This window comes from Microcaecilia unicolor, chromosome 10 (genome assembly GCF_901765095.1).
Source record: "Microcaecilia unicolor chromosome 10, aMicUni1.1, whole genome shotgun sequence".
In the NCBI taxonomy this organism is placed as follows: Eukaryota; Metazoa; Chordata; class Amphibia; order Gymnophiona; family Siphonopidae; genus Microcaecilia; species Microcaecilia unicolor.
Genome location: NC_044040.1, coordinates 207,670,896 through 208,247,611, shown reverse-complemented (window position 1 = coordinate 208,247,611; position 576,716 = coordinate 207,670,896). Strand labels below are relative to the sequence as shown.

The following is a 576,716-nucleotide window of genomic DNA, read 5'->3' as shown; positions in this document are numbered from 1 at the left end:
TTAATTCACAGAGAATGGATACGCAGTCATTAAAACATTTTAACGCATGTTCAGACTTGTTTTTTTTAACTATAACAAATGCCTGAAATGAACTGAAAACAACATTAAAAAAAATTAAGTTGGTCTGAGAGAAGCTAACAAACTTTGAGGCGCTTGTACTTAGCTGCCGTGGCGTGGCCGTAAAAAAAAAAAAACAGCACCAGGACTTATGGAGGAATGAAAGCTATCAGCTCAAACACATGTATTATCCCAGGGACTAGCCAGACTTTAGTGGGGGGGGGCCAGAGCCCCCCCCTGCTGCCGCCTCTCCACCCTGCCTCTCCTTGCCATCTCGCCGCTGCAAATACCTTGGCTGGCAAGGGTCCCCATCCCCCGCCAGCTGAAGCCTTTATCCAGCGCCAGTCTCCGGCGCCGCCGCTTTGCCTGCCCTGCCTTTCCTCCCCTCACGTCCTGCACGCTCCTTTTAGTGAAATTGGGTGCTGGATTTGAGGGGAAGCTAGAGCAGGGAAGGCAACGCGGCGGCGCAGGAGACCGCCACTGGATGAAGGCCTCAGCTGGTGGGGTTTGGGACCCCGCCAGCAAAACCAAGGGCCCAGTAGAAATTGGGGGGGGGCCCAGGCCCCCATGGCCCCACCTAGCAATACCACTGTTATCAGCCAAGTCATAGTCGGCAGAATAGAGTTGCTATCCACACAAAAAATATATATTTAAAAATGATGCAAGATGGTTTGAGAAGTGGTGACAAGTTAAAGTAATTGAGGTGGCTGGGATTTGTTTGTGTTAGCACATAAGCACCGCCATACTGGGAAAAGACCAAGGGTCCATCAAGCCCAGCACTCCGACAGCGGCCAATCCAGGCTTCAAGAACCTGGCAACCCCCCTCTCCCCGCAAAAAAATAATTTTTAATAATGTTCAATGGATTTTTCCTTCAGGAATCTGTCCAAACCCCCTTTAAACTCCAGAAGGCCAGCCGCTGCCACCACATTCTCTGGCAATGAGTTCCAGAGTCTAACTACACGCTGAGTAAAGAAAAACTTTCTCCTATCATATTCTAGCTTCATCTTGTGTCCCTGGTTGTTGTTGTTTGAAAGTGTAAGCAGACACTTCACATCTGTCCGCTCTATTCTCATTATCTTGTATCACCCCTCAGCTGCCTTTTCTCCAAGCTGAGTTTTATCCTAATTATATTGGATTCATACTTACATTTAGGCATGCTAATTTGGGTTCACGCTAGTATTCTACAATGATATGCTGGTGCACAGATGCCGTTACTGAATTGACGCTCAGTATGTGGCATTGGCTGGCAAACTGAAGGTACCAAGTTGCAGAATTGCTCCCATAATGCCAGGTTTACGTTGAAAGTGACGTTAGAGTAATGAAAATTGTCAAAAGCCTGTTGGTCAGTCTTGTGTCCACAGTTTTGGAGTTGGTGCATCTTATGCCTAAGGATTTAATTCACTGTGACTTCTTGAAAGGGTGGGGGGGGGGGAAGCTATAGAGGGGCCTTTTTTCTGATCTTAAGTTTAAGATGATAAGGGCAGCTGAGAAGGGCAGTTAGGGACAGAGTTTTAATGGCAGGGGCTGTGGCCATAATATATGTACATAATAATAGTACAATACAGATAAATAAAGATCATATTAAAGATTAAATTATTATAACCCAAAAGTAATATCGAGGTGTAAAAACAAAGTAATAGATGCAACCAAGTCAGGAAAGAGGCAGGTTATTATGTTGAGCAATTAAAGATTACCAGTACTGTAAATATGGTGAAAGAGTCATGAAATGAAGAAATGCTGCCCGGATTTAAAAAAAAACACACACACACAACAACAACTGCTGGTAAATGGGCCAGAAGACCACAGAGCACAGAAGGGGTTTTGTATACTTATTTGCTTGATTAACTGTTTTTGATTTGGAATTTCAAAGCAGCTTACAAATATAACAGATAGTCACACACACAGTTCCATAAATATACATATAAATTTAAAATACACACACATACAATAAGTAAAACTAAACAGTATTCTAAATAGAGAGCCAGGCTGAACCTCCTTTTGTAACTATGAGATAATTATTTACAACTGAGATCTAATGGAATTGTAATCCAAAAAAGTTATCAATAGAAATCAAACAAAATAAAACATGGAAAAGAAAATAAGATGATACCTTTTTATTGGACATAATAATACATTTCTTGATTAGCTTTGAAGGTTGCCTTCTTCGTCAGATCGGAAATAAGCAAATGTGGTAGCAGATAGTATATATGAGAGAACATTCAAGCACTTGACAGTCTGACAGGTGGGAGGGTGGGGGTAGCATGGGGACATCAAAGCATTTCATTGATATTCTAACAGGATGGGTGTTGGTAGGTGAGAGGAGGGTAATAAACAGAGAAATAAACAGAGAAATACAGCTTTATGGTTTATAATGGTTAGAAAACCCAGATCCTTGTTAAGTCCTGTTGTTGGGTGTTGAAATATTCAATCATTCTTATTTCAAAGGTCTTACGTTCCTGTACTTCATCCAAAAAAAAGAGTAAAGCAGAAAAATGAGGGATGAGTGCTTTCAAGTCTGATAACAGAAGAAGGGGTTACTAGTAAATCTAACAGATAGGGCTGAAGCATCCTTGTGAGTTTATTGGAAGCCATAGATCTTGCAGTGATTTTAGACAACCTCCGGAAAGACACCTAAACACAGAGGTCAAGATCTTGAGTTCAGTCCGAAGCCAGTGAATTCTGGCCAATAGGAAGTCACGTGGTCTGTTTCCTTGCCCAATCGGTATTTTAGCTGCAGTATTTTGTGGTAATAGGATACATTTTAAGGACACCACAGTAATGCCTTGATGAGGGGCCTTATAATAATCCAAGTGATGGTCATTTTTCTCTCTAAAAAGGGCCACCACTGATGTATATGGCCAAGATAGTCAAACATAGTATGGCCTATTGAGGAAATCTGGTTATGTATGGTGACCGGAATGGTTTAGTTTAATCCCTACACTAGAGTTTAGGAGAAATATTCGTCCTTGAAGTAGATGGAAGAATTGTGAGAGAATGATTTCCGCTTCTAATCCATATAACTTCTGACTTTTGAGGAAAAAGCTTAAACCAGGAGGACGCAGCATCCAAGCAGGAATTAAGACTGTTCAAATCATTAATTTGGGTATGTTGCTAGTTAAACATCATCCTCAAAGACCTTGGATTAATGTTGCCAGGGGTGCTAGGTACAGATTGAACAGCTCTGGAGCTAAAGCTGATCCTTGACGGACTCGATATAACAAATTTTAATCAAGAAAGTGGAGTCCCAAGCAACTTGATATTATTATTATTATTATTTATTGCATTTGTATCCCACATTTTCCCACCTATTTGCGGGCTCAGTGTGGCTTACAATACATTGTGAATGATGGAATTACAATTTGTTACAATTCGATTATGGGTTACATTGTGAAGGGTTATGGGAAGACAAAGTCAAAATATCATTGGGGGAATAGAGCAGTGAATTAACAATGGGAAATGATAGGGCGGTAGGACAATAGTAAGAACATTCGGGTATAACAATTTTATCTGTGGGTAGAGTTTTAAGTGTGGTGAAAATATGGGGGAAGAGAATTCAGAAGAGAGTGTATTGATGCATTTCTATTGGTGTGTATGGACTTCATGTGTTTTGATCCTTGCGATAAGTTTTATCAAAGAGATGAGTCTTCAATAGTTTGCGGAAGTCGGTTAATTCGTAGATCGTTTTCAGGTTGCGTGGTAGTGTATTCCAGAATTGCGTGCTCGTATAAGAGAAGGTTGATGCATGCAGTACTTTGTATTTTATGCCTTTGCACTTAGGGAAGTGGAGATTGAGGAGAGTTCGGGATGATCTTTTAGCGTTTCTGGGTGGCAGGTCTATTAAATCAGACAAGTCCATAAACCGCTACTAAATGGACTTGGAAAAATCCACAATTCCAGGAATAACATGTATAGAATGTTGTACGTTTGGGAAGCTCACCAGGTGCCCTTGGCCTGGATTGGCCGCTGTCGTGGACAGGATGCTGGGCTCGATGACCCTTGATCTTTTCCCAGTGTGGCATTACTTATGTACTTATGTCCTCTACATAGCTCACTTTTATTACATAGAGCAGTGATTTAACCTATTGTGATGTCATAGTGGCTCATTCCACCAATAAGAGCCAACCTCATTAGTGATGTCACAATGGCTTGATTGTATAATGTTTGTACGTTTGGGAAGCTTGCCAGGTGCCCTTGGCCTGGATTGGCCGCTGTCGTGGACAGGATGCTGGGCTCGATGGACCCTTGATCTTTTCCCAGTATGGCATTACTTATGTACTTATGACATGTATGCAGGGGCTTCACCGTGAATGATTTTTGACTAAGGTGCAATAGGTAGAGTCTCTTACCCTTCCATTCCTTTTTTGTCTCCCTGATCTGCCATCTCTTCCTGCCTCGCTATACCATCCTTAGAATACTGATTTCCCATTTCTCCTTATTTGTTACCCCCTGGTCTCCACTAAGTTTCCGTTTATTTATTTACTTCAACTTACAAAAATGGTGTGGTTTTTTTTCTAATAATACACAAGGCAATAAATAATTAAATAGCATAACTTCTTCCTTCCCCCACATTTGGTCTCTGCTTCTTTGCTTCCTGAGCACACTCTTTGCCTTTCTCCCTTCTCCCCAGCATTTGCCTGTCTTAATTAAAGTAAACAGCACAAGCCTTCCTAAAGCTACCAACTGTTCCACGGAGTCTGTGCCAGCATCGTGAACTAGTTCAAAGCTCAGGGGGGCAGGCACATCCTCTTTGCTGACCTCATGCACAATGAGATCAGCAGACAGGCAGTGTTGGCTCATGAACATTGAACCTGGTGCCAGCATAGACCGTGCTTGGCAGCTGTAGGATCAGGATGGCTTTCTGAAACTTTTCTTCTGAGTCCTTCATGGTCCGATATGTGGCCTGCACAGCTTTAGGGGAAGTACTGGTGGACGAACCCAGCTACCACCACCCTGCTAATGAGACTGTACCCTTTGTTTTTGTTTTTTTTAATCTTATTCTTTCCTCCTTGCTTTGGATATTGAGGGAGTGAGATTTGGGTTTTTTTAACCCTGCAACCTCTGAACCCTGTTCCTATCAATACCGTGGAATATAAGGACCATTTAGATCTATATAGACTGCCAATATCACCCCGGCACAATGCTGTAGACCCCCACCTGACTCTGCCTCTCTCCTCCCCTCTTAACCATTAAAGGTCCTCTGTGCTTATTCTTGTGTGTTGTTGTTGTTGTTGTTTTGTTTTTATTCATTTACCATTTTGTCTTTACCATCTCCACCAGAACCCATTCCATGTATCTACCAGCCTTTCCTTAAAGAGAGCTTCATACTATCACCTCTTGTTCTAGTGTAGTCTTTCCTCTGATAAAAGTTTGTTTCTTGTGTCTCATTCATACCTTTTGGCTATCTGAAAGTCTCGATCATATCCCTCATCTTTCCTCTAGGATATACATGCATAGGGGTCCTTAGGCCTCATCGCATGTCATTTGGTTCACAGCACCCTATTCTATAATGGGACGTACAACTGAGTGCCTAACTTGTGTCATTTATAAAATCTGGGAAGTATTCTAGAAAATGTCTCACTAATGACGTAAACAGAGACCTTATCACTTCTTTTCTGCAGTTGTACCTGTCCAAAGCACCCTAACACCCTCTGGCTCTGGCCAACACCTTCCTGCACCCACTGTTTCACTGCCTTGATATCCTCGAGCGTGATCACCCTGAAGCCTCCCATCTGATCAACGCATATGAACATCTCGACCCCCATCTCTAGTTCCCATTCTGTAGTAAAACATTGTATTCCAGTGCAGAGTCTGCTCCAGACATACTCTGAAGATATTCCATGATTTTCAAGGGAGCAATTGCTGATTCAGAAGCAGAACAATTTTTTTTTTTTTAAATGCTGGGACAAAACACTCTCCTAAAAAGATTCTCCCTATGGCCTCGTCCAAATGGTCTTGGCAGTGCAGGAAATAACTAGTCATCTTGCAATAGATACGAGTCATGTCTTGCTTCATTCAGACAGATTTTATTTAAAAAGCTGTAGGGTGTCATGAAATGCCTAGCACCTGCCTGGGGTTACCTTGCGGCCCCCTGAAGGGTCTGCCCAGCACTGCCCAGCCTCACCTGCACTTGGGCTTGTGCTCTATACTAGCATCCTCCACCCACCGACTGGGTCCCACTTGCCTCTGGGCTAGTCTCCCACTCTCAGGTTATTCTCCAGTGATTTCTAAGACACTGGGGCCACACGCAGGAGTCCCACAGCTATCAGAAAGCACCCACAGACCCCCAAACACAAACTACTATCTTAGTCCTTATATTTTGTATGTGAATTGTTCCCCGCTTAGACTTTTAAAGATATAGTGGGTTAAAAATAAGTTTATTATTATTATTATTATTTTTTAGTCAGTCCAGGAGAGCAGAGTCAATAAACCTAAAAAAGAGTTTATTGTCACAGAACTTGAACAGTGAACAGAAAAAGTGAAATCAGCAGGCAATAACAGGTAACTGAATATGGATCAACTATCTAAACATTGTTTACTACCTGGGTAGTACCTGGGGAGTTCAGGAATGTAGCTGAATGTGAGCAGAGAAGGAGAGAGAGGAGTCGAAGATGACCCCAAGGTTACGAGCTGATGAGACAGGGAGAATGAGAGTGCTATCCACAGAAATAGAGAAAGGGGGGGAGAGGAGAGGTGGGTTTAGGGGGAAAGATGAGAAGCTCGGTTTTGGCCATGTTAAGTTTCAGATGATGTTGAGACATCAGGCAACGATATCAGATAGGCAGGCTGATATATTGGTCTGGATGCTGGTTGAGATTTTGGGGGTAGAGATGGTATTGAAAGCCATGGGATGATATCAGAGAGCCAAGGGAAGAAGTGTAGATGGAGAACAGGAGAGGAGCACAGGTACAAATCAAAGTAGGGTATACACAAAAAGTAGCAACATATGAGTGTCTTGTTGGGCAGACTGGAGGACCGTGCAGGTCTTTTTCTGCCGTCATCTACTATGTTACAGCCACCTTATAATTGAAAGAGAAAAACGCCTAGATTCGACCAAATCGGGAGAGATAGACGTTTATCTCACAAAAACGAATAAATCGGTATAAAGGAAAGCCGATTTTGGACGTTTTCAACTGCACTCCATCGCGGAAGTGTACAAGTTGACGGGGTGTGTCGGAGGCGTGGCGAAGGTGGAACTGGGGCGTGGTTATCGGCCAAGGAGAGATGGGCGCCTTTCGCCGATAATGGAAAAAAAGTATGCGTTTGTAGCTAGAATTTAGGGCACTTTTCCTGGACCCTGTTTTTTCACGAATAAGGCCCCAAAAAGTGCCCTAATGACCAGATTATCCCCAGAGGGAATCGGGGATGACCTCCCCTGACTCCCCCCAGTGGTCACTAACCCCCTCCCACCACAAAAAATGATGTTTCACAACTTTTTATTTCATTCTCAAATGTCATACTCACCTCCCTAGCAGCAGTATACAGGTCCCTGGAGCAGTTGTAGGGGGTGCAGTGGACTTCAGGCAGGTGGACCCAGGCCCATCCCCCCCTACCTGTTACAATTGTGCTGCTTAATGCTTAGTCGTCCCACCCCCCCCCCAAACCCACTGTACCCACATGTAGGTGTCCCCCTTCACCCCTTAGGGCTATAGTAATGGTGTAGGACTTGTGGGCAGTGGTTTTGAGGGGATTTTGGGGACTCCAACACACAAGGGAAGGGTGCTATGCACCTGGGAGCTCTTTTACCTTTTTTTTTTGTTTTTGTAAAAGTGCCCCCTAGGGTGCCCGGTTGGTGTCCTGGCATGTGAGGGGGACCAGTGCACTACGAATCCTGGCCCCTCCCACGAACAAATGCCTTGGATTTATTCGTTTTTTGAGCTGGGCGTTTTTGTTTTTCTATTATCACTGAAAAACAAAAATGCCCAGCTCACAAATTGTCGAATAAAACATGGACGTTTATTTTTTTCAAAATACGGTTCGGTCCGCCCCTTCCGGACCCGTTCTCGGAGATAACCGCCCATGGAGATAGACGTTTTAGTTCAATTATGCCCCTCCTCGACTCTTCAAAATACTGTGGCTAGACTTTTGTGCCATCTGAGTCAATCTGACAGGATTAACTCCATTTTCTCCAACAGTTACATGATTAATTTTAAAATAAGTTGTTCCGTATTCAAGATTTTACAGGGCCAAGTTCCTCTGTTTTGAAAAAAGATGTTTAAAATCTAGAAGTTAATTGATGTTGAATTTTCCTGATGCCGGGGGAATATGATCAAATAAATGTTTTCTCCCAATTGTTCTGTCAACCTGCGTTGTTTGGGATGAGCTAAAGTTCGTTCACAATATACTTATAGTTCTTGTAGAAAACATTTGAAAACTTACCTTTTTTTGGAAATTTTCTTAATATTTGAACTGTCATGATAATTTGGTTTTATTTTATGTTACTTTTAATTTGGATAATATTGGGTATTTCTTAAGGCCCAGTTATGGCTAGTTAATCTTTTGTAATCTGCTTTAAACTGAAGAGGTCTTAGTGGAATGTAAATTCTGCATCATTATTATAAGAGCTTGGTAACAATATTTTGCAATAGTAAATCTTCAGATTTAGTCCCAGGGCTTGGCCAGATTAGCATGGTTTGACCTTCACCTTGTTTCGTTATTAATGTAGACGTGGCCAGCCCACAGTGTTCCAGGGCAGCAGAAGCACTGATTCACCGCTCCCCAGCACTTCACTAGCCGGGCTATTTGCCAAGAATAATAGGATAAGGTTTGCCATATAACAGCATCAGCCCTAAACAATCACATATTTCACGGTTGCTGTTATGTGTCTCATTATTTTTTTTGGACTGTATGGTTACCTTCATCTCGTTTTGTTGAAATTTATAAGTGTACTCACCAGGTACTTAAATCACTATATTATTCTGATTTCATCATTTTAGGTGCAAGAAAGATATCCTAGTTACTACTACTACTATTTAACATTTCTAAAGCGCTGCTAGGGTTACGCAGCGCTGTACAATTTACAAAGAAGGACAGTCCCTGCTCAAAGGAGCTTACAATCTAAAGGACAAAAAATGCAGTCAATCAAATTTGGGCAATCTGGATTTCCTGGATAGAGGTCCGATGGTTAGGTGCCGAAAGCGACATTGAAGAGGCGGGCTTTGAGCAAGGATTTGAAGATGGGCAGGGAGGGGGCTTGGCGTATGGGCTCAGGGAGTTTATTCCAAGCACTTCAACCTTCTGACTGCCCTGTCAAACCGGTGTCAAGTTTGATTGTAGAGTTTTCAGCGTTATTCATGGTATTAATCTTTTACATCCTCATCTCTTTGTAAATGCTTGTAAATGTATTCAAGGATAGTCCTGTGATTGTGGAACGTGTGTGAGAGATGGAAAAAAAAAAAGGTTTATTCATATCCCATTGATTAGCATATGGCTTTGGATTGCCAAGGAGTTAAGCAGGGGTGATTTTTCCAAAATAAAAGATACCACTTGGACCAGCGCAGTGGAGAAAAGGAAGCCATTCACCACAATTCAAAAAAGGTTCCAGGTCCCTGGCCTGGCAGAAAACCAGCACTGGGTTCAAGCGTCATTCAGATCATTTCCCAGCAAAATACCAGAAACGTTTTTCTTGGTTGCCCTGACTTTGAACTGACTGTACAGGCAGGCGTTTGGTCTTGCAACATCAGTTCTGAATCCGACGCGAGTTCTAATGCTGTAGCCAGGGCAGGATTAACCCTCAGTAAGCACTGGGCACCCTCTGTAATTATAAATATATTTTGAGACCTTCATCCTATAAACTTCATAGCATAATCACATCACCCCCACCATCCTCCCATCCCTCCCCCCATGGCATGATCCTCTCCAGAAGGCTGAAAGTAGCACATTTTATTGTGCAGTTGGAAGGGTGCAGAGGTGGGGGTCTTGTAGACCATGAGCCTCTGTGCAGTCTGGTCTGCACAGGGAGCCAGCAAAGTGCTGCTCACTGGTTCCTCCTGCCAGCTGGAAGACAGTGTGCAGAGCGCAGGGAGGGTTGACAGATTTCTGTGGGCTGCAGTGGCTCTGACCCACCAATACTCTTCTCTTTTTGTTGGGGGGGGGGGGTAACAGTTCATTTTTTTTTGTTTATTCATAAGGATTTAGTTACTGCCTTGTTACGAAATTCATCCAAAGCGGTTGTACAGCAAGACTAAGCCAAATAGACAATTACAACAATAAAATATTCAAATAGCATAGCAGTGGCGTAGCCAGACCTGACATTTTGGGTGGGCCCAGAGCTACTATGGGTGGGCACTATGTATATATAGGTGTGAGTAGTGTTTTTGGGGATCCCAAATAATTTTTAATAAACAGTCTGCCCAACATCTGTCCTACAGCAACATAAACCACATACGTATTCAGAACCTATGTTGCAAACCTTAAACACCACAAGTTCTGAACAGTCAAATACCAATAACAGCACATTTAAAAAGGCAATAGCAATACGTGTCCCATTGGAAAAGCCAGATCGATATAGATCCCCACAAACACCACATGCCAGCAGAATCTCATACCTTGGTCACATACAGAACACAGATCAACCATCATTAATTGCAGAATAAAGGACCAAAATTTGAATTTCTCCTGTAGCTCGGCATCAGCCTTATCCTTCCCTTCCCCATCATCCATCCTTGTAGCCCACCATTGGCCCTACCCCCCATCCATCCTTATAGCCCAGTATCGGTCATACCCCTTCCCTTCCTATCCTCTCGTCTCTCCCTGTAGCCCAGCATCAACCCTACCCTTCCCTTTATATCCCCACCATCTCTCCCTGTAACATAGTAACATAGTAGATGACGGCAGAAAAAGACCTGCATGGTCCATCCAGTCTGCCCAACAAGATAACTCATATTTGCTGCGCTGCTTTTTGTGTATACCTTACTTTGATTTGTACCTATGCTCTTCAGGGCACAGACCGTATAAGTCTGCCCCGCACTATCCCCGCCTCCCAACCACCAGCCCCGCCTCCCGATCTTGACTAAGCTCCTGAGGATCCATTCCTTCGGCACAGGATTCCTTTATGGAATGGATCCTCAGGAGCTTAGTCAAGATTGGGAGGCGGGGCTGGTGGTTGGGAGGTGTGGATAGTGCTGGGCAGACTTGTACGGTCTGTGCCAGAGCCGGTGGTGGGAAGCGGGACTGGTGGTTGGGAGGCGGGGATAGTGCTGGACAGACTGTACAGTCTGTGCCAGAGCCGGGGTTGGGAGGCAGGGCTGGGGAGGTGAGGATAGTGCTGTAGCCCAGCATCAGCCGTACCTTCCTTTTATGCCCCCCCCAATCATGAAATCTGCCCTACCCTTCCCTACCCCCCCAACTCCTCCCAGTAGCCTAGCATCAGCCAAGCCCTGCCCCCTACCCATCCCCCATAGTCTGGCATTTCTCCTACCCCTCCCCATCCTGATGCGCACATCCTTGGTACTACAGAATCCACCCGCATCATCCAGAAAAAAAACCCACCAACATTTTTTATATTTAATGTTGGTAAATTTCTGGGTGGGAGTGAGCTCTACAATGCCCAGGTTTTAAAAAAAAGTTTTATATTTAAACCTGGGTAGTGCAGAGCCGACCCCCACCCAGTAGCCCACCAGCAAAACACATATTAAAACTCTTTTTTTTTGTTGTTACCTGGCCTTGAGCTTCAGCAAGAATCTCAAATACCACCCACGTGCTGCTGCCCTTAAACCCTTCGTACAGGTTGTTGGCTAGGGAGAGAGTGACCCAGGTTGGGCAGCCCTCGCAAAGCGCCGGTAGCGATCCGGCTGATCCTGTTGCCGGTGATGAAAGGTTTGCGGGTGTAGCCGGGGATGTCAGTCAGGACTCGCTGAAGATCCTGCTGGACGCACTTCACGGTTCGGGCCGCTTCCGAGCACTTGCAAGAGACCGCGCAGAGCTGGCAGGAAGTCGGAGAGAAGGAGGAGCAGCAGCAGCCTGGGCACCTTGCAGGAGACTCCTGGAGCCCACGAGTAGGGCTGCCCTAGGAACAGGAAATCCGGCATCATGTCCGATTCAAAATGGAGGTCAAGCAAGAAAAAAAAAATCGAAGACAGATCGTAGGACCGGCTGTAGAAGGAGTCAGAGCGCCCCGGCTTTCCTGCTCCCTGTTCCTTCCGTGCAGACCTGCCGGGTCTCAGGGTCCCTTCCTCACAAAGGCAGGCAGGAGAGCTCTTTGCTTGCTGCCACTGTAATGGAGGCTTAAACATGGCTGCATGCTGTGTGCAGTCTAACCGGCACCTAAAAGACAGGCAGCGATTGGTGGGTCAGAGAGAGACTGGATGGGACTATGTTGTGATTGGGTGGGCCTGGGCCCACCCAGGCCCACCCGTAGCTACGCCCCTGTGGCATAGTATACTTCTTATAATGTCATTACAACACACAACAAAACATCTTAACAGCACAGGGGGTAAATGGAGGTGGAAATTTAGGTAGACCTTAGAGATGGTTGTCCTTAGACTTGGTCGTTTCTGATTTTCAGTGATAATGGAAACTGAGGACGTCTCAGAAACGACCAAATCCAAGCCCTTTGGTCGTGGGAGGAGCCAGCATTCGTAGTGCACTGGTCCCCCTCACATGCCAGGACACCAACCGGGCACCCTAGGGGACTTCAGAAATTGCTCCCAGGTGCATAGCTCCCTTACCGTGTGTGCTGAGTTCCCCAAAACCCACTACCCACAACTGTACATCACTACTATAGCCCTTATGGGTGAAGGGGGGCACCTAGATGTGGGTACAGTGGGTTTTGGAGGGCTCACATTTACCACCACAAGTGTAACAAGTAGGGGGGATGGGCCTGAGTCTTTCCTGTCTGAAGTGCACTGCACCCACTAAAACTGCTCCAGGGACCTGCATACTGCTGCGATGGACCTGAGTATGACATTTGAGACTGGCATAGAGGCTGGCAAAAAATATTTTTAAAGAATTGTTTTGAGGGTGGAAGGGGGTTAGTGACCACTGGAGGAGTAAGGGGAGGTCGTCCCTGATTCCCTCCGATGGTCATCTGGTCAGTTCGGGTACCTTTTCATGGCTTGGTCGTAACAAAAAAAGGGCCAGGTAAAGTTGTCCAAGTGCTCGTCAGGGACGCCCTACTTTTTTCGATTATGGGTCGAGGATGCCTACAAAAGTACATAAGTATTGCCATACTGGAAAAGACCAAAGGTCCATCGAGCCCAGCATCCTGTTTCAAACAGTGGCCAATCCAGGTCACAAATACCTGGCAAGATCCCAAAAAAGTACAAAACATTTTATACTGCTTACCCCAGAAATAGTGGATTTTTCCCCATTTAATAATGGTCTATGGACTTTTCCTTTAGGAAGCCGTCCAAACCTTTTTTAAACTCGGCTAAGCTAACCGCCTTTACCACATTCTCTGACACACGAATTCCAGAGTTTAATTACATGTTGAGTGAAGAAAAATTTTCTCCGATTCGTTTTAAATTTACTATGTGTTAGGCACGCCCAAGTCCCGCCTTCGCTACTCCTCTGACACACCCCCGTGAACTTTGGTCATCCCCGCAACAGAAAGCAGTTGGGGACGCCCAAATCGGCTTTTGTTTATGCCGATTTGGGCGACCCTGGGAGAAGGAAGCCCATCTTCCGATTTGTGTCGAAAGATGGGCGTCCTTCTCTCTCGAAAATAAGCCTGATAGATAGATAAGCTAGAGTAAGAGAAGTTAGACAGAAATAAGGATGCCTAACCTAAGGAAACTATTGCACATGGAGTCAGAAGAGGTGCAGGAAAGACTTTCAGCTAGGGTAGGAGTGGATAAACAAGTCCTGCTACAATATGTGTTGCCGGTGTTAGTCCTTGTGAGTGTGTGACTAGCTCGTTAATTGATTCTTCCATTAAAGGCCTGGGAAAAGAGCCAAGTTTCACCTGCTTCCTGAAGTAGAGATAGTCGTGGGTTGAGTGAAGCCTTTCAAGGAGTGCATTCCAGAATGGGGGGGGGGGGGAGCTACTCTGGAGAAGGCTCGCTAGCGGGTGTCGCATCGTATGATGTCCTATGGAGAGTTTGTGGTTAGGAAACTTCTTGGAAGGACCTTAGCAGCCTTGGAGAGCCTGTTCTTCAAATACTCTGACCCACTTCCTTTATGGGCCTTCAATGGAGAACTTGATGCATAGGTGGTAATTTTATAAAGCCTTATGAAATTGTGCGGCCAAATATGTGCATTTAAATATGCTCGTTGACAAGATAGTGCATGCCTGAATATAAGAAACATGTTGGCATTCCCAGAAGCGTAATTTGGGCAAAGCTAGGGCGGAATTGTGATGCACTCGTGTATTTTATAAAATACAGTGTACAGGCACACATGTAAACAGGTATGAATTTGTGCATCATTGGGAGTAGTTCTAACGGGGTAATGTCACAACAGGTGCCTATGCAGTTCCAAAAATGCACCTATTTTATAAAGGCATCACAAGGAGCTATGTGTCTTCTTAATACAAGGGACATTCTAGTTCCCTGGGAGGAATGTGGCCGTCTCTGTACAGAATTAGTCCTTCTTGTATATTGTGAGGCCTGAATAGCAGCCTGTCGTGATCTACAACACCTAGTAGATTCTTGCTGAAGTCGTTGAACATCTTCTGCAGGACTGACTTATCTGGGCCCAAATCTGCCATCATGCTTGAGTATTCCAGCTGGAAACTACTGAATTAGCACATCTGTTAGGAATCATCTATGGGGCTCATAGTGGAGGAGTGGCCTAGTGGTTAGGGTGGTGGACTTTGGAACTGAGGAACTGAGTTTGATTCCCACTTCAGGCACAGGCAGCTCCTTGTGACTCTGAGCAAGTCACTTAACCCTCCATTGCCCCATGTAAGCCGCATTGAGCCTGCCATGAGTGGGAAAGCGCGGGGTACAAATGTAACAAAAATAAAATAGATACTATTGGAGATTCTACATGGAATTTTGCTACTATTGGAGATTCTATATGGAATGTTGCTATTGCACTAGCAACATTCCATGTAGAAGGCTGCACAGGCTTCTGTTTCTGTGAGTCTGACGTCCTGCACGTACGGGCAGGACGTCAGACTCACAGAAGCAGAAGCTTGTGCGTAGAATCTCAATAGTAGCAACAGTGGAGGAGTGACCTAGTGGTTAGGGTGGTGGACTTTGGAACTGAGGAACTGAGTTTGATTCCCACTTCAGGCACAGGCAGCTCCTTGTGACTCTGAGCAAGTCACTTAACCCTCCATTGCCCCATGTAAGCCGCATTGAGCCTGCCGAGAGTGGGAAGCGCGGGGTACAAATGTAACAAAAATAAAATAGATACTATTGGAGATTCTACATGGAATGTTGCTACTATTGGAGATTCTACATGGAAGGTTGCTATTCCACTAGCAACATTCCATGTAGAAGGCTGCGCAGGCTTCTGTTTCTGTGAGTCTGACGTCCTGCACGTACGTGCAGGATGTCAGACTCACAGAAGCAGAAGCCCTGCGCGGCCACACTTGGTGATCTGCAAGGGCCGACTTCTACATGGAATGTTGCTAGTGGAATAGCAACAGTCCATGTAGAATCTCAAATAGTAGCAACAGTGGAGGAGTGGCCTAGTGGTTAGGGTGGTGGACTTTGGTCCTGAGGAACTGAGTTCGATTCCCACATTCAGGCACAGGCAGCTCCTTGTGACTCTGGGCAAGTCACTTAACCCTCCATTGCCCCATGTAAGCCGCATTGAGCCTGCCATGAGTGGAAAGCGCGGGGTACAAAGGTAACAAAATAAAAATAGATACTATTGGAGATTCTACATGGAATGTTGCTATTCCACTAGCAACATTCCATGTAGAAGCCTGCGCGGCCACATTGCTGATCTGCAAGGGTCGACTTCTACTATTGGGCACAGGCAGCTCCTTGTGACTCTGGGCAAGTCACTTAACCCTCCATTGCCCATGTACAGCCGCATTGAGCCTGCCATGAGTGGGAAAGCACAGAGTACAAATGTAAAAAAAAAAAAAAAAAACCCAAGAAAAATGTCCAAAAAACATCATAAGGAGCGAAAGTATGTTTTTTCTCTCAAAAAAAGTCCAAGTTGCAATTTTCAACACCCTGATTTTAGTCGTTTTGCTCCACCGTCGTCCAAATTTCAAGGGGCCATGCTTGAGGCATGTTTTGGGTAGGACATTGGTGGCACCAAAAGGGATTTTTCTAGAACAAAATGAAAATGTCTAGGTCCAAAATTAAGATTTTTGGCTAGACTTGTTTCAATCACGACTAAGTGACCAAAAGGTGCCCTAAATGACCACTGGAGGGATTAAGGCATACCCTCCTTACTCCACCAGTGGTCAATGACCCCCCTCCCAGCCCCCTAAGATGTGACAGTAGTCCATGCATAAGTTTCAGATATGATGGACTTGGTTGCCATCTTCCCTGCTCAGAGAACTCATCTGTACCAGAAAATAAGTGGAAAATCCATATTAGTACAGCCAGTGGCGTAGCTACAGGTGGGCTTGGGTGGGCCACAGCCCACCCAAAATTGTGGTACTCTTGCTGTGGCTGGTGGTAATCCCCAAAGCCTAAAGATTTCCTCCTCCTCAGGCAGCCAATGCTCTTCCAAACGGCAGCTGGCACCGCACACCGGCCCCTCTGCACATGCTCAATTTTCACCCATGCAGAAGCACTGAGCATGTATGGACTGTTGGCAGTGGTGTCAGCTCAAGTCGAGTGCTGCCAGCTGCCGTTTGGAAGAGCACTGGCTGCCCGAGGAGGAAATCTTCAGTTGGTGCAGTTTGGGGATCCCCACCATATCCGGTATTTAATATTTTGTGTTTGATGGTAGGGGAGAGGCAGAGAGCGGAGGGGGGGGGGGCAGGAGGGGACTGAATTCTATGCCCATCCATTTTGGGCTCAGACCCACCCAAAATTGGCTGTCTGGCTACGCCCCTGAGTACAGTACTTCCCACTCCCAAAGTTTTGAATATTTCTAACAGTAAGGGAGCTTCCACCAAATCAAATGGCATGAATGATCTAAACACCAATAGCACCGGAACCACTGGCCGGACAAAAGACCACTTTGGCAGGTTCCAGTAACCTATTGTGCTTCTAGGTAGCTTCCCAACTGGAACACTGCTTCCTTCTGAAATAGTTTAGTAAAAATATAAATTCAAAATATGTCTAAGATTAACATAATTGCCACCAAAACGTGCGGAAATCACTAAAAAACCAACCTATTAAAAAAGGCATACTCTGCGCAGTAGCGTAGCACGGGGGGGGGGGGGGGGGGGCCGGGGAGGGGCAGTCCGCCCCGGGTGTCAGCTCAGGGAGGGGCTCCCTGCAGCTCCCCCCCTCGGCGCATCGACACCCCCCCCCCCCCACGACCAGCTTCCTGCACCCTACCTTAAAAAGAAATCGGAATCCGAGGCGCCAGCGCCTCGCGCCTGCCCTGCACGTAAAGAAATGTGGACCGTCGGCCTTCCCTCGCTCTATCCTGTCCTGGCCTCGCTGAGCAACTTCCTATTTCCGCAAGGGCGGGACAGATAGAGCGAGGGAAGCCCGACAGTCCACATTTCTTTACGTGCAGGGCAGGCGCGAGGCGCTGACCTTGCCTCGGATTCCGTATATCTTTTAAAGGTAGGGTGCGGGAGCTGGTAGGGGAGGGTGTCGATACGCCGAGGGGGGGGATGTCATCGTGCTGCACCCGGGGGGGTGCAACGGCGAACCGCCCCACCCGGGTGGCAGCCCCCCCCCCCCCCCCCGCTACGCCACTGCCCCTGCCGATCCAACCTAAATGCCTGATCTCTGCAACACAACAAAATTAAAGTACGTAATGGACATAACTCAACTTCTCTGCTACATGAACTTTATCCTACCACAATATCACTCTGTATTTGTTCTCACCAGAGCTGGCGACCGCCTTCCGGTACTATGTAAGCCACATTGAGCCTACAAATATGCGGGGAAAATGTGGGATACAAATGCAACAAATAAAATAAATAAATTCCTATTAGAATACCAAGCAGATCCCAGGAGTAGCCTAGTGCAGTGGACTGTAGAGAAGCGGACCCAGGCCCATAACCCAGTCTAACTGATACACTTGTGGAATGTGTGAGTTCTCCAAAAAAAAAAAAAAAAACCACGAAATATCTACTGTACCTACATATAAGTGACACCTGCAGGCATAAGGGCTATTGTAGTGATGTACAGTTGGGTACAGTAGGTTTTTGGTGGGTTTTGAAGAGCTCACCATCAAACATATAAATGGCGAGTGACCGACTCACTCGCAAATGCGCAGTAGAGACTTCCCTCTCTGTCCCGCCCCCGCGTCAATACGTGATGACGGGGGGGGGGGCGGGACAGAGAGGGAAACTGCGCCGCCGAGGTTGCTGCCGCCACCCCTCCACCCGGCCCGGGCCCTCTCTTCCCTTCTGAACTTACACATCCATTTGCCGAACGCAGCAACGCACATCAGCTGAGCTGCACTGAGCCCTTCCTTCTTTGCCTGTGGCCCCGCCCTCCTGTGACGTAACGTCAGCGAGGGCGGGACACACACAGGCAGAGAAGGAAGGGGCAGCTCAGCTGATGTGCGTTGCTGCGTTCGGCGAATGGATGTGTAAGTTCAAAAGTAAAGAGAGGGCCCGGGCCAGGTGGAGGGGTGGCGGCGGCGACTTCGAGGGGGGGTGGTGGTGGCGACTTCGCGGGGGGGAGGAGAGCGGTGGTGACCGCGGGGGTAGGAAAACCTCAATACCAGCCCGTTTTTACGGGCTCAACGGCTAGTACAATATAAGGGGGTAACGGCGAGATGTATACCTTGGACCTTTTATATGAAGTCCACTGCAGCACCCCAAGGGTGCTCCACTGCTCACTGGGATGTCTGTGTGGAGAGTCTACTAAGAATGCTGGGACCCCCCCCCCCCCCCCCCCCCATACATCCCAATGGCTTTTTTTTTGGATGCGTTCTTCGCTTGGACTTTTTTTTTTTTTTAATGGTCCTAAGACACACTGAACACAAAACCATCTGGCAAATGGCCATTTTCCTAACAAAAAAGTTTATTTTTCTGGTTTGAAAAATTGCCATGTTCGGAACTGGATTTTGGACATTTTTTTTTTTTCAAAAGTTCCAAAATTGGATTTAAACGTCATATTGAAAATGCCTCTCCACAGGTGTAGGCCAGGGGTTCTCAACCCAGCCCTTGTAGATGCATCTAGCCCGTCTGGATCTCCCCGATAAATATGCATGAGCTTGATTTGCATGCACTGCCTTCGTTGTATACAAATCCATCTCATGCATATTCGTTGTGGGGAATGCCGAAAACTTGACTGCGTGTGTCTTTTAGAACTTGGTTGAGAACCCCTGGTTTAAGCCTTAGATACATGTCTGGTTTGCCTACGCCTAGGGTTACCATATGGCTCCAGAAAAAGGAGGCCAGATTGAGCTTGCCTGCATCTTACTTCCATTGAAAGCAAAGGAAGTGAATCCCAGACTGGTTCAATCTGTCTTCCCTTTTCCTGGAGCCATACGGTAACCCTACCTACGCCTTAATCAATCAGTGTAAAGAGAGTCACTTCCTCCTCCAAACAGCTGTTAACCCTCATGGCCGGTGCCGTTCCAGATATTCATGGTAACATATTTCTAAATCTGCCCTTCAGTCTTGCTGCTAAGGGGTCTTTCCATGAGTTGGGCTTCAGACTTTACAGCAAGCTAGTATACAGGTGAAAAAGTGTATTGAGAAGATAACTCAGTAAGGACCTGCCACATTCTGATGAACTGAAGCAGAATATAGGACAGGCAAGAAAAAGTCAGTTTCTGGAAAACATTTCACTAGATTCAGGACAGCTTTGATCAAGCAATAAATTCATTTATGCTGTAGTCCACATTCAGCTTTAATCAAACGCCAAGCAGAATGAAGTGCTATAAATCTTATTTTGCTGAAATCGGATCATTAGTGAGCGTGGGCTTTTAAAGTGAAATAAGCTGCTCTCTCCCTTTTTTTTTCTTCTTCCCTTTCTCTCGTTTTCACTTATTTTCTCCCCTCCCTACTTCCTCCCCCTTCTACAGCTCTCACAGGTAACACCCATGAAGCTGGTTCATATTTAGCTGACTGTTAATGAAAAACAGTCAAGGCAAGTTCATTGATACATACTTTTTGACTTATAGGGCCAAATCTATGGGGGCCCAGGCCCCCACATAGCTACGCCACTGATATAGGGCTGGAGTCAGTAAACAGCATTCAAAACTCGGCACTGAAAAAAATCATCGTTAAATGGTGTTCTCTAACAGACACTCTAGGATTGGCAGCCTTCATGGAGCAGTGCGTAGTGCCTAGATCCGCGCCTAAATCTGAGGGTGAGGATTTACACCAACTGAAACCCGATGTTAGGCCTGGATGCGTGCATCTTTAATGAATGCCCAACCTGGCCGTGGCCCTCCCATGGCCACACCCCCTTTTGAGTTACACACTTTAAGATTTGTGCATGGATCTTGATAGATTAGTGCTTAGCAAGATGCCCATGCAAATCAAAAATGTTGCAATTAACACCAGTAAGTGATTGTTAGCACTCAATTATTAGCGCTAATTAGCTCATTAGACTATTTAATTGCGCACGTATCTCGGGATAGCGCACAATTTTGCGTGTATTTGCACATCATTTATAGAATCCAGTCTATAATGCAGATGATAAAACCCCAAGAAGCTTCCAGAAATGGAATTAAAATACTACATACAATGAGGTTGTTGTCCATGTGGTATCATTTTATAGCACAGAAAGATACTGTTAAAACCATCTGTAGGGAATATTTATTTGGATTTAGACTAGGAACACTGGTTTAGAAAGACAAAGTTAAACATGAATCTGAGACAGGTTTAAATTTTTTTTTTTTGTTACATTTGTACCCCGCGCTTTCCCACTCATGGCAGGCTCAATGCGGCTTACATGGGGCAATGGAGGGTTAAGTGACTTGCCCAGAGTCACAAGGAGCTGCCTGTGCCTGAAGTGGGAATCAAACTCAGTTCCTCAGGACCAAAGTCCACCACCCTAACCACTAGGCCACTCCTCCACTGTTGCTACTATTTGAGATTCTACATGGAATGTTGCTATTCCACCAGCAACATTCCATGTAGAAGTCAGCCCTTGCAGATCACCAATGTGGCCGCGCAGGCTTCTGCTTCTGTGAGTCTGACGTCCTGCACATACGTCCTGCAACATTCCATGTAGAATCTCCAATAGTAGCAACATTCCATGTAGAATCTCCAATAGTATCTATTTTATTTTTGTTACATTTGTACCCTGCGCTTTCCCACTCATGGCAGGCTCAATGCGGCTTACATGGGGCAATGGAGGGTTAAGTGACTTGCCCAGAGTCACAAGGAGCTGCCTGTGCCTGAAGTGGGAATTGAACTCAGTTCCCCAGGACCAAATCCCACTACCACTCCTTGTGACCTTGGCCAAGTCACTTCAACCTCCATTACCCCAGGTACAAGTGTAGATTGTAAGCCCTCAAGGGACAAGGATATATCTATCTTCTGACCTGAATACAACTAGCCTTGTGCTTGGCAAGTAATTTATTCCCAATAAGGATGAGGGCAAGATGGTGTATTAGTAGGAAGCATGGTTGAGTGCTCCAGTTTACTTAGCGAATTTCCTACCTCTACCTGCAGTAAAAATATTTTGCCTCATGCCGAACAGGAAGGGAAAGATCTCGGCATCTGATGGCCACAACTGATTTCCCAACCGAGATCGCCGGCTTCATGCAGGCAGCCTCACAGGGCATCCCGGCTGACTTGGTTGTGAGGGAAGGCCCAAGTCTTGGGAGTGATGTTTCACTTAGAACCTTGGGTCCAAGAGATCCTCCAAGTCAGTGAGATGTGACACGGAGCACACATGTGGCGGTGGAGAGCGTGACTGTTGATGGACTTCTGTTGTTGAGTGCTTCTGCTGTGGAGGAGACAACTTTGGTGCAAGCTGAAACGACACTAGTTTCTGAGGCTCAGAACTTTTTTCAAGGCGGGGTGGCGGAGGAGTGGCCTAGTGGTTAGAGCACCAGTCTTGCAATCCAGAGGTGGCCAGTTCAAATCCCACTGCTGCTCCTTGTGATCTTGGGCAAGTCACTTAACCTTCCATTGCCTCAGGTACAAACTTAGATTGTGAGCCCTCCTGGGACAGAGAAATATCCAGAGTACCTGAATGTAACTCACCTTGAGCTACTACTGAAAAAGGTGTGAGCAAAATCTAAATATTTAAAAAATAAATAATACTGTCACTTCCTTGGTTCAACCTGCACAAGTGACACTTGACTCGACTCTATTTGGCAATCTTTGGAGTTCTCTTTACAAAGTTTGTTCTGGAATTGTTCCTGCTATTCAGATGACTTCTACAAAACTGCAGAGTTTGGAAGACCGCGTTTAAGGTGAAAACTAAGGATTTGAGTCTTCAAGTTCAACAGGTGAAGCAAATCTGTTCTTCTCTCACCCAGGAAAAGATGATTCATCACCAAGATAGAACATTTTGATAACTTCACCAGACAATGGATTGGCCGCTGTTGTGGACAGGATGCTGGGCTCGATGGACCCTTGGCCTTTTCCCAGTGTGGCATTACTTATGTACTTATGTAGTTGAAAGTTCAGTAGCTGAAATAATTTCCAGTACTATGTTCTTAGGGGCCCTTTTACTAAGCTTTGGTAAAAAGTGGCCCGCGCTAAGTTTGTACGCATGAAATTAGCGCGCGCTGAGCCATTTTTTTACCACGGCGGATAAAAAGGCCTTTTTTTAAAATGGGGCGGTAAATGGCCGTGCACTAATATTAAAAGTAGCATGTGGCTATTTACTGCCTGAGTCCTTAACGCCACTTATTTTGTTGGTTGTAAGGGCTCTCACGCTACCCCTGCGGTAATCAGACAGCGTGCGTTAATGTGGCCGTGCTGCCGATTACTGCCCCCCCCCCCCCCCGCAGTAGAAAATAGAAAATTATTTTCTAGCACAGAAAACAGCGCGCACTAACTTCAAAACTACTCCAGGGCAACCGCGTTACCCCGGCGGAAGTGTCGAATTAGCACGTGCTACCCCCACGTTAGCCCTACCGCAGCTTAGTAAAATGGGCCCTAAGAGCCCGAGGGCCCTGTTTACTAAGGTGCGCTAGTGTTTTATCGTGTGCTAAAAAATTAGCATGTGTTAACCATGTAGACACCCATAGGAATATTATGGGCATGTCCAGGTTTAGTGCATGTTAAAAATGCTAACACGCCTTTACAGTGGTGTACCGAGGTGGGGGCGGTCCGCACCGGGTGCACGCCGCTGGAGGGGTGCAGAAAACAGCCACGCGGCTATCGGCTCCGCTGGTTCCCTGCTTCCACTGCCCCGGAACAGGTTACTTCCTGTTCTGGGGCAGAGGGAGCAGGGAACCAGCGCAACCGACAGCTGCGCGGCTGCTCCCAGCAGGTAAGAATGCACCCGGGGGGAGGGGCTTGGGTGATGCGCTGGGTGGGGGGTGTCAGGCTGCACCTGGGGAGACGAATGCCGCTGCACCCGATGGGTGGGGTGCGCAGCGGCGATCTGCCCTGGGTGGCAGCCGACCAAGGATCGCCACTGCGCCTTTAGCATGGCTTAGTACACAGGGCCCTAAGTATCTTTTGTCTTTTTCCAAGGAAAAGATTCTTTGCGTCGTTTGTTTTTCCACCTGAAGGACTGTAACTTTCTTGGAGGGAAGATAGTCTATCCTGATGTTTCAAGATGGACACAAACTAGATGGAAGAAATGTCTTTCCTTACAATAGCAGGTCTTTGCTCTTGGAGCCAAGTTTCAGCTTCATTATCCTTGTAAATGTATAGTTTTCCTTGAGGAATTCCTATATATTTTACGATCCACCCCAACGGCAGCATTTTATTCAGGGTAAGAGGCCTCCAATATTGCCACCTGAGTCGTGACTTTCTTATCCTGCCACTGCTCAAGCCTTTTGATAAGTAAGAAGCCTGTAAACCACTATTTATTTCCTTTTTCATAAGTACATAAGCACCGCCATACCGGGAAAAGACCAAGGGTCCATCAAGCCCAGCATCCTGTCTCCGACAGCGGCCAATCCAGGCTTCAAGAACCCGGCAAAACCCCCTTTAAATTCTGTAAGGCCAGCTGCTGTCACTACATTCTCCGGCAACGAGTTCCAGAGTCTAACTACACGCTGAGTAAAGAAAACCTTTCTCCTATTTGTCTTAAATCTACCATATTCTAGCTTCATCTTGTGTCCCCTGGTTTTGTTGTTGTTCGAAAGTGTAAACAAACGCTTCACATCTGTCCGCTCTACTCCGCTCATTATCTTGTAGACTTCTATCATATCACCCCTCAGCCACCTTTTCTCCAAGCTGAAGAGCCCTAACCTTCTCAGCCTTTCCTCATAGGGAAGTCGTTCCATTCCCTTTAGCATTTTCGTCGCCCTTCTCTGCACCTTCATCTTTCTTTAATTTATTCCATCTTCCCCTAGAATTTTGCCTTGCCCTCATCTCTAATGTGGACTTTATAAGTGGAATTCTAATTTTGTTTTTCCTTTTTAATTATTGTTCAATTCAATGTGTTAATTTCCATTTCATTCCTATTCAAAGTATGTTATTTGATTGTAAACTTGAAATTTGCATAATTAATTTTTTTTAAAAACCTTAAATACGGATGATATTATCAAAAGCCAGAAGGACTAATGATTCTGGTTTCCTGTTGGTTAAATGCCTTCGCTAGTCATAACTTTCTGTCAGTACTGCTGAGTCATAAATATTACAGTAAGAACATAACTTCCGCAGTGATTGCAGACACTTTGAAAATGCAATATTCTGATGTACAGCAAAAGAACCCAACTCTTAATATAAATATTAAGGCAAGAAGAACAGGATTAGGGAAATGGGCTCCGTGGTGACTCATTTCACACGACCAGCTCAGGTCATGACTCTCTTGCCTCTTCACTGACCATGTAACCCCTTCATTCATACAAACTCTTTTAGCTTTTTTTGCAAGTTTTATATAAAACTAGTAAAAAAAGGCCCGTTTCTGTTTGAAAGGAAACTGGCGCTAGCAAGGTTTTCTTCTGAGTGTGTACGTTTGAGAGAGTGTATGTGAGAGTGACTGTGTGAGAGAGGCTTCTGTTCCTGCTGCTGTGCATTCCCCGTGTTGTGCTGATTCGCTGCTCCCTGTATTGTGGCTCCGCCCCCTCCCTTCTACTGGCCAATCTGGTGTGGGTTGTGTGACATCACTATTATCTACTCCAACATGATCCAGACCACCTCCAAGGGATCCATGGTTCCAGGCAGCCTCAGAATGTTAGAGGTGAGAATTATTATATAGGAAGTGTGAAAATACTTTAAATTTCAAATCTCATGTAAAGGAATGAATATTGTTGAGCTCAGACCGGACCGTTCCCTGAGGCAGTTACCAGCGAAACATGGCGCATGTTGGCGCCTGGCCCTTCACATTCAGATAAGTTTGTTGTTGGAGTTACAAACCCTATATTTAATAAAAGTGCTTAAGATATGAGATTTCAAATTTAAAGTATTTTCATACTTTTTTTTTATAAAACTTGCAAAAAAAAAGCAAAAAGAGTTTGTGTGTTGTGTGAATAAGCATTTCTTTGGCTTTGCTTTGGACCAACAACACTCTTAAGGTCTTAGGAACATTCAAAAGTACTTAAGTGTCGCCATACTGGGACAGACCGAAGGTCCATCAAGCCCAGTATCCTGTTTCCAACAGTGGCCAATCCAGGTCACAAGTACCTGGCAAGATCCCAAAACAGTACAATACATTGTATGCTGCTTATCCTAGAAATAAGCAGTGGATTTTCCCAAGTCCATTTTAATAATGGCTTATGGACTTTTCTTTTAGGAAGTCATCCAAACCTTTTTCAAACCCTGCTGAGCTAACTGCTTTTACCACATTCTCTGACAATGATGTTCCAGAGTTTAATTACACATTGAGTGAAGAAATATTGTCTCCAATTCATTTTAAATTTACTACTTTGTAGCTTCATTGTGTACCCCTTAGTCCTAGTATTTTTGGAAAGAGTAAACAAGCGATTCACATCTACCCGTTCCACTCCACTCAGTATTTTATATACTTCTATCATATCTCCACCCTGCCGTCTTTTCTCCCAGCTGAAGAGCCCAAGCCATCTCAGCCTTTCCTCATAGGGAAGTCATCCCATTTTGTTTATAATTTTTGTCGCCCTTCTCTGTACCCTTTCTAACTCCACTATATCTTTTTTGAGATGCAATGACCAGAATTGCACACAGTATTCAAGGTGCACTCGCACCATGGAGCGATACAAAGGCATTAAAACATCCTCGTTTTTATTTTACATTATTTTCCTAATAATATCTAACATTCTATTTGCTTTCTTAGCCACCGCAGCACACTGATCAGAGGGTTTCATAGTATCATGTCCAAAATAAGTGTCCACATAATGCCCCAAATGGTTGCTGGTCTTCCCTGGGCCCCCATCATTTGTAAAATGGAGCACATATGGGCCGAAGCTGAGACTTGCATTGCCAGAGCTTTGTTTGAGCTGAGGCTGGACATAGGCCTGCCGTCTCATGTTGCTCTGTCTCCTCACTAAAAGGGTGGGCGCAGTGTGCACGTGCTGTGTGGGTCTCTCTCCCCTGGTCTAGAGGCATGCTCTTTCTCTCACTGTCTGCCGAGCACAACAGAAAAAAAAAAGCCGACTTTCATACATGCAGCTTCTTTGCATGTATGAAAGCCGTATACAAGCGTCGCTTTGAGCACGCTCAGAGCAGCCACACTTAGCAATTGGCTGTTCTGAGCTTGCTCAGCTGACCGACTGGCTTCCCCCTCTATCGCAAGCAAATGAGCTGATTGCAAAAGCAGCGACCAGCTCATTTGCTTGCGATTCGCTTTGGGAATCCCTCTGTACTGTGTGTCCAAATAGGTAATTTTTACAGACGTGGAGCTACAGATTGATTCTTTTGGGACCTTTGTGCATCTGGCAGCTCATCTTGTTTTATGGTGAGTGAGAATGTCACCGCTATCTAGCACATTCGCCAGGAATGGATTTCCATGCGACCCCCGTATGGGCAGGTAAACCTGCTCAGGAAATGTCTGTAAAAATAATCTTTTTGGGATTCAGTGCAGCACCAGTTTGGGCAAGAAGAGCACATCTTTTCACAGGAGTCTCCCTACTTCTTTGAAAGGAGATTAAAGGCCCCGGCATGTGAAGTTGATGTTTGCTATATACATTACTCTGCTAGAACCAGGATTTCCAATACCTAATAAACGCACATGCTAATTTATTTTTCAAAGTATTGCCAAAATGTTGATGTACAGATTTTTATATATTTTTTAGAGTACCCAGCCCATGGAAGCGGAGGAGTTCCCTGTGACAGAGGAGGAAGCAAGTGAAGACTTCATGTAATATGGTTCAGAGGTTCGCCTTAACCCTAGTCCCTGATGAAAGAACTTTCTGAAACCCGCGGAGTCGGGCGTGTTCAGGGGAAGGCTATCATTTGCATATTTAGCCTTTGAATATGGCGAGGCATTGAAGAGACAGCACAAAAGAAAAAAGAAAAAAAAAACAAGGTAAGTGCCAATTGATTTCTTTGGGTTTTGACAGTATTGCCATGTATGAATGTTGATGCTGGCTTACACAATTTTATAAACCAACAAAAAGTTAGTTTTTTTTACACAGGAATTGGTTTAGAAGCCACATTATTTAAAGAGTTGGGTGAGGATACCAGCTCGTAAGCACGTACTTGGTGTTTTAATTACACAAAATATGAGTAACCCGATAAAAGAAGTGCTACACCACTAGGCGACAGTGTTTCTGTGTGCCCGAAATAGTGGGATTATCTGAGGGTACTCTAAAAAATATATAAAAACTAGTAAAAAAGTCCCGTTTCTGATGCAAATGAAACGGGGGCTAGCAAGGTTTTCTTCAGAGTGTGCATGTGGGAGTGTGTGTGTACCTGCCCTCTGCCCTCTCTCCCTTCCCCTGTGCTGTCTGTCCCCTCCCCCCCTCTGAGTGGAGTCCTTCAGTGTTAGGTTTCCTGCTGTCCTGTGTTTGTGTTACAGAGAGAACGAGGGCGGGGCAGACACTCATGGGGAAACCGGATATCTCTCCCCTTCACACTTCCGGCTGGAGGCTTCATTTAGAACGTTGGTGGTGCCTTTTATATATAGAGATATGTATATCAACATTTTGGCACTACTTCGAAAAATAAATTAGCGTGTGCATTTATTAGGTATTGGAAATCCTGGTTCTAGCAGAGTGATATTTCTATTATTTACCAGAGATTTAGGATAGTCTTTATTACGTTCTGCTATATACATTAGGCAACTGTAGACTTCAGGACTATGAGAAATGAGAAAATGCTGATACAGGGTTGGATGTGAGAGAACCCTGAACAAATGTTGACGGCACTTTTTTGTTTTTTTTTCTATTTTGTAACTCCAAAAGTACAGGAGTTACTGGAAAGTAAACCTTAAAAAGGAGAAACTATTTTCCAAGGAGCGCCAAAACCACATCAACAGAAAACAACCAAAAAGAAGAATGAGCACTTAAGGTTCTTAGCGGGGTTACACACGTTTAACCCCTTTTGCCTCCTGCACATTCTGACTTTTTTTTTGTTACATTTGTACCCTGTGCTTTCCCTCTCATGGCAGGCTCAATGCGGCTTACATGGGGCAATGGAGGGTTACGTGACTTGCCCAGAGTCACAAGGAGCTGCCTGTGCCTGAAGTGGGAATCAAACTCAGTTCCCCAGGACCAAAGTTCACCACCCTAACCACTAGGCCACTCCTCCACTGTTGCTACTATTTGAGATTCTACATGGAATGTTGCTATTCCACTAGCAATTCTACATGGAATGTTGCTATTCCACTAGCAACATTCCATGTAGAAGTCGGCCCTTGCAGATTACCAATGTGGCCACGCAGGCTTCTGCTTCTGTGAGTCTGACGTCCTGCACGTACACAGACGTCCTGCACAGAAACAGAAGCCTGCGCAGCCTTCTACATGGAATGTTGCTAGTGGAATAGCAACATTCCATGTAGAATCTCCAATAGTATCTATTTTATTTTTGTTACATTTGTACCCTGTGCTTTCCCACTCATGGCAGGCTCAATGCAGCTTACATGGGGCAATGGAGGGTTAAGTGACTTGCCCAGAGTCACAAGGAGCTGCAGTGGGAATTGAACCCAGTTCCCCAGGACCAAAGTCCACCACCCTAACCACTAGGCCACTCCTTCACTGTTGCTACTATTTGAGATTCTACATGGAATGTTGCTTGTGGAATAGCAACATTCCATGTAGAAGTCGGCCCTTGCAGATCACCAATGTGGCCGCGCAGGCTTCTGCTTCTGTGAGTCTGACGTCCTGCAGAATGTAGAATCTCCAATAGTAGCAACATTCCATGTAGAATCTCCAATAGTATCTATTTTATTTTTGTTACATTTGTACCCTGTGCTTTCCCACTCATGGCAGGCTCAATGTGGCTTACATGGGGCAATGGAGGGTTAAGTGACTTGCCCAGAGTCACAAGGAGCTGCCTGTGCCTGAAGTGGGAATCGAACTCAGTTCCCCAGGACCAAAGTCCACCACCCTAACCACCATTCTTAGCGGGTTACCCACGTTTAACCCTTTGCCTCCTGCACATTCTGGCTTTTCCTCTTTCCTGTTTGTAAAGATTGACCCTAGGCATCACATGGTTAAAGGGGAAAGGCATAAAGAGCTACCCATTTTACCAAGCTCCCTTTCTGACTCAGAAAAGTAAAGACCTATGTTGATTTTGCTTACAATAACCCTCTTGACAGACTGTAACTTTTGAACACAATACCTTCTCCACTTTAAGTTGTTAAAGTAATTCCTGTTTCTGCTTGAGCTCTGGCCAGCTTCCAGAACCCATCTTTAATAATGTACCCTGAGCACCGTCAAGTTACACCGAGCACAACACTGCCTTCAAAGTACATGAATCTATGTGGATGCAGTGACACATTCAAGTTAGATGTACCAAGAGATTTCAAAGATCTAAATGTTCAGATATGAAAGGAGCTCCTTGCTCTTGATGTACATATTCATAACTGCTTGCGACTTCTAAGTTTCCTTTCAGATTAAAGTTTCATTTGTTCTCATGAGTCTGTGTGCCTTCATGTGCCAATTCTGGTCAATGAAACACTCAAATTAGTCTCAAGTGGAGGGTGGAAGAGGCGGGAGAGGTTGGTGTGAGTGGATGCAAAGTAAGTTCACAAATGGTGACTTTAAAAAAGGGTTTTATTTTCATCCTTTTCACTTGCTGTGGGGTCTGTGCAGCAAAACCTGTGCAAATTTAAGTTGCATGCTAAAAATGTTGTTTACGGGTCCTTTTGTTAAAGCTTAGCGCATGATAAATGTAAAGAAACCCATAGGTATAAAATGGGCTTCTTTGCATTCAGTGCACGCTAATTCTGTTAGCGCACTCTAAGCTTTAGTAAAAGGGCCCCTTAATTTGCTATGTATAAAGAGGGCAGTAATAAAACCACATGGGCAGTTTACACATCTGGGAAAGGAGAAGTAGGATTGTTGAGGGTCTTCCAAAAGAAGAGACTGATGCAGTCCAAAAGTTTATTAGCAATAGCTAGGCATAAACAGCTAGGACCCGACATGGGACTGTGTTTCGGCGTAGTCGCCTGCCTCAGGGGTCTGCTGATATGTCACACATAGGCTGGTGCATAGGCACCCGGTATAAGAGGCTTGGACAGGCTAAGCCTCCCCTGCTGTGCTCTGAGAGGTTTAAATTGTTGATTTACCTCCATCCTCACAGCAGGAGCTGCAGTGAAAGCCCTCTAGCCTTGTGTAGCCAATTGTAGAAATTGGTTTATGGTTTGTTTACCTTACTGCTGGGAGAGCAGGGGGAGGGGGGGTTGGCTGGGTTGTCAGGGAGATATTTAACGAGGATGACTTCCTGACCTGCACTGAGAACAGATAGCAGCAGAATCGGACAACCAGACAACAAAGGTAGAAAAGATCATTTTATTTTCATTATAGTGTTTGGAATATGTCCACTTTGAGAATCAGGTGCTCAACATTAAAAGATTATATTTATTTATTTACTTATTTATGGCATTTTATCCCACATTAAACATGAATTAGGGTGTTTTGTGGCTCTACATGAGAATTGTGATGATATGATCCCTTGTTTCATATTGTTGACGGTCTGCATTTTCCGTATGGGTGGTATATTTGGTTCTGCCCAGTGTAATATTTATGGTACAATAAGGTTCTGAGTGTGTTTTTGCACAAAGTTGTGCATAGTGTTTTGCAGTTGAGCGATTGTGCTTAGAATATGCTTTGAGCAACCACTTTATTCTTTGACATATGATACATATCTAATATCTAAATTTAATAAAAGGTATTAATTGTGACTTTTATTTTTATTTATTTATTTTTTTTCTGTGTGTTATCAGACAATTATGGATTTAAGCTCCACCCCTAACCCCGCCCCCTTTAGCCTCCCCAAACCGACCGCCTATGGGCTGGTGTGATTGAGGTCAAGAATCGGCAATGGTAGCTTCATCAAGGACTCATTGTGAGGTGTTTGATGGTGAGGTATAGTGCCAAAACGTAGTGTTTTGCCACCAAAGCAAAGCACAGCTGCCTATAAAACGTGCATATCCACCAGCTGTCACAGTTGGGCCCACGTCCTGTGGAACACATGGTGTCAGTGGGGTGCACATTCACCTATAATAACCTCCTTTTCCCTTTGGGTTCAGGCCTCCGATATTCAGAAACTGCCAGGCTATACACTACAGATGTTCTAGCAGAGTGGACACCAGGTATCAAACAGGGTAGGGAGCAGTAGAAGAACCAGAAAAATGCAAAATCCATATGGGAGGCAGAGGCAGAGTCCAGGAACAGGCAGAACAGGCTCATAGCCAATAAATATGCAAACTTCCAATTCCAAAAGGTCAGCAGATGACATGGCACTCAGAGTTCTGACACGAAACCTATCTGAAGAGTAAGTGTACTAGAAGTTGTAGGATATATATAGATGTACTACTACTACTACTACTACTTAACATTTCTAAAGCGTTACTAGGGTTACGCAGCACTGTACAATTTAACATAGAGGGACGGTCCCTGCTCAAGGAGCTTACAATCTAAGAGACAAGTGAACGGACAGTCCGATAGGGGCGGTCAAATTGGGGCAGTCTAGATTTAGTGAACGGTAAGAGTTAGGTGCCGAATGTAGCATTGAAGAGGTGGGTTTTAAGCAAAGACTTGAAGATGGGCAGGGCTGGGGCTTGGCGTAAGGGCTCAGGAAGGTTGTTCCAAGCATAGGGTGAGGCGAGGCAGAATGAGCGGAGCCTGGAGTTGGCGGTGTTTGAGAAGAGTACAGAGAGGAGGGATTTGTCCTGTGAACGGAGGTTACGAGCGGGAACATAGGGGGAGATGAGGGAGGAGAGGTAGTGAGGGGCAGCAGACTGAATGCATTTGTAGGTAAGAAGGAGAAGCTTGAATTGAATGCGGTATCTGATTGGAAGCCAGTGAAGTGACCTGAGGAGAGGGGTGATATGAGTAAATCGGTTTTGGCGGAATATGAGACGTGCCGCAGAGTTCTGAACAGATTGAAGGGGGGATAGATGGCTAAGTGGGAGGCCAGTGAGGAGTAAGTTGCAGTAGTCAAGGCGAGTGGTGATGAGAGCATGGACGAGAGTTCGGGTGGTGTGTTCAGAGAGGAAAGGGCGAATTTTGCTGATGTTAAAGAGGAAGAAGCGGCAGGTCTTGGCAATCTGCTGGATATGCGCAGAGAAGGAGAGGGAGGAGTCAAAGATGACTCCGAGGTTGCGGGCAGATGAGACGGAGAGGATGAGGGTGTTATCAACTGAGATGGAGACGTGGGTTTTGGTGGAAAGACGATGAGCTCGGTCTTGGACATGTTCAGTTTCAGGTGGCGGTTGGACATCCAGGCAGCAATGTCAGATAGGCAGGCTGATACCTTTGCCTGAGTCTCTGCGGTGATGTCTGGTGTGGACAGATATAGCGGGGTATCATCAGCATAGAGATGATACTGGAAACCATGAGATGAGATCAGGGCGCCCAGGGAAGAGGTGTAGAATGAGAAGAGAAGGGGTCCAAGGACCGATCCCTGGGGAACACCAACAGATAGGGGGATAGGGGTGGAGGAAGATCCATGAGAGTGAACTCTGAAGGTGCGGTGGGAGAGATAGATGTAGAGCCCAATCAGTCCAGGGGATCTTACATGGGACCAATCAGGTGTTGCCATCTGGTGCGGTGGAGTCAGTCAGTAGGATGAAAGCAGGAAAGAAGCCAGGCTCACTTCTTATTTGAAGCCTGGGTCCTGTGAGGTGAAAGAGAAAAACGTCCAAAAAGTGTCATAAAGCACCATTTGGAAGGATTTCTTCTCAAAACACCCAAATCAGTATTTTCAAAAACTGTTTTGCAGATGTCTATCAATGCTTTTCTTCTGCAGTGCATCCAGATCATAAGGGGGCATGTTGGAGGCGTTTTGAAGGTGAGATTTTGGGGGTGCCTAACACTTGGACATTTTACAGCCATAATGGAACAAAGCCAAAACGTCTAAGGCAAAAACTTCGTTTTGGTCTAGACCTGTTTGTCTAACTAATAAGATACAAAAAGGTACCCTAAATGATCAGACCACTGGAGGGATTCAGGGATGACTCCCCTTCCACCCCCCCAAAATGTGAATAAAAATAGTACTGATCAGCCTCTATGACAGCCTCAGATGTTATAGTCAGGTCCATTAGAACAGAAAGCAGGTTCCTGGAGTAGTCTAGTAGTGGGTGCAGTGCACTGTAGACAGGTAGAACCAGGCCCATACCTCCCCCTACCTGTTACACGTGGTGGAAACTGTGAGCCCTCCAAAACTCACCAGAAACCCACTGTACCCACCAGGGGCATAGCTACGTGGGGCCAGGGTCCCCACAGATTTGGCCCTAGACCCCCTGCCAATGACCCTCTCGACCCCCCCCCCCCTCTCGCTGCCAAGCTGCTGTACAACATGCAGGACGCTAGATTCAGAGAACGAAGGAAGAAGAGGACCTCAGCTGGCAGGGGTTGGAGTCCCCCACCAGCAAAGGTAGGTGACGGCGGGGGAGGGTTGGCGGCGGGAGGGGGGTCGAGAGGGTCGTCAGCGGGGGGGGGGGGGGGGGGGGTCAAAGTTGGTGGTGGCAGGGGGAGGGGCTAAAATGGGCCCCCTCACCTCGGGCTCTGGACTCCCCTCCCGCCGAAGTCTGGCTAGGTCCCTGGTACTCACATATAGGTGCCCCTTTCACCCATAAGGGCTATTGTAGTGGTGTACAGTTGGGGATAGTGGATTTTGGGTGGGTTTTGGAGGGCTCAGCAGACAAGATAAGGGAACAACGGTAAGATGTGTACATGAGAGCATTTATATGAAGTCCACAGCAGTGCCCCCTAGGGTGCCCCATTGCTCTCCTTGGATGTCTGAGGGACCAGTATGCTAAAAATGCTGGCCCCTTCCTACATCCCAATGGTTTGATTTTGTGCGTTTTTAACTTCTGTGGGGGTTTTTTTTTCCAAAAATGGCCTAAAAAGATAAACGCACAAAACCTTGTTCAAAATGGTATTTCTGAAAAAAAAAATATAGACGTTTTTCTTTTTTTCAAAAATGGATCTATTTCCTATTTGGATTTGGTACATTTACCACAATACATCCAAAGTCTGACTCTCATGGCTCCCACCGTGACCCATGTCCCCACTTACTCTTGTGACCTCATGGGGTCGTCAGGCTGGGTTCTGCGCTGTTCCTTGGTGCTTCAGCCTGGTCCCATGGTGGTCTCTCTGGTGTGTTGTCATCAAGGAGGTTCCCAAGGTGTGCACGTGGGCTGAAGATTTACCCTTAAAGGGGCAGTGTGCTGCAGTTCCAGACGCCTGACGTGTTCAGCCTCTGGTCTGGCAGGTGTTTAGGGAAGGCCCCTACATTTCCTTGGGACTATTGCAATGGGGCCTTCCTGCTGTGTGTCTTCGTGTTCCTGCCTGGTCCTGCCATGGTCTTGTTCCTGCTCTGATCCTGCTTCAATCTTGTTCCTGGTCCTGATCCAGGTCAAGTTCTAGCCCTGCCTGGTCTCTGAATTCCTGCCAAGCTTGAGCCCTGCCTTGTCTCTGAGTTCCTGCCATGCCCTGCCTTGGTTCTGAGTTCTTGCCAGTCTACAAGCCCTGCCTTGTTTCTGACTTCCTGCCTAGCGCCATGCCCTGCTTTGTCTCCGAGTTCCTGCCTAGCTCCAAGCCCTGCCTTGTCTCTGAGTTCCTGCCTAGCTCCAAGCTCTGCCTGCCTTGCCTCTGAGTTCCTGCCTAGCTCCAAGCTCTGCCTGCCTTGCCTCTGAGTTCCTGCCAAGCTCCTTGCCCTGCCCTGCTTTGTCTTTAGTCCCTGCCTTGTCTGTCTTGTTTGTTGCCTTGTGGGATCCAGTTCATGCCTTGCCCTTGTACTGCCTGTCTGGACCCAGTTTTAGCCTAGTTCATTGTCTTGCCTTGTCCTGTCTGGGTGCCAGTTCTAGTCCCACTGTCTTACTTTAATTGTCCTGTCTGGATCCAGTCCTTGTCCTGTTTAGCCTTGCCCAGTCTTTTCTTGACCTTGTTGTGTCTAGATCCAGTTCTTGCCCTGCTTCACTCTGCCTTGTCTGAACCCAGTTCTAGCCTTGTTTCCTTGTCTTGCCTTGTTTCTGTCTGGATTCAGTTCTAGCCCTGTTGCCTTGCTTACCTTGCCTCATCTGGATCCGGTTCCTGCCTTGTCTTGTCTAGATGTGCTTAGCCTAGCCTAGCCTTGTCTTGTCCTGCCTTGTTTAGTCTAGTCCTTGTCTTGTCCTGCTTTATCTTGTCTGCCCTTGTTCCAGCCTTGCCTCAGTTCCTGCCTTAGTTCTCCTTGCCTAGTCTCCTGCTTTGTGCGAGCCCAGGGGACTTGTCTGCTGCAGCTCCAGCTGCGGTCCATGTGCTCACTGGTCTGCATCCATAATACCGATTTAGATGCACTATCGAAAATGCCCCTTCATGTGACACAAGTACAAAGTATTCCAATTTTCAAACAAAACTTCCCATGGTGTTTTCCTTTGAAAATTTAGGCGGTCTTCCCTGACCTAATCCTACCCCTTTCATCCCACAGGCAAATGTATTTACTGGTGTAAAATCGTTTATTGCCCCTCCTCCAAATATTTTCATGTGTGTGTTGTATATTAGCCTCAATAACTCACGTCTGACCATCTATCTTCCAGGACACTTCTAGTTCATCTATAGTACATCTCGTGTTTTATTTTCTTCTGTGGTGTTACTGGATTCATTTAGTGTATTTTTAGAAAATGCATTTGGTAAACCCAACACAGATGTTTCCAATTTAACCAATCTAGTGCCATGCTTTGAGTTCAAGCCTTTGAAATGCAATGTCCTGTTTCCCAATCAAGCTGTAAACCAGAAACCCATCTGAGCTGAACAGTACACTTCAGAACAAATACTGGCATTTTATTTCACAAACTATGGAAGACAATTATCCCAGTACTGGGCTGGTTGAAGAATAATAGTGATTGCACATTAGCTTTGAATTCTCTTGCCTGATTAATTTTTCCATTTGTTTCCGGATCTGTCCTATTTTGTTGAACAGATGTTAATACATTTCATTGGCAGCTGTTTCCCCCGTAAGCGCCACATAGTATCAAATTCTGGAGGCGCACACACAGGGGACAAATGTCTGTGGCATCATTCACTAAACACATTCAAAACTTGAGAAATATTACTTCAACAGTTCAAGCTGGATTTCATGAAAAAGCAAAGGGCTCCTTTTACTAAGATGTGTGCAGGGCTGTATGAGCGATGTGGCTGTGCAGGAGATGGGGTGTAATATTGGTCCACATCCATTGTCTCCCCTGCAGTGGCTGTGGCTTAATAGGTAGGGTAAGGATGCTTGGGGACGTGTCACAACGGGGTGTGATTCTGGCTTGGGTTGTTCTTGAATGTGCACATATCTGAACTTGTATGTGGATCCAACAAAAGGATTTTATTTATTTATTTTATTTATTTTGTGGAGGAGTGGCCTAGTGGTTAGGGTGGTGGACTTTGGTCCTGGGGAACTGAGGAACTGAGTTCGATTCCCACTTCAGGCACAGGCAGCTCCTTGTGACTCTGGGCAAGTCACTTAACCCTCCATTGCCCCATGTAAGCCGCATTGAGCCTGCCATGAGTGGGAAAGCGCAGGGTACAAATGTAACAAAAATAAAATAGATACTATTGGAGATTCTACATGGAATGTTGCTACTATTGGAGATTCTACATGGAATGTTGCTATTATTGGAGATCCTACATGGAATGTTGCTATTCCACTAGCAACATTCCATGTAGAAGGCTGCGCAGGCTTCTGTTTCTGTGAGTCAGGACGTCAGACTCACAGAAGCAGAAGCCTGCGCGGCCACATTGGTGATCTGCAAGGGCCGACTTCTAGTGGAATAGCAACATTCCATGTAGAATCTCTAATAGTAGCAACAGTGGAGGAGGAGTGGCCTAGTGGTTAAGGTGGTGAACTTTGGTCCTGAGGAACTGAGTTCAATTCCCACTTCAGGCACAGGCAGCTCCTTGTGACTCTGGGCAAGTCACTTAACCCTCCATTGCCCCATATAAGCCGCATTGAGCCTGCCATGAGTGGGAAAGCGCAGGGTACAAATGTAACAAAAATAAATAAAATTTATACCCCACATTTTCCCACATGTTTGCAGGCTCTTTGTGACTTACATTAAACCAAAAAGGCAATCGCCAACCCGGTTATTAATCAATTACAATATATTGTGGTAAACAGAGAGTTTAGAAGGACAAGTTGAAAGGAGGGAAAAGGGAAAGAAAGAAAGAGTCTAAAATAGTCTATTTGGAGGACTTTAGGATTTATGTTGGATCCTGGGAGTAGGCTTTCTTGAATAAGCTGGTCTTGAGTCATTTCCTGAAGTTAAGGTGATCTTTTGACAGCTTCTGGTAGACCATTCCATAATCTGGTGCTGATAAAGGAAAAGGAGGTAGCGTAAGTAGGTTTATACTTGAGGCTATTGCTGCTACTACTACTACTAACCTACAAATGCACCTCTCTATCCTCATCTCCCCCTACGTTCCTACCCGTAACCTCCGCTCTCAAGACAAATCCCTCCTTTCAGTACCCTTCTCTACCACCGCCAACTCCAGGCTCCGCCCTTTCTGCCTCACCTCACCTCATGCTTGGAATAAACTCCCTGAGCCCATTCGCCAGGCCCCCTCCCTGCCCATCCTTCAAATCCTTGCTTAAAGAGGCTGTTGCAGGTAGGATAATGGAGGTTTAGGAATGAACGGGAAGTTCCTTGCAGGAAGGTTGATTAGGTTATTCATGTATTCTGGGACCTCTCCATAAAGAATTTTGTGGACTAGGGTACAAATTTTGAAGTTAATTCTTTCCTTTACTGGAAGCCAGTGCAATTTTTCTCGTAGGGGTCTTGAACTATCAAATTTTGGATTTACCAAAAATTAATGTGGCTGCTGTGTTTTGGGCAGTCTGAAGTCTCTTAAGGATCTCCTTGGAACCCTTGACTTGTACTGAAAACTTGGTATTGGTCAGACACTAAGAGCTGGATTACTACTACTACTACTACTACTATTTAGCATTTCTATAGTGCTACAAGGCGTACGCAGCGCTGCACAAACATAGAAGAAAGACGGTCCCTGCTCAAAGAGCTTACAATCTAATAGACAAAAAATAAATAAAGTAAGCAAATCAAATCAAATCAATTAATGTGAACGGGAAGGAAGAGAGGAGGGTAGGTGGAGGCGAGTGGTTACAAGTGGTTACGAGTCAAAAGCAATGTTAAAGAGGTGGGCTTTCAGTCTAGATTTAAAGGTGGCCAAGGATGGGGCAAGACGTAGGGGCTCAGGACGTTTATTCCAGGCATAGGGTGCAGCGAGACAGAAGGCACAAAGTCTGGAATTGGCAGTAGTGGAGAAGGGCACAGATAAGAAGGATTTATCCATGGAGCGGAGTGCACGGGAAGGGGTGTAGCAATGGACCAGTGTGGAGAGATATTGGGGAGCAGCAGAGTGAGTACATTTATAGGTTAGTAGAAGAAGTTTGAACAGGATGTGAAAACGAATAGGGAGCCAGTGAAGGGTCTTGAGGAGAGGGGTAGTATGAGTAAAGCGACCCTGGCGGAAGATGAGACGGGCAGCAGAGTTTTGAACCGACTGGAGAGGAGAGAGATGACTAAGTGGGAGGCCAGCAAGAAGCAGATTGCAGTAGTCTAAACGAGAGGTGACAAGGGTGTGGATGAGGGTTTTGGTAGAGTGCTCGGAAAGAAAGGGGCGGATTTTACGGATGTTGTAAAGAAAGAAACGACAGGTCTTGGCGATCTGCTGGATATGAGCAGAGAAGTGGTGGTAATCCCACCGCAGGTTTATCACACGCCAATCCGGAGCTAACGCCAGCCCAATGTGGGCACCGATGATAGTTCCACCCCCAGCGCACGGCATTTCCAGTGCTAGCGGAAATATTCAAAAAATATTTTGACAGGGGGGTTACCCGGTGGTGATCGGGACGTGACCATTAATTTTTGGTAAATCCAAAATTTGATAGTTCAAGACCCCTACGAGAAACATTGCACTGGCTTCCAGTAAAGGAAAGAATTAACTTCAAAATGTGTACCCTAGTCCACAAAATTCTTTATGGAGAGGTCCCAGAATACATGAATAACCTAATCAACCTTCCTGCAAGGAATACATCAAGAAGATCCCATTCACTCTTTTTTTTTCAGCCGTCTTACCCACTCTAGTAAAATGGGCCTCAGTACACAGCAAAAACAGCGCCTGGCACCAGCACAGGGCCCTCTTGACTACAGCTTAGTGAAGTGACCCCAATTATGCTAAAAAAAAATGGGCACTTGGAAAAAACAGCATGCACGGCATGACTGAAAACGGGACAGGCAATGCGAGACCAGCGTGGGACAAACACTTCAGCTGGCAGAGGTTGGGGACCCCTGCCAGCCAAACCAGGGGCCCCAGAGCTAATTTGGGGAGGCCCAGGCCTCCGTGGCCCCTCGTAGCTATGCCACTGAGGCAGACAACATCAATAAATTCAGTATAAATAACCTGAATAAAATTACAGACAGATACATCTACTCCACCCTCCTAATACAAATATTTTTGAAGCACCCAAGTTTTCAAATGATGCTGAAAAGTCCCATATTTTTATTTGTTATTTATTTGTTACATTTGTATCCCACATTTCCCCACCTATTTGCAGGCTCAATGTGGCTTACGTAGTACCGTAAAGGCGTTCGCCAAGTCCGGTATGAACAAATACAGTAATGTTGTGGTAGAATAAGGTTCGTATGTACAGACACATTAGGGAATCGTAGAGAGGAAGAGTTATTATATGTCCATTACGAGCTTTGGTTACGTTGTGTTGCAATGTACAGGCGTTTAAGCTGGGTTGGTAGGGTATGCCTTCTTGAACAGGTTAGTTTTTATTGATTTCCGGAAGTTTTGGTGATCATAAGTTGTTTTCACAGCTTTTGGTAGTGCGTTCCATAGTTGTGTGCTTATGTAGGAAAAGCTGGATGCATAGGTTGATTTGTATTTGAGTCCTTTGCAGCTTGAGTAGTGGAGATTTAGGTATGTTCATGTTGATCCTGTTGTGTTTCTGGTTGGTAGGTCTATGAGGTCTGCAATGTATCCTGAGGGTTTGCCATAGATAATTTTATGAACCAGGGTGCAGATTTTGAAAGCAATACGTTCTTTGATTGGGAGCCAGTGCAGTTTTTCTCGGAGTGGTTTGGCGCTTTCTAATCACGTTTTTCCAAATATAAGCCTGGCTGCAGTGTTTTGAGCAGTCTGAAGTTTCTTTATAATTTGTTCTTTGCATCCCGCATAAATTCCGTTGCAGTAGTCTACATGGCTTAGTACCATTGATTGTATCAAGTTTTGAAATGTTTCCCTCGGGAAGAATGGTTTCACGCATTTGAGTTTCCACATTGAGTGGAGCATTTTCTTTGTTGTGGATTACAGTTGGTTCTCAAGTGTGAAGAAACAGAGCACAGCAACTGCGGTAAAGCATAACAAGCTTTAGGGCTTCTGCACGTGATGATTCCATTCTGTATTGCTATTAGGGCTTCATGAAAGTTTAAACCAAAACTCCTGGGTTGAGTCCAGTTGTCTTGATGAAGTATACAAAGAAACGAAATTGCGTAAGGTACAGAATTTTAGGTACAAAACCAAGGGGCTGTTTTGCTAAGGCATGGTAAGCCTAACGTGGGCCTACCTCGCACTGTGTGGCGGCAGTGGCATAGCGAGGGTGGCTGCCACCCAGGACGGTTCGCTGCTGCGCACCCCCCCAGGTGCAGCATGACACCTCTCCTCGGCGCATCACAAAGCCCCCCCCCCTCGAGTGCATTCTTGCATGCCGTGTGCACGCCAACCCGCCATCGCCTACCTTTGCTGGCGGGGGACCCCAACCCCTGCCAGCCGAGGTCCTCTTCTTCCTTCGTTCTGTTTCTGGATGTCAGACTCAGAAACAGAACTAAGGAAGAAGAGGACCTCGGCTGGCGGGGGTTGGGGTCCCCCGCCAGCAAAGGTAGGCGACGGCGGGTTGGCGGTGGGAGGGAGGGGTCAAGAGGGTCATCGGTAGGGGGGACCAGGGCCAAATCTATGGGGGCCCAGGCCCTGCTTGATAGGTGGGAGGGCTCCCACGGTAATGGCCACATGCTAATTGGGAAATGAGTACATGGCCATTACAAACAAATATGGAAAGGCAGACATTTTACCTCCATGCCAAAAGTGGCCGCAGAATGAAGAAAACCCACACGCTGATAACAGCATTGGCCACTTTTTAGCATGGCTTGGTCAAAGGACCCCCCAGGTGATTAACCCGAGATCCCACCGGGGAGCCAGTGAAGCTGAATGAAATGCAGAGTTGTGTGGTCTATGGGTCTCCCTCCTAAGATCAATTTTTCAGCTGCATTTTGTAAAACTCAGAGCCTATGTATTGGTCTTTCTGGGAGTCCCAATAGTACAATGTTGCACCAATCCCAACGTGACAGTACTGTAGCTTGAAAAAAACTACTGTAAAGGAAAGGTTTAATTCTGTGGATCATCTTTAAAGAGAACTTTCCTAACCAGCCAGTTCACACACGGCTCCGCGTTTAACTTTGAGCTCAGTCACCCCCTAAAATCTTTATCTCAGCTTGCAAGGAGACATCGGTATCGGCCAATATTGGAGAAATTTGAGGGATCTCACTAACCCTACCATCAACCCGTAAAATATTTGTCCTAGCAGGGTTTACGTTCAGCCCATTGTGTTGCATTCACACACACTATCTCTGTAAAAACTACATTCAGGAAATCATACGTTTCCTGAAGAGAACTATGCATGAGGAAAAGCAGCAAGATGTCATTGTGTATGAATAGTATAAATCCTTAAACGGTTTTAAGATGTGGCCCAAATTGCTTAAGTAAAGATGAAATAAAATCAAGGAAATAAGTGATCCCCGACCCATTGAGCATTCCACTCGAGGGAGAGGCAAAGGATAGATGAGGTATTAAATTATCATTAAAAAAAATAATAATTACTGTACAAAAAAGTCCTCAATTGGGAATCAAGCCTGAATTTTCTAATTCAAAGAACTGCGTTGAAGGGGGGGAGGGGGGTTGCCATAATTTTACAGAACAAATGATGACTGTTACAATGATTGTTGGCCTGTTTGGACTGTCCTTTAACTTCAAACCAAAAACAATACCCCGAGCTATTTTTCTGTTACATAAGTACATAAGTATTGCCATACTGGGACAGACCGAAGGTCCATCAAGCCCATCATCCCGTTTCCAACAGTGGCCAAACCAGGTTACAAGTACCTGGCAAGATCCAAAAACAGTACAATACATTTTATGCTGCTTATTCTAGAAATAAGCAGTGGATTTTCCCCAAGTCCATTTTAAAAAATTACAAAAAATATATCATTTGGAAAAAAAATAGCACAATTTAGAAAACTGAAATCATTTACTGCACCAAACAGGAAATAAACAGCGCTACATAGACTCCCAACATTAGGGATGATCAAGAAAAGGAAAAACCCTTGAAGCTATAGGATAAATATAAGAAGAAAGAAAAACAGCAATTAAAGGGTGTTTCTGCCAGGTACGTCAATAGAAATCAAACAAAACATGGAAAAGAAAATAAGATGATACCTTTTTTATTGGACATAACAATACATTTCTTGATTAGCTTTCGAAGGTTGCCCTTCTTCCTCAGATCGGAAATAAGCAAATGTGGTAGCTGACAGTGTATATAAGTGAAAACATTCAAGCATTACTATGACAGTAAAATAGATACCATTGGAGATTCTACATGGAATGTTGCTACTATTGAGATTCTGTTGCTACTATTGGAGATTCTACATGGAATGTTGCTACTATTGGACATTCTACATGGAATGTTGCTATTCCACTAGCAACATTCCTGCGCAGGCTTCTGTTTCTGTGAGTCTGACGTCTTGCACGTCAGACTCACAGAAGCAGAAGCCTGCGCAGCCACATTGGTGATCTACAAGGGCCGACTTCTACATGGAATGTTGCTAGTGGAATAGCAACATTCCATGTAGAATCTATAGAAATCAAACAAAATAAAACATGGAAAAGAAAATAAGATGATACCTTTTTTATTGGACATAACTTAATACATTTCTTGATTAGCTTTCAAAGGTTGCCCTTCTTCCTCAGATCGGAAATAAGGAAATGTGTTAGCAGATAGTATATATAAGAGAAACATCAAAGCATTACTTTGACAGTCTGACAGAGTGGGAGGGTGGGGTATGCATGGGGACATCAAAGCATTTCATTGATATTCTAACAGAATGGGTGTTGGGAGGTGAGAGGAGGGTAATAAACAGAGAAATAAACAGAGAAATACAGCTTTATGGTTTATAATGGGTTAGAAAACCCAGATCCTTATTAAGTCCTGTCTTAATTCTGATCTGAGGAAGAAGGGCAACCTTCGAAAGCTAATCAAGAAATGTATTAAGTTATGTCCAATAAAAAAGGTATCATCTTATTTTCTTTTCCATGTTTTATTTTGTTTGATTTCTATTGATAACTGTTAAGGGGGAAATTAATCTAAAAATTGAGATTACTGCTATATGTAATAAAAGTGAGGTAAGTAAGCCATTGTGACATCACTGATGAGGTTGGCTCTTAGGCATTGGTGGAATGAGCCATTATGACATCACAATATCAGCTCTGGTTACCTGAGACTGCAACTCTTTACAGTAAGGGGGTCGTTATCAACATGGACTACCATTAAGAGATGTGTTATTTTACTGTTAAGGGGAGAGGTGTGGTAGCCGTGTTAGTCCACTCTTAAAGGTTATCAATAGATAATTGATATCCTCATGCATACCCCCATCCTCCCACCCTGTCAGACTGTCAAAGTAATGCTTTGATGTTTCTCTCATATATACTATCTGCTACCACATTTGCTTATTTCCGATCTGAGGAAGAAGGGCAACCTTCGAAAGCTAATCAAGAAATGTATTAAGTTATGTCCAATAAAAAAAGGTATCATCTTATTTTCTTTTCCATGTTTTATTTTGTTTGATTTCTATTGATAACCTTAAGAGTGGACTAACACGGCTAACACACTTCTCTACTGCCAGGTACTTGTGACCTGGATTGGCCACTGCTGGAAGCAGGATACTGGGCTAGATGGCCCATTGGTCTGACCCAGTATGGCTGTTCTTATGTTCACTATAAACAACAAGGAAGAATCTTCTACGGAAACAGTGTACATGCCAAAAAAGTAGGGAAGGGATATAGGTCAACCAATAATAAGTAGGACTCCAGAAGTAGGTAAACAAAACAAAAGTCTTTATTGCCTCCCAGCAATAAAGACTTTTGCTTACCTACGTCAGGAATTCTACTTATTATTGGTTGACCTCCTTATGTACACTATTACATTTACGTAAACACTGGAGGGAAAAAAAACCCTCCTGTACCCCAACCTGAGACAAAATGGGAAATTCCAGCCTTTTAGTCTCTATTAGAATTTTAAGTTGTTCTGAGTCAAAAATAAAACAAAGAGCAAAAAACATATGTAACACATTTGTAAGAGAAATGTGAATAAAAAATATAACTCAAGGAAATGCCTTCCTGGCCTCTGACCATATGCATTACGGATGAGTTCCTTCCAGCCTTAGCCTTATAAAGCAGAAGTTCTACAGACTTTATACTGTGCTACCCCAAAGTCAAGCATCTGCCCTGTTGGTTGTTTGTAGCTGGTATAATAAACTCTTTATAATTTTCTCGCTCTGCTTGGACAATTGATCTGCCATGTTGTTCTGAGCTTTGGCCTCTCTCATTGTGGATTTCATAAGTCCGCGTGTGCAAGGGTTGCTAATTAGGAGTAGGGTCCATCCTCTGAAACGCTTAACTTTCTCTTCTGGGAGCTGGTTATGAGTATTGGAGGTAAACACTCTTTCCCCCTCAAGGACTCCTCCAAACTCTAGATCCATATGAGAACGTAGCAGTGGCTTATGTGTGACTCAAAGCGCTATATCTTTTTTGAGGTGCGGCGACCAGAATTGAACACAATACTCGAGGTGCGGTCGCACCATGGAGCGATACAACGGCATAATAATATCATCATAATAATATCCTCGTATCAAGAGGATCAGTAATGGCTGAGGCTTTACACATAAATAGTTAGCATTAGAGCATGCGTCAGGTTTCCCAGAGCAGGGAGGAGCTTGATACGGTTTCACTCCCGGTAAGACCGTAAAAGATTTAATCAATCATTTATGTAGAAAAAGTGTTAAGGTACATAGTAACTTTTATGGTACTTTGTATTATAAGCAGCGTTAAGAATGCATACCTCCTACCCACCCCCACCCTGTCAGACTGTCATAGTAATGCTTGAATGTTTTCACTTATATACACTGTCAGCTAGCACATTTGCTTATTTCCGATCTGAGGAAGAAGGGCGACCTTTGAAAGCTGGGGCCCCCGCAGATTTTGCCCTGGACCCCCCTACCGCCATCAACCCTCTCCCGCTGCCGTTGCTTACTTTTGCTGGCGGGGGACCCCAACCCCCGCCAGCCGAGGTCCGCTTCCACCTGCAGCTGCCTTCAAAACTACTTCTTCAGCCGGCGGGGGACCCCAAACCCCCGCCAGCCGCCCCGAGGTGTTTAAAGTTCATCTTCGGCCTCCTTGGCCGTGCTGCTGTTGATAGAAGCTGTTGAATCCACTTCGGAGAGAGTCATTGGTGGCGGTGGGGGCTCTGACAATGGTGGGGGGGGGCTAAAATGTGCCCCCTCCCTCTGGCTCTGGCCCCCCCCCCCTACCGCCGGAGTCCAGATACGCCCCTGGTCGGGAATAACAATGGAACATCAATCTTAAGCACTTTTGAGCACTTTCACAAGGGTGCAATCAGCAACAGCAGGACAAGACCCTGCGCTGGATAGAACACGCCTAACAGATAAGTGTTATACTTATTTGTAAGATTTAAAAGCATAGAGATGGTGATTTTCACCCTCTAAGAGCTAGGAAGAAAGGCAGGAACAGTGCTATGACGGTTGAGGGTTGTTGTGCTGCATGCTGTTACCGCACATTGTGGTAATTAGGCACAATAGCAAACGCTGAGCACTGCATATTAAAAATTAAAAAAAAATATCAATAAATGATAACAGCGAGTAATTGAAGAGTGGAAGGAGAATCATACACTGGTGTGAAGAGTATATCTATATTACAACATCCAAGACCAGTTTTCATGTAATAGAACCCTAAGAGGAGTTGTGATTAAATTTTAACTGCCAGACCCTCGACCATTCTTCTAACGTTCGGAGATGCCTTCTCATCGTTTCTGCTCCCTCCAGGGTATCCACTCTATTGTCTATTTTCGTCTCATCCGCAAAAAGGTAGGGGGGGGGGCAGCAGTGCGGTGGTAGGGGTTGTGTTGGGAACAGGCCAGGCGGGGAGCCCAGACCACCCTCAGTGCCCGGTGGATCAGAGCACTCTGTCCGTCCCTGACTTAGTCTGTGAGCCCACTACTGCAGAGAAAGTAACCGTATGTAATAAATGTAAACCAATAGAAAGGCAATATACCAAATCCGTGTCCCTTTACTCTTTCAGGCACATGAGGCCTGTTCTGAGATGATCCTTCAAAGAATATGTGCATTTTGCCTTTTCAAATGGTCAATACACAGTTGTTCACCTGACATCAAGGAAAGAAATGCGTGATTTGAGAACACCTCGGAGCTCTGACACAACCAGGGGCGTAGCCAGACAACAAATTTTGGGTGGGCCTAGGCAAGATGGGTGGGCACCAAGTGTTCTCCCCCCTCCCAACCACCACCAAAAAAAATATTTCAGCTGGCGGGAAAGTGCTTCTTTCCACCTTGGCAGTATGCAGTAGGCATGCGCTGAAAACTGAGCATGTGCAGGTGCCAGTATCGTGGAGAGTAGCGTTTTTGTTACCATCAGGGGGAAGTCTTCAGCTGGCCGAGCTTGAGATCCCCATCAGCTACTGCTAAATGTGTGCTACTGTTGGGTGGGCCTGAGCACTAAATGGGTGGGCCCTGGCCCACCCAGGCCCACCTGTGGCTACGCCACTGGACACAACCCCTATTTCTTGCCATCACTGAAGCTACGCTTAATACTTCTTTAGGGCAACTGTAAACTAAGGACTGAAAAGGCACAAGGATTGTTTATCAGTGACCTCGAAGCATTTTTAGACTGTATTCCTGTTTGAATGGCCTGTTGCTTTTTGTTGAAAGTACAGTGCAACGGGTTGTCAATCGGAGAACTGAATAGAGAGAAGCGTTTCGCTTACGGGACACCCTTTTCCTTTGCATTTCATCACAGTAATTGACAGAAGATTATTACTACTACTACTACTACTACTACTTATCATTTCTTTAGCTCTTCTAAACGTTTGCAGCGCTGTACACTTGAACATGAAGAGACAGTCCCTGCTCGACAGAGCTTACAATCTACTTAGGACAGACAACCAGGACAAATAAGAGATAAGGACAAAGAGTAGCAAGATTCTAGAATCCCAAAGAGTAGCAAAGATTCCGGAATCCCAAAGACTACTACTACTACTTATCATTTCTATAGCGCTACTAGACGTACGCAGCGCTGTACACTTGAACATGAAGAGACAGTCCCTGCTCGACAGAGCTTACAATCTAATCAGGACAGACAAACAGGACAAATAAGGGATGAGGACAAAGAGTAGCAAGATTCCAGAATCCCAAAGAGTAACAAAATTCTATACAGAATTCCAAAGACTACTACTACTAATTATCATTTCTATAGCACTACTAGACGTACGCAGCACTGTACACTTGAAAATGAAGAGACAGTCCCTGCTCGACAGAGCTTACAATCTACTTAGGACAGACAACCAGGACAAATAAGAGATAAGGACAAAGAGGAGCAAGATTCCGGATTCCCAAAGAGTAACAAAATTCTATACAGAATCCCAAAGACTACTACTACTACTACTACTACTACTTAACATTTCTAGAGCGCTACTAGGGTTACGCAGCGCTGTACAAAATAAACAAAGAAGGACGGTCCCTGCTCAAAGGAGCTACTACTAATTATCATTTCTATAGCACTACTAGACGTACGCAGAACTGTACACTTGAAAATGAAGAGACAGTCCCTGCTCGACAGAGCTTACAATCTACTTAGGACAGACAAACAGGACAAATAAGAGTTAAGAGAATTACTAAAATGGGGATGATAAAATACAGGTACTGAACAAGTGAGTAAGGGTTAGCATCAAAAAGGTGGGCTTTTAGCCTAGATTTGAAGACGGCCAGAGATGGAGCTTGACGTACCGGCTCAGGAAGTCTATTCAAGGCAGTTAAAGCAGTTTTGTTCCATTTCTACACCATCTTAACATGTGCTTTCTATCTGTATGCTCTAGAAGTTAGGCATTTATCATTGTATCTTATCCTGACCTGCTGTGAACAATGAGGTTCAATGTAAATTACAATGAAAGCATTGGATTGATTTTAAAAGCTGAAGTATGCAAACCGTACCAAACTCACACCAAGAGGAGGTGGATAATGAAGTTCAGCAAGGCTTTCAGGAACGCAAAATTCCCACGGGAGCTGCTTGAATGTGCTGCTTCCAAGGTGAGCTAATTTCAGCTTGGAAACGGATTGTACTTTACAGCTGTGCGTGGTTTTGTCACGGTTACATATTAATACGATCCATATTTATAATTACCAGTTAGGTTTTGGATCAATTTGTTCTTACAATATAAATCACACTACTCCAGAGAATTGACACTTTGAGGTTTTAGAGATAAAATTGGGATTGCACAAATGCCATCCCTCTATTTAGAGCTTTTAAAGAAAAGTTGTGACATTTTGTTTGATGTGTATCCCGTTCTGATGTTGTCATAATAAAGTTGTGGTCTTAGACAACTCAAAAATAATCTGACCCAGCAGGTTTCTCCTGTTCCTTTTCAGGAGTTAGTGCCATAAGACTTCATTTACACTACTGAGGGGGATTCTCCCTCCTTCCCTCCCCCCCCCCCCGCCCCTTCAGTTGGGCCGTTGCAATAACTCTCTTGGCCTGGGAGCAGTGGTGTGCTGGAGCGAGCTCTCACGGGCTCACGAGAGCCGTTTGTTAAGTTTTGCCTTGCCTCACCCCATGCTTGGAACAAACTCCCTGAGCCTATACGCCAGGCCCCCTCCCTACCCATCTTCAAATCATTGCTCAAAGCCCACCTCTTCAATGTCGCTTTCGGCACCTAATCACAACACCTCTACTCAGGAAATCTAGACTACCCCACCATGACATTTCGTCCTTTAGATTGTAAGCTCTTCTGAGCAGGGACCGTCCTTAGTGTTAATTTGTACAGCGCTGCGTAACCCTAGTAGCGCTCTAGAAATGTTAAGTAGTAGTAGTTTTTAAGAATTTTGGGAGCCGGAAGTTAAAGTAGGCCTCCCCATGGCTACTTTAACAACTGACTCCCAAAATGTGGGCTTGGGCCCCCTCCTGAATTCTCTTTTACTTCGCTGGCAGTGATGCTGGCCCCACCAGCCAAGTGAATAGACTGCTGCTGCTCCCTGCTCCTTGTTTCTGACTCTGAGCATCAGGCTGGGGCTTTTCATGCAAGCACAAGAAGGTTCCATCATGCTGCTCAGAGCCAGAAACAAGCAGCAGAGAATGGTGGCAGTCCATTTATTGGCTGGTGGGGCTCGGCAAAGGTATGCCTAGCGTGCCCGCACAAGGGAGGGGAGAGAGAGTCATGTATTCCCCCCCCCCCCCCCAATTTCAGGGCCGGTTATGCCCGGAGAGAGAGCCCGTTGTTAAAATTTTAACAGCACACCCCTGCCTGGGAGCCATATTGCCTGGTTTCTTTCCGGACCTTGAGTAAAATGGTGTGGTAGCCATGTTAGTCCACTTTTAAAGGTAATAAACAGAAATAAATCAAAGCATAGGCATAGGGTTGACGGCAGAAAGAGAACCCTTGTTTGGTATGCTGTCTGCTGAGCATCGGGGAAGAATAGGGAATCGGCCCATCTGCGTGCATTTTCACGCTCATTGCGCTGGGAGCCAGCGAGCTCATTGGTTCACGCGCTCGCCGGCTTTCAGCATTCGGTGCTGGCAAATGTGGCCACTAGTCTGGCGCTAATGCCCTCCTAGCGCCCACATTTGCTTCTGAGCATTGGGGCCTGACAGATCTGTTTTTGACCCCTGCCACCTTCAGTGATAGGAGATAAGAGTTAAAGATGGGCAGCGTTGCTGGGAAACAGGAGCGAATTGTTGGAGAGATTCCTGTATGTATTTTACTACAGTTACTGCTCTAATTGTTACACATTGATGCCTTGCTAATGATAATTGATAATGGACATATCCTAACTCTTCCACTTCCTCTCTAAGGTCCCCCAATGTATTTACCATACATGAACCTTATTCCACCCAGTGGCGTCGCGAGGGCAGCTGACACCCGGGGCGGGTCGCCGCTGCGCAACCCCCCCCCCCCCCGAGAACATACCTGGAAGGCGGTGAGGGACGGGCGGGAAAGCCAATCCGCCGAGTGCACGCTGCTGGGGGGTGTCGGCGCCTCGCTGATTCCATGCTCTCTCTCTGCCCCGGGGCAGAGAGAGCAGGGAACCAGCGAGGCGCCGACACCCCCCAGCAGCGTGCACCCGGGGCGGACCGCCCCCCCCTTCCTACGCCACTGATTCTACCACAATATCACCTTGTATTTGTTCATACTGGAATTGGCATGAAAGCATAAGGAGAAAACGTTTGGATATCAAGTGAGGTGTTGTGTTCTATTGCAGTTCTTAATATGGGTCATTGCAGTATGCCTTGTTGAACAAATAGGTCTTCAGTGATTTGCGAAAGTCAGTTAGATTGTGAATTATTTTCCGATCCATTGGCAATGTGTTCCATCGATTTGTGCTTATAAGCAGTGGCGTAGGAAGGGGGGGGGCGGGAGGGGCGGTCCGCCCCGGGTGCATGCGCTCGGGGGGGGGGTGCCGGCCCCGCTGGTTCCCTGCTCCCTCTACCCCGGAACAGGTTACTTCCGTTCCGGGGCAGAGAGAGCAGGGAACCAGCGGGGCCGACGCAGCTCCGAGTGACGTGCACTTGGGGCGGATCGGCCCTCCCGCAGGTAAGAATGCGGTCCGGGGGGGGTGCGCCGCAGATGGGGGGGGGGGTTGCGCTGTGCTGCACCCGGGGGTGGTGCGCAGCGGCGACCCACCCCGGGTGCCAATAGCCCTCGCTATGGCACTGCTTATAAGCCTCGTCCGTGTTTCTGACTCTGGAACACACTGCACCCCTCATTTAACCTACGTATTCCTCTTTGGTGGAGGCATTATGTACATCAGAAATATGGGTAGGGGTAGCACAGACCCCTGGGGAACCCCACTAACTTCCGTAAACTACTAAAGACCCATCAATTTGACAAGATATACCACAAAGATCTAAACATGTGAATATCCCACATATATCCAGAAACGTTTAATAATGCCTCTGTTATATTACTATCATGTATTCCATTACCATGCAATCCAACATCCTTCTGTAACACCAATTGTCTATTCTGTTCTCTTTTCCATTATCCATGATGTATTGTAAGCCACATTGAGCCTGCAAAGAGGTGGGGAAATGTGGGATGCAAATGCAATTAATAATAATAATAATAACTACCCTTCTCCATTGAGAATGCTGACCATTTAACCCTACTCTCTGTTTTCTATCTTTTAACCAGTTTTTAATCCACAATAGAACACTACCTCCTATCCCATGACTCTCCAATTTCCTCTGGAGTCTTTCATGAGGTACTTTGTCAAACGCCTTCTGAAAATCCAGATACACAATATCAACCGGCTCACCTTTATCCACATATTCGTTCACCCCTTCAAAGAAATGTAATAGATTGGTGAGGCAAGATTTCCCTTCACTAAATCCATGTTGGCTTTGTCTCATTAATCCATGCTTTTGAATATGCTCTGTAATTTTGTTCTTTATAAAAGTCTCTACCATTTTGCCCGGCACCGACGTCAGGCTTTTACCGGTCTATAATTTCCTGGAATCTCCTCCTCTGGAACCTTTTAAAAAAAATCGGCGTTACATTGGCCACCCTCCAATCTTCCGGTACCACGCTCGATTTTAAGGATAAATTGCATACTACTAACACCTTTGACCTTAGGACTGGGCAAGTTGCAAACATACCCTAGGAACCTCCAGTAAAAGGCATGGTTAATGACGGGAGACAGCTTTTTGCAAATCTTTTCCATGGAAGGATGGGATAGAATGAGAAAACTGATTTCATTGCAGAAGAGCCTTTAATGATGTTACTGGCCAGACACACTTTGGTGTGAAAGCTGAAGAAGACTTCTGATGTCTTGACAAAACCTTGCTCGGACTCTTTTATTCATGGCCATTGCATAGTAAACAGACCTGGCAAGCAAGGAACAGCATTATCTATGTGCTCAAGCATACTAAATGCTCTTTCCAACTTTCCCAGCCAAATTGGCCTCAGTTCCTCGTAAACACAGAAGCCTGTTTGGGTTTATTTCTCTTCTGGGGCTCTGATGCGTGTTATTCAGACATCATTGACAGTAGACAGTGTTATGTGGTTTACTGACTCATCACTCTATTTATTTACTTTAAACATTTGTAACGTGGTCTCAAAATTTCACAGCGGCTTACAAATAAACATACATAATTTATAAAATATTCATAATGAACACTTTACAAACAATACACAACAAAAACTGCCAACCATCCCGACGCCTCAAAGCAAATAGCTTCACAGAAGTCTGCAGAATAGAAATGTCACCCACTAGTCTATCCCCCCCACACTAATAATACCGCTCAGATATAAAGAGGAAAAGGAAGGCCAGTGCCTTAGCAGTTAGGAGGAGTGGCCTAGTGGTTAAGGTGGTGGACTTTGGTCCTGAGGAACTGAGTTCGATTCCCACTTCAGGCACAGGCAGCTCCTTGTGACTCTGGGCAAGTCACTTAACCCTCCATTGCCCCATGTAAGCCGCATTGAGCCTGCCATGAGTGGGAAAGCGCAGGGTACAAATGTAACAAAAATAAAATAGATACTATTGGAGATTCTACATGGAATGTTGCTACTATTGGAGATTCTACGTGGAGATTCTACATGGAATGTTGCTATTCCACTAGCAACATTCCATGTAGAAGGCTGCACAGGCTTCTGTTTCTGTGAGTCTGACGTCCTGCACGTACGTGCAGGACGTCAGACTCACAGAAGCAGAAGCCTGCGCGGCCACATTGGTGATCTGCAAGGGCCGACTTCTACATGGAATGTTGCTAGTGGAATAGCAACATTCCATGTAGAATCTCAAATAGTAGCAACAGTGGAGGAGTGGTTAGGGTGGTGGACTTTGGTCCTGGGGAATTGAGGAGCTGAGTTCGAGTCCCACTTCAGGCACAGGCAACTCCTTGTGACTCTGGGCAAGTCACTTAACCCTCCATTGCCCCATGTAAGCTGCATTGAGCCTACCTTGAGTGGGAAAGCGTGGGGTACAAATGTAACAAAAATAAAATAGATACTATTGGAGATTCTACATGGAATGTTGCTGCTATTGGAGATTCTACATGGAATGTTGCTACTATTGAAGGTTCTACATGGAATGTTGCTACTATTGGAGATTCTACATGGAATGTTGCTATTCCACTAGCAACATTCCATGTAGAAGGCTGCGCAGGCTTCTGTTTCTGTGAGTCTGACATCCTGCACGTACGTGCAGGACGTCAGACTCAGAGAAGCAGAAGCCTGCGCGGCCACATTGGTGATCTGCAAGGGCCGACTTCTACATGGAATGTTGCTAGTGGAATAGCAACATTCCATGTAGAATCTCAAATAGTAGCAACAGTGGAGGAGTGGTTAGGGTGGTGGACTTTGGTCCTGAGGAACTGAGTTCGATTCCCGGCACAGGCAGCTCCTTGTGACTCTGGGCACGTCACTTAACCCTCCATTGCCCCATGTAAGCTGCATTGAGCCTACCATGAGTGGGAAAGCGCGGGGTACAAATGTAACAAAAATAAAAAATGCTCCCCATAGGCTGTTTTTCTATTTTTAGGAATCTTAAATTTGTTGTTCGTGGTATTCATGGAGTTGAATTATTTCCTATACTGAAGTCTGCTATTTGTGTGAATTATGGATTGAAATTGATATTTTTATCGTACATTGCTCCTGTGCAAAATCATTTTATGAATTTTGGAATCTGCCTGGATCCCTATTGGGTGAAGTGGAATACAAATGCCATTTTAAATCAAGTTGACAGTTTTATACTAACTTGGGGGTGGAGCTGAGTAACAGGAATAGTTTATTAGCCTTTTAACCTTTAAAGCACTCCAGTGAAAGCTCCGGTCAAAGTTTGCTTAGGTTATAAGACTACGGTACCTGTTTATACAGCCAACACTTGTAGCTCATGGGAGCCCCAAGACTTGAATAGCAGGGACACTTTACCAGGAAACAGAAGTGAATTAGCAGAACTTTGTGAGGTAAGTTTGCTGAGTGCCTGCTTGTGCTCTATCTGACTTTAGTTGGTACCACGATCTTTGTTTTGATTTTTTATTATTTGTCGCCTTTTCTACCTGTTTGGCCACCTTAAGATCATCACCTTTTCAAATTTTGCTACATCTTTTTTTGAAATGACCAGGATTGAACGCAATACTTAAGGTGAGGTCACACCACAGAGCGATACAGAGGCATTATAGTATTCTTGGTCTTATTTTGCATCCCTTTCCTAATAATTCCTAGCATCCTGTTTGCTCTTTTGGCTTCTGGAAAAAGGAATGGGACTTGATATACTGCCTTTCTGGGGGTTTTGCAAGTACATTCAAAGCAGTTGACATATTGTTTACAAGTACTTATTTTGTATCTGGGGTAATGGAGGGTTAAGTGACTTGCCCAGGGTCACAAGAAGCTGAAGTTGGAATCAAACCCAGTTCCCCAGGATCAACATCCACTAGGCTACTCCTCCACTTGGAAGATTTGGGTACAATGACACCTAGATCTTTTTCTTGAGTGCTGACTCTTAAGGTGGACCCTAGCTTCAAGTAACTATGATTCAGATTATTCTTCCCAATGTGCATCACTTTACATTTGTCCACATTACATTTCGGCTGCCATTTGGATGCCCAGCCTTTCAGTTTCCTAAGGTCTCTCTGCAATTTTTCCACAGTCTGCATGCATTTTAACACCTTTGAATAGTTTTCTGTCATCTGCAAATTGAATTACCTCACTTGCTATCTGATTTCTAGATCATTTATATATTTGCTAAATAGCACCACCCCCAGAAGAAATCCCTGTGGCGCTCCACTATACACCCTCCTCCATTGAGAAACATGGCCATTTAATCCTACCCTCTGTTTTCTGTCCAGTAACCAATTCCTAATCCTCAGAAGGACATTGCCTCCTTTCCCATGACTTTTTAATTTTCTCAGGAGTCTCTCATGAAGAACTTTGTTAAGCTTTTCCTGAAACTCTAGATACACTACATCAACAGGCTCGCCTTTATCCACATGTTTATTCACACCTTCAAAGAAATGAGGTAAGACTTCCCTTGGCTGAATCCATTCTGACTCCGTCCCATTAAAACATGTTTGTTTATGTGTTCCGTAATTGTATTCTTTATAATAGTTTCCACTATTTTGCTCGGCACTGAAGTCAGGCTTAGCGGTCTGTAATTTCCAGGATCAGCCCTGGAACCCTTTCTAAAAATTGGTGTTACATTGTCTACCCTCCAATCTTCAGGTACTATGGACGATTTTAACGACAGGTTATAAATCACTAACAGCAGATCAGCAATCTCATGCTTATCTTTCAGTACCCTAGTGTACATATCATCCAGTCTAGATGATTTACTACTCTTTAATTTGTCAGTTTGGCTCAGTACATCTTCCAGGTTCACTGAGATTTCTCTCAGTTCCTCGGCATCATCACCCTTGAAACTATTTCTGGTACAGGTAGGTCTCTTACATCTTGTTCCGTAAAGACCAAAGTCAAGAATTCATTCAGTTTCTCCGCTATGGCCTTGTCATCCCTGAATGTCCCTTTTGCTTCTTGGTGATCTAACAGTTCCATGGATTCCTTCACGTGCTTTCTGCTTCTGTTGTACTTGAAAAAAGTTGATACTATGAGTTTTTGCCTCTGTGGCAAGTTTCTCTTCATATTCTCCTTTAAGCTTCTCTATCGATGCTTTAAATCTAATTTGCCAGTGCTTATGTTCCTTCTTATTTTTTGTTTTCTCTTCATTCAGATCCTTTTTTCCATTCTTTAAAGGATGTTCTTTTGGCTCTAATGGCCTCTTTCACGTCACCCTTTAACCACGCTGGCTATGGTTTGCTCCTCTTTCCACCTTTGTCAATATGTATTAAAAAGCTTAGTGTGCAGACTAGAGTGAGCGCCATCGTGGAGAAAGGAGAATCCAAGGTCTACTTTAATTCAACTTTTGTCGAGCTCATTGCTATTTTGCACTAACACGGTTCTATGCGTTGACATTGTGAGCCTGGTCCATAGTTATTTGCACATTTAAACTATCTTTTTTAGCTTAATATTACTTTAGGTTTCACAGTGTGATGTGATCATTTATTTATTTATTTTATTTATTGCATTTGTATCCTACATTATCCCACCTCTTTGCAGGCTCAATGTGGCTTACAACTCATCATGGATACTGGAAGTAGAAGAGAATATACATTTGGTTTTCCAGAGGGTTTTGGGTTACATGATAGTGTTAGAGCAAAAGATAGTATAGAACATTTCTGGATAAATTATTGATTGTACAGTTACATTTGTTGATCTTTGTGATATATCTTGTCGAAGAGAGAGGTTTTCAATAGTTTGCGGAAATTGATCAATTCATAGACAGTTTTCAAGTTGTGTGGTAACGCGTTCCAGAGCTGCGTGCTCATATAGGAAAAGGTAGATGCGGGCATTGATTTGTATTTCAGGCCTTTACACTTGGGAGGATGAAGATTGAGGATAGTGCGAGAAGATTTTTTTTTTTGCGTTTCTGGGTGGAAGTTCTATGAAGTCTGACATGTAAGTCTATTAAGACTGATCATAGAAGAATCAGTGAGTTTAAAGAGAGCAGGTGCCGAACCAGTCTGCCATTAACACTTTATGGAAGGGCTGCACATTTCATTAAAGGGATCGTGAATGCAGTGAGTAGCACTAATGTACTGGGCACTCGGTCTCGCTATTACACCACATAACTCACTTATTTTCAGTCTCGACCATTTTGTAGGCAAAGCGGCAGTAAACTCTGATATTGGCAGAAATCTTTGGTAAGTGTATATAAAAAAAATGTAGTGAATTAAGCTGTTAAACTTGCTAGACTATATCTTTTCTCCACATTTTGGTTCCACTCCTTTCACAAAGGGCTTTTCTTTCTCTCTCTTTCTCAAAGCCAAGTAGATACTTTTTCCCGGTGGCTGTAACCAAGGCTTTATTTCAGTGTCTTGAATGTTCAAGATGGAAGATAGCGCATGGCACCAGCAACATACAAAAAGCTAAATGAAAAGCCATAGTCTGCTTTCAGAGAACTGGAAGGTTAAATGGTCCCTGCAACAGTTCCAAAATTAGGAGAGTAATGGATATATGAAGTCAGAAATTTTCATTTGTACAAATGTCAGAAATTTTGATGCGTCGTGCCATTACTCCGTAAATACTGTTACTTTCAGTGTCAGCTTGTACTCTATATTCTTTCTTTGGGAGAACAATCTTCCTTCTATATATAAAAAAGTAAGAGATGTATCCTGACTGTCCTGGTTTGGCCCCTGCCGTGAAGTTAAAAGGTCTGTGCAATCAGTCATCATTTGAACCAGTTGCTACTCAGACGTTCGCAATCCCAATTGTATTTGTTCTTTGAGTTGGGGAAAGGAGCTTGTAACATTTTATTTTAATGCACAAACATACACCTGTTAACAACACACACAAAATATACACACACACGCAAAGCAAAACACATTAGGGCCAATTCTATAAATTGGTGCCTAGGAGCAGGGCCGCCGAGAGACTGGGCCAGACCCGGGACAAGGCCGCCTCCCGGGGCCCCCCCCCCCACCCAAGGTCACCGGGCCCCCTCCACCCGCCACCAGGCCCTCTGCACAGACCTTAAGCGCCTCACCTTCAAAAACGCAGCAAGCAGCGGCAGATCAGTCGTTCCTTCCGTGTCCCGCCCTCGCGGGTTACGTGAGGCGAGGGCGGGACACGGAAGGAAGAAGTGGTCTGCCGCTGCTTGCTGCACTTTCGATGGTGACTTGAGGCGCTTAAGTTCAATGCTAGGGAGCGACGGAGGGCGGGCGGGCCGGACTGCGGTGGCAGCGCCGCCCCCCCCTCTCGGCGGCCCTGCCTAGGAGTACACACAATAAAGGCAGAATTAATATATTTATTTATGTATTTATTAGGATTTGTTTACCGCCTTTTTGAAGGAACTCACTCAAGGCGATGCACACAGCAAGAATAAGTCAAGCATATGCAATAGACAATTACGGCAGTAAAACTATTCCAATAACAATACAAAGTATGACACAGTAAACTACTTACAGTACAATGTCAACACGATATGTAATAAAACATTTTAATAGACAGCAGAGGGTGTAAACAAAGATGGAACATAGAGATAGATAAGAGAGTAACAAATTGACAGGCACCTATATACACTAGACACTATTCTATAAGGTTGAGCCTGAGTGCTATAGCACCTAACTGCAAGGGTAAACAAGTAGATGAAGCATAGGTGAGTCATAAGAACATGAGCATTGCCATACTGGGACAGACCAAAGGTTCATCAAGCCCAGTATCTTGTTTCCAACAGTGCCCAATCCAGGTCACAACGACCAGGCAAGATCCCAGGACAGTAAAACAGATTTTATGCTGCTTGTCCTAGAAGCATAAGTACATAAGTACATAAGCATCCTGTCCCCGACAGTAGCCAATCCAGGTCAAGGGCACCTGGCAAGCTACTCAAATGTACAAACATTTTATACATGTTATTCCCGAAATTGTGGATTTTTCCCAAGTCCATTTAGTAGCGGTCTATGGACTTGTCCTTTAGGAAACCGTCCAACCCCTTTTTAAACTCTGCCAAGCTAACCGCCTTCACTACGTTCTCCGGCAATGAATTCCAGACTTTAATTATGCGTTGGGTGAAGAAAAATTTTCCCAAGTGCATCTTAATCATGGCTTATGGACTTTTAGGAAATGATCCAAACCCTTTTTAAACCCTGCTAAGCTAACTGCTTTTACCACATTCTCTGGCAATGAATTCCAGATTTTAATTACATAGGCATGTCTCCCAGTTACATGCATAGTTTATAGAATGCTATAAATTGTGTGCATCACTTGGTCCAGCTAGGTGTGCCAACGTTGGTTACTTACGTCAGAAGGAGGCGGGCCTAGGCCAGGGAAGAAGAGACGTCATGAAGACTCTGCGACCAACAACAGATCTTCTTCCTGCCCGTGCAGTGCCTTCAGAAAGAGGTGAGAGGCGCTTCTCGGGCCGATAATAGGGAGGGGGGTCTCGGTGGAAGGGGGAGTGGCGTAGTCTACCTCAGGGGGGGCAGCGGGGGCGGGGCATGGGGCAGAGGAATGACGGTAGGCGGAGCTAACTTTTGCAAAAAAGAAGAACAGGAAGGGAGGGGGACCAGGGCTGCTAGAATTTCACTTTTTCGTGGGGAGGGGGAAGCGGCAGAAAGCGGGGAGCAGGCGGGGGGGGGGACACGGGGCGGAGGAATGACGGGAGGCGGAGCTAGCTTTTGCAAAAAAGAAGAACAGGAAGGGAGGGGGACCGGGGCTGCTAGAATTTCACTTTTTCGTGGGGGGGGGGGGAAGCGGCAGAAAGTGGGGAGCAGCGGGGGGGGCAAGGCCGTCCATACAGGACGCTCCTGAAGAGTGCCCTTGCCCCCCTCCCGATCCTTTTTTTATTTTTTTTATTTGATGTGGTTTATGAAACGTTTTCTTTAAGCTTAAACACAGCTCTTTTGGACATATGTAATGCTACGTCCTTTTGACCAATCACAGCGCTTTTAGCTCTGCTAATGCGCTGGGATTGGCTCACAGTTTGTTTGTTTTTTCACTTTACGATTTTTCCTGGTACAGAGCTGTCCTAACGAGAGGTACAGACCTCTCGTTAGATTTCCTGCCTTTTTCCTGCGTAAAGGCAATCGGAAAAGGTTAGTGCATCTCATTTCAATGGGGTTTGTACACAAATTGCTCATCTGCATTCCGTTTTCATTAGCTGCTAGCTTCCTCGGTAAAAGCCCTTTGATGCATGCAACGGATCAACATTTCCTTGTTGGAGGATCATTAAAGGCTCATTAAGGTTTAGTGCATCTGCCTCTCAGTGTATTATCCCAACAGCACCCACTGGTGGGTCCTCTTAATGTGCTCCTTCAAAGGATTGTTCTCCTATCTAATAATACACATGTCCCTCTATTATGCATTGAACATTACCCTTCCCACTCCTATACCTCCCTCCCCCTCTACTCGCATTTTACAAAGTCATCTAAAGCAACTTTTTCTAACACAAGCATACGATACCCTACAGTGTTCCTGGTCTGTTCCTGGTGGGGGCGGGGCAGAGACAGGGACAAGAGATGAATCATGCTATTCTGTATTAATTTGTTAGTTTATTCAATACTGCATTTGCTTCCAAAAGTATCTCTTTATTTGTAATGTCATTTTATCTTGTGTCCCTATGGTGGATCAAGGCACCTTTTGTTTTCAGCTCCTTGATGTTCTGCACGTTTACCTTTCCTTGTTAAAGTCCACAACTTGATCTTATTTCCAGCATACCCCAAGAAACATTTGTGAACTGCATTTAAGGGAGAAGATATCGATGTAGGCTACCATTAAGACATATTATTTGACCATTAACACCAGTAACTAGGTCTCATTGCATAAAATGGGATCTGGGCTAAAACAGCACAAGTTAGTGGTAGAATAACATGTCTTAATCTGTAGCCCATATTGATAACCTCTCCCTTATTGTGAAGAGTTTCAGTCTCAGCTAACTAGAACTGATATTGTGATGTCATAACGCCTCATTCCACCAATAAGAGCCAACCTCATCAGTGATGTCACAATGGCTTCATTGTCCTATGTTTGGCTCACTTTTATTACATATAGCAGATATAACCAGAGCTGATATTGTGATGTCATAACGCCTCATTCCACCAGTAAGAGCCAACCTCATCAGTGATGTCACAATGGCTTCATTGTTCTATGTTTGGCTCACTTTTATTACCTATAGCAGTGATATAACCAGAGCTGATATTGTGATGTCATAAAGCCTAAAAGGAACCTCATCAGAGATGTCACAATGGCTTGACTGTCTTAAACTTGGCTCACTTTTGTTACCTATAGCAGAGATTTTGATTTCTAGAGATAACTCTTTTTTTTTTTAATTATTAACATGGGCTACCATTAAGAAGTGTTATTTTACTGTTAACCCCAGTTATTAGTAACTAGGTCTCATTGCATAAAATAGGACCTCTGCTACCATAGCATGAGTTAGAGGTAAAATAACACGTCCTAGCAGTAGTACATTTTAATAACTTATAGCCAGTGGAGCATATTTGAATAGGAATCAGGTTCATTTCTATAGTTTGGTAAGCCAGAAAAGCAGCCCTTAAAGACTGGAGCAGGTTTCTCCCCCACCCCCACCCCTTTATATCTGATGGAGCAGATGAGCCATTCCTGTATCACAGGTCCAAACCCCCTTCATTCAGGCCCTTGTGACTTTTGTAAATCGAGAAATACAGAGCTTCTTCCTTTTTTAAGGTGAGTAAAAGAAAATGGAACTGAGATGCTTTACTAAATCTGATTACATTGGTCAGTCTTGCTTTCAGGATGTCCCCGCCGTTCCTGTACAATAACCAGCCCAGCATGGTAAGCTGCCAGGTCCAGAATTGTTATGGAAGCAGCGAGTATTCATATGCAAACAATGATGGCAGACAAAGGGTGCATTGATTATTTTCTGGCAGTGAATCCATAGTCTAAAGGAGATTCTCATCAGGTCTTCAACTCAGCACAGGCATTAGTGCAGGAAGTGTTCAGCCCATGATTTCTCTCCTAATGCAAACAGATTTCCTGCCAAAACCAAAGCCTGAAGTCTGTTTCCAGTATTCTATTAAGTTTCATGTTATCCAACTAGATCAATGCACAGAGTAACATTTTTCTGTGTATATGCACTAGAGATGTTCAGCCAATCAAATTCATGCTATAGAGGGCATTGGGGGGGGGGGGGGGGTTGGGTTTTGTGGGAGCCAAATTGATGCAGCTGCAATGTCCTGCATTTTCATGCAGAACAGCCTACTGCCTTTGGCTCCCAAGCTGGAAATCTGCTTTCCAGAGGCCCTGTTCACAGTCCTGGGAGGGCCAGGGAGTCCCAGCCATGGCACTGGTTCCTAGCGGCCAGACTTTGGGTGCAGACACATTAGGTTGTGGTGTAAGCTGAATTCTCTGGGCCCCAGCTGTGATGGGAGAGAGTTAAAAATGGAGGTATTTGCAGATGAAAGATCATGGTGCCACAGTTCTCTCTTAGGAAATCTAGTCTGCCCCAATTGGATTGTCTGTACATTTTGTCCATTAGATTGTAAGCTCCTTTGAGCAGGGACTGTCCTTCTTTGTTAAACTGTACAGCGCTGCGTAACCCTAGTAGCGCTTTAGAAATGTTTAGTAGTAGTTAGCTGGAACATGAGTGGCTGGATAAAAGCAAAATTCTATTTGGCTCATTTCACCAGGCTTAGCAACAAAGAGTGTTCAGTAAAAAAAACAAAAAAAAACCTTAATTATGTTCTTACTTCTTTCCTCATCTAGGACTCCTGTTTACTGCCTCATGTTCCAACATTCCTTTTTACTCCCTGCTCACAGTCGGGGACTCACTCCCGTGACCTGTAAGACACTCCAGAATCACCATCTCTCTCATCTCAAATCCAAGAAATTTCTCCTCAGACCTGTAAGACACTTGAGTCGTCTTCACTCCCATCTCACACCCAGAAATTCTCTCCTCTGACATGTAAAACACTCCAGAATCATCATTCCCATTGCACACCAAGGAATACTCTCCTCTGACCTATAAGACACTCCAAAGTCATCTTGACTCCCATCTCACATAGAAACATGAGGGCAGATAAAAGCCAAATGGCCCATCCAGTCGGCCCATCCTCTATAACCCCTAACTCTTCCTTCTCCTAAGTGATCCCACATGCTTATCCCAGGCCTTTTTTAATTCTGACACAGTCCTCGACTCCACAACCTCCACCAGGAGGCCATTCCACGCCTCCACGACCCTTTCCATGAAATAATACTTTCTTAGATTACTCCTAAGCCTATTCCCTCTTAATTTCATCGTATTCCCCCTCGTTCCAGAGCTCCCCTTTAGTTGAAAAAGGCTCACATCCTGTACATAAGTGCTCTTGACATATTTAAACGTCTCTACCATATCTCCTCTCTCCCTCCTGTCTTCCAGCGTATACATGTTGAGGTTCATAAGCCTGTCCCTATATTTTTTGTGTTCAAGACCGCTTACTAATTTTGTAGCCACCCTCTGGACCAACTCTATCCTGTTTATAACTTTCTGTAGGTGCGGTCTCCAGAACTGCACACAGTACCCTAAATGGGGCCTCACTTCACATCCAGGAATTCTCTCCTTTGACCTTTCCAAACACTTCCTAGGCTCTGCAACTCCAAAATATTTCACAGGATTCTTTGAACCCAAGGGGGCCTATGAACAGATACTCTGCCCGAGATGCCAAGTTACCTAGCTCTTGGCTGGAGATTTAGAGCCGGCCCTGGTTTTGAACTTACATCCCAAAGCAATGTGGGATTTGTAGTGCCTGATTCTGCCTATTGAAATCAGTGCTGCATGTCCCATAATGCATCAGGAAGGGGTGCTTAGAAAGCCAGGACTACAATCTCCAGCCTGGAAATGGGTAACTTGGCATCTCTGCTCTCCCAAATATCACTTCTCTCACGGTTGTGGCTTTCTGGGCCTCTGGAAGTAATAAGATTAACTCTGCAAGAATCTGAATCATCTAACTCCCTCAATTGTACAAGACACCTGACTGCCAGGACCATGTACTGGATAGTTCACTGAGTGTTGAACCTACTCATGTAGGTTTTCAGATCTAGCAATCTCCCCCTGCAATCCTGGGGCTTCTTCCCTCCAAACTCGCTTGCTCTGAATGAAGAGATTACTTTCTCCTCCAAAATCCTGGGATGCCTTCCCTCTGGTCTTCTCTGCCTCAGATGAAGGAAGGATTCTCCATTTTCCTTAATCCCTTAAAATGATAAACTCCTCTCATATGAGGAAAGACTAAAGAGGTTAGGGCTCTTCAGGTTGGAAAAGAAATGGATGAGGGGAGATATGATTGAGGTTTACAAAATCCTGAGTGGTGTAGAACGAGTAGAAGTAAATCGATTTTTTACCTGTTCCAAAAGTACAAAGACTAGGGGACACTCGAGGAAGTTACATGGAAATACTTTTAAAGCAAATAGAAGGAAATATTTTTTCATTCAACGAATAGTTAAGCTTTGGAACTCTTTGCCAGAGGAGGTGGTAACAACAATTAGTGTATCTGGGTTTAAAAAAGGTTTGGACAAATTCCTGGAGGAAAAGTCCATAGTCTGCTATTGAGACAGACATGGGAAGCAACTGCTTGCCCTGGGATTTGTAGTATAGAATGTTGCTACTCTGAGATTCTGAATGGAATCTTGATATTCTTTGGGGTTCTACATGGAATGTTGCTACTTTATGAGATTCTGCATGGAATCTTGTCACTCTTTAAGATTCCAGAATCTTGCTATTCTTTGGGGTTCTAAATGGAATGTTGCCATGATTTGGGTTTCTGCCAGGTACTTGTGACCTGGCTTGGCCACTGTTTGGAAAACAGGATACTGGGCTGGATAGACCATTGGTCTGACCCAGTATGGCTACTCTTATGTTTTTATGTCCTAGACCAATGTGGTACTTCAGGGACCAATGTACACAAGGCCAGAGACTTCACATTGCGCAGTTCTCAGACTGCTTCTGGGTAGCAGAAAATAGGCAAAAGACAAATTTCCTTCCCAAACCAGGGCTCTTATCTTCTTCCCTGATACCATCATATTTCTTTATCACCTCTGGTGGACATTCCCAATAGGAATACTTCTAGCTATACACTCCCACATTATAGAGTACACAATTACCAGGGCTAGTGGTGACCTTGTAGCAATAAGTATTCTTTGCCATCAGACTTTGAGTGCTGACTAAGATACGTAACAGCAAATTGCTAGGACATTTTAGTGACTCTATTACAGTTAAACAGCATTTTTATTATTTGAGAAACCAAGGTGGCAGTACGCAGCCCTCTGTAAGTCCAGATAGGGACTGGTAAAGTAGGAATTTGTATGAATGAGCAGGAAGACCATAGAAGCTTCTGAACTTTCTTCTGAGCCTCTAATACAGTAATGACATCACATTACATATCAACAGGTTATCCTGCTTCTGTGACTAAAGATTAATCTTATTGGCAAGACAGTGACACATAATCCCATGAAACATCTACACCACAAAAGAGAAACAGAACATGATAGCAGATAAAGACCACATGGCCTATCAAGACTGCCCATCCATGCCATCTACTATCCCTTCCTCTCCCTTAGAGATCCTATGTACTTCTCCCAAGCTTTCTTGAATTCAAATACAGTCTTCATCTCTACCACCTCCATCAGACGGTAGAGATGAAGACTGTACCTGAAAGCAAAAATACAGCCAGATTTAAATTTGGAAAAATGCGGCTTGAAAGCGCAAAACCCCTCCGTGAAAAACTACATTGGCTCCAATCAAAGAACGTATTGGCTTCAAAATCTGCACCCTGGTTCATAAAATTATCTTCGGCAAAGCCCCGGGTTACATGACAGACCTCATTGACCTACCTACCAGAAACACAACTGCATCATCACGGACATATCTAAATCTCCATTACCCAAGCTGCAAAGGACTTAAATACAAATCAACCTACGCATCCAGTTTCTCCTACATTTGCACACAACTGTGGAACGCCTTACCAAGAGCCTTGAAAACAACATATGACCACCTAAACTTTCGGAAATCACTAAAAACTAACCTGTTCCAAAAGGCATATCTTACCAACCCAACTTAAATGCCTGAACTCTACAACAAAGCACAACAAAAGTAATGACCATAACGCAACTCTTCCGCTTTACGATCCCCTAATGTGACCGTTCCAAAAGTCCATAGACCATTATTAAATTGACTTGGGAAAATCCACTGCTTATTTCTGAGATAAGGATCATAAAATGTATTGAGCTTTTCCGGGATCTTGCCAGGTATTTGTGACCTGGATTTGCCACTGTTGGAAACAGGATGCTGAGCTTGATGGACCTTTTGGTCTGTCCCAGTGTGGCAATACTTATGTACTTATGAAGATGATTCTGTGTGCTAGTGTACAGCAGGGACGTAGCCAGACCTCGGCGGGAGGGGTTCCAGAGCCCAAGGTGGGGGGCACTGTTTAGCCCGCCTCCCCCAGCCGCCGACCCCCCTGCCGCCGACACCCCCCCCCCCACCGCCGCTGCCACTGGCCCTCCCCCTTTGCCGCTGCCACCACCAAGTACCTTAGCTGGTGGGGGTCCCCAACCCCTGACAGCCGAAGAGTCTTCTTCAGTGCCGGTCGACTCCAGCTCCTTCGCTGATGATCTCTTTCTGACTCCTTATTTCCTGCATGCACATCCTGTATGTAGCCCCATGCAGGACGTGCATGCAGGACGTATGGAGTCAGAAAGAGATCATCAGCGAAGTCGCCTTAGTCGACCGGCGCTGAAGAAGACTCTTCGGCTGGCAGTGGGAGGGGGGTCAAATGTAGAGGGGGCCAGGGCTTAATCTGTGGGGGCCCATGCCCCCATGGACCCACCTAGCTACGCCCCTGGTGTACAGAGCTTGAAAGTTATCCTTGCCTGAACAGGGGGCCAGTGCAAGGCTTGCAGCAGTAGGTTGGCTCTTTCAAAGCGTGATTTTCCGAAGATCAGTTGGCAGTGGTGTTTTGCGCCATTTCAAGTTTTTTTTATAATTGAATCTTTGCAACCAGCATAGATGCCGTTACAGTAGTCAATGTGTACAAGGGTTAGGGTTTGTACAAGCACTTCTCTTGGAAAGTAGCTTCTGATGCATCTAATCGCAATTATTCAGGGGGAGATTACCTGTTATCTCCTGCTGAATATCCACAGTTAGTGGCTAGCAGCTAACTGGCTATATTGCATGGTATAGCCGGTTAGGCATGGATATTCAGTGCTAAATCGGCTATGTTTAGTGCTTAAAATAGGCCATATAAATAGCAGGCCTATCTTTAACCGCCAACCACTTAACTGGTTAGCGCTGAATATCGGCTTAACTGGTTAAATTGCCACAGTGAAAAATGAAACCAGATATTCAATTCCAGTCGCCAGAAACAGCCAGCATTGAATATTCGAGTTTAACGCCGGCGGTGAACAGCAAAAGCACTGCTCACCATCGGCTGAATATCGGGGGCTATGGGTCTGGTCTCTTTGAAACATACTGTTCAAGGCTTTGGCACATTGGCATTGTACATGGCACGTTCACAAACCGGGGCCTGTTCCATTATTCAGCCTCTAACGAAGGAAATTTCTCTGTAGCCCCTTGTGTGCAGGTTATCAGCTCTGCCAAAATGACTTGTGGAGACCATATCTGGCATTTAAATGCATTTACTGCTTTAGGAGGTTTAGAAAATTATCTCCTTAGAAGAAAACTCAAGCCACTGTGTACTGAGTGCTATTTTTCAAGAGTGTATCTGTAATAACATGATGCTGTCAGTGTCCTTCACTGAATATCGCTCTCAGTTTATTAGTTTTCAAATTCTTTGCACAGACGCCTTTCTCGGTGATTTCCTGGCTGCTGTGGGAACAATCATGTCATGTTGGTTAGAAAACATAACAGATTATAATGCCGATAGTCACGTATCAGGAGTCATATTAAAATTCAGATGTTAGATGAAGCCAGTCAAACGGAGAGACACTGATTAAAGAGCTGTGCTTCCATCTATCAAGTCATTACACATGTAGAAAGAACCAATCCTGTATGTGTTGAACTGTGTTTATTGCTTATGAAGCTGCTACAAAATGCAGGATTTGTCTCTTCCAAGGATGGAGACATTAATATATGTGGCTCTTTTTCTAAGGCGTGTGTCCAGTGGTAATTCTGAGTTTGGCACATGCTGAATCCTACGGTAGAAAATCATTTTCTATTTTTTACCACGGGGAACATTCCCAGCGGTAATCAGCAATTGGTGTGTGCTGCTTGGTTACCATGCTGGTAACTCGTGAGCCCTTACCACTAAGTCAATGGGTGGTGGTAAGGATTCAGGCCATAAATAGGCACGTACTAGATTTAATTTCAGCACATGCCCATTTCCTAGCTCACTAAAAATAAAGCCCTTTTTCCCAGCCGCAGTAAAAAATGGTCCAGCACGTGCTCATGCCCACAGAACTGAAGGCCACTATTTAAAGCAGCATAGTAAAAGGACCCCATAAAGCTTAATGTGCAATAAGATCATCGAAAGTATAAACCATGCACTAGTTCAGTCTCTCGGTCCAGGGGCGTAGCCAGACAACAGATTTTGGGTGGGCCTAGGGAAGAGGTGGGTGGGCACGAAGTGTTCTTCCTCCCCCCCATCAAAAAAATATCTCAGCTGGCAGAAAAATGCTTCTTTCCAACTTGACAGTCTGTAGCATGCATGCGCTGAAAACTGAGCATGCGCAGATGCCGGTATCAGGGAGAGTAGTGTTTTCATTAGTATCAGGGGGATGTCTTCAGCTGGTGGAACTTAGGATCCCCACCAGCTACCAATAAACATGTGCTACTGTTGGGTGGGCCTGTGCCCTAAGTGGGTGGGCCCTGGCCCACCCAGGCCCACCGGTGGCTATGCCACTGTCTTGGTCCATGGACTGATTTTTGCACACATCAAAATGTGTAGCACAATTAAAAACGTGTCAGTGCATGCTGTTGCAACCGGAATGCCCAAACAATAAAACTCCACCCAACAGAAGTCAATAACATTTCCAGCAAACTTTTCATTCTTACTATTGAAGTCTTCCAAGTAACCCCATGTAAATTCTGAATTATCAGCTCGTTTTGTTTAGAGGTGTTGTCTCCTAGTACTAGGTCACAGATAGACAAATGGATGCAAGTTCTACATCTTTATTTTGGACAAAAAAAGCCTAAACATGACAATTTGTCTCCAATTAAAAATAACCGGAGCCATGCCCGAAAAAGTGACATGCAAAAGTCACACCTGCCTTTAACATAAATGGGCAAAATAGGAAACACAGAGTGTTAAAGGAATGATTAAATGTTGTAGAGAGATGGGTCAGCTTTCTGCATGAGGATAATTCGCCCTTATTGCGTTGAGATTCACCCTAATGGAGTTTGTTTTCGAACTTGACTCTCAGACATAGAAAATATCCAAGCAGGAAGGACCCTCAAGGGCCTTTTCATCACACGAGACGAAACCTCTTTCACTTCAAACTATAAGACCTTGGCGGCAGAATGGGGTTGGTCTCTGCAGCTTGGCTTGACCAACTTGTTACCCTACACAGTATCAGAAACTAGTGAGATTGGCAGGCTGGAGGACCTCAGCCGGCCCTGTTTTCTGGATATCCACAATGAAGATGCCAGATAGAGATTTGCATGTGAGGGGACAGTGTATGCAAATCTATCTCAGATATCATGAAAACCTGGCTGGCTGGGGTCCCTCTGGATAGGTTTGGGAACTGTACTATAAAACCTGGCATCCTGTCTGGTGATCTTCCAGTGCCACGCTTGCAGCTGACCCTGCCTCTCTTAAACTGTAACCTCTTGGCATTGTAATAGTTTGTGTGTATAAGGTATGTTAATCGTTCTTTTTACCCTTTACCAGCATGTCTGTAATTATCTTGTGCATTGGTGAGCTACGTTACTAATATTATTATTATCTCTCTGCTGTTGGGTCACTGAATGCACTTTTACCCTATCAGCAGAGCCGTTTGACTAGTACAATGTGGCATGCAATGCAAAATTGCTTGAGTCCACTTGCCGTTTGTAAAGTTAAACACATTTAAAACTAATTAAAATCCAGGAGAAACCCTTAACGTAATTACAGCAACACAAGGATGTTATTTTTCTTCATACAACTGAGTCACAACTTATCTATGGGCTGTGCAATCCTCAGGCAGTGGCAACTTGATTGTAAATTTAATTTCTCAAGGCTGGCAAGCAGCCTGCCTGCTGTTATGTGCTTCAGATGATGGGTGTTAGCCAAGAAGGCTATTAAAGTGATCATCCTTGCAGCAGGCCTGCTTCCCCTTCTAGCAAGGATTTTGACTGACCTCAATAGAAGAGTGTTTTATTAACTTTCCAACACCTCTAAAAAAGCACAACAGTCATTTCCCAAAATTGTTTTCCTTTTATTACTCGATGGGAAAACTTATCACCGGTAGGCAAAGTCCCAGGGCAAAGGTCGCAAGTAACAGTCAAATGAAAACAAGAGAAGGCCGGGAAGCAAAGTAGGCCACAGAAATCAGTGACGTGACAGTAGATTGGCTTAAGCCATTGTTAAATAAATAGTGTGTGAACCCAAAGTGGAGAAGACTGTATAGCTGCAAACCAGAAAAAGGTTTTTTTGGTTTTTTTTTGACCTAGGAGTTTTCTTTCACTCTTTTGTGCCTTGCAGCTTGATAGGAACCAGGATTAGGATTCTGGTACTATGAGCTTTTTTTCACAACTACTGGAGATTTCCCCCTATTTCATATTTCCTTTCCCTACACTCCTCCCCCCCCCCCCCCCCCCCAGCTTGGTCATTAGAACAGCAGTCCTAGGTGGGGCTTCTTCCAAATAGGGTTACCATGAGGGGCATAATCGAGCGAGAACGCCCATCTCCATGGGTGACTATCTCCGAGAATGGGTACGCGAAGGGGTGGGACAGACCGTATTTTCGAAAAAGATGGGCGTCCATCTTTTGTTTCGATAATACGGTTGGTGCCAGGCAAATGCATCGGATTTGGGTGGATTTGAGCTGGGCGGTTTCGGTTTTCAGTGATAATGGAAACTGAAGGCGCCCAGCTCAAAAATGAACACATCCAAGGCATTTTGTCGTGGGAGGGGCCAGGATTCATAGTGCACTAGTCCCCCTCACATGCCAGGACACCAACCGGGCACCCTAGGGGGCACTTGTAAAAAGTAAAATTAAAAATTAAAATACCTCCCAAGTCCATAGCTCCCTTACCTTGGGTGCTGAGCCCCCCAAAACCCACTGCCCACAACTCTACACCATTACCATAGCACTTATGGGTGAAGCGGGGCACCTAGATGTGGGTACAGTGGGTTTTGGGGGCAGTTTGGAGGGCTCCCATTTACCAGCAGAAGTGTAACAGGTAGGTGGGGGATGAGCCTGGGTCCATCTGCCTGAAGTCCACTGCACCCACTAACAACTGCTGTGATGGAGCTGGGTATGACATTTGAGGCTGGCATACAGGCTGGGAAAAAAAAGTTTTTAAAGTTCTTGTTTTTTTGGTGGGAGGGGGTTAGTGACCACTGGGGAAGTCAGGGGAGGTCATCCTTGATTCCCTCCAGTGGTCATCTGGGCAGTTGGGGCACTTTTTGGGGACGTTCGTGAAAAAAAGGGGTCCAAAAAAAGCGGCCCAAATTCTTGCTTCTGCCACCCTTCTTTTTTCCATTATTGGCCAAGAGCACCCATCTCTCCTTGGCCGACAAAAACGCCCCAGTCCCACCTTCACCATGCCTCCGACATGCCCCCGTCAACTTTGTTCGTTCCCGCGACAGACTGCAGTTGGAGGTGCCCAAAATCGGCTTTCGATTATACCGATTTGGGCGCCCACGGGAGAAAGGCGCCCATCTCCCGATTTGGGTCGAAATATGGGCGTCTTTCTCTTTCGAAAATAAGCCTGCATATGTCCTCTTTTTGGACTTCTTCAGATACGTCCTCCAGGATTTTTTATTTTTAGGGAAATGTCCTCTTTTTTCTTTTATGTGCCTATGACCAACACACCTACCCACATAATGAGAGAAACCATCTCTGGCTTATTAGTCAGTCTGGACACATGGGCAGTGGCGTACCAAGGGCAGGGTGGTGGGGGCGGTCCGCCCCGGGTGCACGCTGCTGGAGGGTGCAGAGAGCAGCCGTGTGCCTGTCGGCTCCGCTGGTTCCCTGCTCCCTCTGCCCCGGAACAGGTCCTGCATTGATCTGAGACATCTCATAGATATGTAGAGAGTGGTCCATCTAGTCAAATATAGTGGCTCTTGTTCCCTTACAGCATTATGATCCAAACAAGGTGCTTTCAATTTGCTTCTGAAAGAAATACGTAGCCAGTGATATTTAACGAAGAAAGGGGTGACACGCTCAAATATTTGAGAATTTCCGAGTAGTCTGTGATGGTTTGCATTAGCTACACTTGAATACTGGGTAGACCTTGGTATTACCATATTCCAATCTAGTAGTGACTAAGGCATGAATCAATGTGCCTTTTCATCAAAATATCTCTTGACTGAGAGTAACTGCCATAAAAGATAAAAAAAAGTCTTTGCAATAGAAGAGGTTTGATCACCAAAAGACAAAGCATCGAAGGAGTCCCATTAAAATGAAATTGCATTCTTGCACGCCTAAGCATTTCTAGAATGGACCAAAAATATGAATTCAGGGGTAAATATTCAGCCGCTGGTGGCTTTTACACACCTATATTCAATGCTGGACCATATCTGGGTATGTGCTGACAGACAGCACTTTTCTGGTTAAGGGTCAATATTCAGCCTGGGTTAATAGGGTGGGAAGGTGCCTAGTTTAAGCCTGTTTTATAAAGACATATAGGTGCATTATAAGTCCTTATAAAATGCTAGAATAAACCCTCCCTGGATTGTGGATGCTGATATCTATGTCTGCTGAAGACCAGACCTAATGTGAGCGTGTAAAATTTGCTCATATGTGTGTATTTTATATATAAAAGGAAACCCACAGGACACACTTGGGATATAGGTCAGCTTTATTGACGTCACCAATTGTAACAGGATTCTACATGCAAACAGGACTTTTTGGGAGGGTTACTAGTCTATCCCTACTCTTCTGTGCTGCATGTTTACCTGTAGGGCTGTTTTGCCTTTTTCTTCTGTGGTGTATTTTATCAAATACATGCGAAAATTGCAACGCGGCCGGTAGTATCTGTGAAAAGTGGCAAGTTGAGTAAAGTGGGGCTCTAACGCAGCAGTCATGGCCGTAGTGAGCTCTACCAATGCTGAAGTTGTAAATTGACTTACTGCTGCGCCAGGGATCTCCGCCATCTTGCCCTCCAGAACCCGCAGATGCTCTTTCGCCAATCTGCAATTTTTACTCGGCATTGCAGTCCCAGATCGCCGCAAGTATTTGCCCACAAATTCTAGGAATCTCGACGTTTGTGCAGCGCCCAGAAAGCTCCCTGTGTTCGGAGTTCAGGGAAGTCCGGGGCCTATGGAGAGAGCAGAAAGCACATCTCTTCTCGCTCACTGCATCACATGATCTCCGTTTTCCAGTTTATAAGTACATAAGTACATAAGTAGTGCCATACTGGGAAAGACCAAAGGTCCATCTAGCCCAGCATCCTGTCACCGACAGTGGCCAATCCAGGTCAAGGGCACCTGGCACGCTCCCCAAACGTAAAAACATTCCAGACAAGTTATACCTAAAAATGCGGAATTTTTCCAAGTCCATTTAATAGCGGTCTATGGACTTGTCCTTTAGGAATCTATCTAACCCCTTTTTAAACTCCGTCAAGCTAACCGCCCGTACCACGTTCTCCGGCAACGAATTCCAGAGTCTAATTACACGTTGGGTGAAGAAAATTTTTCTCCGATTCGTTTTAAATTTACCACACTGTAGCTTCAACTCATGCCCTCTAGTCCTAGTATTTTTGGATAGCGTGAACAGTCGCTTCACATCCACCCGATCCATTCCACTCATTATTTTATACACTTCTATCATATCTCCCCTCAGCCGTCTCTTCTCCAAGCTGAAAAGCCCTAGCCTTCTCAGCCTCTCTTCATAGGAAAGTCGTCCCATCCCCACTATCATTTTCGTCGCCCTTCGCTGTACCTTTTCCAATTCTACTATATCTTTTTTGAGATACGGAGACCAGTACTGAACACAATACTCCAGGTGCGGTCGCACCATGGAGCGATACAACGGCATTATAACATCCAGACGATGGCATTGATTGTCAGCACTAACGAAAAGTGCAGAATGTATCAAAAGAACTCAAAACTTCTTAGCCACCTGTGAGGAGAAAGAGAAGGCCCTTTCGAGTACCTCAAGATTAGATCCTTCTTGCTTTAAGGAGGTCAGGCCTCATTTGCTTTGCGAAGGAGTCACTGAGAAGTTGCGTTAATAGTTGTGTGAGAAGATCCATTAGAGCATTTTTGGAAGTACAGAGAAGGGAAAGTAGCACTTAAATAGCATTAGAACTAAAACCCCATAGAATTCATAGTCAGAACTTTCACAGGCAGAGAAAATAATTGCCCAAAAGGAACATCCAAGTCTTCTTCCTGCCTGTCTGGGCTTGATGCTTTTTTTTAATTTTTGTTACATTTGTACCCTTCGCTTTCCCACTCATGGCAGGCTCAATGCAGCAGGCAATGGAGGGTTAAGTGACTTGCCCAGAGTCACAAGGAGCTGCCTGTGCCTGAAGTGGGAATCAAACGCAGTTCCCCAGGACCAAAGTCCACCACCCTAACCACTAGGCCACTCCTCCACTGTTGCTACTATTTGAGATTCTACATGGAATGTTGCTATTCCACTAGCAACATTCCATGTAGAAGTCAGCCCTTACAGATCATCAATGTGGACGCGCAGGCTTCTGCTTCTGTGAGTCTGACGTCCTGCGCAGCCTTCTACATGGAATGTTGATAGTGGAATAGCAACATTCCATGTAGAATCTCCAATAGTAGCAACATTCCATGTAGAATCTCCAATAGTAGCTATTTTATTTTTGTTACATTTGTACCCTGCGCTTTCCCACTCATGGCAGGCTCAATGCGGCTTACATGGGGCAATGGAGGGTTAAGTGACTTGCCCAGAGTCACAAGGAGCTGCCTGTGCCTGAAGTGGGAATTGAACTCAGTTCCTCAGGACCAAAGTCCACCACCCTAACCACTAGGCCACTCCTCCACTGTTGCTACTATTTGAGATTCTACATGGAATGTTGCTATTCCACTAGCAACATTCCATGTAGAAGTCAGCCCTTACAGATCATCAATGTGGACGCGCAGGCTTCTGCTTCTGTGAGTCTGACGTCCTGCACGTACGGACATCAGACTCACAGAAACAGGAGCCTGCGCAGCCTTCTACATGGAATGTTGCTAGTGGAATAGCAATGTAGAATCTCCAATAGTAGCAACATTCCATGTAGAATCTCCAATAGTATCTATTTTATTTTTGTTACATTTGTACCCTGCGCTTTCCCACTCATGGCAGGCTCAATGCGGCTTACATGGGGCAATGGAGGGTTAAGTGACTTGCCCAGAGTCACAAGGAGCTGCCTGTGCCTGAAGTGGGACTCAAACTCAGTTCCCCAGGACCAAAGTCCACCACCTTAACCACTAGGCCACTCCTCTTCTAGGAGATGTCCACTGTCTTGAAGACTGCTTTTTTTTTAAGGAAGACAATATTATCGAAACATTCTGCCTTTTTAAAAGTAGTTCCACTGTATGTTTAACAACCTTTAAAATGTTTGATCAATTCCTCTGTTATCTGTGACCTTCTCTAATACAAAAGAGCAAGTGCTCATTGCTATTCCATGGAACTCTCTGATCTGATTTGTCTATGTACCGAATAAAAGTCTTTTAAGGTTGTTGTAAGATGCGCGGTAGTAACGACGGGTGGGGAGATGGGGGCAGGGAGGGGAGAGGAGAGGAGGGGGATCTGTGGTGCCCTCTCCTTAGATGTTGCCCTGGACTCCAGCATGTCTAACACTAACCAAGCTGTCTTGGCCAGTATTTCACTTGACGGTTACATGGACTGTCCGAGAATAAAATACAGGCAATACATAATATAACATAGTAGATGACTGCAGAAAAAGACCTGCACGGTCCATCCAGTCTGCCCAACAAGATAACTCATATGTGCTACTTTTTGTGTATACCTTACCTTGATTTGTACCTGTCCTTTTCAGGGCACAGACCGTGTAAGTCTGCCCAGCACTATCCCCGCCTCCCAACCACCAGCCCCGCCTCCCACCAGCGGCTCTGGCATAGACCGTATAAGTCTGCTCAGCACTATCCCCGCCTCCCAACCACCAGCCCCGCCTCCCACCAACGGCTCTGGCACAGACCGTATAAGTCTGCCCAGCACTATCCCTGCCTCCCATTACCGGCTCTGCCACCCAATCTCGGCTAAGCTCCTGAGGATCCATTCCTTCGGCACAGGATTCCTTTATGCTTATCCCACGCATGTTTGAATTCCGTTACCGTTTTCATTTCCACCACCTCCCGCGGGAGGGCATTCCAAGCATCCACTACTTTCTCCGTGAAAAAATATTTCCTGACATTTTTCTTGAGTCTGCCCCCCTTCAATCTCATTTCATGTCCTCTCGTTCTACCACCTTCCCATCTCCGGAAAAGGTTCGTTTGCGGATTAATACCTTTCAAATATTTGAACGTCTGTATCATATCACCCCTGTTTCTCCTTTCCTCCAGAGTATACATGTTCAGGTCCGCAAGTCTCTCCTCATACGTCTTGTAACGCAATTCCCTTACCATTCTCGTAGCTTTTCTTTGCACCGCTTCAATTCTTTTTACATCCTTTTCAAGATGCGGCCTCCAAAACTGAACACAATACTCCAGGTGGGGCCTCACCAACGACTTATATAAATGAATTAAGCTGGCTGCCAACGACAGTTCATCCATTTTCCCTGTCAATAACTGCGCTTCCTTATTTTTGGAGATAGCAGGACATTGTCCAGCACTCTACAATATTAAAACTCCAGCCACCATTATGTCAATGGGTTTCTCTCTTTCTTTCCAGCAGCCCTGTGGATTATTCTGTTTGTTATAAGATTCTTTGTTTCTGGAAAACCTCAGGGTGATTCTGTCCGCTAAGAGCTATTACTCTCTGCAGATGCGTAATAAAATAAACATTTTGCACTCTTGAATGAGTTCCAAAACACTTCTTTATTCAGGCATCAACAATCAATTAAATAGGCAACAGCAATCAAGGCAGTAAAATGGATCAATCTCTTTACAATTAATTGCTTTTGAACAGTCCACAAGTTTTATATGTGTGTCACTTAACCTTCTCAAAGTAACTCTAATTATTACCATGCCAGAGCTAAGCAGGATAAAGACCACAGTACTCAATCCTCTCTTGGTCCACCAGAAGGATGTAATTAGTCAAATCTTGAGTGTGAGAATGCTCTATGGAGGAGCTTGGCAGTTTCATAAATTAGCAGCATTATAATCATCGCAAAAGGAAAATTTCTTCAAAAGGCTTCAAAGACCTTTGAAATACTACCACTCAGGTCTCTATTCCTCCCTGACAACTTGACACCTTCCCGAGACCTCCAAAATGTGAGATGTTTAGATCTCACAGGTCATATCAAACTAAAGTGTGGTGAAATCTAGGTTTAATGCATTTTAACATAGGTCTTGCCCATATAATAAGCCCAGATTTAATGTGGCATATTTTTAGGGCTTTTTTTTTCAAACATATTTGCAGGTACCTGCAAAAATTAATGCTGGAGCGCTTACTGCCTCTGTTCCTCTCCACACCACATACTTTCCCAGAGCCCTCCAAACTGTGAACATGCTCAGATCCCCCAGGCCATACCAAACAAAAGACCAGGTTGACTGGAGCATATCCCATGACACTAACTCTCTCCTTCTCTGCTCATATCCAGCAGACCGCCAAGACCTGTCGTTTCTTTCTTTACAACATCCGTAAAATCCGCCCCTTTCTTTCCGAGCACTCTACCAAAACCCTCATCCACACCCTTGTCACCTCTCGTTTAGACTACTGCAATCTGCTTCTTGCTGGCCTCCCACTTAGTCACCTCTCCCCTCTCCAGTCGGTTCAAAACTCTGCTGCCCGTCTCGTCTTCCGCCAGGGTCGCTTTACCCATACTACCCCTCTCCTCAAGACCCTTCACTGGCTCCCTATCCGTTTTCGCATCCTGTTCAAACTTCTTCTACTAACCTATAAATGTACTCACTCTGCTGCTCCCCAGTATCTCTCCACACTCGTCCTTCCCTACACCCCTTTCCGTGCACTCCGCTCCATGGATAAATCCTTCTTATCTGTTCCCTTCTCCACTACTGCCAACTCCAGACTTCGCGCCTTCTGTCTCGCTGCACCCTACGCCTGGAATAAACTTCCTGAGCCCCTACGTCTTGCCCCATCCTTGGCCACCTTTAAATCTAGACTGAAAGCCCACCTCTTTAACATTGCTTTTGACTCGTAACCACTCGCCTCCACTTACCCTCCTCTCCTCCTTCCTGTACACATTAATTGATTTGATTTGCTTACTTTATTTATTTTTTTGTCTATTAGATTGTAAGCTCTTTGAGCAGAGACTGTCTTTCTTCTATGTTTGTGCAGCGCTGCGTATGCCTTGTAGCGCTATAGAAATGCTAAATAGTAGTAGTAGTAGTAGTAACCAGGGTTACATTCCCTCCTAATAAACTGTGGTGTGGAGGAGTGGCCTAATGGTTAGTGTAGCAGGTTGCAGACCTAGGGAACTGGGTTCAATTCCTGCTGCTGCCTATCAGTCAGCAGTGGGTTGAGATCCTGGCAGAACTGGGTTCAATTCCCTCTGCAGCTCCTCCATGTGACCCTGGGCAAGTCACCTAACCCCTCCATTGACCCAGGTACAATATACCACTTAGATTATGAGCCTATTAGGGACAGTGCTAGTGCCTCTAAGAAACTGTAAATCACTTAGGAGCTCTTTTAATAAGGCGCACCAAAAAATGGGCTGCGCTGGTATAGACGCATATATTGGATGCGCGCAGGTTCATTTTTTAGCGCATCTGCAAAAAAGGCCTTTTTCTTTTGTGGCCGAAAATGGACATGAGGCAAAATTAAAAATGAATACGCATCTATTTTGGGCCTGAGGGGGATGGGGGGAGGGGAAGGGGGGATGAGGGGGGGAGGGGGAATGCACCACCTGTAAAAAAAAAAAAAAAATTCAGCACCCCCAATCATTTTGAAAAGTTGGCTCCTATGGCACTATACAATGGTCTGATTACAAAGGATCTGCACCAGCTCCAGTTGATTCAGAATGCAGCCGCAAGACTCATAGAAGGTTGCAAGCGACGTGACCATATCACACCATTTTTGCAAAATCTTCATTGGCTACCAGTCATTACAGGGCTAAATTTAAAACTCTATGTCTGATCTTCAAGGCCCTGAAAGGAAATGGCCCCGAATAAGATGACCTTCCACACACCGCCAAGGACACTAAGGTCCTCTCAAGGACTTTCACTAACTACACCCTCTCCAAAAGACATTACACGATGTGATACCCACAAGCAAACTTTCTCCGGAGTAGCCCCCACACTCTGGAATGCATTGCCTGAAAGGCTCCGCTTAACACAAGACTACCTTTGCTTCAGGAAGCAGGTGAAAGCTTGGCTCTTCAACCAGGCCTTTAATGGAAGAAGTAACTAACTTGTTAGTCTTACTCACACACACACAAGCCGTGACTCGGGCTGCACATACTGCATTGGGACATGTTTATCCACTCCTTCCCTAGCTGAGATAATATTTAACCATCTCTCTGACCTCACGTGCAACTTTCTTCAAATCAATCACCTTACTTTCTAATTCTTCCTACTTTCTTACCCATCTATATGTTACAACTTTGCCTTACCCTTCACTACCAATTAAAATGTTCTATTATGCATTGTGTTGACATTGTAAGTAGTATACTATGCCATACTTTGTATTGTTTTTGAATATTTTTACTGCTGTAATTGTCTACTGCTCATGTTTGATCTATTCTTACTGTACACCGCCTTGAGTGAATTCCTTCAAATGGTGGTAAATAAATCCTAATAATAAATAAATAAATAAATCTTGGTATGCTGGGGACCACCCACTGTAACATTTTGATACACTGGAAGCTGTGTTGGTTTGATCAGTTATTATTATTATTTATTGCATTTGTATCCCACATTTTCCCACCTCTTTGCAGGCTCAAGTTACCACTTAGTCTATTTTTCTATTTGGATAAACTTGAGCAACATTTCTACACGAACATATCTGAATGGCAGACACTGGATTTCTCCTCTGGAGTCTTTATACCTTTGTAACTGATACAGTCAAGTATTTTGATGCTTTGAGATTTACAATGTACTTTGAAATCTGTAAGTTCTGGATATAAGAAAATGTGAGGCAGAACAGTGTGACCTGAAGACTGGGTATAATCTAGATATTTGGATCATTATGTCCTTGGATCTGTGCACATTAAAGTGCCCTTTTACTAAAGAGTGCCTGAAAGTGGCCTGAGCTGGCGTAGGCACGTGTTTCAGAGGCGCGCAGGTCCATTTTTCAGAGCACCTGGAAAAAAGACATTTTTTTTTTAGTGCCTGAAAATGAACATACGGCAAAATTAAAACCAGCGCATGTCCATTTTCAGCCTGAGACCTTACCGCCATCCATTGACTTAGCGGTAAGGTCTCACACGCTAACCAGGTGGTAAGCGTCAGCATGCGTAAACTGCCAATTACCGCCGGGTAAGCACCACGTGGTAGAAAATAGAAAATATTTTCTACCGCGTGTTTTGGACGCGCGTCAAAAATGGAATTACCGGATAATAGACCAGAAATTTTGAATAATAAAATGAACATTATTATAGATCATTAATATCGAGATTATTGTTTTTCCCAGAGTTCTGGGTATGACTCCTAAAGTTTTCCTCAGAAATATTTCCTCAATTATTACTTTAAAAGGAGTGAAGCCTGTGAAAACTGGGATTACTTAAATCAGTGGGATCTGAATTAGAGACTTAAGTATATGTATTGTTAAATAACTTCTGGTTTTTAAAAGAGAAAGAATGTAATCAGATGGATTATTTGTAACTAATATTGGACAATAAGTATGTTTTTCAATGAAATGATTTGACTATACACCATATTGGCCTTGAAGAAGCCAACCAGATGATCAATGTGGAATAATGAATTAGACGAGTACTACTACTACTAATATTTAACATTTCTAAAGCGCTACCAGGGTTACGCAGCGCTGTACAATCTAACAAAGAAGGACAGTCCCTGCTCAAAGGAGCTTACAATCTAAAGGACAAAAAGTGCAGTCAATCAAGATTGAGGCAGTCTAGATTTCCTGGATAGAGGTACAATGGTTAGGTGCCGAAAGCGACATTGAAGAGGTGGGCTTTGAGCAAAGATTTGAAGATGGGTAGGGAGGGGGCTTGGTGTATGGGCTCAGGGAGTTTATTCCAAGCACAGGGTGAGGCAAGGCAGAAAGGGCAGAGCCTGGAATTGTCGGTGGTGGAGAAGGGTACTGAGAGGAGGGAATTAGATGAGTAATATCTGGGGATAATCAGGTTAATACCACGGGGTTTTTTTTTCTGTTTACTGTTTAATTGATCTACTTGTCTTGTTTCACTCTCCCTATTTAGTGGTCTAAGGAAGAGAATAAAATTACCTAACTGAAATAATTCCTATATATTACTTTCTCTGTATTTCCAGCAAGTTGTTTTATCGCTTGTAAAAATTTAAATGGTTATAAATAAAAAATTTATTTTAAAAAAAATGGAATTACCGCCCGGGGCATGTGGTGGCTGGGCGGTAGCGCCAATTTGATGCACATTGGACACGCATAGGTGCCTATATATGCCTTTGTAAAAGGGCCCCCGAATAACTATCACAGTTGTTTGTAGGTTTAAGAAATGTAGATATTTGTAAATATTTTTGGGGGTAACAGGTTTGTTATTAATTTAGGCATGATTGATGTGCCCAATGTTCGAACTATTGACCGGTGGCAAATATTCCATTTATTTCTAAAATGTTTAAAAGACAGTTGCAGAAATTCAATTACAGAATTGTCTTCATCGGTTCCAGATATTGGATAGTGGCCAGTCAGGTTTTCAACCCGGTTTTAGTACTGAGACTGGGCTTCCGGCTATAGTGACTGAGTTGAGATAGAGTCTGGATACTGGTACACCGAGAGTGATTATGCAGCTCATTCTGTCTGTGGCATTTGATTTGGTTAACCATGATATTCTGTGAAGGAAACTGTCCGATATGGGAATAGCAGGTATGGTTTATAGATGGTTTGCAGGAGTCCTGCAACACCATAATTTCAAGTGGTCTGAAATGGTTCTCTTTCTAAGTCATGGAATATGGACCGGGGAATCCCTCGAGGCTCTCCATTGTCTCCCATTTTATTTAATGTTTTTCTGAGTGAATTTCATCAGCTATTGAGATCATTTAAGATCACTTATTTTTCTTATGCCGACGATATCACATTGTTATTCCCAGTTTCACAGGATTTTCAAAGTGCTAGATAAATGTCTTTTTTTTGTTTGATAAGATCTCACTGTGGATGTTAATACATTACCTGAAGACTAATCCAAGTAAGAAAAATCTCCTGCGGGTGGGAGAAGGATGAGGTATTTCCTCGTACAATTGTTAAGCTGTCAGGTATATAAGTACATAAGTATTGCCTTACTGGGAAAGACCAAAGGTCCATCGAGCCCAGCATCCTGTTTCCAACAGTGGCCAATCCAGGTCACAAATACCGGGCAGAAACCTAAACAATAGCAACATTCTATGTAGAACCCCAAAGAGTAGCAACATTCCATTCAGATTCTCAAATAGTAGCAACATTCCATGCAGAACCCCAAAGATTAGCAAGATTCCATTCAGAATCTCAAATAGTAGCATAAGTACATAAGTATTGCCACACTGGGACAGACCAAAGGTCCATCAAACCCAGCATCCTGTTTCCAACAGTGGCCAATCCAGGTCACAAATACCTGGCAAGATCCCAAAAATGTACAAAACATTGTCTCTCTTATCTCTCTTCAGTCCAATATTAAAATTCTCAGGGTCACCATCAATTCTAACTTGAGTATTGAGCTGCGTATTAACAAAGTGGTTCAGAAAGCTTTCTTTAAAGCTCCTTCACAGAATAAAATCTTTTCTGGAACTAGCTCATTTGAGAACAGTCTTACAGGCCATTTTTACTAATCAGTTAGACTATTGTAATATGGTCCTGTGGGCCTACCCAGTTCTCAAATTTGCTGCCTGCAGCATGTTCAAAATGCTGCCGCTATGCTCATTATAGGTGGTAGATCTATTGACCTTGCAACACCATACCTAATTAAATTTCATTTGCTGCCTTTACTAGCCAGAATCCATTTTAAATGACTTCTATTTGCGTTCAAAATCTTACATGGTTTGCCACCAGATTACCTTTCTAGTTAGAGACCTGCACGGCAACAGGGTTCACGGGAATCTTGCAGAATCCGTTGGAATCCCACAGGAATCCCCTCCAGGGCTGCAAGATTCCCGTGGGAATGGAACCAGTTCTGCAGGGTTCCTGTGGGAACGGAAGAAGTTCCTGTGGGGATGGAAGCAGTTCCTGCAGGGTTCCTGTGGGGACGGAAGCAGTTCCAGCAGGGTTCCTGTGGGGACGGAAGCAGTTCCAGCAGGGTTCCTGTGGGGACGGAAGAAGTTCCTGTAGGGTTCCTGTGGGGATGGAAGAAGTTCCTGTGGGGATGGAAGCAGTTCCTGCAGGGTTCCTGTGGGGACGGAAGAAGTTCTTGTAGGGTTCCTGTGGGGATGGAAGCAGTTCCTGCAGGGTTCCTGTGGGGACGGAAGCAGTTCCAGCAGGGTTCCTGTGGGGACGGAAGAAGTTCCTGTAGGGTTCCTGTGAGGACGGAAGAATTTCCTGTGGGGATGGAAGCAGTTCCTGCAGGGTTCCTGTGGGGACGGAAGAAGTTCCTGTAGGGTTCCTGTGGGGATGGAAGCAGTTCCTGCAGGGTTCCTGTGGGAACGGAAGCAGTTCCAGCAGGGTTCCTGTGGGGACGGAAGAAGTTCCTGTAGGGTTCCTGTGGGGACAGAAGAAGTTTTTGTGGGGATGGAAGCAGTTCCTGCAGGGTTCCTGTGCGGATGGAAGCAGTTCCTTTGGGGATGGAAGCAGTTCCTGCAGGGTTCCCGTGGAAGCATAAGCTGCAACTGCACCAGCCTCTCACCTACCAAGTAGCAGGTTGTTTGAGTGCCACCTCCAACCCCTCCTCCTCCTCCTTCTTGCTTTAACAGCAAAGATGTGGAAAGTCTTCCATTAATCCTCTCTGCTCCCCGGCTGATGCGCAGACCTCAGCTCTGACACAAGCATGAGCATCAGAGGTCACCTGACCTACTGGCACATGCACGTGGTGACTTCTCAGCACACAGTACCAGCGAATCAGAGATGAGTCTTACACGTGCACACGATTACTATTTTGTAATTGAAAATAAAATCATCATATACGTGGAGAGAAATATGTATTTTCACCACTGTTTTGTGTGCAAAACTTACCATTAAGAAATTTTAACTGGATGGCACACACTACAACATAACTATTTGGCACATACCCCAAACCTAGAGGATAATAAAAATACAAGCATATACGTTATTATCATTCAGATCTCACTGCTGCAAGAGTGATAATTCTTCATTGGATATAATGTATTCTAAACTGGAAGAAAACAAAGTTAATAGCATTTAATCACAACGCCAGGAATCCTGGGACTGGGATTCTGATAACACGTCCTGTATTCATTTTATAGGTTGCTTTGGAATAACCTTGGAAACGGCAAGACAAGTTCATAAGAAAATGAATGATAGTCACTTGAAACTTTGAACACAGTCTCTTTCTTTAAAGATGGCTCTTTCAGAACAGGTTAACCTAGGTTGAGAGGACAGGAAGGCACTTCTTTTTAGCTTCTTTTACCAAAACACATAGGCATCTTTGGGGCCCGATTACTAAAGCTGCATCAATCAGCTGGCACCGGCTTTACTGCACATTAACCCCCGAATTCTACAGAAGTCACTAAAACTTGCGTGTGGAAATTTGGGCATGTGCTCAATTTGTACACGTAATTTAATTGAATAATGAGCTAATTAGCACCGATAATTGGCTTGTTAAAAATTCTTGGCACTAATTAGATTTAAGTGGAATATACGCACATAAATTTAGATACGGGATTTGCGCCTAAATTGTACGCATGAGTTCCAAAAGGGGCACGGAAAAGGGGAGGGTCAAGGGTGAAACGGGGACATTCATAACATTTACGTACGTTGTTATAGAATCAAGAAGGACGTTAATCTAATTTAGACATGTATATTGCAACCACATTTCCACTGCATGCAAATCTCTCTCATGAATATTCATTGTGGATATCCCTAAAACCTGACTGGCTGGGGTGCCTCCAGGACCAGATTTGGGAGCCACTGGCTTGGGGTCATTGGCACCATTTTGGATGATGACTCCGACCTGAGCAGCAGCAAAGGCATATCACGTCTGCCAAGGACCCACTGGAACACTGGGTAGGTCCTAGTGGAGTTGGGGGTGAGGGGAGGGGAGGGAGGGTCTGGGGAAGGTGAGGTTTTTCTGTCAAGGGATAAGTTGTGTCAGGTGGTGTTGGAGTCTGATCGGGGGGTTAAGAGAAAGTGACTGGCTTATTCAAGGGGTTCAGAGGAAGTGGGTGGGTGTATTAGGGGTTGAGAAAGAGATCAGTGGTGTTCGGGAGGGATAATACTATTAATAATAAACAGCGTATTTAAATTTCATATTATTTAAACTAATATTATTTCCCTTCAATTGAAATAGAATATTAATCATAAGTAGTTCATTTTACATCTGAAAGACAAAGGTAAGGAATTCCACTTTGAAAGGGTAACAACATAAGAATAGCCGTACTGGGTCAGAATAATGGTCCATCTAGCCCAGTATCCTGCTTCCAACAGCGGCAAATCTAGATCACAAGTACCTGGCAGAAACCCAATTAGTACCAATATTCCATGCTACCAATCCCAGGGCAAGCAGTGGCTTTCCTATATCCTTCTCGATAACAGACTATGGACTTTTCCTCCAGGAACTTGTCCAGCTAGTCTTTAGTAATGAGACACCAAAGAGGAATGTATCTCCAGGGCATAGTTTTGTCACTGCGCAAAATGACTGACTTGTTACTGTAAACCCGTTTTTGTACTTGGAACACAAGGGATAGCCCTTAGAATTTGTATGTATGATGATTCTTAAGCAACAATATCCCTTGTGGAGTTTTGTTTTGTTTTGTTGTTGTTGTTTTGTTTTTGTTTTTTTAACTTTTCTCTTTTCATTCTCCCCTTCTGGGGCTCATCACATTGTATGATTTTCTCGCTTACAACAATTCTCTAAGAGGTTAGGCTGATAGAAATGAGAACCTCCATATATATTTCACTGTCATCTCGTTCCTTTCATGGTCCAGAACAAACCATTTTCAGTAATGCTACTGTACGCTTTCAGCTTACTGGTTTAGATAGGGGAGGAGGGGTAATTGTATATTGCTTCAATATGTGGTTTTATCAAAGCAATTCACGGTCATTTTCTGGCTATATTCTTGCAATGTTCCACAATAGTCATCTTCCTTTTTCCCAAGATCATGTCACTTTTTTTTAGTTATGGGCTGTTTAGTTTTGACTTTTCCCTTTGCAATGGATTCAAAGTCTGGTTAGCTTTAATTTAGTGTGATTTTCAACACCAGTATCACTGTTTAACACAGAAACCACTCTTAATTGACTATTTTTTCTTCTTCTTCTTCTTCTTCTTCTTCTTCTCTCTCTCTCTCTCTCCCTCCCTATCTCTCTCTCTCTTGCTCTCCCTCCCTCCCTATCTCTCTCTCTCCCCCTATATATATATATATATATATATATATATATATATATATATATACACACTCCACAGGACCAGGCTGACAGCAAACAAGGAATGGACCAGGTCAATCCGAGGGTCTGGGCAGGCAGCAAACAGAATTGTCAGGGTCAAACCGAGGGTCTTGGCAGGCAGCAAACAGAGAATAGTCAGGGTCAAACCGAGGGTCTTGGCAGGCAGCAAACAGAGAATAGTCAGGGTCAATCCGAGGTTCTTGGCAGGCAGCAAACAGAGACCAGTCAGGGTCAATCCAAGGTTCTTGGCGAGTAGAAAAGTCAGTCACTGGAACGCACGCATGAGAGCACCAACCTCTACCAAGATAGAAGCTGAAGCAAAGATGGTGGCACCAGCCAGCTCTTAAATAGGCCTCCGATCAGAGGATCCCGGTTTCAGCTGAGAGGCAAGAGATCTCATAGGGCAGGCCCTAAAGATGCTCAAGATGGCTGCCCTATGAGCTACCTAAGATGGCTGCTCTCAGATGATCCTGCCAAGATGGCCACCTCTCAGATGATCTTCCAAAGATGGTTGCTGCCCAGATGATCCTTCCAATATGGCCGCCGTCAGAAGAACAAGGTAGGGTTGCAACACATGGCATGCAAATTTATGCAGGCAAAATTACGTGCCATTTTGAAATGCATACACAAATAATTTGGCAAATGAGCTAATTAGTGCCAATAATTGGGTGCTAACAATCAATTATTGGTGTTAATTGGCAACAATTTGGATTTGCGCATCTTGCTAAGCGCTATTCTATAAAGATCTCCGTGCAAATCTTTAAGCGTGCAACTCAAAAGGAGGCGTGGCCATGGGAATGGCATGGGCAGGTCAGGGGCATTCACTAACTTATGCACCAGGATTTACACCAGGTTTCAGTTAGTGTAAACCCTCAAACCCAAAGTTTGGCATGGAAATCAGCTCTAAGTGCTATTCTAAAAACAGTGTGCAACTCGGACTGCTGTTTCTAGAATAGCACTCTTCGCAGATTTTGGGGGGGAGAGGGTGCCCAAAAGTGGGCACCATTTACTGAATGTGGCCTATATGCTTGAGCTAACAATATTGCTATCAACATTTGACTTGCTAATTTCAACCTTAAGAAGTCTCCCCCTCCTCCAATAAGATTCACAGCACTGGCACTCATAGCAGGTTCAGACTGTAGAAATCTGGCCAGCATTGGCCTTCCCTGCCAACTATTGCAGTTGTCATCAAAGCCCTCTGCAGCCCATCCTGATCTATCATTTTCCATTTTCAGGACACGGAGAATAGAAGTCTGTCCAGCAGATGTTCTGGGGAGAATCTGTTGATTTTATTTCTGCTTTGAAGTTCATGAGAAAGTGGCAATGTGCTGCCATATAAAATGAGAAATGAATGTCTGTATGACAGGAATCGAGAAACCTTTATAGTTACATATTTAGGTTTCTCTTTGTTCATAGTAACACACAGGGGCATAGCCATGGGTGGGCCTGGGCTAGTCTCCCCTTTGCATCAGGCCCCTCCAGAAGACAAGCATACCAATGATGTAACGGGCAAGGATCCCCATGACTTAACAGCTGAAGATATCCAAGGGTCGATATTCAAAGCATTTTAAGTGGCCAAAGATGGCTCCTGGCCGGTTAAATCGCCTGTCAGTTTCAGCAGCACTTAACTGGTTAGTCCACTGAAAAAGACTGGCTTGTGCTTAAAGCAAAACTGGATATTTTAAGGGCATTCCAGGGGCAAGGTTGGCATTTGGCCGGTTCAGTTCTCGTGGCAGCACTTTGTGATGTTAATCTCGAGAGATCCGCACACACAGGCCCGTGCCAAGGGTCTATGCCGCCCCCCCCCCCCCCGCAGAAGAACTGTTGGCGCCCCCCCCCCCCAGAAGAACAGTTGGCGCGCGCCCCTCTCCCCCCCGAAGATGATCGCTGCACGCCCTGGAGGCCTTTAAATCTTTTACTTGCAGTCGCAGCAGCGTCTGTGAAAGCGGAGCGCTGCCGACGTCTCCCTTCCTTTCGCGCTCTTGGTTCCCTCAGTGTCCGCCTTCTTCTGACGTCAGAAGAAGGTGGGACACTGAGGGAACCAACGAGTGCAAGGGAAGGGAGACGTCGGCAGCGCTCCGTTTTCACAGACGCTGCTGCGACTGCAAGTAAAAGATTTAAAGGCCTCGGCGGGGCGAGGGTAAGCACTGCGGCGGCGCCCTCCAGAGGTGGGCGCCCTCCTGCGGTGCTTACTTCGCTTACCGCATCTGCACGGCCCTGCGCACACAGACAAAAGAAAATCGAGATTTATTACACAAAACCAGATTATATAGAACTCTCTTGTATGCAAAAAAACAAGGATGTGTAACAGTGCATAAATATTAAACGTGAGAATGGAGACCTCAGACATGTAAACAGGTTTTATATGTGCTGAACATGAGCATAAATATCAAAAATCTCAAAGCGCAATTTTGGCCATCATTAGTTGTCATCAATTGTTCACTCACACCAGCATTGGTCTCCTAAATAAATAAATTGGCTAGTGAATTAATGAAAATAACACACTGAAAAGACTTTTTAAATGAAATAATCCCGAGAGCAACTGATCCAAGATGGCGCCTGAAGCGGTAACGCGTTTAGAGGATCTTGAATTTTCATCCGGAGGAGTGTGTCGCTAAGAGTTTTTCCCCTGTCTGAGGATGGGGAAAGCTAAGACACTTACCTCCTTGAGTCTGGCTGGGGTCCCCCCTTCGCACCAAACAACAATGGCGAATTTCATGCTGAAAACGCTGGGAGAGCAGACGCTTGGCTCGATGGGCTCCGCGTCTTTTGATGTGAGCCCTCCCTTAATCACAGCTCCTCCGCGAGCTGGAAGCAGTACTGGGGCGGCTGGCTCACAACAAACGGGGACGCCCGGAATGGGTCAGCTCTCGCTTGTAGAGAGAGGAGGTCCCGCTTGCCCTTTATTCCCGGGGAGAATATCAGCAGAGGAAATGCAGAAGGTTCAGCTTTCTTTCTACTCCCGTTCAGGGCTCTGCAACCACGACCGAAGGTTTGATGAGACCAGCTGTGTTAACGATGCAATCGATCTGGGATGCAATCCAAGGTTTGAACTGAACTCTTTCTGCATTATCTTGCTCCCTTATGGGAGAGATTACAGAACTTAAGCAATTGAATCAGAATGTGTCTGATAATGCTCATGATCAAAGAAAAAAAATTAGGAATTAGAAAGAGAAGTGGTACAATTGAAAAGTGTTACCTCTACGCTTATAAAAGAGAGAGATAGTCAGACTCGTAAGATGGAATATCTGGTTCGAAAGGAGTGAAGCCTGTGAAAGCTGGGATTGCTTTAATCAGTGGGGTTTGAATTAGAGACTTCAGTATATGTATCTCTATATATAAAAGGCACCACCAACGTTCTATGAAGCCTCCAGCCGGAAGTGTGAAGGGGGAGAGATATCCGGTTTCCCCATGAGTGTCTGCCCCGCCCTCGCTCTCTCTGTAACACAAACAGTGAAGGAAAACACAGCAAAGCACGAAATCAAATCGCTCTCTCTGTAACAGTGAAGGACTCAGAGGGGGGAGGGGAGAGAGGGCAGAAGCCCTCACTATCTCTGTAGCACAAACGCAGCACAGCAAGAAACTTAACACTGAAGGACTCGACTCCAAGGGGGGAGGGGACAGACAGCACAGGGGAAGGGAGAGAGGGCAGAGGGCAGGGACACACACACTCCCACATGCACACAGAAGAAAACCTTGCTAGCCCCCGTTTCATTTGCATCAGAAACGGGGCTTTTTTACTAGTTGTTAAATAATTTCTGATTTTTAAAAGAGAGAGAATGTAATCAGATGTATTATTTCTAACTAAAACCTGGACAATAAGTATGTTCTCAATGAAATGAATTAACTATACGCCGTATTTGGTCTTGAGGAAGCCAACCAGATGATCAATGTGGAATAATGTATTAGATGAGTAATATCTGGGGATAATCAGGTTAATACCATGTTTTCTTTTTTCTGTTTACTGTTTAATTGATCTCCTTGTCTTATTTCAACTCTCCCTATTTTTCTTCACTTTGTGGTCTAAGAAAGAGAAAGATAGTATATAATCCATATATCTAGTTGGGATTGTTTTCTTCTTGTATTGTATTAATGTGCAGTCATCTCTGTATTACTGTTTGCAAGTGATCCTTGTAAAATGAAAAAATTATAAATAAATGATTTAAAAAAAAAAAAGATGGAATATCTGGAAAATCAAGGACGGAGAAATAATTTGAGATTTTTGAATTTTCCAAAATCACCTTTAACTCCTGCATTAGATATGCTTAAGAAGTACTTTGGGGAAATATTGCGGATTCCAGCTGAGGGCTATCCGCCCATAGTTAGGACCCAATATTTAGCAGTGATTTCAAGACTCTCAAATGAACAACCACAGGGGGATATGAACTTAACTGACTTTCTGAAAAGTTCCTTAGATGTTGTAACGGAAAGAACTATTCTCTTAGTGACTTTTGCTTTAGAGCCGGACAGAAATAGCCTTTTGCGTTCTTATTTTCGTCATATCAATGAGCTATTTTTGGGGGCTAAAATTTGAATTTTTCCTGATTTTAGCAAGGGATACACAAAAAAGAAGGAGAGAATTCTTGGAATATAAACCAAGAGTCCTCAACTTGGGAGGATTGTTTGAGTTAAAATTTCCTTGCAGGTGTCTTGTGTCTCTTGAAATGATTAATTATGTTTTCTTTAGTCCCCCCAAATTGCTAGAATTTATTACCTCTAATGAAAGGGGCAAAGGTTTCCTTGGAAGCATCAACTGGATAATTACGCTGTATTCCGTTGCGAGTTTTAGTCAGCTCCCTACCGCTTCAATGATAATGTATTGTAAGATTTTTTCTTCTTTTTTTTCCTAGTACTTGGATCGATATATTGTGGACTAAATTAAGGGGAATTTCCTAGAATAATTTTGAATTATTTTCCTGTAAGTGTTTTCATATATTTCTAACATTTATATTATGATATAAATGTAAAAATCAATAAAAGAGATTAAACATAAATTAAATAATCCCACAGACAGGTCCTCGATAATTATTCTAATGACAGTTCGTCTAATGACAATTGGTCTAAAATGCACAACGGCTAATGGGTCAGTTGGTCTAAAAGACAATTGGTCTAAACCAGTGTTTCCCAAGTCCGGTCCTGGAGTACCCCTTGCCAGTCAGGTTTTCAGGATATCCACAATGAATATTGTGAGCACTCTGGAGGGCTGGTGCGAGGGAAAGGGGATAGTGGGTCTTTCAGCCGACATCATCCCCGTTCATTCAGCCCAGCTAGGAGAACAAGGCGCCCTCTAGGGATCAAACTGCCAGGGAAAGCTGTAATACAGGAGAAAAACTACACTTCCCAGAAGCCAGTGCAGGGTCAGCTGAACTCCCAGGAGGGGGAGGGTGGAGTGACTGATTGGGAGATGAGGTCTGATCCTGGAGATAGGGAACAGCTGGTGGAGCTTGGGGAGGAGGAGATGGAGTGGAATAAAGAGGAGGTAGAAGGAGAAGGTAAGGAGGAGTGCATGGAGGTTGGAGGGTTTGCTCAAACTTCCTCAGGAAAGGTAAAGGCTTTGGTGGCGGGAGTGTGGCCCAAGCTGTGCATACTGGGAGAGGATAAAATAATCCAGTGGGGAAGCCACTGGTGGAAGAAGCTAACCCATAAACTATCTAAGGGTAGAAGATAGTGCTGATGAGGGGAGGCTACAATTGGGAGCAAGACAAAGGTTTGCTGGGTGTGATATTCTGAGTTAAGATTGGACTGTGTTAATAAGCTGAATGTGAAAAACTGAACTGACTCTTGCATTCTTGATGAAGACTGCTTGAAGATTAAAGCTGTATTAAAAGATGCTGAGAGAATGAAGACCTGTGGTTTTCAAGAACTATAAGACTGCTGGAGTTTGTGTGTCCCAGTCGTGAGCTGATCCTGGGCGCAGGTCGGCTGGGCAGCAGTTAAACTAGGCCAAGCAGTGCAGCAAGGTGGTGGTTGCAGCTCGTACCGGGGAAAAGCTAGCCAAGCTAAGCAGGGTCGACCCCGGCTCTCACCTGGAAGGGTGACCTGGTTACAATATGCATGAACCTGATTTGCATACACTGCCTCCATCATACACAAATCTCTTTCATGCATAATCATTGTGGATATCCTGAAAACCTGACTGGCAAGGGGTACTCCAGGACTGGACTTGGGGGGAGATAAGATACTAATGCAAAAATCAGTGTAAAACACAATATTAGGGAAAATAGCAAACATCAGACCTATATCCCACACTGCACTTAACCCAAACAGCAAATGGACTTTCATCTCCTCAACCAACAAATGAACACCAGAGACCTCCCCCCTCCAAGCTGAGCCACAGAGGATGTCATGCCAATGCAAAAGGAGTGAATGCCATATGATAGAAACATAGAAACATGACGGCAGATAAAGGCCATATGACCCATCCAGTCTGCCCATCCTCTGTAACCCCTAATTCTTCCCGTTCCTAAGCGATCCCACATGCTTATCCCATGCCTTTTTAAATTCTGGAACAGTCCTCGACTCCACCACCTCCACCGGGAGGCCATACCACGCCTCCAGCACCCTTTCTGTGAAATAATACTTCCTTAGGTTATTCCTAAGCCTATTCCCATTATGACATCACAATATGAGCTCTGGTTACCAGAGACTGAAACTCTTCACACTAAGGGGGGAAAGTAAGCCAAGAATAGGACAATTGAGCCATTGTGACATCACTGATGAGGTTGGCTCTTGGGCATTGGTGGAATGAGGCATTATGACATCACAATATCAGCTCTGGTTACCAGAGACTGAAACACACTAAGGGGGGAAAGTAAGCCAAGAATAGGACAATTGAGCCATTGTGACATCACTGATGAGGTTGGCTCTTAGGCATTGGTGGAATAGAAACATAGAAACAATACGGCAGATAAAGGCAATATGACCCATCCAGTCTGCCCATCCTCTGTAACCCCTAATTCTTCCTGTTCCTAAGCAATCCCACATGCTTATCCCATGCCTTTTTAAATTCTGGAACAGTCCTCGATTCCACAACCTCCACCGGGAGGCCATTCCACGCCTCCACCACCCTTTCTGTGAAATAATACTTCCCTAGGTTACTCCTAAGCCTGTTCCTTCCTTCTTAACTTTGTCATATGCCCCCTCATCCCAGAGCTCTCCTTCATTTGAAAAAGGTTCTCTTCCTGTACGTAAATGGCCTTGAGATATTTAAACGTTTCTATCATGTCTCCTCTCTCCCTCCTCTTGCATTTTGAACTGCTATTGCCCGCATCGTTGCTTGGCAATGCTGGCAGTAGAGGTTCAAAATGCTGCCGCTGTCTACCGGCTACTGTCTACTGGGTGGGCTCCAGGTTTCTTCAACTGGTGGAGCCTGGGGATCCCCATCAGCTGTGGTATGGCCCAATCCAATGGCATTACAAGACTCCATTTTTGACAAGGGGGACCATATCACCTCATGGCCACTTTTACTTATGAACCCTGTGTTATGAAAGGCCCAGGGTAGATGCCCCTTTTGCCTGTAGATTTTTATTTTATTTATTTATTTATTTATTGCATTTGTATCCCACATTTTCCCACCTATTTGCGGTTTCAGTGTGGCTTACAATACATTGTAAATGATGGAAATACAATTTGTTACAACTCGGTTATGGATTACATTGTGAGGAGTTATGCGAAGACAAAGTCAGATAAAAACAGCCCTGTTCTGGCTTCCTATTTTCTATACAGTCAATTTTAAAGTATTCTTGTTGAGTTTTAAGGTTTTTTCTAAAATTAATAGTCCAAAGTATTTGAAGAAAGCACATTAGTAGACACTGTAAATTCAAGGTAGGTAGAATTAAATTGCTAGTGCAATCCTTCTGCTGTAGCATTAAAGGAGCATTTACACCCTTTCCTTACATATAGTTCTAATGTTTACCACTGTCATTTTATTAGTAGTACATAAGTACATAAGTGTTGCCATACTGGGACAGACCAAAGGTCCATCAAGCCCAGCATCCTGTTTCCAACAGTGGCCAATCCAGGTCACAAATACCTGGCAAGATCCCCAAAAAGTACAAAACATTTTATGCTGCTTATCCCAGAAATAAGCAGTGGAGTTTCCCGAAGTCCAATTTAATAATGGTCTATGGACTTTTGCTTTAGGAAGCCGTTCAAACCATTTTAAAACCCCGTTAAGCTAACCGTCTTTACCACATTCTCTGGCAATGAATTCCAGAGTTTAATTACACGTTGAGTGAAGAAAATGTTTTCCTGATTCGTTTTAAATTTACTACTTTGTAGCTTCATTGCATGCCCCCTAGTCCTAGTATTTTTGGAAAGAGTAAACAAGTGATTCTCATCTACCCATTCCGCTCCACTCATTATTTTATAGACCTCTATCATATCTCCCTTCAGCCGTCTTTTCTCCAAGCTGAAGAGCCCTGGACGCTTCAGTCTTTCCTCATAGGGAAGTCATTCCATCCCTTTTATCATTTTCGTCGCTCTTCTCTGCACGTTTTCTAATTCCACTATATCTTTTTTGAGATGCGGCGACCAGAATTGAACATAATATTTGAGGTGCGGTCGCACCATGGAGTGATACAAAGGCATTATAACATCCTCCCTTTTGTTTTCCATTCCTTTCCTAATAATACCTAACATTCTATTTGCTTTCTTAGTAAATTCATAGTTTGTGATTTAAAATAATAAAATGGCTAAACTACAGAATATGCGTGCACCCCTTATTTGACTGATAGATCTCCTGTGGTAATATTGTTTGTGGTAGGATCACAAGACTACCACTAGGGGTCAGAGGAGCAATTTTGAACCCAGGTACCAACAGAGGAAGAGCGATGAGGGGTCACTCCTGCTCTTCACCAGGCTTAAGGAAAACCATTGATAAGAGCTGGAAGGGGTGGGGAGTTCAAGTGAAGGTGTTGAGGGAGTATATTGGGAGGGGGATTCTATTAAAGGCGTGAGGTTGCGTTATCAGCAATGCACTTACCATGCAAATGCTGGTCATGCCCTCGACAGCTACCACATAGGCTTTGCAGTTACTGTGAATCAATTTTTGTATCTAATTCACGGTAAGAGCAAAACTATACTACAAGTTAGTAAGCATGCCCCCAAAGTTTTTTTTTTTTTTAGGATTTCCCCTCCTGTTCCATTTCTCTACCTTTCTGATTTTGTGTTGTTTATTCCTCATTTTCCATCCTCTGTTCGGTTCTTCTCACTTAACTTTTCTAATACCTTCATTTCAAAAATAGCTTATTTGTGGGACTCTGAATGGATTTTTGAAAGCATGACTCTGGCAAGGTGCACACAGAATATCCAAGGCTGTTACATCATGTGATGTTGCAGTTTCATAAAATCTTATAAAATCTAAACAGTGTCAGTGGAGGAGTGGCCTAGTGGTTAGGGTGGTGGACTTTGGTCCTGGGGAACTGAGTTTGATTCCCACTTCAGGCACAGGCAGCTCCTTGTGACTCTGGGCAAGTCACTTAACCCTCCATTGCCCCATATAAGCTGCATTGAGCCTGCCATGAATGGGAAAGTGCAGGGTACAAATGTAACAAAAATAAAATAGCTACTATTGGAGATTCTACATGGAATGTTGCTACTATTGGAGATTCTGCATGGAATGTTGCTACTACTATTGGAGATTCTACATGGAATGTTGCTATTCCACTAGCAACATTCCATGTAGAAGGCTGCGCAGGCTTCTGTTTCTGTGAGTCTGACGTCCTGCACGTACGTGCAAGGCGTCAGACTCACAGAAGCAGAAGCCTGCGCAGCCACATTGGTGATCTGCAAGGGCCGACTTCTACATGGAATGTTGCTAGTGGAATCTCAAATAGTAGCAACAGTGGAGGAGTGGCCTAGTGGTTAGGGTGGTGGACTTTGGTCCTGAGGAACTGAGTTTGATTCCCACTTCAGGCACAGGCAGCTCTTTGTGACTCTGGGCAAGTCACTTAACCCTCCATTGCCCCATGTAAGCCGCATTGAGCCTGCCATGAGTGGGAAAGCGCAGGGTACAAATGTAACAAAAATAAAATAGATACTATTGGAGATTCTACATGGAATGTTGCTACTATTGGAGATTCTGCATGGAATGTTGCTACTACTATTGGAGATTCTACATGGAATGTTGCTATTCCACTAGCAACATTCCATATAGAAGGCTGCGCAGGCTTCTGTTTCTGTGAGTCTGACGTCCTGCACGTACGTGCAAGGCGTCAGACTCACAGAAGCAGAAGCCTGCGCGGCCACATTGGTGATCTGCAAGGGCCGACTTCTACATGGAATGTTGCTAGTGGAATCTCAAATAGTAGCAACAGTGGAGGAGTGGCCTAGTGGTTAGGGTGGTGGACTTTGGTCCTGAGGAACTGAGTTCGATTCCCACTTCAGGCACAGGCAGCTCCTTGTGACTCTGGGCAAGTCACTTAACCCTCCATTGCCCCATGTAAGCCACATTGAGCCTGCCATGAGTGGGAAAGCGCAGGGTACAAATGTAACAAAAAAATGCCTTGATAGTCTGGTGATCCTCTTCCAGTTGCACGTAGTTTGCAGACACTTTGCAGTTTCATGTGGCTGACGTTGAGAAGTTGTATCATATAGTACAAAATAATTTATATACTGCAGATCATTAGTCAACTCTGTGCAAACATATGCAAATATGAACAAAGAGCAGTACAGCACCTTCTGAAGCAATAGAAAAAAAATTAAATGTGTATCATTTTATGCCTTTAAACAACATACCCTGACTCCCCCCCCCCCCCCCCCCCCCCCCCCGGTACCTTCTCTGTGATGGCTGACCCCCTCCTTTTATGGATTTTAATAATATTTATCTTAATCTCAGCACAAATTTCCAACAGTGATTAATAAAAACTCTGGTAACAGAAAAGGCAGCCAACACACAGTCCTTCTGCCTCCTCTCTGGAAATAATTAGCAGGAAGCTAAATCCGGCTCTTCCTCAACATCCCAACGCTCAAAAAAAAAAAAATATCTTAACCTTGCCAAAATAAACCCTGGGCAATCTGGTGACACAGAGTTGATGGAAATTTCCATTGCAAGGATACAGAACTATACCTCTGAGTGAATTAAAATGCCACATATACATGAGCAGCGCTGGCGTTTTGCAGTGTCCGGTGGTGGTGTTGCCGTTGAGCTCAGTAGAACAGATCGCAGATAGCTGCAGAAATCCCTCGTACAGTTGCGACATGGAGCGTCATCATTTGAAAAAAAACTGAACTAGTCGAATGTTCGTCATCTTCCAATTTGTTACACAATCTGCTCTACCCGTTGTATAAATCAACGAGCGGCCCGTTTACTAAGGTGCGTAAGCGTCTACGCATGCTCAACATACAGCAAAATGGAGTTACCACCAGGCTACTACTACTACTACAAATCATTTCTATAGCGCTACCAGTCGTACGCAGCGCTTCACAATTGAACATGAAGAAAAGACAGTCCCTGCTCAAAAGAGCTTACAATCTAAATCAGGACAGACAGACAGACAGGACAAATAAGGGATAAGGGAAGGACAGACAGAAGGACACATAGGGAAAAGGGACTATTGAAGAGAGGAAGACAAGATAAAGGTTACGAGCAGGTGACAGGTTAGGAATTGAAAGCAGCATCAAATAGGTAGGCGTTAAGCCCAGATTTGAAGGCGGCCAGGGATAGAGCTTGACATAATGGCTTAGGAAGTCTATTCCAGGCATAGGGTGCGGCGAGATAAAAGGTAGTGAGGGGCAGCAGAGTGAATGCACTTATAGGTCAATAAGAGGAGCTCGAACTGTATACGGAAACGGATGGGGAGCCAGTGAAGTGACTTCAGAAGAGGGCTGATATGGGCATAGCGACTTTGGCGAAATATTAATCGTGCAGCAGAATTTTCAACAGATTGAAGAGGACAGAGATGGCTAAGTGGAAGACCTGTGAGAAGCAAGTTGCAGTAGTCCAAGCGAGAGGTGATGAGAGTGTGGATGAGGGTTCTGGTAGCGTGCTCAGAAAGGAGAGGGCGAATTTTGGCGATATTATAGAGGAAGAAACGACAGGTTTTAGCAATCTGTTGAATATGTGCAGAGAAGGAGAGGAAGGTGTCAAAGATGACCCCAAGGTTACGAGCAGATGAGACAGGAAGGATGACCGTGTTGTCGACAGAAATAGAGAGTGGGGGAAGGGGAGAGGTTGGTTTAGGTGGGAAGATAAGGAGCTCAGTTTTGGCTCTTGCAGTAATTTCATTTTTGGCGCGTGCCCAATACGCACGTCCGAAAAATAATTTTTATTTTTGGATGCGCATATAAGGTGCGCGCCAAGTGGCATTTGAAGTGCGTAGGTCATTACCACCTGGTTACTGTGCGAGACTTTACCACTAGTTCAATGACTGGCGGTAGGGTCTCAGACCCAAAATGGACGTGCGGCAGTCGCATGCCCATTTTCAGCAAAAATAAAAAAAAGGCATTTTTTTGCAGGTGAGCTGAAAAATGATTCTGCAAGCACCCAAAACATGCACCTACACTACTGCAGGCCATTTTTCAGCGCACCTTAGTAAAAGGACCCCTAAGTATCTGTTATTATCACTTTTGTCCAAGAATAGAAATAGTTAATAAATAAAAATAAAACAAAACAGGAAACTAAGGGGTTCTTTTACCAAGCGGTGGTAAAAGAGGCCCTGCAGTGACGTTGGCGCATGGATTTGCGGTGCATCAAGACCCTCTTACTGCAGCAACTACAAAGCTTTAAAAAAAAAAAAGGAAATGGCCATGCAGTAGTTTAACATAGTAACGTGAGTAACATAGTCAATGACGGCAGATAAAGACCTGTACGGTCCATCCAGTCTGCCCAACAAGATACTTTATATGTATACCCAAATTTGATTTGTCCCTGCCGTTCTCAGGGCACAGACCGTAGAAGTCTGCCCAGCACTCTTCTTGTTCGTAAAGTTCTGAAGATTCTGGAATCCTAAAGAGTTACAACATTCCGGAATCCCAGTTAGTAGCAACATTCCATGTAGAACCCCAAAGAAGAGCAAGATTCTGGAACCCTAAAGAGTTACAAGATGCCGGAATCCCAGTTAGTAGCAACATTCCATGTAGAACCCCAAAGAATAGCAAGATTCTGGAACCCTAAAGAGTTACAACATTCCAGAATCCCAGTTAGTAGCAACATTCCATGTAGAACCCCAAAGAAGAGCAAGATTCTGGAACCCTAAAGAGTTACAAGATTCCAGAATCCCAGTTAGTATTTATTTATTTTTATTTATTGCATTTGTATCCCACACTTTCCCACCTCTTTGCAGGCTCAATGTGGCTTACAATACATCATGGATAGTGGAAGTAAGAAGAGAATAGATATTTGGTTTTACAGAAGGATTTTGGGTTGCATGGTAATAGAATACATGATAGTAATATAGCAGAAGCCATTATTAAACATTTCTGGATATATATGGGGAGTTTCACATGTGTTGATCTCTGTGGTATATCTTGTCAAAGAGATGGGTCTTCAGTTGTTTTCGGAAGTTGGTCAGTTCACAGATCGCTTTTAGGTTACATGGCAACGCATTCCAGAACTGCGTGCTCATATAGGAAAAGGTTGATGCGTTCATTAATTTGTATTTTAGACCTTTACAGTTGGGGAAGTGGAGATTAAGGAATGCGAGATGATTTTTTAGCATTCCTGGGTGGTAGGTCTATCAGGTCTGACATGTAGGCTGGGGCATCACCATGGATGATTTTGTGAACTAGGGTACATACTTTAATCGTGATGCGTTCTTTGAGTGGGAGCCAGTGTAGCTTCTCTCGTAGGGGTTTTGCACTTTCGTATTTTGGTTTTCCGAATATGAGTCTGGCTGCCGTGTTCTGGGCTGTTTGGAGTTTTTTGAGTATTTGCTCTTTGCAACCTGCGTAGAGTGAGTTGCAGTAATTTAGAAGACTGAGTACTAATGATTGTACCAGATTGCGGAAGACGATCCTTGGGAAGAATGGTATCAACATTCCATGTAGAACCCCAAAGAGTAACATATAGTAACATAGTAAATGACATCAGATAAAGACCTGTAAGGTCCATCCATTCAGTCCAACAAGAGAAACTCAATTTACATGGTATGTGATATTTTATACGTATACCCGAGTTTGATTTGTCCTTGCCTTTCTCAGGGCACAGACCATAGAAGTCTGCCCAGTACTGTTCTTGTACTAAGTTCTGGAGCTAACGTCGAAGTCCCTTAAAATTTACACTCCAGCCCATCCCTATCTATTCAGTCACGATCAGGGCATAGACCGTAGAAGTCTGCCCAGCTCCCGTTTTGCTGCACAGCCATTTCCTGGGGGAGCCCTTACCACCTCCTATTTGCTGCGTGGCGCAGCCCGATTACCGGCAGATTATTTTCTGAACACCAGAAATAGCACACGACACACACCAGAACTATTCCTGGACTCCTGTAATAGCCCGGTGGTAGGGCCAATTTGCCACACGCCATTGTCGCGGTAGCCCTACAGTGGTTTTGTAAAAGAGGCCCTATGAGCCCAATAATCTGCAGCACTTAACTAGGTAGGACTATCTCCAACCCAAATAAACGCTGCTCATCAGGGTCAGGCCCAGGTTTTCAGCAGCTAAAAATCTTCTCTAACCATTTCAATACTATCTGAGTTGTTCCAGGTGGTCCGGTTGGGGAGGGGCGGGGCAGAGCCAAGGCAGATGGAAAATATCTTCTTATCGCCGCTCTGTCTTCATTAATTTTATGTTATTCATCCATAACAATAAATATCAGTAATATCAGTAAAATATTTTTTTTAAAAAGGAAATAAACAACTATCTCAATAAACAAACACAAAATTATTCAGAGCCAAGAATCAGAAAATAAAATCTTATTAAATAGAACACAAAAGAAAAAGACCTGAATATGTATAGCCTAGAGGAGAGAAGGGACAGGGGAGATATGATACAGACGTTTAAATACTTGAAAGGTTAATTAATATAGAAACAAATATTTTTCCAGAGAAGGGAAAATGATAAAACTAGAGGACATGAATTGAGATTGCGGGGTGGTAGACTTAGGAGTAATGTCAGGAAATTGTTTTTCACGGAGAGGGTGGTTAATGCCTGGAATGCCCTCTTGAGGGAGGGGGGGGGGGAAACTGTGGCACGGAATTCAAAAAGGCATGGGATGAACACAGAAGATCTCTAATGAGAAAAGTATTTAAAATGTATGTTCCTTTTTCTGATATTAGTATTTGGTTTAATTCATCTATTAAATTAAGTAATTCTACTTTAAACTGGCCACTGAGGCAGGAAAAGGGTATATGGTTTAAATTTTCTTGAAAACTCAATAAAAATGATTAAAAAAAGAAAATGAATGCTATAAAAAACAAAACTTAAAGGGTTGCGTATGTTTTTGCATGTCAAGTGGTGCTCAGATGGCAACTCTGGCTGTATCAACTAAGGCCGGTGCTGAGCTGGCTTGTACAGTCTTAGTCCCGCATGTAGTAATCCGGTTTAGGATGGGCTGGAGAGAGCTTCGATGGACACTCCAGCAATTTGGAACGTGAGTACAGTGCTGGGCAAACTTTTATGGTCTGTGTCCCGCAAATGACAAGACAGATTCGGATAGGCTGGAGTGGACTTTGACGGCAACAGAGCAGAGTGGACTTCTATTGTCTATGTCCCAGAAACACCAAAAGACCACGATCAAGTATATAATATCACGTTCATTGTTGATTTAATCTTGCATTGATAATGAATGTGACTGTTGGGCAGACTGGATGGACCGTTCAGGTCTTTATTTGCCATCACTTGCTATGTTACCATGTTAAAAAAGGAAAACCATAAAGCAGGAAAGAGAAGCTAACATCGCAAGCTGAGATTAAGTGGATTCAGTAGGATTGGCAGACAACAGCACGTTGGATTCTTCCCTAGCAGACAAGAAATGCAACAGCTGCTTGGGATCAAAAGCAGAAATTGCTCCCCCCCCCCCCCCCTCCAAAAATAACAAGGCATTGACAAGGAAATTTTAAAATAAAAGTTGCACCCAAGGGCAGGGCCCTAGGTTTTAACTCCAAGAAGACCCTCTGCCTTTTCTGTGTTCCACAAGGAAAATCAGGAAAAATATGAATCTTTCATCTCGGAAACTGTTTGTTCATCTTTTTGAAGTAAAGTAGAAGAACCGTGTTCCAATCGGGCTCTAGGACAACACAGACTGTTCTTAGCACATACTTGCACAGATTTTTCTAAGGCCAATTGTTTTAGGTGTCTGCCTGTATATACATACACATAGTTTTACTGGAAAGCAGGAGCTGGTAGGACTTCAGGAGCTAGAGTTGCTAGAAGCAGCATGGTGGTGGGGAAACCAGAGCCTGCCACCCAAAGAGTACAGTCAGGGTGCCAGCCCCACTAGCAGAAGATGGTAAAAGGAACCTTGGCAGGTAATGGCAGCATAATCACTACAGCTGGTACGATACCCATCCTTGGCTGAAGATAAGGGCGTACCATGCTCAAGCACTACCCAAGGAAATAGACTCAAGGAGTAGCAGAAGGAAATATTTATTTTATTTTTGTTACATTTGTACCCCGCGCTTTCCCACTCATGGCAGGCTCAATGTGGTGGGCAATGGAGGGTTAAGTGACTTGCCCAGAGTCACAAGGAGCTGCCTGTGCCGGGAATTGAACTCAGTTCCTCAAGACCAAAGTCCACCACTCTAACCACTAGGCCACTCCTCAGAAAAGGGTGGATGATACATGGAACAATCTGTGAAGTGGTGGAGACCAAAAAACGGTAACATAATTCAAGAAATCACTAGAATTTTAATCACATTTATAAAGATACTTGTCCAACCAAGAGCTCCAGGGATAAGTACAGAGAACCTCCAGAAGCAAGGATAAAGCTTTAGATTGGGTCTACTCTGCAACCATCCCCTATGTTTCTAAGACATCACATGGTTTGAATTTTTTTATGAAACTAGCATGAAGAAATCAGCATTTAGTGACAGAGAAGGGCAAACAAGTTGGCTTTCAAAATGAAAAACACAAATAATGTTGTTATAGTCTCCATATATATTTGCAGGCCAAAAACAAAAGTGTATTTCATAACTTGAATGACGCTGAGCCTTGTTTGTTCAGTTAGTCACGAGCGTTTGCTTACTGAAGTCTCTTCCAATATTTTTTTCTTTGCATTTAATTAATTTTTTTCAACTTCAAGCAACTTACGTCTGTAGGGCATTCATATGAATTTCTTCCATTCACTACTATGGAAAAAACGTTTATGAACTGACTGAATCTGCCCCAAATTCCAGCTCAGAATTGCAAACCCCTCTTTTCAGCAGTTCATTCTTCCGTGAAAACTGAGATACTGTCTACTGACACCTGCCAAACTGATGTCTGACTGCACATTCCTCCTGTGTTCTGTGTAAAAAGGGGAGACAGAACAAAAACACAATTTAGGCACGGTGAATCCTGAACCGTGGGTGGGGTTGATATTCAAAGTGATTTAACCAGGCAGGAGAAGCTCCTGCCACGTTAAATCACCTCTGTGAGGCTCTCTGGGGACTCGGGGGATATCCAGCGGCAGTTAACTGAACAGCGCTGCTTAATGTCCCCAATAACTGCCTAAGGGGGTCTTTTACTAAGCCAAGGTAGCATTTGTAGCTTGTGGTAGAAATCAGCTGGTGGTAAATGCCGAGATGCCCATTATATTCCTATTTCTACCATAAGCACATAAGCACTGCCACGCTGGGAAAAGACCAGAGGTCCATCAAGCCCAGCACTCTGTCTCTGACAGCGGCCAATCCAGGCCCCAAGAACCTGGCAAAAACCCCAAATTTAATAGTGATCAATGGGCTTTTCCTTCAGGAATCTGTCCAGACCCCCTTTAAACTCAGCAAGGCCAGCTGCCGTCACTACCTTCTCCGGCAATGAGTTCCAGAGTCTAACCACACGCTGAGTAAAGAAAAACTTTCTCCAATTTGTTTTAAACCTACCACATTCTAATTTCATCTTGTGTCCCCTGGTTCTATTATTGTTAGAAAGCGTAAACAAACGCTTCACATCTGTCCGCTCTACCCCACTCATTATTTTGTAGACCTCTATCATATCACCCCTCAGCCACCTTTTCTCCAGGCTAAAGTGTCCTAGCCGTCTTAACCTCTCCTCATAAGGTAGTCGTCCTATCCCTTTTATCATTTTCGTCGCCCTTCTCTGCACCTTCTCCAATTCCTTTATATCTTTTTTGAGATGAGGCGACCAGAACTGAACACAATACTCCAGGTGCGGTCGCACCATGGAGCGATATAACAGCATTATAACATCCTCATGCTTGTCTTCCATCCCTTCCTATATAATAATTCTCACCTCCAACGTTCCATGCTTGGGACCGTGGGTCCCTGGCTGCAAGTGGTCTGCGAGGCAGACACGCAGGACGTCACTGACGTCAACACAGCTGATTGCAAGGCAAGGGGAGGAGTAGGGAAACACGCGCAGCGTGTTTCCCTACTCCTCCTACTGCCTCGGAATCAGCTGTCACCCCCCCCCCCGCGCTATGGCCCCCTCAAAACCCACCCCCTCCCATGAACCTGTCGATCCCCCCCCAGCTGGAATGCCGAAAACTGCCGCCGCCGTTGTTGTGCTACCTTCCCTTCCCTTCCCGTAGGTTGTTCAATCATCTTCTTAGAAAGTTTGACGCACGTGCGTTTGACGTCAGACGCACGGAGTTAAACTTTCTAAGAAGATGATTGAACAACCTACGGGAAGGGAAGGGAAGGTAGCACAACAACGGCGGTGACGGTGGCGGCAGTTTTCGGCGTTCCGGGGTGGGGGGGATCGACAGGTTCGCGGGAGGGGGTGGGTTCGAGGGGGCCGTAGCACGGGGGGGGGGATTGCCTGCCTAAGGCCTGTTTCCTTGCCTACAGAAACGGGCCTTTTTTACTAGTTTCTAATAATACTCAACATTCTGTTCGCCTTCTTAGCTGCCGCAGCACATTGAGCTAAGAACGCTACCGCGGCTAGTAAAATACCCCATAAGCCAAAACCAGCTCTGTTGTGGGTGGTCCAGGAGCAGAGTCAGCACTTAACTGCATAAGGAAACCAGACAAACTAGACTGCACGAAACATAGTCCTATCTTTATCTGGTTCAGCTTATCCAGTATCACACATAGTAACATAGTAACACAGCAAGTGACGGCAGATAAAGACCTGTACAGTCCATCCAGTCTGCCCAACAAGATAAACTCATTTTACACGGTATGTGATACTTTATATACCCGAGTTTGATTTGTCCTTGTCATTCTCAGGGCACAGACCGTAGAAGTCTGCCCAGCACTGTTCTTGTACTAAACGTTCTGAAGCTAATGTCGAAACCCCTTAAAATTTACACTCAGGGCCATCCCTATCTATTCAGTCACGATCAGGGCATAAACCGTAGAAATCTGCTTCCCAATTATCAGCGTCGCCACCGAATCTCCGCTAAGATTCCGTGGATCCATATTGGCACGAAACAAAATATGCCTAGGCCAGCACTTCCCGAACTGTGCGCCACAGCAAACTCTCGGGGGTGCTGCAGAACATCTTGACCTCCTTCCTGCCACCCACAATCCAGCATCGCTCCCTAATTTCCCCTCCCGCAGGTCCGGAATCTGCCGCTTCCGGCTTCTTCCCTGCCGCCGCTGCATTTTCGGGCCGTCTGTGATTCTGTGTTGCTGTGGACTTCAGCCTTGCTGGCTGCTGTGTCTTTTCACGAGAAGTCATTAAAATAAAAAAAAATGAGGGTACAAACACCGCAACCCAGGAAACTTATACTGACATAAGACAAAATGGGAAATGGTACACTGCCCAATCCTCTAAAGCAATCACAATAGTAACAAACACAAAGGATTATCAGAATATTGTCAAGGTACAAGTAACCACAGCTAGGTTATGGAGCCTCTTATGGGACATCCCATTCCAAGCCCTCTAACCTTAAGGTCACTGTCACACGCAATCATTTACTCCCTGCAGCTTGCCAAGATAAAGTTTCACACTTTTATTATAATCAAAGAATCTTGCAAAAATCTTATAAAAAGGGTACAAAACCTCACTCCTCAAAATTTCATCATAAAAGCAATCCAAAATCAAAAAAAGGCAGCTCAAAATATTCATTTGCTGCCACTGTCACTCAGACAATCCCGTATACCCACCAACACAGACACCAAGGCTAATGTTTCGGCACTGCAACCGACCCTGCTTCCGGAGATTTCCAAAACCAGTTGATCAGATTGCTCTACTCTATTACCGCTCCACATAATGACTCATCAAAACCCCTTATGGGATGTCCCACAAGAGGCTCCATAACCTCACTGTGGTCCATTTGTAATTTGATAATGTTCTGATACTCCCTTGCGCCTGCTAATGTTGTGATTCCTTTAGAGGATTGGGCAGTGTACCATTTCCTCTAAAGGATGTTAAAAAAATGGAAGCGGTGCAAAGAAAAGCTACGAGAATGGTACGGGATTTGCGTTCCAAGACGTATGAAGAGAGACTTGCTGACCTGAACATGTATACCCTGGAGGAAAGGAGGAACAGGGGTGATATGATACAGACGTTCAAATATTTGAAAGGTATTAATCCGCAAACAAATCTTTTCCAGAGATGGGAAGGCGGTAGAACGCGAGGACATGAAATGAGGTTGAAGGGGGGCAGCCTCAGGAAAGATGTCAGGAAGTATTTTTTCACAGAGAGGGTGATGGACGCTTGGAATGCCCTCCCGCGGGAGGTGGTGGAGATGAAAACGGTAACGGAATTCAAACATGCGTGGGATATGCATAAAGGAATCCTGTGCAGAAGGAATGGATCCTCAGAAGCTTAGCCGAAATTGGGTGGCGGAGCAGGTGGGGGGAAGAGGGGTTGGTGGTTGGGAGGCGAGGATAGTGGAGGGCAGACTTCTACGGTCTGTGCCTGAGCCGGTGATGGGAGGCGGGACTGGTGGTTGGGAGGCTGGAAGTACTGCTGGGCAGACTTGTACGGTCTGTGCCCTGAGGGGGACAGGTACAAATCAAGGTAAGGTATACACATAAGTTTGTCTTGTTGGGCAGACTGGATGGACTGTGCAGGTCTTTTTCTGCCATCATCTACTATGTTACTATGTTACTATGTATTTCCCATTTTGTCTTACGTTAGCAGAAGTGGCAGAGGCAGCTTGAGCCTGGACACTTGCAAGACTCTGGCTTTCCTTTACCGCTTGGCTGTAAAATCGCATAGGATGTGAAAAAAAAGATATTTTGTTTCTGATTTATCACATTTGTCTCTTGGCTGACCGCTTCCAGTTTGTTTTCAGACCAATCTGATTGCCAGAGAGTCTGAAAATGAGAAAAACACAGCAAACCTGGAAGCGTTCTGTCATATTTTCTCAAGGGTTTATCCTGACATCTAGGCACTTAAAATTCGAGGAGAGAGACAATTTCAAAATAATTTATCCTGTTCAAAATTGGATATGACACTGTAAAATTACATAGAAAACACAGGGACTGATTTAGAGGTGCAAGAAAGGAAAGGCATGGGAGAGGATTTGTACTTCGGTCCATCTGTGTAAACTAACTGTACAGCCCCCACACACACACACAAACATGAATCCCTAGGGATTCACGATATCCTTAATGAATAGTAAGGAAACCTGTTACCTATATTTTCACATATATTCATTAAGATGGGGAAAATCCACTGTTTATTTCTAGGATAAACAGCATAAAATGTATTTTACTGTTTTGGGATCTTGCCAGGTACTTGTAACCTGGATTGGCCACTGTTGGAAACAGGATGCTGGGCTCGATGGACCTTTGGTCTTTCCCGGTATGGCAATACTTATGTACTTATGCTACTATTTGAGATTCTGAATGGAATCTTGCTAATCTTTGGGGTTCTACATGGAATGTTGCTACTATTCGAGAATCTGAATGGAATGTTGCTACTCTTTGGGGTTCTACATGGAATGTTGCTATTGTTTAGGTTTCTGCCAGGTATTTGTGACCTGGATTGGCCACTGTTGGAAACAGGATGCTGGGCTTGAAGGACCTTCGGTCTGTCTCAGTATGGCAACGCTTATGTTCTTATGTTCTGATCCTGAAAACCGAGTGCACTAGTGTCCACAGGGAATGGATTTGCCCATCCCAGATAATCTGTACAAATATGCAGGCACTGATGTGATCCATTCTTTGGTTGTCTGCCTTTTAGCATTTTGATATTATTCATTCCCATAGGCTCTTACACAGTTTGATATGTAGCCTGACATGTTGAAGAGAGGGTAACGCAAAGGCTTATCACATATATAAGCCTCGCATACCCCTAGCCAATCTGGTTTTCAAGATATGTATAATAAATATGCATGAGATGGATTTGCATGTAATGGGAGTTACAGCACATTAGGTACCGATGTGAATTTTACAAATTATTTCTTGCACATAATTAAGGGGGGGGCATGGATTGCAGAAAAGAGTTGAAAGAGAGAGAGAGAAAGAAGAGCAGATTTATTCTTATTCATTGAAATAATTTTAAAAAGAACAATTTTCAAACGCATATCGTCAGCATAGCAGTACACATTAAGACCTGAAGCTTGAATCAGGCGAGAATGCGAAGCCTTGAGGTACACCACACTCAGTATGAACAACTGAGGAGACAGTAGTGCCAGCAATCACCAGAAATGTCCTTTCACTTAGAAAAGACCGAAACCACATCAAGGCAACATCCTTAACTCCAATAGAAACTAACCGACATATCAACAAATCATGATCGACCAAGTCAAAAGCTGAAGCCAGCTCTAACAGAATTGCTGATACAACACTCCCATAATCATGAGTCTTACTAAGAAAACAAGTGAAGAGCATTTCTGTACTATGACTGGCCCTAAACCCAGCCTGATTCGGGTGTAGGGCACGTTAGCCACCTCTATAAAATCAACCAGTTGCTGAAGAATGGCCTACTCTACTATCTTAGCAGGCAAAGATAAGTTGGAAATGAGCCTGTAATTCTTCTCAACCGCAGGATCACCCTGCAATGATTTCAAAATTGGGCATGGAATTGCATGTTTCCAAACCCCTGGTAATGCCCCAGAAGATCAACTGTCATTAATCATAAGATCAAGAAGTGGAATCAATCCATGTGTAGTTGTTTGCACCCATGCAAATGGAACTGGATCTAAAAAAGTATTCATTTTTTTAACCCTTGATAGAACTACTACTATTACTACTATTTAGTATTTCTATAGCGCTACAAGGCGTTCGCAGCGCTGCACAAACATAGAAGAAAGACAGTCCCTGCTCAAAGAGCTTACAATCTAATAGACAAAAAATAAAGTAATCAAATCAATTAATGTGTACAGGAAGGAGGAGAGGAGGGTAGGTGGAGTTGGGTGCACTGTTCCCTCTAAGCTGAGTGGGAGTCCTCCACCCACAGACCTGCGAGTGGGTGGTGCTGTTTCACTATCACATTTTCAATAGTGAGGGACAGGCAAACTCTACATGACTCCAGGGAACCTGCCTGTACCTAGTGATAGAAAACATAATATTGAAACACCGCCCCCCCCTCCCCCACAATGGCAGTAGTGCAGTTGGAGGACTCCCACTCAGAGGGAACCATTGGTATAGCTAGGTGGGGCCACAGGGGCCTGGGCCCCCTTAAGTTTCTTCTGGGCCCCAACCCCCTCCAGCTGAAGCCTTCATCCAGCACTGGTGTCCAGCAGTGGCATTCCTAGGGCGGCTGACACTCGGGGCGGATCGCCGATGCTCCCTCCCCGGGTGCAGCGCCCCCCCCCTGGCAAAACGACACCTCCCCGGGTGCAATTTTACCTGCTGGGGGGGGGTGCTGCGCGCCTGTCGGCTTCGCTCGTTCCATGCTCCCTCTGTTCCGGGCCAGAGGGAGCACGGAATGAGCGGAGCCGACAGGCGCGTGGCACCCCCCCCCCCCAGCAGCGTGCACCCGGGGCAGACCGCACCCACTGCCCCCCACTAGGAATGCCACTGGTGTCCAGCACCGCTGCGTTGCCTGCCCTGCTCTCTCTTCCCGTAATGTCTGGAACGTTCCTTTTAGTGAAACTGAGCATGCTCAATTTCACTAAAAGGAACGTGCCGTACATGAGAGGAAGAGCAAGCAGGGCAGGCAACGCGGTGGTGCTGGAGACCGGCGCTTGGTGAGGGCTTCAGCTAGCGGGGGTTGGAGACCTCCGCCAACCAAGGTGTTTGCAGCGGTCAGGCAGCAGGGGGGTGGTGAGGTGTCGGGGCGGCGGCAGAAGGGCGACACACCAAAATGTGCTCCTCACCTCGGGATCTAGTCCCCTCCCACCGTGAGGTCTGGCTACGCCCCTGGAGGGAACAGTGGGCGGGCGGGTGGGTGGGTGGGTGACTGTAGTGACTTCTTTAAAACAAAAGAACATGGTAATGCTAAAATATTCATGAATGTCTTTTAACATGACACCTTTTAATATTCCATTTGAAAAATATTTCACCTTCACTGAACCATGAGACTGCAGTCATATTGTGTTCATTAACTGCATTCTATAATTCTGTTTTTCCCCCATAGGAATGTTGTTGAAACATAATGTTTAATTTTTTTAAAAAGTGATCAAACAAAATAAAACATGGAAAAGAAAATAAGATGATACCTTTTTTATTGGACATAACTTAATACATTTCTTGATTAGCTTTCGAAGGTTGCCCTTCTTCGTCAGATCGGAAATAAGCAAATGTGCTAGCTGACAGTGTATATAAGTGAAAACATTCAAGCATTACTATGACAGTCTGACAGGGTGGGAGGATGGGGGTGGGTAGGAGGTATGCATGGGGACATCAAAGCATATCATTGATATTCTAACAGGATGGGTGTGGATAGTTGAGGGGTGGGGTGATCAACAGAGACATACAGCTTTATGGTTTATAATGGGTTAGGAACCCCAGATTCTTGTTAGCACAATTGCTTATTTCCGATCTGACGAAGAAGGGCAACCTTCGAAAGCTAATCAAGAAATGTATTAAGTTATGTCCAATAAAAAAGGTATCATCTTATTTTCTTTTCCATGTTTTATTTTGTTTGATTTCTATTGATAACCTTAAGAGTGGACTAACACGGCTACCACACTCCTCTACTTAAAAAAGTGATAAACTAAACTAGCATGGGTAGACAAATTAGTAGGGTACCCCATCAGGGATTCTTGCATTCACAGTTAAGAGTAGCTAAATAGCATGATCTGTAACAAAGAACTGTTTTAATAAAACTTTCTAAGTGCAGCACAGAAGCTGGAGATTATATCTGCATCAAATTAAGGGATACAGTGGTGGAAATAAGTATTTGATCCCTTGCTGAATTTGTAAGTTTGCCCACTGACAAAGACATGAGCAGCCCATAATTGAAGGGTAGGTTATTGGTAACAGTGAGAGATAGCACATCACAAATTAAATCCGGAAAATCACATTGTGGAAAGTATATGAATTTATTTGCATTCTGCAGAGGGAAATAAGTATTTGATCCCCCACCAACCAGTAAGAGATCTGGCCCCTACAGACCAGGTAGATGCTCCAAATCAACTCGTTACCTGCATGACAGACAGCTGTCGGCAATGGTCACCTGTATGAAAGACACCTGTCCACAGACTCAGTGAATCAGTCAGACTCTAACCTCTACAAAATGGCCAAGAGCAAGGAGCTGTCTAAGGATGTCAGGGACAAGATCATACACCTGCACAAGGCTGGAATGGGCTACAAAACCATCAGTAAGACGCTGGGCGAGAAGGAGACAACTGTTGGTGCCATAGTAAGAAAATGGAAGAAGTACAAAATGACTGTCAATCGACAAAGATCTGGGGCTCCACGCAAAATCTCACCTCGTGGGGTATCCTTGATCATGAGGAAGGTTAGAAATCAGCCTACAACTACAAGGGGGGAACTTGTCAATGATCTCAAGGCAGCTGGGACCACTGTCACCACGAAAACCATTGGTAACACATTACGACATAACGGATTGCAATCCTGCAGTGCCCGCAAGGTCCCCCTGCTCCGGAAGGCACATGTGACGGCCCGTCTGAAGTTTGCCAGTGAACACCTGGATGATGCCGAGAGTGATTGGGAGAAGGTGCTGTGGTCAGATGAGACAAAAATTGAGCTCTTTGGCATGAACTCAACTCGCCGTGTTTGGAGGAAGAGAAATGCTGCCTATGACCCAAAGAACACCGTCCCCACTGTCAAGCATGGAGGTGGAAATGTTATGTTTTGGGGGTGTTTCTCTGCTAAGGGCACAGGACTACTTCACCGCATCAATGGGAGAATGGATGGGGCCATGTACCGTACAATTCTGAGTGACAACCTCCTTCCCTCCGCCAGGGCCTTAAAAATGGGTCATGGCTGGGTCTTCCAGCACGACAATGACCCAAAACATACAGCCAAGGCAACAAAGGAGTGGCTCAGGAAGAAGCACATTAGGGTCATGGAGTGGCCTAGCCAGTCACCAGACCTTAATCCCATTGAAAACTTATGGAGGGAGCTGAAGCTGCGAGTTGCCAAGCGACAGCCCAGAACTCTTAATGATTTAGAGATGATCTGCAAAGAGGAGTGGACCAAAATTCCTCCTGACATGTGTGCAAACCTCATCATCAACTACAGAAGACGTCTGACCGCTGTGCTTGCCAACAAGGGTTTTGCCACCAAGTATTAGGTCTTGTTTGCCAGAGGGATTAAATACTTATTTCCCTCTGCAGAATGCAAATAAATTCATATACTTTCCACAATGTGATTTTCCGGATTTAATTTGTGATGTGCTATCTCTCACTGTTACCAATAACCTACCCTTCAATTATGGGCTGCTCATGTCTTTGTCAGTGGGCAAACTTACAAAATCAGCAAGGGATCAAATACTTATTTCCACCACTGTATACAGAGTGTTCAAGTTATGCTGCGAAAAATGTGCGTGGAATTTAGCAGAACTAGGAAGAATCTCTGCAATATTCAGGCCGTCTCTGTGTTTCCTCAATTTTCCTTAGGAATTTGGATTGGCATGCTGTGATCCTACTTACTAAGACTGCTCTCTGTTCCCTCATTAGTAGCCGAGGCAGGTGATAATATGTATCTGGAAATGTGCAGCACATCCAGAATCTAGTACTAGTACATGTGCTTCGTATCGCAAGAATTGGGTTCAGCTGACTGCAGTAAAAAGTGACTTTTTAGCATGTTTTTACATGGGTTTTCCCCACACTCTACAGCCATTTTTACCGCAGTATGTTAATCAGGGGTGTAGCCAGACTTAGACAGGGGGTCCAGAGCCCAAGGTGAGGGGGCACATTTTAGCACTCACTGGTGCCACCGACCCTCCTCCCCCCCCCCATTTTTGACCTCCCCGCCACCACCACCACCTTTGACCCCCCCCCAGCGCCAACCCTTTCGACCCCCTCTTCCCGCCGCTGTCAACCCTCCCCCGCCACCAGGTACCTTTGCTGGCGGGGGTCCCCAACCCCAGCCAGCTGAGTCCTCTTCTCCAGCCCGGCCATGTGCTGATCTGCAAGGGCACGCTTCTGTGTCTGTGAGTCTTTTGGACCCCCAGTGGCAGCCAGCCTGGGCATATATTATATGTAGGTAAGTAGAAACTTAGATCAGCACTTCTTAGATAGTGCTGTTGAACATTTATTTATCTGGATTTTGCTCACACCTTTTTTTACTAGTAGCTCAAGGTGAGTTGCTTCAGGCACACTGGGTATTTCTCTGTTCTTGGAGGGCTCACAATCTAATTTTACCCTCGAGGCAATGGAGGGTTAAGTGACTTGCCCAAGATCACAATGAGCAATGTGGGTTTTGAACTGGGCACCTCTGGATATCAAGACCAGCACTCTAACCTCTAGGTCACTCCTCCACTCCCCTCTAGCTGCTAAAACCAGAACTGGTATTCTGTAGGCAGTCGGGGGTGGAGTCAGGGTAGAGTCGGCACTTAACCAGATAAGTGCTGATATCCAGCCCTTAATTAACCAGGCAAATATGTATGACCACAGAAATAGTAGTCCTATCTTTGTCCGGTTTAACGTATCAAGTTACTCGGTTAAGTGCCACCAGCCACACCTAGATATGACCCAGCATTGAATATCCGGGCAGAAGGGGACAGTATTTTGAAAAATGCCAACTGCCTGTGGCTGAATATTACAAACCCTCTGAAGACAGGGAACTACCTACCATGCCTGAATGTAAACTGTTCTAAAAGCTTTCAGGCTTGCAAGTAGTATATAAGAAATAATATGCATGAGTAACATAGTAGACGGCAGCATGGTCCGTCCAGTCTGCCCAACATATGCATCCTTAGTCTTGAGCAGTTCTTGTCAATTTCAGGGCACAGACCACGGATGTCTGCCCGGCACTGGCTTAGCTTTCAACTACTGGAGTTGCTGTTGAAGCCAGCTCTAGTCCAACTACATCTATCTAGCCATCATCGGGGACACAGACCATAGAACTCTGCCCTTCACTAGCCTTACTTCCCAACTGCTGAATTTTCCGCTTAAGCACAGCTCACGTTGTTTTGATTTCATTCTCTTTCCATTTAGGAATCCTTTGTGATTATTGCATGCGTTCTTGAATTCCATTTTACCATTTTCATCTCCACCACCTCTCACGGGAGGGCGTTCCAGGCATCCACCACCCTCCCCATGAAAAAGTACTTCTTAACATTACTTCTAAGTCAATCCCCCTGGAACCTCAATACATGTCTTCTTGTTCTTACCCTTCTCTGAAACAGGTTTGTTTGATATGTTTCAGATATTTAAACATCTCTCTCATATCACCCGTATCCCTCCTTTCCTCTAGGGTATACATATTCAGGTCCTCAAGTCTCTTCTGGTACATCTTTTGGCGCAAACCCCTTTTCATTTTTGTCACTTTTCTCTGAACCAATTCAAGTCTTTTCATGTCATTAGCTAGATATTTATTTATTTTGTTACATTTGTACCCCGCGCTTTCCCACTCATGGCAGGCTCAATGCGGTAGGCAATGGAGGGTTAAGTGACTTGCCCAGAGTCACAAGGAGCTGCCTGTGCCGGGAATCGAACTCAGTTCCTCAGTTCCCCAGGACCAAAGTCCACCACCCTAACCACTAGGCCACTCCTCCAAATATGGCCTCCAAAATGGAAAACAAATGGGGCCTCATCAATGACTTATACAGGGTCATCAACACTTCGTTTCTTCTGCCCATTATCATAGCATTTTGGAAGGAGCAATGTCTTTTGCTGCAATAATGGGAGTTAAGAAAATTGTGATGGAATATCTAATTGGGGAAAACACTGCTACTTGCTATTACTGTATTAGTAGTCAAGGACATACTAGAAAGCATTTCTTCCTGAAGCAGCGAGCTCCAGCCAAACAAGGTACTCTTGTAGAAGATATTGTTGTTGTTTTGCTTATGGTTTTTTTTTATTCAGCAGCAGCGAGTGGATGGTGACGCCGTGGAAAGTCATTGGAAGACAGTAGGGGATTTTGATCTATATATCCCCTTCTCGGATAAGTACTGACTGGTGTACCACTCGGGGGGGGGGGTGGTTCTTGAAACATAAGTCTGCTGATTATTTCAGACATTTAGGTGGCTTGTTTTAGAGTAACTGAGCACTTTCTCTCATAGTTCCATTTTGTTAATTAAGAATTGCTACTACTTACTACTACTTATCTATAGCGCTACTAGACTTACGCAGCGCTGTACACTTGAACATGAAGAGACAGTCCCTGCTCGACAGAGCTTACAATCTAATTAGGACAAACAGGACAAATAAGGGATAAGGACAAAGAGTAGCAAAGATTCCAGAATCCCAATGTAGCAAGATTCTGTGCAGAATCCCAAAGAGTAGAAAGATTCCGGAATCCCAAAGACTACTGCTACTACCTACTACTTATCATTTCTATAGCACTACTAGACGTACGCAGCGCTGTACACTTGAACATGAAGAGACAGTCCCTGCTCAACAGAGCTTACAATCTAATTAGGACAGACAAACAGGACAAACAAGAGATAAGGGAATATTAAAGTGAGGATGATAAAATAAGGGTTCTGAACAAGTGAGAAACAAGGGGGGGATTTTGGGGGAACCAATGGTTTTTCTCTGTATAAAGAGTTTTTTGTGTTGGTTCGATTTTTTCCCTATGATCCAAATATAATTGAGACACACCCATTGAGGGTGCAGATATTCATTGTTGAATTATCTCACTAGGAAGCTTTGAGGTCTCCTTTATTTAATACATTGATTAGTTTATGGAAACTGTGACATAAATTACTTAGGCCCCCTTTTACCAATCTGCGGAAAAAGGGGGCCTGCGTTGGAATCGGCGTGTGTTTTACACGCGCGCCAAGGCCCCCTTTTACCGCAGCTGGTAAAAGGGCCAGTCTCACTTTCCTTCTGGAAATGGCCAGGTGGCAAGTAAAGCACTTGCTGTGCGGCCATTTCGGGGGGGGGGAGCCCTTACTGCCACCCATTGAGGTGGCGGTAAGGGCTCCCGCGTTAACTTGGCGGTAACTGGGCAGTACACGGCATTGCACGATTAGTGCTGGGTAGTATCCGGTGCTACAAATTTGCGTAGCGCCAGAAATGATGGCACAGTAGGGGTGGGAAGTACCGCTGGGCTGCTGCAGTAGCCTGGCGGTACTTCCTATATAGCGAGCGGTAAGTCCTTAGTAAAAGGAGCCCTTAGTATTCAAGTTGGTATTGGATTTTAAGCATTGTATTAGTAAATTGCCATGAGGCTATGCTATCAAAAACAATCAATCCCAGAAAAACTCATTCAGTCCCTCAGGCATTACTGAATCCAATTCAAAAAATCCAATACTGTTCATGCAAAGCTAAGAAGGCATCTTGATCCCCTTGATGAGCACTGGACAGAGATACACAGTCTGTGCTGTACACACTTGAATTCACATTAAGAATCTCTTGTTTGGCTTGTATATTTATCTTGAGTAGATTTTAAAGCTGCGGTGTCAGAAGAACCCAGCCGTGGTTCCGAACGAGTTGGAAGCCCAAAGAAAAAGGGAAAAACTGATGAGTTTAATAAAACATAAAAGGATCCACTGGAGAGATTTCCTCTTAGAGCAACTGCAATAAATGTAGCCCTTTATGAGATAAATGTAACAAGTTGTCGAAATGTGACTTACTATAACATTACTATTGTGTCTGGCTCTTAGAAGGTCACTTATTTGTAGGTAAGAGCTGAGCGCGATCCAGAAATATTTCAGCAGTAATAAAAATCAACCTGCATCCAATTTGGAGATCATTGCATAGGGCTGCAATTCGCTTTTTCCCTCTGTGCAGCCCGCTCTTCATAATCTGATACACAGACTTCCTCCTGTTACTGTATCACAAAAGCATATGTTAAAGCAACCAGATATTCTAGGGAACGCAGGCAGATCCAAAGATGTCAAAGTCATCCCTTGAATAGTTACAGGGCAACATAATTCTCTGTATTACTGGAGTGTTGAAAAATAGATTGTCCTGTGTCTACTGGTATTCAAACAACCGCTATAAATCCCTTGTTGACTGAAGAAACTCAAAATGATTTTCTTCACCGGCTCCCTGTAACGGGCAGGTCTTTATCGTTTGACTTTGGAAATGAACCATTTAACCTTCACGTCTACCCCCGCACAGAGAAGCAGTTACAACCTTAAACAGAACAGCGGAGGGCAGGGAGGGGTTCACCTGCAAGGAGCAGCAATGAGAATGGAAGGCATGGAGTAACCAGCAGAATGTGATCACAGACTCATACACTTTTGGGCAGACTGGATAGGTAATTTTAGTTTTTATTTCACATCCTTAACTACTTTAGGTGCCTTTTTTACTAAATCGTATCAGGAAATTGGCTTAGCGTGTTTTAACATGGGACTTTCCCCACGCACTAAGCCCATTACTAATGTAGCCTAAATTAAGGCTTTTTTTTCAATCATTTTCTTTTCAGTCATGAGTTAATATTCGCATTAGTGTACATTTTCTGAAAAATGTTAACGCGGAAGCGAATTACGCTTCCTAAATAGAAGACGTTAAGGGGGAAATTCTATATACAGCGCCTTAAAAATTGTCACTGTAAAACCATGTGGTTAATGTGATTCTTTAAACCATGCCCCCTTTTTAACTGTGTGCATTAGAATTTACGTGTACCACGCTGTAGAATACTCCTAGAAAGTTGTGCGTGTAAATACTAATTAAAGCCAATTAGTGCAGCTAATTGGTTGTTAAGTACCCATTATTGGCACTGATTGTGCATGCAATTTGGCTGAAATAACTATGGGGTCCTGTGAAAAGGCAAGCTAGCATTTTTAGTGCCTGCTACTGGCATTCAAACATGGCACGAAAGCCTTTATAAAATCACCCCTTTTATTAGCAGTAGACGTCAGAGGTAATATTGATCCCAAAGTGCACAACTCAAAAGGGGTGTGGGCATGTCTGGGAACTCTGAAAAGTTGTGCGCATTGTAACTGAATAACGGCTCGGTGTAGCCAATTTGGGTGCCAACATTTATACCAGGTTTCAGCAGGCATAAGTCTGACACCCAAAGATAGGGTACTGGATTTGGCGCTAGGCGTGATTCTACCACCCTTATAGAAGAGCACTTAGCGCCGATCTTTTCCAGCACCTATTTTTGAGAGAGCAATTATTGGATTAGATTGGATTTATTACTTATAACCCGCCCTTATCCAGGGCAGCGAACAAAAATACACACATAAAATCACATTAAAACAATCTCAATAAATTGTTCATAAAATCACATAAAAACAATCACAATAAATTCTTCATAATACACAGCCGAAATTAAAAAATTAAAAAGAAACAATGTCCAGGTCCTCTACATCGGCAAAGAATCAAGATCAGTGGGCGCATAGTGTGCTAAGTATAACAGATGTGCTTTCAATTGTCGCTTAAATATTTGCACCCAACACTCATTTTTAAGTCCACTTGGCAGCTTATTTCATTCTGATGGTCCAGTTACTGAAAAAGTCCCTCTTCTAGTTATATCCAAGCGTATTCAGTTCAAAGCAGGCGGTACAAGGTCACAGGATATCAATGATCATAATTGGCGGGATGGAACAATACTTCTGCGCTGCTTGTTTCGAATAGCAAGAAGACTCCTGATACAAAACATTACTCAATAACAAAAGCAATTTAAATTTCACACGATAAACAACTGGTAACCACCTCAATCTTTTCAGGTATACAGTAATATGTTCAAACCTTCGCAAAATCATTTATAAAATCTGGCCCTTACCTCTCAATTGATGATCAATTCCCCACACTGTTCTGAAACAGCACCCTAAAAACAGCAGCAGAACAGCACAGGGAATTAACTCCCCAATGATCAATGCTAGTAACATGCTAATTTAGGCACGTTATTAGCATTGATCATTGGGTGAAAAGTGCAGGAAGATTGTGCCTGGGCGTGCGATCAGGCGCAATCCTCCCGTACTTGTTTGACAGGTCCGGGCTGTCAAAAACCCAGACTTGTCAAACACAGGAGATAAAGGTCCGTGGGACCTCCCAACCCCCCCCCCCCCCCCTCCAAAAGCAAGGCTTTGATGGCCTAGTGCCCACCAAGCCCCCACCCCCACAGACAGCAACATGTGGGGGCTGGAGGTCCAGAGGACCTCCAGCTTCCCCGTCCCCCTAACATAAGGGCACAGTGGGGCTGGAGAGTGCAGTACTCCCTCTTCTTCCAGAACTGCCTCCAAAATGGTGGTGCTCTGCCCTAGTGCATCCTGGGATGTGCTGGACAGGGCTTCCCTACCATATAGGGAGTTTTGGTGTTGGGAGGGTCAGGGAGGCTGGAGGTCCACCAGACTTCCAGCCCCCTGTGTCGCTGTCCAGGGGGCATGGGGGCTTGGAGGGGCACTAGGCCACCAGGGTCTCAGCCATTTGGGGGGGTACAGGGGTCCACTGGACCCCCAGGGCTGCCTAGCGTAGATGGGGTGGAGAAAGAGCTTTAACCCTAATGCCAGCTCTGAGTCTGGCCTGTATGATCAGAGTGAAGTGCTCTGATCATATGGGCGGAATACATGAGAGCTCATTCAAATAATTTAAATGACCTCTGTGGTATTCTACTACTACTACTACTACTACTACTACTACTATTATTTAACATTTCTAAAGCGCTACTAGGGTTACGCAGCGCTGTACAATTAACATAGAAGGACAGTCCCTGCTCTGAGAGCTTACAATCTAATGGACAAATGGACAGTCAGTCAGTAGGGGCAGTCTAGATTTCCTGAAAGGTATAAAGGTTAGGTGCCGAAAGCAACATTGAAGAGGTGGGCTTTGAGCAGGGATTTAAAGATGGGTAGGGAGGGGGCTTGGCGTACAGGCTCAGGAAGTTTGTTCCAAGCATAGGGTGAGGCGAGGCAGAATGGGCGGAGCCTGGAGTTGGCAGTGGTGGAGAAGGGTACTGAGAGGAGGGATTTGTCCTGTGAGCGGAGGTTTCGGGTGGGAACATACGGGGAGATGAGGGTAGAGAGGTAGTGGGGGGCTGCAGACTGAGTGCATTTGTGCACTTGCACCAGACCCCCTCTGATCATCTGTGCTGGGTAAACGCATCCTAGGGTCATTGGGTCCTTAGATCGTAAGCCCTTTGGTGACAGGGAAATCTCTACTGTACCTGAATGTAACACTACTACTACTACTATTTGACATTTCTAAAGCGCCACTAGGGTTACGCAGCGCTGTACAATTTAACATAGAAGGACAGTCCCTGCTCAAAGAGCTTACAATCTAATGGACAAATGTACAAACAGTCAAGTAGGGGTCATCACCTTGATCTATTACTGAAAAAGTGTGAGCTAAATGCCAAAAAACAAAACAATGCAAGCATGTGCCAAAAGAACAGGTTTCTTAACACATGATTAAGATGAAAGATATAGTGGCTTGGTAGCTGAAGAGAGATAAACACTTCCGGACACAAGGAATGATGAAGTTTCCACAGCGTGTTGCACTAGATTAACGATGACGGTAATGGGTTTGTACACACTAGCACATCGTATAGTGTAAACATCCCAAATGTTTGCATTACAATTTGACACTGATAAATTAATGAACGGATGTGTAAACTGCGGAGAACAGCAAGGACATTTTCCAACGAGTGAAGGAAAATCAGTGGGAAGCTAAAGAAGTTGAGTCATTTGAGATGGGGAAACCAAAAAGGGCAAGGTGCAGATAAAACAAAATACATGAACTTTTCTAGTCAGAAATTAATTGGTAAGTGTCATTTCTTGTACAATATAAAAGGTTTCAGTGGGTTAACTGGGCTTCCAGTGTTATTGAGATTATAATAACTTCTTGCAATATTTAAAATTTTGTTACATTTGTACCCCGCGCTTTCCCACTCATGGCAGGCTCAATGCGGCTTACATGGGGCAACGGAGGGTTAAGTGACTTGCCCAGAGTCACAAGGAGCTGCCTGTGCCTGAAGTGGGAATGGAACTCACTTCCTCAGTTCCCCAGGACCAAAGTCCACCACCCTAACCACTAGGCCACTCCTCCACTGTTGCTACTATTTGAAATTCTACGTGGAATGTTGCTATTCCACTAGCAACATTCCATGTAGAAGTTGGCCCTTGCAGATCACCAATGTGGCCACGCAGGCTTCTGCTTCTGTGAGTCTGACGTCCTGCAAGTACGTCCAGGACGTCAGACTCACAGAAACAGAAGCCTGCGCAGCCTTCTACATGGAATGTTGCTAGTGGAATAGCAACATTCCATGTAGAATCTCCAATAGTAGCAACATTCCATGTAGAATCTCCAATAGTATCTATTTTATTTTTGTTACATTTGTACCCTGCGCTTTCCCACTCATGGCAGGCTCAATGCGGCTTACATGGGGCAATGGAGGGTTAAGTGACTTGCCCAGAGTCACAAGGAGCTGCCTGTGCCTGAAGTGGGAATCGAACTCAGGTCCTCAGTTCCCCAGGACCAAAGTCCACCACCCTAACCACTAGGCGGGAGATCACTAAGGGGTCCTTTGACTAAGCTGCAGGAAAAAGGGCCCTGCGGTAGCAGCGGGGGCTGTTTCTCCCGTGCACCAGGGCCCTTTTTACCGTAGCAGGTAAAACGCTCTCCCCCCACACAAAAAAAATGGCCATGCAGTAAGATAACTCTTGCCACATAGCCTTGCAGTGGGTAGCCCTTACTGCCACCCATTGGTGGGAGGAAAGATGCCAGATCACACCAAGGATAGGGGTCAGCAGTGGAAGAGAGCAGAAGAGATGTTTGGAGGAGACAGGAGATGCAACAACACGATTCATTTTTTAAATTTCAATTATTAATTAATGCATTGACCACATAGTTATAGCCCTAAGGTATCCTCCTCACTAGGGTTACTATATGGCTCCAGAAAAAGGAGGGCGGATTGAGCCAGCCGGGTTTTACTTCCATCGCTTTCAATGGAAGTAATTGAGCCAGCCGGGTTTTACTTCCATTGCTTTCAATGGAAAGCAATGGAAGTAAAACCCGGCTCGCTCAATCCGTCCTCCTTTTTCTGGAGCCATATGGTAACCTTACTCCTCACTATTGTTGATGTGGTAATTCAGGCCTTGTTTCTCTTCCTCTACTGTTTATAGTACCTTCAGCTACCTATGCTGTGGGGAACATACATGTACAGCCGGTCAACATCACCGTGGGGGTGCAGAGCATGGTTGATGGTCATGATTTTTCACCCTTTTCGATCCAAAATGTCTGACTCTACCTGAGTCCAATTCACAATTCCTGCACTGTATCTAATGACAGCTATGGCCCAGATGTTATTTCCACCATTAAGATGAGGCCTTCAGGATTTTCCTAACCCTTCCGATATGTTCTTTGGTGGTTTTGTTCTTTACCATGGTATATCTGAAGTTATCTAGCTATAGGTCTTTGGGACATACACATACCTAATCCCAGAGGGTTTTCATGATATCCAGAATGAATATTCATGAGTTAGATTTGCATGCAATTGAGGCAGTGCATGCAGATCTCTCTCATGCATATTCATTGTGGATATCCCGAAAACCCAATGGAACTAGGTGTACCCCGAGGACTGAGTTGGGAATGGCTGGTTTATGGGATGCCCAGATATTTGTAGGCTCCTTCACTGTCCACTCCCTTGATGGGCATCAAGGTCAAGGTAGAGGACAATCACACATTATAAGTAGGTACTTTCTTTACCCCTAGAGGGCTTCACTATCTCAGTTTTTGTACCCGAGAAACTGGAGGGTTGGGTGACTTGCAGAGGGTCACAAGGAGCTGCAGTGGAACACAGGATGCCAGGATCAAAGTCCACTACACTAACCATGAGGCCACTCCCGTATTTGTGGGGCATTTCTATGCCTCTGATGTCAACTATTTTCCCTTTTTCAAAGCTAGGGTGTCATCTTTGTCTAATCTAAATTCCGTCTCATCTGCCCGCAACGTCGGAGTCATCTTCGACTCCTCCCTCTCCTTCTCCGCGCATATCCAGCAGATAGCCAAGACCTGTCGCTTCTTCCTCTATAACATTAGCATAATTCGCTCTTTCCTCTCTGAGCACACCACCCGAACTCTCATCCACTCTCTCATTACTTCTCACCTTGACTACTGCAACCTACTCCTCACTGGCCTCCCACTTAGCCATCTATCCCCCTTCAGTCCATTCAGAACTCTGCTGCACTTCTTATCTTCCGCCTGGACCGATATACTCATATCACCCCTCTCCTCAAGTCACTTCACTGGCTTCCGATCAGGTACCGCATACAGTTCAAGCTTCTCCTACTAACCTACAAATGCACTCAATCTGCAGCCCCTCCTTACCTCTCTACCCTCATCTCCCCTTACGTTCCTACCCACAACCTCCGCTCTCAAGACAAATCCCTCCTTTCTGTACCCTTCTCCCCCACCGCCAATTCCAGGCTCCGCCCTTTCTGCCTCGCCTCACCCCATGCTTGGAATAAACTCCCTGAGCCTATACGCCAGGCCCCCTCCCTGCCCATCTTCAAATCCTTGCTCAAAGCCCACCTCTTCAATGTCGCCTTCGGCACCTAACCACTATACCTCTATTCAGGAAATCTAGGCTACCCCAACTTGACATTTCATCCTTTAGATTTTAAGCTCCTTTGAGCAGGGACTGTCCTTCTTTGTTAAACTGTACAGCACTGCGTAACCCGAGTAGCGCTCTAGAAATGTTAAGTAGTAGTAGTAGTAATCCAAATTCCATGGCCAAATACCATCACTAAATATTTGGATGATATTTAGCAGTAATTTGGTTTCGAGTTGTGATTTTCCACAGAGCTTCAAATCATCCATGTACAGTAGATGTGAAAGTTTTAGAGATATCTTTCCAGTCTGGTGGTCTAAGGCTGTGTTTCTCAGTAGAACTGACTGTGGAATCATGCCAACCACAAACCACACAGGTGAGAGTAAGTCTTCCTAAAATATCCCTTCTCTGATGTTCATCTGACCCACTTCTTCACTGACATCTGTCAGTTCTGTTTTCCACTGTTCATTGCTTTCTGCACAAATTTTCTGATATTTTCACTCACTCCAGTTATTTCAAATTCCAACTGTGTGGCAATGAGTTGAAGGCCTTAGTAATTCCCTTATCCCTTATTTGTCCTGTTTGTCTGTCCTAATTAGATCGTAAGCTCTGTCAAGCAGGGACTGTCTCTTTATGTCCAGTGTACCGCGCTGTGTACTTCTAGTAGCGCTATAGAAATGATAAGTAGTAGTAGCAGTCTTTGGGATTCCGGAATCTTTGCTATTCTGGGATTCTGCACGGAATCTTGCTACTCTTTGGGATTCCGGAATCTTGCTACTCTTTGTCCTTATCCCTTATTTGTCCTGTTTGTCTGTCCTAATTAGATTGTAAGCTCTGTCAAGCAGGGACTGTCTCTTTATGTCCAGTGTACCGCGCTGTGTACTTCTAGTAGCGCTATAGAAATGATAAGTAGTAATAGCAGTCTTTGGGATTCCGGAATCTTTGCTACTTTTGAGATTCTGCATGGAATCTTGCTATTCTTTGGGATTCTAGAATCTTGCTACTCTTTGTCCTTATCTCTTATTTGTCCTGTTTGTCTGTCCTAATTAGATTGTAAGCTCTGTCGAGCAGGGACTGTCTCTTCATGTTCAAGTGTACAGCGCTGTGTACGTCCAGTAGCACTATAGAAATGATAAGTAGTAGTAGTAAAGTCTTATTGTAATCAATCCAAGATACGTTCAAGTTTGTTTTTCAGAATTTGCAGTTTTCCAGGATCATTTTATCAATCAAAAGCTGGTCTTTTGTACCTCTGGCATTTTGACAGTTTCCATTTTGTTCCACTGAAAGGAAATTGTCTCTTTCCCAGTGGTCCTGGATTGTGTCTGCTATTATTCCTGTTAGCATTCTGAACACTGTTAGAAGGACAGATTATTGGCCTGTAGTAATCTGGGATGATCTCCTTTGCTGGGCAGTGTTAAAAGTTTAAAAATAAAATGCTTGTTTCAACACTTAAGTAAAAGTACACTGAAGTTTGGCGGTTTCTCAGCTAATCCTACTCCAGCAGATTGCCAAGACCTCTCGTTTCTTTCTTTACAACATCTGTAAAATCCGCCCCTTTCTTTCCGAGCACTCTACCAAAACCCTCATCCACACCCTTGTCACCTCTCATTTAGACTACTGCAATCTGCTTCTTGCTGGCCTCCCACTTAGTCACCTCTCCCCTCTCCAGTCGGTTCAAAACTCTGCTGCCTGTCTCGTCTTCCGCCAGGGTCGCTTTACTCATACTACCCCTCTCCTCAAGACCCTTCACTGGCTCCCTATCCGTTTTCGCATCCTGTTCAAACTTCTTCTACTAACCTATAAATGTATTCACTCTGCTGCTCCCCAGTATCTCTCCACACTCGTCCTTCCCTACACCCCTTCCCGTGCACTCCGCTCCATGGATAAATCCTTCTTATCTGTTCCCTTCTCCACTACTGCCAACTCCAGACTTCGCGCCTTTTGTCTCGCTGCACCCTACGCCTGGAATAAACTTCCTGAGCCCCTACGTCTTGCCCCATCCTTGGCCACCTTTAAATCTAGACTGAAAGCCCACCTCTTTAACATTGCTTTTGACTCGTAACCACTTGTAACCACTCGCCTCCACCTACCCTCCTCTCTTCCTTCCCGTTCACATTAATTGATTTGATTTGCTTACTTTATTTATTTTTTGTCTATTAGATTGTAAGCTCTTTGAGCAGGGACTGTCTTTCTTCTTCTATGTTTCTGCAGCACTGCGTACGCCTTGTAGCACTATAGAAATGCTAAATAGTAGTAGTAGTAGTAGTAATCCTAATCTCGGCTATTTTGAGGATTTCGCTAGATTTTAAATGCTCAGAGGAGCATCTGGGATTAAAACTGAAGTGGCAACAGAGGTGTTGCTGCATTATTACCATCATAGGATCTTTTCTCGACCCCTGACGCAGGCGCTTGAACGCTGAAACAGGGTCTTTTTAATAAAGTCTACCTTTGTCCTGTTCCTGGAGGCCTGTTTGTGCTTTTTTCTTGGTTTTGTGCTGTAATTGCAACCAGTGGCTTAGCCACAGGTGGGGCTGGGTGGGCTGGGGCCCACCCAATTAGGGATCGGGCCCACCCAACAGTAGCACACGTATTAGTGGTAGCAGGTGGGGATCCCAAGCTCCACCAGCTGAAGACTTCCCCCTGATGGTAATGAAAACGCTATTCTCCACGATACCAGCACCTGTGCATGCTCAGTTTTCAGCGCATGCCTGCTGCAGACTGCTAAGGTGGAAAGAAGCATTTTCCCGCCAGCTGAGATTTTTTTTTTTTGGTGGTGGGTGAAGGGGAGAACATTTCCCGAGAACACTTGGTGCCCACCCACTACTTGTCTAGGCCCACCCAAAATCTGTTGTCTGGCTACGCCCCTGATTGGAACTCTCTCTTTTTTTTACTCCTAAAGCCTGGGTGACAGCAATGTGATGGGGAGCAGGTAGGAGTAGAAGAATAGCTTAGTGGTTACAGCACTGGACTTGACATCCAGGGGTGCCCAGCCCCTCTAAGCTAAGCAGGAGTCCTCCACCTTCAGTCCTGCCAGTGGGTGGTGCTGTTTCACTAACACATTATCAATAGTGAGGGACAGCAAGCTCTGCAGGACTCCAGGGAACCTGCCTGTCTCTAGTGATTGAAAACATGATATTGAAACACTGCCCCCGCCCCCTACTGGCAGCAATGCAGTGGCAGCACTCCCGCTCAGCTTAGAAGGAACAGTGGTGCCCAGTTCAAATCCCACTTCAGCTCCTTATGATCTTGGGCGAGTCACTTAACCCTGCCTTGCCTTAGGTACAAAATTAGATTGTGAGCCCTCCAGGGATAAGACTCAGATACAAACATGGGTGCTAGAAGTCATTAACACCAGACTACTGCCCGCATTTGCTAATGTAGAATGCTGATAGCCAGCAAGCGCGTGAACCAACGAGCTCGCCAGCTCACTGTGCAATGAGCATGCAAATGCAAGCAGATGAGGACATTCACTATTCCACTAGCAACATTCCTTGTACAAGTCGGCCCTTGCAGATCACCAATGTGGCCGCGCAGGCTTCTACATGGAATGTTGCTAGTGGAATAGCAACATTCCATGTAGAATCTCCAATAGTAGCAACATTCCACGTAGAATCTCCAATAGTATCTATTTTATTTTTGTTACATTTGTACCCCGCGCTTTCCCACTCATGGCAGGCTCAATGCGGCTTACATGGGGCAATGGAGGATTAAGTGACTTGCCCAGAGTCACAAGGAGCTGCCTGTGCCTGAAGTGGGAATTGAACTCAGTTCCTCAGTTCCCCAGGACCAAAGTCCACCACCCTATCAATCTGCACTTCCCCAGCTGTAAAGGACTAAAATACAAGCTGATACACCATCTTCTCTTACATGAGCACGCAGTTGTGGAATGCATTACCTACAACCCTGAGAACCACTGATGAAATAACTAACTTTCGCAAATCTTTGAAGACACATCTCTTCAATAAGGCCTGCAAAGAGAACCCCTAGCCTTACAAAACTACCTCACCAACCCACCCAGTTATTAAAATCCACCATCTATACTATCCTGCCCAACACCTTCCTTCTCTCTTCCCTTTCTTAATCTCTGTATATTACTAATTGTATCTGATATCCTGGAATGACTATGTCAAAACAAAACTCTGTAAGCCACATTGAGCCTGCAAAAAGGCGGGAAAATGTGGGATACAAATGCAATAAATAAATAAATAACCACCCTAACCACTAGGCCACTCCTCCACAAGACCCATTATTCTCCATAAAGCCTATTTACCAAGTGTAGGCCCAATGTTCAGTGGGATGTAAATTTAGCTGTACCGCGTGGCTTTTTGCATCAATCTCTGAGTTTTTAAAAAAGAAACTCTAAAAGGAAAAATCTCTGCTTCACTGAAATTACAGCTGGTAGCTTTCACTGCCAGATCTTGGGGAAAAGGATGTGTTTAGCATGCCATGAAATATTCATATGCTGTCATTTCAGAAAAGGCAATTATTAAATTCCAGTTGTGATGCTTAAACATTTTTTAGGAGTAGCCTACATTATTTGCTTTATGCCTTGTTCAATTTTGAATGACATGTTATTAATTAATCAGCTCCTTAATCGGAGCTCAAAGGAAAATTCCAAAACCCGAGTCTTTCTAGAGAGCGGGAGGAGGGATGTAAAGATCAGACCTAGGATGCCGGCAACAATACTCTTTTTTAGGGCCCCTTTTACAAAGTGGCGGTACACGAACCGCCACTTTGCCACACGCCAATCCGGCACTAACCCTGGGCTACCGCAGGAGTCTGGCAGTTGTTCCCTGCCTCCAACACGCGCCATTTTCAGCACTGAAAAAAATATTTTTAGTATTTTAGCACCGGGGGCTTACCCGGCAGTAATTGGGCAGCCCTGCGTGTCTTATAGGTCAGAAGAGTGAGTACTTGGGCACAGCAGTGGAGGAAAGAAGAGGAGGAATCCTGGCAGCAGAAGCAGGAAGAGTCCTGATTGGAGGCTGTGAGAAGGGTTTCCAGGTGAGGAAGGGGCAGCAGAATGCCATTTTGCCCCAAGCTCTGCCCCCAAATCCAGCATCTTTATTTCCCTTACCTATCCCATGGACCCCTCCCCTCATGGCATCCAGCATATCTTTTCTTCCCTACCTTGACACATTTGCTTATTTCCGATCTGACGAAGAAGGGCAACCTTCGAAAGCTAATCAAGAAATGTATTAAGTTATGTCCAATAAAAAAGGTATCATCTTATTTTCTTTCCCATGTTTTATTTTGTTTGGTTTCTATTGATTACCTTTAAAAGTGGAGTAACTCGGCTACCACACCTCTCTTCCCTACCTCTGAAACCCTCTCTCCCCCCCCCCCCCCCCATGGTATCCAGCATTTCATTCCCTTCCCTCACTTCCCCTGTGATGTCCAGCATATCTCTCCTCTCCTCAACTCCCCTTCTCATGGTGTCCAACATTTCATTGCTTTCCTTCCCTCCCTTCTCCTGTGGTGTTCAGCATTTCTCTCCTTCCTTCTTCCTTCCCTCCACTCCCCTTCCCTCCCTTGGTGTCCAACATTTCTTTTCTACCTCAATTCCCCCCCTCCCATCCCATTGTCTCCAGCATCTTTCTCCATCCTTCTACCCAGTGGCGTAGCCACAGGTGGGCCTGGGTGGGCCAAGGCCCACCCAGTTAGGGCTCAGGCCCACCCAACAGTAGCACACGTTTAGCGGTAGCTGTTGGGGATCCCAAGCTCTGCCAGCTGAAGACTTCCCCCTGAGGGGAACAAAAACGCTGCTGTCCATGATACTGGCACCTGCCCATGTTCTGTTTTCAGCGCAAGCCTGCCGCAGACTGCCAAGGTGGAGAGAAGCATTTTCCCGCCAGCTTAGATATTTTTTTTGGTGGTGGGGGAGAACACTTGGCGCCCACCCACTTCTTGCCTAGGCCCACCCAAAATCTGCTATCTGGCTACGCCCCTGCTTCTACCTCTGCCATGATGGAGGCAGAAGCTGGCAGCCCTGATGCTTTTGGTGTTTTGCCAGTTGGATTGTTTGCCACCCTGGGGGAGGGAGGTAAAGAAGGAAACACACCATGGAGGGGGACAGGGAGGAAAGAAAATGTGGAAGGGGGAGGTGAGAAATCATTTCTTCTGATGCAAGAAAGAGCATTGCCAAGTTTTTCTAAATATTTTTGCCTTCTCATTTTTTTTTTGTTTTTACTCTGCACTTCGTAGTTATGTGATTTTTTTTTAATCACACAGTAAAGATTCTATTTTGTATATTCAACTGATCTCTTGACTGGGTCTGAGTTCATTTGGGTAAATAAAGAGAGAGAAGCAGCTTCCATGTTAAGAATCCACTGAACTTAAGACCTTGACATTAAGCAATTCCCTTTCCCCATCCCACATGTGCTTGAAATAAGGGAATGTCTTCTCCTTTGCCCCTAGAATCTCCCTGAAAAGAAGGTACCAGAGGGTTCCTTGCACATGTTTAAGTCCACAGTCTGAACTTAAATACCTCTTCCCAAAATAAATAAATAATATGTCAGAGTTTAAAAGGTTTTTAATTCACCAGTAAGACAAAGTGGCTCACTGCCCACACAGATTGAAGATAACGCTGGAAAATCACCTTGTAAAGCGGCATTCTGAATTATGAAATGGATTAAAACGAATCAGAGAAAATATTTCTTTACTGAATGTGTAATTAAACTCTGGAATTCATTGCCAGAGAATGTGGTAAAAGCAGTTAGCTTAGCGGGGTTTAAAAAAAGGCGTGGATAGCTTCCTAAAAGAAAAGTCCATAAGCCATTATTAAAATGGGCTTAGGGAAAATCCACTGCTTATTTCTAGGATAAGCAGCATAAAATATATTGTACTATTTTGGGATCTTGTCAGGTACTTGTGACCTGGATTGGCCACTGTTGGAAACAGGATATACTGGGCTTGATGGACCTTCGTTCTATCCCAGTATTGCAACACTTATATACTTATATCCTTCTGTCCGCAAAATCCCAGTAAGTAATCAAGCCTATTTCATGCTCTTCCTGCATAGAATGGGCACACGAACATTTTGGGCTTTGTCACAAGCATGATTACAATGTAACTGTAATAATACACCAGCAAATTAGAGCATATACCGTGTGTTCCCGTCTCTGCTACTTTGGGTTTGGCTGTCAAGACATCCAATTATTTTGAGCTCATTTTTCCAGCATGAGCTGTTCAAAGTAGCAGCGCCTGCTGCAAAATCTGAAATTTGCACAGAGAGAGAAGGCATTCTGTAACTCCATATATATATATATATATTTTTTTTTTTTTTTGTTACATTTGTACCCTGTGCTTTCCCACTCATGGCAGGCTCAATGCGGCTTACATGGGGCAATGGAGGGTTAAGTGACTTGCCCAGAGTCACAAGGAGCTGCCTGTGCCTGAAGTTGGAATCGAACTCAGTTCCTCAGGACCAAAGTCCACCACCCTAACCACTAGGCCACTCCTCCTTTCAAAAACTGTGCTCAGGCCAGTGTTGTGGGATGACTTTTCCCTGGCATATGCTACAGCTGCAGAAGAATGCAGGGAAAATCAGGAGGCAGCAAGACTTTTTGGTATGGAATCCCTGGACCTACCCAGGTCCCTCCCCTAAGGACCATCCATTTTCTCCACAGGAAAGAGAATCTTTAAAGAAGAGTTTTCAGGGGTAATCTTCTGCTTGCCTGGGAAAATCTCTTTGAAATTTCCCTCTAAATAGACTTTGAAAGAAGAGTGAGGAGAAGGATATATTTGCAATATATTACACTCCCAAATGTGATTAATTTTCTTCTTCACTGTTGGCACTGAGTGTCCAGCATTATTTTTATGCCGTATGATACAATATGATGATATGTTTTACAGTTCTTTATCCTTTTGGATGCGTTCCTCCCAAACACGCAAACCAGAAAGTAGACTAAGCCTGTAATTAGTAGCAATGTGCTTAATTCCGAGCACTGCACAATTTCTATCACAAAATGCAAATATTTCATAGCATTTCCCTGTGCTCTTTTCCATCACATCCAACGTCCCTGCACAGGGTAAGGCTGCTTACTCCCATCCTCTCATCTCAGCCTTTTTGGAACTGACACAATTTAAATATGTATCTTTATATCCCCCTCCCCCCCCCTTTTCCTGATAAACCAGGCTGTAGAAACTTGGTTTAAGTAAAAAAAAACCTCTTGGGTTTCTTCACTACTACTACTACTACTACTACTATTTAACATTTCTAAAGCGCTACTAGGGTTACGCAGCGCTGTACAATTTAACATAGAAGGACAATCCCTGCTCAAAGAGCTTACAATCTAATGGACAAATGTACAGTCAGTCAAGTAGGGGCAGTCTAGATTTCCTGAAAGGTATAAAGGTTAGGTGCCGAAAGCAACATTGAAGAGGTGGGCTTTGAGCAAAGATTTGAAGATGGGTAGGGAGGGGGCTTGGCGTAAGGGCTCAGGAAGTTTATTCCAAGCATAGGGTGAGGCAAGGCAGAATGGGCGGAGCCTGGAGCTGACGGTGGTGGAGAAGGGTACTGAGAGGAGGGATTTGTCCTGTGAGCGGAGGTTTCGGGCGGGAACGTAAGGGGAGATGAGGGTAGACAGGTAATGCGGGGCTGCAGACTGAGTGCATTGGTAGGTAAGAAGGAGAAGCTTGAACTGTATGTGGCATCTGATCGGAAGCCAGTGAAGTGACCTGAGGAGAGGGGTGATATGAGTATATCGGTTCAGGCGGAATATAAGACGTGCAGCAGAGTTCTGAATGGATTGAAGGGAGGGACAGATGGTTAAGTGGGAGGCCAGCGAGGAGTAGGTTGCAGTAGTCAAGGCGAGAGGTAATGAGAGCGTGGACGAGAGTACGGGTGGTGTGCTCAGAGAGGAAAGGGCGAATTTTGCTGATGTTAAAGAGGAAGAAGCGACAAGTCTTAGCTGTCTGCTGGATATGCGCAGAGAAGGAGAGGGAGGAGTCGAAGATGACTCCGAGGTTGCGGACGGATGAGACGGGGAGACCTTTCCACCACTGTAGCTCTAGGCCTACAGGACCTGTGGAAGGTAATTGTATAACAATTGTATAACTCCACAGGAGTGGGGGAGTGGCCTAGTGGCCACTGCACCAGTCTTGATATCCAGAGGTGCCCAATTCAAATCCCACTACTGCTCTTTGTGATCTCAGGCACATCATTTAACCCTCCATTGCCTCAGGTACAAAATTAGGGGCCCTTCCACAAAGGCACATGCCTAGACAAGACTACTGCCAGGTTACTGTGCCCCCCTGGCAGTAATTTTAGATATGGCATGTGCCCATAACACCCAGATGATTTTATTATTTATTTCCTCCCATGCACGTCATTTCTGATGATAATTGGCAGTTGGCGCACGCTGGGCGGTCACCGTGTGTGTAGCGTGTGAGCCCTTACCACTAGATCAATGGGTGGCATTAAGGGCTCATGCCGGTTATAGATGCACGCCAGTTTCAGTTTTATCGCATGCCCTTTCCCCCTCCCGTTAAAAAAAGCCCTTTTTTGCAGACGCGGTAAAAAGTGGCCTGGCTCGCGCCCAATACACGAGCCTACGCTACCACAGGACACTTTTTACTGTGGCTTAGTAAAAGGACCTCTTAGATTGTGAGCCCTCCATGGACAAGGAAATACCCAGTATACCTGAATGTAACTTATCTTGAGCTACTACTGAAAAATGTGTGAGCAACTCTAAATTAATTAATTTATTTATGCATTCTTGTATCCCACTATTATCCAAAAACAAGTCTCAGTTCAAAGTGGCTTACAATTTACATTTTGGTAAATTGAGTGGGGTGGGGTGATCACTGAGGGACCCACCCCACAATAGCCAAGCCCCCTGCAACCAGTCACAGAATCTATGACAAGGCAGAATTGGTGTGTAGAGCCTGAGCTCTTTCATTTAAAACTTGGGGACCATGGGTCGGTTTTAGCAGACAATGGAAAAGGTGCCGGTACTCAGTACCCCCAAATACCCCCTCAAAAAAGCCCTGAGAGAGCATCTATAGTTTGTGTGGTTATTCATAGAGTTTTCGAAGAGATAGATTTGAAGTGGAAAAGGTAGTGGTAGGTTTTGTGTTCAATTGTAGAGTTTTGGTGATATTTATTCATATAGTTTTTGAAGTAGGTTTGAAAGGAAGGCGATGATATCTTTGTGATTAGCTGTAGAATTTTTTGAAGAGGTAGGTTTTCATTTCATTTCTGAACTGAAGGAGATTTGTGATGCTTCTTATGGTTTTTGGTATCGAGTTCCACCATTTGGAACCCTAGTAGCTAAATCATGCTATGTATAGTTTTGTAGATGGCGGTTTTGCAGTTGGGTAGATGTAGGAGTAGGTAGTTTCTGTTTACTGGCCTGGCATTTCTTGAGGATAGTTCAATCATGTTAAGCATATATTCCAAAAAGTATCTTGAAACTTAGGGTGCTCATTTTGAAAAATATTCTTGCCTTAACTGGTAGCCAATGTAGTGTTTCAAGCAGTGGGATTGCTCTTTCATATTTCTATTTCTTGAAAATCAGTCTTGCTGCCATGTTTTTGACTGTTTGCTGCGATTTTAGTGTGTTTTCCTTACATCCTACATATGCTGCATTGCAGTAGTCTAGTTGCGATAGTATCATTGATTTAACTGGTATTCAGAAAGATTGTCTAGGGAAATAGTCTCTTATTCTTCTCAGTTTCCATAGTGTTCTGAAGCATTTTGATGTTACTGCTGATATTTGACTGTCCAGTGTTAGGTGTTTGTCAAGAATGATTCCTAATATCTTAAGTTGTGTTTCGATGTGGTATGTTTGTTGGTTGATTGTGAATTTTTATTAGAATGTGGGGTTGTGTGAGCTGGATAGTACCAGCTATTTGGTTTTGTCTCTCTTCAGTTTGAGTGAAAGTTGTTGCCCATTCTTCCATGAGGTCCAATCCTTTTTTTTAAATTTTGTCCTGTATGTTTGTGATATTGTTTTGGAAAGGTATGAAGATAGTGACGTCATCTGCATGTATAAATAATATACTAGTGCTTATGTTCCTTTATACAAGAATGACAGGTGAAATACATACCTATAAGTTAGGAGTAAGCACTTGTGTCAGCCACAGAGCTGGTGTAAATGTTCCTGCCTAAATACTAGAGGTATGTGTACAATTGATAGGACTTCAATAAATTACATGCGTTTGAGTCCTGAACATGCTCAACCCAGACTCTGCCTATGTGTCTGCGCATCCGTCAAATATGCACTATATAAGATATGCACATATTGACCAAATAACTATAAATACAGTACTTTCAAAAGGCAAGAAAAAATTATTATTGTCTCTATAGTGGGAAGGAAAAAGCCTCAGAAATGTGCAGGTATATGTTTTTTCTGAACCCTGCTTTCATCAATCACTGGCTTTAAAACCTTCCTTTCTTTATATAAACGTATCCACATATCTTCAAAAACTTATTATCACATCCAGCTCCTTAGCTTAAACAAATGCAGAGGTTCTCCCCAACAATGGCCACCGTTTTGCAGTGCCAAACTTGCTACTCTTTGGGATTCTGGAATCTTGCTGCTCTTTGGGATTCTGCATGCAATACTAACTAGAGAATAGCAATATCCTGAAACATTATATTACTGAAAAAATATGCTTTTTGAAGGAGAAAAGCCCTCAGAAACTAAAGGACAAGGCCTTCAGTATGGTCTGGTTTAATATTTCAAACCAATGCATTGTTTCTATCATCGGGCAAAAAAACTCCTTATTGTGAAGACTTTTTACTCTTTTCAATATATGTGTGATTACATGAAATCTTCCAAAATGTGCAAAAACTCAGCACTTACCTTTCACAGAGTCCTACGGGGCCACCGTTTCACTCCTATTGAGGCTTCATCAGGAACAGGTGCTTACAGTTTAAAAACACCTCAAACCATCTGGGAAGAAAAAAGATTTCTATAACATCAAAGTGCAAACATAATACAAAAATCACTTAACTTTTCAGCTCAAACATTCTTTGGGATTCCAGAATCTTGCTAGTCTTTGGGATTCTGCACAGAATCTTCCTACTCTTTGGGATTCTGCATGGAATCTTGCTACTCTTTGGGATTCTGCACAGAATCTTCCTACTCTTTGGGATTGTGCACAGAATCTTGCTACTCTTTGGGATTCCGGATTCTTGCTACTCTTTGTCCTTATCCCTTATCCCTGTTTGTCTGTCTTGATTAGATTGTAAGCTCTGTCGAGCAGGGACTGTCTTTTACATGTTCAGTGTACAGCGCTGCATACGTCTAGTAGCGCTATAGAAATTATAATTAGTAGTAGTCGTCTTTGGGATTCTGTATAGAATTTTGTTACTCTTTGGGATTCCGGAATCTTGCTACTCTTTGGGATTCTAGAATCTTGCTACTCTTTGGGATTCCGGAATCTTGCTACTCTTTGTCCTTATCCCTTATTCATCCTGTTTGTCTGTCTTGATTAGATTGTAAGCTGTGTCGAGCAGGGACTGTCTTTTACATGTTTAGTGTACAGCGCTGCGTACGTCTAGTAGCGCTATAGAAATTATAATTAGTAGTAGTAGTCTTTGGGATTCTGTATAGAATTTTGTTACTCTTTGGGATTCCGGAATCTTGCTACTCTTTGGGATTCTAGAATCTTGCTACTCTTTGGGATTCCGGAATCTTGCTACTCTTTGGGATTCTAGAATCTTGCTACTCTTTGGGATTCCGGATTCTTGCTACTCTTTGTCCTTATCCCTTATCCCTGTTTGTCTGTCTTGATTAGATTGTAAGCTCTGTCGAGCAGGGACTGTCTTTTACATGTTCAGTGTACAGCGCTGCATACGTCTAGTAGCGCTATAGAAATTATAATTAGTAGTAGTAGTCTTTGGGATTCTGTATAGAATTTTGTTACTCTTTGGGATTCCGGAATCTTGCTACTCCTTGGGATTCTAGAATCTTGCTACTCTTTGGGATTCCGGAATCTTGCTACTCTTTGGGATTCTAGAATCTTGCTACTCTTTGGGATTCCGGATTCTTGCTACTCTTTGTCCTTATCCCTTATCCCTGTTTGTCTGTCTTGATTAGATTGTAAGCTCTGTCGAGCAGGGACTGTCTTTTACATGTTCAGTGTACAGCGCTGCATACGTCTAGTAGCGCTATAGAAATTATAATTAGTAGTAGTAGTCTTTGGGATTCTGTATAGAATTTTGTTACTCTTTGGGATTCCGGAATCTTGCTACTCTTTGGGATTCTAGAATCTTGCTACTCTTTGGGATTCCGGAATCTTGCTACTCTTTGTCCTTATCCCTTATTCGTCCTATTTGTCTGTCTTGATTAGATTGTAAGCTCTGTCGAGCAGGGACTGTCTTTTACATGTTCAGTGTACAGCGCTGCGTACGTCTAGTAGCGCTATAGAAATTATAATTAGTAGTAGTAGTCTTTGGGATTCTGTGTAGAATTTTGTTACTCTTTGGGATTCCGGAATCTTGCTACTCTTTGGGATCTAGAATCTTGCTACTCTTTGGGATTCCGGAATCTTGCTACTCTTTGTCCTTATCCCTTATTCATCCTGTTTGTCTGTCTTGATTAGATTGTAAGCTCTGTCGAGCAGGGACTGTCTTTTACATGTTCAGTTTACAGCGCTGCGTATGGCTAGTAGCGCTATAGAAATAAGTAGTAGTAGTAGTCGTGTTAATGTATGCACATGACTGATAGCAGACCCACATAAATAATATGCTGTGATAGTGACTGAACTGAATTTGTTGTCAGGACAGTGATACAGAAACTCAGCAGTAGAGCTCTCAGAAGCAACTGAAACTGCGAATTAGATTTTGCCGCAGTGCAATGCAAGAGTCTGAAAAGAATCTTTCTCTCACAACCCATTTCCTCTGGTTTTTTTTCACAGATGGTCTATTAGCTAAAAATACGTGCTATAAAAGTCAATTTTCTCTGAACATCTCAAAAGTGCGAAAAACCACTGAAGGTGTTAGACTGAGATTCAGATAAAGCACACGGCAGATTCCGAGCTTCATATTCCATTCAACACAGCACTTTTCTATCTCACTGAGAGGAGAGCATGAGGGGAATTCAAGGTCATTCTTGTCTCCCACCTTGTGGAGAACTCATCGAAAAGATCAAGGACTTGCAGGAGAACAAAGAGTGACTTCACCATGTCATCAGTGGACCCATCTCCTACATCGGTTCTCATCACTGTGGTCCAATTAGTACATTTCTTCATTGTATTCCTTAATTTTTCACCTGACTTTTCTAAGCTGATGTATTATCTTTTTCTCTTAAAAGTGCAATCAAGTGCAGGATTTGCAATCAACGGGAAAGCAACTACATTTAATAGTTTCCATTACATTCAATTGAACAATAATTCTTTATTAGCTTCAACTTTCTGCTTCTCAATTTATATTATCATAAATAATTCGGTCTTTCTTCTCTGCAGTCCACACACTGCTCTGAAAGCTTTAAATCTTCTGCTGTGGAAACGAATTCCAGCATCTGTTGACCATTAGTCCATTATTACTGCAATTATCCTCTTCACATCTTCTCAAGCCGAGGAAGTTATTATGATTTCAGGTTATTTTATCAAATGTCTTTCACACACTACTACACAGCCATTAGAAACAAGTTCTACACTTTACCATGTTGAGAGATAGACCTAGATTCAATTTCCAGCTCTACTTTCTCCCCAGTGGGCTGGAGAGGGCTAAAACGCAGGTAAAGTTTTTAAAAAATGTGAATACAATGGACCATAATCTTGTAATTCTCTAAGAGGGGCATAATCGAACGGGGACGACCATCTCTAAGGGCGTCCATCTCTAAGGACGTCCCGGCAAAGGGGCGGGGAAACCCGTATTATCGAAACAAGATGGACGTCCATCTTTTGTTTTGATAATACGGTCGGGGACGCCCAAATCTCAACATTTAGGTCGACATTTAGGTGATAGTATCTGAGGACCTAAAGGCTATGAAACAGTGCGACAAGGCGGTGGCCGTAGCGAGAAGGTTGCTAGGCTGTATAGAGAGAGGTGTGACCAGCAGAAAAAAGGAGGTTTTAATGCCCCTGTATAAGACGTTGGTGAGGCCTCACCTGGAGTATTGTGTTCAGTTTTGGAGGCCGTACCTTGCGAAGGATGTTAAAAAAATGGAAGCGGTACAAAGAAAAGCTACGAGGATGGTATGGGAGTTGCGTTCCAAGACGTATGAAGAGAGACTTGCTGACCTGAACATGTATACTCTGGAGGAAAGGAGGAACAGGGGTGATATGATACAGACGTTCAAATATTTGAAAGGTATTAATCCGCAAACGAATCTTTTCCGGAGAGGGGAAGGCGGTAGAACGAGAGGACATGAAATGAGATTGAAGGGGGGCAGACTCAGGAAAGATGTCAGGAAGTATTTCTTCACGGAGAGGGTGGTGAACGCTTGGAATGCCCTCCCGCGGGAGGTGGTGAAGATGAAAACGGTAATGGAATTCAAGCATGCGTGGGACAGGCATAAAGGAATCCTGTGCAGAAGGAATGGATCCACAGAAGCTTAGCTGAAATTGGGTGGCGGGGGGAAGAGGGGTTGGTGGTTGAGAGGCTAGGATGGGGGAGGGCAGACTTATACGGGGTCTGTGCCGGAGCCGGTGATGGGAGGCGGGACTGGTGGTTGGGAGGCGGGAAATACTGCTGCACAGACTTATATGGTCTGTGCCCTGAAAAAGACAGGTACAAATCAAGGTAAGGTATACACATGAGTTTATCGTGGGCAGACTAGATGGACCGTGCAGGTCTTTTTCTGCCGTCATCTACTATGTTACTATGTTACTATGACTTTAGAGATGGTCAACCTCGGTTTTTTGCCGATAATGGAAACCGAGGACGCCCATCTCAAAAACAACCAAATCCAAGGCATTTGGTCATGGGAGGAGCCAGCATTCGTAGTGCACTGGTCCCCCTCACATGCCAGGACACCAACTGGGCACCCTAGGGGGCACTGCAGTGGACTTCACAAATTGCTCCCAGCTGCAAAGTTCCCTTACCTTGGGTGCTGAGCCCCCCCAAACCCCCAAAAATCCACTCCCCACAACTGTATACCACTACCATAGCCCTAAGGGGTGAAGGGGGCCACCTACATGTGGGTACAGTGGGTTTTGGGTGGGTTTTGGAGGGCTCACATTTACCACCACAAGTGTAACAGGTGGGGGGGGATGGGCCTGGGTCCGCCTGCCTGAAGTGCACTGCACCTACTAAAAACTGCTCCAGGGACCTGCATACTGCTGTGATGGAGCTGGGTATGACATTTGAGGCTGGTATAGAGGCTGGAAAAAATGTTTTTTAATTTTTTTTTTGGGGGGTGGGAAGGGGTTGGTGACCACTGGGGGAATAAGGGGAGGTCATCCCCAATTCCCTCTGGTGGTCATCTGGTCAGTTTGGGCACCTTTTCCAGGTTTGGTCGTGAAAAAAAAGGGACCAAGTAAAGTACATAAGTACATAAGTAATGCCATACTGGGAAAAGACCAAGGGTCCATCGAGCCCAGTATCCTGTCCACGACAGCGGCCAATCCAGGCCAAGGGCACGCCCTTCTTTTTTCCATTATTGTCCGAGGACGCCCATCTCTTAACCACGCCCCCGTCCCACCCCATTTGTTTCTTATCCATAAGTAATGCCACACTGGGAAAAGACCAAGGGTCCATTGAGCCCAGCATCCTGTCCACAACAGCGGCCAATCCAGGCCAAGGGCACCTAGCGAGCTTCCCAAACGTACAAACATTTTCCCAAGTTCACTTAGTAGCGGTTTATGGACTTGTCCTTTAGGAAACCGTCTAACCCCTTTTTAAACTCTGCTAAGCTAACCGCCTTCACCACGTTCTCCGGCAACAAATTCCAATTGAGCTTTTGTCCTCTGCCTCCACTGTACTCTCCTCGTGCACTGTTCGGCTCTCCTGCCTAACTACAAAGTTTGATAGAAATAAAACACGAGTGTGGCTCTCACCTGAACATCTGGCTTCCTATGACCTTTCTGAAGAATACCACCAGTGCCAACCCATTGCGCCAGCCCAAATGGTTTTCTGGGGATTTGTAACTTTGTGTACATAAGTGCGTATTTAGGACTTGTCAATAGTAATATTGCATGTCAGATTACGTTTGTAGAAATTGCAGTGAGACCTCCACTGTTATGGCTCATAATAACAGCCCATACCGAGGGCTTTGTTCTCTCCTAAGAGAAAGAACAGACTGTAGAAGGGTTCCAGGCTTCCTTCATATTCATCTAGTGTCACTGAGATATAATTTCGGAGAAATGAGCTAAACGTTTCCATTGTATAAAGCTGAACAAAAACCTCTAATTTTCAGATCCCTGGAAATAATGGTGCTGTGTGTTTTTTTTTCTCCCATAGATGATATGGCACAATGCATTGAAAACCACTTCTATGCACATACATAAATCAATAAGAAAGTAAGAAACAGAACATCAAGAACATAAATTTAAAAAAAAATCTCTGCGTCTAAAAACTGCAGTAGGGATCTTAACAGGATGGATCACTGTAATTAGGATTAATTTGTTCATCTCGTAACTGCTTGATGGAAAATTGTGAAACTGTTTTCCTTCTCAGTTTTACTGTGTTATATATAGCTAACATTTTAGAGAAAACATTAACATCTCAGCACAGATGTTAACACCAATGGCTTTCTGTGCCCTTCAGTCCAGAGTATAAACTGGGGTTTGCTACTTTGTTCAGGGGCATAGCCAGAATTCGGCGGGAGAGGGGTCCAGAGCCTGAGGTGAGGGGGCACATTTTAGCCCCCCCCCCCCCCCGGTGCCATTTTTAACCCCCCTGCCATTTTTGACCTCCCCGCCACCACCCCCACCTTTGACCCCCCCCCAGCACCCACCCCTTCAACCCCCTCTTCCCACCGCCACCAACCCTCCCCTGCCGTCGGGTACCTTTGCTGGCGGGGGTTCCCAACCCCCGCCAGCCGAAGTCCTCTTGTCTTGTCTTGCAGATCAGCAGCGCGGCCGCGCCGGAGAAGAGAACTTCGGCTGGTGGGGGTTGGGAACCCCTGCCAGCAAAGGTACCCAACGGTAGCGGGGGAGGGTTGGCGGCGGGAGGAGGAGTTGAAGGGGTTGGCGTTGGGGGGGGCCAGGGCCAAATCTACAGGGGCCCATGCCCCCGTGGCCCCACGTAGAGAAAGATATGTCTACTAGTAGAAGTACTTCTTGTTTATAGTACCTGGATATTTATGAATTCCACATAGCAAGAACCGTATCATCCACAGTCTGCAAGTGAGCTAAGCCTACAGGTTAGCTAGACGTCAGGTTTTCCTTTGAAAGATACAGCAATCAGGGGCCTATTAATTAATGCATGCAAAGGTTTGGCCACTAATGTGGGTTGAAGACAAATTTAACATACAATGGTGCAAAACCTCTATGGTGTTTTTAGGAAAAAGGGTCTGTGTCCAGCACATGGGATAAACAGCCGCCCTATCAGTGTACAATTGCAAGAACTATGGCAATGGAAGCAGTTAATTACGCCATGAGAGGTTCCTCAAAGTCGCGTGGTGACCATCTGCCCCCTTCCTTCCTGTATCGAAATAAAATTCCCCGATAGGTATTTATGGCAGGATATAATGTGCAGTAGAGATTTTTAGTATACATTAAGGATTTTGTTTTAATGCTCGTTAACTATTTCACATGCATTAAAGCCCATATTAAACATTTAACACCGTTTAGTAAATAGATGTCTCAGGAGGAGAAGCTCAGAGCAAACCGAGCTTGCAATATTTCATTTAGACTGGTTTTAGCATAGCGCTGATTGTTTTGTTAATTATCATTATCAGCGCTAATTGGCTCATTCATTATTATCGGCGCTAATTGACTCGTTAATTTAATTGTCCATGCAAATTGAGCGCAGGCCCAGATTTGCACACGCAATTTTAAGCACCAGTTATAGAATTTCAGGGAACGTGCTCTCTTTACCATTACTTTGAAATTTATCTTCCCGTTTAGTAACTCACCCCTAAGCCACAAGTTTTCTACTTCCACAAGGTTTACACCTACAGTGCTGCATGTTTCTTACATCTTGGAAATGTATGTATTTATGTATTTATTATCACATTTATACCCCACATTTTCCCAACTGCGTCAGGCTCAATGTGGCTTACATCACACCGCAAAGGCAAACGCCAATCCAGTAACTTAAGCTAAATTTGCAAATTAGACTTATAAACACTCTCTTTTGTTTTCAGGTTCTAAGAGTAACACCACATGGAATTCAAATCCGGCAGCAAGGCTAAAATTCAGTTTCAGGCTTCTGCTACCGTTCACGAATTTCAGGCACGCCAAGGGCTGCGAATTATAAGGTAGCAAGGCTAAACCAGATTACTTTCAGCAGTTCAGTTAAGGTCCAAGAAAATTTGCAAATGATAAAGATATTCTCCCACTGTGCAGAGGACTGGATTTCCCCGGAAGAGACAAAGAGCTACTGAAGAAGACTGTTAATAGCAAATTAATTCTACTGCCTTGTTAGAGTGAGCGTTAACAGATGGCAAGTGTTGGCTTTGCTTTTCCTTCAGTATGATTTTTGCATTTAAGTTCATGTCCCCTGTTGCAGATCACATCTGCAGTCATTAATCTCTTAATGCTCAAAATCTTCAGCATTTAATAAAGCATTACGGAGCCAGGTACATTCTGTTCCATGGAGCTGGGCTTTGTATCGTGCATCATGATTACTGCATTGTTACATAATTAGCATCTTATGTATAATATGAAGGTCATTTTAAAAAGCATCTAGACAGGTAAATGGCAACATTTATACATCAGGACTGCATATACAGGCAAATAATGATTTTAGAAAATCACTATTTGCAAGTACAGAAACAATCCCTCCGCTCCCCTCCTCCCCAAATGCAGAGAGTTAAAGGGGCATGGTGTGAGTGGCGGGGCATGGTTTGGGCATGCTTAAAAAATAGACATGGATATGGGCGTGGGTCCCCTTCTCTACAGTCAAGGTTACATAAGTGCATAAGTACATAAGTATTGCCATACTGGGAAAGACCAAAGGTCCATCAAGCCCAGCATCCTGTTTCCAACAGTGGCCAATCCAGGTCGCAAATACCTGGCAAGATCCCAAAAAAGTACAAAACGTTTTATACTGCTTATCCCAGAAATAGTGGATTTTCCCCAAGTCCATTTAATAATGGTCTATGGACTTTTCCTTTAGGAGAGGAGAGAAAGGAGAAATCGCTGGACATGGAGGGGAGGGCAGGGGAGAGAGGAGAATTGCTGGATATGAATGGAGGAGGGCAGGGGAGACAGGAGAATTTGCTGGATATGAATGGAGGAGGGCAGGGGAGAGAGGAGACTTGCTGGACATGGATGCATGGAGGGGAGGGCAGGGGAGACAGGAGAATTTGCTGGACATGAATGAGAGGGGATGGCAGTGGAGAGAGGAGAATTGCTGGATATGAATGGAAGAGAGGGCAGGGGAGAGAGGAGAATTGCTGGATATGAATGGAGGAGGGCAGGGGAGAGAGGAGACTTGCTGGACATGGATGCATGGAGGGGAGGGCAGGGGAGACAGGAGAATTTGCTGGACATGAATGAGAGGGGATGGCAGTGGAGAGAGGAGAATTGCTGGATATGAATGGAGGAGAGGCAAGGGAGGGAGGAGAATTGCTGGATATGAATGGAGGAGAGGGCAAGGGAGAGAGGAGACGTGGTGGACATGGATCGATGGAGGGGAGGGCAGGGGAGAGAGAAGAAATCGCTGGACATGCATGGGAGGGGAGAGAGAAGAAATCACTGGACATGGAGGGGAGGGCAGGGGAGAGAGGAGAATTGCTGGATATGGATGGAGAGGGCAGGGAGAGAGGAGAGTTGATTGACATGGATGGATAGAGGGGAAGGCAGGGGAAAGAGGAGAGTTGCTGTACATAGATGGAGGGGAGGGCAGGAGAAATGCTGGACATGTATGGAGGAGAGGGAAGACAGGAAGGAGATGCACATGGATGGAGGGCAGGGGAGAAAGGAGAAATGCTGGACTGGATGTGGAGTGGAGGAAAGACAGCGGAAGTAGATGCACATGGAGGGGAGAGGAGAAATGCTGGACATGGATGGAGGGGAGGGAAGACAGAGGAGGAGATGCACATGGATGGAGGAGAGAGAGGAGAAATGCTGGACATGGATAGAGGGGATAGAGGAAAAATGCTGGACATGGAAGAGAGAGGAAGGCGATGCATACTGACTGAGATGAGGGGAAGGGAAAAGAGGAGAAAAACTACACATGGATGGAGAAAATAGACGCTGGATGGAAAGGGAGAAGAGAGGGGGCAGACTCTGGATGGAAAGGGGAGAGAGAGGGGGTAGATGCTGGATGGAAAGGGGGGAGAGTTAAGATTGAGGAAAGAAGAAACAAGAGACTGAGTCCAACACAATTAGAAACAGTAAATGGCCAGACAACAAAGGTAGGAAAAAATGAATTTAATTTTAGTTTAGGATAAGGTGGTGTGGTAGCTGTGTTAATAAATACAGAAAATGGAAATAAGGTAATATCTTTATTGGACTAATTTAATACATTTTTGACCCAACCCTCCTTTCTCAAGTCAGAACAGAATACCATAACAGCAGTATACTGTCCTGACCTGAGAAAGGAGGTTTTGGCCTCTGAAAGCTAATTGAAAAATGTATTTAGTCCAATAAAATGGTATCATCATCTTTTCCATTTTTTTTGTTTTATTTGTATTTGTTAACCTGTAGTATTGAAATATGTCAGTTTTTGAAATTTGCATCTCCTTATATCTGCACAGTGCAGGGGGGACTGAGGGGCGGGACTGTTCAGGGAAGACATCCTGGTGAAGGTTGCAGGCAGCCTTTGAGTGGCGCTGCCACTGCCCAGGTGAAGACTGCAGCAGACAGGATGTTAAGGTACCGGGGGCGGGAGGGGAAATGCACCACCTTTAAAAAAAAAAAAAAATTTTCAGCACCCCCCAATCATTTTCAAAAGTTGGCTCCTATGTTCTCAGGTATGTCTGATCTTAATGTCCTTATGTAGACCTCGTAGAACTTATTTTGTCACTGCAGTACAGAAGTAAAATATAATAATAGTAATATTCATTTTCTAACCAAGGACAGCAACATTTTTAAAAAGGATCTCAAAATAGATTATTTGTTACTATGTACCATTTCTTGAGGGCAAACAATGCTTCAGACCTTCATTTGCAAAGAGGTGCAAATGGATCTCCTATGAATAGAATATTATTGGGCTTTGTAGTATGGGCAACAGCTGTGAAATTACTTCTCTGCCAAGTGGTACTGAAAGAAATGACTGTCAGATCTGATTATTGTATCTTGCTCACCAACTTGCCCTGGCTGTAGAAAATTAAAGTTTTCTCTTCATAGCCAGTGGTACAATGAGGTGAACTCAGATCCTATATTGTGCTTCCCTAGTCCTACATGGTCATTTCCCTTTTTTTTTTTTTTTTTACTTTTGCCGGTAGTGGCAAAAGGGGGTCTCGGCGTGTGCCAAACTCGCACAGCGATGAGACTGCAGGCCCGCTTTACCACCGCTTGGTAAAAGGATCCCTCTGTGATGTGTTTATAACTTATGGAAGTTTCAGGATATTAGGATTATTGATGCTGTGTTGACTTTTTTTTATTTATAATCATTTGTTTTATTTATTGAATGATGTTGCACGAGATATAAACTGCCTTGTACCCCATAAGCAGAAAAGTGATACATAAGTGACATTATTTGAATGTTCTAATGTGTGCTTATTAGGTGTTTCATTAGCATTATGCTGACTTTATCTTACTCTAGTATCTCCTTGCTAGGAAAATCTTTCCCCACTCTTTCCACTGTACTTATGTTGGATTGTAGTTCCTTTCTGTTCTCCCCGAAGTTTGTTCACTGCTCTGATTCCAGTACTGAAGGGCAGTTATATTAAGAGCCGTAATAAACAGAAACGTATCTCTGGTATTTGAATTTCGGTGCTGTTAAATGTGTATATATTTGATCCTGTTTCATGGTCGTCCCAGTTTCAAGTTTACCTCATTTGGGGTAAAAGGACCCCTGTGGTTTGCCTTGTGCTGATGAGGCCCCTTTTTACCACAACGGGTGAAAAGATTTTTTTTTAATGGAAATGGCCATGCGGTAAGTTAAGCACTCGCCATACAGCCATTTCCTGGGGGCGCCCTTACCTCCTCCTGTTTAAGAGGCAGTAAGGACTCTCACGCTAACCCGGCAGTAACCTGGCAGCGCCGCTGCCAGTCAAGCCTCCGGCGCTAAAAAAATAAAATAATTTTTGAGCGCCGGAGATGGCGTGCGGTACACACTGACACTACCGCTGGGCTCCTGCAGTAGCCCGCTGGTAGGGCCGATTTGCCGCGTGACATTACTACGATAAAAGGCCCCTTTTGTACATATATTTTTATTTATTTGGTCATTTCACTATTGATATGCTGTTATCAAAGTTCTTAGTTTAATGTTAAACTGTACCCAGTGCCGTAGCGAGGGTGCCTGACACCTGGGGCGGGTCGCCGCTGCGCGCCCCCCCTCCAGAGCGCACCCCCCCAAAACGCACCCTACCTTTCAGCGGGCTGCAGGCGGGAAGGCCGATCCACCCCCAGTGCACGTCACTGGGAGCTGCGTCGGCTCTGCTGCTTCCCTGCTTTCTTTGCTCTGGAACAGGAAGTAACCTGTTCCGGGGCAGAAAGAGCAGGGAACCAGCGAGCCGACACCCCCCCCCCCCCCCAGCGCGTGCACCCGGGGCGGACCGCCCCACCGCCCCCCCCCCCTTCCTATGCCACTGACTGTACCTGCTGTACACAGCCTTGAGTGAATCTCTTCAGAAGGGTGGTTAAGAAATCCCCAAAAACAAATGAATAATAATTGTTATTATTCTTATTTATTAGCCTTTGTTTCAACGAATCTATCTAAAAGAAACGCTGTTCTTCAGAGGAAAATGAGTGTCTGGGATTCTGAACAGAAATCTAAGCTGCTCTATGAAATATTACTAATGAAACAGCATCAGAAAAAGATCCAGCGAGGTCCGCCACACTTGTTCACACACACTAAGTTACACGCATTGTTACAGAATACGCTTGGATTTCAGAGTGGAAAGCTAGGCGCATTATGAAGAATCCGGGGGGAGGGGGACTATGACACACATTAAAAGTTAGGCGCAGTGTGTTACAGAATACACTGAGGGCCCCTTTTACTAAGCCATGTAGGTGCCTATGCGCGCCCAACGTGCGCTAAAATGGATTTGCCTCCCGACTACCGCACGGCTCTTGTGGTAATTTTATTTTTGGCACTCGTCCGCTACACGCATTTGAAAACTAATTTTTATTTCTGGACGCGCGTAGGTCCTTACTGCCCAAATTCTATAGGTTTATGGCTGGCGGTAATGTCAGAGACCCAAAATCGACGTGTGGCAATTTTGATTTTGCCGCACGTCCATTTTCGGGGGGGGGGGGGGGGAAAGAGGCCTTTTTTTACAGGCACGCTGAAAAATAATTCTGTGAGCGCCCAAAACCGCCTACACTACCGCAGGCTTTGTAAAAGGACCCCTTAGGGAATTGCGTGCAAAAATGCTAATTATTGCCAATTAGTGCTCATTATTGCTTGTTAAGTGCTGTTAATGCTGATTGGCTTGCTAAGCCAATTAACTTACGTGCGTTGTTACAGAATACGCTTGGATTTCGGCACAGAACAATAGGTGTGCTACATAGGAACTGGGGGTATGCGTATTCTATAAACCACGCCTAACAAGGCGAGGTTTATAGAATAGCGCTAAGCATGTTTTTTTTCAGTGCCAATTTTTTAGACGCCTTATATAGAATCTGGTCCTAAAGGACTTATGCGCTCAATTATAAAATAGACGCCCCTGTTTGGGTGCCTAACTTCCATCTGAGTGTCTAAACTTGGACAACTAAGTAGCCCCTCACTTGTGACGCAGTATAAATATATGAGTCTGTGCACTGCTACGAACATATTAACACTGTTCCAATTAGTAGTAGTAGACAAATTATTTTGGAACAGGTTAGAAGATGACAGCCACAGCACTGATAAAAAGCAGTGAAAGATTGCAGCTGACTGTGCCAAGCACTTTCAGACCACAGCCCAGAACATCAATCAACACTAAGAAACATTTTCATATATCAAAGCAGAAAGTGCTTACAAGACCAAAGCTCTGAATTATTTTATAGGACAGAAAAAAAATATGCAAAAGCAAAACCCCTCATAATTAATTTCCCAATTACTTTCTAAAAAATGATCCACTAAATATGGAAGGACAGGAGATTGCCTTCCCTCCAAACCGACTGCCTCGGCTAGCTTCAGGCTAGCAAAGCAATTATATTTTGAGTTTCATTGTAATTAAGTGTAATTGCTAAACCTCACTATGTATATTTAATATGTCAGGAACAGAAGTGTATTGACATATTCTGTTCCACCGCGAATACGTTATCTTAATTACATTGCATCTAGTTTTAGGACTGCTATTTAGAAACAATAACCCATCATAGTCCCTTCCGTTTATGGAAGGCATCGTTAGTGCAGTGGATCCGGAACCCTTTAAGGAGCCATATGATCAATAGGGGGGTCCCAGTACCAGGGCTGCTGCTCCTCCCTCTGGACCTCTACTGGGACCAATGCCCAGCAATGGCTGTCGGAATGAGGACTGTGAGTCAGTGATGTTCATAGTTTTAATTCAAGTGCTCTCAGATATGGATCCTTCAGAATATAAGACAAGTCTGATTTGAATTGATTTATTAAATTTGACGTATCGCTTAATACATCAATTTTTAAAGTGGTTTACACTTTTAAAAATTAACCAATCATTCAATATACAAGTGTAATAAAAAAAATGACAGATTTGAGCCTGGAATGTAGTGGTCCACATTCTGGTTCTGAAGGATCCCCTAACCACTCTGGTTTTCAGGATAGTCCCATGAAAAGGATTTGAGGTTCTTTCTTTTAGGTGTGCTTGTAATGGACATTAAAGCACCAGTGTGTTTGCAGCCAGTAAGGATACATCACACTGCATCAGTCATGTCAAGATTGATCATGGAATGCAGCTGTAATGAGTCAGAAGTATGAAGTATTGGCTAAGGGGCTCGTTCTCAAAATAGAAAAACATCCAAAAAGTGGCACAATGTGGGACCAAGGCCCATATCCCACTCTAACTGTTACACTTGTGGTGGAAAGTGTGAGCCCTCCAACACCCACTCTACCCACATATAGGTGACACCTGCAGGCATAAGAGCTATTATAGTGAGGTACAATTGGGTACTGTAGGTGTTTGGAGGGTTTTGGTGGGCTCCCCATACAATATAAGGGGGTAATGGTAAGATGTGGAAACTCAAAAGAATAAAACCTTTCTTCCCCAGGGAAATATTCCGCAGCCTGGTACAATCAATGGTGCTAAGCCACCTAGATTACTGCAATGCCATCTATGCCGGATGTAAAGAACAGATCATTAAGAAACTCCAAACTGCCCAAAACACAGCAGCCAGACTCATATTTGGAAAAACAAAACGTGAAAGCGCCAAACCCCTAAGAGAAAAACTACACTGGCTCCCACTAAAAGAACGAATTACGTTCAAAGTTTGCACCCTGGTCCACAAAATCGTTCATGGTGAAGCCCCAATCTATATGTCAGACCAACTAGGAACACAAAAAGATCAGCACGCACATTCTTAAACCTACACTACCCCAGCTGCAAAGGACTTAAATATAAATCCACATATGCATCCAGCTTCTCCTACATAAGCGCGCAACTATGGAATGCGCTACCAAAGGCCATAAAAACAAAGCACGACCTAACAATCTTCCGAAAACTACTGAAAACCAACCTATTCAAGAAGGCATACCATAATGATCCATCCTAAATACTAGACAACTAGACTCTACATGAACTAGACAAAACCGAACTCTTTACACTAGACTGATAACCTTCATTGCTACTAATGAAAGTTACGCAATACGCACTACCACTTTATTTCTCATGCCGGAAATGAACTTTCTATAGTTGATTATCTAACTTATTTTATAATTACCTCTATCATTCAGGAACTTCAATGCAATACCACTTTGTATTCTACTTTACCATTTATGTGCCTTAATGCAATACCACTTGTAACTCTCTATCCGGAAATGGCGATCGCCATTACAGCATAATATAAGCCACATTGAGCCTGCAAATTGGTGGGAAAATGTGGGATACAAATGCAACCAATAAATAAATGTGTGCCTGGGACATTTTATGTGGCATCCACTGCAGCGCCCCCTAGGATGCCCCACTGCTCTGCTGGGATGTCTGTGTGGCCAGTCTACTAAGAATGCTGGCTCTTTCTACACCCTAATGGCTTGATTTTGTGTGTTTTTCACTTGGGCTTCTTTTTCTTTTTTTTTTTCGAAAATGGTCTAAAAGGATTGATGCACTGAGTGCAATAGATCGCAATTAGCAAATGGCAATTTTCGAAAGAAAGAAAGGAATAGCCATTTTTCTGTTTTGAAAATGGCCATGTTCACTACTGGATTTTTGGATGTTTTCCACAAAACATCCAAAGTCAGATTTAGGTATCATATCGAAAATGCCCCTCCCTTGCAGTTTGGGTTTCTGCCAGGTACTTGTGACCTGGATTGGCCGCTGTTGGAAACAGGAGTCTGGGCTAGATGGACCATTGATCTGATCCAGTATGGCTGTTCTTATGTCCCACATGTTAAATATTTTTTTTTGTTACATTTGTACCCCACGCTTTCCCACTCATGGCAGGCTCAATGTGGCTTACATGTTGTATACAGGTACTTATTTGTACCTGGGGCAATGGAGGGTTAAGTGTCTTGCCCAGAGCATATACCATCTCCTTGACTTTTTTGTGTAAATGGTTTACAGGATCTACCCCACCCATTTTTTTTAATTAGTATATTTATATTATTTAAACCTGTGAAGGGCAATTCTATAGTTGCATGGGTAAATGTATAGAACACTAGAATTTATGCGCTTAACCCCTATTCTGTTACAGGGCAGAGAACGAGCAGGGCTTCCCCTTACGAAGTAACTTACAGAATACTCTAAGTCAGTGTTTCTCAAGTCCAGTACTGGAGTACTCCTTGCAGTCAGGTTTTCAGGATATCCACAATGAATATGCATAAACTTGATTTGCATGCACTGCTTCCAATATATGCAAATCTCTTTAATGCATATTCATTGTGGATATCCTGAAAACCTGACTGGCAAGGGGTACTCCAGGACCGACTCGGAGTGGAGGAGTTTTCTAGTGGTTAGAGTGGTGGACTTTGGTCCTGGGGAACTGGGTTTGATTCCCACTGCAGGCACAGGAAGCTCCTTGTGAATCTGGGCAAGTCACTTAACCCTCCATTGCCCCAGGTACAAATAAGCACCTAAGCCGCATTGAGCCTGCCATGAGTGGGAAAGCGCGGGGTACAAATTAAAAAAAAAACCACAGCTGAAAGTTATGTGTGTCCCTGCCTCATTGACACACCCTCAGTTATGCCAGGTCTATGGCTGTCGTAACTGTGGTTGTGTAAATGTAAATCATGCCAATACTGGGTTACGCTAGGATTCTATAATGGACTCTGTGTACCCAGATGCCACATGGTAAAAGCCGATTCTACAACAGCATCAAGTCATGCCCACTTATAGAAAGTTCTTTTATTCTTTTACTTCTACTCAGTCTATACCAGGACTGGGGTCAGGTACTGTGAGCCTTGATTTGCAGCTATCTGGAGCTTTTGATAAGATGTCTTCTCTTCCCATTCCTAGTTTAGTCCTGCTGAGGAAGGAAGTTATGCACAGAATTGTTGTCCTTAATGACCATGAATCTATTGCCCCTGAGACTGCAAACGCTGCCTCTGCAGCATCCCTAGCCTCTGCCAGATTGAGATACAGAGGGACCAGGAACCCTCTTCATGGAATGCACAGCTGCAACACATCCACTGAGCCACTGGTCCACTGTGTTTTAGATAAAGATGCTGTCATGCTGCCTAACCATTAGAGCTACTACTACTAATAGCATTTATATAGCGCTACCAGACGCACGCAGCGCTGAACATTTGACATAGAGAGACAGTCCCTGCTCAAAGAGCTTACAATCTAGTAAAACAGACAGACAAGACATTACAGGCAAGGGAGTGGCCTAGTGGTTAGGGTGGTGGACTTTGGTCCTGAGGAAGTGAGTTCAATTCCCACTTCAGGCACAGGCAGCTCCTTGTGACTCTGGGCAAGTCACTTAACCCTCCATTGCCCCATGTAAGCCGCATTGAGCCTGCCATGAGTGGGAAAGCACAGGGTACAAATGTAAGAAAAATTAAATTACAGGGTAAAGAGGAATAGGGGAGAAGGAGGGCAAATGAGTAGCAGCTAGGAGCCAAAGACAACAGTGAAAAGGTGAGCCACACACTCTTTATAAGGTTATCAGGTCAAGTTCTGATTGCACCTCCACTGAATCTATGGATGTGTGATCCAGCTTTTCTTATAAGAAGATAAACCACAATGAGATAAATCCAGGCTGGTTTGGTCTTTTGCTGAAGACCTGGAGTCATCTGATAACTATGTGCAGCAGAACTGCCAAGGAATCTTCTTCTGAGGGCTACATTACTATACACCTGGCAACATGCCTTTCCCTTTTACAGGATGTAATAAAGCCATGGCTGCTAATCTATGAAACTGCAAAAATTTATGGCACGGAGGACGTCTTCACGGGACAAAGCTCAGTACATTCCTCTGAGTCAGCCCAGGTATCTTTTTTATACCACGAGAAGAAAACAGCAGAGGTCAAATAAATTCAGCTACTGGTCAATAAGTATAATTTATGTATGTGTGAAAAAGAAAAGTTACATGGACGGCTCAGCTGTCAGATCCATTTTATTTTAGTTCCAGGTCAGGAACTGCTGGAATCCTGGGAGGCAGATGTTTTATTTTACAGAAAATGTCTATGCTGGCAAAGGACACTGCAGAGTCAATCTTTAGTGAGTTCACGTGAGTGGCCAAGTATGTGCAAGGAGTGCTTTTACTGATTGTACTTGGAAGGTAAAATATCTGCAAGAAAGGCGTTGAGAGGCTAAATAGCATATTGATTTAATTATTAATATTATTATTATTTGTGTATTTCATTATCCTGTAAGCTGCCTTAGGTTGAACTTTGGTTTAAGGAAGGCTGTATAAAAGCATAACATAACATATTTGTTTTATTGTACACTTTCAGCAGCATGAACTGAACGCTTTTTTTTTTTTTTTTGGTTTAAAGTAATTTTATTGATAACTCAAAGTTAAGCAACACAACACACAACATACACAATATTGCCAGCTCACAAACAATAAGATACTATGCATGAACCATACAGCTTGTAAACTGCCCATACCCCCCCCCCACCCCACCCCTCCCCTTCCCATCCCCTCCATCCCACCCCTGTACCACTCAATTTCCCAAAACTCAGGAACCTTCCTGTTGCTATCCATATGAATTCAAGGAAGCACAACAGTACCAATAATCCAGAACTGTTTGGCAGTCTGCAGATTATACGGTTACCTCTGTACTCTAGGGAAAGCAGCTTACTACGATGAACTGAACGCTTTAAGCTGTTCCCATCCCTCGCCAATTGATCCCACAACTTAAAGTTGTGTAAAAGCCCCCCTCTCCTGGGCTTCTCCTCAGCTTCCTCCCAAGGTACCCTTCCAAGTTACCTCGGTCCTCCCTCCCCCCACTGCTTGCTCCCTTCTTCTTACAAGACTTAGGGGACTAGTTATCAAACATGATTGTTATTTTCATGAATGTACTCCCCTGTTATTCCTTTAACATACTCCTTTTTTACCCACCTCCACACAATCTATTATACCCTTCTTCTTACCCCTCTCCTACATTTTTCCTATAATAAACTACATGTCAATTTGTTATCCTGTTTTAAGCCATATTGAACCTTTCTATATCGTTTTGTTAACCCGTTTTACTACGTAAGCCGCATTGAGCCTGCTAATGAGTGGGATAGTGCGAAGTACAAATGTTACAAATAAATCATAAATAAATATTTTAGCACAGGTCCCATTTTATGCAATGAGACCAAGTTACTAATAACTAGGGTTAACAGTAAAACAGTGGTGTTCCGACCGTAGGTGACACCCGGGGCGGATCGCTGATGCGCCCACCCCCCGGGTGCAGCGCGCCCCCTCCCCGGCGAAATGACACCTCTTCCCCCCCCCCCCCCCCCCGGCGAAATGACACCCCCCCGGGTGCACGCCGCTGGGAGAGGGTGCCGCAGCGCGCGCCTGTTGCCCTGTTTCAGTCCAATTTCACAATTCGCATGTGTTCACTGCTCCCTCTGAGTCTGCCCCGGAACAGTAACCTGTTCCAGGGCAGACTCAGACGGAGCAGTGAACACATGCGAATTGCAAAATCGGACTGAAACAGGGCAACAGGCGCACGCCGCGGCACCCCCCCCCCCCAGCGACGTGCACCCGGGGCGGACCGCCCCCACCGCCCCCCCCCTTGGTACACCACTGCAGTAAAATAACACATCTTAACAATAGCTCATGTTGTTAATTTTCCCTCTTAACCAAAGAAAAAAGAAGTGTCTCTAGAAATCAAAATCACTGCTATATATCATAAAAGTGAGCCAAGTCTAGGACAATCAAGCCATTGTGACATCACTGATGGGGATGACTCTTAGACATTGGTGGAATGAGGTATTATGACATCACAATATCATCTCTGGTCACCTGAAACTCTTCACACTAAGGGGGAAAGTGAGCCAAGTGTAGGACAATCAAGCCATTGTGACATCACTGATGAGGCTGGCTCTTAGACATTGGTGGAATGAGGTATTATGACATCACAATATTATCTCTGGTCACCTGAGACTGAAACTCTTCACACTAAGGGGGAAAGTGAGCCAAGTGTAGGACAATCAAGCCATTGTGACATCACTGATGAGGCTGGCTCTTAGACATTGGTGGAATGAGGTATTATGACATCACAATATTATCTCTGGTCACCTGAGACTGAAACTCTTCACACTAAGGGGGAAAGTGAGCCAAGTGTAGGACAATCAAGCCATTGTGACATCACTGATGAGGCTGGCTCTTAGACATTGGTGGAATGAGGTATTATGACATCACAATATTATCTCTGGTCACCTGAGACTGAAACTCTTCACACTAAGGGGGAAAGTGAGCCAAGTGTAGGACAATCAAGCCATTGTGACATCACTGATGAGGCTGGCTCTTAGACATTGGTGGAATGAGGTATTATGACATCACAATATTATCTCTGGTCACCTGAGTGCAACTCTTCACACTAAGGGGGAAAGTGAGCCAAGTGTAGGACAATCAAGCCATTGTGACATCACTGATGAGGCTGGCTCTTAGACATTGGTGGAATGAGGTATTATGACATCACAATATTATCTCTGGTCACCTGAGACTGAAACTCTTCACACTAAGGGGGGAAGTTATCAATGTGGGCTACCATTAAAATACGTTATCTTACCACTAACTCTTGCTATCTTAACAAATCTTAATGGTAGCCACTGTTGATAACTTCCCCCCTTACTTTCATTTTCATGTAACACTCACCAATTCATCAAAATTCACGTGTTGAAGTACAAACTACAATGATGTTACAAATAAATTGTAAAAAGCATACAATGTAGGAATAAAAATAAAGAAAAAGACACCAGACAGTTCCCCCAAAACCATGAGATTCAAGTTAAGAGCCTTTTGAAGTGGGTTTGTTTTCATCATTTTTGAAAAAAAAAAATCATATAACCAAACACAAGCTGCCAATGGCAGTCAATTTCACAAATGAGGCGCAATATAGATAAAAGTACACCTACCAGTACAAGTTAGGTGAGCTTCTTTCAAATTGGGTTTATTTGAGACAGGGGCATAGCCAGACACCCAATTTTGGGTGTGCCCAGGCCCAAGATGGTCTCACCTGCATGCCATATGGTCTCTCAAACATCCCCCCCCCCCCCCCCCCCCGTCCCATGCATGCCTTTTAAATAGCAGATTTTCACAGGCAGCAACAGCAACTAATACACACTGCTTATGTTGACCCCACAGCCTTCCCTCTGATGCAACTTCCTGTTTCCGCATAAGTGGGAATACATCAGAGGGAAGGCTGTGGGGCCGGTGTGAGAAGTATGTATCAGCACCGCTCACTACAGGCAAAGATCTGCTATTTACAAGGTATGCAGGAGGGAGAGCTGTTGGGAGTTTTCGGCTGGTGGGGCTTGGGGATCCCTGCCAGCCACATCATAGGTGTGCTGCTACTGGGTGGGCCTGGGCCCACCCTTGGCTACACCACTGATTTGAGAGAGCGCCTTATGAGAATCTCAATGCCCTGTATTCTAATACCTTCCTTAAATATACCACATTACCTTCCCAAAGAGAGCTACAGTCTATGATCTTGCCTACTAAAGAGGTTGGAGTAGGTACAGCTGGGGGGGGGGGGGGGGGACCGCGGGCAACAGCATATGAAGGTACACAGTGCCTCAGGGCTCAGAATCTCTTCCTTTCATCAGCAGTGGCAGTGAACCCCTGAACCGACTACTCAAATGTAGAGGAATGTAAGTCAGTACAAAAGAAAGCAAACAAAAAACTATGTTTCTCAAAGATAATCTGCAGAACCAAATCCCCAGAGCAAACTATTATGTCGTTCCTTTAATGTTACTTCTAACACTGTAAGCGGCATGGGGCAGTATGATGTAGACTTTTTTTTCAAGCTTCTTAGCTGATTATACGCATCTCGTAGTTACATCTGAGTAGGTGCTTATCAGCCAGACTAAAGCTGGTTTTGCAGTACATCACTGCATGTTTTTACAGGCGTTGTAAAATAGGCTGCTGCCCACAGAAACATTTTAACAATAATTGTTAGACTGCACAGTTCCCCAGCCGTACATGTTCCTGTCTGATTGGTGTTAATAGTTTTGTCGCATTGTTAGTTCTGAGCTACTGTGAAGTGTTCAAAAGTTATACAGGATTTCAGCTTAGTAAAATTGAGCTTTGCAGGTCACTAGATGATTTGCACATTACTATTATTATTATTATTATTATTTAATGCATTTGTACCCCACATTTTCCCACCTTTTTGCAGGCTCAATGTGGCTTACAGAGTATTGTTATGATAAAGTCATTAAGTGATTTAAATACAGTCAATCATAAGCTGAGATATAAGAGGATATACTAGATTACAAGGGTGGACTTATGTACTCTTAAAAGCTCATGCAGAAACCCCTCTTTGGATAATTCTTCTGGATAATTAGATTTCTCAACCAATAGAGATTCTGGCTTTCTCCAGGTTGGACCAGACTAACAGAAGCTCACCATAGTGGCAATATCTTTGGCTGATGGAAGTTGGTGATGTCACAGTGATGTAGCTGCTGCCTTATAAGGAAAAGGGTGTGACAGCCGAAGCATTTAAAATCAAAATAAAATCCATAATTTTTTCTTTTTCTTTTCACCGCACGGGTAGCGCGTGAGCCCTTACCACTAAGTCAATGGCTGATGGTAAGGGCTCAGGCCGTAAACAGGTGCGAGCTAGTTTTAGCTTTTATGCACGCCCATTTCCTCATCCATTAAAAAATGGCCTTTTCCCCAGCCACAGTAAAAAGTGGCCCACTGCGTACCCGGAAGACACGTCCAGACTACCGCAGGCCACTTTTTACAGCGGTTTTGTAAAAGGATCCCCAAAACCCTGTTCTGGAATTTTCTGGCCTTTTCTTTTGGGTCTGCTTATTTCTGTTTGTGTTTCTGTGAGTTTCCACTGATAGTGGCGACAGGAATTTCTGGCTGACCACAAACTGACAAAGACCATTGCCATGACATCCCAACCAACTGTCTTGTTACAAACAAACTGACAAGATCCCCCCCCCCCCCCTGTTGTCATGACATCCCAACTGTTTGTTACTGAGCAGAGGTGTGGCAAGGACACTAAGGCCCTATCACAGGACTCCTATGTACTTGCAGGATTGCTGATTGGCTGATACATGAGGTGGTGCTTTCTGTGATGGGAAGGGTATATAAGTAACTGCTCACCTAAACAGCACGGTTGCCAGGTGGGCGGTTTTCCCGCCCAATTGGGCGGATTTCCGTGACCCGCTGTGGGAAATTTTTGTCCGCTGCGGGTCGCGTTTTTTTGGGCTATTTTGGGGGGGTTTTGTGCGGCTTTTCGGGCCATGGGGGGGGAGCTAATGGCATTTTGGGCGGGGTTTGATGACATTTTGGGCGGCGTTGATGACGGAGGAGGTGGGGTTGATGACAGAGGAGGCGGGGTTGATGACGGTGGGGGTGGAGCTGATGACGGCGGGGTGGAGCTGATGACGGTGGGGGTGGGGGTGGTGACGGCGGAGCTGATGACGGCGGAGGTGGGGTTGATGATGGTGGGGGCGGGGTGTGAACTTTTTGGGCGGGTTTTGGGAACGGGTAATTGGCAACACTGCTAAAGAGACTCTGAAATAGTCCGGATGGCAGGAGAGTTTCATATCCTTGCCACAGCCTATTTCCAGGGGGGAGGTACTCTTCCCCCCCCCCCCCCATATAAACTAATTCTCTATAGCTAAGATTCTTTCCTTCCTGCTTTCTTTCTCTTCATTCTCTCTGTTCTATGACCTTTGTACGTTTGTATGACAGTGAGGAATAAAACTTTCCTCCGGAATTTTGCTCATCAGGCAAGTCACTCTTATCTGTGCCCTTCTCCTCCACCACCAACTCCTGACTGTGTGCTTCTCGCCTTGCCGAGCCCTACATTTGGAAAAGACTTCCTGAGTTCACGCACTGTGTTTCCTCTCCGGCGTAATCCAATTCCAGTCTAAAAACTTATTTTTTTTGAGACTGCTTTGAAATCTTAACTCCTGGTTCTTCTGATTACAGCCTTAGTTTAACCATTTTTGTAATAAATGAATGCCAAAAGTCTCTTTTCTGTCCTGTATGTTTGTCTAAGCTTCATGGATCAGGGACTGCGTCTCATGTGTATAATTACAGCAGTACTACTACTACTACTACTTATCACTTCTATAGCGCTACAAGGCATACGTAGCGCTGTACACCATACATGAAAAGACAGTCCCTGCTCAAAGAGCTCACAATCTAAAAATAGAATGTTGCTAGTGGAATAGTAACATTAACATTCCATGTAGAATCTCAAATAGTAGTAACAGAATCTCCAATAGTAGCAACATTCCATCTAGAATCTCAAGTAATAGCAACAATCCAGAATCTCAAATAGTAACAATATCCCATGTTCCACTGCACTAACCACTAGGCTACTCCTTCACTAGCAACATTCCATGTAGAAGCCTGCCCTTGCAGATCAGCAACGCGGCCGCGCAGGCTTCTGTTTCTGTGAGTCTGACGTCCTGCACGTACGTGCAGGACGTCAGACTCACAGAAACAGAAGCCTGCGCGGCCGCGTTGCTGATCTGCAAGGGCAGGCTTCTACATTACTACTGCTACTACTACTTATCACTTCTATAGAGCTACAAGGCATACGCAGCACTGTACATCATACATGAAAAGACAGTCCCTGCTCAAAGAGCTCACAATCTAAATAAGACAGACAGAACAACTATGAGGTAAGGGAATTAAAGAGGTGGGGATAAAAGGGTACAGGACAAGTGAGTAGTGGTTAGAAGTCAAAAGCAGCGTTAAAGAGATGGGCTATTAGCCTGGATTTGAAAACGGCCAAAGACGGGGCTAGACATACAAGCTCGGGAAGTCTATTCCAGGCGTGAGGTGCAGCGAGATAAAAGGAACGGAGTACATTCATTTAGAACAGGGGTGGGCAACCTGCAGCCTGCCACTGAGACCACAGGAAGTATACCCAGAAAACGACCTACATGAACATCATTAACCAGTGTTTTAGAAATTTTAAATACTGTATTTCACAAATAATTTCAGAATAGAGACAGAGATCTCATGAAAACTTGTTTAATGTAATGACAGAAGAATACAGTGACAAACCATTCTGGTCATTTATGTTCATTCAGGGCCCCTTTTACTAAGCGGCGGTAAGCCCAACGTGGGCAGTACGTCCCACCCCTAGTGCACCATTATTTCCAGCCCTTGGAGGCCGGGCCTGGGGAATTTTGCCCCACCCCCCTCTTAGCAGCCCTGAAACTGTGCATGCGCTGAGCAAAGAGGAGAGAGGGCTGTGAACTAAATATCTTCTGTGGGGGTCTGGGATATGAATCTATTGATCACCCTGCAACTGGGATAATCCCTCCTCCCCCCCCCCCCCCCCCACATTCAGAAATGAATCGTGTTTCATCTTTAAGGAATTTTCAAGAATTAAAATGTTACTGAACAGAAAAAGAGTTGGCAGCACGAATACTGTATGACTCACGTTCAACAGTAAGGACTCGTCAATCAAATCCCGAAGAGTCACATTCTAACAATCCCTTCATTTAAATTCTTTTTCTTCTGAAACTTCAGTAAAATTAGGGCATATGAAAAATGGTGGAGTCATACTGAAGCCTGAGGAATGATCTAGAATTTGGTAATTGAGATTTAAAACTAAAACGTAGGGTCTTGTATTGGGGGCAAAATCTGAACAGAGCAATAGGTGTGAAGTTCTGTGTACAAAATGGGAGATGAGGCGATCAGATCTGATGATCTCAAGGTGGCCAAACAGGGAGATGAGGCAATGGGAAAAGGTGCTTGGATTTATAGGGAAAGGAATAACTAACATGAACTAGGCACCTTTTCAATAAATTAGCCTCTACAGATTGTATTCCAGGCCTGGTATCTGCTTCCTGGGAAGAGAGGTGGGAAATTCAAGTTATGACACAACACTGACACCTTTTGGTGGGGATCCAAGCTGCACATGTACAGGACCCAAGGACTAAGAACTGAGGGGTCCTTTTACTAAAGTGCGCTGAAAAATGGCTTGTGGTAGCGTAGGCGTGGGTTTTGGGCGCGCGCTGATCCATTTTTTAGCATGCCTGTAAAAAAAAAAGGCCTTTTTATTTTTTTTACCAAAAATGGACGTGCAACAAAATTCAAAATTGCCGTGCGTCCATTTTGGGTCTGAGACCTTACCGCCAGCCATTGACCTAGCGGTATATAATCCAGGTAGTAATGGACCTATGCGCATCAAATGCCACCTGGCACGCGTCCATTATGCGTGCCCAAAAATAAAAAATAGTTTTCAGACACACGTATCAGACACGCACCAAAAATGAAATTGCCGCAAGAGCCACACGGTAGTCGGGCGGTAACTCCATTTTGGCCTGCATTGGGCGCGTGTAGACGCTTACGCGGCTTAGTAAAAGGGCCCCTGAGGTTGAATTGGTTGAGTTATTGAGGAAGGGAAGCAGGGCTTAATTTGGCCATAAAACCCCTGAGGGCATCCTCAGCACCTCATCTTCAGATCTTCCCACTATAGATTATATTCTAGGTTAATTCCCTTTTGTTAAAAATTCTTTACAATAATTATTGTCCGTTAGAATTGTCCTGTATTAATCTCGGAGGTGAAAAGGACTGAGTTAATGCTAACCAGAAACCCCCAAGATCCTTACAATTCACGACCTACAGGGTAACATGAACGGGGAAGGGACCGTGCTGTTTTAAACTTTGAACATACTCTAACACAACTGAACCATAAATGAGGTTCTTTCGAGAAAAGATGATACAAATCAAAATGTAAACATTAGATGAAGTTCCACAGGAAACCTTACTCTGAACCCAGAAACGATCCATCTGAGATTATTGTTATTGTGGAACTGACCCAACAGCAGCAACTACTGACCTGAAAGATAAGGGCAAAGTAATTTCATCTTTTATCTTCTATCAAATAATCTAAGACAAGGCTGAGGCTGATAGCAACTAGAGATGAGATAAGACTGGGGAGTTGTATTAACACAATATATCATGCCACAGACTTTTTCCCATGGTACAGCAAAACTTTGTGAGAGCTTAGACAGATGAAAGCATAACTCCTCCTGTGTAAAGGCTATTTGGGTTGAATCCAATGGAGAAATAGATAAATAGCAGTCTTTTATTCAAGTGAATTGATAATTTTTCTGGGTTGTTTTTTTTTTAATTTTAGCAGCCACATCTCTGTGATGTTTCTTCAGGAGTCTTGCCAAAGACCCGACATGAAGCAAATTGTTTTGAAAATAGAAACCAGATCTGAGATGCGTTCGTTTCTGTTTGGAAAATTCCAGTCAAGCGAGGTTGGTGTTAGACATGCTGAGGCCCAGGGTAGAAATTTGGGAGAGGACCCCAAGGCCTGTCAATCTGCTGTATCTCCTTTAGCTTCCTATGGAATGGAAGCCCAGGGCCGTTGCCTTGCTTCCACCCCTATAACACCACTCCCGCAGCAAAAAGATAGTGGACCCAATATTCAGACTGATTTGACTGAGTAAAACAGACTCCTGCCTGGTTCAATTAAGCTGAGAGGGTCAAGAGGGGATATTTGGTGGCATTTAACCAGACAGTGCCACTGAATATTCTTTTTTGACTGCCATGGCATTTATGCCAGGCGGTCCAGGGGCAGATTCTGACTGAGCGGAGCTGAGAGTTATGTAGGCATCAATGTTTTTTTAGTGCTGATGCTTATATAGATAGCCAAGCAAGTGTGACTATGTGGGTACAGCGCTGGATATCAGCCAGACCTGCATAATTTCTGAGCACCGCCAATGACCCGGATACTGCTGGGAAAAATAGCACCGGCATGCATAAGTGGGCTAAGCGCTATTCTATAAGGCCAGGCCAAAATGCAAGGGGGTGTAAAAGTGGAAGGTGCCTGGGTGGGACATGGGTGTGTCTTCTACTCATGCACATAGTTTACAGTACTGTAAGTCAGACATGCATTTTCAGCATTTACATGCCTACAGATACACCAGGTCTATGGGTGGTGCAACTATGGCTGCATAAATTTTAGGCGTATTGATACCAATTTACATTAGAATTGCCAGAGAATGTGGTAAAAGCAGTTAGCTTAGCAGGGTTTAAAAAAAGGTTTGGCTAATTTCCTAAAAGAAAAGCCCATAAGCCATTATTAAGATGGACTCGAGAAAATCCACTCCTTATTTCTAGGATAAGCAGCATAAAATCTGTTTTACTGTTCTGGGATCTTGCCAGGTACTTATAACTGGATCGGCCATTGTTGGAAACAGGATACTGGGCTTGATGAACCTTCGATCTGTCCGCCACAATTATATACTGCATCAGAACATCCCAAAGGAGGCTCCCACTTGTAGTATTCCCAAGGTCATTTCCCTGAAGTAGTGGCTGTAGAAGGAGCTATTTTGGAGAAAATCTTTTCATCTGTGACTAAACAGCTGAAGCCTGATTTGCAGACAAGCCACTTTCCACAGACATGAATTCTGCACACTGCTGAGCCCAGGGTACAGCGATACTGACGATGCATCTTTCATGATTTTCTGTTTGCACTGTGACCAGTTAGTGCATCACCACAATATTCAGGCCCAGTCAGTTTTACAAACTCCAAAGACTCACTTATTATTGGCTAATTCTATAGAGAGAGACATACATCGCGTTCAAGATATGCACGATTGTACACAAAATCATCCACGCAGACGCCCCAACTTACATGCTAAACCTCGTGGACCTGCCTCCCAGAAACGCCAAAAGATCAGCCCGCAAATTCCTCAATCTGCACTTCCCCAGCTGTAAAGGACTAAAATACAAGCTGCTACATGCCACTACCTTCTCCTACATGAGTACGCAACTGTGGAACGCACTACCTAATGCTTTGAAAACAATCGATGAAATAACCAATGTTCGCAAATCTCTGAAGACTTATCTCTTCAATAAGGCCTACAAAGAAAATCCAAAGCCTCTATAAACCACTTCGCCAACCCAACCCAGTTAAGAATGTCTACCTTCTATACTCTCCCACCTAACTCTTTTCTTTTCCCTACTTAATCTTGTTACATCACTAACTGTATCTGATATCCTGGAATGACAATACCATTACAAGACTCTGTAAGCCACATTGAGCCTGCAAATAGGTGGGAAAATGTGGGATACAAATGCAATAAATAAAATTAAAAAATACAGGCACAAGAAGACTGGGGCCGGAAGTTCAAGCCTCTCCACAGGAGGAAGCAAAAAAGAAATTTCAAAACGATGCTTTTATGTGGTGGCATCTACTGTTTTGACATTTCTACTAGAAAGCAAACCACTGAGCATCAATTTAATTCATACTTTAAACTGCCTATATGTGAGTGGTTACACGAAACCAAGAAATAATCCCATACATCTTGAATGTCATAAAGTCAACTCATATAATACAAATAGTACACTTAAGAGGCATTTGTACATGAATAACTGTACTCCAGGGATCCAACATCCTATCCGCAAAACAAAGTTCAGAGAACTTCAACTACATACCTTACTGCTTAATCACGTTTTCAAATCCATTGAGCAGACACTTTAGATGTATGACCTGAATAAAATGATACATATGTAGTAGGGCTTGTGAACTCTGTCATACCACTGCATCACATGTGACTCCTCAAGGGGGAACACAAGAAAACAATTCAGCAGATAAACTGGTGAATTGCTGTGTATCTCTGAGGGACAGGGAATACGTTTTCTCCCCAACTTGCTGCGTACCTTCACGTGGTGATACTGTGGAAAATGAAGGATGCTTACTGGCCTCACACTGTCCAGGATAAAAAGGTGTCTATCTCTGACTTACATAGGACTAGGGGGCATGCGATGAAGCTACACAGTAGTAAATTTAATACAAATCGGAGAAAATTTTTCTTCACTCAACATGTAATTAAACTCTGGAATTCATTGCCAGAGAATGTGGTAAAGGTGGTTAGCTTAGCAGAATTTTAAAAAGGTCCGGGCAGCTTCCTAAAACAAAAGTCCATAAACCATTATTACATTGACTTGGGGAAAATCCACTGCTTATTTCTGGGATAAGCAGCACAAAATGCCACCCATGTTCTATATGTAATATCAATTGAATGTTTTCTCTTTTACCCGATTGTTTATTTTATTATGTCATCCATGTTCTCCATATAATACCAATTGTATCTTTTACTCTGGGATGGCGAAAGCCATGACGGAAAATTGTAAGCCACATTGAGCCTGCAAATAGGTGGGAAAATGTGGGATACAAATGCAACAAATAAGTAAAATAAATAAATAAAAATGTGTTGAGCTTTTTGGGGATCTTGCCAGGTATTTGTGACCTGGATCGGCCACTGTTGGAAACAGGATGCTGGGCTTGATAGATCTTTGGTCTTTCCTAGTATGGCAATACTTATGTACTTATGCTACTATTTGAGATTCTGAATGGAATCTTGCTAATCTTTGGGGTTCTACATGGAACGTTGCTACTATTTGAGAATCTGAATGGAATGTTGCTACTCTTTGGGGTTCTACATGGAATATTGCTATTGTTTAGGTTTCTGCCAGGTATTTGTGACCTGGATCGGCCACTGTTGGAAACAGGATGCTGGGCTTGATGGACCTTTGGTCTGTCCCAGTATGGCAATACTTATGCTACTATGTGAGATTCTGAATGGAATCTTGCTAATCTTTTGGGTTCTACATGGAATGTTGCTACTATTTGAGAATCTGAATGGAATGTTGCTACTCTTTGGGGTTCTACATGGAATGTTGCTATTGTTTAGGTTTCTGCCAGGTATTTGTGACCTGGATTGGCTACTGTTGGACACAGGATGCTGGGCTTGATGGACCTTCGGTCTGTCCCTGTGTGGCAGTACTTATGTACTTATTCTTATAGCCCACAATACTTTGCAGTTCCATGCAAATTACATACAAAGAGACTGGACATCCCAGGAAATACAATAACAAAAGGATAAATCAAAAAGCCTAATACGTTCACCTCCTTTCATAGATCCTAAATAAATGTGTCTTATGCAATCGTCTCCAATACACATAGCTCGACTCCTAAATTATCAAAAGGGAAATTTCTTTGCCTAATTTATCTGCCTGATAAGAAAGCAGAGAATCTATACATTTCTTTCTTACTTTATTATTTTTTTAATTATTTTATTTATTTATTGCATTTGTATCCAACATTTTCCCACCTCTTTGCAGGCTCAATGTGGCTTATAATACAGTACATCATGAGTAATGGAAATAAGAAGAGAATAAACATTTGCTATTACAGAAGGATTTTGGATTACATGGTAAAGTTAGAACACGATTGTAATAGGACAAGAAAGCATTACGAAACAATTCTGGATACATGTGAGGGAGTTCATACCCTTCACTGAAGGAAAGGAGAATAAATTTATAAACCTGGAATGATGGTGGTAGCGATAGTGCAAAACCTTCAGGAGAAGAAAACATCTCTGATACAGCCATAGGCCATACTGAATTTGTTCATTGACCTACTGCAACAGGAGATAATGTACTGCTATTACTATGCTACAAACCTTAAATTGGAGTTTTATGGCAGGTGTTAGCAGTAAATTTGAGTGACTGAGATTATACTCCACATGCCCTGGTTTAGGAGTGAGGTTCATTCCTGTCATGGTATGTGCAAAAATAAAAAATAGAAACAAACTGACACTCAAATTTCGTGGTTTACCAGACATGAAAATGAAGAGTACTGTAATGATTTTGTGATAATGTGAGGAGTGTGGTAGCCGTGTTAGTCCACTCTTAAGGTTATCAATAGAAATCAAGCAAAATAAAACATGGAAAAGAAAATAAGATGATACCTTTTTTATTGGACATAACTTAATACATTTCTTGATTAGCTTTCCAAGGTTGCCCTTCTTCGTCAGATCGGAAATAAGCAAATGTGCTAGCTGACAGTGTATATAAGTGAAAACATTCAAGCATTACTATGACAGTAAAATAGATACCATTGGAGATTCTACATGGAATGTTGCTACTATTGGAGATTCTACATGGAATGTTGCTATTCCACTAGCAACATTCCATGTAGAAGGCTGCGCAGGCTTCTGTTTCTGTGAGTCTGACGTCCTGCACGTACGTGCAGGACGTCAGACTCACAGAAGCAGAAGCCTGCGCGGCCACGTTGGTGATCTACAAGGGCCGACTTCTACATGGAAGTCCATGTAGAATCTATAGAAATCAAACAAAATAAAACATGGAAAAGAAAATAAGATGATACCTTTTTTATTGGACATAACTTAATACATTTCTTGATTAGCTTTCCAAGGTTGCCCTTCTTCGTCAGATCGGAAATAAGCAAATGTGCTAGCTGACAGTGTATATAAGTGAAAACATTCAAGCATTACTATGACAGTAAAATAGATACTATTGGAGATTCTACATGGAATGTTGCTACTATTGGAGATTCTACATGGAATGTTGCTATTCCACTAGCAACATTCCATGTAGAAGGCTGCGCAGGCTTCTGTTTCTGTGAGTCTGACGTCCTGCACGTACGTGCAGGACGTCAGACTCACAGAAGCAGAAGCCTGCGCGGCCACGTTGGTGATCTACAAGGGCCGACTTCTACATGGAAGTCCATGTAGAATCTATAGAAATCAAACAAAATAAAACATGGAAAAGAAAATAAGATGATACCTTTTTTATTGGACATAACTTAATACATTTCTTGATTAGCTTTCCAAGGTTGCCCTTCTTCGTCAGATCGGATAATGTGACAAATTTGTTTAAAAACAAGGAAAAGACCTCAAAACACCCAAGCGCCTGCTTTAATTTCAGCGTCTTTAGCTGGGGTTGTGGTATTCATCATTGGTCAGAAAAACCTCGTAGTAATTTTATCTTTGTTTTTTTATATAATATGTGTTAACATACCTTATTCTGAAAAAAGGTCTAACTTTCTTTAACCATTGAAAAAAAACTTCCTTTGACCATATATTTAAAATTGTTTTTGTTTTTACTCAAAAATTCTCAATGCAATTTATAAAGTAGAAGAAGTCGAGCACTTAACTGACACCCGACGGCGGTCAGACCCGTTTCTCTCTGTCGGCTTCTTCAGGGGTTGTGCATCGACATTTAGAACAAAAAAGGATAGTGTCGTTCTATTAATGTACACATTTTATCCTGACTGCAGTTTGCTCGCCGAAGGTCAAACACGTTAATATTCTTACTCTGACATGTCCACGTGTGCGTGTACATAGCCCTATAACCATAGAAATACCATATTTTAATAATAGACTGTGAACCAATTTGGGCAGGGAAATAACTCATATACCTGGCTGTACTGTCCTTTAGCTTGTAAGCTCCTCTGAGCAGGGACCGTCCTCTTTGTTAAATTGTACAGTGCTGCGTAACCCTAGTAGCGCTCTAGAAATGTTAAGTAGTAGTAGTAGTATTACATATAGCAGTGATTTAACCAGAGCTGAGATTGTGATGTCATAATGCCTCATTCCACCAATGCCTAAGAGCCAGCCTCATCAGTGATGTCACAATGGCTCGACTGTCCTATATTTGTCTCACTCTTATCTATTAGATTGTAAGCTCTTTGAGCAGGGACTGTCTCTCTTTGTTAAATTGTACAGCGCTGCGTAACCCTAGTAGCGCTCTAGAAATGTTAAGTAGTAGTAGTAGTATTACATATAGCAGTGATTTAACCAGAGCTGAGATTGTGATGTCATAATGCCTCATTCCACCAATGCCTAAGAGCCAACCTCATCAGTGATGTCACAATGGCTCGACTGTCCTATACTTGGCCCACTTCCCCCCTTAGTGTGAAGAGTTTCAGTCTCTGGTAACCAGAGCTGAGATTGTGATGTCATAATGCCTCATTCCACCAATGCCTAAGAGCCAACCTCATCAGTGATGTCACAATGGCTTGATTGTCCTATATTTGTCTCACTCTTATCTATTAGATTGTAAACTCTTTGAGCAGGGATTGTCTCTCTTTGTTAAATTGTACAGCGCTGCGTAACCCTAGTAGCACTCTAGAAATGTTAAGTAGTAGTAGTAGTAACTTGTTTTGAGTTTGGAACTGGAAAAGGCAAGTAATATAAATCTTTAAACAAAGAAATTAAAATTTTCAAACATCCTGAACAGTTGCGCCTAATCTGCAGAAGGTTTCGAAGAGAAACGAGCTGCAGTGATTATCTTTGAAGAGCAGTAACCCCCCCCCCCCCCCGGAGTCTATATCCAGAGATGCACTCACAAATTGATTGAATAATGAGCTCAGAACCATCAATAATTGGATGCTAATAACCATTTAGTGAAGTTAATTAGCACTCATTATAATTTGCATGTACCTAAATTCCATAGTGTGTATCTCCAATAGGGGTGTGGCCATGGGAGGGGCAAGTTGGAGCATTCCAAAAAGTTGCACATTTATTTATTTATTTATTTATTTATTAGGATTAATTTACCACCTTTTTGAAGGAATTCACTCAAGGCGCGGTGTACAGTAAGAATAGATCAAACATGAGCAATAGGCAATTACAGCAGTGAAAATATTCAACTAACATTCTAACAATACAAAGTATGGCATGGTATACTATTTACAATGTCAGCACAATACGTAATAGAACATTATAATTGATAGCGAAGGGTAAGGCAAAGTTGTAACATATAGAGTGAGTAAGAAAGTAGGAAGAATTAGAAAGTAAGGTGATTGATTTGAAGAAAGTTGCACGTGAGATCAGAGAGATGGTGAAATATTATCTCATCTAGGGTAGGAGTGGATGAACATGTCCTGCTGCAGTATGTGCAGCCCGAGTCAATCCTTATGTGTGTGTGTGAGACTAACAAGTTAGTTACTTCTTCCATTAAAGGCTTGGTTGAAGAGCCAAGCTTTCACCTGCTTCCTGAAGTAGAGGTAGTCTTGTGTTAAGCGGAGCCTTTCAGGCAATGCATTCCAGAGTGTGGGGGCTACTCCGGAGAAGGCTCGCTTGCGGGTATCACATTGTGTAATGTCTTTTGGAAAGGGTGTAGTTAGTGAAAGTCCTTGGGAGGACCTTAGTGTCCTTGGCGGTGTGTAGAGGATCATCCTATTCTTCAGATACTTGGGGCCATTTCCTTTCAGGGCCTTGAAGATCAGACATAAGAGTTTTAAATTTAGCCCTGTATTGTACTGGTAGTTACAGAATATGGTGTCAGCGGGCTGAGCTTGGGCACCAGCATTTAGACCAGGAGGGCTCACAATCTAAAGTTGTACCTGAGGCAATGGAGGGTTAAGTGACTTGCCCAAGATCACAAGGAGCAGCAGTGGGATTTGAACCAGCCACCTCTGGGTTGCAAGACCAGTGCTCTAACTTGAAAGTTAGTTGCCAATGAGCCAAGTTAGGCCAATACAAAGGGCTCACCCACTAGTAGTTTAATTCTACACATTCAAGTAGACTAACACGGCAACCACAAAGATTTAAGGGGCCCTTTTACTAAGCTGCGTAAGCGTCTACATGCACCCAACGCGCGCAAAAATGGAGTTACCATCCGGCTACTGTCTGGTCCTTGTGGTAATTGCATTTTTTGTGCACATCCGCTACTCGGGCCCAAAAAATATTTTTTATTTTCTGGCACGCATCAGCTATGTGCGAGCCAAGTGGCATTTGATGCATGTAGGTCATTACCTCCCAGTTACCACATGAGACTTTACCACTAAGGCTGGCGGTAAGGTCTCAGACCCAAAATGGACGCGTGGCAATTTTCATTTTGCCGCACTCCATTTTCGGCAAAAAATTTTAAAAAGGCTTTTTTTTTTTTGCAGGTGCGCTGAAAAATGATTATGCACGCACCCACTGTCGCAGGCCATTTTTCAGCGCACCTTAGTAAAAGGACCCTATAGTTATTTTAACTATTTAACAGCCAGAGCATAACTGGTCAGAATTATGTCTTTTGCTCCTGGGATGGATCGATGTGATTTGTCTGTTATTATTTTGCAGATATTACTTTGTTGGTAGTGTATTAGTGTATAGCACTTTGGACAGAGCGGGTTATAAATGTTTAAATAAATAAAATATATAAGCTCATTTATGCCACAGATGCACTGTAAACCGATTAACTGTACTCAGCAACAATTTTCCCCTCCAAAAGTCTGCTTTTAAAAGATCAACTGCGGCAGCTGCTGTAGCACTGCAAGCAAAAAAATATGAACAAGATTCCTGCCTTCATTTGCCCACTGTATTCTATGGGCATGAATCAGACCTTGATGTAAGAAGAAAAAGTGGAAAGAGCTGCAACCCCTCCCTGCAAAGTGGGTGCTTTCATCCACAGGAGCACAAACAGTTTATATCTCAGCTGGAAGTATGTTATTTTTCTCAGAAAACAGGCAGCCTTGCGGGATGCTGTCTGTTGTGCAACTGGATAATCGGAAGCTGTAAAAGAAAAAGGAGCATTAAATACTTTTATTAACAAGTAGGTGAGCAGTGGGAGTTTGCTTTTCGTATGACCTACTTAGTGAACAGGCATTTCAACTTGAGGATTCCGTTTCAGTTCAACGATGAAACGAAGATTGTGCACAGTCCAGATTAGACTCCTTGGAAATGCTGTAGCGTGAAGGCTTATCCATGCTTATGTTGACCTCAGTCCGAGGAAGCTTGATTTACTCAAAATCTGTTGACCCTGTGGAAGAGAGTCAAAATCTAAAGAGACTCCATGAAACACAGAGATATTTAGAGATATTCATCAGGGGCAGAGCCAGACACCCATTTTTGGGTGGGCCTGTGCCCAAGATGGGTGGGCAGAAGAACCCCACCCTGTCCCACAGGTGATTTAGTCTCTCCTTCTTTCACCTGCAACATCCCACCTTTCCTACCCAGGCCCACCCTTGGCTACGCCACTGATATTCATAAAAGGAGGAGTGGCCTAGTGGTTAGGGTGGTGGACTTTGGTCCTGAGGAACTGCGTTCAATTCCCACTTCAGGCACAGGCAGCTCCTTGTGACTCTGGGCAAGTCACTTAACCCTCCATTGCCCCATGTAAGCCGCATTGAGCCTGCCATGAGTGGGAAAGCGCAGGGTACAAATGTAACAAAAATAAAATAGATACTATTGGAGATTCTACATGGAATGTTGCTACTATTGGAGATTCTACATGGAATGTTGCTATTCCACTAGCAACATTCCATGTAGAATCCTGCGCGGCCACACTGGTGATCTGCAAGGGCCGACTTCTACATGGAATGTTGCTAGTGGAATAGCAACATTCCATGTAGAATCTCAAATAGGAGCAAGAGTGGAGGAGTGGCCTAGTGGTTAGGGTGGTGGACTTTGGTCCTGGGGAACTGAGGAACTGAGTTCAATTCCTACTTCAGGCACAGGCAGCTCCTTGTGACTCTGGGCAAGTCACTTAACTCTCCATTGCCCCATGTAAGCCGCATTGAGCCTGCCATGAGTGGGAAAGCGCAGGGTACAAATGTAACTAAAATAAAATAAAAATTGCCTTAAAAAAGATATCCAGATCGAACAGGAGAAGAAGCCTCCATAAATGCTCTGGTTAATCCTTCCCCCTTCCCCCATCCAATTTGCGCCCACAGACCCAGGCCTGCACTGATTCACCCAAATACATATTTGGCCCAAAATTGCTAGATAAGCTATTATAATACACATTAAGAGAGGAGGAAGCAATTTAAACAAAGATTAAGTAACAATAGAGGATACCTAATCCTATGGTACTGCAATATCTTAATGACTCACAAATTCCTACTCCCCCCCCCCCCCCCCGCACACACACACACGCACATCAACTGCACACACACACACGCACATCAACTGCTAAATTCTAACAATAGACAAACCAACCCTCACACTGGATACTCTGCAAAAAATAGAAAATTCTCCAGTTGACTTGGGCCAACAAACATATAACTATTCCTTGGAAAGATCCCAAACAATTTACAAGGAAATTTCAAAAAGAAGATGCCTCCTGCACTCAAAACCTTAGGCTTCAACAGCAGAAAAGCCCTTCTACGAGACTGTCTTAACGGTAGCCAACATTGATAACTTCCCTCTTATCATATTATAAGAGCATAAGAATAGCCATAGTGGGTCAGATCAATATTCCATCTAGCCCAGTATCCTGCTTTCAACAATGGCCAATCCATGTCACAAGTACCTGACAGAATCCCAAAGGGTAGCAAGATTCCGGAATCCCAAAGAGTAGCAACATTCCATGCTACCAATCCCAAGGATAAATAATGGCTTTCCTGATGTCTATTTAGTAAAAGAAATAACAAGAGTAGTCCATGTGGCAACCATGACCTTGGAATCTCCAAAACCCAGCTAGATCAAAGGTCAGAGAAACGAATCTATGCAGGCCACCTTCTTTTTCTGAAACTTAAATCTTCTTAGCAGCTAAATAATAGAAACTAGTTAAGGGTCAAGGGTCAGCATTAGGTATAACCAGAATCTCCTCGAAATATTTCTGAAGTAAAATAGGAGACAGCAAATGAATCTGAGGAAACGTTACTTAGATCTCAATTTATTTTTCATATTTTCTCATTTATAATATATAGACAGACTGTCCTTAATTGCAGAGACCATCATTGTTTGAATAAGGGACACCCATCTATGCCATCTGTCTTTACCTGATCTTTTTTTTTCCTTTTCTCTTTCTTTTTTTTTTTTTTTGCCTTCACTATCACCAATCACTATAAGTCGTTGGTGAGGCCCCATCTGGAGTATTGTGTTCAGTTTTGGAGGTCGTATCTTGCTAAGGATGTAAAAAGAATTGAAGCGGTGCAAAGAAAAGCTACGAGAATGGTATGGGATTTGCGTTACAAGACGTATGAGGAGAGACTTGCAGACCTGAACATGTATACCCTGGAGGAAAGGAGAAACAGGGGTGATATGATACAGACGTTCAAATATTTGAAAGGTATTAATCCGCAAACGAACCTTTTCCGGAGATGGGAAGGCGGTAGAACTAGAGGACATGAAATGAGATTGAAGGGGGGCAGACTCAAGAAAAATGTTAGGAAGTATTTTTTCACGGAGAGAGTAGTGGATACTTGGAATGCCCTCCCGCGGGAGGTGGTGGACATGAAAACGGTAACGGAATTAAAAAATGCGTGGGATAAACATAAAGGAATCCTGTTCAGAAGGAATGGATCCTCAGAAGCTTAGCTGAGATTGGGTGGCAAAGCCAGTGGTGGGAGGCGGGGCTAGTGCTGGGCAGACTTCTACGGTCTGTGCCCTGAAAATGGCAGATGCAAATCAAGGTGAGGTATACACATAAAGTAGCACATATGAGTTTATCTTGTTGGGCAGACTGGGTGGACCATACAGGTCTTTCTCTGCTGTCATTTACTATGTTAGTCTATAAGCTGCCTAGCTGGCATCGCTGATAGGCAGGATAGCAAGTTCTGAATAAACTTGAAACCTGAGAATACTATAAGTTATGTAGACTTCAGGACACAATTAGACATCAACAGTTACAACTGCCATTGAGTCGGCATGACTGTTGGTAACCAGCTTTTGGTGCGCCAATTCCCACTTACTCTAATATTCTAGAACGGAATCTTGGCGCCAAGAAACCATTATAGAATTGGCACCAAGGGCTAGATTCTATATATGGTGCCAAAAAAATTGGCTTAAAGTTAGGTGCGGTTTATAGACTAGCGCTTATGCCTGTGAATCGCAGCTAATTTTAGGTGCAGCCATTTGCACCAACTGCAATGTGGTGGAAATGTATTCGTCTACATTAGGTGCATATAGAAACATAGAAACATGACGGCAGATAAAGGCCAAGTGACCCATCCAGTCTGCCCATCCTCTGTAACCCCCAATTCTTCCGCCTTTTGCTCTCAGGATGCCTAGAAACAGAGATCAGGTGCTGCACTCAATGATACCACAACATATAGACCATTTAGAATCTTGGTTGGAGGGGATGACCCAAAACTCCACCTTCCACCCTAGCTGTCTGGTTTTCAGGAAAACCAAAATTCATGCAAGCCAACCTAGAAACATAGAAACATGACGGCAGATAAAGGCCAAGTGACCCATCCAGTCTACCCATCCTCTGTAACCCCCAATTCTACCTGTTTCTAAGATGGTTAAGGCGGTTAACTTAGCGGACTTCAAAAAAGGGTTGGACGGCTTCCTGGAGGAAAAAGCCACAAAATGTTATTGAATGGACGAGGGAATAATACAGTATTTCTAGGATGGGCAGGACAAATTGCTTGTTCTTTTGGCCGCTGTCGGTGACAGGGTGCTGGGCTCGATGGACCCTTGGTCTGTCCCAGCATGGCGATGCTTATGTACTTATGTACTTATGATCCCACATGCTTATCCCATGCCTTTTTAAATTCTGGAACAATCCTCGACTCCACCACCTCCACCGGGAGGCCATTCTACGCCTCCAGCACCCTTTCTGTGAAATAATACTTCCTTAGGTTACTCCTAAGCCTATTCCCTCTTAACTTTGTCATATGCCCCCTCATTCCAGAGCTCTCCTTCATTTGAAAAAGGCTCTCTTCCTGCCCTTGAGATATTTAAACGTTTCTATCATGTCTCCTCTCACCCTCCCCTCTTCCAGCGTATACATGTTGAGGTTCATAAGCCTGTCCCTATAATTTTTGCATTCAAGACCAATTTCGCCCATTATTCTATAACAATGAATATTATTTTTAGGCCCCCTTTTCATATTGTGCGTAAATGTCAGTTAAATCTAATTAGTGCCAATAATTGCTTGTTAAAAAAGCCAATTATCCTAATTAGCTCATTATTCAATTAAATTGCACACACAAATTGGGCGCATGATCAAATTTGTGCATGCAATTTTTGGAGACTTTTATAGAATTTGTGGTAAGGGCATTGGGGATTCTAAATCTTGATGCCAGTTTATATAATTTTATACCAAAGTGGGGAGGGGGGGGGGGTTTGTTGTAGGTTTGAAAAATGGCCCCTTAATTTCTGACCTGGAAAAATAAAGTCCTACGTTTTTCCTCTGTTCCATCCTGAGCCTTCCTCACATTTTGGGTCAGCAGGACCTACGTGGAAGAAGATTAGAAGAAGCCTTAGCCAAAGGTGGTGTTAGCTGAGCCAGGTCTGGCTGCTCCTCCTGCAGTGAAGCTGGAATGTTTTGTTTTTTGTTTTGTTTTTTAATGATGCTTGTATTAAGTAAATGACTGGAAATGACACATATCCTGAAGCCAGTCTGCTGCTATTTTTGTTTGTTTGCTCCAGTCTTTTAAGTCTTGAAATTTGATACTTCTGTAGAATGAAACAGGCCCCTCACATGGACACAGCAGGCAACATTCTGATGTACCAAATGTCCTTTCAACCTTCCAGGAAGTGAACCACTGCTGCCATGAAAAGCACTTTTAAGAGATATCACTGAATATCACTTGTTGGTAAATCCTTCTGACATGAACCGTTGAACTGACCAATGGTAAGTCCCTGCATGAGTTTGTGGTGCTGCATCACCTGCATATAACATCATCACTATAACATTAAGACAGCCATCAGTGTTGCTTAGCATCTAAAGTAGAGAGGTGTGGTAGCCGTGTTAGTCCACTCTTAAAGGTTATCTATAGAAATCAAACAAAATGAAACATGGAAAAGAAAATAAGATACCTTTTTTATTGGACATAACTTAATACATTTCTTGATTAGCTTTCGAAGGTTGCCCTTCTTCCTCAGATCGGAAATAAGCAAATGTGGTAGCAGATAGTATATATAAGAGAAACATCAAAGCATTACTTTGACAGTCTGACAGAGTGGGAAGGTGGGGGTATGCATGGGGACATCAAAGCATTTCATTGATATTCTAACAAGATGGGTGTTGGTAGGTGAGAGGAGGGTAATAAACATGTCTCCTCTCTCCCTCCTCTCTTCCAGCGTATACATGTTGAGGTTCATAAGCCTGTCTCTATAATTTTTGCATTCAAGACCGCTTACTAATTTCACCCATTATTCTATAACAATGAACACCTCCATTCCGCCCATGACCCTCCCATTTTCACGCCTCTCCCCTTTTCAGATTGTGTGTAAATGTCAGTTAAATCTAATTAGTGCCAATAATTGCTTGTTAAAAGGCCAATTATCCTAATTCGCTCATTATTCAATTAAATTGTACACACATCTAGAAATACATTGGTAATGTGCCGGGCAATTTTCAGACAATTTTTACGTGGGTAAACCAGAATCTACCCCCAGAAATCATCCTTTCTAAACTTCCTCGTAAAATTCCACAGTACATGTAATTTTATCCATGGGGGAAACAGGCAGGTACCAGGAATAGATGAGGTGGTGCCAGAGGGTTTATTTTGCATTCCAACTAAAGAAAGAAAACCAAACAATCCCACATGAAGTCAAAACAAAGAGTGGGAATGACCAGTGCGATAGTCCAGGTTAAAAGCACAAGTCTTTAATAAGCATATACGTAGTCACTTGATTAAAAACATTACATAGGTACGACGGAAACAGACATTTGCTTGAAGATGGGCTCAACACGGTCCTTGTTTCAGTCTATGCCTTCATCAGGAGTCCAGTATTCTACCAATTTGCAAATGTTTTGTGCAAGAGCACACTGTAGACTTGGCTTGAAAACCTCAATGACATGTATTCTTCCGGAAGTTTATGGAACTAAATGTAACCCCTCTGCTGAGAGATGAGCTCAGACTTAATTACTCTTTGTGTAGTCGTGTCAGCCGAGTTACCTCAGTCTGAAGTCCAACTCCCAGAAGAAAAACAATATGAAAAGACAATACTCTACCCTTTACGATGACACCGGATGGAAATGATATTTTAATAAGTGATGAAGCGTTTAGAGAATCAAAAGATGTTACAATATTTCATCACACAAGGTAATGTTAAAGTGCCAATTGAACATTCTATTGCACTTATAATTTTAAAATGTTTCTAATTAAAATGTGAACATGCACAATAAATACATTAAAAATACGTTAAAACTTCCTACTGGATCCAATGTTTACAATTGTAATATTTTTCTTCTTTTTACAGGTAAAGGTCAGAATCGGCATACAGGTAAATATTGAATTGTGGAAAGTATTCTAAAATTAAAAAAAACAAACAAACCTAAATTGATAATTCAGTTAAGTACACCTTTGAATAATGTATTTCCCATTTTGTTACAGGGTATTTAAAAGGTAAGTGTAATTATTTCAAACACTCCTCAAAACATATTTGATAAGAACCATTTAATTCTTCTAAACTATATTCTTTCTCCTTTAGATTTCAAGATCTATATGGTAAGTAAAGGTAGGTATTTCAAGAAGCCCTAAACATTTCTCTTTAGGGTTTTTAAATTATAATTATTTAGTGCCCAGTGTCCTTTAATGTACTTTTCTTTCTTTTCAGGCTCTCTTGGTTCAGTGCTTCATCTGTCTTGGTTGGTTTGAACTTGGTCTTCTTCCTAAAATCCTCACTCCAAATAAAAAAATAAAGGGAAAAGAAACTTCCTCCCTTCAGAGTGTGTCTAATTATTTATTTATTTGTTGCATTTGTATCCCACATTTTCCCACCTATTTGCAGGCTCAATGTGGCTTACATAGTACCGTTAAGGCGTTTGCCCAGTCAGTTGTTAACAAATACAAGGTTGTTTAGTGATTGAACCAGGTATGTGTGGAGGGTCGTAAGGGATGAAGATTGTGTGTTGTCCAGTACGATCATTAGGCATGCTATGTTTTGGGTGAAGAGGTTTATGTATGTGCCTGCCTGTCACAGGATACCTATACTGAGAATTTCTAGCTAATAAATCAAAATCCCTTATTGAAGGTAAAACAATTCTGTCTAAATATTTGCATTAAACTTTTACTTTAACTCACTTCAACTGCAAGGAGAGGAAAATCTTCAACTTTTTTTTCTCTGTTTCTTCTTCTTAAGAATATTACTCAATCAAGCTTTGTTCACTCTTCCAGACAAAACACTTTAGAAGAGACAATTCTTTAAATTAAGGGCATAAAACCTTAAGGCCCACCAACATACTCTGAGAATGATTTTAAATTCTTAATTTAATTTACAGAGAATCTCATTTGATTTAGAGATACTTCTCTCAAACTTATTACCAGAGTGAAACTGTAAAATCAAGAGACTTTCAAAATTTCTCTCTCTAGTCTGTAAATTCTTTATTAATGGAGGTAAAATTTAATATATTATTGTCAGCAACAATTTCCTTTGTCTCAGGTCTAGATTTACCTTTGAAACAATTATGTTTGGACTGATAAGACTGAACTCTCCTCTGAGTTCAATATTTTCTTTTAAAACTCACTAGAAAGTACACACGTTCTCTCTCACTTTCTTCAGGCAGTTTTTGCTTTTATTTCCAGGCAATACTACTCCAATTTTCCACTCTCTTCATTCTCTCACACACTCCACAGACAGTCAAACACTCTCTACAGTGCTTTTGTCTTCTTCCAAATCTTCCCTTGCTCTCCCAACAGCTGTTTCTGCTCAGATTTCTTTGGTGACTAGTGCAGCCAATCAGAACACTGCTTACAAACCCACAGACCTTTCCTAACATTCCATTACACTATTTTATGCTTAAAAAATAACCTTTAAAATGGACGTGCGCCAATTTTCATTTCTCTGCACGTCCATTTTCAGACCTCCAAAAAGGCCTTTTTTGCAGATGCGCTGAAAAATGGACTCGCGCACGCCCAATACATGTGTCTACATCAGCGCAGTCCACTTTTTGGCGCACCCTTAGCCTTTCAAATGAAACTACAACAAGAGAAAATGGGATTGCTGGACTCAAACATTGATCTGACTCAGCAGAGCTTTTCTTATCGTTCTTAAGTAGAGGAGTGTGGTAGCCGTGTTAGTCCACTCTTAAGGTTATCAATAGAAATCAAACAAAATAAAACATGGAAAAGAAAATAAGATGATACCTTTTTTATTGGACATAACTTAATACATTTCTTGATTAACTTTCGAAGGTTGCCCTTCTTCCTCAGATCAGAAATAAGCGTTCTTATGATCCTCTCTTGCCTCCCTAGCTGATGACCATCTAATTAAAAGGGAAGGGGGTCTCTGGCTAGTACAACCACTGCACCTGACTTGGAAAGGAGGGGAGGACATTGAGCAGAGCCTGTTAAGCTGCTGTGCTTGCCTTTGGTGATTGCTGGAATGGAGAACCCATCTAACACACCTTACCATGGTGAAAAGGAAACAGATTTGAAAGAAAAAGCCTTAAGGAAAGGAGGGGAACAGAGGAGAGTGCCAGAAGATCTACAAGTTAAATGCCAAACAATAATAAGGCAGAACAATAGAGAGGCTTTGAAAAGTAGCTGACTGGCAGGGCTAGGCGGTTTATAGTCTAAAACACAAATTAAAGAAAAGAACTATAATTCTAATCTAGGAATGGTGGAGTTCAATTCCAAAGGACACAAGAAGCATTACTAACTATCTCCAAGTTCAGAAAAGAATTAAAAACCCATCTTTTCAAGAAACGTTATTTTTATTTATTTATTGCATTTGTATCCCACATTCCCCCACCTATTTGCAGGCTCAATGTGGCTTGCATAGATTTGTTAATATTGTCATTTCAGGATATCAGATACAGTTAATAATGTGTAGTTATTAAAGAAGTGGAGAAGAAGAAGGAACAGAGTGGTTAGGGTAGATATAGGGTTTGCTTGTTGATACTTGAGTGGGTTGGCGAGGTGACGTGGAGGGGCATAATTGAACGAAAACGTCTATCTCCATGGGCGTTTATCTCCGAGAACGGGTCTGTGAAGGGGCGGACCGAACCGTATTTTCGAAAAAAATAGACGTCCATGTTTTATTCGACAATTTCTGAGCTGGGCATTTTTGTTTTTCAGCGATAACGGAAAATGAAAGCGCCCAGCTCAAAAACGAATAAATCCAAGGCATTTGTTCGTGGGAGGGGCCAGGAGTCGTAGTGCACTGGTCCCCCTCACATGCCAGGACACCAACCGGGCACCCTAGGGGGCACTTTTACAAAAAAAAAAAAAAAAGGTAAAAGAGCTCCCAGGTGCATAGCACCCTTCCCTTGTGTGTTGAGCCCCTCAAATCCCCCTCAAAACCCACTGCCCACAAGTCTACACCATTACTAAAGCCCTAAGGGGTGAAGGGGGGCACCTACATGTGGGTACAGTGGGTTTGGGGGGGTTGGACGACTAATAAGCATTAAGCAGCACAATTGTAACAGGTAGGGGGGGGATGGGCCTGGGTCCACCTGCCTGAAGTCCATTGCACCCCCTTACAACTGCTCCAGGGACCTGCATACTGCTGCCAGGGAGGTGGGTATGACATTTGAGGGTGAAAATAAAAAGTTGTGAAACATCATTTTTTTGTGGTGGGAGGGGGTTAGTGACCACTGGGGGAGTCAGGGGAGGTCATCCCCGATTCCCTCCAGTGGTCATCTGGTCATTTAGAGCACTTTTTTGGGACCTGTTCGTGTGAAAAAAGGGTCCAACAAAAGTGTCCTAAATGTTCACTAAAAACGCCTTTATTTTTTCGATTATCGCCCTAACGCGTACATCTCTCCTCGGCCGATAACCACGCCCCAGTTCCACCTTCGCCACACCTCTGACACGCCCCCATCAACTTTGTCCGCATCCACGACGGAGTGCAGTTGAAAACGTCCAAAATCGGCTTTCGATTATACCGATTTATTCGTTTTTGTGAGATAAACGTCTATCTCCCGATTTGGGTCGAAATCTAGGCGTTTTTCTCTTTCGATTATAAGGTGGTTAGTGAGGCTGTAGGTTCTCATTGTAGGCCTTGTTGAAGAGGAATGTCTTCAGAGATCTTCATGGTTAATCATATGTGCTACTAATGTTCCTTACTGCTTGAAATTGTAAAAAAAAAAAAAAAAAGCAGCACTGTTCAACTTCTCCTGTTAAATGTAAGCCACAATGAACCAAAACTTGATTTTGGATAATTGTGGGATATAAGAATGAATGAATAAATAAATAATGAATAGGAAAGACACTCATACCAAGACAGTTCACACAAATGGAAGACAACAAAAAGCAAAAAGGACAGGAATTGGTGTGTCGCATACCAGTTCTCTAGACTAGTGGAGTAGACCTGCTGAAAAAGCCAAGGTTTCAATTCAGATGTAAACTGTTTAAGGGAAAAAAATGTTCACATATATTCAAAATCAAAAGGCCATGAGGGAGTCAGTTGGCCTGCTAAACAACGAAGGGGTAAAAGGAGTGCTCAACAAGGACAATGTAATAGCAGAAAAATTACATGAATTTATTGCCCTTGGAGGATGTTGACGTCATACCTACACTGGAAACCTTCTTTGGTGATGATGATTGGGAGCAACTAAAGTAAATCACAGTAAACCTTGAAGATGTAAGAGCAAATCAACAAATTGAAGAGTAACAAATCAGCAGGGCCAGATGGCATACTTCTCAGAATTATGAAATTGCTAACTGATTTCTAGTAGCCTGTCACCGATCGATAGTACTGAGAACTGGAGAGAGACCGATGCAACATCTGTTTTTGTAAAAGGTTCCAGGGCTGATCTAGGGAACTGGAGACCAGTGAGCCTGATGCTGATGTTACGCAAAATGATAGGAGCGATTCTAAAAAAAATTAAATTACTGACCATATAAAGCTTAATGGGCATGTCAGTAAGGGTTTAGCAAAGAGAAGTCGTTCTTGCCATAACTATTAGATTTCTCAAAAGGTGTAAATACACAAAAGGCACCTGGAGTATTGTGTTCAGTACTGGTCTCCGTATCTCAAAAAAGATATAGTAGAATTGGAAAAGGTACAGCGAAGGGTGACGAAAATGATAGTGGGGATGGGACGACTTTCCTATGAAGAGAGGCTGAGAAGGCTATGGCTTTTCAGCTTGGAGAAGAGACGGCTGAGGGGAGATATGATAGAAGTGTATAAAATAATGAGTGGAATGGATCGGGTGGATGTGAAGCGACTGTTCACGCTATCCAAAAATACTAGGACTAGAGGGCATGAGTTGAAGCTACAGTGTGGTAAATTTAAAACGAATCGGAGAAAAATTTTCTTCACCCAACGTGTAATTAGACTCTGGAATTCGTTGCCGGAGAACGTGGTACGGGCGGTTAGCTTGACGGAGTTTAAAAAGGGGTTAGATAGATTCCTAAAGGACAAGTCCATAGACCGCTATTAAATGGACTTGGAAAAATTCCGCATTTTTAGGTATAACTTGTCTGGAATGTTTTTACGTTTGGGGAGCGTGCCAGGTGCCCTTGACCTGGATTGGCCACTGTCGGTGACAGGATGCTGGGCTAGATGGACCTTTGGTCTTTCCCAGTATGGCACTACTTATGTACTTATGTAATCACATTACATACCCAGAAAAACATAGATTATGAGCAAACATAGCCACTCTGCATCTAGTCTTTTTTCAAAATCTTCCCTCAACATGTTTACTACCAATGCACCTGTTAGAAAAGATAACTTTCCTACAAAGTATAAAGTTAAATAAAAGACAGTATTGTAGTTTATAGATAATGATATTTAATTGACTCTGAGACTCTGAGCCGGTAGTGGGAGGTGGGGCTGGAGGTTGGGAGGCGGGAATAGTGCTGGGCAGACTTATACGGTCTGTGCCAGAGCCAGTGGTTGGGAGGCGGGGCTGGTGGTTGGGAGGCGGGGATAGTGCTGGGCAGATTTATACGGTCTGTGCCAGAGCCGGTGGTGGGAGGCGGGGCCGGTGGTGGGAGGCGGGGATAGTGCTGGGCAGACTTATACGTTCTGTGCCAGAGCCGGTGGTTGGGAGGCAGGGCTGGTGGTTGGGAGGCGGGGATAGTGCTGGGCAGACTTATACGGTCTGTGCCCTGAAGAGCACAGGTACAAATCAAAGTAGGGTATACACAAAAAGTAGCACACATGAGTTGTCTTGTTGGGCAGACTGGATGGACCGTGCAGGTATTTTTCTGCCGTCATCTACTATGTTACTATGTTACTGTTGATTTCCTGTCACTATGAACTTATGTCTTAATCCTCCGAATGCAAATCAGAAAGTAAAAGAGAAGTAATTATTTTATCTTAATTGCTAACTTGCTTTTTTTTGGAAAACGAATTGTCACTTTAAAAGTATTACTCGACCATCTTTTTGCTGGCAATGACAGTCTATTTGGAGATGGCCTTCTGCACATGTGATCTGGAGACCTCTTCTTTTTCATGCAATCTTTACCGTAGTTTTCCATTATACAGAAATTGCATTTCACATCTGGTACCTATTACGTTGAAAGGTGCACTCTGCAAAGAGAAGCTGAGCAGAGAGATTTAATGTGTGTTTCATTATTAGACCTGACGCCAGTCATCAATTTTTTAAGCTGTAGGTCAAGGTAGGAAGCTCTTATGAATAGAACTTTCTACCTTGACCTACAGCATAATACAAATGGATCATTCTTTGAAACAGAAGACAGGCCTGATATTCTCACTGCTGGCAAAGCTTGGTTTTGTTTTACATGTATTTGAAAATAGCCTCAGTCCTTTAAGTTCACTAAGGCAGACTTGTGTATTTTTCTGGAACAAATCTGCATAATGTGCCAACATTATAGCAATCTGAGTTAATGTGTGAAGATTTTAACATATGCTTTTTAAAGAAAAACACCATCTCCCTTGCTGTTGAAAGTCTAGGAAAATAGGGATGTGCATTCATTATCATGCCTTAAAACATGTAGTGTATGCAAGATCAATGCCTAATTTTCAAGTCCCTTAAAGGAAATAGACCAGAGTACTTGAAGAACAGGATCTCCCTCTACACACCTCCAAGATCACTAAGGTCCTCCCAAGGAGTAGCCCTAACCACACCCAAAAGACATCACACAATGTGATACCCACCAGCGAGCCATCGCCAGAGTAACCCCCACCAAGACCGCCGAAAGACTGGGCCAGGCCCGGGGCAAGGCTGCCCCGTCACCATCCCCCTTCGTCCACCACCGGGCCGGTCCCTCCTGAATTCAAATCATAGTGCCTCACCTCGACCTCACTCCATGTGAAAGAAACGCAGTAGCGGCAGTCGGCAGATCGCCTCCCTTCGGGCCTTCCCTCCCTGTGTCCTGCCCTCGCACAAGTTACGTCAGACGAGGGCAGGACACAGGGAGGAAAGACCCAAAGGGAGGTGATCTGCAGACTGCCGCTGCTGCGCTTCTTTCACACGGAGCGAGGTCGAGGTGAGGCGCTATGATTTGAATTCGGGGGGCCCGGCCCGGTGGTGGATGGAGGGGGGCAGGTGGAGGGGAATGCAGCGCCGGGCCCCCCTTGGAGGCCTGGGGAATTTTGTCCCCCCCTGCCCCCCCTTCTCAGCGGCCCTGACCCCCACACTCTGGAATGCACTCAGGAAAGGCTTCACTCAATGCAAGACTATCTCTACTTCAGGAAGCAGGTGAAGCCTTAAATGGAAGAAGCAATTAACTGTGGAGGAGTGGCCTAGTGGTTAGGGTGGTGGACTTTGGTCTGGAGGAACTGAGTTCAATTCCCACTTCAGGCACAGGTAGCTCCTTGTGACTCTGGGCAAGTCACTTAACCCTCCATTGCACCATGTAAGCCGCATTGAGCCTGCCATGAGTGGGAAAGCACGGGGTACAAATGTAACAAAAAAAACCAACTTGCTGGTCACACATGCACAAGGACTTGCATTGACCTGCATATACTGTAGCAGGACTTTCTTAATCCACTCCTGTCCTAGCACCTTTCTGATTTCATGTGCAACTTTCTTTAAATTAATTCCCTTGTTTGTTTGTTTTTTAACTCCTCTTACTCTCTATGGGCCCCTTTTAATAAGCCACGTAGGCGCCTCTACGCACCCAACATGCGCCAAAATGGACTTACCATGGCTGAAAAATAATTTTTATTTTTGGACGTGCGTAGCGGACGCGCACCAAGTGGCACCTGACGTGCGTAGGTCCTTACCGCCCAAATTCTTTACTGCTAGGTCTATGTCTGGTGGTAAGGTCAGAGACCCAAAAATGGGCAGGCGGCAACTTTGATTTTGCCACACGTCCATTTTCGGGGGGGAAAAAAAGAGGCCTTTTTTACAGGCGTGCTGAAAAAATGATTCTGCGCACCCGAAACCCACGCCTACACTACCACATGCCACTTTTCAGCGCACCTTTGTAAAAGGACCCCTATATGTCCCACCTTTGCTTACACCCTACGCTGTCTATTAAAATGTTTTATTACGTATTGTGTTGAGAATTTAAGTAGCATAATATGTACTGTTATTTGAATAATTTTAGGGCTGTAACTGTCTGTTGCCTATGTTCAACTTATTCTTGCTGTATACTGCCTTGGGTGAATATTTTCAAAAAGGCAGTAAATAAATCCTAATAAATAAATTATATTAATAAATAACACATGTTAACTTCTGAATTAACACACAAAAGTGTTTATTAATGACCATTGTGTGGCATAAACTGAAAAAATATCAGAAAGTCAAGAACAGCCTGAAAACGATCTGAAAAAAAAAAAGATTTCATGTATATCCCTTGAATGAGATGAAATAACAGGGGTCTATATTCAGCCAGCAGGGTCACATTTATTTAGGTACCAGTGTAGGCATTTAAATTAAACATACATAGTAAACATAGTAGATGACGGCAGAAAAAGACCTGCATGGTCCATCCAGTCTGCCCAACAAGATAAACTCATATGTGTATACCTTACCTTGATTTGTACCTGCCTTTTTCAGGGCACAGACCGTACAAGTCTGCCCAGCAGTATTTCCCGCCTCCCAACCACCAGTCCCGCCTCCCATCTCCGGCTCTGGCACAGACCGTATAAGTCTGCCCTCCACTATCCTCGCCTCCCAACCACCAACCCCTCTTCCCCCCACCTGCTCCGCCATATACATATACATCCATATATTTACCACTATCCATATAGGTAGCAATACTGAATATATACAGGGTAATTTTATAACAGGGTAAGAGGGCACTTACTAAGGTGCTATTTTTACAAAGAAAATTAGATGCCTACTGTCCTTCACAATATACTGGCGTAGTTGGCAGGCACAGACATTTCCACCAGACCTAGGGTAGGTATAAATGTCCATTCCAATATTTCTCATGTACACACATAAATTACAGTATTTTATCCTATATAATAATTCTCACCTCCAACGTTCTGACTTGCTGCCTGGGACCGTGGCTCATTCCGAGTTGGTCTGCTAGGCTCCATAGATCAGGCTGACATCACCGTAGCCATTATGATGTCAACTTCAGAACCCGGGGGGAAAATAAAACATGCCTCACAGCTGATCCACATCCAGAGGAGGGTCGCTGGACATGGGTGTCTGGAGGGGGGGGCAGGGGAGAGAGGAGGGTCGCTGGACATGTGTGGCTGGAGGGAGAACAGGGGAGAGAGGAGGGTCGCTGGACATGGGTGGCTGGAGGGGGGGCAGGGGAGAGAGGAGGGTCGCTGGACATGAATGGCTGCAGGGGGGTCAGGGGAGAGAGGAGGGTCACTGGACATGGGTGGCTGGAGGGGGGGGGCAGGGGAGAGAGGAGGGTCACTGGACATGAATGGCTGCAGGGGGGTCAGGGGAGAGAGGAGGGTCACTGGATATGGGTGGCTGGAGGGGGGGCAGGGGAGAGAGGAGGGTCACTGGACATGAATGGCTGCAGGGGGGTCAGGGGAGAGAGGAGGGTCACTGGACATGGGTGGCTGGAGGGGGGGCAGGGGAGAGAGGAGGGTCGCTGGACACGGGTGGCTGCATGGGGGGGCAGGGGAGAGAGGAGGGTCGCTGGACACGGGTGACTGCAGGGGGGGCAGGGGGAGAGGAGGGTCGCTGGACACGGGTGGCTGCAGGGGGGGGCAGGGGAGAGAGGAGGGTCGCTGGACATGAATGGCTGCAGTGGGCGCAGGGGGAGAGGAGGGTCGCTGGACATGGGTAGCTGCAGGGGAGCCGAGGAAAACCTTGCTAGTGCCCGTTTCATTTGTGTCAGAAACGGGCCTTTTTTACTAGTAATGTACAATACTCCACCTGAGCACCTCTGTGCATGACCCCCATCAAAGTACATTCCATCGTGTCATGGATCGTACTTAGCAACTAGTCGATATTGTGTAAATATGGGGGGGATTCTATATAAGGCGCCTAAAAAATCCGTGCAAAAAACATTTTCGCCTAAGCATATTCTATAAGTGGTGCCTAGATTTAGGTGTGGTATATAGAATATGCTTAGTTGATACCCCCAGCACCTAAAACTACGCGCATCCATTTACACCAACGAAAATGTGGTGTAAATCCTGGCACGTCTTAACCGTAACCCCTTAATTCTGTTCCCATTCTGCTACACTTAAAAGGTTTACAACTTGCAACAGACTCTCCGAAAAGTAGCTAGAGTTTTCAAACTGTTCTTCGTAGGTTTGGATTTGCTCTCCCCGTTTCATTCCATGAGAAAAGGTTAAAGGGACGGAAGCAAAAAAAAAATATGATCCTGAAATAAAAGGTCTTAATGGTTGTCAATAAAATCATTCACAGAGTACCTAGTCAAAGACATGAGATTTATATAAAAACCAATATAAAACAATGCTTGTTTTCATTTAAAATGTTAAATATAGCAATAGAGGCAGTGGAGATTTTAAAAAACAACTGCAGCAAAATGCAGGAAAACTTGAGACAAGCACAGGAAGAGCGAGGGGAAAGCCGGAAATCAATGGAGGTAGACAGCATTTTTAAAGCAGCAAATTTATTCTATGCTTATATAAGAATAACTATGCAGGGTCAAACCACTGAGTCCACTCACACAGTGGCCAAACCAGCAAGATTCCAAAAAGCAGATCCAATCTTTATAGTTCACTAGTAAAAAAAACCCCGTTTCTGATGCAAATGAAACAGGGGCTAGCAAGGTTTTCTTCTGTGTGCATGTCCCTGCCCTCTGCCCTCTTTCCCTTTCCCTGTGCTCTCTGTCCCCTCTCCCCCCTCGGAGTCGAGTCCTTCAGTGTTAAGTTTCCTGCTGTGCTGTGTTTGTGTTACAGAGATAGTGAGGGCTTCTGCCCTCTCTCCCCTCCCCCCTCTGAGTCCTTCACTGTTATAGAGAGCGATTTGATTTCGCGCTTTGCTGTGTTTTCCTTCACTGTTTGTGTTACAGAGAGAGCGAGGGCGGGGGGCAGACACCCATGGGGAAACCGGATATCTCTCCCCCTTCACACTTCCGGCTGGAGGCTTCATTTAGAACGTTGGTGGTGCCTTTTATATATAGAGATTTGACAATTAAAATTCAATGCGAAGAAATGCAAAGCGATGCACTTAAGGAGTAGAAATCCACGGGAGACGTATGTGTTAGGCGGTGAGAGTCTGTTATGTGCGGACGGGGAGAGAGATCTTGGGGTGATAGTATCCAATGATCTGAAGGCGACGAAACTGTGACAAGGCGGTGGCTGTAGCTAGAAGGTTGTTAGGCTGTATAGAGAGAGGTGTGACCAGTAGAAGAAAAGAGGTTTTAATGTCCCTGTATAAGTCGTTGGTGAGGCCCCACCTGGAGTATTGTGTTCAGTTCTGGAGGCCGTATCTTGTTAAAGATGTAAAAAGAATTGAAGCGGTGCAAAGAAAAGCTACGAGAATGGTAAGGGATTTGCGTTACAAGACATATGAGGAGAGACTTGCTGACCTGAACATGTATACCCTGGAGGAAAGGAGAAACATGGGTGATATGATATAGACATTCAAATATTTGAAAGGTATTAATCTACAAACTAACCTTTTCCGTAGATGGGAAGGCGGTAGAACTAGAGGACATGAAATGAGATTGAAGGGGGGCAGGCTCAAGAAAAATGTCAGGAAGTATTTTTTCACGGAGAGAGTGGTGGATGCTTGGAATGCCCTCCAACGGGAGGTGGTGGAGATGAAAACGGTAACTGAATTCAAGCATGCGTGGGATAAACATAAAGTAATCCTGTTCAGAAGGAATGGATCCTCAGAAGCTTAGCCGAGATTGGGTGGCAGAGCTAGTGGGGGAGGCGGGGCTGGTGGTTGGGAGGCGGGGCTAGTGCTGGGCAAGACTTCTACGGTCTGTGCCCTGAAAATGGCAGATACAAAAAGTAGCACATATGAGTTTATCTTGTTGGGCAGACTGGAGGGACCGTGCAGGTCTTTTTCTGCCGTCAACTACTATGTTACTATGTTGTTCCTGGGGGCAGGCAGGAACTTTCCCAAGTCTTTCTGACTAATAAACAGTTCATGGATTTTTCCTCTGGAAAGACGTCCTTTCAAACGCAGCTATGCTAGACAGCTTCACCACAATTGGCAACAGATTGTGCATTGAGTGAGAAAATATTTTGCCTGGTTGGTTTTAAATCTGTTACCTCTTAGTTTCAAGGACTGCTTCCCTGTTCCATCCCACCCATGATCTTAATGTATCATCTCTAGTAAAGCTCCCTTGTTTAACACCTTTCCATTGTAACGTGAATGTGCATTAAGAGACTCCCTTGCCTTTGTCATATGTATAACGTGATATGGTTCGGTTACATTCACTTAAAGTGTAAATTAGACAGGGCTAATACAGCCCATCACTCCCTCTTCAGAAATGGTTAAAAAAAAAATCTCCTTCTGCACTTACTAACTTCTGATTTTCCTCTTAACATTTAGGGGGTGCATTTATAAAGCATTTTCCACATGTAAAGCACAGCGAGGGGCAGAGGGAGCAGGGAACCAGCAGAGCTGACAGGCGCGCGGCTGCTCTCTGCACCTTCCAGCAGCGTGCACCCAGGGCGGACCGCCCCCACCGCCCCGCCCTTCCTACGCCACTGCCCCTGCCCCTGCCCCCTAGTAGAGTTAGGCACCATGCCATGTAGAATAGCGTGCAGCCAGATGCACGCGCAAATTCTAACTGGTACCAATGAACTTCAATAATTAGTTGTTAAGGGGGATTCAAGATGGCTGCCACACCGGATGGTTGTTGAAACGCTCTTGCCGACCTGAGCTAAAAATTTCTTAGTTATTCTTTTGAAATGCCTCATACCAAACGCAAGGGAGTGCTGAGGATAGTGCCTCCACCTACCTCAGCCTCCTCGCCAGCTCAGACCTCGATAGAACGTTTCTTCCACGGCACTACCAGACCTTTACGGGGAGCGGATCCCATAGCGGAGAAGCCAGGGGAAACGGACTCCCCGCCGAGAGAGGAAGTCTCCCTGTCTCCACCATCTCTCACGTTGATTCCTCCCAGTCTGGCGTTGAGAGCGGCCCTGGCGGGAAATCCCCAAGACTTCGGAAGGCGTGTCGCTAGGGATTACCAGGCAGGACCCAGGCATGCAAACAATGATTCGGGGAACCGCAGGAAGTTTGACTTCCACGGCGCAAACTGAGGAGGTGACTCTACAAACATTGACAGTGATGTTGGAACAGATCACTATGACACATCAGAAGACCTCAGGTGATGTCATAACTTTAAATTCTAAGTTTGAAGACCTAAAGAAAACTGTAGACTCTAAAAAATGATTTGACAATGCAAGTACAGTCAATACAACAAGAGGTAGATACCTTAAAAGTCTTTAAAAATGTGACTGCCAAGGATTGTACTGATATGAGACGCAAACTTGAACAAATCGAGAACTTCAACAGGCGCCTGAATCTCCGATTTTTGAACTTTCCAGTTTTAGCTGAACAAAATATATTATATCCCCAAAACTAGAGAAGGAGCACAAGGCCCTGAAAAAGATAATGTTGACTTCCAAAATATTTCAGATATTTTGGAACAATCCTCAGATACTATGATTTACAGAGCTACAATGGTGGTATCCTTAGTGTTTGAGCAAGACTATAATAATATCCTGAAACTTTGTTTTCGAAATTTGAAAGCTCAATTCTATGGTTCCAAAGTATGGATTTATCCAGACGTCACCAAGTCTACACAACAAAACAGGAAGACGTTTCTTGCTTTAAAAGAAAGGACAATTGATATAGGTGCATCCTTTTTTCTTGCATACCCGTGTAAGTGTATAGTGAAACTGGGCCAAACTAAATATACATTCTTTTTACCGGAACAGCTAAAATCGTTTGTAGAAATGAAACGTGAAATGATCTGTCTGGAGTTAATGCAGCTTTACTTAAAATTGTTTTATTTCTTCGTAATTACTTCCCTAACTCTTTCTCCCCCCCTTTTTCTTTTTTATTGGGGTCTAAGGAAGGTTACAAATTATATTGTAGGTATAAATGTTTAAAATTTTACACTCTATATGAATATTTAATTTAATGTTATGTGAAAATTTCAAATCTAAAATAATCTCATTTCTACCTGCATTTCTGTACAAGGTAATCCTTGACAATTGTATTTAAAAGCATAAATAAAATTTAAAAAATAATAATAATAATTAGTTGTTAACACGCAGCTATTGGTAGTTAAGTACTCATTAATTAATTTGCATGCACATCTCGGGTGCCATATCTAGAATCCAGGGTCGAGCATTAAGTTGTTCTCTTAGGCTTCCGCGGTTGGAATCATGAAGAAAGCCACAGCGTGATGGCTGAAACATCGGTTCCAATTACTCAGACGTGGCAAGAGCTGGACAAGTGCAACCTTCAGCATAAAGTTGTGCACGCAAGTGTACGGAACGGGAGGAAGTGATTAATCGCGTACCTCTTTTGAGTATTCTCTTTTGGATTCACTATCGGTCTTTACTTCCCTCATTTATTTGGGAAAGGTTTTTGAGGGCTACGGAAAAATAATGCATAAAATTAATGACTCTTAACATTTTCGCTTCTTCGATGCATTTGACCTCAGCTTCAAAAACATGTGGTTTAGTGGGATTGCTATTAAGAGAGTTTACCCAACTCAAGATGAATGAGATCAAACATCACTTGAAAGAAGTTTGGCTCACTGTTTACTCTGCAAATTCTTTCTTCCTCGCCCCCCCCCCCCCCCCCCCACCTGAGGGGTATCATCAAAAATAAAATGTAATGTAACACAGGAAGTAAAAGGCTGCCCAGTAAATATATCAGCAGTAAAATATGTCCATACAGTTCTAAAAATATGCAAAGCTGAGGACCTTTTAGATGCCCCCAAATATAATGAAGAATAAATCTTTAATAGTTGCAAACTATGTTTGAATTGGTAAAGCATGAAAGAGAAATGCTATTCTGAATGCAGCATAACCCTATTTCCAGTTCCGTGCACCTATCAAGTGTTCACCAAAGTCAACATTATCTAAAGTGAAAGCCCCAAAATCACTGTCACTGTCTAATTAAAATGAAGCCCTCATTTAACTCTCCCTAAAAACAGTTTGAGATGCCTTAACAATTGTGTTTTAATCTTTAACTAGCCGTTAAGCCCGTTAAAACGGGCGAGATTTCCAGCTACCCTCCTCACCGCCGCTCCCTCCCCCCTCCGTGCCGGGCCCCCTGCACTAACCTGACAGCGCCTCCCACCTCCGTGTGGAAGCGCTGCAGGCAGCAGCTGCCTGCAGCACTTTCACACGGAGGTGAGAGGTGCTGTCAGGTCAGTGCAGGGGACCCGATACGGAGGGGGGCAGGAGCGGCGGCGGGGATGAGGGGGGAGGGTGGAGGTTGGTGCGCGCGATGTTCGTTTCCAGTCTCCAGCGGCAGCGTCCGACACTGACTCCGACTACGTTTCCCTCTCTGTTCCGCCCTCTGACGTCATCACGTCTTGACGCGAGGGCGGGAGAGAGAGGGAAGTCTCTACTGCGCATTTGCAAGTGAGTCGGTCACTTGCCATTTATACGTTTGATTAACTTTCCATTATGTATATGTGAAATTCATTTCCTATATAGCTGTATGCAATTGGCATTTCACTTTTCCCAAAAAGAGTTTGGGAAGCATTTTCAATTGAATTTCAGACACATTTGAGGGGAATAACACAATACTACAGAACTACGTTCACGCTCTTTTGAGTCTCCATCCAAGTTTTACTTGAAACCTACACAGGGCCAGGCTCAAATTGTATTCCCCAACATTGATAACCTACAGCGATCACCATGACCTTCCATAACACATACTGCTGGTACCACGGTGAAGGCAAGGCACGTATTGCAGGAATGTACCATCTGCTGCTTTAATATTTTCCAGACATCCTTTGCGTTCAGACTTCCTGATGGGATGCATTTTGCAGAACAATGGAAAGACGGACCTGGCTCCCAAACTCTGATACTGTTTAAGGACACGGAAAACAATGTGCTATCCTCTTGCCAAATATGGTTCTAGCTGATTTTCCATAATAGCAAGTACTAGGTTTATATTCAAATAGGCTTAATAGAGAAATGACTTTGAGTCTGTGAATTTTCAAACCACAAAGCGTTATCCAGTTGTTGTTGTTTTTTTCATGAGGCTCATATGGTAATTACTGTGCAAAATGACTGTCTCAGCAGTACAAAGTGCACAGTAAACACATCCACACAGATCTCAAATAGTTTTTTGTTTGTTTTTGATATGCACTGCCTGCATTTATGTATTTAGATATGCTTTATGCAGTCTAGTCTTGTTTCTGTTATTGTATTATGTCATTAGTTATTGTACTGGAGTATTGTGTTCAGTTTTGGAGGCCGTATCTTGCTAAAGATGTAAAAAGACTGGAAGCTGTGCAAAGAAAAGCTACAAAAATGGTTTGGGATTTGTGTTGCAAACCGTATGAGAGACTTGCTGACCTGAACATGTATACCTTGGAGGAAAGGAGAAATGGGGTGACATGATGCCTTTTCCGGAGACAGGAAGGCGGTAGAACTAGAGAACATGAATTGAGGTTGAAGGGGGGCAGACTCAGGAGTAATGTCAGGAAGTATTTTTTCATGAAAAGGGTGGTAGATACGTTTAACGCCCTCCCACGGGAGGTAGTGGAGATGAAAACGGTAATGGAATTCAAACGTGCATGGGATAAATACAAAGGAATCCTGTTTAGAAGGAATGGATCCATGGAATCTTAGCGGAGATTGGGTGGCGACGCCGGTCATTGGGAAACAAAACGGGAGCTGGGCAGACTTCTACGGTCTACTCCCTGATTGTGACTGAATAGATATGGATGGGCTTGAGTGTTAATTTTAAGGGGGCGTTGACGTTAGCTTCAGAACTTTTAGTACAAGAACAGTGTTGGGTAGACTTTTATGGTCTGTGCCCTGAGAATGGCAGGGACAAATCAAACTCAGGTATACATATAAAGTATCACATACCATGTAAAATGAATTTATCTTGTTGGGCAGACTGGATGGACCGTTCAGGTCTTTATCTGCTGTCACTTACTATATGTTACTGTGTAAATATTTTTTAACTTAGGTTTCTATTACTTCATCGTAAGACAGAATGTTTCCTGAAATAGAATTTTTACTTGTTAAATAAATGGTCATGGTGAATTTTTCAGATCCTCTACATAGAGTGGAGAAGTGGCCTAGTGGTTAGAGCACTGGTCTTGCAATCCAGAGGTGGCCAGTTCAACTCCCAATGCTGCTCTTTGTGATCTTGGGCAAGTCACTTAACCCTCCATTGCTGCAAGTACAAACTTAGATTGTGAGCCCTCCTGGGACTGAGAAATATCCAGTGTACCTGAATGTAACTCACCTTGAGCTACTATTGAAAAAGGTGTGAACAAAATCTAAATAAATAAAATCCACCTTGTCCTTCAATACATTAATTTTAAGTAATGCACCTAAATTCAGGAGCTAGCCTTTCAGATAATCATCTCTTAAGCTCTCCAGAATTCTTTGCAGGCTGTGATACAGTTTGTAATCTTGCAGTCCAATTTCACCTTCTCTTCTCCTGGAATTTTCCATTTTAGGTGCCTCAAGAAACATTTCAATGAAAAGGTCCCTTCTTGAGACATTTATATCTTTGGGCGATTTTTACCTTAGTCTGAAATAAGATGTCAAAACTTACAAGTGCAATGTTCCCCAGGAACAATTCAGATAACAAGAATCTGTGATTACGCTTTCTAGGAACTGGTTCTCAAATCTGTCCTAGGGACCACCAACCAGTTGGGGTTTCAGGATATCTGCAATGCGTATGCATTATAAAAATATCAAAAAAGGCTACCACACAAAATAATCAACAATAATAATGAATATCACAATATAAAATTGTTGAAAATATAATGCAAAAAAAAAAAACCATGTATATAAATACAAAATACCAAATTGCTACAAAATTATACTTTATTATAACAAAACCAAATTCCTTTTACACACATCATCTACAACCCCGACTAATTCCTAAACCCTACATATCAAACATACATAACCAGTCCCTGGGATAAACACAGTCAAAGCACAGTCTCAAGCAAGGTGCTATTCCCATTAAATCCTGTGTTGCATGTGTTTCATATTGGATGAAACTTGTTTTGTCTTCTTTCGATGGATTGGCGTGCATGCAACTCTTAGAGACTGATATGTTAGAAACATAGAAACATGACGGCAGATAAAGGCCATATGACCCATCCAGTCTGCCCATCCCCTGTAACCCCTAATTCTTCCTGTACCTAAGCGATCCTGCATGCTTATCCCATGCCTTTTTAAATTCTTCATTGATTTACACAGGGGTCTTTTCACTAAGGTGTGGCGAAAAGTGGCCTGCACTGGTGTAGATGCATGTATCGGACACGTGCAGGTCCACGTTCCAGTGCACCTGCAAAAAAAGACCTCTTTTTGAGGGGCCGAAAATGGACGTGTGGCAAAATAAAAATTGTTGCGTGTCCATTTTGGGCCTGAGACCTTACCACGTCACCCATTGACCTAGCGGTAAGGTCTCACCCAATAACCGGCCTAGTAATGGTCTACTCACATACAATGCCGATTACTGCCCGGTTAACCCATACGCCAGAAAATTTACGATGTGCTTAGTGGACATGCATAAAAAATGAAATGACCACCCATGCCATGCGATAGCCGGGCAGCAGTTCAAAACCGACACATGTAGGATGCACGTAGGCGCCTACGTGGCTTAGTGAAAGGGCCCCACGGTGACTATGCCTTTATTACAATACTAGGAAAAAAGGCCCGTTTCTGACACAAATGAAACAGGCGCTAGCAAGGTTTTCCTCGGAGTGTGTGTGAGAGTGAGTGTGTGATAGAGAGTGAATGTATGAGTGTGTGTGACAGAGAGAGAGTGAGACTGGGTGCGAGAGTGTGTGTGTGAGAATGAGAGTGTGTGCCAGGGGCCCCCCCTCCCTCCCTCCCAGTTGCAGGGTTTCCCCCCCCCTCCCTCCCTCTTGCAGGGTCGGCCCTCTCCCCCTCCCTCCCAGTTCAGGGTCGCCCCCCCTCCAAGTTCCAGGGTCTGCCCCCCTCCCTCCCTCCCTCCCACCCAGTTCCAGGGTCGTTGCCCCCCCCCTCCCCCCCCCCCCCCCCAGCCACCCTGCGATGTTTAACTGCAAAATTAAGGAGCTGTGTAGTTTAATAAAACGCACCTGCAACATTGTGAAGCTGACTCCGTGGCTTCACTGAAGTGAAGGGTTCGTCAGATTCGTCAGTCTGTCACCATCTCTCTCGGCCCAACCTCGCGCCTCTGATAGGTCCGCCGCCCTCGACGTCATCACGTTTTGATGCGAGGGCGGGGCCAAGAGAGATGGTGACAGACTGATGAATCTGACGAACCTTACGAACCCTTCACTTCAGTGAAGCCACGGAGTCAGCTTCAGAACGTTGGAGGTGCTTTTTATTATAGTAGAGACATGGCAAGCATGTCCGGTGCCTTGAATTACAGATGTTGCATAAGAAGTTCTTGTTTATGAAGATCTAATTGGTTTTTTTGGACTCATTGTGGAAGACTTTTTTTGACATACAGTTTGGGATTTTAATATCGAACATAACTATTCTCACCTGAGAAATGTTATTATGGACACGTGGTCGTGAAAGAGGATTATGGACACAGCATCATGAGATAGTGTGATCATAATTATTTGTTGATGTGTTTAGAGCTATGTGATCAGCCTGTGATTTGACTGTGTTTATCCCAGGAGGTGGTTATGCATGTTTGTTATGTAGGATTTAGGGATTGGTGGGGGGTTTTACATGATGTATGTAAAAGGAATTTGATTTTGTTATAATAACGTATAATTTTGTAGCAATGTGTTATTTTGTATTTATATACATATTTTTTGCATTCATTTTCAACAGTTTTATATTTACATAGTAATACCTTACCTTGAATTGAATTTGTACCTGTCCTTTTCAGGGCACAGACCATATAAGTCTGCCCAGCAGTATTTCCCGCCTCCCAACCACCAGTCCCGCCTCCCATCACCGGCTCTGGTACAGACCGTATAAGTCTGCCCTCCCCTATCCTTGCTTCCCAACCACCACCCCCTCTTCCCCCCACCTGCTCCGCCACCCAATTTCAGCTAAGCTTCTGAGGATCCATTCCTGCTGCACAGGATTCCTTAATGCGTATCCCACACATGTTTGAACTCCGTTACCGTTTTCATCTCCACCACCTCCCATTGTGCAATGAATATGCTAGAGATGGATTTACATGTCTACTGCCTCCATTATATGTAAGTCTTTCTCATGCATACTCATTGTGAATATCCTGAAAACCCAATTGGCTGGTGGTCCTCCAAGGCAGGACTGGGGACCACTGCTCTGTAATACTATGTGAGGAGATGAAACTGGTTATGTTTGCACCCCATAAATGTGACCCACTGGTTTATTTATTTTGGATCAGCTTACTTGGTAATGTTTCAGTATCATCACAACCCTATTGGAATACCTTGTTTTTTTATTGGGGGAAGGGGGGGGGGGCTGAGGTTAATCAAATCAAATTAGGACTTTTATTTATTTAGATTTTGCTCACACCTTTTTCAGTAGTAGCTCAAGGTGAGTTACATTCAGGTACTCTGGATATTTCTCTGTCCCAGGAGGGCTCACAATCTAAGTTTGTACCTGAGGAAATGGAGGGTTAAGTGACTTGCCCAAGATCTATCTATCTCTACTTATCATTTCTATAGCGCTACAAGGCATACGCAGCGCTGTACACCATACACAGAAGACAGTCCCTGCTCAAAGAGCTCACAGGAACAGCAGTGGGATTTGAACCAGCCACCTCTGGATTGCAAGACCAGTGCCCTAACCACTAGGTCATGCCTCCACTCATATACTCATATGGAGCGGAGGAGTGGCCTAGTGGTTAGGGTGGTGGACTTTGGTCCTGAGGAACCGAGTTTGATTCCCACTTCAGGCACAGGCAGCTCCTTGTGACTCTGGGCAACTCACTTAACCCTCCATTGCCCCATGTAAGCCACATTGAGCCTGCCATGAGTGGGAAAGCGCAGGGTACAAATGGAACAAAAATAAAATAGATACTATTGGAGATTCTACATGGAATGTTGCTATTCCACTAGCAACATTCCATGTAGAAGGCTGCGCAGGATTCTGTTTCTGTGAGTCTGACGTCCTGCACGTCAGACTCACAGAAGCAGAAGCCTGAACGACCACATTGGTGATCTGCAAGGGCCGACGTCTAGTGGAATAGCAACATTCCATGTAGAATCTCAAATAGTAGCAACAGTGGAGGAGTGGCCTAGTGGTTAGGGTGGTGGACTTTGGTCCTGAGGAACCGAGTTCGAGTCCCACTTCAGGCACAGGCAGCTCCTTGTGACTCTGGGCAAGTCACTTAACCCTCCATTGCCCCATGTAAGTTGCATTGAGCCTGCCATGAGTGGGGAAAGTGCAGGGTACAATAAAAAAAATACTGCTGCCTCCACTCATATACTGCTGAAACCCCCTTTTCAGGGTTAATGTGGGTAGATACTAGGCCATGTGGATGTTAACACCACCTGCATTTCTCCATTCATTGGCCTGACTGGGTGAGCCTGGTTCCAAAGTAGAGGAACCACAGCCCACCCCAGTCCACTCACAGCTATGCCCCTACAATCAGGGTCTGAGTGCTGGATAACATTTCACCCGGCCCAAAAAAAAGGATGGCTATTCTTGGAAGGGCTCAGTACTGGCAGAGAGGTATTTTGGGGGGTCTCAATTCAAGTGCTTGGCCTGGTATTTTTTTCCACTGCTTATCTGTTGGTTTGTTGATTTTTTTTTTTTAATGAGATAATACAGAATTTTAGGAAAGAAGAGGTTTTTCATTATCGTTTTCTGTCTTAAATATCAGAAATTCAAAGGGGAAGGCTGGTAGCACTTAGTCTTATAGTGAGATTGGAAGCTGGGGTGGGTGGGTGGCTGAGAAGGAGGGAAATGAACATCTCTGAACAGAGGATATTTCAAGCTGACATTAATTAGCAGTTTGGAGTAGACAGAATTAGTAGACATGATTGGAAGACAAGAATAAGAAAGTAATTTAAATCAATTTTTGGTCAACTGTGAAAACAGAACACTTAAATAAATTCAAAGGGAGCCTGATTAGTTGTGCCTCAATAGACCTTTGAAGTAATTAATAGCAGTTAGCCTGGACTGTTTTGTAGTAGAGAATCACACTCAGAGCCCTGTTTACAAAGGTGCGGAAGCGTTTATAGCACGCATTAAAAATTAGCACATGCTGAAATGTTTCCTCAAGTTGTTACTTTGGAAGGAGTGAGGCCTGTGAGGACTGGGATTGCTTTGATCAGTGGAATTTGAGTTGGAGACTTAGGTATATGTGTTGTTAACTTGGTTTTTAAAGGAGAGGGAATGTGGTCAGATGTATTGTTTCTGGCTAATATTGGACAATAAGTATGTTTTTCAGTGAGGTGATTTGACTATACACCATATTGGCCTTGAAGAGGCCAACCAGATGATCGGTGTGGAGTGATGAATTACATAGTAACATAGTAGATGACGGCAGAAAAAGACCTGTACGGTCCATCTAGTCTGCCCAACAAGATAAACTCATATGTGCTACTTCTTGTGTATACCTTACCTTGATTTGTATCTGCCATTTTCAGGACACAGACCGTAGAAGTCTTGCCCAGAACTAGCCCCACCACCCAAACACCAGCCCTGCCTCCCAATCTCGGCTAAGCTTCTGAGGATCCATTCCTTCTGCACAGGATTCCTTTATGTTTATCCTACGCATGCTTGAATTCCGTTACCGTTTTCATCTCCACCACCTCCCGCGGGAGGGCATTCCAAGTATCTACTACTACTACTATTTAGCATTTCTATAGCGCTACAAGGCATACGCAGCGCTGCACAAACATAGAAGAAAGACAGTCCCTGCTCAAAGAGCTTACAATCTACCACTCTCTCTGTGAAAAAATACTTCCTGACATTTTTCTTGAGTCTACCCCCCTTCACTCTCCTATCATGTCCTCTCGTTCTACCGCCCTCCCATCTCCGGAAAAGGTTCATTTGCGGATTAATACCTTTCAAATATTTGAACGTCTGTATCATATCACCCTGATTCTCCTTTCCTCCAGGGTGTACATGTTCAGGTCAGCAAGTCTCTTCTCATACGTCTTGTAACGCAAATCCCATACCATTCTCGTAACTTTTCTTTGCACCGCTTCCATTTTTTTTTACATCCTTAGCAAGGTACGGCCTCCAGAACTGAACACAATACGAGTAATATCTGGGGATAATCAGGTTGATGCCATGGGGGTTTTTTTCTGTTTACTGTTTAATTGATCTCCTTGTCTTGTTTCACTCTCCCTGTTTGGTGGTCTGGGGAAGAGAATGGAATTGCCTGACTGAAATGGTTCCTACATATTACTTTCTCTGTATTTCCAGCAAGTTCTTTTACCGCTTGTAAAGATTTGGATGGTTATAAATAAAAAATTTAAAAAAAAAATTAGCACATGCTAACCCCTGGATTCTATATACTGCACTTAGATTTCGGCCAGGTGCCAAAATCCAAGGCTTTATAGAGACTGCCCAGAACCATCAAGCCTAATGATTATTTTCCAATGTCGCTCATCCATTTTGGCGTGAATGCTGCATTCTAAATGGAAACTAACAATATCAAAAGTGACTTTAAAGCTCTGAGAGAAAGGATGAAGGCAAATAGGGGTGCGGGTACTTTTTTCTTCTCTCCCATTCAAGGATTTTAACCAAGGCAAAGAAACTTGGCTGAGTAGATGGTGTTGATGAGTTTGGCAGTTTCTGGAACCATGGGATGATATTTCAAGGACTGCGGACAGAGATGGGGTTTCAGCTGTTGAAGAAGGAGCAAACTGTCTTCCAGTAGACGCTGGAAAGCCTTCTGAGGACAGATTTAAACTAGGCTCTTTCAGAGATGGGTGAAAAAAGTAAAATATTAAATGCTTGCATCTTTTTTTTGGATGGGGGGGGGGGAGAATAATTTAGTTCACACCTTTTCAGAAGCAGTCCAAGGTGATTTACTTTCAGATACAGCAAGTGTTTCCCTACCTCTGCTGGGCTTACAATCTAATTTTGTACCTGAAGCAATGGAGGGTTAAGTGACTTGTCCAGTCACAAGGAGCATCAGTGGGATTCAAACCCCGGCTTCCCTGGTTCTCAGTTCACTGCTCTAACCAGTAGACTACTCCTATATGGCAAAGGCATAGAGACAGAGAGCGGGGGGAGCAACAATATGGAGGAGTGGCCTAGTGGTTAGGGTGGTGGATTTTGGTTCTGAGGAACTGAGTTCAATTCCCACTTCAGGCACAGGCAGCTCCTTGTGACTCTGGGCAGGTCACTTAACCCTCCATTGCCCCATGTAAGCCGCATTGAGCCTGCCATGAGTGGGAAAGCGCAGGGTACAAATGTAACAAAAATAAAATAGATACTATTGGAGATTCTACATGGAATGTTGCTACTATTGGAGATTCTACATGGAATGTTGCTATTCCACTAGCAACATTCCATGTAGAAGGCTGCACAGGCTTCTGTTTCTGTGAGTCTGACGTCCTGTCAGACTCACAGAAGCAGAAGCCTGCGCGGCCACATTGGTGATCTGCAAGGGCCGACTTCTACATGGAATGTTGCTAGTGGAATAGCAACATTCCATGTAGAATCTCCAATAGTAGCAACATTCCATGTAGAATCTCCAACAGTATCTATTTTATTTTTGTTACATTTGTACCCTGCACTTTCCCACTCATGGCAGGCTCAATGCGGCTTACATGGGGCAATGGAGGGTTAAATGACTTGCCCAGAGTCACAAGGAGTGCCTGAAGTGGGAATCAAACTCAGTTCCTCAGGACCAAAGTCCACCACCCTAACCACTAGGCCACTCCTCCACTGTTGCTACTATTTGAGATTCTACATGGAATGTTGCTATTCCACTAGCAACATTCCATGTAGAAGTCGGCCCTTGCAGATCACCAATGTGGCCGCGCAGGCTTCTACATGGAATGTTGCTAGTGGAATAGCAACATTCCATGTAGAATCTCCAATAGTAGCAACATTCCATGTAGAATCTCCAATAGTATCTATTTGATTTTTGTTACATTTGTACCCTGCGCTTTCCCACTCATGGCAGGCTCAATGCGGCTTACATGGGGCAATGGAGGGTTAAGTGACTTGCCCAGAGTCACAAGGAGCTGCCTGTGCCTGAAGTGGGAATCAAACTCAGTTTCTCAGGACCAAAGTCCACCACCCTAACCACTAGGCCTCTCCTCCACTCCACTTTTTCTTTGTCAGGCTCCAACCTCCTCGGTTCCCTCTCCCTCCAACTACAGTTCTTTCTCCCTCTAAATCCCTGCAAGATCCGTACTTCTGTCTGCCCCAAAAGTCTTCTCCTGCATGCAATACCCGAACCTCTCATTCTTTCTCCTCCCCTCCCCAGCTTTCACTATATGTCTCCCCCACCCTCCCCCATGACATAGCTTCAGCCTGGTTCTCCCACCCCCATGGCACATTCACCCCTTTACTCTGCCCCCAATCTCCCATTGCACACTCACCTTTCCTCTGGCCCCTTCTCATTTTAAGCCACAGGCAGCAGCAACAGCAGATCTGCTCACTTTCTTTTCCTCTCCCCCGCTGAGCTCCCGTGGCAAAGAGGAAGTGAACCACTGCTCTGTGCAGGTGACCCCCCTTCTTTTATGTAGGATGATAACTGCCTTTCCATGCAGGTTACTTCCTCTTTTGTCTAGGGGTGTAACTGCCGCTCCTTGAAGGTTACGTCCTCTTTTGTCTAGGGTTGTAACTGCCGCTCCATGAAGGTTACTTCCTCTTTTGTCTAGGGTTGTAACTGCAACTCCATGAAGGTTACTTCCTCTTTTGTCTAGGGTTGTAATTGCTGCTCCATGAAGGTTACTTCCTCTTTTGTCTAGGGTTGTAACTGCCACTCCTTGAAGGTTACTTCCTCTTTTGTCTAGAGTTGTAACTGCCACTCCTTGAAGTTTACTTCCTTTTTTGTCTAGAGTTGTAATTGCCGCTCCATGAAGGTTACTTCCTCTTTTGTCTAGGGTTGTAACTGTCGCTCCTTGAAGGTTACTTCCTCTTTTGTCTAGGGTTGTAACTGCCACTCCTTGAAGTTTACTTCCTTTTTTGTCTAGAGTTGTAATTGCCGCTCCATGAAGGTTACTTCCTCTTTTGTCTAGGGTTGTAACTGCCACTCCTTGAAGGTTACTTCCTCTTTTGTCTAGGGTTGTAACTGCTGCTCCTTGAAGGTTACTTCCTCTTTTGTCTAGAGTTGTAATTGCCGCTCCATGAAGGTTACTTCCTCTTTTGTCTAGGGTTGTAACTGCAACTCCTTGAAGGTTACTTCCTTTTTTGTCTAGAGTTGTAATTGCCGCTCCATGAAGGTTACTTCCTCTTTTGTCTAGGGTTGTAACTGCAACTCCTTGAAGGTTACTTCCTCTTTTGTCTAGAGTTGTAATTGCCGCTCCTTGAAGTTTACTTCCTCTTTTGTCTAGGGTTGTAACTGCCGCTCCTTGAAGGTTACTTCCTCTTTTGTCTAGGGTTGTAACTGTCGCTCCTTGAAGGTTACTTCCTCTTTTGTCTAGGGTTGTAACTGCCACTCCTTGAAGTTTACTTCCTTTTTTGTCTAGAGTTGTAATTGCCGCTCCATGAAGGTTACTTCCCTCTTTTGTCTAGGGTTGTAACTGCCACTCCTTGAAGGTTACTTCCTCTTTTGTCTAGGGTTGTAACTGCTGCTCCTTGAAGGTTACTTCCTCTTTTGTCTAGAGTTGTAATTGCCGCTCCATGAAGGTTACTTCCTCTTTTGTCTAGGGTTGTAACTGCAACTCCTTGAAGGTTACTTCCTCTTTTGTCTAGGGGTGTAACTGCCGCTCCTTGAAGGTTACTTCCTCTTTTATCTAGGGTTGTAACTGCCACTCCTTGAAGGTTACTTCCTCTTTTGTCTAGGGTTGTAACTGCCACTCCTTGAAGGTTACTTCCTCTTTTGTCTAGGGTTGTAGCTGCCGCTCCTTGAAGGTTACTTCCTCTTTTGTCTAGGGTCATAGCTGCCGCTCCTTGAAGGTTATTTCCTCTTTTATCTAGGGTTGTAACTGCTGCTCCTTGAAGTTTACTTCCTCTTTTGTCTAGGGTCATAGCTGCCGCTCCTTGAAGGTTACTTCCTCTTTTATCTAGGGTTGTAACTGCCACTCCTTGAAGGTTACTTCCTCTTTTGTCTAGGGTTGTAGCTGCCGCTCCTTGAAGGTTACTTCCTCTTTTGTCTAGGGTTGTAACTGCCGCTCCTTGAAGGTTACTTCCTCTTTTGTCTAGGGTTGTAACTGCCGCTCCATGAAGGTTACTTCCTCTTTTGTCTAGGGTTGTAACTGCCGCTCCTTGAAGGTTACTTCCTCTTTTGTCTAGGGTTGTAACTGCCGCTCCTTGAAGGTTACTTCCTCTTTTGTCTAGGGTTGTAACTGCCGCTCCTTGAAGGTTACTTCCTCTTTTGTCTAGGGTTGTAACTGCCGCTCCTTGAAGGTTACTTCCTCTTTTGTCTAGGGTTGTAACTGCCGCTCCATGAAGGTTACTTCCTCTTTTGTCTAGGGTTGTAACTGCCGCTCCTTGAAGGTTACTTCCTCTTTTGTCTAGGGTTGTAACTGCCGCTCCTTGAAGGTTATTTCCTCTTTTATCTAGGGTTGTAACTGCCGCTCCTTGAAGGTTACTTCCTCTTTTGTCTAGGGTTGTAACTGCCACTCCTTGAAGGTTATTTCCTCTTTTATCTAGGGTTGTAACTGCCGCTCCTTGAAGGTTACTTCCTCTTTTGTCTAGGGGTGTAACTGCCGCTCCTTGAAGGTTACTTCCTCTTTTATCTAGGGTTGTAACTGCCACTCCTTGAAGGTTACTTCCTCTTTTGTCTAGGGTTGTAACTGCCACTCCTTGAAGGTTACTTCCTCTTTTGTCTAGGGTTGTAGCTGCCGCTCCTTGAAGGTTACTTCCTCTTTTGTCTAGGGTCATAGCTGCCGCTCCTTGAAGGTTATTTCCTCTTTTATCTAGGGTTGTAACTGCTGCTCCTTGAAGTTTACTTCCTCTTTTGTCTAGGGTCATAGCTGCCGCTCCTTGAAGGTTACTTCCTCTTTTATCTAGGGTTGTAACTGCCACTCCTTGAAGGTTACTTCCTCTTTTGTCTAGGGTTGTAGCTGCCGCTCCTTGAAGGTTACTTCCTCTTTTGTCTAGGGTTGTAACTGCCGCTCCTTGAAGGTTACTTCCTCTTTTGTCTAGGGTTGTAACTGCCGCTCCTTGAAGGTTACTTCCTCTTTTGTCTAGGGTTGTAACTGCCGCTCCTTGAAGGTTACTTCCTCTTTTGTCTAGGGTTGTAACTGCCGCTCCTTGAAGGTTACTTCCTCTTTTGTCTAGAGTTGTAACTGCCGCTCCATGAAGGTTACTTCCTCTTTTGTCTAGGGTTGTAACTGCCGCTCCTTGAAGGTTACTTCCTCTTTTGTCTAGGGTTGTAACTGCCGCTCCTTGAAGGTTATTTCCTCTTTTATCTAGGGTTGTAACTGCCGCTCCTTGAAGGTTACTTCCTCTTTTGTCTAGGGTTGTAACTGCCGCTCCTTGAAGGTTACTTCCTCTTTTGTCTAGGGTTTTTGAGATATAGAGGAAGTAACGTATGGAACGGCAGTTACAACCCCAGTCTGGTGGCAATCGCCTCTAGCACTGATGTTACATTTTGAGTGTCGGCCCATAGGAGTGCCAGACTTGATTGACGAGCCCATTCTTCATCCCTCATATGACTTTTCACAGAGCAGTGTATCTGTGATGTCAGATGACCGGGAAGGCCGGGTTAGCCATGAGTATTGACAAGTGTTATACATATTATATCCAGTGATATTGAAAAGAAAGCTTTGTGACCTGATAAAATTGTGAAACCACAGTTTTGTATCTATTGTTCACACCTCACAAGAGTCGTCATATGGGTGGGAAGTTCAGCCTCACATCTGGCACACTAAGAGGAGTTTGAGAGTCAGCTGGATTGATCATTAGCTAATTTTCTAAAGCGCAATCCCTCACTCCCAGCAGGAAGGGTGTTTATCCTGCCAGCCTGCCCGCTGTGGCACCTAGAATAGCAACTAAGAACAAGTCATCAAGTGCAGCCAGAGCTCTGTGGTATTCTGTCAGGATAGGCGGCACTTTGCCCTCCCCAGAGGTGCATGCCAGTCATACTGTTCTTCCTCCAACACACATTCTTATTAAATGAACCACAGCCTCCTTGTCACCGAAAGTGAGGTGGAATCTCATTCTGAGGAACTGAGTTTGATTCCCACTTCAGGCACAGGCAGCTCCTTGTGACTCTGGGCAAGTCACTTAACCCTCCATTGCCCCATGTAAGCCGCATTGAGCCTGCCATGAGTGGGAAAGCGCAGGGTACAAATGTAACAAAAATAAAATAGATACTATTGGAGATTCTACATGGAATGTTGCTACTATTTGAGGTTCTGTTGCTACTATTGGAGATTCTACATGGAATGTTGCTACTATTGGAGATTCTACATGGAATGTTGCTATTCCACTAGCAACATTCCATGTAGAAGGCTGCGCAGGCTTCTGCTTCTGTGAGTCTGACGTCCTGCACGTACGTGGAATAGCAACATTCGTAGAATCTCAAATAGTAGCAACAGTGGAGGAGTGGCCTAGTGGTTAGGGTGGCGGACTTTGGTCCTGAGGAACTGAGTTCGATTCCCACTTCAGGCACAGGCAGCTCCTTGTGACTCTGGGCAAGCCACTTAACCCTCCATTGCCCCATGTAAGCCGCATTGAGCCTGCCATGAGTGGGAAAGCGCAGGGTACAAATGTAACAAAAAAAAAACGTAAAAAAAAAGTTGTGACTTAAAAACATGCAAAGTACTTACATATACAGGATAGCTTGTATGGCATAATACTATCAAATATACTTCCAGGTAAGAAAAAGTATGTTCATAAAAAAGTTTTTAAAGCTACTAAATAACAAGCATAGGGCCCCCTTTACCAAGCTACAGCAAAAGGGGGCCTGCGCTGGCATCGGCGGGTATATTTCGAGTAGACATTATTTATGACACGGAAAACAAACAATTTAAGGTATTTTCCTGTCATTTCTGGCTAGAAACAACATAAAAAAAGTCATCTCAAATGACTGTACATCCCTATCAAACTCTAAGAAACCACAGAAAGCGGAAACCAAGCAACAATATCTGGAAAATCTAAGAAGATGAGAAAGTAGTCATGACAGTGAAGACGGAAATGTAAGAAAACATAGCTAATATGGTTTAAAAAAAAAAGAGGTACAAGACTTTGTCAGAATCAGAGATAAAGAGAAGAAATATATTGAGGCTGGTAAAGAAAAGTAGAATTTCTTAACAAATAGGGCCCTGTTTACTAAGATGCGCTAAACGCTAGCGACACCTATATATTCCTATGGGTGTCTCTAGAGTTTAGCGCACGCTGAAAATACTAGCGTGCCTATATAGCACAGCTTAGTACACAGGGCCCATAATTCTGTTCCATTTTCACTGAGAAAGAGCCAAAGATGCGACCGCAGAAAACTGACATAAATAGAAACTGAAGTGAGGAAGACCGCAAATAATTTTCAAAAAATTGTGTTCATGAGGAGCTAGATAACCTAAAAGTAGACAAAAGGGATGGGACCAGAAAGGATACATCCAAGGGCATTAAGGGAACTTCTGAGAAGTTCAGGTGGCTCCGCTATCTGACCTTTTCAGCACTTCTAGAGTCCAGTTGTTCTGGAGGATTGGAGATGGGTGGATATGGTCCATCTCCACAAAAGCAGAAGCGAGGAGGACGGGAACTACAGAGCAGTTAGTCTGGCCTTTCTGATAAGTAAATGAATGGAAACACTAGTAAAACAGAAGACGGCACAGTTTCTAAAGGATTATGAGATCCAAGGCAGCATAAATTTACCTGAGATAGGTCTTGTCAGATAATTCTGATCAATTTCTTTGATTTGATGAGCAGAGAGTTGGATTATGGGGAAAAAAAAAAAAAACCAAGATCCTTTGTACAAGCCCTACAATGAATGAGCTAGAAACTGGTTCAGTGGGTGGTGACTTAAAAGTCTACTACCGAGTTCACTTCAAGAAAAAAGGCATTACTAATGGTAAGAGAGAGACTAACAGAGATTGATGAGAGATATAAAGAGAGATTGATCGTGAGAGATTGAACGTTACTATGCTATGTGGTATCTTTTGAAAATCTCCCCACCACCATATGTGTACTAGAGGTGTCTTACGGTTGCGAACCTATGATTGAAGCTAAGTACTTCTTCATGTTTTGATTGTTTTGATTTTGTTCTGTAAGTTTTTCCCTCAACGGTATCTCTCTTTTCTCTCTTCTCGTTTTGAAATCATTCTTCCGATAATATATACAAGATGTTACTCTAATAGATATCACCTATGTCTATTAACAATTGATTTGCTACTATACCACCCTCTTTTTTTTACTGCAGACTGATCCAGTGGTTTCACTCTGCAGGTTTTTTTGGAGGTGGTGGTTGGCCTATGATGAACGCCATTATAGGTGTGTCCACTGAGTTGGTACCCTTGGCTTATGAGGCCTTTATTTAATATTCCTTAAGAAGTAAGGTATGTGTTTATAATTATTTAGAGCATTCTTCGATAAATTACTAGTAGTATGCCACAGGGATCTGTCCTTGGTTGGTTCTTTCCAACAATATTGTGAAAGGGTTATCAGATGACAACAAAAGATGCAACAGGAGGATAGATGACCTGGAAGGTCTGGAACACAAGAGAAGAGATCTAGCAAAGCTTGACGAATGGTCTAGAATTTGAAAGCTAAGATTTAATCCTTTAAAAAGCAGTGTCACACATTTGCACTGCAAAAAACCCAAGGAAATGTTTCAGCATATGAAGTGGTATATTTCTGTGCACAGAAAAGGGATGGGATTTGGATGGGACTGTATTTATGATCTTCAAATGGGGTAGAAAAGCTGATGGCAAAATCCAGAAGGATCTCAGCCTCTTCAGACTACTTGATAGGCTTTCTCTCTAGTAACCCCCAGGAAAACCCACTCACCCCATCCGGAGCCCTAGAAGGTTTTACAGATAACATAGCATCTTATATACCTTTTAGTTCTATGTGGATTACAGACAAATTAACCTGGAAATTACCAGAGAATAACAATCTAACAATATTAACAATACAAATTCCCTTCAAAAATACAAAATCAATTAACTAAAAGAATAAACAACAAAATTAGTACTCCATAGAGTTCAGAATGAATTCCCTGAACAGCTACATCTTAATCATAGGTCTGAAATGTCTATAATCTAAAGCAGAGAGCATAAAATTCAAGACAGTTTTATCCAGTCTTTGCCACAGTAACAGACAGAAATCATTCAAAGTATCAACTAATTTTGCACAGTGGGTTGGTACAGTTTTTGCCCATCCTTCCTGTTAGAATAACTCAAGCTCTTCAAGTTGGCTAGGGATTATCTGTGAACTACAACTGGGTCACTTGAACTTTCACTTTCTTCTGAATCACTTCATTGTTACTTTGCTTTGTGCCTAGGATTCACTTGTTCAGAACCCTTATTTTATCATCCTCACTTTAATATTCCCTTATCTCTTGTTTGTCCTGTTTGTCTGTCCTAATTAGATTGTAAGCTCTGTCCAGCAGGGACTGTCTCTTCATGTTCAAGTGTACAGCGCTGCGTACGTCTAGTAGCGCTTTAGAAATGATAAGTAGTAGTAGTAGTTGTCTTTGGGATTCTGGAATCTTTACTACTGTTTGGGATTCGGCACAGAATCTTGTTACTCTTTGGGATTCCGGAATCTTGCTACTCTTTGGGATTCTGGAATCTTGCTACTCTTTGTCCTTATCCCTTATTTGTCCTGTTTGTCTGTCCTAATTAGATTGTAAGCTCTGTCGAGCAGGGACTGTCTCTTCATGTTCAAGTGTACAGCGCTGCGTAGGTCTAGTAGCGCTATAGAAATGATAAGTAGTAGTAGTAGTCTTTGGGATTCCGGAATCTTTGCTACTCCTTGGGATTCTAGAATCGTTCTACTCTTTGTCCTTATCTCGTTTGTCATGTCTGTCTGTCCTAATTAGATTGTAAGCTCTGTTGAGCAGGGACTGTCTCTTCATGTTCAAGTGTACAGCGCTGCATATGTCTAGTAGCGCTTTACAAATGATAAGTAGTAGTAGTACTTGGAAGGATAATAAAGTTTCCAGTTGCTTAAGCTTCTTCTTGCTCTTTAAAGAGGGATAAGTGAACAGATTACAAGCTCTTGTATCCCGCACTGGTGTTGAAAATTCAAAATGGTTAGAAAGATTTGAAGGTACTAAACCAAACGCAACCTTATATGTTCAACATAAAAACTTAAACGAAATTCTGGCATGTATCTTTAAGCCAATGAACATTCATATAGATAGGTGATACTTCATCAGATTTTTTAAAATAAGTAGATTAAACATAAAGTTGTATTTTGAATGATCTGTAATTTCCTGATCATCTGCTTAGAGCAGCAGCCAAGATAGATGATATTACAATAGTCCAAAAAGCTTAAAAATCAATGCTTGAACAATTAACTGAAAGTGTTTTTGTTCAAAATATTTGTGAACTTGACAAAGGTTACGCATGGTAAAAAATGCTCATTGGATTTCTGTTTGTAAAGTTAATTTTGGAATCCAAATAGACTCCTAAAATCTTTACAGAGGTAGAAAATTGATGTGACATTATTGATCATAACACTTATGTCATCCTCACACAAGGCATTATTGACACGTAAACTCTGGAGAAAAGGTAGATAGGGTAGATATGAAAGAGACAAGATATAAATGCATAGAAAACAGGTTTCTTTCCACAAAGGGTTATAGAATGAGGATGAAAGGAGTAGACTCAGGAATAATATAAATATTTCCTTACAGAAAGGTAATGGATGCATGGAGCAGTCTTCCAATGGAGGTGGAAGGAAAAAAAGACAGCATATGAATCAACGAAAGCACAGGGCAAGCAAAGAGGGTCTTCTCTGATGGAGAAGGGGGAATTGTAGAGCTGAGAAGTTACAGATGGACCATATGGTCTTTATCTAACCTCACGTTCTGTCTTTCTGTGTTGGATCTTGGCACCACAAGCTAAAATTAGTTCCTGTAATAAATCAACCTGCTCTTTATGGCTTCACAAGAATGTTGCATCCATGCATCTTATTATCACATCCTAAGAGACAGATTGCCTTCAGTACATTCCTCAGCACATTCATCAATCTTCCCGCTCTTAACGGTATATAAGCAATCTTCAAAATATTAAATCAATGCTATAATCTGTCCAGTTCTGACAAAACAAAATGATTTAAAAAGCAAATTTCACTATGTTTATTAATTTTTTAGACTAGGATTTAAGGAATTTTTTGGGTCCTTAGTTTCCTTCCTTCTCCTTTCATCTTCCATCTTAATTGGAACCCATCTTTAGTAGCCCTGGTGCCATTGAATCTTCATTCAGAACTGGGGTGTTTCCCTTTAATTTTATGACCTCCTCCCAGCTCAGCCCAGTTGCTGCAGAAACAGTCCTCAGCCAAGGACAATAGTCTATAGCTCTGTCTAGGACAGTGGTTCTCAACCAGTGTGTGGGGACACGCTAGTGTGTCCCCAAGAGGTGGGAGGTATGTTTGTTTTTGTTACATTTGTACCCCACACTTTCCCACTTATGGCAGGCTCAATGCGGCTTACATTGGGCAATGGAAGGTTAAGTGACTTGCCCAGAGTCACAAGGAGCTGCCTGTGCCTGAAGTGGGAATTGAACTCAGTTCCTCAGTTCCTCAGGACCAAAGTCCACCACCCTAACCACTAGACCATTCCTCCACTGTTGCTACTATTTGAGATTCTACATGGAATGTTGCTATTCCACTAGCAACATTCCATGTAGAAGTCGGCCCTTGCAGATCACCAATGTGGCCGCGCAGGCTTCTGCTTCTGTGAGTCTGACGTCCTGCACGTACGTGCAGGACGTCAGACTCACAGAAACAGAAGCCTGCGCAGCCTTCTACATGGAATGTTGCTAGTGGAATAGCAACATTCCATGTAGAATCTCCAATAGTAGCAACATTCCATGTAGAATCTCCAATAGTATCTATTTTATTTTTGTTACATTTGTACCCTGCGCTTTCCCACTCATGGCAGGCTCAATGCAGCTTACATGGGGCAATGGAAGGTTAAGTGACTTGCCCAGAGTCACAAGGAGCTGCCTGTGCCTGAAGTGGGAATTGAACTCAGTTCCTCAGTTCCCCAGGACCAAAGTCCACTAGGCCACTCCTCCACTCCAATGTCACAAAAAAATTTGTTGTAGACAGCAAGCTTGTGTTTCCTTTACCACCATCGGTGTCTGCAAGCTGGGAAGACCACCAACCTTGACAGTCAGGTTCTTGAAATTCCCTTAACTGGTCCCTACTTCTGCTTCCCCATTACCCCCAATAATAACTGCAGCTTCCAGCCCCAACTCAAAATGTGGCAGATCTGCTGTCCCTAGATTTCGGTTTGCTATATAGTCTGAGTAGCATATTTGGAAGTTGTTATGTTGCTTCACAGTATCTGGCAGTGGAGGGATAAATATGTTGCTGTTACTGAGGTGACACTAGAATTTGAATATATATTTGCTTTGTTGTATGACAAGTGAGAAATCTGGGACTGATGTGTTGCATACAGCTTTTGGATATGGGATAGGCAAATTCATACTAGCAGTTAAACAATGAAATTTGTAGGCATATTTTGCTCAGCTGTGAATTTTAGTGTTCGGTGTGTCACGTACATGAATGTTGTCTGTCAGGCATGTCACAGCAGAAGAAAGGTTGAGAACCACTGGTCCAGGACACAAATATACATAGACCTGGAGTCTGCTCACTGGGTACTGCTGCTGAATGAAGGCTGAGTACACTGGTTCCATAACTTCAAGATCATCTGAATACATTTCATCCTCATCAGAGCAACAGCAACAAAAAAATGTCTGTGGGTGGGGGAAGGGAGGGTTAGTTTCTTATAGGTGAGATTCTCATGGGCAGCATAATTAGAACATTGATATTTTTATTTACATTTATTAATTGCTGGCTGAATTGTAGTTCATGTGTTGAAACAATCTGGGAAAAGCATGCAGAACATGGCTTATGCAATTCTTTTCCAATGTCTTTGCATGTAAACGCATGTGTGGGTATGTTGGGGGTGGGGTCGGTAGATGTGTGTGTACATGTTTGTGTGTATGACTGCATGTATATGTGAGGAGGTAAATGTTTGTGTGTGCCAGTGCACTTGTATTGGTATATATGTCTGTGCTTCTACACAAGAAGGTTTGATAAGACAGGAGATGGCATGAGCCTATCTGGCCCATTATGTGGGCTGAAGCTTGTCACCATATTGAGTGACCCAAATACTCACAGATGCTATTGAAAAACAAGAGCAAACTTGTGAGGTTTATTTTGTTTTATTAACTGCAAAGGTCTAAAATACAAACTAACGCATGCCTCAACCTTTTCCTACCTGAGCACACAATTCTGCAACGCGTCGCCGCGCAACTTAAAAACGATTTATGAGCTAACTAACTTCTGCAAACTACTGAAAACACATCTCTTTGACAAGGTATACTACAAAGATCAGCAAATGTGAACTCCTCCACATATTTCCAGATTTGTCTTATAATTTCTGCTTGTTAAACTATTATCATGTTACCCAAAATCCTTCTGTAATATTACATGTCTATTCTTTTATATATTTCCACTATCCATGATGTATTGTAAGCCACATTGAGCCTGCAAAGAGGTGGGAAAATATGGGATACAAAGGCAATAAATAAATAAACACTCTCCTTGCAATCTTTCTGTTAGGAGAGGAGTTGGGGGGGGGGGGGGTTGAGGGGTTTGTTTTAAGTACACCAATATGGCAGCTGCTGGGGGAAACCGGCTTCAGCCTTTTGATGTCATGTCATCTCCTGTTACAGCAAAGAAACTTCCTCCAGATCGTCTTGATTATTGTAACCTGCTTCTTACCGGCCTCCCTCTTAGCCATCTATCTTCTCTTCAATCAGTCCAAAACTCTGCTGCGTGACTCATTTTTTGCGAAAGTCACTATGCTCACATTAGCCCTCTCCTCAAGTCACTTCACTGGCTCCCTATCTGTTTCCGCATTCAATTCAAACTTCTCTTATTGACCTATAAGTGCATTCACTCTGCCGCTCCCCAGTACCTCTCCACTCTTGTCTCTCCCTACGCCCCCTCTCGGGTACTCCGTTCTGTAGATAAATCTCTCTTATCTGTCCCCTTCTCCTCTACTGCTAATTCTAGACTCCGTTCCTTTTCTCTTGCTGCACCTCTCGCCTGGAATAGACTACCTGAGCCTGTACGTCTAGCCCCGTTTTTGGCCGTTTTCAAGTCCAAACTTAAAGCCCACCTCTTTACCACTGCTTTTGACTCCTAACCACTACTCACTTGTCCTGTCCTTTTATCCTCACCTCTTTATTCCCTTACCTTTATTGTTCTGTTTACCTGTCTTATCTAGATTGTAAGCTCTTTGAGCAAGGACTGTCCTTTTGTGTATGGAGTACAGCGCTGCGTATGTCTTGTAGCGCTATAGAAATGATAAGTAGTAGTAAGTAGTAATATCACCTCCTCCCTTCCCGTGACTAGAGCTGCCTTCCACTGCCTTCCCATTGGCTGGATCCTATCTACAATCTCTGTGACTCAAGGAGATTTTATGACTGAAGATGGCATGAGCTCTGTTATATTGAAGTGAAATGGTACCAGTGTCACAATTTCTTCTGTAAAGACAATGATTTTGGAATACTACAGCTGTGTCTGCCGTGCCTTTGTTATAGAGCAGGGGTTCTCAGCCCAGTCCTTGGGACATGCCTAACCTATCAGGTTTTCATAATATCCACAATTAAAATGCATGAGATAAATCTGTATGAAGTGCCTTCATTGTATGCAAATCTATCTCATGCATATTCATTGTGGATATTACAAAAACCTGACTTGCTAGGTGTGTCCCGAACACTGGGTTCAGACCCATGTTTTAGAGAATAACTCTGCTTTGGGACATGGAGTTGAACAATCCTGGAAGAGCAAACTAATGGTCAGAGCAGCAGGTTGAGAACCAGGAAAGCCCAGTTCAAATTCTGACGTTCAATTGGTGCTCGCTTTCTTGGTGTGGTGGGTGGTGCAATGATCATAGGTACAGCAGAGCTTTATTGGCACTGGCTCACTCAGCGCAGAGGGGCAGGTGTTCAAAGCCAGAGACAGCAAAGATGGGCTAGGGAACTCAATCAGTGGTAGTAACAAGTGTTACCACATTCTCTGGCAATGAATTCCAGAGTTTAATTACACGTTGAGTGAAGGAATATTTTCTCTGATTTTTTTTAAATTTTCTAATTTGTAGCTTAATTGCATACTCCCTAGTCCTAGTATTTTTGGAAAGAGTAAAGGAGTGATTCACATCTACCCATTCCAGTCCATTCATTATTTTATAGACCTCTATTATATCTCCCCTCAGCTGCCTTCTCTCCGAGCTGAACAGTCCTTGCTGCTTTAGCCTTTCCTTATAGGGAAGTCGTCCCGTCCCTTTTATCATTTTTGTCACCCTTCTCTGTACCTTTTCTAATTCCACTATATCTTATTTGAGATGCAGTAACCAGAATTGCACCATGGAGTGATACAAAGGCATTATAATGTCCTCATTTTTGTTTTCCATTCCTTTACTAGTAATACCTAACATTCTATTTGCTTTCGTAGCTGCTGCCAGATACTGAGCAGAGGGTTTCAATAGATCATAGACGATGACGCCTAGATCCCTTTCCTGGTCGATGACTCCTTGCATCACATAGCTGGTCTTGAACTGTAACTAAAAAAGTAATGAGCTACAGCATCCCTTCCCCTTCCATTAGAGAATACATGCCAGATTTATTTCCTCAGCTCATGGAAATAGGAACCTAACACCCTCTATTCAAAGACAGCAGAAAAGCAGTCCCATCCTTTTCATGGGTCTTCACTGTAACCACCACTATCATGGGGAAAGATCTAGTCAAACAGGAGAAAGTAGAGGCTGATCAAAGGACGAACCCAACTCTGGAGATGCAATCAAAAACTACGTTATTGTTGCAAGTAGTTTTTGATTACATCTCCAGAGTTGGATTCGTCCTTTGATCAGCCTCTACAGTGACTTTTCTGGTGTAGAGGTTTTTCTCTGAAAGATCTAGTCAGTCAGATTTGACCATCAAGGCTGTATTCTGCTTGCAAATGCACACTTGCATACAGCGAACTCTGGAAGAGTGTTGTCAAATGCTTAACAAGTTTTTACTTGGATTCATGGCCTGAGAGGAACCCAGAGAAAAAAAAACACGTTCCCCATTGTCAAGATCAGTTCTGTTCCCAGATTCCCCACAAGGGCCTGCTCTCCCAGAAGTCTTTGAAATAAAAGCTGTCATGATCCGCGGCTGCCTGCAATCTGCAGTGAGACCACTTGATCTACATCTCTCTTTAGACCTTTAATAGCATTTTTCTAAGAAACAAAGAAACGCCTAATCCCTCAATTTGATGTAGAAGAATGAAGCCCAAGCACGGTTGACCTTGCAGTCATAAAAGCATTTTCCCTTGCTGTCTTAAAGAAAAAGGGGATCATTAGAAGCATAGAAATATAAAACTCGTGCTAAAACAATCTCATGAATTGATAATTAAATACAAATGCCCAAATACAATGTAATAATACAGCCAAAAAAAGAACAGGTGCTTAAAATCCGCAGGCCACAGAGATATTTAACCATACATTGGCGAACATACAGTAATGTGTTCATCCATCCATAAGGTTATGTCTTTTTGGGGGCACTGCAGCTCATATTCTGCATATCCACTGTTTTGAGCAGATAAAGGTACTTTCTCTCTTCCTGATTGCTTTCATGAAAGAGAGTGGATTATTCTGGAATCTCAGCACCGCTGCCGTAACAAATGCCTGTCTGATTTTCCGAGATTTACCAGATGGCCCACCTGTTTAATCTCCCTTTTAATAGAACACTAGTAAAACTGCAGATAAAAGAATGATTTTCAACTGAAAATGATCACAGTAAAATTAAAGACCAGCATGGTCTATACACACTATGCTGGTTAGCCCCCCCCCCCCCCCCCCATGCTCTCTCTTTTTTTTCTAGTTGTGAATCATATGTTTTCCTTTGAATGGAAATACTCTTATCAATATCAGAGGAACCATAAACTAATAGAATTGGGAGGAAAAAGGAAAAAAGGGGGAGGTAAAAGGTATTGGGGGAGGGTAAAAGGAAGAAAAAAGGAACAAATTCTTTAAGATCAGTTACAGGATGTGTTGTCAGGTCATTGACCTACTATTTTATAACAACAAATACTGACATAGTTGCTGATATAGGATTCACACTCATCCCAGCTTTTATGTGAATTCAAATAAAAGCCTTCATTGGCCTTCTGGTATTCTGGCTGACCAGTGGAGCGCCTGCTTCTGCTTGGGTTGTGTTACTCAGTAAAGACATTTTTTAAAAATATAGTGCATCTGCTGTTGGAAGTACATCAGGGACATTCATCATGGGCACAGGAACACAGAGTCTTGGAAATTGATTTACTACAGTGTGTCCAGAGGAACACACAGCCTCAGTGAGGATGTGGGAGTTTACTGGTAGAACTTGTCATTGTTGTACAGTTTGAGGTCAAAATAAATCAAGGATTCTCATTTTTATCATCAGAGGAAGCTGGCTGTTCTCGTTTATTTTTGCAGGTATTTGGTGCTTACCTTCAGACGTGGAAATCCAGCCAAGAAAGTGGTTAATGCTGCCTTTCATTTGTCAGTAAGATGAGTCAGTGGTTTCTCTTTCTTTGAAACGTCTGCTTCCCTTCTTTAAAAAGTAACGCATTGTAAAGATTAAAGACCACTAAATAAGTAGACTTGAAGGACCCTTGTTTCCTGGAGTACCATAGTAGTGAAGATGATTAGACGAGGGAGGGTAACTTACAAACTTCACTGGAAGAGGAAAGGGCACAAAGTAATAATGGGGAACAACTCTTTCCACTGAAAATAAGGCAATAGACAGAAATAAAACAAAACAGAGAAAAGAAAATCTGATACCTTTTTTATTGGACTAACAATATATATTCTGGGATTTGTCAACATTTGCTCATTTCTGTTCGAAAGCTAATCAAAAAATGTAAGTGAAACTTTCAAAAGAATTGCAATGAGTCTCACAGGAAGAGGGTGGAGTGGGTTAGCTGAGAAACAGGGAGAGATGGATGACTGATAAGAGGGTGACAAAGCAGTAGAATTTTATGGTTTATAATGTGATAGAAATCCCAGTCCTGTCTGGTGGGTGTCAACGTATTTCATGTTTTTTACTTCAAAGGTCTTACATTCCTGGATTGTCTTAAAATTTCCTTCTAGTATTCTCACCATAAAATCATTGATGCAGTGACATCGTGGTTGGCATTGTGATGTTTAATATTACGTCTATGTAAATTGATTCGCATCTTTAGCATCTGGCTTGTTTCTCCACTAGACCATCTGGAAATAAAATATTGTCAAACCAAATCCATTCTTAACATAACATAAAAAGACCCACCTAAGCTGGGAACTCTTACCGCATAGCCATGCGATGGGGAGCCCTTTCTGCCACCCACTGAGGTGGCGATAAGGTCTCCCGGGCTAACCCAGAGGTAACCAGGCAGCGCTGCTGAATTACCACCATGCAAGCCATTTCCACTTTGGCAGTATATCAAACCCCATCCCCTACCTTCTATTATAGAGCAAGCTCCTACCACACCCCCTCTGGGCACTAGGAGGTGCCCAATTGAATAATACTGCTTCCTGTGTGTGTGGTAAGGAAGGTGGGCATAATAGCACTTGTACTTTGAAATATCAATGGTGCGCTTCCTCCTCCCCCACCTTAAAATGTTCTTTTCCCACAGCTTACAATTTGTATACGCTCAATTTCGAAAGAGGACACCCACCTTTTGACACAAATCAGAAGATGGGCGTCCTTCTCACAGGGTGGCCCAAATCAGCATATTTGAAAGCCAATTTTGGGCGTCCCCAACTGCTTTCCATCACGGGGACGACCAAAGTTCACGAGGGGGTGTCGGAGGCATAGTGAAGACGGGACTTGGGCGTGCCTATCACATGAGCGTCCTCGACCCATAATGGAAAAAAAAAAAGAGCGTCCCTGACGAGCACTTGGACGACTTTACCTGTTCCTGTTTGTCTTACGACCAAGCTACCTGCCATCGAGTGGGAAAGAGAGGGGTATAAATGCTACAAATACCTGTTCCTGTTTTTCTTAAGACCAAGCCACAAAAAGGTGCCCAAACTGACCAGATGAATACCGGAGAGAATCAGGGATCACTTCCCGTTACTCCCCCAGTGGTCACTAATCCCCTCCAACCCTCAAAAATCTTTAAACATATTTTGTGCCAGCCTCAAATGTCATACTCTTGTCCATCACAGCAGTATGCAGGTCCCTGGAGCAGTTTTAGTGGGTGCAATGCACTTCAGACAGGCGGACCCAGGCCCATCCCCCTCCCACCTGTTACACTTGTGGTGGTAAATGTGAGCCCTCCAAAACCCACTGTACCCACATATAGGTGCCCCCTTCACCCGTAAGGGCTATGGTAGTGGTGTACAGTTGTGGATAGTGGGTTTTGGGGGGGGGGGGTTGGGGGGCTTAGCACACAAGGTCAAGAAGCTATGCACCTGGGAGCAATTTATGAAGTCCACTGCAGTGCCTCCAGGGTGCCCGGTTGGTGTCCTGGTATGTCAGGGGGACCAGTGTACTACGAATGCTGGCTCCTCCCACAACCAAAGGGCTTGCATTTGGTCGTTTCTGAGATGGGCGTCCTTGGTTTCCATTATCGCCGAAAATCAGAAACGACCAAGTCTAGGGACGACCATCTCTAAGGATGACCTAAATGTCAAAATTTGGGTGTCCCTGGCCGTATTATCGAAACGAAAGATGGACGTCCATCTTGTTTCGATAATACGGGTTTCCACGCCCCTCCACCAGGACGTTTTGCGAGGACGTCCTCAGCAAAACTTGGGCGTCCCTTTCTATTATGCCCCTCTGTGTCTTTAGCCACATCTGAACAGCCTACTTTCATTCGGGCCATTTTACCTGAGTAAATGCCTATGAAAATTGCTCCATTTAAATGTGGAAAAATAAGTCAGCAAATAAGACTCAGGCAATATCTTTCCACTGGACTAAGCCAATGCATTTCTACAAGCTTTAGAGCCAATACTGACCTGATAAAGGAAGAAAATCTCTCAAAAGCTAGTTACAAATATATTAAGGTAACAGGAGTAAAGTTTCCAAGATGGAGGAAGGATATACAAAGTTTTTATTCCCCCAAAGAATGGAAGAAAAGTCAATCAGGCCCATATTTGTCCATTAGGCAGATAAAAAGTGAGAGTTTAACCTGATTATGTAAATTCTAATAATAATAAATTATGTCAGCTCCTAATCATACATGTACTTGTTCACGAGGTCCACAAACGTGTCAGAATTAAAAATAAATGTTTTCTGAAGACGGGGAGGAGGTGAGGGGAGAGAACAGTTTGTGGATGAGTACTAGATTGGTCCTTCCTGGACCTTCTAAGGCAAAGTGGGAGAGGACCAAAAGTACAGCTTTCTTTTTCTTGACTTCCTCCCTTTGGAATAACCTCCCTCTTACTCTCCAATCTGAAAATAATTTAACATATTTTAAGACCGCCTTATAAAAAACACTCTTTTTCCAATTACCTTTTGGAAACACGGTGGGGTCTCAGGCAGGAGATAGACTTGATCGAATCGACTGCTCAGGCCAAGTTGGTTTGAGGTCTTTTTTATTTTTCATTTATTTTTCGATTGATTGGATGTTTCTTGTCTCACTGTTGGAGTTCTTTTCCTTCTTTTATTACTTTGATTTTGAATTGTGTAAACCACCTAAACTTGTCCTCAAAATAGGTGTATATAAATATCTGTTCAAAGGTACGCACATAGGCATCACGTTGCTGGTACCACTAGATTCCCTCCCCTCAATGTACTCAAGAACATCTGGACGCAGTTATGTGATTTTTTTTTCCCACCAGCTAACTAACCCCACTGTGAAATTAAAAAGAAACAAGCACCCCTATCCCTGCTTTGATTCCACCCTCTTGGACCTCTTCCAGAAGGTGCAGAAGTGATTCTCCGTTGCTGGTGCTATATTCCAAAATGGTGCCAAATGATCTAGGGTGGATAAAGGAAATGGAAAAAAGAAATCCCCACACATGAAACAGAAGGAAAGCAAATCTCTTTCCTCCGTCATAGGACACGATGGTTTTCAAACAGAAGGTAACTACATATGTTGTCTTTGAAATCAGATTTCTTGCTCTGCGGAGGGGTTAAAAGTACATAGCAGTTAGACACCTTCTGGAAACTTGCCCCTAAAAGTATTTATCTCGATAAGCATACGCCCTACTGTAGGTTTACTGGGCTGGCCCCTCTTCTTCCCAAATTAGAGGGACAGTGTTTGTAGCACTCAGTTGGGTACATTGTCAAACTAGGTTGGATATTTTGGATTCCACGCAATGTCAGCGGAGATTGGGTGGCGATGCCGGTAATTGGGAAGCAAAACTGGTGCTGGGCAGACTTCAAAAAAACAACAAAGAGAGTCCAAAATCTCCCGCAAAAAAAACAAGACAACAGCAAAACAAGCGGAAGATATCCAGAAGGACCAGACTGAACCACAGATGTTGGAAACCAGAATAATTTATTACGACCCAACACGGTCCATGTTTCGGTGTGGGCCCATTTAAGTTAACTCTGGGCCCATCCAAACTACTGGATCTGGCTATGCCTCTCATCATATCTTTTCAGTGTTTATCCTAAAACATTCTGGTTGCTTTTCTCTGGACTGCTTCTAGCCTGTAAACCCCTGAAGAAGGCCTTTGCAGCCGAAACACGGACCGTGTTGGGTCGTAATAAATTATTCTGGTTTCCAACATCTGTGGCTTCAGTCTGGTCCTTCTGGATATCTTCCGCTTGTTTTGTTGTTGGCTGGGCAGACTTCTACAGTCTATTAAGTAATATTAGATATGTAATCTTTAATTATAGGATGATCTAGTAAGGTCTCGATTATCTACGAAATAGGAAGTAAATAAAGTTGATAGAATATGATACAGTATGATCAAACATTAATTCAGTTCAAATTAATTCCTTGCTTTATTGAAGGCTGAACTGAAAAAAAATGAGTTTTCAGTAAACTTCGAAACAACATGCAATCATTTGTGTGTCTAATTTGTTTAGAGAGTTCTATGTTTTGGTGCCTTGATATGAAAAGTTAGCAGTATGAATAGTTTTATAGATTATGTTCTTGCAGCTAGGGAAAAATAAGATGAGATATTCCCTGGATGATTTAGTAGCGTTACGTGCTGATAATTCAATGAGATCATTCATAAAGGACTGATGCCGTGCTGAATTTGATGAATAAATACACAGGACTTGAACGAAATTCTATTGTATATTCTCTGTAATTCTATTCTATGGCAGGCCATCAATTCGCCATTGTTAGGTTGACTGAACTGCTAATTCACTCTTCCTGATTAAATACTGCAGGAGGTGGCTATATCGGAAATTAGAAAAAAAGAATTACAAAGAAAGAAAAGCATTTGAAACATTTTCAGCATAAGTAAATCTGAGGAGGAGCTCCAGAAATCTTAATGAAAGCTCAGATGAAGTATTGACATTCTTTGGTATAGTTTCTCAGTATGAGATTACAATACCTCTATCAAGAAGTGCTAAATTTGAACTGTTTGGGTTTTTTTTTTATTAAAAACCATAGCTCTCGACATATATTAAAAACTTTGTATTTATTTCTAATGGGTTAATATTCAAGAGTTAAGGGCAGCTGCTTTTCAAAGTAAGGGGATATTGAAAGGCATTATCCAGATAGTTCCTCCGACTATCCTTACAGACTGCTTCTGTCATAAGCAAATAGTGCTAGGGCAGAGCGTGGGCGGACCTGGAACTTATCCGGTTATCACGGCGGTTTCCAAACCTGACCCTGGAGGCACCTCAGCCAGTCAGGGTTTCAGGATATTCACAATGATTATTCATGAAATAGATTTGCATGAGCTGGAGGCAGTGCATGCAAATCTCTCTCATGAATATTCATTGTGGATATCCTGAAAACCTGACTGGCTGGGGTGCCTCCAGGACCAGGTTTTGGAACCACTGGGATATCAGATAAGTTATTGTTATTCCAATAAAACCATCTAACTAGATGCACCTTATCAGTTGGCTATTAAGGACGTGCATGTGTTTCAGACAACATGCACGTCCAGTGCTGGGAGGCAGGGCTGGTGGTTGGGAGGCAGGGATAGTGCTGGGCAGACTTACATGGTCCGTGCACTGAAAAGGACAGGTACAAATCAAGGTAAGGTATACACAAAAAATGGCACATGTGAGTTTATCTTGTTGGGCAGACCGGGTGGACCTTGCAGGTCTTTTTCTACCGTCATCTACTATGTTACTATATAATAATACTTCCCATGTATTTTCCTATTACTTTAAACCCAAAATGATAGGAAAGAAACCAAAATTTTGGATTGTTTCACATGTCCTCAATAGTGCACATTATCGCTCAATAGGTCACGCCCATCAACAACTGGGGAAACAAAACAAAACACAAATTTTTAGCCTGCACATCAACTCTGGCCTTTTCTTCTCAGTGGTGTACCAAAGGGGGGTGGGGGCGGTCCGCCCCGGGTGCACGCCGCTGGGGGGGTGCTGCGTGCCGGTCAGTATCATTGGTTTCCATGCTCCCTCTGCCCCGGAACAGGAAGTAACCGGTTCCGGGGCAGAGGGAGCATGGAAACCAACGACGCTGACCGGCGCGCAGCACCCCCCCAGCGGTGTGCACCTGGGGGGGGGTTCGCGCTGTACGGGGGGGGCAGGGTGCATCGGCGATCCGCCCCGGGTGTCAGCGCCCCTCGGAACGCCACTGTTTCTTCTGTAGATGTAGGTAGTCTAACATTGCAACTGCCTTACCTCGTATTACCTGCACAGGCAAAAGGAACAAAATGGTTGGTCTCCTCCCCTCCCCCAGGCCACAATGCCAGTAAATTGTTCTTTCAGACACTATTCTGTGCTTGTGGATGATATAGTCTAGAAAACATTCTTTAAAATCCAACATCAAGAGAGACAAAGTCTGATGTTATTTATTTAGAAACCCTCGCTCAGATACACAACAGCATACAAAAAAGGAAGAACAATTAAAGAAGACTAAAGACAAGATTATTCAAAGTAAACACACAACAAGTAAGTCCTTACAGTAATGAGACCTCACAGGACAGGTCATGGATACATAACCTGGGACCCAAGGTCTGGTTTTCAAGGCAATAATTATGCAAATGAACCCACCTGTTAGATCAAATGCATGCAAAACATATACATTTCTGCATTCTTTTTTAGTCCGAGACAAATTACATCAGTATATTAATTGAAGGACAATAATATACAACATTTGTCTGTGGCTATCCTGAAAGCCACAGGTAAGAGTTAGAATTGGGGGGGGGGGGGGGGTATGGAATCAACAAGAGAGCATTGGCCTTGCAGGAATGATGCAGCAGAAGGAAGAATGGATCAACACAGGCAGTATTCATAAAACAGAATCCTTCCTTATTACTGAAAAGGGAAATATTTATAGTAAGCCTATTAAACCTACAGTAGGTGTTTTAAATCAACACAGTGACTGGAAAAGTTAAAGGAACTTTTTTTTGTTTGTTTGTGCCTTTTTCCTTCTGCTCGGGCAAATAAATCTCATGCATATTCATTGTGGAAATCCTGAAAACCCGACTGGATTGTGGCCCTCGAGGACTGAGGTTGCCCACCCTGCTCTAAAGTAACCACAGAGATATCTATATTTAGAGTAGGTGTGCATGGTTTCCACTTTTCCGTGAACCGGGCATGCTACCTTGCACTGGACACTAATGTATTTCCTCAAACACAAGAGTCCCATATTTCTATGCACAAAAAGTGATAACATATAGTGCAGATTTCACAACTAATCACTTAACTGCTACCTCCCAAACTGTAATCACTAATGACTTAGGCATGGTTAAAAAAAAAAAAACAACAACCAACCCCCCCCCCCCCCTACAGATTCATAACAGTCTATTTACATCCTCAGCTGTCATTCTTGAAAAAATATGAGCATTTATTCCATATTTGAAAGCAGATTTTGTACATAGAAAAAAAAATTCAATACAAACATTTGAAAGACAGGCATCCACTATATAAAGAGAGGAATGATTTCACTGTGTGAGGAATAGATAAACATTTTTAATTCTGGATCAGCCATTGTACTGTAGAGTTCCATTAACCATATTGATCCTGATTAAAATTGTAGTCTTTGAAGGCTGTTTGAAAGACCACAATAATATAACTCAAAGGTTTTGTCTTCCAATGGCTCTAAGAACTTTTGTCTCTTGTACGAATTTAAAAATATAGTGTTAAAATAAAATTGCAACTCAATGAGCTGTTTCACATCTGTAGTGCGTAACCTGTTGATTCTGCATTCGACAATATTCGGGATCTAACAGTGGCCCAATCCAACTAAACTGAGCTAATGCAGGCATCATAAGTTTCACAACAAAAAAATACAAGATGAACATTTGGTGCTAATTTTATAACGTAATACTTATGTGGAAAGTCCAAAAAGATGCCTATTTTATGAAGATCACACAGAGGATTCTTTGCCTTTGTAAAACAGGCTCCCACTCAAACGACGATTTCCACTAGTGTGCAAAATGTTTTCAAGCAATTTGTGTGTTTATTCTATGCATATGCCCATAATACACCCCCGGTACCCCCTATGCATAGTGCAAATCAGCGGGCACTCTCTCGCCGATGCACATATTCAACTGTGTAATTTTCCAACAGCCCGTTTGGTAGATAGGGATAAAGAAAATGTCTCGGAACTGTAGCCCAGCTTTCCAAATAACGCTCAAAAGGTACAATAAGCCCCTAACCCATTGAGCTTACAGGCAATAATTTTATAAAGATTTTTCAGTATGCAAAACTGTTTGTATACATATATACATGAGTGCCACAAATGGGCAACACGGGGGGGGGGGGGGTGTAGTTTGGGTAAAGCGGAAGCAAAGTTGCAATGTTCTCTTGTATTTTCCAAAATATGTGGGTACACAAGTGTTGGATGCTTGGAATGCCCTCCCGCGGGAGGTGGTGGAGATGAAAACGGTAACGGAATTCAAACATGCGTGGGATAAACATAAAGGAATCCTGTTCAGAAGGATGGGATCCACAGAAGCTTAGTCAAGATTGGGTGGCGGAGCCGGTGGTGGGAGGTGGGGCTAATGGTTGGGAGGCGGGGCTAGTGCTGGGCAGACTTCTACGGTCTGTGCCCTGAAAATGGCAGATACAAATCAAGGTCAGGTATACACATAAAGCAGCACATATGAATTTATCTTGTTGGGCAGACTGGATGGACCGTGCAGGTCTTTCTCTGCCGTCATCTACTATGTTACTACGTAAAGTATGAACACACATTAACACCAACTTTGAAGCAGCTGTAAATTTATGGTGTGGAGGAGCAGCCTAGTGGTTACAGCAACAGGCTGACAACCAGGGAAGCCAGGGTTCAAATCTAACGGATGCAGTCATCTAATCCTCCACTGCCTTAACTGCGCATAAATATATATCTCTCGGTCAAAGTGGGTATAGTGTCCAACTTGAACAAATTCAATTTTAAAATTTGGAGATACATATTTATGCACTCCATCATCAGTTGATATAAAGCTGAGCACTCATCAATTGACCCCTGAGGAAGGCTTTTGTAGCCGAAACACGGACCGTGTAGGGTCCAAATAAAGTTGTTTTTGGAGCATCTTATCCTGGTGTTTGGACTGATCTCTTGGACTTGGTTCTTTCCCACCCTTTTTTTGTTGTATTCAATAAATAGATACAATGTTGCTCCTTATAAATTTAAATACCTCTTACAATCACCATCCTCCCACCCCCTTCTACTAATTCTCCATTGTATATCGGACATTGTTTGCTGTTTCAGCTACCAACGCTGAAGCAATGGTGCCTGAAGTCTCTTGTTGCAATCCTGGATTTATGTTCATTCAAATGTAAAGCTTATGGGCGACTACTCCTGGCCACATAACCTCAATTACAAGAGCGCATATAATAACACAAACTACCTCAGATGATGAATAGGTAATATATTTGGCATCTTTTTTGAGGATCCTCCCTCAGTATAGTTGATACCATTGGCATCTACCACATTTCTAAAGACTTAATACCTCTTCCACTCCATATATGAGTCTGACCACAAGTGGTCCATGCCATGATAATATCACAACTAGACTACTGTAATGCTCTGTACATTTGGCGAACCAAAAAGAGTTTGAATCAACTCCAACTAATTCAGAATGCTGCAGCACAACCGATAGAAGGCGGCAAGAGGTATGACCACATCACATCATTCCTGCAAAAGCTACAAAGGCTACCAGTACCTTACAGGGTTAAATTTAAAACTCTTATGTTTGATTTTCAAGGTTCTAAGACAAAATGGGCCAGAGTACTTCAAGAATAAGTTAGCTCTATATATACCTTTAAGCCCTCTAAGGCCCTCTCAAGGATCATCACTATCTGTACCTTCGTCAAAAGAAACTGAACGATGTAATACCCACCAGCGAACCTTCTCAGGAGTAGTCCCCACACTCTGGAATTTACTGCCAGAGAGGCAACATATTACTCGAGACTACCTCTACTTCAGGAAGCAGGTGAAAGCCTGGCTCTTCTCCCAAGCCTTTAATACATAGGGTAACTCTATCCACTCATTCTGCACTTAGACTAGTTGCTACACACACTGTAACTTAGATCAGTTCCTTATCTCTTGCTTAACTATACAAAGAACTTGCCTTGAGTTTAGCTAACCATCAAATTATCCCAACTGACTCTGTACCATGCATCTTGTTCCCATCATATATCTGCTCTTGGTCCATCAGCTATATAGTAAGCTGTATTGAAGAAAATCTTTAGCATCACATCTCTGTTAGTTGAATGTTCTAATGATGCTTATTAGGTGTATACTAACACTGTATTATATCTCTGCTATTTGAATTCCAGTGCTGTTAAATGTGTATATTTTTGATACTGTTTCACGGTAGTTCTATTATTAGGTTTCAATTTACTGTTTTCAGGTTTACCCCATTTATTCTGTTTATGTTTATTCTTGGTTATTTTACTATTGTTGTGCTGTTAAGAAAATTGTAAGTTTTATGTTAAACTGTACCTGCTGTACACCGGCTTGGGTGAATCTCTTCATAAAGCTGGTAAATAAATCCCAATAAATAAATATTCTTACATGAAAGATACAGTGTCTGATATGTGATGAAGGATTATAGACAATGTAGTGGTAATTGAGATATTTATCATAAGGGAAAGTGGATGGAATTTGATAGATCGATCACCTTTCTGTGGTTCTAATCACAGCAGTTTACATATTATATACAGGTACTTCTTTTGTACCTGGGGCAACGAAGGGTTAAGCGAGTTGCTTAGAGTCACAAGGAGCAACATTGGGTCTCCAGTATCTATTGAATACCATCATGTTAGAAGGTTTCAATAAGGAAGTGATGTGGAAGGCACCTGTCTAGCCCACCTTTGCAACTGGCTGAAGGAACATGCGCCTTTATAAATGTGACAGAGCATGTGGAATCTGGGAGATGAAGCAACTTGTCCAAGGTCACTATGAACCCCGAGCGTACCTGATTCTTCGCCTATTGCTGTAAACATCATGCCACTTTCCCTCACAACTTTTCATACATAGACATATAGAGAGGAATCAGAAAATTGATTTACTATACAACAGTAACGCTAGTTACATTGAAAGCAGGTCATTAGTACAGAGATTCAGTGAACTAGAATGGTGCAATGTACCCTGTAAAATACGACAAGTTACCACACTAACATTCCAACCCTTGTAGATTTTTTTTTTAAATGGGCCTTTGGAGCCATTATATTTTAATTAATGTTATTTTTTGGAGCTGAACACAACATTATTTCCAAATCGAACACTGTTTAACTTGCAAAATACCCCCATCAGACCACAGGTCCATTGGTTTGCTAAAATTCAATACTCTTGTGATATTTTTAATTTTCTTTGCTAATAAGTTTTGTTGTTGTTCATCAATGAACTGAACAGACAGCATCTCCCGTTCAAGTACTGGTATCTCTCTATCCAACGTGAAACTCTTTCTAGCAGGAGGATTACGTGCACAAGTTCTTTCTGTCCTGGTGACTGGACGTCCATCATGTCCACTTCTGCCAGACAGACATCGAGAACACCAGCACAGAGCGGCAACCTCTGCTTTCTTCCATTTCCTTAGATATGACTTCTTTTCCTTATTACAGGCCATGTCCCATACAGTCTCTGTTATTGTCACATCCTCTCCTCTCTTTGCTGGAAGTTGAGACCAAATGCAAACGCACCTAGCCAACTGTGCTAAGGATGCTGGCCTAGTCCTCAGGAATTGGTGTATTGCAATTTCCGTGCAGTATCTTGATGTGGCCCTCACACCTGTAATAAAAATCAAAAACCTCACGGTACCCGTGGTCCCGCCACCAGGTACAGAGCTGCCTGTTCCAAACGCAATCCAAGATATGAAACAGCTCCGCATGCTCCATTCCAATCGTGGTAAAGAAGTCCTGGTCTCCCAGGTGACCTCTGAAGTGATACTTCTCCGTCAGCCTCTGCACCTCACTGGGTTCCAGTAACTGGTTGTAGAGTTTGGACTGGCGCATGGCTTCCAGGTTCAGCAGGATAACGCCGCTGTTAAACCCGGGCAGGCCGTCAGGAGGTGGACTACCAACTTTGCTGTCTGGATTTTCTCGGCGATACTGCCAAAACGTGTGTCTGGGAAGGAAAAGGAAAAGACCACAAGTGTTTTAGATATCTTACTGGAAAACATTGCTAAATATAATTTATTAATTTGTTCAGCATTTCTAAACATTTCGGTGAATGATACTTACAGGCGTTTCTGCCCGGTCTGTGTGACAGCAAAACAAATTAAGTTAATTAAACTAGTCACTACAAAAGACACAATGAACATAACAGCAACGCAGTAACCAAAGATTCGACCACGAGTCTTTCTACAAGTCTATGGGTGTCTAAGGCCATCTTATGCTTTCATGGTACCCTTATTTCTATATGCATCTTTGTGTGCTGTTCTTCATAGTAACATAGTAACATAGTAGATGACGGCAGAAAAAGACCTGCATGGTCCATCCAGTCTGCCCAACAAGATAAATTCATATGTGCTACTTTATATTTGTACCTGTCCTCTTCAGGGCACAGACCGTATAAGTCTGGCTAGCACTATCCTCGTCTCCCAATCACCAGCCCCGCTTCCCACCACCAGCTCTGGCACAGACTGTATAAAAGTCTGCCCAGCACTTTCCCCGCCTCCCAACCACCAGTCCCGCCTCCCAACCACCAGCTCTGGCACAGACTGTATAAGTCTGCCCAGCACTATCCCCGCCTCCCAACTACCAGTCCCGCCTCCTACCACCAGCTCTGGCACAGACCGTATAAGTCTGCCCAGCACTATCCCCGCCTCCCACCACCGGCTCTGCCACCTAAACTCGGCTAAGCTCCCAAGACTACATTCCTTCTGAACAGGATTCCTTTATGTTTATCCCACGCATGTTTGAATTCTGTTACTGTTTTCATCTCCACCACCTCCCGCGGGAGGGCATTTCAAGTATCCACCACTTTCTCCATGAAAAAGTACTTCCTGACATTTTTCCTGAGTCTGCCCCCCTTCAATCTCATTTCATGTCCTCTCGCTCTACCGCCTTCGCATCTCCGGAAAAGATTAGTTTGCGGATTAATACCTGGTTTTCTATCCATCAACCAATTCCTATTCCTCAACAGAACGTTGCCTCCATCCCATGGCTTTTTAATTTTACTCTCGAGTCTGTCATGAGGTACTTTGTCAAAAACTTTCTAAAAAATCCAGATACACTACATCAACTGGCTCACATTTATCCACATGGTTATTCACACCTTCAAAGAAATGAAGCAAATTGGTGAGGCAAGACTTCCCTTGGCTGAATCCATCCCATTACACCATGTTTGTCTTTGTGTTCTGTAATTTTATTGTTTATAATAGTTTCCACTATTTTGTCTGGCACTGAAGTCTGTAATTTCCCAAATCACCCCGGAACCCTTTTTAAAAATCAGCGTTACACTGGCCATTCTCCAATCTACAGGTACTATGAATGATTTTAATGACAGATTTTAATGACACTCCTCCCCGTGAACTCCATTCGCTGGGTAAATGTCTCCTGTCGTCCCCCTTCTCCCCCACTGCTAACTCCCGGCTCCGTTCCTTCTATCTCGCTGCTCCCTATGCCTGGAATAGACTCCCTGAGCCGGTACGTCAGGCTCAGTCTCTGGCTGTCTTCAAGTCTAGGCTTAACGCCCACCTCTTTGCTACTGCTTTCGACTCCTAACCATGACTCTCTTACTCAACACCCTCACTTATCACCCCCTACCGCTGCAATTTCCCCACCCCTAGCTGTCTGTTCCGTCTGTCCAATTTAGATTGTAAGCTCTGTTGAGCAGGGACTGTCTTTTCATGTTCATTTGTACAGTGCTGCGTAAGTCTAGTAGCGCTATAGAAATGCTAAATAGTAGTAGTAGTAGTCCAGACTAATCATCATGTTAATAGACATTTCCTGGACTGCCTCTCCTCTGTCTAATTATTTCAGAGGTACAACCTCTGGCTGGGATATAATGCTCCAAATGGGGTTTCACCAGTGACCGATGGAGGCATTTTGACCTCTCAGTTTCTACTGGTTGTGCCTCTCCCAGTGCAACCTAGCATTTCTCTGAAGCTACCAACTGCCTGATCACAGGGATTAAAGATCACCTGAGGCCTGTGCATCTGTCCCTCACCCCCACCTTGCCTAACTCATTGGATTCATCTCCCCAAGTGCATCAACTTTGTATTTCTTAGCTGCCAAACTTTCAACCACTCCTCAGTATTTCTCAGGCCGCTCTTCATTCCACCTACTCCCTCAGGGCAGTTAAAGAGATCTTGACACCTAACAGCTCTGCTAAATCACTCCGATATGCCAAAACTAAATTAACATATGTTGATGCAAACATTTCACTTTCTCAAAGTCTGTTCTCTCCTTAGTTTAGAAAACATAATACCCCAGGCTGATTAGAGCATACAACCAGACAGCAGCTTATCCTGTCCTTCCTGTACGGAAGCAAAGCACAGTTAGCTGGCTCCAACACTTTTGTATTCTGAACCAGTGTCACCTCTGCCATAAAAACAACAAGTTTTGCTGCCCTGGCTAAACAATAGAAAGCCCCATTGTACTCAATGAAAATATAAGCATTCTCACTATGTGTGAAACCAGGACAGTCTATTTCATGTATTAAAAACTTATGTACGGCCATAATGGCTTACGGTCATTCACAGAGGCTTGCAATATATATATAAATACAATGAAACCATCCAAACCAGCTAATAATAAAACTCTATTTCACTCATCCTCCACAGAAAGTAAAACTCGCTTATGCAGCCCTGTTCTGGCTAAGAGGCATCATGATGCAGTCTCAAAAGGAAAGGTACATACTAGACCCTCCAACCTTAACATGGAAACAGCAACACCACTGTGGCACTATTGTACATGTCAAAACACACAGGAGTGGAAGAACGCCAGGTCCAAAGAGACCAATCCAGAAGACACAGAAGAACACCAAAACAAACTTTATTGGGACCCCACACGGTCCGTGTTTCGGCTACACTGCCTTCATCAGGGGTCACCGGCTTGACGTATACGGATTTGGCCTCTAACGCGAACTGTGGACTGCACCACGCTGTTTACGTGCTCTTCATTTTGAGAGATTAAGAAGCCAAATCTGTATACGTCAAGCCGTTGACCCCTGATGAAGGCTGCGTAGCCGAAACACAGACCGTGTAGGGTCCCAATAAACTTTGTTTTGGTGCTTTTACTTCTGTGTCTTCTGGATTGGTCTCTTTGGGCCTGGCGTTCTTCCACTCCTGTGTGTTTTGACGTTCTTGGTTTGTGTTTGTTTGTTCTGGCTAAGAGGCATCATGATGCAGTCTCAAAAGGAAAGGTACATACTAGACCCTCCAAAACATGGAAACAGCACTGTGGCACTATTGTACATGTCAAAACACATAGGAGTGGAAGAACGCCGGGTCCAAAGAGACCAATCCAGAAGACAAAGAAGAACACCAAAACAAACTTTATTGGGACCCTACACAGTCCGTGTTTCGGCTACACAGCCTTCATCAGGGGTCAACGGCTTGACGTATACGGATTTGGCATCTAACGCGAACTGTGGACTGCACCACGCTGTTTATGTGCTCTTCATTTTGAGAGATTAAGAAGCCAAATCCGTATACGTCAAGCCGTTGACCCCTGATGAAGGCCGTGTAGCCGAAACACGGACCGTGTAGGGTCCCAATAAATTTTGTTTTGGTGCTCTTACTTCTGTGTCTTCTGGATTGGTCTCTTTGGACCTGGCGTTCTTCCACTCCTGTGTGTTTTGACGTTCTTGGTTTGTTTGTGGAAGTATTGGACCTCCTTTTTTTTTTCGGTTTTCCAACTATTGTACATGTGTCACATCTGGATCCAAACTGGAAGAACAGGCCTGCTCAGACTGACAGATGACCTAGTGCTTTGAAGGTAAGCAAACAGAAAAGAGCAAAGGGACCTCATTTCCACCCTAAGCATAGTTTAAACATGAGCCAGTATTAGTTGTATTTAGTACAACCCCCCCCCCCCCCCCAAAAAAAAAACCAAAAAACCACCAGCTCCTCAAAGCAGGGGCGTAGCCAGACACCCAAATTTGGGTTGGCCTGGGCCCAAGATGGGTGGGCAAAACTCCGCCTTGTCCCACAAGTGATTTCTCTCCCTCTCTTGCCTACATCCATATGGTCTCTCAAACATCCGCCCTTCCCTGAATACCTTTTAAATAGCAGATTTTCACCAACAGCGAGCAGCAACTAATACACACTGCTCATGCTGGCCCCACAGCCTTTCCTCTGATGCAACTTCCTGTTTCTGCATAGGCGGGAATACATCAGAGGGAAGGCTGCGGGGCCGGTGCGAACAGTATGTATCAGTCGCTGCTCGCTGCAGGCAAAGATCTGCTATTTAAAAGGTATGCAGGAGGGACAGTTGGGAGTTTTCGACTGGTGGGGGGCTTGGGAATCCCTGCCAGCCACATTATAGATGTGTTGCTACTGGGTGGGCCTGAACGCAAAGTGGATGGGCCTGGGCCCACCCAAGCCCACCCTTGGCTACGCCACTGCCTCAAAGACAACTAGGAGTCTAACACAAAGCAACGTTTTTACTGGCGAATACAGCGCATCAGCTGTTTTAAAGGGGTGTTGCCCATTTCTGTAACTAGGGTGCATGCTTGGTACGGTGCCATTCCAATGTTAGCCTAGGGGGCCAGCATCAGAGGTTCACTCCTGGGTAGCTGGTTCAGTGGCGTAGCCAAGGGTGGGCCTAGGCCCATCCACTTTGAGCTCAGGTCCACCCAGTAGCAGCAAACCTATGATGTGGCTGACAGGGATCCCCCAAGCCCCACCAGCCGAAAACTCCCAACAACTGTCCCTCCTACGTATCTTATAAATAGCAGACCTTCACCCGCAGCGAGCAGCGACTGATACTGCTTTCACCGGCCCCACAGCCTTCCCTCTGACGTATTCCCGCCTATGCGGAAACAAGAATGTGCATCAGAGAGAAGGCTGTGGGGCCAACATGAGCAGTGTGTATTAGTTGCTGCCAGTGAAAATCTGCTAGTGAGAGACCATATGGCATGCAGGCAGTGGCGTAGGAAGGGGGGGGGGCGGTGGGGCGGTCCGCCCCGGGTGCACGCTGCTGGGGGGTGTCGGCACCTCGCTGGTTCCTTGCTCTCTCTGCCCCAGAACAGGTTACTTCCTGTTCCGGGGCAGAGAGAGCAAGGAACCAGCGAGGCGCCGACACCCCCCCCCCACCGGCGTGCTCTCGGCGGATTGGCCCTCCCACCCGCCCCTCACCGCCTTCCAGGTATGTTCTCGCGGGCGGGGGGGGGGGGGTGTTGCGCTACGGAGGAGGGGGGGGGTGCGAAGCGGCGACCCGCCCCGGGTGTCAGCTGCCCTCGCGACGCCACTGCATGCAGGTGAGAGAGGGAGAGACCAAATCATTTGTGGGACAAGGCGGAGTTCTTCTGCCCACCCATCTTGGGCCCAGGCCCACCCAAAACTGGGTGTCTGGCTATGCCCCTGAGCTGGTTTCATGAGCACTACTGCTGTATTACTTCACTCCTGCATTTCCCCCTGATTAAGTGGAGCTGCCTGTTCTGACCTTCGGGCAATCTCGAGTAGCAACTCCCTTTTATTATTTTCACTGTCGTTGTGTGGTATTTTGGCACTTTCCCGCCCTCCTGATGTGTTCTAGTTATTTAATATGTTTGTAGGATGCTTTTCTTTGCTTAACTTATTTTCTTTATATTGGAATGTTAGGTCCGATCGTTCTTCCCAAATCTCATCTTCCTTTCATTTAACTGTGTAAACCGCTTAGATATTTTAAGGTTGGTGGTACATCAAATAAAGATGACCCCTGAAATATTGGAGGGGCACCACATAGTAACATAGTAGATGACGGCAGAAAAAGACCTGCACGGTCCATCCAGTCTGCCCAACAAGACAACATATGTGTAAACCTTACCTTGATTTGTACCTGCCTTGTTCAGGGCACAGACCGTACAAGTCTGCCCAGCAGTACTTCCCGCCTCCCAACCACCAGTCCCACCTCCCATCACCGGCTTTGGCACAGACCGTATAAGTCTGCCCTCCACTGTCCTCGCCTCCCAACCACCAACCCCTCTTCCCCCCCACCTGCTCCGCCACCCACATCCAGTGACTGTCCCAGGGCCATCTTTTGCTGTGATTAACTCTGCTCTTTCTTATATGTAGGAGCTTCTGATGAGTGTGTGTTTGGGAAGAATGAATGGCTACAATGAACAATAAGCATTTATTTCAGCTGGAAATGAAAAAGAACCAGAATTTAGAAAAAAAATATATATATATGGAGTGGCCTAGTGGTTAGGGTGGTGGACTTTGGTCCTGGGGAACTGAGGAGGAACTGAGTTTGATTCCCACTTCAGGCACAGGCAGCTCCTTGTGACTCTGGGCAAGTCACTTAACCCTCCATTGCCCCATGAAAGCCGCATTGAGCCTGCCATGAGTGGGAAAGCGCAGGGTACAAATGTAACAAAAATAAAATAGATACTATTGGAGATTCTACATGGAATGTTGCTACTATTGGAGGTTCTACATGGAATGTTGCTATTCCACTAGCAACATTCCATGTAGAAGGCTGCGCAGGCTTCTGTTTCTGTGAGTCTGACGTCCTGCACGTATGTGCAGGACGTCAGACTCACAGAAGCAGAAGCCTGCGCGGCCACATTGGTGACCTGCAAGGGCCGACTTCTGCTAGTGGAATAGCAACATTCCATGTAGAATCTCAAATAGTAGCAACAGTGGAGGAGTGGCCTAGTGGTTAGGGTGGTGGACTTTGGTCCAGGGGAACTGAGGAACTGAGTTCGATTCCCACTTCAGGCACAGGCAGCTCCTTGTGACTCTGGGCAAGACACTTAACCCTCCATTGCCCCATGTAAGCCGCATTGAGCCTGCCATGAGTGGGAAAGCGCAGGGTACAAATGTAACAAAAATAAATTTTCAAGCCAATACCATCCTGTTCATTCTGCTTGTGAACACATTCAGATTAGAAAGCAAGCTATACGAGACGCTGTATGTCTTGGTCACAAAACATTAACTGAGGTGCGGAAAAAGGTTCCATGCTTTCAGCGGCCAAAATACACATTCCAGGACAGCAAATATGCAAGCCTGTGGCAGGGGCATGTTTTCTTTCCTGCCGATGTTATTTGCAGGTGCACTGCTGATAATGCCTTGCTCTTCCTCCCTCTGCTACTGCTGAAGTGAAACAATGAGCTGCTGAGTTCTCCAACAAACAGATGATTTCAGATCTGTAATTACTCAGGAAAGCTGGAGAGTGTGGGGATAGTGCTGAGCAAACCCATGCAATTTGAAGCTTCTCACTTCTACTACTACTTAACATTTCTAGAGTGCTACTAGGGTTACGCAGCGCTGTACAATTTAACAAAGAGAGACAGTCCCTGCTCAAAGAGCTTACAATCTAATAGACAAGTGAACGGTCGGTCCGATAGGGGCAGTCAAATTGGGGCAGTCTGGATTCACTGAACGGTAAGGGTTAGGTGCCGAACGCAGCATTGAAGAGGTGGGCTTTAAGCAAAGACTTGAAGACGGGCAGGGAGGGGGCTTGGCGTAAGGGCTCAGGAAGGTTGTTCCAAGCATAGGGTGAGGCGAGGCAGAATGAGCGGAGCCTGGAGTTGGCGGTGGTGGAGAAGGGTACAGAGAGGAGGGATTTGTCCTGTGAACGGAGGTTTCGGGCGGGAACGTAAGGGGAGATGAGGGTAGAAAGGTAGTGAGGGGCAGCAGACTGAGTGCATTTGTAGGTAAGAAGGAGAAGCTTGAATTGAATGCGGTATCTGATCGGAAGCCAGTGAAGTGACCTGAGGAGACTTCTGTCTTTTTAGACTTGGGTGGGTGGGGGGGCTTCAAAGGCTTAGTCTGGAACTACATTGGTAGATTAGGAGGTAATTCAGTGCATTTGCTCAGCTCCACATGGCCCGATTGTTGGCTGCCTGACAGCGTGTGCATACTTTAAATTCCCTGGGCCATCATGCAATTTTTGCAGGGTGCAGGAGTCAGGGCTTCCTCCCCCTCCCCCCGTTTCTCTCTCCTTTCTGCCTACCATGGCAGCACAGGCATCGAAATGAAGTGGGCCACAAAGGCCATGGCCCTACCACCTTTTTGCACACACATCATCGGCAACCAGAGAGATACAGAGGACAGGGATGAGCTTGCTTTGCTTGTCTCTCCTAAGCAAAAGGATTTTCTTCGGCCCCTGTGTGCAGCGTGCACTGTTTTTCCCCCTATCTGCGCATATATATATATATATATATATATATATATATATATATATATAATTTTTTTTAAACACTGCAGAATTGCTTACTGTATCAGAGGAAAGAAAAACCTTGTGATTTTATGAAAAACAATCCAGGAGCCCAGGAGCATCCTTAGGGAAAAGCCAGTTGTCATGAGATATACAGTACTGCTGTGCAAAAGATATAAATCACAGAAACAAACTTTTGGACGGGGTTGGTTTTTTTGGGGGGGGGAGGAGGGGAGGGTGCCAACATTTAGAAGGAAGGAGAACACACGTAATGACCAGAATAGTGCATACGGCTACGTGCAATTCCAAAACATGTTGGCACTTATTTTTATTAGGATTTATTTACCACCTTTTTGAAGGAATTCACTCAAGGCGGTGTACAGTAAGAAGAGATCAAACATGAGCAATAGGCAATTACAGCAGTCAAAATATTCAAAAACAATACAAAGTATGGCATGGTATACTATTTACAACAAAGAGAGTCCAAATCTCCCGTAAAAAAACACAAAGAAAACGGCAAAAACGGAAGATGTCCAGAAAGACCAAACTCAAATCACAGATGTAAAAAAGCCCAATTCGTTTATTAAGACCCTACACGGTCTGTGTTTCGGCCAGAGGGGCCTTCTTCAGGGGTCTACAAATTGGCATATACAGATATACTTCCAAAGGTTCTCACAATATAGGGTTCACGCGTCGCTTGGATAGTCCCAGGAGATGTGTCTCAATTTGTGAGAACCTTTCGAAGAATATCTGTATATGCCAATTTGTAGACCCCTGAAGAAGGCCCCTCTGGCCGAAACACGGACCGTGTAGGGTCTTAATAAACGAATTGGGCTTTTTTACATCTGTGATTTGAGTTTGGTCTTTCTGGACATCTTCCGTTTTTGTTGTTTTCTTCATGGTATACTATTTACAACTAATGATTCACTCAAGCTCATTTATTGTTAATCAGAAAATCAGAAAAAACACAGCTTCACACTTACTGTGTTATATATTAGGTGCACGACACGCTTCAACGCGAGTGAGCCGGTTCAATTTGGACTTTAGTTAAGTAACTGGCGTTTATCACGTGTCATATATTTGTAAAGGATATTGACATTCAAATTGGATAAACATTTAAACCTGTGGAATATTGGTCCATGAGACGCTTATAGATATGAAACACTGTGGAAGTACAAAATATTGATTATAGTGGAGTTGTTTTGGGCGATATGATGGTGCGCAGTACCTATGCTTTATAGTCAGTTTATTCTGGCTGGCTGGCTGGCTGGCGATACTGAAGCCTTTTTTTTCTCCACTTTTAAAGAAAGTAATTTAGCCACTGCTATTGCAGAGTTGAAGCGTGTCATGCACCTAATATATAACACAGTAAGTGTGAAGCTGTGTTTTTTTCCGATTTTCTGACATACTATTTACAACGTCAACACAATACGTAATAGAACATTATAGCTGATAGCAAAGGGTAAAGCAAAGCAGGGGCGTATCTGGACTCCGGTGGTAGGGGGGACCAGAGCCAGAGAGAGGGGGCACATTTTAGCCCCCCCCCCCCAACGCCGGCATTGCCAGAACCCCCCGCCATTGCCAGATCCCCCCACTGACTCTCCACCCTCCCCCCCCCGCCGCCAACCCTCCCCCGCTGCCGTTGCTTACCTTTGCTGGTGGGGGACCCCACCCCCCGCCAGCCGAGGTCCACTTGCCGCCTTTGCTGGGACGTCACACTCCGAACTGGATTGAACAGCTATCAACTACAGCATGGCCACGGAGGCCGAAGAAGAACTTTAAAGACTGTCGGGTCGGCTGGCGGGGGTTGGGGTCCCCCGCCAGCTGAAGAAATATCTTTAAAGGCGGCAAGCGGACCTCGGCTGGCGGGGGGTTGGGGTCCCCTGCCAGCAAAGGTAAACAACGGCAGCGGGGGAGGGTTGACGGCGGTAGGGGGGTCCAGGGCGAAATCTGCGGGGGCCCAGGCCCCTGTGGTCCCACGCAGATACACCCCTGAAGCAAAGATGTAACATATAGAAGGGTAAGAAAGTAGGAAGAATTAGAAAGTAAGGTGATTGATTTAAAGAAAGTTGCACAAGAGGTGAGAGAAATGGTTAAATGTTATCTCAATTTGAAGGCGGCCGTACAAATGGCAGACACACAGTTATGAGGTAAATTACAGAATATTATAAATTCTGTGCACTATTACCGTCTAGGTGCAAGCACTGAACATGAGCTGACCAGCCACAGAATTGCTGTAAGTGATTGGGTCTAAAACACAGGTGCATTTTGGATCTGTTACAATACAAAGGAAAGGCTCTTAATAGGTGTTCTCTAGTTTGACCCTTTCTAGACCTGCCCTGATTCCAATCTCACATCACTATGGTCACAAATAATAAAACACAGGTGGTTTACTTGCTGATTAAACAAATTTGATGGAAAAACCAGCTGTGCAAAAATCCATCTCTCCCCACTGGTTGCCATTTGCTCCTTAACCCAGGTTTCGGTCCTGTCGGAATCATCTTATCTTTACTTGGCCGAGTCAAAAGCTTTGAGACCTCCGCACTGTTTGACTTTTCCAAACAAAGCGTCACATTGTTTTTGGACCTTTGCCACTCACATTCCAGGGCAGCTGTCCTAAAATGTTCCGGTCAATACACACCATGTGTTCTTTTAGTCTGACTGGATAACAACTGGAATCCTAAACATTTGTCTTGAAAAATGTGACCGAAAGAGTGAAGTGGAAGATTCATGTGCACACTCATTGCTTTATGTCACTTTAAAAATGTTTTCAGAAAACAAGGTTCACTGATCGTGTGTGGGGTCAGTTCAGAAAGATGAATGCCAAGAACTAAGCAAAGCACCACGAATTAAAATATGAGAAATATCTTAAGTTGCTCCAGGCAGCTCCTAAGTACATAAGTAATGCCACACTGGGAAAAGACCAAGGGTCCATCAAGCCCAGCATCCTGTCCACGACAGCGGCCAATCCAGGCCAAGGGCACGTGGCAAGCTTCCCAAACTACAAACATTCTATACATGTTATTCCTGGAATTGTGGATTTTTCCCAAGTCCATTTAATAGTGGTTTATGGACTTGTCCTTTAGGAAACCATCTAACCCCTTTTTAAACTCTGCTAAGCTAACCGCCCTCACCACGTTCTCCGGCAACGAATTCCAGAGTTTAATTATGCGTTGGGTGAAGAAATTTTTCTCAGATTTGTTTTAAATTTACTACACTGAGTGAGGGTTCGGCAGAGTCTGCCCTTCGCAGGGGCTCCAGCCCACTCAGACCCAGAAGAACCCAGGCAAAGGGGCGTTACATATGCTAATTAGCGCAAAAATGCCCACACTGCCCCCTTGTGCAGGAAAATTAAATTGTAGTGCGTGGTTTGCATGTGCACATTGTTAATTTAGCACAGGATTCCTCAGCACGTTCTGCAATAAGCCCTTTTCAGCTGTGGTAAGCCTCCTCGAGGGCCAGAATCTAGCCAGGTTTTCAGGATTTCCCCAATGAATATGCATGAGATCTATTTGCATGAACTGCCTCCATTGTATGCAAATAGATCTCATGCATATTTATTGTGGAAATCCTGAAAGCCCGACCTGGTGAGGGCCAAGATTGGACACCCCTGCACTAGTGCTTACTACAGATTCGTAAAAGGAGCCCTTAGTTGGTAAATTGCACGGGGGTATGCACAAGAGGCATCACTTGAACAGAACACTGGCGTGTCTAATATTTACACTCACAACTTACAGAATACTGTAAGCTATGGGCTAAATTGATGCATTTAGGTCCATGTACTTACATCTACTGATATGGTGCAATGGGTGGGCCTAAGAAGGCACATTTATGCCAACTTAGGCACATGGTTTTTTTTACAGAATAATGCTCAGTGTGCATAAATCTGGCATTTATCTTCTAGCGCCCAATTAGAAAATTGCCCCCTAATTTTCAAAGTGAAATCTGGAAAATGTAAACGTAGGAGATCAAGGTTCAAATATCTGGCTTAAGTTTAAAAAAAAAAAAAAGTGAATCCAGTAGTTTCAGCCTGGTCTTTACCTGATGTATTCCCACCATCTGAGATCTTTATGAAATAAAGCAAACTAAATAGTCCCCAACCTCAAGGTCTCACTTCTACAGGCACCAACACTACTCAAGGGTCAAAGCATCAATAATAAAATTCTTATAAGATAACCCAACATTTTACTTGTCTGCACATACTGGTTTGATTTACTAGCTGCATTTAAGGGGTCGTCTTGCCAGTTCAAAGGCATTACTGTACGAGACACAAAAACTGTACGGGATGCAATAGGTTAAAACAATTAATAAAGATGATTTATAAGTCTATTGTACTGTGACTATTTGACAGCACAAAAAGTAAACTGAAATCTCTTCCAAACCCACCCCCCCCCCAACCAAATAAACTAACACATGACCTTGAATGCTGTCTGTTCTGTGAATGAAAGGAAATGCATTAACCAGACCTCAAAGAGTGAAAATTCAGCAGGAAAGAGTGAAAATACGGAGCTCAGAATGAGGAGTCTAAATTCCCAAATAGCTGCAGAACTCTTCAAGCACGTACTCAATGGTAGAGGAACGCATATGGCTTTTTATGGACTGCCACACTCAATTGCTAATGAAGGATACGATAAGGAACAATGGACGCTTCTGGTGAGGTATTTATGGGCAAATGGTACCCTGTTTGGAGTGGCTGAGGTCCAAAGTAAAGCTTTTAAAGAGATACTTCAATAAGAGAAAAAAAACAAGGCTTGGGAGGCCATTAATAAGCTGTTACTGTGCAGCGAGATGCTGATCTATCCTAACTTAAGAAAGGGAAGGAAAATATATGTTTTTAGAAGTGTGATGAAGATGATCCCTCTCCACAATTCTGGGAGACAAAACCGCTACTATTTTTGTGCACGACATGAGTGTACTCTTAACCAGTGGAGGAGTAGCCTAGTGGTTAGTGCAGTGGACCTTGATCCTGGGGAACTGAGTTTGATTCCCACTGCAGCTTCTTGTGACTCTGGGCAAATCACTTAACCCTCCATTGCCCCTGGTACAAAATAAGTACCTGAATGTATGTAAACCACTTTGAATGTAGTTGCAAAAACCTCAGAAAGGCGGTATATCAAGTCCCATTTCCCATTCCCTATTTGAGATTCTAGATGGAATGTTGCTAGTGGAGGAGTAGCCTAGTGGTTAGTACAGCGGATTTTGATCCTGGGGAACTGGGTTCATTTCCCACTGCAGCTCCTTGTCATTTAACCCTCCATTGTCCCAGGTACAGATAAGTATCTGTATATACTATGTAAACCGCTTTGAATGTAGTTGCAAAAACCACAGAAAGGCGGTATATCAAGTCCCATTTCCCATTCCCCTATGACATCACAATATCAGAAGTGAGCCAAGTATGGGGCAATCAAGCCATTGTGACATCACTGATGAGGTTGGCTCTTATTGGTGGAATGAGTGGAGGAGTAGCCTAGTGGTTAGTGCAGTGGACTTTGATCCTGGGAAACTGAGTTCAATTCCCACTGCAGCTCCTTGTGACTCTGGGCAAGTCACATAAACCTCCATTGCCCCTGGTACAAAATAAGTACCTGAATATATGTAAACCGCTTTGAATGTAGTTGCAAAAAAACTCAGAAAGGCAGTATATCAAGTCCCATTTCCCTTTCCCTTTATAGTTCTTTTATTTGGTTGCTTCACCAAGATAGTTTATACAACACAATCTATAAGTACTTTCCTTCAACTCTTTCTCTGCAATGCTGGGAGTGAAACTAGTAAGCATTTCCTTGGCCATTAAGCACTAGGGACCTATAAATGCAAGAACTGAATTCAAAATAGCCTGTTTGATGTTTAAAATTTTAAATGGACTTTGTTCGTATTACTTATCCAGCTGTCAAGACATTCCGTTGCGTTTTCACTCTTCCTTATTGTTAAGTTAACCTGCGAACAAATTTGTGCGATAGTGGTTGTTAGATGGTTCTTTCATTTTTAAATCTAGTACAAATTATTCCTTTTTTAAGTCACAAACTACCTATTTTCTCTTTCACAAAAATTTAAAGGCCAGCTTCATAAGTATTTCAAAATATGATTCTCTTAACTAATGAAAAAACTAAGCTCTTAACAGTATATGCTAATATTTTTAGTGTAACCCGCTTTGAATCCATTGGGATATAAGCACCTCTTTCTAGTCCAGCCCTAGTTACATCACCATATCTGACCCAACAGTTAATCTAAGCTAGTCACCGGAAGGGCATAGGAGCCCGGTATAAGAGGCTTGGGGAGGCTAAGCCTCCCCAGCTGGCGCCCGAGAGGTTTTGGCCGCCCGCCCGTTTGTCCGAATTTCTGGGCGGGCGAGCGGCGCCGTGAGTCTCCCCTTCCCTCCCCTTCCGCTTCCTTCTATCTGCCCCGCGCCGCCCTTTAAATCTTTAATTTACCTTGTCCCAGCGACGCCGGCGTCATTTCAGCCTGCCCTGCCCGTCTCTAGTCTTCTCTCCCTTCCTGACGTGGTTCGTTCCGCAGAGTCCCGCCTTCCGACATCATTTCCTTGAGGGCGGGACTCTGAGGGAACAAACTCTGTGTGTTATCAGACAATTATGGATTTAAGCTCCACCCTGGCCCCACCCCTAACCCCACCCCCTTTAGCCTCCCCAAACAGTTGGGCCACTGACCGCCTATGCGGAAGGGGATGAAATCTAAGGACTGTCATCACACACAACCCTCTCTCCTGGAAGGGACAATATAACACACATCTGCTGTACGGTGTTTCCAAAGGTTATTGATATGCACGGCCACACATTCGTTCGTTCTCCCCTCTGCACGGTAACTGTTTCTTACCGCACATTTTAAAAGCTCATGGGCCAGCCCTTCCTGTCAGATGATACCATGCGTCCTAAAATCAGCAGCCAGGAAGTAATGGCCACCGAGTTCTAAAAACACTCATAATGTTGGCACAGGATGTTTCCAGTCATTAAAGAAATGTCAAGAGGAGGCTTCGACAGGCTGGCAGTGCCCACTTCTACCATGCACTGGAATGCAGAGCCCAACCCACCAATCACTTAATAATGAGAGAAGGCACTGCCCCATTCTACCAGCTGCCAAAAAGAGTGAATGGAGTCTGAGGAAGCTGGTGGAGCCCAATCCATCAGCCACTAAAAACTGAGGGGAGGGCTCACAATATCAGGCAGAGCCTAGCCTATCAGCCACTGAAGACGATGGCCTGGCCAGACGACCTGCTTCTGAAGAGTGCAGAGGGGCCCAAATACTACTGTGGATGGGAGGGGGAGGGGGGTGGTAAGCAAGGTGAGAAGTGGAGAGGAGGGGAGGGGGAAGAAAAAGAAAACCATCACTGATGGGCAACTGAGGGCTGGGAGGGAGACCAACCCCCCTTCCTCAATTCACTGGGTTAAATTATATGCCAACAATATGCACAGAATATAAAAGGAAATACTGTGCTGAGACATTGTATAAAGTCTGTTAGCCTGGGGGGGGGGGGGGTGTGCAGACACAAACTAATTATGACAAGTTAAACGAAGGGAAGTGAGTGTGCACAGGACTGATTGATGGGCAGGCTGAAGATACGTAAGTACATAAGTATTGCCATACTGGGACAAACTGAAGGTCCATCAACCTCAGGATCCTCTTTCCAACAGTGGCCAATACAGGTCACAAGTACCTGGCAAGATCCCAAAAAAGTACAAAACATTTTATGCTGCTTATCCCAGAAATAGTGGATTTTCCCCAAGTCCAATTTAATAATGGTCTATGGACTTTTCCTTTAGGAAGCCGTCCAAACCTTTTTAAAACTCTGCTAAGCTAACTGCCTTTTACCACATTCTCTGGCAACAAATTCCAGAGTTTAATTAAACATTGAGTGAAGAAAACATTTCTCCGATTCGTTTTAAATTTACTACTTTGTAGCTTCATCACATGCACCCAAGTCCTAGTATTTTTGGAAAGAGTAAACAGATGCTTCACATCTACCCGTTCCACTCCACTCATTATTTTATAGATCTCTATCATATCTCCCCCTCAGCCATCTTTTCTACAAGCTGAAGAACCCTAGATGCTTCAGCCTTTCCTCATAGGGAAGTTGTCCCATCCCCTTTATCATTTTCATCGCCCTTCTCTGCACATTATTCATAAAAAGATGCCCCACAACTTAATACACATTTTTCTACCGACTTACAATTTAATTTATAACAACTTATAAACACAAGCACATCTGTGTTTATTCATCTGTGCTGCTGAACTTGTTGCACTGCAAAATAGGGGATGTGAAGCCAAGAAAAACGGTAGCAATAAGGAAAATGATACACAGAAAACACCAACAGAGAGAGGGGGGGAGAAATCCGTGGAAATTAAGACCTTTTGCACAATTTCTTTCTGATAAAAACAATCTTTATGGTACACATGGCAGGTGTCAAATGAACAATGACTCCATAATGTCATGGGATTTGCTATTTGAGCATTCCCACTGCATAATGAGAGCTCACCTTTTAAAAACGGGGTTCAAAACATTTTCAAATTATATTATTTTGATGTGGGCACTTGTCCCTCTGTGTGGCACAGGAGCCGTCCAGACACTGGTGCTGAACAGTAGTGAAACACCCCTACTGAGCTGTGGAGTGGTACGTATACACCTGCACATTCACCATCATGTATCAAAGAAAACCATTCTGAACATCTCTACCACTTTCCACGAAATGCAATTTAACACACATCTAGATTTACTGATGAGTCTTATGTAAGGCCCGACCAAAAATACTAGGACTAGGGGGGCATGCAATGAAACTACAGTGTAGTAAATTTAAAACAAATCGGAGAAAATGTTTCTTCACCCAACGCGTAATTAAACTCTGCAATTCGCTGCCGGAGAACGTGGTGAAGGCGGTTAGGTTAGCAGAGTTTAAAAAGGGGTTAGACGGTTTCGTAAAGGCCAAGTCCATAAACCACTACTAAATGGACTTGGGGAAAATCCACAATTCCAGGAATAACATGTATAGAATGTTTGTACGTTTGGGAAGCTCGCCAGGTGCCCTTGGCCTGGATTGGCCGCTGTCGTGGATAGGATGCTGGGCTCGATGGACCCTTGGTCTTTTCCCAGTGTGGCATTACTTATGTACTTCATCAGCTGTCAAGATGTCTTCCGTGCTGGGACTTATTCAAGTTAGTGTGCCATGAAGTAGATACTTCAGATTATATAAATATGAATGTGGGCATGAAGAGACAGTGAAACAGGTTGAGCGATACTTACAGTCCCAGAGAATACTGTGCTATTACGTTATTACAAAGTAGCTACAAATTTCACATTTTCAGACTTTTTATAAAAAGCATACCACAAGGGGAAAGGCTCTACAGTAGTAGCACTCTACCGAAAAGTAAATTAACTAGGCAAAATGTGCCCTAGGGATTCACAATGATTTATGGTGCTGTCATGCAAAGTAACTCCTGTGGGGATGATGATCAAGTATGGGACAGAGCTTGTGGTTCTATTTCGAGTGATGGAGGTTAAATGACCCGCTGACATGAATGACTGCTGACTGGTGACCTCTATAGAGCTGATTATGTACATTTTACTCTCAAATATAAAGCAGGAACTTTGATAGTATTTATACTTTGCTATAAAAGGAAAAACTAAATAACGAATTCAGCTCTCCTCCAGTAATACTAGGACCAGGACAGTTAACAAGCATGGGGCATAACACAAGAAAATGGGGTGCACATTTCTTTAAAAATGCAATTGCGGCTGTCCAAGAACGCAAAAGAAAAGGTAAGCAAAGCCAAAACCAATCCAACAGAACCAAACGCTTCTCAATGAAATCTGGAATCTTCTACTAGTGGAGATTGTGCCCACCAAACTGAGGCCAAGATGCACTAAAGTCATCATTAGAGCCGTTCCGTACCGAATTCCATAGCGAATCGGTAGGGAACGGCTATGCATCAAGGAAAGGGAATGCAAATGAGCTACTCGTTGCAGCTCACTTGCATTCTCTATTCCATCGTAAAACAGTCGGCCAATCGGCCGGTCGAGCATGCGAAGAGCAGCAAAGCGTTATGCTGTCTGCTCTGCGCGTGCCAAATACGCCTCTGTGCCGCCCGAAGACGCCACCGCTCACCTGATCAGCTGATATCAGAGAGAGTGCAGTTGAAAGAGTCCATCACAGAAATAGCCTTCCATTTTGGCCATTATTCACACCCAAATAATAAAAACGCCCTTTTTGGCCGTGCTTCACTCAGCTGAGAGATCTGGAAGTCTCTGAGCCAATCACAGCACGTTTAGAGCTAAATACGCTGTGATTGGCTCAGAGAGTTCCAGGTCTTTCAGCTGAGTGAAGCACGGCCAAAAAGGGCGTTTTTATTATTTGGGTGTGAATAATGGCCAAAATGGAAGGCTATTTTCGTGATGGACGCTTTTAACTGCACTTTCCGATATCAGCTGATTGAAAACCGGCCAAAATGGAAGGCTTTTTTGAAGCAGAGCAATTTTTGTTGTTGTTGTTGTTACTTTTATAGCAGTTTTTCAATCTAGCGCAGCCCCAACGAGAGGTAAGACCTCTCGTTAGATTTTCCGGCGTTTTCCACCGTTAAGGCAATCGGAAAAGGTTAGTGCATCTCATTACAATAGGGTTTATTTTAGTTACTTTTGTACCCCACGCTTTCCCACTCATGGCAGGCTCAATGCGGCAGGCGATGGAGGGTTAAGTGACTTGCCCAGAGTCACAAGGAGCTGCCTGTGCTCAGTTCCCCAGGACTAAAGTCCACCACCCTAACCACTAGGCCACTCCTCCACTCTGCACAATTTGCTCATCTGCATTCCGTTTTCGTTAGCTGCTACCCAGTCCTCTGAAAAAAAAAAGTCTTTAGTAAATGCCAGGGTTTACTACTTGCTGGTTAAGGGCTGGTTAAGTTTAGTGCATCTGGCCCTGAGACAGATAACTACAAGGGGAGTGGGAAGAGTAGAGAGTAGATGGGGGTCAATGAAGGGACTTGGCTGACCCAAAAGGTCTCTTTATCTGTCAACAACTGATGGTGTTACCATGTTCTTTGTAGGCTGTGACACTGTTCATTGGATCCACCTAACAATTATGCAAACATGATCTGTACTTGAACTGTCCATTACGTCAGTGGTATCCTTTAAAAAAAAAAAAAAAAAAAAAGAACACATCCCTTTTAAGTGAAAATACTGAAGACCCAGAATCGACAAGCTAATGTAATGTATTTTTTAATAGAAATAAATGCAATGACGTCACCAGGGTGTCTGTCAGAATGTGCCAGATGGTCAGATTACGGATCAGGAGTAATTAGTTCAGAGACCACAGCACAACATGCAATTGTACAAAACTTGGTATTTTGGTGCAAAGAAAAATCATAACTGCCACACTTTATGTTATTTTGGAATTGAATATACCATCTTTCCTGACACACAGGGCAAAGCGGTTTATAGACTAAAAAAAAATGGACAGAGTAGAAAGGAATGTCACAAAATAAAATAGGACAGATAATAACAATCATTTACAGAGACAGGCCAGAAACAGACACTAACTGTAATGCAGCCATCGATGCTGGGTCTCACATCCAGGCAACTGGCACCTAAAGACCAGTTCAAAGAAATGTGTTTTGAAGGTAGCCTTACATCTAGTGAAAGACTGTTCAGAACAAAGAAAAAGCTTTAGGGCTAAGATATAGAAGGCAGAGTGTGTGATAGATTCATGACAGGCATGGCAGGGAGAACAAGGAAGAGAAAAGAAATAACAAAAGAAAAGAAAATCTAACAATTATTATACAAATATTCTTCTTGGAATAAAAAAACGCAGCACAGGAAGACTTCAAATAGTCAAACCCCTTTGTGCTACTCTGTTTTTAGCACCTTCCCTCCTTTTGCCAGAAGTCTACTTGTTTTCTCTCATTACTGACATCTCCTCGGTACGAACAAAGGTTCTGCTGCACAGTTGACCAAGTCCGAATTCAGAAGGAAATATTAACTCTGGGTGGTTTCTACTGCTGCTCTTTCCAGGTGCACTTTTCCAAGCCTGGACTCATTCGGCCATTTCTTAAAGCTAAACCTTCAGTCACACCCATAATTAATGTTCCGCTAATAATGAACAGTGCTGGACTATAAGTAAGTTCAGAGTTCCTGCTTACGACAATGCGTCTGCATGGGTAGTACAATACGGAGTGGAGGAGTGGCCTAGTGGTTAAAGCACCAGTCTTGCAATCCAGAGGTGGCCGGGTCAAATCCCACTGCTGCTCCTTGTGATCTTAGACAAGTCACTTAACCCTCCATTGCCTCAAGTACAAGCTTAGATTGTGGAGCCCTCCTGGGACAGAGAAATATCCAGAGTACCTGAATGTAACTCACCTTGAGCTACTACTGAAAAAGGTGTGAGCAAAATCCAAATAAATATATGGAATGTTGCTATTATTGGTGATTCTACATGGAATGTTGGTACTATTGGAGATTCTACATGGAATATTAATGTTGCTATTCCACTAGCAACGTTCCATGTTGAAGTCGGCCCTTGCAGATCAGCAATGTGGCCAAGCAGGACGTCAGACTCACAGAAATAGAAGCCTGCGCAGCTGCATTGGTACAAACTTAGATTGTGAGCCCTCCTGGGACAGAGAAATATCCAGTGTACCTGAATGTAACTCACCTTGAGCTACTACTGAAAAAGGTGTGAGCAAAATCCAAATAAATATATGGAATATTGCTACTATTGAAGATTCTACATAGAATGTTGCCATGTTTTGAGATTCTGGAATGTTGCTACTATTTGAGATTCTAGATGGAATGTTGCTAGTGGAGGAGTGGCCTAGTGGTTAGAGCACTGGTGGCCAGTTCAAATCCCACTGCTGCTCCTTGTGATCTTGGACAAGTCACTTAACTCTCCGTTGCCTCAAGTACAAAATTAGATTGTGAGTCCTCCTGGGACAGAGAAATATCCAGAGTACCTGAATGTAACTCACCTTGAGCTACTACTGAAAAAGGTGTGAGCAAAATCTAAATAAATAAAAATTGTATGAATTTTTCTCCTATTCTTTTCATCCAGTTCAGGTAGAATTCCTGTTAATCAGCTAAATTCAAATATTGCAGTCCCTGGTAAGGATCAGTGGCCAATCCAGGTCACAAATACCTGGCAAGATCCACCAAAAAAGTAGAAAACATTTTATGCTGCTTATCCCAGAAATAGTGGATTTTCCCCAAGTCCAATTTAATAATGGTCTATGGACTTTTCCTTTAGGAAGTCATCCAAACCTTTTTTTAAACCCTGCTAAGCTAACCGCCTTTACCACATTTTCTAACCTTAATGCAAAAACGGGTAAATTACAGTACTTCTTGTTATTAAAGTAAGTTGGACTGTTCTACTGTTTCCTTCAGGTGCTTTTAGATCAAGAAACTGAATGTTTTTTTTTTTTTAAAGAAGAGCAAAGTAGGCATGCTAGTTGTCCAAAGCAACAAGTTAAGATAACAGAGGGGATGGGGTAATGAGGCCACTCCTGCAGGGGGCAGTGTAGCACAGCAACTTGTTCTGCCTTCAGCCAAGGATCTGGTTTAACAAGGCAGTATTTTCGTCCAGCTTTACAAGGCGTAATTGTAGAACAGACTGTTATCTTCCTCAGAACTTCTGTTCAACTGCAAATTGCTGAACGTTCCAGCCCGATCTTCTAAAACACTTATTTGCCAGGGTTGCCAACTCATAAATGTAATTTTAAAATAGTAACAGACAGAAAGCTGATAAAGACCTGCAGTGTCCATCTAATCTGCCCAGAAAGTTGGCTAGAGTTGTGCATGCCGCCCCGTGCAGAACACACGGGTTATGCCTTTGACTGAAAACTGGCTAGTTGGCAACCCTAGGCAAAAGTGACAACTCCTAGACGGCCACAAAAAGTCACATAGAAACGTATTTTCAAAGCACTTAGACATACAAAATTTCATAGCAACCTATGGAACTTTGTAAAGTCTAAGGGGCGCCCAAAAGTGGCCTGCTCTAGTATAGGCGCATGTTTTGGACGTCCACTCGTCCATTTCTTGAGCGCACCTGGAAAAAAAGAGGTTTGTTTTTTTTAATGTGAAGGAAAATGGACGTGCGGCAAAATGAAAACCAGTGCATGTCCATTTTCGGCCTGAGACAACTTGATATACCGCCTTTCTATAGATACAATCAAAGCAGCTTACATATATGCTATTTTTGCAGGTACCTTCTGTCCCTAATGGGCTCACAATCTAAGCTTATTTGTACCTGGGGCAATGGAGGGTTAAGTCACATGCCCAGGGCCACAACATAATTACTTCTCTTTTATTTTCTGATTTGCATTTGGAGGATTAAGACATAAGTTCATAGTGACAGGAAAATAACAGTAACATAGTAACATAGTAGATGACGGCAGAAAAAGACCTGCACGGTCCATCCAGTCTGCCCAACAAGACAACTCATGTGTGCTACTTTTGTGTATACCCTACTTTGATTTGTACCTGTGCTCTTCAGGGCACAGACCGTATAAGTCTGCCCAGCACTAGCCCCGCCTCCCCACCACCAGCCCCGCCTCCCAACCACCGGCTCTGGCACAGACCGTATAAGTCTGCCCAGCACTATCCCCGCCTCCCACCACTGGCTCTGGCACAGACCGTATAAGTCTGCCCAGCGCTATCCCCGCCTCCCAACCTCCAGCCCCGCCTCCCACTACCGGCTCTGCTATCCAATCTCGGTTAAGCTCCTGAGGATCCTTTCCTTCTGAACAGGATTCCTTTATGTTTATCCCACGCATGTTTGAATTCCGTTACCGTTTTCCTCTCCACCACCTCCCGCGGGAGGGCATTCCAAGCATCCACCACTCTCTCCGTGAAGAAATACTTCCTGACATTTTTCTTGAGTCTGTCCCCCCTTCAATCTCATTTCATGTCCTCTCGTTCTACCGCCTTCGTATCTCCGGAAAAGGTTCGTTTGCGGATTAATACCTTTCAAATATTTGAACTGAATCCACTTCCCCAGGATCTCAACCCACTACGCTACCCATTAGGCTGACCCTCTGGTCAACCTCATGCCAACATTCCAAACCCTTTGCAAGAATCTTCCTCCCCATTCCCTTCCCCACCTAAACTAAGAATAAACAAAATTAAGCATTATAACACTAGACTCTATATATCATGCTCAAAAAAATCAACGCTGGAAAAAAGAGGCATATTCTATAAACGGCATCTAAATTTAGGCGTGGTTTATCTAATACTCCTAAATCTAGGCGTAGTCTATAGAATACGCCCAACACTTGTTTTCTGTGACTATATCTAGTTGCTGCCACTTACATCAATCAAAAACCTGGTGTAAATGCCGACGCCTAAATTATGCACAGAATCGGCATATTCTATAACAGTGCGCATAAATTCTAGGAATTCCATGACATGCCCCCTTTACGTACATCACTTTATAGAATATGCTTAACAAGTTGTGCACGTAAATTCTAATTAAAGCCAGTGTCAATAATTGCTGATTAATTGGCAATTATCAGCTTGTTAAGATAATTAAGTTGCACAGGCAATACAGAATACGGCCTGAACGACGCAACTCAAGTCGCACTATACAGAATTGGGGGTATACGCTTAAAACTAATTTGTCTATCATGGTTGGGTCATTACGACAGTAACAAAGAATAAGAGCTGGTTACTCCAGGAGCTTCAACTTGCAAGACTTCTTCAGGCTCAGAAGCACTAAAATTCTGCATCTGGAGCTTTCCAGGAAAAAACAAAGTAGTATAAATCAGAACAGAAAGTCCTAGCACAGACTTTTCTTTACAATAGTAAGGTTTGTTCTGATCACAAAAATGACGATGTGGCTTGAAGAGAACACACAGCTGGCTGGGAGGCCAGTGCTGAGCAGTTTACTTCTACAGAATCTAAAGTCTTTCACCAAATCCGTGCTGCCGGCACTTTGCAGGAGAGAAAGAGAAAGGGGAAAGGGGATGGGATTTCATATACCGCCTTTCTGCAATTACAATCCAATCCCAACTCTTGCAAACGTTCGGCCACATCTTGATTTCAATGTCACACAAATGTAAGACATGCCGTTTACATTTCTATTTTCCTTACTGTAATCAAACAGTTGCCTGCCAAACCAAAGCACCACACTTCCATGTAATTACAGTGTACGGTTTAAGATGCGAGCTAAATTTAACCTTACAATGACATGACCATTTCTGTCTCAAGGTCTGGCATGGCAAGACTACCCTTCCACCAGGTTCTAAATATGGCTCACTCAATACTATTATTACTTTTGAATGTCTCTCAATGCTCCTTCCTGTTGCTGGTTATTTTTAACTTGACTGGGTACGTTTTCAAACAGAGTATCTCCATTTCTGACTAGCATGTGGGGACTTGACACAGAGCCTCGTTATCGACCCCCAAAAGGGCGAGAAGTACAGGAAAAGAAGTCTACAGTTCAGAATCACAGTGCTGTCATGTATGGCTCCTTCACCCATTCGATGGTAAGCAGCAACTATATGGTAAGTCCAACAAATTAAGGGAAGCAATGGTTTTCTTCAGTTCACCAGGACCTCATAAGTACATAAGTAATGCCACACTGGGAAAACACCAAGGGTCCATCGAGCCCAGCATCTTGTCCACGACAGCGGCCAATCCAGGCCAAGGGCACCTGGCGAGCTTCCCCAATGTACAAACATTCTATACATGTTATTCCTGGAATTGTGGATTTTTCCTAAGTCCATTTAGTAGTGGTTTATGGACTTGTCCTTTAGGAAACTGTCTAACCCCTTTTTAAACTCTGCTAAGCTAACCGCCTTCACCACGTTCTTGGGCAACGAATTCCAGAGTTTAATTACGCGTTGGGCGAAGAAAAATTTTCTCCGATTTGTTTTAAACTTACTACACTGTAGTTTCATCGCATGCCCCCTAGTCCTAGTAGGGGGCATGCGATGATGCCCTGAACACTGCATAAAGTCATGCAAGTTATACAACCTGGTCTTACCCGGGGTAAAATAAATCTGACTGAAGACTGCCCTCTGCAGGTTTCATAGAATGCACCTTTTAGCTGTAATAAAAAGAAGCCTCGATTATGTGTTTAAGGGCACAGGTATTCAATTTCCAAATTTCACATTTGCTATTCTCTCTCCTCCCACCCCCACTGATCACACATACAGCGGATACAAAGTACATGAATTTATTTATTTGTAGCATTTGTATCCCACATTTTCCCACCCATTTGCAGGCTCAATGTGGCTTACATTTGCTGTTATGGTGATTGCCATTTCCGGACTTTAGATATGCACATGATTTTGCAATCAAGTGCGTACATACATGGTAGAAGAATGCATTGTGTGCTTGCGTACTTGTTAGCACGTGGTTTTGCAATCAAGTGCGTATGTATGTGGTAGAAGAATACATTGTGGTCTTGTGTAGGTGTCGGCTTTATGTAGTTGCTCAGATGACGGTATTATGGTGAGAGTAATAGTGTTGGGCAGTGGTTATGTCATTTTGGTCTTATTCTTCGTTGTTGTTGTTTAGAGGTTAGGACGATTGTTTGTTGTATGCTTTTTTGAATAGGTCCGTTTTCAGTAGTTTACGAAAGATGGTTAGATCTTGCGCTGTCTTTATGGTCTTCGGGAGTGCGTTCCATAGCTGTGTGCAAATGTATGTCCAACAAATTTTAATGCAGGTACTTTGCATTTGTTAATTTTCATACAGAAACAACAAGGGTAGTTTCTCTTTGAAAAACTGTGGGATTTCAGATAGGTGGCCATTTGAAAATTGCCCCTTTAATGTTGGTAACATTTGGAAAACAGTACGGAGTTCACAAGAAGTCTCAAATAAACACGACAGATGCAACACAGAACAGCCCTAACTTTCAACTTACATATTGCTCATGGGCAGTTCTAATCTATAATCGATATACACCAGGGAAGATGTGAATATTTAAATTAAATCTTTTATTTTCCACTCCACCAACCAGAAAGAAATACACATTCATTATGCAGCAAAACAGCAAAAAGACAGCAAATCAAAACAATCAAGCCGTTATAAATCAGAGAGATCATAAAAAAAAATTAATAAGTAGGCTTGACCAAGTATTTGTTAAGCGACCAAGTTTCTAAACCATGTCGAAAAGTTGTAAAAGGAAAGTGGGAACGAACTGCAAAGTTCCAGACCTTTACCTAATGTTCGCTGTTCTGTAACTTTCAAGTTGCAAACAGTCTTAGATTGATTAACTAATTTTGTTTCCACCTTTGATCGCAAACTTCACGCAGGGGTATAAAGTTTAACAACGTAAGTCAAATAGGAAGGGCTAAGAACAAAAAGCAAAACTTTAAACTCAATTCTGGCTCTGAACGGGAGCCACTGTAACCGTATCAAGTAAGGGGTTGCATGATCAGATCTGCCGCTTACTACCAGTTCTGCTGCAGAATTCTGAACTGCTTGCAACCTACAAATCTGCTTTTGTGAAAGACCCATAAAAATTACATTACAATAATCCAGGGAAGTGAGAACTAAAGACTGAACAATCCATTTAAATTGGTATTCCTCATCCTCAGAGTACCGCTTTAATCTCAACAATTTCAGCTTAAAATTTTTTTTCTTAACTACAGATGTAATATACAAATCCACAGATAATCTAGAATCATGAATGTCTCCTAGTAATATAATATCTGATGTCAACAAAAACTTCCACCCCTGCCAGTTTTGGATTCATTTGAGGAATCTTCTGGCAAGAATTTCCCACCTGTAAAACATTTGTTTTAGCGGGGTTCATTTTAAGATGGTTCATAGACATCCAGATATAAATTGAGTGGAAAACAGTGTTCATGGTGGTATATACTGTAAGTAAAGGAGGCTAGGGCTTTTCAGCTTGAAAAAGAGAAGGCTGAGGGGAGACAAGATAGAGGTATATAAAATAATGAGTGGAGTGGAACAGGTGGATGTGAAGCGTCTGTTCATGCTTTCCAAAAATACTAGGACTAGAGGGCATGCGATGAAACTACAGTGTAGTAAATTTAAAACAAAGCGGAGAAAATTTTCTTCACCCAACGCATAATTAAGCTCTGGAATTCGTTGCCGGAGAACGTGGTGAAGGCGGTTAGCTTGGCAGAGTTTTAAAAGGGGTTAGACGGTTTCCTAAAGGCCGCTGTCGGGGACAGGATGCTGGGCTCCATGGACCCTTGGTCTTTTCCCAATGTGGCATTACTTATGTAAGTCTGTGTGCATAAGAAATGAGAGAATGATATCATCAGCATAAGAAAAACATTGAACTTTCAGAGGTCGAAGCAAACTTCCCAGACCACTAAGACAGATGTTAAATAAAATGGGGGAGAGTGGAGATCCCCTTGCTGCAGGGCCCAGTCCTTGGACTGCTCACCCTGTCAACTGACCTGGACCACTCTTAAGTCTAAAAACCAGGTCCATACCCCCCCTTCCTGAAAACCCAAGGCCCCCTACTTTATCCAATACACATTTATGGTTCACTAAGTCAAATGAGACGGGTAAATCTAGTTGCACAAGAAATATTCGAGTCTCTTTGTCTACTACTACTACAAATCATTTCTACAGCGCTACCAGTCGTACGCAGCGCTTCACAACTGAACATGAAGAAAAGACAATCCCTGCTCAAAACAGCTTACAATCTAAATCAGGACAGACAGGACAAATAAGGGATAAGGGAAGGACAGACAGATAGGACACATAGGGAAGGGACTATTGAAGAGAGGAAGACAAGATAAAGGTTACGAGCAAGTGACAAGTTAGGAGTCGAATGCAGCATCAAACAGGTAGGCCTTTAGCCCGGATTTAAAGGCGGCCAGGGATGGAGCTTGACATAATGGCTCAGGAAGTCTATTCCAGGCATAAGGTGTGGCGAGATAAAAGGAACGGAGTCTGGAGTTAGCAATGGAGGAGAAGGGTGCAATTAGGAGAGATTTGCCTAGTGAACGGAGTTCCTGGGAAGGAGGGTAGGGAGAGATGAAGGTGGAGAGGTAGTGAGGGGCAGCAGTAATCATATTTCTGTTAATAAAGCTGCTACAACAGTTTCTGTACTGAATTGCGGCCTGAATCCAGATTGCCTTTCCATATTTGATGGACAAAAAGGTAAACAGATTTCTGACATCTCCATCCAGAGAACACTGATAACGGTAAAACTGTTCATATTGTTTGGATCTAGCCACAGATTTCGATTTGGTAGAGCACAATCTCCTGGTGCCCCACCTGAAAGACAAGTGGCCTCAGAAGTGTGTTTCGCTGGTTTGGTTCATTTTCTTACCAAGCGTTATTTTTAAATTTACAAAATTCAGAGACTTCAGATAATTATTCCATGACTTGTCCCACAGGGCTGAGCGCTCTCGCCACTGTTGTTCAATCTTACCTCCTCCCCCCTCCCCCCCCCCCCCCCCCCCGAGTCCACTTGCACTACTGGTCTAGTCATTGGGTATTTATCCACTCCTACCCTAGCTCAGATAATGTTTAACCATCTCTCCGACCTCATGTGCAACTTTCTTTAAATCAGCCACCTTACTTTCTAACTCTTCCTACTCTCTTACCTATCTATATGATTTACCCTTCGCTATCAATTATAATGTTCTATTACGTATTGTGTTGACATGGTAAGTAGAATACCATATAAAAAGAAACTGGGAAATTCCAAACCCTTTTAATTTAAATTCTACTAACCAAAATTGGTTTGAAATATAAATAGAATTCAGTGGTGTAACACCCTGTAACTCAAAATTCCGCAATCGGGATCATCTCTAATAAATAAACAAGGAACCTCAAACCTCCTCGTAGGGAACACACTGCTGCATTAGCTTGGTCCACTATTTAAATGTAGGAGTAGAGTACTATCACTGGTTCCAGTGAGGAAAAGAAAAGAAAAAAAGCCAACCGCAAAATCTCATAATTACATGAGAAAAACGGATGGCATAAAAACTCTCCATCTCCTTCACTAACTACAGAGTTAAACAAGGTGAAACACCCCTCTTCTGATCAAATGTATCTTGCATCCCCCCAAAATCACTCATCAATTATTTAAAGCCTAGCCCCTTAACCTAAAACTGCCCGCCCTGTTTTACAAAAACTTTAGGAAAATCGCAGGCTTGTTAAACCCACACAATCTTTCCACAAGTCAATTTTCCACAAAACCAGACACTTATCTGCTTGTTGGTGACTCAGGGCTCGGTTTTGTAAATCCAGGCTGATGGTAATCAAACATGGAGAAGACACCATACTGTTCAGTTTAAGCCTTTGACACCATCCCATACTTTGTATTTTTATTTGAATATTTTACTGCTGTAACTGCCTATTGCTCATATTTGATCTATTCTTATTGTACACCGCCTTGAGCGAATTCATTCAAAAAGGTGGTAAATAAATCCCAATAAATAAAAATGAATAAATTTAGTTCACATGTGTACCCAAAAAAACCTGATCATTTATTCAATGTCAATCTCCGAGCCATCGTAGTTTAGTAAATACGTCCTTTGCTGTTCTTTCCAAGGGATCTGGATGATTTTTCTGTTAACAGGAATGGCAGGCGTTTTGCACGCTTTGTAACAAGTTGAAACCTAGCAGGACTCTTTCCTGCAATTAGCAGATCCCCTTTGGTACGTATTTATCACAGTAGGGTGATAATTAGCCAGAACACGTGTCTTAGTAATGACATGCAGGTTTATTTTCCATGTGTGACAGCAGTTCATGAAAAATGTATTTTTTTTAGCAATGGGCTGATAATTTGTTATGGTTATATATATCTACAGTGGGGGAAATAAGTATTTGATCCCTTGCTGATTTTGTAAGTTTGCCCACTGACAAAGACATGAGCAGCCCATAATTGAAGGGTAGGTTATTGGTAACAGTGAGAGATAGCACATCACAAATTAAATCCGGAAAATCACATTGTGGAAAGTATATGAATTTATTTGCATTCTGCAGAGGGAAATAAGTATTTGATCCCCCACCAACCAGTAAGAGATCTGGCCCCTACAGACCAGGTAGATGCTCCAAATCAACTCGTTACCTGCATGACAGACAGCTGTCGGCAATGGTCACCTGTATGAAAGACACCTGTCCACAGACTCAGTGAATCAGTCAGACTCTAACCTCTACAAAATGGCCAAGAGCAAGGAGCTGTCTAAGGATGTCAGGGACAAGATCATACACCTGCACAAGGCTGGAATGGGCTACAAAACCATCAGTAAGACGCTGGGCGAGAAGGAGACAACTGTTGGTGCCATAGTAAGAAAATGGAAGAAGTACAAAATGACTGTCAATCGACAAAGATCTGGGGCTCCACGCAAAATCTCACCTCGTGGGGTATCCTTGATCATGAGGAAGGTTAGAAATCAGCCTACAACTACAAGGGGGGAACTTGTCAATGATCTCAAGGCAGCTGGGACCACTGTCACCACGAAAACCATTGGTAACACATTACGACATAACGGATTGCAATCCTGCAGTGCCCGCAAGGTCCCCCTGCTCCGGAAGGCACATGTGACGGCCCGTCTGAAGTTTGCCAGTGAACACCTGGATGATGCCGAGAGTGATTGGGAGAAGGTGCTGTGGTCAGATGAGACAAAAATTGAGCTCTTTGGCATGAACTCAACTCGCCGTGTTTGGAGGAAGAGAAATGCTGCCTATGACCCAAAGAACACCGTCCCCACTGTCAAGCATGGAGGTGGAAATGTTATGTTTTGGGGGTGTTTCTCTGCTAAGGGCACAGGACTACTTCACCGCATCAATGGGAGAATGGATGGGGTCATGTATCGTACAATTCTGAGTGACAACCTCCTTCCCTCCGCCAGGGCCTTAAAAATGGGTCGTGGCTGGGTCTTCCAGCACGACAATGACCCAAAACATACAGCCAAGGCAACAAAGGAGTGGCTCAGGAAGAAGCACATTAGGGTCATGGAGTGGCCTAGCCAGTCACCAGACCTTAATCCCATTGAAAACTTATGGAGGGAGCTGAAGCTGCGAGTTGCCAAGCGACAGCCCAGAACTCTTAATGATTTAGAGATGATCTGCAAAGAGGAGTGGACCAAAATTCCTCCTGACATGTGTGCAAACCTCATCATCAACTACAGAAGACGTCTGACCGCTGTGCTTGCCAACAAGGGTTTTGCCACCAAGTATTAGGTCTTGTTTGCCAGAGGGATTAAATACTTATTTCCCTCTGCAGAATGCAAATAAATTCATATACTTTCCACAATGTGATTTTCCGGATTTAATTTGTGATGTGCTATCTCTCACTGTTACCAATAACCTACCCTTCAATTATGGGCTGCTCATGTCTTTGTCAGTGGGCAAACTTACAAAATCAGCAAGGGATCAAATACTTATTTCCCCCACTGTACATATAATAACATGGCTCTCGGTCCCTTTCAAATAAATCACAATAAAGTGTGTTTTTCTGTTGTTCTTGCTTGGTCTGTTTGCTCAGAGCTGCACCATATGCCTGGAATAGACTTCCTGAGCAGGTACGTCAAGCTCCATCTCTGACCGTCTTCAAATCTAAGCTAAAAACCCACCTTTTTGATGCTGCTTTTAACTCCTAACCCTTATTTTATCATCCTCACTTTAATATTCCCTTATCTCTTGTTTGTCCTGTTTGTCTGTCCTAATTAGATTGTAAGCTCTGTCGAGCAGGGACTCTCTCTTCATGTTCAAGTGTACAGCGCTGCGTACGTCTAGTAGCGCTATAGACATGGTAAGTAGTAGTAGTAGTCTCTGGGATTCTGGAATCTTGGTACACCTTGGGATTCTGGAATCTTGCTACTCTTTGGGATTCTGCATGGAATCTTGCTACTCTTTGAGATTCCGGAATCTTGCTATACTTTGTCCTTATCTCTTGTTTGTTCTGTTTGTCTGTCCTAATTAGATTGTAAGCTCTGTCGAGCAGGGACTCTCTCTTCATGTTCAAGTGTACAGCGCTGCGTACGTCCAGTAGCACTATAGAAATCAACATAATGGACACTGTATAACCTTTCCTATCCTCAACCCCCATTGCACCTGACACACATATATCTTATTCGACCACAATATCACCTTGTATTTGTTTCTCTACCGGACTTGGCGAATGCCTTTACGGTACTATGTAAGCCACATTGAGCCTGCAAATAGGTGGGAAAATGTGGGATACAAATGCAACAAATAAATAAAACAAAAATAAATAAATAAAAACATGCCAGCACACTGCTCACAACCTCTCCAGGGCCACTGCTGATACTTTACACAAGCTCACAAATGCAGAGAGATGCAAAAACAGCAGTTCTGTTTCCCAGCCTGTTCCACCACAAGGGAATGCCATCACAGCTTCTACAAATCAGTACCACGCTAACCAAATATTCACATGCAGTCAGACTCTCTGCTTCACATATGATATTTAGAGCTTATCTAGCAGGCTATAAACTCCGATATCCTACAGCCAAGCCCTGTGTTTCAGGTCCTTCATCTTTTCCCTCTGCTGATAATGTGTCTCCCATCACCACCATTGGTCATATGTCTGACCAGTCCTATTTCCTCAGGATGCACATCTCCCCCTCCCCCGACAATGTTTTCCTGTCATATCCTACTGATTCCCTGGCATTTACAGCATTTCATCTTTTCGTAGTAACAACACAGCATCTTGTCCCCATCTATATATATATCTGCATTTGGCCTCTCAGCTATTTTCATGCCAATTTCAGTGCATATGGCCTTTTGTAGCTTAACATCACATCAATATATCTAGGGTATTTTCGTTTCAAGCACTAGACGTCTTGACTTTTAGATGCCCATATTTAATTTGTTTTGTGGTAATGGTCGTTTTAATTGAGAGAGAGCAAACATGGCAGCTCTGTAACCTTGGAGGCATCTGTGTTAAAAACAGTTACACACATAAAGCTGGCAGGGGATGACAGGACATATTACAGGATCCATCCAAGTCAGCTTTACCCAAGCAGTGAGCCTTTAGCATTTACCAGTTGCTGCTCGGTGAACAGGATAATATTTCCCTGCCGTAACCATGTTACTGCTTGAATAAATACTAGAGCACTTTGCCTCCCAAGTACCTACTACCACCGTTATAGCGCAGGTCCGATTTCATTAGACTGTACATTGTCTTTGCATATTCCCGTAAGTTTGTCTGCTGTCAGTTCACATCCCTTGCTCATCTGTAGGTTCTCACTTCAATGTGAAGTTCCTATAGTGATGCCTGCTTTACGTTTCTTAATTATTTATTTTTTTTAAAGATTGTTTTAGTCTCTAAAAATACACCTATACCCAGAGGCAATGTACTGCAAGGTATATGCCATATCAACTGTAGAAAACAAGCAGGAACTAAAACAGGTACAACTAGACTTTCCGATCTTAGATGTCTTTTATAACATGAATTTAAGCATTTATTTTCCTACTAATTAAAGGTTCTTTGAAGATGCTCAATGTTGGTTTTGATACAGTGATACATGTTTTCGGTCCACCCATGTCAACCAGCAGGTCTTCCAGCCCTAACCAGCCAGCCTGCCAATCAGTCCACAAGGAAAAATTGTTTCTTACCTGATAATTTTCTTTCCTTTTGTCCCAACAGATCAGTCCAGATAAGTCCAGAAATTTGTGGGTTAAGTCCATTGACCAGTGGATAGAGACAGAAAATAAAAGTAGTCCATGGTGATTCACCCCCTTAAGGGTATCACGCAGATCCAGAACATTCAGTATTTCTCTTGACAAAGCAATGGTGGTGACGCAGAGAAATAAAACATGTTGAAAATGGTAGATACAAATCAAGGTCAGGTATACATATAAAGTAGCGCATATGAGTTTATCTTGTAGGGCAGACTGGATGGACCGTATGTTACTATGTTACATAAAGGAAAAGAACAGAGTACTGGCTCAACCCTGTGAGGCACAAAAGATGATAGTGTATAGCATGATGACAAGAAAGTAGGTATGAGCAAGGGTTTTCACACCAAAACAAAGAAGTTCCAAATTGAAAATCCAACTTCTATTTGTAAAGCACCAATAGTAGATTTAAAAACAAAAAGGACCCGAAACGGCCCTTGGTTCAGCGGATATGCCGCCTGCCTCAGGGGTCAATGTCTAACCAGTGCTGTATTGCTGAGTACGGTGCCTGCAAATGACTGTGTGACACGTTCAACAGATACCCCCGTCGGAAGATGGGTGCTAGTAATCCAATACTTTAGGAAAGAACTCTAGCATCCAAGAACATGAAGCATCAGAAAAAGGGTCAGCCCCTTGTATCATAAACTAGTATCCACGCAACCAAGGCCCAGCAGGAACTTGAACACAGACACGTTAAAAGTAGCCAGGATGAAGAACCTCACCAAGTAGGCAGGTAATGCAAACATTCCCAAGATGAGACATAAGACGGTCAACTGCAAGAAGCCAGTATTATCAGAAACCTAAGGTTCCATCCCCCACACACTTTTTTTTTCCCAGGAGAACCCACCATGGTGAGAAAATGTCAAAATCCAGATTGGAAGGAAAACACCGTAACTACAGGTAAAACATTCAGAAAATAAGAGAAATAGAATTCGAATTCGAATTAGACAGGACATGCTTCTGGACTGATCTGTTGGGACTAAGGAAAGAAACAGAATTTTTCTTTCCTCTTCATCCCACAGATCAGTCCAGAAACTTGTGGGATGTAGAAAAGCAGTTCACAATTAGGGCGGAAAAGGATCCCTAAAAAGAAAGAGATTCCCCATAAACAAGAAAGCATAAAGCCACAGTAGAACCCAGGAGAAGATGACAGCCAAGGGCCTCACATGAACAGCACCTGGGAGGAGGAAGGCTGGAGACAGGTAAAGCAATTGGGGGATTCTCACAACATAATTTTCTGCAAAGAACAGAAAATGCACCATGGAGTGCCCACTATGACACTGCACGGGCAGATCACGAAGTAATGTTACAGGGAAGCTATGAATGATGAGAACTGCTCAGAATGTGATCGAGGCACTGTAGAAGAAACATCACATGATCCATAGTGAAAGGGACAAATGGCTACAAACCAGATAGCCTTGCTAGGATGAGGAAATGCAAATGTGTGTGTGTGTGGGGGGGGGGGAATGAAAGGGTGAAACGAAACCCAAGGAAAGAATGGTTGCTGCTGTCCTCCAAAGAGGCCAGACAGAAATGCTGGAATAATGGACCACGATAAGACAAACTGACAAGAGTGAGAACCACTAAGACATGTAAATCTTGTGTGACATATCCACAGAAGATTGAAACATAAAAAAAAAAAACCCACAAGGCGGAGGCCTCCACACAAGGGAAGAGAATTACAGAAGTGTATTTCTTGATAGCCTAGATTAGATTAGAATGTAAGAGTCTTGAAGTAGCCAGATGGTAGGTCTGTAAAATGACCAAATGTCAGTCCTGCAAGAAACAGAATGTCATTGCGGCCAAAGACCGGATGTCAGAGCTGAAAGGAGGTAGGAGGATGAGTCTGAAAAAGAACAGGATGACAATTCCATAAAGAAGCACAGGGCCGTGCCAACACGGTAAGCGCAGTAAGCGCCGCAGTGGGGCGCCTGCCTTCAAGGGCACTGCACCGTAGTTGTATTTAAAAAAAAAAAAAACTTACTCCTCCGCTCCATCCCCGATTCCCCGGCGCATTAAATTTACCTCGCTCCACCTCCGACGTCTGAGCGTCAGTGAAAGCGCTGCCTGTCTGACGTCTCTCCACCAGCCTTCCCTTCGCTCGTTTGTTCCCTCTGTGTCCCGCCCTCAAGGAAATGATGTCAGAAGAAGGCGGGACACAGAGGGAACAAACGAGCGAAGGGAAGGCCGGTGGAGAGACGTCAGACAGGCAGCTCTTTCACTGACGCTGCGCAGACGTCGGAGGCGGAGCGAGGTAAATTTAAAGCGCCGGGGAATCGGGGCGCACGCGCACGCGCACCAACTGATAGTCTCTAGGGGGGGCGCCAACTGATGGTCTGCAGGGGGGCGCCAGAGACCCTAGGCACGGCCCTGAAGAAGCAGGATGCAAGTTCTAAAATAGAGCTAAAGTGGGAACTGAACCTGGGTCCCCTGGTTTTCAGTCCACTACACTGACCACTAGGTAAGAGACAATATGACAATCCTGTAAAGAGAGACAGTCCTATAAGAAAGCGTTTCCCCAAGTCCAGTCCTGGAGTACCCCTTGCCAGTCAGGTTTTATGATATCCATAATGAATATGCATGAACTTGATCTGCATACACTGCCTCCAGTATTTGCAAATCTCTTTCATGCATATTCATTGTGGATATCCTGAAAACCTGATTGGCAAGGGGTACTCCAGGACCGGACTTGGGAAACACTGCTATAAGAGATAGGATGGCCGTCCCTTTCTCTTTGACAGGATGGCAGACCTGACATGACAGACTTGTCAGCCCCTTAATGAGACATGAGAAGAGACAGGATGATAGTCCCTTAGAGAGACAAAATGCTAACTATGCAGTCCCTTGACACCAAAAGTCCCATGAAGCTCTAAGCCAGAGATAAAAAAGCAAGGCAGTCATAATGCTAAGCTAAAGAGACATCCTCATTACCACAAAGGACTGTATTTAACTACGCAATGCAATGCCTGCGCCTGTTACTGCTTCAGTAAAAGCAGACACTCAGCCAGGAGAGAAACTGAAGAAAGATTCAGGAATTAATCCTGCCAGGAGGATCACACTTTTTTTTTTTTTAATAGTGCGAAAATTCAGATAGCTGAGACGATGCCAATCAGAGCAGTACAGGCACTGAAAGACAAACGTAACGGCCACTGCCAACAAAATTTCCCGCCTGAATAAGTGAATTAGCTGACTAAGCATTTAATCAGAGACCCCAAAAACTTCATAGAAGGCAAAATAGGTGCAAGAAAAGTCCCCCAAGGTGCCAAAAAGTAGTCCTACCTGACCAAAGTGTAAAGCCAAGCTGAAGACACAAAAAGCTTTCTTCACTCAACTGCTACCAGGACCAGCTGAAGCCTCCACTTCCTTCAGCACAGCCATCTCAGGGTAGAGACCAGGGCTTGTGCACCAGAACTCGAGGCAAACTACCCGGAGGGAAGCTGCTGAGAGAAGGAAGGGGGGGAGGGACCCAGCACCACTGGGTGCCACTCAAGCTCCAGAGTAAATTCCAGTACATGTAGAAATGAAGCACAGACCTCAAAAGAGGAAAACCCAAGTTCATCTAACACATAGTTTGGAAACTGAGGCAGAAGCAGTCACCGCACAGCAGGAGCTGCAAAGTCCATCCACCAACTGCTGGAGATAGAATACTGAAGGTTCTGGAGCTGCATGATACCCTTAAGGGGGCAAATCAGCAGGAACTATTTTAATTCTCTGTCTCCATCCGCTGGTTGACAGACATAACCCACAAGTTTCTGGACTGATCTGTGGGACAAAAAAAGGAGGAGCCATTTCTCCAGAGCAGAAGGGGTGATGGGCAGTAGGCTGAAACCATGATTTTTTTTTTGTTACATTTATACCCCGCGCTTTCCCACTCATGGCAGGCTCAATGCGGCTTACATGGGGCAATGGAGGGTTAAGTGACTACTACTACTACTACTACTACTACTACTATTTAGCATTTCTATAGCGCTACAAGGCATACGCAGCGCTGTACAAACATAGAAGAAAGACAGTCCCTGCTCAAAGAGCTTACAATCTAATAGACAAAAAATAAATAAAGTAAGCAAATCAAATCAATTAATGTGAACGGGAAGGAAGAGAGGAGGGTAGGTGGAGGCGAGTGGTTACAAGTGGTTACGAGTCAAAAGCAATGTTAAAGAGGTGGGTTTTCAGTCTAGATTTAAAGGTGGCCAAGGATGGGGCAAGACGTAGGGGCTCAGGAAGTTTATTCCAGGCGTAGGGTGCAGCGAGATAGAAGGCGCGAAGTCTGGAGTTGGCAGTAGTGGAGAAGGGAACAGATAAGAAGGATTTATCCATGGAGCGGAGTGCACGGGAAGGGGTGTAGGGAAGGACGAGTGTGGAGAGATACTGGGGAGCAGCAGAGTGAATACATTTATAGGTTAGTAGAAGAAGTTTGAACAGGATGCGAAAACGGATAGGGAGCCAGTGAAGGGTCTTGAGGAGAGGGGTAGTATGAGTAAAGCGACCCTGGCGGAAGATGAGACGGGCAGCAGAGTTTTGAACCGACTGGAGAGGGGAGAGGTGACTAAGTGGGAGGCCAGCAAGAAGCAGATTGCAGTAGTCTAAACGAGAGGTGACAAGGGTGTGGATGAGGGTTTTGGTAGAGTGCTCGGAAAGAAAGGGGCGGATTTTACGGATGTTGTAAAGAAAGAAACGACAGGTCTTGGCGGTCTGCTGGATATGAGCAGAGAAGGAGAGAGAAGAGTCAAAGATGACCCCAAGGTTTCGAGCTGAGGAGACAGGGAGAATGAGAGAGCCATCAACAGAAATAGAAAACGGGGGGAGCGGGGAGGTGGGTTTGGGGGGGAAAATGAGAAGTGACTTGCCCAGAGTCACAAGGAGCTGCCTGAGGTGGGAATCGAACTCAGTTCCTCAGTTCCCCAGGACCAAAGTCCACCACCCTAACCACTAGGCCACTCCTCCACTCCATGAAAATGATTCCTTCTCATTTTCACAATGAAACTCTCCCACTGGTGCTCCTGGAATCTCTCTGTGTGCTAGCAAAACACAATATTTTATCTTCTGGAAGGCAGAATAAAGCAGAAAGATAATTGCAACCACCTTTCAAGGGGGCAAAGTTTTCTAACTAAAATTAATATAAAAGCACAACTCTTTTCAAACTCTCTGGCATGACTGGGACAGTACTATGTGCGCATGTATAAGACTCCATCCTCTTATCAACTTGAAGATCATGCTTAGAGTCTAAGGAGTAATATATTTGAGTTAATCTCTTCCCTTTTTTTGAAACACAAGGCTGCTGAATGACCTTCCAGTTTCCAAAGAAGAGACATATAAATCAGGAGTGACAGCCAAGCCCAGCATATTCTGATCTCAATGCACCATCCATCATAGGAAGCCTGAAGCGACAGACGGTCAAGCTGCTCAGCTCTGCACATTACCTCCTCCTGCCCCAGGCCAGTTGAAAGAAAGACCAATGCAAGCCAGAGGGAAGTACATTGTTTCAGAAAGATCCCAAATGCTATGCTGAGGAATAAAAGCACTTTGAGCTGAAACAAACATGACCAGATGAACACCAGAGGCAAGAAAGCCTGTGGTCCTGATTTTTTTACGAACATAGCTAATGATCAGCCTGCAGACCAATCTAGTTTCCTAATGGGAGAAAGAGCATTAATGCTGCAGCAGTAAAGTCAATTTCATGCAAACGGGAGAGCAACACACGTCACAATGCTAATGCATAGTGAGCCTATGTGCAGCCACCTCCAGACTGGAAATTCCGGGGCTCATTCTGTATGATGGCTTTTTAAAGTAAATGGAAGGAAAGAGAAATGCTATTGTTAATACCCAATTACAGATTTACAGATTAGGGATATAATGGATAGATCTACTAAAGAAGGGCTTTCCAAACCCATCTTGGGAATCCCACAGCCAGGAAGTTTTTCAGATATCCACCAAGAATATGCAGGAGACAGATCTGCATGGACTGCGCCTCCATTGCATGCAAACTTTATCTCCAGCATATTCAGTGTGGATATCCTGAAAGACTGATTGGCTGCGAGATCCCCAGGACTGTTTGGAAAAAGGGCAAAACCGTTTAGTTAAAAATCACTTCTACCTGACCAAACCCAACACAGCTTAAATCTGCCACATCTGAAGCAACTTATTATGATTTAAAGTAATGATCTACATTTTATTTATAGTTTATGAAAATTCCTAAATCTAAAGCACATGAGGGAACTAATTTTTTTTAACAGGACACCTATATGAAATGTCCAAAAAGGTAATGTAAAGATAACATAGGTGCCTACAGTGATACCCAGCAGTGGACAAATACTCTCTCACAAATATACCCCTACTCCAAAAGGCGTGAATACATGTATGTACTCGAGGCATGGACACACGTATTTGGCAAGATACATGTGTACCTTGCAATTCTGCCTCTGCTACTACTACTACTATTTAGCATTTCTATAGCGCTACAAGGCGTACGCAGCGCTGCACAAACATAGAAGAAAGACAGTCCCTGCTCAAAGAGCTATGTAATAAAAGTGAGCCAAGTATAGGACAATCAAGCCATTGTGACATCACTGATGAGGTTGGCTCTTATTGGTGGCCTGAGGCATTATGACATCACAATATCACCTCTGATTACAAGAGACTACTACTACTACTATTTAGCATTTCTATAGCGCTACAAGGCGTATGCAGCGCTGCACAAACATAGAAGAAAGACAGTCCCTGCTCAAAGAGCTTACAATCTAATAGACAAAAAATAAAGTAAGCAAATCAAATGCTTTGGGACATGATGTGCTGAGCATTTTTCCTAAAGCTATAAATGGGGGAAAAACTCTGTAGTGTGGCAGGCCCTTGGAGGGGGATGGGGGTTAATGTATGTAAATGAGTAGAATACTGGCATATATGTGTGTGCACACATACAAGCGTTTATGTATTTATTTTGCACATTTATACCCCACGTTTATCCCACAATTTAGCAGGCTACCTATTCTGTAAATATGCGCATGTCTTCGATAGTGCGTATTTTACAGGTGGACATTTGTATGCGTATGTGTCCTGCCCATATCTTATAGAATATTCTAAGTTAGGTACATAGGGGGAGAGTCTATATATGGCGCCTAAAAAATCAGCGCTGAAATCGGTGCCGACTAAGCGCTTTCTTTAGTCGGCCCCTAGATTTAGGCACCGATTATAGAATACGCTTAGTTGATATTTCAGCGTCTAAATCTGTGCACATCCATTTACACCAACTAAAACATGGCGTAAATCCCAGCGCATAGATTTAGGCATACTGGGCCACATTCTATAACTAGGTGCGTAAATTTTAGAACGCTCACGATACGCCCATACCATGGCTCCTTTTTGCCTGTGCGCTTTAGAGGTTCGGCACACATCATTACTACTACTACTACTATTTAGCATTTCTATAGCGCTACAAAGCATACACAGCGCTGCACAAACATAGAAGAAAGACAGTCCCTGCTCAAAGAGCTATGTAATAAAAGTGAGCCAATCAAGCCATTGTGACATCACTGATGAGGTTGGCTCTTATTGGTGGCCTGAGGCATTATGACATCACAATATTAGCTCTGGTTACAAGAGACTACTACTACTACTATTTATCACTTCTATAGCGCTACAAGGCATACACAGCGCTGCACAAACATAGAAGAAAGACAGTCCCTGCTCAAAGAGCTTACAATCTAATAGACAAAAAATAAATAAAGTAAGCAAATCAAATCAATTAATGTGTACAGGAAGGAGGAGAGGAGGGTAGGTGGAGGCGAGTGGTTACGAGTCAAAAGCAATGTTAAACACTCAGTCAGTTGCAGAAGGTCAGAGGAGCAGCAACGAGGGGGGACACGGCGGCCCAGAGTAAGTTTAAAGAGTTAAAAGCCCAGATTAATGACATTCTATCTCAGAGGGCCCTGGGTGACATCCAACTGTACAAACATCGCCTCCACCGGTGGGGAAATAAAACTGGGAAACTGCTGGCAAATATGGTGCTCTAACCATACCACCCCTGTGCCATCTCTACTACTACTACTTAACATTTCTAGAGCGCTACTAGGGTTACACAGCGCTGTACAATTTAACATAGAAGGACAGTCCCTGCTCAAAGAGCTTACAATCTAAAGGACGAAATGTCAAGTTGTGGCAGTCTAGATTTCCTGAGTAGAGGTGTAGTGGTTAGGTGCCAAAGGCGACATTGAAGAGGTGGGCTTTGAGCAAGAATTTGAAGATGGGCAGGGAGGGGGCTTGGTGTAGGGGCTCAGGAAGTTTATTCCAAGCATAGGGTGAGGCGAGGCAGAATGGGCAGAGCCTGGAGTTGGCGGTGGTGGAGAAGGGTACTGAGAGGAGGGATTTGTCTCGGCAGCAAACAAGCCAAGGAGGGTAATCGAAAAGCAACATCCGGGTTGCATGCCTGGAATGCTGTTCCATGGGAGGTGGTGGGGATAAAAACAGTGACGGAATTCAAAAAGGTGTGGGATAAACACGGAGGATCTCTATATAGCATGAAGACTGAATAAACGTGTGGCGCATTCCCACTCAAAGGAAAACAATAAATGACTTCCACGCTTAAAAAAGAAAAAAACACAGGGTGAGGGGATAACCTACACAGAGTAGCAGTTACAACCATACTGACATCAGGAAGTAATGTCTACTTTTCTTTACAGAATACTAGCATAACCGTTTATATGCGCAAATATTTTTAAGTGTAAGCACTTACTCCACCTAGATTGGGAAGCTACGAAACCAGAGTAACATAGTAGATGGCAGCAAGATAAACTCATGACATATGGTATAAAGTGATACATCATACGTATACCTGATCTTGACTTATCCTTGCCTTTTTTAGAGCATAGACCATAGAAGTCTGCCCAGCACTGGCCTTGTTCTAAAATTCCTGAAGTTGTCGTCATAGCACCTGAAAAGCTCCACTCCAGCCCATCCGAGTGCTGGGCAGACTTATATGGTCTGTGCCCTGAAGAGCACAGGTACAAATCAAAGTAGGGTATACACAAAAAGCAGCAAATATGAGTTATCTTGTTGGGCAGACTGGATGGACCGTGCAGGTCTTTTTCTGCCGTCATCTACTATGAAACAAATAATAATAATAATAATAATTCTGCCTCCAATGGCAGTGCCAAAAACATACAGCAAACAGAGGCAGAGCAAAATAAAATGAAGGAAATCTTCAGTGATGACATGTAACGAATGAACATTCTGCACATGCGGCTTATCAGCACACAATCGATCGAACCCTCATCACTCAATGAGGTTTACTTCCCTTTCCCCCCCCCCCCCCCCCCCCCCATAAACTAACCATCAGCTTGTGCACATCCACGGGCTAAGCGCAAGACAAACATTTCAGCACAGGGAAATGTAAACTGTATTGTTTAACTTTTAACCCCAACAGACATCCTTCATCAACTTCAGGACACTGGTCCTTAAAAGGTTTACCAGACTGTAAAGCAGCTGCGGAGCAAGACAGCTCTCCTGACAGGCAAGTACAATAGGGACCCTTTAAACAGCTGTCTCCGGGACCGAATTCCAAAATACTACGCACCTGCCAACTTTTCAGACTCTTGCAAGGAAAATCATTTCTGGGAAACTCTCCGTGTCTGACGCACAAACTCTTACACCTATGACCCGCTGGGTGGAGAATACATAAGAGACTCCAGCAGCAGCTGGGGGAAATGTATAGAGTGGGGAAAGGGAGGCAATAACAGGCCAAAGAGATGCAAAACCGATGCAGAGCTGGAGAGATGCAAGATGCTATGCTGACCTATTAAAAAGACCCTCCAAGTAACGTGTCTTACAATGATAAAATATGGAAAGTGGAAAAGGAAAGTTAAAGGTCAAAAAATTCAGTACGAGAGGAAGAGCAGTGAAGGCCTGATAGAAAATAATCAATTGGGGGGGGGGGGGGGTGACAACAAGAACTGTAGCCCTTCAGAAATCTCCAGTCGGACTGGAGGTCCAGTAAGCACCACTCATCCACCATAGACTATGTACCTGCTGATAGAACAATCACTGCCATCATGTATTTATTCGGATTTATTTACCGCCTTTTTGAAGGAATTCACTCAAGGCGGTGTACAGTTATGTCAACGCACATACTTTTATGCCCTATGGAATTTTATAACAGGACATTTACATGCGGATGTGGCCATGTGCATGCAAAAACGACCACATAAAATTACCCCCACCCACCCCAATGTCCAAGGACAGTACATTGCAGCAGCTCCTTCAGTCTACACACTCTGTTGAAGTCTTGAAGCATAATATTAACCTGCATCCTTTCAAGATGCCGAAAGACTTTATAGAGCAAAGAGAAGTAGGTTGCACAGCACCCAGCAGGCAGGCACCAGCATGGGAATCAAAATAGAAACCAAACAAACAAAAAAAAAAAGCACCACGGGCCTTTAAAAATGGAACACAGAAAGTGAAAGTGCCTTGGTGCTTTGTAGCTTTTACTATACGAGACTTGGGGTAAGGAATAATATATTGTAGAGGAATATATTAGAGTTATTCCCCGAGTTTTCCACGCCATCACTGTGACCCCTGACGCAGGTGCTAGTCACCGAAACACGGCCCGTGTCGGGTCTTTTTGTCAAGGCTCATTCATTAAAGAACTGTGTTCCATTTTTAAAGGCCCGTGGTGCTGTGTTTTTTTTTTGTTGGACTTTAGTTTGTACTTCGTTCCCTCTCTTTTTTACATCCAAATCAAAATAGAAACAACATGTTCTGGTCAAGCAAAGAGAAAGATGCAGCAGGTGTGAGCTGCTTATAATGGTTAAAACTTGATAAAAGCATGACTTTCGTCTTTGATTTAGATAGGAACAATGTTTTGAAATTGTATTTCCGATACATGGTTGATAGTTTTTTGGGTTCAAAGATGCATATATTTCCTGACACATCAAGGGAATCGCAGACTGGGAGGTGTGAGGTCTTGGCTTTTAAGCCAGGAATCATTGCCCTAGGTGGGACCTTCCTAGCGCGATTCCCTTGTAAGTGTTTTATTTCCTTATTACTTATTTGTTTGAACCTAAGAAATTATAAGAGTTTGTGGAAACAAATGAAGAATCCTCTGCAGCAACTTCCTTCAGTTACCACTGTACCGGCTGCAATAACCGATTAACCTTCCTCCCTCAGAAAATGTGAAGTGTAAGATTAACCATTTTGAGTTTTTCTTATTTTCTTTAAGATTGTTTTCCTGATCTTGGATCTTCCAATTGTGGACAATTATGTAAATATATATTGTTGAGAGAAAATGTTTTCCTTTTTATATTAATTTCTGTATTTCCTTACATTTATGTGATAAATGTGAATATAATTAAGTAAAATGATAAATAAAATAAAATTAAAAAAAAAAAAAAAAACTTGATAAAAGCAGCCTGGAAAGCCAATATGTTCCTGCATGCAGAGATTTTGAATGTGGTGTCATTAGGCAATCCTGTGACACCAGCTCTAAACTGACAAAATCATTACATTATCTCGAAACGGAATTTGATTGCAAAATTTTAAGCTCTTCGTAATGATTTTAAAAAGCCACAGCACAAGGGTTCTGATTTCAAACCCGAACAACCCAACATGCTTGAGAAATTTGATCCTTTTGGGCATGCTTTTTATTTACAGCAGTTGATCAATGTGATAAATTTAAGTTCACACAGGCGAGTGCACCAATCAAATGCAGCTCTCTCCCCGTTATCAAGCATGTGCACTGCTGGGAATACGCACTGCCCGAGGATCTGTCTTGTTCACTTCTGAAAATAGCGCTTGAGTGGAAGGGAAAGAAGAAGAACTAGAGGACATGAATTGAGGTTAAGTGGGGGACGACTTAGGGAGTGATATCAGGAAGTGGTGGAGAATATCTGGAATTTCCTCCTGCAGGAGATGGATATGAAAATAACAGAATTCAAAAAGTTGTGGTATAAACACAAAAGATTCCTATATGGAAAGCGAAGGGGTTAAAAAAAAAAAAAACTTAATGGTGCTTAGTTACTCCAGTAATTGAGATGGGAAGATGGTAGAACGAGAGGACATGAAATGAGACTGAAGTGGGGCAGACTCAAGAAAAATGTCAGGAAGTATTTTTTCATGGAGAGGGTGGTGGATGCTTGGAATGCCCTCCCGCGGGAGGTGGTGGAAATGAAAACGGTAACGGAATTCAAACATGCGTGGGATAAGCATAAAGGAATCCTGTGCCGAAGGAATGGATCCTCAGGAGCTTAGTCAAGATCGGGAGGCGGGGCTGGTGGTTGGGAGGCGGGGATAGTGCTGGGCAGACTTATACGGTCTGTGCCAGAGCCGGTGGTGGGAAGCGGGACTGGTGGTTGGGAGGCGGGGATAGTGCTGGGCAGACTTATACGGTCTGTGCCCTGAAGAGCACAGGTACAAATCAAAGTAGGGTATACACAAAAAGTAGCACATATGAGTTATCTTGTTGGGCAGACTGGATGGACCGTGCAGGTCTTTTTCTGCCGTCATCTACTATGTTACTATGTATGTTATTTTGCTACTATTTGGGTTTCTGTCAGGTACTTGTGACCTGGATTGGCCACTGTTGGAAAAAGGATACTGGGCTAGATGGACCATTGGTCTGACCCAGTATAGTATTCCTATGTTCTTATCAGACAGATGGGATGAACCACATGCAGGTCTTTTTCTGCCGTCATCTACTATGTTTACTCTGTTCTCAGTGCTGGCTGTGGGCAAAAATTACACTTTCCAGTAGGTCATTTCTGGCATCAATTTTCAAGCCTCCTGCACGGTTCCAAGCTACATGGTCCTTTTTAACACATCTGCTGTCTGCAAATTTTGGCTACTCTTTGAAAAGTGGTGAACAAAAAAAAGAGTTTCGTACAGGCAGCTGAAGCAAGGGAAAATGCACAAGTACATTTGAAAACTGAATGGACGTCTTTTCCTCTGCTACTGAATGCAGCTAGAGGAATGCTTCTTATTTTAATATGCACTTGGAAACCAGTTCACCCTGGTTAATACCACTGCAGATTTCACTCCCCAGCACCATTGAGCGTTAAGTGGTTGGGGTGGCGAGCTCTGATTAGTTTACTTTACCTTCCTTGAAGAAAAAAAAAAAGTTGTTTCTTTCTGCTGCTGAACGAGGTAAATGTGATCTTTCTCAATCTTCTTCTACTAACCTATAAATGTACTCACTCTGCTGCTCCCCACTATCACTCGTCCTTCCCTACACCCCTTCCTGTGCACTCCGCTCCATGGATAAATCCTTCTTATCTGTTCCTTTCTCCGCTACTGCCAACTCCAGACTTCACTCCTTCTGTCTCGCTGCGCCCTATGCCTGGAATAGACTTCCTGAGCCCCTACGTCTTGCCCCATTCCTTGGCCACCTTTAAATCTAGACTGAAAGCCCACCTCTTTAACATTGCTTTTGACTCGTAACCACTTGTATCCACTCACCTCCACCTACCCTCCTCTCCTCTTTCCTCTACACATTAATTGATTTCTTTGCTTTATTTTTTGTCTACTAGATTGTAAGCTCTTTGAGCAGGGACTGTCTTTCTTCTATGTTTGTGCAGCGCTGCGTATGCCTTGTAGCGCTATAGAAGTGATAAGTAGTAGTAGTAGTCTCTTGTAACCAGAGCTAATATTGTGATGTCATAATGCCTCAGTCCACCAATAAGAGCCAACCTCATCACTGATGTCAGAATGGCCTGATTGTCCTATACTTGGCTCACTTTTATTACATAGCTCTTTGAGCAGGGACTGTCTTTCTTCTATGTTTGTGCAGCGCTGCGTACGCTTTGTAGCGCTATAGAAATGCTAAATAGTAGTAGTAGTAGTAATCTAAATGGACATGAATCTTTGCTTGCTCTGGTGCATTATTCCCGTGGGAAGGACTTTAATTTTGGAAGTAGGAGGAAAATTCTTTTATCTGGACAAGAATGGATGCATAGATGCCAACTTTTCAAAATGACTCAGGGGGCTTAACACAACACAAATTGCTCCTCCCTGGGTAAAATGAAGGGGGGTTGCTCAATACTGGGGGTGCTCAGCATCCACATAATTAGCTCCTATGAATGACTGGGCTTGAATTCATTGAGATAAGAGATGCTCACAAAGATATTATTGAGATAAGTAACACGAAAGACCAAAAGACAAAACTACATTCTTTTTTTCAGAAAGCAGTAGATTAAAAGGCTGTTACTTTCATCTGTAACCAATATATGGGCTTCCTCTAGATTTACAGTGATAAATAAAACAGCTGGCCAATAAATGCATTAACCACATCTTCCCATCTCTCCCAACCACCCCCACGGATTTTTACAAAAGTTATTTTTCCATTCGTTTTCTCTCGTTGGCACGCAATAGGAAACAGATACAAACTGCTGTTAACAACTCAAGTAGGCCGAGAGCAAATGGGAGTGTCTGAAAGCCGGAAATATACACCAGTTACTCCATTTATCTCATACTCTTCACATGCAGTTAAGCTTAAAGATTCATTTGTAGGGTCAGCCTAGTAGTAAGTGCCAGGTACTGCCATGGAAAAAAAAGCCCCTGGCTTTACACTCAAGGTGGGCTGGGGAATGGGAAGAAAGGGCGTTGGGGAGCTTGCTTATGAGCGGCACCTAATGGTCAGATAACAGGATTCTGGAGACAGCCCTGGTGCACAACCCCCCAGTTGAGGACTTTTGTGGCAATAACACGAATAGATACATTTGTGGGAATATTAAATATAGAGGCAAAAAATCCCTAAGCGGCTGTAGGCTGATGGTGCCAGATCCCAGCCCTGGTTCCAAAGAAGAGCAGGAAACAGCTGAGCCAAAAGAAACTAACTAACCTCATTACAGCCCTGCATTTCAAAACTGTGCCGTCAGATGGTAAGTGTGTCCTGCTGTAACGTTCGGGATTATGTATGTATTAAACAGCATGTGATGAAGACGAGAAGGAATGAGGCCAAGGCTATAATGTTCTCTGGTGGAATAAGAAACCCTTTCCATCATTTTCAAGTTCGGCTTTGCTCTCAACCATCAAGCAGATTGAAAACATTTCTCAAAATTACACCAAAAATGTTGGCAGCCAGCAAAAATCTTTTAGGCATCACTCAGTTTGATCTCCAGCCCCTCTCACTCAACTACTACTACTTAGCATTTCTATAGCGCTGCCAGGGTTAAACATGGGGAAGGACAGTCCCTGCTCAAGAGAGCTTACAATCTAAAGGTAACAAACTATGTAGTCAGTGTAGGTATCATGAATGGGGAAGGTGGTTAGGCGCCAAAAGCAAGGGAGAAGAGATGGGCTTTGAGTAAGGACTTGAAAATGGGCAGGGAGGGCGCATGGCGTATGGGCTCGGGAAGTCTGTTCCAGGCATAAGGTGATGCGAGGCAGAAGGGGCGGACTCTGGAGTTAGCGGTGTTGGAGAAGGGTACAGATAGGAGTGATTTGTCCTGAGAGCGGAGGTTACGGGTGGGAACATATGGGGAGAGGAGGGTAGAAAGGTAATGGGGGGCTGCAGATTGAGTGCACTTGAAGGTCAATAGGAGAAGCTTGAACTGTATACGGTAGCGGATTGGGAGCCAGTGAAGCGACTTGAGGAGAGGGGTGATATGAGAGTATCGGTTCACACAGTAGATAAGACGTGCGGCGGAATTTTGGACAGATTGAAGGGGGGATAGGTGGCTAAGCGGGAGGCCAGCGAGGAGAAGGTTGCAATAGTCAAGACGAGAGGTAACGAGCAAGTGGACGAGGGTTCGGGTGGTCTGTTCAGAGAGGAATGGGCGAATTTTGCTAATATTATAGAGGAAGAAGCGACAGGTCTTAGCTGTCTGCTGGATATGGGCAGAGAAGGACTGCGGCTCTTCATTTGCACTCCCCAAGCTTCAGTCGTCTCTTCTCATCCTTCCAACCTCAATCTTCTTCATCTCCTCAGCATCAATCTGCTATCCCTGGCTCAGTGCCCTTCAGACATTCCCCCTTAAATTTAAAATCCAGTTCTAGCCTCGGCCTGCCCCCATCTCCTCCTGAATGTAGAAGGAGCACCTGTGCTCACCGGTCCTGCAAGAAATGTTGCTGCCACTTTCTTCTGCCCCCAACGGCGGTGGCGTCCACAAGTCTGCGGGAGCGCTGGCAACAGAGAGGGTGGCCGGTCTGCCAGAAGGTCTGCGAATGCAGGAGCATTCATTCAGTCCCTTACAGCTATGATCCAAATTCTGCCGCCGCTGGATCCAGGTGTTTGGTTTGAGAAATTTGTCTTGGATGTTGCACTTTAAATGATAAACACGGGAAGAACTGCAAGATTTAAGCAAAACTAAAGCAAAAAAAAAAAAAAAAAAAAAGACTGCTTTGAAAAAGGCAGAAAACGCATCTTGCATCACCACCTTCCCCCCTTCATCTCTTGCTGTCCTCATTACATTAAGGCATTTGCCTGCTTGCGTGTCCGAAGGATAAACAGCCTGCACACTTCAATATTACATACCATTCTGCAAGGAAGCACAGGAATACCAAGCTGTTTCAACCTCAAACAGGTTTTTCCTCTAAGTAATTATTACTAAAACATATTCAGCGAACACTGGTATAATGCATCTTGCATTTGGCACAATTTCTTTCAATCTAAAGCACTGAACAAAAAAAAAAAAAACAAAAAAAAAAAGGCACACAACTGCTTACAAAACAGTAGATAAAAAACAACAAAGCAGTGGAATCAAATGCATTTATTGGAACAATACCCGACGTGGCCACGTTTCGCCCTCAGGCTGCGTCAGGGGTATAAACTATCAAAAGTGTATGTAAATATACTAATGCATATCAGTTCAGTTGGAAGTAGCAGATAAGTGGAACTAGATTTTTGGAATAACGGTTCTCATCCCACTATTAGTGTATATGATATATTTATATACACTTTTGATAGTTTATACCCCTGACGCAGCCTGAGGGCGAAACGTGGCCACGTCGGGTATTGTTCCAATAAATGCATTTGATTCCACTGCTTTGTTGTTTTTTAATCTAAAGCACTGTACATGCCACCACAGAAATCCTTTTCTTGCAGAAAGCGAGCGATGCACAAAGGGGATCACATGCAAATGAGCTGCATGGATCCCCCTTTGTGGGAAAGAAAGCCAGCAGATCAATGTCACAACAAAAAGATTTTATTGAAGATACCATGTATGAACAAATCGCCCGACACAGGCCGTGTTTCGCCCACCTAGGGCTGCATCAGGAGCTACAATGAACAAATATATAATAATTGTCATTGATCCTAATAAATAAAATATAACACACATACGAACATAATATAGGTGGGCGAAACACGGCCTGTGTCGGGCGATTTGTTCATACACGGTATCTTCAATAAAATCTTTTTGTTGTGACATTGATCTGCTGGCTTTCTTTCCCATATCGGATTTTGCAGATCATTTGCCTTATTGTTTTATGGATCCCCCTTTGTACATCCGAGATTCTAATTAGATTGTAAGCTCTGTCGAGCAGGGACTGTCTCTTTGTGTTCAAGTGTACAGCACTGCGTACATCTAGTAGCGCTATAGAAATGATAAGTAGTAGTAGTAGTTTGCGAGTCTGAACTGTCAAATCCATTTGACAGCTCTATGCTCCGGACCTCCCTGAGCCCACAGTTTTTTAAAAAGGTTTTCCTGGTGGTCCAGTGGACCATGACCCTGACCCCTCCCCCCCAAAATCTTTTTTTTTTATAGTTTTCCCTGGTGGTCCAGGAGATCCTGACCCTTGCTCCCCGAACCCCCCCCCCCCCCCCCATTTTATTTTTTAATTTTCTCTGGCGGTTCAGTGAACCGGACCCCTTCCCCCATGTGTGCACACACTCCCCCCTCCTGGTCTCAACCCCGACTACACCCGCACAACTCCATGTACCCTTTACAAGGTGGAGGCAGAGGTCAGGAGCTCCTGCCTCGGGCCTGCCTATAACACAATGGCTGCGCCCAGGCCCTAACCAGTGCATCCCAGCCCAGTGCACTGGACAGGGCAAAACACCATATAAGAGTCCGGTTCAAGATTTGAGGGAGTGTCGGGGTCCATTAGATCACCAGGGAAATTTAAAAATAAATCCAGGGGGGTGGGGAGGGGGAGTACAAGCAGGTAGCCTTTGTAGCTGCCTGCTTGTGATTCTCTCCGACAGCTCCAGAGCAGCCGCAAAATTTGCACGTTAAATTACTGCTGCTCTGAAGCTATCCATCTACCAGAATACACATTAGAATACTAATGGGCTCATTGTAATATATTTGCATGGGGTTCTCAGTGGGTGCTAACGGCACACATTAGAGCCATGGAAAAATCCTTTGTGCATTACTAGCTACATAATCGCTTGCTTTAGACTGGCTAGAACCAGTCTAAAGCAAACGATATTAGCACTTTAAGTTTTGTGCATATTCGTGGCTAGCTGATGAGAACCTCATGGGTCAGTCTGCCCACTTTCCCCAACTACTGTGTCACTGCAGACCCCTCTTAGATTTCTAATTCTCTCCTTTCCTTGCCATTACCATTGCCTTCTCCCTCTTTCCAAAGCACGCTTGAATTAGAAACACAAAATCATGACGGCAGATAAGGGCCACCAGATTTTGCCCTTCCTCAGCAACCACTAGCTCCTCCTTTTTTTTTTTTTTTTTAAGTTACATGTGTACCCCGCGCTTTCCCACTCATGGCAGGCTCAATGCGGCAGGCAATGGAGGGTTAAGTGACTTGCCCAGAGTCACAAGGAGCTGCCTGTGCCGGGAATCGAGCTCAGTTCCTCAGTTCCCCAGGACCAAAGTCCACCACCCTAACCACTAGGCCACTCCTCCATGGAATGTTGCTACTATTTGAGATTCTACATGGAATGTTGCTATTCCACTAACAACATTCCATGTAGAAGTCGGCCCTTGCAGATCACCAATGTGGCCGCGCAGGCTTCTGCTTCTGTGAGTCTGACGTCCTGCACATACGTCCTGCAGGACGTCAGACTCACCGAAACAGAAGCCTGCACAGCCTTCTACATGGAATGTTGCTAGTGGAATAGCAACATTCCATGTAGGATCTCCAATAGTAGCAACATTCCATGTAGAATCTCCAATAGTATCTATTTTATTTTTGTTACATTTGTACCCTGCGCTTTCCCACTCATGGCAGGCTCAATGCGGCAGGCAATGGAGGGTTAAGTGACTTGCCCAGAGTCACAAGGAGTTGCCTGTGCCGGGAATCGAGCTCAGTTCCTCAGTTCCCCAGGACCAAAGTCCACCACCCTAACCACTAGGCCACTCTTCCGGGATTCCAACGTGCCTGTCCAATTTGGTTACTGAATCTAGGCAGCTGCTTCTCTTGCGGTACAGAAACTTTTTCTCAGCTTCATGCTGTTATGCCTCTCCCCTGAGCTTCCTTTTCTAGGGCAGCGGGATATATAGAGCTTTTCACCTTTTTAGCATAGGAAGGATAATTTTAAAAGTTATTTCTGAGTAATGAAGAAATAAATTGGGTCTTTGATATGTACATACATAAGTTTATCCAGGCCGAGTGAAGACACTTTGGGGGCTGGGCTCAGGGAGGGGTTTCCAGTCTTGGGATTGATGTGCCACAGCCATGGCCACTTCTTGTAGAAAAGCATGCAGGAATAACTTATCATCATTAAAATGACAAAATATTATTTATGTATGCTTTCTGTTTACAGGTAAGAAACTTCACATCCCCATCTGACCAGAATATGTTTACCTGCATTTTGTACAGTAACCAAAATAAACACAACACATTGTTCCAACGTGAGTCAACAGGGTGAATTACAGTGCGGTCCATCCTGTTTGTGCTGTGAAGGTCTTTTCCTCCTGTCTGCAGGATATGACTGCCTTCTTTTTGCAGCTTCCTACAGTGCCTCGTCTTTGTAAAAAGAAGAATGTTTTCTAGAACCAGGACTACAGCATACAATAGTAAGGATTACTTTAGTAATGCAGTGCTAACAGTAACCAAAATACTCAGATCTATCTTTTCGGCACCCACAAAATCTATGCCGTGGAACAGGGGCGTAGCTACGGGTGGGCCTGGATGGGCCCAGGCCCACTCAATTTAGCCTCAGGCCTGCTCGCCTGCCCACCCAGAGTCCGAGTCCATCCCCGTCGGTCCGTATCTTCGAATCCTCGCCCGCAGCGATGAACTGGCGGGCGGGGGCGCCAGTGCGCCGCTCTCCAGTAGTAAAAGCAGCAAGCCGGCAGGTTTGAGTCCGTCCTTTGCTTCCCTGCCCTCTCTGCGTCCCGCCCGCCTGAAAGGAAATGACATCACAAGAAGGCGGGACGCAGAGAAGGCAGGGAAGCGAAGGACGGAGGTGAACCTGCCAGCTTGCTGCTTTTACTACTGGAGCGTAGCGCCCCGCCCGCCCGTTCGCCGCTGCAACCTCAGGAGTGGAGTGCAAGTGAGCCAGCCCACTGTAAGGAAGCCATTTGGTAAATTTCTGTTTCCACTCCCCCGCACAGCCGTCGCGTCGCCGTTCGTTCAAAACGCAGCAAGCAAACCTGTGAGCTGCTGCATCCACATTGTCGTTCTTTGCCAAGAGAGATGAGAGATGCTGCGAAGGGGGAGAGAGGGGGGTGGAAAGAAACAGGATGGGTGGGGGAAATTCTGGCCACACTGGATCACAGGAGAGGGGGGCAAGACGAAAAGAGAGAAGTGACAGGAAGATGCTGGGAGGGGGTGAAGGGTGGGGAGAAGAGAGGGAGCAGATGCTGGGCTAGAAGGGTGGAGGGAGAGAGACACTGTGAAAGGTGGAACCATGTGGGAGAGGCCAAGGGGGTGGCAAGCAAATGAACGCAAGGAGGATGGTGATTACAGGGGAAAGAAATATGGTAAGGGGGGATAGATTGAAGATGGAAGGGAATGGATGGCTGGGGAAGCAGAGAGATGGGGAATAGGAGAACTAGTGGGTGAAAAGGAAATGGAAATCTGACAGGTATCTGAAAAGTAAAACAAAGGGAAAAGGGTTAGGATAAAATTTGGGTGAACAGAGAAAAGAAAAGAAAAAAAAAGAGGAAAGAGCTAAAATGGAAAGGTCAATATGTCAGAGGCAAGTGAAGTGAGGGAATGGAACAAGAGAGGAGAAAAAGACAAATGGACAGCAGCTGCTTGAAGGAGAAAAAGCAGAAAGATTGGAAAGTTCAAAGGAGAAACTGGATCAACATGATGGAAAAAGAAAATGACCAGACAACAAAGGTAGAAAAGGCATTTTATTTTGAATCTTAAATGAAATATGATAGCTTGAGAAATGTGCATAGCGGATGTCACTTTCCTCATGAGCTAAAGTGTTTCTGTTTCTATTTTGAGTTGGGAGGTGCTGGGGGAGAGGTGGAGAATAGGGGGAGGAAGGGGGCGGGGAAGAGAGAAAATTTTGCGCCCACCCACTTCGGGCTCAGGCCCACCCAAAATTGGCTGTCTGGCTACGCCACTGCCGTGGAAATCACATGTATTTACGAAAAGATAGACAGAAAGCCTGGGCTGGAGCCAGTCCAGTGACAACTGCCACACAGAGGAACCAGAATTTGATTTCCAGCTCAGATCTTCTTCCTAGGGCAGTGAGGAGTGGAGTTTGGTGAGAGCAGTGTTCACAGCTGCTGGAAGGGTTGAGGGGGCGGGGGAGGGGGGGAGGTGGTTAGGAAGTTATAGCCATTGCACAATAGTGACACCTAGTGCCCTGATTTAGAACCCACGACCACAGAGTTCTGGAATGGAACCCTGGTGTGTGTCCCTCAGTCAAGGGCCTGCTGCAGCAATGACTGAACTAAGTTGAGAGGTGACAAAAAGGGAAAAGGGAAATCTGCAGGTGGTCGCAAACGAAAACGCCAGGCTCCAGATCCCAGAGCCAGGTCCAATTCCAGTGAAGCTGGAAGTCCAAAGGATCAACAAAAAGACCAGATGGATCTATTAAAGGACAATCTTCACATTTACTATTTGAAATATAGGTTTGTTTGCCTGCTCCTCCATTTAATTAAAGTTTGAAAATAGTAAAATGTCTCTGATCCCCAAAAGACCCAAATCTCCATCCTAAAATATCAACATTTCTTCAAAAGTATTTAAAACCAGGAGAGAAGAGCAAACACTGCATTATGCCATCTGTTGCATACCAGGTTCCATTTTTCCTCCTCACAAATGGAAAAAGCAAAGATACTTACCTGTAGCTGGTGTTCTCCGAGCACAGCAAGCCAATTATTCTCACGTTTGGGTGACATCATTCAACAGAGCCCGGTGTGGATGCTGACTAGCTAGTAAGGTAGAAAGTTCTAGCAGCGTCCCACTGCGCATGCACTGTTGCCTTCCCACCCGACACGCGAGCATATGTCCTCCAGTCAGGTGAAAAAGCAAAAAGCCTATAACTTAAGACAACTCCTAGGGGAGGTGGGAGGGTATGTGAGAATAATCGGCCTGCTGTCCTCAGAGAACACCAGCTACAGGCAAGTATCTTTGCGTTCTCCGAGGACAAGCAGACCTTCATATTCTCACATTTGGGAATCCCTAGGCACCAGGCTCACCGAAAACAAGAAAACTAGGATAACTTGAGTCTCGAAAAGTCAAGACTAAAAGTTCAATCAACCTTAAACTATATACATACTAGCTGTGTAGGTGCAGCCTGCAACAGAATTAAACAGGGCCTAGGATGGTGGAGTTAAATTCTAGACCCTGAACAAATTCTGCAGAACTACCTGTCCGAACTGACTGTCGCACTGGGTGTCCTGATTCAAACAGTAGTGGGAACTGAATGGGTGGACTGAAGACCATGTTGCATGAGTGGAGGAGTGGCCTAGTGGTTAGGGTGGTGGACTTTGGTCCTGGGGAACTGAGGAACTGAGTTTGATTCCCACTTCAGGCACAGGCAGTTCCTTGTGATTCTGGGCAAGTCACTTAACCCTCCATTGCCCCATGTAAGCCGCATTGAGCCTGCCATGAGTGGGAAAGCGCGGGGTACAAATGTAACAACAACAACAACAAAAAAAACCTTGTAAATCTACTCTATGAAGGCTGATCTCAACCGACGCAGCCATGGCTCTGACAGTGAGCCATGACATGACCCTCAAAGTCAGCCCAACCTGGGCATATACAAAGGATATGCAATCTGCTATCCAATTTGAAAGTTAGTGTTTGCCAATGGCCACGGGGTCAAAAGAAACGAAAAGCTGGGTGGATTGTCTATGGACTTGAATCTATTTCAGATAGAAGGCTAAGGCTCACTTGCACTCTAAAGTACACATTTGCCAGGATGGGTATAAGGTTTTGGGAAAAATGTTGGCAGAACAACTGACTGGTTAAGATGGAACTCTGACAATACCTTAGGAAGGAACTTAGGGTGCATGCAGAGGATTACATTGTTGTAATGAAACTTAGTATGTGAGCTACCAGGGTCTGGATTTGTTTGGAAGACTTTTCAGGCCTCCATGCTCATTGCCCGCATCCAGTACTAACAGTTCTAAATGAGCCTGTGTGTCGAGGGAGATCGATTCTTATGATTCCCCCGATGCATATAGCCTTGATTCTCCGGTGCCAATAATGACGCCGAATCTGTACGGATCCATGGTGCCTGTGTCAGATCTGATGTTGACCAGACCCAGGGCCTGCTATCAGCATCCAGTGTCGAGGCAAGTGGAGACTCACTTGATGCCGGTTACCTCCCAGTGAACACTGAAGTCAAAGCAACCATGGTGGTCGATACCGCTGGTGCCGGAGTCGATGGTCCAGCCTTCTAAGTGCCAAAAAGATGCCAGGGTGCCAAGTGGTGGAATTCACTACCAACGGCAATCAAGGGTCAGCCTGATTACTTGGCATTTCGTAGAAGACTGAAAACTCTCCTCTTTGAGAGGTTTCTACCCATTGATGGTGTATCTCAGATTGCAAATGGCCATCAATGGTCTATACCTGATATTTTGTTTATGGCTTTGTAAACCTTGTCTGTTGTTTATTTACTGTTAGCCACATTGAACTCAAGTATGTTTGGGATAATATGGGGTATAAATGTCAAAATAAATAAATATCGCCTCACTGCTCTGGTTCCCAGAAGACTCCGAGTGAGTTTGTTTCCTTCTCTCGTGCTTCCGAATGTTGCACTTAACCACATAAGAGAGTTAGCTGGCTACATATACCCAGATGGACATAGCCTGGAACTGAATACCTGGGGATAATTATCACTGCTGGCAAAAAAAAACAAAAAAAAAAACCCTCGCTAAACATTTACCCCATAATTGTTAAGTCCAGGCATGAATATTTCAAGTGATGTTTACAACAGATATTTCCTGAAGGTTATCCCCCCCCCCCCCCCCCCCCTACATAATTTACACTCCATTGAATAACTGTACCTAAATACAATTAATCTAATCTTTTTCTATGTATATAACTTCCCGTTAATGAACTTGACAAGGGTATGTCGCAGTCTAATGCTGCAGAAAATAGACCGAAGTAGACTACACCAGACAAGAATGCCAGAAAGCAAATCCACTGCTCATGTCGAGAAACAGAGCAGAATATAAATCCTCTGTTTGCCTTATTTCATTAGACCTCTTTGGCTTCTCCAGCAGCAAGTGAAATCATGCCACATTCAAGTGAAAAACTGTCTGACAGCCTGACTTCCCAATTACACAGCTTGCTTCCAGGAAAACGACAAAGACTCCGCATTCTCATCAAGAAAGAAGAGAATTTGTACCGAATGCCGAGTAGGATGAAGACTCAGCTGTCGAAACCCCACTGCGAGAGAAAACCGTCATCTCTGTTCCAAAGAAATGTACATTGTTGCTGCTAAACTCGTTTTTTTTTTTTTTTATTGGACTTGATACACTTTTGACAAGCGTTCGAAAGCATCGCCGCCTTCTTCAAGTCGGTTATAAAACAAAAGATGACAATATTAAAATATATATTAAGTGAAACATGAAAAGCGTTCCAGTGACAGTCTCAAGGGAGAGGAGGTTAGTAAGAAAACAGGGAGGGGTGGGTGGACTTATGGGTGATCAGAAGGTGGCAAAGCAGTATAATGTTATGGTTTGTAGTGTGATAGGAAACCCAGATCTTCGTTAAGTCCTAATTGGTAGGTGTCAATATCTAGGTTTTGAAAAATGTTCATTCACTCAAAACTTAGACAATCCAGGAACATAAGACCTCAGGGCTTAACAAGGATCTGGGTCTCCTATTCAACTACAAACCACAAAATTATACTGCCTTGTCACTTTCTGGTTACCCCTCCACCTTTCCACGTTTCTCCCTGTTATTCCTTTCCCCCCCAGTGGCGCAGCCACAGGTGGGCCTGGGTGGGCTAGGGCCCACCCACTTAGGGCTCAGGCCCACCCAACAGTAGCACATATTTAGCGGTAGCTGGTGGGGATCCCAAGCTCCACCAGCTGAAGAGTTCCCCCTGATAACGAAAATGCTACTCTCCAGGATACTGGCAACTGCTCATTCTCAGTTTTCAGCCCATGCCTGCTGCAAACTGCCAAGGTGGAGAGAAGCATTTTCCCACCAGCTGAGATATTTTTTTTGGTGGGAGGGTGAGAACACTTGGTGCCCACCCACTTCTTGCCTAGGCCCACCTAAAATCTGCAGTCTGGCTACGCCCCTGTTCCCCCCACCCCTTCCTCAAGACTGTCCCTGGAATGTTTTTCATGTTTCACTTAATATATAGTCCGATATTTATTTATAGTACATTTCTACCTCACATTTTCCCACGCATGCAGGCACAATGTGGCTAACATAGGATAAGTAAAAATGACAATACAATAAGAGAAATGTTAAGAGACAAAAATTGGGCAAGGAAGGGGAAGGGGGCATAACAATTTCAGGGGTAAGTAAGTCATCTTTTGCTCATAACTGATATGAAGGCAGCAGCTCTGCCTCTGAAGGCTTGTCAAAAATGTATTAGGTTAGTCCAATAAAAAAGTATCATCTTATTTTCCTTTCTTTTGATTTACTTCTATTTAGAAACATAGAAACTGAGAAAAATGTAGGCAGATAAAGGGGAAATGGGACTTGATATACCACCTTTCTGAGGTTTTTGCAACTACATTCAAAGCGGTTTACATATATTCAGGTACTTATTTTGTACCTGGGGCAATGGAGGGTTAAGTGACTTGCCCAGAGTCACAAGGAGCTGCAGTGGGAATTGAACTCAGTTCCCCAGGATCAAAGTTCACTGCACTAACCACTAGGCTACTCCTCCACTCATTCCACCAATAAGAGCCAACCTCATCAGTGATGTCACAATGGCTTGATTGCCCGATACTTGGCTCACTTCTGATATTGTGATGTCATAAGGGAAAGGGGGAAAGGGAAATGGGACTTGATATACCGCCTTTCTGAGGTTTTTGCAACTACATTCAAAGCGGTTTACATATATTCAGGTACTTATTTTGTACCAGGGGCAATGGAGGGTTAAGTGACTTGGCCAGAGTCACAAGGAGCTGCAGTGGGAATTGAACTCAGTTCCCCAGGATCAAAGTCCACTGCACTAACCACTAGGCTACTCCTCCATTCATTCCACCAATAAGAGCCAACCTCATCAGTGATGTCACAATGGCTTGATTGCCCGATACTTGGCTCAGTCACTTGTGATATTGTGATGTCATAAGGGAAAGGGAACTGGGACTTGATGTACTGCCTTTCTGAGGTTTTTGCAACTACATTCAAAGCGGTTTACATATATTCAGGTACTTATTTTGTACCAGGAGCAATGGAGGGTTAAGTGACTTGCCCAGAGTCACAAGGAGCTGCAGTGGGAATCAAACTCAGTTCCCCAGGATCCAAGTCCACTGCACTAACCACTAGGCTACTCCCATTCAGTCTGCCCATCCATGCCATCTACTCTCCCTTACTACTGTCTTAGAGATCCTATGTACTTATCCCTCTCGCTCTCTTAACCAGCACCTACACTACTTCAGCTAAACTCTTGACATAATTCACTTCGGAGTGAAAGAGAGCCGGGGGAGGGTTCTGCTCCCTTCATGCAAGTAGAAAACTATGGTGACCCTCCCACTGGAGTAAGACCAGAGTCCTCCATACCTTGTACCAAGAATGCTTGTCTAGGGTAGTGGAAGGAAGAAGCCCGTACTAGAACGTTCTGGATTTATTAGCACTGAGGAGAGAAGGTGCTGCGAAGTCAGCAGTGCCCAACTGTACTTCTGCACAAGCTGCTTCAAATGCTGCTATTTGGGAGAGCAGCATAAATCAGCAACTTTCAAAGGGTTGAAAATCAATCAGGGATGAGCTCTAAATTTAGCTGCCTAAAAATTGAGTGGTTTGAAATGGGGGGGGGGGGGGGGGGGCAGAGTCACTGGATGCTGGGCTCGATGGACCTTTGGTCTTTTCCCAGTGTGGCATTACTTATGTGGCCAGCAGTGTTATAAATGTTTTCTGAACGTGAAGCCTGTTCTACACACGGAAAAGGCATTCTATACAACTACCGTGTTTCCCCGAAAATAAGACACTGTCTTATATTAATTTTTGCCCCCAAAAATGCGCTAGGTCTTATTTTCAGGGGCTGTCTTATTTTTGGGGGAAACATCGGGGTTGGACCGCCCGCCCTCCGTCGCTCCCGGAACTTAAACGCCTCCTTTCACCTTCGCAGCAAGCAGCAGCAGGGCAGGCCACTCCTTCCTTCCGTGTCCCGCCCTCGCCTGACGTAACGTCCGTGAGGGTGTGGCACGGAAGGAAGGAGAGGTCTGCCCTGCTGCTGCGAAGGTGAAAGGAGGCGTTTAAGGTTAGTTCCGGGAGCGATGGAGGGTGGGTGGAGGGGGGGCCCGGCGACCTCGGGTGGGGGGGGGCGGCCTTGTCCGGCTCTCGGCGGCCCTGCTTTCAAACAAAAATTTGCTATGTCTTATTTTCGGGGGAGGCCTTATATCTACCATATCTACCATTTCAGGAAAACCTCTACTAGGTCTTATTTTCGGGGGATGTCTTACTTTCGGGGAAACAGGGTATACAGCAGTATACATGCGTGTTAAGTACACACACCGAGGAGATGTCCCATGCTTACAAGCCCACCCTGTGTATGCAGTCCTGGGGACACAGTTTGGAAAGAGCAGGGGTGGTGGTGTGAAATATGCACGTTTCACAAAATACTGAGTTACAAATTACGCTCGCCATGGGGCAGGCTTAAAATGTGTGCATTGCCATTTGCCTACTACTGGGGCTAGACTGAAAAGCCTATTTTTAGAAAAGCATATAGGTACCCACGTTGTCTTTATAAAATAGGAGTCTTATCACATAGGCATCCTGTTATAAGGCCCCAAGTTGCTGATTTTCAGCACTAGGTGCCTAACATAAGGTTTTAATGGAGGAAAGTTACATCTCGAAATGCTCCGTACTAACGGGCCTCTTCAATGTGGGCTGCTTAGCAGGGGAACTCTCTCTATACCTTACATCCTCACACAATGAATGAAGAGCTGTGCTACCCAAGATCTACTTTCACCGCCAACCCCCAGGCCCAAAGATCAAAGCATCACATGCCACAATCCCTCCTCTCACCCACAAATGGTTGTATGTCCCCAAACCCCTTCTCATAAAGCAAAGTAGCTGCATGGTTCCATCTGGGTCCTCTCCCTACCCAAGTTCCACCCCTGACTACTCTATCAGAGGAGGTACTGAAGAAGGGCAGGGCAGGAAAAGCAGGCGTCCTTCCTGTTCCACTGCTGCTGAAGTTCAAAATAACACCAGCTAGCCTCCAGCATCTTTGCCCCACACGTAGCCCCTTGTGTTTATCTATGCAGGAATGGGAATGAGAGCCTGTGGCCCTTGAACTTTGAACAGAGTGCGACATAGTGAGAGAGGAGGAGTCTGTTGGGACACTGGAGCCCTTTCATTCTATGTATGGAGAGGGGAAAAGAAATCACCCCACTAACTGGCCCACAATGGAAAAGATGGTTAGGAAAAACTTCTGCATGGAATTGGTGCCCATCACACATTTTTTTTGGGTTACCATGTACAGCTATGGTTGTGGCCACAACAGAGTAGCAAAAATTTAGAATGCGTGTTTTGGTTAAGTGAGGTTTGACTGTGCACATGAAATTTTTACCGACTTCTGTGCTATTTACTACAAGCTTTACTGGATAGGTCCCTACATCTACTCAGCTGCCCAGCTATCTGCTGTCATTCTACAAACCAAAGACCGAGGCTGAGTCCACTGACTGAACTGTTTCGGTATAAAACATCAAAATGAGACAGGAACCACACACAGAAATGCCGCCATCCAGACAAAGAAAAGATTTCAGTCTAGTCATAAGCTTTTCATTTTTCCTTGAATGATATCAGTTAAATAAATTCACAGCTCAGTCCATTTTTCTGGATTTCCTGTATGCTCACAGTAAATAGCAAAATTTGTACTTATTTATAAAGAAAAGAAAACACTTTTCTCAAAAATAAGAAAAGGAACCTGAAATAACACAATTTGGCTTCCTCTGGCACAAGTGAAGTGTGACCTGAAACATCCTTAGTGCAAGAGGAAGGCTGAACAGAGCACTGAGAGCACAGAGGAAAAAGGGCTCTGGTTGAAAAGCGCTAACAAAGACTGCTAACAGCATCCCCGGGTATCTGGTTTGTTTATTTTTGGAGTATTTTCTTTTTTGGTTTGATTCCTATTTTCTTTTCTTTCTTTCTTTCCTTCCTTTCTCCTATTCTCTTTCCTCTATGCATTCTCTGGTTTTAACAGCGTAAACCGCTGTGTTGTCTTACAGAATGGCAGTTTATCAAATTGTAAGCTAAACTTTCCCTATATGTATGCAAACATGTAGGTGGAACTGGGACAGGGAAGAAAAGAATGGTCCTGGGGAGGTGGGGGGGGGGGGGGGGGGGGGGAAGTGCAAACCAGTGACTACTGAGTGTCACACATCAAGGAACTATCAAGCCACTTTCCTTCCAGCAGAACGCCTGCTCTGATCGCCCTTCCCACCGCTCACCCTCTTCCCCCTTCCCAACATGGTAAAGTATTACACAGACAAGCTAAGCTGCTCTGTTGTTTCTAACCTTGTCCTGAAGAAACATCCATCTGCTCTGGTTTTCAAGATAATCCAAAATGAACTTGCAAGAGAGGGATCTGCATACATTTAGAGGCTCATTTTCAAAGCATGTCTCTGTGCTTTGAAAATGAGCCTCTAAATGTATGTATATCCATCTCATGCATATTCATCATGGCTCTCCTGAAAACCACTAATATAAAGCTGAATGAAGTTGAAACAACCTAAATATTGAAATGTTAGTAGTATCGATTTGAAGGCTTTTTTTTCTTGTTTATAGTGGAGAAAAAGACCTCAATAGTCATCACATGGCAATAAATTAATGAATATAATCAACGCCAGCGTTTCACTGACTCCGTTATTATCACTGGTCGTAAAAACCTCCACTTGCATGTAAATATGGGCTAAGGATGAAATAACTTATAACCCATCAAGGATAATCAGAATTGTGATGTTTTACACTTGCTTAAACAAAAAGTGTTACTTAGCTTTTGCAATTTTGCCCAACGGGGCTCTCCGTTTCACTTTGCAATCTAGCTTCATCAGGGGGCCAAGTAACTAATGGCAAATCACGATACCTTCAGCAATGGCGTCCTTTGCTCATGTGACACCGGTAGTGGAGATTTTTACGACCAGTGATAATAACGGAGTCAATGAAACGCTGGTATTGATTATATTCATTGATTTATTGCCATGTGATGACTACTGAGGTGTTTTTCTCCACTACAAACAAGAAAATAAGCCTTCAAACTGATACTACTAATATTTCAATATTTAGGTTGTTTCAACTTCATTCAGCTTTATATTAGTACTAGTAAAAAAGGCCCATTTCTGAGACCAATGAAACAGGCGCTAGCAAGGTTTTCAGCGGAGTGTGCATGTTTGAGAGAGTGTGTGTGAGAGTGACTGTGTGAGAAAGAGAGACGGAGTGAATGTGCGAGTGTGGGTGTGTGTGACATAGTTTGAGAGTGTGTGTGTGATAAAGAATAAGAGTGTGCGGCAGGGGCCCCCCCTCCGTCAAGGTGTTTTTGAAAAGAAGCAGGAGATCCCAAGGGGTCACGTTGTGACGCGAGGGCGGGGCAGACACTCATGGTGAAAAAGCGATCTACACCATGACACATTTAGAATGTTGGGGAACTTGAGGCTTCATTAGAATGTTGGAGGTGCGTCTTATATAGAGAGATATTTGCTACGTTTCTTGCTGAATTTTTGTCTCAGTATTATCTCCTGAAAACCAGACAGATTAGGTGTGCCTCCAGGACCGAGTCCAGAAACACTAAAGCTACTCAATGATGTCTACGCGTAATAACTTATTTCTATCACTAGACGACAAGATCATTTCTGCTGCTTTGGTAAACAAAGACCCAACACTAAAGAAAACCGGGAAGGTGAAAGAAGCGCCCCGCTACCTCCTTCTGACCCATTGTACCTGTACACAGGCTGCATCTCATGGGCTACGCCAATGACAGCATTGATTGGAAAATTGTCAAATTCCTCAAAGAGCTCTCTGATGTTGCTCTTGTACTTCAAATCCAAGTCCAGCTGAATCAGCCGTGGTATTTCTACAAGGCAAAGAGAGAAAACATCAACCAAAGGAAATAATAAAAATCACACAAGGCAATGCGTCATGGTCATCCAGCACATTATCCATCACTCGTCCAATGGTTAGCAAAGTACTCGGCATTGCGCCTCTTGTTCAATAGTCAAAAGGCACCTAGATCTTGCCAAATAAAAGATCTCCCCTGCTGAGCCCCTATATTTAAATTTGAGTGTTTAAAAAGTGAGTGGGGTCAGGGGATAGGGGAAGCTGGACAGAAGCAAATTAGGTGCCTAGAGCTGATTTTTAGCACAACAGCTAACCTGGGGGTCCTTTTACTAAGCTGCGGTAAAAGGTGGCCTTAGCACACCCTTATGTGGGGTTTTCCTGTGTGCCAAGGCCAATTTAACCGCAGTTACTACAACGGCCAATTTTCCATTTTTTTGAATATATGGTCATACGCTAATATTGCCCACAATTACCAACAAAAAGCAAATATATCAACTGTAGTTATAGGGATCAAATAAACATATATATTAAGGAAAAGGTACCCATAACAGACAGATTATAAATATTTTAAATTTTAAAGGTATGGTGCCTCAGCGATGCTGGTCCCAGATATATTTCAAAGGGATTCCAGCTGCGTTATCACCACAGGAATTTATTATAAACATTCATAATCACAACTCCGAGTACATCTTCAATTTATTTAATTTTTAATAGCTTATTTTTTTTTAGATAACTTTTTTTTTAATTCAACTTATCTGAATAATAATTTTTCAAAAGGGAAACCCCCTTTCATCGCACTCCAGGTTGATGACTTAGCAGGGGACATGAGTGACCAACCTGGAGTGTGTTGAAAGGGGAGTACCTTGAAACAGCTATTGGCGAAACACATGTCGGCATTGCTTCCCCTTTTGAAAAACCTAAAAAAAAAAAAAAGAAGAAGCTACTTAAAAATTAAATAAATTTAAGATTTACTTGGAGTTGCAATTATGAATGTTTATAATAAACTCCTGTGGTTACGATGAAGATGATGATGGGCCTGGAATCCCTCTGAAATATATCTGGGACCAGCATCGCTGAGGCACAGAAGGCAAAAGTAGAGACTAATAGACGATTCACCACTGGAGACGTGAGTCCAACAGTCTTTATTATATCAAAGATAACGACCCGACACAGGCCGTGTTTCGACGCTAAAAAGCGTCTGCATCAGGGGTCAATAAATACACTACAAATCAAAACATATAACATATAAATAATGCCAATAAAAACATATATGCACATCCATATAGAGATATGAAAATTCAATAGACACTGATTTTCTGATCAGAGGTCAATATGCTCAAATATGCTTAATAACCATTAAAACAGCATACATATATTCCAAAGATTTAAAAAGTTTTTGGCTTCTGCTAATATAAATAAAAAAATATATAAAAATATGAAAATATAAATATTATGTGTATTCCAGGTATATATATATAATTTTGGACTTATATGCCAGCTAAAATATGATGTATAAGTGGTTGTTAGAAAAAATGAAATAGGGTAATAAATATTAAATGCATCGCTGAGGCACCATACCTTAAAATATTTATAATCTGACTGTTATGGGTACCTTTTCCTGAATAGGAAAGCTGCAAAGGACTCGAATACAAATCAACTTACGCATCCAGCTTCTCCTACATAAGCACACAACTGTGGAACGCATTACCAAAAGCCTTGAAAACTACGAACGACCACCTAAACTTCGGGGAAAAAAACCTAAAAACTAACCTGTTTAAAAAGGCATACCCTACCCATCCAACATAAATGCCTGATCCCTGCAACACAACACAACTAAAGTGCGTAATGGACATAACACAAACTCTTCCGTTGTACGATTCCCTAATGTGGCTGTGCCACATGAACCTTATCTTACCACAATATCACTTTGCATTTTTTCACACCAGTGTCTGCAAAGGCCTCTCCGGTCCTATGTAAGCCACACTAAGCCTACAAATAGGTGGGGAAACGTGGGATACAAATGTAACAAATAAATAAATCCTAATATTGTCATTATAAAAAATTAGCGCATTAGCACTTTCCAACATTTATTTGGAGATGGTTAAGGACTCACATGCTAATCCTGCGCTGATCAGTTAACACGCAGTAATGAAGCTGCGCTAACCAATTAGCATAGAAATGCCAACTCTCTGCCCTCCACACACATCCCCTCCAACAAACTTTTTAAGGTATTTTAAATTGCGGTAAGGGCACGCTAGTCTTACCTCTGCTTAGTAAAAGGGTTCCTAAGTGTAGAATAAACAACTGTTCTAAATTTAGAGGACTCCGTTTCTGGAAGTGAGAATGAGGACAATCTGTACCACAAAACACAGGAACGTAAGGTCGCCTGGCTTTAGGATCTTAAATCCGAAGTGCCTGCGTTCGGGGCTGAGCACTTTAGACACAGAAAACATGTCTGATGTAGTTACAGGCAATAGTGAATCTGTTCATGGACCCACTGCAGCAAGAGACAGATCCCAGTAAGGAAAATGTTAAGAGGCTTAACTATGGTTAAGTGAACTCCTAAAGATTTTTAAAAAAAGAAAAAAGAAAGAAAGAGAGACAATGTACAGTGAAACCTCAGTTTTCGTTGGTTTCGGATTTCATTGATTTTTTCGACTAGAAATTTGTCTCGGTTTTCGTCGGTTGCCTCGGATTTCATCGAAAAAGAAGGACGTCCATCTCCCAATTTGTATCGGAAGATGGACGTCCTTCTCCCGATTTTGGGTGTCCTCGTTAATCGCCTCGGTTTTCGCCGATTGTTTTCGGACGGATTATCGATGAAAACCGAGGTTTCACTGTATTGGTAATATAAAAGTACTTGAACAAGAAAGTGTATAAAAATATCTAGGCGCAGAAAAAGATACAACCATCCAGCAAAACTTGACAGAAAAGAAAAGCAAAAAAATATTACAGAAGATAGAAACCGATACTGAAAAATGCCTCAACAGCACAAAATAGGACACAAGTTATCATTCAGTTTGTAATCCCTGCAAACCCATACAGCTTTGGAATCATAGACGTCCAGGTACAACAGGATATCCAGAATGCTGGCAGGACACCAACCAATAGTAAGGGTTTATGGTTTATATGCACTTGATATACCGCCATACCTAACTGGCAGATCACAGCAGTTTACAAAATAAAAAAATTAAAAGAGATAATCAGAAAGGAACTACAAAATCGTGACCGGAAAGAATACACAATATCATATCATATACTCATACCTATCTAAGAGTAAACATGGGAAAAGGGCAAGGAAGAGCAATCGTGGGCATAGGTGGTCGGTGGCCCAACTGTTTGGGGAGGCTAAAGGGGGCGGGGTTAGTGGGTGGAGCCAGGGGCGGAGCTTATATCCATAATTGTCTGATAACACACAGAAAAAAATAAATAAAAATAAAATAATCACAATTAATACCTTTTATTAAATGTAGATATTAGATATGTATCATATGTCAAAGAATAAAGTGGTTGCTCAAAGCATATTCTAAGCACAATCGCTCAACTGCAAAACACTATGCACAACTTTGTGCAAAAACACACTGAGAACCTTACTGTACCATAAATATTACACTGGGCAGAACCTAATACACCAATATACCACCCATACGGAAAATGCAGACCGCCAACAATATGAAACAAGGGATCATATCATCACAATTCTCATGTAGAGCCACAAAACACCCTAATTCATGTTTAATGTGGGATAAAATGCCATACATAAGTAAATAAATATAAACTTTTAATATTGAGCACCTGATTCTCAAAGTGGACATATTCCAAACACTATAATGAAAATAAAATGATCTTTTCTACCTTTGTTGTCTGGTGACTTTTTCTGATCATGCTGGCCCAGTATCCAATTCTGTTCTGTCCTCAGTGCAGGACAGGAAGTCATCCTCCTTAAATATCTCCCTGGCAACCCAGGACACCTCCAGCCAACACCCCCTCCCCCGCTCTCCCAGCAGTAAGGTAAACAAACCATAAACCAATTTCTACAACTGATTCACAAGGCTAGAGGGCTTTCACTGCAGCTCCTGCTGTGAGGATGGAGGTAAATCAACAATTTAAACCCCTCAGAGCACAGCAGGGGAGGCTTAGCCTGTCCAAGCCTCTTATACCGGGCGCCTATGATCGTGGGTAAGGAAAGGAAAAAGGAACAAACCATAAAGGCAACAGGGAAACGGCCACTCCAACCTAATTTTTTAAAAAGGCCTTTTTAAAGAGCCAAGTCATAGTAAGGGTCAGGATTTAATATACCATCTTTCTGTGGGTACAACAAAAGCTTGAAGCAAGAAAACCAGACATTGCAGTAGATGAGAAAAGGACAAGAACAGCATTACTAAGAGAAGAGTTGATATCCAGCCCCGACTGCTGGATCAAATAAAACAGCAGTCCATGACCTGTGAAATTACAGACTGGTGAGATTGGTGTTGGTGGTGGGTGAGATAGGATAAGCTATTCTTACCTTCTTTGACCATCCTATTTGCAGAATCTTCTCTCTTAACATTTTCTCTCTCAAGAGTGCTGGCATTTAAGAGAAAATGTTACAGAAAGATTCTACGAACAGGATGGTCACAGGAGGTAAGAAAAGAAGAAGAACTGTAAAAGAAAATGTAATGCTAAAAATAATTCAGAGGAAGCTGAGACTTTTTGTACACATCAGCAGAATGAACAGTGACAGGAAGATTAAAATACTGGTATTTGGAATGATGGATGATCTCAATAAACGTGGACGATCTCACAGAGAATGAGAAGACGACACTGAATGGTGCAGAGAAACCCTTCAAGAATTAAGCCACGCTACACTAGACAGAAATCAACGGAAAGAAATAGTCAAGAAGGTACTGGACACCTATGGACGCTAAGCCCGTGTTTGTTGACAACGACGATGTTACATTGGCCACCCTTCAGTTTTCAAGTACTAATTAAAGATTACCTGCAACAGGTCTGCTATGTCACCCTCGAGTTCTTTCAGAAAACTGGGGTGTATATCATCCAGTCCTGGTTGCACTTTCATCTGAAACCAACAAAACAAGCGGAAGAAATCCAGAAAGACCAGACTGAAACCACAGATGGTAACAGCACCAGAAAATTTTATTGGGATCTTACTCGGTCCATGTTTCGGCCAAAAAGGCCTTCTTCAGGGGTCTTCAAACTGAAATATATGGATGTTCCACCAAAAATTCTCACAAAATGAGACGATCTGGATGGAATAAAAGCGAAAATGAAAATGCTGGTGCCATCCAAATGGAGCATAGACATTACAGTCTGTAGGGTCCCAATAAAATTTTCTGGTGCTCTTACCATCTGTGGTTTCAGTCTGGTCTTTCTGGATTTCTTCCGCTTGTTTTGTTGGTTTTGTGTTTTTTTTTGCGGGAGATTTGGACTCTCTTTGTTGCTCTTTGCACATTCATTTGTCAATTTACTCCATTACATCTTCCAGCCAATGGGAATTAGGAAGCTGCTGCACAAAGAAAGGATAGCAGAAGGCCAGAGAGATGTTGAAAATCAAGTTGAACAGATGTTCAGTTGAGGTGTGCTTACTTATTAGATGTTTTATTAGTTCATTGAGCTAATTAATGACATGAAGAAGCTGTCAGTATGAGTGAGGGCCTGTAAGGGGGCAGCAGGAACTCCCTGGGCCTAGAAAGGGAAACGTTGCTAGGCAGGAGGGGAATACACCATGACAAAAGGAGTTGATGGAGCCAGCTGACTAAGCAAGAAGAGGAGCCAGTGTCCATGCTTGGTCATCACTAGGAATGAACTAGTGCTCTGTAGCACTATCACTGTTAGTGGAGCAGAGTAGTACAGTGAGACTGAGTTACCTATTGTACCATAGGAGAGCCAAGAACCAAGACTATAAGCTGTGAGATCCACTTGCCATGTTTACCATTGCCTACGTCAATAACATTTGTTAGATCTTCTCTGCTTAGCTCTTATGTTCCACACTGGCACAGAAATCAGTGTCAGGAGCAGGAAAGAAGCCCAAATGTGTAACAACGGTATCACAACATCTACATCTTTGTTGAACATTTTCAGCAGAAACACCAAATAAAAGAGCATCCGTCAAGTCCATTGTACGTGAGTAACTCTGGCTCTCAAGAGTAAACTTGGACTGATTGAGACAAAGAACGAAAACATATATTCTATTTTCGGATTCTAACCAAAATACAGAAGGATAGAACATGGAATGTCAATTCAAAGAGTACTTACCTACTAAAAAAAATATTTTGAATAGATCTCAACAGGGCTTTCATAAAAGGAATCCACTATATTTCCCCATTTAACCAATACATCTAATCATGCAAGACACAACCAGACATAATTGGAAGGGACAATATTTCGAACTAGTCCCATGGCTCAGGCCTTAGTACTATATCTTGTGGCATGGGGTGTAAGGCTTAAACTCTAATAGGAAGTACTGAAGACAGGATGTGCTTCAGGTCCAGGAAATGCTACAGAGCATTGCTGAGGTTGTACCTCACAGGAGGCAGCTCAACAGAGCCAACCATAATTGTTGTATGAGGAGTTGGAACCTAAGATGGAAGCATTAGAGGAAGAAAAAGAGACATTTCTGACATCCTTGGAGGCGTTTAGTTCTCTCACTTAAGAACAAGTATATGCAATGCAATGTCCCAACCCCTTCCAGTGATCTATCACTATGATGCGGCTCATTGGAGCTCCGTATATTCATAGTGGGGGAAAAAATGAGGGAACTTTTCCTCATAAAAACCAGTGCAAGCAAATAACTTCAGTAATAGCCTTGGTTCACTGTTCTCCCTTATGGAAAAAAGATTTCTGTCTTAGGATATTTATTTATTCGACTTGTTTAAGTAGATATACAACGTTTAAGTAGATATACAACACAAACAGAGTCAGATGCTATTTCTAAACCACTGATGCAGCAGCACAAATGAGAAAAATCAGTGTGAAAAGCACTGAACAGCACAAGATTCCGTGCTCTGTAAATCACACTGGAACTTCCTGCAGTTGCTCAAATTAAAGGGGACTCTCCCATATCAAAATGGTCTATTTGCAACCCAACTGAAATTAGACTCAAGTGGATCTCTGCAGCTGAGGGGGGGTATTGCACCTGTGCCAGGATAATTCACTGATTATGCAACTGATGCCAGAATAATGCCACTGATACAGAATTACCTTCTATCTCACACAATTAGGGGGAAAATGACGCCATCAGCATCTACATCTGCCAGTACAACATGGATGGAAGCAGTGCCGCAATCTCTTCAAGGAACGCTAGCTCACTGTTTGCTGAGGCTAGAGAGGTGGGATAGTATTCTCCCTTGAATTTTGAGGACAGCTTCTTCTCATGCTTTTCTGGATCAGCCAAGGTCCGCCCATGACATCACTGGGGTTATTTTAGAAACCCTATCCATAATTTCCGATTTCAAAAAGCTGCAATTTATACATGGAAATCCACACTATATAGGGATTTCTAGGAGCCATGATTTGGACAAAACTAACATCTACATGTATATTTCCCATTTCATAAAGCAAATACACATGCATGGGAGAACGGTCAATGTCAGCTTTTACATTAGCAACTCGTTTTGGCCAAGGGCTTTACTCCTTAATCCCATGCAGTTTTTGTCCACCTCCAAAATAAAACCACGTTAAAATTATGGACTCTGTTAAATTGGCAACACTTGCGTGTGTGGGCTGGTATAATGGGGCACTTCCATGTTTAAGTGGAAGCCCCAGGTGGAAGCGGACGGGTCTATGAAGTTGTTTCCAACATATGCATTTGTAAAATGACTGCACCCACTATGCGTGCCTGAAAATACACGTGCACTCCTGTACATATTTTAGAAACAGCTGTATGTCAGCAGATCCAATTAAAAGTGAGCACATCCCAATTTGAGCATCTCTCAATCATGGTTTAATAAAATGTAAGCTTATTCAGATCACAGCAGTCTGCAATAAAATAACAAACACATTTTCAAAAAAAGAACTCCATCTTAATTTCAGGAATAACATGTTTAGAATGTTTGTACGTTTGGGAAGCTGCCAGGTGCCCTTGACCTGGATTGGCCGCTGTCGGGGACAGGATGCTGGGCTTGATGGGCTTTTGGTCTTTTCCCAGTATGGCATTACTTATGTACTTAAGTTAAGACAGGACAGAACCTAACACACACAAACAAGTCTCAGACACACCAAGTAGCATAAAATCTCTCACTAATTAAATAAAAAAGAAAAAGAAAGAAAAGACAAAGGCGCCTATGTAGGATCCAGCTTATTCCTTCAGGGGCTGTAGTCTAAATGCAGTAACGAAATTGCAATCTCTATGTTCTGTGTAAAATAGAGCTTCATACCTAGCACTTTAAGACAGAAGAGACTTGCACTGTTTGTGGCTGGAAGGATGCACAACCCAACGTAGGTGCTGTGGACAGTTGCCAGAGAGGAAAGACACACGGGTCACTGTGGGGGTAAAAGCTTTTACCACAAAGAGTCAGGGACTTGACAAGTTGATATACCGCCTTTCGGTCATACAACCAAAATGGTTTACATACTCTGTGCAGGTAATTACTCTGTCCCTACTGGCTCACAGTCCGTCTTTATTTTTTTGTACTTGGGGCAATGGAGGGTTAAGTGACTTGCCCAGGGTCTCAAGGAGCTGCACTGGGAATTGAACCCAGTTCCCCAGGTTCTCAACCCATTGCGTTAACCATTAGGCTACTCCTCCACAAGAAGAGTGCTGATGGGATTAATCCTGGAAGAGCTTTCCATGCCAACCTTCAGCCAGGATATCTTTCATGGAGGGAACGTGCAGTAAAATCAGCAACATTAGAATTCATTGCATTACTTCTGTTACTTGATATTGTTCCAAGAGCACGAGGTTCCCCATCACGGCCTTTAACTTGGGTCATTTGGCAGCTCCAAAATCTTCCAACTGCTCCTTCAGACACAATCCATGGACAGTCTTCTCAGCTGCTTTAGGGGACACCTGGCACTTTGAGAAACTGTTAAACTGAGAAGTTTCCGAGCTAGGATTATTCTTCCACTCCTCTAGGTTTGCTTTGGGATTACAGACACCTAGGACCGATTCACAAACTTTTGCTGGGGATACACACTAGCTGTAGCATTATTTTTTTTTTTTTGGGGGGGGGGGGGGGGGGAGAAGGGCTATACAAACACAGCAAAATGAAGGCAGATAAAGACCATATGGCCTATTCAGTCTGCCCATTCATGCCATCTGCTATCCCTATGTATTTGCCGTAAGCTTTCTTGGAATTCAGATAAGACGTATTGTCCGTCCCCTTTTACCGTCATCCTATGGTCCCTCATTTCTGAGTTGAAGTCAAAGAGCGAGCTGCTTTTTTGTTGCTGTTTTTCTTCTTCTTTTTGGCTTTTTCAGCACCCAACAGACTGCTATTGGCAGTACTACCCTTCTGAATTATAAAAATATAATGGAAACTCCCATCTGTGAAAATGGATTACTGAAAATGTGCCCACATATTTAGAAAAGAGATTTGTTTAGCTATTAAAAGCTGGTCCTCAAGAGTTTAATTCTGAAATCCTTGCAGCAAAGAACAGGGAGTGCTGAAAAGCCAGTGGGCTCGGAGTTTGACACCTAGTTGAGTGGAGTGGCCTAGTGGTTAGGGTGGGGGACTTTGGTCCTGGGGAACTGAGGAACTGAGTTCGATTCTCACTTCAGGCACAGGCAAGTCACTTAACCCTCCATTGCCCCATGTAAGCCGCATTGAGCCTGCCATGAGTGGGAAAGCGCAGGGTACAAATGGAACAAAAATAAAATAGATACTATTGGAGATTCTACATGGAATGTTGCTACTGTTGGAGATTCTACATGGAATGTTGCTATTCCACTAGCAACATTCCACGTAGAAGGCTGCGCAGGCTTCTGTTTCTGTGAGTCTGTCAGATTCACAGAAGCAGAAGCCTGCGCGGCCACATTGGTGATCTGCAAGGGCCGACTTCTACATGGAATGTTGCTAGTGGAATAGCAACATTCCATGTAGAATCTCAAATAGTAGCAACAGTGGAGGAGTGGCCTAGTGGTTAGGGTGGTGGACTTTGGTCCTGAGGAACTGAGTTCGATTCCCGGCACAGGCAGCTCCTTGTGACTCTGGGCAAGTCACTTAACCCTCCATTGCCTGCCGCATTGAGCCTGCAATGAGTGGGAAAAAGTGCGGGGTACAAATGTAATAAAAATAAAAAATAGTTCATTCAAAATTTCCTGCCCATGTCCGTGGCAGGCAGATCTTTTGCAAATCCGAAATATTTCCAGCTGTCTTGATGCAGGCAGTATTTCTGGAGCAACACAGAATTACAACGAAAATCTTTTTCACTTTAACACATAATTAAAAAAACCAAAACATGACAGATTGAAATTATATAAAGCCTCGAGCTCCCAAATTAGCAGCATGCTTTCCTTTCACGGGCTTCGCAGACTGTTCACATTATCCAGAAGGCTAAACATTTGCCTTCTGATGCTCACATTACCCTCAGCCATTTCTTAATTCTGCTGCAATTAGTTTTCCTACTGCTAAACATTTTTCAAAGATAAAGGATGTGCTCTGGATTTTAGAGAACACTGTCAATGCTTTCCCTCATTTACCATGCCGAACCAGATTTCATTATAGAAGTGATAACTCCACTCAGCTGTTGCATCCGATGCACCGAGTGGTAATAAGACTTGGGGACAGGGAGACATAACAGGGAAAAAATATTCATGCATGGTCTAGGACTTTTGAGACTCAGAAAAAAACCCAATTAAGGCCTTTTCACCCTGAGTCGAAAATAGAGCTGATCAATTTTGTCCAGTAATACAATCTCTGCCTCCTCCTTTTTTGCTAATGGTCTCTCCTCCCATAGTGTTCCTGAACAGCTGATAACTTCTGGCAACGCTCAGCGAGTTTGAGCACTGCATACACTCCCACGCTGGTTACACAGTCAGAACCCTGTGGGAGCAGGGCGAGAGTACAGGAACTACACAGTTCGAAGTCACAGAGATCCACACAATGCTTGTTGGGGGGGGGGGGGGGGGGGATGGCTGCAAAGCTGACTTACTAGGGCGTAGCCAGACAACAGATTTTGGGTGGGCCTAGGCAAGAAGTAGGTGAGCACCAAGTGTTCTCCCCCCACCAAAAAAATATCCCAGCTGCCAGGAAAATGCTTCTTTCCACCTTGGCAGTCTGCAGCAGGCATGCGCTAAAACCTGAGCATGCACAGGTGCTGGTATTGTGGAGAGTAGCGTTTTCGTTACCATCAGGCAGAAGTCTTCAGCTGGTGGAGCTTGGGATCCCCAACTGCTACCACTAAACGTGTACTACTGTTGGGTGGGCCCCAGCCCACCCAGGCCCACCTGTGGCTACGCCACTGGCCGACTGTGTGATGGGGAGAGGGGCATGGGCTGCTGTGCCTCCTCCTTTAATTTAGAACTGCTGCCACTGATTTGGCAAAAACTGCATAGCTCACAGTGAATCATCACATACAGCGTATTTAGACTCGTAACAGCAGCACTCTTAACTTAATCAAAAAAGGAGCAATGGGAAAGAGACCCATGAAATAACCAAAACATTTACCCAAGCAATGTTTTCACAATGTAAAAACACCGATAAGCACTGATTTTCACCACTACTAAAGAACCTCCAATTCCCAGGAAAATAAACACCTAATTTACACTTTGACAGCTTGCCTTGTAAACTGCCTTGTTACACATAATGAAAGGTACTGATTAACTCAAACAAATTTCCAGCACTCTCTTAGCAAACTAGCTGCATAACACCAGCACCAGAGGCAATTAACGCTGGCATTAGTGAACGCAGAATGCTTACAGGGCACTAGCATGGCAGACAATGTACACACCAAAGATTAGTGCAAATAGCATGCAAACGTAGTCAAATGGATGTTAATGAGGTCATTTCCTCTCCCCTCTCAATGCTCAGCGAACAGCACACAAAGCAAAGCCACCCTTACTGCTGAAAACTCAATGGCAGCTCAGAGCAGACGACAGGGTGTTTGAAGAAAGGATTTCTCATGATTCTTTCGTTAAAATCTGCCACTTTTTATTTAAATTTTATTTTGGAAATACTTTTAAAACAAATAAGAGGAGATATTTTTTCACTCAAAGAATAGTTAAGCTCTGGAATTTGCTGCCAGAGGACACGGTAACAGCAGTTAGCGTATGTGGGTTTAAAAAAGGTTTGGACACGTTCCTGGAGGAAAAGTCCATAGTCTTTTTTTGAGATGGACATGGGGGAAGCCACTGCTTGCGCCGGGATTGGTAGCATGGAATGTTGCTACTCCTTGGGATTCTGGAATCTTGTTACTCTTCGGGGTTCTACGTGGAATGTTGCAACTAATTGGGTTTCTGCTAGGTACTTGTCACCTGGATTGGTCACTGTTGAAAACAGGATACTGGGCTACACGGACCATTGGTCTGACCCAGTATAGCTCTTATGCTCAGAATGAAGCCCATACAAACCCCTAAGTGCTGGTAGTGAGAGACTAATGTGTGAGAGTCAGAGTAAACCCGAAAGTAAAAGCAAACATTGAAGCCGCTTCCTGCACTTAAATATAAGCCTTCCAAGTAAAAAAAAAAAATTGAAAAGCTTATATTTAAAGGCGCAGAAAACGGACACTAAAGTGTGCTTCACTTTCAGGCTTGGCTGGTGAATGGCTGAGCTTACCGTGAAACTCTTCTGCACAAGTACCATGCATCCCCCCCCCCACATTTCCTTTGAGAATTGGTGAGCTAGTTTTTTGTGCTGTTGGCTTGACCACAGGAGTTCTGATCACTGGCCCATGAAACAGCTAAAAGAAAGAAGCTTCTAATGGCCAGACCAAGACAGAAGGTACATAAGAACATAAGAGTAGCCATACTGGGTCAGACCAATGGTCCATCTAGCCCAGTATCCTGTTTTCCAAACAGTGGGCCAAGCCAAGCCACGATCTGAACCTTGGTTTCCCCAGTTCTCAGCCTGCTGCTCTAACCACTAGGTTATTCCATAAAAAAAAAAAAAAAAGATTAAAAAAATGTGCAAAAATCTGAAATTTATAAAGAAGCAAACTGTGAAATTTGCAACCTGAATTTTCCTGGCAAATTCTGAGAAGTCTGGGCAACGATGCAGATGGAATGGAGAAGTAGCCTAATGGTTGTGAAACTGGACAAGTCCCCTCCCATTGCCCCAGGTACAAAACTTAGATTCAGAGCCCCCTAGGAACAGAGAAAGTACCTGCATGTATATATAAACCACTTTGATAGTACTACAGAAAGGTGGTATAATCAAGGCGCCAGGGCCGTGCCTAGGGTCTCTGGTGCCCCCCTGCAGACTATCAGTTGGCGCCCCCCCCCCCCCCCCCCCCGTCTAGCATAAAATGCCGTAAATAAATATAAACTTTTAACGTTGAGCACCTGATTATCAAAGTGGACTTATTCCAAACACTATAATGAAAATAAAATGATTTTTTTCTACCTTTGTTGTCTGGTGACTTTGTTTTTCTGATCATGCTGGCCCAGTACCTGATTGTGCTGCTATCTGTCCTCTTAACTCCATTTCCAGGTCTTCCTTTCCATTTATTTCTTTACTTTCCTCCTTTCTTCTTCATTTCTTGCCTTACATTCGTAAGTAAAAGCTGGGTCCTTCTTTTCACTGTCTTCCTTCCATCCAGCATCTGTCTTTGTTCTCTCTCTGCCATCCAGTGTCTGCCCTCTCTGCTGTCCCCTCCATCCAATGCCTGACCTCTCTCCCTGCCCCTTCCATCTACATCTGCCCTATATCTCTATCCCTTCCATCCACCATCTGCCTGTCTGCCCTCTCTCCCCCCCCCCCCCCTTCCATTCACTGTCTGCCCTTTCAGTCCACCATTTGCCCTTCCTCTCCCATCCATCCAGGGTCTGCCCTCCCTCTCACTCCCCCTTCCATCCATTATCTGTCCCCTCTCTCTGCCCCCTTTTTTCAGCCCCCAGTTCCAGCCCCACTATCCCACCAGTCCCGTTTCAGCCCCAGCCCTTTTCTCCCACTAGTCCCGAGCTTCAGCCCCAGCCACTTCTCCTTGTCTCCTTTTCAGCCCCCAGTCCCAGTACTAGCCCCCTTATCCCACCTACCCTCCTTTTCAGCCCCCAGTTCCAGCTCCCTTCATCTACATGCCTTGCATTAGGGCCCCCCTTTTCAGCCCGACCCATTCTCCCACCTGACCCAGGTATGCCCCATTTTCCCTCGTGATCCCTTCTCAGACCCCAGTTCCAGCCCTAACACTGCAGCAACTCCCAGGAGGAGCCCAAACAGCACTCCACTGTCCCACAACTAGGCACTGCCAAACACAGGGTTCCCTTCCTTATTCGTTATTGTTTTTCTTGCCAGCTAAACGCTGCAGGTGTTTTTTTTTTTAGGAAGACTAAGGCATCAAGCCAGGAACCCTACGGAAGACCACTGGGAGTGGGGGAAATGTGGGGTAAGGCAGGGAAGTATGCCCTCAAAGTCGGCACCTTCAGACACACCCACCTTGGCTCAACTGGGTAAGCCCAGAAGCTGCCCACTAGGCAGAATCCAGAAGCTGGAGGGAATCTGTCCACCACCTGCTGGAGGATAAGAGATATACTGAAGGGCAGAGGAGCTAGATGTCCAGGGTCACTGCCTTTATTTCATTGTTCTCCATCTCCACCTGCTGGTAGGTGGATACAACCGACCAGTTTGTGAAGAGGCTAAGGAAATTCAAGTATATTCGTTTGTCCCCTGTGGTGTTATGCATTTCTCCCTTGGTGTGCAGCATTTTTACCCTCTCACCCACCCACCTGTAGCAAACCGCCATTTCTCTCCCTCTCTTGCCCCCTTCCCCAATGTGACCAACATTTCTTAACACTCCTTCCTGGCTGCTGCTACTAGCAGAAAATAACTGATATGATTATTTGTGCAGTATAGTACAAAGTCTAGTCACTCACCACCACCCTTTAGCTTACTAAAAGCCCCAGTGTCTCCCCATTTCCTTCATCAAGTCTACAGAAGACCAACAACTATAGCCTTATAGCCTTCTCCTCTATGGTCCATGCACAAAGCTCTATGGAAAAAGATTACAAAATTCAGTACAGAATTTAAGGCACCTCTTCTGAGCCCTATGTACAATAGGAACATGAGGAAACTGCAGTCAGAATTATATTTCACTTACCCATCAGAAAGTTTACTGCGATGACTGTGTTTACAGTATTTGTTCTCCCTAGCACTGCTATGTGATTTTCTCTTTCTTTTATGGCTACTGCTATACTTCTTGTGATCCCAGCTGTCCCTATCCTCCAAGTCAGGAAAATGGGTTCGTTTTGAGTGACACATCGCCTCAAAGCACGCTTTCACAATCGATATGAATATTTTCCCTCCTCGCTACAACCGAGAGAGGGGGGGGGGAACCAGAGACGCCAAACACAGCAGATCGACTACGTCCGTCCGCGCCTCCGCAGCTCCACACTGCTTGTAAAAGAAGTAAATCTCTTCTCCTCCTCGTCGTCGGGCCTCACTGTGTCCCGCCCTCACGGAAATAGGAAGTTACCTCAGAGGAGGGCGGGACACAGTGAGGCCCGACGAGGAGGAGAAGAGATTTACTTCTTTTACAAGCAGGGCAGCCGCGAGGCGCTGCCTGCAACAACGCTTCACAAAATTTTTTTTTAAGGTAGGGTGGGAGGCTGGGAGCAGCGGGAGCGGTATGGCGGGGCAGCACTGCAGCGGCGCCCTTGAAGGCAGGCGCCCCCCTGCGGTGCTTACCCCGCTTACCGTGTTGGCACGGCCCTGCAAGGCGCTCTCTCTCTCTCTCTCACACACACACTCTTGCAATCAGAATGCCCGAGATTATGACTTGGGTCTTAAAGGGAGGCGCAATTCACTACATAAACAATTCAATTTTCTCAGCCGTGCAAACCCAAAAAGTGGTTCAAAAGGAACTACTGCAGTGAGATCGCCCCTGTGTTCCTCCGCAATTTTGTTTCTGATTTGATCATGGTTTGTTATAAAACATGTAATCTAATTCTTCACACAACATACTACTACTAGTAATTTCTATAACACTACTAAACGTACACAGAGCTGTACACTTGAACATAACGAGACAGTTCCTGTTCGACAGAGCTTACAATCTAATCAGGACAGACAAACAGCACAAATAAGGGAAATACTTAAAGTGGAAATGACAAAACAGACATGGGTAGTGAACAAGTGAATAGGAGTTAAAAGTAGACTCAAAAAGGTGGGCTTTAGGCCTAGTTTTGAAGACGGCCAGAGATGGAGCTTGACGTACTGACTCAGGAAGTCTATTCCAGGTGGATGCAGCAAGATAAAAGGAACGGAGTGTGGAGCTGGCAGTGAAGAGAAGGGTACAGATAAGAGAGAATTAACCAATGAACAGAGTTCCCGGGGAGGAGTGCAGGGAGAAATAAGAGTGGAGAGATACTGAGGAGCCACAGAGTGAATGCACTTGCAAGTCAATAAGCGGAGTTTGAACTGAATGCGGAAATGGATAGGGTGCCAAAGAAGTGACTTGAGGGCTAATATGAGCATAGCGAGACTGGCGGAATACAAGCCGTGCAGCAGAATTTTGAACAGATTGAAGGGAAGACTACCGGCATCACATGGGATATAAAGATGGAATCAATTTTCTTGAATTAACCTTGTTTCTGTCTCTCGGGGGCTGGTTTAGTCTCTCCAAACGGGTTAGTTTTCCACATGAGACATACTCTGTACCCAGGGCCGCCGAGAGACTAGGCCGGGCCCGGGGCAAGGCCGCCCCGCCCCCTCCCCCGTCGCTGCCCCCGTCGCTGCCCCCGCTGCTGCAGTCCACGGTCTCACCTGCCTGCCTCCACGGCTCCGGGCACCCTGCACTCAAGGTGGCAGTCGTAGATCGCCTCTCTTCTGGCCTTCCCTCCCTGTGTCCCACCCTCGTCTGATGTAACATTCGGTTTCCGCAAGGGCGGGACACAGGGAGGGAAGACCCGAAGGGAGGCGATCTGTGACTGCCGCCTCGAATGCAGGGAGCCCGGAGCTGAGGAGGCAGGCAGGTGAGGCCAGGAACTGCAGCGCCGGCGGCCTGACCCGAGCGCTGGGGCCCCCTTGGAGGCCGGCGGAATTTTGTCCCCCCTGCCCCCCCCCCTCTCGGCAGCCCTGTCTGTACCGACCTGTCTCCTCTTCCAGAATTACCACCATAACCTACAAAGCCAGGCCATTCCATGGCATCACGGACAGATCTGCTCTATAGAAGCCATGGCCTACAAAGGCCACACTGATCTCCACACCTGCGGGGATGTGAGAAGCAAGACAGGGCCTTGGTTCTGGCATTCTCCAACAGTGAGATGAAAAGACAGCAAGGCCTAGAAAGTCTTCCCAAGTCCCTCTTGTATTCTAGCTCAGCACTCCTCCTCAGAACTCAGTTTTCAGTGCTTCTCCTGAATCTGGGCCCTTCAGTCATAAGTGCATCAGAAGTTCAGTGTGCCCTAAGCCTTTCTTGTAACACTTGCATTATCACATCCTTTCATCTGCAACAAACTCAACCATCTCTCTAAGAAGCTCTGTCCAAGCTTACATACACACAGAATACATCCAGCAGCAAACATCAATTAAAATAAATAAATATATATTAACAAATCAGCTGGTTCCCTCCCTGGTGCCTGAACAGGAAGCTTGGGAGGAGAGAACATTGTAATCTACACATTGCTTTTCAGGTCTGTTTTTGTGCGATTGGCCTCCATTGTTGTTCTGGTCCCCAGTGTTTGCGAGACATTCCTTTATATAGCTTTTAGGATGATGTCAGAAGCTTTTGAACACTTTCCTGTTTGCTTTTCCCGTAAATCTCTCAATATTTTTTTTTCCAAGTCTGTATCCCTGGATCCAGGATAAAGAGCTCACCAAATCAGTTACAACATACATGAGGAAGCCTGAGAGCTGTGACAGCAGCAGTGAAAGTGCTGGGCTTTCTAAGGTATTGACGGCTACTGAAAAAAAATAGGCAACAATTAACATTACACACAATCAAATAAACATGCAGTAGAATCCTGAATACTCTTTTCTAGGTTGTGAAACCTCTTAATGGACCAAGATGAGAAACAACAGATAAATTATTTTGGTCTGTCTTTCCAATCAGAAGTCAAGGTGGTTTACAACATTTTAATATTCAGGTCCTCTCGTAGACAGTGTACAATCTAAAGCAGTCTCGTTGCCACTCCTTATGATCTTGGGCACATCCCTTAACCCTTCACTGCCTCAGGTACAAACTCAGACTGTGAGCTCTTCAGGGACAGGAAAATACCTATTGGACCTGAAAGTACACAGCTTCAATAGCTTTGGGGCCTGCAGGTGGTTTATAATAAAAACAAATGGGAGATAGTGACTTGCCCAAGGTCTTAAAGGGCGTCAGTGTTTCGCCCAGGCTGCCTGGACAGTGACACCTTCCTCCTCCACAGGTTGGAGGTCCTGTAATGCCTACAGTGAAGAGAAAGACTCACACCATAAGGTACATTTTGCCCCTGAAGCAGCCCTTGCTGGGCAAAACACGGCCATGTCGGGCATACTTTTTAATTAGGTTATTTATTAATAAAGCTTCTGCTTCTTTTATCACTGTGTCTACTCCAACATCGTCATTCCTTTCGGAACTTGCGGACCATTTACTAGGTTGTTTTCTGGGACCGTTATATTGGATATTGGGAAGCCGGGGGCTTGATTAAAAAGAATTTTCAAGCACACCTGGATAGGTTGCCTATATGTAATATCTTATGAACTCCAGAAAGAATCTCTCTTTGGCACGATGCAAGTACTATGGCAAGCTTTAAAAAAAACCACACATTTGAAAGATCCGAGATCATACTCCACATACCCTGGCTACTTCTCACGGTACAGCAGAGCAAACAGCAGACCAATAATTCTAGAAAGTGATAAGAAGGACTTTAATTCAACCAAATAAATACTTATGCCTGACATGGCCATGTTTTGTCAAGAGGCTGTGTCAGAAGTAAAATGTAGGACAAAACAAAATTAAAATCACAAATAATCATATTACATAAAATTAAAAAATTAGAAATTAAAAAAAAAACGTGTAGATGAGATACATAAATTAGATCATGTAAGAACCATGTAAAGCAATTAAAACAAGCAAAAAAAACATCTCACAAAAAATTACATTAAAACTTGCAGCATTAAAGGCTTTATAAAATGATCAAAATGTGGCAAAGACTTTATAACGTGATTAGAGTGTTGCAGGTGGGCAGACTCTCATCAATGTGCATAAAAGTGGCACAGATTTGTGGAACAACTCAATCTTAGTGAATATACAACTACCAACAATATTTTGAACTGGTAACAGTGCATACCTTAGAGAGGTAAAAATCAAACACGCAACTTCCCTCTAGAACAGTCAGGATGAATTCTAAAACAATTACTTCAAATCAATGAGCATCACAGCAAGGTTTCAAAGCTAATTGAAAAAATAGAAATAAAACTGTCAAAAGAATAAAACAAAGCTACTCACAGCCTTGCAGCAAGTCCTCTAGCGTTTCCCCAGCAAATCAAGCAAGCTTTGTTTGTAAAAGTTTATATGTCTACTGGGCAGGTCAAAGGTTACTGTTCAAAGAGTTAAAAAAGAAAAAAAATGATACTAAAAACAATTCAAAACTACAATTGAGGGCAGAGATCAACTATAAAAAAAGGGGAGAACATTCTTAACACATATAAATCACCTCAAGTCCCGACTGAATTCCCCAAGAACCATTTTTGAAAAACTTCAAAATCCGAAATTAAGAGTCACACTCAATGGAGAAACAGATGCCCACCTTAAACCACTAAAAATCTCTGTGAAACGACAAGAAAATTGTTTAAAAACACTAAAACCAACTTAACAATTCTATGCGTTCCGGCAGCCATTTTGTGTGTTTCAATGAAGAACCAATGATGTCATCAGAACCGAGGCCAGCTGGAACGCACTAAAACACAAATCGTTTTCAAAATTACAGTTGTACCCACCTCAAAGCAATATTTATTAATGGACATTTATTATTGATTTGCTGGAGAAACTCTGGAGAACTTGCTGTAAAGAGTAGCTCGGTTTTATTCGACAGTCTTGTTTCTATTTTTTTCAATTAGTTTTGAAACCTTGATGTGATGCTTATTGATTTGATATAATATGTATTCAATTGTAACATGTAATCTGTATGTGTGCTCAGTGTAGAGTCCGATGCTGACCAGTCCAGGGGCAGACTATCAGTGCCCAATGATGAGGGAAGTGGAGACCTCCTCGATGCCGGAGCACACCCAGTGGTAGCTAATATCTGGGCAGCCATCAAGGTTGATGTCGATGTATTGGCCTTCGAGGAGCCAAAAAGCCTCTTCTACTTGACCTGACAAGCCCTCTATGTCCTCAAATGCATTTTCTTATAGAGAGGAGTTAGGGGCATGTTAGGCCCAAGGCACCTGATGCACCAGGAGTGCAAGTCAATCACTGAAATCACCCAATTACATTGGGTGCACCTCTTGAAGCCACTGGAAGTCTTCTTGGACATAGAAAAAAGAATTAAATTCATCTATTTCGGACTACAAAAAGGGGCAGAGTCCAAATCAAGGTCAATGCTCAGGCTTAAGTGGGCCTAACAAGCTGCCAAAAAGAAAGTAAGCGTGAAAAACTGAAAACACTATGAATTAGGAGGGAAAACAACAAAGTGAAATTAAAGAAAAAATGGCAAAACGAGGGGAAAATACCTGCATGGGAAGGCATTGCTAAAGCTGAGGAAAAAGCGCTGAGGGGAGACCACAAAGAGACATCCTCCCTGCTCTGTGGAAAAACGGAGAAAAATGTAGGCAGATAAAGACCATATGGCCTATCCAGTCTGCACAACCATGTCATCTGCTCTGCCCATCACTCCCCTAGAAATCCTATGCACTTGTTCCAAGTTTTCTTGAATTCAGATACTGTTTTCATCTCCACCAGTTTCACTGGGAGGCCATTCAACAAATTCAACACCCTTTCTGTGAAGGAGTATTTCCTCAGGTTACTTCTGAGTCTATCCCCTTTAACCTTCATCCTATGCCCCCTCGTTCCAGAGCTTCCTTTCAAATGAAAGAAACTCACCTCCTGTGCATTTAGGCCGCATAGGTATTTAATTGTCTATCATATCTCCCCTCTCCTGCCTTTCTTCCACAATATACATATTGAGATCTTTAAGTCTGTCTCTATAAGGGTGTCAAGTACAAGAGGATCTTCGCCTCGTCTTTCCGCTATTGGAGTCCTAAGCACTGGAATGCTCTCCCACAACACCTTAAAACTCAAGCGGACCACGCCCTCTTCAAGACGTTGTTGAAGACCTACTTTCTTTGCCAAGACCTACTCCTCACTTTATACCGCTGCTTGATGCACCCTCCCTGGCTCCTACCCTGCTAGTTCACCCTGTTAGATGCTTCTCCCCCTGCATACTCCTTGTATATACTCTTCTAAGTTTTCCTATTCTGTATTTTATTTAATGTTTGTAAGCCACATTGTGCCTGCATGAGTGGGAAAATGTGGGATATAAGTGAACAATAAATAAATAAATAAATACACTTTATGAATATGATAACTGACCATTTTAGTATCCACCCTCTAGACCGACTCCATCCTGTTTATATCTTTTTTTAAGGTGTAGTCTCCAGAATTGTACACAATATTCTAAATGAGGTCTCACCAGAGGGTTTTTGGTTCTTTTTTTTTTTTTTTTTTTTTTATAGGAACATCACCTCCTTTTTCCTACTGGTCATCTGTCTCCCTATGCACCCAAGCATCCTTCTAGCTTTATAAGTACATAAGTATTGCCATACTGGGAAAGACCAAAGGTCCATCAAGCCCAGCATCCTGTTTCCAACCGTGGCCAATCCAGGTCACAAATACCTGGTAAGATCCCAAAAAAGTACAAAACATTTTATACTGCTTATCCCAGAAATAGTGGATTTTCCACAAGTCCTTTTAATAATGGTCTATGGACTTATCCTTTAGGAAGCTGTCCAAACCTTTTTAAAACTCCGCTAAGCTAACCACCTTTACCACATTCTCTGGCAACGAATTCCAGAGTTTAATTACACGTTGAGTGAAGAAAAATGTTCTCCGATTTGTTTTAAATTTACTACATTGTAGCTTCATCGCATGCCCCCTAGTCCAAGTATTTTTGGAAAGCATGAACAGACGCTTCACATCTACCCGTTCAACTCCACTCATTATTTTATATACCTCTATCATATCTCCCCTCAGCCGCCTTTTCTCCAAGCTGAAGAGCCCTAGCTGCTTTAGCCTTTCCTCATAGGGAAGTCGTCCCATCCCTTTTATCATTTTCGTCGCCCTTCTCGGCACCTTTTCTAATTCCACTATATCTTTTTTGAGATGCAGCGACCAGAATTGAACACAGTATTCACCGTCGCCTTTTCTACCTGTTTGGTCACTTTAAGATCATCACATACGATCACACCCAAGTTCTGCTTCTCTATGTGCACAAAGGTTCTTCACCCCTAAAACTGTACCAGTCCATAGGTACTTTCCAGCCCAAATGCATGATCCTTCATTTTTTATCATTAAGTCTAAGCTGCCAAATTCCAGACCATTCCTCTAGCTTCCCTAAGTCCTTCCTTATGTTACCTACATCATCAGGCTATTGCAGATTTTGACAGACCGAGGGACCAGCATCCGCACACGCAAGGCGGGATGCTACTAGAATTTTCTGGAATCACCATACGCTAGTCAGTATCCGCACCAGGCTCTGTCAGATGACATCACCCATATGTGAGAATACAACTGGGCCTGCTTGTCCTTGGAGAAATTATGTATAACTATTTTTGCTAGGACCAAAGCTGCTTGGTCAGCTCTGAGCAGAAGAAACAGACCAGGATATAGCAGACTAACAATAAGTAGGGAACAGAGAGATTCATAGGTAACAAAGAACAGGGCTATGAAACAAGCACTGACCTGGTTTGGCCACTGTTGGAAACAGGATGCTGTGCTTGATGGACCTTTGGTCTTTCCCAGTATGGCAATACTTAGTTACAGGAAACGCCACTATGGATAATGGAAGGCCGCTATATTAAGAGTGTGGAACAAAAAGCTAATAAGGACTCTGAAATCTGGACCAACATCTACTGTACCACAAGAACACAGGTTAGTCTATCTTTTGGTTCTGTTTACCATATCGCCTCTAACGCTGCTTGCGTTAACTTACAAAAATAAATCATCAAATATAGCCCCAGTTGGCTAACATGATAAGCACCATCAATCAGATGTGCAGAGCATGCCCATGGTTATGTTATGTAGGTACAAATTTGTATAATCCTTGCAGCCAGAGTCTCAGTCTTGAGAAAGTTATTTGGATTTAGTACAGAGCATGTCGTCTGAGAACTGTCACCATTCACCGTACAAAGACATCAATAATTCATTCTGCCACCTGATTCACAACAAAAATTATACGAACAGCTCCTATCTGCCACCGAGGTCGGTGCCCTAAATTTACTGTAGATGAATGAACATCAGAAAAGCAACAGGGCTTACAATTACACAATCAATTTCCAACAGGCTCCACTGACCCAATTTCACAGGTTTTAATGGTTGGCAAGACAACACGGCTACACTTGGCTGCGTTTGATTCTTAAATGCTTTATGTGCTGACAAAGGAGTCAGACAGGTTTCTGGGCCACCCTATATCTGCAGAGTAACTGAACTATCAATTTTTAAGGGGTTTTACATATAACATTTTCATTGGCTCTGATTTTGCACATTTTATGAGAGGCATTTGCTTCCCTTCTTCCACTTTTAGGTTTTTAGAGGGAGACTGGTAAGAGCTCATTGGGCACCACAGACTGAAATGAAGGACCCTGAATCCGGACACGAAGTTGGAGTCACGATAACTGTCTTATATAGCTAGAGACACAGAATAGAATAGGGGCAGGCAAACATTTTGCAGCAGAGACTGTCATCCACCCTGTGAAGCAGTAACGGTTCTGGTCCATAAATGTCACTTCTGGGCTGGGGTGAAACGCTGGCACCCCTGCAGATCAAGACTCCTCCTGCCAGAGGAAGCCTCCCCATAGACTATTGTTTTCCCACCTTTGGAACTAACGTACTTAAGTTGCAGCACATCAGTCTTGGACAACAATTAAGTGAACAGCATAAGTGAGCATGTTCAAGAAACATTTACCCATGCTTCCAAACTGGTGGCCCAAATCTAGCCACAGATTATCCACAAAACAGATATGGAGAGAAGACAAAAATGGTGGTAAAGCTGTAAGCTCAAAACTGGACACTACAGCAAGCATAGAAACAGAAAAACGTGTGTGTCATGAGTTAAGAGGCAATGTTCTGTTGTAGATTAGGAATCGGTTATTGGACAGGAAACAAAGGGCAGGATAAAATGGCCACTTTTCTCAATGGAAGAATGCCACAGGGATCTGTACTGGACCAGTGCTATTTAACATTTATAAATGATCTAGAAATCGGAACAAGTGAGGTGATTAAAATTGCAGATGACAAAAAAACTATTCCAAGTTGTTAAAATACATGCAGACTGTGAAAAATTGCAGGAAGACCAAAGGAAATTGGAAGACTAGGCATCCAAATGGCAGATGAAATTTAATGTGGACAAATGCAAAGTGATGCACATTGGGAAGAATAATCCGAATCATAGTTACCTGATGCTAGGGTCCACCTTGGGCTTCAGCACCCGAGAAAGAGATCTAGATGTCATTGTAGTTAATGCACTGAAATCTTTTCCCCGGTGTGCAGCAGCAGCGGCCAACAAAGCAAACAGGATCCTAGGAATTAAGGGATGGTAAATAACACCAAGAACACTCTGTATTGCTCCATGGTGCAACCACACCTTGAGTACTGTGTGCAGTTCTGGTCACCGTATCTCGAAAAAGATAGAGTGGAATTAGAAAAGGTTCAAAAAAAGAGCCACCATGGGGAAAGGCTAAAGAGGTTATGGCTCTTCAGTTTGGAAAAGAGACAGCTGAGAGGAGATATGATTGAGTAGAACGGGTAAAAGTGAATCAATTTTTTACTCGTTCCAAGAGTAGGGGGCATTCAAAGAAGTTACATGGATCTACTTTTAAAAGAAATAAGAAGAACTATTTTTTCACTCAACGAATAGTGAAGCTCTGGAACTTATTGCCAGAAGATGTGGTAACAGCGGTTAGCATATCTGGGCTTAAAAAAAGGTTTGGACAAGTTCCTGAAGGAAATGTCTATAGTCTGCTATTGAGACAGACATGGGGAAGCCACTGCTTGCCCTGGATTGGTAGCATGGAATGTGCTACTATTTGGGTTTCTGCCAGGTACTTGTGACCTGGATTGGCCACAGTTGGAAACCGGATACTAGGCTAGATGGACCATTGGTCTGACCCAGTATGGCATGTTCTTATGACTCAATAAGGCTTGCATCCCATTCTGAGGCCTGCCGACAAACTTGTGTTAACATAAGTGTTGGGGGCGTCCTGAAAGCTGTGGCGAAGGCATTGATTTAATTAATGCAGAGTTATGGTCACTACTGCATTTTATAGTGTAGCCAAGAGAGGGAGCAAAGTACAAACAAAAGTCCAAAAACCAAAACAAAAAGTACCAAGGGCCTTCAAAACGAGGGGAAAAATAAAACCTTTAATCATGTGTTTAGATAAGACAATCCTTGAATGGACCCGACACTACTGCATTTTAACAGCACAGTTGATAATGTGGAATGTAATTAGCTACACTTTTGGAGGAGTAGATGACTGATACATGCAACTGTTAATGTGGTAAATAACATGAACGTAACGACCACCATGTTATCTGCAAGATGCAGTTTCTTCCCATTACCACCATACCTCGCCTCTTAAACATTTCCATAACATATGTTTACAACGATCAACAGTGCATGCTAACAGTTAACATACTGCCATATTAGCCGTTAACATCCACTAAAAGCCACGTTAAACACCTAATACAGCTTTGTAAATCATCCACGGAGAGGCCACGATATACATGTCAGACCTTGGAATGCCCTCCCGCGGGAGGTGGTGGAGATGAAAACGGTAACGGAGTTCAAACATGCGTGGGATATGCATAGAGGAATCCTGTGCAGAGGGAATAGATCCTCAGAAGCTTAGCTGAAATTGGGTGGCGGAGCAGTTGAGGGGAAGAGGGGGTGGTGGTTGGGAGGCGAGGATAGGGGTGGGCAGACTTATACGGTCTGTACCAGAGCCGGTGATGGGAGGCGGGACTGGTGGCTGGGAGGCGGGAAATACTGCTGGGCAGACTTATATGGTCTGTGCCCTGAAAAGGACAGGTACAAATTCAAGGTAAGGTATACACATATGAGTTTGTCATGGGCAGACTGGATGGACCATGCAGGTCTTTATCTGCCGTCATCTACTATGTTACTATGTTACTATGTTACCTACCAGCAAGAAATACAAAAAGTTCTTCACGCACTTTCTTGAACCTCCATTACCCCAACTGTAAGAGACTAAAATGCAAATCATTATATGCATCCAGCTTCTCATACATTTGTACGCAACGTTGGAATGCACTACTGATTGCCTTAAAATCAACATATGATCTGACAACTTTCCGGAAGTCGCTGAAAACTAGCTTATTCAACGAGACTTATAGAAAGAATCCTTCATAAAAGAATTACCATCAAATCTGTATTAGAACTAATCAACATCAAAACTCCTTAATTTGGCTACTTTAATTTCACTATTATTATTTAGTTTTATACTTTATCCTACATTTTAGATATCTAATATGTATTAATTATTTCTTTACTTCCAATTTTCTTGACATCTTATGCATCTTTATTGTAATAATACTCTGTTCTCCTCATTCCGTTAATGGTGATTGCCATTGCGGCATAACGTAAGCCACATTGAGCCTGCAAAGAGGTGGGAAAATGTGAGATACAAATGCGGCAATTAAATAAATAAATAGGTCTTGTGTCTATGGGAAAACTCTATGATGGATCTGTATATTAAGATGTTTTACAATGTCAGCACAATACACAGTAAGTAGTATACCACGCCATTAATATGTACTGTTATTTGAATACTAGTAAGAAATGCCCGTTTCTGGCAAAAATGAAACGGGCGCTAGCAGGGTAATCCCCCCCCCCGTCCTCCCTCCCGAGTTGCATACACCCCCTCCGTGCCTCCGTTCCGAGTTGCACACCTCTCCTCTTCGTCCCTTCGTCTCTCAGTGACGTGGTTGCGAGGGCCGCCCCGCCCTCAACGTCATCGCGTTTTGATGCGAGGGCCGCCCCGTCCTCAACATCATCGCGTTTTGACGCGAGGGCGGAGCTACAGTGACTGGAGCCTGCAGGCCAAACCGGATATCTCGGGCGCCTCAAGTTTCCGGCTTGAGGCTTCAAAGTGCCTTTTATATATATAGATTTTTCTGCTGAACTAGTCTATTGCCTATGTTCAGAATGTTCTTGCTGTTCACCATCTTGGTGAATTTTTAGATTTATTTATTGCATTTGTATCCCACATTTTCCCACCTATTTGCAGGCTCAATGTGGCTTACAGAGTTTGGTTGTGACATAATCATTCCATGATATCAGATACAATTAGTAATGTACAAAGATTCGGTGAGGGAGGAGAGAAGGAAGGTTAGGCAAGATACAAGGTGGACTGTAGTAATTGGGTGAGTTGGTGAGGCAGTAAATAAATCCAAATAAATAAATATACCCGAGCTCATTTCTTTCCTAATGTGTCACTGAAAATTAACTCCAAACTCTTATTACACTAAGTCGACACTCAGAAGTCATGATTTCGAACATTTTCGCTTCCTGGGTGCTCATTCCAGGAATGGTAGGCTACAGTGTACAAAATTGTTGAAACAGCCCCACCTCAACTCAACTCTTGCACTTAGTCCCTTACTAGAAAGACCTTTATCTGAAGCATCTTTTAAGTTTTAGCTATTCGTCTCAACCCTAGGATTTACTGGAAGTAAAAACTTATCCCGTAGCTACCCCATACCATTTAGATCAAGGACATTCCCTCTCTCAGCCAACCCTTAACTGCTGGCCTAAGCAAGAATATGTGGCAGACCACCATGCAGATTTTAAACATACAGTAGATCAAAAATAAAAACTATTTGGTTATAGCCTCAAGCTATATAAGTTTAACAAGTAATAAGGCATCACAGTAAGACATGGAAAAAGATTCAGGCCAGTGACTCATCCCAAGAACTGTGCTAGAGCAGTGCTGGGTGGAAGAGGCGGGCTACTCAGAAAGGCTTCGTTTCTTCATGAGCAGTCAAGTGCTGAGAAAAAATTACTGTGTCTGATGCCATGTAATTATCTACCAAAATATCTCCCCAGCAACTAAGTTTAGAAATAGCTCACAAAGGCTTAAACTCATCCTGTCTCACGAGAATTAGGCTGCGTGGCAGGGGAGGTGCAGGAAACCCTTTCACTGCCGAGGATGTGGCTTTCAAGCCTTAAGAGTTGCTCCCTGAAAAACGTTTTTAAGGCCACACTGACAGAGGTTAAGTACCCCAATGCAAAGACAAAGCTTTACAAGGATGCCAGCAGATTTTCAGGAATTTAAAGTGGAATATTAGTCTGATTTACTTCAGTTAAGACCTTACACCATTTTTAAACCATTTGTTTGTGCCTGTAGGTTTGTTTTTTTTTTTTAGTTCCACTTACTTCTGGGAAAATCATAACCCACTATTATCTGGGTGTACAGTGAATACTAAGATTTTCCCTCTTACTCCCCCCACTTTCCGTGCTCTCTAGTCCAGCTACTGAACCATGGTTTTCTCCAGATTCTTCAACCGCACGTAGTACAAAAAACAGAAGAAACCAGTCCTCGCAAGGAAATCAACAAGAAACAAAACAGCAAAGATGACCAACAAAAGCAAAAAACAAAAAATATAAAAAAAATAAAATATATATAATATATAAAAAACGTCAACATTTAAAATTAATCATAAAATATGTATTTAAAAGATGAATCCATCAAAATCAAAAAATTACATAAAAAAAGACGACACTTTGGATGTAAAAATGAAGAATCAACTTTATTAGCCAAACTGTAGCAGGGAGAAAGGGACTCGACACAGCTGTGTTTCGGCCGTACTGGCCTGCAACAGGAGTCTTCTCTGTCGTCTGTTGATTATTAATTCTATCCAAATGTAAAAACAATATGTGTGTCAATAAACTGAAGCTGTAGCGCTCAATTGTACTGGAAACAAAGTTGTTGAGCACTACAGCTTCAGTTTATATTTTAAATACATATTTTATGATTAATTTTAAATGGTGACGTTTTTTATATATATATTTTTTATTTTTATATTTTTTGTTTTTGTTGGTCATCTTTGCTGTTTTGTTTCTTCTTCTTCTTTCTCCAGATTCTGACATAAAAGTACTCGAGATAGCAAGGAGATACTCTTCAGTAATGACCAACACTCCTTCCCTCTTAGGGACTGTGAATGTTGTATCCACCCAGTTGGCAAGGAAAGAGGCAGGTCTGGATCACCACAATGCCAGTCTTACCGCCTTCATGTTGTCATGATTTCCCCAAGCTGGTTCTCAACAAGGCAGAGCCAAGGAAACCGAGGAGCCCCCCCCCCCCCCCCCCCCCCACACACACACACACACACTCTCTCAGAACGCAAACTACAGTGCCCAAAGGATGCAATGAGTAAAATCTCCCTCTGGCTTACTTTTTTTTTTTTTTTTGTGAGGAAGGAGAAGTCCAGAGAAGTTCAGCTACAAGGAAGGGGGGGGGGGGGGAGGAGGGACCTGGCACCAAGTGTACCCCCAAACCAGCTGCCTAAAATGTCCAGCACCCCCAAGCTCAACCAGACTGAGACACAGAAAGGGAGCGAACAACCAGCTGAGCCCAGAAGAGCTGGGACACCACCCACCACCTGCTAGAGATAGAGGAATCCTAGCTGGCTGAGGCAAAGACTGTCCGCAAACGAACCTTTTCCGGAGATGGGAAGATGGTAGAACGAGAGGACATGAAATGAGATTGAAGGGGGGCAGACTCAGAAAAGATGTCAGGAAGTATTTTTTCACGGAGAGAGTAGTGGATGCTTGGAATGCCCTCCCGCGGGAGGTGGTGGAAATGAAAACGGTAACGGAATTCAAACATGCGTGGGATAAGCATAAAGGAATCCCGTGCCGAAGGAATGGATCCTCAGGAGCTTAGTCAAGATCGGGAGGCGGGGCTGGTGGTTGGGAGGTGGGGATAGTGCTGGGCAGACTTATACGGTCTGTGCCAGAGCCGGTGGTGGGAGGCAGGGATAGTGCTGGGCAGACTTATACGGTCTGTGCCAGAGCCGGTGGTGGGAGGCAGGGCTGGTGGTTGGGAGGCAGGGATAGTGCTGGGCAGACTTATACGGTCTGTGCCAGAGCCGGTGGTGGGAGGCGGGGCTGGTGGTTGGGAGGCGGGGATAGTGCTGGGCAGATTTATACGGTCTGTGCCAGAGCCGGTGGTGGGAGGCGGGGATAGTGCTGGGCACACTTATACGGTCTGTGCCCTGAAGAGCACAGGTACAAATCAAAGTAGGGTATATACAAAAAGTAACAAATATGAGTTATCTTGTTGGGCAGACTGGATGGACCGTACAGGTCTTTTTCTGCCGTCATCTACTATGTTACTATACATGGGCAGATTTCAGCCTTTATCTCCACCTGCAAGTAGACTGACATAGCCCACTCTTCAAGGGCTCATTTGTTGCTAGATTTAATGGAAAGACTCTTGCTCTACACACCATTGATGCGTTCTCCTCTTCCCCCCCCCCCCAAACCTCCCCCAGTGAGCCTTGCATACCACTCTCAGAAAAGCCTGGGAGGCACCCAAAAAAAGTTGGAGAGGTTCCTGAATCAAGTTTGACCGTCTTCGGTTACAACCCTGCAACGACCCCATAGAGTCAGTCAAAGTGGATCTAATAATCAAGTCTGTTGATTAAGGATAACCTGGCATGGGTTATACCTATTTTGGATTAAGACAACTCCATTCTGAATGCTCAGCAGCAACATCTAGTAATCAGAATGTGTTGTCCCCGTCCCCCCACCCCACTTGATCTTCAGAAAATACTGAAATTTTTGACCCCTTGTTGAGGACTATCTGGGCTGGGCTGACTTGTTAAGAGGGTATAAAAATAACAGGAAAACTCTTGGGTAGACGCAAATGAAGGCTCGTGGTATTGTAGTCCATCAACCAGCAGAGGGAGAAAGAGAGCACACTTTTTTCAGTGCCTCATACCAGCTTGCTCCACTGCCTCTCTTCAGTATTTGAAGCTTCCAAAGCGGTATGGCAAACCGCAATGGGAATAACAAAAGCTTTCCTCACAGCGAATGATGGCCCTACAACAAAGCTCCAAAATGTGCGTCCCTCCTGGCAGCCACATCCAGCCTGTAATGTCGGGCAAAAGCCCAAAAGATTCTGGAAACTCCTCCTCAACAAAGGAGGGCAAGAAAATAGGTTGGTTTAGGTGAAACGCTGAAACCACCTTAGCCAAGCTGGACAAGGTGCACGCACGGGAGGATGGAGCCGAAGCACCCCTCTACGAAACCGTGCCACATCCAGATGAGCAGCTTGGAGGAGATGGCTGAGGGGAGATACGATAGAGGTCTATAAAATAATGAGCGGAGTTGAACGGGTAGACATGAATCGTTTGTTTACTCTTTCCAAAAATATTAGGACTAGGGGGCATTCGATGAAGCTACAAAAATGGCCACAAGTAGCATAGTCAATCCTATGTAAAAGAGGTCCTTAGATATTCCCTCCCAATGCTCAGAAACAGTGCATAAACTAAACCCCGCCCTTACCGCTGAAAACCTAAAGCCAGCTACAAGCTTGCTTTAGGGTGTCTGAAAAGAGATTCTAAGGTACTACATTCCCGCAAATCCCGACATGGATGTCCTGGTCACCAGTTCCGGAGGTAGCAGCTCCACATTATCTTGAGGAGGCAGAGGGACAGCAGACAGCTGGCAGCCCGCAAGCCGGCTCACGGCTGGGGAAAGAAGCCAACGGGCTGCGACCGGAACTTTATTGATAGGGGATAGATTCTAGCCTGGACCTCTTTCGGAAGGCGCCTCCTTTCGCACCACTAATCAGCGTCAGGGAGCCGTAGAGGGAAGAGGGGGGTCTGAAAAATAACTTCTCAATGCTCAATGGTAACAGCGCATATATAATCTGCATGCTATTAGTGTTGAGTACTGCAGAAAAACTAACAGGCCAAACTAAAAATAGTCAAGCTCATCAGAGCACTGCTCTAATTGGCTTTTGTATTTACTTCTTTATTTGACTTCAAGTGCCTTCAGTAACCTCAAGATAAACTGTTTACCTTTGGGCATTATGCGATGCATAGCTACTGAAAGGAAAAATATGGAGTCACTGTAGTATGTTCCGGATCCCGCACTGAAGTGCTTCTGCATAGCTTCAACTATTGGAAACAGCTTTTCCGTCAATGTATTCACATCGTGAAAGATGACCTGTTGGATAAAATAGACGAAGATATTAAAATGGCTCTTTACCTTTCAGATCTACATACAGAAAACACAAAGGGCAGTATTTTCATTGGATACATCTTCCTAGGATCAATTCTGATATATCAACCAAATGAGTATATACACTAATTCTTCTTATGTAGCATCTAAATACATAAAACGTGGAATACTTCCTCAACACCACATCAGTACCATGCCAAACTTAGAACAAGCATCTGGTAACCATAACAAACATTATTCCATGAATAAAATCACCAGGATACTGGAGAAATGTTACACTCACGTCTTACGTGAATTATATTATTATCCAAACCTGATTCAACCTAGCTCTAAATCAACCGAAGAAACTTGCCCAAGTTGTTCACAGCTTTTTCTAATTTAGTTTCATTACATTCTGCTAGCGACTTTGCTGCCTTTATTTATTTTTAAGATTCGGACTATTTGGATGGAATAGCCGATGCCTCCGTTTCACGCAAGCAAAAACGTCTAGCTTTTTCCCTTTTTTGATACAGCTGGTCCTCTAGATGTGACTCGGACTGAGAAGCCTGCTAGTCCTCCCCCACCTACTCCTTAGCCAGCTTTTAATTACTATTACTACTAATATTTATGATTTCTACAGCACTGTACACAAACCCGTAAGACACAGTCCCTGCTTAACAGGGACAAGCAGCAGTAGACACAGCATTGAAACTATCCTAATTGCTTTAAAATATGACATATTTGCTACTGTTGATGCAGAGAAATCTGTTCTTTTGGTCTTTTTAGACCTTTCTACTGTGTTTAATTGATCATCAGTTTTTCATTTGTCATCTGATAGGACTTAGGATAGCAGACACTGTCCTAAATTAGATATGGGGGGAAAAAACCCCCAAAAACCAATTCTCAATCTTTAGGGCACAGGAGGACTCTTTTTCTAGTAACTACCAGGGGCGTAGCTACGGGTGGGCCTGGGTAATTTCAGTTCTGGCCCGCCCACCCACTTTTCCTTACGGCACTGCCCTGACGTAAGAGACGGGCGGAGCCTGCAGAGCCAGCAGCCAATGCTTCGAGGCTGCCTGCGGTGCCGCGTTTTTTAAAAAACATTTTTTCTTGTCGAGTCGTCGTTTGCGTTGGCGCTCAGCTCAGTCAGCTGAGCGCTTCTTCTTTTTGTAGCGCCGGCCCTGCTGCTCATCAGGCAAAGCAGCAGTGGCCGGCAATGGGAGCTGGGGCTGGTGGGCCTGAATCGGGAGAGGGAAAACGGATGGGAGGGTGGCAGAGAAAGAGGGAAAACGGATGGGAGGGTGGCAGAGAAAGAGGGAAAACGGATGGGAGGGTGGCAGAGAAAGAGGGAAAACGGATGGGAGGGTGGCAGAGAAAGAGGGAAAACAGATGGGAGGGTGGCAGAGAAAGAGGGAAAACAGATGGGAGGGTGGCAGAGGGAAACAGATGGGAGGGTGGCAGAGAAAGAGGGAAAACAGATGGGAGGGTGGCAGAGAAAAACAGATGGGAGGGTGGCAGAGAAAGAGGGAAAACAGATGGGAGGATGGCAGAGAAAGAGGGAAAACAGAAGGATGGGGAGAGAAAGAGGGAAAACAGATGGGAGGATGGCAGAGAAAGAGGGAAAACAGATGGGAGGATGGCAGAGAAAGAGGGAAAACGGAAGGATGGGGAGAGAAAGAGGGAAAACAGATGGGAGGATGGCAGAGAAAGAGGGAAAACAGATGGGAGGATGGCAGAGAAAGAGGGAAAACAGATGGGAGGATGGCAGAGAAAGAGGGAAAACAGATGGGAGGATGGCAGAGAAAGAGGGAAAACAGATGGGAGGATGCAGAGAAAAGGGGAGAGACTGGAAGGATGTGGAAAGAGAAGGGACACTGAACAGAAAAGGGTAGAGAGATAGACTGGTTAGAAGGAGGGAGAGAGACATTAGATGGAAGGATCAGGAGAGAGGGTAGATGGGTAGAAGGATGGGGAGAGAAAGAGGGAAGACACTGGATGGAAGGGTAGGGAGAAAGAGGTGACACAGGATGGAAGGATGAGAAAGAAAGAGGGGAGACGGAAGGATGGGGAGAGAGAGGGGAGACGCTGGAAGGATGGGGAGAGAAAGAGGAGAGCTGCTGCATGGAAAGGGGGAGTAGTGAAAGATTGGAGAATAAGAGGAAGGGGCATGGGGAGAACAAGGGTGAGAAAAAGATAAAAAGCCATAAGTAGATGAAGGAAATTAAAGAATGGATAGTAAGAATGAATTAAATCTGGACACAGAGAGAGGCAGAAAAATATTGAAGAAAGCAAAGAAAAAGGAGAGAAAAATGAGAAATGGCCAGGAAACCGTGGCAGAAGAGTTAAGCGAAAACGAAGGAAAGCAGAATCTAGAGACTGGGAGCGACACAATGAGAAAAAGTAAACGGCCATACAAGAAAGGTAAAGAAAATAATTTTATTTTTAATTTAGGATAAAGTAATATGGTACCTGTGTTAATGAAGTTTCAGAGACCAATACTTCCTTCCTTAGGTCAGGCGAGGATACCGTAACAGCATTATACTGGCCTGAGGCAGGAGGTTTTGGCCTCTGAAAGCTCACTGAAAAGGATTAGGCTATTAAATAAATTGTCTGAAATCTGATGCACTGAAAAGCAGCACTTTACCCTGTGTGACAAATGCATCTGAGTGTGACTAAATTTTGCTGGGGGGGGGGGGGGGTAGAGAGAAAATTTTGTGCCCACCCACTTTCGGTTCAGGCCCACCCAAAATTGGCAGTCTGGCTACGCCACTGGTTACTACTACTACTATTTAGCATTTCTATAGCGCTACAAGGCGTACGCAGTGCTGCACAAACATAGAAGAAAGACAGTCCCTGCTCAAAGAGCTTACAATCTAATAGACAAAAATAAAGTAAGCAAATCAAATCAATTAATGTGTACAGGAAGGAGGAGGAGAGGAGGGTAGGTGGAGGCGAGTGGTTACGAGTCAAAAGCAATGTTAAAGAGGTGGGCTTTCAATCTAGATTTAAAGGTGGCCAAGGATGGGGCAAGACGTAGGGGCTCAGGAAGTCTATTCCAGGCGCAGGGTGCAGCGAGACAGAAGGCGCGAAGTCTGGAGGTGGCAGTAGTGGAGAAGGGAACAGATAAGAAGGATTTATCCATGGAGCGGAGTGCACGGGAAGGGGTGTAGGGAAGGATGAGTGTGGAGAGATACTGGGGAGCAGCAGAGTGAGTACATTTATAGGTTAATAGAAGAAGTTTGAACAGGATACGAAAACGGATAGGGAGCCAGTGAAGCGACTTGAGGAGAGGGGTAGTATGAGTAAAGCGACCCTGGCGGAAGACGAGACGGGCAGCAGAGTTTTGAACCGATTGGAGAGGGGAGAGGTGACTAAGTGGGAGGCCAGCAAGAAGCGGATTGCAGTAGTCTAAACGAGAGGTGACAAGGGTGTGGATGAGGGTTTTGGTAGAGTGCTCGGAAAGAAAGGGGCGGATTTTACGGATGTTGTAAAGTAAGAAACGACAGGTCTTGGCGATCTGCTGGATATGAGCAGAGAAGGAGAGAGAAGAGAGTCAAACATGACCCCAAGGTTTTGAGCTGAGGAGACAGGGAGAATGAGAGAGCCATCAACAGACATAGAAAACGGGGGGGTGTGGGGAGGTGGGTTTGGGGGGAAAAATGAGAAGCTCGGTTTTGGTCATGTTTAATTTCAGGTGGCGTTGAAACATCCAGACAGCAATGTCAGACAAGCAAGTTCTTATCCTTTATCCTGTGGAGTCTCAAAGGGCTGGGTTCTGGCTTAACTATTTTTAACTTTTTTTTCTTAGTCCTTTGGCCACCCCCGTCATAGTGTCACTGGCTATTTCCATGCCAGTAACATGCAACTGCTTTACTAAATGGATTACACTCCACTTGACCTCTCTCAATTAAAATGGATGTTTAGACGCAGAGGCTTAATATTAAATCAATTGAAATCTACAGCCATCTGGGTTTATGGCCAACATCTTGTCACCATTGATTTTAAGAAGCATTATTGAACTGCAGGATAGTTCAGTTATTCTAGGTATTCTCTTGGATAAGGAATTGTCATTTGATTCACGTATTAAACAAGGAGCGAAGGTGTGCTTCATTTCTTAGGCACATCTGTGCTATTAGCGCATTTTTGCGTCTTAAGGATTTTTTTTTTTTTGTTACATTTGTACCCTGTGCTTTCCCACTCATGGCAGGCTCAATGCGGCTTACATGGGGCAATGGAGGGTTAAGTGACTTGCCCAAAGTCACAAGGAGCTGCCTGTGCCTGAAATGGGAATCGAACTCAGTTCCTCAGGACCAAAGTCCACCACCCTAACCACTAGGCCGCTCCCCACTGTTGCTACTATTTGAGATTCTACATGGAATGTTGCTATTCCACTAGCAACATTCCATGTAGAAGGCGGCCCTTGCAGATCACCAATGTAGCCGCGCAGGCTTCTACATGGAATGTTGCTAGTGGAATAGCAACATTCCATGTTGAATCTCCAATAGTATCTATTTTATTTTTGTTACATTTGTACCCTGCGCTTTCCCACTCATGGCAGGCTCAATGCGGCTTACATGGGGCAATGGAGGGTTAAGTGACTTGCCCAGAGTCACAAGGAGCTGCCTGTGCCTGAAGTGGGAATCAAACTCAGTTCCCCAGGACCAAAGTCCACCACCCTAACCACTAGGCCACTCCTCCACTTGTGTATGTATTTGAACTCATCATATAATGAAATTAAACTGGTTTCTCTTAAGCACCAGCATCAATACTGTTGTAAAGTACTATGCTTAGAAGTGTGCGCATGCAATCCTTTTTCTCATTGATCAACATCTGCTTTCTATATTTTTCTGCATGAAGTATAAATTGTGATGTAAGACATAAGCATCGCCACAGTGGGACAGACCAAAGGTCCATCTAGCCCAGCACCCTGTCTCCAACAGTGGCCAATCCAGGTCACAATCACCCGACAAGATCCACGGAGCAAAGCATTTTGTACTGCTTGTCCCAGGAATAATGGATTTTTCCCTACGTTCCTTTAATAACATTCTGTGGCCTTTTCCTTCAGGAAGCCGTCCAAACCTTTTTAAACTCTGCTAAGCTAACCGCCTTAACCACATTCTCCGGCAACGAATTCTAGAGTCGAATTACGCGCTGAGTAAAGAAAACTATTCTCTTATTTGTTTTAAACTTACTGCACTCCAGCTTCATCGCATGCCCCCTTGTCCTAGTATTATTGGAGAGCGTAAACAGACGCTCCATATCTATCTTTTCCACTCCACTCATTATTTTATATACCTCTATCATATCACCCCTCAGCCGCCTTTTCTCATGCAATCCCTTTTCTCACTGATCAACAATCTGCTTTCTATATTTTTCTGCATGAAGTATAAATTGTGATATTGACACATAGGGCAGAAGTACATCACAGGGTTTCATTGTTCGTGCTAATATCCAAGTTCCATACTCACCTCGCCAATGTCTTTGTGTCAGTTATAGCCACACTGTGGGAACAGCTTCCCTCACACTTGAAAGATCAGAGTCTACATACTCAAAGTTCAAGTTTAGCTTAATCATTTTTTTAAATGGCTTACCAGGATGCACTTTATTTTCCTGTAATGTAGGGTTCAGGTTGGTCATTTGGGATAAGCAATGATGTTCAGACAAACCAAACAGCAGCAGTGACCCAAGGAAGGAGAAACACAGCAAGAGTTTATCCAAATGTCAACTTTAATGGAAACAGGCCCCAACCTGGCCAAGTTTCGGAAAAACCTTCTTCAGGGATCACATAGGTTTCCACAATATATTCACAGATTCAATTGCAATTGTTACTTCATTGATGCTATTCTATCCTATATAATAAAACTCACCCTGAACGTTCTGAGGACACCGACGTCACTGTCAGTACCTGCGGGCACTTCCTTCCGGTTCGAAGGGTTCATGGTGGTGAAGCCAACGAAATCGCTGTGTCTGGGCCCCGCCCTTGTGTCAAACGTGATGACGTCGAGGGCGGAGCAATGGCGTCAGTGGGTTTACAACCAACAAGGACTCGGGAGATGAAGGTGGCATCCGTTGACGAGGTCCGGAACAATGGCGGTCAGTGGCTTCACAACGCCGAAGGGGTGGGTAGGGAGGGAGGGGGGGGGGGGTAAGGGAGGAAAACCTTGCTAGCGCCCATTTCATTTGCTCCAGAAACGGGCATGTTTTACTAGTGTTTTAATAGTTTAGGTATATGTGCATACATGAGTAGGGCAACAGCACTATTGCAATATATTTTTTTAGACGTTTGGATAATTTTTATTACTTTTTTTTATAATTTGAATAAACACTTTTGCAATTGGTCATAGTTGTATTTTGAATACATACTAATTAGGGATAGCATGAAAACCAGACTCCAGTTTGACACCCCTGCTCTAGACTATCAGGAACTGACCCTGTCAACCATGAGTAGGCAACCTCGGTCCTCGAGGACAGCAACTCAGTTGAGTTTCCAGATTTTCCCAATAAAATGGAGGCAGTGCATGCAAATAAGATTCCATGCACCTTCATTGGGGAAATCCTGAAACCCTACTGGGTTGTGGGGCCCTCAAGGACCGAGATTGCCCACCCCTGCTCTAAATGAATGGTTATACTTGTTTTTGAAGTTACATCTTTTAATGCAGCATCTCTCAAGCCATTTCTGGAGTATCCTTAATAAATATGAAGTTACTGCTGGGGAAAGCACTTTGTGACAGTTCAATTATGCAACAATTTGAGATAAATGATTTTTTTAAATATATTTAACATTTTTTTTTATTTTTGTTACATTTGTACCCTGCGCTTTCCCACTCATGGCAGGCTCAATGCGGCTTACATGGCGCAATGGAGGGTTAAGTGACTTGCCCAGAGTCACAAGGAGCTGCCTGTGCCTGAAGTGGGAATCGAACTCAGTTCCTCAGGACCAGAGTCCACCACCCTAACCACTAGGCCACTCCTCCACTGTTGCTACTATTTGAGATTCTACATGGAATGTTGCTATTCCAACATTCCATGTAGAAGTCGCCCCTTGCAGATCACCAATGTAGCCGCGCAGGCTTCTGCTTCTGTGAGTCTGACGTCCTGCACGTACGTGCAGGACGTCAGACTCACAGAAACAGAAGCCTGCGCAGCCTTCTACATGGAATGTTGCTAGTGGAATAGCAACATTCCATGTAGAATCTCCAATAGTAGCAACATTCCATGTAGAATCTCCAATAGTATCTATTTTATTTTTGTTACATTTGTACCCTGCACTTTCCCACTCATGGCAGGCTCAATGCGGCTTACATGGGGCAATGGAGGGTTAAGTGACTTGCCCAGAGTCACAAGGAGCTGCCTGTGCCTGAAGTGGGAATCCAACTCAGTTCCTCAGGACCAGAGTCCACCACCCTAACCACTAGGCCACTCCTCCACAGATAAAGTTTTGTAGCACTACTGTTAAGATGATTTTCATCGGAAACTATAGTTTCCCAGCAGTAGCAATATGGGTATGTACTGAGCACCATAATATTACAAATTAAATATTGACTATTTAATTAGGTTAATATTAAAATACAGAATCAACAAAAATGTTTGAATAATAAATATGCATGAGATATTTGCACGCAATGGAGGCAATACATGCAAATGTATTTCATGCATATTCATTGTACATATCCTGAAAACTTTACCAATGTTCATTGGGGAGATGTATGAATTTTCACAGAAAATTTCATCAAAATCCGTGATGGTCGTGCAGGGACCACCAGACCACTTCACATGGAATGACCCATATATTTGTAGCCCTCTTCCTGTCTTTGGTAATCAGCTCAATTGGTACCACAGAACACCATGACGGACAGTGAAACAGTCAGAACTGAGTCACTCAGCAGTCACAGATTACGCATCCTGGGGCTGGCACTGCATTTGGTGATCAAGACACATAGAAACATGGCAGCAGATAAGGGCCAAATGGCCCATCCAGTTTGCCCATCCTCAGTAACTCTTCCTTTTCTAAGGGATCCCACATGCCTGTCTGACACTTTCTTAAATTCTGATACAATCCTCGTCTCCACGGCCTCCACCGGGAGGCCATTCCATGCATTTTTTTAAATTTATTAGGATTTATTTACCGTCTTTTTGAAGGAGGTCACTCAAGGCTGTGTACAGTATGAGTAAACCAAACATGAGCAAGAGAATTACAGCAGTGAAAATATTCAAATAAAATACAAGCGTATGGCATAGTATACTACTTACAATATCAACACAATACACAACAGAACATTTTAATTGATAGTGTAGGGTATAAGCACAGATGGAACAAATAGATAGGTAAGAGAATAAGGTGACTAATTTAAAGAAAGGTGAACATGACGTCAGAGAGATGGCTAAATATTATCACCACTTTACTACTATAGCTACTATAAATCACTTCTATAGCGCTACCAGTCGTACGCAGCGCTTTACAATTGAACACGAAGAAGAAACTCCCTGCTCAAAAGAGCTTACAATCTAAATCAGGACAAACAGACAGGACCAAAAAGGATAGGGGACGGACACATAAGGATAAGATAAAAGTTACAAGTCAGGAGTTGAAAGCAGCATCAAACAGGTAGGCCTTTAGCCCGGATTTGAAGGCAGCCAGGGATGGAGCTAGACGTAATGGCTCAGGAAGCCTATTCTGTGAAAGAGTATTTTCTTAGATTCTCCTAAGCCTATTTCCTCTTAACTTCATCCTATGCCCCCTCATTCCAGAGTTTTCATTCATTTGAAAAAGGTTCACCTCCTGTACATTAACACCACTGAGGTATTTAAACGTCTCTACCATATCCCCCCTCTCCCGCATCTCTTCCAGTGTATACATGTTGAGGTTATAAGCCTGTCCTTATCTGTTTTATGACAGAAACAGATTACTAATTTTGTAGCCGCCCTCTGAACCAACTCCACCTTGTTTACATCTTGTTGACAGACTTGCACATGGTACTCTAAATGGGGCATCACCAGAGACTTGGTGCTTGCCCTGACAAGAGACTACATGATTTCCTTTTCAGCTTTGAAAAGAGATGGCTGAGGAGAGATATATAATTGAGGTCTACAAAATCCCGTGTGGTGCAGAATGGGTAGAAGTAAATCGATTTTTCACTCTTTCAAAAAGTACAAAGACCAAGGGCCACTCAATGATGTTACATGGAAATACTTTTAAAACAAGTAGGAGGAAATATTTTATTCACGCAAAGAATAGTTAAGCTCTGGAATTTGCTGCTGGAGAATGTGGTTAACAACAATTAGCATATCTGGGGTTAACAAAAAAAAAAAAGGTTTGGACAAGTTCCTGGAGGCAAAGTCCATATATTATTGCTTCAGGATGGTGAAATGGAATGTTGCTACTATTTGGGTTTCTGCCAGGTCCTTGTGACCTGGATTGGCCACTGTTGGAAGCAGGATACTGGGCTAGAGGGACCATTGGTCTGATCCAGTATGGCTATTCTTAAGTTTTCCTTTTCAGAGAAAACATGCAGTCAGCATGCCTCTAGAGAAAGCTTTTCATTGGAATGCTCCCTGTAGATTTTCCATTAACCTTCAATTAGGCAGCTAGTATTTGGAAGAAAGAATGTCCAATTCCCCACTACATATTTACCGCTCTTGATTCCTATCATTAAGTACCGTCCACCAACAAGCTCCTGGCAAGAAACCCCATCATGACTGGCTTAAAAACAGATCACGGCTTCCACTGCTGGGTTTAAAATAGCATTTTTTTCAGCTGCATTACTCTGTTTTAAGCGTACTCTGAGCTTAAGCCTGAAGCTCAGAAAACAGGATAGGAATCTTAAATATCAAAGCCTTGGGGGACAGCTGTTGTGAGCTCATCAGGTTTTGGATACATTTTACATCTGGTAGAATCCTGACCCTGCATTTTGCAATCTGCTCCTCTGACTGGGTGGGTCTTGCACAAGTTACCAGCTTGAATTCAGAGGTGATACTCCTCGACCTGCTCATTTCATGCTTTCAATAATAGAAATTAAATTACGCATGCAAAAAAAAAAGTCAGCAGAGAGAGAAGGGCTGCTCACAATGCCACTTCAGGTTCTGACGTACATAATCTTCCGTGACCCTGGAGCCAAGTGCTTCATGATGACAAACAGCACAAGACCATGCAGCTAAATTCAGGATGGGTTCAATTCAAATGGATTGAACACTATGGTACTGACTGCACAATATTTACCAGCTTAAGGTCAACAGTGTAGACAAGCAACATTTTCTTTCAATAGAAGTTAACTAAGAGGAAAAAAAAAAAAGACCGATAAACATTCAGTGGATCAAAATGGAAGCATAGGCGTAAAATCCGCCCCTTTCTTTCCAAGCACTCTACCAAAACCCTCATCCACACCCTTGTCCCCTCTCGTTTAGACTACTGCAATCTGCTTCTTGCTGGCCTCCCACTTAGTCACCTCTCCCCTCTCCAGTCGGTTCAAAACTCTGCTGCCCATCTCATCTTCCGCCAGGGCCGCTTTACTCATACTACCCCTCTCCTCAAGACCCTTCACTGGCTCCCTATCCGTTTTCGCATCCTGTTCAAACTTCTTCTACTAACCTATAAATGTACTCACTCTGCTGCTCCCCAGTATCTCTCCACACTTGTCCTTCCCTACACCCCTTCCCATGCACTACGCCCTACACCCCTTCCCATGCACTCCGCTCCACAGATAAATCCTTCTTATCTGTTCCCTTCTCCACTACTGCCAACTCCAGACTTTGCGCCTTCTGTCTCGCTGCACCCTACGCCTGGAATAAACTTCCTGAGCCCCTACGTCTTGCCCCATCCTTGGCCACCTTTAAATCTAGACTGAAAGCCCACCTCTTTAACATTGCTTTTGACTCGTAACCACTTGTAACCACTCGCCTCCACCTACCCTCCTCTCCTCCTTCCTGTACACATTAATTGATTTGATTTGCTTACTTTATTTATTTTTTGTCTATTAGATTGTAAGCTCTTTGAGCAGGGACTGTCTTTCTTCTATGTTTGTGCAGCGCTGCGTATGCCTTGTAGCGCTATAGAAATGCTAAATAGTAGTAGTAGTAGTAGTAACCAGGGTTACATTCCCTCCTAATAAACTGTGGTGTGGAGGAGTGGCCTCCAGACTTGTAGCGCTATAAAATGCTAAATAGTAGTAGTAACTTCATCTTGGCCTGTAAACCCTACTGGTCATACCAAGATGTCATGATGAGTTTCTCCTGTGCTGGCAAGACATGGCTTCTTAGCTTTCCAGGTAGTTCTTTGCAATGACAAATTCTACTACGGAACTACTGCATCAGATTTGTATTAGCCATTAGTAGATGTATCTATGGGGCAAAAAATGATAGTCTATGAATAACTTAGGGCTGTACCGAATATTCGTATTCGATTCGGCCCTGAAAAATTTGTATTCGGTCAAATAGTGATTTAAATTCCAATACAAATTATCCAGGGCTCTACTGTGCTAAATCCTACCAAAATGATCTCTGATTCCACGTTGCTTCTTTTATTATTTATGTTAAAGTTCAATGCCCATTATTCATATTTGGACAAATAATATTTTTCATTATTTGTATTTGGACAAATAGTAAAATATGCTATTCGGTACAGCTCATATAACATTAGATTGCTAATATGAGAGTTGGAGAGTCCACAGGGTAGAAGTTAAAACATTAGAATTGACCGTGACAACAAAACAGTAACATACACAAACCAGAGATGGCTCAGGAGACCAAGTGTAGCTGTTTATGAATTTATTGAAGAAAAAAAAAAAAGATTGAACTACTTTAGCTCAGATGCTTGGAAACAGAATTTCTAATGTTGCCATTAGAAATACATTCGGTGCCAGTTGGTTGGGAAAGTTACTGACCAAGAGCCCAGGATGAAGTACCCTCCTGCTAGATTAACGTCAAGAGGCTAAGGTCTGGGTTATGTACAGGCAGACAAGCCAAGGTCTGCAGTCAGCAATTGAGTGGAGGAGTGGCCTAGTGCTTAGGGTGGTGGACTTCGGTCCTGGGGAACTGAGTTCGATTCCCACTTCAGGCACAGGCAGCTCCTTGTGACTCTGGGCAAGTCACTTAACCCTCCATTGCCCCATGTAAGCCGCATTGAGCCTGCCATGAGTGGGAAAGTGCAGGGTACAAATGTAACAAAAATAAAATAGATACTATTGGAGATTCTACATGGAATGTTGCTATTATTGGAGATTCTACATGGAATGTTGCTACTATTGGAGATTCTACACGGAATGTTGCTATTCCACTAGCAACATTCCATGTAGAAGGCTGCGCAGGCTTCTGTTCCTGTGAGTCTGACGTCCTGCACATACGTGCAGGACGTCAGACTCACAGAAGCAGAAGCCTGTGCAGCCACATTGGTGATCTGCAAGGGCCGACTCCAAATAGTAGCAACAGTGGAGGAGTGGCCTAGTGGTTAGGGTGGTGGACTTTGGTCCTGGGGAACTGAGTTTGATTCCCACTTCAGGCACAGGCAGCTCCTTGTGACTCTGGGCAAGTCACTTAACCCTCCATTGCCCCATGTAAGCCGCATTGAGCCTGCCATGAGTGGGAACGTGCAGGGTACAAATGTAACAAAAATAAAATAGATACTATTGGAGATTCTACATGGAATGTTGCTACTATTGGAGATTCCACATGGAATGTTGCTATTCCACTAGCAACATTCCATGTAGAAGGCTGCGCAGGCTTCTGTTTCTGTGAGTCTGACGTCCTGCACATACGTGCAGGACGTCAGACTCACAGAAGCAGAAGCCTGTGCGGCCACATTGGTGATCTGCAAGGGCCGACTTCTACATGGAATGTTGCTAGTGGATTAGAATCTCAAATAGTAGCAACAGTGGAGGAGTGGCCTAGTGGTTAGGGTGGTGGACTTTGGTCCTGAGGAACTGAGTTTGATTCCCACTTCAGGCACAGGCAGCTCCTTGTGACTCTGGGCAAGTCACTTAACCCTCCATTGCCCCATGTAAGCCGCATTGAGCCTGCCATGAGTGGGAAAGCGCGGGGTACAAATGGAACAAAAATAAAATAAACTGTGAGGCTGATGGGGGAATTAGATAGTATATGAAAGCTACATAGACTGTGGTCTGTACCTTGGAAGTCAGAATATCTCAGATTAGAGAACTTGATTACCTGTTTTGGAATTGCACTGTGAATTACGTTGTGCAAGGGGCCTGTATGTTAACGGTGAAAGTCACTAATTAGAAACTAATGGTAAAGCATCTACTTATTTCTGTAATAAAGCGTGCAAATAGTATTCCATATATGAGGTAGGCCACTAGTAAAGGGAGATTATGCTAAGTTCCTGATTGACAGAGCTGCCTTAGAAGGACTGGCCAGTGATACTGGATCAAACCCAAAGCTCCATCAAGCCCCCAAAATTCTGTCTGACAGTGTCCAACCCAAGAATAGAGAGTACCCAGCAAATGCCAAACAGATCCATTCCTTCCCGCTCCTAAATCTAGCTTTATTTTTCAATTCTTTCTCTCTCTGAATATATTTCTATTTGTAAGTATATAACAACTTTAATATTTAAAATGATAAAATGTGGGATAGTCTTGGGGCCTGGTATCAGTATCTCACGAGGATTCTGGATTCAAGTAGGCCACAGAAGTTAATATGCTCAGGCCCAAAGAAATGACCACTAAACTCCAATGAAGTTTCTGTCCCTGTTGCCTTTCCAAAGGATCCATCCAGGGTGCCAAGTTGCCTGGCTGACCAGATAGAAGTGAACACACAAGGAGGGGCATAATCGAACGCGAACGCCCATTTGTAAAAACGTCCATCTCCGATAACGGGTCCGTGAAGGGGCGGGCCGAACTGTATTTTCGAAAAAAATGGACGTCCATCTTTTTTTTTCGAAAATACATTGGATTAGGGCGTTTTTTGAGCTGGGCGTTTTTGTTTTTTAGCGATAATCAAAACCGAAGCGTCCCAGCTCAAAAACGACCAAATCCAAGGCATTTGGTCGTGGGAGGGGCCAGCATTCGTAGTGCACTGGTCCCCCTGAGATGCCTCTATGCCAGCCTCAAATATCATACCTAGCTCCATGACAGTAGTATGCAGGTCCCCAGAGCAATTTTACTTTAGTTGGTGCTGCGCGGGACCCATGCAGAGAGGAAAAATCGGAAGAAAAAAAAAAGCAAGCAAGCAAGTGCAGTCAGGGACCTCCAAATTAAAAGATAGTAAAAGGGGGAATTGAACCAGCAACCTTTTGATTACAAGCTCAGTGCTCTAGCCAGTGCACCACTGATTAGATGTCCTTTGTTTTCCATTAAGTCTCTCCAAGTTTCTGTCAGCAAATCACAGCTCATTTAGCTGACATCTGTGTCAGCTAAACAGTGGTGATTGGCTGACAGAAACTTGGAGGGACTTAATGGAAAGGGAAGGACATCTAAGCACCTGAGTAATGTGGTTCACTGGCTAGAGCACTGAGCTTGTAATCAGAAGGTTGCTGGTTCGAGTCCCCCTTTTACTATTGTGGTAATTTAGACGTCCCTGACTGCACTTGCTTGTTGTTTTTTTTTTTTTTTTTTCTTCCGATTTTTCCTCTCTGCATGGGTCCCGCACAGCACTAACTAAACTAAAATTACTTCGGGGACCTGCATACTGCTGTCACGGAGCTGGGGATGACATTTGAGGCTGGCTTACAAGTTGGGAAAAAAGTGTTTAACATTCGGTTTTTTTTTGGTGGGAGGGGGTTACTGACCACTGGGGGAGTCAGGGGAAGTCATCCCCAGTTCCCTCCGGTGGTCATCTGGTCATTTAGGGCACTTTTTTGGGACCTGTTCGTGAAAAAAACGGGTCCAACAAAAGTGACCTAAATTCTCTCTGAAAACGCCTTTCTTTTTTCCATTATCGGCCGAGCATGCACATCTCTGCTCAGCAGATAACCACGCCTCAGTCCCGCCTTCACCACGCCTCCGACACGCCCCCGTCAACTTTATGCATTCCCGCGACGGAGTGCAGTTGGAAACGCCCAAAATCGGCTTTTGATTATACCGATTTGGGCACCCACAAGAGAAAGACGTCCATCTCCCGATTTAGGTCGGAATTTGGGCGTTTTTCTCTTTCGAAAATAAGCCTCAAGGGGAAAGGTCCACAAAAAGCCAGAGGAGAGTCAAGTAGCATTTTTTTGAATCCTGAGTTATAATCTGAGTACTGCCATTAACTCTCTTTGTGATCTTACAAAATGTAAGTATTTCCATGTGCCGCCATTTCCCAAACTCTGGCTGGTTAATAAACATCTATATATAGCAACATACATAGTAAATGACAGCAGATAATGAACGACCAGCATGATCCATCTAGTCTGTCCTGCTGCCCCATCTTTCTATGCCACTCTGTACAGGTTACATATCTCTATGCCTTGTTTGAACATCATTTAAGTTTTCTGCTTTCATTCCTTCCTCTAGCTATCTAGGGCTCCTGTGTGTTTATCCCTTGCTGTTTTGAAATTCTATCATGGTTTTGACTGTACAGACAGTTAAACTCTCATTAATGGTTAGCTGTGCTAATGCCATTATCACACATTCTCTGCCGCAAGGCCCACTGCGTTAATTATTAGAACGTGCAAATAAATAAATGGCCTCCCCTCACTGTGGAAAACAAACTGATGGACACAGATCTTAGTGAAACATGACCTGGAGATCAATCTCAGAACTATTTCACAGTTTCTTCTTCTATCTTCAACCAGGCTTTTAACGGAAGAAGTAACTAACTTGCTAGTCACACCGGCTGCACATACTATAAATAGCAGGGTGTGTTTCTACAATCCTACCCTAGCTCAAATAATTTTCAAACACCATCTGACCTCAACTGCAACTTTCTTGAAATTAGTCCCCTTGTTTTCTAACATGTTGCTCCATCTTATGTACGTGTTCCATTTTGCTTACATTCTATGCTAATAAAATGTTTTATTGTGTATTGTGTTGACATTGTAATGTAGTATACTGTGCTCATACAAGGTATTATTTGAATATTTTTACTACTGTAATTGTCTATTGCTTATGTTTGACTTATTCTTGCTGTACACGTCCTTGAGTGAATTCCTTCAAAAAGGCAATTAATAAGTTATAAAATATAAATAAATATTTGACTGTCTGAAGCAGGTGAAAATGCAATGCTTTAAGTTAGGTCTGAGAAAGCCAGACAGCAGAACTTGCAAACTTAGCTGATAGTGTCTCAGAGAAATAGGCAGCAGGAGCCACAGGCTTAGCTGAGGGCAGCTCAGTAAAAGTGTAAACAGTGCAACTTAATTTATTTATTTTATTTATTTATTTAGATTTTGCTCACACCTTTTTCAGTAGTAGCTCAAGGTGAGTTACATTCAGGTACTCTGGATATTTCTCTGTCCCAGGAGGGCTCACAATCTAAGTTTGTACCTGAGGCAATGGAGGGTTAAGTGACTTGCCCAAGATCACAAGGAGCAGCAGTGGGATTTGAACCGGCCACCTCTGGATTGCAAGATCGGTGCTCTAACCACTAGGCCACTCCTCCACAATCAAGAAGACTAGAACGCGCATGGAAAAAATAAAAGACAAAAACACACACTCAACACATGGAAACAGATACAAAAGAAATACAAATATGCAATAAGACAGACCAAAAGGTCATATTACAAAACCAAAATCGGGCCAGACTACAACAACACGAAGAAACTATACCATCTCGTGAATAAATTACTAGACACAACACCGGTCACCACAACCAACACCGACATCCCATCTGTAGATAATCTTGCTAAATATTCAACGAAAAAATTATTAATCTACGCAAAACCCTACCTCTGGACAACTCGGACATAGAAAACTTCATAAATGGGCTGGACCCCACCCCTGGCGAATACCCGGCGGACCGATTATGGACAAACTTCGCTCTCCTCAGTGCCAACATAGTTACTCAGGCGATCAAAAAATACTCCAAAAGCCATTGTCAATTGGACATCTGCCCCAGCTACCTAATACAATCTGCCCCCCCACCGCTTCATAACAGATCCCACATCCCATCTAAATTTCATGCTTCAGCGGGGTATTTTCCCTAAAGAAAAAGGCAACATCCTACTCACCCCAATACCAAAAGACATCAAGAAAAAAAAAACAAACAAACGGCATCACCAACTACCGCCCAGTAGCATCCATTCCATTAGTAGTCAAACTCATGGAAGGACTGGTAACCAAACAACTCAATGACTACATAAACAAATTCACTATACTACATCAGTCACAATCAGGATTCCGACCACAACATAGCACCGAAACAGTACTCCTCACTCTCCTATCCAAATTCAAACAGGAGATAGCTATAGGCAAAAGCATTCTCCTCCTTCAATTTGACATGTCCAGAGCATTCGACATGGTTAACCATAATATCTTGCTAAGACTCCTAGACTATTTCGGAATTGGTGGTAACACTCTCAACTGGATTAAGGGCTTTCTAACCACCAGAATATACCAAGTGAAATCAAGCACCAACATATCGTCACCCTGGAAACCAGACTGCAGAGTACCACAAGGATCCCCACTATCACCAACCCTTTTCAACCTCATGATGGTCCCACGCGCCAAAGTCTTACCTACACATGGCCTTAATCCATTCATTTACGCTGATGACGTCACACTATACATCCCCTAGTTGGAATGTGTTTGCCCATGAGTTAATGATGTTTAAACTGAGCTTGATTTTATTGGTGATTTCTGCTAAATCAACACAGAAAAAATACACTGTCTCATAATTTCATCCTAATACAACACATACAAACCCACAAACATTAACACCCCAGGATAACACCCTCCCTATTTCAGACAGCCTGAAAATTCTCGGAGTAACAACTGACCGTAACCTCCAACTAGAGTCCAAAGCTAAACTCACCAGCACCAAACCACTCCAAGAAAAACTGCACTGGCTTCCAATTAAGGAACGTATCGCATTCAAAATCTGTACGACAGTTCACAAAATCATCTACGGCGAGGCACCAGGATACATGACAGACCTCATCGACCCATCACCCAGAAACACCACAAAATCAGCAAGATCATACTTAAACCTCCATTACCCAAGCAGCAAAGGACTCAAAGGAGACTCAATAATTAGGCATGTAGATAGCTGAGTGAATGGTGGACATAAGGATCGCTTGGTTACTTGACTGCCTAGTGCAAAGGGATGGATCTCACATGTTACCTAGATAAGATTTTAGACAGTGCTGGGGAGGAACCAGCTGTACTGGTACATGTGAAAATGGTACATAGGAATATGTGGAAGTCAAATTTAGGATCTTAGGTAGAAAGTTCAAATCCAGAACCTGCAGGGTAACTGCATGCAAATCTCTCTCATGAATATTCATTGTGGGTATCCTGAAAACCTGACTGGCTGTGGTGCCTCCAGGACCAGGTTTGGGAGCCACTGGCCTAATGGTTAGAGCAACAGGGAAGCCAGGGTTCAAATCCCACTGCTAGTCTTACAATCTTGCACACTTAGCCCTCCATTGCCTCAGGCACAAACTGTAACCCTCCAGGGACAGGAAAATACCTAGTAGTATATCTGAATGTAACTCACCTTGAGCTACTACTGGAAAAGGCACATGCTAAATTCAAGATTCCTGCACCTTCCCTTACCTTCAAAAATGTAATCTATGCAAAGAAAAATCACTAAAGTAGTTTTAGTACAGATCATATCCTTAATCAGACTAACACATGTAATTCACCTTGAGCTACTACTGAAAAGTGTGAGCAAAATTCATATAAACAAAAATAATAAACGCATGGAGTACCCCTATCAAAACTTCTTCAATGTCATTCTCCCCACAAGATCTTAAACTGATGGGGTGCCGAGACAGAACGCGCGCTCAAGTCGACCATGGCACACGGCCATTCAGAGGCGCCTGGTTTTCCACCTCTCAGGTCACCTGGGGATGTTGGCGAGGCAGAGCTATGGTCGATCTGTTAACGGTGACACCTAGCAGGTGGGTGTAGGGTCCAGAATTGCAATTATTTCTGAAGCAGCTTTGATGCATGACCCCCCCCCCCCCTCTCAGCGGAGGGAGTAAACAGAGAGGGATTAGGAGAAAAATCCCCATTGAGCTGTGAATAAATGTTCATGGCATCAGATCCCAGCTCCAGTTCTAACTGAACTCAAAGTGAAAGATACAAAAGGAAGTGTCGTGTCAAAAGAAACATTTTTTAAAAAAATGCCCATTCTGATGGTTGTTATAATAGAGACATAACAAAATGTGCAGCCTTCATAACTTTAGCAATAACCTTAGCTGCACAGTGTGTATCAAACAGAAAGTAGCACAGAGATGTCCCAAGGGTGTCTGGGAAAGAAAACATGCTCTCCCCATCCAGGCTGTACTCTGACAGGAATGGCCAAAAATATGTTTGCTTCCACACACCCGCCTTCTTAACTGACAACTCCAATTTGCCGAGCTCTCTATAATTAGACCAATTAGACCAACTTTGGTCCTAGGGAACTGAGGAACTGAGTTCGATTCCCACTTCAGGCACAGGCAGCTCCTTGTGACTCTGGGCAAGTCACTTAACCCTTCATTGCCTCATGTAAGCCGCATTGAGCCTGCCATGGGTAGGAAAGCGCGGGGTACAAATATAACAAAAAAAAATAGCCAAATAAATCCTAATAAACTTCAGAACCTCCCACTGCTCTCCCCTGCACTAGGTTTTGCTATCCAAGTATTTTTTTTTTTTTGGTATATCAAAATTTTTAAAAATGACTAGACTGACAGCAGAACTGGTTACTGTGTCAGGAAATGTACTTGTGCTAATTTTAAAATATCACTGATACTGCATAATTCAGAAACTGGCAGAAGGACATTTACATTTTTCTTTCAGGACTGATCCTAACAGATTGGTTTGAGAAGAAAACGCTGTACATTATACAGCGATTAAAGCTTAAAACAGCATTTTAAACAAGACAAAACATTTTGGCCTTCCTTTAACAATCCTTGCAGGTATACAGCAAGGACCACCCATCAGAAGTCATCCCAAAACAGGAGTCAAACATCAGAAGTCAACTTCCTTGTGCCTCACTTCGCCCCAAAATAACAACCACCGAATTATAGCATTAAGTGCTGCCAAGCCATTCGCTCCAGAAGTGGCTGCATGCTACATACACGTCCTCTTCTCTTTGCCCTACCCTGAAGGCTAAACACGTTTCTTATGCAGAAATCAGCAATTCCGTTTCCTTCTTATCCTACTGACTTGCTCTTCAACTAAGGGGCCTGTCTCACAGACAATTATTTGGATTAGAAATAATGAACCTCAATCTCTCTTCTTCAGGTGTGAACTACGTTATTAACACTGACTAGCACAAGAGCTTCCACTGCCCAAACCAATTAGTGAAGGATGGCCCAGAGCGCAAAGGGCTCAGAGGGAGACAGTAGACTGGTTTTCAATTTTAGCTCTCCCACGCTGACACTATTGTGACGGCTGCATCAGAGCCTGAACTCGAGAGCTCTTCACATCTTGTCTGCGACTGATTAAATTTCAGGAGATCTGTGATGAGTAATAAGTTTCCAAGATAACCTTCTGGGCCAGGTGCTCACCTCCCTCCTACAATTCCCACACCTTCTCTCCTCTTCTCACTGCCATCCAACTGCCCTAACCCCTCCCTCTCCCCTCTTTGGACCCTCTCCGATGCCCACCATATGCCCTTTAACATCAAACATATAAATGGCGAGTGTCGTACTCACTCGCAAATGTGCAGTAGAGACCCTCTTTGCCCCGCCCCCGTGTCAATACGTGATGATGGGGGCGGAACAGAGAGGGTCTGTACTGCGCATTTGCGAGGGACGAAACCGCCGTCGCTAACGCTCCCCCCCACCCTCGCTCCGCTATTGAAACAGTGAGGGACCGCAGCACACAGCTCTGCTGAGCTGCCGTCCTTCCTTCTTCTTCTCTGCCTGTGTCCCGCCCTCGACGACGTTACATCACACGAGGGCGGGACACAGGCAGAGAAGAAGGAAGGTCGATGGCAGCTCAACAGAGCAGAGCTGTGTGCTGCGTTCCCTCGCTGTTTCAATAGCGGAGCGGGCCGGATGGAGGGGTGGCGGCGACTCGGGGGGGGGGCCTTGCAGCGGCGACGGGAAGGGGCTTTCAACCCCCCCCCCCCCTTTCCTATACCAGCCCGTTTTTACGGGCTCAACAGCTAGTAGTAACATAGTAGATGATGGCAGATAAAGACCTACACAGTTCATCCAGTCTACCCAATATTCACATTCAATATCAATTCATGATTAAACCAAAGGTAATCATCAATAGAAATAAAACATAGAAAAGAAAATACTTTTTTATTGAACTAAATACATTTTTTGATTAGCTTTCGAACATAACCCTTCTTCTTCAGATCAGAAATAAGAAAATGTTGATAAATTACAGTACATATAAGTGAAACATCAAAGCACTCCAATGACAGTCTCACAGGAAGAGGGTGGGGTGGGTAAGGTGAGAAACAGGGAGAGCTGGGTGGGTGAGAGATGGATGGTAGATAAGAGGGTGACAAAGCAGTAGAATTTTATGGTTCATAGTGGGCTAGAAAACCCAGATCTTTCTTAAGTCCTGTCTGGTGGACGTCAAAATATTTCATCATTCTGGCTTCAAAGGTCTTAAGATTAAACCAACAATTCTGCAATGTTAAGTAACAATATTTCTCGTGCTGAAATCAACTTTCAGATATCCTCCCCTCCCCCACCACGTTACACAGTATCTGCACTCATATGAAATAAATGTGGTATAAAATAAAATACTTTGATATGTCTTTGTCATAACGTAGAAATCCACTACGCACTGGCCATATTTCCCCAAACTACTGGGGTTGTTGAAACTCACTCCTGTCATATGCAGGACACAGACCGCCGAAGTCTGCCTGGCACGGAGGGACCCTACTTCCCCCACTGCTGGAAGTTGCTGACAAAAGCACCTCTCCTGCCCATTAACACACCACAACTGCTCTAAGGTCATTTCAGTTTTGTTTTGATACTATCCTGTTTCTATTTAGGGATCCTGTGTGTTTATTCCAACACTTCCCCCGGGAGGTCATTCCAGGCATTCTCCACCCTCTCCATGAAAAAAAGTACTTCCTGACAATACTGAGTAGAGATGTGGTAGCCCTGTTAGTCCACTTTTAAAGGTAATCAACAGAAATAAAACAGAGAAAAGTAAATAAGATTATACCTTTTTTATTGGACTAAAATGTATTGTTAGGCCAATAAAAAAAGGTATTTACTTTTCTAGGTTTTAATTTTATTTCTATTGACATTACTCCTAAATCTACCCACTCAGTATCTCAATTTATATCCTCTAGATTTATTTATTTAGATTTTGCTCACACCTTTTTCAGTAGTAGCTCAAGGTGAGTTACATTCAGGTACACTGGATATTTCTCTGTCCCAGGAGGGCTCACAATCTAAGTTTGTACCAATGCAGCTGCGCAGGCTTCTATTTCTGTGAGTCTGACGTCCTGCGTGGCCACATTGCTGATCTGCAAGGGCCGACTTCAACATGGAACGTTGCTAGTGGAATAGCAACATTAACATTCCATGTAGAATCTCCAATAGTACCAACATTCCATGTAGAATCACCAATAATAGCAACATTCCATGTAGAATCTTCAATATTTATTTAGATTTTGCTCACACCTTTTTCAGTAGTAGCTCAAGGTGAGTTACATTCAGGTACACTGGATGGTTCTACCTCTTCCTCATCTCTGGAAGAGACTTGTTTATATCTCTTCCGTCCTCTTTAACCTCCTGTACCCCCCACATATCTGCACATGGACAACCACCTCAGTCTTTGCATGGGAAGCACTGCTTTCATTTGTACTGGTTTACGCATCAATACCAATAAAGATCAATAACAATAAGTTGGCATTATACGGCATTTTTACAAAACCAAATCTCAACAAGCTTTATAGTTTACTAACTTCAGACACATACATAGTAGTAGATGACGGCAGAGAAAGACCTGTACGGTCCATCCAGTCTGCCCAACATAGGCAGCCACCTGCAAGGTGGATGGACCCACAGCATATTGCTGACAATCGGACTTCAAGAAAAAGAAGCCATGTAAACATAATTCAGTAAACCAGCTAGAGTGATGTGATCAAGGTGACCAGATCTGTAGCACAGCAGACTTCACACGGTGACCCAAGATCTCATGAAATTTCTTTAAGGCTCTGACTGCTAGACTTCCCCCATCTTCCTTATGGTACCAAAAAATTCCAGCGGGCCTTTGCAAAGTTGCAGTTAAACTCACACACTTTCGTTTAGGAACTGCCAGTTAAAGAGACAGTCATCAATAGCATGACTGCTTAGCACAGAAGAGAACCTAATGTACCAATTCCCCCCCCCCCCCCCCCCCCCAAAAAAAAAAAAAAAAAAATTGTCTAACTAGGTTTCACTACTGGGTCATCTGATAGTGTTTGGCTGGGAAACCTGACTAGATGAAAGATGGCTGACATAAGATGAAGTCCTTCATCATCGTATTATTCTGAGTACCAAGGGCTCAAGGGGTTTAACATAAATTAAAAGGCCAATTAGAATTAACCTCTATAAGATTCTAGAAAGAAAATACCTGTAACTTTCCTGCCACAAGTGATTCTATGATTCCTCCAGATTAGGGCCTTCCAATACTGTGGTCAGATCTAGGCTGTCCGAGGACAGTAAACTATCAGGCCCACTGGACTGCGCCTCCATCTCTTATGACTGCAATTTGTTCAGCAACAGCAAATGGTCTATCGCACCAAAAAGAGGGGTGCCAGGCAAATAATCCGCCGCACCAAAGAGAAGTCAGCCTGTTGGCTCAGTGTCAGAGCTCTGCATCATCATACAGAAGGTTGTGGGTTTGATCCTCATGATAAAAGACTCAGCGGGGGCTGGGGCTGTTATAGATGCAGTGCTCAGAGTCCCCAGGGAAGGTGAGGAAGTCCCAGTCATTGTACAACAGTGAAACCGACTGCCTGGATTTAGGGCTCATGATTACAGAGTTCCTGAAGGAGCCCTAGTAGGTGGCCCCAGCCAAGGACCATCACTGCAATGAATGGATAAAGTTAAGAAGGATCTAAAAGAATCCAAAATAATTGCAAATGAAAACTCCTGGCACTAAATCCCAGCCCTGATTTGGTCCAAATGAGCAGGACAGAACAAAGGAGTGGAGGAGTAGCCCAGTGGTTAAAGCACCAGGGAAGCCCAGTTCAAATCCCACTGCAGGTCGTCGTTGTCTTGGGCAAGTCACTTAACCCTCCACTGCCTCAGGTACAAACTTAGATTGTGAACCCTCTGTGGACAGGAGAAATGTCTAGTGTGCCTGAATGTAACTTACCCTGAGATGGTACGGAAAAAATATGTGCGCTAATTTTAAACAGTATGTGCAATTTTGGTCACCACATCTCAAAAAAGGTATAGCAGAATTAGAAAACATACAGAAAAAGGCAATGAAAATGATAACAGGGATGGGACAATTTCCCTAAGAGGAAAGGTTAAAGAGTGGAATGGAACAGGTAGATGTGAACCACTTGTTTACTGTTTCCAAAAGTACAAGGACTGGGGGGGGGGGGGGGGGGGGGGACGACCACACAATGAAGCTACCAAGTAGCAAATTAAAAAGAAACTAGAGAAAATATTTCTTCACTCACTCAGGGGCTCTTTTACTAAACCGCGTAGGCGCCTACGAGCACCCAACGACCAGCTACCGGGTGGTCTGAGCTGTAATTTCATTTTTTATGCACCCCCACTAAGTGTGCGGAAAATTTCTAGGCACGCAGCGCTAACCGGGCGGTAATCGGCATTGTACGCATGCCGATTACCGCCCGGTTAACACGCGAGACCTTACCGCTAAGTGAATGGGTGGCGGTAAGGTCTCAGGCCCAAAATGGACGCATGCTAATTTTCATTTTGCCGCATGTCCATCCCCCCCCCCCCCCAAAAGCCTTTTTTGCAGGTGCACTGAAAAATGGACCTGCGCGTGTCCAATACACGCGTCTACACCAGTGCAGGCCACTTTTCGGCACACCTCAGTAAAAGGACCCCCCAACATGTTAATTCAAGTCTGGCATTCTTTGCCAGAGAATGTGGTAAAATTTAAAAAAGGTCTGGCCAAGTTTCTAAAAGAAAAGTCTTTAAGCGGTTATTAAGATGGGCTTAGGAAAATCCACTACTTACTCCTGGGATAAGTACTTGTGACCTGGATCAGTCACTGCTGGAAACAGGATACTGGGCTTGATAGATCGGTCTGTCCCAAAATGGCAATGCTTATTTTCTTAACCACTATTTTGATGATTTAAATACTTTATTTTGCAAATGTTTTCAGAATAGCCACTCAAGCAGTCTGTTTCAATCATTTTAGTTCAATTTTTACTTATTTATCTATCACAGGTTATGTATTAGGTAATGCTGCGGTCCATTAGGGATAATACTGACATTCGTGCAGCCCTCTGTGTAGAAAGGTTGCCCACCTCTGTTCTACAATATCCCCGATAGTTCCACAAGTTGCCTTTTCTGCTGTAATAAGGTTTATCTCTGGCTACGGACATTTATCTAAAGGAATTAGGACCAAGGCCAGAAATGCTTTTCAGGTGATCATATAACCACTAAAAATTGGGATCAAACTGACCCAATTAAGTCTCTTTATCCCATCAGAAATCTACTAGGTCACACAGCGCCAACATGGAACAATGTGTTAACAGCTAACGATTATTTTATTTCATTGCTATCTTTTTTTCTAGGATACAGGGATTACACAAATATCAGGAGCAGTTTCCCTGAAATGCCCAAGTTATCAGGTGATAACTGAAGAACCAAGAGATGAGCTGATGCTGTATCTGGCTCCGCTTCATTACCCCCAGTCCTGTGACCATCGCTCCCCTTTTTCAAACAAAACAATGGCAATGTGCTTAGAACAGAAAGTACTGGCCAGCCCAGCTATTTACAGTGTGGAAAGATGGCTCAGGGTGCTACATTCCTGCACTGCATCAGAGAACTTAAAATTCAGACAGCAACACCCCCAAGGAGACGCAAGGATGTTCAAATATTAAGCACCATGACAGGGAGGGAGGGTTGGTTAACACTAGGCTGACATTATAATCTGGGCTAAAAGGAACTGTGTGTGCTCATCCCAGTCCATCTTAAAGTACAGTTGGCTCCATTTCCAACCCCCCTCCCTCCCCCGACACAAACACAAACTGACCCAGTCCTGTTTTTACCCTGCTGAACATAGGCACTTCATTGACTTGTACTGCAACTTTTCCTAGGGAAATCAGAGTTGATTTAATCTTGCAGCTAGCAATGTGACCAGTACCTTTCTCCTAGCGTGGATAGAAAGATTATGGTCAGCACTGCTGGGACGTCAGAAAGGTCACAGAGGAAGGAAGGCATAATCCTTAAAGAGGTCTCAGGTCCTGTTTCCATTCCTTCCCGTACTCCAGGAATGGATGCTCCTAGGGTGCCAGTCTCCATGACAAGGTCGGGCATCTCGCAGAAACTGGGTACCTCCTCCGCTCCAATCAGTTCTCTTGGCATCAGCTCCAATAATCAATTCAATTGTGGACTCTAAATGCAGGGATGGACCCGATTCTCCACCATGGCCAGGTGATGCCCCCCCCCCCCCCAAAAAAAAAAACCTCTCTATGGCTCAGACACCTCCAGGCTGGCAAAACGTTGCTTTAGAAAGAAATAAGGTGATCGTTGGTCTCGATCTGAACACAGCTCCCTGTTTCCAAGAGAAATCTCTATGGGTAATTTCTTCATCCCTGGAAAAAAGATGTACTGGGGGCTGAACCACAAGGGACCCAACTGGTCATGAGTCCAGGCTCTCAGGTCTGATGTTATGGGTGGGGGGGGGGGGGGTGCAAACAGGGCAATTACCCTGATGGTGGATTTTGGGGCCCCAACATGTTTAATACTGGCCCTGCAGGGTCTTTACAACACAAGGACCTGGATTCTCCATTTGAGATTCCTGGTCCAATCCTAAGTCCTTTATCTCATAGAACAGGGGTGGGCAAATGTGGTCCTTGAGGCCCCAATCCAGTTGGGTTTTCAAGATTTCCACGTACTGCTTCCATTGTATACAAATAGCTCTCATGCATATTCATGGTGGAAATCTTGAAAACCCAACTGGATTGGGGCCCTCGAGGACCACAGAAGATCAAATGCCCCCCCCCCCCCCCCCATTTCCAAAGTCAGCTCTCTCTTCTTGGGGCACTTCCAACATATCCCTATTGCGCTCTCTTCTTCCACATCCCTCTTTCTCAGGAGAGATATTATCAAAGCAGATTGGACTAGAGGTGGTGCACAGTGGAATCACAGCTGAAGGAATGAGCAGTAGCTATGTTCCACCTGCACAGCCTGCTACAAAATGTCCTTGGCCATGTACATCCCTAAAATACAGGGGTTTTCTGTGGGCTCTAGCAGGACGGGGGTAGCTGCTGTGATACTGTCTGAGGCAGTAGCTTAAAGAACAATGAGGCGACTGACAGGACTCTTTGGGGTAACAGTAGGAGGCATTGCACCCTTATTCTCAATTTAACACACCCCTTGTCTTCTTAGTGGGTTTTGTAGGTGGCTCTGAGGAGATAATAAAATGGCTAAATACGAGTCAGCCTGATGTTTATACGGGTCCCTCTGAGGTGGTAATAATGAAGGTCTCTCTCAACAAGGCTATTTCGGTAGCGGTCCAGGCAGAGATACCAGCTAAGTCACTGAAGCCCCCAATGCTTAGCACTATGGTGCTGTACAAAACAGTGCCGGAAAATACTGCTGTTACAGCGCCAAGAAAGAATTTCCCAATGCTTAGCATAAGGAGGGAGGGGACGTGCCCAGCACATGCACACAAGGCCACAAAGCTCTGCAGAAGGAAAGATGGATCACGGTGCTTGGTGGACATGTTTACGTTGGAGAGCGTCCACAATCCGGAGGAATTTTGCAGCCTGGTTCCCACGAAGGGAAGGAGAAGCCAGTTCACACTGGCGCTGAAATCGGCACAGCCAGGATGTGTAGCTGCAAGAAGCCTTACTCCTGGTTCATTGATTGCAGGGAGCCAGCCTTTCTGCTTGGTAGGTGTCTTGTGTGTCTGATGCATATTTGCAGAGGATGGGAAAACGAGCTCTGTGGCAGAATTTAAATGACCTGTTTCCACCCTGTGGCCTGGGAGGCTGCTAAACAAACAACAAAAAACACAGTATGGGATTAGGTAGGGCAGAGCATCAGAGAGGGGGGGGCCTTCTCCTGCCTCTTCAGCACCCTTACGCCATTTGCAGCAGTATGAGTGCCCTGATGGAGTGTGCTGTTGTAGGAGCATCGGAAGGAATAGCAAATGACCCCTATTTGCATGCATTAGCGTGCTACTTGCGCTGATGGTGGGTGTGCTCATTGTTTCCCACGGTAGGGGTCTTTCAGCATTGTGCGCCAGTAAATGTGGACACTAGTCTGGTGCTCATGGCCTCTAGCGCCTGCGTTTACTTCTGAGCATCAGGGCCTAAGGGACTGGTGGTATGCGCAGCTATGGTGCAATGTGTTACACTGATGTTATCAGTGGAATAAGTCCTTGCAGCAGCAACAGGAACACGAACACAAGAACCTGGAGACCCAGTAGTGGCTCATCTCTGTCCTTGGATCCCATAACTCTGGAGACTGAACCTATAATTCAGGATCACCAGGAGGTGACACAATTTGACTAGATTCCTGCACCCCATTTTGCCATAATCCTGAAGATGCCCTAGCTTGATTGGTTTGTCTATGTTGGCATCCCTTGTAGACATGCCCTGCCCACTTTATCACAGAAAACTCCGACTCCCTTGAGCTGTAGACAAAAGTATAGCAGAATAGCTAGCTGAGAAGCCTAGCTCAAATCCAACTAAAGCTCCCTGTAACCTTGAGCAAGTCACTTAACTCTTCGTTGCCTCAGGTACACACTTAGAAAAGTAGCAGAAGATAAAGATGACGACAAGAAACCGGTCACTGTTCCCATGAACGGCATCAGGGCTGCGGAGCCAAGCTCTGTGCTCCACCAGGTACGATCAGAGACCGTAAACCTGGGAGTGGCCATTACGTTCGACCGAACTCTGTGGTCGCAACCAGCAGAGCGGGGAGCTAGGCCAGGGACAGGGGCACCAACAGGCGACCTACCACCTGCTGGAAGGTCGAGAAAAATACTGGATTGTTCCAGGGAGCACCACAGCTTATACAGTGATGTCACTGGTAGAATTCAGTTTTCATCTCCATCTGTTGGTAGGAAGGGATAAACAACCCATTTGTTCAGAACAGTGGAGCTGACAGTATGGAGACATTAGGACTTACCTGATAATTTTCTTTCCATTAGTTCTTCACACTATTCCAGGACGAGTGGGTAGTTATGTCCATCGACCAGCAGGTGGAGATAGAAAATACAGAACTGAACACCACTACGTAGCTCCCTTCTAGCAGCTCAGCTCCTCAGTATCAGTCCTCAAGCAAGGAAGAAAGAACGCCCAATCTGAGACTAAGTCGCCACGGGGCAGCAGTCATGATCCCTTGGGAACAGGCAGGGAGATCCCCTCTCTCTTCCCAGAGCTGCCAGGCCTGCTGGAGAAGAGACGAAGGGGCTGGCCCTGACCCAGGGCCCCCGCCCCCGCCCCCCACACACATGCCTGCGCAGGGGCTTCGCTTCTACTGAAAAAAAATGGCCACCATTCCCGCCTCCTTCTGAGGCGAAGCGCTAAGGCCGTGAACCGGGGACCAGAGCCGAAAGAAACGCGCCGCTGTGATTGAGCGCGCCCTGTATGTGCGAGCCCCAAATCAGCTCTTCCACTTGGGAACCGAACTGCACACCGTGCAGCGGCCCAAGGAGGAACACTGCTCACTGCAAGACGGGCAGCAGGTCGCACACTAAGCAGGGGTTGCCGTGGCCGCTGCGCGGGAAAACATGTGGCGCACTGCGCTACACACCTGCTTTTTTTTTTAAACCGGAGCACAGCACAAACAAGCAAAAAAAGTTTTTTTTAAACATTCAGGTAGATTAGGCAGTTTTCTGTCTTCGGAGGAAAGTCTGTTAGTATCTGCCAAAGACCTCAAGGAGCAGTTGTGATTTCAACCAGACTCCCCTGGTTCACTGATCCAATCATTAAACTGCTCCTCCACTTCCTCCATGGTTTTTTTTGTAGCACCGACACACAGTGCTCCCATCGATGTCCCACAGCAGAAAGGACCCAGCACCCTGGGTCCACACTACCTGGGAACACAGTCACCCCCCCCCCCCTTTCAGAGCAGGGCACGGCAGCAGCACCGGCCTGCCAGACTCACTGTGTCGCCTGCGACTCCTCATCTTCTGAGTAGACTGGTCGCTGAGCAGGCTCTCACAGAGGACAAACAGGGAAAAGGTGCAGAACACCCCAGGAGGAAGGCACAACAGGGATCCAGCACCACCAGGTATGTCTGCTCAACTGGGAACCAGTTGACCAACTGGACCAGGAGCACGGCCTCAGAAACAGAGACAGAGGAAGTCTTTCTATCCACCTGCTGGAGATAGAAGATACTGAGGAGCTGAGCTGCTAGCAGGGAGCTATGTAGTGGTGTTCAGTTCTGTATTTTCTATCTCCACCTGCTGGTCGATGGACATAACTACCCACTCGTCCTGGAATAGTGGGAATGAACATAATGGAAATATTCATTAAATCACAGCTCTGACCCCCTCGTATTCCAGGAAAGCGGGGGTGAAGGGCTAACAAGAGCCCAGAAAACCCTCCGCTCATAGCTCCAGCAAAGAGAATGGCGGTCTCCAGGGTTTATTTTAATGATTTAGTGTGGGGGGGGGGGGGGGGGGGAAGTACAATAGCAGCAAAACAAAACAAATCAAATTTAATAAATCTCCCTCCCTTATAACTCCTAAGGGAGGCCGAGACAGGAAGAAAAAAAAAACCAAAACAGATAAATTGAAATATGTGAGCAAGGAAATGTGCCCCTTTAACTCCTGAACCGTTGATAACCTGAAATTAACCTAAACAATTTTAGGTTGCAAGGAAAAGAGAGAAAGAAAAAGGGTCAGATGTAATGGCAGGGGGAGGGGAGGGGAGGTGCAGGCACACAAGAGAGAGAGAGGGGGGGAGAGAGAGAGAAACAGCTAGTTCTGATACACCAGGGAAGGCATCTACAAACAGCAAATCAATCTCAAAATAACCCAAAGGATTCAAACCCCACTAAAGATACGCCAGTATATCAAAAGGAGGAATCAAAAAGAAAAGTTTGTTTGCTAAACTAAAATGCACCTTCTCCCCAGGACAGCATGCAATGTGGTAAAACCAAGACAGGGTTGGCTTGTTTGAACAACTGGAAGCAGTGAGGCCGAGGTGCTCCCTGGGCTTTGGAAGCATTTGCAAAGTTTAAATGTTTCTTATTTGCAAAGTTTAAATGTTTCTTTGCTGGTAGGTCACCCTGTTGGCAGAGCAATAATATAAAATGTCACAGACAGCAAAAAAATTCCTCCATCGAGTGCAACTTAGGAACAATTTTGTAGTAACTGACAGAATGCCATCGCTGCCCTCTGCATCAGGAAACGCTGGGCACAGCTGGGTGAGAAAAGTGATTTTACAGACTTACCTGGCTAATCTGTTTACTCTGACCTGTAACACAAGAGAGCTACAAGGCTGCATAATTCAGATAATCTTCAACTGTTTTCCCGTGAGAGCTCTCAGCTTCAGCAAGGGGGGGGGGGGGGGAGAGACCACTGATCTGAACACATACACACAAGTGCACTCCTGGGACATGCAGACGGGCTGCAGTAACCATCTTAAACACCCTACCGTGGAGACTGCAATGGTTTTTAAATTAAATCAAGCAACATCAGCTTAAATGTAATCAGATAAGCAATCCAAAAGCAATGCAGTTCACAGAAATGAGGATGCTCATGGTGGTGCTCAGATCCAGTAAACTCACCTGCTGCAGCAGCATTTTGGGCAATATGTAAAGAGCTGGGAGGTCAAAAGCATCAACTACAGCTCTTCAAATCTTTTGCAGCACTTCCACAAAAATCACAGTTTTGCACTTAACTAAGTTTGCACATTAATCGCAATTAGCACTATACTATTAACGTGTTAATATTAGTTGCAATTCTCCCCTGCATCTCCCCCCTCTTTCCCTCGGGGTACCTCAAACTTTGTACCAGCAGCAATACTCTCTAGCTGTCTGCGGCCTGCTCCAAAGCTTTCCCTTTGGTCCACCTGCCCTTGAGGAAACAGGAAGTAGAATCAAAAAGGGGTGGGCAGGTGGATCAGAGGGAGCGCTTAGGAGCAGGCCGCGAGAGTATCACTGCAGCTGCGGCTCAGCTCCCTGGGGCTCGTCTTGAGCTGGCCCACACAGAGCAGCAGGGCGGCGCTAAGCTTTGGTGAAGCGCTCCAGGGTGCACTTGCTGGCCAGCATGCAAGCCTCTTGGCAGGATACACTCTACAACAGCTTGAGCAACACAAGTGGGCTCATCTTGGCCAGATGCGCTGTCCTCAATGCAACGCAGCTCTGCTCTGTAGCAGGGTGGCCAGGTACACAGTGTGGGAGGGGAGTGGAGGGAAGAAAGAGACAGATATAAATGGACCTGAGGGGGGGAAGGATTGATGCTGGACAATGCAGGGTGGAAGGGATGAGAAACTGAGAGATGTTGCAGCTGGGGGCTGGAGACCGTCTTCAAATCTAAGCTAAAAGCCCACCTTTTTGATGCTGCTTTTAACTCCTAACCCTTGTTCACTTGTTCAGAACCCTTATTTTATCATCCTCACTTTAATATTCCCTTATCTCTTGTTTGTCTGTCCTAATTAGATTGTAAGCTCTGTTGAGCAGGGACTGTCTCTTCAAGTGTACAGCGCTACCTACGTCTAGTAGTGCTATAAAAATGATTAGTAGTAGTAGTGGAGAGGGGGAAATATTGGTCCTCTAATCAAGTGATTAATCACAAATTGTTTTTAATTGCATAATTAATCATGATTATTTTAATCGAGATGCAGCCCCACTTTTAAAACACAGAGATATGTGTTGTTTCACCACAAAGGTGAATGAAGACCAGAACCCCACTTCAGTCCTGGCACGCAAGATAAGTCTCATGGTGCTGAAGACTTCAGCTACAGAGTTCAATGAGAACGCCAGGACAGAGACACACCAACTGGCACCGAGCCCTCATACCTTACACATTATTTTAACATGCAGTCTTCAGTTCCCAATGATGATGATTTAGGGCTTGGCAGGACCTTGAGAACAGGGATGGAAACATGAATGTGGCATGATGCTCTGGCGCCATCTGCTGCACTTGCTGTGCACTGGCAGTATAATCCAGAATACTCCCACACCAACAGATGGATGTATAACCAGAGAAGCCTAACACATTTATTTATTTAGATTTTGCTCACACCTTTTTCAGTAGTAGCTCAAGGTGAGTTACATTCAGGTACTCTGGATATTTCTCTGTCCCAGGAGGGCTCATAATCTAAGTTTGTACCTGAGGCAAAGGAGGGTTAAGTGACTTGCCCACTGATTTCTAAGAATTTTCCAGTAAATGAATATTTACCACATAACCGGTTGTGATTTTGGGCACAATACTTGGCATTAAGTCTTATCATAAAATCCCTGCAATGATGATACCAGAAGTCAAGCTCCTGCTGTCACAGCACTAATAACATCCATTGTAAATACACCACAGAAACTTTGATCCAAATGTTTAGCAGCAGATGGGTCTCTTGGCCATATTCCCTTTCCCACTTCTACCTACCAATGCTTCCTGACTGAGGAGACTTTCTCTTTCTTCTCAGTCCACCGTAGCCTGACTTGATCCCCTGGCATTTCTGAAGCCTGCTCCTTAGGGATCGCTCGCCCCCCCCCCCCCCCCCCCCCAAGACTTGCCTGAACTACCTGGACCTCATGGTACTTCATGGAAGATCTGTGGTTGAGCTGATATTGTGAACCAGATGAAAGGGAGAGTTGTCAAAGGAGCAGGTTTGAGAAGTGTCCAGCTGACCAGGAGGCCTGAACCAATGTGTGTTGGAGGGCTTTGGTTGTGTCTTTTGAAGCAAGGAAAAAGGCAAAGAAAGGACAAAGTCCAGATCAGACAGACACAGAATAAGGAGATCACCAAAAGGTAGTATGAAGGCACAGCCAGATTTATCGAATGTTCATTAACGAAAAACAGTCATATGTCGACCTTACTGCCCTCAGTAATTTCTTTCATGACCAGTAACTTGGAATACTGTAATTCTCTGTGCATTACTCTTCCATGCAAGCATGTTACAAGGTTGATGGGGACCAGTTACTGGGACAGAATAATTCCAGTGCTACAATTAGTTTCTGAAGCCAGTTGAAAATATTCTCTCTGATGTTCCTACAAAGGTTACTTTAAGCTATTTATCTGAACAGCTGGTCTGATGTGTTCTGGTCTGTTCATCCAAGGGCCTTTTCAACAATTCCACCACCGGTTGCTGCTACCAAATTAACTCTGACTAGATCAAAGGCTTTTCATTGTATTGGTCCAACTCTTTGGAAGCTCATTTTGAGACAAATTTCCTGATTTTAGATAATTAGCCAAACCATAGCCCTTTTTTTTTTTTAAACAAAGCATCGCAGACTGTTTTTGACCAGAATCATCTGCTTTACTGACCATTTGTTTAGGATTCTAGTTAATTTAGTTGTGGTTAATTTTTTTATGATTGTAAAATATTTATCAACACTAAAAACATAAGAACAGCAAAGATGTACTCACCTCGGATAAACCTGAGTGTGCAAAAAAGGAAACGATTTTCTGATGGATTAGGCTAGTAGGGCGATGGGAGAGGGGGAAATCCCATCTCCAGGTTGTTCTTGGCCAGGGCTATCCCAGATTAAAGGGGACCACTCTTACCCAGGAACTCCATGAACATTTCAAGCTGTCTCATTTTCTTTTGTGGTGCAGACAAAAGTTTTGGTTTCTTTTCACGCCCTTCAGCTCCACACCTGCTCCTCCCTATCAATTAGTTACATATTTTATTTACTTAAAAGTTTTAAAGTTATTTAATACGTGTTCATCCAACAAAAATACCCCCCACACAAACAGTAGCAATACAGAGAATGCATCAATAAAGATTAAATTCAGGCTGCAACATTTTCAAAAAGCCTGCCCTTCCTCCGTTTCCTATTGCCCCAACTCAATCTTAACCCATTCCCAGGGTCCAAATGGGTGAGGAGTGATTCTGTACTGACTGAGAAAATAACCAAAATGGCACCAATCACCATTGCTGAGAAGCCTAATGGTTAGTGCAGTGTGCTAAGGAGCTGGAGGAACTGGGTTCAGTTCCCACTGGGGCTCCTTGGGACCCTGGCCAAGTCAATTAACCCTCCATTGCCACAGGTACAAAACTGAGTCCACTAGGAACAAAGACAGAATATCAAGAATCTACCATACGTATATACATTTCCGATGACGTCTTAAAGCAGGGGGCTCAAACCTCTGTCTTTAAGGGCTGCAAACTAGTCAGATTTCCAACTTTTCTGACACTCTTACCATCTGGAGGAGAACTTTCACCTCATGAACATTTCCAACTTAGACCGACAAAGCTCATGAATGCATTTCAATGTCCTGCAATTAAACCACAGGAATAGAGATTTTTCTGCATAAAAAAGGCTAATCCGTCATGCATGCCTGCTAAAAACTCTAGCAAAAAAACTAAACTGAGCTACTACTGAAAAAGGTGTGAGCAAAATCCAAATAATCATATCAGAAAATCAATTTCTATAAAATAAAACCTTCAATTTTAGATTTTACCATTGTTAGAACCTCTAAATACTACCCCCCCCCCTAAAAAAAAACAATGTAAAGCAAATTCTTCAGCCTTCCACAACGACCTGCATGAAGGCGCACAGAAACGAGTTACAGAGGCTAAACAGCACCAAATTAAAGCCTGGACGGGTTGGGGGGGGGGGCACCTGGTGTCACTTGTGTTTCAACTGGCCTGAGGCAGCCGTGATATCTATGACCTGGGCTCTGGTCACCTTAATTTAACAACCAGGTATGCTTATGCCTGTAAGCTCTAACAAGAAGGAACCTTTACTTCTCTCTCTAGTGATATATTGATAGGGGGAAGGGAAAGGCGGGAGACCCTCTTTCTTTTGGCCTTTTTATCTTTCCAAGCGCTTTATTAGACCATAGAGAAAATTGACAAGAAAATTTCACCCTCAAGACAGCCCTGTCTGCCTTCTGCAAAGCTGTGACGTCAGACCAGGGAGTAAGCTGATTACAAAGGAGACAGGGTCTATTTAAAAAGGCAGAGCCTTCATCATCACCAGCTATCAGATCGGATGTACAGAAATAGAATATTTCCTAACAGGATCCAGCAGTTCAAGGGGGGTGAAAGACGTGCACCCAGGATCAGACAGATCCACCATCAGAACCTATAGTTTTTTCAAGCAAACTTCAGTTTCAGAAACTCCCAACACCCTGCTATAAGATCACTTTCCTTTATCAGCTGTAACACACGTTTCTTCATTTAGCTCAGGAAAATGTTAAATTTAACTTGCTTGAATACCAGACCAGACTAGCGTCTCGAGGGAATTCATGTGGTCAGACCCTGTATAAGTCTCCCTGATTCTTTCTTTTGCTTTTCTCAGCACAAAGGGGCTGAAGTGCTCACGTTTGCTTGAAACATTATTTTCTTATCAAGCAGCTACCTGTTGGAAGTTCCTTCCTAATGAGTTATGGTCAGTTTTGGAAAGATTTGTTTTGCAACAGTGATGAAGCCTTACATGCCCTAATGGTTTTCTCTTTTATATGATTATTTACTGTATTCCTGGAATGTACTGGTTATCCTGTATTAGCTACTTTGAACTAATTGTTTTGCAATATACAGAATACAAGATTATTATTATTATTTGGGAAGCATTTCCGTTTCCGCATACAGTTCAAACTCCTGTACGTCAAGCTCCATCTCTGGCAGTCTTCAAATCTAAGCTAAAAGCCCACCTTTTTGATGCTGCTTTTAACTCCTAACCCTTATTTTATCATCCTCACTTTAATATTCCCTTATCTAATTTGTCCTGTTTGTCCAAATTAGATTGTAAGCTCTGTCGAGCAGGGACTGTCTCTTCATGTTCAACCAGGACTGGATAAGCCCTGCGTTTTGCTCCAAGCTAAGAAATTCTGCTGCTTATGAACAAGCTTGCAAATGACTCCCTCTAGTGGTTATATAAAGAACTGCATCTAACTTCTAGATTGTACTTCCCAAACTTTACCCTGTGAGATCCCATTTTAATAGCCACCCACTAGATCAACTCCATCTGTTTTATATCTGCTTGATGGTGCGGTCTCCAGAATTGCACTCTAAATGAGGTCTCACCAAAGACTTCTACAGAGGTATCACCACCTCCCTTTTCCTGCTGGCCATTCCTCTCCCTATGCCACCTGTTTGGTCACCTTAAGATTGTAACATGATATCAGTTTGTCAGGATTATTGAAATATATGTAGCATAATTATTGATTATGCTGAATCAGATATACCAATATAAAAATACAGCTTTTAAAAGACTTATTGAAACTGCAACAGGGAAACTGACCTGAACTCCAAATCCCTCTTCCCCCTCCCTTTGGGAACACTTAACAGAGACAAAAGGGTACTGACTTCACAGAGATACAGCTTCCTCTCCCCTTCCCACTTGAACAAAAGCATGACTAGATGGATACTTGAAGGCTCATCAAGACTTCTGCAGAACTGCAGACAGAGGGTCTGGAGAAGCCACTGAAGACAAAGGACTCAGAGGAAAAGCATAAACAAAACATTTGCCTGTCATCAGATGTATACCTGCCCCCTCTCTTCTATCCTGCTCTTCTTGGGACCTGCCTCTGCCTCATGGCTCCTCACTGGACCACAGCATGCTCTACAACTGTCTTTAGATTGTAAGCTCTTTGAGCAGGGACTGTCCTTTATGTTAAATTGTACAGCGCTGCGTAACCCTAGTAGCGCTTTAGAAATGTTAAATAGTAGTAGTAGTAGAACAACAAAGACTGTTCTGTAAGTTATAACTTCTGATTTAAAAACCTGCTACCTACTTTAAGCACAGATTCTCTGTAAGATCTCTTAAGACTCTTATCTCTCGCTGCAACGTTAATTGCTAAAATTGTAACTTAATAAACCCTCCTGAATCTGAATATATAGTGTTCTTGTTCTTTTTTAAACCTGGTAATGCAGGTTAATGTAATCCAGATAAATATACTTAATTTCTTTCATTCAGTGTAATTGTGAATCTTGTTGCTTTAATTGGCAACTGGTGGACAATTAAAATATAAATATATATATTAAAAATTATAAACATTAGCGAGTGCTCTAGCTATCCCCAGGTATAAATTAATTCCTTGTAACAAGATCACCAGACACAATCACCACATATCCTGCTTTTTGTAGCCTAAATGCACAATCCTGCTTTTCATAGCATTAAATATTAGCTGCCAGATTCTAGATATTCTTCATGCCACAATGAATATGAATGAGGTAAGTGTGCATTCACTTCCTCCGCTGTATGTATTAAGGACCTGACGAGGCCATATTTCGCTCTCAAGCTGTGTCAGGGGTACAATATACAACCAATCCCAGTGTCAAATGCAAAAGGCTATTTCTCATAACATCTCTTGGACAGCATTAAAGCACAAGTAAAACTTTTAAATAAAGGATTACATCTTCCAAAGAACCTTTATTTGTGGTAATACTATTCTTTGTCTTTCAGTGAAAGGAATTTTTAAAGGTAATCAATAAAAATAAAACATGGAAAAGAAAATAAGATACCACCTTTTTTATTGGTCATAACAATACATTTCTTGATTAGCTTTCGAAGGTTGCCCTTCTTCGTCAGATCAGTATATATAAAACTGAAACATCAAAGCATTTCAGTGACAGTCTAACAGGATGGGGGTGGGTAGGTGAGAGACAGGGAGATATGCATGGAGAAAAGAGGGTGTCAAAGCAGTACAATTTTATTGGTTTATAATGGGCTAGAAAACCCAGATCTTTGTTAAGACCTGTCTGGTGGGTGTCAAAATATTTAATCATTCTGACTTCAAAGGTCTTACGTTCCTGTATTGTTTTAAAGTTCCCTTTTAGGGTTCTTACCATGAAATCACTGGTAGTGTTCTGGTTTTGTAAAGTGCTGCCCCACAGTGGAAGCAGGACCTCAAGTCTTTTGAACCCTGCCAGCGCTAGTCTACACTGCTGCTTCACAATTCCAGAACCAAGCCTGACCACTGCAGTCTCCTCTGTCATCAGGATTACCTGCTTATCACTGCAATGAACTGTTTAAGTGACACTGCCTGGGCAGCTTTCTAGCTGTGTAACTTTTACAATTACGGACTTCTTATTTTCTTCTTCCTGTGCTTAGTATTTGGTTTTCTCTGTATTGCTCTTATTCTTCATGGTGTCTTCAGTATTGTATCATGTTGCAAAAGATATGCTACTAATAGCATGTTGTAGCATTTCCTCATGAAACGTTTCCTTTAATGCTACTCCTTTGTCATATCAACCTCTCCTGCATATCATTTTTGTCCCATTACCAATACATTTTTATTATTAATTTTACCTATATTGTTTTTTGTGAACCCTTGTGTCCTTTGTCTCTAAGCACTTGGTATGACACTCCCTGAAGAACCCAGTCTCTCACCTTCAAACTCTTTGGCCTTTCAGGAGGGAAATGTATATTCCTTCCTATACTAGGCCTGTAAGATGGCCCTGCTAGTCCTCAGATTTCCTAGTTTTGCTGTCATCAGCATAATTTTACTTTCTGCAAGTAAACAGAGTGCAAACTCAGGAGGAACTATGCGGCCCATATATGGCAGATACATGAATATAACCTTGATGGTGATGAGAGTGAGGACCCTTGCAAAGTCTAAGGTATTCCACCAGAAAAATGTGTTCAGAGAAGGGCACCAGGTGTTTCATACTTGTGTGCTACATGGTTTTTGTGCATGTGAACACAAGAAGGAAAGGATTGCCATTTTTGTATACATATAAAAATTTAACTGAATATTACCATATATGTGTAATGGAAGGAAACAGGAAAATCAAATGAAGAGTGGGAAGTGGACCAATGACTCCAGGGAAACAGGGTTACGATAGTAAAGAGAATAACTTTATTCACAGACCATATTTATCATTAAACCTCAATCCTTGATAAATATGGTACCGGGAAGACTTTAAGCGGTATGCTGTAGATAATGTAGCATGTAGTGTATGCACCAGAGACGCTACATTATCTACAGCATACCGCTTAAAATCTTTATTAAGACTTCCCGGTACCATATTTATCATTAAACCTCAAGGCAGGTCCAACCCGGTAAGCAGGGTAAGCACTGCAGGAGGGCGCCTACCTTCAAAGGCGCTCTGCTGAGGCTTTTGTTTTTCAGTATCTAATCTCTGCTGCTCATCTCAGTCTGGCTCCAAAGCTGTCAGCTCTCTGTCCCATCTCCTCCCCCATCCCAAGTAGAGAAATATCCTCCTTGTGTTTGTCAGAGGACGTCACTGCTCCAACTGAATCTGGCTCCGAAATAACTCTTGGGAGCTCAGCTAACCTCTGCCCAGAAAGGGCTCAGAGACAGCAGAGCCTGAAACCTCGTTTTGTCAGAGACTGCTGTTTAGTGCTGCACATGACCCACCCTTTTCCACCCCACCCCACAACACAGCAACGCACAGGACAGGAGGGCTAGATGCCTGCTTTCAATTCCTAACCATCACCTATCTCTCCTTCCAACTCAGATTGTAGAATATGTTAGTTTATGCTGATTAAGTCTGTCCTAGCTAGATCCTAAGCTGCATGCAGAGCCTAACTTCTTAGGATTTCAGGCTAATTTTTGAAGAATTTGAAGAGGGGTTATCTCTGTTCTACCATGTGTGACTGCAAGGCCAAGTGTCTGAATTGTTAGATTCTGAAATTTTGATAACACATTGTTTTTCAGAGTTGGCAAGACTGTTCTCCTAATTCCTGGTCTGTGTGCTAAGTTATTTTTCTTCTATACTGGTGTAATATTTTCCAATGATGCCATGGCTGGTAAAAGGGGTGTGTCTACTGTGGGGGCACAGCCATAGTGATCCCGCCTCTGGATATCTGCAGGAGGGCGCTAGAAACCCTAGGGCCGGCCCTGGAAACAGGCATTACTGGAAAATGTAAAAACTGGATTAAAGTATAAGACTGCCAGGGAACTCCACAGACTCGTGTCTATTTTATTTTTTTTGTTATATTTGTACCCTGGGGCAAATGAGGGTTAAGTGACTTGCCCAGAGTCACAAGACCAAAGTCCACCACACTAACCGCTAGGCCACTCTTCCACTCCACACTAGACACAAAATGAAAGATCCCACCTTGTTATTTGCTAACTTTTATTTCCATGCACATAAAACCACAACGTTCATCTTAAAATAACCAAGGCTTTTTTATTATTAGCATTTATATCGCTCTACCAGATGCACAAGCAGCTCCTTGTGACTCTAGGCAAGTCACTTAACCCTCCATTGCCCCAGGTACAAATAAGTACCTGTAAGCCGCATTGAGCCTGCCAAATGTAACAAAAAAATAAAAGATCCTGGGCTAGGTACCTTGTACTTGAAGGGGACTCCCTGCAGCAGATCCCTCAGGGCAGTCTTGGCCACCTCTTTGCTGGGCTCGTCAGTCACAAAGTGCAGATTGAGAACCTCGCTAGCCTCCAGTTTGCCAGACCTTAGCAGAGAGCCCAAGGCCAGGCGGAACTTGGCCCCCAGCGCCGGGCTCTTGTCCGCCTTGGTGTACATCATGAGCAGGTGCAGGTCCTGCATGTTCAGCTGCTCTTGCATGCTTTTGCTCAAGGCCGGCCCGGGCTCCGACTCGGGGCTCGGGCTCCGCGCCGCCTGGTCCTCCTTGCTGCTGCTGGAATGCTTCTTCGGCTCCGAGCCAGAGTAGTAAAGGGCGCAGACGGCGAGGGCAACGGCCAGGAGGAGAAGGCCGTGGTGCGAGCGGAGGGCGCAGAGCCGGCCCACCATTACTGCGCTAAGCAAAGCCCCGCCCCAGCTCAAAGCCACGTGCTTTGCGTCTCTTCCTGGTTGGTTCTCAATCTAACCTCGTTGATGAGGCCCAACAGAAAGTTCTTCCGGGTTTCAGGGCGAAGGGCAAAGGGCATTCTCTCCTCTCCCCTGCATCGCAAATCCTAGGAAGAATTCTTGAAAAACAAATCCCTGTTTTCTTTTAGCGGCTTACCAGAGCGTGCAGCTGAAGAATACGCCCCCTGTGCCTGTAGCGTGATTGGATAGGGTGGGGAGGGCTCGCGCCCCCCACCTCCTGTCGGGATTGGCTGGTAGTGCGCGGCAGCAGGACCAGCAGCGTCGGCATTTGGTTGTCCTACGCGTTGCCTGCTGGAGAACGACGCCTAATAAGAGGAACGTTGGTTGCTTGGGAGGGGGGGGAGATGGCAGCAGCGCGAGCGTTGCTCCTGGGGTTGCGCCGCCCACTGTTTCCTGTAGGTCGCCTGAGCCCCACCTATATAGCTGCGAGCCACTGTGACATCACCGACGACGCTGTGGCCCTCCCGACAATGGCAATGACCATCTGTGGGCATTTCTCTTTGCCATTGTTGGTGGCCATCTCGGGGAATTCCCACAGATGGTCATTGCCATTGTCGGGAGGGCCACAGCGTCGTCGGTGATGTCACAGTGGCTCGCAGCTATATAAGTGGGGCTCAGTCGACCCCCTGGATCATCATCTGGAGAGCCTTCCTTCCGATTCGCTCGCCGGGAGAGGAAATGACGTCGGGAGGAGGACAGGAAATGACGTCAGGGAGGGGGCGAGGAAATGCCGATAGGGCGGAGGACAGGAAATGACGTCGGGGAGTAAGTCAGCACGCAGCTGGTTGATGTTACCCAGGACCCTGCGGTACCTCCAAAGCGGCAGCAGTGGCAGAGCTAAGCAATGGGACGGGGGGAAGGTAGAGGTGATGGTTGGGGCTGGAGAGAGAGTTTGATTTGGCCTGTGTTGCAGTGGGAGCAGTGTGCAGAGATTAATGAAGGGTTTTCAGAGGTGGATTAGTGAGGTTCTGCGTTTTCATTCCATAACTTCATGCTCCTGTAGGAGAAGGTGGTTTCACAAGGCTTAACATGTAGATTGGGGCGTCTGCATGGCTCTTGAATGGTTATTTGGTTTTTCCAAATGTGAGTCTGGTTTGATGCTCTGCTCTTTGCAGCCTGCGTACAATGCATTGCAGTAATCGAGATGACTTATCCCCATTGACTGTACATGGAATAGAACATCGAGAGTGAGGTTTCGATCTATGGTTACTCCTAGAATTCCCAAGTTTTGAGAGACAGGCAGAGAACAGTATGGTGTGGTTATGGTAGGGAAGCTTTTTGTGTTATGTTGTGAGGTGAGAACAAGACATTGTGGTTTTTTTTCTGCATTTAGTGTCAGTTGGAATGCATCTGCCCAGGAGTGCATTATTTGGAGGCTGCATATTTGTAGGGGTTGAGGTGTTGAAGTTTAGCCAAATGTATCAGCATCAGGGGGGATCCTTGGGGTACTCCACATTCAGGTGTCCATGGGGGTGATCTGTCCGCTTTCGTTGTTAATTGGTAGAATAGATGCTACTGGTCAATAGTTGGTTAGGTCCATTCTGCTTTTAGCATCTTTCGGTAGCGGTCATGGGCGTAGACTGGGGGGGGGGGTGAGGGGGGCAATGCCCCCCCCCCCAGACGACGTGAGACTGGCGCCAATAGTTTAAAAAAAACTCGTCTCCATCTGCTTCGCTTCCCTGCTCTCTCTGTCTGCGTCCCGCCTTCCTCTGATGTAATTTCCTTTCGGACGGGACACAGACAGAGAGGGCAGGGAAGCGAAGCGGACAAAGACGAGCATGTCCGTCTACCCCCTCTCTTCCTCCCTCATTCCGGCGCAGGCTTCTTCAGCTTTTCTGTGTTCCTGGCAGCGGTAGCGACGTACACACTGCCTTCGGCTCTGCCCCGCATAGGCAGTGAGTACGTCGCTACCGCTGCCAGAATCTCAACTGCTAACTCTAATCTGACTGGCGTTTTACAACATCAGGTTTCAATCAGCTATGTTCAACTTTCTTATTGTGAGAAGCATTAACGGGAGGCAACTGTACACTTCTTGTTTAAAAATAAAAAAGGTTTCAGATTGCACAACAGCCTCTCGCAATTCGCAGCTCTTCCGCCTTCTCGCCACTGGACTTTCTATCCCATCTCTTGCCTCCTTTGGGAGGATGTTTCCTTTGTCCGTGGGGACATTCATCTATTTTGAACATTAGCTTCTACTAATCCTGGAGAGAGCTGCTTGTATCAACATCTTTCCCTTCACTTTCACTCTACTGGAACCTAAAGTGGCTGCTGCATTTTGGGACCAGCCGTGGAACAGGCATTGCTGCATTCTGCATAGGCGCGCCTTCCGATTCAGTCGCCGAGAGAGGAAATGACGTCAGGGAAGGGGAGAGGCTGGGAAAGTCGGCAGCTGGTTGATGTGACCCCGCGGTACCTCCAAACCTCCCCCCTCCCCTTCTCCCTGTCCCCCCTGTCCCCCCTCTCCCCCCTCCCCCTCTCCCCCCTTCCCCCTCTCCCCTATCCCCCTGTCCCCCCTCTCCCCTCTCCCCCTTCTCCCCTTCCCCTAACCCCTGTCCCCCTCCCCCCTGTCCCTCTCCCCCTTCTCCCCATCCCCCTCTCCCCCTTCTCCCCTTTCCCCCTTCCCCCTCTTCCCTTTCCCCCTCTTCCCTTTCCCCCTTCCCCCCTTCTCCCCTTCCCTTTCCCCCCCGTTCCCCCTCTCCCCCCTCTCTCTCTTCCCCCTTCCCCTCTCCCTTCCCCCCCTTCCCCTCTGCATTCCCCTTCCCCCTCAACCTCCAAAATGCCTGCATCCCATATGCACTGTCCATTTCTCCAAGACGGGTAAGAGGTGGCATGTAATGACTGCCCAACCTAAGACATGAGGCTTGGACTCATATGGTGGAGACAGGACAAGGGGACCTGGCTCCCCCCTCCCCCCCCCCCATAGGCATCCCATATGCTCCCCCCCCCCCCCCCCCGTAGGCCTCAACCTCCAAAATGCCTGCATACCATATGCACTGTCCATTTCTCCAAGACGGGTAAGAGGTGGCATATGTAGTGACTGCCCAACCTAAGACATGAGGCTTGGACTCATATGGTGGAGACAGGCCAAGGGGATCTGGCTCCCTCCCCCCATAGGCATCCCATATGCTCCCCCCCCCCCCCCCCCCCCGTAGGCCTCAACCTACAAAATGCCTGCATACCATATGCACTGTCCATGTCTCCAAGACGGGTAAGAGGTGGCATATGTAATGACTGCCCAACCTAAGACATGAGGCTTGGACTCATATGGTGGAGACAGGACAAGGGGACCTGGCTCCCTCTCTCCCCCCCCCATAGGCATCCCATATGCTCCCCCCCTGTAGGCCTCAACCTCCAAAATGCCTGCATACCATATGCACTGTCCATGTCTCCAAGACGGGTAAGAGGTGGCATATGTAATGACTGCCCAACCTAAGACATGAGGCTTGGACTCATATGGTGGAGACAGGACAAGGGGACCTGGCTCCCTCCCTCCCCCCATAGGCATCCCATATGCTCCCCCCCCCCCCCCCCCGTAGGCCTCAACCTCCAAAATGCCTGCATACCATATGCACTGTCCATGTCTCCAAGACGGGTAAGAGGTGGCATATGTAATGACAGCCCAACCTAAGACATGAGGCTTGGACTCATATGGTGGAGACAGGCCAAGGGGATCTGGCTCCCTCCCTCACCCCCCCCCCCCCCCCCATAGGCATCCCATATGCTCCCCCCCCCCCCCCCCCCCCCCCCCCCCCACCGTAGGCCTCAACCTCCAAAATGCATGCATACCATATGCACTGTCCATGTCTCCAAGACGGGTAAGAGGTGGCATATGTAATGACTGCCCAACCTAAGACATGAGGCTTGGACTCATATGGTGGAGACAGGCCAAGGGGATCTGGCTCCCTCCCTCCCTCACCCCCCCCATAGGCATCCCATATGCTCCCCCCCCCCCGCACCGTAGGCCTCAACCTCCAAAATGCCTGCATACCCTATGCACTGTCCATGGTCTCCAAGACGGGTAAGAGGTGGCCTATGTAGTGACTGCCCAACCTAGACATGAGGCTTGGACTCATATGGTGGAGACAGGCCAAGGGGATCTGGCTCCCTCCCTCACCCCCCCCCCCATAGGCATCCCATATGCTTCCCCCCCCCCCCCCCCACCGTAGGCCTCAACCTCCAAAATGCCTGCATACCATATGCACTGTCCATGTCTCCAAGACGGGTAAGAGGTGGCATATGTAGTGACTGCCCAACCTAAGACATGAGGCTTGGACTCATATGGTGGAGACAGGACAAGGGGACCTGGCTCCCTCCCTCCCCCCCCCCCCATAGGCATCCCGTATGCCTCCCCCCCCCCCCCCCCCCGTAGGCCTCAACCTCCAAAATGCCTGCATACGATATGCACTGTCCATGTCTTCAAGACGGTAAGAGGTGGCATATGTAATGACTGCCAACCTAGACATGAGGCTTGGACTCATATGGTGGAGACAGGCCAAGGGGATCTGGCTCCCATCCCTCACCCCCTCACCCCCTCCCCCATAGGCATCCCATATGCTCCCCCCCCCCACCGTAGGCCTCAACCTCCAAAATGCCTGCATACCATATGCACTGTCCATGTCTCCAAGACGGGTAAGAGGTGGCATATGTAGTGACTGCCCAACCTAAGACATGAGGCTTGGACTCATATGGTGGAGACAGGACAAAGGGACCTGGCCCCCTTCTTCCCCTCCCCTTCTTCCCCTCTCCACCTCCTTCCCCTCCCTTCTTCCCCTCTCCCCTTCTTTCCCTCTCCACCTCCTTCCCCTCTCCCCTTCTTTCCCTCTCCACCTCCTTCCCCTCCCCCTCTTCCCCTCTCCACCTCCTTCCCCTCCCCCTCTTCCCCTCTCCCCTTCTTCCCCTCTCCCCTTCTTCCCCTCCCCTCTTCCCCTCCTCTCCCCTTCTTCCCCTTCCTTCCCTCTCCACCTCCTTCCCCTCTCCCCTTCTTCCCCTCCCCTCTTCCCCTCTCCACCTCCTTCCCCTTCCTTCCTCTCCCCTTCTTCCCCTCTCCACCTCCTTCCCCTTCCTTCCTTCCCTCTCCCCTTCTTCCCCTCTCCACCTCCTTCCCCTCTCTACCTCCTTCCCCTTCCCTCTCCCCTTCTTCCCCGCTCCACCTCCTTCCCCTTCCCTCTCCCCTTCTTCCCCGCTCCACCTCCTTCCCCTCCCTCCCCCTCTCCACCTCCTTCCCCTCCCCTCTCCCCCTTCTTCCCCTCTCACCTCCTTCCCCTTCCCTCTCCCCTTCTTCGCCGCTCCACCTCCTCCCCTCCCCCTCTTCTTCCCCGCTCCACCTCCTTCCCCTCCCCTCCTTCCCCGCTCCACCTCCTTCCCCTCTCCTCTCCCCTCTTCCTTCCTTCTCCACCTCCTTCCCCTTCCCCTCCCCTTCTTCCCCGCTCCACCTCCTTCCCCTCCCTTCTTCCCCTCTCCCCTTCTTTCCCTCTCCACCTCCTTCCCCTCTCCCCTTCTTTCCCTCTCCACCTCCTTCCCCTCCCCCTCTCCCCTCTCCACCTCCTTCCCCCCCCCTCTTCCCCTCTCCCCTTCTTCCCCTCTCCCCTTCTTCCCCTCCCCCTCTTCCCCTCCTCTCCCCTTCTTTCCCCTTCCTTCCCTCTCCACCTCCTTCCCCTCCCCTCTTCCCCTCTCTTCTCCCCTTCTTCCCCTCTCTACCTCCTTCCCCTTCCCTCTCCCCTTCTTCCCTCTCCACCTCCTTCCCCTCCCCCTCTCCTCTCCCCTTCTTCCCCTCTCTACCTCCTTCCCCTCTCCCCTTCTTCCCCTCCCCCTCTTCCCCTCTCCACCTCCTTCCCCTTCCTTCCCTCTCCCCTTCTTCCCCTCTCCACCTCCTTCCCCTTCCTTCCTTCCCTCTCCCCTTCTTCCCCTCTCCACCTCCTTCCCCTCTCTACCTCCTTCCCCTTCCCTCTCCCCTTCTTCCCCGCTCCACCTCCTTCCCCTTCCCTCTCCCCTTCTTCCCCGCTCCACCTCCTTCCCCTCCCCTCCCCCTCTCCACCTCCTTCCCCTCCCCTCTCCCCTTCTTCCCCTCTCCACCTCCTTCCCCTTCCCTCTCCCCTTCTTCGCCGCTCCACCTCCTTCCCCTCCCCTCTTCTTCCCCGCTCCACCTCCTTCCCCTCCCCTCTTCTTCCCCGCTCCACCTCCTTCCCCTCCCCTCCTTCCCCGCTCCACCTCCTTCCCCTCTCCACCTCCTTCCCCTCTCCTCTCCCCTTCTTCCCTTCTCCACCTCCTTCCCCTTCCCTCTCCCCTTCTTCCCCGCTCCACCTCCTTCCCCTCCCCTCCCCCTTTCTTCCCCTCTCCACCTCCTTCCCCTCCCCTCTCCACCTCCTTCCCCTCCCCTCTCCCCTTCCTCCCCCCTCCGCCCCTCTTCCCCCTCCCATCCCCTCCCCTCTTCCTCCTCCACCGTCATTTACTATGTTACCACTTTCCACCACAGTTCTTGTCTGATTGGCCAGAATCTACTGGACCTACTGACTGAACTGTTTTAGATGGTTGGAGTTTTTTTTATGCCAATGATAGTACTGATATCTTTGGCACTTGAGGCTTTTTTTCTCCTTTTTAAATAGTTACCACATACTAAACTACTAGACAATTAAAAGACTGAACTCTGCTCTCCCATTCAGATAAGACAGCAAAGGAAAAATATCACATAAAGGAATATTCAAACAGCATCACTGAAGAAAGCCAGTCAGGTTCCCACTCCTGTGGGCCAGCACTGATCTGAAGAAGGAGGGCAACCTTCAAAAGCTAATCAGAAATTAATTAATAAAGATATTTACCTATATTAGCAACAACGGTTCCTATTTGTTATTTTTATTTTTGGTTGTTTTCAGGCATTATGGCACTGCTGCTAGGATTTTTTTCTTTACAGGAAGGGACTTGATATACCACCTTTCTATGGTTTTGCAAGTACATTCAAAGCAGTTTACATTGTCTATACAGGTACTTATTTGTACCTGGGGCAATGGAGGGTAAGTTCACTAACCACTAGGCTACTCCTCTACTTCCTTGGGATTCCGGAATCTTGCTATTCTTGATGTACTGCTGGTCTATGATTTTTGCAACTACATTCAAGGCAGTTTACATATTATGTACAGGTTCTTATTTTGTACCAGGGGCAGTGGAGGGTTAAGTGACTTGCCCAGAGTCACAAAGAGCTGTAGTGGGGAGTTGAACCAGTTCCCCCAGATCAAAGTCCCACTGCACTAACCACTAGGCTACTCCTTCACTAGTGATGTTCCAATGTAGAATCTCCCATACTAGCAACATTCCATGTTCCACTGCACTAACCACTAGGCTACTCCTCCACTAGCAACACTTCCTGTAGAATCTCAAATAGGGAAATGGGACTTGATATACTGTCTTTCTGTGGTTTTTGCAACTGCATTCAAAGCAGTTTACATAGTCTTTACAGGTTCTTATTTGTACCTGGGGCAATGGAGGGTTAAGTGACTTGCCCAGAGTCACAAGGAGCTGCAGTGGGAATTCAACCCAGTTCCCCAGGGTCAAGGTCCACTGCGCTAACTACTAGGCTAGTGCAGTGGACCTTGACCCTGGGGACTGGACAGCTTTTTAATGTATTTGAAAGCATCCGATATGTAGCTACTAGAAACAGCATGAATAAAGGTTGTATTTGTGGTCATTTTCTGCCATGGAAGTGCTATTATGAGACTTGAAGTAAAAAACATGGAAATCACATCTCTTGTACAAATGGATTATTCTGTTAATGAGCATGGTTCAGGGACAAGTGGTTTCATAAAGTCAAAACAATAAAATATTTTCTTTCATGACCATAATGCAGTTCATTGTGACAGAACAGTTTTTGGGTTTAAGCCTGTAAACTGCCTTAAGTAATTCTGAAGCGTATTTCTTAGTTTGGCCAGCAAGTAGTGCATGTTTATATTTGAAGCTGCTGCAGAACAAGCTGGTTCTCTTTATGAAGCAGTTTAGAAAGGCAGTATGTTTTCAAACCTGTTATCTGAAAAAAAAAAAAAGTTTATTTGATAATTTGTGAACAGCTATAGGTCCGCTCTTCCAGGACACTATTTAGACAGTATACAGTACATGTTTAGTACTTGTTGCTGATTGCACTTTTTCTGTCCATGGGTCATGAGAATAACATCAGTGTTCCCCTGCTTGTCTGGAAAGAAAAGATAAAAAGTAGTTGTCTGTTGGGTCTGAGTGCTTTCTGGGAATGGTGGGACTAATGGGACTGTGGCCCTAATAACCTAGAAATCACACAGGGGCAGCTGCTCATGTAGCCCAAGCTCAAAAAAAAAAAAGCATTGGCACATTTTAACTACGTCGCTAGATTTTGCTGGCTTTGAAAGTCAGATTTGCCTATAACAGTGGCAAGAAGTGAAAGGCCATCTCTGCCCATCAGAAGTACCTGAACTAGTGATTGTAGAAGGGGGAAACTTGAATCCCATGGGCATAAAAGATGTGAAGCTTACAGTTTCCGAAATTTAATGATAGAGACCAACACTTTATAGATCCAACAAAATTTATCATCTTGTTCAGAAGGAATGGATTCTAAGGACTTAGCCGAGATTGGGTGGCAGAGCTGGTGGAGGGAGGCGGGATAGTGCTGGGCAGACTTATACGGTCTGTCCAGAACCGGTGGTGGGAAACGGGGCTGGTGGTGGGAGGCGGGGATAGTGCTGGGCAGACTTACACAGTCTGTGCCCTGAAAAGGACAGGTAAAATCAAAGTAAGGTATACACAAGAAGTAGCACATATGAGTTTATCTTGTTGGCAGACTGGATGGACCATGCAGGTCTTTTTCTGCCGTCATCTACTATGTTCAGCAGATATGCCTTGTCAGATCGTGTGGTTTGTTTGGTATGTGTGTCAAAATTGTATATAGGGCAGACTACGAGAAAAGTTACCCACTTGACTGAGCAAGTACTACTATACAACCCACAAAATGATTGCACTATGGAGTACACTGCAATTTATTACAACATGAGTTTGAACTCTTGCAAGGTGTAGTATTGCAATAAAGTGCTATTATCTTAAGGGTGACATTGCCTGGAGCTCTTTGAGGCTTTTCCTTTATTGATAACTTTATTAACTGATGCAGGATTGTTCATAAATGATGAGAACTTTTCTAGTTTTGTATGTATGCAGTGCCACATATGCAAGCATCAGCTGTCAGATGTGTCCCGGTTGAGGCTAAGAAAGCAAATAGGAGTTATTAGGAAAGGAATGGAGAACAAAATTATTATATTGCCTTTGTACAGCTCCATGCTGTGACCACACCTCAAATATTTTTTTTTTGTTACATTGGTACCCCGCACTCAATGCGGCTTACATATTTATACAGGTACTTATTTGTAACCTTGTGGCGATGGAGGGTTAAGTGACTTGCCCAGAGTCACAAAGAGCTGCCCTGTGGCCTGAAAGTGGGAATCGAACTGTTTCCCCAGGACCAGAGTCCACCACCCTAATCCCTAGGCAGAATTATAAGAGGTAGAAAGAAAGGGTAACAAAAATGATGAAGGGGGTCGAGACAACTTTCCAAGGAGACAATGTTAGAGAGGCTATGGCTCTTCAGCTTTGGAGACAGCTAAGGGGAGATATGATAGAAGTCTATAAATACTACTGAAAATGGTAGATGTTGAATTTACTCTTTTCAAAAATAAAAGGACTAAGGGGCACACAATGAAGCTACTAAATCTGAGAAATGTTTCTTCACTCAACATCTAATTAAACTTCAGAATTTGTTGCCAGAAAATGTGGTAAAGTAGGGTTCAAAAAAAGGTTTGGATAATTTTATAAAAGACAAGTTCAGAAGCCTTTATTAAGATGGACTTTGGGGAAATACACTACTTTTTTTTCTAGGATAAGCAACGTAAAATCTGTTTTACCTCTTTTGGTATATGCTAGGTACTTGTGACCTGGATTGGCCACTGTTGGTAATGGGATACTGGACTTGATGGACCTTTTGGTCTTTCCCATTATGCCAGGAGAAGGGTTGGGAACCACTGCTCTAGTGTGATCTACCATAAATCTCCACTGCATAATACTATGAGATTGCAAAGTATCACATATTAAGTCATCTCTGGTAATCACCAGGGTCCCCCAGTGCATGATGCCTTACGATTACCGTGGACTGCACTATTTTATTATTAATACCAATGTTTTATTATTTTAAATGGTACTCAGCACCTGGAGTGTGTAACCAGCTCTCCCAAACCTTTGAGGTTGTTATTAAAATAAAAATTTCACTCTTCTTTTCCCGGCTCAATCAGCTGGGCACTGCCCAGATGTTCCGAACAGCGCTGGGCGCTATTGGACCTATGATCAGAGTGGAGGAGTGGCCTAGTGGTTAGGGTGGTGGACTTTGGTACCCTGGGGAACTGAGGAACTGATTCGATTCCCACTTCAGGCACAGGCAGCTCCTTGTGACTCTGGGCAAGTCACTTAACCCTCCATTGCCCCATGTAAGCCACATTGAGCCTGCCATGAGTGGGAAAGCGTGGGGTACAAATGTAGCAAAAATAAATAAAATAATGCATTGCAAATTTAAGCAGCGCAATTATCTCTGAGCATGGGGTAGAAGTGCGGGAGAATTGTGCCTGAGCATGCTCAGCAACAATCCTCTCGCACTTGTTTGACAGGTCTGGGCTGTCAAAAGCCCAAACCTGTCAAACACAGGGGCTGGAGGTCCATGGGACCACCAAGCCCTGACTACCCCTGCCACGAGCAACGGGAGCTAGGCCCTGAGGACCTCCGGTCCCCCCAACCGATCCCCCTCCCCCAGGTTGAGGGAGGGCTGGAGATCCGGTGGGTCTCCAGCCCCCCAGCAAATGGTCCCTGGTGGTCCAGTGGGTGCCGACCAAGGCCCCCCCCCCCCCCCAGTGACAGGGGGTTGGAGGTCTGCTGGACCGCCGGTCCCCCCTCCCCAACCCCCAGCATTGACAAGGGACCCGTCACTCCATCCACCGCCGCCGCTCTACCTCTCTGCCCCACCCACCCCCTACCTTGGTTGAGGAGGGACGCAGCCTGCCTCCTCCCTCCTCTTCCCTTCGACGCCACAAATGGTGGGGCTACACACCATATAAGGGAGTTGGCGTCGAAGGAAGAGGAGGGAGGCAGGCTGCTTCCCTCCTCCAACTAAGGTAGGGGGGCAGGCAGCGGATAGAGTGACAGGTCCATCACACAGGGACCCTTGTCAATGCTGGGGGTTGGGGGACCGGCGGTCCAGCGAACCTCCAGCCCCCCTGTCGCTGGGGGGTGGCTTGGTTTGTGCCCACTGGACCACCAATGACCATTTGCTGGGGGGGGGGGTGTTGGGGGCTCTGGACCTCTTGCATACTGTACAGGACTCACCATTCACCCCCAATGATCTGCAAACCCTAACGCCAGCTCGGAGCTGGCGTAGAGTTTGTCGCGGCCAGCAACCCAATCTTTGGCACACTGGTCGCTGATCATTGGGGATGAATGCATTAAGCGCTGATTAGCATGCGTTTGCATGCTACTTGCGCTAAGAGCCCTCAAAAGCACGTTGTTTCACGTGCTCGAGGGCACTGATCATGGGTCAGTAGCAAACGCCGGCGCTAGTATGGCGCTAACAGCCTCTAGCGCCGGCATTTGCTTTTGATGATCTGCCTGTAGGGGAGGGAACCATGGGGCTTCAGAATCAAGTGTGCTGTCACCCCCAGGCTCCCTCATGGCCAGTAGAGCATAGGAGCAATTCAATGAATGATGGGACAACTGGCAACTCTAGGAGGACATGATATTGGGAGATGATTGAAAAGAGAAACAGCAGAACCCAGGCTCTGGGGGCTTAATTAAGCCTGAAAGCTGCAAGAGAACTCTTTAAAATGGTGGGGTAGGGAGGAGAGGGGAGGGGAAAGAGTTTCACAGACCAAGTCTACTCCTCAGTCAGAGAAGCTGAGCTCTCTGAAAGTTGACTATAGAGACTTCAGTTATAGCTCTCTGACATTGTTTTATGTGCTCACAGTAAGGGGCCCTTTTTACTAAGCTAAGAAATGGCTTTACTGCATCCTTTCCCACATACTCTAAGGACATTTTAATGCAGCTGTCAAAAAGGGTTCTGTTCTATTTTTTTTTGAATATATAGCTGTGCGCTGTTAGCATTACCATGTAATCATTTTTAAAAAATTACCACTGGATAACATGAAAAGATATCTTCCTGCCACTGAATAGATGCCTACTTTCCACATAGGTCCAGGCAGCACAGTTATTAAAATGAGGCACCGTCAAATCTACATGTATAATTTATAAATAAGAGACATGAATAGTTTCATTATAAAATTACACATTTGATTAGCTAGGATCAGGCCCAGCAGAGCATCTTTCTGGCTGGAGGAGGCCTAACAATCCAATGCCTGACCCCCATTAGGACAGAGCCCCAGTGGCCCACTGCATTCCACAATGCAGAAAGTAGATGCATAATTAAGTGATACAGTAACTTACCAGAGAACCTCATCACTTACTGTACACTAACTTGCTTGCAATGGAAAGGGGGTGAATAACCAGGTTATGTGCATGGACAGTGGCTTGCAGTAAGCAGAGATGCCAAGGGTGGCCCATCCTAAAGAATTAGATTTATCACCACAGTCAGTGAGATTGAAGGCCAATGAGTGAGGTTGTCTAGGGGTGCAGCTGGGGAATACATTTGGAAAGAGCTGCATGTTTGTTTCACTTAGTAAATAAAAGCATCACAAAATGATTTAGCTTCCTTTGGTTTAAGTCTTCAATTCCATATGAAAATGAATGCAAAACAAAGAGGAACTTGTAAAATGGTACAAATCTCTTGTAAGGCCAAGCAAAATGCTGCCAAGGCTCTGCAGCAACAGTTTAGGGACTTAAGTACATAGGATAACAGTACTGCATCTCCTCCACCAGTCTGGCATCTCTCTTTTCTGCTCTCCCTAGTTCTAGCACATCTGCCCCCAACCACAGTCTGGCATATCTTCCCTCCCCCCCACCATAAGTTCACCATCCAAACTAACCGTTATTACTAGTAGTACCAGCAATTAACACAGACTGCCTTGCCCCACCAGAAATCGGAAGTTAAGTCAGAGGGGGCACGATGTGGCAGAGGGAAGGCTCTGTGGGACTGGCAGGAGGCAGCCTGTGTTCATTGCTGCCACTGCTGGAAACCACTGATTGTAAAGATGAGAGGCCAAACTGCTGGATCAAGTGGAGAGGAAGGTGGCGCATCAGCTCCTGAAATGTGTGAGAAGAGGGGGGTGATCAGCCTGGGAAGGCAGTCTAATGCATGTGACTTGCTATCTTTGAGTTAGTACACAGCAAGTGGCCATGCATTGTTACCACTGTATATAAAGTGGTTTCACTTACCCTCCTGAAGAGACAGTAAGTACACCCACGCTACCATCTATATACTTAAAGCCCCGAATCTGAAATACCAGCTATGCACGTAATGTAGCCCAACACCTCTCTCCCCTCATCTAAAACACCAGCCCCCTACCTCAACACAGGTTTGGAGATATGGACCATACTGTTTTTGTTTCTCTCCTTAGTTATTGGACACACCAGATAGTTTATATGGTGTTCATCTACTATCATTGCCTGTTTCTATGTTTAAATTTAACACATCTCCAGTATAAAGACCTGCAAGTGTCTGAATGGGTAATACATATAACAGCTCTCTCATGGGAGAGGGTCAACACAAAATGCATAGTTTTAATAACTCACATCACCCCTCTTTTGCAGTATACTAAGTTTTTAATCAAGTATTTACAATTCTTACATAATGTACACGTCAAGATAATAAGGATAAAATACTACATTTTCTCCATTTACAGTGGTAAAAGGCCAAAAATGGTCTTCTAAAAGCTACCTACATTCAAGCTTTACATATAGATTTTCTTACTGCATAAGAAAAAAAAGCAAGGTTGCTTATAAATTTAGTATAGAATATTTTCAGCTATGGCAGGGGAAGATAAACATGCAAATCGTGTACTTATTGCTGCAACCATGCAGAAGAAACATACGCTGCTATTATACCAATTAGTCAGGGCCAGATAGAGCTGGTGACCAATGCCAGCTGAATAAAACTATGGTTTGATTCCTTCGAGTCTTAGTCAAGTCAGACCCAGCGTAATTAAGTTATGAACTTTCAGAGCAAATAGTTTGGAAAAATGGAAAGAGAGCGAGGGATAAGTGTAAACTCATCAACATGTACATTCAGAATTTGTTACATCATACTATAGGGATTGTCTAACACTTAAATGAGCACTGATTCTATCCGAGTGTTCCAAAATGTAATTCACCACATTACCATTTTCTTCTCCTTGCCATCCAAGTAGATTCAGTCAAGCTTACCTGCACAGGGCCAGCCCTACCACTGGAGACCAGGAATCTACCTATGCCAAAAGACTGGGAGGGGAGGGGGCAGCAGCACAAGACAATCAAAAAGCAGAAATTTAAAGCCACTGTCTGCGGCAGTGGACCATTGAAAACCTGTACGCATGCACCCAAGCCCTGGCACATCCCATGCCTCTAACAGAAAGTTTGTTACAATGGCCATGTCACTGCCTTTACTTCTGATGAAGATTTGCTTAGTCAGCTCAGGCAGAGGTAGTGGTGAGAGGGGAAGGAAAGAGAAAGGGAGACGTTAAACACTTGAAGGGAGAGGTAGAGAAGGAGAGATACAGAGGGGGCATGACTGAAGATTTGCCATTTTCGGACTGGTCCTCTACCAGCATCAGCCATTTTGAATGGATCTTGCTACCTGTTCCAGTGCATTTGGAGGGTGGGGGGGAGATGCACAGAAAAGCCAATTTCAACTCAGCAAGCAAATGTGTTTCTTCTTCTTTTTTTTTTGCCCAATCTGTTTTAAAGAATGAACACAAAGGCTAAGTTCTCTCTTACTAGCTGAAAGCAGCTGCAGCTTGAAAGGTTGCATTTATCAACTCGGGGATTAACAGAAAGCCAAATATCAAGCTTGAATTAATGAAACAGGATAGAAATACAGCTTTTATACAATGTAAGAGAGCATTACGCTTCATAAGACATTCATAAACTCCTGGGCAGTAAGAACACTAATGCTTAAAGTGGCATTTGTGGTGCACGTTTTGGCATGCTGCAGACACCCAGAAGAGACAACTTTTTAACCAGATGTTACTGCTGTTGTAATTCTGGGGTGTTAACTGGAATTTGAACCACCTGTGTGGTCTCTTTAAATGTTGCAGCTTGTGATTTCCAGACATGCATCACGGGAGGCTACAGTGCTACCAGGGATAGGATTACTTATTGCAACCATACAGGAGATTCATATTTATGACATTACTGCTAGTCAAAAAGACTATTTTGCAATTTTGGACCTCCGCTGAGAGTGTACCAATTGAAGCCTGGAAGACCAGGATGCAAGAAGTCAGCAAGTATGAAAGCCGGATCTATGCCAAATCTCTAAAATCCACGAACAAGCAATATTCGAAGGTGTGGACAGATTGTTTACAGCAGTTAGGGTAAAGAGGGAAGGGGGAGGGGATAGGATCGGAGGGAAGGAGGTAGGGTGTGTTTCCGTACTGACTGGTGTGAGAAGGAATGGGATGTTTGAGATGAATGGATAGGGGGTATTCTAAAAAGCCGATACGTCTACGGGATTACAAAACCTAAGTTGTTAAATCTCTGTTTATTATTGGATGCTGTTCAGGCTATATACTGTATGGAACTGCTTTTGATACCACTTGCAACATTGTAGATGTGCCTAAGTATCGTATTGGTGGCAATAAAAATTAATTAAAAAAAAAAAAAAAAAAAAAGATTACTGCCCCCTCGATACACCAAGTCTCAGTTGATACAGAGCTTAAAATTAAGTGGTCTTACTTTTTGCTGAAGGTGCACAGCATTATACCTTAGCACAAGGTGCTATGTACAGTCTTGATTAAAGGTTAGAATAGGAATCACTTATAAAATGAAAGAATTACAGTTTATTCAATAAAACTTTGTCAGCCACATTGAAAGTCTTCTAAAGCCCCAGTTACATTATTTTCCCAGATCATATCAAGCCTGTTTTAATTTACCATGGTTTCTCCTTTGGTCTTTTCAATGTACAATACTTGCGAGAATTTTAATTGGGTGTTTTTTTCCTGCCATTCAGAAACTAAGTGCAAAAAAAAACAAATTCTCTGAAAATGACCTGCCACTTAAACTTGTTGTATTTAAGTATATCTAGGCATTTCATGCCACACAGCTTTTCTTAGTCTTCATCAAATTTCAAGTTGTTCGTTTGCTTTAGAGTCCTTAATATAAAATCTTAAAATTAGTACTGTCATGAAAAGAGTATACAAGCCAGGTACAAATCTATTGTACAAACACTTACTGACACAGCAAACAGCGCTAGGCACAAAGTCTGCCTTTTTTTCCTTTTTAAATTTGACATTTCAATCTTGGAGCTTAAAACATGTCATAAAATTGAATTAAAACAAATTAATCTAATACAAAAATATGCTGAAGCAAAGATAGTTTCTACTGCCAAGAACTGAAACTATGGAAATGGGGTAATATCAAGACTACAAGGGGCCCAAAACGAACCGCTGAATTGAGACGAGGTATTCCTACTATTCTTTTGATTGCAGGTTGTGCATCACCATTCAGATTAATGCAGAAACACGACTCCTATACAGAAAGTGGCAAGTGGTCCCACTTAAACTGTGCGTTAGACAGTCAGTGTGAGGAAAGTGTAACGTGCTAGCCGGCTTACACTTCCACGCCCCCTAACAGGAAAATGTGCTATAAAACTAAAAGCTAAAGGAAAAAAAAAAAATCAAACACCAAAATGCAGGCTGCTGCAGTGAAATAGAACAACCATTTCACTAATGTAATCACATGCGTGGGATAAACATAAAGGAATCCTGTGCAGAAGAAAGGGATCCTCAGGAGCTTAGCCTAGAATGGGTGGCAGAGCTGGTGGTTGGGAGGCGGGGCTAGTGCTGGGCAGACTTATACGGTCTGTGCCAGAGCTGGTGGTTGGGAGGCGGGGTTGGTAGTTGGGAGGCGGGGATAGTGCAGGGCAGACTTATACGGTCTGTGCCAGAGCCAGTGGTGGGTGGCAGGGATAGTGCTGGGCAGACTTATACGGTCTGTGCCAGAGCTGGTGGTTGGGAGGCGGGGTTGGTGGTTGGGAGGCGGGGATAGGGCTGGCCAGACTTATACGGTCTGTGCACTGAAGAGGACAGTACAAATAAAAAAAGTAGCACATATGAATTTATCTTCTTGGGCAGACTGGATGGACCGTGCAGGTCTTTTTCTGCCGTCATCTACTATGTTACTATGTTAATCTAGAAAGAAAGTTTGCTCGGTTACTGTACAAGATCAGATTTTGACTAGGATTTTAAAAATGAAGCCAACTCGTATCTTGCTATTGCACGGATGAGTACAAATTCCATTCCCTTAACACCCATCCTTTAAATTAAATGGATATTTAAAACAAAACCTAACACTCTAGACCTGGAGGCACTGTTCCCGCTAAGCTGAGCAGGAGTCCTCCACAGAGTCCTGCTAGTATATAGTGAAACAGTGCTATCACATTCTTCTCAATGGTGAGAGAGGCAAGCTCCCTCAGGACTCCAAGGAACCTGCCTGTCCCTAGTGATGGAAGACCACCCCCTAGTGGCAACAATCAAGTTGGAGGACTCCCGCTCAGCTTAGTGGGAACAGTGCCTGGAAGTGAAAAATTAACAACAAAAAAATGCTGATAGTAAAGGAGAAGTCATATGGGTGATAGCTGGTTCATTCAATCTGGGTCAATACACAGTCAATAACCCCAGAGCAAAATCAAAAGAAAACATGGGACGTTCTTGAGGGCTTTTTAATTTTTTTGTCCTGGTAAATAATGCTTTTCTAAGGGGAACCAGTACTGAAATTCTGGTGCTCATTTACAACCACCCAGGAACTGTCCTATTCTAAAAGCCCCTTCCCCTTTGTTGTTCCTAATACAGTCATTGTAGCAACAGTCCGAAAGCCAAAAGCCATCCACTGGGTTCCTTCCAGAACCATGTATCATGAGCTCTAAATTCAGCTAGCAAGCACTGTTCTTACTATGAAAGCTCCCTCCCCACCTCAAGTGCTATGTCTTTGTGGCATCTTCAACCCCAGCTAACCCACGATGGAGAAAACCAGGGAACCACCAGATGGCAGCTAAGAGCACTACACTGAGCATGGTTTATTCTGGGGAGAAAAGGGGAAATTCACATGTAAGAGCTTCTATAAGATGACTTGCTGACATCCTTCAGATATACTGTCCATGCACCTTCCTTTTATTTTGGGTTTTTATGAGGACTAATGACCTTTACATTAGGGTCCATGCATTATGCATTTTAAGATCCACATTGGGCCAAACTTAGAAGGCACACATATGATGCCATCCCTTCATTATACCAGAATTTTATGTATGCCTATTCTACAGTACATACAGATATAATTCTTTTTTTTTTTTTTTTTTACCTTATATTGGTCCATTTCTTTGTTTGGCTATATTAGCTCTCTACTCATTTTCTCTCTGTGGTTTACAATCATAAAGGGCTTTATAAAGCTGTTCCCAGTACAGAACGCAGAAGCATTTTCTTAAAGACACTTGACAATTTAGAGAAAATTACTCCCTGTGCTATAAAGGGCCTCTAATTGTTCAACAAGGTTCTTTTGTACATTGTTGTTATGCACCAAGTAGCAAAAAGAGAGGGTTCAAAAATGAAGGCAAACAACACAGAAAACGAAGCACAAAAGGGGCCTTTTTGGCAGAGAATGCCAGAATAAACAGAATAAATTTTTAAATTCATAAATATGGAATAAAACTGATGTACAACACAGAAAAAAAAGCACAAAAAGGCCTTCAAGTAATGGAACATTCAAGAGTCCTTTAATCAAAAGGCCCGTCACGGGCTGTGTTTTGGCGCTCATATGCCTGCAATAGGGGGTCAAATGGAGATAAACTCTGTCAAACAGAACTATTGACATTGACTAGCGAAGACACATTTGTTTGAGATGTGGTGGTTTTTATTTCTTTTTTGATAGCATCTAAGCTGTTTTATGTACAGTTTATCTCTGTTTGACCCCTGACGCAGGCGCATGAGCGCCAAACGTAAGTATGAATTTAAATTTATTCTGTTTATTCTGGTATTCTCTGTCAAAAATATACAAAATTGGTTATGACAAGCGTTATTTCCAAGTTCTGTTTGTGCTAAAGCAAACAAACAAAAAAAAAACAAAAAAACATTGGTCCACCTCAGAACTCCATCTTGAAAGATTTCTTAGCATGTCCCACTCCCGTAAGGTTTAGGCTCTTCTTAAATTATCAGCCTGGCATATTCAAAAATGTGACTTTTTAAAAGGCACCGCACTTAAGGCAAAAAGAATGGTAAGAAAGGTGTGGACCCACCTATTAAACCCAAAAGCTAGCAAAAGTATGGGTGTTGTACAGTGAGCTGTCAAATATAGCATGAAAGGTTTCCACAGGTTTGAGGCTGAAGTGCAGCGGTACCACACAGGTAGCAGAGGTCTTTGAGTACTCTTTTGCATTCATTGGTTGTATCATCCCACTGGCTGAACAGAAAGGAATGGAGTACCTGTTTGATACCACTATCTTTACAGCAATATACACCCAGATCCCTTTGGATTGTATGCACTCCCTCCCCCCCCCCCCCCCAACTCCCCACAGGGAGCTCAATTCACTCAAATTAGCAGCTAAACTTACGGCCACAAATTATTCACCGAGCTTGAATAATAAAAACAAAAAGGATCAAATCAACATTATATATCACATAGTTCAGAGATCCAGCATAACTCAGTGAAGCCAAGTAAACACTTAATGGACCCTTTGGCTCGGCCCACTATAGCACAGCTTAAATTCTTTCATTAAAATCTGCATGCACCTCATTATCCCTTTCCTCATTAATATATGGAATAAAGCAGAGGATACTGTTTTTGCTCACAGTAGGATGTCAGCGCTAACCAAAGACAAAAAGCAAAACACATTTGTCCGTGCTTGTAGTGTCTCATCATAATGGGAGTTAATTTTGTAACTGCCCACGTCGGTAAAAAGTACATGTGTACTTTTCATTCTGCAAACTTTGTAAGATTTGACAGTACAAATACTTTCATTTTGAACATTATTACAAAAGTATCCAAATGCATATACAGCTCCTTAAATAATGAGGAAACTTTCTTTGAGAAAAATTCAAAAGTACATGGATAGTTCCAAACTTGGCAGCGGGTAATTTTTAAAAATTACCCTCCCTCCTTAGAAATCAACACAGAAACAATGGCAAATGAAAGAGCAGAGATCAACCTGTCATCTATAGAGTAAATTTTCCACAGGCAACCTTCTATCTAGCTTTTAGGAAGCCACCCACCCTGTCTGCAGGCTAACATGCACACATGTGCACGCTTTCACTGGCAGTAGGGAAAGGCAGTCAGGAAATACAAGCACTCTTTTCAATTTTCATTTCATTTGTGAATCGTTGATGTGCCAATGTACGGGTGTATTTTCCCCTCAGAAAGAGTACTCACACAGCATAGGTGTAAAATGTGGGCAGGTACTTTTTCAAAGTCAAAGTAGCCACAGATTTGCACCTGTCCAGGTATTCTCAAAAGAACCCTCAAAGGGTAATTTTACAAAAGGGCACTTGTGTGCAGCTATGTGCCTTTTCCTACCTAATACGCCTGTTTTGTAAAAGCAACGTATGTGTCTACTATGTGCCTTTACAGAAATTATCCAGGAAACTGAAGCAGGCTGGGCATGTTAATCCACCCCATGCCACCTATCCTCGATCCACAATCCCCAGTAATGCTTAGGCATATATATAGCATATAAGGCATGATATTTCTTTATGCCCATATTTTGAAAATCACACATTTTAAAAAAATGTATTTTCAAACAATGGCTTGAAAGCTGTAATCATTATGCTCAAAAAATATCTTTCCAGGAAAAGGATTTTCTAAATCCTGAATTTGGGTGAATTGAGCTCTGCCTTCCTCACAATCCAAAAAGCTGGTTTGTTGATGTAAGAATCTTTGTAATCAGTCCTCATTTTCCCAAACCAACAGTGCTCTGTCTGGCACAGCTGCAGTAAACACACAGCAAGTTTGCAGAAAGGAGCGTGAGAGAAAGTGGGCACAACCGGCTTCCTTTATGTTATTCCCCACAGTATTCAGAACTTCTGCGATTCGGACTGCTGGAAACGGTTCAATATCTCTGGATTATTGGATGCCATTTGGGAGAAGTCACGGAAAATGTCCTGGTAAGTTTCATCCCCTGCATAAGAGAAATAAAATTGGAAAACTGTTTCAGTGGTTTTCACTCATACAGACAAAATACTAAGAACAGTGGACCACTTTCAGAATCTTAAGTACTTCACATCTTTCTGGGACCTGATGTTTCATCAGTTTTGATTTTTGCTTTTCTTTGCCAAGAAGAGGATATTAAAGTTTTATAAATAAATAAAATAAAATTTGTACTATTTAAACACAGCAAAGAGATTAAACAGAGACAGGAATGCACATGCACATGCTGGAAAGGCAGACATTAAAAGGAAAGAATACCTGAGGATGCCTCAATGCAGCGCAACAGACGAAAGTTCAGAGTTAAATAAAGCAGACACACAAGTGGTATCCAGCAATAAAAGACAAGATATGTTTATTCAATTGAAAAGTTTAGTTATCTCGAACATGGTCTTACGAGGAATTGTACATACAATGCAAGTTCCTCATTCCATTGAGACATTTGCTTTGCTAACGGCTAAAATGTATATACTCCTAAGCAAGCAGATATATCATCAGTTTCTAGTTCAAACACCTCTAGATTTCCTCCCACAATCCCAGGATGAAAAGCTGCTTTAATTTGCCACTGGAGAGAGACTCTCTAAACCTGTCCCCCTATGTTAATAACAAGCTGCCTTTCTTGTCCATGTCACTTTTAGGTATTTTTTTCAAAACTGTTCAATTATGGTTTGAGTAACGTATTGGCCAATGTTACTACTATTGGAATAGCGGCTGCAAGAACTATTTGTGCCCAGCACATACAAGGATACAGAATAAGTACAGAAAGCATCAATGCAGACATATCAGAATTATTACTGGAAATAAGGCTGCGGAAAGCCTTGAAATCTTTCGCTAAAAATCATTTTTCCCCAGGAACAGATTGTCCTTTCACCCACAAACCACATTACGTCACTTCAAAAAAAGAACATTTTACCTCAACACAGCGCGGTAGGGACGGGAAGTACCGCTGGGCTGCTGCGGTAGCCTGGCGGTACTTCCATTACAGTGAGTGGTAAGCCTGCGTTGGGCTTACCGCCAATTAGTAAAAGGAGCCCACAATGACTAACATCGACTGCACTTAACTGCAGCAAGACCTGCTTACAGCTCATGCACCTTTTCTGACTCCATGTGCAATTTTTCCTTCAGTTAGGCACTTATCTTATCTAAACTCCTACTGCTCTGTCTATATGTTCCAGCTTCATTTATCCCCTTTGTAACTTAATGATTGTTGGGTTGACGCTGTAAACAGCATAATAATCCTAATAATAATGTTTACTGTTTGAATTTTGGGGAGTTTTTTTTTACCACTTTACCAGGTTTATTCTTGCTGTACACATTTGAAGAAGAGGCCTGTGATGTTTCAAAAAGCTTACAATGATAACTAACGTTGTTGGCAAAGCACAACCTATGACCCTACCAAGATCCCAGTTTCTCTCCAGGACCAAATGCAGCTTCTAGAACTCTTCTAGTATCAGAAAAAGTCTGAAGGTATAATTGCATCACTCAAGAGATTTCTCACGTTAAGAGAAGATTCTTTCTACAGCTTTTATTTCTTGCACCAAAAATATTTCTCACTAAAAATACCTGACATGTCACATATTCTAAAAACCCTGTGTAAAACTAAAGGCGACACAGGACCATTTCCGAGCAGGTTTGATTTTAAAGTGCACATTTTTTTTTTAAATATAAAAATAGCTACTACATCAACTTTAGTGTTCAATGTCCAAAAGAACAGAAAAGGCACATTGTGCATTCAAGAGGGGGGAAAAAAGATAAAAGCCAAGACTAAAATTAACAGTGGATCATTTTTTAGATTGTAAGCTCTTTTGAGCAGGGACTGTCTCTCTCTATGTTGGATTTTCAGCGCTACGTGCGTCTGGTAGTGCTATACAAATGTTAATAATAATAATATATACAAAACATTTTTCCTGTAGACACAAAATAGTGATAACCCCTTAGTACACTGGGCCCAGTTAGCACCAGAAGACACGTATCCTCGAATTACAAGAAATAGCCCAATGGCATATATGGCCTTCTATTACTAATGAGACACACTTGTTTAGAATGTATTTTGTAATTTAATATCCCCCATCAGGTATATTATTAGTTCTTTACAGTTCAAAGTGGTTTTAATGTTTGAAGGAAAGACATTTTGATGCCTCAGCAATTCAATTTCATTTCAACCACCTAATGCACTGCAGAAATGCTACTTTCACTCCTGAAATTTAATTATCTTGTATCAAACGCAGAATGGCTTCTGGCTGTATGGAAACATCTCAAAGTGAAGATTATAACCTCTTTTAAGAAGCACCAGGAAGGTTTCAGTGCAAACTGTGGCATTGTTTTTCAGCACATTTGCCAAGGTAAAAATGAGTATGTACTTCCCTTAATGCTAAGGAAATGATTGTAACTAGAGTGTAATACTTATTGCCTAAAGTCGTTAAACACTTCAAAAAGTTAATCTAAGTCGAATCGTGTGCATGGTCACTTGCTCTTCAAAGATTTCAGAAGGACAAAACTGCAAGCAGAAATGTGCTTCTCTTGAGGCAAAGGTACGGAAGGTCAAGCTCACTAGAATCAAATGTTTCCATTACAGTGACAATTTACATTTTTGAATAAACAACTGGATGCAGTAAAGACTTTTTCAAGCCCGCTTATCCAATTAAGTCGTTGATACATTGCAAAACTCCAGTTCATCCCCACATCTAGTGCTATGAAAGCCTAGGCACCTAGTCACTGTCAGATCTTTCTTGCACTTGAAATGAGTTAACATTTTGACAGGCCTGCACTTTCTCTCAGTTCAATATTTGGACTGAAATAGCAAAGGTAGTGCTTATACAGAACTACTACAGATCTGCAATACAACAGATCTGTCATAATAAGTGTTCCATGAAGCCATCTAAGCATATGATCAACTCAGATAATGCTCTTAATTATGTTTAACATTGTTGATGTAGATTTTAGTGATCCTGACCTCTTTTATTTTTTCTTTTTGTAATACCCCCCGCCCCTTTTTTTCCCTCTGTAGGTCTGGTGAAGACAGGTCCTGCACAATTGAAAAAAAAAAAAAAAGCATCCTATCTACTCAACATAAATGAGGATCTGAGAATATGGAAACAATATAAAAAAATTCAAACCATTCCAAACACAACACTAGGATATCCCAACTAGAATGTTTTGATTTTAGACAAGGCTAAGTTCTTCTGGTTAAAGGAAATGAGTAGAACTGGGTTAGTCCTGTAATAGCGGTAATGACATGACACCTATAGCTGTAAACAGACAGGGCCTCACAGCTCCAAAAATATTGAACATCTAAAAATCAACTTTAAAAACATTCAACTAGGGAGGAAGTGACGTCACGGAGGTGAATGGCTGCCTAGCCTGTTAGCTCCCGCACTCCCCCAACGTTAAGCAGCACCAAAAGCGCCATTCGCAAAAAAAAAAATAGACCAGCATCACATTTGGGGACGAGGTATAAATCGAGCTCCACAAAATGAGCAAAACCGCGGCGGCGGCACAGCGGGTAAGCGAAAAAACCGCCGAAGAAACAAGCCGGGAAGAACCTCTCGCGCCCAGCTTCACCTGGCATGGCGGACTCGGAAGCGCCGGCTAGACACGTGGCGCCGAGCCCCGCGGCTAGAAGGGAGCATTCCCCAGCGGATTTGGCGAAATGCCTGGACGCGATTAGAGAGGAAATAAAGGCCTCCCGAGTTGAAATATTGGAGCACGTCGACGCTATAAGCCTGGACCTTAGGGAGCTGGGTGGCAGAGTAGAGACCATAGAGGAAAGGCTCGATGAACAGGAAGAGCAGCACAGCTTGATGAACTCACGCATTCTAAAGCAGCAAGAACAATATGACGAACTTAAATATAAAATGGATGACCTTGAGAACAGAGGAAGAAGACACAATTTGAGGTTCCGGGGAGTCCCCGAAAGCGGAGATATGGAAGATATCCAACTGCTGGTGAGGAACCTATGTGAAAAAATTATGGGTGAGGCCTGGGACCCTAGTGCAGCAGCCATGGACAGAGCACACAGAGTGCAGGGCCAGAGACTTGAAAATAGACCCAGAGACATACTTGTGAGATTCACCTCTTATGCATTTAAGGAGATGCTGTGGCAAAAAGCCCGGCAGCTTTCTACCCTGGAATACAATGAAGCCAGGATCTCAGTATTTCAAGACCTTTCGGTGTTTACACTGATGCAGAGAAGGGCTATGCGACCAGTGACTGAGGTACTGAACAAAGAAAAGATCGCTTACAGATGGGCCTTTCCATTTGCTATCTGCTTTGCGATCAAGGGGCAACAGTGCAGGACAAGGAAGGTGACAGATGCCTGGAAAAACCTACATGAGGCTGGGTTGACAAAGTCGGAGACGGTGCCCACGGAGATGGCGGGGACAACAAAAGCACGCATGCAAAAGTGGAAGAGAGTCCCGGTGAATGAGAAGACAGCGAGACTTCAGACTTGAAAGCACAAAGAGGACTTTGATTAAGAGTGGACTGTTCACAAGGTTTAACTTGAGGTTGAACGGAAGAGTGAATGCGTGAGAATGAAAGTTGCTTAATATGAGGTGAGCTGGTAGTGAGGAGGAGGAGGTGTTCAAATGCTGTATAATTGAATGGGGGGCACGTGTGAAGGAGGGGGACGGAACTGGGTGGGGCGTTGGCCTTCGCGGCCGCTTTCCTCTGGTTACCCATGCAATGCCAGAGGGTATTGTCTGGTGAGTGGATGTTAAAGGGGGGGGGAGGGAGGGAGGAAGAAAGTCAGAGGGGAGGCTGGGGAGGGGGGGTTGGGTATACACCTTTCTTTGAACATGCTGATAGAACAGAATTGTTAAATGGTGGGCTATAAATTTTTCACTTATAATATAAAGGGCTTAAATTCTCCTTATAAACGGCACGCCCTTTGGCGTGAACTGCGTCTCGCGCAACCACAAGTGGTGTTTTTACAAGAAACACACCTTTTAAAAAAGCATGAGAAACTATTGTACTCTAAATGCTATCCACAGGTGGTGTGTGCTTCAGATGCCCTAGGAGTAAAAAAAAGAGGGGTAGCCATAATGTTCCACAAAAATACCACAGTCCAGATCTTACACACTAGAAGAGATAGGGAGGGCAGATTCCTGTTTTTACATATTAGCTTGGAACAGGAGGAGTATACACTGGTTAGCGTATACGCGCCCAACGAAAGACAGGAGCGTTTTTTCCGGCACCTCCAGAAGGAGCTGCAGGCCTTTGCCAGAGGGAAGCTGATAGTGGCCGGGGATTTTAACGCGACCATGAAGCCTGGCCTGGATAGATCGACTCCTCCTTCCCAGATAGATTGTAGAATTGCTAGAGCACTAAATGACCTTGTTGAGGGGATGGGGCTGTACGATGGGTGGCGCTTGAGGAACCCTAGAGGGAGAGACTTTACTTTTTTTTCCCAAGTGCATCACACTTACTCCAGATTGGATTACATTTTTCTTGACAAAACGTTATCGGAAGGGGGGGAAGAATCTGAGATAGGTCATATCACAATATCGGACCATGCCCCGGTCTGGCTTGCTGTTCCTTCCCTGAAGGAGGAGGAGCGAGATAAAAGATGGACATTTAACAACAACTTGCTGCAGGATCCTGAAACAGTAGCTAGCTTTATCCCCTTACTTAGAGAGTACTTTGATATCAATCTGGACTCGGGGCCTACATTGGGTACCGTGTGGGATGCATTCAAGGCAGTCTCAAGAGGACATTTCATTAAGTGTGCCAGTCAGAATGCCAAAGTACATCGCCAGAGGCTGGTACGTTGCATGGATAGACTGGCTACACTGGAAGATAAGTACAAAATTTCAGGTTCAGTAGCTGATTATCGAAAATTACAGGAGGTGAGATTGGAAATAGCGGGGCTACATGAGGATAGTTTGAAGTTTGTGAGTGCAAGGATGAAACAGGTTCACTACGCTTGCACTGACAAACCTGGACGCCTGCTAGCTAACAAATTGAGACAGCTGAGAGCAGATCGACATATTCTAAGAATTAGAGATGCAGGGGGGGGCATAACGCACAAATCAGCACAGATAAGGGACTGCTTTGCCCAATACTATGAGAACCTCTACAGAGAGGATGCCACAGTACAGACGGGGGAAATAGAGGGATACTTACAGGCTAGGGGGCTAGCGGCTCTCTCTGATACACAAAGGAGAGAGTTGGAGGACCCAGTGGCGGTAAAGGAGGTGATAGAAGTAGTCAAAGCACTACCAAGGGGGAAGGTGCCGGGATTAGACGGCTTCACGAATGAGTTCTTTAAGGCATACGTGACGGAATTAGCGCCTTACCTGACGATGATAATCAATGCTGTCAGGGAGGGGGCACCGTTCCCCAGGTCTATGATGGAAGCATGGGTGGCGGTAATACCAAAACCAGGCAAGGATCACATTGAATGTGCCTCATATAGACCCATTTCGATCTTGAATACAGATGTCAAAATCCTGGCCAAGGTGCTGGCTAACCGTCTGGGGAGGGTGCTCCCCAGTTTGATCCATCCGGACCAAGTGGGATTCATAGCCAAGAGACAGGCCATGGATAATATACGCCGCACAATAGACCTTATATACACAACGCAGAAAAAAGCAAGGCCCGCAGTGCTACTCGGTCTGGATGCAGAGAAGGCGTTTGACCGGGTGCACTGGGGGTATTTAGATAGGGTCCTGCATAGAGTGGGAATTGGACAGCATTTTAGAGCCTGGATCCAGGCCTTATACTCCTTGCCGAGGGCTTGTGTGCGAGTAAACGGGGGGAATTCAGTGACATTCGCTTTGGGGCGTGGAACTAGACAGGGGTGTCCGCTGTCTCCATTACTGTTCGCCCTGGCGATGGAACCTCTGGCAGCAGCTATACGTGAGAATAACGATATCACTGGAGTGCAGGTAAGAGGGCAGGAGTATAAAATTGCGCTATTCGCAGACGATGTGCTGCTGTCACTTACCAACCCATTGGTCTCCTTGCCTAACTTAATGAAAGAAATAGGGGACTATACACGGGTCTCGGGTTACAAATTGAATGCCAGCAAGTCTATGGGCTTGGCTGTGGGGGTCCCACGGGGATTGATGGAGACATTGAGGACATCTTTTGCATTTAAATGGGAGAAGAATGCAATATGTTACTTAGGAGTCAAGATCACGAATGACCTATCAGGCCTTTTTGAAGCTAATTACCCAGCTCTGAAGAGGGAGGTGCAAACAGACTTAGACAGATGGGCTAATATGGGATTGTCGTGGTTCGGGAGGATCGCGGCGATTAAGATGAACATCTTGCCCCGTCTTTTATATCTATTTCAGGTTCTTCCATTACAAATACCCCGAGCCTTTTTTTCTGGTCTCCAAGATAGGTTGATCCGCTTTATTTGGAATCAGAAAAGACCAAGGTTATCACGGGCTCTTCTTTACAAAAGTAGAAGGCTGGGGGGGCTGGGTGTGCCAAATCTGTTCTGGTACTATTGTGCAGCACAGACCAGAGCGGCGGTGGACTGGTTTAGGAAAGATAGTTATAAATTGTGGATTGACATTGAACAGGATTTAGTGGGATCACGGAAATTAGCTCATTTAATGTGGCTACCTCAGAAATATAGGGGAAGAGTTGACATGTTCCCGCCCACAGTACAGGCCACGTTCTATTACTGGGATCTTATGTTCATAGAACGTCAACCACCGGTATCGGGCTTAGCTCCCATAGCAGAAAACCCAATGTTTGAGCCAGGCATAGGAAACAACACCTTCAGGAGATGGGCAGATCAGGGACTGGATTTGCTGGGACAGATGCATCAAGAGGAGAAAATAGTGCCTTTTGTACAGCTGGTGGACGATTTTGGGCTCAGGGAAACGGATCACTATGCTTACACACAAGTACAACACTTTTTGACAGCACAGGCATACAAAAGTAGTCTGAAGCGGGATACGCACCCACTGGAGGAAATATGTGTAGACTCTAAGATCGAACGAGGGCTGATATCCTTCTTATACGCACAGTTGATGGCTACTGCCAGACCATATGTACAACATAGGAGGAGGTGGGAGCAAGAACTACATTTCACATTACCGGAGGCGGACTGGGTCACACTGGAGAAAAAGATTTTGAAATCAGCTCGAGCAGTGAATATGCAAGAGAACGCTATTAAAGTAATGTATAGATGGTATCTGACCCCGGTTCGATTGCACCACATGTATGCTAAAGTGCCTAAGGAATGTTGGAGAAACTGTGGGGGAGAGGGGACAATGGGGCACATTTGGTGGTCTTGTCCCAAAGCAAAGGCTTACTGGAAGGGGATACAAGCACGTACTCAGAAGTGGGTAGGTAAATCTGTGAGGTGGCATCCTCTAACCTTTTTATTTGGGCAGCGACCAATAGGTTTCACCTCAGATCAGTGGCTTCTGTTGAGAGGATCTCTGCATGCAGCCCGTTTGAATTTAGCACAACACTGGAAGTCACCTTTAGTACCCTCAATGGTGAGGTGGAACACTAAGGTGCGCTACATATGTGAAATGGAGAGATTGACTGCCCAGAGAGCTAAAACACTGCCTGCATGGGAAAGGGTGTGGGAACCCTTTCTAAAAAATTGTTCAGACTAATCAGTATGATGACAGAGCATTCGGGAAGGTGAGGGGGGAGGGGGGAGGGGCAGTAGGATAAGGGAAGTTATAAGTTTAAAAAATTAAAAAAACTTGGAGTAGAATTGCTGTTTATTTTAACATTGTCATTGATTGGAAGGTATTACTGTTACACACTCATGTAAAGCTTGTTGGATTCTGTACAATTGTATTGAGTCGTGCATTGAGTGATTATTGTATTGCTTTTGCAATGTTCAATAAAGACTTCTATAAAATCAAAAAAAAAAACATTCAACTAAAAGCCACCTGTCTCAGGACTAAACACTCATTTTTTTGATATCTTTAAATAATGTAATATTTTGTAAACAGAGTTATTATGCCAATTTGGGTGGATAAATACTGCATCATTTCCATCATTGAACATCTCATGCTCCTCTGCACAAAGTATTCACTCAAGACGTTTATATTTTTTAATTAGCTTAACCCTGAGCTGATCCAGTTTAATTTTGCTGCTTCTGAAAAAAACAATTCAAGCCTTAAAAGAACCACTCCTTGGAAGAGGCAGGTAATCGGTCCACTTGATGCTCTGACTACGCACTGTACTATATACATCAAGCCTGCAATTGCCAAATTACACTATACTGTTGCAACAAATCAACTTTTAACCTAAAATGTTGTATTAAACCTTACTGGTTCCACAAACACTGAAAATATCTGCATGAAAACTGCATTCTAGTTTTTAAAAATTAATTGCTCTTCTCTTCCTGATGAATTTTATTAATACTGCCACACTGCTTTGTATTAATCTGCATACAAAACATCAACACTGAGATGTGTCGCAATTTATCCCTGAGTGGTCCTTAGATATAAACTAGTCAATAAATTGTTTGATTGTGATAAGCCATAAGGACCTTTTATCAAGCCGCAGTAGGGCTACCACGGCAATACATAAGTAATGCCACACTGGGAAAAGACCAAGGGTCCATCGAGCCCAGCTTCCTGTCCACGACAGCGGCCAATCCAGGCCAAGGGCACCTGGCGAGCTTCCCAAATGTACATTCTATACATGTTATTCCTGGAATTGTGGATTTTTCCCAAGTCCATTTAGTAGTGGTTTATGGACTTGTCCTTTAGGAAACCATCTAACCACTTTTTAAACTCTGCTAAGCTAACCGCCCTCACCACGTTCTCCGGCAACGAATTCCAGCAGCAAATTGGCCCTACCGCTAGGCTTGATCAAGGGGCCGGTGGTAGTTCCAGCTTCTGCCGCGTGCCATTTTTGGCGTAAATGGATGTGCACCAATGTGACTTAGCACATGGCCACTTATTCCTGCTTTGAAGGAAAAGAAACCTTTTACCCGCTGTGGTAAAAAAGGGGCCTGGGTGCGCGGCAAACCCACGCGCTGATGCCACCGTGGGCCCCATTTTACCACAGCTTGGTACAAGGACCCCCAAGTGATTTCTCTGCTGATTAGATTGATGTTATAAAAATCCCTCTTTTTTTTTTTTTTGGATCATAAGTTTCTGGACAATGAGAGGTCAATCAGTAAGTGAAAACTGATGTTGGGCAAACGTAAGTAGGGATGTCCTGAATTTGTTTCTGGAAGTCTAACAGCACAACACTTCTGTTTACGAATTTTCATTAAACAGCTTAAGAAACTGCAGATTAAAAAAAAACAACAACTTTGCTATGTTTTTTTTAAAAAAGGTAATAATTTTGGTTTCAAGGACATCTATGTTCAGTGCCACTGTACCTTTTAGATTCCTCATGCCTCCGTCCCCTAAAATCGACTGACCAGACCCCATCAGTTTTCCTAAACACCTAAGTGCTGAGTTTGACTATGACAAACCATGAGAAGGCTACAAGATATACAGCTGTATTTTCTCAGATCCAGAATTAATACTTTGAAATGCCCTTTTAAAACTTTGGTATCATAAAATTCATCTTTTTTTTTTATTATACTGATTTCTAAATCCTCTTCATCCCTGAAAAAGTCTGTGGAGATGAAAGTGGTACTGCTATTTCAGTGGCATAGTCAACACTTGTCGGAATTTCATCCGGGCATGTTTAACGCTAAGCAGCGCAGAAGCAAGTCTGCTTTAATGCACCAGATAACTAACCAAAAATATTTCACTTGTCCATGTTGTGTATTACAAGCATTCATTGAAGGATTCCCATACTGTTTTCAGATTTATCCTGAAGAATTATGAATCATTTAATTGTAAACTAATAAATTCCTGCATGCATTTTCTATATTGCATCTCAGTATGACTATCAGCTGAATATTGACCTGGCTGTCCATATGGTCCTTCAGATTCCCTCATTTCCTCATTCATCCTGGCCAAGCGCAATCTATGAACAAAAGCAGAAAACAGCATGAATGATTACAACTAAATACTGATTTGCCATCAACAAATAGAAAGCTATTAACAGAAACAAATCACATTACATACAGATAAGCATCTCTCAATATAGACATGAATGAGTTAGAATACCAAGTGGGTAAATGTTCTTATTCAGAATGTGTAAACTGGATTGTAATTATGCATGAGAAGAGTGGAGGAGTGGCCTAGTGGTTAGGGTGGTGGAGTTTGGTCCTGGGGAACTCAGGAACTGAGTTTGATTCCCGGCACAGGCAGCTCCTTGTGACTCTGGGCAAGTCACTTAACCCTCCATTGCCCCATGTAAGCCGCATTGAGCCTGCCATAAGTGGGAAAGCGCAGGGTACAAATGTAACAAAAATAAAATAGATACTATTGGAGATTCTACATGGAATATTGCTATTCCACTAGCAACATTCCATGTAGAAGGCTGCGCAGGCTTCTGTTTCTGTGAGTCTGACGTCCTGCACGTACGTACGTGCAGGACGTCAGACTCACAGAAGCAGAAGCCTGCGCGGCCACATTGGTGATCTGCAAGGGCCGACTTCTACATGGAATGTTGCTAGTGGAATAGCAACATTCCATGTAGAATCTCAAATAGTAGCAACAGTGGAGGAGTGGCCTAGTGGTTAGGGTGGTGGACTTTGGTCCTGAGGAACTGAGTTGGATTCCCACCTCAGGCACAGGCAGCTCCTTGTGACTCTGGGCAAATCACTTAACCCTCCATTGCCCCATGTAAGCCACATTGAGCCTGCCATGAGTGGGAAAGCGCAGGGTACAAATGTAACAAAAATAAATAGATACTATTGGAGATTCTACATGGAATGTTGCTACTATTGGAGATTCTACATGGAACATTGCTATTCCACTAGCAACATTCCATGTAGAAGGCTGCGCAGGCTTCTGTTTCTGTGAGTCTGACGTCCTGCACGTACGTGCAGGACGTCAGACTCACAGAAGCAGAAGCCTGCGCAGCCACATTGGTGATCTGCAAGGGCCGACTTCTACATGGAATGTTGCTAGTGGAATAGCAACATTCCATGTAGAATCTCAATTAGTAGCAACAGTGGAGGAGTGGCCTAGTGGTTAGGGTGGTGGACTTTGGTCCTGAGGAACTGAGTTTGATTCCCACTTCAGGCACAGGCAGCTCCTTGTGACTCTGGGCAAGTCACTTAACCCTCCATTGCCCCATGTAAGCTGCATTGAGCCTGCCATGAGTGGGAAAGCGCGGGGTACAAATGTAACAAATAAAATAAAATAAAACCTGCATAAATCTCCTATTTCCATATGGCAGAAAGTGGCTAAGAACTAGCTGGTAGAACAACAAAACACACTTTAACAATAAAATATACAATAAATAACTAATTACACATATAAATTTGTTATGTGCAAAATCTTGCTAACAAATGATTTCAGGTACAGGTCAAACATCTAAGTAACACCCAGCTGTGGTAAAAGGGGGCTTCGGCGCACGTCAAAAACACGAACCGAAGCCAGCGCAGGCCCCCTTTTGCTGCAGCTTGGTAGAAAAAGCCTTAAGGGGCATAGAAAAATTGAACAGATTGAGAACTTTAATAAAAGATTGAACCTTCGAGTATTGAATTTTCCTAAAATTCCTGATAAAACACCTATTGAGTTATTTAAAAAATACCTGCAAGAAAATTTGAAAATGCCTCAAGAACTTATTCCTCCTATAAATAAGATTTACTATCTTCCAACAAGATTAAGTGGAAAAAAAGAAAAGAAAGAAGGTTTGGATGTTATAGACTTTAACAATCTGTCTGAAATTCTAGAACAATCCATCAAAATAGTTCCGCAAAGAGCCACTCTTTTGGTTTCGTTGGTATTTGAACAAGATCTCAATGCAATATTGAAACTATACTTTAAATTCTCAAAGGTTCCTTTTTATGGAACAAAAGTATGGATATTTCCAGATGTTACTAAAGTGACGCAGGAACGTAGAAAATTATTTTTGGCATTGAAACAGGATGTTCTTAAATTGGGTGGTTCTTTTTTGTTAGTTTATCCTTGCAAATGCCTGGTCAGGTTTAGTGGGATAAAGTATGTATTTTATGACTCAGAACAGCTAAAATCCTTTCTGGACATGAAACAGCTTAATCTAGAATTAGTTAAATGACATGTGACGAATTACACACATAAACCGCATTTTCTATATATTTATGTTAATATGCCTGTATAAAACTCCACTAAACTGTAACACCCCCCTCAATTTGAGGTCTAAGGAAGCATTTATAATTTTTCTTATTACCTATTTCTTTAACGTTTGTATTATGCTGTTTTTTCTGTAACAAGTAATATGCTTGTAAGAAATTGATAAATCTTATAAATAAAAAGAAAAAGCCTTAAGGGGTCTCTTTACTAAGCTGCAGGAAAAAGGGCCCTGAAGTAGCAGCGGAGGCTGTTTTTCCCATGTACTAGGGCTCTTTTTACCGCAGCAGGTAAAATGCTGAAAAGAAAATGGGCCTGTAAAACAGCAGAATGCCACCCACCCCCCTTTGGAATGGCAGCACTGATGACTATTCAGAGGGACAGCCTAGAAGCCAGGTGGGTCCCCCCCCCCCCTTTTATGCTTCAATTTTTCCCATAACTGTGAACGAGACAGCAAATCCATTCCTGACTTGCTAGTGGATGAGAAACTACAAAGTGGAAGGAGCAGCGGGTCACATGCAAGTGGCTGATTATATCCTGCAAGTTCATCAAGAACGACACACATCTTTATTGATAAATTTATGGTGAATTCTTCAGTTTAGAAAAACTGATTGATGTTTTGACCGAAACCTCCGAGATGGATGTGGTTTGTTGGTTAGATTTAATTTGAAAGAAGCCATTAGCAGTGCAATGACTAAAATGGCCATGAGCTGTGTCCAACTACTTCTATCCAAAATGATTCTGTGCATTGTTCTGTAGTGATTTATTTGTTAATTTGTCTGAGGATTGTGAGCATATTTATAAGAGACTTCGTAGACACTATGCATTCTACTGACTTCCTCTTTGAAGAAGTCAATAATGGTGAGCAGGGGCTAGTACATCTTTAGAACTGTTACTTGGAGATATTGGGAGTCTTTGTGGACACATCTAAAAGCTTTTTACCTTAGTAACAGTAAAAAGACTAGCAGTAAATCTACCTACTAAGGTTATTAGGGTTGTAACTACCACTCTATGCAGGTTATCCCCTCCTTCGTTTAGGATTTGTTTTGAATGTAAATATGCTCTGTACTTTGATTCTACTTCCTGCTATATAGTGACCCTGTGTGTTTATCCCACACCTTTTTGAAGTCTGTCACTGTTTTAATCCCTGTCACCTCCGTTGGGAAGGTATTCCAGGCATCCGTCACCCTCTATTGAAAGCAACAGTGCTTTCAAGATTACTCTTCCTTGCAGCTTCATGTCAGGTCTTCTACTTCTATAGCTTCCCTATCTTTGGAAAAGGTTTGTTTGTTCATTAACATTTGATAAACATTTTTTGAACTGTACCTGAAATAATTTGATAGCAAGATTTTACACACAGCAAATTATATATGTGTGTTTAGTTAATTATGGTATACCTCATCCTTGCAACCTGCTTTTTATTTGTCATACTTACATGTGACATAACAGCAGTGACGTAGCAAGGAGGGCTGCCACCCGGGGCGGTTCGCCATTGCACCCCCCCCCCCTCAGCGCATCAACACCCCCCCTCCCCCGACCCAGTGCTTACCCTCGCCCCTCAGCTCCCTCCAACCAGCTGAGCACCCTACCTTTAAAGAAATTTCGGAAGCCGTGGAGAGGCGCAGCGCCTCGCGCCTGCAAGTAAAAGAAGCGAGGATCGTCATCATCGGGCCTTCCCTCACACTGTCTGTCCCCCGCCCTTGTGGAAATAGGAAGTTGCGTCAGCGGAGGGCGGGACGGACAGCTTGAGGGAAGGCCCGATCACGATGCACGCTTCTTTTACTTGCAGGTGCTGTGCCTCGCCTCTCCACGGCTTCCGAAATTTCTTTAAAGGTAGGGTGCTCAGCTGGTTGGAGGGAGCTGAGGAGGGAAGACACTGGGTCGGGGGGGGGGGGGAGCTGGGGGGGAGCACCCCCCCCCCAACCCTACACCCGGGGCGGACCGCCCCTCCCGCCCCCCCCCCCCCTTGCTATGCCACTGCATAACAGTAATAAAGAATGTCTATTTCTAAGTCAAAATTGCTAGTGCAGCACATTGATTCACAATAGAGAATGCAGGAAGCAATCCTAGACTGCCCAAAAGAAACGACTTACAGTGTTACTATATCAGCATTTGCAGCCTCCACAGCTATGCTCAGCGGGTCCTTCCCTTTGTCATCTGTTGCATGTTGATCTGCTCCTCTCTTTAAGAATAAGCACACCTGCCTGTTTAAAGACAGAGAAGTCAGAAAGCCGTCAGAGGATGAAAAGCAAGGAGGTGCCTTACTAATGAATCCATCCCAATCTTGAGCAGCAGAAAGCGAGACATTTGTGTAAACTGCAGCCAGGCTTATGAATACTGCATTACTTGATTTACTTACTTCTTTCTCCTTAGCTAAGTAGATGTTTATCAATACAAAGAAAAGCTTAACCTAGTATATGTTACACTAGAACATTTGTTAATTTACCCAGTGTGCCCTAACACCGTCGCATGATGCAATGGGCCTCTTCCCTGGACATCTCTATGGTTTACATTAGCACCATTCTGCAGCAGAAACTCACAAGCAACCAATGAGCCCTGCTGGGGGAAAAAAAAAAAATCAAATCACCACACAAGCAAGTCAGTACATATGTGTTCAGTTTCATGCATTCACAGAATGCCTTGTCTGCAAACCCTACTCTATAATAATCCTGAATTGAAATTGATCAACAATTAACCAGCTCCTACATATAGGCTGCTTTCCATACATAAAATATTTTTCTCAGGATCAGGGATAAAAAGAACACTACGGCAAGATAAATCAGAAGTAAAAGGAAAATGTATTCCCTTTACGACCAGGTGCTATTTCTATGAACCTGGTGGGGTTTTGTTTTGTTTTAAATATAAATTACCAGTGATCTGACAAGTTAAACGGGAGACCCAAGTTCTAATTTGGTCTTACAGTATCATATTACAAATAGTGTGTTTATTTTATATATATATATATATATATATATATATATATATATATATATATATATATATATATATATATATATATATACACACACACACATATACACATACACACACACATAGTAGCGCCAGATCAGCTGTGGCAGGAGCGATCCTCCTACACACGGTCCTGCCCATGCAATCTCCACTCCATACCGAAAATGACTGTCATAAGTTTCAGCAGCAGACTCGCGAGATTACCACGGGAACTCACGGCAGCCATTTTCCGTACAGACTGCATGGGAGAATCGCTCCTGCCCCAGCTGACCACTGGATCACCAGGGCTGTAAGGAAGGCCCGGGGAATGGGAGGGGTTTGGGGTTTTGATAAACATGGCTGCCTGCTGTGCGAGGGAAAGAAGGGGAACAAGCTGCACATGGATGAAAAGAAGAGACAGGGTCAACTGTAGGTGGACAAGAGAGGGAGGTAGGCAAGATGTGTGGACGAGAGAGAAAGGGACACGTTGCATGTGGATGCGCGAGAGAGAAAGGAACAAGCTGCATGCGGATGAGAGGGAGGAGAGGGGTCAAGCTGCATGCGGATGAGAGGGAGAGGAGGGGTCAAGCTGCATGCGGATGAGGAGAGGAGGGGTCAAGCTGCATGCGGATGAGAAGGAGAGGAGGGGTCAAGCTGCATGCGGATGAGAGGGAGAGGAGGGGTCAAGCTGCATGCGGATGAGTGGGAGAGGAGGGATCAAGCTGCATGCGGATGAGTGGGAGAGGAGGGATCAAGCTGCATGCGGATGAGAGGGAGAAGAGGGGTCAAGCTGCATGCGGATGAGAGGGAGAAGAGGGGTCAAGCTGCATGAGGATGAGAAGGAGAGGAGGGGTCAAGCTGCATGCGGATGAGAGGGAGAAGAGGGGTCAAGCTGCATGCGGATGAGTGGGAGAGGAGGGGTCAAGCTGCATGCGGATGAGGAGAGGAGGGGTCAAGCTGCATGCGGATGAGAGGGAGAAGAGGGGTCAAGCTGCATGCGGATGAGTGGGAGAGGAGGGGTCAAGCTGCATGCGGATGAGAGGGAGAAGAGGGGTCAAGCTGCATGCGGATGAGAGGGAGAAGAGGGGTCAAGCTGCATGAGGATGAGAAGGAGAGGAGGGGTCAAGCTGCATGCGGATGAGAAGGAGAGGAGGGGTCAAGCTGCATGCGGATGAGAGGGAGAGGAGGGGTCAAGCTGCATGCGGATGAGAGGGAGAGGAGGGGACAACTGTTTGTAGATGAGAGAAGAAGGGGGACAAGCTATACGTGGATGAGAGGGAGAGAAGGGCAAGGAGAGGGAGACGTTATACATGGAAAGAAGGGAAAAGGGAGAAATGCAGCACACAGAAGGGAATGAAGAGGAAGGGGGGACGTGTAGCTCATGAATGGGAGGGAAAGGAAAGGGGGATAAGCTGCTCATGGTTGTTTGCTTTTTTGGAAATACATATAATTTTCTAATTTTGTATTTAGCGCGGAGTATGGAAGACAATGTATTTCTGTTACTTTTACCAGTATTTTTACTGCATATAGAATCTGGCTTTCTTGGGGGGGGGGGGGGGGGGGGAGACTTCAGTTTTTTGTGGCCCTCTATTTTGTTATCAGTTGAGGGTCTGTCCATGTTCTGCAATGTGAGACCAAGGTTAAGGATTCTGCTGGCATGTAATGCCAGTGCAGGAATCTGTAACAGTCCAGCTTGTTTCAGTTTCCCAGTTGTGGGTATATTGGTACGTAGGGCGAGAAATAGTCCGACAGTAAATCGTATGTCAGATTTAACATCAATAAATTGTGAAAAGAATTAGCAGATATGGATGAACAGTAAACATACTTTGAATGGGCTATGACGGCATTGCTGCACAGCTTAGTAAACAGGGGAAACATAGGCTGGCTACAGACACTAGAAGTACGGCGAAAATCAAAAACATTTTGAATTTACAGTAAAGATTATATGTTTTAATATTATTTGTAAATTGGTTGCTGCCTGCACATATCATTTATACCAACAGAATGTATAATACAGTTACGTACATATCTATGGTTGGGTTTTATTTTTTTTTTTTGAGAGCCCGTTGTTAAACATTTATCAGCACACCACTGTATGTGCGTGTATATTTATTTAACACATTTATATCCCTCATTTTCCCACTTAGTTGCCGGCTCAATGTGGCTTACACAATACCGGAGAGGCAGGCTCCGGTTCGATAAAATACAAATAAACAATATAGTAATCAACATGGAAGAAACATAAGCATAGATCAACAAAAAAATAAAGAGGGGGTGGTGATAGAAGTCCAGTACGGTCCATAGTTTTTTTTAGTAGAAAGTATATAAATGTGTACGCGTGTGTGCATGTACATCTAATATAATAAAACGCACCGTGAACGTTCTGAAGACAACGTTCTGAAGTCACTCAAACATTACTTGAAGGGTTCGTGGATTCGTGGTGTGAAGCCAGCCAGGCTGCCAGCCGTCTCTGCCCCGCCCTCGCGTCAAACGTCATGACGTCGAGGGCAAACGTCATGACGTCGAGGGCGGAAAAAAAAAACAAACGAAGCGCAGCGTCAGGGAAGGAGGCGGCGCTCCCGACGTCTCTAGCCTTCCCTTCGCTGTGTTCCGCCTTCTTCTGACGTCAAGGATGACGTCAGAAGAAGGCGGAACACAGCGAAGGGAAGGCTAGACGTCGGGAGCGCCGCCTCCTTCCCTAACGCTGCGCTGCCGGAACCGCCGCCACGGAGGTAAATTTAAAAAAAAAAAAAAAGGATGTTGGGGGGAGAGAAGAGGGTGGGCAGTTGAACAATGGGAGCGGGAGGGCAGAGGAGAAACGACAGCAAGGATGCGAAGGGGGGGGGGGGGGAGAAGAGGGCGGGACAGGCTGGGACATGGGAGACAGAAGAGCATGGATGCGAGGGGGGATCATGGAAGGGAGAGAGGGGAATTGCTGGAAAAGGATGAATGGAGGGGGCAGGGGACAGAGAAGCATGGATGGGCATGGATTGGGAGGGCAGGGCTCAGGGAGAGAGGGGAATTGCTGGAAAGGGATGAATGGAGGGGGCAGGTGACAGAGGAGCATGGATGGGCATGGATTGGGAGGGCAGGGCTCAGGGAGAGAGGGGAATTGCTGGATAGGGATGAATGGAGGGGACAGATGGGCATGGATGGATATGGATTGCAGGACAGGCCTCAGGGAGAGAGGGGAATTGCTGGATAGGGATGAATGGAGGGGACAGATGGGCATGGATGGATATGGATTGCAGGACAGGCCTCAGGGAGAGAGGGGAATTGCTGGATAGGGATGAATGGAGGGGACAGATGGGCATGGATGGATATGGATTGCAGGGCAGGGCTCAGAGAGAGAGGGGAATTGCTGTATAGAGATGAATGGAGGGGGCAGGTGACAGAGGAGCATGGATGGGCATGGATTGGGAGGGCAGGGCTCAGGGAGAGAGGGGAATTGCTGGATAGGGATGAATGGAGGGGACAGATGGGCATGGATGGATATGGATTGCAGGACAGGCCTCAGGGAGAGAGGGGAATTGCTGGATAGGGATGAATGGAGGGGACAGATGGGCATGGATGGATATGGATTGCAGGACAGGCCTCAGGGAGAGAGGGGAATTGCTGGATAGGGATGAATGGAGGGGACAGATGGGCATGGATGGATATGGATTGTAGGGCAGGGCTCAGGGAGAGAGGGGAATTGCTGGATAGGGATGAATGGAGGGGACAGATGGGCATGGATGGATATGGATTGCAGGACAGGGCTCAGGGAGAGAGGGGAATTGCTGGATAGGGATGAATGGAGGGGGCAGGTGACAGAGGAGCATGGATGGGCATGGATTGGGAGGGCAGGGCTCAGGGAGAGAGGGGGATTGCTGGAAAGGGATGAATGGAGGGGGCAGGGGACAGAGGAGCATGGATGGGCATGGATTGGGAGGGCAGGGCTCAGGGAGAGAGGGGAATTGCTGGATAGGGATGAATGGAGGGGACAGATGGGCATGGATGGATATGGATTGCAGGGCAGGGCTCAGGGAGAGAGGGGAATTGCTGGATAGGGATGAATGGAGGGGGCAGGTGACAGAGGAGCATGGATGGGCATGGATTGGGAGGGCAGGGCTCAGGGAGAGAGGGGAATTGCTGGAAAAGGATGAATGGAGGGGGCAGGGGACAGATGGGCATGGATTGGGAGGGCAAGGCTCACACTCTCTCTCTCATATACAATGTCTTTCTGACTCTCACTCTGACACACTCTGTCTCACAATGTATCACATTCACTCTCTATGTGCCACACAGTCACTCACACACTCGCTTAGTCTCATACACTCACTCTCACAGAGAATCTGTGTCTCACACACACTCTCTCTCTCTCTCGCACACACACACACACACACTCTCTCACACTGTGTCTCACATACACACTTGCACACACTCTCACAAACACACTCACACCCAGACTCACTCTCTCTCTCACACACACACACTTACACTTTCACTCTGTCTCTCACACAGTCACTCTCACATACACTCTCCCAAACATACACACTCCGAGGAAAACCTTGCTAGCGCCCGTTTCATTTGTGTCAGAAACGGGCCTTTTTTACTAGTATATACATAATTTCAGCAATACATCCCTGTCTTTAAATAAGGAAATCTTGCATACCCCAAGGACAGCCTGAATAAGTGGTGTTGCTTTGTTGTCTTCACAGTTAACCCAGTTCACGTCTGCTCCGTGAGCCAGAGCTTCTGCCATATCAGGAAGGTTCTTCTCATAAGCTGCGTGGTAAAGCTGCAGACCTGGAGGAACCCTTTTTGCATCGTGAAATACTGAAGAATCTCGTTTTTCCCCTTTTGGAGCAAGATGACCTAAATCAAGTTCCCCCACCCCCCCAAAAAAAATACATTGAAATTACAAGTGTATTGGAAAATATTATGTGATGCTAGGTTTCATTATTCAAGAATTCTGAAACACGTGCAAATAGAAAGGTTCATTTAATAGCTTTAAAATGAAACAAAGAGAACTACAGTTCCATAGTAATTACACTATGACTCCTTGCTTATCTGTCTGCCCTTCTAGTTAACGCCTACATTTTTATGCAATTTCAATGAGTTGTAGCTCATTGCAAATGAGCTATGTGGAGTTTTCCCATATCAATAATGAATTCAGGGGCCTCTTTTACAAAGCTGTGCTACTGATTCCTGGCGCCCATTCAATTCCTATGGGCTTCCTCTCATTTGCCATGTGGGAATCGCTAGCACGGTTTTGTAAAAGAGGCCCTCAAGCCTCCATTGCCCCTGGTACAAAAATAAGTACCTGAATATATGTAAACCGCTTTGAATGTAGTTGCAAAAACCTCAGAAAGGTGGTATATCAAGTCCCAGTTCCCTTTCCCTTCCCTTATGCACCATCACTCGTATGTTTGACAAAATAGCTGCAGTACCAACACTGGCCACAAAGTGCCAGCATCACTCTGCCACTGAATTCAGCAGGGGTTTCTGGCAGGCAAAACACTTGATACACTGAACATGCACATGTGCAATGGGAGGGGGGCGGGGGTCAAGATCAAATGTAAAACAGAATATCATAAAATTATTCCACAAATACTCAATGCATAACCCAGGTAGCTTTAAAGCATACATAGAGAGAAATTTCATAACAGGCCACCTATGTAAACATTTCTAAAAATGCCATCCACAATTCCAGAGATAAATGTCATAAGGTTCAAGGTTCAATTTGTTTGATATACTATCTATAAAGGAGGATATCCAAGCAATAACAAGAACACATATAACAAAAACAGGACTAAAAGGGTCATAATACAGAAGGGCAGGATGTTGCGACCACATGGCAAATGTAAAAATGTATCATATGTGCTCAACCATAATTTACAAAGGTAACAGACACCTACGTTCCTTTGTAAACCAAGTGCCCAAAACCAAGTGCTTTTTTCAGTTTCAGCTGAAACTGCCACTGAAACTGATAGCTTACAGCTGAAAACTCAAGATTGGTTGTGTGACATTGAATTGGTGAGGGCGACTCGGTATTGTCAGACCTTGCAGTCTGCATCCTTCTGCTAAACCCACTCTCCTCAAAATTCACTGCACTCAAGAGTCTACACTTCTAGACTGTGTAAAAGATCATTCCTTGTCACAGAGCGTGGGTGAGGATCAGAACACCATTTACTTTCATATATATATATATTATCCATCAGTATGCCTGGGAAATAATTCAACCTTATTTTTATCTGCTAACAAATTTTAACATAAAATGAAAAACCTATAAAAATGATTTTCTGTCTTCTATCAAGGTTACTAAGGCACAATATTTGATAGGAAACTAAAAATACACACTATGGACAATTTCAGCATGTTCTCAAAAGCATTCATCATTTCTTAAGCATAACACAAAAATGGAAGAAAACTTGCATAAAGTGTATGCTTCTCCTGTACATACCCTGACACAAGACTTCTCCTTATTTCTCGTTTCTCTGGATTAAATGTCTACCTAGTTGTATGCATTTCTTGAGGACAGGTGCATAGGAAAAAGGAGTATTCCATTCATAATGATATGGAACCACCTATCTGGAGCCAACACCTGAATATCACTATTTACTGGGGCCAAGAGAGAACAGAGGGTGAAACAAATGACGATCAGACGTAGGGATGAGGTCATCATTCTCTACTCTCTCCTGAACTCTAATGCATTTTTTTGAGGGGGTAAGCAAACATGTGGACAATGGGGAGCCGGTTGATATTGTATATCTGGATTTTCAGAAGGCGTTTGACAAAGTGCCGCACGAAAGACTCCTGAAGAAATTGCAGAGTCATGGAATCGGAGGTAGGGTATTATTATGGATTAAGAACTGGTTGAAAGATAGGAAGCAGAGAGTAGGATTGCGTGGCCAGTATTCTCAGTGGAGGAGGGTAGTTAGTGGGGTCCCGCAGGGGTCTGTGCTGGGTCCGTTGCTTTTTAATGTATTTATAAATGACCTAGAGATGGGAATAACTAGTGAGGTAATTAAATTCGCCGATGACACAAAATTATTCAGGGTCGTCAAGTCGCAGGAGGAATGTGAACGATTACAGGAGGACCTTGCGAGACTGGGAGAATGGGCGTGCAAGTGGCAGATGAAGTTCAATGTTGACAAGTGCAAAGTGATGCATGTGGGTAAGAGGAACCCGAATTATAGCTACGTCTTGCAAGGTTCCGCGTTAGGAGTTACGGATCAAGAAAGGGATCTGGGTGTCGTCGTCGATGATACGCTGAAACCTTCTGCTCAGTGTGCTGCTGCGGCTAGGAAAGCGAATAGAATGTTGGGTGTTATTAGGAAGGGTATGGAGTCCAGGTGTGCGGATGTTATAATGCCGTTGTATCGCTCCATGGTGCGACCGCAGCTGGAGTATTGTGTTCAGTACTGGTCTCCGTATCTCAAAAAAGATATAGTAGAATTGGAAAAGGTACAGCGAAGGGCGACGAAAATGATAGTGGGGATGGGACGACTTTCCTATGAAGAGAGGCTGAGAAGGCTAGGGCTTTTCAGCTTGGAGAAGAGACGGCTGAGGGGAGATATGATAGAAGTGTATAAAATAATGAGTGGAATGGATCGGGTGGATGTGAAGCGACTGTTCACGCTATCCAAAAATACTAGGACTAGAGGGCATGAGTTGAAGCTACAGTGTGGTAAATTTAAAACGAATCGGAGAAAATTTTTCTTCACCCAACGTGTAATTAGACTCTGGAATTCATTGCCGGAGAACGTGGTACGGGCGGTTAGCTTGACGGAGTTTAAAAAGGGGTTAGATAGATTCCTAAAGGACAAGTCCATAGACCGCTATTAAATGGACTGGAAAAATTCCTCATTTTTAGGTATAACTTGTCTGGAATGTTTTTACGTTTGGGGAGCGTGCCAGGTGCCCTTGACCTGGATTGGCCACTGTCGGTGACAGGATGCTGGGCTAGATGGACCTTTGGTCTTTCCCAGTATGGCACTACTTATGTACTTATGTACTTATGTACTTATGTTGTACGCACGTAGAGGTTTTGGTCCTGTTTTTCTCGGCTTATCACTATTTACTGGCCTCTGAGGATGAACATTTCCCAAGTGCCAGAGATCAGCTCTATAAAACCTAACAATTGTGAACAATAGAGCAGGAATGGATCAGGAGAGCAAAAAGCCGGGCTGCTCTCTACTGTGTCCATATCAGCAGTCAGCAGTGTAAATAAACTCACAGGAGGCAAAGGTTATCAAAGTGTGAAAAAAAACCCACAGACTGCAGAAAATTATTTTTTCATTATAAACATATTAACCTTCAAAGCAGCTATGGGTAACTAGAAATACTGATTTTCTAGATCTCAAGATGTGCATAACAAAATTCAAAGACAGATTATGCAGAACTGACCTGGTTCATACAAACTATTTGCAGACATCGTAGAAGCTAAGACTTCTTGACTTCCATCAAAACTATACTGGATTCCACTGTCATTACTTTTTACTGTGTAAACAAGCAAAAGAGAGTTGTTGTAAGCCCAGGTAATTCATATGCTATTTGTAAGTCAAAAAATGCATGAGAACACAGCAAGCCTGAGCACATCCATCTAAAGCCCAACAGGAAATGGTCGAAAAATGTGTTACCCAACAGAAATGTCCGGCAGTTCAGAGCTGGATGTTACAAGTTCATTTTTAGGGGAAAAATGGCTTATCAAAAAGAAACAAAACAACTCAAATCATAATGAAAGCTTCTTTTTGAGAAAAGAAAGGAATGCTGTAGCAGGGAGACCATGGCTAATGTCTAAACGGATGGCCTACATCAGTCAATGAAGCCACTAGTACAGATGCAGAGCACACTAAGAGTCGTACTTACTACTACGCAGTTTTGAAGAGGTATCAAAGTAGGAGAAGAGTGAATCTAGCTCATCGGGACAGAACAGAGACTCCCGTCTTGCCTCATCACTACTTACAGCAACCACTGGGGACATGCACGTTAGCAAAGCGTAAAGCAGGCAGTAAGAAAGGAAAAAGGGCAGGAGAAACCATTACTTGAAAAATTACAAGGGAAGAAAAAAAAAAAAAAAAAGGAGAGGAAAGGTGGTGGTTAGTGAAATACTAGTTATACGCAGAATTAACCTACTTGCAAGAAAACTACACTTAAAATAAGTTCATGTTACTAGCAAATGTTACATTAAGGTGAATTTTGTTAATACTTGTTAATCTCTTTTCCTTGAACCTTGCTAGACTAGTCCTGCTATCAGTAGATGAAGGCAGAGAAACTGAATTGGTCCATCGTCTTAATGTTCGCCTCTATAGGCAGCCAATGGAGATTAATATTGTGAAATCCATATATTTAAGGAAACAATTAACGAAACTGCAGTATTTTGTCTCTTCTGCAATTTTTCTAAAGCTTATCTAGATAATCCAATACAGCTAGGATTACAGTAAACCAGTTTTGAGAGCAATAAAGATTGCAATAGCAATCTAAATTGTTCTAATTCAAAATGCTTCCTAATATGCCTTAATTTTCTCATCAATAAGAAGGAACCTAATTAACACATTAATTTAATGTTCAAGAGATAAAGTTGGTCTCTATATATAAAACCCCAAAATTTTAATCACTGGAGATAAATCATATTTAGTTTGGCCAAATAAGAGGATCTGGTTTATTGTCCAATAAAAGAAATTTGGTTTTATCTGTATTCAGTTTATATTTCTTCATCCAGGACCCTATCATGGTAATGCACACATGTTGAAAGAACTGAAATCATGATTGTTATGTTATCTGCATAACTACAAGAATGAAATCCTTCTTTTTCCAATTCAAAACCCAATAAATGCAAAACAACATCAAATAATGTAGGAGATAAGAGAGAACCCTGGGGGACTCCATGGGGCAGGATACTAAATTATGTCATGTTCAGTCCCACCAACCCTACTGTCTAGTTTTCTTATCCAGAGTTAGGTGTATCAATTCCTGAACAGAATTCTGACAGATTTCTAGGAAGATGAGTTCACTACAGGTCCATGCCATTTCTTATTCACCTCCCCATTATTTCTCACCAAACATTAAGTCAACTGCTCCCATTTTCCACCTCTTATTTGTCTTGTCTATGTGTCTTTACTATAGAGTGGCCTAGTGGTTAGGGTGGTGGACTTTGGTCCTGGGGAACTGAGGAACTGAGTTTGATTCCCACTTCAGGCACAGGCAGCTCCTTGTGACTCCGGGCAAGTCACTTAACCCTCCATTGCCCCATGTAAGCCGCATTGAGCCTGCCATGAGTGGGAAAGCGCAGGGTACAAATGTAACAAAAATAAAATAGATACTATTGGAGATTCTACATGGAATGTTGCTAATGGTGAAATTAGATCTTACCTGCTAATTTTCTTTCCTCTAGACCCTCCAGACCGGTCAAGACGCGTGGGGTTATGTCCTCCTACCAGCAGAGGGAGACTGAGAAAACACTAAGCTTTTGAAGCCTGTATATATAACCTGTGCAGAACCTCCACTAGCCAGTATACCCCTGACAAAGCAGAGAAACAAAAAACACTAACAACAACTAGCAACCCTGTACGTGGTCACAGTAAACTGCAAAAACAAGAAACATCTTCCGCTTGCTCTTACGGAAACATGTTCCTTTGCCTTTGATAAAACAGTTGGGCTTCTACAGGTGGACTATCAAAGAAGAGCCCCACCTGTCCCGGACTCCTATCACAAAACAGAAATAAACAGTCTGCAATTAGAGAAACAACAATTTACAGCAGCCAAGAATTATCCAACAAACACACCTCCTGGCCTCCAATACAGACAGGGCGGGCTCTTGACCGGTCTGGAGGGTCTAGAGGAAAGAAAATTAGCAGGTAAGATCTAATTTCACCTTCCTCAGCGACCCTCCAGACCGGTCAAGACGCGTGGGACGTACCAGAGCAGTAACTAACTTATGGGAGGGACCTACTAAGGCCAGAGGTCAAAATTGCTGCGCCAAAGCGCACCTCGTCCTTTGCATGCACAGGAATCCTATAATGCTTCACAAATGAATGCAACAAAAACCAAACCGCAGCCCGACAAATATCTAACAGAGAAATCATACTATTCTCCGCCCACGAGGCTGCCATTCCCCTAGTGGAATGAGCAGACCAGCCCCTAGGCACCACAGGACCCTTCACCAAGTAAGCAGATGCAACCGCCTCCTTCAACCACCGTGCTATGGTCACCTTAGGAGCCACTGCACCCTTCTTTGGGCCACCATGAAGAACGAACAAACGGTCAGAGGCTCTGAAGTCCTGAGTTCCAGAGAGATAACAACTCAAAACTCTCCTGACATCCAGCTTGGCAATACCACGCTGCTCCGAATCTCCAGCCATATCACCCAACACTGGCAGAGAGATGACCTGATTAACATGGAACTCGGAAACCACCTTGGGCAAAAAAGGAAAGCACCGTTCGCAACGAAACCTTTCCCTCAGAAAGGACAAAAATGGTTCCCTAAAAGACAAAGCCTGAAGCTCTGAAACACTCCGTGCTGAAGTAATCGCCACCAACAAGACCGCCTTTAAAGATAAATCCTTACAAGATGCCGATACCAGAGGCACAAACGGAGGCCTGATCAAAGCATCCAAAACTAGCTTCAAATCCCACGGAGGCACCATCCGTCACTGAGGCGGACGCAGCAACTTAACACCCTTCAAAAAACGCACTACCTCAGGCACAGACGCGAAGGACTTTCACTGAAGCTTCCCACGAAAACATGACAAAGCTGCCACCTGAACCTTCAGTGTAGACAAGGCCAGACCTCTATCAACACCATCGTGCAAAAATTCCAAAACTTCCGCCACCGAAGAGTGAAACGGCCGAACTCGATGGTCTTCACACCAGTGCTCAAAGATTCTCCAAACCCGGACATACGCCAAGGAAGTGGATCGTCTACGGCAACTCAACATCGTAGCAAAGCCACTGGACGATAGCCCCTTCTTCTTCAACTTGTGCCGCTCAAGAGCCAAGCCATAAGCGAAAACCGAGCCGGATCCGGCATGATTATCGGGCCTTGACACAGAACTGATCCCAACAAAGGCAGGGCCGCCGCCCCTGCCAACCGCACCAGGTCTCCATACCATGGTCGACGCTGCCAATCCGAAGCTACCAGAATCACCCGACCGGAGTGATGTTCGATGCGCTATATTACTCGACCGACTAACAGCCACAGAGGAAACACATACAGTCACTCCCGAAGCCAAGGCAACAGAAGAGTGTCGATTTCCTCCGCTCAAGGGTCTCTTCAGCGACTGAGAAAAAAAAAAAATCTCTGAACTTGCGCATAGCGAGCCGTTGCCCTAAGATCACCGAAAGTCCCCAGACCGACACAACTCACTGGAACACTGACCGAAGAAAAGACCACTCTCTGGGATCTAGAGTGTGCCTGCTGAGATAATCTGCATCTATGTGACCTACCCCGGCCACATGCGCTGCCAAGAGAGCCTGAAGATGAGTTCAACTGCGCCGCCAAGGCTCTTTGTTCCCCCCTTGACGGTTGACATATGCTACTGCCATGGCATTGTCACAGAGCACTCGGACTGCCTTGTGGCGAACCACCGACGTCAAGGCCTGGAGCGCCACCCGAATGGCCCGAGTTTCCAGCCGGTTGATGGACCACTCTGCTTCTGCCCGAGACCACCGGCCTTGAGCTACCTGACTGAGACAATGTGCCCCCCAACCTTGCAGACTGGCATCCGTGACCATTACCAGCCCCTGTGGGGACTCCAACGGCATTCCTTTCCCAAATTGCGCGGACTGAGCCACCAGCGGAGACTGAGACGAGGGGCCACCGACAGCGGACAACACATTTCCAAGTCCTGCGACAGAGGGGACCAACGACTGAGCAGAGCTGACTGTACCTGACGCATGTGCGCCCTGGCCCACGGAACTACCTCTATGGTCGCCGCCATCAGGCCCAGGACTGACGATAAGTACGGGCCGTCGGCGCCTTCTCTGCAAGGAACCGACGAATCGGACCCTGTAACTTGGAACCAAAAGGCTGCACAAAGGAAAGTGAAGATAAGCTTCCGTCAAATCCAGGGAAGTGAGAAACTCTCCTTTCCTGACCGCACCAGTGACCGACCGCAACGTCTCCATCCGGAAAGAGGGCACCTTGAGTGCCGCATTGACCCTTTTGAGATCTAAAATGTGACGAAAAGTGTCCTCTTTCTTGTGGACCACAAAATAGATCAAATAGCACCCTGAGCGTTGCTGATCTGAAGGAACAGGAACCACGGCTCCCAACGCGAGCAGCCACCGCAGAGTGTCCCTCACTGCTGCCCTCTTGCTCCAAGACCGACAGAGGGATTCCAGAAACACTTCGGGAGAACAGCTTTCGAATTCCAGCGCACATCCGCCTCGAAACACCTTGAGAACCCACTGATCTGACCTGATTTGGGCCCAACTCTGGTAAAACAGACTCAGCCGAGCCCCAACATGCACCAGAGCCTGAGCCCGCACACCTTCATTGGGAATTGTGGCCTGAATACTAACCTCCCGCGGAAAAGCCACGCCCTCCGCGACGACTCTCACGAAAGAACTGTGTGCGCTGGAAAAACCGACCCCTAGAGGTCCTACTACTATTAAACATTTCTATAGCACTACTAGACTTATGCAGCGCTGTACAAATTAACATGAAAAGACAGTCCCTGCTCAACAGAGCTTACAATCTAAATTGGACAAACAGACAGCTAGGGGTAGGTCCCACTCGATCTGCCCGGCCTATACCGCTGAGCCTCCCTAAACCGTCCCCGAGAGGAACTAGTTCTGGCCCCTGCCTTGAACCGAAAATCTGGAAGCCATAGAACCTTGGTATCACTAAGACCTCACACTAACTTGTCCAAATCTTCTCCAAAGAGCATAGCTCCCTTAAGTGGCAGAGACCCACAACCATAGCCATATTTTTTGTCTGAAGTAGGCAACAAATCATAAAAGCCTCAGACAAAAAGGATGAACCCATGTCCAAGTCGGCTAACTCCTGACCCCCAGAAGAACCAACATCTACCGAATCATCCAGGAGCTTCTCGGCCCAACGAAAACATGCCCGAGCTACCAGACCCCCACAAACCGAGGCCTGCAGGGCTAGAGCCGACAAAACAAAACTATGCTTGAGAAAAGATCCCAACTTCCTATCCTGAGGATCACGGAGAGCCGTTCCTCCATCAACCGGGATAGCCGTAGCTATAATTACTGCCGTCACTACTGCATCTACCATGGGAGCCTTAAAGGAATCCCTATCGTCCTGAGGGAGGGGATAAAGCCTCGCCATTGCCTTTGCCACCTTACACGGCAAATCCCATTCCTGACAAATCATCTCCCGGAGATCCTTGTTCATAGGGAAGGATCACGCCTGACGCTGAATGCCCTTCACCAACGGATCCTGGACAGTTTCCCCCAACGCCACCTCAGGACCAAACTGAAGGGTGGACGACACCTGATCTATGAGTTCTGACAGCTCATCTCTATGGAAAATCCGCACTACTGAAGGATCCTCTCCAGGAATCCAACAATCCTGCTCCTGAGAGCCGTCAATTCCATCTGACTCCCCCAGATCACTAAGCGCAGCTTCTGCAGCTACAGGAGAAAAACATTGCCTGTCCTCTAACCACTCTAACCGTGGTCTCTCAGCCAAGACGGAAATAGCCCCCTCTTCCAATTGGGGGGGGGGGGGAGGGGGGGTCCCGATCTCCAGGCCTGATACCGCGTCCAGACAAAATCTGGAGGAAAGCCCACCATTCCTGGACCGTCATTAGGCCCTTTTGTGCCAAAAACGGAGGCCGCAGGCCCAAAACCAGCCGGCTCCATGGGCCGCGTCAGACTCAAGATGGCGGCTGTTCCCGCCGAAACTGTTCCCGCTGACAGCGGCCCTGCCTACGCTCCCGCTGACCCGGAGACTCCCGACACCATCGATCCCTCCGCGGTCAAGTCGGGGGGTGCCGCAGCCACCTTTATAGGTGCACCGCAAAGCTACACTGAGCGCCCGGCGCCTCTACCCCTCGCCACGAGCGACATCGGAGGAGCTGGGCCGCCATAAACCACGAGGGAAGGGAAAAGCTGTTCCGCAAACGCGCCAAACCAAAAACTCACTCACACTGCAAAAGCACTGGAGAAAGCGCTGCTCTCTCGTTCCAGCAAGGAATCAAAACCCCCGTTCGGTCCGCTGAAAATAAAGAAATAAATGCCCTTAAAGGCACAGTACTCCAACTCTGGCAGCTGGAAATTGTAAGGCACTCAAGGCTACAATACTGAGAAAGCAGCCGAGGCACAAAGCTGCCAAGCAAAACGAAATAGAATAACTGACCTTAAAGGCACAGTACTCTAATTCTGGCATCTGGAAATTGTAAGGCACTCAAGGCTACAATACTGAGAAAGCAGCCGAGGCACAAAGCTGGCAAGCAAAATGACATAGAATAACTGACCTTAAAGGCACAGTACTCTAATTCTGGCATCTGGAAATTGTAAGGCACTCAAGGCTACAATACTGAGAAAGCAGCCGAGGCACAAAGCTGCCAAGCCAACAGAAATAGAGAGCAGCACAGGGGGAGGGACCCAAACATAGGTGTAACACCCCAGGGGGAAAAACTGGGCCCCACCAGACCCAGGGCCCCAAAGCACTTTTTTTTTTTTTTTTTTTTTACACACACGTACAGGGTACTGCAACAGAATAAAGTTTGGAAGGAAAAAATCCTACGACCCAATGACAAACTACCTCACCAGATTATTGGAGACTGCACAGGCTGTCAACTGCTACCTCTGCTGAGGCTGAGAAAATACTGGCTAGTGGAGGTTCTGCACAGGTTATATATACAGGCTTCAAAAGCTTAGTGTTTTCTCAGTCTCCCTCTGCTGGTAGGAGGACATAACCCCACGCGTCTTGACCGGTCTGGAGGGTCGCTGAGGAAATTGGAGATTCTACATGGAATGTTGCTATTCCACTAGCAACATTCCATGTAGAAGGCTGCGCAGGCTTCTGTTTCTGTGAGTCTGACCTCCTGCATGTACATGCAGGACGTCAGACTCAGAAGCAGAAGCCTGCGCGGCCACATTGGTGATCTGCAAGGGCCGACTTCTACATGGAATGTTGCTAGTGGAATAGCAACATTCCATGTAGAATCTCAAATAGTAGCAACAGTGGAGGAGTGGCCTAGTGGTTAGGGTGGTGGACTTTGGTCCTGGGGAACTGAGAAACTGAGTTCGATTTCCACTTCAGGCACAGGCAGCTCCTTGTGACTCTGGGCAAGTCACTTAACCCTCCATTGCCCCATGTAAGCCGCATTGAGCCTGCCATGAGTGGGAACGTGCAGGGTACAAATGTAACAAAAATAAAATAGATACTATTGGAGATTCTACATGGAATGTTGCTACTATTGGAGATTCTACATGGAATATTGCTATTCCATGTAGAAGGCTGCGCAGGCTTCTGTTTCTGTGAGTCTGACCTCCTGCACGTACATGCAGGACGTCAGACTCACAGAAGCAGAAGCCTGCGTGGCCATATTGGTGATCTGCAAGGGCCGACTTCTACATGGAATGTTGCTAGTGGGACTCTGGGCAAGTCACTTAACCCTCCATTGCCCCATGTAAGCCGCATTGAGCCTGCCATGAGTGGGAAAGCGCGGGGTACAAATATAACAAAAATCATAAGCTCCATGGAGCTGGCATGACTTCCTATGGTCACCTATATAGAGCTGCATATATAAGTGATTAGAAGTACTAGACATGGAGGAGTCATTAAAACATGCACATACAGAGTATGTCAATTTCCTTAAGGTACACAGGGACCTGAGCAGTATTTTCAAGTGAATTTTCTGGTTGTATAGTCTTTTCAGCCCAAAGTGTTTGAGGAAGAGGAGGAGGCGAAGGAAGGTCGGAAGGTGGAAATACCTGAACTCTGGGATGGTATTTTGCCATGTTCCTCTAGCTTTGGAGATTTCTCTGAACCACTGAGTCTGTTTTCCTCTTTGCTCTGGGAGATCACCGTTGTCTTTTGCGCAGATGAACAAGATGGCTTAGAATCTCTGTCAACAAACTTCCTCTCCACGTACTTCGCTTTGATGTACGCCTCTTTCTCTTGTCTGCCATGGATAAACACACTGGGGCGTGACTACTAGTTACAGTGGACAGAACATGATTCATTGACGGTGCTACATTTACCATCACCTTCAAGTACTAAAGCACCTGTAGGTAACATCCATTTTTAGTCTAGTTCCCTAGAGGAAAACTGGCCTTATGAAGTTATGAATGCATACATCTAACCTCTCAAGTACATCATCCTGTCACCCCCTCCTACCCAACTGTTTTTGAACTGTTCATCCAATTACATGCCACAGATGAGGTCATTCTTTCTAACAAGCTGACACAATGGAATTAATAAAGGTACTGCTTTCTCTAATAAAATGTAAAGTTTAGAAGTTGCTTAAAAAAAAAGAAAAACAGGCTAACATGCAAAAATTATGCAGACACCTTTGGCTTCCATGCTGAGGCTTCTTCACACCCATTCTTTGCACTTTAGCTTCATAGATTCCATTTATAACATCATTTCCAAGTTCACACATTAGCTGTTTGGCAAGAAAATGGAAATTAATTTTCTGCAGCAAAAAAAAAAATCATTCATTTAAATTTCACTATGAATAATGGTTGTGTATATATAATCTGCCTTCATTTTAGTCACCCACTACCCATATTCCTGCGTGTCTATGTGTTTACATGTCTCAACTGCACTTTCCTTCTCAGATACCAAAGATGTTTCATTGTATAGAACGGATATTAGGAGCATCACATCCGTTATCTGAATGTTCTAATGAGTTGCCTATTAAGGGGTTTCATTTCTATTGTGCTGACATTGTTAAGTATTATATCCATGTTATATGAATGTTCCTCCATGCTGCCTATTATGACGTATTATTTGTATCCTGCTGTCATTTATCATTTGTTACATGAATGCTCTACTGTGTTTTTTTATTTATTTGTGCTTTATTTATTTAACTGTATTTTAGAATACCATATAAGTTTCTGACCCTCATGGTTTCTTCTGAGGACCAATTAGAGCATGCCAGCAACAATAACAATTTCCATATTATTCCCTATTCTGTCCATTACTGTGTCCCAAACAACAAAATTAAGCATCCCCCCCCCCCCCATGTTCATCCCTATACCCAGCCCCTCCCCCAATCCTTTAAACCAAGTTAACCCTCCCTCAGATAATACAGGCGTTACGACAGCCCCTCTCTAATCACCAACCTCTCCCAGCCTTTCCTAATTCACTGGACATAAGTGTCCCACACTTCAAACTTTCCCAGTTGCCCCTTCTGCATGGTCGTTAGTTTGGACAAGTAGACCTAGTCCAGGCCAGCCCAGGGACAGATGAGACCTTCCACTCTGCAGCTACAGCCCATCTCACAGCCAGCATAATTTGTTGCACCAAAACAGCCTGGTATGCAGGCAGTCCTAGGGGCACTAGGGTAGAAAAACCCAAGCATCTTCTCAACACCCCTCCCTAGTAATGAGTATACCAACCCCCCCCCCCCACACACACACACACACAACTTCTCCCCTGTAAGCTTGGATCTTAGGGCACAACCACCACACGTATCGCAAAGTCTCCTCCTCCCCACGCTCCTTCAATACAAGGTCCCACCTTTACTATATATCAAAAATCCTCTCTGGGGACAGACATTTCACCCATCCCCACGCATCTAGCCCATACCCCTCGTACCCACCAAGATCCATTCCATCCCCACCCATACAAGTGGGCACTATTATTTACTTGCTCACGGCCCTCTGTTTCCTCCCAACACTAACAGCTTCCTGTGGTTTTTCGGATGGTATTCACTATTAAACCAGTGAGTGTTCCAAGCCTCTGTCTGGTGTTCAAACTGCCTCTCTGGGCATTCCAAGCCTCACTCTGGAGTCGAGATTTTTACTACCCTCCCACAGGAGTCCCACAACAACAGAATCCCACAGTAACTCCTTCTGTACCCACAGGAATCCCACAGGATTCCCACAATCCCCATTCCTATGCAGCTCTCTAGTCTGGTACCACCTATAGTACATTTTATAATTATTCTCTAGCATATTGCTCATTAAGCCTTTCTGATCATGCTTAAAATGGGCACAGCTTTCTTTTTCTGAAATCCACACTCCCGTGACTTCCTCCCATGTTAACAAATGCCTCCCCTTTTGATAACTGCAGGGCCTTTCATACCCTCAAAATCCTGCTCTTCAGACACCCACACACTCCCCGTGCCCCCCTATATCAGGTGCTTTTTCCCTAACAGATCTTGCTTCCCTATTGCTGACAAAACCTACCCACTTTGGTTGTATCCCTTCCTCCAATTCATAAGCCTACAAAGGGCACCAAGCTTCCTGCCCAAAAGGTTTCAGCCCCTTTGGTTCCCACTTCTCATATCTTACCCACCATCCTTGGGGAAAAAGCTATATTACATTTCAGTGTCATTAGGTGAAACACCTACCTGTCTCTCCAAATATTCCTCCATACCATCTGACACATTTTTATCATCTGAAGCATAAAAGGGTTTCTTCCCTGCTTTGAAATTCTAAACCCACTTGGGACACTAAACAATGGTAGTGTCCCAAGTGGAACTGGCTAATATCTCAAAAGCTTTTACCATTTGAAGCCAAAAAAAAAAAGGGTCCTTCCCTGCTTTACTGTGCAGTTTTAAAATTTAAAAAATATATTTATTTCTGACTCTGTATTACATTATTTCTATTATTAGGATTCCTGATTGATTGCATCTGGACATTTTACATCAAGCTATTCCTTGCTCTGGGTGAAATTTTATAAAAGCTGGTTGGTTGGTTAATTAGTTAATAAATAAATACATACCTTTAGCAGCTCAGGCTCCCAGGTATCTAACGTTAATGATCTTACTTTTGAAAAGTGAACACCAAGACTCCTAAATAGAGGAAAGAAAAAAAATCTTCAAGTACCAAAAACGCAATTGGAGAACCAGAAAATATGGCAGAGAAATACAGAAACTGTCCCCGATTATACTGGACAACGCTGACCCGATTAAAAAGAATTTACAAGTGAACCTCATCCGTACTGCATCGTAAGAGCTCCAGGAGGCAGCTCTCTGACACAGTGCATGTGTTGAGACCAGGACTGGCACTAAATCTGGAAACATCTCCAACATACCCTGACATAGAAGTGAGGTTCACTCCAGTCACAGAATGTATGAAATTAACACGTATGGAAACACTAGCCCAAGAAAAGGGAAAGCTGTCTTTATTACGCACTCGTGATGCATATACTGATGAGTTCGGCTTTTTGTTTTATTTCACACATTTTTAGGGGTGTGCAGGCCAAAAATTTTCAGTTTGTTTACTTTCCTGTGTGTTTACGAGAATTTGCATTTTATTTGGGACTTTTTACATTTTCTTGTTTTGGTGACAATGTCATTAATAGTGTGTGTCCCATATGAGCGACAGTGCACCATATTTGAACAATGCACTACTGACGAGGTGGGGAGAAAACTAAATTGGAGAGGGGGGTCCCCCTGTCATTTTCAGTTAAAAATGACACCGAAAACGCCACTGTTTCCCGTGTTCTCCATAATACTTTATAGAGACCATCATACATTTTACTTTTCTAATTCAATTGCAAGTGAGACATGTACCCCCAACAGCAAAATGAGCCATGAGGCTAAGGCATTCAGGACCTCCAACATGTTACGCTCATGGTACAGTCCAAAAGTGAGCTGCAGAACTGGTGCTATAATGAGTGCGAGACCCTTGCTGGAATTTGATGTGTGTTCAAATCAATGCCTTTATTATTCTGTGAGAAAAGGCGCACAGCTCCAAGGATTGCCTACCTGTGTATGCCTGAACATTCAATACACAGGGTAATGCCCAGGTTGATGCTGGCCCAACGAGGATCTGCCAAGCCACAATCACAACAGCTGCTATTGCCAGCAATACACTGAACCCGCTGGAGTGCGCTTTCGCCTTGTACCAACTTCTCTTTCACTTCGCTGCCAGATTCTACGCTTCCCGTAGAGGAGGATGACTTTCGGTCAGTCTTCTACAAAAATATTTGACACACACAAGGAGCTGACAAATTATAGCACCGAGTACATCAGACACTACACCATAAAAGCCATAGGTGGCAAAGAGAAGGTAGGTCAACCTTGGTGTTCAGCTTTCATTACAAAATTTTTTTTTAAAATCTGGTCCGACTTAACTGTTCCTTAAGACAGATGATCAACAAATGGCTTAACCTCACAAAGGCAAATCTCTATATCTGGTTACATAAAAGTACAGCAAATACAGACCTCAAGGACTAAGCATGTAGACTAAAAACGTTAGCACACCTTTAGTAAACTGGGCCCTAGAAGACCACAAAATGCAGGTGTGGACTCCAGTGTACAGGCGGCTTTAATTTATATATTTCCACCCTCTACAGGAAAGACCCTGTTTGGAAGAAATGTTACAGCTGTGATACCTCTTCATCTGTACCAACCTCAGTCTCGCTCCCCTTTTCCCTGTATGCCGTTGCAATGCTGGCCTGAACTGCTTTAATCCATGCCTGACGAAGCTTTTCGGAGTCTGCTTGCAGTATACAGCTCCTAGAGAAAGACAAGTTATTTTAGGTCAGAATAATATACATACAACATTTATTTATTTAGAACATTTATACCCCACCTTTTCCCACATGTGTGCAGGCTCAAAGTGGCTAACAATGTACTGATAAGGCTATTGCCAGACCAGTGGTAATTAAAATACAAATAAATTAGATGGGAGAGAAGGGACAGAGTAAAAAGAGATAAACATGCAGAAGACATTCATTTTTTCCCCCCAATCTCTATATATAAAAGGCACCACCAACGTTCTAAATGAAGCCTCCAGCCGGAAGTGTGAAGCGCCAGAGATATCCGGTTTCCCCATGAGTGTCTGCCCCACCCTCGCTCTCTCTGTAACACAGTGAAGGACTCAGAGGGGGGAGGGGAGAGAGATACCCTCACTCTCTCTGTAACACAAACACAGCACAGCAGGAAACTTAACACTGAAGGACTCCACTCGGAGGGGGGAGGGGACAGACACACTCCCACATGCACACTCTGAAGAAAACCTTGCTAGCCCCCGTTTCATTTGCATCAGAAACGGGGCTTTTTTACTAGTCACATTAAAACATGCATTGTTTGGTCTCTTGGGAGGGGAAAATAAACTGAGACAGTCTCTGTGTAAACTATGGCAATGTTTTAAACTCAGGATGATAGTTTTTAACATTCTTTGAACAGTGTCATGTCTATCTAATTTAAAGACAAACTTCACGAAATGGCATATTTTAAAAAATCATCACGTACTTGGTGGGTGAGACAACCTCAAAGCAAAAACGTCTTTCTATATCTTCACAATGTTTAACTGTGCAAAGTCGCAAATCTTCAACAACAACAGTGGGATTATCCTAAATGGAAAAGAAACCAAGATTATCAACAAATCTCTCTCTCCTGATCAGCTCTACAGCTGTTTTCCACATCTATCATATCAGAAGTATACAAATCCGGACTTCAAAAGCCATAACATACACTTGATTTTCAGGATATCAATCATGAAAATTCATTAGGATTATCTGCAAACATTTTAGTTTAGTTTTTATTCCGATAACCCCAATTAACTTTCATGATCATCAAATAATCCAACTGCTTTGAACATATCTTGAAAAGTTATGATGAGTTTTTGACTCTATGGTATGCTCTTTTTGCTTTCTTTATCAGTGCTTCACATCTAACTTGCCAGTGCTTATGCTGTTTCTCGTTTTCCTTATTCAGAGTTTTTCCCCATTTTTTAAAGATATTCTTTTAGCTATAATAGCCCATTGCAACTTATCATTTGGCTTCCTTCTGCCTTTGTTTGTTTTCTCTTTTAAATATGTGGGATACATATGGTCTGAGCTTCCAAAAAACGAAATCCATGCTTTATATGAAGTCTTAACCTTCCAGCTGCTCCTTTTAGCCTTTTAAAAAATATATATTTTAACCATTTTCCATATTTTATAACAACTGGAATGAAGACACTAAGGATATCTGCTACATTAATATTTCACTTTGAAAAAGGTGACCGATTCAAATTTAATCATGTTATCAATCACTATTTGCTTAAAGGTCCCAACATAATTACATCTTGTACCAAATCCTACATTTCACTAAGGACTACATCTAAAATAGCTCCTCCTCTTGTTGATTCCTGGACCAAATACTCCATGAAGCAATCATTTATTTTCCTCTGGGGACTTTACCTACCTACATAAGTACATAAGTAGTGCCATACTGGGAAAGACCAAAGGTCCATCTAGCCCAGCATCCTGTCACCGACAGTGGCCAATCCAGGTCAAGGGCACCTGGCACGCTCCCCAAACGTAAAAACATTCCAGACAAGTTATACCTAAAAATGCGGAATTTTTCCAAGTCCATTTAATAGCGGTCTATGGACTTGTCCTTTAGGAATCTATCTAACCCCTTTTTAAACTCCGTCAAGCTAACCGCCCGTACCATGTTCTCCGGCAACGAATTCCAGAGTCTAATTACACGTTGGGTGAAGAAAAACTTTCTCCGATTCGTTTTAAATTTACCACACTGTAGCTTCAACTCATGCCCTCTAGTCCTAGTATTTTTGGATAGCGTGAACAGTCGCTTCACATCCACCCGATCCATTCCACTCATTATTTTATACACTTCTATCATATCTCCCCTCAGCCGTCTCTTCTCCAAGCTGAAAAGCCCTAGCCTTCTCAGCCTCTCTTCATAGGAAAGTCGTCCCATCCCCACTATCATTTTCGTCGCCCTTCGCTGTACCTTTTCCAATTCTACTATATCTTTTTTGAGATACGGAGACCAGTACTGAACACAATACTCCAGGTGCGGTCGCACCATGGAGCGATACAACGGCATTATAACATCCGCACACCTGGACTCCATACCCTTCCTAATAACACCCAACATTCTATTCGCTTTCCTAGCCGCAGCAGCACACTGAGCAGAATTTCCTGATGTGACATTTATCCAGTCAACCCTGGGGTAACTGAAATCACTATTATGCAAGCTGCCCTAATTTATGTTAACATTTCATCATCTGTCTGCTTGTTCTGGTCAGGTGGACTGTAGTATACCCCCCCCACCCCACTGCTATTCTCTCTGCCTTCACACATGCTATTTCTATCCATAAATACTCCACAGTGCATTCAGTTTCCTGCAGAACTTTTATTCTGTTTGAATCAATGACCTCTAACACATAACACCATCTCTCCACCAATTTGATTTACCCTATCATTGCAATATAGCTTATACCCTCGCATTCTTCTACCAGGACTCTGAGATTCCTATTATATATCTACTCCTTCATTTAGTCCTATATATTCTAATTCTCTCATCCTTTTTTTTTTTTTTTTTTGGTTAGGCTTCTAGCATTTGTGTAGAGACATTTCAAAGCATGTCTGTTTGTATCTACAACCTGCCTTGGGATCTTGCCGGGTATTTGTGACCTGGATTGGCCATTGTTGGAAACAGGATGCTGGACTCGATGGACCTTTGGTCTTTCCCAGTATGGCAATACTTATGTACTTAGCAGTTAATCATGATACTCTGCAAGCTCTCAACTCTACGTTCTTCACTTAAAGGCACTTGGGCTACTTTTGCCTTTATTACAGCCTTTCTTTTGGGATGCCTTAATTTCCCCGTTTTGATAGCATCCTTCAAATCATGCACTTTTGTGCAATTGTCTGCTGTCCCCCAGGTTCTGCTCAGTACCCTGAGCAGAAAAGAACCCATACTGAAATGGGTCCAAAATATCTGCCTTCTCCAAAGGTTCCCACGTGTACCAAGACAATCCACAAATGAACTTTAGAGACTCTTTCACCGATTTAATATCTACCTTATTTGATCGAAGGTTGTAAATGAATTTTAGATTTTTTAAAGAAACTAATAACTCATTTTTGCTTTTTGATGGAATTACAACAGAATTTAAATCGACAAACCCATACTCTCTCTTCTATCCCAAGCTTTAAGCCACCAAATTTCCTAGCAAAGTAAAACATTCACTTATCTGCAAAGGCTCCTTCAGATTTCAAAATTCCCTCACAATATGATCATTTTTATTGGCTTTAATCTAAATTTCCAGCTTGTAGTAATATTCTAAAGGGCTCTTTTACTAAGCCGCGTAAGCGTCTACGCGTGCCCGTGTGCCAAAATGGAGTTACCACCCGACTACCGCGTGGCTCTTGCGGTAATTTCCTTTTTGGCGCGCGTCCAATACACGTGGCTGAAAAATCATTTTTATTTTCTGCCGCACTTATCGGACTTGTGCCAAGTGGCATTTGACGCAAGTAGGTCATTACTTTAATTTATGTATTACCGTGTGAGACTTTACTACTAGGTCAATGGCTGGCGGTAAGGTCACAGACCCAAAATGGACGCGTGGCAATTTTGATTTTGCCGCACGTCCATTTTCAGCAAAAATTTTAATAAGGCCTCTTTTTGTACGTGTGCTGAAAAATGGATCGGTGCGCACCCAAAACCTGAGCCTACACTACCACAAGCCATTTTTCAGCACACCTTAGTAAAAGGACCCTAAATTTGGTAAAATCAGTGTAATATTTTTATTACTTTCTCCATTCTATCAACAACAACAAAAAAAAGCCAAATGGTCAGTAGGTGGAGTAGAATCACAAGGCAAGAAGGGATATCGGGCGTTCCAGCTGCTATTTTTTGTTAATAGGACAACCTACCTTAAATTTCTTCTGGTACACCAGTTGATTATTCTGTATTGAAAACCAACGCCTGTACAAAAAAAATAAGAAAGGAGGTAGGAACACAGGAGTGAAGATGAGGCATTCTTATTTACAGATCAGTGGGAAGGACGTAGTACAGCATTTTAAGAACAGCAACATTAAGTTACACAAAATATATTTTGTCAGTTCTGCACAAAGACTCACCAATGTCATTTACCTTTTTACACCAAGTAAAACTGTTAGTACCAAGGAGGTGGTCTGGTTATACATCAGCATGGAAAAAGGAGTAGAAAAAGAAAATTCAGGGGGGCAAAACAAAAAAATACATATAGTGTAACCATATTGGAAAAACTTCTTGGACTCTAACCACGGAAATTCCGGCCTTCTCTTTCACCGAATTCCCCTTTCGCGCCTCAGAGGAACAAGACCCAAACACACACCTTATTTGCTAAAAGTACTTTTGCTACGTCTCTAATTCTTACACGATTGAAAAATTCTCTCGAGACACTGCTGACTATTGTTGTTTGCCAATGTTCATACTGAATATCCAACAGTTATTTTATAAGAGAGACAAGATTCCAAATTCCATTCCTGATGGAACAGAATTTTTGCCTTTAATGTTTGTGTTTTATTATTTATAGCCAGTTTTTTTCCAAGGTGGGTAACAAAACATGCACAATTTTAAAAAAACAACAAAACAAAAATTTGATATATTACTTTTAATATACAATACATCAAATAGAACTAGGATAAAAATAAATATATCATCATCACTGGATAGATGGCCAAGAAGAAATTGTTGGTTCATTATCTTATAATAATATTTAATTCTGAATTTCTACTTTGCCTTTCCAGAATGAACTCAAGGCACATTATAAGAATTCAGATACACTAAGCCCCTTTAGCAAAAAAAAGCAAATAATCTAGGTATCTGCCTATCAAGGCTAAAATTAACAAAAGCCTGCATCAATTATACTATCGTTCTGCCCCTACAAACATTATCAGTAACTCAGAGCTCCATATCAAAATTAATCATAAAAACGAACTGAACAACTTTCTAAATAAAATTCCATTATGTCCAATGTAACCTACAAATATCAATTAATCTGCTCTACTATTGCAAAAGATCTGTCAGTCCTTTAACTAGAAGTCATCATCAAAAGATAGAGGAAATAGAAAACAAAAAACAAAGGGGGTAATATTAATAAAGCAGAGAATCACATGACCAATGTAAAACCTTGAGGGCTCTTGTCCATAAGAGGGTTTCTCCCACTCTGTGCCTGGAAAAAAAGTCTTTTGAATAGGGCCTGAAGAATTTATGTTTAGCCAATATTTCTTCCCCCAGCCTCCACCCCCCATCCCCGATCAGTCATCAATGGAATAAACTCATCACACAGCAATCAACTCTGATCAGCAATTCTGAAGACCATGAGTATTCAATTTTCTACTAGCTCCCAGCGCGTCATGATTAACCTGTTATGATGGAATAATTTAAATGTTTATAATTAGGCTTTGATGACTGACCTCTTTTGTAAGTATATACGTTCTTTAATCTAAACAAAAACAGGGCAGAGGCATGTCAAGGAGGCAAAGTATACATGGAAAGCTCATTTTTTAAACCTATATGAATATTTTCACATGCAAACTTTTGAGGTATTTTTATTTAAAAAAAAAAAAAAAAGGCATCTAACAAAGTTTCCATATACCACCTTATTTTAAGCAGGCAATACAGATGCTCATGTACTGTCATAAAATAGGGTCCCAGTACTTTTCCGTGTAGCCCAAAAATACTCTCGCACAAATTGCCACCTGCTCCAACATAGGTGTAAATATGTTCACGGACTCTATGCATACATCTCAACTCCACCCTACTTCACCTAAACTATGCCCACAGCTGATATGTGGTGGGATCCGGTGGTGGGAGGCGGGACTGGTGGTTGGGAGGTGGGGCTAGTGCTGGGCAGACTTCTACGGTCTGTGCCCTGACAATGGCAGATACAAATCAAGGTAAAGTATACACAAAAAGTAGCACACGTGAGTTTATCTTGTTGGGCAGACTGGATGGACCGTGCAGGTCTTTTTCTGCCGTCATCTACTACGTTACTATGTTACTATATGTTTCCATGAACCTTTTTACATATAAAAAAGCAATATCCACATGCAAAACATACTTTACATGTGGAAAATGCTTTACAGAACTAGTCCCTGTTTACACTTTTTGGTACAGGCATGAAATCTGTGGCTATCACTAAGGGCCCTGATAACTAAGCCGCTCTGTAGATGTGCAAACATTTTAGTGAGCGCGCTAACACTAGAGACACCCAAAGGAATATAACGGGTGGCCCTATCGTTAGCAAACGCTAATTTTTAGCGTGTGCTAAAAAGTTAGCGCGCCTATAGCGCAGCTTAGTAAACGGGGTCCTAAGTTTGGGTATATAGGGGAGAGTTTCTAACTGTATAAATTAATTTTTGTTCCAACATTCCTAAATGGTGCATTGCAATGAGAATTTGCCAAGCCTGCTGAACTTTATTGTGGTTTACCAGAAGGTTCTGTGCCATCTTCATTACTTTTCAATTTGTACTTGAGTACAACTATCAACACTGAGGGGTTTGGAATTTCTTGCAACACAACAACAAGCAAGCAGGAAAACAAACCCCTACATGTAAACAAGGAAAAAGCAAAACAAAAGCAAGGGTGGACCAACTGACCCCCAGACACCAAAATAGATTTTAAAAAAAAATCAGTCTTTATTGGAGTGGCATCAAAAGTATTTACTTCCACTCCAATTGTTTTTCTTCCACTCAAATTGTTTTTCTATAATGGTGTTTAGAATTTCTTGTCATTTATACAAAGACAATGAGAAATTTTATAAAAAGCTCCCACCGCTTACTCCTCCCTCACAAAAGATACATATGGCTGTGATCTGTGGTTACTGCACAGCAGAATGGGAAATAGGCACACTGAATTGAACCCTACTAAATATTAATTTTGAAAATGGAGATTTTATTAAAAAAAAAAAAAAGAAGCTTGTATGCGTTAGTTTGCCAATAAAATACCACAAGGGGTTTTGTCCTTCCAAGGGCATATTTCCGATAGGCACAGAATAGGAGAAACACCTAGATCAATCAAGCCCTAAAGTGTGACACTAAACGTAGTTATGATAAATACGTAGCCTGTTTGTACAGTGCCTGAAGTGCCACACATCCATTGCAAGTAATCAAAATGAAAACAGAGGGTTAATTATGAGCTCTCTTGTGCCAAAGAAAATGGTGGAATAAAGTACAAAGAAGTTGATCGGTACCTGTTGTGATCTGGCTTTTTCCTGTCATGTGAAAAAACGGGGTAGGATTAAACCATACGGGAAAGTAGAAGGAATGATAATGCAAAACATGCAGAATAGTAAAACATGCCCATTTCTCACACAAATGAAACGGGCGCTAGGAAGGTTATCCTCCGAGTTCCAGCTTGGACCCCTCCCTCCCTCCCTCTCCTCCGAGTTCCAGGCCTCCCTCCCTCCCTCTCGTCCAAGTTCCAGGCCCCCCCTCTGTCTCCTCCGAGTTCCAGGCCTCCGCCCTCCCTCCCTCCCTGTCTGAGTTCCAGGACCCCCTCTCCTCCGAGTTCCATGCCCCGCCCTCCTTCCCTCCCTCTCCTCCGAGTTCCATGCCCCCCTCCCTCCCTAGGCTCCCCCCTCCCCTCTGAGTTCCATACCCCCCTCTGAGTTCCATGCCCCCTGCGCCTCCCTCCCTATATCTCTCTCCCCTCCGAGTGGCAGCCCGACCTGCGTTGTCCGCCCTCTTCTCCCAGTCCTCCGCCTGCCCCTCATCTTCCTGCGTGCCAGCCTGAATTTAAGTTCTTACCTCGGGGTCCGGCAGCAGCAGTGAAAGTCGAGCAGGCACTGCGCTTCAGCCTGCTTTCTCTTCTATCTCAGCTCTGCCTCTGGTCCCGCCCTCATTTCCTGTTTCCGGAAGGGCGGGACCAGAGGCAGAGCTGAGAGAGAAGGGAAGGCAGGCTGAAGTGCTGTGCCTGCTCGCCTTTCACTGCTGCTGTAGGACCCCGAGGTAAGAACTTTTAAATTCTGGGCGGCATGCAAGAAGGGGAGGGGCAGGCGGAGGACTGGAAGAAGATGGCAGGCAATGCGTCGGGCTGCCACTCGGAGGGGAGAAAGATAGAGGGAGGGAGGCGGGGGGTCTGGAACTCGAAGAAGAGGGGGGCATGGAACTCGGAGAAGAAGGGAGGGAGGGAGGAGGGGGGAGGGAGGGGGCAATTCTCCCACAATTCTATCCTCACCTCCAACGTTCTGTGGCTGGCTGGTGCTGGTTTCCCTTCCCTCTCACTGATCCGCCCTCTGACGTCATCATGTTCAGACGCAAGGGCGGACCAATGGGAATTGTGTTACGAACCCAGGCAGCCAGACGTAGAACGTTGGAGGTGCAAATTATTATATAGGATAAGCATAGAAATTGCATGATACAATATAGCAAGAAAAAGTATAAAGCTAGTGCAATATAAAACAATGTTCTAAACATGCACTTCTACAAGTTACACTCTGCATATATACCCACTCGTGTGTACGTTCTACGTAATGAACACTGCTGTCTAACATATAGGAGTCCAAAGTAACCAGTCTGTATCAAAGCTTAGCTCATGAGGGTCACAGAGAATGGTTTTAAAGGCAGGGACATTCGAGTGTGCACACAGGTAATGCAGATATAAAAATGCTTTGCATGCAAGATATATTGCTATTTTGTCTTAACCTCATCTTTCTCACTGTAAGGACTCAGAAAGGTTTACATGTGAAAAGACTAAGACTCAGGCATACTAGATATCATATGCAAGCTATATATTCTATAATAGGTATTCAGGAGCCTATTGTATTATGAATGTTTTACATAAAGCATGTTTTATTTCAAATCTGTGAACCCTAAAAGAGAAAAAGAGTAAGTGCATGTAACCTATATATCCTGAAACAATGGGGAGTACATAAAGCTAATTATAGACTGAAGGGTAAACAAACTCCACCACACTTTTCTTTCCAGGGGAAAACTGGCATAGTGAATAATTTAATATCCATTGTCCTGGTGAAACTGTCTTTGTGAATATACTAGTGTATTATAAGGATATACTTAAAGCCACACACCTCAAATGGCTGCACATTTTTCATATACATAATGAAAAATTAATCTAACCCTTAATACCCTGCAGGTACTGGATGAGCTGCAGTCAATTTCTTATTAAGAAAGGATGAAACAAAAGTTCAACAATGTACACATTAAGAAAATGCAGAGGCACATTATTACATTCCCGAATTACTGTGAAGTAAATATGAAATTATGTGAAGCTCTCTTGTCATATCACTAATTCAAAATTAAGATCAAGTAGGCTGAAAACACCCAAGAATCACTGCGCTGGTAATAGGAGGAGGATACATTTCAACGTGGCAGTTTTCACCTGCACTTCTGGGCATGCTGCTCAAAGCTGTGCCTGAGACCTAGCCTCACAAGACTTAATTTGTAATTACTCTGTGATATTTCCCCTCCAAGCTTACTTTAGACCAGTTATTCCAGCAATAATTCTTGCAAATTTTGAAATCATATAGGCCTTAAATATGGCCACTAGGTTTCAACAATATACAATGGACTCCAGGTACTCTATATACTGCTGCCACAGCACCCCCACCACCCTCAGCCGACTCACGGAGCAGAAAACTGACCTGGGAATTAAACTTAAGTCCAATACCTGGCCCATAATAATTTTTTTTTTTTTTTTAATATAAATGTGGCCAATGCCAGTTTTCATTTTTTCCATCTCCTCCACCTGCAGTTTCCACATATTTTACACCACATTCAAGGCTGGTTTAATCATGAATTGATAAAAAGTATGACTGTGTAGGTCTTTATCTGCCATCACCTACTATGTTACCCCTTGTGACTCTTAACTAAATCTTAACTCATAGTAACATAGTAGATGACAACAGAAAAAGACCTGCACGGTCCATCCAGTCTGCCCAACAAGACAAACTCATACGTGCTAGTTTTGGTGTATATCTTATCTTGATTTGTAACTGTCATTTTCAGGGCACAGACCGTATAAGTCTGCCCAGCACTATCCCCGCCTCCTACCACCGGCTCTGGCACAGACCGTATAAGTCTGCCCAGCACTGTCCCCGCCTCCCAACCACCAGCCCCGCCTCCCACCACCGGCTCTGCCACCCAATCTCGGCTAAGCTCCTGAGGATCCATTTCTTCTGAACAGGATTCCTTTATGTTTATCCCACGCATTTTTGAATTCCATTACCGTTTTCCTCTCCACCACTTCCCGCGGAAGGGCATTCCAAGCATCCACCACTCTCTCCATGAAAAAATACTTCCTGACATAGTCTGCCCCCCTTCAATCTCATTTCATGCCCTCTAGTTCTGCCGCCTTCCCATCTCCAGAAAAGTTTCGTTTGCGGATTAATACCTTTCAAATATTTGAACGTCTGTATCATATCATCCCTGTTTCTCCTTTCCTCCAGGGTATACTCGGTCAGGTAGTGCAGAATTACTATTTCAGTGACATGCAGTTCACTGACTGCTCCAATGGCAATTTCATAGTTCAGTTCTATTTTAAACCCCAATGGCAATGTTTAAAAAATTTCAAGTTTTCATGGAATCTCTTCTCTACTACTACAGATCTAAACTATATTTTGTTCTAAAAAAATAAGTCATGGAAAACCACATGTAGGCAATCTATTGTTGTTCTCACCCAAGAACTGAGCTTAAATGCATCAGAAAGTACTGTTATGACAAGAGAGCGAGCCTCATCGGGGACAGAAGCAGATAAGCATTTACCCATGTTCCACATGTAATCACCTTCAAACATACTAGCTGTATGTCTGCAACCTACTGGTTTCCATAAATACAGCATGAGGCCCTAGTACAGCTCCTGGATGAACTATGACACTCTTATGGTCATCGTTATTGCCTTGACTTGTAAGGCATGAACTCATGTGGGCACCTAGTAGGTGTGAAACTATACCAGATAAGGAAATGAACAGTTGTCCAAATTGTACCTTTTCTTGAATCCTGCCAGATCAGTCCAGATGAATGTCAAAGCAGGACTACTAAAGATTTTTCTTTTTCTTGATTAACTTTCAGACATCACAAGCCTAAATTGGCCTTAAAGGGACTCTGGGAAGCTTCACTTATATAGAGGGCAGAGAGCCGATTCTGCAGAGTGTTCCCATCATCACTTCCTTATGTGAGAATGAGGAAGAGAGTAGAGCTTTAACATGCATCCGAGGCTGCCTCCTGAAATATTAACTCTGTAGAGAACTAGAGCTGTGTAGGCTCTGCAAATGCCCGAGGGAAGATACGTAGCCTTCACAAAACAGGGAAAAGAGCCCAGCATGCTTCACTTATGTATTTTTGGCACAAAATGGCAATAAAATGCACCAGCTGTAAGACCCACCAAAAGTGAAAAGTTACTAGATACTATCTAGTACTGGGATCCACTGGTGTGGGAATTCAAACCTCAATGAGTCTATTCCCAAGACAGGAGGGCAATGACTCCAAAAGGACTGTTGCCCACAGGGTCCCCCGACATTGGTCTATGCTCCATCTGGAATCTGGGCCTGCAGTTTACCCATAGTCACTGCACCGGGTCACATGTCTGCAACATCTGCTGTAGACAGAGAAATACTGAAGAGTTGAAGGCAACACCAGCCCCCTATAACAAGAGTTCTTACTTTTTATTTTTCTGGCTCCATCTGCCAGCAAAGGGACATAACATACTCATCTGGATAAGTCTGACACGGATGGGAAGGAAGGCCAACTTTAATCAATAATGAATAACTGAAAGTTGAAGGAAAGCTGGGTTCTGCTGTTTTCTAAGATGACAGGAAAAAGGGCAGTTTAGATGGATCTTCTGAACTTCACTTGTTGTTATACTCCATGTTTCTATCAGACAGGACAGCGTTTGCTTTCTTATGCTCCTATTGGTTCTTATGGCTGCTCACCAATGCCGTGCTCCAGTCTATCCAACTCTAACTGGCCAGTAATAAAATGGTTTCTGCTTTCTTCTCAACCTTGGAAGCCAACTTATAGATCAGCCAAACTTTCCATTCCCAAGTTTATTTATTTATTTAACACTAGTAAAAAAAGGCCCGTTTCTGTTTGAAAGGAAACGGGCGCTAGCAAGGTTTTCCTCTGAGTGTGTATGTTTGAGAGAGTGTATGTGAGAGTAACTGTGAGAGAGAGGCTTCTGTTCCTGCTGCTGTGCATTCCCAGTGTTGTGCTGATTCGCTGCTCCCTGTATCGTGGCTCCGCCCCTCTCCCTTCTACTGGCCGATCTGGTGTGGGTTGTGTGACGTCACTATTATCTACTTCATGAGGGACACCACCTCCAGCTGAAACAATGGTTCCAGGCAGCCTCAGAATGTTGGAGGTGAGAATTATTATATAGGATATTTATACCCCACATTTTCCCCACACAGTTGCAGGCTCAATGTGGCTTACACAAATACAATATAAAGTAGGAGCATAAAGTAACAGTATTATGAAGCAACAGTGAAATAAGGAGGGGTGGTGATAAAAGGGTAATACAGCCACATATAGTAGGACATTAATTTGGGTCCAAAGAATAGGCTTTCATAAATAAGATGGTTTTCAATGACTTCCTGAAGATAAGATGGTTGTGAATAGATTTCAAAGTTTTGGGCAGGGCGTTCCATAGCTGTGTACTGATGTAAGAAAAGCTGGAAGCATAAGTAGATTTGTATCTAAGTCCGTTGCAGTCTGGATAGCGCAGGTTTAAGTAAGTCCGGGATTGACCGGTGCTGTTTCTGGGTGGTAAATTTATTAGGCTCAAAATGTATCCAGGAACTTCACCGTAAATAATCTCGTGGACCAGAGTGCAAACTTTAAAGGTAATACGTTCTTTGATGGGAAGCCAATGCAGTTTTGCACGGAGGGGTTTGGCACTTTCGAATTTTGATTTTCCAAAGATCAATCTGGCTGCTGTGTTCTGAGCGTTCTGAAGTTTCTTAGTTAATTAAGAAAGTGACAAATTATTACCACAAAGCAGACAAAGTTGAAATGTGCTGCATAAATACATCTCATATATGCCAATAGGTGCCCTCTTTAAGAGATAAAAGTCATGTAGACTCTATACTGTGTCCAAAACACAGAAGAAACCAGTCTTCGCAAAAAAACAACAGCTATCAAAAACAGCGAAGATGATGCAAAAAAGACAAAAAATAGAAAAAAAGAAAAAATGAAGAAAAAGTAAAAAATAAAAAGAAACAAAAAACAAAAAAAACAAGCAGATAAAAAGTAAAATCAAAAACAAACGACAAAAATAATGATAAAGCTATGAATTTATTAAGGTGATATGACTCGACACAGCTGTGTTTCGGCCCAACTGGCCTGCGTCAGGAGTCTGTTACACCATGTATCTGTTCTCTGGTTGTATCAATATTTCTGTGAAGAGTGTTCTGTCAAACGCTACCTTATTCTAATCGCTCTACCTTAAAAAAGGCTGTGTGTGCAATCTGGCAGACTGCGCACACAGCCTTTTTTTAAGGTAGAGCGATTAGAATAAGGTAGCGTTTGACAGAACACTTCACAGAAATATTGATACAACCAGAGAACAGATACATGGTGTAACAGACTCCTGACGCAGGCCAGTTGGGCCGAAACACAGCTGTGTCGAGTCATATCCCCTTAATACATTCATAGCTTTATCATTATTTTTGTGTCGTCTGTTTTGATTTTACTTTTTATCTGCTTGTTTTTTTGTTTTTTGTTTCTTTTTATTTTTTACTTTTTCTTCATTTTTTTCTTTTTTGCGTCATCTTCGCTGTTTTTGATAGCTATACTGTACATAAGTACATAAGTAATGCCATACTGGGAAAAGACCAAGGGTCCATCGAGCCCAGCATCCTGTCCACGACAGCGGCCAATCCAGGCCAAGGGCACCTGGCAAGCTTCCCAAAAGTACAAACATTCTATACATGTTATTCCTGGAATTTTGGAGTTTTCCAAGTCCGTTTAGTAGCGGTTTATGGACTTGTCCTTTAGGAAACCGTCCAACCCCTTTTTAAACTCTGCTAAGCTAACCGCCTTCACCACTTTCTCCGGCAACGAATTCCAGAGGTTAATTACACGTTGGGTGAAGAAAAATTTTCTCCGATTTGTTTTAAATTTACTACACTGTAGTTTGAACAAGTAACCAACCAAGAGACTGTGTATACTTATAAATTCATGAACTAATAGAGCATTATGGGCCAATTTTCAAATACTCCTTGTAGCTGTAAAATGCATGAATGCTTTTAATAGATTTATTCTTTATTATAAACAAGTGTTCAACTACTTTGCATCTGCTGAACTTAGATTTTGAACTACTCATCTTTCCAAACTTACGCTCAACCAGTGTCACAATTAAGGTACAGTACGTACTGCCCAGTCCCAGGCTGACAGCCTACATTACCCTTCTGGGGCAATTACATTACACTAGAGTCTTATAGCCCACAAAAACGTTCAATGCGGGTAACAATAATATATTTCAGAGAATTATAATACAAAAACTACGACAGACAAAACAGTTGATCATAAATCCAAACCCAGATGATTTTTTTTTTTTTAAATACAAAAAACCTCGTAGTCCAGGCTTTGGACCTCAGTTTGCTCGTCTATGCATTGTTTCTCTGGGTTGGGTGGGTGGAGGGAGGGAAGCTTTATTTTTCCTGCTGCCATGGTAGTTGTATGTGCTGTGAGTTTTTCCATATATCTTTGCATTCTGTATTTTGTTGATGAAGGAGGAGGAGTGGCCTAGTGGTTAGGGTGATGGACTTTGGTCTTGGGGAACTGAGGAACTGAGTTTGATTCCCACTTCAGGCACAGGCAGCTCCTTGTGACTCTGGGCAAGTCACTTAACCCTCCTTTGCCCCATGTAAGCCGCATTGAGCCTGCCATGAGTGGGAAAGCGCAGGGTACAAATGGAACAAAAATAAAATAGATACTATTGGAGATTCTACATGGAATGTTGCTACTATTGGAGATTCTACATGGAATGTTGCTATTCCACTAGCAACATTCCATGTAGAAGGCTGCGCAGGCTTCTGTTTCTGTGAGTCTGACGTCCTGCACGTACGTGCAGGACGTCAGACTCACAGAAGCAGAAGCCTGCGCGGCCACATTGGTGATCTGCAAGGGCCGACTTCTACATGGAATGTTGCTAGTGGAATAGCAACATTCCATGTAGAATCTCAAATAGTAGCAACAGTGGAGGAGTGGCCTAGTGGTTAGGGTCATGGACTTTGGTCTTGGGGAACTGAGGAACTGAGTTCGATTCCCACTTCAGGCACAGGCAGCTCCTTGTGACTCTGGGCAAGTCACTTAACTCTCCACTGCCCCATGTAAGCCGCATTGAGCCTGCCATGAGTGGGAAAGCACGGGGTACAAATGTAACAAAAATAAAATAGATACTATTAGAGATTCTACATGGAATGTTGCTACTGTTGGAGATTCTACATGGAATGTTGCTATTCCACTAGCAACATTCCACGTAGAAGGCTGCGCAGGCTTCTGTTTCTGTGAGTCTGTCAGATTCACAGAAGCAGAAGCCTGCGCGGCCACATTGGTGATCTGCAAGGGCCGACGTCTAGTGGAATAGCAACATTCCATGTAGAATCTCAAATAGTAGCAACAGTGGAGGAGTGGCCTAGTGGTTAGGGTGGTGGACTTTGGTCCTGGGGAACTGAGTTCGATTCCCGGCACAGGCAGCTCCTTGTGACTCTGGGCAAGTCACTTAACCCTCCATTGCCCGCCGCATTGAGCCTGCCATGAGTGGGAAAGCGCGGAGTACAAATCTAACAAAAAAAAAAAAAAAAAAATTTTGGCATACCAATAAAAAGATTCTTTAATAATAAAAACATCTTAAGCAGCCTTCTAAACTGTTGATAACCTTCTATCCGTCTAAGAGAAAAAGGAAGAAAAGGAAGGGAATTCCAGCACAATGCTGCTTGATATGCTAAAGAAGCTTGAAATATTCTCTTAGCTTTAACTCCTCGAACTGAGGGAAAACTTAAAAGGTATTGGTTTAAAAAGAAAAATCTGCCATCATATAGGCAGGAATTTGTCCATGGAATCTTGCCTCGAAAAGCAACCAACGAAAGCGAGACATAAGGGGAGTAGTATGTTCATATTTATCTACAGCAAATATTACTCGCACTGCAGTATTCTGTGCCTGTTGCAATCTGAGGTCCACATAACTTGCCTACGCTCACAAGGAGCATTAGAGAGCAGTGAGATTTGAAACCTGGCTTCCCTGGCACTCTAATCACTAAGCTACCCCTTAAGCTGCCTGCTTTGTGCAAAGGGACAAGAAAAGTAAAATAGTCTATGTGCATTTAAGCACTGTTTTTCTCTATCCTGCCACCCCCCCCCCCCCCCCCCCTCAACTCAAACATGAGCCCAAAATTTCCTCTTCGCAAACCAGCTACAAGTGCACACACTGAATGGCTGTGCATACTTTAGCCTGCTTGCATAGGCCAATTTTCAGACAGGGCAATTAAAGCAGATTAAGAAAACTGTCCTCTAACACTCGCTATTCCAAGACATTCTTCTACAATACTTAAATTTACAAACACTGTATAATGTTTACACTTTCTTGGTAAACAGTACAACATTTGTTACAAGTTGAAGATAATGAAGCAGAAATTAAACAATATATACTGTACTTTGATCTCTGTAGAGTTAATATGACAATCGTTACCTGTTCCAAGTCTTAAAGGCATTGCTGGCTCGCTTAAAGAGATATCCTTCCATAACAACGCCATTAGCCGCACCAACATTGTATTCAAGATTTGCATCATCGCTGGAGAAGTCCTTTCATACAAAGAGATAATCAATCAAAAAAAAAATTTAAGTTGACAATCACCGAAGATTTAAAACTACAAGTGGAATAAAATAATGAATAAAATAAAAAACACGGCAGAACTGTTGAAACGTTACTTGTTCTATACATAATGAGTTATTATTGCTGAAGCAAAAAAAGTCTCCATCATTAACCTTTCTGATTTATTTTATTTATTTAATACATTTATACCCCACATTTTCCCACTAGTTGTAGGCTCAATGTGGCTTACACAAACCGTAGGGTAGGCTACAGTTCAGAAAATATAATTAAACATTGTAGTAGTAGGTTATTAGCATATTGGTAACATTTAAAACAACAACAGATAACAAAAGATAGTGAAGGATTATGCAATGTAATAAAGTCCATGGAGGAGTGGCCTAGTGGTTAGGGTGGTGAACTGAGGAACTGAGTTCGATTCCCGGCACAGGCAGCTCCTTCTGGGCAAGTCACTTAACCCTCCATTGCCTGCCGCATTGAGCCTGCCATGAGTGGGAAAGCGCGGGGTACAAATGTAACTAAAATAAATTAAAAATTTATGTTGAAAACAGGTGGAAGTATATTAGGTTGAGTCTGTAGGGTATGCCTTCTTGAACATGGTGGTCTTCAATAGTTTTCGGAATGTAGATAGTTCTGTGTTGATTTTAGGGTTCTAGGCATGCATTCCACAGTTGTGTGCCTATGAAGGAGAAATTGGATGCATACGTAGATTTGTACTTATGGCCACTGCAATCTGGATAATGTAAATTTAGGAAGGATCGGGAGGAATTGGAACTGTTTCTGGGTGGTAAATCCACCAGATCTAACATATATTCGGGAACTTCTCCATAAATGATCCTATGAATCAAGGTACAGATCTTAAAGGCGATACGATGTTTAATGGGAACTGCTACAAGCGGGCAAGCTTTGTTAGGGATGTGGAGAGGGACGAAACAGATGCAGCTGTTGCAAACGAGTCAGAAGAACATGCTATTGACATCCCAGCCGGGGTTACTGAAGAGGAGTTTCATCACTATGTAGCTGTTGATTACGATCTACAAACAGCTGACGACAGCACTGATGTCGAGATATGCGCCTACACGCAGGCAACGGCTGATGATGAAACAGATGATGAAATGAGCAGCAAGGCGCATGCTGACGAAATTCAACAACCTCCTGTCACTTTTGCAAGAGCGCTGGAGAGTCTCAACACCGTGCGGGCCTAACTGGAGGCCACTGGATGTCAGTGCTATGACAGTTTTTACCGTCTGGCAGACGTAGTCTATGGAACTCACAGACACAAGAGTGCACAGAGGACTATGACTGATTACTTCAAGTAAGCCTAAAATCAGTTAACGGAGACTGTATAACGTCAGTTAACGGTGAATGTATACTGTACATATAACAGTACTGTCAAGCTTCTTTGGGTCACAAGGGTTAAGTGCACGCTCCAGTTAACTGCATGTATTTCTTTGGTCCCAAACCCTTGCACTTAAGCAGATTGCACTGTATTTCCAAGTAACTTTGAGTGTTCCCTAATCTTTGTATTTTTGGAACAAGTTAAAAAAAAATTTTTTCAATTTATTTCTACTTGTTCCACACCACTCAGGATTTTGTATATCTTAATCTATGTCCCCTCGTTGTCTCTTTTCCAAGCAGTAGAGCCCTAACCTTTTTAGCCTTTCCTCATATGAGATTGGGTGGCGGAGCAGGTGGGGGGAAGAGGGGTTGGTGGTTGGGCGGCGAGGATGGTGGAGGGCAGACTTGTACGGTCTGTGCCGGGGCCGGTGGTGGGAGGCGGGACTGGTGGTTGGGAGGCGGGGATAGTGCTGGGCAGACTTGTACGGTCTGTGCCCTGAACAAGGCAGGTACAAATCAAGGTAAGGTTTACACATATGTTTGTCTTGTTGGGCAGACTGGATGGACCGTGCAGGTCTTTTTCTGCCGTCATCTACTATGTTACTATGAGGCATATTTTCAAAGCTAGAAACCTATGGAACTTTGGAAGGCTAAGTGCTTTGAAAATATGCCTCTATGAGTTCCATCTCGTTTATAATTTTGGTCCCTCTTCTTTGAACCTTTTCTAATTCCGCTATATCTTTTTTGAGATACGGCGACCAGAAATAAATGTAATATCAAGGTGCAGGTGCAACATGGAGCAATATAATTATTTTTGTAGAAATGGCTGGGGAAGGGGGTTGGATGATTAATGTTTCCAGGTAAAAATAAATTGATTACAGATGTCAGATGGTGGACTAGTTTTGACTTTAAAGAGAAATATGGATTTTTGGAGGGATGCCATGTTGTGTTTACCTCCCTGCTAGGCCTTTAATTAAACGCTGTATTGCTGTTTTTATTTTATTGTTTCTTTTTATATGCTGTTCTAATTGAAAAGAGAATTATACACATTTTATAATAAATGCACAGCAGGTCAAAAAAGCCACTGCTAATTTGAAATTTATAATTAGTTGACTTCCACAAGTATTTGTTAACTTGATCAGAACAAGTTCTTTAAGAATCTCAGTAAATAGTACTCGGCTACAGAAAGCCACAACAGCACAATATAAAATTACTGTCCTCAAAAAGCTCTTCGGGTATTTGGGCAAGCAAAATACTTAACTCTGAAATTACTACTACTACTGCACATTTCTAGAGCGCTACTAGGGTTACGCAGCGCTGTACAATTTAACAAAGAGAGACAGACAGTCCCTGCTCAAAGAGCTTACAATCTAATAGACAAGTGAACGGTCGGTCCGATAGGGGCAGTCAAATTGGGGCAGTCTGGATTCACTGAACGGTAAGGGTTAGGTGCCAAACGCAGCATTGAAGAGGTGGGCTTTAAGCAAAGACTTGAAGACGGGCAGGGAGGGGGCTTGGCTTAAGGGCTCAGGAAGGTTGTTCCAAGCATAGGGTGAGGCGAGGCAGAATGAGCAGAGCCTGGAGTTGGCGGTGGTGGAGAAGGGTACTGAGAGGAGGGATTTATCCTGTGAACAGAGGTTTACGGGCGGGAACGTAAGGGGAGATGAGGGTAGAAAGGTAGTGAGGGGCAGCAGACTGAGTGCATTTGTAGGTAAGAAGGAGAAGCTTGAATTGAATGCGGTATCTGATCGGAAGCCAGTGAAGTGACCTGAGGAGAGGGATGATATGAGTATATCGGTTCTGGCGGAATATGAGACGTGCAGCAGAGTTCTGAACAGATTGAAGTTACAAACAGTTATAATATAACACATATTTTTACAAGTCCTTTTGTATACTATTTATTTTTGTCCAAACAAAAGTGACAGAAGCCACTGCAGAATCCAAACTGAAGTTGCAAAGGATGTTTGCAATTTTCAATAAAGATCACATGGTTCTAGGACAGTGGTTCTCAACCTTTTTTTCAGTCAGGACTCACTTGATGGACAATGCTCGCATCCATGATACTGCATACAAGACCCTCACGAAATTTTGGTCTGATACAATATGTCAGTTCTTATATATTAAATGTAAACATGCTCCACATCCACTAAAGCCCTACCTTCCCCCCCCCTCTCCCAAACAACAGGTACAGATCATAAGCAGCACATTTCCACAATGGAGGTTACCATACAAATTTTTTTTTTTAATCTGATTCTTGTTATCTCACTAATACATAAATACAACTCTCCACTACCAGGCACATTGTGAAATAACAAAACCTGAAAAAATCCTAACATTCATGTAGCAAATCTACCATAGAACAGTAGCACTGATCCCTATGAATTAAACAACAAAAAAACCTACAAGAACAGGCAGCACTAAAAATATTTACACTTAGCCCTAGAATACCAATACACCTACTACTAATAAAACAGAACATGTGAGACTGCTACAGAGTTCTACCCAGTAAGGTTTCTGCACTGTGGACTCTACAGAAACCATACAGAAACATATCCTGGAGTTCTGCATTTCTACTACATCCAAGAGAGCCAACTGACTCAATCTTAGTGCAAAGAATTGTTATTCTTAACTTTCATCTCTCCCACATAGGTAGCAAAGAGATGGCAAATGTCCTCATAGATTTCTTGTTACTTACAAACCAGCAACAGACACTGGAAATTGTCCTCATTATTGTCCTCTCTACACTAATTTTACTTTATTGTCATTATTACTATTTTGTAAATTATCTCCTTCTTTTTGCTCACTTTACCTTACCTGCTAAATGCATTACCTTGCAAGACATGTACAGTGCTCCTCAGCTTTAAATGTTTCACTTAATATATGCAAGTAAAAAATACATATATATTTTGTATAAAACTAACACATTTCTAAAACAAAAATGTGCAGACTTACCAGATACCAAACATAATGAAACCTGCTAAAGATTTTCATCTTGTCTTCACAGTTGATAAATTTCTTTCACACAATAGATCAATGCTCTACCTGCTACACAAATTCACTTATTTCTACCCACTCAAGAACATCATACAATTTAATGAAGTCTCACAAAGCTCCTTTTGAAACTGCAAGTCTTGTAACACAAGCTGCTCTCCTTTGTGTTTAAGTTGCCTTTGCAGTCATATCTAATGGGATACCAATACTGTCCTGACAACGTGCTGCTCTTGTTTCAAAGTGAAAACCGGATTCTTCACAGAGGTCGCACAGTATTCATTCAGATGACCTAACTGATTTGTAACAACGAAACAATGGAGATGATCAAAGAACCAGTGTAGCCAATGATGTCTTCCAAATGGGACTTTTACTGACAATGGCTCACAAAACATACATTGGAAGGCACGTGACTGCTAAAGGAACTCGACACAAGCCATGCATCGGCTATACATTCTCCACTGTAAAATAAAGGGATTTTAATTCTGTTGTTCCCTACTCTCCCCCCCCCCCCCCCCCCAAGACCGGTATTTCTTTCTCTACCCTGCCCCCCATGTGGTAACCAACACTTCCCATCTCTGCCACCACCCTCTCGATGATGGGCATTTCTTTCTCAGCTCAACCCTGCAACAACCAACATTTCCTGGCTCCCCTCTCTTCACCCCCCCAATAACCAGTTTTTCACTCTTATTTGCTTCTTCAGCAGATGCTGACAAAGCTATACACTGGACTGGTGCAAGGCCTTGAGCACATGTTCAAGGCCTGCCAGCTCCTGCCCTCTCCGAGACTGCCAAGTACCAGGCTGGTTACGTCTGCTGTCTTGAAATTGAGAACCTCCTGAAGACGGATGACCAGAGACTTTCGGCTTATCCTCCAGCAACCACTGTGGCTTAGTTTTTCCCCCGTTCTTACACCAAGTTACTGAGATCTTCTTCAAATAGTCACTTGACCCTAAAGGGCAATTTAATTAAATGTGACATTGACGCTGCATTCACTGATCAATGCTGCAACCAGAGTTGCTAATGCGATGGCAGCCAAAGACATATTGCAGGTCAAACCCATAGCACGTCATAAATAGCAACTGGCAAGTAGGGCAACCTCGCTTCCACCTGGGTATTATGGCGCCCGTCGTATGTTGCAGACTGATGACACTTCAAGCATGCTCTAGCCACGATCAAGCTGCACATTGTGATGACGGCCCCAAGAGGCCACTTCAAAGGCTTGTTTCAGCGAGTCTTCTAGCTTCCTATCCTTTAGGATCGGCAAGGTGGTCTTCTCAGTCACCACCATAACAGGGGAGTCCACCCTGGGAAGCTGAAATTTCTCTTCCTCCTCTAGAACCAACAGGTAGAGATGAGCTATGGCTCCTCCCACTTTCAGCTTGCGTCCAGAAAGACCCATTCTGCTGCATTCAGGTCCTGAATGTCAGGATGCATCGGGAAGGCCTTAGAAGGACCTCTAAGCCCCCTCATGATCGATGAAGATGGAACCCCTGCCGCCGAAGCAAAAGGCTACTCAATAGAAAGCACAGCCTCAGAAATAAAAGAGTGAGCTCCTCTTTATGAAATAACCTTAGTTCTTTCGGTTCATCCCCCTCCTCAGGAGGGAGTTTTTCTTCCTCTAATGGCTCCTTCAAAGATAGATCCTCTGAATAGACCGAAGCCCCATCAGATAAGGAGGGAGACATATAAAGCCTCATCTGTCCACTCCTGGAGGTCTAAATGAGATCTCTTAGGAGCTAGAGGGGCAGCAGGGCAAGAAACTGAAGCACCTTGCAGCAGCTCCAACTGTTCCTGCTTCAGTCAATAGGCCTGGTGTAAGAGTAATATAAACTCTGGAGAAAATAAAGATCCCGATGCAGCTGAACGCTGTTGGGCCCTGCAGTTGTAAAATGGCGGCTGTGCTCTGCGCGTGATCAGACAGAGGCTGTTCCTCATTGTCTGTTGGCCCTGACAAAATGGCATCCATTCCTGCGCTCTCCTGCATCAAACTGTGCACTGGCCTGCTGGAGAACCTGAAGACCCCAACATATTCGGATGTTGCGCCAAATACAAGGATGTGCTTCTATCAACCGTTTCCTCTGTACCCCCTGAGATTCCCGGCTTACAAACACTGCAACACCTCAATGCTGGCTGGCGGGTCCGACAGCAGGAACATCACTTAACTGCCTCCACGGGAGTCACCATTCATCACAAACACCATAGCATGGGGTCCCAAGAGGCGAGTAAGGATTCCTCCAAGAACTTGCAGCCCTCCAAGTGGTTCTAAGTCAAACTTTGGTCGATCTTACTGGCTGCTCCCCCCAACCCAGAAACCCACAATCTCCACAAGTCTTAACCCGGATGAGAAAGAATCAGGACTGATACTCTGTCCCATGCTCTCCAGTAAACCTCTTTCCTTCTCCTCTCAATTTTTTTTTTTTTTTTTAGGTTGTGCTGGAAAAGGACAGCTCCACAGGAAATAGGGGAAAGGCGAAGGGAGGGAAGAAGCAAATTCACAAGGGCATCAGAGAATGGGATCTGAAGACCTCCAGATATGACTTTGCAGACTCAAGCCACCTGCAAAGCTCAACTGGGGACCAGTTGGCAACTGAACCAGGAGCAAATCACTCAGAACCAGAGGCTGAAAACTGTATCCATCCACCTGCTGGAGATAGAAAGTACTGAGATGCTGGACTGGATGCCAAGAGAGCTACATCTCAGCTCAGTTTTCCGTTCTCTATCTCCACCTGCTGGTTGATGGATACAACTATCCCACATGTTCTGGAATAGTGAGAAGTTATGGAAATGAAAATTTCTCTCATGCATATTCATTAGGGATATCTGAAAACCCACCTGGCTGGTGGTCCCTCAGGACAGGTGTGAGAACCACTGTCTTAGATGACTGTGCAAAGGACATTTTATAAAAACATAAGATAAACCACTTGCTTTGGTTTTCATAGTATCAGCCCCCGTTTACAGTATGGTATCTAACTTGAAGGGGATAAAAAAAAAATAAAAGAGTTCTGTCTTTGACAGAAGATACTTTAAGTTATCTGACATTTCTAATTTATCCAACATTTCTTTAATAATTCAGTAAGAGACAGGTGGAACAGTGCACTGTATCCAAATACAAAGGCAACCAGATCTCTAACATGTCATTATAGCAGTGGTTCTCAACCCAGTCCTTGGGGCACATCCAGCCAGACAGGTTTTCAGGATATCTACAATGCAGAAGAATGAGATAGATTTGCATACCAAGGAGGCAGTGCATGCAAACCTCTCTCACACATTTGTTGTGAATATCCTGAAAACCTGACTAGCTAGGTGCAATCCAACAGACTGGGTTGAGAAGCACTGCTGACACTAGTGACCATGATGCTAACCAGGTATCAAAGACATCTGATTGTTTTTCTATCTAAAAACCAATGATAGCAATCCAAAATACATACAAATTTCTGTTATTCCACCAAAAAGCAAGTTCCTCTCACCACCAAGGTCTCTAGTCTGTAAAATTTCTAAAATGGGTGAATGGCCAAATATTCAGAAATATAAGGCTCTACATCTGCACAGATGTAATTCCTTTTATACAATTTTTGAACAGCTATGAATTTTGCAGAACAAAGGGCTTAGCATATTTGATGGGTATGTATATTGTATATGAACGTAGAATATACTCACAGGGTTAACACTTTCAGACGCAGCTAGAAAAACACCATCATGGTGATATTCAAAGTCAAAATAAAAAAATGTAGAAGAATAAATACAATTTCATATAAAAATATGGAAACCCCAGGGGGGGGGGGTCACTTGATGCAGTGGGAGACAGAAGGCGTGTTCCTGCTTCGCTCTGAGTCCCCCATTCCATCCCACCACATTGCTGTAAATTCCAGCTGTTTGTCCAAGAATTTTGCTTCTCTCAATAGTGCAGTACTCTATGGACAAGTTTGTATAGAAAGCCGGAGACGTGGTGACCTCTAAAGCAAAAACAGACAAGAATAAGTGCAGCCTAGTGAGGACAAAATGGTGGTTGGTGCAGCGCTGGCGACTTTTCTGTTTGCAGACGCCCATATCGAACAACCGACAGCAGCAGTAGTGCGGGCACTTGAGCCGCGCCTAGAAAACCTACTGGGACAGATATCAACACTGAAAATCCTGCTTTCAGAGACCACAAGCCGAACTAACAAACTGGAACAGTGAGTGTCTGCTGTTGAAGATACAGCAACCATGGTGCCAGGTCTTCTAGCTTATCAGATTGTGTCAAATTTTGGAAGAATGGTTGTTTTCTGAATTAGGAGGAAAAAAAACACAGAAGAGACGACCTCCACAGAAATACCAAGAAGAACAAAACAACAAATTCTTTATTGTTATAATGAATATGTTGTTCATTACCGCCTCCACTGTCTTGTTGTTCTTGTCTTCTGAATGACCCTTAAAAGCAGGGATGAAACCAGCATGCACAGAGCACACCCATCGTTGTCCGATAATTGCATAGTATTTCCACTTTATGGATTTAGCAATTGCCACTTGTGGTCTAGTTGCAGCATCCCACTTACGTCCTAAAGTGGCAATTGCTAAATCCATAAAGTGGAAATTCTATGCAATTATCGGACAAAGATTCCTTAAGATCGCAGCACTCTTTTGGAGCACAAGGAGAGATTCATGTTGCTTTATCCTGCCATGCTTAAAATATTTGTTAATGGAGTCTGGAAAAGTTTTGACTCATCAGAATTTTCTGAATGCTAGGAATAAGCAGATCTCCGACAACACCTGACATGGCATGGGTATGTGGAGATTCTTCCTTCATACAGAAGGCCCTATGACGTGGATAGGCATTTAAGTATTACATGATGCCATGTTCACTATCTCTGATGTTGAATTGCAAGAGCCGAGTTTACTAATAATATACGTTAATTGTTTTGAGGAGCCAGGGCTTAATTTGTACAAAAAAAGGAAGTGGAACTGGGGTCAGAGCCAAGGCCGAAAGTGAACTTACTCCTATACACACAATACTCTGTGGTTAAAAAGGAAGCCGGTATGTATATATACTTGGAAAAGTCACATATTTAATAAATTATTTTAAAGAATATCACCAACAGTAATACAAAATTGCAACATTATGAACAAATCCAAGACTAATCACTGTTTTATCAAATGTGTAAATATTGAAAAAAACACTTTTGTCTCAAAAATAACTAAAAAAGTAAGGAAAAAGATTAGCCTTCATGAATTACAAAGTATCACAGAAAGAGCCACACCAATATCAGGAAAAGCTAAGAGAAGCTGGTAAAGTAGCCAGGAAGGCAACGATGTAAACGGAAGAAAAAAATAGCCAATATGATAAAATATGGGGACAAGACTTTTTTTTAGATCATATTAATGAAAGAAGGAATTGTACAAGTAGCAGACCGAACCTCAAGGGTGAAAAGGGAGGAACTGTAAACACTTGGCAGAATTAATATTTTGGTATCAGCGGTATATCAGACACTGGTAAATTAAATAAATGCAGAAGATGAAAATGATAAAGCAGTATTGCCTAACAAATATTTCTGTGTTCACAGATGAAGGGCCAAGAGTAGGACCACAGAAAATAAATACGAATAGGAATGGAAGGAAGCTAGACCTTAAACAATTTTCAGACACCAGTGCTTTAATTAGGTGACCAGACATTTGTATTAAGGGAAGGCTTTAGACGTTGTGTACTTAGAGGTACAAAGCTTTTGCACAGTTCTGCATTGGTGACCTATAAAACTGAGTGACATTATGTATGCCTTAGAAACTGGTTGAGCGGAAGAGGACAAAGGGTGGTCATAAACAGAGTTCATGCTAAGCAAAAGGCTGTTACCAGTGGTATGCCGCATGGATCAATTTTTTGGTCCAGTTCTTTTTAACGTTTTTGTTAGCAATATTGCAGAAGGGCTGACTGGTAAGATTTGCTTCTTTGTGGATATCACCAAAATTTGCAATAGGGTGGACACCACGGATAATATAGTAACACAGTAGATGACGGCAGATAAAGACCTGTACGGTCCACCCAGTCTGCCCAACAAGATAAACTCATTGTATGTGTTACTTTATATGTTCACCTGACCTTTATTTGTCCTTGTCGTTTTCAGCGCACAGACTGCAGAAGTCTGCCCAGCACTGGCTTTGCTTCCCTATTACCAGTGTTGCCGCCCAATCCCTGTTAAGCTTCTGTGGATCCATTCCGTGTAAACTGGATTCCTTTGTGTTTATCCCACACATTTTTTAACTCTGGATGATGTGGATAACATGAGGCACGATCTAGTGAAGCTTGATGATCGATCTACAACTTGGCAGCTAATATTTCATTCTACAAAAAATACAGTGTCATGTGTTTGAGCTGGAAAAACCTAAGTGAGTGGTACACTATAGGGGGGTGAAGTACTTCTGTGCATGAAAGAGCAGGATTTGAGGGGTGAATGTATCTCATGATCTTAAGTTGGTCCAAACAGGAAAAAATGGTGATAGCAAAAACAAGATTGATGCACAGTAAGCAGAATGGCCACAGGAAAAATGAGGTGATAGTGCATCTGTATGTGTCTCTGGTGAGAGCTTAATTAGGGTACTGTGTACAATTCTGAAGACTGAACTTTAAAACAAAAAAAAACACTACAGCGTCAATCCAGAAGACGGCTATTAAAATGGTCAGTGGTCATCATAAAGCATATGGGGAAAGAATTAAAGATCTAAATATGTATACTTTGGAAGAAAGATGAGAAGGAAGATGTGATAAAGACATTTAAAATACTTCCACGGTTCAACATGCAGAGAAGGCAAGCATCTTTCTTTGATGCCGATACTGTCCTCGTCTCCACCTCCACTCATCCACCAACCTTTCTATAAAAGGTGAAAGGGGACAGACTCGGGAGTAATCTAAGGAAATGTGGTGGATGAGTGGAGGTGATGATAAGGACAGTATCTGAATTTAAAAAAAAAGCACTGGTCAAGCAAAGAGGATCACCGAGGAAGAGGAAAGGATTGTAGAGTTTAATACAGTGGGGGAAATAAGTATTTGATCCCTTGCTGATTTTGTAAGTTTGCCCACTGACAAAGACATGAGCAGCCCATAATTGAAGGGTAGGTTATTGGTAACAGTGAGAGATAGCACATCACAAATTAAATCCGGAAAATCACATTGTGGAAAGTATATGAATTTATTTGCATTCTGCAGAGGGAAATAAGTATTTAATCCCTCTGGCAAACAAGACCTAATACTTGGTGGCAAAACCCTTGTTGGCAAGCACAGCAGTCAGACGTCTTCTGTAGTTGATGATGAGGTTTGCACACATGTCAGGAGGAATTTTGGTCCACTCCTCTTTGCAGATCATCTCTAAATCATTAAGAGTTCTGGGCTGTCGCTTGGCAACTCGCATCTTCAGCTCCCTCCATAAGTTTTCAATGGGATTAAGGTCTGGTGACTGGCTAGGCCACTCCATGACCCTAATGTGCTTCTTCCTGAGCCACTCCTTTGTTGCCTTGGCTGTATGTTTTGGGTCATTGTCGTGCTGGAAGACCCAGCCACGACCCATTTTTAAGGCCCTGGCGGAGGGAAGGAGGTTGTCACTCAGAATTGTACGGTACATGGCCCCATCCATTCTCCCATTGATGCGGTGAAGTAGTCCTGTGCCCTTAGCAGAGAAACACCCCCAAAACATAACATTTCCACCTCCATGCTTGACAGTGGGGACGGTGTTCTTTGGGTCATAGGCAGCATTTCTCTTCCTCCAAACACGGCGAGTTGAGTTCATGCCAAAGAGCTCAATTTTTGTCTCATCTGACCACAGCACCTTCTCCCAATCACTCTCGGCATCATCCAGGTGTTCACTGGCAAACTTCAGACGGGCCGTCACATGTGCCTTCCGGAGCAGGGGGACCTTGCGGGCACTGCAGGATTGCAATCCGTTATGTCGTAATGTGTTACCAATGGTTTTCGTGGTGACAGTGGTCCCAGCTGCCTTGAGATCATTGACAAGTTCCCCCCTTGTAGTTGTAGGCTGATTTCTAACCTTCCTCATGATCAAGGATACCCCACGAGGTGAGATTTTGCGTGGAGCCCCAGATCTTTGTCGATTGACAGTCATTTTGTACTTCTTCCATTTTCTTACTATGGCACCAACAGTTGTCTCCTTCTCGCCCAGCGTCTTACTGATGGTTTTGTAGCCCATTCCAGCCTTGTGCAGGTGTATGATCTTGTCCCTGACATCCTTAGACAGCTCCTTGCTCTTGGCCATTTTGTAGAGGTTAGAGTCTGACTGATTCACTGAGTCTGTGGACAGGTGTCTTTCATACAGGTGACCATTGCCGACAGCTGTCTGTCATGCAGGTAACGAGTTGATTTGGAGCATCTACCTGGTCTGTAGGGGCCAGATCTCTTACTGGTTGGTGGGGGATCAAATACTTATTTCCCTCTGCAGAATGCAAATAAATTCATATACTTTCCACAATGTGATTTTCCGGATTTAATTTGTGATGTGCTATCTCTCACTGTTACCAATAACCTACCCTTCAATTATGGGCTGCTCATGTCTTTGTCAGTGGGCAAACTTACAAAATCAGCAAGGGATCAAATACTTATTTCCCCCACTGTAGTTCGTGTGGATGGCCAGACTAGATAGGATGTATGAAGTTGCTTTTTAATGTATTTATAAATGACCTAGAGATGGGAATAACTAGTGAGGTAATTAAATTCGCCGATGACACAAAATTATTCAGGGTCGTCAAGTCGCAGGAGGAATGTGAACGATTACAGGAGGACCTTGCGAGACTGGGAGAATGGGCGTGCAAGTGGCAGATGAAGTTCAATGTTGACAAGTGCAAAGTTATGCATGTGGGTAAGAGGAACCCGAATTATAGCTACGTCTTGCAAGGTTCCACGTTAGGAGTTACGGATCAAGAAAGGGATCTGGGTGTCGTCGTCGATGATACGCTGAAACCTTCTGCTCAGTGTGCTGCTGCGGCTAGGAAAGCGAATAGAATGTTGGGTGTTATTAGGAAGGGTATGGAGTCCAGGTGTGCGGATGTTATAATGCCGTTGTATCGCTCCATGGTGCGACCGCACCTGGAGTATTGTGTTCAGTACTGGTCTCCGTATCTCAAAAAAGATATAGTAGAATTGGAAAAGGTACAGCGAAGGGCGACGAAAATGATAGTGGGGATGGGACGACTTTCCTATGAAGAGAGGCTGAGAAGGCTAGGGCTTTTCAGCTTGGAGAAGAGACGGCTGAGGGGAGATATGATAGAAGTGTATAAAATAATGAGTGGAATGGATCGGGTGGATGTGAAGCGACTGTTCACGCTATCCAAAAATACTAGGACTAGAGGGCATGAGTTGAAGCTACAGTGTGGTAAATTTAAAACGAATCGGAGAAAGTTTTTTTTCACCCAACGTGTAATTAGACTCTGGAATTCGTTGCCGGAGAACGTGGTACGGGCGGTTAGCTTGACGGAGTTTAAAAAGGGGTTAGATAGATTCCTAAAGGACAAGTCCATAGACCGCTATTAAATGGACTTGGAAAAATTCCGCATTTTTAGGTATAACTTGTCTGGAATGTTTTTACGTTTGGGGAGCGTGCCAGGTGCCCTTGACCTGGATTGGCCACTGTCGGTGACAGGATGCTGGGCTAGATGGACCTTTGGTCTTTCCCAGTATGGCACTACTTATGTACTTATGTACTTATCTGTCATTTTCTCCATTTTTCTGGCAGGACTTTAGAGAAAAAATTTTTTTAGCTGTTTTAATGAAGCAGTGCTCTGCTGAACACCAATACACACACCTGTGTATACAAGACTCACAAGTACCTTTTGTTGAATAGTTGAATGTTTGTGCTCCATTTCTCTCTTCTCCTTTACAGCATCCACAACTAGCTGGTCCAGCTGAACAAAGGGAGGAAAAAAAGATTTTTTTTTAAATAGTTGATAATTATTGGTTCTTTTTAAAGTAAAGGTTTTGAGTTATGAAAAAAAAAAATAATGCATTTAGAATGAATCTCTAGTGCTCAACTGTTTGCTGAACTCCAAATCATGAACATACCAATCTACAAAACAAAGTTACACTTGGAAAGGTCACCAGCCAAGACACAGTAAAAGAAAATGTTTCTCATATACTGCAGTAGAATCACAGGATTGAAAGACAAAGCTAAATGGAAGCCCCGTTTGCAGACTGGATGCCCACTGACCTAGTTTCTATTATTTTATGTTCCTTATTATCCTCTGTGTGTTGATCCCCCTAATGCGAATGTTGTATATGGCACAATGAAAAGATAAAAAGAAGAAAAATACTCGTTAAGCAGTTCTTAGTTTTAGTTAGTTACTAATCTGCTGGGATGAGGGGTATTTACTAGAAAAAGGGGAAAAATATGGACATAAAATGTAAAAACTTCACAGGTTTTGTATACTTTTTAGTTTGAGTTTTTACTGAAAGTTTACACAACATTATTGAACAGAATTAAACATCTGGATAAGGTGGCGCTTTTGGGAAAAAAAAAAAAAAAGTATCATACTAGGACTCCCTTTGAAGAATGATCCTTTTCAGTGTCTTGGGGGTCATATCTCTAAGTCGGTTAGTTTTGTGCATACCTAGACTACAATGATCCTAATTCCTAGCAGAATATGAATATGAGCTCACCCTGTCAAATTTAGTGGTAATCATCATCGTATCTTAGCATTAAGGCATTCTGGAGCTACCATACACTGTATTACCGCTGACAGGGTGCCATATTCAAAGGTGCAAGAAAGCCAAGAATGAAATCAGACTACTCTGCTCCCAAACTTTGCTGAGGAAGCTGCAAGTAACAGTGAGTGTATGTTTGCAACTTTCTAGCTAAAGATGTGGTTTTCAACTCTTGCCCATCATGCTCCCACAAAAATATGTTGAGTATTATGTATCTTTCAAAAATCCTATAATAAGCAAAAACAAAAGCCAAAATCTAACACATTAATAGGAAAAAGCGAAAAAAATGTAGTACAGAATATAAATGAAACAAGCAAATACCGAAAAGACTCAAATTGAGGATGCAGAATCAAATTTAGACATCCAAACTTTAGAGTGACTGGTTCTATTAAGAGGACAATTTTCAAACAGAATTTTGTCCATGTAACTTAAGCAGTTACTCAGGCTGAAAAGTATCCTTCCCTCAATATCAAACGTACATTTTGCCATCACAAAGTAAGCAGGGACAGGAGGAGGTAGTGTGTATACTTTGCACTTGTTATAAAGCGGATACAAAGTCTGTGCACAGTTCTCATCACCCCAAATTTTCCCAGGAAAATTCTACAAGGCATTTCCCCTTTAAAATTAATTTGGAGATCCCTGGATAGAGCCTACCCGCAGACCTGTAATTTATGTGATGTTTTAAACTGACTTCTATATATGGAAATTTATTTTGAGTGCACAATCCTCCTGCGCAAGTGTAAAAATAATATTTCATATGTGTAACACATATTTCATACCATCAAACAGGCATACTTTCTAAATTCACACTGTTGAAGAAGCACTCAAGGGGATTGTTTTGGGTTCTTCTTGAAAACATGTAATACCAACACAGACAGTATGCCTCCAATATTATGAAATCTGATTTACTAAAGCATTCTGGACTTTAAAAATGCAAGGGAACCAATGGTGCTGTACTTTCTTCTTACAGAAAACATAAGAAGTAGATGAACAGAAAAACAGTGCATGTACGATAGGCATTTCCCAGGGGTGGAGAACAGGCAGAGAGGGGGAACAGGATGGAGACCGGCATTTATGCATGTATTTCTTAACACACATGCCTATGCGCCAGTTCTTTCCAGAACGTAAACTCGATTACACCTGCGTCAAAACATAACACAGTAACATAGTAGATGACGGCAGAAAAAGACCTGCACGGTCCATCCAGTCTGCCCAACAAGACAACTCATGTGTGCTACTTTTGTGTATACCCTACTTTGATTTGTACCTGTGCTCTTCAGGGCACAGACCATATAAGTCTGCTCAGCACTATCCCCGCCTCACAACCACCAGCCCCGCCTCCCAACCACCGGCTCTGGCACAGACCGTATAAGTCTGCTCAGCACTATCCCCGTCTCCCAACCACCGGCTCTGGCATAGACCGTATAAGTCTGCCCAGCACTATCCCCACCTCCCACCACCGGCTCTGGCACAGACCGTGTAAGTCTGCCCAGCGCTATCCCTGCCTCCCAACCTCCAGTCCCGCCTCCCACCACTGGCTCTGGCACAGACCGTATAAGTCTGCCCCGCACTATCCCCGCCTCCCAACCTCCAGCCCCGCCTCCCACTACCAGCTCAAAGCAAGCGATAGCTTAAGTGACTACTATCCCTGGGGTAATTTTAAAAGGCACATAGGTATATATACTGCACATATTTTACGAAGGCAACATATACACTTACATGCCCTGACAGCTTATGAAATTATTCCCTTATGAAGAGGATAAAGAAATGTTCAACATGATGTGGATACTGAGACGCTTAAGACCATATCTCCCCTTGAATACATTCCGGAACTTGGTACAATCCACGGTACTCACTCACACCGACTACTGCAATAGTATCTGCTTAGGCTGCAAGACCCATATCCTGAAAAAACTTCAGACTGTCCAAAATACAGCAGCAAGACTCATTTTTGGCAAACCACAATTTGAATACGCCACACCTCTTCGTAAAAAACTTTACTGGCTTCCTATTCGAGAACGTATCAACTTCAAGGTCCAAACGTTAATCCACAAGATTATCCATGATGAATCCCCGGGCTATATGCTCAATCTGATTGACCTTCCCACCAGAAACATGTCTGAAACTTCGCGAACTTACCTCAACCTACATTACCCCAATTGCAAAGGAATCAAGTACAAAACATATTATGGATCCAACTTCTCCTTCTTAGGCAGCCAACTCTGGAATGCCCTCTCCAGACCTATCCGTTCAATCAGTGAATACCTTCCCTTCCGGAAATCGCTAAAAACCCAACTGTTCAAGCAAGCCTACCCAAATGACCCAAACTAACCCTACAAACCCATCTAACAACACATATCCAAGAAACGACAATGACCAAGATTACATCTCCCATCTAACAACACATATCCAAGAAACGACAATGACCAAGATTACATCTCCCATCTAACAACACATATCCAAGAAACGACAATGACCAAGATTACATCTCCCATCAAATTCCCTATCCCCATCCCGTACACCACCTTCCCTCTCTTTCAGCATTCTAATATACTTAATTTATATTCTCTCTAGAAACACTATGTAACCACTATTACTATTTAAGCTGCATTGAACCTGCTTTGAGTGGAAAAGCGCAGGGTACAATGTAATAAATAAATAAATAAATAATCTCCAACACTTGTTCTGTTACGTAGCTTCAGATAGAAACTTTTCCTGTCCAAAAACATGATTATCTTCAAGGACACAGTTACTTATAGCAACAATGAATATGGAAATCTGTCAGCTGCCAGCATCAAAAAGCACAGTTAAATGTTACTGTGAGAACACAATCTGTGCCCCTGCAATGTATTTTTTAAATTAGAAACTTGAGAAGCACTAAAAAAAAAAAAAAAACATTTGCAGAATTACTCTGAATGAAATTCAATCCCTAAGAAACATTTCATCCTTTTCAGTTTTCCTTGCCTTCCCTTAAAATGAAATAATGTATGTACAAGCATTCAATAAAAATCAGTTCTAACCAAATTAGCCACAGGGGCTTCACAGATCCAATTTTCCACTAAAGCTGTGTTTAATATGGTGATGCACTGCAATGAATTAAAAAAAAAAAAAGGTACTACACATAAAACAATATTTAATGGCATTCACTTTTCTTGCAATTTTACCTGTGCTCCCAGCTCCTTCATATAGGGCTCAAGCTCACTGAACAAATCATAGCCCTGATGGAAGAAAGCTAGGTGGGCATACATAAAGGACAGCATCTATAATAAAGCAGAAAAAAAAAGAGTTTTAGAAATACGGTTGAAAATGTTATACTTGAGTAAAAGAACATGAGCTAATCTGCTGACCAGAAAAAAAAAACCCTACGGAATTTCGCAGCTCATTTAGGGCCTCTTTTACAAAGCGTGCTCCCGGGATGGCAATGTCAACAAAGCCAATTCACTTTGAGTGGGCTTTGTAGAGACTGAAAGCAAACCTGAATTATAGCAATTAAGGTATGTTAGGAATGTCCAGCAAATGGCACCCAAGTCAATAGCAGAAACTCTGATTGGGAACTGCAGAACAGAGAAGCTTTGGCCTTCACTCACATACTGAAAATTTCTCCCAGCAGTTTCTTAAGCCTTCATTCGGCTAAAGGAAATACCTTATGATCTGCTTTATTTGATATTCCCGCATAGCATCGGAATGATCTCTTAGTAAGGAAGGGTATTTTCTGACACCTCTTGCATATTGCTGTTCTACTGTGGACAGATTTGATGGTTTTCTAATCTACACTCGACTCAATTTCAGGTACAACTTCTTCTGCTTCCCTGGGGCACTGTGTCGAAGTCTTCATATGTATTTTTTGTTGTTGTTGTGTCTTTTCCATTTTGACTAAAATAGTAAGCTTCAAGGATTAGCACCATCTATGGTATGCACTGTGTATATCTGGTATAAGCTACACAAATGATTACAGCTAAGGGCATTATACCAGAGCATCCAAAAACATTCATTCCAAACAGTAATGCAATGGAAGAGGAACATTTAACCATACCACTACATGTCTCCAAGTTGAGATATTTTTGGAAGAACATTTTGCTTTAGCAATGCAAAGCCTGATTTTGTCTCAGTTAGAGACTCTGGAGTTTCATCTAGGATACAGAAGAAACCTCAGCTTTTATAAAACAGCTGCCAGACTGATTTTAGCATCAAAACGTTTGACCAAGTCATTCCCTTGTGTTTGAGGCTTTATTAGCTTCCAGTGCAGGTGAATAATATGGTGCTTGGTGCTTCATTTTTAACACCCTTTATGGAGTAGCACTCATTCATCTAATTTTTTTTTTTTTACATTTGTACCCCGCGCTTTCCCACTCATGGCAGGCCCAATGCGGCTTACATGGGGCAATGGAGGGTTAAGTGACTTGCCCAGAGTCACAAGGAGCTGCCTGTGCCGGGAATCGAACTCAGTTCCTCAGTTCCCCAGGACCAAAGTCCACCACCCTAACCACTAGGCCACTCCTCCACTACAATTCATTTTGTAATTCATTTGGTATCTATTTCTTCTGGTTTAAAAAACAAACTTTTCAATCAACTGATCTTTATTGCATTTTCTCCCATGTAAGCGCATCTATTTAAAAAAGTATCTTTTTTGAAGGCTTACCTTCATTCATTAAGCAGTAGAAACATTTAAAAACCCGGAGTAATATTATGATGTTTTTTTTTCTTTTCTTTTTTTTCAATTTCAAAAGTGTTTATTAAGATTCAAGGTAGAAACATAGCAACAGTAATATTGTCACAACCCCAACAGTGTTGTAGCAAGCTCATAATACAAAGCCAATTACAGTCAGTTTATCCCTTCAACATCTGACCCCCCAATCCACCCCCCATCCCATGACCCCCCCCCCCCCCTCCCTAACCCCCTATCAATCCTCAAAGAGCAGATGGAGAAGAATCGGGACAAGCAGTCCACGTCACATTCGGGTCCCAAATATGCGAATAAGTCAACCACTGTCCAGTACACATGGCTGTTAGTTTGGAGATCAGATGAATATTTGCCGTTGAATCACATCCAAACCCGGTAAGGTAGATTGGTGCTCGCTACGGCATGGAAACAATTTGCCCACCACAAACATATTATGATGTTCTAAGGTTAACAGACCTCTCATTTGATTTATTTGATTTATATTTTGTACTTTTATCGTGAGCCGCTTTGGACCAAATTCTTGGGATTAAGTGGGGCTACAAATATGAGAATAAAACTAAGACTTCTCTCCAACACCTACTGTAGCCATTCATTTCTAAGAATTCAAGATTTATTCATTTCGATGACGTCACCAAAAAAATAAATAAAATTACTGAGCTGGCCTGGAGGTCCAGATGGTAAGTGCTGCACACCACCATGTGAGTGAGTCTCGATTACCAAGCTGGGACTTTAAATACCTGAGGGGGAACTTTTACAAAGATGCGGAACATACGGGCATCTCTAGCATTTAGTGCACGCTTATTTTTAGCGTGCGCTAAAAACACTAGCACACCTTTGTAAAAGGCCCACCGAGTTAGAAAGGACAGCACATGTAGCAAAGACAACATTCACAGCTCCTGGAGGGGGAAGTTGTGGTCATTGTGTGGGAGCGAAGCTTAGCCAGGATCAAAATCCATGGTTGTAAGGGAGCTAGGCTACACAGCCCTCGACCTAAGATTGGTTAGGCAATGATGACACAACCAAGTAAGTCTGAGTTCAGATCAATAGCTGGTTCTGATGGAGCTGTCAAGTCAAAAAAGGCTCTATCGTCTTTGCTGCCTTATTTGTCTGATTTTCATACATGGCTCCTCCAACACCATACTGTGTGATTATCACCTCCAAATACAGCCTGTGAGTTTTGGAAACAGATGGCTGCCCCACAGACATCTTTCCATTCCTCTTTCAGTCTGTAATGTTTTGGACATAGGAGACACCTGACAATTACACAAATACCCAAGAAATTCAAAACATAAGGCAAACATTGTTATTTTTATGCTTTCCAGATTGCAAGAGCTCTCTGCATGTACACAATTACACTGCTTGCAGCTAGCGAAATATCAAGGAGCAGAAGAGGACACGACTAGATGGGCTGGAATATCCAGGCAACACAGGCAAGGAAGAGCAGGGCCAGTGCTAGAAAAAAGTAACCAGGGCAACTGCTCTGGACACCAAGCCTGCCCCGTAGCTGAAGGTAGAGCCTGCAGGTAGGCTTGGGGGATCCTTTCCCAGTTTCTGGCTTAGGCCCCTAAAGGCTGACCAAAACCAGTAATTTTGGTTTCAACCAAAACCGAATATGCAGAGGAAATCCACTGCTCGGTTTCAGCCAGAACCAAAACCAAAAGTATGGCTATGGCCTCCTCCCCTCTCCTGCTGCCTCTGCCACAAGCCTCTCACCACACCCAGGACAAAAAAAAAAAAACAGACCTGTCCTGTCCCACCCCCTGCCACCCACTAACTCCACCCGTCCTCCCCTGGCCTACCTTCCAAAGGCCCTGATGGTCTAGTGGCTTCTTTGGGGGAGGGGCATCCTGCGTTGCTCCTACCCTTGGTAGCTCCGTACTCCAAAATGGCGGCCCAGACATCCCACAGCAGCCTCGCGAGATTACCACATGAGATTGCAGCCATTTTGGAATTAGGAATAGCATAAGCAGGAGACTATAAATACTAAATCATATCAATAATAACTGTACTTACGAGTGAGCTCCATTCCATCTTAAAGGGGACACTGCATGCCTTATCTCACTAGACTTCTCAGCTGCTTTGGATTTAAATTGATCATTCCCTCCTCCTTGCCTGCCTTTCCACTATAGGCTTATCTGGGACCGTGCTTCAATGGTTTACATATTTTCTCTCTGGTAGAACTTTTTCCGTCTCCTTTTCTGCTGCTGTCTCTGATGATTTCCCAGTTTATTTATTTATTTGTAGCATTTATACCTCGCTCTTCCCCGCTCGATAGCAGGTTCAGTGCGGCTTACATGGTATGGTACAAAGTAACACAGCTAATACAAAGTATGGAACAAAGTATCAGAGATGACACAGTTACATAGAGTAGGACAACAGTAAGAGATGTGTAGTCCCCCCAAGGATCAATATTATCCTCTTTAATATTTTCTTGCAGTTACACTGGTTACTGGTAAAATTTAGAATCTGGTTTAAGATACTTCTCATAGCGCGGACGGCACTACACATGGGATCTCATCTTTCATCCCTGACTATTCTTTACAACTTGTCTCATTCTCTACAGTCACACAATGTCCATCATCTAGTGCTACCGTCACCCAAGTTTGCTTGCTACGAATCGACTAGACCATCTGCATTCTTTTTTCTAGCGTCTAGTCTTTGGAACAATCTACCTCCGAGCATCAGATATGAACTTTCCCTAACAAGGTTTAAGTTGCTACTGAAGACCCATTACTTTCTTTCCTTGTTGCTTCTCCCTTATAGACCTTCTCGATCCCTATGTTCTTCACAGCAAGATCTCTTGATTGTTCCATCACTAAGTGAAATTCCCTCAGCTACTTCACGTTGCTTTTTTTCTCCTGCAGGCTCCCCAACAATGGAATCATTTACCTGAGAGCCCAAAGACTTCCCCTTCCCTATCCCAATTTACAACTGAGCTAAAAACGTACTTTTTTTGGAGGCTTATGGTCATTAGCTGGATTAGCCTGAAACACTTGTAGTCCTCATTGTATTCTTTTCTTCTGTAGCATTTTCCTCTCCCCATCTCTTTTTTCCCTATCAGCGATTGTAGTTCCTCCGTTCCCCTATTGTACCAGTCTTTTCTTACTATGTAGTATATCCTCAGTCTACTGTTTTCCCTTCCCCCCTGAAATTGTAAGCTGCCTAGATACTTCGATGGGCGGGATAGAAAGTCCCTATTAAACTTGAAACTAACTACTACTTAGATCTGTCACTAACAGCCTGCATGACCACACCGAGATACAACCTGTTGTCCTAAACCTTATTATTTTTAATACTTTTTGTTCGTTTACTACTAAAGCATGAATGAGTTCTTTTCCATTTAATTGAAGTTCCTTTCATCTCTTCTTTTGATTTTATTACTGTAAATCCTCTTGACCTATTGTTAGTAAAGGCGGTATAACAAATTTTAGAATAAAACAAACATGAGGCAGTCATCCCATCTCTCCTATCTGACAGGTATGTAAATTTCTTTCTACATTTGGTTCCTATTAAAACTACAACCTTCCATAATATAGGAGCTGCTTCTCAAGTTGTAAATGAAGAAAACAGAGTTCAGAGAATCTGTCAGGTACAATGTTAATATTCTCATGTGGTCTACTTTAAGAAAGTTAGTTTTTATAACTTGAAAGATTTGGATTTGAAGAGCTTACCGATTTTAAAATCTCAGATCGCCGTTTCGATTGTAGAACATTGATCTGAAAGCAAACAGAGATATGTGACACAGCTACAGTTTAACTCCATTTGTAAATCTATAACGAGATTAAAACCTACACTATTTCATGAGCAATTTCCCCTTGGTCTACACATTCGTCACTGCTCCCAACTTATTTAAAATGTCCCAAAACATACACATCTGTCAAATATAAAATCAAGAATATTTTAACACATCATTCCTTTGCGATTCTTTCAAATCTGCAGTCTATGACCTCTATTACTAGACATGACACAAACTGAATTGTGGAAAATATGCTCTAGCAAGACATTGTCAATTCTGATTACTACTACTACTATTTAGCATTTCTATAGCGCTACAAATCATACGCAGCGCTGCACAAATATAGAAGAAAGACAGTCCCTGCTCAAAGAGCTTACAATCTAATAGACAAAAAATAAAGTAAGCAAATCAAATCAATTAATGTGAACGGGAAGGAAGAGAGGAGGGTAGGTGGAGGCGAGTGGTTACAAGTGGCTACGAGTCAAAAGCAATGTTAAAGAGGTGGGCTTTCAGTCTAGATTCAAAGGTAGCCAAGGATGGGGCAAGACGTAGGGGCTCAGGAAGTTTATTCCAGGCGTAGGGTGCAGCAAGACAGAAGGCGCGAAGTCTGGAGTTGGCAGTAGTGGAGAAGGGAACAGATAAGAAGGATTTATCCATGGAGCGGAGTGCACGGGGAAGGACGAGTGTGGAGAGATACTGGGGAGCAGCAGAGTGAGTACATTTATAGGTTAGTAGTAATCCTCTAGATTAAACAAATGGGTATGATTTTCAAAAGAAACCAAAATGTGCAAATTAGCCTGGTCGTTCAATATATCTGATGAACATTCACCGTTTACTTGAATAAGGTAAGGTGGGCCGTGATGTATATGGCATACTACCACACAAAACTCTTGTTTCAATATCTAGGCCCCTCAGAGCTGAGGTTCACTGGGACATCACACATCATGAGAAAATTCAACAAGACAAAACATTCTTTCTGATTTTCCTATGAAGAAGAAAATGATGACGAGCCAGACTATTTATTAGCAAGGTCACAATAAAGAAATTAAACTAAATTAACCCCTTAGTGTCCAATGTTCCCCCGTAATAAGCCATTTGGGAGCATTGGACACTAATTAACTACTAAAAAAAGGGGAAAAAAAAGCTAGTTAGAACATTAGAGAGTTCTAGCAACAAAAAGATGAGCTGGAAGGGAGAGTCAAGATGGTGCTGTACTGAGAGGTTGCGCATGTGGTACCTCCTGCACTTTGACGAAGTTCCTGCTGAATCAGGAGCAAGAGGTGATGAAAAGTTCATGGATTTCCCACTACCCCAGCTTCTACTCCCGCGATGAGGCAGGTGACACTGGAGCGGTATTGAGTTCCTTCTGGTCCTGCGACACCTTCTCCTTCTCCCGCACTTCTAGCAGAAGCAGCAGGCAGCAGTTTGAATGGGGCTTCACTAAACCCTTTTGAATGGGCAGCATCCATGCAACCAGGAAGCAGCTTCGTGGCAGGCCAGAGTTCGGCGGAGGCATCCCATGCCGTGAAGGGGGGCTGCCTGCCACAATTTCAGTTCCGATTTTGAAGGAAGATCAGTCTCAGCTGGCTACAACCAGAGTCCTTGGGCAGGAAAGTGTGAGTAGCTTGGTTACAGCTAAGAACCAGGCTGCCTCTGTTTTTTGAGATCTGGGCTTTAGAGAGACCTGCCGCCAGGGGATGCCATTAACAACACACATTCTTCCTTATTAGCTACAATTAGACAGAATACAAAAGATATGGCAATTTTTTCTGAACAGGCTCAGGTTACCAGCCAGCAGCTCTCAGAAACTGAAACTTTAAAAATTAAGGTGCAGGCTTTGGAAAGTTTGGAAGTAGTCTCTCTTAAGGACAGAAATGTCACTCATCACCGGTTGGAGTATATGGAGAACCAGATCAGAAGACACAATTTAAGATGTTACATTTTCTTAAGTCTCTTCTTGTTTCTATATTGGATATGCTGAAAAAATATTTGGTGGAGGCCCTAAAGTGGCCTGCAGATTCATTGCCCCCTATCACTAGAGCCCAACATATCCTGGGTATAAGGAAATCAGATGGTCAGAGAGGGAGCAATATGAATCCGACATTTTTGGAATACTCATTGAATGTTATTACACAGAGAACTACGCTGGTGGTATCCTCTGCACATGAACCAGAACACAATACTGTTTTAAGACTTTCCTTTAGATACATTGTTTTTGGGTCTCAAATAAGAGAGTGTTTCCAGATTTGGCGAGAGAGACACAGATGAGGCACAAGGCTTTCCTGACCCTTCTGTCTAGTGTTCAAGCCTTGGGTGCTAACTTTGAGACTGGTAGCATGGAATGTTGCAACTAACTGGGCTTCTACCAGGTACTTGTGACCTGGATTGGTCACTGTTGGAAGCAGGATACTGGGCTAGATGGACCATTGGTCTGACCCAATATGGCTATTCTATGTTCTTTGTGTATTATTTTTGAGGTTAAACAATTTCAGTTTTTTTACCCTAAGCAACTGGAAGATTTTTTAAGAGCTAAGGAGGATATTGATGTTACTATGTAGTCCCATATGTTCACTGTTAGGGTTGGCTGGGGAGGGTGCTCAAGAAGCTAATCTCTCTACATTAGATTATTGGAGTGGGAGGAGTGGCCTAGTGGTTAGGGTGGTGGACTTTGGTCCTGGGGAACTGAGTTTGATTCCCACTTCAGGCACAGGCAGCTCCTTGTGACTCTGGGCAAGTCACTTAACCCTCCATTGCCCCATGTAAGCCGCATTGAGCCTGCCATGAGTGGGAAAGCGCAGGGTACAAATGCAAGAAAAATAAAATAGATACTATTTGAGATTCTACATAGAATGTTGCTATTCCACTAGCAACATTCCATGTAGAAAGCTGCGCAGGCTTCTGTTTCTGTGAGTCTGACGTCAGACTCACAGAAGCAGAAGCCTGCGCGGCCACATTGCTGATCTGCAAGGGCCGACTTCTACATGGAATGTTGCTAGTGGAATAGCAACATTCCATGTAGAATCTCAAATAGTAGCAACAGTGGAGGAGTGGCCTAGTGGTTAGGGTGGTGGACTTTGGTCCTGAGGAACTGAGTTTGATTCCCACTTCAGGCACAGGCAGCTCCTTGTGACTCTGGGCAAGTCACTTAACCCTCCATTGCCTCAGGTACAAATAAGTACCTGTATACAATATGTAAGCCGCATTGAGTGTGCCATGAGTGGGAAAGCACGGGGTACAAATGTAACAAAAATAAAAAAAATAAAAAATTATTTCCTATGCTCTCACTTTCCTCTCCTGGACCTAATTTCCTATCTTGTGGATGAGATGAGATTATATTTTATTTTCCTTATTATTAATATTGCTGCTTATTTTTTTTCATCTTATTTCTATTCGTATCCCAGTATTATGGAGATTACTTGTATATTTTGTTTTTAATAATAATTTTTTTAAAACCCTTCTGAAGCACTGAAAGAAAATGTGTTCTGTGTTACAAACAATGTTACACTCAGGCAGTGAAAGGTTTTTGCCTTTTCCAAAAACTGGAAACCCCCATGAATCAGAATGAAGTTATATGACCACTTGTCACATTAAAAGCGCCTGCTCATATTCAGAAAAATTTATGATATACTGTGCTATTATCTTGCAAGCTCTTGTTAGCACATTGAAAACCTGAAACAGTTGTAACGAAGGAATGTCAAAAGAACTTCATTGAAAGAACTGATTGTTGTACGGACCAAAACAGCAGATCCTCAAACAGGGGTCTGGCTAAGTAAACAGTCAAATTATACTTCAAAGAAAGAGAACTAGACTAAAGAGAATCCATGTATTGGGGGGAGGGGGGGAATAGATACTGCAATTGACCTTGAAAGCTTGCATAGCTTTCAAGGGAGTACTCAGAAAACAAATCTGAAGGACAACCTAGCAGAAGGGAGACACAAATTGTAATAAGCGGCTGTACTGAGATGTTTCAACAAATTTTGTATGATCAAGACTTCCAGACTACCACATCAAAGGAACCCTCCTCCTCATTCTCTCTGACTACCTTATTAAAACGGCAACAATTAAAAACGGAAACCTTGGGAGGCATATTTTCGAAGCACTTAGCCTTCCATAGTTCCACAGAAACCTATGGAACTTTGGAAGGCTAAGTGCTTTGAAAATATGCCTTAACTTATCTGCATTTGGCAGCAGCAAGATTTCCTGGAAATACCATCTTAGCAAAATTTCGGCTGACAAGAAACAAAATAAGAGGACATTTTTAAAAAGTTAGTTCTTACATTTAGATCGGTTCTTTATTACCTCAATTTATTTATTTATTGTTCACTTATATCCCACATTTTCCCACTCATGCAGGCACAATGTGGCTTACAAAACATTAAATAAAATTACAAAATAGGAAATTTAGAAAAGTATACAAGGAGTAGGCGGGGGGGAAAGCAACTAACAAGCTTTAACTGTCCTTAATCCCAGAGACCCCTGCTGCCTGCAGAGTGGAGACCTGAGGTTCCAGGGACCCACATCAGGCTTCGAGATTATCCAGTCCAGTATTCATCTCCAGCATCTTGTCAACAGTTTGCTTAGAAAATTCAAAAAGTTGACATACTGAAATCAACAACTACAATTTTCTAAATATCAAACAAAAACTTCTTGGGTAGCATCAATATCTTCTGAAGGGCAAGGAACAACCTGGGGGACAGGAACCCCTGCCATTACCTGGAAGACAATGAAAACCCCTAACTGGGTATTTCTAAGAAGAATTTAGTCTTAACCCTAAAAGTAATGCTTTGATGTTTCTCTCATATATACTATCTGCTACCACATTTGCTTATTTCCGATCTAAGGAAGAAGGGCAACCTTTGAAAGCTAATCAAGAAATGTATTAAGTTATGTCCAATAAAAAAGGTATCATCTTATTTTCTTTTCCATGTTTCATTTTGTTTGATTTCTATTGATAACCTTTAAAAGTGGACTAACACAGCTACCACACCTCTCTGTCTTAACCCTAAAAATGGTAAAAATTCAGAGATTACATCACACTTCCTGGTTGAAGCTGAGTGATTGGGTAGTCCAAAAATGCTATATCAAATCTAATAAATAAACTGCATGTAATGAAAAGCTTCTCAGATGACAGCAAATGACTTTTGGCAAGGAAAAATGTGCTAATGGAACCTTCCTTAGAGGAAACTTGAGCAAAACACAAAACCCCCCACTGACTAATAACCAAGATAAAGGAACTTGAACAGAAGGTATAAATATATATCTAGGAATGGAGGACGGTGTAACGAATAATCGAGAATCCAGCAGCACACAAAGGGAAGGAAACAATTTGTAAAAACTCTTTAAAGGATTAGACTAGCAAACAAGTGGCAAATAAACAAATATAGTGTTACAGCAGGAACTAAATGTCAATCAAAGCTAGACACATGAATGGGTTATGGAGAGGTGCATTAAAATTAAAGGATGACAGTTTGACAGCCGAGGTCCACGACAGTGAATTATGGACAAAATGGTTCACGGCAAACACTGGGAAAACAGACCCAGAGTATTTAAGAAAGAGCTAGAAACAGCTGCAGACTCTGATGTGAGAAGACTTATATGGAAAAGTACAATAAAGTGGCATATGTCATCCACTGGAAACTTTATAAACATTACAACATTGCTGTACTGGAAAAACACTGAGATCATGACCCTAAGAGGCAGATGCAGCAACCAAACGTAAAAAAATCTAAATCGTTAAAGTCCCTAACGATTTTAAAATAACGAAAAATGCACCAAAAAAAAAAGTCACACATGCTGGAATCGGTATTGAAACGTACAATGTATCAAAGAATCACAATACACATCGTTAATCGGCCCCCAAATCATGCGCAGAGCAGCCAAGCGTTATGTTAGCTGCTCTGCGCATGCCACAAACAGTCAAATCACAAGCACATGGCAAATTGAATTGACACATAAAAAAATAAAACTAAAAAAGGATCGGGAGGGGGCAAGGGCGCTCATCAGGAGCGTCCTGTACGGACGGCCTTGCCCCCCCCCCCCCCGCCGCTGCTCCCCACTTTCCGCCGCTCCCCCCACCCCGAAAAAGCAAAATTGTAGCAGCCTCTGCCCCCCTCCCTTCCTCACTACTCTCAGCTCCGCCTCCCGACATCCTCCGTCTGTGCCCCGCCCCCTTTGGGGGTCGTCGCCGCCATTCCCCTTCTCCATCGGGCCCCCCTCCCTCTTACCGGGCCCGTGCAGCGCCTCTCTCCTCTGTCCGAAGGCGCTGCACGGGCAAGAAGAACGCTGAATCAGCTGATGCCTGCCTTCGATAGAGCGTCTTTCTCCTCCTGGGCCCGCCCCTGTCTGACGTCAGTAACCTACGTAGGTTACCGACGTCAGAAAGGGGCGGGCCCAGGAGGAGAAAGACGCTCTATCGAAGGCAGGCATCAGCTGATTCAGCGTTCTTCTTGCCCGTGCAGCGCCTTCGGACAGAGGAGAGAGGCGCTGCACGGGCCCGGTAAGAGGGAGGGGGGCCCGATGGAGAAGGGGAATGGCGGCGACGACCCCCAAAGGGGGCGGGGCACAGACGGAGGATGTCGGGAGGCGGAGCTGAGAGTAGTGAGGAAGGGAGGGGGGCAGGGGCTGCTACAATTTTGCTTTTTCGGGGTGGGGGAGCGGCGGAAAGTGGGGAGCAGCGGCGGGGGGGGGGGCAAGGCCGTCCGTACAGGACGCTCCTGATGAGCGCCCTTGCCCCCTCCCGATCCTTTTTTTATTTTTATTTTTTTATGTGTTTTCTGAGGTCCTTTGGACCAATCACAGCGCTTTTAGCTCTGCTAATGCGCTGGGATTGGCTCAAAGTTTGTTTATTTTTTCACTTAACACTTTTTCCTGCCACGGAGCTGTCCTAACGAGAGGTCCAGACCTCTCGTTAGTTTTCCTGCCTTTTTCCTGCGTAAAGGCAATCGGAAAAGGTTAGTGCATGTCGTTTCAATGGGGTTTTCACACTAATTGCTCATCTCCATTCCGTTTTCGTTAGCTGCTACTGTCGTCGGAAAATAGGCTTAAGTGCATGGAAAGGATCGGAAATTCTTCCCCGAGGGCTCATTTAACGATGAAAAACGTTTAGTGCATCTGCCTCTAAGAGAATTATGGAAAATGAAGAGTAATCTAACAACGAAAACCAGACATTGCGCTAAAGAAAAAATTTGTAAAAAGCACAAGAACAACCTTCATAATCGAAGTGTCAGTGCAAAGTGATTATTCTGTGCATCAAGTGGCGAAAGAGATCTTCAAATACCAAGCGATGCAGTCAGACACCAAAAAAAAAGTGGCAGACCTGATAGACCTAACACCCAGGAATGCTAAAAAATCATCTCGCACATTCCTTAATCTCCATTTCCCCAACTGTAAAGGTCTAAAATACAAATTAATGCAAGCATCAACCTTTTTCCTATATGAGCACACAATTATGGAACGCGCTGCCACGCAACCTAAAACCGATCTATGAACTGACCAACTTCCGCAAACTACTGAAGACCCATCTCTTTGACAAGATATACCACAAAGATCAACACACGTGAAACTCCCCACATATATCCAGAAACGTTTAATAATGCCTCTGTTATATTACTATCATGTATTCCATTACCATGCAACCCAAAATCCTTTTGTAATACCAAATGTCGATTCTCTTCTTATTTCCACTATCCATGATGTATTGTAAGCCACATTGAGCCTGTAAAGAGGTAGGATAATGTGGGATACAAATGCAATAAATAAAATAAAATAAAAATAAAATATTTCCCCCGAACTGTGTGCCACAAGCACCCCTGAATAGGCCTCCTATACATGTTACGTCTTATGAACTCAAGAAGCTCTCTTTGGCACAATGCAAGTACTACAATGGGCGTTAGCAGTAACTTTGGGAGACTGAGATCATACGCCACATACCCTAGCTTAGGAAGAGGTTCATTCCTGTCAGTGTGTGTAGAAAACTAGCCTATTTGAATAAAGCAGTGTGGTTGCCGTAACCGACCTGAAGAAGGTGGCTCTGCCTTCAAAAGCTTGTTAAAAAATGTATTAAGTCAGTCCAGTAACAAAAGATACCACTTCACTATTTATTTGTTGCATTTGTATCCCACATTTTCCCACCTATTTGCAGGCTCAATGTGGCTTACATAGTACCGTGATAGCGATCGCCAATTCCGGTAAGAGAAATACAGAGTGGTCTTCTTTTATTTTTATATATTAACCCATTTGGACACACTGCCCACAGAAAAGGAGTAGAAGAGAAGTAAATCTGGTGAAAAATGTGTGTTATTTTAGGGGCAATTCAAAGGTTCAGCTCCTGATGAAGATAATACAAAACAGGAGCTCGCTGTAGAGCGAACCAGTGAGAGAGTCCGAACATTAAGATAAGTGCAAAATCAAGAAATTGTTACCTATCTTAGTACATAAAAAGAAAAAAATTTGAAAAAGAGTATAAGAAAGATATTCGAACCTAATGAGGATTTCCACGTGAAACCGCACTGGGAGAACAATACCCAGTGGTATAGCGGAGCGGTGCAGTTTACAAAAATTCATAACAGCACCGGGGATCTGAAGTAGAGGAGTGGCCTAGTGGTTAGGGTGGTGCACTTTGGTCCTGGGGAACTGAGGAACTGAGTTCGATTCCCACTTCAGGCACAGGCAGCTCCTTGTGACTCTGGGCAAGTCACTTAACCCTCCATTGCCCCATGTAAGCCGCATTGAGCCTGCAATGAGTGGGAAAGCGCGGGGTACAAATGTAACAAAAAAAAAAATCTAGTTTATCTTGTTAAGACTGTGCGGACTGTGTAGAGATTATAGTGTGCTTTTGGGTACTTAAAACATTGAGAAAAACATGAAAAGCAAAAAATAAATAATTAAGAGTCTACCTCACAATGGCCAAAAACAAGGAACGACTTCCAGGCTCCATCAAACAAAGAACTAAACTGGCTCTGTGCAATGATGAAGACAGAGAAGTCCCACACATGCATGAAGCACCATTCTAGAAAGCTCTATTCTGTAAGCTTTCCATCCCAGACTCCATCAAATGACATCACTCATGAGTGAGGCCTATATATCCGGCTTCTCATCAGAGAACTCTGGATTAGTCAGTGCTTTCTAAGCCTCTTGAGGTAAAGCAATCATCTCAACTTTTTGAAAATGAAATGCAAACTAGAAGGGCCCTCTGAAATCTTAGTTTCTGACAAAGCTCGCCACATTTTTGAATTCTGGAGAAAAACACATTCAGGCGAAGGAAAATGACAAAATAATAAATAAAATAGGATCTGAGCTGCTTGGAGAGAATTACAGAAAAGCCTTTACTACTTAAGCATGAAAATCAGCCACATTTGTCCAATATCACTAAGAGAAATCAAACTAACGAGTTCTAAGTGTACCTACCTGAAGGACGTAGTCCAGAGCTATGTGTCGAAAGCATTTCCGTGTTGCTGTCAGGATATTTGTGGCCTCCTCCACTTCGTGTTGTTTAGTTTTTTGAGCTTGTGCATTTTTTGCAAGGGCATTTTCTTTTTCTTCACTGACTTTGTCAAACTGTTTCTTTGCATCTTTGAACTTCCTAAGGTCTCTAAAAGAAATCACATACATTTGCTGTAGGTGGCATGAATGCCTTCTTGGATGATGAATTACAGTCCCTAGAGAACGATTTTAAACAAAAGTCATTATTTAAAATCAAACACACTTTTCTTCCATTTTCCATAAATAGCACAAACGATGGTGAATACACCATGGGTGAGCTGTGTTAAGCGGTTCTCCCACAAAACCAAAAGACAGTACTGACTTATTGTTCCAGTACAGTAAAAAGATGTTTTACTTTTCACCGTCCAGTTCTGCTCTTTGTACTGTTGAGATGACCTACTGGTTTTGGGTGCAAGTTCCATATGCTGACACTAAGCCTGCACTGCTTTTTCCATTCACTTTAGCTCCTTGTGCACACCAGTCACAAATACTGTTAAACCATAACTGGAAAATAAACAGCTTTTCCTTTGAAGCTTCCTAACTGCAGTGATTTATTGCTATAGGAAAGCTGTTTTTCCCCCATGTTATACCTTCCTGAAATTCTGAATTTGGACTATGTTCCATACCAACATGGTATGGCCATGGGAAAGATTTACTATGCCGCCACCCCCCCCCCCCCCAACCCAGCTCAATGGAAAATTATTCTTAGTAAATCAAGCTCTATATGTAAGACAGTACTTGTGTACAGTGCCCAATGGAACTAGAACTAATGGAAAATCTGAACAATAAGAATTTCCAATAAAGCACCCATCATGTGATTTTTTTTTTTTTATTTCAAAATGTAAAAAGTTCAATTAACATTGAATTTGGAAATGAGAGACAAATCATTAAGTAAATGTCAAAGAAAATATTTTTGTTCTTCCAAACAGATCATCATCAAAAGAGAGAGCACAAGAAAGGAAAATAGAAGGAATATAGTACATAAATATTTAGTGGGAGAAAGACAAACCTGGTCTTCAGCAAGTATTAATTATAACCACAGCTATACGTGGGACAATCATTCATTTTAGCATGGAAAATCCCCTCACCGCTTTCAGATACCCCCAACTCAGCTCTTTTTAGCATCAAGGAAACAATGCAGTTAGGCCAAAACATCTCTCACATGTGCAGCAAGACATCCATAGGGGAAATAATCCATTTGGACTCCCAAGGCCACAACCTCAAGTTCTCTCTTGTTTTCTATACAAATCCAGATCTTTTGGCCCAAAGACCCCAAAATAAAGACAATCTATAAAATGTTTTATCTTGTGCAAAGACAAAAACCACCAGCAAGGTGACTTTTATACTTTTTGAACAAAGATCTTTCCAACATTGTTAACACATTCCAGCAGTCAGCTTTAAGATGCTGATCTTTAATTTCCTATTCCACTTTCCCCACTGGCAAAAAAATAACTTTTGGAAAATATTTCTTGGTGGTATTAAAGATTTCTGTGTGGGCTTTCTCCAAGTGTAAATAGGATGGATACTTAAATGGCACTTCTGAAAAATTAATCAGTCTCCAACTGAGACATCTAAGATAATTCTTTATAGTTCTCTCATTTATGATGAATCACCAATTTATCCTGCCAAAGTTACTCCCACTGACAAGCATTTATTTATTTATTTACAGCATTTATATCCCACAATTTCCCACCCACGAGCAGGCCCAATGTAGCTTACAACAATCTATATAAACACACAAGTCAGCGAACAATCAATCAATGTCTTTCTTAGAAGTATAAGAGAGAGAGGGTAAAAGCAAGGAAGGGAAAAAGAGAAAGAGCAGTGGTGATCAATATGACACTGGGACAGAGACAGTTCAGAAGTTAGAGATGCTAGGCGGGAGTGGAGCATAAGCTTTGCAAAAAAAAAAAAAGGTCTGGAGGCGCTGTTTGAAGGTAGGGTGATCAGGAGTAAGTTTCACCAATTTAGGTAGACCATTCCACAAATGCGCGCTAGTGTAGGAGAAGGTGGATGCGGAGGTGGTTTTGTACTTATATTTCAATTTGTTTATTAATTTTCAATTTTAACAAGATTACACTTGTTTTGAAATACAGCAATAGTTAGATTAATAAGAAATTCAATAATTCTTCATATAAACAATAAAGCAAAAGAAAAGGTAATAGCATATTATCACAAACATACATTTTAGGCTTCCTTAGACCCCATTTAAATCATGGGGCGAACAGAGTTAGGGAAGAGTTATTACTTGAACTTATATAAAAGAAATAAGGTGGCGTAAATACTCCCATTTACTTTAACTATTACATTTGCTTAGAATCTAGAAATGATTTTAGACTATCTGGTGAAAAAAAGGTATATTTAACCTGACCCAACCTAACTATGCATTTGCACGGTTTTGTACATAAGGCCATTATATACTGGGTAATACCAGTGATTGTACTAAAGTGTGAAAGACTTCTCTAGGAAAATAAGGTTTTATACGTTTTAGTTTCCAGAGACTGAAGAACATGCGTCTGATAGTAGAATTCGTATGTTGCTCCAGTGTTAAATTTCGATCGACAATCACTCCTAGTATTTTCAGGGATTCAGAGATTGGGAGGGCAAGCTCAGGAGTAATTAATGTTTGGGGTGCGTATTTGGTATAGGGTGAGGAGAGTATGAGGCAATGAGTTTTCTCAGTATTGAGCTTGAACTGAAATGAGCTGGCCCAATCGAGCATGGTGTGTAACCCAAGTCTTATTTCATTGTGGATCTCGCTAAGGTCTGTTTTAAAAGGAATAGAGATTGTGATGTCATCAGCATAAATAAACATGTTGAGACCAAGTCTGGATAGGGCTGTGGTCAGAAGTATCAGCATGATCCACTGAGTTCTTCAAACGTTAACTCTGGATCAAACCACCAACCTCAATCTTTCTAACATTTTGACTCAAATTTGGACAGAAGCGTATCAATATCCTTTGAGCAGTTACCTACAGTAGCTTCCAGACCAGACTGTATCTAAAACTAATTGCAGGGGGTCTAATTAGCTCAGGAGTAAATTAAACTGAAAAAGGAAAGCATTAACATTTGACATGAAGTCTCTCAGCAGAGCAAACTCCCTCTTAGATTTCAGCAAGTCTTTTGACACGGTTCCCCACAGGAGGCTCTTGAATAAACTAGAAGGGCTGAAGATAGGACCCAAAGTGGTGAACTGGATTAGGAACTGGTTGACGGGCAGACGCCAGAGGGTGGTAGTGAATGGAGTTCACTCAGAGGAGGGAAAGGTGAGTAGTGGAGTGCCTCAGGGATCGGTGCTGGGGCCCATTCTGTTCAATATATTTGTGAGTGACATTGCCGAAGGGTTACAAGGTAAAGTTTGCCTTTTTGCGGATGACACCAAGATTTGCAACAGAGTGGACACCCCGGAGGGAGTGGAAAACATGAAAAAAGATCTGAAGAAGCTGGAAAAATGGTCTAACGTTTGGCAATTAAAATTCAATGCGAAGAAATGCAAAGTGATGCACTTAGGGAGTAGAAATCCAAGGGAGGCGTATGTGTTAGGTGGGGAGAGCCTGATAGTCACGGACGGGGAGAGGGATCTTGGGGTGATAGTATCTGAGGACCTAAAGGCTATGAAACAGTGCGACAAGGCGGTGGCCGTAGCGAGAAGGTTGCTAGGCTGTATAGAGAGAGGTGTGACCAGCAGAAAAAAGGAAGTTTTAATGCCCCTGTATAAGACGTTGGTGAGGCCCCACCTGGAGTATTGTGTTCAGTTTTGGAGGCCATACCTTGCGAAGGATGTTAAAAAAATGGAAGCGGTACAAAGAAAAGCTACGAGGATGGTATGGGAGTTGCGTTCAAAGACGTATGAAGAGAGACTTGCTGACGTGAACATGTATACTCTGGAGGAAAGGAGGAACAGGGGTGATATGATACAGACGTTCAAATATTTGAAAGGTATTAATCCGCAAATGAATCTTTTCCGGAGAGGGGAAGGCGGTAGAACGAGAGGACATGAAATGAGATTGAAGGGGGGCAGACTCAGGAAAGATGTCAGGAAGTATTTCTTCACGGAGAGGGTGGTGAACGCTTGGAATGCCCTCCCGCGGGAGGTGGTGGAGATGAAAACGGTAACGGAATTCAAGCATGCATGGGACAGGCATAAAGGAATCCTGTGCAGAAGGAATGGATCCACAGAAGCTTAGCTGAAATTGGGTGGCGGGGGGAAGAGGGGTTGGTGGTTGAGAGGCTAGGATGGGGGAGGGCAGACTTATACGGGGTCTGTGCCGGAGCCGGTGATGGGAGGCGGGACTGGTGGTTGGGAGGCGGGAAATACTGCTGCACAGACTTATATGGTCTGTGCCCTGAAAAAGACAGGTACAAATCAAGGTAAGGTATACACATGAGTTTATCGTGGGCAGACTAGATGGACCGTGCAGGTCTTTTTCTGCTGTCATCTACTATGTTACTATGAGGCTTATTTTCAAAGCACTTAGCCTCCCAAAGTTCCATAGAAACATATGGAACTTAGCCTCCCAAAGTGCTTTGAAAATATGCCTCTAAGTTACCTTAGTAATATCATATTCAATGGTCTAGTTAAACAGTACCCTTTAATTGGATCATCAGATCCGCGCAGCTACCTCTGTAATGGCTAGAATGAGCCAAGCATATTTGGGAGGTAGTGAAGAGAAAAGAAAAAAAAAAAAGAGAAAAAAATTTTGAAAAATATAACCTACCAATAGGATCGATGATTACGTCACTACCTCCCAAATATGCTTGGCTCATTCTAGCCATTACAGAGGTAGCTGCGCGGATCTGATGATCAAGGGTACTGTTTAACTAGACCATTGAATATGATATTAGTAAGGTGATTATGAAGCTGAGTATTACGAGATAATTAACCTATCTGTATATGCCTAGTGAATACATAGGAATATAATGGGCACCTTATCACTTAACATACGCTAAATCCATTAGTGTACCTTAGTAAAAGGAGCATATAATGTGTAAAAGTTTTATACTCTTATTGCATCCATTTGAACCTTGGAATTTGCTACTAATTTATAAATTTTGTTAGCACTCTCTCCTGTTCTGGCATTATTTTATTTGCATGAGATATTTTTTCATAGAGACTTGCATGTTTTTATTCCTTTTCCCATCCAGTTTATTCTTTTGTTGTTTCGTGACAATGGATCTTGACATATTCCATGTAGTTATTATTTAGTTTAAAAAAAAATTTTCTATTTAGTTGTAATGATTACTATTTACAATCCCTTTTAGAAACAAGAATTAGCAAATGCATTCTATGTCCCCTATAAAAATTAACTTACCCCCCCCCCCCCTATTTACTAAGCCACGCTAGTGCCGACACAGACCATTCACTTTTGAATGGGCTGTGTCGGCATTGCCGCATGGCTTAGTAAACAGAAGGGTTAGTTTGCGCCATCGGTATTTTAAACTGTTTAAAGGCTCTTGGTTTTTTCTTAACCTTGGTGGTTTTTTTTTTAAAACAAGAGTGTTTGGGGGCTTTTTTATAATCACATGGTTTCCACGCCCTCACGATTTTTGACTTTGTCTTCCCATAACTCCTCACAATGTAACCCATAATCGTACTGTAACAATGTATTTCCATCCTTCACAAGGTATTGTAAGCCACACTGAGCCCGCAAATAGGTGGGAAAATGTAGGATACAAATGCAATAAATAAATAAAATAATCAATTTTATTTACAAATCTCAGAAGACATCATAGAAAAACAAGGCATACAAGAGCTGAACAGAACCACCACAAGCTTCAAGAACCAAACCCTCCCCCCCCCCAACCCCCTTCAGCCCAGAAAGACACAGGAAACTGTTGGGCCACAGCACTGTTCCTTCACTGAGATCCCCAAGTGCTTTGGTTTTTAAAGGGCAGCTTCGGTTCCCTGCATCGTTTTAACGGCATTCGCTTTTGACTGATCCACAGTTTAATTTATTTTTCATCTTTTATAAGATTGAAAACTGTAAAATACATATAGCTAGCAGACCCTTAAACATTTTTTTTTAAATATTGGTCCATAGTGGGCTTTAAAATTGTTTACATCACGTTTTTTTCTGAGAACGAGGCTCTGCTGTGGTTCTATATGACGATTTGCAGTACAGGCATTACTTTTTCTCACGCTGACTTGATCAGACGCCACTACTTATGTTGTCTATAATTTTACAAGGTAAGATACTAGCTTTTTGAAATTAATTTTCTCCCAGTAGGTCTCTATGCATAGTGTACTTAGAAATGGTGCCAAGGTGCACCTTGGCAGTCTCACAATCACCCAGGGCAGCCATAGGAATCAGAAGCCAGGAAATGCTTTGCTCCTCAGGGCTCAAGCTTACATCACATCCCAGACACATCGCTTCCTCTCACAGCATGCCAATGATTTCTCTCAAGGGAAAATGGTATGGGATTTGCGTTGCAAACCATACGAGAGACTTGCCGTTCTGAACGTGTATACCTTGGAGGAAAGAAGAAAAAGGGGTGACATGATACAGACGTTCAAATATTTGAAAGGTATTAATCCGCATAGGAACCTTTTCCGGAGACGGGAAGGTGGTAGAACTAGAGGACAGGAGGGCAGACTCAGGAGTAATGTCAGGAAGTAGTTTTTCCACAGAGAGAGTGGTGGATACGTGGAATGCCCTCCTGCGGGACGTGGTGGTGATGAAAATGGTAATGGAATTCAAACATGCGTGGGATAAACACAAAGGAATCCTGTTTAGAAGGAAAAGATCTATGGACTCTTAGCGGACATTGGGTGGCAACGCCGGTATTTTAGAATAAAACCGGTGCACGGCGGATTTCTACGGGCTGTGCCCTCAGAAAGGCAGGGACAAATCAAACTTGGATATTTATATAAAGTATTACATACCATGTAAACTGAGCTTATCTTGTTGGGCAGACTGGATGGACCGTTCAGGTCTATATCTGCCGTCATTTACTATGTTAGTATGTATCGGACAGGATTCAGAACGGTGTAAGTCAACAGAGACTTACTTCTCAGGGGCAAAGCCTAGGAAGGAAAGCTTGTGACCTCTCCTTCCACATAGGGGGGAGAGAAAGAGAGAGAGAGACAGAAAGACAGACAAAAGAACAGATATCAAAGACAAAGCAAGAAAATGGCTCCAAAGCACAGCAATATATGCCAAATCATACCATCATCATCTGATATTTTTAATAATTTATATCCATAAACTTCAAAACACTATGGACAGTGATATAAAAAAGGTCTGCAAAGTCTACATATAGAAAAAAAAAAGCTACAGCAAAAATATAAGAAATTCACTATCCTTCCATAAAAGCACCCTACTGGGCCAATACGAACTATGTGCAGTGACTACTTGTTTACTTGTTAAAATACTATTATATGTTCTATCATTATCATATTACCCAAAATCCTTCTATAATGCTAAATGTATCTTTTCCTATATGCTTCCACTATTCATGATGTATTGTAAGCCACATTGAGCTTGCAAAGAGGTGGGAAAATGTGGGATACAAATGCAATAAATAAGTGTTTGGCCTCTGCTGGAAAAGGCCTAGTTGATCAGTTTACTGAACAATTTAGCCACTTCCAGTGAGTAAACTCAATCTGAAAAAGTATTTCTTCCCCCAGTTCCTGATCCATGCAGAAATAAAGGTCATATACCACATGTCTAAACCATGAATCAGTCAATCCAAATGCTGATAGCACTCCGTCTTGGTTTCTAAAAGTCTTACCTCATGCTTCACCTTATTTGTTTAATACTATTCTTAGTATATATGGGAAATAAATAAAAATAAAAAAAGGAAAACTAAGATAATAATTTTTCCAATATAACAAAAAAAAAGGTATTTTTTGATCAGCTTTTAAATGCCAGAACCCTCTCCCTCAGGTCAGGACAATATGAGCAAAAGACAAGTATATTAGAACATAGAAGTGAGACAGTAGCAGTCTTAATGGGATGAAGATAGGGGTGAACTAGTATATCTGACAAGTCACTTAATTCATGTTTTTATAACCACTTTTTATGATCCTCTCAAGAGGAGCTGATGGTTTCGATACCTGCAGATCAGACTGAGGGTGACTCAGACTAGTGCTTTTCGCTGTTTTGCACCAGACCTTTGGAACAATCTTGCCAGAGAGATTAGAGACAGGAAAACATTTTTATACTTTAGCAAATTAGGTTATTTATATATTCATTGCAGTTGAAATACTGTTAATGGGCAGTTTACAAATTTAAAATATAAGAATGGAGAAGGAGGAGAAAAAAAAAGACAGGAGGTCATAAGATCAGAAGATGAGAAAAAAAATAACGATGGAGAGATGGTTATGCAGAGGGGTGTGGAGAATGATTCTACAAAAAGGTGGGGTTTCAGTGCTTGTGGGCCAGATGCACAAAGCTTGAAATGCTATTAATATTTGCTTTAGACTGATTCTAGCCAGTCTGAAGCAAGTGATTATGTAGCTAGTAATGAACAAAGGAGTTTTCCATGGCTCTAACCTGTGCAATTAGCAGCCACCAAGAACCCCATGCAAAGGTATTACAATGCGCTCATTAGTATTCAAATATGTATTCAGGGGGATGCACAGCTCCAGAGCAGCATTAATTTAACGAGTAAAGGCTGCCTGCTTGTACTTCCTACTTCTCACCTCCTAGCGTGCACCCCCCCCCCCCCAAATAATTTTTTTAAATTTCCTTGGTGGTCTAATGGACCCCGATACCCCCAACCCTGACACACACCCAATTTTTTTAATTTTTTTTATTTTAATTTTCCCTGGTGGTACAGTAGACCCTGACGCCCCTCTCTGTGAACCCCTCCCCCCCCCCAATTTTTTTTTTTTTTTTACTTTCCCTGGTGGTCCAGTAGACCCTGACACCCCCCTCCCCCGCTAAACCCATCCCAATTTTTTTTTCCCTGGTGGTCCACCCTTCATCCCCTCAAACTACAGCCTTCAACATCTATGTGCACCGTTTGTTTCACTACATGAATTCTTTTCAGCACATGTACTTATGCCAGTATTTGTTTCTTAACATGCTCTTGATATCCTGCTCAGGATCACTAAAGGCTCTAGAGCAGCTTACATAAAAACATGTAAGGAATAAATATATATGCACACATTCAGACAATAATAGTCAGTCATAAAATCATACAACATACTACCAAAACCCTCATCCACACCCTTGTCACCTCTCGTTTAGACTACTGCAATCTGCTTCTTGCTGGCCTCCCACTTAGTCACCTCTCCCCTCTCCAGTCGGTTCAAAACTCTGCTGCCCATCTCATCTTCCGCCAGGGTCGCTTTACTCATACTACCCCTCTCCTCAAGACCCTTCACTGGCTCCCTATCCGTTTTCGTATCCTGTTCAAACTTCTTCTACTAACCTATAAATGTACTCACTCTGCTGCTCCCCAGTATCTCTCCACACTCGTCCTTCCCTACACCCCTTCCCGTGCACTCCGCTCCATTGATAAATCCTTCTTATCTGTTCCCTTCTCCACTACTGCCAACTCCAGACTCCGCGCCTTCTGTCTCGCTGCACCCTACACCTGGAATAAACTTCCTGAGCCCCTACGTCTTGCCCCATCCTTGGCCACCTTTAAATCTAGACTGAAAGCCCACCTCTTTAACATTGCTTTTGACTCGTAACCACTTGTAACCACTCGCCTCCACCTACCCTCCTCTCTTCCTTCCCGTTCACAATAATTGATTTGATTTGCTTACTTTATTTATTTTTTGTCTATTAGATTGTAAGCTCTTTGAGCAGGGACTGTCTTTCTTCTATGTTTGTGCAGCGCTGCCTATGCCTTGTAGCGCTATAGAAATGCTAAATAGTAGTAGTAGTAGTAGTAGTAGCTTCCGACCCACGGCCCATCCCCTCTTCTCGCCATCAACAATCCCCAAACTAAGTTCTACCATTTACATTTTTCTTCCGACACTTATTTAATTTGCAGTATTTTGAAGCCTTTCTTATTTAACCATTTCAAACCAAAGGTGTGCCAGAGTTCATTTTTAGTTCCCCCCCCCCAACCCCCCAAACAATGAGCCAATACTGATTTTTCTTCTACTGCATGTATAAAAATGTATTTCTGACTTTCTTGGGGAACTGAACACAGAAATCAGAACCACAATTCTATGCCTGCAATAAGGTAAATCCAGGACTAGATCAGCCTGTCCCACTTAAAACAGAGCTATAGCATCAGGCGGTTAGCTTAACAGGGTTTTAAAAAGGTCTGGACGGCTTCCTAAAGGAAAAGTCCATAGACCATCATTAAATTGACTTGGGGAAAATCCACTGCTTATTTGTGGGATAAGCAGCATAAAATGTATTGAGCTTTTTTGGGATCTTGCCAGGTATTTGTGATTGGCCACTGTTGGAAACAGGATGCTGGGCTTGATGGACCTTTGGTCTGTCCCAGTGTGGCAATACTTATATACTTATATCACCCTGAATATATACCCTTAAAAAATTTTATAAAATAGACTATGAAAATACAGCCTAATAAAAACATCTCTACTAGTATTACTGCTTTAGTATGAATGAGAGGCTACAGGCAAGGGACAAAGCAGATTTCCGACAAAGGTAATTAACTGGGATAATAGATCAAATTTGTTTTATTCCAGAAAGATTATAAGAAAGCATTTGCTAAATCAGAGCCACAGTGTGTTGCACGAAACTGATCTTTACAAGTTATGTTTCTTTTATCCATCCCTCTTCAGAGTTCCACTACTGGTGGATGAACTATAAGCTATGTTTCCAAAAAAACTCACACTGATACCTATCACTGCACAAGGCTAGTATTATACAGCCGAGAGAGAAGGAACCAGCAGTCACCAGAACCTGGACACGATCTTTGAAAAAGTACCCAACCACAATAGCAAAATACCATGTTATATTTTCCAAGGCTGAAAAAACAAAATTAGATATTTACAATGATCTCACTGTTTATATTTTGTCAAACTAAGAGAATATGAACTCAGCAAAATAACCCTGAAACCTAAGTATGAACACATCACTAATGTATAAAATACTTTGGGTTTCAAGTCAAGAACACCCAAGCAGTTCATAGCTAATAATCCCTTCTTCTAAAACATTTAACTTTGTGGCATGTTTTTGTTTTGTTTTAATAAATTTAAAAAACAACAACAACAACTTGTGATGGTTTTAGTAATTCACTACTAAGACCAATATTTCATAGACAGTCTTTATTTTGGCTTTGTTCTGTTTATTTTTATTTTTTTTTTTTCAAGAAGAAAAACTTACTCCTTAACAAATGTCTGAAGCTGCGTTTTAATGGATCTTTGTGCTTGGTCAAACAGGATCTGAAATGAAATTACAGCTTTAACATTACGTAAAGAAAATGAAAAATCATATATGTTTATATATATTCATACAAAAAGGAAAATAACACCTTTTGTCTGTATTGTTCCCCGAAAACTCCTGAAGTTTCTAGGCTCAGGCCTAATCCCCAGTACTGCTAATTCAAAATTAGTGTCCACAGCTACCTTTTTTCTGATAACCAGTCCAGCTACATAGTAACATAGTAGATGACGGCAGAAAAAGACCTGCACGGTCCATCTACATACACAACTAAATATGTCCATTTATTCAGAAGGCAACGTGTGTTTTTTGTTGTTGCAAAAATTATGGCCCTGGGTATATCTGGCTTGATACCACAAGAAATACACACTTGCGCAGAATTTTTAGTGCACCAATTAGTTCTGAAGATTGGAATTGAACACAGTAGGGCATCGAGATAAGGGAAGAAGGCAGAGTCTTAAAATTTCCTTATGCAGCACTTACTATGTGTACAGACATGACTGTGAGCTTTCTAAGCAATTTGTCTTATACACAGCTGTGTATTTTAATTTAACAATCTATGAGTTTTAAACCTGCATGGAAATACTTATCACTGAAAGAACCTTGGTTAAGAAAAAGAAATTCTATCAAGTATCTACCAGGGTGAATGTTGGGCTTCTACAAGTGTCCTTCAAAACATCTAAGCCCTATGTTTAGAAAATAAAACACACAACAACTGCAGCCTAATATATTCTTTGGTATAGAAAAATCTAAAACTGGAAAGAAGAAAAGCTTTCTGTTGGCAGACTTCAAAGTACATACAAGGTGAACTATACAAGTCCTTTTAATTGCTTGTAAAAGGGCTCTGGGAATGTGTGACAATGGCATTTTTACTCTCTCCGGGTCATATGAGCACTCTGGGATTTCTCTATGATTTAAAGTAGTAGCACTTAAAAGAATATTTTTCCCAATATATATATATATATAGCAATTAAAGAACCCTGTTGGCTTCTGGTTCTTTTAAATTGTACCGATTCCTATCCAACACTGTTTTTCCCAACCTTCCCCATTTTAAACTGTTTCACGTAATACATTTTTATTCTAAACCAGTTTGATGAAATTCAGGAGGTATAGCAAGAAACTAAACCTAAAATCATTACTAACCCATTTCATTTCAATATTTATATACCGCTTAAAGACTTAAGTGATTTTACAGTTTCACTTTACAGGTACTGGGTCTGTCTCCAGTGGGCTCACAATCTAGGTAGTACATTGTATTACTGTTGTACTCGGGGCAACAGAGGGTTAAAGTGACTTGCCCAGGGTCACATGAAGCTGCAGGATCTCAACCAAATGCCAACCATCAGCCAGCAGCGGAAATCAAACCCAGTTCTCCAGGACTATAACCCCCTACACTAACCATTAGGCCACTCATCCACTCCATTCCAAAGGATATCTAGCTTAAAGATTTTGAAAGCTGCTTTAACTTCAGACACTCCCCCAGTTATAAATCTGCTGTGCTGATCTCTATTAAGACCCCCCCCCCCCCCCAAAAAAAAAAAAAAAAAAATCAACTGTGCTGTGCGCTGCCATACAGGAAATCTGGATCTGATTCCAGAGCCCAGCTCCTGTTCCTTGGGATTGGAATACTGTGGATCAAAGTTTTTAACAGGCAAGTGGAAAAGCCAGGGGGAAGGGTCAGAAATATGCACTAAAAACCACAGAACAAAAAAAGAAGAAAGTTTGACCCTTGAGAAAGGTATACAGCACTTCACACCCAAATTTGATTTTACACATCTGTATCTATACACACACACACCTGCTGAGCTGCTCTTTAACTGAGCTGCCTTTGGCTTGGTTTCATTACCTCAGGTTGCCTGGAACAGTTCCCTGAAATAACGTTTTAACCTAGGCGATAACTATATACTGGTATACATGTACTTTAAGGCAGCTCAAAACTGGAAATGGAAGCAAGCATAACAACTGAAAAACAGACACAAGCATACAAGACCATAACTGCTACACTGGTTGACTCCCAGGGCATGAGCTCAGAGAAGCCATAAATGAGACCCCCAACTTCCTGAAAGCAACGACCAGCACAATATAGAAAGGATGTCCTCTTCCTGTTGTGTTGTTACACAAAAACTGACAAGATGTTCATCCTGAAAAGCATTTCACTTTTTGCCCTCTTTGTAAAAAGTACATGAGGATATGAAAGGCGAATGCAGAATTTTAATACCGTACAATCCTATTTAACAAGATAAGTAGAAAATAGAAACACAGTAGCTTAGTGCATCCAGCCATATTTATTATCAATTCATGATTAAACCAACAATCCGATAACGTTACTATCATACCACTGCAATTTCCCCACCCCTAGCTGTCTGTTCGTCTGTCCAATTTAGATTGTAAGCTCTGTTGAGCAGGGACTGTCTTTTCATGTTAATTTGTACAGCGCTGCGTAAGTCTAGTAGCGCTATAGAAATGTTTAATAGTAGTAGTAGTAATAGTAATTTCACTTGCTATAAAATATATATAATTGATCCTGATCTGTCTTGCCATAAACGGAGCACAGACCACAGAAGTCTGCCCAGCAATGGCCTTACTTCCCAACTACTGAATTGCGATTGAAAAACCACCTGAATGCTCATTTTCACAATACAAACTAATTAGGGCTGCATCATTAATGATCATCCATGACTGGGTTTTGTGGCATGCTTCCTAAACACTGTGTGAACATTCCTTTGCGTGTCAAATTAGTTTTTACTCCGATTAGTTCCTTCTGCTTCTTTGGGCTTCCAGCTTTATCATCTAGTACCAAGAACCTTCAGGCTCAGCTGGCCTGGGATTTTTCCCTTACATCTCCTTCCAAATTACTTTAGTGCAATCACTGCTGCAACAAGCTTCTGCTGGGGACATACACCAAGGCTCTTTCCAGAAACCAGCAATCATGGATCTGAAGTTTGGCCACTAGAAGCTGCCACTGTACACATGACTATTCTTCAACCCTCACCCCCCCCCCCCCCCTTCAAGGGGTTGTAAATACTACCTCCACAGAATCCACAGCCTTGGGCTACCAAGGAAGCAGAGAACCTGAGTTGAGAAGTGAAACCAGAACACTCGCTGAGTCCATGGGTTGGCCCTAGACAAATCTTTAGATAGCAATCTGGAAAGCATTCCTGACTGTGTGCCCTCAATATGTAAAAATTGGGGGTCTTGGGGGAAAATGCACAATATGGAAATCTCCATGGGAAGAGTTTGCATAAATCCTTTTCTAGCAGTGTGGGGGACTGAATATTTCCCAGATATTTGGTCACTTAAGGAACTGATGAATTTTGCATAATACAGGCCAATTGTATTTTGTTTTACAGCAGTGAACTATTTCTTCTGTCATTTAATATATTACTATATGTTAACGTTAAGATGGTGGCAGCCACTGCTTCTCCTCAGCCCCAGCCGCCTCCCACCAACCTAGATGCCATAGCCGAAAGGTAAAATTATGTATAATCATACCTGATAATTTTCTTTCCATTAATCATAGCTGATCAATCCATAGACTGGTGGGTTGTGTCCATCTACCAGCAGGTGGAGATAGAGAGCAAACTTTTGCCTCCCTATATGTGGTCATGTGCTGCCGGAAACTCCTCAGTATGTCGATATCAAAGCTCCATCCGCAGGACTCAGCACTTAGAGAATTACACCCACGAAGGGACACTCTGCCCAGCTCACCACCGCCGAAACGGGGGAGGAGAATTAACCCAGCTCATCCCCACACAAGTGGGGGAGGGGAATCCGTCCAGCTCATCCCCGCGGAGCGGGGGAGGGACACCACACCCGCCGATGCGGGGGGATCTGGCTTATCCTGCAACCGCAACCGCGGGAGGAGCTGACTGACCCTAACACCGCCGAAGCGGGAGGGGTACAAAGCTGCCCTACAGCCGCACGAAGCGGGAGGGAGTGCCGGCAGAATTTATGTCTCAATCCAGCCCCGTAAAACGGAGGGGAGAGGAATGCAGCAGCTCACTGTAACACAAACTCGTCTCAACTCTTGAAGAATCCAAGTGAAGGAAGAACTTGAACACGAAGTCTTTCTGAAGTAACTGAAGACTAAACTTGAACCTGAAATGCAACCAGAATAAAAACAGTACAGATATCTGGGAGGGGCTATGGATTGATCAGCTATGATTAATGGAAAGAAAATTATCAGGTATGATTATACATAATTTTACCTTCCATATCATCAAGCTGATCAATCCATAGACTGGTGGGATGTACCGAAGCAGTACTCACCCAGGGCGGGACACAGAAATCCCTGACCTCAACACTGAAGCTCCAAACCGGGCCTCCGCCCGTGCAGCCACAGTCAACCGGTAATGCTTGGAGAATGTATGAGCCGAAGCCCAAGTTGCCGCCTTGCATATCTCTTCCAAGGAGACGGATCCGGCCTCTGCCATCGAGGCCGCCTGAGCTCTCGTGGAGTGAGCCTTCAGCTGGATAGGCGGCACCTTCCCCGCGGCCACATAAGCCGCTGCAATGGCTTCCTTGACCCATCTTGCCACTGTAGGCTTAGCAGCCTGCAGACCCTTACGAGGACCTGCAAACAGGACAAACAGATGATCCGATTTCCGGAAATCATTGGTCATTTCCAAGTATCTGATGATGACTCGTCTCACATCCAGATATTTAAGAGCAGAGTACTCCTCTGGGTAGTCCTCCCTACGAAAGGAAGGGAGACAGAGCTGCTGATTCACATGGAAGCGAGAAACAATCTTGGGCAGAAAGGAAGGCACTGTGCGAATAGTCACTCCTGCCTCAGTGAACTGCAGAAAAGGCTCTCGACATGAGAGCGCCTGGAGCTCGGAAACTCTTCTGGCTGAAGTGATAGCCACCAAAAAGACTGCTTTCAACGTCAGGTCTTTCAGAGATGCCCTCGACAAGGGTTCAAAAGGCGGCTTCTGCAATGCTCTTAGCACCAGGTTGAGATTCCACGCAGGCACCACTGAGTGCAGAGGAGGGCGCAGGTGATTAACTCCCTTGAGAAAGCGCACCACATCTGGCTGTGAAGCCAGGGAAGCACCCTTCAGGCGGCCCCTGAAGCAAGCCAGAGCCGCTACCTGGACTTTAAGGGAACTGAGCGACAGGCCTTTCTCCAGACCTTCTTGCAGGAACGCCAACACTGAAGAAATTGGAGCAGTGAAGGGAGAAAGAGAGCCTGCTTCACACCACGCTGCAAAGATATGCCAAACCCTGGCGTAAGCAGTAGAAGTAGAGCGCTTCCTCGCTCTCAGCATAGTGGCGATGACCTTGTCTGAGAAGCCCTTCTTCCTCAGACGCTGCCGCTCAATAGCCAGGCCGTAAGACCAAAGGGGGAGGGATCCTCCATCACCACGGGACCCTGATGTAACAGGCCCTGTTCCACTGGCAGTCGCAGAGGATCGTCCACTGAGAGCCTGATCAAGTCCGCATACCAGGGACGCCTGGGCCAATCCGGACCCACCAGGATTACCCTGCCGGGATGCTTTGCCACCCGGTCTAGCACCCTGCCCAACATGGGCCAGGGCGGGAACACATAGAGGAGCTCTTGTGTCGGCCACTGTTGGAGAAGAGCATCTACTCCCAGGGATCGAGGGTCCCGTCCTCTGCTGAAGAAGCGCGGCACTTGGCAATTGGCCGATGACGCCATCAGATCTAGGCTCGGCTGGCCCCAGCGCTTCGTGATGTCCAAGAACGCCTGAGCAGATAGCTGCCACTCTCCGGGCTCCCAGGTATGGCGACTGAGAAAGTCCGCCTTGACATTCATGACTCCGGCAATGTGAGCCGCTGAAAGCTGCTCCAGGTTCGCTTCCGCCCACTGGCAAAGATACATAGCCTCCTTGGCTAGAGGGGCGCTCTTGGTACCTCCCTGGCGGTTGACATAGGCCACAGCCGTGGCATTGTCCGACAGGACCCGTACAGGCTTCCACACCAGTACCGGGATGAACTCCAAAAGCGCCAACCGAATGGCTCTGAGTTCCAGGAGGTTGATAGACCACTTTGCCTCTGCAGGAGACCAGAGCCCCTGCGCTGTCCTTCCCAAGCAGTGGGCTCCCCAGCCCGACAAAGAGGCGTCCGTCGTGACGACAATCCACTCTGGGGTCACCAGAGGCATTCCCGCAGACAATTTGTCTGTCTGCATCCACCAGCTCAGCGCCTTGCGCACTGCTGGGTCCAAGGGAAGTCGCACAGCATAATCCTCCGACATCGGAGTCCAGCGCTGCAGCAAGGAGTGTTGAAGTGGTCTCATATGAGCCCTGGCCCAGGGCACTACTTCCAACGTGGCCGTCATAGAGCCCAACAGCTGCACATAGTCCCAAGCCCGAAGAGGAGAGGCTCCCAGGAACTGGTCCACCTGAGCCTGAAGTTTGACAATCCGATTGTCTGGCAGGAACACTCTGCCCACTTGGGTGTCGAATCGAACTCCCAGGTACTCCAGGGACTGAGTCGGGCGCAGCTGGCTCTTCTCCCAGTTGATGATCCATCCCAGGGAGCTCAAAAGAGCAACTACCCGGTCCACAGCTTTGCCGCACTCTGCATAAGAGGGGGCTCGGATCAACCAGTCGTCCAGATAAGGATGGACTTGTATCCCTTCCTTTCGTAGGAAGGCCGCGATGACCACCATTACTTTGGAAAAGGTCCGCGGAGCAGTAGCCAACCCGAATGGGAGGGCTCTGAACTGGAAGTGTCGTCCCAGGACTGCAAAACGCAGGAAGCGTTGATGAGGAGGCCAGATGGGAATATGCAGGTACGCTTCCTTGATGTCCAAGGAAGCCAAGAACTCTCCTGCCTTCACTGCCGCTATAACAGAGCGGAGAGTCTCCATGCGAAAGTGCCGCACTTTCAAGGCCCGATTGACCCCTTTGAGGTCGAGGATAGGCCGGACAGAACCTCCTTTTTTGGTACCACAAAGTAAATGGAGTAACGTCCCTTGCCAAGCTGACTTTCTGGCACAGGAACGACCGCGCCCAGGCGGATCAGATTGTCCAAGGTCTGCTGCACTGCCACAGCTTTGACCGGAGACTTGCAGGGAGAGAGTACAAACCCGTCTTTTAAGGGTCGGCAGAACTCTAGCTTGTAGCCGTCTCTGATGACTTCCAGCACCCACGCGTCTGAAGTTATTGTGGTCCACTCGCCCAGAAACGAGGACAGCCGTCCTCCAATCTGCACTGGGGCGTGGACCAAGGCCCCGTCATTGGGTACGAGACCCTGGGGGAGGACCGGAGGAAGCACCTCCGGGACGGCGGTCTCTGCGAAAGGAATGCTGCTTGGGGGAGAAATTCCTCTTGAAGGAAGAGGGGGCAGAAGAACCCGACTTGCCCGGGCGGTACCGACGGGCTTCCTGCAACCGTCCTCTGGAGGTACCGGGACGAGTACTAGCCCGAGCCCTGACTTCTGGTAATTTCTTGCCCTTAGACGTGCCGAGATCGGTCACGATTTTGTCCAGCTCGACCCCAAAGAGCAGCTTGCCTTTAAAAGGCAATCTAGCCAGGCGGGATTTAGAGGCGTGGTCAGCAGACCAATGTTTCAGCCAAAGCCACCGCCGCGCAGAGATTGTCTGAGCCATGCCTTTAGCTGAGGCCCTCAAGACATCATACAGCAAGTCTGCCAAATAGGCTAAGCCCGATTCCAGGGCCTGCCAATCAGCCCTCAAGGAATGATCCGAGGGGGAAGCCCGCTGCACCATAGTCAGGCACGCCCTGGCCACATAGGAGCCGCAAACTGAGGCCTGCAAACTTAAAGCAGCCGCCTCAAAGGACGACCTTAAGGCCGCCTCCAATCTTCTGTCTTGGGCGTCCTTTAGGGCCGTGCCACCTTCCACCGGCAACGCCGTTTTCTTAGTCACCGCAGTGATTAAAGAATCCACGGTAGGCCACAGATAGGCCTCACGTTCACTCACAGCCAAAGGATAGAGGCGGGACATAGCCCTAGCCACTTTAAGGCTCGCTTCCGGGACATCCCATTGAGCCGAAATTAAGGTGTGCATGGCATCATGCACGTGGAAGGTTCTAGGCGGGCGCTTCGTCCCCAGCATAATGGCAGAGCCAACAGGGGCTGAGGGAGAGACGTCCTCCGGAGAGGAAATCTTCAAAGTGTCCATGGCCTGTAACAACAGGTTGGGCAAATCCTCTGGGCTAAAAAGCCGCGCTGCAGAGGGGTCATCCGCTCCATCCGAGCGGGGATCCGTCTCCTCCAAGGAATCCGCAAAGGACCGTTGGGAGACCTCAGACACGCTGCCCTCATCTACATCGGAGGAGACAAAGTCCTCCAAGGCCTGGGAATCAACCCGAGGGCGTTTACCTCTGGGAACCTCAACCTCTTTACCAGACGAGGGAGCAGGGGCAGCGTTTTGCATGAGGAAAGCCTGATGCAGCAGCAAAACAAACTCGGGGGAGAAACCCCCCAGACTGTGTACTTCCGCAGCCTGGGCAACAGCCCTAGACGCACCCTCAACCGGCGCTCGCAAGAGCGGGGGAGAGACATGCTGCGCATCCAAAATGGCGTCCGGCGCGACACTCCGCGAAGGAGCCGCGCGGGAAGAACGGCGCTTAACTTTAGCCGCTTTTGTGCCGTCGCCCAAATTAAGGGCGTTCATGGCATTAATGTCTCCAACCTCAAGGGCGGCCCACGAAGAAGCCGTCCGAGCCGCGTGGCCGGCCAAGATGGCGGAGGCGAGGAGCGGGGGATGGGCGTTTATGGCGGGAAAAACCGCCACGCCGGAGGAAGGACCGGGACATTCATTGGTCACGAAACTGTCACCCAACAAGGGCGAATCAGGCTGTAAGACCCCCACATCCCCTCTAGAAGCGCTCAAGCGATCCGGGGAGCGACCCTTTGTGCCCTCGCCCTCCGACGCCATATGCCACGAGGAGAAGAATCGGGGAACCCCCTGCCCGCTATAAAAAGGTAAAAATTACCTGCTGTCCGCTCCGAGCTGTAACGAACTGGTGTCCCAGTGAGTAGCTGCAATGAACGTTTAAATAAACGTCGAAATAAACGCCTTTAAGGACGTTTAAAATTTTTTTTTTTTTTTAACGGAGCCAGCGGGAGGGGGGAGAAAAGGAGGGACCTGGCGCCACCAGGTTTGCACTTGCTCAAGAAGAGCCCTCAACCCCAGGCACTCAACAAAACCTAAAAATTAGGCTTGGAGGCCTAGCCAGAGCTGCTGCTGTGTGTGACCACCACCTGCTGAGATAGAGAACATACTGAGGAGTTTCCGGCAGCACATGACCACATATAGGGAGGCAAAAGTTTGCTCTCTATCTCCACCTGCTGGTAGATGGACACAACCCACCAGTCTATGGATTGATCAGCTTGATGATATGGAAGGAGGCTATTTCTCCACTCCAAAGGTAACTGCAGAGATCAGTTCTGAGCTTGTAAGTTCTTCCAGAACGATCGTATAGGTTGGGTTATTTTATCACAAGCTGGGTTATTTTAGTACAGGGGACGGGCAGGGATGGAAGAGATTCCAGCGGGGACATGTGAAATTTCTGTCCCTGTGCAACACAATGTGGAAGCAGAGGAAGTTTTCCTATTCTGCCAATACTAAGTCCAATCCCTAGCATGGGTCCCAAAAGGCCGGACCTCAAAATCCAGACTTGGTCTTGTGCTTGGGAAAGCACTCTGGGGGAGCCTCACCCACATTCTTAATCTTTTCCACATCCTTGCCAAACAACATGCAACCTTGAAAGGTCCCTGGTAGCCATTCCAAGGCTAAGGCTCAGCCTCAGACTGCAAACCATGGCCTCACCCTGGGGGGGGGGGGGGGGGGGGGAGGGAAGGCTATTAAGAAATTCTGCTGCATCAGTCAACCTGCATCATTTACAGGAGGCAGCGAAATACTAGAAACATTTCTGGTTGTTACCATCTGTTATACCAATGTAGTTATTGGCATCTTCAAACCTCTACCTGCATCTGTTAATGCGGGAGGGGGTGGGGGGGGGGGAGACATAACTCAGTCTGAATTAGGGGCATAGCCAGCCTTCCGATTTTGGGATTGTCCAGGGATAGGCAACACATTGTTCCCTCCTATTCTTGTCCTCTTCCCTGCACATACAAGTGCCCGCCAAACATACCTTTGCTGGCAGAGATCTCAAGGCCTCGCTAACCAGATAAATACAGTGCCACAACTCTCCTCCTTCTCACATTACTCCCTTAAGGAAGAAGCTGGAGTGTGCCTTTAGCCGCCAATGCTGGGACTTCTTGTGCGAAACGTTCTGGCATCGGTGGATGAAAGCACGCTGCCAACTTCTGCCTTAAAGAAGCAGAGTGAGGAGGAAGAGGGTGGCAGCGGAACTGTATTTATTTGGCTGGCAGGGCTTTGGCATCCCCACTAGCAAAGGTAAAGAGGTGCTGCAGTCAGAGCCAAAAATGGGGGGGGGGGGGGGGGGGGGGGGAGGAGGGACCAGGTGCCCAAAGTTCCCCCAGGCCTCCCCATGGCTACACCACTGGTCTGAACAGGTCTAGCAAGATGATAAGAAAAGGATTACTAAGTGAATGGCTGTGATATGCAATTCAGAAAATATAATTTAAATAAACTAGCTACATGGTTTAGTACTGCCCTGCCTCTGCTCCTCTTTTCACTCCATTGATCTTATTCCTTGGTCTCCTTTAATTGTCTCTTAAAATAAAAAAAAAAATACTTATTTTCAGAATCTGAATGTATTAGGACAGTATAACCACAAATTCCTTATTACATTCAGTGCAGCAGTCCCTTTTTCAATTTACACAGATTGCGGAGTTTAAAAAAGGTTTGGACGGCTTCCTAAAGGAAAAGCCCATAGACCGTTATTAAATGGACTTGGGGAAAATCCACTATTTCTGGGATAAGCAGTATAAAATGTTTTGTACTTTTTTGGGATCTTGACAGGTATTTGCGACCTGGATTGGCCACTGTTGGAAACAGGATGCTGGGCTCGATGGACCTTTGGTCTTTCCCAGTATGGCAATACTTTTGTACTTATGTACTTGGGATTCTGAATGGAATGTTGCTACCCTTTGCAGTTCTACATGGAATGTTGCTACTCTTTGGGATCTTACCAGGTATTTGTGACCTGGATTGGCCACTGTTGGAAACAGGATGCTGGGCTCGATGGACCTTTGGTCTTTCCCAGTATGGTAATACTTATGCACTTATGAAATGACTACCCTGAAGCAGAAGGGCCAGCAAAACCCTCAAAATTATATTTAACCCAGTACTGCACTGAGTAACAGCTACAGCCTGAGTAACGCATCTACAGCATCCCCCCTGCCCCATCCGATTTGTGGTGGTGGGCTGGGAGCAATTTTTGCATCCCCTCCATTTTTCAACCCTAGGCAGCTGCACTACTCATAAAACCCTTGGTACAATGTTGATTTTACTTTAGAAAATTTTAAAAATCCCAGAAATGCTGTTTCCCTAGTGGTCTCAGCTGGCCTGTGGAGGATGCTAGCTTAGCAGTGGTGAAAGGAGCAGGAGATTTGGGTATATGCCATTCTAGCCCTATAAAACCTGCAAGTGGCCAGATTTTGCTGGACGTAGATAAACTTATTGCCACAACACTGGAACCTATTTGGTCAGCTTTAATATCTTTGGAAAAAAACTGATGGGGTCTTTTACATAGGCGCGATGGCGTTTTTAGCGCATGTTAAAAACAGACCCACGTTTAACGCTAAAGACGCCAATGTATTCCTACGGGCGTCTTTAGCATTTAGCGCGTGCCTATTTTTAACGCGCACTAAAAACGCCAGTGCGCCTACATAAAAGACCTCCTTAGTTTTGGTGTGAAGGGATCTGTTGGAAAGTTGGAAGATCATTTTAATACTCTGGAAGGCAATATGTCTACACAAGGTGAGCAGATTAAAAGCTCAGACTCTCAAATTACATCTTTAATGAAGTCAAGAATATGTTGATTAAGGATAATATATCACTACAGAGTAGATTAGAGATTATGGAAAATAAAGTAAGAGTACTAAACTTCCCCAGATCCCCAACTGTACCACCTAGGGAACTGTTTAAGAGGTTCCTGATGGAGGCTCTTGGAATTATAGGAAAAGCATTTCCACTATTCCATAAAGTCTTCTACCTTCCTTACCAGCGGAAGATGGAAGACCAAAGGGGTAGTGATTATCAAGGAGAAAGTGTCTCCAGATAGTTAAATCTAACTACTTTCCTTGAGACATCACATGACGATATCCAAAAGCATGGAACTTTGCTTCTAACTTTTGTGTCTGAGTCTAATAAGGACTCTATGAGGCTTTGTCAACAAATCTGAATATTTCCTGATATCTCTAAGCAGACACAGGATGGAAGAAGAACTTTTCTGCAATTACGACAGGAAGTGCAATCCAAAGGAGGATAGTTCTTGTGATTTCCTGTTAAATGTATTGTGAAAATAGGAGACAAACTTTTATTTTCTGAGACCCAAAACATTTCAGACTATTTCTGGACACACACACAAAAAAAAATGAGATTTACCTGCTTTAAATACTGGTTAACTAGGATTTCTTTTTTATAAACCCCGTTAAGGCATGTTAATTTGGTCCTTCGATTAAATTTCTTCTTCCCACTTTCTGGGATCTCCACAACTTATTGGGGACTTGGTGGGGGACAGCAAAAAAAAAAATTGGAGCTATTACCTATTTACATTATTGCTGTAAAGTGTCTAAGTTACTAGACGTTTATTCTTTGTTTATACAATTAATGGTTTAAAACAATATAAAAAAAATTTAAAAATCTAGAATATGGAATCCCAAATAGCTTTGCTTTAAATTGCTGAAGTCATTAAATTATACCCCATCTTGCCAATTAAGGTGTGGAGAATCAGCATTCATAAGAGTACCCTCAGCTCAAGAAATACAACTCATTCACAGTAAAGAAAGGTCTTTCTGTGGTAAAGTCCATCATCTCTGAAACAAACTGCCTTCAGAAGTGGGGGGATGAACTCAATTACACCTTTTGTAAAGGTCTGGAAATCTTTTTATTCAGCCACATTTCATAACAGGTGAATTATTACTGTAGATTGTATATTCAGTTTTTAGTCTTAATTGAATTCTATTTTATGAAGCTTCAGTCCCATACCACATCATATTTTCATATGTTTTTGGTACCAAAGACCTCCTATGGTGGTTTAAGTGCATTTGGTATTATTAAGCTTTTGGTAAAGTTTCAAGGTCGGTATGAGGATCTGCGATAGTTTGTACTTCTCTGTTTTGGTTGCGTGGTTTTGAATTTGTTCTGATTTTTAGGAATTTCAAGCTGTATCTTTTGTTTTGGATATGCAGGCCACTATACAGATATGCAAGTGGTTTATTTAGTTCAATACCTGTTACATTATTATTCATTGGGCATTAACATTTTTGCCTTGCAACTAATGTTTATTTGTTGTAATATTTGCAATATACAGCAAGACAATTTTTTTTTAAACCATCAAAACACATTTTTTCTACTGCTATCAAATGGTTTTGATTTGGTATTGTAATTCTGTTTATTAAGATGTATTAACTACCTTTATCAAGAGACTCACCCCAAGGCACTTCAGCCCTTGGTTCTCAGAGTTGAGCAGGTTTGTAACTTTGAAAATGCGGATAATTCTAAAGTTTGCTGTGAGATCTCTTTCACCAGTTTGTATTTCCACTGACAGAATTCGCTAAAATGATTCATCATGTGAAAACCTAAGATGAAGATGTAACCCAAGATGTCTCAGTAGCCTGGCATGCATACTAAGCGTCCTGCAAAGCAGGTTCAGAGGCTCATCAGTTGATCAGCGTAACTCTAGCTTGTATTGCTAATGACTTTGCAATAATGTATTTTTAATGCCTAAAAAGGTTTATTCTCCAAAACTGAAATTTGTATCTTTTAAAAACCCCTTAAATTAAATACTCTTAACACCCTAAAAGTTTTTGAACAGAAAATGTCAGCAACAGTTAGGTCATGGTTGGACTTGATTTATATCATAAATCATGCAATGGGAAGCTTTTCTGCAGAACGCTGAGAATTCATTCCATACAGGAACAAAAGCAGCACAAACTTGTTTTTAGAGACACCCTGGAATTTCATCCAAAAGAGATGACCACTGTTGAGGCACTACAGGATAGCAGAAATCACAAAGATAATTATTTTTCTTAAAAAAAAATAAAGCAGCCATCACTCCTAATAAACGTATTTAGAATGCGAACAGAACTATGCGACTGTATTCCAGCTACAGCTTCCTTTTGTATAATTATGGCTGTACAATACAGAAAGGGTATAACTTAGAAACCAGCTCACACTACTCTGGCGTGATTACGTGTGCCAGTTTCAGCACTTTCACTAAAGACAGTATATCGCTCATTTTTCCTTATCCACATTTTTAAAATTTCTAACAGTAAAGTTGGCAAGGTTACACACTTCTCGCTATTGTAAAAAGCCCACACCCACCTCTCTAATATTATTTCAGACTGTTTATGTAGTTGCAAAATACCACAGAAAGGCGGTATATCAAGTCCCATTTCCTTTACTAACTCAGCCCTTTTTAGCTTGTTCTGTTCTTTCACCTTTCCAAGACTCCTGTTCTATAGTCAGACACGATATACCTCCTCTCCTAAAACAGAACAAGGCAATGCCGCAGAACAATAGACCCATGTTAGCATCTGCTGGTGTCAATGGGGTGTGGGTAAGTGATGCAATTGGCAGGAAGGAACACAGACTCTGCAGGAAAACATACTAGCACAGTGCCATTCATGGTTGTGTATGGTTTATTGGGTTTCAGAGAAAGAAATGACTCTTAAAAATGCAGGTACATTTATTATTCAGAACTGGGTTGCTCTATCTGCATCTCCTCTTCTAGTCACCTCCCCCATCTAAATTTTCACCCCGTCTACACCTATTAATTGTACTTTTTGATTACAAGTGTAGACTTTATAGCTTTTTTTTTTTTTTTTGTTACATTTGTACCCCGCGCTTTCCCACTCATGGCAGGCTCAATGCGGCTTACATGGGGCAATGAAGGGTTAAAGCTGCCTGTGCCTGAAGTGGGAATCGAACTCAGTTCCTCAGTCCAAAGTTCACCACCCTAACCACTAGGCCACTCCTTTATTTATTTATTTTTTGTCTATTAGATTGTAAGCTCTTTGAACAGGGACTTTCTTCTATGTTTGTGCAGCGCTGCGTACGCCTTCTAGCGCTATAGAAATGCTAAATAGTTGTAGTAGTCCTCCACTGTTGCTACTATTTGAGATTCTACATGGAATGTTGCTATTCCACTAGCAACATTCCATGTAGAAGTCGGCCCTTGCAGATCACCAATGTGGCCGCGCAGGCTTCTGCTTCTGTGAGTCTCAGGACGTCAGACTCACAGAAACAGAAGCCTGCGCAAACTTCTACATGGAATGTTGCTAGTGGAATAGCAACATTCCATGTAGAATCTCAAATAGTAGCAACAGTGGAGGAGTGGCCTAGCGGTTAGGGTGGTGGACTTTGGTACTGGGGAACTGAGTTTGATTCCCACTTCAGGCACAGGCAGCTCCTTGTGACTCTGTGGGCAAGTCACTTAACCCTCCATTGCCCCATGTAAGCCGCATTGAGCTTGCCATGAGTGGGAAAGCACGGGGTACAAATGTAACAAAAATAAAAAAAAATAATAAAAACTAACTTGAATTACATTCCTGTGGAGGTGAAGGACAAAAGGGAAATAAATGAAATAAATGTATGCGACAACATACAATGCTTCTGTTTCCTTCCCGTGTTATTCATTAAACTAAAAGAAGTAGATTAATTGATTGAAAATCATTTATGTTGCAAGGTTCAAGTACAGGTATAAAAGCTTTACTATTATTACGCTGTGTTGTCATGCAGCCTTCAGAAGCAAGGATTACTTTCTGTATTTTGGCAGTATCCTGGATACTGAGCTACCAGTTGCCCTCTGAACTCATCTTGCCCTAAGGGATACAAAGTCATTGGATTTATTTATATAACACCAATACTGAGCCAAACAGCAGCAAATGAAAACATGCACCGATTTCTACATCTTGTGCAGAGCTTACATTACACTGCTTGAATACAGCTGTTGTTTCATCTAATAAGGAATTCAAAAGTGGGAGAAGCTGAAATACTCCCCAGTCCAGAATGGTAAAAATTACCATCATAAACCAAGAAAAAAAAAATGATTCCTATTTTAAATATTCCCCAAGATGCTGATGCTTACAGTTGGCTGCCCTGTGTCCCAAGCCCTGGCACTTATCAGGTAATAGATGTTATGGTGGGACTTACTGTGTGGTAATTGATCATTTCCTGCAGGCTATCAGAGAATTTCGTCAAACTGGTCTGTAAGAGAGAAAATAAAAACGCACACAGAGGAAAGTAAGGCAAGCGCAATTACTTTCAACAACTTGCAAACAGAAATGTGAAGGGGCATAATCGAATGGCGCCGGTCATATATATGGCCGGCCATCTTCGAGGCCAGCTTCCGCAAAGGGGCGGAGCCAACCGTATTATCGAAATACGGTTGGGGCCGGCTAAATTTCAACGTTTAGGTCAAATGTTGAGATCACCGGGTTTAGAGATGGCCGGCTTCAGTTTTCAGCCATAATGGAAACCGGGCCCGGCCATCTCAAACCCGGCGAAATGCAAACCCTTTGGTCGTGGGAGGAGCCAGCATTTGTAGTGCACTGGTCTCCCTGACATGCCAGGACACCAACTGGGCACCCTAGGGGACACTGCAGTGGACTTCAAAAATTGCTCCCAGGTGCATAGCTCCCTTACCTTGTGTGCTGCGCCCCCCAAATCCCCCCCCCCAAAACACTCCCCGCAACTCTACACCACTATCATAGCCCTTAGGGATGAAGAGGGGCACCTACATGTGGGTACAGTGGGTTCTTGGGGGGTTTGAAGGGCTCAACATTACCACAAGTGTAACGGGGGGGGGGGGGGGGGATGGGCCTGGGTCCACCTGTCCCCACTAAATACTGCTGTCAGGGAGCTGGGTATGACATTTGAGGCTGGTATACAGGCTGGGGAAAAAACATTTTTTTGATGTTTTTTTTGAGTGGGAAGAGGTTGGTGACCACTGGGGGAGTAAGGGGAGGTCATCCCCGATTCCCTCTGGTGGTCATCTGGTTAATTGGGGCACTTTTTTAAGACTTGGTCCTAAAAATAAATGGACCAAGTGCAGCCGGCAAAATGCTCGTCTGAGCCGGCCATCTTTTTTCCATTATCGGGCAAAGTCGGCCATCTCATAACCACGCCCCCACATTCTGTGCCCTGCCTTGAAGGTTGGCTGGATCCGCGACGGAAAGCAGCTGGCGCCGGCCAAAAATCGGCTTTCGATTATACTGATTTGCCCGGGATCAGGAGATCACCGGCCATCTCCCGATTTGTGTCGGAAGATGGCCGGCGATCTCCTTCGAAAATACGCTGGATAGTCTTTTTATATTACATTAACTGCAGCTGAACTCTATTAAAAACAGCAAGCTAGCTAAATTATGAACACAGCAGTAGAAATAATACCACCTCCCCAAAGTAAACTTTCTAACAACCATCGATAAGCTACCCAAAACATCTTTTTGTCCACAGCTCCATTATAAAGGGTGGAACCCTAGTACTGGCTCCATCTTGACTCTTTATTTTATTTATTTGTAGCATTTGTATCCCACATTTTCCCACCAATTTGCAGGCTCAATGTGGCTTACATCTGCTGTAATGGTGGTTGCCATTTCCAGGTAACAGAATTACAAATGGTATTGCGTTAAGGTGCAATATATGGAACATAATATATATGGAACAGATCATGATATATATATATTCCATGTGCATACATACATGGTATAGAAGAATACATTATGATATTGCAAGAAGGTTCCTAAATAATAAATTGGATTATAACATACATTAGGTAATATTGTTTATCTCTATAGAATTATTCCCTTGGGACTAGATTCTATATAAGGCGCTTGAAAAATCGGCACCGAAAATATTTTCCCCTAGATTTAAGTAGTTTATAGAATATGTTCAGCGGTCATACATAAGTACATAAGTAGTGCCATACTGGGAAAGACCAAAGGTCCATCTAGCCCAGCATCCTGTCACCGACAGTGGCCAATCCAGGTCAAGGGCACCTGGCACGCTCCCCAAACGTAAAAACATTCCAGACAAGTTATACCTAAAAATGCGGAATTTTTCCAAGTCCATTTAATAGCGGTCTATGGACTTGTCCTTTAGGAATCTATCTAACCCCTTTTTAAACTCCGTCAAGCTAACCGCCCGTACCACGTTCTCCGGCAACGAATTCCGGAGTCTAATTACACGTTGGGTGAAGAAAAATTTTCTCCGATTCGTTTTAAATTTACCACACTGTAGCTTCAACTCATGCCCTCTAGTCCTAGTATTTTTGGATAGCGTGAACAGTCGCTTCACATCCACCCGATCCATTCCACTCATTATTTTATACACTTCTATCATATCTCCCCTCAGCCGTCTCTTCTCCAAGCTGAAAAGCCCTAGCCTTCTCAGCCTCTCTTCATAGGAAAGTCGTCCCATCCCCACTATCATTTTCGTCGCCCTTCGCTGTACCTTTTCCAATTCTACTATATCTTTTTTGAGATACGGAGACCAGTACTGAACACAATACTCCAGGTGCGGTCGCACCATGGAGCGATACAATGGCATTATAACATCCGCACACCTGGACTCCATACCCTTCCTAATAACACCCAACATTCTATTCGCTTTCCTAGCCGCAGCAGCACACTGAGCAGAAGGTTTCTGCTTAACTGTAGGTGCGTCCATTTACAGTTGGCGTAATTACTGGTGCCTAAGTTAAGCATGGATTAGGTGTATTTTATATCCATAATGAAGATTTTCGGAATGCCCACGGTCCACCCATTCCATGCCCATGGCCACACCCCCTTTTTGGCAGCACACACTAGAATTTACATGCACTGCTCTACAGAATATGCTTAGACAGCTGTGTACTGAAATTCTAATTAATGTCAATTAGTGTCAATTCCTTATTAAGTGGCAATCATTGGCTTCTTAAGTAATTAAGTAGTGTGCACAAAATCCAGAATATGACTGGATTTGAGTGCACAATTTTGGTCGCCCTATATAGAATTTGGGGTTGGTGTCTAAAATCTAGAAAAGCAAAAAAAAAAAAAGTAAACTATGTAAAAATCTAACCAAAAAAGAAAAAAAAAGGGGGGCCAAACAGCAAAACTAAAACACTAATGGAATTAGTATGTGCTAAATATATATTTTTTTTGTTACATTTAAGAAGCCCATGGGTATAAAAGGAGCTTCTTAGCATTTAGCACGCGCTAATTCCATTTGCACAAACTAAGCTTTAGTAAAAGGGTCCCGAAATGACTTGTCCCAGGTCACAGGAGAATCAGTGGGATATGAACACTGGCTTTCCTAGTTTTCAGCCCATTGCTCTGAACACATGGCAACTATGCCACTCCTTCACCTGTCCGATATATAAACACTCACCTCAATCACATCATCGTTGTTGGAATATTGTGCCAGGTCTCGAATTCCATTCATAAACTGTTTGTTGGCAGCACAGAAAGCTTTACCAGCATCGATCATCCCAATACACAACTTCACCAGCTATTGAAAATAAGATGCTCAGAAATTATTTTCTTTACGCCTCCAAAATATAAGATCTCATAACAAGTTATTCTGAAGGTCTCCTGCAATAAAACGTTAACTCCATAATATATTCAACAACACAGCTTGTTCAGTTTGCTGGTCTTGTTCCTGGCAGGTCTCTAGTCACTCTTCAACATATCTCTTCCTGTTTCTCTCCAATCTACCCACCACTCGTTACTGCCAGAATGCCTTTTATCTAGATTTGGTGTTATTATTCCAGGAATGTGCCAATCGTAATTTCCTACCCTTGCTATAACTAGCACATCTCAAGAGGATGGACTAAACAGATCCTTCAGAGACATGACAGAACCTCTTCAAATACGTTTACATATTTGTCTCTCTCCATCTTTCTTTAATTAAGTCACAAAACCAGAATCATCTAGTAATTCCTGCACCAACTACAGCACGTTAGACCACAACAGGTAGGGAATGGAGTTGTTCAAAGTGGCACAAAGGCCTGTCTTAAGAGAAACATATTTAGCTCTCGTTTAAAAGACTCTAGTCTATTTTCTAATCTTAAATGATGGAGGAGGGAGTCCAATAAGGCTGGCACCAGAAAACATATAGCAGATTCTATTATGGTGATATTTATTTTTATTTAAGAAAAAATGTATATTCCGCTTTATCGCCAAAGGTTCTAAGAAAATTACATAATTACATGCACAATAGTAAAAACTCATACCTATTATACAATACAGACAAACTCAATAAACACATAAAATTTCTCTTCATGAAACATTATTCTAAATGCTCTAATTACATATATCATATTGTGTTCATAATATAAAACAAATTAGGCTCAACTATAAGACTCAATAACTAAATACATAGTAACATAGTAGATGACGGCAGAAAAAGACCTGCACGGTCCATCTAGTCTGCCCAACAAGATAAACTCATGTGTGCCATTTTTTGCGTATACTACTACTACTACTACTACTTAGCATTTCTATAGCGCTGCCAGGGTTACGCAGCGCTGTACAAGTTTAACATGGGGAAGGACCGACCCTGCTCAGAAGAGCTTACAATCTAAAGGTTACAAACTATGTAGTCAGTGTAGGTATCATGAGTGGGGAAGGTGGTTATGCGCCAAAAGCAAGGGAGAAGAGATGGGCCTTGAGTAAGGACTTGAAGACGGGCAGGGAGGGCGCATGACGTAAGGGCTCGGGAAGGCTGCCCCAGGCATATGGTGATGCGAGGCAGAAGGGGCGGAGTCCGGAGCCAGCGGCGGCGGAGAAGGGTACAGACAGGAGTGCTCCGTCCTGAGAGCGGAGGTTACGGGTGGGAACATAAGGGGAGAGGAGGGTAGAGAGGCAATGGGGGGCCGCAGATCGAGCGCATCCGAAGGCCAAAAGGAGAAGCCTGAACCGCACACGGCAGCGGACCGGGAGCCAGTGAAGCGACCCGAGGAGAGGGGTGATATGAGAGTATCGGTTCACGCGGTAGATAAGGCGCGCGGCGGAATCCCGGACAGACCGAAGGGGGGACAGGTGGCCAAGCGGGAGGCCAGCGAGGAGAAGGCCGCAACAGTCAAGACGAGAGGCAACGAGCGAGTGGACGAGGGTTCGGGCGGTCCGCCCAGAGAGGAATGGGCGAACCTTGCTAATACTATAGAGGAAGAAGCGACAGGTCCTAGCCGTCCGCTGGATATGGGCAGAGAAGGAGAGGGAGGAGCCGAAGATGACTCCGAGACCGCGGGCTGAAGTGACTGGGAGGATGAGGGCGCCGTCAACAGAGACGGAAAGTGGGGGAAGAGGAGAAGAGGGTCTGGGTGGAAAGACAAGGAGCTCAGTCTCCGCCATGTCCAGTTCCAGATGCCGGTTGGACATCCAGGCAGCGACGTCTGAAAGGCAGGCCGAAACCCCGGCCCGGGTTTCGACTGTGATGTCGGGAGCGGAGAGATAAAGCCGGGCGTCACCAGCACAGAGATGGTACCGGAAACCATGCGACGAGATCAGCGAGCCCAGGGAAGAGGCGCAGACCGAGAAAAGAAGCGGTCCAAGGACAGAACCCCGAGGAACCCCAACAGAGAGCGGGACGGGGGTGGAAGAAGAGCCACCAGAATATACTCCGAAGGTGCGATGGGAAAGATACGAAGAGAACCAGGAGAGGACGGAGCCCCGGAACCCGAACGAGGACAGCGCGCCAAGAAGTAAATTATGACCGACGGTGTCAAAGGCGGCAGACAGGTCGAGGAGGACGAGGACGGAACAGCGACCCCCGGACTTGGCAAGGAACAAGTCATTACAGACCCTAGAGAGTGCTGTTTCCGTCGAGTGAAGTGGGCGAAAGCCGGATTGGAGCGGATCGAGGACGGCCCGAGAGGAGAGGAAGCCAAGGCAGCGGCTGTGCACAGCGCGTTCAAGCAATCCGGAGAGGAAGGGTAGAAGAGAGATGGGACGGTAGTTGGAGGGACAGGTGGGGTCTAGTGATGGTTTTTTGAGAAGTGGTGTGACGACAGCGTGCTTGAAGGTGTCAGGGACAGTAGCAGTGGAGAGAGAGAGGTTGAGGACGTGACAGATTGAGGGGTTAACTGTAGGAGAGATGTTGTCAAGCAGATCGGCGGGAATGGGATCAGAGGAACAGGCGGTGCACTCAGAGGAAGAGAGGAGGCGAGCAGTCTCCTCCTCGGTGATCCCAGGGAAGGAGGAGGAGGCCAGGCTAGGTTGGTTAGGGGAGTGGGTTAAGAAGTCACAGGGAGGAGGAGGCTTGGAAGTGAATTCAAGGCCTATCCTCTGCACCCTATCGCGGAAGTAGTCAGCTAGTGTCTGAGGAGAGAGTGAGGGGGGGGATGGGAGCGGAGGGCACTTTAAGTAGGGAGTTGAGGGTGGCGAAGAGGCGACGAGGGCCGGAGCCAAGACAATCAGTCAATTGAGAATAGTATACCTTACCTTGATTTGTACCTGTCTTATTCAGGGCACAGACCGTATAAGTCTGCCCAGCCCTATCCCCGCCTCCCACCACCGGCTCTGGCACAGACCGTATAAGTCTGCCCAGCACTATCCCCGCCTCCCAACCACCAGCCCCGCCTCCCACCACCGGCTCTGGCACAGACCGTATAAGTCTGCCCAGCACTATCCCCGCCTCCCAACCACCAGCTCTGGCACAGACCGTATAAGTCTGCCCAGCAATATCCTTGCCTCCCAACCACCAGCCCCGCCTCCCAACCACCAGCCCCGCCTCCCAACCACCGGCTCTGCCACATGCTTCTGACTTGAAAGCCAAGTGGTACACAATGATGATTTACCTGTTTTCTGTTTAAATATGTTTTATATTGCGTTAGACAGGCATGGGGAGTGGCTGGCAATTGTGGTGGAGTAAACTTGTATGAATGTTGAGGAGAGTGTGTGGTAATGATGTGGTTGATTCTTGTTATTTTGGTGTGGGCAAGGTTTAATAGGAGAATGGGAGGGATGAGGTTACTCTGGAACATAGAGGGGGAAGGGGAAACAGGATGGGAGTCGTTTATATTTTATGTAAAATGTTCAGGAGTTGGGTGGTACTGTTTCTATGCAATTAGGACCACTTGGTTAATTATATAGCTCTCTGTTACATCTTTCTGTAATTGTTTGGAAAATGTGTACTATGCCTAACTTCTAAACCAATAAAGACAATTTACGAACAACAAAAACAAAAGAATGAAAATTCAAGACTAGATGAGAACCTTCCCAGCTTTCATTGGATTTCCTGGAGAACTATATGTAAGAGAAATTCTTTTATGAAAGTGACCTCATTTTTCTTGGCTTGCCTTTTGTGTCCTGCCTGATTGTACCATCATTTTTTTTTCTTCTTCAACTTCATTTAAAGAGAAGTGCAGTAGGCCACCAATGGGTGAATGACAGTGCCAACTTAGCATCTTTGTGATTTTTAATTTCTTGAAATATATTTGCCATTGAGCTGCACAGGAAGCTTTCTGTGTATGAGTCTCTGGCTGTCTTCAAGGCTAGGCTTAAAGCCCACCTCTTTGCTACTGCTTTCGACTCCTAACCATGACTCTCTTACTCAACACCCTCACTTATCATCCCCACCACTGCAATTTCCCCACCCCTAGCTGTCTGTTCATCTGTCCAATTCAGATTGTAAGCTCTGTTGAGCAGGGACTGTTTTTTCATGTTCATTTGTACAGCGCTGCGTAAGTCTAGTAGCGCTATAGAAATGTTTAATAGTAGTAGTCTTGCAATCCAGAGGTGGCCAGTTCAAATCCCACTGCTACTCCTTGTGATCTTGGGCAAAGTCACTTAACCCTCCATTGCCTCAGGTACAAACTTAGATTGTGAGTCCTCCTGGGACAGAGAAATATCTAGTGTACCTGAATGACCTTGAGCTACTACTGAAAAAGGTGCGAGCAAAATCTAAATAAATATTCTTTGGGGTTCTACATGGAATGTTGCTAGTGGAAGAGTAGCCTAGTGGTTAGAGCACCAGTCTCCCAGCTCCGTTCCTTCTGTCTCGCTGCTCCCTATGCCTGGAATAGACTCCCTGAGCCAGTACGTCAGGCTCAGTCTCTGGCTGTCTTCAAGTCTAGGCTTAAAGCCCACCTCTTTGCTACTGCTTTCGACTCCTAACCATGACTCTCTTACTCAACACCCTCACTTATCACCCCTACCACTGCAATTTCCCCACCCCTAGCTGTCTGTTCGTCTGTCCAATTTAGATTGTAAGCTCTGTTGAGCAGGGACTGTCTTTTCATGTTAATTTGTACAGCGCTGCGTAAGTCTAGTAGCGCTATAGAAATGTTTAATAGTAGTAGTAGTATGAGGCCACCACATGACCGCTGACAAAGGCACTCTGCTGAAACACAGGTTGTGTCAGATCTCCCAGAAAAACTCTTCTTCTTAGAGCCTCCATCTCTTTTTGTCCCACTGCATCGTTCTTGACTGTGTTGCTGATTCCCTTTGCTTTTCTCATTTAACTTCATTTTAAGAGAAGATTAGCCTTTCCAGTGCTGCTACTTTGCATCAGATACATTCATTTTCAGTTCTATCCAGTACACTAATCTGTAGAATACCCATTCTCAAGCTCTAAAAATAAAGCTTTTTATGTAAGACTCCTGCCAGAAGCACAGAATAAAAAAATAATAAAAAAAAAAAAAAAAAAAGACTGCAATTGCCATGGTCTACAAAAGACCAATTAACTACATTGCGTGAGCCCCTTACAGTATCCTAGCAAAAGCAGTGGCCAAACCCCCGAGATAAAGAGTGTAAAATTGTCCTTGGACTGCATCTGCTCATTTATACAAGTCTTGCATATGCCAGCTTTCTTTTCATAGTCATGGTAAAGAGGTAGAACTGTTTAAAAGGTTACATACTACACATTCCCTGAATACCGCTTCATTGAAAAAGTTTAGTATGTAACTTTAATGAGAATTAGATGGTTAAATTCCATCACTAACAGTAGTTATTCCGACTAGCAAAAATTATAAATAAAAGTTTGTTTAAAGATAACACACCCCCTGGAGATTTAAGGGATCATTTATATTAAATAAAATGAAACCTCAAAACTCCGTATAGGGGTACTTTTTAGAATTCTCAATGACTATGAAGCAGATATTGAGTTGCACATGAGGGAAAAGTCTCAACTACTATGGCTATTATTGCACATGAGTGTTCATTGTATAGCACATAGAAAAAGTCATCATAGACTTGAAAACCCTCTAGTATATAATAAAAAATTTTTTAGATTTTATATATCAATATGTGTGTGTGTCTACTTAGACTTGAAACTCTGTGATCATATCAAAATATATCAAAAAAATGGTGATATCAAAAATATATCCGAACACCATCACTTATCTTATCCAGAATAATGGAACGATGTCGTTCTAATGAGGCGGTGGATCCGAAAAAATATATGTATGCATTGGTTCCTACGGTCCCGTTTCGTAAATCTTCATCAGGGAACCCGCTATTTCGTAGAACCCCGCACCGTGATAGCTTGTTTTTCCTGTCCCCCTTTCATTCCAGCCTTCAGGGTTAGTTAGACTCTCCTTCCTCAGCGGGCTATAGGTCCTTCAGGTCCTTCAGCTTCTTCTCTCATTCTTCTTCTCCAAGCCTGGAGAAGAAGAATGAGAGAAGAAGCTGAAGGACCTATAGCCCGCTGAGGAAGGAGAGTCTAACTAACCCTGAAGGCTGGAATGAAAGGGGGACAGGAAAAACAAGCTATCACGGTGCGGGGTTCTACGAAATAGCGGGTTCCCTGATGAAGATTTACGAAACGGGACCGTAGGAACCAATGCATACATATATTTTTTCCGGATCCACCGCCTCATTAGAACGACATCGTTCCATTATTCTGGATAAGATAAGTGATGGTGTTCGGATATATTTTTGATATCACCATTTTTTTGATATATTTTGATATGATCACAGAGTTTCAAGTCTAAGTAGACACACACACATATTGATATATAAAATCTAAAAAAAATTTTATTATATACTAGAGGGTTTTCAAGTCTATGATGACTTTTTCTATGTGCTATACAATGAACACTCATGTGCAATAATAGCCATAGTAGTTGAGACTTTTCCCTCATGTGCAACTCAATATCTGCTTCATAGTCATTGAGATTATCTAGTACAGTCAGCAGAGAATCTGTTAGGCATTTTGATACTTTTTAGAATTATCAACCCACTATAGCTGAAAGGTTGGATTCTGTATTTTGATCACATAACTGTTTGTATTGGCATTGAATCAATTAAAAAAATGCCTGGGGTTCCCCCCTTTCCTTGTCTGGTGTTTAAAATTATACATGGTTGTTGTCCACTTTTCGCATTCAAATTATACCTATACCTGCTGCCCGGATTTCTTCTCATTTTGGAACTACACTTAAATTGGCCTTTCCTTTGATTAGATATATGTTCACTATAAAAGTTTTCATGAAACTCGTTTATTTATCAATCTAACAAAATTTGGAATTCTATTCCACTTCAAATTCGGATGTCAACGATTAACTACTTTTTCAATGAGTTGTTTTTTTTAATTTATAAGAAGTCTTTATTGAATCTTTAATCCATACAAATAGTGCAACCACAATACAGCGTTAAAGTACACTCAAAACAATCAGAGGTAAAGCCATCCCTTATAACAGAAAAGAATAGCCTTCCAATTCCTTGAAAAACACAAAGAAATCGTTAACTGTTTAACAATATAATCAGATAAAACTTCTATTGATTAGATTTTTATTTGTCCCTCCCTTCTAAGAATATACTCCTCCAAATTAACTCTAATCACCCCAACAACCCCTCCCCCCAGTCAATCCCTTAAGATACTATCCCACTCCCCATCACGCTATGTTTACACAAAACCAGTACAGAGAACCAAATCGTTAATACGCACAATGCTGTAAAAAGGGCCCCCCATATAGCCTCCCATTTAGCTAGTGTAGGATGCCTAGCTGCCCACAATTTCTCCATCTCACAAATGTACCAGAGCTTGTACTTGGTAAGAGGAGGAACAGTAGGCTGCTTCCTGTGTGCTGCCAAGGTCACCCTCGCCACAGATGTGGCATGTCTCACCAACAGAGACATAGTAACATAGTAGACGACGGCAGAAAAAGACCTGCACGGTCCATCCAGTCTGCCCAAGAAATGTGCCACTTTTTTGTGTATACCTTACCTTGATTTGTACCTGTCTTTTTCAGGGCACAGACCGTACAAGTCTGCCCAGCACTATCCCCGCCCCCCACCATCGGCTCTGGCACAGACCGTATAAGTCTGCCCAGCACTATCCCCACCTCCCAACCACCAGCCCCGCCTCCCACCACCGGCTGAGACTGTGATTTAGTCAAACCAGGAGGCTTTTTCAATGAGTTTTATAAACGTATCTATTTTTAAACATTTTGATTGGTGATATATGTTATAATTTTAATATCTAACTTTATGTAACCCACTTAGACTCCTTGTTGATACAAGTGGTTTATAACTACTGAAAATAGAATAGAAAACACCTTCAGAAAACCACATCTACAGGCCGATCCTCAGAACTCCCACAGTAAAGCCAACAGCGCACACCCCATACCGCCATAATGGTACAGAAAAATACCTTTCCAATGCTCAAAAGAAAAAAATATTCAAATTATATGCATGCTGCAAAAGCAAAGGGGAAGAATGTGCTTGGCGCATTTGCAGATGACTTTTGCAATAAGCGCTGCTCTTGTGCCAGGCAAATCTGACCATGCAGTACACACAGAGGCTGCTCTTCTGCGCCTTTAAATATAAGCTTTTCATTTTTTATTTATTTTTTTACTTGGAAGGCTTATATTTAAGCACAGAAAACAGCCACCAACGTGCGATTTCACTTTTGCCTGGACTCGCGCACATTTCTTTTCCAGTACTGGCCCTTCCAGGCTTGAACGGGCTTTTCTTCCACATCTAAAAGCAATCAAAACCAGAAGATTTTAAACAGGAAATCAAAAGAAATCCTCTCTTCAAAACTTCCACCGTCAGTTCCAAGCTGACATTTTTCCAGTGGTAAGGACAGGGTTTGTTTGTTCGCTGTTCTCTGAGCATTTGAAAGGCATAGCAAATGATGTCATTAACATATTTGACCTTGATAGGTTCTAGAAGGTGGGCTTACTCAGGTCCTGAAATCTAGTGGCTGGTTTGCTCAGGGTTCTGAGACCTGGTAGTCTTGAGACAGTAGAACACTCCTGGCTCAGAAATACCCTCCAAGCACATAACAGTGGAGCCATGAGCTGAGTTTCCCTAAGTCCTCAGATCCTGTTGAACCAGAGAAACATGACCATCCTCTGCTGGAAGCAGAGAAATACTGGCTATCCAGTTCAGATACACCAATTGTTATATAGGGGACTGAGCTTGGATAGAAGGTTCTTCTCTGTCTCCATCTGCTCGTAGGGGGATAGATATAGCCTGCATATCTGGACTGGCCTGGCAAGCTTGCTTGCTTATTTATTTTTTTGTTTGTGAGCGAAGGTGTTGGGGCGGTGAATTCCAAAGGCAAGGCCCTTGGATTGAAAAGACGGACACTCTGATGTGCTCATGGATAACATCTTTATAACTAGGTATGGATAATCGATGCCGAGTGAGGGATTTGTGGGTACAAAAGGAGAAATACTGGATTAACTGGCGAGAAAGGTAAGAGGGGTTTCACCAGCAGCCAGAACTTTGAACACTAAGAGGAGCAGCTTGTAGGTGATGCGATGTGAAACAGGAAGCCAATGAGCTGATTTGAGAAGGGGGCGATATGATCGTATTTCCAAGTTCTTGTGATGAGACATATTGCTGTATTTTGTACTAGATAAGGAGAAATTAGATCTTACCTGCTAATTTGCTTTCCTTTAGTCCCTCCGGACCGGATCAGGATTGGACTGATGGGTTGTGCTCGCCTACCAGCAGGTGGAGACTGAGAAAAAACTCTGACTCTAGAGAGCCAATAGGAGCCCTGGCCATGTGACCTTAGCCTCAGTATTTGAATAACAAAGCAGGAAAGAAAGAAAGAAAGACCTTCTGTGCCGTATGGAATCCTAGCAGCCACAAAGCACTCGGCAATGCCAAGTATCAGAGCTCACCAGCAACTCTCACCAGAGAAGTGGTATGGCCCGATATGTATTACAGCTCACCAGCAACTCTCACTAGAGAAGTGGTATGGCTCACTTGTACTATAGCTCACCAGCAACTCTCACCAGAGAAGCGATATGGCTCACATGTAATATAGCTCACCAGCAACTCTCCCCAGAGAAGTGGTATGGCTCACGTATAATATAGCTCACCAGCAACTCTCCCCAGAGAAGTGGTATGGCTCACGTATAATATAGCTCACCAGCAACTCTCACCAGAGAAGTGGTATGGCCCACTTAAGATTTTATATATATTCCATCAACTGAGCTTACCAGCAACTCTCACCAGAAAAATGGTAAATCATATTTAAGGTTTTATAGATATTCCAGCAACTGAGCTCAGCCACAACTCTCACCAGAGAAGTGGTATGGCGTATTTAAGGTTTTATAGATAGATTCCAGCAATTGAGCTCACCAGCAACCACCAGAGAAGTGGTATAGACAACGTAAAGTTCTGTATATATATAGTATTGTTCCACGAATCGTAAAGGAATGAATACACTTCCTACTTAATAAAAGAAGCTAAAGAATAGAGAGAACATGGGAGGGGCCTGGTCCGGTCCGGAGGGACTAAAGGAAAGCAAATTAGCAGGTAAGATCTAATTTCTCCTTCCTTAGCGTCCCTCCGGACCGGACCAGGATTGGACTGATGGGAAGTACCAAAGCAGTAATCTGAAGGGAGGGACACTATGAAAACTGCAGAGAAATGTTCATGCTGCATAGGCCACCTGGCGACAACTAACATGTAGTGTGTCCCAATGAGCAAAATAAAATGAAACTAGGACTAAGTTGCCAACTTACCAATGTGCACCGAGAGCACCAAAAATCGCCATAGTAAGAATAGAGCCCGCTTCTGAAGTTGTGGAATATGTTGTAATACGCTGTGGAACTGCCCTCTCAGCGAGAAGAGAAATAGACATTCTCATTTCCTTGATCCTTCGCGATATAGCGGGTTAGAAACAATGAAAAACTTTTACGCCTACTGGCTAGAAGGACAAAACCAATAAGAAAAAACCGATTGGGAAAGGTGAAAACTTTAAACTACAGCAGACCGAAAAGAAGTTACCAACCGTAGAAGTATTCCACACATAGATCTACTTGCTGCAATGGCTACTGGGAAACACTGCTTGAAGAGGAAAACTTTATAGAAAAAGTTATGGCTACTAGAAAACAGAACTTTAAGAGTCTGTTCACCTAGTTCACCTAGCTGGTGGACGAAGCGGGAGGTACAGGTTCAGGACTCCTTTAAGAAACCGCTTTGACAGTGGATGCTGCATAAGCGTGCGGTTGTCAACAGTATCATGCATCACTGATAGAGCTGCCAAATGAACTCTAATGGATGAGTAAGACAGACAAGATTTCGCAAGATGCAGAAGATATTCCAAAACATGCAAAATGGATACTGTTTGTGGAATGAAGTGGCGAGAGGAGTACCACAGAGTGAACCGTCGCCACTTTGATTCATAGGACTTTAATGTAGATTTCTGTCTGGAAGCAATTAAAACTTGAAGTACTTCCTGCGAAAATATCAAAGATGTTGCAGACCCAGTAACCACGCCATAAGTTTGAGTGACTGGGGGTCCGGATGTAGAAGGGTGCCTTGGTTCTGCGTAAACACCTAGTGAGATGATGGAAGAAACGCATAAAGAAGGCTGAAAAACCCCTGCTGGACATTGGCATCTGTCCCTGTCTCCGTCAAGACTGTTGCTGAACGGAAGAAGCAAGAAATGTTCGTGAGCCTGAAGGCAAAAAGAGATAGCCCTGAAGTGTCGCAGTGAGGAAGTAAGACTGAAAAAATGAGAGTCCATTCACCTAAATGCAGGGTGACACAACTAAGAAAAAAATGAGTACAAACTCAAGAGTATACTCTTAACTCCTCCTTGGCGGATGACATAACCCATTGCCATGGCAAGGACCAACATAGCTCTCTCCGCCTTGTTTGTCATTAGGGAAAACAAAATTCACCCGAAGGTAAAACGAATTGCTGAGGTCCCCCAGGAAAAAAAATATATATACAAACAAACTTCTGCCAAAAAGTGTACTGCACGAAGCATCCCAATGACAGAACTAAGGTTCTTGAGATAACTAGATGACACTTAAATAGTGCGATTGATGACCCTGAGATTCGCAATAGGATGAAGGAAAATTCCTTCTTGGGCATTAGAAAGTAAAATTGCATTCTGCAGAATAGAGCGAGGAAATGGCCGAAGGCCCAAGGTCACCAAGAAAAATATAAACTGGGATGTTTGCAGAGGAGACAAAAGACTGTGCGCCAACCTGACTAAACAAAGAGAAAATCTGAGATATCTGATGAGAGATCAAATGAGAGGCCTGGCTACAATCACCACCCAACCTAGAGACTGTAAGAAATGCAACATCCGGTGCGTGACCTGAGAACTCTGCTGATAAGACTTTCTCCAATTAGGCAGTCGTCTAGGTAAGAATGAAATGACCCTAAGAGCGCAATGAACATCCTCTTAGATCTATAAAAGAACGCAAGAGAGAGTACTGCTGAAAATGACCGGTTAATGCATAAGCAAAAAACTAGCCATTCTCTGGATCCTGAGGAGAAGAGGAAGGGTGACCAAGGACACCAGTTAAATAGGGCTACAAACTCCAACCCTATCTCTATGGCGTTCCATAGTTGGGTAAGTTCTGAATATAGAAAGTTCTGAATATAGGAGTCCACCAGCTATGGTAGTACGCTCCAGACAGAAAAAAATTGTCCCAGTATGAACGTCTGATTCACCGGCCTGTAATTTCTTGGATCTCCCTAATCCACATACCACTAATCCACGTACCACGGTCATGCGTCCTCCCTCACTGAGATGTAGATTGTAAGCTCCTTTGAGCAGGGAACGTCCTTCTTTGTTAATTTGTACAGCGCTGCGTAACCCTAGTAGCGCTCTAGAAATGTTAAGTAGTAGTAGTAGTACCAGACTCACACCCAATAGATATGAATGTTGAGCTTGTTTCAGGTTAAAACACCGAACCTAGGCCCAGGGTCCCCGGTGTTCCTAGTGGTGAACAGCCATGGCAAATATTGTATGCGTTAGTTTGCAGAATTGCTGCAAAGCCTTGCTTTTGGAGCAGAGATTTCTGTTCGATACTCTCGTGAGAGGTTTTTTTTTTTTTGGTTTTTTTTTTCTTTTCTTTAATGCTGTTCTGGCTTTAGAAAGGTGGACATTTGAGCTTCCCCAGAATGGCAAAACTTATGTACCTATGCCCATTAGATATGAATGCTGGACTTGATGGACTTTAGGCCTTACCCAGCATAACCATACTTATGTACCTATGGTATAAATACACAGGAAGTGAGTGAAACCCCTTCCAATTGAAAGAACACTCTGGAGTGAAGGCGCATAGAATGAAAATGAAAAAGGACAAACTTGGAAATTACCTGTAACGAAAAAAGTGAAGTTGTGCCACAGCCACTTGGTGAAGGCAGTGTAGACAAGACTGTATCTGAATTCAAGAAAGCTTGATATAACATCAGGTCTCTAAGGAAGAGGAAGAGATAGCAGATGGTATGTATAGGCATACTGGACTAAACCAGGATGTTTATAATCTGCCAATGCTGAACTGATAGAGTAGAGACAAACACGAGTAGATGGTTTGAGGACCGTCCACTATCTTTAAGTGAAAGGATGACTTTATTCTCTAAGTGACCATATGTCCTGTAAAAACCAGAAGAAAGCTAAAATGAAAAATGAGAGGCTTCAAGGCAGTTGGAAAAGAAGGGAAGACATGAATAAAGCATGCCTGCTAAGGCAGCTGAGTGACTGGGAGCTTGGTAGACAGGACTGTCCCTCAGAGAATATGAAAGAGCTGATATATCCCCATGGCATCTGAACAATATACTGTATGCCTCTAGAGAAGGCTTCTTAAAGTCGGAAAAAGAAAACACTGTATAACACTACAGCCATTGAGAGTGTCTGTTAAGTTCTTAAAACACTATATAACATCATACGCATGGAGTAAAATGCTTGAAAGGAACTAAGATATTATGGTCAGAATTGCAAAGTACCAATCAATTGACTCTTAGACAATGTAGTTCTATTCACCAGGGAATGAGAAAGACAGAAATTTACTCTATGCCTATAGAGAAAGTTTCTAAAGTTCTTAAAACACTGTATAATACTACAGCTATTGAGGAAAATGCTTGAAATGAATTATGATATTATGATAAGATGTAGATTTTCCACCAGGCAATGAAAAATGACTGAGCACCAGAAAAAACTAGTGTTAACAGCCCCGTGATACATAGAAATTTAAAAGAAGAAAAGCTTGTTATATATCCATATATGAAAGGAGCCCCCTTTCAACCAAATATTGCCTGCTGATGTGAAGAGCCTTTTAGAATACGCCGTTCAGCACATACAAAAGTGTACACATCTTGGAGCCGAACTGCTCTATGAACTGCAGCCTTACCTTCAGCAGAGAGATCCCCGACTGATAAGATGGAGGGAGAAACAAAATGGCCGCCGTTCGCTCCACTGGCCCTGTGGCGATCGTCGACAGCGCGCCCGACACCTCCGAACAAGCGGAGCCCAGTGGAACGGCGAAGAAACAACAGCCGGCGAAAAAGGCCCCGAAAAAACTGGAGGCAGCACCGGACCCGAAGAAACCTTGAAGGGAGAGCAAAATTTACACGTTCCGGCTGCGTGAACTGCGCGACGCTGACCGACAGCAGCTGTTTGAACTTTTAAGCCATATCGGAAAAAACAGGTGGCCGCGCTTACGCGGTTCGCACCTTTCTTTTTTTTTTTTCATTTGTTTAAACTGCCGCCGCCAAAACGCAAGAAAATGGAGGAAATTAAATCTGACGAGAAAAATCGCTGTTTAAAGTCACAGATACTGAATTATTTTCTTCTGTTTGTTTTTTTTTTTTGTTTTTTTTTATAACCCCTCAATCATAATAAAAACACTGGAGCTGCCTGCTCGTTAGAAGTCTGGGGAAAGAAAGGCTGCTTCTTTGAATTTACTTTTATTTGATTTAATTCTTTTAAAGCAGCTACCTGTTAAAAGTGGCTGCCTCTCCCAAAGACGGTACACCTTTCCAGAGAAAGGGACGGCCCTTCCCTGCTAAGCCAGGGAGATGGGGAGGAAGGGGGGTGGACTCGAGACACCCGAGTTTAACACCCCCGAGGCTGTCAAAGAAAGAAGAGAAAGGAAACCCTGTCAAGCCTCTAAATAAGATTCCAGGCACAGAAGAATTATCACAAATATCTGTAATATCTAAAGAGAAAAGGAGAGAGACTAATGGGCTCACTTCCTACCTGCTGGGAGACTGAGAAAATACTGAGGCTAAGGTCACATGGCCAGGGCTCCTATTGGCTCTCTAGAGTCAGAGTTTTTTCTCAGTCTCCACCTGCTGGTAGGCGAGCACAACCCATCAGTCCAATCCTGGTCCGGTCCGGAGGGACGCTAAGGAAAGACGGCATAGATCTTTAAATCCAGATTCCCTTATATAAGGAATTATAGTAATCTAACTGACTTTAAATATTCTCTTACAATCACTTATATTAAGCTGAAGTTTGTAGTCAGGGCTGAATAGATTTAATTAAACAAAGCCTGTAGAAGGTATGATGAACCACCTGCCCTATTTGAGGTATAAAAGTAAAGGTCCGTGTCCAACATGACCCACAGGATGCGAGCGGAAGAGACCTGAGGGATGGGATGCTAGTGCATGAAAACAGCCTACATATGGAATTATCAGTGCTAAAGATTTGTTCTTTTTTTTACCTTTCATTTTGCTGACTTTTTTTTTTTTTTTTTACTTCATCCCAAAGGTGAAGTTTCAACGTCCATTTACTTCTATAAGCAGAGATCCACAGAGAAAGGTTTTTTTTGTTTTTGTTTTTCCTTTTGCACACAGCAGAACAGGTAAAAAAGGTTGGAAGGGTTTTACAGGCCCTGCCAGCAGAAGGGGAACAAGCCGACCTACGTTACTGTGAAGTACTACTACTATAGCGCTAAAAGACAGAGGCATATTTTCAAAGCACCTAGACTTACAAAACTACATAGTAATCTATGTTACTCTAAGACTAACTGCTTTGAAATACACCTCATAGTGCTCTACACGCATTACATGCGAGTACTTTTCTCTGTCCCTAGTGGGCTCACAATCTAAAATTTTGCACCTGGACAAATGGGAGGGTTAAGTGACTTGCCCAGGGTCACAAGGAGCTGCAGTAGGAATTGAAACCAGTTCCCCAGGATTTGAAAAGGGAGTAGCAGCCTAATGGTTAGTGCAGTGGTTTAGCCCACCAGCAAAGATCAAGATAACATGCTAGATAGGGAAGTGGAAAGGGGATGAGAAGAAGAAGGGGATTGAAAAGGTGGTGAGAGGAAGGGAAATGGGGGAAACTAAGAGAAGGTAAAAGGAAATGCACCAGATACACAGCTTAAGGTTACGGAGACATCTAAAAGTTATTACTGATACTATCTGCCACAATGTCCTCTGCTTCTCCTTTTCCTAACACTAATTTGAAGCGTTCTATGTGGTACCCCTGTTCTACTGAAAGTAAATGGAAGTTAAAAAGTTAATCAACCACAGAACTGGGATCTCCAAGTTGGGGAGCCCTAAGCATAGATGCTTGAGAATCCTGTGTCTAGAACCTCCCCCTCCCACTCATCAACTCACCTATCTACAGGCCTCCTTAAACTTACCTTTCTTGTAGAATGGTTCCTCCTTTCTTCCCAGCCTGCCATTTTAAAAATGATGATAGTTCAGCTTAAGTAGCTCAGGGGGCCCAGGACCAAGGAGCATATAATATCTTTTTTTAACTCAATGGTTAGATAATGCGAGTTAAAGAGACTTCCACCTCTAATTGATGATGTTACATGAAAGTGAATTTTAAGAATACTGCACATAAATTATTTTTTTTTGTTAAACGGTGTGCTACATCAGAAGTAAACTATTATGTACTCTCAAATCTCATTAAATTACTACACTGGAGGAACAAAATTTTGCACCTAGATTTACTGCAATTTTATTACCTTTGCCCCTTCAAGAGGGACGCTTGAATCTTTGTTCAGAAAGAAGTCAGCCAAGCTTAAGAGACTGTTTTCCCAGAGAAAAGCCTGAATCTGTTCCCACAAAGATATGCATAAACCTGCATTATCAGAGAGAAACTTAAACCGTAGCTCCCAGCATGAAGTTTGAACCCCCTGTTCCCACAGAAGTAAACGCAATGCATTGTTCCCTGAGGAAATACTGGAATCTAGGGGCAGTCTAGCAAGTCAGACCCCAGTAGCCCTGAAGCGAGAGTTAATTAAGAGACCATTTAAATGCCAGAGCAAAACTAGCACTTGGTTCCTGTTTTCTCCTGCTGAGATTTCTGTTTGCTGCCTATATAAATACTGAACTACAACTGGGTGTATCTGATTTGATATATGCTTACCATATTTTTACACGTTACACACCCACTATGTGTGTTTTTACAATCCACAAGGCCCCCCCTCCCCCGTACACTATACCCGTATGTTTTCACATTTTGCCTCATATCTGGTATCTCTCTCTCTGATCCCCTCCTCCCGAAGAAAAACAAGTTTCTATTTAATATACCACCATTCGTAAAAAAAAAAAAAACAGCATAGTGGGTTCACAATACAAAAACAACTTAGGAAAATGAAAAGAACTCCAATGGCAAATAGGATAGAGATTGAAGTTTTCCCTCCCCGGTCTTCAGTATTTGTTTGCCGCCTCTGGTTATAGCTACCGACCGACCGTCCAGACAGGCAGCCTTCTGCAAGCATCAAAACCTTTCCTCTGGTGCAGAAACAGGAAGTTGCATCAGAGAAGGAGGGATGTATCAGAGTAAAAGGCTGCCTGTCTGGATCACTGCTATAACCGAAGACAGCAAACAAATACGAAAGACTACGGGGAGGGGGAGGATCAGACAGAGATATGGAACACTCCGGGGAGGGGAAGGATCAGAGACAGAGAGATACCGGAGACAACAGAGGACTGCAAAGGTGAAAGGACGAGAGAGAGGAAGGGCCCCAATGCCGGTAGAATACTGCCATATTTTTACGCATATAATATGCACAGCATATTCATGGGTGTGTTATATCAGGAATTTTATTTCTGTTGATTGGCAATTTCCACCTGTTATACAGGTGTGAATGTGTTATATGTGGGACCATGCCATATGTGTAAAATTACGGTACTCACCGTATACTCACATGTATACCCTGGAGGAAAGGAGAAACAGGGGTGATATGATACAGACGTACAAATATTTGAAAGGTATTAATTCGCAAATGAACCTTTTCCGTAGATGGGAAGGCGGTAGAACTAGAGGACATAAAATGAGATTGAAGGGGGGCAGACTCAAGAAAAATGTCAGGAAGTATTTTTTCACGGAGAGAGTAGTGGATGCTTGGAATGCCCTCCCGCGGGAGGTGGTGGAAATGAAAACGGTAACGGAATTCAAACATGCGTGGGATAAGCATAAAGGAATCCTTTTCAGAAGGAATGGATCCTTAGAAGCTTAGCGGAGATTGGGTGGCAGAGCCAGTGGTGGGAGGCGAGGCTAGTGGTTAGGAGGCGGGGCTAGTGCTGGGCAAGACTTCTACGGTCTGTGACTGAAAATGGCAGATACAAATCAAAATCAGGTATATACAAAGTAGCACATATGAGTTTACCTTGTTGGGCAGAGTGGATGGACCGTACAGGTCTTTCTCTGCCGTCATCTACTATGTTACTAAGTTACCCTGTTTCCTAAAGAGGAAATGGTTCCTACAGAACAGAGAAATCTTTTAAAAACAAGCAGGGACAGAATTACACAGGGGGAGGGGGGGGGGACAAATAGGTGCCACCATGAATTCTTGACATATTTTATATGTCCAACAGAAGCTGCTTTAACTTGTCTAGAGTGAATTTCCAAACTTTGTGAAAAAGCGCTAAAAAAATCATGCTAAACTTTCTCACTAAATTAAAAAAAAAAAAAAACTAACGGGGCACAAAAGGATAAACCTACCTTATCAAGCTTCACTTCGAGTTCTGTCACATCTCCTTCAACATCTTCTAAAGCTGCCCTGTAGGAAATAAATAATCCACCATAAGATTTTATTCAGAGGAAATAAAATTTGCTACACTCTCCTCTTTAACAATCTGCTCCTAAGGATAACGGCAAGGGAAGTACGCTCCCACACGACAGACCTTAGGACCTGCGAGTCCCAAACCGAGGAGGGATTCAGCGCTTCTTCCAAACAGCATTTTTTAAATAACAGTCTTTCTATCCCAATAAGATTGATGACATTTTTATAGTCCAGAGAGTTACTGCACATACAGAAAGGATGAAGGCACTTATTTTTCCCCCCTCGAGACAAACATTCCTGAAAATACAATTCAAAATGTTTTAGCAACAGAAAAGCATTGCTGGAATTGTGTTTTAAAACAACTGAAGAAATTTTGAAATTTGAGCAATGCTTGGGGGAGAGGAGGGGGGAGGATTTGGGGGGAAAGGAAGAAGAGTTTTGGGTTAGGGAGTTTAGGGACAAGTTCTGGTTCCGTTAATAAGGATTGTCTACAGGTTATATTAACCATGCATCAATACAATTTAGGGTGATACGTTCTGTTACAAGGAAATGTATTGGTATTGTATGCTAATATCATTATATAACTGTGGAAAAAATAACATACCTGAGGAGGGAAGGAAATGGGATGGGGGGGATGGGAGAAAAATTTGTTAAAAATGCAAGACTGATGGCTGGTATGTCTTTAATTCAATTCTGGTACACGAGAGGATGTTGGCACATTATTCAAATCAGCTGTTGTATGTTTATCAGTTTTTTGTCATCAATAAAAAATATTGAAATAAATGTATAAGTACAGCTTAAAAAATACAACTGAAGATTCATTTATCTTCATAGACAACTTTGAGCAGGGACTGTCCTTCTATGTTAAATTGTACAGCGCTGCGTAACCCTAGTAGCGCTTTAGAAATGTCAAGTAGTAGTAGTAGTAGTACACTCCCTATAATAAAATGGTAATAATGCTGACATGAACTGCACGAAACAGAACAAGAAAAGCAAAAAGAGACAACCTAATGTATCTATATCCAGAGTCCCGAATCTCCCATGATGCCACACTTCAAGAAGTCTTGGAAAGTTCTCATGATACTTAAAGAATTGCCTGCTACGTTATTGGGGGTGGATCATCCTCTTCTGAAATAATGAGGCTGTAGAAATGGCGTCAAGTCTTCCTTCTCTCTAAAGAAAATCAGGGACTCTACTGAATATGCAGTCTCTCAAATAGAACCCAGCCTCTAACTGCATTGCTTCTCTCTTCCTCCAAACTCTATGGGGGAAATTCATCAAGGTATGGTAAAAGTTTGCTTTTTTACCGCACCTTGAATTTCTGCTGGATTCAACAACCTGCGAGATCCTGGGGTAAAAGAAAGCGAAGATACTTACCTGTAACAGGTATTCTCTGAGGGCAGCAGGCCTTATATTCTCACATATGGGTAACACGGAGTCCACATCGCAGGTCCAGAGCTTGTAACAAGCTTAAAAATAAGTCTATGAGCACGAGATGCGCTCCACCACGCATGTGCGAGTGCCCTCCTGCCCGCTGTGAGATCGTGGGACCAGCAGTACAATATAAAGCATTAAAAAAGGAGACAACTCCAGGGGTAGGTGAGAGGGTATGTGAGAATATAAAGCCTGCTGTTCTCGGAGAATACCTGCTACAGGTAAGTATCTTCACTTTCTCAGGGGACAAGCAGGCTTATAATTCTCACATATGGGAATCCCTAGCTACCAAGCTCACCAAAAACAACCACCAGTCGTCAATTAGACCTCACAACGGCGAGAGCAAAAAAGTAATTAACCTGAAACTATATACAACCTAAGTGAGAGTGCAGCCTGGAACAGAACAAAACGGGCCTAGGAGGGTGGAGTTGGACGCTAGATCCCAAATACCATGACTTAACGACCTAACACTGCTTGAAGAATTCCCCCTACACATGATCTTCTGATCAAACTCCCACCCATCTACTCAGCTCTATCTCTCCTACTGTCATCCCCCTCTACCTGTCATCCCCTCAATCTGTCACATTCCACTGCAACTGCCCCTGATGCCTTCAAATATACTGTGATTATACCACTCCTCAAAAAACCTTCACTGGACCCCCACCTACCCTATCATTCCATATCCCTCCTCCCTTTCTTATCCAGGCTACTTAAATGTGCTGTTCACCACCACTGTCCTGACTTTCTTTCATCTTAAGCTATTCTTGATCTACATGGAATGTTGCTAGTGGAATAGCAACATTCCATGTAGAATCTCAAATAGTAGCAACAGTGGAGGAGTGGCCTAGTGGTTAGAGTGGTGGACTTTGGTCCTGAGGAACTGAGTTCGATTCCCACTTCAGGCACAGGCAGCTCCTTGTGACTCTGGGCAAGTCACTTAACCCTCCATTGCCCCAGGTACAAATAAGTACCTCTATACAATATGTAAGCCGCATTGAGCCTGCCATGAGTGGGAAAGCACGGGGTACAAATGTATCAAAAAAAAATGAGCAAGATACTCCATGAGTTCAGTAAGCTCATAAATAATGGCTATGTTATCTCAGAGCCTCGAGATGCTGTTGCTGCCTTGTTACATGCAATCAAACATGATGAAAACTGCTAGGTGAGTATATTCACTTTGAAAGCTACAGCGCCCACCCTGCCCTTTACCAGAAGATTCAGCTCAGTTTCTGGTGTCAAAAAGTTCTTTACAAGATGGGCTACAAAAAAAACGGCAAGATACAATAAACAATCTGACTGGATAAGATAGTTTCACATTAAAGGGCAGCCTTTAAAAAGGATGATGTCCACAAATTCTTCTTACAAGAGAAGATCCAACCTATCCGAGGTTTCCTCTGCACTGGCACTAAGTAACTGGTGCCACTAATTCCAAATTTCTGGTAACTCAAACCAACACAGCACTGCAAAATCAGCAGTAGGCCTCAACTACTCATACATGGTGTCAGGAGTTCAAAAGCCCTACCAATAAGTAAAATTGTACTGAATGCCGGCACAAATTAAACAAAGTGGAGAGGGAAAAAAAAAAAAAAAAAAAAAAAGAGGCCACTGGTACATGCACAGTCTCCAGGCTCCATGCAGTCAATCGTAGCTCTTAAACCCCACTAGTACTTTATAACAAAATGTTAAGCATTCCTCCTAAACAAACATTCAAAACACCTTTGAATGAAAAGAAATATGGCCCATAATAAAAGTAGTTATTGCATCACGGAACTAACATTTCACAACCCCACCATAATACACATAAACAAAATTCTTTATACAAAATACTGCTCTTTGTCCAAACCTTGATCTACCAAAATATTCAACGATATAAGGGCTGTATCCAATGTTATATTTTAAGGGCCCTATGTCAGGTAGCTGTCTCAGTGGAAGTTCATACACTACATATCCATTTGTCCAAGTCTTGGACATCTATGAACATCATTTATGAGAGGGATCACAGTCCAGCGGCAGGCACCAGTTATGGGCATTCACGATAGATATGGTTCTGTTCTACTGAGTGCCCATTTGAAACTCTGGAATGCATTGAATTTATCAACAATACCTGCCTTTAAGCATGTCCTCAACACTCATCTCATCTTTTCTCTGCCTCCTTCTCCTGATTCTTTAATTAGCCCTGTATTGTTTATAATTATTTAACTGGTTCTGTTGCTTTTATGCTGTTCTGTAAACCGCTCAGAAGCCTAAGTGAAGGTTGGAGGTATATCAAATGTTCTGAATAAATAAAGCTGCCAACTGGCCACTGAGCCAGTTGCAACCATTTCAATTGATAAAATATGGATCAATTTTCAAAGGGAGCTATCCAGGTAACTCCTGCTCACTAAGCTCCAACCCAAATATTCAGTGGCACTTTTAGAGGCCGAAACTGAAACCAAACCCCCTCACCTCTCGCAATCACTCTCGCCATCAACCCTATTCCCCTAATCACTCTCGGTGCCCCCCCCCCCCCCCACAAGTCTATCTTTAAGTTTCTCAGTGGTCTAGTGAGTCTTAAGGACGAGTGATCCCCAGTCGCTCTTGCCCCTGCCAGTTCCGCAGCCAAAATGCCAAGACTGCTGCGGGACGCCTCAGTGGCCATCCTGGGATTGGAAGCAGGATCAGCTGGAGTGGGACAGTAAATTACTTGAATAAACTTGGAAACTTGGATTTTAATTTAAGCACAGACAAAAAAAATGGGTATATCATACCATTGAGAATGAAGGCCTTAACATGTACTCAGACAAAATACAAAAAGCCTCACTGTAATAAACGCCACATTTGCATCTGGAACAACTGGAGGAAAAAGCCTCAGAAAGAAGCAAGCAGCTTTAACTTTGTAGTTTAATGCTCTCATCTTTTAATCCTCGGCTTAAGAAAACCTCCATTTTCTTATTTTATTCAATATTTTCAGAGTTGCAGGCTTCAAAACTATAATCCAGGCTCCGCCCTTTCTGCCTCGCCTCACCCCATGCTTGGAATAAACTCCCTGAGCCCATACGCCAGGCCCCTTCCCTGCCCATCTTCAAATCCTTGCTCAAAGCCCATCTCTTCAGTGTCGCCTTTGGCACCTAACCACTATTCAAGAAACCTAGACTACCCCAACTTGTCATTTCGTCCTTTAGATTGTAAGCTCCTTTGAGCAGGGACTGCCCTCTTTTATTAAATTGTACAGCGCTGCGTAACCCTAGTAGCGCTATAGAAATGTCAAGTAGTAGTAATTATTCCATTCAAACAGAGACTCTTTTTTAAACTTTATGTCACTTATCAGTTTTGGAGCAGTCTTATGAATGTTGACTGCCTAGGAAACAGTTATATATCCTAGGCAGTCAACAGCTTTCTATTTACAGAGTTGGAGCAGTGACTCGTAACCACTCGCCTCCACCTACTCTCCTCCTTCCTGTACACATTAATTGATTTGATTGCTTACTTTATTTTTGTCTATTAGATTGTAAGCTCTTTGAGCAGGAACTGTCTTTCTTCTATGTTTGTGCAGCGCTGCGTACGCCTTTTAGCGCTATAGAAATGCTAAATAGTAGTAGTAGTAGTGAAGGCGTTCAAGCCCTGACGCAGCGGAAATAGAGCCGTAAAACACCAACAGCATCAGGGAAGTAAAGAGAAAGCTGTTGACTGCCAAGGAAACAGTTATATAAAGACTGCTCCAAAACTGCAATACAAAGACAAGTGAAATAAAGTTTAAACAAAAAAAAAAAAAAAAAAGGAGTTTTCTATTTGAATGAAATAATTCTAACCTACTTTTTGGATTATAATTTTTTTTAAACTGCAACTCAGAAAATATTGAATAAAACAAGAAAATGGAGGTTTTCTGAGCCGATGATTAAAGGATGGGAACATAAAACTACAAAGCTTTCTAAGGCTTTTTCCTCCAGTTTTTCTAGATGCAAATATGCTATTTATTACAGTGAGGTTTTTTGTATTTTGAGTTTATTTTTACTATCCTCGTATCCTTTTTGAAGATGGCCTTAACATGTAAGCAATATTCTCTGCATACAACCAGTAATTGTCTTTTTGCAATCAGTAAACCCCATTTTTGTTAAATAAACATTTATGTAACTTAGAAAATGAGTGTCATCAGCACTTTTACTGCAAATGGAGAACCAGTTTCAGAGAAAAAGGCACAATGGGAAAATGGTCTGTGGAGAAGTCTATCATAGATAGTATTCACATCTGCTCAGTCTTCCTGTTACATTAATATATATCACCATCATGTTTCAAACGGTTGATTTATTTTGATGTTAACAGACGACCGGATAGCCACGAACAAGTGATTCAACCAGTCCAGTGGCTGTTTCTGGCCACTTAAATCTTTTTGAATAAACCAACCAGTCAAAGGTTTACTCATACTTTAATATGTAGAAAATTTCTAAATTAATTCTGATCATTTAGGCAGCAAAAGGATTTAATATTCATGATCACTAATTAGTTCCAAGTAGAAAATGACACGGGGGCAGAGCCCACGGGAATGGGGCCAAACTTTGTCCCCGTGTCATTTTCTACTTTGAAGCCTGTTAATGAACTGAACTGTTATTTATGTTTGAGTGATGCAGATGACAATATTTTGATTTTTTGGAAAAACAAGTAAACATGATGGCCACAACTCTCAGAAGACGTCTTCTATTGCAGGAAGGTCTGTGGAAGACAGGAGAGCTACACTGAATCCTGAGACTGATGACTTCTTATTCATCCACATATTAAAAAATCAAAACAGTGCTTCATAGGGCATATTTCTCTACTCTAGGGTATACAGAACGGGTTGTATTTTGTATCCCTGAAATTTTTAACAGGGTGAATTAGGGTTCCTTGGGGTAGTAGAAATCATTTGGGGTTGGAAGGGTAGAGGGAGGGTTATTATAGCTGCTCATTGTTGTTATTGTTTTCTATTTGTAACTTATACACAACAGTTGCACAGCATATTATTCCTTTTTATACTTTAATAAAAAGATTTAAATATAAAATCATAAGTGTTCAAGGCCTCCGCAGATAAGGACAGAGCCCACGGGGATGGGACAGGGACAAACGTTATCCCCGTGTCACTCTCTAGTTCCAAGACTCACATTAATATGCATTTTGGCTACACTATAAACTAGACCCGTCTTTGGCTCTCAAGGATTCAAGCTGGCTCTTGCTGTTTTAAGGCAATGTAGTTGTCTGTACAATAATGTGATAGATCTGTTTAATCAGCCTACAATGCGAGGTATCCTCAAACCAGTAGTGCAAGATGAAAAGATAAACAGAACCAACTTTAAAAAGAAACAGTTTTAAAGGTATGGTGGAATTACTTGTATTGCAGGTTTCATGTTGGTTTTGTTAAAGGGATACATACAAAGCCATTGTGCATTGGAATATGCTCTGAGGCATGAAAAACCAATTTTATAAAGACAAAGTCATATATTTTTATGACTATTCATCTGCAATTTTTAGGTTTCAACATTTTTTATTGATGACAATTCAAAGTATACAAAGATTCATATAGGAAGATGTATACAGTAAAAATAATACTTATACAGACCATCATCAAGTTATTAACAGTTTTATCCCCACCCCCACCCACAGCAAATTGTAGTACCCCCCCCCAATCTATCATCTGCAATTTTTATTTGTAATGACACTCACATGAGCATTAAAGAAAATGATCCTTTTTCATCATCTGCTATGCAGTAGTGAATAGCCATGTCCCTGGTACTAGTCACTGCATTAGCTTCTTCCATTTGAAGCTGTCCAGGACCATAAAAGCCAAGTGCCCGGCTTTACGTAAAGCTTATTATTTGACTAATTCTTGCCGTACCTTGAGTGAATTCCTTCAAAAAGGTGGTAAATAAATCCTAACAAATGAAAACATACAGGCAGCCGGTGCACATATACTGTGACAAGAGTAGCCATGCTACACAGTTGACTTAAGAGGCATATTTTGAAAGCACTTAGCCTTCCAAAGTTCCATAGAAACCTACAGAACTTTGGAAGGCTTAAGTGCTTTGAAAATATGCCTCTTAGAATGCTACAACATGTAGGCAACTGCTGAAGGCAAAGAAGAAATTCAGCTATTTCAGCCACACAACACAGCTGATCGTGCAACTGTGTAAGACTTGTCACATCTATGAAATAGCTGGTACTGTGCGACTGAGCTGGTTGTTACATGGAGGGGAAAATAGGCAGCTGCTTAAGATGAGTAGTACCGGCCGTTGTTGCAACTATACAAAACACGGAGAAAAGACCTGTTTGGCTGGGGAAGGGGGGTCAAATTTGGCTGTGTGCATGGCCTCAACTTATACACGAGTCACACCAATTTTGGCAATGTTTAATCCCAAAACTGCCCTTGACTAGCACACGAGATAGTCTTATAGTTTCTAAGGTAATTAGTCTTATGAAAAAGCTTCACCTAAAGTGCACAAAAGAAGAATCAAAACCCTGATTTCCAACAGTAAATATGACTTTTGGTCTAACGTAGAACAAAATAAAAGCAACATTACCTGGTCTTATTTGCCCATTTGGCAAAGATATAGGATACTTCTACATTACACAAAACAAAAACAAAAAGACAAGATTAAGGGATTTTTCACAAAGTTGCACTAGCAATTCCCGCATGGCAAATGAGAGGGAAGTCCACAGGAATTGAATGGACTGCCTCTCATTTACCGCTCAGGACTCACTAGGGTGGCTTTGTAAAAGAAGGCCCTAACTTAATAAAATCACTACAACACAGGATTTTAACAAAGTTAAATAGAGCCAAGCTCTTTTGCTGATTTCATATTGTACCAGCATTAAAACATGATTGCTTAAATATTCAGGGGTCATGTAAGCTGAGATAATTGGGTGCATCTTGTAATATAAGTTCATTATTTTTGCTCTAAAATATTTATGAAGAGGGATCAAATTGCATTATCCTTCTCCATTTGAAATTACTGCTACATTAAAATAGAAAAGCATGGACATAGTAAGGCTCCTCAGAAAGATTTATCGCTGTCTTTGGGGAGAGGGGAGATTACACTTAATTACTATTGTACTTCTGCCAAAATGGCTGTACTTACTCCAAAATCTCCCTGTTAAATTAATAAAGAAAGAAAGAATTCTAACAGAATAGAATAACTAGAAAGTTTATTTTGGGAAGTAAAAAAAACCCCAGAATGAAGTTGGAATTGTTGCAGACCCCAAGGGAGGAGGAGGAATGGGTCTTCCTGATCTTAAGAGTACACAATATGGCATGTTTACTGAGACAAGCTACAGACTGGGTGGATGAAACTAATATAAAAAGAACACTGAGTAACAGAAGGAACGTTCTACACGCAAGACAGCAGCATTTGCCCATACATCTTAGAAAGAATATGGTTTTGGATCTAAGAGGTAGGTGTAGCAAATATGGAGAAAAAGATATGGAATGCTCTTTATACATGTCTTGAGGAGGCAATGAGGAATTCCCTCTAGGAAAGGGGTTTAGAGCTTGGTAAGAGAAAGATATTCATACTCTTCACCTAGTAAAAGAGGAAGGAGCATCCCAAGTGTTGCAGTCTGAATTACTGCACGGAAGATATGGATTGAGGGATCTGGATAGGTATTGTTATCTTCAGATGAAAGATTGTGTTCAAAATCTTCTTGCCCAATACCCATGCCAATTCCGTTCTCAAAATGACTGCCATGACCTTGTTTATTTAAAACCAAAGTTTTCTTATGCAGTAACAAGTAGGGAAAGCATGTAGAACATGGCTCATGTATTTATTTTGTTACATTTGTACCCCGCGCTTTCCCACTCATGGCAGGCTCAATGCGGCTTACATATTGTATACAGGTAATTATTTGTACCGGGGGCAATGTAATTCTTTCTAACCCCACTATACAAGTAGATGAATGAATGTATGTCTCTGCTGCCTGTGGATTGATGCGTGTAGGGGTTATGTGCATGCTTATGTGAGCTGGATGAAGTTACTGTACTGTAAAAGGGGGAGACATAAGAAATTAAGGCCCCTCAAAGTGCTTCTAATAATTTATTTCAGAGAAGCACTTCCAACCGCTACAGTATAGATACACTGGATGCCTGAAACAGTGTGCTCCCGTCTTAACTACTCTCCATATCTCACTTTTTTGGGTTGGAAAGAATAAAACGGGTATAAACTAAATAATTCCATGTGGAAGCCAGATATCACTCAAAAAGTAGGAATAAGACCAACTCAGAATCAGTGAAACAGTAAATGAATCCCTAGTTTCCCCGAAGGTGCTTATGTAATTAGGCACCAAGTAACCTTCCCGAGTAAATTGCTCAATTAAGTTTGAGTATCCTGTCCTACATAAAGGTCTATAAGGTTTTGGGCTTGGTCTTCATCATAGAAGTTAGTGGGAACATGTTCAATAATCAAAAGAAAATTTTAGAAGACCTATGGGAAAAGAAACAGCTGATGACCATCAATCTGTAAAGCCTTTGCTCTGTTCACTCTCTGTCAATCTGTAAACAGAAGAAATTGAAAACTACAGCGCTTATGAGATCATATCCTACCAAGATCATCACAACAGCAAACTGAAAAAAATCATCCATAAAGTCGCAAAGAGCCCCAGACTACCATCCAAAAATCTACTAGCCTTTCTCACTGTGACCTATATAAGGGTTCATGCATCAACTACCAGGAACAAACTGAATGGGAACACGGTCCACAAGAGGCCAGACAGCTAGGAAGAAACCATTGCTCTCTTAAAAGAACAGTGTTGCCCAACTGAGAATCTGGCTCCTCTAGCATCGTTAATCACAGACCTCGGCTTTGCTCCTTTCATCTATGCCCATGATATACAAGTCCTGGCCCCATTTAATCCTGAAGACACTTGGGCAAAGACAACACTTACGTTATAATTGGACAAAATATTGTCTTGGATAGAATCCCACAGAATTAAATTGAATTTCTCTAAAACCAAAAGTATAGCGAATGCTACATACCTGTAGAAGGTATTCTCCGAGGACAGCAGGCTGATTGTTCTCACTGATGGGTGACGTCCACGGCAGCCCCTCCAATCGGAAACTTCACTAGCAAAGTCCTTTGCTAGCCCTCGCGCGCCCGCGCGCACCGCGCATGCGCGGCCGTCTTCCCGCCCGAAACCGGCTCGAGCCGGCCAGTCCAGTATGTAGCAAGACAATACACTTCAAGGGAAGACACAACTCCAAAGGGGAGGCGGGCGGGTTTGTGAGAACAATCAGCCTGCTGTCCTCGGAGAATACCTTCTACAGGTATGTAGCATTCGCTTTCTCCGAGGACAAGCAGGCTGCTTGTTCTCACTGATGGGGTATCCCTAGCCCCCAGGCTCACTCAAAACAACAACATTGGTCAATTGGGCCTCGCAACGGCGAGGACATAACTGAGATTGACCTAAAAAATTTACCAACTAACTGAGAGTGTAGCCTGGAACAGAACAAACAGGGCCCTCGGGGGGTGGAGTTGGATCCTAAAGCCCAAACAGGTTCTGAAGAACTGACTGCCCGAACCGACTGTCACGTCGGGTATCCTGCTGCAGGCAGTAATGAGATGTGAATGTGTGGACAGATGACCACGTCGCAGCTTTGCAAATTTCCTCCATGGTGGCTGACTTCAAGTGGGCTACCGACGCTGCCATGGCTCTAACATTATGAGCCGTGACATGACCCTCAAGAGCCAGCCCAGCCTGGGCGTAAGTGAAGGAAATGCAATCTGCTAGCCAATTGGATATGGTGCGTTTCCCTACAGCCACTCCCCTCTTGTTGGGATCAAAAGAAACAAACAATTGGGCGGACTGTCTGTGGGGCTGTGTCCGCTCCAGATAGAAGGCCAATGCTCTCTTGCAGTCCAATGTGTGCAGCTGACGTTCAGCAGGGCAGGAATGAGGACGGGGAAAGAATGTTGGCAAGACAATTGACTGGTTCAGATGGAACTCCGACACAACCTTTGGCAGAAACTTAGGGTGAGTGCGGAGGACTACTCTGTTGTGATGAAATTTGGTGTAAGGGGCCTGGGCTACCAGGGCCTGAAGCTCACTGACTCTACGAGCCGAGGTAACTGCCACCAAGAAAATGACCTTCCAGGTCAAGTACTTCGGATGGCAGGAATTCAGTGGCTCGAAAGGAGGTTTCATCAGCTGGGTGAGAACGACATTGAGATCCCATGACACTGTAGGAGGCTTGACAGGGGGCTTTGACAAAAGCAAACCTCTCATGAAGCGAACAACTAAAGGCTGTCCTGAGATCGGCTTACCTTCCACTTGGTAATGGTATGCACTGATTGCACTAAGGTGAACCCTTACGGAGTTGGTCTTCAGACCAGACTCAGACAAGTGGAGAAGGTATTCAAGCAGGGTCTGTGTAGGACAAGAGCGAGGATCTAGGGCCTTGCTGTCACACCAGACGGCAAACCTCCTCCAATGAAAGAAGTAACTTCTCTTAGTGGAGTCTTTCCTGGAAGCAAGCAAGATGCGGGAGACACCCTCTGGCAGACCCAAAGAGGCAAAGTCTACGCCCTCAACATCCAGGCCGTGAGAGCCAGGGACTGGAGGTTGGGATGCAGCAGAGCCCCTTCGTCCTGCGTGATGAGGGTCGGAAAACACTCCAATCTCCACGGTTCTTCGGAGGATAACTCCAGAAGAAGAGGGAACCAGATCTGACGCGGCCAAAAGGGAGCAATCAGAATCATGGTGCCTCGGTCTTGCTTGAGTTTCAACAAAGTCTTCCCCACCAGAGGAATGGGAGGATAAGCATACAGCAGACCCTCCCCCCAATCCAGGAGGAAGGCATCCGACGCCAGTCTGCCGTGGGCCTGAAGCCTGGAACAGAACTGAGGGACCTTGTGGTTCACTTGAGATGCGAAGAGATCCACCAGGGGGGTGCCCCACGCCCGGAAGATCTGTCGCACCACACGGGAATTGAGCGACCACTCGTGAGGTTGCATAATCCTGCTCAACCTGTCGGCCAGACTGTTGTTTACGCCTGCCAGATATGTGGCTTGGAGCACCATGCCTTGACGGCGAGCCCAGAGCCACATGCTGACGGCTTCCTGACACAGGGGGCGAGATCCGGTGCCCCCCTGCTTGTTGACATAGTACATGGCAACCTGATTGTCTGTCTGAATTTGGATAATTTGGTGGGACAGCCGATCTCTGAAAGCCTTCAGAGCGTTCCAGATCGCTCGCAACTCCAGAAGATTGATCTGTAGATCGCTTTCTTGGAGGGACCACCTTCCTTGGGTGTGAAGCCCATCGACATGAGCTCCCCATCCCAGGAGAGACGCATCCGTGGTCAGCACTTTTTGAGGCTGAGGAATTTGGAAGGGACGTCCCAGAGTCAAATTGGAGCAAATCGTCCACCAATACAGGGATTCGAGAAAACTCGTGGACAGGTGGATCACGTCCTCTAGACCCCCGGCGGCCTGATACCACTGGGAGGCTAGGGTCCATTGAGCAGATCTCATGTGAAGGCGGGCCATGGGAGTCACATGAACTGTGGAAGCCATGTGGCCCAGCAATCTCAACATCTGCCGAGCTGTGATCTGCTGGGACGCTCGCACCCGCGAGACGAGGGACAACAAGTTGTTGGCCCTCGCCTCTGGGAGATAGGCGCGAGCCGTCCGAGAATCCAGCAGGGCTCCGATGAATTCGAGTTTCTGCACTGGGAGAAGATGGGACTTTGGGTAATTTATCACAAACCCCAGTAGCTCCAGGAGGCGAATAGTCATCTGCATGGACTGCAGGGCTCCTGCCTCGGATGTGTTCTTCACCAGCCAATCGTCGAGATATGGGAACACGTGCACCCCCAGCCTGCGAAGCGCCGCTGCTACCACAGCTAGGCACTTTGTGAACACCCTGGGCGCAGAGGCGAGCCCAAAGGGTAGCACACAGTACTGGAAGTGGCGTGCGCCCAGCTGAAATCGCAGATACTGTCTGTGAGCTGGCAGTATCGGGATGTGTGTGTAGGCATCCTTCAAGTCCAGAGAGCATAGCCAATCGTTTTGCTGAATCATGGGGAGAAGGGTGCCCAGGGAAAGCATCCTGAACTTTTCTTTTACGAGATATTTGTTCAGGGCCCTTAGGTCTAGGATGGGACGCATCCCCCCTGTTTTCTTTTCCACAAGGAAGTACCTGGAATAGAACCCCAGCCCTTCTTGCCCGGATGGCACGGGCTCGACCGCATTGGCGCTGAGAAGGGCGGAGAGTTCCTCTGCAAGTACCTGCTTGTGCTGGAAGCTGTAGGACTGAGCTCCCGGTGGACAATTTGGAGGTTGAGAGGCCAAATTGAGGGTGTATCCTTGCCGGACTATTTGGAGAACCCACTGATCGGAGGTTATAAGAGGCCACCTTTGGTGAAAAGCTTTCAACCTCCCTCCGACAGGCAGGTCGCCCGGCACTGACACTTGGATGTCGGCTATGCTCTGCTGGAGCCAGTCAAAAGCTCGCCCCTTGCTTTTGCTGGGGAGCCGCGGGGCCTTGCTGATTCGCACGCTGCTGACGAGAGCGAGCGCGCTGGGGCTTAGCCTGGGCCGCAGGCTGTCGGGAAGGAGGATTGTACCTACGCTTGCCAGAAGTATAGGGAACAGTCTTCCTTCCCCCGAAAAATCGTCTACCTGTAGAGGTAGAAGCTGAAGGCTGCCGGCGGGCGAACTTGTCGAATGCGGTGTCCCGCTGGTGGAGAGACTCTACCACCTGCTCGACTTTTTCGCCAAAAATGTTATCCGCACGGCAAGGCAAGTCCGTAATCCGCTGCTGGATTCTATTCTCCAGGTCGGCGGCACGCAGCCATGAGAGCCTGCGCATCACCACACCTTGAGCAGCGGCCCTGGACGCAACATCAAAAGTGTCATAAACTCCTCTGGCCAGGAATTTTCTGCACGCCTTCAGCTGCCTGACCACCTCCTGAAAAGGCTTGGCTTGCTCAGGGGGAAGAGCATCAACCAAGCCCGCCAACTGCCGCACATTATTCCGCATGTGTATGCTCGTGTAGAGCTGGTAAGACTGGATCTTGGACACGAGCATAGAGGAATGGTAGGCCTTCCTCCCAAAGGAGTCTAAGGTTCTAGCGTCCTTGCCCGGGGGCGCCGAAGCATGTTCCCTAGAACTCTTAGCCTTCTTTAGGGCCAAATCCACAACTCCAGAGTCATGAGGCAACTGAGTGCGCATCAGCTCTGGGTCCCCATGGATCCGGTACTGGGACTCGATCTTCTTGGGAATGTGGGGATTAGTTAATGGTTTGGTCCAGTTCGCAAGCAATGTCTTCTTCAGGACATGGTGCAAGGGAACAGTGGACGCTTCCTTAGGTGGAGAAGGATAGTCCAGGAGCTCAAACATTTCAGCCCTGGGCTCGTCCTCCACAACCACCGGGAAGGGGATGGCCGTAGACATCTCCCGGACAAAGGAGGCAAAAGACAGACTCTCGGGAGGAGAAAGCTGTCTCTCAGGAGAGGGAGTGGGATCAGACGGAAGACCCCCAGACTCCTCGTCAGAGAAATATCTGGGATCTTCCTCTTCCTCCCACGAGGCCTCACCCTCGGTGTCAGACACAAGTTCACGGACCTGTGTCTGCAACCTCGCCCTGCTCGACTCCGTGGAACCCCGTCCACGATGGGGGCGTCGAGAGGTAGACTCCCTCGCCCGCATCGGCGAAGCTCCCTCCGCCGACGTAGTCGGGGAGCCTTCCTGGGAGGTGGCCGCGGTCGGTACCGCACGCGGTACCGACGTCGGGGACCTCAACCTGGGCGATGGGCCAGCCGGCGCCACGCTCGACGGTACCGGTGGCGCAAGCACCGCCGGTACCGGAGGGGTAGGGCGCAACAGCTCTCCCAGAATCTCTGGGAGAACGGCCCGGAGGCTCTCGTTTAGAGCGGCTGCAGAGAAAGGCTGAGAGGTCGATGCAGGCGTCGACGTCAGTACCTGTTCCGGGCGTGGAGGCTGTTCCGGGCTGTCCAGAGCGGAGCGCATCGACACCTCCTGAACAGAGGGTGAGCGGTCCTCTCGGTGCCGATGCCTGCTGGGTGCCGAATCCCTCGGCGACCCAGAGCTCTCGGTGCCGACACGGGGAGGAGACCGGTGTCGATGCTTCTTCGATTTCTTCCGAAGCATGTCACCGGAGCTCCCCGGCACCGACGAGGAGGACGTCGAATCCACCCGTCGCTTCCTCGGGGCCGAGACTGAAGAAGGTCGATCTCGGGGGGGCTGTACCGCAGGAGCCCTCAGGGTAGGCGGAGACCCACCCGAGGGCTCACCGCCACCAGCAGGGGAATGGACAGCCCTCACCTGCACTCCACCCGATGCACCACCGTCCGACGACATCAGCAGACGAGGTCCTGGTACCACCGACGTCGATGCAGCTATCCGATGTCTCGGCGCCGATGCAGAGGCCCGATGCCTCGATGCACTCGATGCAGGGGCGGCCGAGGAAGATGGTCTGGACGCTGACGACGTCGATGCACTCGAAGATCCCGGTGCCGATGCCGACGAAGAGCCCGAGAACAACACGTTCCACTGGGCTAGTCTCGCTACCTGAGTCCGCCTTTGAAGCAGGGAACACAGACTGCAGTTCTGAGGGCGGTGCTCGGCCCCCAGACACTGAAGACACGACGAGTGTCGATCAGTGAGCGAGATAACCCGGGCGCACTGGGTGCACTTCTTGAAGCCGCTGGAAGGCTTCGATGTCATGGGCGGAAAAATCACGCCGGCGAAATCAAAAGCCGAAATGGCGAAATTTGAAGCACCAAATTTAGAGGGAGAAAAAATCTCGACCGAGGCCGAAAAGAGGCCTACCCCGACGACGAAAGAAAACTTACCGGGGCAAAAAAGCTGGAAGTACGGGGAGGATTTACACGAAACCCGGCGGGGGGTTTCCGGAGCACTTCCCGACTAGGACAAAGCTTTCCCGAAGGAAAAAAACACGTTCAAACAAATTGGACGCGCGAGGTCGACTTTCCGGGGCTCGACACGGCGAAAACACGACCGTACCGAGTGCGGACAAAAGAAGACTGGCCGGCTCGAGCCGGTTTCGGGCGGGAAGACGGCCGCGCATGCGCGGTGCGCGCGGGCGCGCGAGGGCTAGCAAAGGACTTTGCTAGTGAAGTTTCCGATTGGAGGGGCTGCCGTGGACGTCACCCATCAGTGAGAACAAGCAGCCTGCTTGTCCTCGGAGAATATATATTTTCCCACACACCTCTCCCCCCCAGAGTTCTCTCAGTGGTGCTTCCTTGGAAATACAATCTCCACCTCAGATTCTCTTAAGATCCTGGGAGTAACCTTTGATACAGGACTTACTTTTTCTAGCCACATCTCCACTGTGATGTCTAAAAGCTTTTATAGGCTGCCCCAGATAAGATCCTTATGCCCCATGTTAGAGACAGACGTACTTCGCAGACTTAACCATGCATTAGTTCTCACTATTACTGCAATGCCTTATTTCAAAGACGCAACCATCAAAGATTTTGACGCTTACAAACAATACAGAATGTTGCGGTAAAACTGATATTAGGAGGTTGGAAATATGACCATGTCTCTCCTTTACTTACACAGGAATACTGGCTTCCTGTCCAATACAAAATCTCGTCTCTAGTCCACAAGACTTTAACATCTGGTCTACCACCGATTCTACCTAAATACTTACAGTCGGATTCACCTACTCAGGACTTGCATTATGGGGCCCAACACCTTGTCGTACCACTGACCCCCCCCCCCCCCCCCCATATGGTTCCACTAATCACTTTGAGAAATCAGTGTTTTCTGTTGCTGGGCCAGTTCTTTGGAATTCCCTACCCACTAGTCTGGCTCAGCTACTAATTCACTCAGTTTAGGGAAGCTCTGAAAACCTATTTATTTAGGCAAGCATAAGGGACTTTGTTATGAACTTTTTGGCCTCTGCTAGCCTTTCCTTTTGTCCCTCTCCCATTTTGTCCTGGTTTTTCCTGCCAGGTTGTGAAGTTGCGACCAAGTCCTAGCCTGTTGGACTGCCTCTGCCCCTTTTTTCCTTTTCTTTCCTATAATTAATGGAGCTCTTTTCCCATATCTCTCGTTTCATATTAATGTTATAATGTTGTACACCGTTATGATGGTCCACCCTTAGTGGTGTATCAAGATTAAAGTACCTTGACCTTGAACAACCCCTAAAGTTTTCTGAATAGATAAATGAAAAGTTTAACTTTCTGATCACAAAACATTGGAAGGTTGTGTTTGGCTTTTGCTAAACAAAGTAGGAACATAGCATGCTGATGAAGATATAGTATGGTACTGCTTTACTACATCTGGACCTGGACCATTTGCCATCATTGACAAAATCATTAATTCTTTTTTATATCAAAAATTCTTGTTTACATGGTCAGGCTGAAGCTGAGCTGACAACAGCTAAGTATTCAAACAAATTACTACAGAATGACTGACAAAAGTTATGTATTCAAACAAATTACTACAGAATGACTGATAAAAAGGAGATTTTATATTGGCCAAATCAAAATCCCAACCTAATCCTACGGCAATGTTGTGGCAAAACCCCAATGTGAGCTTTTCATACCATGAAGCCCTCAAATGTCACAAAATTTAAACAGTCCTGTATGGAAGAAAGGGCAATGTGAACGACTAATCAACAGTTACAAGAAATGTTTAATTAATGCTGCCCAAAAGGTGCCACCAGTTGATGAACAAAGAGTTCACATACATTTTCACACAAGGATACTTTTTGAATAAACAGCCAAAATATATCCTTTTTGTCTTAGTAATTCAGGGGGCTCTCTCTCTTATCAAGGTTTATGTTTTATACTAACATACAGACCATCTCAGAGAGTTCACAAACTTTCTCTTCACTAATTACTTTTCCTATCAGAACCCTGTTCTAGCTTGTAATTATAAATGCATTAAACTGCTTTACAATAGAAGAGGTGGGGACATAATATCTAAATCCAAGAAATGGGAAAGCAGAAGTTAACAAAAAAAAATCTGCAAAGCATAAACAAAAATGGCAAACTAGTCGCTTGTTGCTTTCATCTGCCAATATACCCCTCATCTCATACTTAAGCAGCTTCTGCTTGCTTATACTCAAGAATATACCAGCATCATAGACCATCATTTCATCTGCTGTATTCAAAAATCAAACAACCATCAATTCACAACAAGGCCAAGTTAGCAATGTAAACAACATATGCCTGTATGAAACAGATTCACAATCGTACAGACTTTTTGCCTCTCAAGTATGCACACACATTACTTTTAGAATGACCATTTTTCTGATTTCAAGATAGGCATACAGAAAAAAAGAAGCTGGGTCATGCCAATGGTCCTCAGAGCCCAGCATCCTGTCTCCTAAAGCGGGGCTGGTCTGCATCACTTGAAAGTATCTATCCAAACCTAATGAAAAGAAACACATACCCTATTGCTCATTCCCTGAACAGGTGCAAGTCTGACTCATTTCTGATCTGAAGAAGGTACTGCCTTTTAAAGTTAATCACAATATATACTGTTAGTCCAAGAAAAATAAGTAACATAATGCATCAATAAAAACATAAATACTTGTTTTAGTAGTCCTGTTTTTTTAAGAAAATAAGGTATCTACTACACCCTCTTTGGCCCTTTATTTGTCTAACAGGGCAACCACACTGCTCCAGTAGTAATGTGAGACTGCTTCCCTTTCCAGCATCTATGCTGTGTGTACCAGAAATCAAGAAGCTCAAGGGTCCAAGGTAAAGAATGACACTGGGACAGATCCCACAGGGACAAACTTTGCCCCCATGTCATTTTCTACTTTGAAAGACAGGAGAGCTAGACTGAATAATAAGACTATTGACGACTTCTAATTCATTCACACATTAAAAAGTCATAACAGTGCTTCATAGGGCATATTTCTCCCCCCGCTAGGGCATATAGAGAGGGCTGTATTTTGTACCCCTAAACTTTTTAACAGGGTGGATTAGGGTTAGTAGAAGTCAGCTATCATTGGGGTCAGAAGAGTAGAGGGTGGGGGGAAGAATTATTATAGCTGCTCGTTGTTAATATTTTCTATTAGTAATTTACACACAACAGTTGTACAGCGTGTTGTTCTTTTTCATACTTTAATAACAAGATTTAAATATAGAATCATAAGTGAGGCTTCTGCAGATGAGGACAGAGCCCACTGGGCTTACGGGAACAAAATGGGGACAGAGATAGAACCTTTGAGGATGGGGTGGGGACACAGAGAGAACCCACGGGGACAGGGACGAACTTCGTCTCCGTGTTATTCTGTAATCTAAGGAACTTAGAAATAATGTGCAGAAATCAGAGGACAAGATCAAAAGCTATGTTAGTGCAAATTCCATAATTAAAAAAAAAAAAAAGAAAAGGAAAAGCTGCCATGGTCAAACATATGCATAAGAACAGCTTCTCAAAATAATGTCCTTTTTTACAGGTAGCAGAATGGGGTGGGCCACAATGGTGACGGGCCCACCAATATTTTGCCCAATACAGCATCAACAACTACAGAGCGGTTTGTGCCCCCCCCCCCCCTCGCAACCAAAAAAATTGCTTTGCTGTCCTTCCCTTAATAAGTAATGCAAAGAGCCATGTTATCAAAAATTACACTGGTCATGTCATACGGTCTTGTGACCGATGCACAAAAGGGCAAAACTGAATGCAACTTTCCACCGAGTTTTCTTGCGGTCGGCTGCGGTGATGAAGTGCTGATGTTCAGAAGGCAGTGTCTCTACATTTAATCTTTTGTATGCTTATGACTCATCTGAACATGACTACAAGATCTTTCCCTTACACAACACAGATTGCGGTTTCCTGCTGCCTCCCTGCAGAGTCCCAAGCATCAAATGAAGCCAAAAATGTAAATAAAGAAACTCTGACGTTGCAATAATCTTCTGACCTCAACAGTTTTTGCAACACAAGCCCCCCCCCCCCCTAATGAAACATCTACCCGCACACTTCATTCAGGAGAGATCTTTAAGTTCTGCTTCTTTTTTGCTGGGGGGGGAGGGGGGAAATCTATGCGATCATCTTTCTTTTGCTTAACAAAAAAACACTGCGTCCTGTAATCCTAGTCTCCAGTGTGCAAAAAAACTCCCTTTGGAAGATTATGATACGAAATAATCCTAACGTGCCCTCGTGGACGCAGGTAACTATGCGCGCAAAGGAGCGCCGGGATGCGGGAGCGGAGGAGGCCGAGGTCTGACCCCCCCCCACTGAGAGGGGGAGGGGAGGGAGGCCAACGGCCCTGCGCTCAGCCTGACCCGGGGGGGAGGGGGGAAGAGGAAGTCCGCGCTTGTACCTGAAGCGGGGGGAGTCCTTCAGGCACTCCTCAAAGTCCACGGTAACCTTCATGCTGCGCCGGGGAGGAAGGTGACAGACAGCTCGTAACTCCCCGGCCCTTGTCGCTCCTCCCTCGGCTGCCGCAAACTGTTCCTGCTGCCCCGAGGACGAGGACAGCGGGATCCTTTACCCCGCCTCCTGCAGCGGCTGCCATGGGGACGGGGAGTGGAAGGGAGACGGGCACGGAGTACAACCAATCACAGGCTCCACGAGGACGAAGGGGCGGGGAGAAATGTGAGAGCGACTGCCCCTGTCTTCTTGACCTCCTATGCTGCCCGCGCGCGGATTCAGGGGAACAGAAACTTTATTGGCATAGCAGGAACATTCCTGGCCCGAGCCCACGAGGACACTGGGATCCTTTACCCCGCCTCCTCTTCCTCCTTCTCCTCATGCAGCGGCTGCCATGGGGACGGGGAGTGGAAGGGAGACGGGCAGGGAGTACAACCAATCACAGGCTCCAGGAGGAAGAAGGGGCGGGGAGAAATGTGAGAGCGGCTACCCCTGTCCCGGACCTCCTATGCTGCCCGCGCGCGGATTCAGGGCAAAAGAAACTTTATTGGCATAGGAAGAACACGCGTGGCTGCTGCGCTGCTAAAGTGCAGTGACGGATCATAAAACAAAAGAGAAAATCCTTCCTAGTAATAATAACAGTTCAAAACTTACAAAATGCAGGCAGCACAGAGGACGTACACAATCTAATTCCGTTTTGAAGGAGTGGAACGCCGGTACTACCTGAATACTACTGAGCAACAGGACAACCTCATGTTTTGTACCTACTGATGGACTTTTACTTATGCACTCTACCTCTGCTTTTGGCTGTTTGGCCACACCTTATTACTGCACTGGACATTTGTGCCTTATCCAGTTTTACTGTTTACTAACAAAAGAAGTTTGCTGTTTACTAATGTACAGACAGAATGCAGGGCTATTAGACATATAGCTTGTAACAGTAGTTTGCAAGGCCTATACAAGACCAGCTTGCACGTAGCAACGCCATCTGAATAGGCGACCTTGGAGGGTGCTGACACCCCCCTGCATTCCTGAGCCGCACCTTATCTCCTGTGCTAGAAAGGAGCATTGTGTGTGTGTACAGAATAAGCTGCTAAGTTTCGTTTTTCTTGCCAGTATCATTTCAGTGTTATGACGTGTGTACGTACTGGGACTACAATTTTGTACTGTAAGAACTACAAATGTTTACTGCGCATGACAGTTGTGACGTGTAAGGGGCCAAATGCGCAGGCCCAGTAGGGAAGTATAAATGTAAGCGTCAGATGATTTATGACACACAGTGTCCCGAGGCTACTCGGTGCTGTTCACTTGCTAGCAATAAAGTTACCTTGTTTGGAACCAAAATTTGCCTTTCGTCTCCTGATTTCCCACCTGTTTCATTGGCGACCCAGATGGGACAGAAGTAGAAAGGGGAATCGGATTATATTCTTCCCCTCCCCCACTGCGGTCGGATCGGGTCATCGACCCCCACCTGAGAAGGTGGTGAGTGGCCACCGCTGATTTCAGCGTCCATCTCCCGGAGGAGGGCCGATCCACTCCGCCTGACTGTGGAGGGGGCTGTGTGGTTCCGACAAGGCACCTTTTTCCATTTCAGAGAGAAGCGTACGACGGCGCAGCCTGCGACCCCGGCGGACAGGCGAGTATACTCTACGTAGTGACCGGCCCAGTAAGGACCGAAGAAGAGGCGTGATCACCCTCTTTTAGCCAGTGACTAATACGGACTATTGGTATCCGACTAGGTCCCGAAACTCACTAGGCTCCGACGACGAAACCGAGCGGCGAACGGGAGGGTTTCTTGTGGCGTATGAAAGTGTGTGAATGGGCTTGCAGTTCCAGGCCGGGCGACCGCGTCCTGGTCAGGCCGAGTGTTGACCCTTCTGTGTCTGGTGGAACGAGACCCCTTACTCCTCCACCTCCCCTTTCCCCCTTTGTCCGTCACCTGTCCTTTGGCACTCAGGTTAGGATGGGCGGGGGTGGGTCCTCACCGTTAGATTTAATGACGGAACACTTTAGCGAAGTGTTCGACCTAGATAAATGTAGCAGGGCCGGGATGATACAGAGATGTCAATTTATGTGGCCAGGGCTAGGAATTGCTGGATGGCCCCCGGAAGGGTCATTCGAGTATGAAAAAGTGGCGGCGGTCATGAATATTGTTATAATTGAGGGAAACCCAGGCTGTCCCGAGGACATTCCATACATAGAAGCATGGTTGGATGTAGTCCGGGATCCGCCGGCTTGGGCCCAACGGAAGGTAGAAAAGGCCGCCCTTATGTTGGTAAAGCAGAGAAAAGGCCGGAAAACCAAACTTAGAACCCTGCCGACCCATGCCTTCGCTCTCCAAAGCTCGGCAACCGCTGCCGTCCCGAAGGCCGCAGGGACCGCCCCCATACGGCCTACCGCCCCTAGCACTGAAGCCACTGAGACCACGCCCCCTGCTACCAGAGTCAAGGCAGGAACTACGCCCAGTACTACCAACACACCTTCTAGGAAAAAACCCCCAAAGGAAACCGTAGGGAAAGTTCAGGGTTCGGCCGAGAAGAAGCCTCCAAAAGCCCCGATACTTGCTACGGCGGAAGCATACGAAGACGACATTGCGCCGCCGCCCTATGCTCCTATGTACCCTGACCTTACGGGCCTAGCAGAAGGCCCCGCTGACGCCGAGACTTCCGGGTCAGAGTCGGATGCCGGGGGGACATCCCGCCCAGCCTCACCTGAGTCACCTGGCCTCGCAACCACACGGAAGAGTAAACGGGTTGTGAAGAACATTACTCGGTTCCCCCAATCGAGTCCGCAACAGGCCCTTCCGTCCAGCCGAAAAGGGGGAACCTCCCACTTATTCCCAGTTCGACAGTCCACCACCTATACCCCTAACCCGGTGGAAGGGGGGGGCCAGCCCATCGAATCAACAGTTTATAGCCACGTTCCCTTCTCAAGTGCCGATTTGTATAACTGGAAATTCCATGGGCCGTCCTACGACCAGAAACCCGAGCAGCTGATAGAGCTGGTGGAAGGCATTATATACAGCTATAATCCAACTTGGGCAGACCTTAGGCAGTTGAGCGCCCACATCCTGACCTCTGAAGAACGCCGCCTTTTACAACAAAATATGGAGCAAGCCATCCGGGATGCGAATCCGGCCCATGCCAATTTACAGAACCTAATAGAAACGGAGGCGCCCATCGCTGCTCCCACGTGGGACTACCGAACCGCCGAAGGCCAAACCTTTATCCGCCGATACCAGCAGGCGTACCTGGCCGCCTTAAAGAAGGGGAAGCAGAAGGTTACTAACATGGGAAAAATCCACAGTGTAGTCCAACAAAAGGACGAGAGCCCAGGGGACTTCCTTGAACGACTTATGGAAGCATTCAGAAGGCACAGCCCGATAAATCCCGAAGACCCTAAGAACCTCCCAACCGTGGTTATGAGTTTTGTTAGCCAGTCAGCGCCGGATATACGAAGAAAGCTACAGAGAACGGAGGGGTTCGAAGGGATGAGCCTAAGCCAACTGAAAGCTATAGCTGATCGCGTATTCGGATATCGCGACCAGGAGGAGAAGGTGGAGGCCCGGAAGGAATCGACCAGACGGATGCGGGAGAAGGCAGATGTGTTGGCCACGGTGCTGGAAGAACGAATGAGGTCTAGACCAAAGGGGAGGGGCAGGAGAACAAGAGGAACGCGGTCCCCCATAGGGCGTAACCAGTGTGCAAATTGCCGACAAGAAGGACACTGGTGGGCTGATTGTCCAGAGGAGATACGGGACAACCCGAGAGAAGAGGAATCATGGGACCGGCAGAGAGAGGAGGAGACCGGCGACCGCACGGGGGCCCCTAGGCGAGGCCGTGGAAGGGGCCGAAGAGAGAGAGGACGGGATGACCGGAGGGAATGGCAGATGGCTGTGAACGCTACCCGAGACAGCACAGCATGAAGAAACCGGGAGGGCAGAGTCCCCACTGACCCTCTGGTGGAAATTCGGGTGGGGACAGAATCTATGAAGGCCTTACTAGACACGGGGGCCCAGCGATCTGTTATCACCACTGCCATAGCCCCAGCCACGAAAGAAACTATACCAATTGTGGGAGCCTCCGGGAAATCCCTTGCGGCCCCCCTCCTCAAAGAGCGCCAAGTCCAGATCGGAGGGACGATGGTGTCCCATCAGTTCATACACATCCCTGGATGCCCGGTCCCCTTGATTGGTCGAGACCTACTCTGTAAGCTCCAGGCCACCTTGAAGTTCAAGACTACGGGTGAAGTGGAAGCTCGCTTTGAAGATCGGCCAGTGACACTTATCTGTCCAGTAAGAGAAGAATGGAGACTACACGTTCCCCCAACTGTAGGACCCGGCGACTGCCGTTACGACCAGAACACCCCTTTCGCCCAGCAGAGGCGAGCCATAATGGATGAAGTGCCTGAAGTATGGGCAGAATTGAACCCCGGCGGACTGGCCGTTAACGCTATCCCCATCTGGATTGAGCTCAAACCAAATGCTCAAGTTGTCAACCAAGGACAATACCACATCCCCTATGCAGCCCGGCATAGTATGCACACACATTTACAGAAACTCCTTCAACAGGGAGTCCTTAAACCAATCAGATCCGCATGGAACACCCCATTGTTGCCCGTTAAGAAGCCAGGAACATCCGAGTACAGACCCGTCCAGGACCTGAGGAAAGTCAACAACCAGGTAGCCGACATAGTTGCCCTCGTACCAAATCCATACTCCATCCTAGCCCAAGTGCCATCTCAGACCAAGTGGTACAGTGTCATTGATTTGAAGGACGCCTTCTTTTCCATCCCTCTTGCTGTCGACAGCCAAAAATTGTTTGCCTTCACGTGGGAAGACTTGCAGACGGGAACCAAGCAGCAATATACATGGACCCGTCTTCCCCAGGGGTTCAAGAACTCGCCTACCCTCTTCGGCGACCAACTCGCCCAGGACCTGAAGACGTATCAGGACGAGTATGGGCCGGTCGTCCAATACGTGGATGACCTGTTGGTGGCCCGTGAAACGTACACGGACTGTGCAGAAGCTACCCTTTACCTCTTGAAGACCCTGGAAGCCCAGGGGTACCGGGCCAGTCGCAAGAAGGCACAGATATGCGAGATCGAAGTCGAGTATCTGGGGTTTCGCCTCCGAGAAGGAACCCGAAGGCTCGGTATCCCCCGAACCCAAGCTATCCGCAACCAACCCACTCCTGCAAACAAGAAGGAATTACGGGCACTCCTCGGAGCCGCTGGATATTGCCGCATTTGGATCATCAATTTTGCTGTCCTGACCCAAGACTTGTACGCCAAACTGAAAGGACCTGAACTCGAGGGCCAAGATCTCCGGTGGGAGAAAAGCGAACTGAAAGCCCTTCAGGACCTTAAGGATGCCCTTGCGGCCCCACCAGCGCTCGGACTGCCAGACGTGACTAAGCCGTTCCACTTGTTCATCGACGAGAAGAAGGGATTGGCACTTGGAGTCCTTACCCAACTGGTCGGTACCTGGCAACGCCCTGTAGCATACCTCTCCAAGAGCATGGACAACGTGGCACGAGGATGGCCGGGCTGCCTACGAAGCATTGCGACTGCTTGTCTCCTGATACACGAGGCCAATAAACTCACGTTCGGCCAAACACTTTTTGTGACCACACCCCACACCATCCGCGGCCTACTCGAGAGCCACGGACCCAGATGGATGACCAACTCCCGATTGGTCAAATACCAAGCCCTCCTGTGCGAAAATCCGGAGGTGCGGATCCTGGACACGACCAACCTCAATCCTGCCACCCTCCTTCCGGCCCCTGAACCACCACTCCACGACTGTGAAGAGGTAATGGCCACTGTGCACTCGAGCAGACCTGACCTGAAGGATCAACCCTGGCAAGGGGGCATCACCCTTTTTACCGATGGAAGCAGCCAGGTGATAGAGGGAATTCGAAGAGCTGGCTATGCGGTGGTGTCTGAGGACCATGTGATCGAGGCTATGGCTCTGACACCCGGAACATCAGCCCAGAAAGCGGAGCTGATCGCCCTCACCAGAGCCCTCCTGTGGGCTGAAGGAAAAGTTGTCAACATTTACACCGACTCCAAATACGCTTTCCTCACCCTCCAGGTGCACGGAGCCTTGTACAAGGAGAGGGGATTTCTGACAGCTGAAGGGAAAGGACTTGCAAATGCCGCTGAGATCTGCCAATTACTCGAGTCGGTATGGAAGCCGAAGAAGGTGGCTGTGATGCACTGCAGGGCCCACACTGGAAGAACGGACCCTATCGCCCGGGGAAATCAGCGGGCAGACGACGCTGCAAAAAGGGCAAGTCAGCTCCCCTACTCCTCTCACCCTCCTGACCCCGTACTCGTCGTCCAGCTCCCTACGGAGACCCCTATCTACACCCCCCAAGAAACGGAATGGGCCCAACAAGAGGGTCTACAGTCACGCAATGGCTGGTGGATACTACAGGATGGGCGCATATGGATACCCGAAGCCTTGGCCTGGACGGTGGCCAAGGAGGCTCACGACCGCACCCACCTGGGAAGGGACGCCCTGGGGCGCTTACTTGAGAAGACCTACTACATCAACAAACTATCCCTGTGGACCAAAAACGCTTCCAGCCGATGCGCGACTTGTGCCCGGAACAACCCTCGAACGGGGCCCGGCCCTATGCCAGGACATGTTCTCCGAGGCACCAGCCCTTTCCACGTGTGCCAGATTGACTTCACACACATGCCCCCGGCGCGCGGCTACAAAGCTATCCTCGTCGCCGTGTGTACCTACACCGGATGGATTGAAGCCCAGCCCACTAGAACGGAAATGGCTAAAGAAGTTACCTCCCTACTGCTTCATCAAATCCTACCCAGATACGGCCTCCCCAAGCAAATAAACTCTGACAACGGCCCCGCCTTCGCTAGTGAAGTAACACAACAGCTCAGTACCAGACTGGGCCTCGATTGGAAGTTGCATTGTGCCTGGAGACCCCAAAGCAGTGGAGTAGTGGAGAGGGCTAACCGATCCCTGAAGAACCAGCTTGCCAAGCTATGCCAAGAAGCAAAAGCCAAGTGGCCCGACCTGCTTCCACTGGCCTTGCTGCATCTTAGGTGTACCCCCAAGGCTACCGGCCTTACTCCCTACGAGATGATGTATGCTAGGCCACCACCACTACCCTCCTTTCCCGACTCCTTGCAGATACAGGGTGAGAGTTCCTTAGTGAAACAGATGAGAGCCTTACACCAGGTAGTGCAAGACATCCAGCAGTACACTGAAAGAGTAGCTCCCTTGGTCCTCACCAATCCTACGCACAGGTTCAGGGTGGGAGACGAGGTCTGGGTAAAAGAGTGGGATGAATCTGATTGCCTAAAGCCCAAATGGAAGGGGCCCTCCCTTGTTCTCCTAACGACCTCAACCGCTGTTAAAATTGCAGGAAGCCCAGTGTGGATACATTGGACCCGACTGAAGCCTGCTGCTCCCACTAGCAGCACCCTGAAGCGTTGGACTGCGCACCAACATCCTGACGCTCCATTACGGCTGACTCTAAGAAAGACGTGAACCACCAGATTCATGCCTGCCCAGCAACAGGAACTCAGTTTCTGGACCCACTGCGTTTTTGGCTCTCTCTTTATCGCAGCCTTCATCGTGGGCCTCATTATCTTCTTGCTGCAAAAGCTCGGATACCTCCCACCACATATATAATGCTGACCATCTTCCTTCTCCTGTGTGCAGTTCCGAGCTATCATCCTGCCACCCTGAGCCTGAATTGCACTGAATGTTTGCGCCTCGTGCGCCACCGTATAGAGGGAGGATATCACCTAGTCACTACCCTCATTCACCAGACGCAGCCCCCGGAAGGCGATTGCCAGCTTCTCCCGACTTGTGCCCTCATCACTCCGAATGGCCTCCAACAGTTCCACAGATGCCTCCAAGGAAATCTCACTATCTGCCACAGCCCTACCAAACCAAGATACTACAATGTCACCCTCAGCGTAGGACTCCCTGCGTATGTGGCCGGACCTCCGGGAGTCGAGGGAGATGGCATTCTGTATTACATTAATTCTACTCGTATCCTTGTCGGTGGCATCCAAACTGTAGCAACCCTCACCTTCGACGTCTGTGCCGCCATGGACAAGCACCCTTGGTCTCGCAAGTGTGGTAGCCAGAGTTGGCGAGAGGCATACGTTAAGGACCACAAGTATGTCTGCCCCTTCAGTCCAGACATGAGATGCTGCTCCCCGTGGGTGTGGCTCCCATGCGCCGGTGACACTCGAGCCTCGGGCTGGGACCGAGTATGTGCTTATACGGGAGGAGGATATGCCGGATGCGCCGGCCTGGGCGAATTTCGTCGAGGTTCTGGTAACTATGTGTCCCTAGACTGGCCCATCCGAGGACACGACATGCCCTGGAGAGGAACGTGGGGCCTCGGCATTGATGGCGGAGGAATGGATCCGTTGACCTATATTACCATATATCAGAGTCTCGAAACGAAGCCTCCTACGCACTACCAGACTACTGTTGTCGGCTACCAAGACGTATTTGATGAAATTGCTCGTGCTGAGCAGACCGAGACTAAATTCCCCATTTCCCCAGAAGCCCGAAATATGTTCCTCAATTTGGCTGAAAACATCGCCCTCTCCCTCGGAATTGCCAACTGTTTCGTCTGTGGAGGCACCGACATGGGTGAACAATGGCCCTGGGAAGCGAGAGAGATCCGACAACACACATGGGATGCACTCAACACCACTAACATTACCTTTCCCCAACGGCCGAAGCCGTACGAATGGGCCCTGAGAACAAATATCATAGGTACCCTCTGCGCTAGTCGAGCGCCATCGAAGCGTTACTCTGTCCCAGTGGGAGACTCTGCTTGTACGGGGGTTCTTCAGTATAATGGCAGCCGGACGACCTGGTGGCAAACGGACAACCTGCCCGCCCCGGAGCCTATCTGGACAGAACCCACCTTGAACACGACATGGACGTACGGAGGCAATGCCTCCCTCAAGTGGGTAGCCCCGGAGGGCTACTACTATATCTGCGGGCGCAGGGCTTACGAACAGCTCCCGGCCCGCTGGTACGGTACCTGTCTCTTGGGCACTGTCCACCCTAGTTTTTTCCTTCTGCCCTTGCGAGTCGGCGAAACCCTGGGTATCCCCCTATACGTGGAAAAGGGGCCTGATAACCCGGCCAGACGCAAACGGTCTTTCCCACCCGTCAAGCCCAAAGTCCAAATTGGAGACTGGAAAGACAACGAGTGGCCGCCTGAACGCATCATTCACTACTATGGACCGGCCACGTGGGCTGAAGATGGTACATACGGGTACCGTACCCCTATCTATATGCTGAATCGCATTATTCGCCTACAGGCCGTACTCGAAATCCTTACTAACGATTCGGCCCTGGCCCTCAATATCCTAGCTCGACAGAACACTAAGCTCATTACCGCCGTCTACCAAAATCGCTTGGCTCTTGACTACCTCTTAGCCCAGGAGGGCGGGGTGTGTGGCAAGTTTAACCTCAGTAATTGCTGCTTACAGATTGATGACCAGAGCCATGTCATCAGGGAGATAACTGACCGGATGGTCAAACTAGCCCACGTCCCCGTCCAGACCTGGAACAGTGCGTGGGATTGGACTTCCTCCCTCACCAGCTGGCTCCCAACCTCCGGGAGCCTGCAAGGCCTCCTCGTCATGGGTGGCCTGTTCTTGCTGTCTTGCCTATTAATACCTTTGTCTCTCCCCTTAGTTTTCAGGTGTCTCCGCTCCACCATGGAAAGCATCGCTGATCGCCGTGCTGCTGCCCAGCTTATGGCTCTCCAGATGTACTCCCCCATTCCCCAGTCTGATGAAGCTGACGATGACGCACCTTGTGGCTGATGTGCACTTCGAACCCCCTGAGTCACTCAATGGGCCATCACCCTTGTGCCAGCAAAAGACCGGCTACAAAGGGGGGGGGATTCCGCTAGGGGCCCTCCGTCTCAACCCCGGCGAAGCAACCAACGGCTGTGCAAGGGCTTAGGGCTCGCTTGTTGCCTCCCTCGCTAACTATCCTTGTCCTTTCTTTCCTTTTCAGGGTTCATGGAGGTGATACTCTCCACCAGAATGGATGTTCAAGTATCAAAAGGGGGGAATGAAGGAGTGGAACGCCGGTACTACCTGAATACTACTGAGCAACAGGACAACCTCATGTTTTGTGCCTACTGATGGACTTTTACTTATGCACTCTACCTCTGCTTTTGGCTGTTTGGCCACACCTTATTACTGCACTGGACATTTGTGCCTTATCCAGTTTTACTGTTTACTAACAAAAGAAGTTTGCTGTTTACTAATGTACAGACAGAATGCAGGGCTATTAGACATATAGCTTGTAACAGTAGTTTGCAAGGCCTATACAAGACCAGCTTGCACGTAGCAACGCCATCTGAATAGGCGACCTTGGAGGGTGCTGACACCCCCCTGCATTCCTGAGCCGCACCTTATCTCCTGTGCTAGAAAGGAGCATTGTGTGTGTGTACAGAATAAGCTGCTAAGTTTCGTTTTTCTTGCCAGTATCATTTCAGTGTTATGACGTGTGTACGTACTGGGACTACAATTTTGTACTGTAAGAACTACAAATGTTTACTGCGCATGACAGTTGTGACGTGTAAGGGGCCAAATGCGCAGGCCCAGTAGGGAAGTATAAATGTAAGCGTCAGATGATTTATGACACACAGTGTCCCGAGGCTACTCGGTGCTGTTCACTTGCTAGCAATAAAGTTACCTTGTTTGGAACCAAAATTTGCCTTTCGTCTCCTGATTTCCCACCTGTTTCAGTTTCAGCACCGCTCATGTTACTTATGTGGCTTGGTCGCAGGATGTGACATGTCAGTGTTGCTTTTTGGGTTCCCTAAGTGCTGTCTGCACGCTGCTTATCAATTATCCTGCGGTCTTCCCCAAAGCACAGACTCCATAAACATTTTTCTAGTGCTTTTTGCCACTCATCCAGGATTTGCTTATGAGCCCCCTTCATTTATGCAGACAATATCCAACTGTATATAGTAATTAATTCCTGGGACATAGCTTTGGGTATAAGGTGGGGCTAGGAGTAGCCTGCAAACCAAAGGAAGTAGGTTCAATTCACTGCAGCTCCTTGTGCTTCTAGGCAAGCTACTTGTCTCCATTGGCCCAGGTAGCAAATAAGTGCCTGTACATAATATGTAAACTGCTTTGATCACAAGCACAGAAAGTCAGTGTATCAAATCTCAACTCCTATTCTGCAGGTGGTGGATACCATCCAACACACATTGCTGTGTGGCTTACATCATGAAACTGAAACTAAATCCTTCAAAGAAGAAAGTTGCAAGGGTACAGACATTTCACTCCCAGTCAATGCCTTTACATACTCACTTCTTAGGACTGTTTACAAATTTTTCATGTGGGGAATATATATCACATGTATTCTAATCTCACCGTCCCAGACACTATATAGAACTCCGCGGCACCGGAGTTGTCTCTTTCCTGCTCCTGTCAGGATGTGAGCAATCGGTCCCCATCAGGAGCAGGAGAGAGAGAGAACCTGGGGAATTTCCCCACCCCCACATGCTAAAAATATTTTAACATTTTTATTGAAAAGGGGTGTATCTAGGGGAGGGCAGAAAGTAGATGCTCCCACGCTAATCAGCAGATTCACATTACCGTGCATTAACTGGTTAGCACAGGATTATCATGTGAGCCCTTACCACCTACAAAAGTGTCGTTAGTAAGTGCTCCCATGATAAATCTTTTCAATGGGCACATGCTGATGGCAATGTTAGCACATACAACTCACAGCTGGAGAATATATTCCACTTAAAAGTCTAGTACATACTCAATTCCAGTGTTATGTATCTGTTATGTATCCTATACTGTTTATTCTAAGCCACATTGAACTCAAACTTGTTTGGGATCATGTGGGATATAAATGTCACAAATTAAAAATAAATAAATTAGAACAGTGGAATAATAAATCTTCTTCACTAAGAGGAGTCAATATACTTCCTACAAAACTGAATGTCTACGTTGTTGAAGGAAACAGCCTCAGTGGTTGCTGGAGACACTCAAGACGATAAAGGGAATATAAACAATATCCCCAGTACTATCAGCTCTTATCAATCATTGGTTAAAAAAAAACCTCCAAATAGTAGTAACTCCAGATATTTTCTAAAACACATATAATTGCTAATCATTCTAACAGTAAGAGGAACAGCATTCCGTAAAGTAGATGCCTAAGAAGAGACCATAGACATATGGAGGGGCATTTTCAATATGGCTTCCAAATCTGATTTTGGACATTTTGCAAAAAAAAAAAAAAAAAATCCAAAACCCCAGTGCCAAACGTGGTCATTTTCGAATCAGAAACATGTCTTTTTGGTTTTTGTGCTGTGTGTCTTACTTTAAGGGCCATTTTCAAACAAAAAAAAAACATCCAAGGGAAAAATGCACAAAAACAAGCCATTGGGATGTCTGGGAGCCACCAGTGTTACTAGACTGGTCACATAGACATCCCAGCAGAGCAGTGGAGCAGCCTAGGGGGCGCTGCAGTGGACTTTACATAAAAGGTCCCAGGTACACATCTCACCGTTATCCCCTTATATTGTTTGGGGAGCCTTCCAGGAATAGCAAAAAATGAATGTGCCTAACTGTACACCACTACAATAGCCCTTATGCCTGCAGGTATCACCTATATGTGGGTTCAGTATGTCATTTGTGGGTTTTGGGGACCTCACACTTTCCACCCCAAGTGTACCAGTTAGAGAGGGAGATGGGCCTGGGTTCCCTTCTCTACAGTCTGCTGCCCCAACCACTAGGCTAGTCTAGGGACCTGCTTGCTGCTCTAAGAGGAATAGCCATTATATCTCCAGCTGTCTTAGAGCCTGGTATGTACTGTCATTTTCACGTCTTAAGGGGGTGGGAAGGGGTCAGTGACCACTGGGGGGGGGGGGGGGTCTTGCCTTTATCTGTCCAGTGTTCATCTGGTCAGTTTGGGCACCTTTTTGGCACTGTTTTTATTGAAACAGGTCTAGCTAAAAATGTTGTATTTTTTACAATGTTCCATTATTGCAGAAAGATGTCCAAAGCCTGCCCAAAATACACCTCCAACATTCCCCCCCCTCCCCCGAGATTTAGATGAACTGCATAGAAAAACATCTTGAACATGAGTTTAACAACATAAAAAAAGCGATCTGTCACTTTGTGCCATTTTTTAGGACGTTTTCCTGTTTCAACACAGCCCCATTACCTCTCTGAGGATGATATTGCTTAGGCTCTGGAGAACACGTGGGGTGAGGAGGGGGTGCTTTGTGCACCAGGGACCAATATAGTTAAGTGTGGGAGCAGGGGCGTAGCCAGACAACAGATTTTGGGTGGGCCTAGGCAAGAAGTGGGTGGGCATCAAGTGTTCTCTCCCCTCCCCCCCCTCACCACCACCAAAAATATATCTCAGTTGGCAGGGAAGTGCTTCTTTCCACCATGGCAGTCTTAAGCAGGCATGCGCTAAAAACTGAGCATGCACATGGAGAGTAGCATTTTTGTTACCAGCAAAGGGAAGTCTTCAGCTGGCAGAGCTTGAGATCCCCACCAGCTACCGCTAAACGTGTGCTACTGTTGGGTGGGCCTGAGCCCTAAGTGGGTGGGCCCTGGCCCACCCAGGCCCACCTGTGGCTACGCCACTGGTTCGTAGGATATAATGTATAGGCAACCTGTGCATTTGCCATTGTCTTTCTACTTATTTAACAAAAGGCTTTGCATTTGGCCGAGTCTTTGGTAAAATGCACACCCTGACTGAGACATCTCATTGTAACCACCAGCTACCACTAAATGTGTGCTACTGTTGGGTGGGCCTGAGCTCTAAGTGGGGGGCCCCGGACCACCCAGGCCCACCTGTGGCTACGCCACCGCGTGGGAGGCTTTGTGCACAGATTAGTACAGTGTGTGCTCACAATTTTCTGCAATACCCTGACCACTCAATGTTGAAGGCAGCTTTGCACGTGATCAAACTGTGCACTAACATTTCTGCTGATGACATGACTGCACTCCTCATTTTTTTTTTTGTTACATTTGTACCCCACGCTTTCCCACTCATGGCAGGCTCAATGCAGCTTACATGGGGCAATGGAGGGTTAAGTGACTTGCCCAGAGTCACAAGGAGCTGCCTGTGCCTGAAGTGGGACTCGAACTCAGTTCCTCAGGACCAAAGTCCACCACCCTAACCACTAGGCCACTCCTCCACTGTTGCTACTATTTGAGATTCTACATGGAATGTTGTTATTCCACTAGCAACATTCCATGTAGAAGTCGGCCCTTGCAGATCACCAATGTGGCCGCGCAGGCTTCTGTCCATAAGCCATTATTAAGATGGACTTGGGGAAAATCCACTGCTTATTTCTAGGATAAGCAGCATGAAATCTGTTTTACTATTTTGGGATCTTGCCATGTACTTGTGACCTGGATTGGCCACTGTTGGAAACAGAATGCTGGGCTTGATGGACCTTTAGTCTGTCCCATTTTCTGCGCCTTTAAATATAAGCGGTTCAATTTATTATTTTTTACTTGGCTTATATTTAAATGCAGGAAATGGGTGTCAATGTTTGCTTTCACTTTCGCGTTTGCTCGGACTCATGCACGTTTCTCACTACTGGTGCTTAGGGGCTTGCTTGAGCTTCTTTCTGCTTCAAAATTAAGAAAGCCTACCCTAATGACCCAACTTAACTTTAAGCCCACCCACGTGATTCCTGTCCTGACGATTACTATACCTTAGAACATGTCTCCCAATCTCCTTATGCTCATCCTCAAGCTTTTCTTCTCCATCCTTACTACGCGTTACCCTTCCCAATTCTTTTCCTTCTACACATCCTCTTTGTTTACCTCTCCATGTTAATTTACATATCCTTAAACCCCCACTATTACTATGTTTACTACAATTTGTAATATTGTCCTTCAAGACTCTGTAATTCTATTTACTATGTAAGCCGCATTGAGCCTGCTACGTGTGGGAAAGCGCAGTGTACAAATATATAAATAAAAAGAAAGAAAGAAAAAATGGCAAATTTTAAACGAGAATTGTGAGAAATCCTCTCTTCAAACACCCTAACGCCTGCTCTGAGCTGGGGTTTTCAGTGGTAAGGTGATTTTGCTTTGTGCAGTGTTCTCGGAGCATTGGGAGGAAATAGGAAATGACCTCATTAACACCTATTTGACTATATTAGCATGCTATTTATGCTCATTTTTGGCACATGCTTGATTGCCTCCTGTGCTACAGCCTCTGAACATGTTGCGACCTTTGCTTCTGAACATCAGGCCCCGAGTGCACAATTTGTTCTTTACATATACATTAGGAAAATCACAGGTTTACTACGTCCATAGATGGGGGTACCAAACACAATATAATTTACCCCTCCGTGGACACAATGAAGGAGCTTGCTCAATATTGGGGGTGCTTAGCACACACACTGGCGCCCACAGAGCTGGCTCCCTTGATTACATGAGCCCCTCAATCAGACCGGAAATCACTAAAAACCCACCTGTTTAAAAAGGCGTACCCCATCGACCCAACTTAAGTGCCTAAACCCTGCAACACAACGATACCAAAGCTTGTAATAGACTATTCATAACTCTTCCTCTCTATGATTCCCAAAGTGTCTATAACACATGAACCTTATCCAACCACATTAACTCCTTGTATTTGCTTCACTATCAGAGATGGCGAACGCCTCTACGGAACAATGTAAGCCACATTGAGCCTGCAAATAGGTGGGAAAATGTGGGATACAAATGTAACAAATAAACAAGGTGCTACCTAGTAGAAGAGTGGGGGTGGGCACAGCAGGCATAGAAATCGTTCTGTCAATCCTCCTCCTCTATGGGTTATTCTCTAGTTGGCAGGGGAAGTTATTGAGCAAGGCATCTTGCCTACTGCTTCCTCTGCCAGCTTTCATCTGTTATCAGAGCTGTGTGGGGAAGAGGGGGCAGCGTTTTGGAAATCCTGCCTGCTCTGTGCAATTCCAACTGCAGGGGAAAGTTGGTAGAGGAGGAGGCGGCAGTAGATAAATGCGCTCACTGACATCTGCCTGAAGGAGGAGATGGTGGGTGTAATGAAAGGGACCATGCCAGGGGGGAGCTGGGAGGCTGAGGGATTCTAAACTAGATTTATGTTAGACAAATGAATAAGTTGTGCCGGCCACCGGAGGGTTAATCCCAGCTGTGTCCAGAGGCAGCAATTCTGGCTGCAATTAGGCTTTGGGTAAAGACCTAAAGCAGCCCAGTTTATTCTGTTTCACAATCTGCACCTCCAGCTATGTTCTAGCCCTTTTAATACTCTAGCGTTGCCTACCTTTGTATGGGAAATGTTACCTGGTCAGGACAATAGGTTGTCTGTCCCCCAAATGTAATTTCTCAAGAATTTTTATTATGGAAAGAAAGGAAAGGAAATATTTTAGCATGTGATCTCTGAGCTCACTTTTGTACTCCACATTTCTCTCAGAAAATTGATTTAATTCTTTCACACTGTTATAGAATGTGTATCCAAAAAAAGGTTTATTGAAAGCACATAACAAGAAACATACAAAGTCTAAAGATGCAAATCATGAGGCATTTACATGCAAAATATAAATACAAATACTTGTTTGTTTGTTTACCTCTCAACCCTCATCTCCCCTTACGTTCCTACCCGTAACCTCCGCTCTCAAGACAAATCCCTCCTTTCAGTAACCTTCTCCACCACCGCCAACTCCAGACTCCGCCCTTTTTGCCTCACCCCACGCGTGGAACAAACTCCCTGAGCCCATACGCCAGGCCCCCTCCCTGCCCATCTTCAAATCTCTGCTTAAAGCCCACCTCTTCAATGTCGCCTTCGGCACCTAACCTCTTCACCTCTGCCCAGAAAATCTAGACTACCCAACTTGACATTTCGTTCTTTAAATTGTAAGCTCCTTTGAGCAGGGACCGTCCTTCTTTGTTTATTTTGTACAGCGCTGTGTAACCCTAGTAGCGCTCTAGAAATGTTAAGTAGTAGTAGTACTTTGTGAACTTGTTTTGTAAGTGGTACAGGTCTACTATGTAATGGAAAATATCTGGGCAATACTTACATTAAATACTAACAATGTCTACAATCACTTAAGAGGCACACTTATTAAATCACCAGCATGATAAAAATCCCACACTGTTTAACACAGGTCGGGGGAGGGAGCATTATGGGCAGAGATAGGGGATGGCTAGCCCTGATAGCTACCACTAGTGACAATGTCATTCAGGAGGTGGCATTAAGTACACCCTCATCAGGCCTCATGGCTATGGCCTTAAAAAAAGACACCTTGAAACCCCTCCCCCAATTCCACTCCCAACACTCCCAGTGAAAGTACTGACCCATAGTCCCCCTTAGTAAAGCCCTCCCTTAAAGGGAAAACAGCTAGACCGAGCCCCTGACCAACCGTCAGGCACCTGGGCTATCCCTCTCCATTCCTGCCCCACTTTGAAAAAAAGTGGATCTGACTCCTAAGGATAGTCTTCTGCTGCTACTGGTTGGGAGTCAATCTGCCACTTTTTGGCAGATTGACCCCTAGTGGTAGTACCATGAGATAGCCACTAGAGGTCAGATCTTCCATTTTGAACCCAGGCAGTAATGGGACAGAAATCATCTCTGAGGGGTGGGGGTGGAGGGAGGCAGGAATGATCCCTGGAGACTCCTGCCTTATCTATGCCTGGGTTCAAAATGGTAGTTTCACTACAGGTCAAGCTGCCAATTAAGGCTGGAAGACTACTGCTAGAATGTCAGAGCCACCATGGTAAACCTGGGAGTGCACAACACAATTATCTATCATTTCTAGCCTGCTTATTAACTATTAATAATAACAATGCAAAAAAACATGTGTGTCACTGCTCTTTGCAAAAGAGCAGACCTGGAGGCAGACAAGCACAGGACCTTGGAGAGGCAGTAGCAGAAAGTCAGGGGGGGACAGAAAAAGAAGACACTGCCCTGCCCACACCATTGAAAAGCCACAGGGCCAAGGACAAAGGGAGGCAGCCAGGAACCTGCAGGACATAGGATGCCAGATTTTGATAGGAAGATGGAAAAAGGAACCGGGTGCTCAGCTCTGGCCTGAGGGGGAGGAGAATGCTGCTTTTGGGCTGAGGAAGTGAGAGTAATGGGGTTGGGCAGGAAGGGTGGTAGAGCATAAACACACTGTGATGAATTTCACCGGGTGTCTGTCTGCTACATTAATACAAACCAGTATATGAAAACTAACCAAAAAGAAAACCAACACCAGGGAGCCACAGCAGTTTCTGACCAAAACGGCATTCCCTCCCCCTTTTTTTTACATTTGTACCCCGCACTTTCCCACTCATGGCAGCCACTCATGGCAGGCTCTGTGCGGCGGGCAATGGAGGGTTAAGTGACTAGCCCAGAATCACAAGGAGCTGCCTGTGCCTGAAGTAGGAATCAAACTCAGTTCCTCAGTTCCCCAGGACCAAAGTCCACCACCCTAACCACTAGGCCACTCCTCCACTGTTGCTACTATTTGAGATTCTACATGGAATGTTGCTATTCCACTAGCAACATTCCATGTAGAAGTCGGCCTTTGCAGATCACCAATGTGGCCGCGCAGGCTTCTGCTTCTTTGAGTCTGACGTCCTGAAACAGAAGCCTGCGCAGCCTTCTACATGGAATGTTGCTAGTGGAATAGCAACATTCCATGTAGAATCTGCAATAGTAGCAACATTCCATGTAGAAGTCGGCCCTTGCAGATCATCAATGTGGCCGCGCAGGCTTCTACATGGAATGTTGCTAGTGGAATAGCAACATTCCATGTAGAATCTCAAATAGTAGCAACATTCCATGTAGAATCTCCAATAGTATCTATTTTATTTTTGTTACATTTGTACCCTGCGCTTTCCCACTCATGGCAGGCTCATGCGGCTTATATGGGGCAATGGAGGGTTAAGTGACTTGCCCAGAGTCACAAGGAGCTGCCTGTGCCTGAAGTGGGAATGGAACTCAGTTCCTCAGTTCCCCAGGACCAAAGTCCACCACCCTAACCACTAGGCCACTCCTCCACTGCTGTTTTCCATTCAGGTTTGCAGATTCACAAGACTGATTCAAAGGGTAATGTGGTGACCCCCCCGCCCCCCCAGCTTAACATTCAGGGGGGTTCACCCTTCTTACTCATTCCCCTCAAAACCCTGCAAGGAACAATACGCTATTGATGACAGCTCTGGCAATAAGTTGCTTACACTGTTGAAATGTTCAAAATAAGACACCAGGGCCAAACCGACCGCATCTGTTCCAGCATTTCTCTCTTTTATGGAAACTTACTGGCAACCACAAAAGCAGAGAAATATGTATGAGTAAAAAGAAGATGACAGATGGCAAGTTTAGGATAACATCAAATGACAAAAAAGGACAAATATCACATTTTTATTTAACCAGGATGTTTCAGCGCTTAGAATTCACATTCATTTCAATGTACATCACGGATTTTGCTTTCCAGCTCTATATTCATAACTGGAGAAGCTCCCACACTGCTTTCCATTCCCACTTTAAGGAAAGGGAGTGAGAAGGAGCTGGAGAATCATAACTAAAACATTTCTGTATTAGGTTTGCATTCTACCAATGAATGAAAATGTTCCAGGTGTCTTTCAAGTGTTTTCAGGGTTCCTAGGAACAGTTGTGGCTGATGCATAAAGAGATGGAACCTGAGCCTTAAGGAATTCACCTAACAATGGAGATCTCGGGGCTGTGACTCAGAAACCACTGTTAACCTGACAGCTGGGTATTGGTTTTCCCTTTTCACAAGAAGTTTCCTTTTTTTTTTCTCTCACAGGACTTTCTTCTGCAGGTTGTGCTATCTTTTATTGCCCCCGACATGGGCATTTCTGTACAGGATTTTTGCACTCTGCATGTTGCAGGTCTTATGGGGAATATGGGAGTGGAGGAGTGGCCTAGCGGTTAGGGTGGTGGACTTTGGTCCTGAGGAACTGAGTTCGATTCCCACTTCAGGCACAGGCAGCTCTTTGTGACTCTGGGCAAGTCACTTAACCCTCCATTGCCCCATGTAAGCCGCATTGAGCCTGCCATGAGTGGGAAAGCACGGGGTACAAATGTAACAAAAATAAAATAGATACTATTGGAGATTCTACATGGAATGTTGCTACTATTGGAGATTCTACATGGAATGTTGCTATTCCACTAGCAACATTCCATGTAGAAGCCTGCGCGGCCACATTGATGATCTGCAAGGGCCGACTTCTACATGGAATGTTGCTACTATTGCAGATTCTACATGGAATGTTGCTATTCCACTAGCAACATTCCATGTAGAAGGCTGCGCAGGCTTCTGTTTATGTGAGTCTGACGTCCTGCACATACATGCAGGACGTCAGACTCACAGAAGCAGAAGCCTGCGCGGCCACATTGGTGATCTGCAAGGGCCGACTTCTACATGGAATGTTGCTAGTGGAATAGCAACATTCCATGTAGAATCTCAAATAGTAGCAACAGTGGAGGAGTGGCCTAGTGGTTAGGGTGGTGGACTTTGGTCCTGAGGAACTGAGTTTGATTCCCACTTCAGGCACAGGCAGCTCCTTGTGACTCTGGGCAAGTCACTTAACCCTCCATTGCCCCGTGTAAGTCGCATTAAGCCTGCCATGAGTGGGAAAGCGCGGGGTACAAATGTAACAAAAACAAAAAATATTTTCAGTTACATAGAAACAGAAAATGACAGCAGATAAAGACAATATGGCCCATTCAGTCTGCCCATGTACTATACCATCCACTCTCTCTTCCTCTCCCTTACAAGTCCTATGTATTTCTCCTATCCTTTCTTGAATTCAGATGCAGTCTTGGGGGTATGTTAGCATTTTTAACGTGCCTTTAAAGCATGTTATACGCTAACGCGTCTATACATTCCTATGGGCACATTAGCGTTTAACGCGCATCAACCATTAACACGCATTAAAAATGCTAACGCACCTATAGTATGCCTTAGTAAACATAGCCCTTGGTCTCCACTACCTCCACCACCTGTTTGTAAAAAAAAAGTATTTCCTTAAATAAGTCTATCCCCTTTCATCTTTATCCCATGCTCTCTCCTTCCTTATACATTTTGACAATGGCCACTCAACCATCTTTGCAGCCCCCCTCTGGTCCAAATCCATCCTGTTAATATCCTTTTGGAAATGTGGTCTCCAGAACCATACACAGCATTCTAACCTCCCTGTTTACTAAGCCATGCTAGCAGCTGCGCGGCAATGCCAACAGCCCATTCGATGTGAAGGGGCTGTATCAGGATTAGTACGCGGCTTAGTACACCGAGGGGGGGGGCGGTAAATGGGGTCTCAGAGACTTATGTTTAACTCATTTTTATTAGGTTTCCAATAAGTAACAATACACACATGAAATGAACAATCTACCAAGAGGATTCATCTGCACAGATATTAGACAATAACAATGCTACTCTTCTCCTCTTACAACCTCTATAACTCCCTTTCCCCCCCCCCCTCCCTTCTCCCCCCTCTTTCCCATCCCCCCCCTCCCTTCTCCCCCCTCTTTCCCATCCCCCCCCCTCCCTTCTCCCCCCTCTTTCCCATCCCCCCCCCCAAAACAAAACTGATACCCTTTATTAGTTCATGAGTTGCAAGGAGTCCACAGTCACACAAACAACGTCTAACGATAATACTAATTTAGGATTCTGCTTCTCGCTGCTGGCTGCAGTGTATCCCAGAAGTGTGCCCATATTTTTTCTAGGTTCTTGCCCTCCTCAGAGGAGAAATCTGTTACTCCACATCTTTCCAGTTTCAGTAGCTCAATCATTTGCGTCCTCCAGACGCCTATTGACGGGGCTGCAGACTCCCGCCAACTCAACAATATAGTCTTTTTGCCAATTAACACCGATCGTCTTGCAAAGGATATAAAGCCTGGTATTGTAGGTTTCACACTTTTATAGATCCCAAAGAGCATCAGCGGATGACTCCGTATAGTACGGCCCCAGTAAATCTTGATTTCAGACAGCACTCGGGACCAAAAGTCTGACATGCGGGGGCACTCTGAGACTTACAGTGGGGGAAATAAGTATTTGATCCCTTGCTGATTTTGTAAGTTTGCCCACTGACAAAGACATGAGCAGCCCATAATTGAAGGGTAGGTTATTGGTAACAGTGAGAGATAGCACATCACAAATTAAATCCGGAAAATCACATTGTGGAAAGTATATGAATTTATTTGCATTCTGCAGAGGGAAATAAGTATTTGATCCCCCACCAACCAGTAAGAGATCTGGCCCCTACAGACCAGGTAGATGCTCCAAATCAACTCGTTACCTGCATGACAGACAGCTGTCGGCAATGGTCACCTGTATGAAAGACACCTGTCCACAGACTCAGTGAATCAGTCAGACTCTAACCTCTACAAAATGGCCAAGAGCAAGGAGCTGTCTAAGGATGTCAGGGACAAGATCATACACCTGCACAAGGCTGGAATGGGCTACAAAACCATCAGTAAGACGCTGGGCGAGAAGGAGACAACTGTTGGTGCCATAGTAAGAAAATGGAAGAAGTACAAAATGACTGTCAATCGACAAAGATCTGGGGCTCCACGCAAAATCTCACCTCGTGGGGTATCCTTGATCATGAGGAAGGTTAGAAATCAGCCTACAACTACAAGGGGGGAACTTGTCAATGATCTCAAGGCAGCTGGGACCACTGTCACCACGAAAACCATTGGTAACACATTACGACATAACGGATTGCAATCCTGCAGTGCCCGCAAGGTCCCCCTGCTCCGGAAGGCACATGTGACGGCCCGTCTGAAGTTTGCCAGTGAACACCTGGATGATGCCGAGAGTGATTGGGAGAAGGTGCTGTGGTCAGATGAGACAAAAATTGAGCTCTTTGGCATGAACTCAACTCGCCGTGTTTGGAGGAAGAGAAATGCTGCCTATGACCCAAAGAACACCGTCCCCACTGTCAAGCATGGAGGTGGAAATGTTATGTTTTGGGGGTGTTTCTCTGCTAAGGGCACAGGACTACTTCACCGCATCAATGGGAGAATGGATGGGGCCATGTACCGTACAATTCTGAGTGACAACCTCCTTCCCTCCGCCAGGGCCTTAAAAATGGGTCGTGGCTGGGTCTTCCAGCACGACAATGACCCAAAACATACAGCCAAGGCAACAAAGGAGTGGCTCAGGAAGAAGCACATTAGGGTCATGGAGTGGCCTAGCCAGTCACCAGACCTTAATCCCATTGAAAACTTATGGAGGGAGCTGAAGCTGCGAGTTGCCAAGCGACAGCCCAGAACTCTTAATGATTTAGAGATGATCTGCAAAGAGGAGTGGACCAAAATTCCTCCTGACATGTGTGCAAACCTCATCATCAACTACAGAAGACGTCTGACCGCTGTGCTTGCCAACAAGGGTTTTGCCACCAAGTATTAGGTCTTGTTTGCCAGAGGGATTAAATACTTATTTCCCTCTGCAGAATGCAAATAAATTCATATACTTTCCACAATGTGATTTTCCGGATTTAATTTGTGATGTGCTATCTCTCACTGTTACCAATAACCTACCCTTCAATTATGGGCTGCTTATGTCTTTGTCAGTGGGCAAACTTACAAAATCAGCAAGGGATCAAATACTTATTTCCCCCACTGTATATAGAGGCACTATCACTTCTTTTTTTGTTTCCTGCTGGCCATTCCTCTCCTTCTGCTTTCCCTGTCACTTTTGTTTTTTTCTACTGTTTGACCACCTTAAGATCGTTACATTTTATTTATTTATTTATGCATTCTTGTATCCCACTGTTATCTGGTCATTAGGAAGCCACTGAGCCATGCTGCTACTGCTCTGCAGATACCCATGTTGTTGAGCAGGATCACTAGTGTTGTGTGATCTACTAGGTCAAATGCACTTGACATGTCAAATTATAATAGTAATATATTTTGTCCTTGGCATATTAAGCTTCTGAACATCATTATCAGGGTGGTTATGACCCGTCTCAGAGGCAGATGCAGCAACCAAACGTAAAAAACTCTAAATCGTTAAAGTCCCTAACGATTTTAAAATAACGAAAAATGCACCAAAAAAAAAAGTCACACATGCTGAGATCGGTAGTGAAACGTACAATGTATCAAAGAATCACAATACACATCGTTAATCGGCCCCCAAATCATGCGCAGAGCAGCCAAGCGTTATGTTAGCTGCTCTGCGCATGCCACAAACAGTCAAAACACAGTCAAATCGCAAGCACATGGCTCCCAAATAAAAACAAAAATAAAAAAAAAGGGTCGGGAGGGGGCAAGGGCGCTCATCAGGAGCGTCCTGTACAGACGGCCTTGCCCCCCCCCGCTGCTCCCCACTTTCCGCCGCTCCCCCCACCCCGAAAAAGCAAAATTCTAGCAGCCCCTGCCCCCTCCCCACTTTCCGCCGCTCCCCCCACC

The 576,716-nt window shown here is 44.1% G+C and overlaps 3 protein-coding genes and 1 long non-coding RNA gene across 10 annotated transcripts in view; 1 reads left to right on the top strand and 3 right to left on the bottom strand.

Annotated features, from left to right (window-relative positions):
• LOC115478381 (xyloside xylosyltransferase 1-like) overlaps nt 1-4,943 on the bottom strand; it is a 19,532-nt gene extending 14,589 nt beyond the window's left edge. The window contains exon 1 of the mRNA XM_030215680.1: nt 4,867-4,943. Within this exon, the coding sequence (XP_030071540.1) occupies nt 4,867-4,943 (77 nt within the window). The remainder of the gene's footprint in view (nt 1-4,866) is intronic.
• A 226,744-nt stretch (nt 4,944-231,687) lies between these two features.
• Nucleotides 231,688-373,811, bottom strand: LOC115478301 (xyloside xylosyltransferase 1-like). Of its 2 annotated transcripts, none has more exons than XM_030215599.1 (4): nt 373,223-373,811; nt 330,876-331,023; nt 298,428-298,560; nt 231,688-233,309 (listed from the first exon to the last, which is right to left on the bottom strand). In XM_030215599.1, exons 1-4 carry the CDS (start codon nt 373,352-373,354, stop codon nt 232,913-232,915), a joined length of 810 nt encoding a protein of 269 aa, XP_030071459.1. In that variant the 5' UTR covers nt 373,355-373,811; the 3' UTR covers nt 231,688-232,912. The 2 variants fall into 2 exon arrangements, with proteins under 2 accessions (XP_030071459.1, XP_030071457.1); XM_030215597.1 differs by lacking the exon at nt 373,223-373,811 and adding an exon at nt 372,589-373,073.
• Nucleotides 373,812-382,385: 8,574 nt separating this feature from the next.
• Nucleotides 382,386-390,019, top strand: LOC115478302. Its single transcript, XR_003943503.1, has 3 exons — nt 382,386-382,401; nt 383,931-383,936; nt 389,517-390,019. It is a non-coding gene; the product is annotated as an uncharacterized LOC115478302 (long non-coding RNA).
• A 1,506-nt stretch (nt 390,020-391,525) lies between these two features.
• ACAP2 (ArfGAP with coiled-coil, ankyrin repeat and PH domains 2) lies at nt 391,526-552,394 on the bottom strand. 6 transcript variants are annotated; one of them, XM_030217153.1, is made up of 24 exons: nt 552,261-552,394; nt 531,502-531,559; nt 512,779-512,898; nt 509,566-509,619; nt 493,266-493,324; nt 481,933-482,116; nt 472,463-472,507; nt 467,275-467,370; nt 463,240-463,314; nt 448,973-449,085; nt 439,521-439,541; nt 436,216-436,267; nt 432,800-432,900; nt 431,956-432,061; nt 431,309-431,517; nt 430,321-430,390; nt 427,938-428,032; nt 427,359-427,549; nt 418,854-418,946; nt 415,117-415,319; nt 409,960-410,072; nt 409,607-409,717; nt 405,254-405,315; nt 391,526-394,372 (listed from the first exon to the last, which is right to left on the bottom strand). In XM_030217153.1, the coding sequence occupies exons 1-24, from the start codon at nt 552,311-552,313 to the stop codon at nt 394,269-394,271; spliced, it is 2,388 nt and encodes a 795-aa protein (XP_030073013.1). In that variant the 5' UTR covers nt 552,314-552,394; the 3' UTR covers nt 391,526-394,268. The 6 variants fall into 6 exon arrangements, 5 of the variants coding, with proteins under 5 accessions (XP_030073013.1, XP_030073015.1, XP_030073016.1 ...); XM_030217155.1 differs by having other exon boundaries at nt 409,960-410,069; XM_030217156.1 differs by lacking the exon at nt 439,521-439,541.
• Between the last annotated feature and the right edge of the window lie 24,322 nt (nt 552,395-576,716).

Excerpts from the sequence above, each read along its gene's own strand:
- LOC115478301 (XM_030215597.1), bottom strand. The coding sequence starts at position 373,008 with ATGGTGGGCCGGCTCTGCGCCCTCCGCTCGCACCACGGCCTTCTCCTC. Across the intron at positions 331,024-372,588 it reads GAGTCCCCTTCAAGTACAAG|GTCATCTTTCACGATGTGAA; the intron begins GTACCTAGCCCA and ends TTTATCCAACAG. Across the intron at positions 298,561-330,875 it reads GCATCGCATAATGCCCAAAG|AAATACCACGGCTGATTCAG; the intron begins GTAAACAGTTTA and ends TTTGCCTTGTAG.
- ACAP2 (XM_030217153.1), bottom strand. The coding sequence starts at position 552,313 with ATGAAGGTTACCGTGGACTTTGAGGAGTGCCTGAAGGACTCCCCCCGC. Across the intron at positions 449,086-463,239 it reads ATTCAACTATTCAACAAAAG|GACTTCTCCAGCGATGATGC; the intron begins GTACTTGTGAGT and ends TTTGTATGAAAG. Across the intron at positions 410,073-415,116 it reads TTATTCAGGCTGTCCTTGGG|CAGGGCTCATTGGTTGCTTG; the intron begins GTATGCAAGATT and ends TTTTTCCCCCAG.